This window comes from Arvicola amphibius, chromosome 2 (assembly GCF_903992535.2).
Source record: "Arvicola amphibius chromosome 2, mArvAmp1.2, whole genome shotgun sequence".
Lineage (NCBI taxonomy): Eukaryota > Metazoa > Chordata > Mammalia > Rodentia > Cricetidae > Arvicola > Arvicola amphibius.
The window spans coordinates 169,456,423-170,033,138 of record NC_052048.2 but is presented as its reverse complement, the minus strand read 5'-3'; the positions used below and the strand labels follow the sequence as shown (position 1 = coordinate 170,033,138).

General features: G+C 41.3%; 4 protein-coding genes, 1 long non-coding RNA gene, 1 other non-coding gene and 1 pseudogene across 7 annotated transcripts; 3 read left to right on the top strand and 4 right to left on the bottom strand.

Moving 5' to 3' along the window:
- Positions 1 to 150,734: 150,734 nt before the first annotated feature.
- Fam3c (FAM3 metabolism regulating signaling molecule C) lies at positions 150,735 to 192,619 on the top strand. Its single transcript, XM_038319723.1, has 10 exons — positions 150,735 to 150,864; positions 163,089 to 163,141; positions 167,227 to 167,331; positions 172,840 to 172,869; positions 173,716 to 173,839; positions 179,506 to 179,564; positions 180,615 to 180,665; positions 182,848 to 182,932; positions 189,584 to 189,710; positions 190,417 to 192,619. The coding sequence occupies exons 2-10, from the start codon at positions 163,129 to 163,131 to the stop codon at positions 190,504 to 190,506; spliced, it is 684 nt and encodes a 227-aa protein (XP_038175651.1). The 5' UTR covers positions 150,735 to 150,864; positions 163,089 to 163,128; the 3' UTR covers positions 190,507 to 192,619.
- An 8,417-nt stretch (positions 192,620 to 201,036) lies between these two features.
- Positions 201,037 to 210,645, bottom strand: Wnt16 (Wnt family member 16). Its single transcript, XM_038320879.1, has 4 exons — positions 210,551 to 210,645; positions 210,109 to 210,356; positions 208,019 to 208,305; positions 201,037 to 201,501 (listed from the first exon to the last, which is right to left on the bottom strand). The coding sequence occupies exons 1-4, from the start codon at positions 210,643 to 210,645 to the stop codon at positions 201,037 to 201,039; spliced, it is 1,095 nt and encodes a 364-aa protein (XP_038176807.1).
- A 34,535-nt stretch (positions 210,646 to 245,180) lies between these two features.
- On the bottom strand, positions 245,181 to 516,753 carry Cped1 (cadherin like and PC-esterase domain containing 1). Of its 2 annotated transcripts, XM_038318772.1 has the most exons (23): positions 516,557 to 516,753; positions 515,626 to 516,450; positions 487,917 to 488,100; positions 453,498 to 453,604; positions 441,917 to 441,992; positions 408,469 to 408,601; positions 405,501 to 405,669; positions 377,398 to 377,540; positions 376,293 to 376,365; positions 374,621 to 374,788; positions 373,424 to 373,528; positions 371,195 to 371,352; positions 366,946 to 367,016; positions 364,873 to 364,923; positions 359,307 to 359,493; positions 357,513 to 357,681; positions 287,881 to 287,998; positions 280,923 to 281,059; positions 269,824 to 270,044; positions 269,478 to 269,579; positions 268,757 to 268,844; positions 265,273 to 265,419; positions 245,181 to 247,114 (listed from the first exon to the last, which is right to left on the bottom strand). In XM_038318772.1, the coding sequence occupies exons 2-23, from the start codon at positions 515,872 to 515,874 to the stop codon at positions 246,890 to 246,892; spliced, it is 3,081 nt and encodes a 1,026-aa protein (XP_038174700.1). In that variant the 5' UTR covers positions 515,875 to 516,450; positions 516,557 to 516,753; the 3' UTR covers positions 245,181 to 246,889. The 2 variants fall into 2 exon arrangements, with proteins under 2 accessions (XP_038174700.1, XP_038174699.1); XM_038318771.1 differs by having other exon boundaries at positions 515,626 to 516,753.
- On the bottom strand, positions 254,078 to 254,242 carry LOC119808595. Its single transcript, XR_005284517.1, has one exon. It is a non-coding gene; the product is annotated as a U1 spliceosomal RNA (small nuclear RNA).
- Positions 460,061 to 460,868, top strand: LOC119806782 (annotated as a pseudogene).
- On the top strand, positions 515,579 to 533,426 carry LOC119806783. Its single transcript, XR_005284270.1, has 5 exons — positions 515,579 to 516,149; positions 516,577 to 516,841; positions 518,358 to 518,614; positions 531,028 to 531,129; positions 532,478 to 533,426. It is a non-coding gene; the product is annotated as an uncharacterized LOC119806783 (long non-coding RNA).
- On the bottom strand, positions 528,319 to 556,100 carry Ing3 (inhibitor of growth family member 3). Its single transcript, XM_038318773.1, has 12 exons — positions 555,964 to 556,100; positions 555,659 to 555,730; positions 553,354 to 553,454; positions 551,593 to 551,658; positions 539,160 to 539,256; positions 537,260 to 537,331; positions 536,399 to 536,518; positions 535,964 to 536,121; positions 535,269 to 535,462; positions 532,512 to 532,704; positions 530,911 to 530,949; positions 528,319 to 529,109 (listed from the first exon to the last, which is right to left on the bottom strand). The coding sequence occupies exons 1-12, from the start codon at positions 555,989 to 555,991 to the stop codon at positions 528,993 to 528,995; spliced, it is 1,257 nt and encodes a 418-aa protein (XP_038174701.1). The 5' UTR covers positions 555,992 to 556,100; the 3' UTR covers positions 528,319 to 528,992.
- Between the last annotated feature and the right edge of the window lie 20,616 nt (positions 556,101 to 576,716).

Here is a 576,716-nt window from a genome sequence, read left to right as displayed (position 1 = left end):
ACCATTTTGACTGCTACTTACAAAGACATTTTGAAATGTGTCAATAAAACCAATTAGAAATTCCATATCTCCTGTTATTTCGTATTTGAAGGGAAACTCCTTTTCATACCTTAATTCATTAAATAAATTTAAAAAAATCAAAAATTGTTGACCCTACAAATAAGTAATGAAATCAAGAGAAATTAGTGGGATTGAATGTGAAGTATGTGTTTGGAAATCCAGTTTACACCAAAATAACAATTCATTAAGAAAACATAAAAGTATCAAAGTAATGAGACTATTAGATTATTTGAGTTTTTAAGAGAAACAAACTATATGCACACATTGGTAAAATATTTGCACTTTTCTTATTTTGACACAAAATATTGATATTCAGAGATGTACATACATGTAAAGTCACCTGCAGAGCTTGTCAAAACACAGATTGTGAGACTGCATCCCCAGAGACTTGGAATCAGTGTCATGGGGTGGGGAATGAGAACTTGTCAATCTAGTTAGTTCTTTCTGATCTACTTCAACTGCATATCAGTGGTTCAGGGGCCACCTTCAGAGAGCAGCTGGTTGTCTAAGATAATCTGAGAATCTCTTCTTCATTGATGTTTCTTGCTATCATCATAATAAATTCTTTAAAACTGTTGCTTTTCGAGAAGAATCGTCTTACACTTTTAATGACAACACTGTAATTTTGTTTTTCTTTTTTATTTCTCTTTGCTTTCAGGAGTAGAAACACCGTCTTTAACATATCAACACTTTACCCAACATCAGCTCATTTCCAACATTAACGTCTGCATATTTAAATGCTACAATATTCGGATGAAGAATTTCATTCTTTTCAACATTGTTTCCAAGTATTTGTATAAAATCATTTAATTTTTGTAATTCAAAAAGAAAAATCTTGAGTTCTCATGTAATACAAAGCTTGATGTTTTCTGCACGGTTAAAACTGAGCCTATGGCTGAATTTGACTATTACACTTTCTGAGAGAGATTTGATAGTTTATGATGTTGAGGCTTTGGTTAGCTGTTCTGCGGAGCCCACAAGAGTCGGTGATTTGAGGGCAGTTGAGTCCTTTTTTCTTAGTTGGCAAGGTGATGGCTGATTGCAGATTGCTTGGCACATGTAATGTCCCTGGCAATTTTCTGAGTTCTGCCAGATGTTGGGCTGCTTCTGGATGGTCGTAGACAGCTTCTCATTACTGTTGCATGGCAGTAAAGCCTTGTACTTCATTTCACAGAAACCTGATCCTTTAACTACCCAGCCTTGTGCTGTGCTTCTCTTTCCAGCCAAAGGGTGCGGGGGGGGTGGGGGGGGGGAGAAACCCACCTCATTAATCTGCTCAGTGGGATGCATGTCATTGACTTAAACATGAAACTGTAATTTTAAAATGGTTAAGAGAACGCTTACCCTTCTTCCATCTTCCATGGCAGACTAGTTTCCCAATTTTCTCCTTTAGAATTTATAAATGAAAGCTAGCTCGAAAGCCCCTCATGTGTTCGATAAAAAAAATGTATAGTAATTTCTCCATGGAAAAATGTACTGTCACACTATGACAGAGAACATTCTCAGATAGTATTAGAGCTGACAGTGAGTTCTAGGGATGAGTCAGACAGGCAGATACTCATTCCTTCACTAAGCACATCTAAGATCCTCAGTATGAATCATAAAGTAGAGGAAACAGGAGGGCTGAAAGAAGTCAGGCAAAAGAGAGACCCCAGGACCCAAGGGAAGAATCTAGCAATATAATCTAACAATGTGTGGTTTGGGATGTGTATGTGTGTGTGTGTGTGTGTGTGTGTGTGCATGTATATATGTGTAGTGTATATGCAAATCTGTGCATATATGTAGATGTATAAGTGTATGTATGACTATGTGTATTATGTGTGAATATATGCATGTATGTATGTATGTGTGTGTGTTATTTTATTACTTTTCTCCTTCATATATCCCAAATGTGAATTTGAAAAAACTGGTTATGCTGATGGGTATGAAGGGGGAGAAGGTCCATACAAAAGCCTGTTCTTTCTAGAGACTGAAAAGAGACAGTCAAAGAGCAGTAAGATTGTAGGTGATCCCTGAGTGACTTTGACCAGACATCACCATAGGAAAACGATGAAACTGTGGTCCTCTGTCCATGCATTCATCCAGTAAAGAGGCAGGGAGTGGGAGTGCGTTCAGATGTCAGTAGAGGGCAGCAGGGAGCAGAAGGAGAGATATCCTGCCTTCCCATTAGAGGGAGGTGACAGTGTGCCGGCTGAAAGTGCCTCAAGGTCAGGAAGTGACAGTGGCCACAGAAAGAGCCTGGACGTTGATGGGGGTCCATCAGTGTGAACCACAGGTGCTGCATGAAAGAACTCCCAGTGCCAAAGTCAGAGGAGCAAACCAACTTCTAATGGTATCAATACCCTTAGTATGAAACAAATACCAAAGCATATTGGTGAGTTCAAGTTGACATAACTCTTCCATCCTCTGTGAGCTGCTTTTGACATCTTCCTCCTAAAGGCTCCAATGAAAGGCTCTTCCCAGGGCAGAAACCTGAGAACATCAGCTCAGCCCGGCGATGGACAGCAGTACATCAATGTGATTTGATGAGAACAGCACCTTAGCTCTGCAACTTCCTCCCTGAACCCCTAGTCTGAGTCTAATCTTGAGAAAAGATGGCAGAGTCTAAGAAGGAGTTCACACACACACACACAAAAAAAAAATCTGCCAATATGCCTCAAAAACTGTCAAAGCCATCAGAAACAAGGAAAGTCTGAGGTACTTGCACTGAAGAGGAGCCCAGGGGGAAAGAATAGCTTGGAGTAATGAAGTATTCAGAAAAGACCTTCAGAGAGAAAAAGATGTCACTTAAAAACTAAGGAAACTAGAATAGATTTTAAGATCTAGAGCATTTATTAATCCTGGTTGATTTATTATAACAAATATGTCATATTTATGTAAGAGGTGAATAGTGAAATCTAGATGCAAAAGATATGTGCTACCTTCTTGAATCTAAGCTGTCCTACAACACAAGAATTAATTAAAAAGAGTCACTGCTACTGACCACAACTTATCCAAATGATTGTCTCACTTTTTATTTATATTACTTATTAGCTACTATCAAATGACCACTGACAGAGAAAGACACAGTAGACCAGACCAAGTAGGAAAAGAAATAATGACTGGCAAAGAGGGTAGGAAATGTAAATGTTGCCAAAAGACAATGACTAAGAAGCAGTTTCTGTAGCTTGGCGATGAGCGTCATGTTCAGCTGAAACGATGTCAAGACGCTGCCCCTGAAACAGGCCAAACGGTGTGCCAAGGAGATAGACTTGGAAAGAAGGTCTTTTCAACTGTGTAGGTTGAGGTTTGCTTGCTGTGAGGAGACACCATGACCACGTCAACCCGTATAAAGTAAACATTTAATTGAGATGGCTCACCTGTAGTTTCAGAGATTGTCATGAAAGGGAACATAGCGGTGTGCAGGCAGATGTGGTGCCGGAGCTGAGAGCCCTGCATGGTGACTCAAAGGCAACAGGAAGTGAACTGACTGTCACATCGAGGGAACCTTGAGAAAAGGAGACCTCAAAGGCCATCTCCATAGTGACACACTTCCTCCAGCAAGGTCACACCTCCTTATAGGGCTTTCCCTTTGGGGATCATTTTCTTTTAAACCATCATACCAAGAAAAACAAAAAGAGAAGAAAATCTCTCCTGGCCACTACTGGTGGAAGGGCCCGCTTGTTCGTCCCGGCTGCCTGGCTAGCTTAGCCCCAAAATAACCACACAGAAATTTTATTTATTAAAACACTGCTTGGCCCATTAGTTCTAGTTTCTTATTGGCTAATTCTTACATCTTAATTTAACCCATTTCCATTAATCTGTGTATCATCATGTGGCAGTGGCTTACCAGGTAAAATTTCTAGCATCTGTCTCAAGGAGATCCATGGCATCCCTCTGACTCTGCTTTCTTTCTCCCAGAATTCAGTTCTGTCTTCTCTACCTACCTAAGTTCTGCCTTATCAGGCCAAAGCAGTTTCTTTAATCATTAGCCAATACGAGCAATACACAGAGGGGAGACTCCCACATCAGGCCATAGGTAGAATGATGGAGAGTAAGCTGACGCCAAGTGTTTTGGTTCTATTTCTGTTTGAACAGCTTCATTTTCTGTCATGACATTTTATGCCACTTAGAGCTAGAATAAAGTGCTGTCTTAGAGCTCATTGGACATTTAAGAATAAGCCTTGCTGGGTTTGGTGGTGCGTGGCTTTAATCCTAATACTTAGTAGGCAGAGGCAGATGGATTTCTTTAAGTCTGAGGCCAGACTGGTCTATGTAACAACTTTCAGGCAAACAAAAGCTGCTTAGTTTCAAAACAAACAAAATAAGTTTTGTAAAAAGAAGAAGGAGGAGGAGGAGAAGGAGGAAGAGTAGGAAAAGGAGGAGGAGGAGGAAGAAAAAGAAACAAAGAAAGAAAAGGAAAGATGAAGATGAAGAGAATGAAATGAAGAAGAGAAAGAAGGAAGAAAGGGGCTGAGAAGATGATGCAGCTATGTTTGCTATGCAAGCATAAGCTAGGCTTGGTGTGGAACTCTGGTGCTGGATGAATGGAGACAGGGATTCTGATGCCATATTGCCGGCCTCAGCATAATTTCTTAGCCTTCAGTGGAGGGCTTATCCCAGTTCTCTGTGATCTGAAATTCATGCCATTAAAGCCAGAGGGGCTATCAGAGAGGAGATAGGATTCTTAAAATAGAGATAGATAGACGGATAGATAGATAGATAGATAGATAGATAGATAGATAGATAGATAGATAGATAGATAGATGATAGATAGATGATTGATAGATAGATAGATAGATAGATAGATGATAGATAGATGATAGATAGATAGATAGATAGATAGATAGATAGATAGATAGATAGATAGACAGACAGAAAGACAGACAGACAGACAGATAGATAAAATCATTCAAATTTCAGATGGAGCATGAGACACAAAAATCAATTTTTACTTAATATACAAAAAAAATCACAAATTTGAGGGGAATAAATATCACAAAAGTGATAACAAATATACATTTTCCTGGCACACACCTCCAAAGCGCTTTCCTCTGCTGGAGTTTATGTCTCTACCTGCTAAAGCTTGTTCCTTCTCCTCCACCACCCACTGTCTTCTGGAACCAGAGGTTGGACTCATGCTTCCTGTGCTATGACCCTGTACCTTTGTGTAAGATGGCTGGGAATATCTAAGCTGTACTCAGAGTAAGGACTAAAACCATGAAAGTGTACTTAAGTCTAGACTAACTCAACTCCTCCTCAACTCGATCTCAAAGCCATTTGACAGAGAAGCAGAACAACAAAAATGAAGTCATGATGGAGAAGCAGGATTCATAACAGATTGCAGTTAAAATAGTGAACTTTGGGGCAGGAGGGATGGCTCAGCAGGTAAAGGGGCCAAGACTGATGACCTGAGTTCAATCCCTGAATCTGACATAGGGGAAGGAGAGAACTGTCTCCATAGGCTGCCCCTTGACATCCACATGATTGTGGCACATACATAAACACACACACTAAATAATAAATGTTTTAAATTATATGTGTGTGTTGCTTTATACACATAAAAGTATATGCAATCAGAAGCCAGACTACTTCCCAGTGGTGTGGAAAGACTTTCAAGTGTATGCTTCACTACCCCTTTATATATTACCTCTGGGTAATATTACATATTCTGTCTACCACACAACAGTGTTGGTTGTGGAAGCTGAAAGAAGTCTAAATCCATCCATTGCTCACATGGTCCATTTAGTTAATCAGAAATTATAGCAGAGACTTGTTTCCATCTTTCTATATCTAGGTATTGGATGTATTATGCGGTATACACCCCAATGCATGTGTGTCATGCATGCCGTAATGTGAGTGTTGGTGAGAAGAAAACTTGCAAGAGTTAGTTCTCTTTCTACCTTGAGGGACATGGGGACTGAACTCAAGTTATTGTATCAGACTTGGTAGCAACTATTGTCCCACTGAGCGATCTCAATGGGCACAAGCTGTATTTTGTTGATGTAAAAAAAAATGAAGTCTTTACCCCAAGGAGTTTAAGAGATGGTTTGGTCTAGAATCAAATATGTGGGACCATAGCCCAGGAATACATTTAAGTTAATCTAAATTCCATGTTCCCATTAGGTAGCAACTTCCTCAAGCTTTATAGAAAAAAAATGGCTACAAAGCATTCACCCACGTTGAAAACACCATCAAGTATGGAGGTCACAGAAAAGCCGAGAAGCCTCTGCTGTCGGCCATAAATGCTATCTGACGACATGGTCAGCTTTGAGGTGGTAGAAGCCCGGAGTCTGCTAAGTTAATACCTTCCAAAGTTCTCACTTCATACTCATAGAGATGTTAGGTCAGACACACAGATGGGAATTAATGGCTTGTAAGGATCTAAAGAAAGCCCAGGATACACTGTAATTAGTCTCCAGACCTGCGACTTTCCGACAGCCCCATACCCATTGAAGCTTTCCTTCAATTTACTCAGCAAATCTGCTTTTGAAGAAAGTTTGACATGAGGTGTCTTCTTTCTGGGAACTCTGACTCACAACCTGTGCTGTCACCGTTCTGTCGTGACACATAAAAATACAGTTCTGAAGTAAATCATGCATTATGAAAGTTATCAATAAAAAGACGCAACCCTAATTTGATGCTCATTGGTATGGTAGTCAGCCAGGGGAAGTTGGTTCAAGCATCTTCGGCATTTCTTTCCACCCACTTTAGCTTCTGGTTCATTCCATATGAACTCAAATGCTGTAGTTTCAAATCCATTCTCAGGATAATGTACAGCTATGTCATAGTCACACAGAAGTACATTTTTTGCTGGTTAGTAATGCATCCCAAAAGGTTTTTATTTTGTCAACCTTCTTTTAGGAGGTTCTTTTAGGAGGGCAAACATTCTTCTGCCAAAAGAATTTTGAACATCAGGTTAAAAAATGGCAGAGACATTTCTGAAGTTCTGAACATCAGGTTATTTTTTGGGGGGAGTGAAAGGAATGCTCAATTTATTTCTTTTTTCTTATTTTTAATTTTTTATTATTAAAAATTTCCGCCTCCTCCCAACCTCCCATTCCCCTCCCCCTCCCCCCACTCTCCTCCCCCTCCCTCTCCAGTCCAAAAAGCAGTCAGGGTTCCCTGCCCTGTGGGAAGTCCACGGTCCTCCCCACTCCATCCAGGTCCAGGAAGGTGAGCATCTAAACAGACTAGGCTCCCACAAAGCCAGTACATGCAGTAGGATCAAAACCCAGTGCCATTGTCCTTGGCTTCTCAGTCAGCCCTCCATGTAAGCCATGTTCAGAGAGTCCAGTTTGATCCCATGCTTTTTCAGTCCCAGTCGAGCTGGCCTTGGTGAGCTCCCATTAGATCAGTCCCACCGTCTCAGTGGGTGGGCGCACCCCTCATGGTCCTAACTTCCTTGCTCATGTTCTCCCTCCTTCAGCTCCTCATTTGGGCCTTGGGAGCTCAGTCCAGTGCTCCAATGTGGGTCTCTGTCTCTATCTCCATCCATCACTAGAAAATGGCTGAGAAATTTCTGGAGTTCTGAAGCTTCTGTTCATAGGTAAGTTTCACGCCTGCCATTAACAAGACATTTTAAAAATAGCAGGCCTTTCCAAAGAGGTATTTGCTCTCATCGTGTAAACTAGAATGTTTGCAAATGCTAGGGATAGCTGAGGATATATATTGCTAGCACATATACACACACAGAGAGAGAGAGAGAGAGAGAGAGAGAGAGAGAGAGAGAGAGAGTCAGATTTCCAAGCTTTGGTCAAGTTTCAGGTGTTTGTTTTATAAACTATGAACACTGTAAGAGTTTAAACTGAACTTTTTAAATTTTGGGCTTAAATTTTTATCTCTAATCGTTTGCTTTACTAACTCACAAAACTCACTCCACCCTCAGGCATTGCTACTAAGAAAGGGAAACATCAAAATTTAAATATATATATATGTATATATACATATATATATATAGTTTTATACACACACATGCTCTCACATGTGTGTGCAAACACAAACACACACACACACACACACACATATGCCCAATATTCCTATGTAACCAAATCTTAAGCAGGAAGAATAGCCATATTTGAGCTCAGTGGGAGATCGCTAATGAATGGCCGAGTGTCTGACCCAGCATCTCACTCACCCCGTCTCAGGGTGGACCAGGCTGACTCTCAGACGTCTTCCTGCTGTTCCTCAGCTCAGACTCTGACTCATCTGACAGTGATTTTTGACAGAGCTTATCGACCAAGGACCCCGGGCATCTAAAACCTCCACATCATTTTGTCTTCACAAACAATTGTCAATCTCTAATTAATCAGGAAATAGGTAGATATATGTATTTTCTTTTGACAGCTCCTTTGAGAAAGGATATTTGCAACAATAGAAATCAGAATGCAAAGAGTTTGGTATTCTGCACCCCACACCTTCAGGCTTTTCAACTTTTGCAAAGGCAACTGCACCCTCCTTCTTTAGTATGCTTTTGCCCCAATAAAAATACCGCTTGCCTATATCCCCCATCCTTTTCTTCCTAAGAAAGAACTCCTTTCTAACTGAAATGTGCAGCAGTCTTAAAGACTTCATTAACATCTTGTAACTTTCCACACTAACACAACATCCTGTTTCAATTTTCAATACTAAATTTAATGTGAATTCTAGGCTTCTGCTAACGTTAACTAAAACGTTATGCAAGACTTATTTGAAAGGAAAATTGTACCAGATTGATATTTGCTGAGACGCACATCTTTGTGTTCAAATGATTCTGGAACCACATCAGGGTTATTAAGTGGTTTTTCTCAGTATCGCAGAGCAGAACTCAAAGAGTATGTGGGAGTCATTCTACCTACCCCTGAAGAAAGCTCTGAGGAGCTGTCTTGGCTGCATAAAATAGTTGGGTCAAATACAGATGCTATTGCTTGTCTGCGTCACTAGATGGTGCCAGAAGAATCTAAAACAGGCAATCCTGGCGCATGGGTCCTGAAACATCTTTGTCAGCGGTTCCTTAAATTGAAGAGCATTTTACTTTTAAAAGAGAAAAATATTTTACTTTTTGTAGTTTTTTGGGAAAAAAAACACTTTTCCCTAAATGTTTTAATTCTACATAGACTTTCAATAGAAATTGTACTTGCTACCTTAAGCCGTGTCATTTTTTCAAAGCTACTTTCCTTCTCTGCTTGTGAACTGTCTCTGATGATTACTCAGGCGAGCGGTGTTCAGCCGAGATGAAAACACTGCATTATGGGACCTTAAAAGCTCTTTTGCAAAGAAGCCATGGATTTGAAGGCAATCAGGGAGCGGGTGTGTGGAAGGTTTGGAGGGCAGAAAGGGCAAAGAGACATACTGTAATTACAACGCAATTTCAAGAATAAGCAAACAAAGAAAAACGCTTTTCCCCGTGTTCTATGAATGTCTGAAAGAAAATTAGAAATACAGGCTGATAGGGCGTGTTTGTATAGTCAGAGAAACAAGTTACTTGTTGCACGGAGCCCAGGTTTCTAGACTGTGTAATCGGGAGTCCTTAAATTGTAGTTGCTCTGACTCTTGACACAGACTGCATGGGTAAAGTTTGAAAACTTTAGCCTTGAGCAAAGCAGAGTCCTTGTTTGAATGGGGCCAAGAGAGGAGAGGAAGACGGGAGGTGGAAATATTTAATGGGAAAAGGGTAGAGTGATGGAGAGTACCTGTGTTGGGGGTAGAGAGCCAACCAAACTAAAGATGCATGATAGGCTTATACAGGAGCCTACTACCTTAAAGTTAGCCAAATAAAATAAAATAAAATAAAAAAATCCGTGAAGCACGATTAATACAAACTCAGGGACTAATATTGGGGTTCAACCTGAAGATCCAAAAAGCAAAACAGCCAGCCACTGGGTCTTACATTGACCTCAATCTGTAATGGCGATCCTGCCCTCCAGGAATCTCAGAATGAGACTGTGTCTGAGAGCTGTCTCCTCCTGTTTAAAATCCTCTCTAGTTCTGGGATTAAAGGCATGCACCACTACCGCCTGGTTTCTATGGCAAGTTAGTGTGGCTACTGGGATTAAAAGTGTGTGTTATTGCTACCTTGTCGATAAGGCTGGCCAGTGTGACTGTTTTACTTTTCTTATCCTCAGGCAAGTTTTATTTATTAAAATACAAGTAAAATGCCACTACATTTCCCTTTTTGTCTAAAATAAAAAAGAAGGCTATAACTAATATAAGGAAAACTATATACAACAAGTACAAAAACTATATATAATATATACAGGCAATAAATACATCAGCAATGTCTAATCCATTTGCATTTGAAAAATTCAGAGAAAATATTCCTCATCCATCCTATCTTGGTGAGTCCAAAGTCTTGTACCTAATTTATTTTCTATAACCTGCTTTCTGCATCTGGTAAGCAAGGAGAACTGTAACTATATAGTCTTCAACATTATCCTAAGTAGTTGCTAATAATAATTTTCAAGGCCTAGAAATTTGCATTACATTATTAAAAGAACTGTATAAGTACAATGCCTTGAAAAAGATTAGAAATGTATGTACAATATGTTTTAACAAAATTAATCTCAAATTTGTACCAACATACAAAATTTGTATACAATATACAAAAGTCCAATCAAATTTAAAACTAGTAGCTGCATTTAAAAAGTAGTTCAATAATCTACTGTTTTATATTATCATATCTATGTTCTCCCTTTTTCTTTTCAGAGTATATTCAATAATCTACCCTTCTATCCTATCATATCTATATTCCCTTTTGTTCAAAACAAGATCATATCTACATCCTCCCTTTTTTCTTTTCAAAGGAAATTCAATGATTTCCCTTTTTATCCTATCCTATCTATATCCATCCCCCTTTTTTTTAAAAAAAAAAGAACCTTTTATCTAATTTCCTTTCTTTAGCTATTTTCCTGACCATTATCCATAACAACTTTTACCCAACATAGTAAACAAAGACAAACATCCACGTGGGCGTAGTTTTCCAGGTACTTCCTGCTGACTGGGGGCAATGATAATATTATGGGGACCAAAAAGAAATTTTAGGATTATGGTCAAGTCCTAACTAGAGTATTCTGTGAGACTGGATCATCTCAGCCAGAAGTTTTGAAGCTGTTCTGCGTGCAGAACTCAGAGGAAACTGTAAGAGAGGTGCTCTGAAACACTGAGTCATCTGGATCATCTGTTCCCATTGGAGATTTATCAGGACGTCTTCCTTGATCAAACCTTATTTTTCTTACCCCAGAATAAATCCACAGCCTCTCACTTCCTGTGGAAACAAAAGCAAAATCTCTTCTCCAAAGTAACATTTTTTTTACTTAAATTTTGATGTCAAGGCATTTTCAAAATATACTTGTTGGACTAACCCAGGAGCATTTATAATCAAATGTCATTTAGCAGCTGTTGCTCCTTCCTCAGCAGTCACACAGTTCAGAGACAACACAATAATATACAGCATCCAGACTCTGTGTATTTTCCATCTTTATGTGGCTTTAAAAAAAAAACAACTCTACGGTGGTGGCGCACGCCTTTAATCCCAGCACTCGGGAGGCAGAGGCAGGTGGATCTCTGAGTTCGAGGCCAGCCTGGTCTACAAGAGCTAGTTCCAGGACAGGCTCTAGAAACTACAGGGAAACCCTGTCTCGAAAAACAAAACAAAATAAAACAAAAAAAACTCTATTTCCTTTATTTTTATTGTTTAACTTTTGGGTTTTTTTGAAAAAGGTTTTATCTGTGTATCTTTGGCTGTTCTGGAACTCACTCTGTTGATGAGGCTGCCCTCCAACTCAAAGAAATCCACCTGCCAATGCCTTTCAAGTGCTGGCACTAAAGATGTGTGCCACCACATCAAACTACTCTCTTTCTTTTTCATCCCTCCTTCCTTCCTTTCTTTTATTCATTCTTTCTTTCTTTCTTAAGGACTTTCTCTATCCTTTTTCTTTTCTTTCCCAAGCCTACACATATTTTTAAACACACTGTAAATCGTTTAGAGATTTTTCTCATCTGAATCTGTCTTCACTGTGTATCTCTTTTTTTCTGACCACATGAGCCTTTCATTTGCTGAGTGAAATGGCTTGGATTAAAGATGCTGGCCAATTTCAATATGTTTTAGTTTGACATGAGGCACTTAACTCAAGTGACCATTCTGGCTTGCCTTGTTCTGCAAGGGCTTAATGTAGGAGGTGACTTAACAACAACAACAAAAAAGTCTTCCTGAACTTCGTTAATGAATCTATTGAGAGGTAGTGACAAGAGTCAATTGTTTGAAAGCTAAGAACCAGGCACCTTTAAAGGCAGTGGCTTAGGCTAGGCATGGTAACACATTCCTATAATCCCAACCTTCAGCAGACTCTTGAGTTCCTTTGTAGCGAGGACTAGGATATAAAACAGAAATATTGATATTAAAAGATTGAATTAATGAGTCCGAATTGAACTCTGACAGTGTTCAGCCCTATGGATTTGAGCCTTAATGGATGGTAATATTTTATCATGCAGTACTTCGAGCTGACCTCTTGGAGTTAAGTGGATGTTCTTGATGATGATGCTGGGTCTTGGTGATTTTCATGTAAAGAGCCATGCAGCACAGAACTTTGTGATGGATGGGGTTAGAGGCCATGACAGTGGTGTATCCTAGGGTAAATCCAGTCATGTAAGCACAGAACACTGCAATGGGTGGTGTTCATGACTGTGACAAAGGCTTATCCCCAGGGTAAAATCCTGTCCTTGTTTGGACTTCTGTGACAATGAGTAAGTCCCTCGGGCATGTATTCAGTCAGCTGCAGTTTGTTTCCACCGCTTCTTCATACTGTATCTTTGGAGGTGAAAGGTCACAAGGTGACCTAGAGATCATCAGAGCTATTTGTGTAGTCTTACTTTTGTTCTCAGTGATGACAAACAGGAGGAAGGGAGAAAACTTAGAAACAGTGACTGATTCAGAAGAAAATTGGAAGGACTGAAGATTTGTTAGGGTTGGCAAGCATAATCACGATAACAAGATCACATCTAATCATAAGTAACTAGTTTGTCAACAATGGGGAAATCAAAATGAAATCTCAACCAAACACATGATGGTTTCCTTATTTGTGAGTTAAATAGAATTTCTAAAGGGGAACAAAATAGGTCAAAGACAAATGAACTCTTTCCTAAATTTGATTGCCCAAACATGTCTGCTATAATGGTCTACTGAAACTAAAATTATTCCCTAGCTGCCATCTTTTGAGTGAGGTTAATATCTAAACCATTCTTGATCACAAAATAATGCGGTCTCTGTTTTATTGGATTTGGCCCAATTCTCTGCCTAGGGCAGTAAAAATTATAGCTGACCACATCCTTAGTAAGTTTTCTTCATGGAAAGCTATCTTTGGAGACTCTCAGTTGGGCTGTCATATACCTCTTGTGACCCGTAACCAAATCACAATCTATCCTCAGATCTATCCTTTTCTTAAGATCCCGAAATGTTCTGAGATTCAGGAAACTACCAAGCAGTAGCCTTCCTAACTCAACTTGAAGCCTAACAAAGCACCTGTAGGCCCTAAAGCCAGGGTTTCAGGCAGTTTTTCTCAGGGGAAATCATAAGCATTGGCTTCATCAAGTAAATGCTAGTTTTTCAAGAGTCTGCTTCTGTAAGTGTCATTGTCATATGACACTGAACACACAGCTTTGGGTCCATAACTAATGCTTCCAACTACACCTTGTCAGGAACAAAAACAGCGCTCCTTGAATCTATGTGAATAGCAATGCTGTACTGAAAACAAAATGACTTAATAAAAGCTAGATACACTGTGCTTCTCTTTACAAAACATGATACATTAGGTTACTATAGGTTATAAATAGCTTATTAGGGCTCCTTAGATCCAGAACAGGAACACTGGAGCATCAACAAGAGTCTAACCAAAAACCCACAATTGTTGCCCATCAATTTACATATTCTCATATTCCTATGAAACTGTTATTCCATTCTGTCTTGGGGTAGCAGCATTAGGAATCCATTTGAATTTGTTTTTTGGTTTTTTTTTTTTTTCGTAAAGTTCTGAAAATCCCGAATCAATCCACTGATGTAGTCTCAATGTTGTTTGGACCCAGCACCGTCCTTTCCCCATGAGGTTTCTTAGTTGGCAATGATACACTCTAGTCAGTAGCTGATTATAACTGGTTTTAAGGCAGCATCACAGCCAAACAAAAGCATTCTGTAGAATGCAAACACTTCAAATACATATGATCTAATGATTGAAGATTTTCAAAACTCAGAGATCTAAAAGAAGTAACACTGTTGTCACAAGAATAGCAATATTGGCAGGGAAAATTGGTTGTTTCTATAGCATGAAAAATAATGTCAATACAAAAATTCAGAGATAAAACACATATAATATAAAAATTAGCATTATTTTGAAAAACTGGATATTTTATGAAATTTATGAAAATGGATGAGTGTTATCTTTACTTAGAAAAAAGCTTTTAGATAATCCTTATGTAATATACTATTACTCCTTAAACATACAGTTAGAATATACCAAGAATATGCTAATATTACTAAAAAGATCCTGTATGTCCAGAGTAGGTAGGTTCCATACATCTTTATAATAACAAGGCCTTATACATAAGTAATACCCCAGTTTAAAACCATTAGTTTAGAATCCTGATTTTAATTAAAGAAATAAACTTACTGTTGCCTAGTTTTCATGTTTATAAGTAAGTGAACTCATGGCTGATAAGATTATACTGTTGTCTAAAATGGAAACAGACAAAATGGAGTGAAAATGGAAGTTGGTTCACATTATTTCTTGTAGTGTTATCTTCCATTAACTCAATTTTGTGAATCTCTTCCTAATGTGTATGAAAGAAAATCTTTAGTCTGGGTCAAATCATAGCATCCTAATAAAATTTTGATTTTACACGTAGTAGCCATTTGTATTGCCTTTATATATTTAAATTTATTCATAATTTCTCATTCTTATTAATTTGCCTTTCTCCATCACTACCACCAATTAGAAGGATAGCCATTAAAAAACCCAAACCATAAAAAGATACAACAAAGAAAGAGAATTACAGAGCCATTTCCGTCAACATTGATGTAAAAATGTTCAATAAAATACTGGCAAACAGAATCCAAGAACAAAGCAAAAAAAAAATCATCCACTGTGATAAACTGGACTTCATCCCAGAGATACAGGGATGGTTCAACATAGGAAAAATCTGTCAATGTAATCCACCACATAAACAAACTGAAATCAAAAAGACAAAACAAAAACAACAACAACAACAAACAACATGATCATCTCATTAGTTGCTGAAGAAACCTTTGGTTAAATCTAACACTCCCTTCATGATAAAAGTCTTGGAAAGATCAGGGATTCAGAGAACATGCATAAACATAGTAAAAGTAGTATACAGCAAGCCAACAGTTAAGAGTCAATCAAATAAAATGGAGAGAAACCCAAAGCAATTTCACTAAAATCAAGAGCAAAACAAGGCTGTGAACTCTATATATCAATTTAATGTAGTACCTTAATTTCCAGCAATAAAATAACAAAAGGAGATCAAGGGGATACAAATTGAAAAAGAAATCAAAGTATCACTATTTGTAGATGGCATGATAGTATACATAAGCTACCCTAAAAATTGTACCATGAAGCTCCTTCAGCTAATAAGCACCTTTAGTGAAGTGGCTAGATACAAAAGTAACTTAAAAAAGTAGTAGCCCTTCTATATACAAATGACAAACAGGCTGAGAAAAAAATCATGAAAACAACACCCTGCACAATAGCCACAAACAATATAAAGTATCCTGGGGGTAGTCCTAACCAAGCAAGTGGAAGACCTGTATGACAGTAACTTCAAGTCTTTGAAGAAAGAAACTGGAGAAGATATCAGAAGATTGAATGATCTCCCATGCTCATGGATTAGTAGGATTAACATAGTAAAAAATGGCCAGCCTACCTAAAGCAATCTACACATTCAATGCAGTCCCCTTCAAAATTTCAAACACAACTCTTTAAAGACCTTGTAAGGTAAATTCTCAACTACAAATGGAAAAAACAAAAACCCTAGGATAGATAAAATACTCCAGTACAATAAAAGAACTGCTGGAGGTCTCACCATCCCTGATCTCAAGTTCTACTACAGAGCTATAGTGTTAAAAAAGAAAAAAAGCATGGTATTGACATTAAAAACAGACACGTTGAACAATGGAATTGAATTGAAGACCCAGACATAAATCCATACACTCATGGACACTTAATATTTGACAAAGAAATAAAAATTATACAATGAAGAAAAAGGCATCTTCAACAAATCATGTTTGAATAACTGAATGTCAGAATGTAGAAGAATGCAAATAGATCAATATCTATCACCTTGCACAAAAATTAAGTCTAAGTTAATCAAAGACCTCAACATAAGTGCAGTTACACCGAGTTTGATAGAAGAAAGTGTTAAATAGTCTTGAACCCACTGACACAGAAACAACTTCCTGAACAGATCACCAGTAGCTCGGACACTAAGATTGAAAATAAATGAAGCTTCATGCAGCTTAAAAGCTTCTGTAAGGCAGAATGTCCATAGGACAAAATGGCAGCCTGCGGAATGGGAAAAGATCTTCACCAGTCTCACATCTGATAGAGGGCTGACCTCCAAAATAAATAAAGAACTCAAGAAACTAGACATAAAAAACAAACAAAAAGGGAAAAAATCCAAATTAAAAATGGGGTACAGACCTAAACAGAGCACTTTCAACATAAGAATCTCAAGTGGCAGAGAAACACTTAAAAAAATGTTCAACATCCTTAGTCATTAAGAAAATGCAAATCAAAATGACTCTGAGATTCCAACCTACACCTGTCAGAATGGCTAAGACTGAAAACACAATGAAAGCTTATGTTGGAGAGGATGAGGAGCAAGGGTAACTAACACTCCTCCACTACTGGTGGGAGTACGAACTTGTACAGCCACTTCAAAAATCAATATGGCAGTTTCTCAGGAAACTGGCAATCAATCTACCTCAAGAGCCAACGATACCACTCTTGGACATATATCCAAAGGATGCTCAGTCATACCACAAGAACATTTGATCAGCTATGTTCATAGTTTTATTTGTAACTCCAAAACCTGGAAACAACCTAGATGCCCCTCAACCAAAAAATAGATAAAGTGTGTTACATTTAAACAGTGGATTATTATTCAGCTGGTTAAAACAATGACATCAGGTACTTTGAAGGCAATTGGATGGAACTATAAAAAAGTCATCCTGAGTGAGGTAACCCAGGCCCCAAAAGACAAATGTGCTATGTACTCACTAATAAGTAGAAATTGAGAGTTAAGTAAAGGTTGAGTACGCTACAGCCCACAGACCCACAGAGGCTAGGTAACAAAGAGGACCCAACAGGGGGACACATGTGATGTGGGAGAGTCTTCTGTTTGAGTTGATTTCATTGGCTAATAAAGAAACTGCCTGGCCCATTTGATAGACTGCCCCTTAGGTGGGTGGAGTAGACAGAACAGGAAGAGGAAGTGAGGTAGAAGGATCAGTAAGATGCCACGCCTCTCCTAAGTTATGCAGACTGCCATGCCTCTGCTCAGGGAGAGAGATGCGATGGAGCCAGCCGTTCAGACATGCTGAATCTTTCCCGGTAAGACACCATTTGTGGTGCTACACAGATTATTAGATATTGGTTAGTCAAGATGTGAGAAAGAGGCTGTAAATAATGGGCCAGGCAGTATTTAAAAGAATACAATTTGTGTGTTGTTATTTTGCGTGTAAAGCTAAGCATGAGGGAGCAGGGCAGCGGGAATCCGGCCCACAGCTCATCACTACAGAATGGCGCCCAACGTGGATAACTGAATCCACAGAAAGCCTGAGAAAGCTTGGGAAAGAATAGAGTAAAGCATGTTTTCTCAGTAGCAGCAATTTCTCGGGTTTGGCTTTGCTTGCTAGAGCAAGCGCTCTCATCTAAGAGAGGCTTCCTGACTCAGCTTTAGCTGCAAAACCCTGCAACTCTTTTAAGAGGTCCTGCCACGAAACACTTAAAAGGTGTTGATGAAAAGCTGAATGCATGTTTTTCGGTTTTTAGCTGTAGCAGGAAAAAAGCTGTGCTGTTTTAAAATGCCGGCTTTCTGGGCTGTCCTGCCAGGGCAAACTCCGACTCTTTCAAGCAGGCGGTCCTGGCTATGGAGCTTTTGATTGTTGTTTAACACTGTTGCAGCTTGCTTGCTGGCAAGTACCTTGAAACGCCACAGAGTTGTGGTAATAAAAATGGCTCTAGCAAGTACCTCTGCCATGAGGCTGGAAAGCTAAGGAATGGGATGGATCTAGCTGGCAAAGCCACGGCTTGAATCTTACCCATATTGCTCAGTAATTTAAAGACTTGTGTGGTCAGAAAGAGAGAGAGAAAGATAAAGTAAAGAGAGATTCAAAAACAAAGAAAACCTCTAAATGATTTATAGTGTGTTAAAAATATATGCATGCTAAAGGTTAAAGTTCTTAGGGTAAAAAAGGAAGAAAGAAAGTAGTTAGGTGTGGTAGTACACACCTTTAATCCCAACACTTGAGAGGCAAATGTAAATTGACCTCTGTGACTTCGAGGTGTGGTAGCACACACCTTTAATCCCAGTGCCTGGGAGGCAGAGACAGACAGATCTCTGTGAGTTCAAGGTGTTGTAGAGCACACCTTTAATCCCAACACTGGGGAGGCAGAGGCAAGTAGATCTCTGTGAGTTCAAGGACAGCCTGGTCAACAGAGTTATTCCAGGACAAAGATATACAGAGAACCTGTCTTAAAAAATAAAAGTAAAAATAAATGAAATAGAGGTAAAAATAAAGCTGTACAAAGATGGAAAATACACAAAGAATCTTGATGCTGTATGCTATTATGCTCTCTTTGAATTGTTTAAATGCTGAGGAAGAAGCAATAGCTGCTAAAAGATATTTGTTTATAAGTGCTGCTGAACTAATCCAAGAAAGATATTTTGAAAATACCTTGACTTCAGAATTTGGATCTAAGGATATGATACTTTGGAAAAGAGATTCTTCTTTTGTTTTTACAGAAAATGAAACCCTGTGGATTGCTTCTATCCCAATATGGTATGATAGACCACGACCTCCTGAAAGGTTGCTGTGAACACCTTCAGAAAATTACTTCACCCAACTGATGACTGAGATGAACCTGGCACACAGGTTACACCATGAAAGATCTGATTAACAGCATCCCCATTCAGCAGGAAGCAGTTTGGAGAGAAATAACTGCGCCCATGTTCCCAAATATTGTTTATAAGTGTTCTTTTACATTTAAAAGGGGGAGATGATATAGATATGAATAATTTACATTGTTATAAATTTTGCCTTATTGATAGAAATTTAAGGTCTATTTTGTTATATGTATATGTATTTCTAATAACGATTAAGGTATTGTGATTGTGTAGTTCATTTAAAAATGTAATGTATAATTAGGAAATATAGGTTGCTAATGAATAATCATTGATAATAGTTAAGCTTGTAGTCATGTTAGTTAGATTTTCTAAATATATAGAGATATATTTCAGTTAGATAGGCATACTTTATATCTTCCAAAGACTACAGAATATTGCATTTTAAATGTCTTAATAACTTAGGGTTTTTCATGACAATGAGACATGTCTGCTCCTGGCAGCACCAATCTACTTCAAGAGGAAGATGGGCATCGAAGAGGCTCCTTATGGAGTTTGATAGCCATTTGGGCAAGAAACTGCTCTTGCCTGGACTATTGCATAAACTGGACACAGAGAACCCTCAGAGAGAGGATTGCTGAACTTGCCTATAGGTGAGATGATCTCTCTGGGTTTCTGATTCATGAAAGAGTCTCCAAGACATTCTGCAGAACACAGCAGATACTGACTGAACTGACTTTGAAATTTCCTGCTTCATGGAAATGTCTGCTGGAAACTATGGGCCTGAAGGCCGAAGATGGATGCCCCAACGGTACAGAGGAACTTTGGGTGACTGTCCAGGCAGCGAGATGTCTCTGTCATTTCTAGAGTTTTGTAAGTTGCTTACTTCTTATTTACTTAGGTAATATTATATCCTTCTGGAGTCTTCGATGGAGTTGAAGAATGGATAGATAGTTAAAGTTTTCCTTTGTTATGATAAAAGATAAAATGGATATAATATTGTAACTAATTCTTACTTTCTAACTATTTTGTTATATGTAATTTTACTATGTTAAAGTTAAAGCCTTTCTTTTATTGTTTAAACAGAAAAAGGGGAAATGATGTGGGAGAGTCGTCTATTTGAGTTGATTTCATTGGCTAATAAAGAAACTGCCTGGCCCATTTGATAGACTGCCCCTTAGGTGGGTGGAGTAGACAGAACAGGAAGAGGAAGTGAGGTAGAAGGATCAGTAAGATGCCACGCCTCTCCTAAGTTAGGCAGACTGCCATGCCTCTGCTCAGGGAGAGAGATGCGATGGAGCCAGCCGTTCAGACATGCTGAATCTTTCCCGGTAAGACACCACTTTGTGGTGCTACACAGATTATTAGATATGGGTTAGTCAAGATGTGAGAAAGAGGCTGAAAATAATGGGCCAGGCAGTATTTAAAAGAATACAATTTGTGTGTTGTTATTTTGTGTGTAAAGCTAAACATGAGGGAGCAGGGCGGCGGGAATCCAGCCCACAGCTCATCACTACAGAACACATGAATCTCCCTGAGATGAAGAAATAGAAAAGATCTCCTGGTTGGACTGGAGGCAGAGGGAGATGGGAACTGAAGGAATCCATTTGTTGGACAGATGGATGGATGAGGAGAGTTACTGAAAGAGATGACTTAGAAAGGGTTATTTTTTAAGGCTCGGGTAGAAACCTGACGTAAGGAAAACTCCCACAAATCTACAAGAATGACCCCAGCTAAGTCTCCTAGCAATTGAGAATACTTAGCCCATGAACTGGTCATCTCCTGAGATCAGATTAGTGACTATCCCAGTTATCATCAGAGATTCTTTATCCAGTAACAGATGGAAACAGATGCAGAGAGAGACCCACAGCCAAACATTAGGCCAAACTTATCGAATCCTGCTGAATTAGAGGGAGGAAGGATTGTGGAACAGGGGTGGGGGGGTCAAGTACAACACACACACACACACACACACACACACAAAAAAAATCCACAGATACCACTAACCTGGGCTCATAGGAACTCACAGAGTCTAAATCAACAACCAGGGAGTCTACACGGAACCGACCTAAGTCCTATACACATATGTGACAACTGTATAGCTTGGTCTATTTATGGGACTCCTAACAATGGGAACAGGGGGTGTCCCTAATGCTTTAGTGACCCTTGGGAACCTAGTCTTCATACTGATTGCCTTACCCAGCATAAATACATGTGGAGGTGCTCACTCTTACCACAACTTGATGTGATATTCTTCCTGCCTCTGCCTCCCGAGTGCTGGGATTAAAGGCGTGCGCCACCACCGCCCGGCTTGATGTGATATTCTTTGTTGAATTCTTTGTGAGGCCTGCCTCTTTCTGAACTGAAACAGAGGAGGAGTTTGTGGGGAGGGGGGAGGAGGGATGGAGGATGGGGAAACTGTGGTTGTGGTTCACAATAAATCAATTAAAAATTCTATCCTCTACACACAGTTATACATATCTTATGTATGTAACATGATGCTTTAACATGCTATTAATATATGAAAAATTATTTATACACTCAAGTAAATCAACATATCTGTCATCTCACATTGTCATCTTTTGCATATGAGACAAGAACTAACATATACTCTTGAGAAATTTCTGGTTTATCCTACAATATTGGTAACTACAGTACTCGTGCCATATTTGAGATTCTCAGAATATTTAGTTGGCATTGTGACATTACCCTACATAACTAGAATATTTTACCCTTTGATGTACACATTACCATTTGTGTGACCTCATCCTAAGCCCCCAGTGACTTAGTTTCTACTATGTTTCTGTGTACTCAAATAATCACTAATTTTTTCTAATTATTTGGTATTATTCTAGGCATATTAGAAGTTAAAATACATAATACTAAATGTTCTCTTATTTGTGCATTTTAATTTCTTTCCATTTTACCTCACATTTTATTTGAAATGGAATTAGGATATTTAAGAGGTATATTTATTATTTATGGTAATAGCCTTAAGAGAATATTAGTTGGCTAGACAAAAACACCGATGAAACTCTAGAGGGCAGTCATTGAATTTCTGGGCATAGCTAGTTATTTACACAAACACTGGTCATCTCCATCCAGTTCAGAGCTAGTTTACTTTTCCTTTATGTTAAAGCTTTTAGTTAAAGCTCAGTTTGCATGGAAAACTGTATGAGATGGAAAGAGAGAGCAAATTGGATGGGTTGCCACTAAGTTATATCCCCAGTACCTTTAAAATCAAGATGTTTTTTTTTTTCAAAAGTGTTATAAATGAACCATCTTTAGTGATTAGTCTGTGCTTTTGCTCTCAACATCTTGCCACTATTATTTAAAACCCAAAGTATAGGGGCTGAAGAGATGGCTCAATAGTGCATTCTCCGTAAAGATGACATTAGATGTTATATTAAATAGACCCATAATACAAAATGATTAATTATTATTATTAATTTACTTTTTGCCCAGGTAAAAGTCTATGGCTTCTAGGCTGGCGAAACAGTTGAGTGGGTAAAATGGTTGCAGTCCAAACTTGAAGGTCTGAGATCCATGTTTAGAGCCAAGAGTAGTGACGCTTGGTACCCCAGCCCTAAAAGTGAAGGCAACGCCAGAGACACATGAATCACAAGGGATTCCTGGCTATCCAGCTCTCATCCAGCTCAGTGAAAGATCTTGTGACATAAAAAAATTTCCTCAGAGACATTTGCTACTATTGTGTTGCCCTTTGATTATGGCGGGGTGCTGCCTTGGATAGCCACATGGAAAGAATTCTAACTTAGAGCTGAGCCCTTTACAAAGTGAACAATTTACTGTCAGGACACAATAAAACATTTTATCACAAGTAGAGGTTTTGAATTTTTTTCCCTCCCCTTGTCCCTTTCTAGAGACATGCTGAAAGGTGTTTTCCACCAAAATGAGGGCGCAGACTAAGAAAAGAAACACGAGATGACGTAGTGTGCCAGAGATGAAGATAATCCTCAGAACGTCTGTTCCTCCAAATCCTCCCACAGAACCATAGCCCAGAACACGATCATGCAAGCAGTGGATTACCAGGAATGTTTGCATGGCTGCAGTGAGATTTACACAGCCAGAGAGGGAGCTAGGAGAAGCTTACAGAAAAGGAAAAAGGGCAGAGAGAACCAGTCTCCAGCAGAGATCCTTGCAGTTCTGCCTCCTTTCTTCTCTTCCCTCACCACCCCATTTTATGTGCTTTCCATCTCCCTAGTCTCCTCCCTCCCTCTTTCTTATTCATCGAATGATTGTGTGATATACATGTGATATCTGTAAACACTAAAAACAATGAGAAAAGGTTGAAACACGAAGGATAGATGAATGAGTAAAATTAAGTAAAACCACTGTGTGCGGCTCCCAAAGAAAAGGTATAAAGCAGGGATTGGGCAGGACCACAGGCAAGGTTGGTCTGAAAGTTTGATGTTGATTTTGTCCTTGGTGAAGGTCACATCACAGCCTAACAAAATGGCACAGGCAGGAACTGGGACCGGATGGCTCCACGAATGAATGGTGGCTGGTTTCTGTCGGGTAAGGTACTTCCAGACAGACAAAGTGAGGCACACCTTGACTTTGACTACAAGACCTGTGAATTTTGTGCAAAAGTCATTGTTTTCCAAATGATGTGTCTTATTTGGCTACCTTTGCGATGTGTCAGTTCTTCTTTCTGATGATGGTTTCTCCAGCACCATGTGTGGAATGAATGGTCTCCATCCGTCATAGAATGTGTCATATTGTGTTACATTGAACTCTTTTCCTCCTCAGGATAACTGGGATGCTAAACCATCAGGCAGATGCTAAAATCAGCGTTTTAAAGATGATAACCATCACCAGTGTAGGCTTTGTATGACTGTGTAGAGAAAGAAATCTAATTAATTTCCCAGGACTGTTGAGTGAGAAATGATTGGTATTTAGCTATTGATAATTTGTTGGCTTACTCTGATTACTATAGCAAATGAGGTAGCTGTCTACTTGCATCTCAGTATGTATGCCTGAAAAATAATTGTACTGTTTTTGATATATATATATATACTTATTTATATTGTATATCTATTATGTAGTATTTATTTAATATATCAATTATAATTAATTTATTGCTGTATGTAAATATATGATATAATTATTATAAATTATTATATAGTATTTAATATGTGGCTGGAGGAAAGGCTCAACAGTTAAGAACATTGACTGTTCTTCCAGAGACCAAAGGTTCATTCTCAGCACCCACAAGGCAGCTAACAACTGTCTGTAACTCCAATGTCTGATACCCTCACACAGACAAGCATGCAGACACAATATCAATGCAAATAAAATAAGAATAAACTATTTTCTAAAATTATTCATAGCAAATGTTTATCATATATTATAAATCGATATATTTGTTATATAATATTATAGTTATTTCCAGTATTTATGTCTGAAAAATACATAGTTACCAGCAATAATACAATAAATCTTTGGTGGGTAAATATTTATAGTAAATATTAATTTGATCCAACATGACAGTTACTTACTAAATAGTACACATAAAATCCAGGTATCAGACAAACTAGAGGAATATTTCTAATAAAGAAAAGAGTTAGCGAATCTGAGAAACTCAGAGGAAGAATTTCAGAAGAAGGGAAGAGGAGGAAAGGAAAACTGCCCAGAGTGGATTCAAAGCTCAAAGCTCTGGCTCAGCGTCAAAGGACTGTGCTTCTCAAAACAAATGGAGGCAATTTGTGCCCACAAAGAGCAGGAGAGTGTAGCTTGATATCGTGACTGAGGATAGAACTACAGTTAAAGTCAGGGAAAAGAAAGATTTGAGGAAAGCCAGACGGGGAAAAGCCATACTAATTAGAAACCCAATGAATGAGGAGACCCTCTGAGTCAGTGCGGGATCCAACAGCCCCTATTTGTTTTGGCATCTCTGACCTCAGACATGCGTATTCCTTGCCTTTTCTGGTTTTATTATACTCTTTTAAATGTGCTGCAACTAAATTTGCCAACAAAAGTAGCAACCATATTCCACAAGAACATAAATGGTGGTTTTGTGGAGGGATGGAATAACGGGTTCGGTTTGTTTCCGAGGCCTCGGCTTTATCTCAAGTGAGGAGGAGCGGAGTTAGGATGCTGCCCAGGTGCACACAATGAGCGGCAGGGACAGGAACCTTCAGAAGAATGGCTTTAAGGCAGAGGCACTTCCAAGGAACCAGATAAGGGCGAGGCAGCAGTATGTGTCCTTGAGGAAATTGTTCTGGAGGACGTGTTCAGAATAGGCAGGACACTATCTATAATAATCAAAGGCTGGACTCCATCCATGTGATTGTGTACCTTACCCTGGACAAGTGCCAGAGCCTGAGCATGGCGATTGCCTGACGCACTTCTAGCAAGTACACACCCCACCTTAGCTCCTCATCCGAAGTCTCAGGTGACTGCTTGGAAATGCACCAGGAGTTCAGAGACGTTCTGCAAGGACAGATTTGGAAATCAAGATAGTTGGCTTATCCCCTTAGGTCCTTGAACCTAGGGCTATTGAGACCACAATGTGGCTGAATGGTCAGTTCGGGCTATATCACCATTTACTCGACCTTTCTGATGCTGCTCTCCGTGCACAGACCGCTTATTAAAGTTTTATGTTACTTGCGAAGTGGTAAACAAGGGACTAAGGCTGACTGAGGTCAGCTCAGTAAGGCATCTGGCCACATACAGCAATGGTGGCTACTGAAGAAAGAAACAGTGCCCTAAAAAGACATTGGCACTGAATGCCGTCTTTGGATGTCCCTAACAAAAGAGAAAAACTGAAAAGTTCCTGATGGGAAATACAGAGGACAGCATCTCAAGTCGCTCACTGCTCTCTAGGGGATGAGAGAAAACTCTGATGCCTACACTGTGTATTGATCTAGCTCCGCGGTTCTCAACATCCTAACGCTGCGATTCTTGAATACAGTTTCTCATGTCGTGGTGATCCCCAACCATAAAATTATTTCTGTTGCTACTTCCTAACTGTAACATTGCTATTGTTAAGCATCATAAAGTGAGCATCTGTGTTTTCAGGTGCTGTTAGGCTACCCCTGTGAGAGGCTCATTTGATCCCAAAAGGTCACGACCCACACAGGTCGAGAACCATTCAAACTACTCAGCTCCTAGCCTCGCAGTATCAATAGAAAAGGCCTTTGCAGGACTGGTTCTGATCGAAAGGCTGCTGATATTTGCTTAATAGCAGATATCAAGGCAATCAGAGATCCTCTGCCAAGCGCCTCTCTCCAAGCCCTGCTCTCCTTTCTGTTTCTGATTGTTGAATATTGTCGTACTTAGGGACCAGTTGTTTGTTATACAATCTGAGGAAAACCCAACTTCTTAGAAGAAAATGTAAGAGTCGGGCATGTTCAGATTTCAAGATATTGTAGAGCTAGGGGAAAAAAGTTGGAATTGACTTGGTTCTCTTAGTTTTAAAGACATAATTTCTCTCTCTTCCTTGCCCCTCCCTCTCTTACGTGTCTCTCTGTCTGGGCTATAAAACACTGATTTCTTCTCTTAAAGTTTGAACAAACCCTGTGAATTTGGAAGGAAAAATGTTTCTGTCAGGCAAAATGGTTTTATTTCTGTCTGTAGTTTGTTAGTAGTGGTTAAATTTAGATTTTATGCCAATGGACCTCTAACTTCAGCGTGAACCACAATTACTTGCTAAGACAGATTGCTAAACTACACTCAGAGTTTCTGATTAAGTCTTTCTGGTGGAGGAGCTGAGTCAAGATTACTGTGTGTTTTGTGTAGCTTTGGCTACAGAGTGAGTTCAAGGTCAACACCAAAGAGTGAGATCCTGTCTCAAAACCAAACCAAAACAACATCACAACAAAATATAGTAAAATATGCATTTTGAAGGACTTTGTTGGCTAGCGTGGACCATGGTGCCCAGAAAAGTCCTGGTCACCACGGCGTCTTTGCTTTCTCAGTTGTGTGGAGAGACTTCTGTCTTGACATCTACCGGTCATCTCTTAATCTTAATCTTCTTGCATTCAGGGGGACACTGGTTGTTTCTCCTTTTCTGTGCTGGGGGAGGAAGTGTTGTCTCTAACCCTCAGCTGCCTTCTGACACCTTCCAAGAAAAACCGAGTGGGTGTTACGGCTCCGAGGTGGGAAGATTTCTCAATCATGATTCAAACTGTCCGTAACAAGTTTTAACACAAACTATAAATACCCAACACACACCATCTGCTTCCCATCTTTTCATATTTTGAAAGATGAGGTCAAAAGCTACTTGAAGGCATCTGCTTAGAGGTCTTTAGAACTGTCCGCTGCCCTTAAAACCAGGGCAGACATTTCTATCCCTCTCGCAATGAGCTCAACAGTGTGAGCACTGCTCTCCAGCATAAGAATGTGCACCGTGCTTTCGTAAGTGGGATTCAGTGTAAGAATTGCTGTGACGATATCACATATCTTTGCTAATGGGCATTCTGTGTCAGCCTTGGCTTTCTTTTCCTCTTATGATCCTCTGGCTTTGTACCTGCAGTTGGGGCTCCAATAATAGAAGCTCCTTCTCACAAACAATTTATCCTTCAGTTTCATTTCTATGAATTGTGTAGGAAACAGACATGTATTTTCTCATGTTAATTAATTTGTAATCTGGTGATTAGATTCCCAGACCTAACCATTGGACTCTCAGTGCCCCTTCTCATCTGTTCATCTCCTAAATCCTACTTCATCTCCTTTGCTAGATAGGATCAGATGAAATGAGGTCAGGCAGGGCACAAATAAGGGAGGGCATGTTTACACAGGATTGGAATGGCCAGAAGGAAAAATGGGATAGCTACAGGGGCCCCCTTAAAATGTTTGCTGCATCTTATATGAGGTTGTGAGATTGGCAGGTGCAAACTGAAGATCATCCTTACTGTGCCATGGGACTTGACATAGCGCTCACTGCTGTAACACTTTCCTGCGCTTCTGCCCCCTGTCTAGAGTCTAATTCAGTCATCACACCACCCCATCCTCCTTTATCCGAGGCAGTGGAATACAGCCCATGTTGTAAGCTTAGAACACATAAGTGGCGTTGACAAGATGTCTCAGTGCTGAACGTTGGTTGCCGCTTAAGTGTGACCACGGAAGATCAACCTCTGGAATTCACATAAAGATGAAGGGAGAGGACTGACTTCACGGAGGTTTCCTCTGATCTCTGTGTGTAGTGGCATTCACTTTCCTCCTCCTTCTCTCTCTCCCCCTCTCTCTCCTTCTCTTTCTCTCTCTCTCTCTCTCTCTCTCTCTCTCTCTCTCTCTCTCACACACACACACACACACACACACACACACTAAAAATTATTTTTAAAGAACTATACACAGAATTGAGGTGATTTTAAATTTAATTTGATTTGGAGTAATTAAGATCTTTGTCTTCACATTGATAAGGAAAGGAAAGTCTCACACAAAGAAATCTCTTGTTACCATGACAAGCTCTCCTCTTCATAGTTAACCAGTATTAAAGTTTGTAGAGATGTCATGAATATGCTTATCTATTTTGTCATTCTAGTTCTTTCTTTCTTTTCCTTTGATTTTCTTTTTAGAAAAGCCCAGAATGGCCTTCAACTCAAGATTTAGTGGAGAATAACCTTTGAACTTCTTATCCTCCTACCTCTACATCCTGAGCACTTGGATTGTAGGCTTATGCAATCTTATCTAATTTATTTGGTGCTGGGAATTGAACTGGGCACTTCACGCATGCAAGACAAGCACTTTACCTAGTGGGTAACACCCACGACTTCCTGCTTCTCTTAATGCACATTTATGCACATTTGATTTGATTTACTCTTTTTATCTTCAAGAGTATTTGTTACTATATAATAGACTTCTTATTTTTCCCTGATTCTTGATTGTCCTCTCCCTGAATGTACATATTTTATTCCACGAAAATTGTGTTACTGGGTAATTAGATTCTTTTCAAAATTTTACCATTACTAAAAACAGTACATTGATAACTTTTAAATTTATCATACACCATCACCACCATCACCACCACCACCATCACCACCATCACCTCCATCCATCTTCTCATGGCTGTGATGGGATTACATATGTATACCACAACATCCAACTTTTTTATACTGGTTGCGGAGATCAAACTCAGATTGCCAGACTTACGTAGCAAGATATTTAGCCCACAGAAGTATGTCGTAGACTCCTGGATTGGAATTTAGAACCTCAAGATTGGAAAACTGGTTGGCCTAATGCCTTTTTTTGTTAAGACAGAGTTGTTTTGTGTAAGCCTGGCTGTCCTGGAAGTAGCTCTGTTGAATAGGCTGACCTTGAACAGAGATCTGCCTATCTCTGCCTCCTGAGTGCTGGGATTTAAGATGTCTGCCTGGCAAGCTTGACTTAATAGTTTAAGTATGAGTGTATTGTTCCCTAGTGAATAATAATGAGGACTTCTGGGTATAGTTGAGAAAAGGGGTTTTGTTGAAGATATGAGGTAGAATACAGCCAGGGGCATCAGGAAGATTCCAGACTGAACTGGACCAGCAGAAGAGAGGTTGGCGAGACCCAGAGAAAAAGAAAGACAAGGGCAAGAGGGTAAGTAGATTCAAAAAGGAGTAGAGGACCTAAAAGCCAAGAGTGAAATATCCAGGAGCCAGGAGCCGAGGACCAAAAGAACACATGGCTGAAATACAGGTTTAGACAGGAAAGAGGAACTGGAGGAAGGGAAGCTAAGTCCAGCCCCTGTGCTAGAGAGGTGAAGAGAAAGAAGCAGGTGAGAAGTGCTGGGATGAGCCCCAGGTACAGAGTGAGACTTGTTCAAGATTTCTTTGGGACCTGACACCCAGATCATCTCCACCTAAGATCAGCTTGCCTCTTGATAATCCTGTTATAAGTTGCTCAGATAAGTTAGGAGTGTACCGAATCTGCAAGTCAAACACAAAGTGTTTGCAGGTCCTTTCCTGGTAATGTGGCTGACTGGGAGCTGCTCACTGAATAAGAGCAGTGTCCTTGATATTATCAAAACTCAGAGTCACTCCCTTTTCTGCAGCAGGACAAAGGCTAAGGATCCTTAGGCTGAGCTCTCTGGCCAGCAGCTGTCTGTGTTCTCTCCTTCCCTCTCAGACATCCCCTAGACATAACCACAGTTACACGCCAGGTATTTTCCCAGCAGTCCCAAGGTCAGTGTTTATGTCCTTCCTCATCTCTTTCTCTCCCCTCTGCTTTAGTTTCCTTAGTTTCTCTAGACCACACACGCTATAGAATAGTCTGGAAGCTCATTAACCTTTAGATATAAACTACAGTGGGGGGGTGGGGTTACACTGATTCATTGTCTCTAATAAAATTCACAAGCAGTGACTTTATGTTTGCTTAATTTCACTGAACTTCTAAATGTGTCTCCTTTCCTAAATGGCAAAATTACTTACTAGATGAAATATTCACTTTCCCACAATACATTATATTAGTTTCAAACGTATGATACAAATGCTATCATGCCAATAATGCCTTTCTTAAACATACCTCAATGTTCTTCTGTAGCTCGTTTCAAAAAGTCTGTCCTGCTAGGGCTGTACTGATATGTGATTCCCCTCTGTATGCCATGAATATGCCTTATTACAATTGGTTAATAAAGAAACTGCTTTGTCCTATGGCATGGCAGAACAGAGCTAGGTGGGGAATCTAAACTGAATGCAGAGAGAGAAAAAGGTGGGGTCAGGCAGACACCATGTAGCTGCCAAAGGAGAAAGACGCCAGAACCTTACTGGTAGGCCACAGCCTCCTGGTGATACATAGATGAATAGAAATGGCTTAATTTAAGATGTAATAGCTAGAAAGAAATATGTCTGAGCCATCAGCCAAATAGTGTTGTAATTAATATAGTTTCTATGTGATTATTCAGGTCTGGGCAGCCAGGAAACAAAAGCATAGTATCCATTTACAAATGACGCCAAAGCGTTTGGGGCTAACCCGCATGACCTTCCACCACTTCAATCTGGTGCTTGTCTGCCCACTTGGGAATAGAAGGAACATAGCAGAGAACAGGGCTGCATGGCCCAGCGTTCCCTGCCTGGGAAAAGGGCAGGATCAGGTCTCCTAGGCATGTACAGGCAGGAAAGCAGAGCAGACACCCACTGCCATAAACAGAGATATTTACAGGCCACCCAATGTGCTGCATGGCAGATTTAGCTTTTACTCAAACAAAAAGAAAAGGTTTAAGTGCTGCATGGTGCTTCCCAGAGTTGAGGAATGAATACAGCTTCCACCCAGCAGTCCTAGAGCAGGTGGTAAATGTACCTCCGCCATATTGAAAGATCAAGAGAGGTGGAGCCAGTGCCCAGGGCTGCCATGACCACACTGCTTACCATTTTTAAATGCTGTTAGTCAGAAAAGGATTTTGGATGTGCAATAAGACAGAATCATACATAAAAGACAATGAATGAATTGAAGCACAGTGTGTTTTTAAAATGTACATAGGCTTATGAGAGAGAAGAGTGTAGACAGTTACAAAAAAAAGTAAATAGTTTTTTAAAGATTAAACAATCTTAAAAAAAAACAGTAAAAGTAATATACAGTAGGGACAGACATAGATTAAAAAAGTAAAGATAATAAACATTAAAAAGTAGTAGAAAAAAGCCACATAAAAATGGAAAATGTACAGAGAGTCTGAATTATGTATACAATTGTGTTTTCTTCAAATTTTTTGATTGAGCTAACTACAGTGAGACATTTCATTGTACAGACTCCTAGGCTAAATCAACATTTTTAAATTGATTTTATTGAGCTATACATTTTTCTCTGCCTGGACTGCTTGATGATATGCTTTATGAACTGGATATGCAGGACCCAGAGAAAAGTAACTGTAGAACTTTCTAAAAGATGGGATGGTCCTTTATGGTTCTTGCCTCATGAAAGAGTCTATCAGACATTCTGCAGGACACAGAAGGAAGTGCCTAACAAATTGCCAATATAGGTGAAACAGTCTTTCAAATTTCTTGCTTCATGGAAAAGTCTGCCAGATACTATAGGCCTGTAGGCTGAAGATGGATGTCCCAATGTAACAGAGGAACTTTGGGTGACTCTCCCGGCAGTGAGGTGTCTATGTCAATTCTAGAGTTTTCAAAGTTGCTTTCAATGCACTTCCTGTTTACTTAGGTAATATTATATCCTTCTGGGGTCTTTGGTGGCATTGAGGACAGATAGTTACAGTTATTGGTCATAGTTTTACTTAGTTATAATAAAAGATAAATTAGATTTGAAACTTTAGACTCACAAAGAAATACTGAAACTGCAATTCTTGCTTGATTTAGACAGAAAGGGGGAGATGATATGGAATTCCCCTCTGCATGCTATGAATATGCTTTATTACCATTGGTTTAAAAAGAATTGCTTTGGCCTACGTCAGGGCAGAATAGAGCTAGGCTGGAGAAAAAATAAACTAAATGCAGGGAGAAAGAAGGTTGAGTCAGGCAGAAGCCATGTAGCTGCTGAAGGAGAAAGATGCTGGAGCCTTACCAGTAAGTCACAGCTTCATGGTGTTATACAACATAGATTAGCAGAAATGGGTTAATTTAAGTTGTAAGAACTAGATAGAAATATGCTTGAGCAATCAACTAAACAATGTTGCAATTAATATTGTTTCTGTGTGATTATTTGGGTCTGAGTGCTCGGGACACAAGTGAGCAACCTCCATTTACACTGCACAAATTCTTGCATTCAGCAATGCTGGTAATTGAACTCAGGGTCTTCCTTTATCATGCTAAAATTATCCCTAGTTACTTAGAATAATGGTGTTGCCAACAGATTCACCGCTTTGTCTATTTCTGTTTCTTGGAAATGTTTAAACATTAACATAAACTCATTTATGGACTGAAAAATGGTCTTAGGGTTAAAATACTTATTGTTCCACCAGAGGACTACAGTTTGGATCCAGTTTGAGTACCCACATTGGGTGGCTTACGACCACCTCTAATTCCAATTCTAGGGGATCCAAAATCCTCTTCTGGCCTATGAAGCACCAGCATATATATGTTTGCATATATGTACATATGTATTTCCACACATTGTTTTATTTAGACTTTCTCATTAATGTCCCATTAATGTAAACAACAGACAGGGAGAATTATTCATTTCAGCTCCTCTTTGCAAAGATTTCAGGACATTGTGGCAGGGAGGACACAGCCAAGAAACAGAAAAAAACAGTGACAAGAATGAGCCTTGACAAACGTGCTCAACCAAGCCCAGCCTATACTTATGAACTGCCTTCATCTAAGTTTAACCTTCTAATACCTTCCAGAATGCCATGTTAGTATGAGTCTATCAGCTCATTAAATCAGAGACAGGATGATCTAATTACCTCTAGAACCCAGAGATGTGTTTTACTAATCTTCTAGATGATTCTCAACCTAGTCATGTTGTCAACAATGATTAACTATCACACTTTCATTAAAGCATAATAATAATAATAATAAGTTATACATCGTTTTTCCTTCATCTTGTTCCCCAATATATTTTAAAGATTGCTCCACACTGCATATACAATTTAATATTTACATATTATAATTTTACATGAACATACCACTTTATCATGTGGATGCTATATAATTTATTTAGCCAGTCTTATACTAGGATAACTGAGTTGTTTACATTTTTTATTTCTTAGATCAAAAGACAATTACTTATTAATTCATTTACTTATTTATTGTTGTGTGTGAGCATGTGAGTGTAGGCACTGTAGGCACACATACCATCGCATATATGAGGAGGTCAGAGGACAGCTCTCATGAGTAGTTCCCTCCTACACATGGGTTCTGGGAACTGAATTCAGGTCATCAGACTTGGCAGCAGGCATTTTTATCCTCTGAACCACCTCACCAGTCCAAGAAATCTCTTAAAGCTATGTTTTCATGTTTTTCTAGTATATCTATGGTTGGACTACTATGGTGGTTTGAAAGAAAATGGCCACGAAAGGGAGTGGCACTAGTGGGAGGCGTGGTTTGATTGAAGTAGGTGTGGCCTTTTTGGAAGAAGTGTGTCACTGTGGGAGATGGCTTTGAGGTCTATGCTCAAGCTATACCCAGTGCGGCAAAACCACTTTCTGTTGCCTGCTGATCAAGATGTAGAACTCTCAGCTTTAGCACCATGTCTGCCTGCCTGCCACCAAGTCCCACCATGGTGATGATAATGGACTAAAACCTCTGAACTTTAAGCCACCCCATTAAATATTTTCCTTATAAGAGCTGCCATGGTCATTGTGTCTCTTCACAGCAATAGAAACCCTAACTGAGGTAACTACCTTTGTGGGAGTGAAGTTTGGAGTGAAAAAAAACCTGCATATGTACTTACATTACTTGTTTTCAATTTTTCTCCTGTAGTGATTAACATATTGTGGTTTCATGTGGAGGCCCAAAAATGTAAACCTATTATTTCCACCTTGTCTGAAGGTCAGAGAGTTTCAACTTGCTCTAAATTGTTGCCATTCCACCCTTTCTAAAGGTCAGAGAATTGTAACTTTATTCTTTCAAGGTTATTGTCTGTTTCTACCTCAAACAAAGGTCCCACCCAGATTTAGATCAGGGAGTTCTGCTCTCTCAAGGTTATTGTCAACTGGAATGGCTAATACCTAGATCTTGTATTTCAGGTATAGAGAAGTAAATCTCGTTCTACCTTAAACAAAAGTCTAAGGATCCAACAAAGTCCCTACTCTTTTAGGGAGATAACAATGGATTCCATCCAGGGAGTGGTCTGCCTACAGAATGTTTTGGTCTAGGTTGTGCATGTTACTTGCCTTGTTCTAGTAAAAGGATGTTTAACTAAGAATGTAACCTCCGGTGTTCAATTAGTGTGTTCATTTCCTTGTATCATGTTAATGTAGTTCTTATATTACTCCTATCTTTTGGGGTCGGGGTATTTATTTTAAGCAAATGGAAATTAAATGCGGGTGATTTCAGTATTCACTGGAACTCCCTCCCAGTACCATCTTATGTTTTCTTTTTTATTATTTTCACTCTCATCTTTGTTCTCTTTACTATTTTTCTAATACCCATGCCCTTGCCCTGGTAAGTAGTATCTTTGTCGAAGCTGATCTCCAACAGTTTCATCAGCTTTAAGTGAGCAGCCCTGCTTCCCTGTGGCCTCAGCATCATGCTGGGCTTTGAACTTTTGAAAGCCTGCCCATCTGATGGGTGAGGAAAAAAGTTCCTTCTACTGCCAGGATCTTGGGGTTTTCACTTACCCTGCAAAGAACAAATTGTAAACCACTTTGCACAGTGTCCCAGACCCTAAATGAGGGTTTCATTTACCATGTAATTTATTTCTAGTTCATGTTTCTGTCCTGAACATGCTTTTGGGTTTGAGGTTATAAACAAGATAATTTGACTGTTTACTTGTGGTTGAACAAATGGCTTAAATATACACATGGAAAAAAATCCTTTTGGAAGGAGAGAAAGTGGGGCAATCATTTCCAAAAACTATCATCTGTTTGTCTGACAAACTTTTGATTCAATAATGTTGTAAAAAACACTTGGTTTTATTATTTAAAAAACTTCTTTTTCCAGTCAAAAGATCTCTGATAAACTAGATGAAAATATCTGGTAGCCATTTGCCTTTATACCCACTCTCATGAGAGTGACTTGGATTAGATATTCAAGCTTTGTTCCCTAATGTCTTCGAGGTTGTGTTTCTTTTACTTCAAATTTTGTTCAGTTTCCTACATGATAATTTGCGTTTTGTTTTCTCATTAAAAAAAACTGCCGGGCGATGGTGGCGCACGCCTTTAATCCCAGCACTCGGGAGGCAGAGGCAGGCGGATCTCTGTGAGTTCGAGCCCAGCCTGGTCTACAAGAGCTAGCCCCAGGACAGGCTCTAAAAGCTGCAGAGAAACCTTGTCTCGAAAAACCAAAAAAAAACCTGCAGGGTTTTTTTTTCCCAATTGGGTCCATTATAGCCCAGACTTGCCTAGAACTTACTATGCAGAGAAGATTGGCCTTGACCTCCTAAGTACTGACAAGGGCTAACATTACAGGCATCTGCCACCATTCCTATATCCTTTCTCACTTAAAGCATGTTATTTACTCTTCTCTGATCACACTTCCTCTACTTTTCATCTTGGTTTACTCTCGCTCTGCGGCCAATTTTGTCGTAGTTAGGGTTTCTATTTTTGTGAAGAGACACCATGGTCACAGCAACTCTTATACTGGTAAACATTTAACTTGAGCAGGCTTACAGTTCAGAGGTGCAGTCCATTACCATCACAGCAGGAAGCATGGCAACATGAAGGTAGACATGGTGAGGGAGACATAACTGAGAGATCTACATATGGATGGGCAGACAGCAGGGAGAGTAACACCAAAGCCCACTCCCAGTGACACACTTCCTCTAGCAAGACCACATCTACTTTAGCAGGCCACACCTCCCAATAGTGCCACTCCCTGTGACTCTATGGGGCCATTTTTATTCAAATCACCATAGCCATGATTTACAGTGGCTCCAAAATGAAGGTATACTTGAGTGTGTGTGCCCATGAGTGCGTGCATGTGTGTGTGTGTGTGTGTGTGTGTGTGTGTGTGTGTACGTGTTCTGACAGAGTGTTGATATTTGGCCTTGAACTTATGAGCCTTCTACCTTAGCACCTCAAATCCTGGGATTGCTCACATGTACCACCATACCTGGCTCAAGAAACTGCTTTTAAAGAAAGATGTCTTTGGGCTGGAGAGTACTTTCATCTATAAACTGTTTTTGTTCTAAGAAAAAGGCTCTAAATTTTATCTTCAGGGATGCTGGCACATTCTTATAATCCTAGCACTGGGAAGGCTAAGACAGTGGCTTGATGTGGGATGCCCCTCTGTAGGCTGTGAGTATGTTTTATTACCTTTGGTTAATAGAGAGGCTGCCTTGGCCTATGGCACAGCACAGTATAGTCAGGTGGAAAATCCAAATAGGGATAGTGGGAGAAAGAATGTGGAGTCAGGGAGATGACAGCAGTCACCAGAGAATCAAGATGTGAGGTAACAAGACATGAGCCTCATGGTAAAATATAGAATAATAGAAATGGGTTAATTTAAGTTGTAAGAGCTAGTTAATAATAAGCCTGAGCTAATAGGCCAAACAGTTTGTAATTAATATAAGGCCTCAAAGTAGTTATTTGGAAACTGGCAGGTGGGAGAGAAACCTCCAGTTACAGTGACTTCCTAGGGTTCAGAAGCAACCCCAAAGCCTACTTAGAACATTCCAGGCCAATGAAAGACCCTGGCTAAGGAAAAATGAAACAGAAAAGAAAGGTCACTTGATGTCATCAGGTTGTCCTCTGACCTTGTGACACACACATGCAGGCTTACTACATTCACCAGTGCATCAACAGAACACATGCACATGTACACTCTTGTCTTACCAGACTTGATGAGGTTAACCTTCATGGGCTACAAGAATTACAGGCCTAAGGCCATGGGGAAGGTTGGCATGTCTGTGCTTTCTTCTAGGACACGTTATCACTGTCTGCATCTTCCTCTAGTCCACTGATCAAACATTCATGGTCTAATAAATGTGAACTACTGAAGCAGGGAGGGGGGACACATAAATGTGGCGGTGTTCCTATTCTGAGAAGTGTCACAATCTCAGGACCTGACTGATTCCAGTTAGAGCATGTGACTGTAACAGACACGCAGAAATCCTTTATCACTCCTGGATGACTGACTGACTCCTACCCTTTTGTCTCTGTGGCCCAAGGCTGAGAAACTTAAAGGACAATTTACTTGGGCTCATGTCTCAGAAGATTGAGACATGGTTGGTTCGCCCCATGTCCTTGGGAAGAACACGGTGATAATGGGAGCTTATAAAGGTGCTTAGCTCACAGTGAACTGATTGTAAGGGGCCAAAGAGGAACGGCCAGGAACAAACTATCCCAAAGATATGCTTCTAGGGACGACTACCTCCTAAGAATAAGTTTTTAGAACCTTCCAGCACAGGGCCATGAGATGGGAACTAGCACTCCAACACATTGGTCACTTTTTGGAAGTGGAGGGGCACCTCACCTGCAAGCTATGGCACCTACTTGCCTTTTCACTGAATTTGCTGCAGGCAGTCTTCCTCCATTCCTAAAGTTGCTTGGTGCCTGCCCTGGAGGCTCTCCACTCATAGGAAATATGCTCCCCCATCCCATGCCTCCACCCCTCCACAGTATTATTATTGTTTCTTTTCCTAGCTTGAAAGTTCAAAAAACCCGGGAAGAAAGCTTAGCTTAGCTTAGCTTAACTACAAGTCCTAGCACCCAACACATTGAGCTATCTGTGAGATGCTCAAAACAAAACCCACCATCTGAGTCAACCATACAAGTACTTAGTGTGTGCACTGAACAAAAGAAGTAAAGAAAAGAGAAAGAAACCACACATCCCAGTGAAAATAGAATGAGCAAGGATGTAGGATGCTACAAATCAAATAACTTCTCAGAAGTATGTGTGAATGATTATATTGGGGATTTAGTGCTGGTTCTTATCTCATGGACCTTAAAAGTATTTTTAAAAAAACTGCTGATTAAATTTACTTAACTTCCTTGAGTGATGATTACTACCATGTAATTCTAATGAATAATTCTTTGTGACATTTATAGGCAAGTACAATGACTAGGTAAATCCTATAATGTTAATCAGTAATCCCTGACAGCGTGGGCACCACTGTAAGTTGCAGCTTTTAGGACACAGTGAATTACTATTACATCTGTCCAGGTACAAGTGCAACTGAAAATCAAAGTATGGTGTGTGTGTGTGTGTGTGTGTGTGTGTGTGTGTGTGTGTGTGTGTATGTGTGTGTGTGTGTTTGTGTGTGTATTGGAAAATGAAAGCTTTTCATGTATATTATACTGTTCTATAGTTTTTCTGCTTATTGTTTGTTGACTGAGGTTTCTGTCCTACCCAGTCCCATAGTCGTTAAGTCTCAAAGAAATACACAGAGGCCTGCATTAATTATAAACTGATTGGCCTATTAGCTCAGGCTTCTTATTAACTTTTATAACTTATATTAGCTCATAATTCTTGTTTGTGTTAGCCACGTGGCTTGGTATCTTTTTGGCCAGGTGGTCACATCTTGCTTTCTCTGTGCCTGGCTTCCTCTGTGTCTGAGTGACAGGCAGGGTCAAGGAGAAGCCATGTAGCCCCACTAAAGACAGATGATGGAACTTTACCTGGTAAGGCACAGCCTCATGGCAATACACAGATTAATAGAAATGGGCTAAATTAGTATGTAAGAGTTAGCCAATAAGAAGCTAGCACTAATCGGCCAAGCAATGATTTAGTTAATACAGCTTGTGTTTGGTTATTTTGGGAGTCTGGGCAGCTAGGAAACAAACAAGCAGCCTCTATACAACAATTGTTATCCAAATATCAGAGAAAGAAGCTTTAGTTTCTTGATATGCTCAGTATTTCTCCAAGAGTAAATTTAACTTTTAAGTTTACTTTGTGTTTTCTTCATTTTTAAATTTATTTAGATTTTTTTCTTTTTACGCCTATGGATGTTTTGCATATATGTGTGTGTGTGTGTGTGTGTGTGTGTGTGTGTGTGTGTGTATGTATGTGTACTATATGCATGGTTGGTACACATGGAAGTGAGAAGAGAGCATTGGATCTCCTAGAACTGAAGTTACAGATGGTTGTGAGCCACCATGTATGTGCTTGGAACTGAACCAAGGTTTTCTAGAAGAGCAGTCAGTGCTCTTAACCACTGAACTATCTCTCCACATCCTGTTCGGTAGATGGTTTATCAACATGAAAGATTCCTTTGCTTCTACAAACATTATCTTGAATTGCTTCTAAATGAATCTTTCATCTTCTTTTTGTGTGTAAATCCTACTCAACTTCCTAAAACAATTCTCTATTTTCTCCCTTATCTTATCACTGCATCTCCTAAAGCTTCTTCTATTTAGATGCATTCTGTAGCCCCTGTTCCAAATTAGCTCTAGTGGCTTCCATACTTTGGTAACCAAGACAGCTTAGCTAAGAAAGTCATGTGTAAAAGACACCTTTATCAGGACTGCACATGTATTTATTCAGCATGCATAAACTCTGAGTTCATCTACAGTGCTGCACAAAACTGGGCATGGTGGCATATTTCTGCAGTAACAGCACTTGGGAAGTAGAGGCAGGTAGATCAGAAGTTCAAGACATCCTCAGCTTTATACCAAGTTTGACGCTCACCTAGGTTACATGAACTAATGACCTGTCCCCCTGAACCCAAATAAAAACATCTGTAGCATTGCAGATACTTGAATGCCTCCTGTTTTTGCTTTTATTGAATATTTTTTATGGTTCTCATTCTTGTGGAGAAAGAAACATGAAATAGCTTGGTTTCTAGCTCTTTATTTCCATTGACAAGCCAGTTGCTGCTGCTGCAATATAGACAATGCCTTCTTCAGCACCAGCACAGTCTGGAGCAGGATCATTCTGAGGTACTAAACAAGCTAGAAAGTGTCTGAGTCTTAAAATAATGCACTGAGCCAGGCGGTAATGGTACACACCTTTAACCCCAATACTTGGGAGGCAGAAGCAGGCAGATCTCTGTGAGTTCAACGCCATCCTGGTTTACAAGAGCTAGTCCAGGATAGTCTCTAAAACTACAGAGAAACCCTGTCTCAAAGAACAAAAACAAAACAAAACAAAATACACTGGAATTTCTTACTCTTACTATGTATCTGTTGCAGGTTAGTAATGGCATTTTGCTTTTTCTGATCTTTCAAGGACCCTAACTACTAGAGCAGTCACTATGTCACTATCTGAACTGTTACTGTTTAGTATAATAAAGAGCAAAGGCACTTCTTTTTTCATTCAGCAAAAAATATTTATTATTTTGTATTCCAAATGAAGCTTCCCCTCCCTCCTCTTCTCCCATTCCCTTCTTTTCCTTACCTCCTTTTGCCCCTCCTCCCACCTCAATCCACAGCTCCCATGGGTATCAACAAAGCATGGTGTATCAAGTTACAATAAGACTAACCACCTCTCTAGTTTTCAGGCTGGGCAAGGCAATCCAGTATGAGAAATAGGTTCCCAAGAGCCAGCCCCTGCTCCCATTGTTAGGAGTCCCACAAATAGACCAAGTTACACACTTAGGTCAGTCTTACATAGGCTCCCTCATCATTGGTTCAGACTCCAAGAGTTCCTATGAGACAGGCTAGTTGTATCTGTGGGCTGACCCCTCTGATTCCTCAAATCCTTTCTCCCTCTCTCCAACAGGATTTTCTGAACTTGGCCTAATGTTTGGCTGTGGATCTCTGTATCTGTTTCCATCAGTTACTGAATGAGGGCTCTCTGATGAAAACTGGGGAAGTCACCAACGAAAAGGAAATTGCTGGTGTCTGACAACAGCACTTCAGTGGCTAACTACAGAGTTCTCAGGTGGTTTTTGTCAGACTCGGTCATATCCCCATCCAAATCCAAGGAAACAAGATCTAAGTCTATCAAGTAAAAGGGAAAAGTCCTAAATAGAGCACGGAATGGTTGATGAATGTTCCAGTGACTGCCATAGCTCACTCAAAGAAAAGACATATTGAAATATGAGTGTGGGCTAGTGTCTATGCCAAGCCAAGCAAACAACCATTTATTCAGTAGACTACATGGACCAGATTAGATTGCAGGGTGTTTGGGGGACTCAGTGTGGGTCCCTCACATTGATGAGCATCAATATTGTCAAAGACTTCTGCATGGGTCTGCACCAACGGGAGTCTTAGGGCTGAGAGAAGTAGCTATGTGCCTCCATCCCTAACCCAGAAGCTGTACCCAATTGATAATCACTTGCAAGTGAAAACGTGGTACACAAACATACATGCAGGCAAGAGACCCACACACATAGACTGAGAAAAATATTGAAAGACTAATAACTCTGAGTATCATAATTATTTAAAGTTATGTATTTTTGAGAACTTTTCAAGTAAAATCATTTTCCCGTGCTTCGACAGACTCGTCTTGAGAGTTCATAAGTTATATGAACTTGAGTAGTGTAGAGTATTGTCTGTCTTTTACAGAAGCCCCCAAATCACCTTTTTATGATTATCTTCTGCTTATAGGAAAGAGCTAATTTGGGACACTAGTGACAAAAACCAAAGGAACTTACATAATAGGCACATTGAAAACATATTCCTTACAAATGAAAGTCTACATTCTTAATAATCTCCGCATTTATCTTTTGTTACTTAGTTTTACTGTACCGATCTTAAGGGCTGTTGTTTTATTAACAAGTGTGACAATGATAAGAACAATGGCCTAAGTAAATGTCATTTTTGTAAGAAATAGACTTTGAGCTCACTTTCCATTGGCTGTCAACTGCCGGACTTGTAGCCTACCATTGAGTAGTTTGCTTCCCCATTGAACTTCCCTTGGAGAAAACTAAACTTTTATAAGCAAGTGGTTATCGGTTGGAGATTGCTTCTGGGCTAAAGATAGGGACACATGTCCCCTTCTCCTTTCTGCTCTAGGATTCCCCCATTGGTGCAGACCCCCACAGGCTACTGTATCTGTCTCTGTGAGTTCATATGTGTGTTGATCATGTGGATTCAGAGGGCCTTGTTTCCTTGCTTCCTCTTTCCCCTCTTTCCCCTCTGGCTCTTACTCTTTTCCTGCCTCCCCTTTGTAGGGTTCTCTGAGGGGAGGGATTTGATGGAGACATCCCATTTAGGGTTGAGTGCTTCGTGGTCTCTTACTTTCTGTATAATGTCTGGCTATGGGTCTCTGTATTTGTCCCATCTGCTGCAAGAGGAAGCTTCTCTGATGATGGTTGAACAAGGCACTGATCTTGGAGTACAGAAAGTCATTAGGAGTACTTATTGCTGTGTTTATTCTTTTTTTAAAAGACAGTAGTATTTGACTTTTGCCCTAGTTCCCGAACTAACTAATCTCATGTTCTTGGTCACCCAAGCAGCATTGGGTATGAGTTCCGTCTCCCAGAGTGGGCCTTACATCAAATCAGATATTGTTGGTTACTCCCACAAGCTCTGTGCCATTTTGCACTAGCATATCTTATAGGCAGTGTACTTTTGTAGATCAAACGCTTTGTGCTGATCTGGTGTTTATGCTTCTTCTTTGGTGGCATATGGACTGTCTTTCTTTATCAAATATATTAGCTCACACAAACGAGTAAATGCTCTATGTAGGCACGAGCTTGACACCTTCATGTACAAGAAGTTGTGTAGGTGTTGACTTCAGCAGTTCAGCCTTGCCATCAACTTGTAGAGAGCAACCTATAGTCTTGGAAGTTCCCATAGGAGCCCTTTGGCCAACAGCTCAATTATATGTAACCCATTCCCAATTCTGGTGGCGAGAGATGTCAACTGGGTTTCTGTCTTTGGAAGTTCCTTGCTTTGTACTGTCCTGTCAGGACTTTCTCTTTGCTTTTCTTTTTTTGTCTTTTTTTTAAAAAATTTTAATCTTTTTTGTTTATATATTTTTCTTCTCTTTTTTACCCCACAGGTCCTCTGTGTGTGTGTGTGTGTGTGTGTGTGTGTGTGTGTGTGTGTGTGTGTGAGTGTGTGTGCATATGTACATGTGCACACTCAAAAACATGAATAACAGGAATAAATGTCTGGCTGGCTGTCACATTTTCTAGTAGATGGTATTTTGTGCCCTATAAATAACCATGCTTTTATGATCACGGCTGTAACTTTAATTGATCTACTCTGCCTTCTCTTTCTCTAAAATCACTGAACAGAAATAGAGCCTTAATCTTTTTTGTTATTCTTCTTCATGAAACCTCATATGGAGCAAAATAATTCTTGTGAATATGGGGTAGCAGGAAATTCTTTCTCCTCTTCCAATGACTGGCGTCCTCAAAACAGCTGGATTAAATTGGCACTAGACACACAGGTGGGAGAAAAGACATGGGAGCTCTCTCGCATGTGTGGAGGTATCCAATAAGACAGTGGTATACAAAAATCCACGTACTCTTGTTCACAGGGAGGCACAAGTGGGGCTGGAGGCAGTTTGGGGGTGGTCAGTGATGTTTATGGGAGGTGAGCAGCCCTGGAGACTACTCTTGGTCTGTGAGGAAGTTGTCTGGGCTCTGGGTGTGGGGCTTGGCTTCCAGTCAATTCTGTTTGGCATCAATTTACTCCTGCTTGGAGAATGAAGTTTCAGGGGAAGAACTGAAAGGTGGTTGTGTTCTCTTTTCAGCAGATCTGCCTTTGAGAAGATAAGGCGACTTCAGAGCCAGCCTTTCCCTGCTTGACTGGGTGGGTGGATTGGCTAAGGCAGAGCCATCTTGGATCTGACACAGCTTGTTTGGTTTTCTGACTTCCTTTACTTCAAAGGACTTGGCGTGCCCAAACACTATTTAGAGTATGGCTTTCTGAGCGCTCAGCACACAACAACCGCTGCAAAGAAGACAGAGTGTATACGGCAAGATTCCCATTTAACCAGTCCTAATGCTCCGTGAGACATGTTCAGTCAGGCAACCAGATGCTTTGAGTCCATCCCAGGCAGTGATTAAGAGGCTCTGGGGGTCCCACTGCCAGCCCAAATCCCAGACCTGGCAATCCTTCTCCCGTCTGGACTTCATCTGCAAATTAAAGATAATAGTAGTATCTCCTTCATAGAGTCTTTGAAGATTTAACCAGCAAAAACACTTTTAAAAATATTTGGTGCCCAGTAAGACAAAGTGATTACTGCTTTTCTCTCCATTTTATTTTTGTTTTCTTTCAGGACTTGAATTATAAATGTGGCAGATGTTTAATTGCTGTTCTACAAGTGTTCGGCTTTTCCCCTTAAAGAAATTGTCATCCATCAAAGGAAAAAAATTACAGTCTGTGACCTCGTCGTGGAGATGAGCAAATATAAAGTCAGCCTAATTAAGACTTTTGCTTACCATTGCCATAAGAGAAATAAAATCAGGCATGAAATACAATTGAAAATAGTTTGCAGTTACGTGTGAGAGTTATTAACTACAGGTCTGGTTGTCTGAAAGGCAACATTCAGGCACCAGAAACTGCATTGTTTTAACTCAGTGTTTCTCAACCTGTGATTCATGACCCCTTTGGGAACAAACAGCCCTTTCACATGATTCTCATATCAGATATTCTGTATATCAGATATTTATATTGTGATTCATAACTAGCAAAAATTCAGTCATGAAGTAGCAATGAAAATCATTTTCTAGTTGGAGGCCACCATAATATGGGGAATTATGTTTGGGTCGCAGCATTAGGAAGGTTGAGAACCGCAGCTTTACCTAAGCTCCTTCTGCTCGTTATGTTCTAGGACATCAAACGAGATTCAAATCAAAACATTTTCTATGAAATTATTAAGCAGGAAATAGATAAGGTCCTACTTTATTGGCCTGGAACCTCAGGGTTTGTGGTGTTCATTCTATGTGCTTCATCTTTTGGTCATTGTCCAAGACTTCACCAAGACCTGGTTCCTGAGTTATCCAAAGCACTATTTCATTGAGGCATCAGTACTAAGAAAGAATAGGAAATGCTCAGTGTTTCCTTGGCCAGAATGCGCTTCCTATAGATAAATAACACCCTGTGCACGATACTGTCTCAGAGCTATGCCTCAGGGATCCCTGCTCCAATCTCCTCGACTATTTTCTAGGCTTAGTTTTCTTTATAGCTTTTAAAACCACTGGAAATATTTTAGTTAATTTACTATTATTAAGATTTTGTGTGTGTGTGTGTGTGTGTGTGTGTGTGTGTGTGTTTGTGTGTTTCAGGGCTGGAAAGATAGCACAGTGGTGAAGAGCATGTAGTACTCTGATAGAGAACCCAAGTTCGGGTCACAGCACCCATGGCCAGCGCTTCACAACCTTCCTATAATTCCATTTTCAGGGGAGCTGATGCTTCTGGCTTCTGGGGGTACCTCACACACATACACACACACACACACACACACACACACACACACAGAGAGAGACAGAGAGAGAGACAGAGAGACAGAGAGACAGAGAGACAGAGAGACAGAGAGAGAGACATACGCAGAGTTTAAATATAATAAAACTAAATATTTTCAAATATTTTGTTTTCTTTCCTGTACATCTCCAATTCTTGGTCACTGTTAACATGATTAATTAAAGCACTTTGTTAAAAAAAAAAAAGCTAGTCATAGTGGTACATGTTTATAATACCAACACTTGATAGGCAGATCTCTGAGTCTGAGGCCAGCATCGTCTACAGAATGAGTTCCAGGAGAACCTGCTGTTACACAGATAAACCCTGCTTCAAAACAAAAAAACAAACAAACCCAGAGCCAAACAAAACAAAAAAATAACAAAAAGTAAATAAACACATCCGGAATAGTTGGAAGAGTGCTTCTTCTTCATGTTGAATTTGTAAGATGGCAGACCTCCTTCTCCTCTTTGAGGAGCCGTCACACATCTAAGCTTAGATTCCCTTCTATTATGTTTCCTTTGTGCTTTCAACAAAGGGGCACAGCTCTTAGACTCCTGCTAAAGTAGAGTTTCCTTTGCTGGTGTCACATCGAAATTGCTCTCTACGCCTATGCTGAGCAGTTACGCTACACGACGCTCCTCGAGCCACCTAACCATAGCTCCAGAACCAGCAGAGTTCACATGGCCAGGCCAGTGCTATCGTCTGACTCTAGAGTGTCCCGCATAGGCCCATAGGCTGAGGTCTAGGCCTCTGAGGAGGTACTATAGGAGGCAGGGCCTTGTAGTAGGAAGTCGGATTGTTGGTCGGTGCCTCAAAGGAGACACTAGGATCTTAGCCCTCACTGTGTCTTCTCTTATTTTCTGGCCTCCAAGAAGTGAGCACCTGTGCTCTACTCACCCTTGATGCTCTGCTTTGGTATAGACTAAAAGCAGCAGGGCCAAGCAGCCATGGACTGAAACCTCTGTAACCATGGACAAAACAAATTTTTCCTCTTTTTAAATCATTTCAGCTGTTTTTGTCTTACCAGTGGAAAGCTAACATAGTTATCTGCTGTAATTCTCCTTACCTTTGACATGCAAAGCTACATGCACAATGCAGTAAAAGTTCATGCCATGCTCCGTTGATAGTACTCTGAACCGGATCCTCAGGAAGCGGTACCATGTTCTCAGTCCATGGCTATCTGTCTAGCCCTCCTAATAAAACATCTCAAGCTTCTTGAGTCTATTCTTAAATTCTTTTATTCATGAGACTAAGAATCGTAAGAGGAGATCCCAAATTTTCCAGTTACAGTAGAGTACTTGCCTAGCCTAGAGGCGATCGCTGTTTCATTCCCCAGTACTGCAGCAGAGACTTGAAAAAAGGATTCCTTGTCTGACAAAATGGATTGGTAAAGTTATGTTTGGTGTTAAAAGCAAATTCTGCACTCTCAGGTTCCCAAGAGAATCAGCTGACAATATTATTCTTTAAATGTAAAAGTATTTCATCATCTATTTCAAGAGCTGGGAAACTACGAGGTGAGACAGGTACACGCTTTATTTTCTGCCTGTAAACTGACATTTGCAGAGGATCGTGATTGGTATCTGTTCACACAACAACAACTGTCCATGCTGTGTGCAGTTACTCAGTGTGAACTCTGTGCTCCCTGAAACACAAGCTGTACAGTTGAAGGACTGTTGTCATACAACTAAGGTAACTGAAGTGACCATATGATGGGCCAATCAAAGTGAAAATTTCTCATATGTGAGAATGAAAATATCCGTTTTCACAGCCCAAGTGTGTGTTACTCTGAAATTGACAAGAGAATAGCAGTTTAGTAAAATGTGGGGAAGGAGGTATACATCTGTGAAAATAACAATCAATCAAAGAGACTGAAAGAGGGGGAGGAAAAAATTAGGCTAGACAAGTGATCTGGCTAGGTTTATGTCAACTGGACACACAATGAAGTCATCTGAGAAGAGGGACACTTAATTAAGAAAATACCTACAGGGGAATTGTAGGCATACCTGTAGAGCCTTTCCTTAATTAGTGATTGATATGGGAGGGCCCAACTCTTTATGGGTTGAGCCGCCCATGAGCAGGTGGTTCAGGCTCTGTAGAGAACGTGGGATGGCCAAGCCATGAGGAGCCATCTGATAAGTAGGACCCCTCCATGGCCTCTGCATCAGCTCCTGCCTCCAGGATTCTGCCCTGTTTGAGTTCCTGTCCTGAATTGCTCGGATGGTAGACTATGCTGTGGAAGTATAAGTCAGATAAACTCTTTCCTCCCCAACTTACTTGTGGTCACAGTGTTTCATCTTTGAAATAGTAACCCCAAGACAAGAAGATCCGTCAAGTGTCTATGTAAGAAGCTAACATTTGCCTCTATTGAATACTTAGAGTATGGACTACGGAGCCAGGAAGTTCAGAGTCATCCGATCCCAGCCTCAGCAGACTGACTGAGGGGCAGTTTTAGCCAAAACAGGAAGGATCCCCCATTTCCTTTTGAAAGGACCTCATTTGTTAATAACCTACTGATTAAAAACACCCTGCATATCTGGGGGAATGAAGTGATGCTGCCTGGAGCTAGAGCCCCACTCCGTGCCCCCTCCTCCCAGCAGCTAGGACACCCAGAAAAGCCATCAGTGTCTTGCTCGGACACCAGGAAAAGGGAAACTGAAACCAAAATCAGACTTAAGTGAGCCAGTGGAGTGTTACCAGGTTACCCAGTGTTTGGTTCCCATCTGCCTGTGTTCGCGCTTGGCCACTCAGCTCCACTCAGCCGGAAGCCTTTAACTATCCCCTATGAATAGAGGGGAGACCACACCCTGTATCTTATTTAGTGCTTCCCATATAAAGCCTCTACCCTGTAACAGCCCCCCGGGAGAGTGGGGCAGTGAAATTTACTCCCCAGCCTACTGCTTGATAGTACCGACATTAGCTACCAAAATTCAGAGGCCCTTCCCCTCTAAGCTCAGAGGGGAAGGTCACCTCTAAAATTTGTTCATGCAAGGAATTTACTCCTACTGTGAGCAGCTGCTGGATCTCCTAAATTGACTCTAGCGTTAGGTGGTCAACATTATTCAAGGACCTGCTCCCCTGAAGTCCCTCTGTATTCATCTCTGTACTGAACTAGGAAGAACTGATTGCCTGTAAGCACAGCAATCGGAGAGAAAAAGGCTTTCTCAAGCTACTCCCAGTGCTGCCGGCTAAGAGCATAAGGAATTCTCCAGAACATCTGTAGCTGCAGACACAAATTTCAGGGCCAGTCAGTGTGAGTCAAATTTATATTAGGAAGCAAGAGAAATGTCACTCGAAGAGACGAAACGGACAGCGCAGACGTGAAGCAGGGCATACGCTTTGTGCCTTTTTCAGAAGTCGTGAAGATGGCACTCAGGGCCTCACACAGCCATGCCCTTAGGCACACTGCCTTTGAACTTTACCCCTGTCCTCTTTTGTGCTTTTTGTTTTGCCCAGGTTTGTCTTAGGCCTGTGACACCAGGCCAGACTTGTGTCATTTCTTTGGTTTTCATTCCTGTTGTTTTTGAGACAAGGTCTCCTGTAGCCCCAGTTGGATTTGAACTCACCACATAACTGAGGTTGGCTTAGATATTCTGATCGTTTTTGCTTCCACCTGTCAAGGATCCAAGCGTGCGCCACCATGCCCAGCTGCACTTAAGTGTCTTAAGAGTAGCCATTCAGTCTCTTTCTGTGGCTTTTGAAGCTACATTGTTCCAAGGATGTCATTGACAAGTAGACCGAAATCTTAAGCAAACTTTACAAATCAAATGAAGCCTAAAAGTTAAGTTAAACTCGTGAACTGGTTGACTTTTTTTATGTTGAATATTTTCCTTCTGCAAAGGTGATGATGTAGTTCCCGAGGGGGCATTGATGAGGTCAGGTGAGGTCAGAGTATAGGTCCGGTTAAAATCAGACGACCCAAGTGTAAGACGTGGGGCCCTTGTGTGTGGATTTTCAGCTGCTCCACTGCTCTTAACAGAGACACCGCTTAGAAAATGAGCCATCTCTACCCAGGGGAATTTGGAGCAACTGGGTCAGTTGTATCAGAATTCTTGACTCTCAGCCAGTGAGACATAAGCCAGACCCAGAGGAAAGAGAAACTGCTTTCTTTCCTTGTGTTCCCTTTCTCTTTCTAACCTGACTCACACATTGGCATTCGCCAGCAAGAATTTCTTGGGCCTCAGCCCCAGGCTATCCATACAGCCTTGCTTTCATAGTTGATAAGGAAATATGGTCCCTTTGCCCTTTCTAGGTCAGTCGGTCATTAACCCTTTCCCTGACAATAACCATGCTCATTATCTTCCAGCCCAGGGCATTTCCCACTTTCCACAGTGATTGCCCATTTATAGGTAACCTCATACATAACTAGAGATCTTATTTATAGCGTTTCCTCACAAACTAGACAGTGTTTTGAGTTGTTATTCCAAAGACTGCAATCAGTTCTTGCTTTTACATTTTACCACGCTCACACAGTTTAAGACTCTATGAGGTATATACATAGGCTCTTGGGGAGAGGCAATCTATTTGATTCCGGAAGTTAAACACATAGTACAGTACTGAGCTACACAGCTCAGTAATAGAATGGTTACCTACAGTATAAATGAAATAAAAACAACGGACACAAAAGGTAAATACTAGGTAATACTAGGACCCCAATTCCATAAAATTCAGTAACAGTTACTCTCCCTTTTTAACAATGTGTGGGATGTGCCTGTCCCTTATTAGATGTTCTCTCTCTCTCTCCCTCTCTCTCTCTCTCTCTCTCTCTCTCTCTCTCTCACACACACACACACACACACACACACACACACACACACACACAAATCCCAACAAGAACAAGAAAATACTAAGATGTCTCTAAGGACTAAGAGAACACTAAGCTGTATCTTACATAAGCAGGGATGTCCAAAGTAATACTGCCCTCATGATCACCATGCTACAAGCTGCTCCAACAACCTAATAAATGCCTGAGTCTCGTAAAGTCAGTATAGTCCCCTTGTCTCCATCCCTTTTCCATCCCATGAGAACCATTGCCCTAGGGTTTATCCTCAGTCTCAGATTTTATTTTTTATCACAGGGACAATCTCTGCTCTCTAGTATCAGCTGACATGGAGTCATTCCAGAGAGACAGAGAGAGAAAGGGGGGGGAGGATGCATAGAGAATAAATACAATACTTATTAAGATGTATAAGCCTAGAAAAGCTGCAGACATTCCCTCCAAAAGCCTTCATCTTTACCCTTTCCACTTGGCCACAAAATTTCTCTTAGGACCTTTGAAACAGGTTTTGTGTGTGTATGTGTGTGTGTGTGTGTGTGTGTGTGTGTGTGTGTGTGTGTTTTGTCAACTTTATAACACACTTGCTTGGGACTCTGTAGCTTGATCACTGAAGCAGCTCACAATTTTCTTGTATATGACCCAAGCAGAGAACTGCACTTGGAGGTTTCCTAAGCATGCTCATCCATCTACGTTCTGGCTTGGTTTTTGTTTTGTCTTGTCTTTTTGTTTGTTTGTTTGTTTGTTTGTTTACTTATAAAATAGTAACTAGCAGATCAGAAGCACACACAAAGGGTGTGGCAGAGTCCTTGAAGTTCTAAACCGGAAACAAATTTTACTTGTTTGTTTACTTGTTTGATTACAATTATATCAGGTAAAAATAACCTTGCTTGCTGTAACCAAAGTCTTTGGAACAAGTTGAGCAAGGTTTTCTCTGGGCCTTTAGCAGTTTGAAAGTCTGAGAGGACAGAAGTCCTTCATGGTATAGTTGATCTTAGGCCAGTGTAAGTTCTCCTACGTCAGTGTTTATAGACAACTACAAACCTGTTAGATGTCCAGCTGCCCGTGTAATCAGAGTCTATATAAATGTCCAGAAACCTGCGAGCTAAACCAGTTTAGAGTCTGACCTCATGAGTTTTTCCTCTGCAAACTACTGGAATATTTTCAACAGTAAAAGAGGGTGCATTATTGCTCCTATTTAAGGGATGATAAATGCAAGCTTCTTTCTTAGGAGTTAGTTAAGGACCCCAGGTCCAGCAGGGACCGTTTAGTATAGATCACAGCAGTCCTTCCTCAACTTCAGGGCCCACTCTTTTAGATAAGAATCTTAAAATACTTAAGCTAGCTGCCAGCACAGAGTTTGCTCCACAGGGCAGAGAGGGGCAATTTACATTCCAGCTGTGTTATCAAAAGTTCCTTGTTATGGTTTGGATCTTAAGTGTGGTCCATGCTAAAAGCTCTGTCATGTGACCTAGGCTCCATTCAAAGATAATGGAACTTTCTGTGAATGGGAGTGGTAACAAGAAGTGAGGTCAGGGGGAATGTCTTCCTCGTGGAGGTGTTCTACCACAACTTCTTCCTCTCTCTCTGTTTTCTGGCCACTACGGAATGAGCAGCTTTGCTTCGCTCTGCCTTCCCTGACTTGGTGCTTTATCTCTAACCTAAATCAATTCACCCAACCATGATCTGAAATCTTCTGAATGTCTGAGGAATTTTGTCATAGCAACAGAAAGTTGACGAACACATTCTAATGCTTTTGGATTGTGAGCGACACATGTATAAAATATACCATTGTTGGTTTGTCTGTTGACTTTATTATAATGACAGCTTCAAGACCAAACCATATATACATCATCATCATCGTCGTCATCAGACTGTCAGCTGTATGTTTGTTCTGATGATATACTGATGAATTCAACAGACAGTGACTTCATCAGCTTGCGATGCATGACTAATTCATGGTATGTCTGAGGACCATACCACTACGCACATGAAAAAAAAAAAAAAAAACATGAGTAATAGGATCCTAATGGGAAAAAAATGACATTTGCATGACTTTGTATTTCAAAGAGTTATAGATGTCATTATTCAAACATTGCTTCTTTTGGGATACCACAGCTTTTCCAGAACAATGTAGAAAAAGAATGTAGAAAAAGACAGACATCGGACAAGCAAATAAAAATTGTAAACACTGTATTGCATTTTACTTAGGTGAGCTTAGGCATGTGCATGGGACTGCTTCCAGAATACACAAGAGGACATTGGCTCACTTGGAGCTGAAAATACAGAAGTTTATGGTCTATCTACATAATGTAAACGCTGGGATCTGAACTCTGACGATGCCATTGAGGCTTCTCTCCAGACCCCCAAAATCATTATTTTTAAAGTAGATATTTTCCCCCAAGCCTTTCACTTTCTATTTAGCATCAGTCCGTTCCTCGTTTCATCCTCTCTTTCAGTCAATGGCCCCTGGCACACATCTTAAGTGCAGGTATGCACTGAAGGACACACGGGGTTTGGCTTTGGAAACCCTACTTCCCACAAACTGGAATCGAATACCATCACAGACACACACAGCTGCATAGTAGCGTGCTTTATGTGGTTGGAGGAGGTCAGGCCACTGGATGGCTGTCCAACGTCTGCAGAAGCTCCTTGACTTGCTGTGGGGTTGTGTCCTCACAGGGAAAAGAGCTTTAAGTCAAACTGCTTTCAGTGTGTCGAATGCATTAAATGTCCCAGTTCGGCAGGACAGTGCACTGCAGAAGTCCCTTAACCCTAAGGACCGTATGGCTTCCTGGGAGCTGCGAGAGGACGATTACAGGTGTTGCAAGCCTGGGAAAGGATCAGAATTCAACATAGGGTTTCTATTGCATGCGCGTTGCTTTTTCACTGTTGCGAAATGAAGAACTATATGTCAAACCATTATAAGCCTAGGCCATCTGGTCAGTTGGCGTGTATAACGCATGAATTCTTCCATGTACTCTGCTCAATGCCTGACAGGCAGTCAGTCTAGCTCAGCAGACTCTGTCTGCTCCAAAGCCAAGTGAGCTTTCTTTAAGGAAATGACCTTCAGTTTAGGGAGCTAAGGAAGCCCTGAGTGTGTATAACCTTGGGAGAATGTATATTGCTCGCATGGGCTTTGGACTCATGGGAAACTGACAAAGCTTGGCAAAGCTCATATATATGGGCCAGATTCAGGAAGATAAAGCCTTCCCCCGTCCAAGTTTGAGTGCTTACTGAAGGCTGACCAGTGTGTACAAGAACTAGCAACTGCAGCTTCCTCCTCGTCCTAGATACTTATAGCGCTCTGCTTGCCTGTAAAGACCTCCTACTGAGGGTGCACAACTGCTCCCCTGTGCTGTACGTGATAAACATATGAGGTTTCCTGTTGGGATGGCAGCAAGCATCATTCCATCAGAATGTGCACACCCTATCTGACCGCAGATTTTCTGTACACGTGTCTGACCTCTCTTCAAGCCCTTGTCAGAGTTCTAGGGCCCAAACCATATGGGACTCTGTACTTGAGCAAGCTGCTTTTGCTTCTGTTTTATCATCTTTAAGGATGTTGTCATAAATGAGGTCCTCCACAGAAAGCGCCGAGAACACCGTTCCAGTCCATAATAAGTGCTTCCTGTATGATATCTGTGGTATTAGAGAAAATGAATACTTATCTGAAAAATGGGGCTGTTACTGTTAGGAATATTTCCTAACGCAAGCTCCCTGCCAACACAAAATTTGCCATCAAGCCAAATCAAAACAAGCCAAATTAAGAAGTATCCAGGCTATTGGAAGTAGACAAGGTTGCCAGGCAAAAATTGGGAACTTGGGGGTGGGGTGGGATGGGTGAAAGGAGAGATGGGGAGAGAAAAGTGTGAAGGGGAGGATGGGGAGAGGTTGGGGGAATGGGATGGTTGGGAAATAGGAAGGGTGGATATGGGAGCAAGGTAGCATATATCTTAATTAAGGGAGCCATTTTAGGGTTGTCAAGAGACTTGACTCTAGAGGGGTTCCCAGGTATCCAGGGAGATGCCCCCAGCTACTTCCTTGGGCAGCTGAGGAGAGGGAGCCGGAAAAGGCCAGTTCCTATAGCCATACTGATGAATATCTTGCATATCACCATAGAACCTTCATCTGGCGATGGATGGAGATAGAGACAGAGCCCCACATTGGAGCACCGGACTGAGCACCCAAGGCCCTGATGAGGAGCAGAAGGAGGGAGAACATGAGCAAGAAAGTCAGGACCGTGAGGGGTGCTTTCACCCACTGAGACGGTGGGACAGAACTAACGGGAGATCACCAAGTCCAGTTGGAATGGGACTGATGGAACGTGCGATCAAACCGGACTCTCTGAATGTGGCTGACGGTGGAGGCTGACTGAGAAGCCAAGGACAATGGCGATGGCTTTGATTCTACGGCATGGACGGGTTCTGTGTGAGCCTTGTCAGTTTGGGTGCTCACCTTCCTGGACCTGGGGGGAGTTGGGAGGACCTTGGACTTAACATAGTGTAGGGAACCCTGATGGCTCTTTGGCCCGGAGAGGGAGGGAATAGGGGTATGGGGGGAGAGGAGGGGAGGGAAGGGGGAGGAGGGAAGGAGATGGAAATTTTTAATAATATTTTAAAAAATTAAATAAATAAAAAAACAGTATCCAGGCTTAATGGGAGTTCTGCGCTCCCGGGAGGGGTTAGGACCTGGCCTACTGGGATTTGGCATGCAGACCAGGCCTGGGGGCTGGGATAGATGCAAGGGGCTGGAGCCTATGCTCCCAACTTGACACTTACCTCTGTTCTAAAATTGGGAAAACTGAAACACAGGTAAATAATATCTTTCCCAGTATGTAGAAGTAGCATGTGCAGTCTGGCTGAGGAACTGGCTTCTCTAACTTCTTGCAGCCTTGACTCTCCAGGGAACTGGCTTTTGACGGAAAGGCTCAGATGTACATCACAAAGGTACACAAAGCAACTACAAATCACAAGTTCTTGAGAAACATTTCCATCAGACCTATGTTCCCTTTGAATTAAAGAGGAGGTGAAGTCTTCGATATAATTCGTCTTTTCTCCTTGAGGTCTCTGAAAGGAACAGTGTGGTTTAATAGAAAGAGCATTTCCTTTAAAGCTGACACAACTTCCCAGATCCTTGCTGCTTGGAGGCAGGTTATGCAAGTTCTCTGAGCATGTCTTGTCGCTTGGGATACTGCAGAGCCACTGACAGCATGTCCCTATTCTGTGGGTTAAATGGCATAGCATCTATAAGGGTGTGATCCACGCATTCTGTCACCAAGCTACACCAACCCACTGACAGCATGCCTCTGTTCTGTGGGTTATATGGCATAACGTCCATAAAAGGGCATGACCCATGCACTCTGCCACCAAACTACACCTACTGCGTAGCTTCTCCTTTCTGATGACGGATTCAGCCAGAAACAAGAATATATGTATATAATTCACATAAGTGTGAATAATGTACACACACATATTCGCAACTATAGGCAAATATGCTATAAAGGTTTGTTTTTATTTAACTGTTTAAACTGTTCAAACAGTACCTGGAGCTATTTTTTTTTGTGTGTCTGTAGCTAAGCTTTCAGTCCACAGAGATGACACTGGAGAAAAAGAAGCAGATGTAAGGGGTTTAGTACAACAATATCGTGGAGCATGGATGCTCGAATAAACCTTTGAAGGTAAATAAAAGCTGGTTAGATCATGTTGTCCCGGATGTCAGTGATGTGGAAGTCCTATAGAAATTTTTCTCTGAGCTCAGTAGACGAAGAAAATAAAGAAATATCCATGAGAAAGTGAACGGGTCACAAGTCACCATCTTCCCTAACTGAGTTAGCAGAGGGCTGACAATTTGTATGACACTTCACTTCCATCTTTCAAATCTTCCAAAAGAAATTTTCTTGAGACCCTGTATAATAAAAAAAAAAAAAACACAAGCAAAGGGGGTTGTGGTATATGTCATTGAGCTTAGGTGTGTTCGTAGAACACTAACCAGCATTAAGAACACAAATCCTTAAGTTCACCTGTTTAAATGACATCTATTAATCCACACACTTTCTGAGCTCAAGACTTCAAGAGCAGCTTGGTTAAGTGGTTCTGGGTCAGGGTCTCTTCTGATGTTCCAGGTAGTTGTACCTGAGAGCATTTGAAGGCTTGGATGAGAAGGAGAAGCCATATCCAAGTTCACACAGGTGTTCTGAGAGGCTTCAGCACCCCGTCTTGAGAGTTTCTCCATAGGGTGGTCCTCAGCACAGCAGAAGACTTCAAGATATGTAATTTGAGAATAGAGATGGGGAGGGAGAGGCAGGCACAATGGAAGAGGCTCAGAGGAAGCCACGGTGTCTTTTTAAAATAATCTCAGTGAAGAATGGGTAAGGAAAATGTGGTACATTTACACAGTGGAGTACTACACAGCAGAAAAAATAACAACCTTTTGAATTTTGTAGGAAAATAGATGGAACTAGAAAACATCATTTTGAGTGAGGTAACCCAGACACAGAAAGGCAATTATCACATGTACTCACTCACAGGTGGTTTTTAAACATAAAGCAAAGAAAACCAGACTACAAACCACAATCCCAGAGAACTTAGACAACAATGAGGACACTAAGAGAGACTTACATAGATCTACTCTACATGGGAAGTAGAAAGTAGAAAAAGCCAAGATCTCCTGAGTAAATTGGGAACATGGGGACCTTGGGGGAGGTTGGAAGTGGGAAAGGGAGAGGCAGGAAGGGGAGCAGAAAAAAATGTAGAGCTCAATAAAAATCAATAAAAAAAATAATCTCGGTGGTGATATACTGATACATTGTTACCCCTTCCTTGTTCCATTGGCCACAGTCCATTCCAGGGCTGTATGGGAGAAGACAGCACAGTGTGTGCTTACCAAGAGGTGAGGTCCTTGGCCCCCCTTCTACGCCAGTGTAATTCTGCAGCTCTACCCAAAAGATAGCTGTAATTTCAGAGTGGCCTATTTGCTCTTCTCTGATAGCGGAGTGTTGCTGTGACCTCCCCAATACCCGCGGTAAACACCATCACTTCTCTGGGATGCCTTAAATAGCAGCATTTCAAGTTGGACTTTCCCCGTCATCGCTCATTTTCACCAACATTGTCGCATCTGAACCTCACACAGCTAAGACAAAGACAGAGCTGAGGCACAGATGTCTGTCACGCTGTGTGGAACATCAGAGCTATTTTTAATATTCCACAGCTGCCTTTACAGCGTTGGCCCTGTCAAAACAGCCTCTGTGTTATTAATATTAACTGGAAGGCTCGTAATCACTGACAGAGCATGGGAAGTGCTTTGCTCCCTCTCCCATTTAGAGGAATGTTCATTCGTCTGGCTTGATGTCTCCAGCATTGTTTTCCTCTTTGTTATTTACAATCTAGCGATGTGTTTTGCACTAGTTTGTATTTTTATATCTGAGAGGTACACAAGGCCTAGTTTTCTCGGTTACGAAACATCTTGCCAAATATAGTCACATACATTTTAATGTTTTTATGATTTTTAAAGCTAGCTACTCATCATTTAAATTATTTTTTGGATGAGCATGCGACACCTTTAAGTGACAAATTAATTTTTAGTTATCTTGGTATTATTTAGTTTCTAGGGCTCTTTCAAACTTGGTACCTGCATAGTGGCTTCTGAGCCCTAAAGTCCTGCTTAGACTTCCAATTTCGAACCTCTTTTCCTGATCAGTTATTGGGAGAGGAGGGCTGAGGACAGGGAGGGGTCTCACTCTATATTCTAGCTGGCAAGGAGTTTACTGTGTAGACTAAGCTGGTGTCATGCTTGGAACAGTCCTTCTGTGTTTGCTTCCTGGTGGGTGACACCCCCCAGCCAGCTTAACCCAGTATTTAAAAATCAGATGAAAGGAAAGCTCACAACTCCACTCTCTTCTCTGTTCTGAATCTTGAGTCTCTTAAGACTCTAGACCTCCTTTCTCATCTGGCCCCGCTTTTTCCCTGTGTTTCATGATAGCCAAATGTGACTTTGTAATAAAGATACCTCCTGCATCAAAAGACACACAGCCCCCCAAAGTGCTCATTCTTGCGCTAAAAAGATGCCCATCTATCTTAAGCCCTAGCAAAAGATATATTAATCTCTAGCATTTCAGTAACAATCCCTCTTTGTTCCATCTTCAAACCCCACCCTGCCACATCAGCTCAGTGGCCTGCTGTGGGTCTCTGTCTCTGCTTCCAGCAGTTGCTAGATGAAGTTTCTATGGTGACATTTAAGACAGTCCATCAATCTGACTATAGGGCAAGGCCAGTTAGGGCACCCTCTTCACTATTGCTTAGATCTTAGCTGGGGTCATCCTTGTGGATTCCTGGGAATTTCTCTAGTGCCAGGTTTTTTGCTAGCCATATAATTTCTCCCTCAATCAAGATATCTCTTTCTTTCTGTCTGTCTCTGTCCTTCCACCATCTTGACTACACCCTTCCCTCAAATTCTCCCCCCTTCCCTTGTCCTCTCTTCCTCCCCTTCTGCCCTCCCTTCTTCCCCAACCACCATGTTCCCAATTTTCTCAAGAGATCTTGTCTATTTCTTCTTCCCAGGTAGATCTATACATGTTTCTCTTAGAGTTCTCCTTGTTACTTAGCTTCTCTGGGGTCGTGGACTATAGGCTTGTTATCTTTTGCTTTACAGCTACTATCCACTTATGAGTGAGTACAAACCATGTTCATCTTTCTGGGTCTGGGTTAACTTATTCAGGATGATTTTTTATAGTTCCATCAATCTGCATACAAATTTCAAGATGTCTTTGTTTTTTACCACTAAATAGTACTCCATTGTATAAATGTACCACATTTTCTTTATCTATTCTTCAGTTGAGGGGCATCTAGATTGTTTCTAAGTTCTAGCTATAATGAATAATACTGCTATGAACATGGCTAAGCAAGTGTTCTTATAGTATGATTGAGCATCTTTTGGGTATATGCCCAAGAGTGGTATTGATGGATGTGTAGGTAGATTGATTTCCAATTTTCTTCTACTGCCATATTGATTCTGAAAGTAGCTGTACAAGTTTGCATTCCCACCAACATTGAAAGTGTGTTCCTTTTATTCCACATCCTCTCCAGCATAAAGTGTCATCAGTGTTTTTGATCTTTGCCATTCTGGCAGGTGTACGATGCTATCTCAGAGTTATTTTAATTTGCATTTCCCTGATGACTTAGGATATTTTGCAATTCCCTAAATGTCTTTCCGCCTTTTGGATTCTTCTGTTGAGAATTCTCTATTTAAATCTGTATCCTATTTTAAATTGGATGATTTGGTATTTTAATATCTGGTTTCTTGTTTTCTTTAATATATTTGGGAGATCAGCCCTCTGTTGTTACATGTAAGGTTGGTGAAGATCTTTTCCCATTTAGTAGGCTACCATTTTATCTTCCTGACAGTGTCCTTTGCCTTACAGAAGCTTTTTAGTTTCAGAAGCTCCCATTTATGTCTGTGCTTCTGGCGTTATAGTCGGGAGCTAGTCTCCTTTGCCAGTACATTCAAGGCTATTTAACAGTTTCACTTCTATTGAACTCAGTGTAACTGAATTTATGTTGAGGTCTTTGATCCATTTGGACTTCAGTTTGTGCATGGTGATAGATCTATATGGATCTATTTTCATTCTTCTACATTTGGCATCCAGTTATGTCAGCAACGTTTGCTAAAGATGCTTTCTTTTTTCCATTGTACAATTTTGGATTCTTTGTAAAAAAAAAAAAAATCAGGTGTTCATATGTGTGTGGATTGGGGTCTTCAATTAGATTTCATTGGTCCAAGTGTCTGTTTTTATGCCAATACCAGATGTTTTTATTACTGTAGCTCTATAATAGAGCTTGAAGTCAGGGATGGTGATGCCTCCAGAAGTTCCTTTATTATACTTTATTATTCTGGATTGTTTTAGGTTATTTATTTTTGTAGGTTTTTTTTATTTTTCTGTATGAAGTTGAATATTGTTCGTTCCAGGTCTGTGAAGAATTGTGCTGGAATTTTGATAGGGATTTATTGAATCTGTAGATTTCATTTGGTAAGATTGCCATTTTTATTATGTTGCTCTTACCTATCAAAGAGCATGGGAGATCTCTCTATTTTCTGATATCTTCTTCAATTTCTTTCTTCAAAGATTTAAAGTTCTTGACATACAGGTCTTTCACTTCTTTGGTTAGAGTTACCCTCAAGATAATTTATTTTATTTGTGGTTATTATACAGGGTGATATTTCTCTGTTTCTTTCTTAGAAAGAAAATCCATTTGTATATAGGAGGACTACTGATTTTTTTTTAGTTGATCTTGTATCCTGCCACATTAATGAAGGTGTTTACCAGCTTTGGGAATTCCCTGATAAGAGTTTTTGGGGTCACTTATGTATACTATCATATCATCTACAAATAGTGAAAGTTTTCTTTTTTTCCAATTTGTATAGCATTGATCTTCTTTTGTTGTCTTATTGCTCTAGCTAGAACTTCAAGTACTATAACCAATAGATGCAGAGAGACTGGACAGCTTTGTCTTGTTCCTGATTTTAGTAGAATCACTTTGCATTTCTCTCCATTTAATTTGATATTGATTGCTGGCTTGCTGTATATTGTCTTTATTATGTTGAGGTATGTTCCATGTACCATGTTCTCTACAGGACTTTTATCATAAAGGGATGTTGGATTTTGTTGAAGGCTTTTTCAACATCTAATAAGATGATTGTGTAGGGTTTTTTTTTCATTTTGTTTACATAGTGTATTACATTGACAGATTTTTGCATGATGAACCACCCTTCATCTCTGGGATGAAGCCTACTTGATCATGATGTCTGATATTTTTTTGATGTGTCCTTGGATTTGATTTACTAGTATTTCACTGAGTAGCTTTACATCCATGTTCCTGGGGGAAATTGGTCTGTAATTTTCTTTCTTGGTTGAATCTTTGTGTGGTTTGGGTATCAGGGTAACTAACTGTAATCTCATAAAAAGAGTTTGACAATGTTCTTTCAGTTTCTCTAACCCAATTTTTTGTGTGTCAGACTTGTTCTCCTTCTAGCTGGTGACTCTCACTCTGCCCTTCCTCACCCCTTCATTCTCAATGTGGCTTTCCCACCTAACTTTATCCTGTTCAGCTACTGGCCAGTCAGCTTGTTTATTAAACCAATCGTAGCGACATATATTCAGACAGTGTATAGAAGGATTAGTTCACAGTAGCGTTCCTTGCATCTTTTCAGCTCTCTGCCTCTGCTTCCACTAAGGCCTCCTTGAAGTCTTTGGACTCCTGAAATATAACCCATTTGGAGCCATTCTGTAACTTACACATATACAGTTATATGTAGACATAACTATTGTCTATGCATGATCAGAGAGTTGATATTAGCAACTAAGAATAAGATAACCCATGCTTGCCAATGGCCAATTATTAAGAGAAATCAAGACTATTTTACAAATTGCAGCCAATGAAGCCAACATCGCCTGAGAATTTATTGTTAGGCAATTAATTCTGTCATTGTGGAAAGATAAAGATTTGTCCATCTATGTTTCTGGCATAGTACACTAGCCATAGAATAGGTCTAACATAATCTATTTATTTATCTACCCTTATAAAGATAGCTGAATGTTCCCAGTATAAACAAAGCCATTTTAAATATCTTCATGTAAATTTTTTACAAGATTTGCAGAATGGAAAAGTTAAAGGATGAGGAGTCTTGCAAATGTGAGAAATTTGCTGATTGTTTTTTTTTTTTTTTTACTTTGGTCAAACTAAGTAAAAGTTTTCTTGTCAATCAAATAAAAAGGCCCAAAGTCTTCACTATAGACTGAATTCATCAGGATTTCTCTGCCTAACGGCCCTGGCTGGCCTTGAACATGCTGTGTAGACCAGGCTGACCTTGAATTCACAGAAATTTTGCCTCCCAAATTCTAGGAATAAAGGCGTGTGCTACCACTGCAGCTCTAAAATAATGGGTTTTTTTTCTTTCTTTTCTTTTTAAACACTGCCTGGTCCATTATCTGCAGCCCTTATTGGTTAATTCTCACATCTTCCTTTAACCCATATTTAGTAATCCGTGTAGCACCACAAGGTGGTCGCTTACCAGGGGAGATCTTAACCTGCATCCATCTCGGAGAGGAGAGGCATGCCGACTGTCTGAAGCGTCTGCCCCACTGCCTTCTACCCAGCATTCTGTTCTGTTTACTCCACCTACCTAATTTTCTGTCCTATTGGGCCAAGCAGTTTCTTTATTAATTAACCAATGAAAGTAACCTTCTCCATCACTTCCCCTTTTTCTGTTTAAACAAAGAAGAAAAAAGGCTTTAACTTTAACATAGCAAAATTACATATAACAAGACAGTTATCAAGTAAGAATTACAGTTACAATATTTAAATCTATTTTATCTTTTATCATAACTAAGGAAAATTATAACTATCTATCCATTCTTCAGTTCCATCAAAGACTCCAGAAGGATATAATACTGCCTAAGTAAACATGAAATATGCAACTTTCAAACTCTAGAAATGACAGAGATATCTTGCTGCCTGGACAGTCACGCAAAGTTCCTCTGTACTGTTGGGGCATCCATCTTTGGCCTTCAGGCCCATAGTGTCCAGCAGACATTTCCATGAAGGAGGAAATTCCAAAGACAGTTCAGTCACTATCTGCTGTGTCCTGCAAAATGTCTCTCAGACTCTTTCATGAATCAGGAACCCCGAAAGATCATCTCACCTTTAGGCAAGTTCAGCAGTCCTCTCTCTGCGGGTTCTTTGTGTCCAGTTTATGCAACAGTCCAGGCAAGAGCAGTTTCTTGCCCAAATGGCTATCAAACTCCATAAGGATCCTCTTCAATGCCCATCTTCCTCTTGAAGTAGCTGGTGCTGCCAGGAGCAGACATGTCTCATTGTTCTTAAAGTGGCTCCCCATCCCTTTGAATCTTGTTACTTGAAAAGGGAATCCCATCACTGCTAAGAGACACAAGGATTTGCCTGCAAAGTGGGCTGTCTGAGACTCAGTCATTTGCAAGCAAATGGGAAAGAGCCTTCAGAAGAAATCAAATCGTAGCACATTCTAGCTTACACTTTTAGTCCCCAAACTTTGGGTAAATACATTCCTACTAGTTAAACCATTCAGTTTGCGTCATTTTGTTATAGCAGCCTTAGCAAACTAATACAGACTTTTTACTTTATTTTGTATAACCACACTTCCATCCTAGAATAGCAACATGAATCAAAGGTGTCGGCCCCATCGCAGGTAACTTAAATGATGCTGTACATTCCGTTCCCTGTACTTCAGTGGGCAAGGAAGATAGAAAAAAGCCCAAAGGCAAAAGTCTCTGCTTACAAATGTCATCTGAAGTCCTCCTGATTGCCCCACCTCACAAGGAACATAAGGCAGGGTTCTGAGCTATTACATGAAACAGATGACAGCTGAGTCATGAAGGAAAAAGGACTCAGAATTGCTGGGAAGGTCGGCAAACCAGACTTCAGGCTAAGGTTTCAGAAATACAGCACCTAACTCACAACAGGCTTGGCCTGATAGAAAGCAAAGCCAATGCTGTGGCTGTTTCCCCACTGGTTGCTACAGGGAATTTGGCAGCAGCCACGCTGTAGTGCCTCTCTATGCCAAGAACTCCACCTTGGATCCAATGGGAAACCTTTTTGCCACTGCATGATTGGAAGTTTAACATATTGGCTGCCACATGTCCTGGACAAAACGAAAGCTCCCATGGAGGCAGGCAGTCTCCCTTTGCTGCTCACAGAAAGCATGGGCCCCGCGCCTGTGTCTTAGGGGGTGGCAAGTCTGGGAATCTGAACTAAGGAAGGATCTGATGTCTGGGCGTTTTCCCAAATGCGGAAAGTTCTTGCAGAGATGAAAGTTAACTTTGAAAATCACAACCGCATAATTGGAGGTCAATTCAGCATCCATGGTGCGCTAACTCCACTGCATTCTCAGTGTACAATTCAGTATCCACGGTGCACTAACTCCACTGTATTGGCAGCGTTCAGCTTCAACAAGGACAAAGATGGCTTATTTTATTTCACATTATCTTTACCAATATTATTTTAATGATATCTACTCATGGTTTTCCGAGTTGTACATTGATATGGTATATAATGATCAACCAGGGTGGTTACCATTTCTGCCTCCTGACGTTTTTGATTAGCATGTAAAAATTGCTTATTTATGAAGTAAGACATAATGTTTCAATACCTGTATACAATGGGTATGAATCTAATCAGAGAGTGATTAACATTTGTGTTTCCTTGTTCCGTTGTGACCCTTGAGGACCTCCTCAGTAACAAAGCTTATAATCCAACCACGCTCACTCCACTGTGCTGTAGCTCACAAGAACTTGTTAGTTCTAGGATCTCTCAATATTCTGCTAGAAATGTTTCCTGAAATCTCAGCTTCCGGAGTCTACATGAAACCCTCCCTTCAGTATCTAGAAAGACACTCACAGGTCAGGCCAGTTCTTTCACTGACAAGTCAAAATCTCAGATAAGGCAGAAAGCATCGCCTATGTCCTTTCTGCTAACTGACTTCAGGTGGCTTCCAAATAGTGTCTGTTGGTGAACTATTTGGTTGAAATCAATTTAGTATAACCCAAAACAGCTGCTAAAGGAAAAAATATTCTCCAAATCTTGGGCAAAACATTTCACTCACATTGAAAATGATGTAACACAAGTGTAACTTCTGTTTTTACTAATAAAGTTAGTAAAATTTTGAAAATCAAATTAATATTAAATTAGATGTGTGTTTCGGTCAACTTTCCATTGCATTGACAGAAATACCAGAGATAAGCAACTTTACAAAGCAAGGTTTATGGCCCCTCCTTCCAAAGGTTGCAATCCCTAGTCTCTGGGCTATGTGACTTTTAGAACTGTGATGAGGTGGTATATCCAAGCAAGGGTTTGTGACAAGAAAGTTCCCATCTCTTGCCAACTGGGAAGCAAACAAAGAAAAAGTTTGAGGCAGGACCCCCCTGCCCTGCCACCGAGTCCTCTTCAAAGGCATGCCCCTTCTTGCCTAATTCCCTCCCTTTGGATGGTATCTAACTCCTAAAGATTCCACTATTTCTCAAAAGCAAAACAGGCTGGGCAACTTCAACACATGGACGTTGAGCCCATTCCAAAACCAAACTGTCCCAAGCTCAACCTGCCTCCTCTTCAGACTTCCTTCCACCACACGTCTCTGAGAGGCACCCTACCTCCTTTGGCAGGTGTGCTTAGAATGATCAAAAATTGTGTAATACAGTGGGTTGGAGATGAATTTACTGTGGGCATAATGTACTGCTCTAGGTGGTTTGTGGGTACCTCCCTGTATATCTTATTTATTTTGTGATGGCTAACATTATGTTTCAAGTATAAATTATTGAGCGTAAGAGATCTATCTGTTAAACAAAAAACACCTTTAAGCTGTAAACCCCACTTCCACAAGGACAGGTAACTTCCTGGAATGCTGAAGGCTGTTGTTCATTTTGGATAACTATCACGTATTTTGTTTCTGTAAACAAGTTGGGTTGTCCCCAAGAGCACAGGATATGTGCTTAATTACACAGAGATAGGAAGTACCTAAGCCTTGTGACTTCTGCCTTTCTAAGCCCCTAACTAATATAAGTCAGGGTGGTGCTCTAAGCATGAATGAGTCTCAGGTAAGGACCTGACCAGTATCCATGATCCTGGCCAGTATTTAATAAAGCCTCTTATTTATTAAAGTGTGTCCACAGTCAGATTCATCAATCTCTGAATGACCCCAGACCCATAAAAATTTCTAGTCCTCGTGATGTAGGAATGATTTTCAGGAATATACCAATTGACTGCTATGTTGACTTGACCAGTCTGTAACACAACACAGAGGTCATTTCCTCATATAAACCTATCTTGAGCTTTTGGCACAGACCAAATTAAATAAAAATACACAAAACTGTTTAAAGGTTTGCATTCAGAAGCTTGCTTGGAGAACGTTTCTTTGATTGTAAAATAAAATCGAAGTGTGTGTGTATGTGTGTGTGTGTGTGTGTGTATGTGTGTGTGTGTGTGTGTGTGTGTGTGTGTGTGTGTGGTGCAGGACAATTCTGTATTCTGTCATTTATGTTTTAAATAAATGCTGATTGGCCAGTAGCCAGGCAGGACAACCAGACAGGAAGTAGAAGCGGGGCAATGAGAACAGGAGTATTCTGGGAAAAAGGAAGCTATTCCCAGTGTCCTGTCCAGACACTGAAGAAGCAGAATGTGACCTACCCTGCTGAAAAAGGTACTGAGCCATGTGGCTAACATAGATAAGAATAATGGGTTAATATATGTTTTAAGAGCTAATACAAAGCCTGAGCTAATGAGCCAATTAGTTTATAACTTATGTAGACCTGTGTGTGATTTTCTTTGGGGCCAAATGGCTGTGGGACCTGGTAGGAGGACAGAAACCACAACAATCAGGCCCTCATGTTACATGTGTGTGTGTGTGTGTGTGTGTGTGTGTGTGTGTAGAAATGTCAGATTTGGGTAGTCTTTGTCATTTTCATGTCTATAATCCTATGGGAACTTGAGGAAGGACAATCCTGAATTCTAAGCCAACCTGAGTTATACAGGGAGCTTCAGACCAGCTTGGGTGATATAGCAAGACCCTGTCTCCAACAGACACACACACACACACACACACACACACACACATCAAAAAGTAGATTTTGTTCTTAATACCTCATCAAAACAAGTTCCATCTTTCAAGAATGTATTTAATGCTCCGCTGCAGGTCTTTATTTTAATCAGTTGCTGGATGAAGGTTCTATGGTAACATTTAATATATTCATCAGTCTGACTACAGGGCAAGGCCAGTTCGGGCACCCTTCCTTCTACTGCTTAGGGTCTTAGTTGGGGTCATCCTTGTGGATTCCTGGGAATTTCTCTAGAGCCAGGTTTCTTGCTAACCTCATAATGGCTCCCTCAATCAAGACATCTCTTTCCTTGCTCTCATCTCTGTCTTCCTCCATTTCAACTATTCCATTCCCTCAAGCTCTCCACAACCCTTCCCTTCTTTCCTCTTCTTCCTCTTCCACCCTCCCTTCTCCTCTCATCCCCATGCACCCAATGTTATCAGGCGATCTTATCTATTTCTCCTTTCCAGGTGGATCTATGTATTTTTCTTTTAAGGTTCACCTTGTTACTTAGCCTCTCTAGGATCATGGACTATACTCTCAATATCCTTTGCTTTACAGCTAGTATCTCCTTATGAGTGAGTACCTACCATGTTCTTCTTTCTTGGTCTGGATTATCTCACTCAGGATGTTTTTTTTATCCCATCCATTTGCATGCAAATTTCAAGATGTCGGTTTTTTTTTTTACTACTAAGTAGTACTCCACTATGTAAATGTACCCTATTTTCTTTATCCATTCTTTGGTTGAGGGGCATCTATGTTGTTACCAGGGTCTGCCTATTACAAATAGTGCTGCTATGAACTTAGTTGAACAAATGTTCTTTTGGGGAGCACTGGGCTGAGCTCCCAAAGTCCAGTTGAAGAGTGGGATGAGTGAGAATATGAGCAAAGAATTTGGGACCATGATGGGGACACATCATGAAACAGTTTAGCTGAACTAATGGGAGTTCACCAACTCCAGCTGGAAAGGAAAGGAAACAGCATAGGACCAAACTAGGCCCTCAGAATGTGGGTGATGGTTGCATAGCTGGGGCAGACTACGAGGCCACTGGCAGCGGCACCAGGATTTATCCCTACTGTTTGTACTGGCTTTTTGGGAAGCCATTCTTTTTGGATGGATACCTTGCTCAGCCTAGATATAGTAGGGAGGGCCTTGGACCTTCCTCAAAGCAATGTGCCTTATCCTCTCTGAGGAGTGGATGTGGTGGGGTGGCGGCGGGGTGGAGGAGATGGGAGGAGGGGAGGGAGTGTGAACTGAGAATGGTATGTAAAATGAAAAAAAGATAGCTTGTTTTCTCATTTTAAAAAAATAAAATAAAATAAATTATAAAAAAGATGCTGAATAAAAATGATATAAAGAAGTTACTAAAGGTAAAAAAGAAATGTATTTAATAATGCATCATATGCAAATATATAAATGGCCCTTATTCTTCCTTTTTAATTTTTTTGTTGTTTATTTCTTATTTTAGGTGTATGAGTGTTTGCCTGCTTGTATATTTATTTATTCACCATTGTCAGACCAAAACCGGAAAAATATGCCTTACAGTTTACAGGTTCTGTTTGCAGTTAAGAATAAGTTCCTGGCCAGGCGGTGGTGGCGCACGCCTTTAATCCCAGCACTCGGGAGGCAGAGGCAGGCGGATCTCTGTGAGTTCGAGGCCAGCCTGGTCTAAAAGAGCTAGTTCCAGGACAGGCTCTAAAAAAGCTGCAGAGAAACTCTGTCTCAAAAAAAAAAAATAAGTTCCTGTTCATCCTATGTTTGTTTGACCCATCTGCAAAGGATGTGCTTGATAACCTGTGGGCTGGAGGTAGGCGGTCAGGAAATCCATCGGGATGTATGTTCGTCTCTGATCAGACCTGATGGGAAACATGGTGGCCCCCATGTCTTACCTTTTTAAGGCCCTGCAAAACATGACTTGTGGCCATTCCCTGGGAAGGACCTGTGCAGAGTGCATCCACCTGGTCAGTATTTAATTAAAACTTGCTTCTAATTTGGTTTTAAATTGTGATAGTGGACTTCTTTTCCACCTGTGAGATAGCACATGCCTGGGACTGGAGGAGGTCAGAGGGCATAGGCTCTCCTAGAACTGGAATTACACATGATTGTGAACTGCCTGCCACGTGGGTGCTGGACCTTTGTAAAAGCAGCCAAGCGCTCTTAATCACTGAGCCACCTCTCCAGCTCCCTTATGTGTGTGTGTGTGTGTGTGTGTGTGTGTGTGTGTGTGATTATTTTGTGATGTAGAAATCCTAAGCACAAGCAAAACATCGTGAGGCTTTTGGCTGGCGTCTGAAGTGAGAGCCGTGGAGGGCTGCAGGATGGGGATCAGAATCGAATCGGAAGACACTCCATTGGCTTCTTCTGCTGACTGACTTTCTTACTGTGGAGAAAATCCCCCACACAGCTTTCCTTATCATAAAAACTTCCATATTGATTGTGGGTTTTGAGCAGAAGAAACAGTTAACTTCCTCCATAACTACAATTAGTCACAACACACAAAGTCATCTTTCTGTTCTTACTGTAGACAATCGCATCGCTTGCGATGAGAAGGGGCAATTAACAAGAATGTAGCTTAAAACTCTAAAAGAGTAAAATTTTATTAATGTCAATCTGTTAAAATATTGTGATGTTTTCCTGGATTTTTTATGTGAATGACATGTATTAGCTTTTAAAATACATGTTTTTCACAATCTTTATTCCTTGGAATAACTACTTAGTTTAATACATGATTGGGGAGGGGTTGTTTGTTTGTCTGTTTTGGTTTTGCTGTTTCTGGGGATCAACCCATGGCCTTACACATACTAACAAATACTCTCGTCGGATAACATCCTCAGCCCTTTGCTTTCCTTTAAGTATCCACATTGTGTCTGCCTCAGGGACTGACCACACCAGGATCGATCTGTCTGCTTCCATTGATTTGGGGCAGTACCACAGCTTCCTAAGGTCTTGCTCCTCTGCTCACTTGGATTCCAGCCCATCCTATCCACCCATCACCAGCAGCACTCTTCCCCAGCAAGCACCTCAACCACATACCCACTTTGCTGAAATACTTTGTAGTCCTGTATTAGATACACTATCTAAATTTTTTGATCTGAAAAATGAAGGTCTAATTTATTTTTCACTTTTATAGTCAACAACCTGCTTGTTTTTATGCCAAATAAAATCTTGTAAAAATTACTATTTATATGTTGAGACTGGGGCAGGCTAGAAAGAAAATTAAGGGAATGATAAGGGACATGGGAATGGATAGAGTCTGACTGAAATTTCTTACCACTGGAATCAAGATTTCCAGCATAATCAATCGTATTTGCCATGAAAGTTGCCTACAAAGAAACAATATTCTTCTCATAGAGACAATATTCTTCTCATGTTGGTATGTTTCAAATAAGAAAGTAAAAACAGCAATGAATCATGCCTAAAGCCTAAGTGTATATAGCCTTTCTCCTTCCCCAACCTTTGTGGGCCATGGGTTTACTTTTTCTGTTTGGTATCTTACCCAAAACACCTCTAGGGCCACCTCATAAGCACATGTAATAAATATGAGGTCTAGTTTCATTTGACTTGGCCCAGCCTAGAATCATGTAAGAGTCTCAATGAGACATTATCTAGATCAGGTTGGCCTGTGGGCATGTCTGTGGGGTAATTCTTAATTGGATTAATAGCTGTGCAACCCTAGAGCCCACTGTGGCACCATTCCCTAGGTTTGGGTCTTGGACTACATAAAAAGGCAAAAGTAAACTGAACACAAAAATACATGCACTTAACTGAAGATACATGCGCTGAATGTGTTAGCTGCTTTAAGTTTCCTTGACTTCCTCGCAGTGATGTGTAGTAAATTATAAGATGAATGAATAATCCCGTTCTCTCTAAAGTGGTTATCGTTGGGGTGTTTTATCACAGTGATGGAGATAAAACTAGGATGTTAAAAAGGAAGGAAAAATTTCTTAGCTCCTTTCTGACATAAAATTCAAGAGCCACTGAAATCATATATATGGCTGTAGGTAAGCACAGCTCACCTTTGTGAAGCCCACAGGCATGTATGGGTGTGTCTCCTTCTATTAACCTTTGTCTAATCTATTTGAGAAAAATCTGTTTTTAATACACTGCAGCTCTGCTTCCCACAGGCTCAAGTCAAGAACACCATCTTCATCTAAGGGGAGGTCTCTTCAAAGATTCAAAAATGTTCTTCGGTGGCTACAGGTGTTGTAAGACATTTCAGGTCAACCCCCTACCATTGGATCCAACCCATCAGTTCTGTTCCCTTCTGTCCACATTTTTTTCACTTGGTTTCAGTTTGTAAAAGTCCTACTGATCCTTTAAGAAAGACCCAACTTTCGTGTGTGTGTGTGTGTGTGTGTACATATATTTATATATGAATATATATGCTAGTTTTTTAATTGGATTTATTTTTGTCATATGTGTTCTGCCTGCATGTATGCATTGTGCCACGTGTGTGTTTGGTGCCTGTAGAAGTCAGAAGAGGCTGTCGAATCCTCTGGAAGTGGAGTTATAGATGGTTGAGAACCACCAAGTGAGTGCTGGGAACTGAACCCAGATCTTTTGAAAAAGCAACAAGTGCTCCTAACTGCTGAGCTATCTCTCCCATGCCTCAAATATTTCTTTAATAATATTTTCACATGCCTCCTTGCCCTTCTGTATGCCTATGGCACTTTTGCTCTTTTTTTAAATAGTCGATTACATTTTTTAATTTTAAGACTGAATTTCAATTACATTTTCCCTCCCTTTTATGCCCCTCTTCATTCGCCTTCAAATTCATTTCCTCTTTTATCATCAATTGTTATTGCATGTATATTCAATCACAATTTCTTCCTTTTATTGAAATTAGATTTTTTTCCCCACACACTATATCCTGAGTGTGGTTTTCCTTCCTTCTGCGTCTCCTAACTTCTTCCCATTTCCCCTCTCTTCCAGATCCACTCCCTATCTGTCTCTTATCAGAGAATAAATAGGCTTCTGTGGTATAATAAAAAAATATAGTAAGATAAAACAAAAACCACACTGGAATTGGACAAAACAAACTGAGTGAAAAGAGCCCAAGGGAAGGCACAAGAAACAGAGACTCACTAGTTTACACCCTCAGAAATGCCATAAATACACTAAACTAGAAGTCATAATATATATGCAAAGGATATGTAGGGTAAAAATAGAGAAAAGGGGGCATAAATAAAATAAAAATTTAAAAAAGAAAAAGCCTTGACACAAAATCATGAGGCAAAAATTCTTCAAAGATGCTGCTGAGTACGTTTTCTGTTGGCCATCTACCGTTGGGCTTGCAGCCTACCTTTAAGAGTGGTTTGCTTCCCTAGTGAGACTCCCTTGGCAGAAACTAAATTTTCATTTGCAATGGCTACAAATTGGAGACAGTTTCTGGGTTAGGGATGGAGGCATGCCACTTCCCTCTGATTCAGCTCTAGGATCTCTTCTGGTACAGACCCATGTAGGCCCTGTGTGTGCTACCTCAGTCTCTGTGAGTTTTTAGTGTATGATTTAGAGGGCATTGTTCCCTTTGTTTTATCCACCCCCTCTGGCTCTCACACTCTTTCTGCCTGCTCTTCTGCAGAGTCCCCTGACCCTGAGGGATTTGAAGGAGACAACCTATTTAGGGCTGAGTGATCAGAAGTCTCACTCTCTGCATAAGGTCTGGCTCTGGGTCTCTCCATTTGTTCTCATCTGCTGCAGGTCAAAACTTCTTTGATGGTGACTGACTGTCCTTATTTTTATACTCTATATTTGCATATTGCATATGAGTCACCTATTTTATAGATTAATTCTCCTCATAAACCAGGAGTTCTTTGTGACTGAATATTACCTCTTTTTTTTATCACTGCAATGTTGTGGAATATTATCTTAAGATGTGTTACATTGTTTTATGCTGTGGACTATTTGTTTAATAATGAACAGATGTGGTGTGTCTTTTACGTTGCATAAGTTTACCTGTGAGGCTGTTAATTTGCTTGCCTAAAACACCTGATTGATCTAATAAAGAGCTGGATGGCCAATAGCTAGGCAGTTGAAAAGATGGGCAGGACTGGAAGGCAGAGAGAATAAATAGGAGGAGAAATCTGGGAAGGAGAGATTGAGAAACAAGAAAAGGAGAAGCAGAGTCAGAAGTCAGGAGCCAGCCATCCAGCTGTACAGTAAGTCATAGAGTAAGAGACAAAGGAAGGTCTATAGAATACAGAAAGATGAAAGCCTAGAGGCAAAACATAGATAGGATAATTTAAGAAAAGCTGGCAAAGCATTCACTGCCATTCTTGATACGAAATACCCAGCCACTGCAGTGACCACCAGAGCCTAAGCCCCACCTGCTCCTAGAGGAATAGTCACAAGAACCATGGCCTTGCTTCCACCTAGAGGAGTGACCACCAGAGCTGTGTCCCCACCCGTACTTCAAGGAGTGGCCATCTGAGATTTGGGCCCACTTGCACCTGGGGGAGTGATCACCAGAGGCTCTGCTCTGCCTGCACCTGAAGGGACCTTCAACAGAGCCACAACTCCCAACTGCAGCAATCGGAAGTAGAGGAACCCCCTGAAGCATAGGCTCCACCTATACTGATTGGAGAAAGAGATGGGTAGACAACAAGGTGGGAATACACTCGACAACATTAAGAGCAATATGGCACCACCAGAAGCTAGTGGTTCTACAACAGCAAGACCTAAGCACCCCAATACAGATAAAACAGAAGAAAATGACTTTAAAATAACTTTATGAAGATTATTGAGCACCTTAAAGGTTTCGGGAATGAAAAATTTCCTCAAAGAAGTGGAGGAAAGGACAAACAAAAAATTGGAAGAAATCAACAAATACCTTAAAAAATACCAAGGTAAAGCAATAAAACAGGTGAAGTAAATGATTCAAGACTTGAAAATTGAAATAGAGGAAATAAAGAAAATACAAACTGAGTGAATTCTGGAAATGGAAAATTTGGATAAACAATCAGGAACCACAAATGCAAACATAAACAACCAAACACAAGATATGGAAGAGAGAAGTTGAAGATATGATGGAGGAAAAAGATTCATCAGTCAAAGAAAATGTTAAATCCAACAAACTGTTTACATAAAATATCTAGAAAATATGGGACACCATGTAAAGACCAAACTTAAGAATAATGGGGATAAAAGAAAGAGAACTCCAAATCAAAGGAACAGAAAACATATTCAACAAAGTCATAGAAGAAAGCTTTCCCATCCTAAAGAAGGACATGCCTATGAAGGTACAAGAAGCTTATGGAATACCAAATAGACTGGGCCCCAAAAAAGGCCCTTTGCCACATAATAATCAAAGCACTAAACATACAGAATAAAGACAGGATATTAAGAGCTGCAAAAGAAGAAGACCAAGTAACATACAAAGGAAGACCTTTTAGAATTATACCTGAATTCTCAATGGAAACAATGAATGCCAGTAGGTCCTAGAAAGGCATTATGCAGACACTAAGAGACCACAGATGCCAACCCAGACTACTATACCCATTAAAATTTTCAATCACCATAGATGGAGAGCAAGCTATTCCATGACAAAACTAGATTTAAACAATACCTATCCACAAATCCATCCCTACAGAAAGTACTAGAAGGAAAACTCCAACTCAAAGTCAGCTACATCCACAAAACACAGGCAGTAGATGATCTCACAGCAGCAAATCCCAAAGAAAGGAAACACACACACACAATGCCACAACCAACAACAAAAACAAAAATAACAGGAATTAGTAATCCCTGGTCATTAATCTCCCTTAATAGAAATTAAGGGACTCAACATGCCTATAAAAAGACACAGGCTAACAGACTGGATATGAAAGCAGAATCCACCTTTCTGCTGCATACAACAAACACACCTCAACCTCAAAGACAGGCATTAATTCAGAGTAAAAGATTGGGAAAATTTTTTTCCAATCAAATGTGCCTAAGAAACAAGCTGATGTAGTTATCCTAATATCCAACTAAATAGGCTTCAAACTAAAAGCAGTCAAAAGAAGGACATTTCATAATCATTATGGGAAAAATTCATCAAGATGAAGTCTCAATTCTAAACATCTATACTCCAAACACAAAAGCACCCACATTTGTCAAAGAAACATTACTAAAGCTTAAATTACACATTAAGCCCCACACACTAATAGTGGGAGACTTCAACACCCCACTCTCAACAATGGACAGGTCTGCCCGACAGACACTTAACAGAGAAATAAGAAAACTAACAGATGTTATTATGCAAATGGGATGAACAGACATCAATAGAACATTCCACTCAAGCACAGAGGGATATACTGTCTTCTCAGCACCTCATGAAACCTTCTAAAAAGTTGACCACATATTCTGTAACAAAGCAAACCTCAACAGACCAAAAAAAAAAAAAAAAAAAAAAGGAAAGAATAAGTTCATGTATCTTATCAGATCACAATGGCTTAAAGTTAGAATTAAACAGAAACACTAATTTCAGAAAGCACACAAACACGTGGAAATTGAACAATGCTCAACTAAATCATCAATGGGTCAAAGGAAAAATAAGAATGAAATTAAAGGCTTCCTAAAATTCAATGAGTTTTAACCACACAGCCTACCCAAACTTTTAGGACACAATGAAATGCCTAAATAAAGAAGCTGGAAAAATCCCACGCTAGTGAATTAACAAAACACCTGAAAGTTCTAGAATAAAAAAAAAATTCACAGTGGATGGCAGAAAAAATTAAATTGAGGACTTAAATCAACAAAATAGAAACAAAGAAAACAATACAGAGAATCAATGAAACAATGAAAGTTGGTTCTTTGAAAAAAACAACAAAATTGACAAACCTTTATCCAAACTAACCAAGAGGCAGAGAAAAAATATCCAAATTAACAAAACTAGAAATGAAAAGGGCAACATAAAAACAGACATGGAGGAAATTCATAAAATCATCAGGTTATACTTCAAAAACATATACTCTACAAAATTGGAAAATTTTAAAGGAAATGAGAAATTTTCTGGATAAGCACCACATACCAAAATTAAATCAAAAGCAGATAAACAAATTAAATAGATATATAAACCATAAGGAAATAGAAACAATCACCAAAAGTCTCCCAACTTAAAAAGAAAGTCCAGGGTCAGCTGGTTTTAGTGCAGAATTCTACCAGAATTTCAAAGAAGTGCTAATACTCAAATTGTTCCATATAATAGAAGCAGAAGGAACATTACCAAACTCTTTTTTTTTTTTTTGGTTTTTTCGAGACAGGGTTTCTCTGTAGCTTTTTTAGAGCCTGTCCTGGAACTAGCTCTTGTAGACCAGGCTGGCCTTGAACTCACAGAGATCCGCCTGCCTCTGCCTCCCAAGTGCTGGGATTAAAGGCGTGCGCCACCACCGCCCGGCTCTACCAAACTCTTTTTATGAGGCTACTGTTATCCTGATGCCCAAACCACACAAAGATGTAGCTAAGAAAGAAAATTACAGACCAATCTCCCTCATGAACACTGATGCAAAAATACTCAATAAAATACTGCCAAACCAAATCCAAGAACACATCAGAAACATCATTTACTATGATCAAGTATTCTTCATTCATCAAGCCATCTCTGGGTGATTATTTGGGAGCTGGGTCGTGAGACCCCCCCCCCCCCCCGAAAAAAAAAGAGCAAACAATTAAAAAGATTACACTGTAACCTCTTTGTAACTTTTTTTTTTTGTAACTTGGGGGATTTAATGTTTTGAGACTGGGTTTTTCTGTGAGGTCCTGGCTGTCCTGGAACTCTCTGAAAAGAGCAGGCTGTACTTGATCTCACAGAGATCTACCTGCATCTGCTTCCTGAGTGCTGGGGACAAAGGTATGTACTCTATGCCCTGCTCTTTAGAACTCCTTAAGCTACAACCCATACCTATTTGTATTAATTTCTTTACTGTCACTGTGACCAAAGTAACTGACATACATGACCTGAGGGAGGGCGATTTGTTTGGCACAGTCACTGTTTCATAGGGTTCAGTCCACGTCACTTATTTCTACAGGCTGGGAGCATGATACTGGAAGCATGTGGGAGAAGAAAGCTATTCATGTCAGAACAGACAGCAAACAAAGAGGAGTACACATGGGATCAAGAATAACATAACCCAAGGACCTCACCTGGGGGCTCCCTCTCAAGCCCCCACCTCCCAGAATGTCTCAAAGAAGCACAACTGGGTGGAAATCAAATTTTCAACTCATATCCAAACTCTAACATTATATATATATAACATTATATATATATAGTTTATGAATAACCGAATGAGCATGTGACTAGAGAAGTGCATGTATCACACTGCTACCTCATTCCCTTATAACAAACAAATATTTCTTGAGGCAATATAATGTCCCAACACCTGCGGTTATTTCTAGGAACAAGAGAGAATCAAACATGGGGTGGAGAGATGCTTACTACTCTTGTAGATGACTTGAATTCAGTTCTCAGAATGGCTTCAGGTGACTCACAACCATCTCTAATTCCAGATCCAAGATATTCAATGTTCTCTGTCCTTTTCAGGCATCTGCATTCAAGCAGTGCACATAAACTCATGCTGACACATAAATAGACATAATTTTTAAAATAAATATGATTTTTTTAGAAAAATCTAAGACTGGGCAGTGGTAGGGCATGCCATTTATCCCAGCACTTGGGAGGCAGAGGCAGGTGGGCCTTGGTGAGTTTGAAGCCAGCCTGGTCTACAGAGTGAGTTTCAGGACAGCCAGGGCTACACAGAGAAACTCTGTTTCAAAAAAAAAAAAAAGGTTGAAGAACTACGAGTATATTTCTTTATTTCTTGCCCACAGATAATATTTTAACATGACAGAAACAAGCAAGAATAAATAAAATTTCATTCATCAAAGGGCTGTCTCATGAAGAGACATGGGGCTGAAGAATCCCACAGTGGATGTGACTGCAACTGGCTAGACCATCTTTGCATCTGTTTTCCCATGATGAATCGAAAATACATTTCATTTAAGAAACAATCTTCAACAAGGAGAGCATTAAACTGTATGTGAGCTCACTTCTCTATGTCCATGTTGTTTAATCCCTTAGCTAACGATTATCAGATCTAATTTCATAAAATTAGAGCAACAGTTTGTCCCTTGTTTTTGAAGACTGGCACATGTTCAGTGGTGCTCTCTCATGTGGGAGCAGAACTGGGCAGCTCAAAGCTCAGTCTTTGCTCTGGGCACAGTTTTCCTTTTGTCTGCAGATCCACTTGCCAAGCTTAGCCAGTCTGTGGTATTCTTTCTTGATAGGCACTGGCCGTGTCTTAGCTTGCTCAAACCACCCAGTCTTGCAGACCGAATCACATATAATAGTAGTCTGTGAGCTGCTGGCATTCTCCAGGTCAGGGTAGGTTGGTAATGCATTCAACCCTGTCTCCCCGCCTTACCAAAAAAAAAAAAAAAAAAAAGAAAGGAAGGAAGGAGGGAGGGAGGGAGAAAGGCAGGAAGGGAAGGAGGGAGGGAGAAAGGAAGGAAGAAGAAAGAAAGAAAGAAAGAAAGAAAGAAAGAAAGAAAGAAAGAAAGAAAGAAAGAAAGAAAGAAAGAGGAGGGAGGGAGGGAGGGAGGGAGGGAGGGAGGGAGGGAAGGAAGGAAGAAAGGAAGGGTGGAATCTTAATTCTCGCAACCTGAAAATATGCCCTTATCTGGATATGAGGTTCTTATAGCCGTAATCAAGTAAAACTGAGACCATTAGGGCTCTCCCTAATCCTAGTTGGTGTCCTCTCATGAAAGGGAAAGAGAAAAGATACAGAGATGACAAGTTTGTTATCAGATGCCCATCGGTCACCAGGCTTCCAGGAAGCAGCCCTGCTGTTATCTGACTGGCAGCTCCTGTCCCCTACAACAATGAGACAACAAGTTCCAGCTGTGTAAGTCACTTGTGACAGGGTGGTGGCAAGTCTTACAAAACAATATACACAGTGTTTCCACAGAAAATCTACTATTAAACTAAAGTGTCTCAAAGCTTTTGTCTACAATGTGTCATGGAGTTTTATGTCTTTAGAAAACAACGCCTAGAGTCTAAATATATATAACCACTAAGGATGGGGGGGAGAGAGAGAGGGGGGGGGAGGGAGAGAGAGGGAGGGAGGGAGGGAGGGAGGGAGGGAGAGAGAGAGAGAGAGAGAGAGAGAGAGAGAGAGAGAGAGAGGAGAGAGAGGAGAGAGAGAATGAGGGAAGGGGAGGAGAGAAAGAATAACTTGGGAAATGCAAAGATAACTCTATGGTTGTGATGGTTTAAATAGGTATGGCCCCCATAGACTCGTGTTTGAATTCTTGGCCCATAGGGAGTGGCAGTGTTAGGAGGTGTGGCCTTGTTGGAAGAAGTGTGTTACTGTGGGAACAGGTTTTGAGGCTTTATGTGCTCAAGTTACACCCAGGGTGGTAGGCAGTCTTCTTTGGCTGTCTGCAGCTCCAGATGTAGAACTCTCAGCTCCTCCAGCATCATGTCTGCCTGCATGTTGCCGTGCTTCACACCATGATGATTAGGTACTAAATCTCTGAACCTGTAAGCCAGGCCCAGTGATATGTTTTCCTTTTTAAGAGCTGGTGTGGTTATCTTGTCTCTTCACAGCAATAAAAACCCTAAGTCGGTGGCTAAGAGCACTTACTTCCAGAAGACTAGAGTTTGATTCCTAGCGCTAACTGGTGAATTACAACCTTATGTAATTCTAGTCCCAGAGGATACAATGACCTCTTCTAGACACTACGGGTGCTGCATGCACACGGTGCACACAGGCATGCAGGCAAATGAAACACTTATACAAATAAAATAAAAATAATCTAACAGCAAACAATAACTTGAGACTAGAGAGATAGCTTAGCAGTTATAAGCATGCACTGCTCTTGCAGAAGGCCTGAATTCCGTTCCCATCATCCCCCATCACATAGGGTGGGTTCCAACTGCCTGTAATTACAGTGCCAGGAGGTCTGATGGCCTTAACTGGCTTCTGCATGGACCTGCCCTCACAAAACTTTTTAAGTGTTTTTATAAAGGAAACCATGACTACTAAATTGTCTACTGACATGGTTATCTACTAGGGCTGCCTCTCCTTCTCCAGGTCATTATGCCTGGTCTGTTGCATCTGGAGGGAACACTGCACTCAGGGACACTCTGAGGGTACAATTAAAGAACCTTAAAAAAAGACTTCCAGAAGAAGGATGATGTAGTTGTGACTAGGAGTTTTTAATGTTCACGTTACTACAGCGTTTACTTCTGGGATTAAAGACTGAAGAAACGGTTGCATGGCTTGACTCAGTGTGAAAGCTATTTCAAAATTTATCCAGTTGTTTGCTCTCTGTGAAGTAATTTCTACAAAACGGACACCTTTTGTTCCTTTTACAATAGGGCAGTAGTAGGAGGCTTTCCACATCTTGGTTTTGTAGAGGGAGAGGCTCATGACAAGCACCTACTGGTAGAGTAAAGAGGGTTGTTATGCTCACTTTATCTACTAATTAAAAGTAGAGTTTTGTAGTCCAATAATAACCTTTCAAGAAATATTTGAACATCTATAAAGTGATAAGCACTGACCGGGGAGTAAGCATAGGCCTAGTCCTCTCTCACAGAGTGGGCAGGCTATTAAAGGAAAGAGTAAAGAGGGTTGTAAGTCATGGCATAAGGCATACATATAAAACACACACATAAGTAAGTTCCCAATGTTGGAAATGCCACTAAGAAGGTCACATTGCAATCAGTTGGCAACAGAACTAAACCTGCCAAAGAGATTGGTGCAATCTATGGTAAAAAAAAAAATTTAATTCTCTATTCTTAACCAATCAGATGGGTTAAGGAAATGCTCAGATAGGTAGGACATAAGATTTCTGTGGGGAGGGGATAGGGTGTCTTCTAAAGAGATCAACATTTGAGTCAGTAAAATGATTAAAGCTCTCCTCTCAGCAATGAGGCAGTCATCATCTGATCTTTTTAAGTCCCCTCCCCACCAAGAAAACAGAGAGAAGGCACATTTCCTTCATATCTGAGCTGGGACAACCCTCTTTTCTGCACTCAAAATTCGACATTTTAAATGTTTTTTTCTGTTATGTAGCAATGCGGCAGTATCCTGTCCCACTCAGGGACATGGAAGGTTTGGGGCTTTCGTGGCTCATTTAATGAAAGGAGTGGGCAGGCACCCAGGGGTGTGTGGCTATCCTACCAGACAATGAAGCCTACATAAATGTGCACCCACCACTGGTTATCCCATCCCGTTAAAAATATATGGAACAATGTGTGAGAAAGCAAAGGACTTAGTCTTCATCTCTCAGGAAGCACGTCCAAAGGTTATGATGCTGCCTAGAACGAGCTTAGGGATGGCCTCCAAAGAACCAGAGTCAGGAAGCATGTCCAAAGGTTATGATGCTGCCTAGAACGAGCTTAGGGATGGCCTCCAAAGAACCAGAGTCTGCTCTTCCTCACTCAAACCAGTAGGAGAAAAAAAGTCCTGCCAGACCTTTGGGCTCAGATTGAGTTAGCCTGTTTTTCTGGCTTGTTGATAACAGATTGCGGAACTGTTTGGTGTGCATAATCTCATGAGTCAATTCCTGTTATACAGAGATACCTGAATGTAGTTATGCACAGACATTGATGCACATTCACTAAGCACACGCAGATCTCTCGCTTCTGTCTCTGGGAGCTGATGCTACTGCAAGTAAATATGAATTCCTTACTACATTTGTGCTTTTAAAATCATTTCATTATGCTGGGCAGTGGTGGTGCATACCTTTAATCCTAGTACTTGGGAGGCAGAGGCAGGTGGATCTCTACAAGTTTGAAGCAAGCCTGGGCGACAGAGTGACTTCCAGGACAACCAAGGCTACACAGAAAAACCCTGTTTCGAAAAACCAAAAAACAAGTTACTGCCAAGTGGTGGTCATGCACATCATTAGTCCCAATACTTGGGAGGCGGAGGCAGGCAGATATCAGAGTTCAAGGCTACCCTGATCTATAGACAGACAGACGTCCAGGACAGTCAGGCCTACTCAGAGAAACCTTGTCTCAAAAAACTAATATGTGTGTATGTGTGTACATTTGTGAGTGATTACATGTGTACATTATATAAATATATATACAAAGTACATATTTTTGTATATTTCCTTTAAGGTGTGTGTACAGACATGGCACATATATATGTGCATGTGCGCTCTGAGACTAGAGGTGTGAGAGCCCCTGGAACTGGATTTTCCGCATGTTGTGAGCTGATCAATGTGAGTGCTGGGAACTGAAATAAGGCCCTCTGACAGAATTGCAAGAGCTCCTAACCTCTGAGCCATCTTCCCAGCACCTATTTCTGCTTTTTTTAATTTAAAATAATTTCAAAACCATAGGGAAATTTAAGCAACCTTGAAGAGATTGAAGAGATTTTCTTTTTTAAATAAAATCTATTGCATTTAAAACTAAATCTCAGCTGGGCAGTGGTGGGGCACGCCTTTAATCCCAGCACTCGGGAGGCAGAGGCAGGCAGATCTCTGTGAGTTCGAGACCAGCCTGGTCTACAAGAGCTAGCTCCAGGACAGGCTCTAAAACTGCACAGAAACCCTGTCTCGAAAAAAAAAAAAAAAAAAAAAAAAAAAACCTAAATTTCTGTCTGCACCTGTCTCTGTCCCTCTTCTGAAGAGGCGGGCCAACTGAGGACATGTGGAGACCCTGGACTTGGACCACCTTCCAACATCCTGCCTGCTCTTCACTGCAAATGGATCTTCTGGAATCTGGCAGGCCCAGCTTCTAACAACAAAATGCAAATTCGACCCTCAATGACCATGGAGGACCCTGAGGAGAGGCTCTAGGTAGACAACAGAGTCCAAGAGACACCGAAGAGTTCCATACCACAAACCCTGGACAGGAGTAAAGCAACCAACTACTCCAGGATGTGACCAACACCCAGCTTTCTTGGGGCCCCTCCCCCCAGACAATGCCCACAAATAAGCAGGAAGCAGTCTTGAGAATTCATCACCCCAATTCCCTCAACATGCCATGCCTAACACCCTGTCTTGTTATTATAAGAGAAAGATGGAAATGTTATCATTTTGCTGACCTTCCCTGTCACCTGGGTACCCTGTCCCTTTAAGAGACAAGCTCTGCCCACTCCCAACCTTTCCCCCTTCCACAGAGGCAAGCAGATCCCCTGCCTCCTCTCCATCCTGCTCTCTCTCTTCCAGTCCCTCTTCTGATGAGGCATCTACTGCCCCTCTCCCTTCTCCCCCTCCTGCTTCTCCCCTTTCACCCCTTCCCCCTTCCTTTACCCCTCCATAACACACTAAATAAACTCTATACCCCCCCCCAAAAAAATAAAAAATAAAACTAGATCTCTTTCAGTTCAGCAAATATAAGATTACACAAGTCGTTGAGGAGAGAAAGACTTAATTAATGTTTTTAGCTCTGGCATATGTGTAATAAAGCAAAGGTTTGACCAGTTGTGGTGTTGCACACTTTTAATGCTAGCACTTAGGAGGCAGAGGCAATAGGATCTCTGTACGTTCCAGATTAGCTGGGACTATATAGTAAGACCCTGTCTCAAATAAAGCAGAACAAAAGTAAAAGAAAGAAATCAAAGACTCAGCTCCATTATTAAATAGCACCTTATTGAGTTACACATGATATTTATGGAGAAACACAGCATCTGTTCTGCTTAAATAAAACTATTTGTGAGGATTTTTTTCCTTTAATAGAGAATTGATATTTGCATGCCAGCTCACACATGTTTCTATGTGCACCGTCTTGGGAAATATAAACATGAGATTGAAAGAGATCATGACAGAGAGGAAAAACTTATGACAGAGGATGGATGGGATTAGGAGATGGGAGGCAGAGGGCTTTAATGATTAGCTACTCTAATATGGTTGCTATGAATACTCTAATATAGTTGCTATGGTAAATTATTGTAAATCCAATAGGTTATGCATATTCTCTCACAGTTCTGGAAGCCAGAATTTCATGGCCAAGACATTAACAAGCCTGCATGCTCTCAGAAGGTTCTGGAGGATAAGCCATTTCTTCCAGCTGCCGGTGACTGCCAACATACCTTGGCTCGCAGCTCTGTCATTCCAACTTTGGCTTTTAAGGTCTCTCTTTTGTGTGTGTGTGATCTCTGTCTGCCTCTCTTATAAATATATTTAGGTAGAACGTAGGGCCCACTTGAGTGATGAAAGAGAATCTTCCATTGTTATGATCTTAACCACGACTGTAACTTTTCTGTTGAGTTAGTGATATTGGAAGTTCAGAAGTAGTCTCATCTAGAAATATATTGTTGTTTTTGAAGATGCCCCCTCAACTCCTCCTCCCAAGTCAAGTACCTTTCTTCCATCCTGAATGATATTTTATCATATAGGAATACTAACTACAGAGTGCGGTTGGCTAGCCTGTTTCCCAACTGAACACCCTGAGAAGATTTCTGGTCAGCTATTTTCTAAAAGTCTTGAAAGCTATCAATATAGCATTTGTATTCTCAAACAGGAATTTTATCTGTTCCTGGCAATGGGAAATGTAAATATATATAATTGTGCATATTGTCAGTGTGCATGCTGTGATAAACACCATGACCAAAAGCTAGTTGGGGAGGAAAGGGTTTATCTAACTCACATTTCCACATCATAGTCTACTATTGAAGGAAGTCGTGGCAGAACTCAAAGCAGGAAACTGGAAGAAGGAGCTGATGCAGAGACCATGAGGAATGCTGCTTACTGACTTGCTCCCCAGGGCTTGCTCAGCCTGCTTGCTTATGGAACCCAGGACACCAGTCAAGGATGGCACCAGTCACAATGGGCTGGGACCTCCCCCATCAATTACTAATCAGGAAAATTCCCTACAGGCTGATCTCACGGAGGCATTTTCTCAACTAAGGCATCTTCCTCTTTAATGACTCCAGCTTGTGTCAAATTGGCATAAAACTAGCCAGAACACATAATTGGTAACGTTCTCATAAAATGTTTGCTTGTCTTTCTAACTTTATAAACAGTTTATGCTTCCATTTGCTCAGTTTTTCTCACATCACTGTCTGTCCCACAGAAGCTCTTCATGAGGATGTTCCAGCAGGTGAGCCCCCTGCACCGTTCCCCTCGCCATGCAGGGCTATGATCCTCTTGTTCCCCTTATCTCTCCATAGTGAAATCCCACCCAACCCTATTCTTTCTGTTGCCAAAGCTCATAGGCTAACAACATCTAAATAAGGGAAGCAGGAGAAGTTGATTTAATGAGACCTATATTTGTCTAATATTTTCCTCATTCCACCTTTACATTTGATTGACAGTCTGAGTGAAGAGTTTTAATTGAACATTATTTTTCTTAGAATTTTAAAGAAACAGCTTGACTTCCATCTTAATTTCTGGGTCTTAAATTATCCTAATTTTGAATATTTTGTACACAAGAAATTTTCGTATTTTTGTAAGATTTTGATGTGTTTTTTTGGGGGGGAGACAAATTTGTTTAAATTAGACTATCATGCTTTATTGTGATTACTTTCAAAAAATTTTACACAGGCCGGACGGTGGTGGCGCACGCCTTTAATCCCAGCACTCGGGAGGCAGAGGCAGGCGAATCTCTGAGTTCGAGACCAGCCTGGTCTACAAGAGCTAGTTCCAGGACAGGCTCCAAAGCTACAGAGAAACCCTGTCTCGAAAAAAAAAAAAAATTTACACAGGACTTTCTATGGACCCTTTATCATGAATATGTGTATTTTATTGAGTTCTGAGAGTTTTTTTTTAAGACAGGGTCTCCCTATGTAGCCCATGTTGGCCTTGAAGTTGAGGTTCTTCTTCCTGATAATACAACTCACACCAACACACCCACTTTAGGAAAAAAATTCTTATTTTTATGGCTAGTTTAGTCATCTCCATGTTCACTGTTATTCTGACTTCTTTTATTCTATTAGTGGATTTGTTTATCAGTTAGTCAAACAAACTGTCTCCCTTCTTTCTCTCTGGTCTCTGAAGCCATCAATACTCATAGGTACATTTCCACAAACAGACCCACATGTAAGCATAATTAAAAACACTAATACAATAATTTTTTAAAACATGGCTGAACTTTCTGTGCACATGAGGGCTTGTTAGCTGGCGGATGCCCCTGAGGGACAGTCAGGTGTGAGTGTGACCATTCTCTGGGTGACTCACAATGTCTGGAGAGAAAGGCACACCCTGCCCCCTCCCGAAACTCTCTTCTTTCCGCCCTTCTCTTTTGCTTCCTTCCCTTCCCTCTCTTCTCCCTCTCTTCCTCTCCCATGTTGTTCTACCTGAGAGAGCTCCCTGGGGGCCTAGAGGAAGTGGAAAGACTAGGGTCTTCCCATTTTTTTTTTCTGACTCTTACTCTAGTTCCCTATCCAAATAAGTGACCTCTCAGTTTCACTTTCTCCAGAGGATTTCTGTCAGGCTCTGTGAAAAGCCAGAGGGGACCCACTGGCCTCCTGCTCTCTCTGTCGACATCTGCTTCACCCCTCACCAACTCACCAGTTCAAGGTGTCCCAAGTCCAGAGGTCTGGTGCTCACGTGGTCTTTTAGTTTCTAAAACTAGTGTCCTACCTCTTGTCCACTCCTGTCATTTTTACTCAGATTATAGGCATTAGTGATTAGCTTCCAGTTACCAATAATACATAGGTGTCTCATTTAAGAAAGAAAGAAAAGAATTCTCCTTGGAATCATTTAACCAAGGGTAAGTCCAGATTTGAAATCTCTATTTCATGCTCCCTGTGTCTGTCATCTTCTGTCTGTTTGTTGTATGAGTCTGAATCTGTGACTGCCCTAAGGCTGTCTTGTGAACCTGTTTATCCCTTTGTCTGTGTGTGTCCCTGTTGATGTCTGCTTCTGCCTTTGTGTGTCTGCGTCTATGGTATGCGTGATGTAGGTCTGTCCCTAACGAAATACTTCTCTCTGTATTAACTGAACAGTATAGAAACCATCACATGTGGAATGAGTAGACACTTTACAGAAATCTTTAACAGAGTTTTACAAGGGATTAAGTCCCTGGGTACAACTGACCACAACTGACTCAGATAGCAAATGTCCTTTATTAACCAGTAACCATAAATAATTATTTCCAACCTCTGTGGGAGACTTTAGGATGATGCTTTCAATCTCCCTATTTGTCGCTTTCAACAAATGATATATGTGCATTTTCTGGGCCAGGGACATGACCTGGAAAGTCCATAACTTAAAATTACAGCTATTACTCAGCTTAGGTTGTAAAAGTTGATTACATGGGAAATCAAGGGCAAGTAAGGTCTACTGTTACATTGTTATCTTGAAGGCAGAGTAAACAATTTGAGTGCACAGTAGGCTAGCAGTCTTAAGTCTTAAATGACCATAAGGTATATTATTAATTTTGGTTGTGGGGTCCAGCAAGAGTTCCACGCTCTTGCAATGAAAGAGATATTTTCAGAATATTGACTCACCATGATTGTCTATGATCTTCTCTTCACTTTCTTCACTTCCTGCCATTTTAGAAAATGTTTAGAGAGGAGAAATAATGAGAAACCCTAGGAGGCAAGAAGTTGATTGAACATTATTTGATAACTTTCCTTCCTTATTGTTTTGACTTGTATATTACTTAGAAATGCATGCTGAGGAATAGGAGAGAAGGACAATGGAGAGAGGGAGGTGTTATGATTTAAAATGGTTGGAGAGAGAGAGACAGAGAGACAGAAAGACAGAGAGATGGGTGGAGGTTGGGGAGAGGTAAAGAGAGAAAGAAGAAGAAGAAGAAGAAGAAGAAGAAGGAGGAGGAGGAGGAGGAGGAGGAGGAGGAGGAGGAGGAGGAGGAGGAGGAGGAGGAGGAGGAGGAGGAGGAGGAGGAGGAGGAGGAGGAAAAGGAAGAGGATGAAGACGAAGACAAAGACAAAGATGAAGAAGAGAAAGAAAGCGGACAGTGTTCTGCCTTTTAAAGGGAGGGGTGCAATGCATGCGCACAGAGACCACACAGCAGGGTAAGATACTGCCTATGTACTGGGAATTGAGCACAGGGATGGCACACTATTCCAGGTCTCCAAGGGGTGGGTCAAGTATGCCTACATGCCAACATTCCTCCCTTTTGTTTATTATAAAAAGATGAAAAGTTAGGGGTGGCAAGTTAGGGGTTGAGTTCTCAAGACTGTTTCCTGTTAATCTGGGGGTGTTGGAACCTTAGGGGACCTAGAAATCTGGGGTGTTTTCCAGGTCCTGGGATAGCTGGCTGGTTCACTTTACTGTCCAGGTGTTACAGGTGGTGCCACTTTGACCTGACCAGAGGCTGCAAGAGCAGACGACAAGGTTAAGTTTAGGGGAAATTTTTTTCTTAGGTCCTGGTAATCAAGGGCAGGGGGCCACAAGACCAGAGAAAGGTGGGGAACTTAGGCTGTTGGTTGCCAGCACTCGTCTGGAGCATGGCTGGCAGTGTATCAGACATGCTTGAGGTGGAGCCAAGTCAACTCCCTGGAGTCTGCAAGGGGCCCTTGAGTTTAGAAAAAGATAGAAGTTTTAGATACATTAACATATCCCCTCTTTGTAATCTGAATCAAAATCCACATTACAGAAAAGGTGGTAACTCACACAGTGGAAGTATTCTGCCTGGTTAATGGCTTATCAGGATTTCATTAATTAATGCTAAGACTATGAACTTGTGGAGTCTTAGTATAACAGCAGCATAACGAGAACGATATCTGGACTGTGTTTCACTCCTCCAAACATCTCAAGTCACATTCTCTTTATCAGCGCCTCAGCCTTTCCATTCCCAGACCTTCGTAACTTGTATTTACAGACCTTAAGTCACTTTCTTAAACCCAGAAATATTCTTAGATCCTCCCATCTCCAACTTTCATTTCCTCCTATAAACTTTACACCTTAAAACACCCCCTTTCTCTTTAATTCACCAGGAGATACAAGTGGCTGACCATTGAGAGCAGTCACTGCAAAGTGAGCCTTGTTAAGTAAAGGAAAGATAAAAGTTACATTAAAAGGTGTTTCATAAGTTTCTCTTTTCTTGAGTCTGGTAGCAAGGTAAATTGTGTCTAGACTTAGTATTAGCTCTAGGAAAGTGGGGCCTGTGACCTGAAGTTTATTTACACAGAGAACTGGGAAGGCAGCTGAAGCCTTGGTTGTTGCTGTTAAGCCAACAAAGTTACTAGATGTCAAACAGCATCAGAGTTCTGAGAAGGATAAATTTTACCTGAGTTAGCAACTGAAAAGGACAGAAACTTACTTGCTGGCTACCTAGACAGTTACCCAGAGTCTTCCTTGGTCACTGAGGGTGGAGGTCTCAGGATAATATCAGTCTTCAGTGGTGGTTCCTCTGTTACATTGGGACATTCATCTTTAGCCTACAGTTCTAGCCCCGCCAGGTCCTAGAAGATCCAAAGGAATTTCTGTGGAATATTGACTTGAGGGGGGACGAGCCTACCTTTGTCTAGGTAACTCAAGGCAGTCAATTCCCCAGTGTCCTGTTTTGCCCATGGTCTGAAAAGGGTCTTGGCAGTAGTTGAGGTGAAAGGCAATTTTGCTCAGTGGCTGTGGTTGCCACTTTTGAAGCAAGTTCTGGGTAGAGGTTCTTTTGTTCCCATTCATCTTCTTTGGAGGAAATACGGGTGCTGCCAGGAATTAACAAGTCTCTCTATTACAACAAGATTTTTAATTAAACATTTTAAATGCCATATTCTGCAAATATCTGAGCATTTGATTGCTATCTGTCTATTAGGTACATATGAATAGGCAAACTTTTTTTAGTTACTTGTTTTAAGCTTACCTTTAAGAGCATATATAAGTTTAGATTGTTTAGGTATCATCAAATAGGAAGATCTCAGTCTCTGGTGTTTAGCTGTAATCCTGAGACATAGAACATAATCCTAACCTGTAGGGAACAAAACCAAGTTTATGCCAGACTAAGCCTGGCTCCTGAGAAGGCAAAGAAACGTGATAAGGAAAAGATTCCTAGGGCCAATGGGAACAGGAGAAAAGGAAGCTTGTAAGTTGGGGTGTGGCCCATTAGCAGGGACTGAGGAAGCACAGAGGCCAGCACTGAGTGAGATCCAGAACCTGAATCACCACCATGAGACCAACTCCAATGCTTTATTTACGAGTTAACTCAGGTCCCTCCATTCTCCTGAAGTGGCAGCAGCCCCGATGACAGCCACAATGGCAGGTGTGATGGCAGCAGTGACAGCAACAGCAACAGGAGCAGCGCAGGAGAGAGACCCAGAGCAGTGAGGGAAGGGGCTTGGGCAACTCCAAACCTGCCTACCTACAGGCTGGGATTGGCTCAAACTCTCCAAACCAGTCACAGCCTTAGGATTGGCTCAAGCCGGGACTAAGCTGATTGGCTGCCCTGGGTCTAGGGTTATTCCCGTCTAGAGGAATCCCCAGTCTGAGGAAATTCCCACGGGGAGTCCCAAATCGGTTGGCCTAGAATTAGTCAGTTTTTCCAGCCCAGGGATTGGCTAGTTTGGGGTCAGAAGCAGAGATGGCTGTTTTTTGATGGTTCGTTTTGGCCTTTTGACCCCAATTTTAGGGTCCCGTCAAATTTCTTTTAGATATTCAGAATCTAGGGGTCAGTGTGTTCTTTTGGGGCTAGTTTCAGATTTAGGCTGTTATTTCTGGGTTCTAGGCTTAGGGATAAAGTATCTCTTTTGCTGACTTGGGTCCCAAAATCAAGGTGTGTTTCTTTCACTGGGTTGGGGCTTGGAGTCAGGCCATTCAGTGTCTGTGTAGGGGTTGTAGATCAGGGATTTTCTGGGGCCTGGGTCTTTCACTCTTGACAGGCCATGGGGGCCTCAGTCCAAATGTCCAACTCTGGGAAAAGGACCTTCTCTGGGGACCAGTCATGTCATTATAGAATATATACCTTACTTATTAAATACCTTATTAATCAAACACATGTTGCCACTTATTTAAATTCTCTAGAAATTTGGTGTTGAACATTTGGCTAAGACATAAGTTCTTAGGTGTAATTCTCTAAGTTAGCTTTTGTTACTCTGACTAGATCTTCATAACCTCAAATTTTATCACTATATAGAGTATATTTTAGGCCAGATACACAGTATGCTGTAATAAACCTAACCATATATTTTATCATCATTCAAAAGTTCATATCAATCGGAACTATTTGAGACTTGCTTGTCTAGAAGGAGATACAATAAACAGAGAGTTCATTAGGATTAAGAAGTGTACTCATTCACCTTAGTAAACAGACTCTTCCCTGTACACAAATTCACAGGTGCAGCTTTAATATCTCAGTAAACCAGCACGTTCTAAGTCTTATCTTTTATAAACTTTGGGGTTTTTTTGACAGGACAGGAGTTATCATATAGAAATATATCCTTACTGAAAGTATACTAGAGACCTGATGTCTTCTTGTTGGGGCTGGTTCACATGCTCACCCTTACTAAAGATGGTGGTGAAGTCATCTATCTTAGAGCTAAGGTCAAATACCAAGATGACAACTGATCATATGGTACTTTCCAGAGCAGTTTCAAACTGGAATCAGAAGCCTTGCAGGTTTTAAACCATATCCACTTAGGAAGCCACACAGACAGGACAGGTAAAACTCCGGCATTCAAAACCAGTTAGAAACACATGCATGTGGCCACACCATTCACACATTTCTATCCATACATACGAAACAGACAGGACTTTTAACAGAAACCAAAACTCTTCCCAGGAAATTATGTCAGATGACCAACTTAAAAAAATCCTAAAATAAGAATTTACAGTACAAAGCAGCATGTAAAGAACCGTAAGCATGAAAGATGTTTCCTGGCCAAGGTGATGGAGGCAGTAGCACCAGATACTGCTCTTATCAGGCCAGCTCGCTGTTGGCTGAGGGACCCCACCTCCCCCAGCTGCAGGATGGCAGTGGCAGCAGGAGGGAGCAAATAGACAGAACAAATAGAAGAAGGAGACTTTTTGAGTGAGAGCACGAGATGCCAGCAGGCGCAGAAGCAGGGAGCAGGTGATAAGGGAAGCACCCAGTGGGCCAGAGCCCAAGCCATGGTCTTTTTGATTTCTGGGAGAGGAGAGCAAACAGGACTGGCAAGCAGAACAGAAAAGGGAAAGGGATTGGCATGCATTGCCTCAGAATCCTGGGTCAGGGTGACTGGGGTGAAGGTAAGAGGAAGCTTGAAAGTATGGTAAAGGTCCCATGAAATATTGGGATATAGGGTGCCAGTAAGCAGCTGTTTGGATTGAGATGTTGGACTTATATTTCTGGTAGGCTTATTCCCCATGAGTGAGGCAGAAAAAGAAAAAAATGAGATTCAATGTCTTTTTATCAAGTGAAAATGGAACAAGAAATGTGCAAGCCACCCTGTGAGCTGTCATTCAAAGAGTGGAGGCTGAGGGGCTAGGTCCCAGGGACACTTGGGATTGAGTGAAACAAGACCTCACTCATGGGGGATGGCCAGCGGTAATTGTCCCTGAAAGAGGCCATCTGTAGCCGTGAAGGTGTTCCCACGGGTCTAGAGAAGCATTGTTGTTCAGTGCCTCGGGGCACTGGGAAGGCCTGCCAAATCATATGGCACCATTGTTATAATTTAAAACCATCAGGAGAGAGAGAGAGAGAGAGAGAGAGAGAGAGAGAGAGAGAGAGAGAGAGAGAGAGAGAGAGAGGAGGGGGGATAGATGCCAGAGCTCATGTGGAGAGTTTTATTGGGGTAGGGAGGGAGAGAGGGAAGAGAGAAAGGGGGCACAGAGTGGCCTCATGGAAAAGGAGAGAGTGACAGGCAGAGGCTGGAGAGATGGGAAGAGAGAGAAGAAGAGGAAGAAGAGGGAGAAAGTAGACAGAGTTCCACCTTTTAAAGGGAGGGGCACAACACAGAGACCACACAGCAGGCTAAGGTACTGCCTGCATACTGGGTATACTCATAGGAAAAAGTACTCTGCCAGGTCTCCAAGGAGAGGGCCTGGTACGCCTGAATGCCAACAGAAGGAGGAGAGCAAGAGAGAGATTATTTTAGTTAAAATTCTGGCTCTGAGATCATTTTCCATTGCATAAAAATGCCACTATATTTTTTCTGACCTTTCAAACATGTGCTTCTGTGCTCGTGGATAATATTTAAAGTGTGTCATATTGACAAGCTCTAGCATGTCAAAATTTCCTAGTCAAAGGATTTCGTAATTTTATATAAAGGGAAAAAACGTACTTGCCAAATGCCAATTAAGTGGCTGCTTTCTGATTCAGCTCTTGGGAAAATCCTTGAGAAAGGTTTTGTGACATTATCTTGATTGCTTTTATAGATGAGGGTATAGATGATTTGAGGCCCAAATCAGAGGGTAAAGGAACTTTCTTACTGACAACCACAGTCAATAATAATAATAATAATAATAATAATAATAATAATAATGGTCAGTATCCACAAAGGACTGATTTCATAGTCCATTTTTTCCTAGGTTTAATTCACTCTCATGACCCACTGTCCTTCCCTAGGCAAGTGTGGCCATTGTACCCTGCCCAAAGGCCTCAGCAGCTGTCAGGACATAGCCACCATGTCTGCATTCTGAATATTTCCCTGAAAAGTGTGACTTATGGATTTTTTTCTAAATACAGCTATTTCTAAACTCATTGCTTGACTCTGAAAAACCAAACCCATATTGCAGAAAACACATCTGGGTGGTTTAAATTAATTTACATTATTGAGATAGTTTACTAGATTTTTTTTTTACATGAAGTTTCATTATGTAGCCCAGACTGTCCTACAGCTAGCTATGAGGCTCAAAGTGAAGAGCCTGCTTCTTCAATCTCAAGTGTGCCACCATGCTGGTTTTAAAATATCTATTTCCAAAAATCTGTTTAAAGACATTGCCTAAGCACACTCACTGACTTTGACCAAAACCTGAAATCATAGCTACTAAAAGTCTACTTAAATGTAGATCCTGTGCTTATATAAACTCAATAATATCTACAAATTTAAGCAAAAGAGGGCTTTAAAGGGAATTTTGGTTTATTATATACCTTACTTTTTAAAAATTAGAAATGTAGATAACATACTTAAAAACAAAACAAACAAGCAAAACAGACACGTGTGGCACATGCTTAGAAGCCTGGTGCTTGGCAGGCTGAGCTACTCTGCAGGTTTGTAAGGATAGAAAGTTCACAGAAAAGACAAACAAAATAAGCCCCAGAAACAGCAGAGGGGATGCTCCCTTCTGCAGGCCCAGGACTCTGCCATCTTCTGCTCTCCCCCAACCTGCTTTCTTTCTACTTCCATGACCTACAGCATGTGCTGCTGGTCGGTTGTTTGTTTTCACCAAAATCAAAACCTTTGCCTTTTTAAGTTTGCTTGGTTTGTTCCTGCTTCTGAGAACACTCTGCTGATTACTTCCGGGGCTGTTGCCCTTTAGATTCTTAGCACACACTTTCTGATTAATCCAGTTTATCTGTTCAGTCAGCAATCATTGGTTCAATCAGTATTGACTAAGAGAGCCAGGGGATCAGAAAAAAGTCGCTCGTCTATCTGTCAGAAGACACATGAGTTGAGCAGATACCCACCCACCCCTACCCCCCCACACACACTTTTTTGTTTGTTTGTTTGCTTTTGAAACAGGGTTTCTCTGTGTAGCACTGGCTATCCTGGAACTCAATCTGTAGACCAGGCTGGCCTTGAACTCAGAGATCTACCTGAGTCTGTCTGGGATTAGAGGGGTGTGCCACCAGGGTCTGCTTAGATAAGCTTTTCAAAAGAGTGTTCTTCAAAGTCTAACTCCCTGTTCCCTTTGATTTCACCTGCTCTAAATGGCAAAGGGGTTGTATATGCGTCTCCTTTGTCCCCTACCACTACTCCACTTGCTTCAGTCTTAGAAGATGGGATGATATTGTTGGGGATAAGAAACAGTACGATCATGCAGGTCTGAAAATCCACTTACTTACCTGATGTGGGAGAGTCTTCTGTTTGTGTTGATTTCATTGGTTAATAAAGAAACTGCCTTGGCCCATTTGATAGGCCAGCCCTTAGGTGGGTAGAGTAGACAGAACAGAATGCTGGGAGTGAGGCAGATGCCTCGGGCAGACACCATGCCTCTCCTCTCTGAGACAGACGCCATGGAGCCAGCCACCAGGTCAGACATGCTGAATCTTTCCCGGTAAGACACCACCTCGTGGTGCTACACACATTACTAAATATGGGTTAAAGCAAGATGTGAGAATTAGTTAATAAGAGGCTGAAACTAATGGGCCAGGCAGTGTTTAAATGAATACAGTTTGTGTGTTGTTATTTCGGGTTTTAAGCTAGCCGTGCGGAAGCCAGGCAGGATGAAAAGCAGGCCTGCCCACAGCTCCTACTACACTTACCTGTGGCCAGGATTCTGTGTACCTCTTCTGAAGTCCACCAGCTGGATGTCAGCCATTCCCTTTTATGGCTTAAGTGGCACGCATGTATATTTAAACTAGGGCTCCTTCAGCGTGGGGAGCTTTTGTGACAGTAAATTAGACATTCAAAGAAGCACATTTCAGCAAGTCTACTGGGTGCCAGACCCAAGACAAGTACATTTCTGTTGTCTTCAACCACCAAGATCCTGGTGCTGCAGCCCAGGGAAAGCAACACAGCCCTGAAGGCCCTGTGGGCTCCTCAGCATCTGCCACTGCTAGAGCAGCTGGTGAAATCAGGAGCAACTTCCTGCTTCCAACGTGTGTGTACTTTCCACAGCGGTAACAACCCCGTGTCCTGGAATGCCTCGGGATGGTTTTCGGTTTCTCAGACTTTCTGCTTATTATTCTCCAACTGGAAACCATGATGTCACTCAAAGCCTAGTTTCAGCCGCCCTGGTAGACGTTTACGTAAGAGTGTTTCTCCATGAGAACCCAAGTGTATAAAGCCTGGGGGATGCTCTCCCTGAAAGAAGGAAGCAGAGGGTTGACTGTTATCTCATTGCTACCTTGCACAGTGACTGACTGATGGGTACATTTGTAATCATATCTTTTCAGGAAGCAGGGGAAATACTGAGCTGTCTTCCTCCTACCTAAGCCTAATTGTGTGAGAGGATTTGCTAGTTCTCTGTTCCCCTCTTTGCTTGGGCACTGAATCTAATGAAAGATGGGAATAGACATCAAAAAACACTAACACTAGATTAAAGGAATTCAAAGTTAAAGCCACTAAGAATCCAGGGAATATTATTGGATAATGGGAAAGACTAAGATCCCTATAAAGTGATTAAGCTTTGCCTGCCTATAAAATAAAAGGGGAAACATCTCTCACAGTTAGGATTGTTGTCCCTCAGGGACTTTGTAACAACAACAACAACAACAACAAACCCTGTGTTTTTACTTTCAAATGGTCCATGAAATTGATGCAAAGTGTAATTGGAAGATCACTTTTTCAGTGACCCCTGAGTGGCTGGACAAACCAAAAGCCATTTCGAGGAAGTACTTCAGACAGCTGTCAACGGATGAAAGTAAATGAAATCTGTAAAAATATTTAAGTGTTTACATAAGCAGCACAGTATCTAGGGTACCCAGATTACCACAAAAGACGCTAACTACAGGGAACCCTGGAAAAGTCCATAAGCCAAACAACTGCAGTAAATTATCGTCGTCTTCTCCCCCTTGCTTCTCCAGAGCTAATCATCTCTCCCACTTCCACCTCAATATAAATGAGGTTTTTTAGGGCAATTCTGGGATCTAGAGGAAGCAGAAGGGTGATTGCTATATGTTAGCACACTAACTAAAGGACAGTAGAGGAACTTATTCCATTTTGGTAGCTGAGATTTCGACCTAGACTTTAAAAATGAACCCACTGCACACTTTGCCTTGCCAATCTCATTCCATGACACAGTCTTGGACTCTATGGAAATTTGTTGGTTTTGAGATCATGGTCCAGACTGGCCTCTAACTTATTATGAAGCCAAGATGACCTGGAATTTCTTCTGAGCCTCTGGTCTCTCCTCAAGAGGCCTGGGTAAGCACCACCATGCTTGATGTTACGAAGGGCTGGAGCCTGAAGCAAGGACTTATATGCTCTGCATCCGCAGTCTCCCCCCACAGATGCTTCCGCCAGAAGGCACAGCTCTTCTCCCCTGTAAAGATACAAAGGTTTGTTAAATGTCCCTCGAAGACCTGCGTATTAAAGGATCTGTGACCTGCATCTGATGCTGTTGGGAAGTTGGGGGAGGGGATTAAATGATAGGAGTTAGTTAGTGTGAGGACATCAGATCACTGAGATGCACTGGGAGTGGCCCTTGGACATCAATGTCTTGTTTTACTCCTTGCTTATCTTAATTAATGCAAGCAGCTTTCTTTTCAAATATCTATTTATTATAATATGTACAGTGTCCTGCCTGCACACCGGAAGAGGGTACCAGCTCTTATTATTGATGACTGTAAGCCACCATAGGGTCGCTAAGAATTGAACTCAGGACCTCTGGAAGAACAGCCAGTGCTCTTGACCTCTGAACCAGCTCTCCAGCTCCGCAAACAGCTTTCTTTACCACTTACTTCCCCGTGGTACTCTGCCACACTACAATCCAAACGTAATAGAGTTTGCAGTCCAAACCATAGACTGCAAACACCAGAACTGTAAGTGAAAATGAGCATTTTTCCACACAGGTTAACTCTCTTGGGTATTTTGTGACGCTGATGGAACACTCACTGATACACCTCTGAAACAACCCCGTCACTGAACTGAGATCCCTCCCTCATCTTGTCTGCCAGGCCTTCTGTACCAAAATCAGAAATTTGGTTCCTTGAGAAAATTTCCTTGACCATGATTTTCAGTAAACTTACCTGAACTAAATTAGAAAGTACAATTCAGTAGTTCTTAGTTCAAAGAAAGACTGGATCTCCGCCTGGTGTCACCAAAACCCAAACAGAGCAGGACCCAGGAAGAACCGAGAGATGTGCCAACCATCACAGAGACCCTGGCTGACAGCACATAAATCCGGATGTTTGCAGACGTTGCCTCTGCATGCCAAGAACTAGATAGAATGATGTCAGATCTTACTGGGGCAAAGACAAGACACTTACTAAAAGGCTGTTCTTTCCCTGAACTTGGTCTTATGCCCCTTCTGCTGAGTTTGCCTGTAGTCTCTCTGGATAATCTTCCCTGCTCTTCCTGTTTTCCTGGGTCTTCTTACTAGGAACGACGTTGGAGGGAGTTTTCAAGGCGTGAGTGAGAGAGCCCAAGCTAGATAGTACTACCTCCATGTGGATCCCTTCCAAAGACGCCTTTGCTCTTCAGTTGACCTTTTCAGATGCAAGATCAAATGTCCCCAGGCTTGGAGATGACCCATCTTGCTGTTCCACTGTTATTCTAAATACTCCGTAGGCACATAACAAATGGGGTGATGGTAGCCCTCTGCCCAGAGCTCAGTGGTACAGAAGGCATTTTAAAACAGTGAAGAAAGCAACCAGAAGTTGTTCTGTTTGTATTATCAACACAGGTAATACACAGCAGTGGTAAAATAGCGGAGGATGAGGGGGTGACCATCTGTACCTCCTACCTTTGATAAGCATCCCCTTTGTGTCCTGACGCTGTCTATTGATGCCTGGTGTGTGTGGGGGGGGGCTTTTTTGATGATCCCTATAAGCCACTTTCTCAGGTCCAACTATGGCACTGATCCACCAGGCCCTCAGCAGATGTGTATGGTGATGTCTATGACTCTGACTCTGGAGCTTTCTGCTATACCTACATTTTTCTCTGTCCTATTAATCTCATTGGAAATTGGGGTTCAAACGGGCTCGCCCCTTAGATGAACAAGGCTTCTTGCTCTTCGTTTTCAGTTGAATTTGAGTCTTACTTCTCTGTCAAGAGCATCTGACTGAGGGTGCTGGTGCACACCTTTAAACTCAGCACTCAGGAAGCAGAGAGAGTGGACAGACCTGTTTGAGTCTGAGGCAAGCATGATCTACACAGTGAGTTTTAGGCTGGCTATAGCTACACAGTAAGACTCTGTCTCAAACAAACAAAAAAGACTAAGGAATTTTTTTTTCTGCTTGGCTTAGTTCAATTAGTCTAGAATCCTATAGATTCAACCAAATTATTTCAATTGACACATCCATATTTGTTTAAAATTTCTAACTAAAAGTCCTATTTTTTATCTCCTGTTAATCTTATCCAACGAAAATAAGACCAGTACCACACTTTTTGAACCAAATTTGAAACAAGTGATATTAGATACTGGCCAAGAAATTGGATACTGGCCAGGTCCATATCTGGGATTCCCAAGGAATGGCACCGAATTACATTAGTCAAGGGCTTATAAAAGGAAAACCTACAAGGCTACGTACTTCCTGTCTTTCTCCAATCAGGGACAAGCATACATCTTAACATACTTCCTGCCTATCTGTCTCCCACCTCTGTGTGATCAAGCACATCCTGTACAGTTGGGGCAGCCAACATGGTTCACATAAGCAAAAATACATGGCTCATTATCTTATATGAACACCAGCCCCAGCATTTCAAGAAGTTATCTCGGACAAATGGGACTTACATTTTAGAGGTGTTTTGTTTTATATATCTCTTAAGCACAGTAATTTAAACTTAAAACACAATGTTGGTCCTCACAGTTCCTCATGGAAATCATCTTTAATTATTTAGTACAGCCACATGTCATAAATTTTCGGACTTAAATACTCTATATACCACCTTCACAATTTTTATTTTTCTCATTTGAACTCAGCTATATATTTAATAACTATCAAAAGCATGGCACATTCCATCAATAACACATGTATGAAAACACATAAGGAAAACTGACTTTCAAAATACAATATTAACAGCAGATATTTTTCCACAATAAAAAGAAAGGCTGGTCCTTTTCCGTACAATGTTACTGTACATATGAATCATTTTTATAAAAGAAAATCCCTCTCATATAAATTTATTTATTTGCTTATTTATTTTTGAGACAGGGTTTCTCTGTGTATTCCTGGGTGTCCTGGAACTCATTCTGTAGACCAGCTTAGCCTCAAACTCAACAATCTGTCTGCCTCTGTCTTCTGAGTGCTGGGAATAAAGGCGTGTGCCACCATGCCTGATTTTATTGTGCTTTTATTAATGTATACTGATATTTATATTCAGTAAAGCCTCAGTGACACTGATAATGAAGTTGGGGAATCAGGGAAATTCTTTAAAGTAAAGGAAAGTATCTGTGACCTTTCTTGGAACACGGCCTTTTTGATTTTCCTCCCTTTCCTCAATATAAACTGTCTAGGAAATTTAGGCCTTTGAAATGTCTAAGTTATTACCTTAATTCTTTGCATAATTAAACATTTTAACAGATGGCTATATTTTGCTAGTATAGTTTAGGTTAAACTTCCAATGAAGACCAAGTTAAGTGATGCATTAGCGAGCCCCTGAGAACTGCGTGGAAAACGTGACAGACAGACACCTCTCTGCTGTCTCTGAATCCATGGCTTTGGCTGTCAGAAAGCCTTCGTGAGCTCAGAAAACTATAAATACTCCTTCATCACCTGTTTTCATCCTTTTTTTCTTCTGTATAGCGCTGCTTGGGTCTCCAGAATGTCATGAGGAGGTATCGGAAAGCAACAGCTCATCCATAGCTATTGCAAACAGGAGAAAACTGAGCTTCCGGGTGGTCGGTAACAGAAATGATGAGCTCTCACGAGTCTTCCCAAAGGAGCAACATATTTCATCAAAACCAACCAAGAAGGATAGAAAACACCACCTCGAACCTGGTAACCTTTAGTCTATGGATTTGAAGCAGATTAATAATTCAGTCCAAACCTAAAAGGTTATATGAATTCCAGAATTTTGGAATGAATTCTGAGCCAGAAAAATACACACACACACACACACACACACACACACACACACACGGTTTTTGTGCTTAAAATCTCACTCTGAGAAAGGCTCAGTGCTACACTGGGATCCTGAACACCAGTGTAGTTGCTGACTGGCTAAAATAGACTTTCTATTGGCTTAAATCCATGTCTGAGCAGCCTTCTCTGATGAACAGCGCAGAACAAGGGTTCTGCGTTGAGTCCCTGCCTTCATTTTCCTCCCTGACGGACTGTAATCTATGAGCCAAATAAACCTATTCTTCCAATTTGATTTGTTTCCTCCCTGACGGACTGTAATCTATGAGCCAAATAAACCTATTCTTCCAATTTGATTTGGTCAGTGTTTTACCACAACAATGGAAACCAAACTAAACAATCATTCACGGTAAAAGAGGAGGGAAAGCAGAGTATCCTGAGTATAAACACAAGTAGTTCAGTCAATTTGAAGTTAGAAGAAAGAGAAGTACTTATCAAACAGCTCCTATTTTCTCATAGAAAAAAGTCAGAGGCAAGGTCACCAGCTAAAATTGAAGCAGGAAAGGAATGTTGTAAGTTTAATGTCACCTCAAAGAAAGAAACAGAACTGTAAGAAAAAAAAAGAACAAGAAAGCAATAATAAAGTCAGCTATAGATTTAGAAAAGAACCATGATACTATCTTGCTTTTTAAGAACATACACATTCTCTCTCTCTCTCTCTCTCTCTCTCTCTCTCTCTCTCTCTCTCTCTCTCTCTCTCTCTCTCTCTCTCTCTCCACTTAAGGGATATATATCCTTATAGATTCTCAGTCTGGAGAATGTATGTACATAAAAAAGCAAGTGTGGTTCTTCATACCTATCCTTGACCTTCTATTCACTGCCCCCAGGGTTCTAAAGTCCTTTAAAAGCCCAACTAAGCAAACTACATCTCAAACATAGCAGACTTTTGTTTGTGTATTTGTCTGTTTTGTTTATCCAGACAGGGTTTCTCTATGTAGCCTTGGCTGTCAAAGCACTCACTTTGTAGACCAGATTGGCCTTGAACTCACAGAACTCCATCTGCCTCTGCCTCCTGAGTACTGGGATTAATAGCATGTGCCACTACTGCTGCGCCACAGCAGACCTGAAATTGAATCAGTCAAGTTTCTATGTTTATGCCTTTTCATGTGACCTATTTGTGCCAATAAATGTGCCATGCCCAAGTAACAGGCTGTCCTGTCCTATATGTAGCTTGGCAAAATTGGTCTGACTCTAAGATGGATAGTTGAATCAGGCTCTCTTAAGATTTTCCTTCTTTGTCAAAACATGCTTGCTCACCATCTTGGCACCCGGTGGTTTTGTTTTTATGCCAATGTACATGTGCTTGAAAACCAATTTACTGTCCCAAGCAAAAAGCTGAGCACGTATTTCTGAAGAAAACCTCAGAAATTAGTCACATAATAGCAACATTCCTGAAAAAATACATAGAGAAAACACTTGGATTCCATTAAGATGTTTTGCATCATCAAATCTGTTCCATTAAGATGTTTCACATCATCAAATCTGTCCTAAAATATGGCTTATCAGCATGCCATTGAGATGGTGCTAGTGATGCCAGGTTACAGCCTGCATTGCGGTCAGTAGAAAGCAGTTCTGGACCAACTTTGGCAGCTTAGCACAACCTTGTCTCAAAAGCACAATAGCTAAGAATGAAAGGAGAAAGTGGAGCGAGTTTTTGAACACAGAGCTCAGTGCTATAGAGCTTGCTCAGCACGCACAAGGCCCTAGGTTCAATGCCCAATACTTCAGTCATCACCAGTTAATTAGAATAAAGAAAAACAAATGGCCTATGCTTTACTCCAGCTTAGCCTCTGACCCAAGGATGTTCCAAAGGTCAAGACACCGGCTACATACTACTATCCTGGACCAACACGATGCCATACATCTGTAATCCTAACTATGCTGGAGGCTGAGACAGGATTTCAAGTTGAAGACAATCCTTAGCAACTCCTCAAGATATTTTTTTCAAAATAAATGAAAGGGACAAGAACACAGCTCAATGGTAGAACTTGTTCAAACCCCAACACCACAGGAAAGTGAGGGTTGTCTCCATCTCCCTTGCGCTAATCATATATCATAGCTTTATATGACTGACAGCTGCCAGACTGTACAACACCAATATAGAACATTTCGTCACCCCAGAAACTAAGACTGGAGAAGACCCTGTGATTTTTCCAATCCCTAGACTGTTTCTGCTCTAGGAAACAAAGATAAAATATTAAGAATTAAGAATTCCTGATACATCTTCAGAACCACAAGGACTTTATTTAAACAGATGCAAATGAGTTCCATACTACCTCAGTCTGAGCACAACTTAGTATAGACCCACACAACAGAGTTTGGGACCACAATGATACAATATCTACCTCGAGTAACAAAACTGTGCATGGAAGGGCACTTTGAAAGCTACAAGTGTGACATAAAAATAAGATGTGCCCTAAGCACTTACCTTTCTTTGCTTTGGAAATGTCTCAGGAAGGCTGCATTTTAGTATTGTGCTCTATAATTTGGTGTGATAAATGCAGAAAATTTGGAAACTGATCAGAGGGGACACACGAAGATGATGAACGGGTTGGAAAATAAACGACTGTGCAGAAAGACACGGAAGTCATTCATCTTGAGGGAATATTTTATAATTATCTTGGAGCATAAACATGTGTGTTAGAGAGAGAATTATGCCCAGCTACTTTGTAAGATAGTATGTGCAGGATGGAATAATTAAACTAAATTAATAGCATAAAACAAATCTCCTGACAAGAGTGGTTTTGCCGGAACAAGCCCTACAGGAAGTTTAAGAAATCTGTGGAAGTATTCGAACGCAGAAAAAATTCCATACAAAACACTTGACAGTCTCAACTCCTGACAGCACTCAGATAGAGCTGAGGGTGAATATATTTGTGCAGGCTTTGTGCACTGGTCCCCAGCTGCTTGACCCCACTCACTGCTGAGGGTCCTGGGCTTCTTTAGATCTCTTGCACAAAGGATCACCTCTCATGTCTTAATCAATACTTTTGATCCTTAATATAGTTACTGTTCCATGCTTTCCCACTCCTGAGCTCTAATGCAAAATTTCAGACACTTTTGCCATTTCTCTTTGTCCATTGTGTCTTTCCCTTTGTTTGTTTTATTTTATTTTTTTCAAAGCAAGGTTTCTCTGTGTAGCCTGTTTGTTCTGAAACTCACTCGTTAGACCAGGATGGCCTAGCGCTCAGAAATCCTCCTGTTTCTGCCTCCTGGGTGCTGGGATCAAAGGTGTGCGCCACCATGCCTGGACTCTTTCCCTTTAGCATCATTTTAATGTGGTCTTGGGAAAGAAGCAAGTGTGTTTTGTCAATCCATCATCATTAAATTACTCTCATGATATGAACTCAAAATACCAAGAAGATAAAACGACAAAGAATAAAGAAAAAGAATTAAAAGAAGGTGAGTGTCTGTCAGCTGTTATCATGAACAAATGGCAAGGATTGGAAGAAGTGGCTCTAGGAACCCCTACTAGGTGCTGTCTTAGTTACTTTTCTGTTGCTGCGATAAAACATGATGGCCAGAGAAAGTGTTTAACTTCACATCTGGTCTCAAAGTCTGTGGTGGCAAAGCACAGGCATTGCAGCAGGAACAGCTGAGAGCACACAACTTGATCTACAACCACCAGGCGGAGTTACTGGGAATAGCAGGAGACCTTTGGAACCACAAGCAGTCCCCCAGTGACACACCTCCTCCAACAAGGCCACACCTCCTAACTCAGCCCTAAAAGTTCCACTGGCTAGGGACCAAGTATTCAAATATATGAGCCTATGAGGTCATTCTTCTTAAGACCATCACAACCCCCACATCCTCAGTGGACAGTGATGGAGGAGGGTCATCTGTCTATGTGTTACTTTCATTGGTTAATAAAGAAACTGCCTTGGCCCTTTAATAGGACAGAAAATTAGGTAGGCGGAGTAGATAGAACAGAATTGTGGGAGAAAGAAAGCAGAGTCAGGCAGATGTCTCAGGCAGTCACCATGCCTCTCCTCCCCGAGACCTACGCAGGTTAAGATCTCTCCTGGTAAGCGACCACCTCGTGGTGCTACACAGATTACTAAATATGGGTTAAAGCAAGATGTAAGAATTAGCCAATAAGAGGCTGAAACTAATGGGCCAGGCAGTGTTTAAATGGATACAGTTTCCTTGTAATTATTTTGGGTAAAGCTAGCCTGGTAGCAGTACACAGCCCCGCCATTCCTTCTACAGGACAGTGCCACAGTGACCAGTGTCTTTGAAAACTGATCCTACACAGTTCTGGCAGACCCAAGCTGCACATGTTTTCAACTGAGACTTTCTCCTAGCCTGAAAAACAGAAACATGAGTTCATTCGGATTGTGTTTGTTTTTGTTTGTTTTGTTTTCCTTTTGGGTTGATTTCAGATCTTTGGGGATATTTTTGTTGTTTATTTAACAAATGCTTAATAATATACATTGATGAAGATCCAAATCTCGCTTTAATTCATTTTTTACTCTGTTGTAGAAAGGTAATCTGTATATTTGAAGTAGAGTAGCACATGCCTTTTATCCCAGCGCTCAGGAGGCAGAAGCAGACAAATCTCTAGGACGACCTACATAGAAGGATCCTGTTTCAAAAAAAATAAAATCAAAAACCAAAAATTTTTAATTATAATTAAAATGCAAGTGGAGAAGCATTTGTGAATGAGAAAAGCAAGGCAGGGAGTGAAGAAGATGACGGATGATGGTGGTGGGAAAGGCAGAGGTCACGCACAATATTTGAGAGTGGCCAGCAATCTGGTGCCAAATGGGAACACTGTCATTTCTAGATGTCTTCTTAAAACCCCACCTCATCTCGTCTGCACAGATCTTGGCAGAAAAATTGGCCTGGTGATGAACATCATTGGTAAAACACAATTTCCATCTGTTCCTGAGCAGAAATCCATAATTTGGGGCCCCTAGTTTTCAATTTGGACTTTATAAGGTTGCTTTCTGTTTTAAAATTTTAGAGCCTGAGCCAAAATTCTGGCTTCTGGGCCATCTCCTCACAGTTTTTCTATTTCTACCACATCCTGTCCTAAACCATTGAATCTGTTTTTTAGTCCTGGTTTGGAATTCTGCATAACTTGTTGCAGACTTCACCCTAGACATAGTTTTTTTCCTTCCGAATTTATGCTTAAGGTTGAACTAAGGTTCATGTTAAACCTAGCAACACATAAATCTAGAAAAAAACTCAAAGGTCATTGTTGGAGGGTAGAAGAAATGATCTATAACTAGAAATATCCAATTGCTCTCAGATCTGTAGGAATGATTCGTTGTATTTTTCAAGGATTTTCTAAAGTACGGTGGATTTCTTTTGGGGGTTTGTTGTTTTGTTTTGGGTTTGAGTTATTTTTTCTTGATTGAAATGAATCATGAATCTAGCTGTCGTGATAATCATAGCCTCCCAAACTGAGAAAGTCCAGTTTTTTGATACTATAATGTATCACAGAGTCATCTGTCATATAATTTTGACAAATATAATTTTGTTTTCCTTCATAATTGAAAAGAACATCTTAAAATTATAGGACTTTTTAAATGGTCAAGAATTCTCTGTTTTCTCTCCTCAAATAGTAGAATTAACAAGATCTTTCTTCTTTTTTTATTAATAATTTTTAATACAATGTTTTCTCATTTTACATAGCTATTTCCATTCCTACTCCCTCCCTTCCTCCTGCCCTACCTTTCCCCTCACTCACCTCCCCATTCACTCCTCAGAAAGGGTAAGACTTCTCATGGGGAATCAACAAAGTCTGACACTTCACTTTGAGGCAAGACCGAGGCCCTCTCCCCTATATCTAGGCTGAGCAAGGTATTCCACCAAAAAGAATGTGTTCCAAGATGCCACTTCAAGTACTAGGAATAAATCCTCGTCCCACTGTCATTGGCCCCACAGACTGCCCAAGCCTTACAACTATCCCCCACATTCAGTGGGCCTAGTTTGGTCCTATGCAGGATTCCCTCCTATCAGTCCAGAGTCAGTGAGCTCTCACTAGCTCAGGTCAACTGTTTCTGTGGGTGTCACCATCATGGTCTTGACCCCTTTGCTCATATTATTGCTCCTCCCTCTTTTGGACTGGTATCCAGAAACTTGACCCAGTGCTTGGCTGTAGATCTCTGTATTTGCTTCCATTAGTTGCTGGATGAAGGTTCTATGATGACAATTAAGGTAGTCATCAATATGATTACAGGGGAAGGCCAGTTTAGGCATCCTCTCCACTCTTGTTTAGAGTCTTAGCTGGGGTCATCCTTGTGGATTCCTGGGAATTTTCCTAGTACCATGTTCTCACTAGCCCTTTAATGGCTTCTTCAGTCAAGATATCTCTTTCCTTTCTCTTCCTCTCTGTCCTTCCCCATTCTCTAGCACCCAGTTCCCTCATGTTCTTCTCCTCTCTCCTCTTGTCCCCTCCCACTCCCCTTCCACCTTCCATTCTCCCCCACCCACAACACTCCCAATTTTCTCAAGAGATCTCGTTTGTTTCCCTTCTCAGGGATATGCATGCATGTCTCACTTAGGGTTCACCTTGTCACCTAGCTTCTCTGAGTTCAAGGCCAGCCTGGTCTATGGAGTACAGAGTGAGTTCCAGAAAAGTCAAGGAGACTAGAGAACTCCTATCCCAGAAAAACAAACAAACAAACAAACAAACAAAATTGAGAGTCTTTGCATGGCAGTCTGGAATAAGTTTTGGAAGCTAATATGATCCTGAAGCATCATGCCTAGGAGTCAGAAGACCCCACTGTTTGTGAGCATTATTTTAGCACTATAGACAGCTCAGTAAGCATGCTTTGGGGATACAGAAAGACTTATTTCAAAAATTGCCAAACAGTCCTTCCAATCATCTTCTTCATCATCTCACCCAGCTTTTACTCCCTGCTAATCCTTCTGCCAACCCAAGAAAGTATTTCTGGTCAAACTATGCTAAGCATGCAAACTTACATTTTTACATTGCATTAATACACTTTTAAATAAGAGAAAATTAAGAATATAATGGATATCTTTTATTTCACATCATGATAATATTGTAGCATTACACTTTATGATTCTAGAGGCATAGCCCCTCTGGGTTACTGGCAATAAGATTGCTAAACTTTGGGTCTGCACTTCTTGGTCCTGGCAACCTTTAGTTCTTACAGTGTTTTCATTCACATGACTTGAGTTGCAGATCCAGTCAAAGAGAGCCAAGGCATTGCAAACTTGAAGGGAAATGTCCAGTGACCAGACGACACAGAGAGCCCTTAGATTTCCCGTTCATAACCTCCTGGTGACTGAGATTTTAAGGGGTGAAGAGAAAGGTGCTAGCTTATGACTGTAGTGAACAATACCATCATTATCATTCAGGTTCATAGAACTGAAGAGGAAGAGGAATAATGGCAAGGTAAGAGCAAGAAGAGAGCTGCAGTGGTAAAAAAAAAAAAACACATTTTTTTTCCTTTTCACAGAATTAATTTTATAATAAGAAAATGCACCATCATGAAATCTCTAAAAAATAAATTCAGAAAAGCCTATGGTAATTGAATTGGGTGATTTATTCAAAGACTCTTTTCTCACAGACATGGAACATAGGTTAAAATTCTAATGAATGTATTGAGTTCTGGGTGGGGGATTCATATTCAGTGCCAAGAACTTTCCCAAATCTTCCAAACTCCTGAACACTCTGAGAACAATACTATGAAGTGGGTGGGTTCCTCTTTATCACTAAAAGGGTTCAGTGCCCAGTGTCAAGATATCAGGATACAAGGCAATGTAAGGAAGTTTGGCTACCCATTGCAAGGATTACCCTCTTGATTACACCGCCTTGGGCTCTACATTGGCAAATTCAAAACAAACAAAACAACAAAAAAGAAATGGGTATTAAAAACGGCTTGCTGCAAGCTGTTTATTCTTCTTGAAGTCCCACCTTGTTGTTGCAAGCAAGATGCCAGGACATAGTTTCTGCTTTTTAAAACCCCATGTTCAGGACACTCAGGGAGCCACATTTAGGTCCCTGATCATTTTGGAGTATGAATCAAGGAGATCAGATTCCAGTTAAACCTGGAAATGGCCTCAGCGAGAATACAGGCTGTCTTGCCCCACCACACTAAAGGTTAAATCACAGTTTGTCCCTTTGAGACAACAGTTGTTCTTTAAGAGGGCAAACCTCATTCTCCGTCCTCTCTCTCTCTCTCTCTCTCTCTCTCTCTCTCTCTCTCTCTCTCAGAATTAAACTGTTCTAGCTGGCTGGCAGTGGTGGTACACACCTTTAATCCCAGCACACCGGAGGGAGGCAGAGGAAGGCAGATCTCTGTGAGTTCGAGGCCTGCCTGATCTACAAGAGCTAGTTCCAGGATAGGCTCCAGAGCCACAGAGAAACCCTGTTTCAAAAAACCAAAGAAGAGGAAGGAAGAGGAGGAAGAGAAGGAGAAGGAGGAGGAGGAGGAGGAGGAGGAGGAGGAGGGGGAGGAGGAGGGGGAGGGGAAGGAGGAGGAGGAAGAAGCAGCTATTCTGTGTTGACAGAGGATTCTGTCCTGCGCAGTCCGATAGTTGTTCAGTCATTAATTATAAACTGGTTGGCCTATTAGCTCAGGCTTCTTATGAACTAATTCTTATATTATACAGTAACCCATAATTCTTGTCTGTGTTAGCCATATGGCTTGGTACCTTTAACAGTAAGGCGTTCTCATCTTGCTTACTCTTGTGTCTGGGTAACAACTGCAGACTGAATCTTTCCTCTTCCCAGAATTCTCCTGTTCTCATTGCCCCACCTCTGCTTCCTGCCTGGTTACTTACCAATCAGCATTTTATTAAACAAGTACTAGAAACAAATCTTTACAGGGTAAAACCATTGTCGTACGGCAGTTCTGAGTTGTGGATGTACAACTCCTAATTTATGATCATAACCAGTACCTGAATCTGCCACAACCTTTGCAACAGAAGCTCTCCCAGACTAAAATATGTGGTGTAAAACTTCCCACCAGTCCCCAAACTTGTAAAAGTCGATGGTTTCCTTAGTTCCTGGAATTTCTCTAAAGCCTCTGCTCTCTGGGTGTTGTCTGCCATCCTTCTCCTTGCAGCAGCTTTATCTGTATTTTCATTGCTCTTGGCTTTAAGCTGTTCCTCTAATGTAGCTCTGCCCTAGAAAAACTACTCAACTCCATTCTAGGAACCAAAGGTCGGTCAGGACGTCCTAGCTAACTTATCTTAGTCTTTTTTTTTTTTTGCCTGTTTGTTCGGAACCCACCCCCCACACTCTGTCCAGAGGACTAACTGCTTATCTTTGCTTTTGATAAAACTGCTTGCTGCAAGCTGTTTATTCCTCTTGAAGCCCCCACCTTGCAGCTGCCAAGCAAGATGTCAGGATGTGCTTTCTGCCTTTTAAACCCCTATGTTCAGGACACTCAGGGGGCCACATTTAGGTCCCTGATCCTTTGGTCGTGGTCCCCGTGTTCTGAAATAAAGACTTCCAACTGGCTGTACATTGTCTTTGAGTGGTCAATTCTGGCGAGTTCTCTATAACACCAGAAGCCAAATAAACCCACTTTATCAATGCAGCAGGATACTGACCAAACTCATGTGGTTCGCAAACTTAGTTCTACATTAAAGGCATTAGGGAACATGTAAGACTTCTAGCCTTATCACACACCAAGAAGCCATAATGTCTTTTGAAGGCAGAGAGAACCAAGCATTAGTTTTTGTGTGTGTGCGTGTGCGTGTGCATGTGTGTGTGTGTGTGTATGTATGTGTGTGTGTGTGTATGTGTAGTATACATGTGTGACAGGGTCTCCTTTAGCTCACACTAGCTGCAAACTTGCTACATATCTGAGAACGCCATTCAACTTTTGATCTTCCTGCCTCTGTCTCTTGAGTACTGAGATTACAAGTATAAACTACAGCGACTGATTTGTATGGGGTTTGGGTGCTAGACAGGGAACTCAGAGCCTCAGACATGCTAGGCAAACACTCCACGAACTGAGCCATAACCCGCAATCTAACTACGAACATTTTTACGGCTCCTTAGGTGTGACATACTGGGGAACTGTTTGGGGTACTGTCCTAAAGATTGTTCTAGGGTCAGAAATCTCTCCAGAACATCTCACTGTAGTTCTGAAGAAGGACATTTTCCTACAGGTTCTGACAACTGCCTGCTTTAAAATATTGTCTCCTTCTACTGTGAGAACTGAAGTTAAGTTTTAAATTTTAATTATTGTGCTTAAAAGATCTATAAAACAAAAATGCACTCCAACGTGAAAGTCCCACTTATACTGAAGTATAACTTCCTAGGATGCTGGGGACCGTTGTCCATGTAAGACAACAAGCCACGTGATTTCACTCCTGTAAACAAGCTGGGTTGCTCCAACTGCACAGGATGTGCTTCACCAGAGGTAGACAGGATGTAGGCAGACAGGAAGTACGTCAGAATATTTGCTTGCCCCCGTTAGGCAAAGGCAGGAAGTGCACAGTCTTGTGGGGTTTTGAAGACAGACCCTAAAAAGAAATCCCACACTAAATCAGAACTGAGTATAACAAAGGGTTATTGATTTAGGGGTAGACTCACAGATCACAGTCCTCTGCTTGAACGGGGAACAGCAACCGAATCCCATGGCCGGAAGAGAGAGCCACCTTGCACTTTACATCAGCATTTATAGTATAAGAGGCCATGCCCAAATGGACGGGCAACTGGCTGTAGGAGTTCCTACAGCACCTCTCGCTTTTGTTTAAATAAGAGAGTTTTAAGCCTAATACAAAATTATATACAATAAAAACAAATATTAGGTATAAAAATTAGAATTACAACCAACATAAACAAAATCAAGCAAGAAACGTGATAAATGTTTCAATAATTATCCTATCCTAAGGAATTTAAGTCTTGTAGTGTAAATAACTTGACCAAGTCATGAGAGGAAAGTAACTACAGCTATCTAGTCTTCAACCCCATGAAGACCCGAGAAGGGAAAATAATATTACTTATTAAATTTGCAACTTCCAAAATGTGCAACAAATGACAGCAACTGGCTACCTGGGCAATCACCCAAAGTCTCATTTGCAATGTTGGAGCAACCAACTTTGACTAAGGCCTAGAGTAACTGACAAATCATTTTTAGAGGCAGGAAATTTTTCAGAACCGTCTTACCCTGTCTTGGCAAGTTTTGACAGTCTTTTCGTGTGTGTGTGTGTGTGTGTGTGTGTGTGTGTGTGTGTGTCCTGCTTGTTCTGTCTGGACATTGTGCATTTTGTCAGTGGTTTAGGCATGGGCAGTTCCTTGCCTAAATACCAGTTTTGCCAAGAAGAAAACAAGCTCCAAGTTGAGTCTTTGGTGCTCAGCATTCTTTTGGGAATAGATCGGTGCTGCCAAAAGCAAGTGTGTCTCACGTCAACAGAACCCTAAGTTATTTATTTATTTATTTGTTTGTTTAGAGAACGATGTTTAATATACACTCATCAAGACAGCCCAAGTGTCCATCATCGTAGAGGCTCCCCGGTGCCGCGGGACTTCACCGTGTCCAGCTTCCTCGGCATTCTTTTTTTTTTTTGTTTTTTTTGTTTTTTTCTAGACAGGGTTTCCCTGTAGTTTCTAGAGCCTGTCCTGGAACTAGCTCTTGTAGACCAGGCTGGCCTCGAACTCAGAGATCTGCCTGCCTCTGCCTCCTGAGTGCTGGGATTAAAGGCGTGCGCCACCACCGCCCGGCCTGACCTATAATTCTTAATACCTATATAACTTAAAGACTAAGACTCCATACAAGGATATTATATAATAAACAACTGTGCAACAAATGAGGACAACAACCTCAAGATGTAAACAATGTATAAGAATCTTGATCAGAGGTAGAAATGTATAGTACAATATAATAAATGTATCCTAAAATTGTATCAATATACAAAATGTCTTAAGCAGAAGTAGAAGCATGTATGCATACAATATGACAAAATAACTCTGCCTAGGTGTACAAATATTGTAGATGACAATAGGAATATATTTAATATAATTTAAGTTAGTATCAATATACAAGAATCTATACCAATGTAAATAATAGCTATAAATAATAGCTCACAAGTATTCACTCTATTACTCACTGTAATTATTAATGTGAGTAAGCTCACACTAATCTGTTATCCCATCCAATTTTGCCTTTATAAGCACGTGACTAGCAAAATTGGCATCCATTCTCTGGGAATCATGGGGATAGACCTGGCAGTGTCTTTCATCTTCGTCAGTATATAATAAAGCTTGCCTCAAATTCGTCTCCAAATATATGGTAGCGATTTTATTCTTGTTCTCGCCCCATGGGATAAACATTTTCCTCCCCTTCAAGTACTGCTGCATTCACTGTTAGTCACTGTGATTGGCACATGTGCACAGACTGATGATAGAATAGCCTTTTTTTAGTGCACTGGAGCAATCTGAGGTAATTTGAAGAAAGGGAGACATGTAGCAGTTAGCAGTTATTTTAGTGTTGCTAGACCATCAAATAAGAAAAATGTATGCCCAAACCCATCCGCTTTGAAACCTAATTATCCCATTTGACTATCACGATATGATCAAATTAGTCACTCTCCTGCCCCTTGTTTGCTCTGACTTGTTCTAGTGTGTTATAAGTAAAAACACCCATGGAAACCAAGGTTTTTCTTTTTACTCTTCTCTGTACAAGCTGAAAATTGAAACTGACCTTAGCAGTCAACTGGGCAAAGTTCTTCACTTTACAGCTGAGAGGAGGAGGCCCTGTTCACCTGACAAAACCACAGGGGATCTTTAGGCCTCACACTGCCGTAACCTAGTGACTCTGGGAAGCAAAGTGAGGGATGTATGGGACCAACAGACTTGACAGTGGCAGCCACTCTGGGGAGGGACTTATTATTCTGACATCAATGTGTTTGGTTCCCATATGGACTTGATGGGTTGGGCTTAGTATGATGTGAATAATACTAAAATTGAAAGGCCCAGTTGCTGACTGTCTCAACCAGAGCAAGCCTCAAGCCAGCAGCCCAGGCTTGGTTCCTCCTTGGCTAGGGGATGATCTACCAGAAAACCCTCTATTCCTTTCCTCTCCCAGCTCAACTAGAAAAAGCAGTGTGTAAACTATAGTTTGGTGGCAGCTAAGGAAAACGAAGATGAGCTGACTTACCAGCCAGGAAGGTAGGGATCAGCAGGGATGTCGCTACAAACTTCCCTGAACTCTGGGGGGCTGCTGTCTATCCCAAGGGTCCTCAGTCACAGGTACCTCTAATTCCCTTGCCCAGCCAGGCTTGGGTAAGAGGGACAAAGCATCTAGGCAGAGTTCAGAAACCGTATTTAGTGAAGCTATTGGGTTGTGTTGTAGTAGAAAATGTACTGTTTCTCCAACCAAGCACTAAGTCTTCTCATGGATCCAAAGGTGTGAATCTTCTCATGGATCCCAATGAGTTGTTATCACCAAAGGGCCAGTCACGTGAACCAACTCTACCTTTTGTGTTCAAAGACAAGTTTACCTCTGACCAGTTTAGAAAAGTCTTATAAAGAGCTGTTTGCTGTAGGGAGTCTTTCTCTCGCCCACCAGTCAGCTCCCAAAACATGACAATGAGATTTCTTATTAATTATGAAAGTCTGGCAGATAGCTTAGGTTTGTTCCTAACTTAGTTTGTGTAACTTAAATTAACCTATTTCTATTCGTCTACATCCTACCATGAGGCGCATGGGTATTACCTGTCCTCCTGTACATTCTGCTTCCTCTGCATCTGGCTGGTGGCTTCACCCCTCTTCTTCCCAGCATCCTCTGTGCCTGGAAATCCTATCTAGCTATTGGCCATTCCGCTCTTTATTAAACCAATCAGAGTGACACATCTTCAGTGTACAAAAAGATTCTTCCACAACAGTCCACAGACATAGGTAATCGTGTTCATTCTGGGGGTGAAGGTTTACATGGGTGAGTGAGTCCTCTTCAGGCTCTGACCCCATCAGCCTTCTCCCACCGGCAGAGAGGATAGGAGCTGTTCACCTAACCATTAGGGTAAAGGTTCTCTAAATAGACAGTTGCGTTCCCTGCTTAGGCGTCAGACTCTTGAGATGACAGAATCCAAGAAACTGGAATTCCCCCCAAGAGTCTCAGGTTGGGAAAAGGAAAAGGCTGGGAATGTTGTACCCCCCAGAGGCAGAGTTTGTCTTCAGGAAAGAAGAGATTTCCCACAGAGATTGCTGACCAGTCAGACCAGACCACCTTGAAGGAGAGACTGGAGCCAAGACACTGACGATGGGTGGGACTGCATCAGATGGGTGTTGATCAGATGCTTGGCTGTGTACACCTCTTTTCCCCTATTTAAACCTAACACTTCCATGCCAGGTTATGATACCTTAAATAGCTAGAAATAGAAGATTGTCATTCAACCTCTTTACTCCTTTTCCCAATGTGTCTACACTGAATAAAGTCTTTCTTTTCCTTCCTTCCTTCCTTCCTCCCTTCCTTCCTTCCTTCCTTCGTTCGTTCCTTCGTTCCTTCCTTCCTTCCTTCCTTCCTTCCTTCCTTCCTTCGTTCCTTCCTTCCTTCCTTCATTATTGCTTGTTTTTAATTGTCCTACCCACATCCACTGTGACAAGCGCACTCCATCAGAGCTGCTTGGCCCAGATTCTGACCATAACAACCCTAGTAACCATTTGTCTAAATCAGAGCCTGAATGGCCTTCTCCTCTTATTTTGAGACTGTCGTACTTGAAGGGAGATGGAACCACACGCTGCATACTGCTTGTCCTTCCCTGATAAGGTGGGGACATTTTTTTTCCCCTTAATTCAGTGAACTGTTACAAAAAAAGGGCAAAAAGCCACAGGCTGGAAGATATGCCTGCACTGAGGCAGTGTCCAGTGGCTATTCAGGGTACGGGCTCTGTGCGTTTCTCAGTATGAAATTGCTGAAATGGCAATTTTCTTCTCAATTGCGCTAGTTTTCACAGCATCTAAACATGAGCTGAGGTTATGGGGAAAACTGAGGATTGGCATGTAGGCAGCTAGAAGGGTTGTTTCTTTGTTTGGGTTTTTTTGTTTGTTTTTTTTTTTATTTGTCTGTTTTAATGATTTCTGTGGAGCCAACCCTGAACTGGCGGTCCTACCTTGTATGACAAGGCAGGATGAGCAAGCAATGGGGAGCAAGCCAGTAAGCAGCACTCCTCCATGGTCACTGCATCAGCTCCTGCCTTGAGTTCCTGACCTGGCTTACTGAAAGCTGCTAGATGAAATCAGCCCTTTCCTCCCCAAATTGCTTTTGGCTACAGCGCTTTATCACAACAATAGAAACCTTGAGATGTTAAGCACCCCGGCACAGGAGGACACTTTGCAGCTAAGAGTGGAGACTCCTGACAAAGCGGAGGTGGCCTGGTCTAGTCTGCCTGCTCTGCACCTCTGCCTGTAGGAAGTAGGTCCCCACCTTCTTAGACATCCAGTAACCAGGTGTCTACTACCTGTCTTCATTTGGTGGGGAGAAGCAGCTACTGTTATCCCTGCTCTCCTCTAGATCATCTGTGTGGTGGAAGCTAAGCAAAGAGAGGTGAAGAACATTGTTTTACTGAAGGACTGAGGCAGGCTAGATGGCTAATCAATTCAGGGTGCTCTTACTGCTCCTGCAGGGTACAGGGTTTGGTTCCCAGGACCCACATCAAGAAGTTCACAACTGCCAATAACTCCAGTATCCAAGAGTGGGATCTCATGGAGCTGAAACTACAGAGAGTGGTGAGTTGCCATGTGTGTGCCAGGAACCCAGGTATTATGTGAGAGTAGCAGGTCCTCTCAACGGCTGAGCCATATCTTCAGTTCCAGTCTATTGAAGTTTTACAAGCATCCACCCCAAACATATCTCTTTCCAAGTCAGAATCTTTCCTTTGCTATTCTCTCTGGAAGCAATGAATTTATGGAGGAGGGGGGGGTGGATGTGGGGTAAGTAGGGATAAGGGGAAACACATACACACATATACATATACATATATATGTATATATATGTATATACACAAACCTGAACAAAGATCCTCCATAGTTACATATGATATAGTTATATGATGCCCTGTCCTAGAACTCACTTAGAAATGCAATGATAAAAATATTTATTAATTAAGGAGCTAATTCTTTTCCTTTGGAATTAAGGGAAGACAAAGGATTAGAGATCCTATAATCAATAGTAGCTTCAGAGAAAATTTAAATGGAGGACAAGAAAGGCCTTAGGGAAAATAATAGAAACTGAAAGTAGCTTTCTAGAAAGGGTATCTGTGGATACTTGGGGGAAGCAGAATTTGTGGTCAGGAGGGACTTGGGGAACTATCTGTATTCATGACAATGGAGAGAAAGATTCTCCCCACAAACTGCTAAGATAATTAAAGAAACAGACATTAATCAAAAGTATCAGTCATGATTGGGGAACTAAGAGTTCTACAGAAAAGAGCTGTCAGAGAACTAGATAGAACTATCCAGCAAAATAGATGTCACGTGACAACATATGTAGGGGAAGGGAAGTGCTTCGTGTAGACTGAGGAAGGGCTCCCTACCCAGATGGAAGTTCTTCAGGAACTGACAAGGGTAGCATCCTAGGTCAGCCGACACCAGCTTCAGGAGATTAAAAACTTGTGACAAAGGGACGTTAGAGCCCGGAGGTGTGTTGGGTGTGGATGTGTGTTGAGTGCAGAGGTGTGTTGGGTGGGGACGTGTGTTGGGTGTGGATGTGTATTGAGTGCAGAGGTGTGTTGGGTGGGGAGGTGTGTTGGGTGCGCAGGTATGTTGGTGCGCAGACGTGTTGGGTGCGCAGGTGTGTTGAGTACGGAAGTGTGTTGGATACAGAGGTGTGTTGGGTGTGCAGCTGTGTTGGGTGCACAGCTGTGTTGGGTGAGGGTGCTTTCCTATTTACTTGCACAGCATGATACTGTCCTGGACAACATCATAATCAGAAGACCTTTGTTCTGAGAAACCAGGAACGGTGCTGTGATAGAGGCAAGCAATCCAAAGGAAAGCCAAGCCCTCCTGCTTTTTTCTAAATTCCTTTTCTCCCCAATACCCAGGACTATGCATCAGGCCTTGAACATTTGCGGTAAGTGCTCTATTACTTTCTGCATGCAAATACCAATTGACAGTGCTTACTAACACAGAAAGTGAGTTGCAACCCTAACGTGACTTTTTAAAACTACCGCGCTCTATGTCCCAAGTAAAATGTAAGTCATAGGAAACCAGGAATTTTATTTCTATTGTTCTGCCTGTCATTCTCAGCACCCAGAAAAATGTCGTGATGATGAGACGGAAGAAAAACCATACAGCCGTGTTATTCTCAGTACCCATGTAGAAATGACTAGAAGACAACGAGAGGGTCCATGTGTGTAGCACAGGGCATAGGACAGGGCAAAGGTCAAGAGTCAGAGCACAGAGAGGATGAGGAACTCAGTGGAGTGTGGCTGTGGAAGACCGCTTTCCTTCCCTCTGCATGCGGGACTGGGGTAAGGATCAAAGGAAAAGATGAATCAGGAAGGAAGAGCACTTTAAGAATAAATCCACCCCGAAACCATTCTCACAGTCCAGGTTGCTAATCTCAGCCCGAGACTTAGAACTGGAGGTCTAAACACCAATCTCTGCCTATCAGATAAAGACTCTGGGCCAAATCTCACTGCGGCCCCATTGATTCTATTTTAGATCTAACTTTATTATTTTACTTATGTGAGTGTTTTGCTTACATGTATGTCTGTACACCGGCGATGTACTTGGTGCTCTGCCCCTCACAACAGTGTGGTGACACACGGTTCTTCTCTGGCATTAGCTTTCATCCTTTGGCTTCCTTGGTGTGATAGTTCTGGAAAATACTATTTCCTTGAGGACCACTCTGATAGCAAAGGGAGGGTGCAGGTATCTTTTTAGATCTCGTCTCCCGCTGGCAAGGTAGCAGCATTATCTGTGACCTATTGATTTGTTCTAGCATCTTATCTATCTCCTCCTCTTGGGTCAGACAATGATTTTTCCATCTTGTATCCCTATTTCAGTGACTAAGACTCCTTGTTCCTTTACCCCTTATTATGTAGTTTCTACAAGTTCTCTTATTTTAAGATCCCCCTCTCTCCCTTTCCCTCCATACCTTCCTCCCTTTCTTCCCACTCCCTCTTCCCTCCCCCATTCTTCCTGACTCTCTGTAGTCTAATCCCCTTGCTCTTTTACTCATTCACTCGCATACACAGTTCTTTGAAGGGGACGCAGTCTTTCCCTATCTTCCTTCAGTTATTCAGCCGTGCAGCCTCCAGACCCTCTCCGGGTTCCTCACAATTGTACACTATAATCTGCTTCTCTATGCTTGATGGCTTCCATCTCATTGATGCCATTGCTAAGCTGCCTCGACACCACATTTACTGTCTTAACATTTGCTGTCTTAACATTTAAAGCTACATATAAAATCCTTTTACGCTGATCCCATCCTCTCCTCCACTACCTGCAGCAGCGTTCTAACTCCTGCAGATCCAACGCCTTTGGCAGTTCTGAGTTGTCTCACCAGCGCCCTTTGTGAAACCGGGCTCTCTTCTGAGACTCACCAGCATAGCTGAGAACGTATCTGTCACCACAACACAGCTTGTCCCAGGCATTGACATTCTAGAGAACCACATGCTATCATGTTCTGGAGAGACCACGACCACGGAACAACAGTAAGTGCTCTTAACCACTGACTGAGTTAGGGTTTCCATTGCTGTAAAGAGATACCATGACCATAGCAACTCTATAAGGAAAACATTGAATTGGCGTGGTTTGGTTATAGTTCAGAGGTCAGGTTCATTATCATCGTGGTGGGACATGGTCGTATACAAGCAGACATGGTGCCGGATAAGGAGTTGAGAGTCCTGTATCTTGCAGGCAACAGTAAGTCAACTATCTCACTTCTCATGGGAGTAGCTTGAGCGTATGTAAGACCCCAAAGTCTGCCTCCACTGTGACACATTTCCTCTTAAAAGTTCACACGACCTAATAGTGCCACTCCCTATGAATAATGGGGGGCAGATTACATTCAAACTTCCACAGTCACCTGTAGGAGGGAAGACTTCTAGATTTTTCTAGACTAACAATGTCTTAGAGAGACAGGTCCATAATCTGGCAATAATGTCACTTATAGGACAGGCCTCATCAATTTGGAAGCTCTTTTGAGCAAATTTAAAATTTCGTTTAACTGTGTGGAGCAACTACTTTATGGCAGGAATGGTCTAGAGGATCTCTTGAGCCTCTGGGGTTCTGTGAACCACTTAGAGTAGACACAAGAGGGTTGAGGAGATCTGGTGTCATTTATACAACCATAAAGACACTGAGTCTGACTAGTTTGGCTCCTTCTAAGGACACTTACAGCTGGCTAGTCTCCATAAACTTAGGGTGATTTCTATGACAATGTTGGGGCAGAAACCAGTCTCTACTCCTGGAACTCCTGAAGAAGAAACGCTGACCACTCTAGTTTTGCATTTTTGGAAAAACCTATTTTACACTACTAGTCACTAGCATTCCCTTGTAAAAAATGTTGAGTGTGTATCTGAATGTATTTTGCATCATTTTGGAATAAATAAGGGAAATTGCTTCTGTGTTAGAAATTTAAATTTAGGGGGAAAAAGTTAGTTTTTAAATGTTACCTCTGGCAGGCCTATCTAAAATTAATTGAAATGTTAATTTGAAGCTTGTTCCTTAAAATGATCTGGATATGATGCTTTCAAAAGTTAATTATGGGAGCTCAGGTGGAGAGAAAAATCTGATCACAAAATGAGGAGCGCTAACCTATAAAGATACCCAGACAGATATTATTATTGAATGGCCAAAAAAATTCTAAACTGTGTTTGCTAGAAAAACTGTCAGATTAGTTTAAATTGGTCTGAAGTAATCAAAAGATTAGTTTAAATTAATTCCAGGATTACGTTTATGGGTTGGCAAGAGACGTGGTTCTAGAGGGGATCCCAGGTGTCCCTGGGGTTGTCCCCAGCTAGGTCCTTGTTCAGCAGAGTAGAGGGTGCCTGTACTGGCCTTGCCCCACTATTACACTGATGATTATCTCGAATATCACCATAGAGTCTTCATCCAGCGATGGATGGAGATAGAAAGAAAGTCCCTCATCAGAGCAACAGACTGAGCCCCCAAGGTCCAGTTGAAGAGCAGAAGGAGGGAGAAGACAAGCAAGGAAGTCTGGACTGTGAGGGTTTGGTCCACCTGCTGAAACAGTGTGCCTGTTCTAATGGGAGATCACCAAATCCAGCTAGACCAGGACTGAATGAGCATGCAATCAAACCAGACTCTCTCTGAATGTGGCTGAAAATGGGGGCTGACTGAGAAGCCATTGATAAAGGCACTGGGACTTGTTTCTACTGCATGTACTGGCTTTTTGGGACCCTAGTCTATTTGGATGCAAAGCTTCCTTGGCCTGGATGGGGGTGGGGAGGCTTGGACTTTCCACCGAGCAGGGTTCCCTACCCTCTTTTAAGGAGAGAGGGGGAGGAAGGAGGGTGAGTGGGAGAGCAGGAGGGGAATGAGAGGAGGGGAGGAAGTATAAATTTTTTGAATGGAAAAATAAAAAAAAAAAACAAAAATTAAAAAAAATTAATTGCAGAACTCCAGAGGGAGAGGCAGGTTGATCTCTGTGAGTTTGAGGCCAGCCTGATCTACATAATGCATTTTAGAATACCAGGGTTACATTGAGACCTTGTCTCAACAAAATAAAAGAAACAAACAAAATAAAGTTAGTTTGAGTGTTGGCCTGTATTCAGAGATACTTTTGCCTTGATCCATTTAAAACATACATATTGTCAAGAGGCTGGAGATTGTGATGCCTTTAATTCTAATGCTTGGGAGGCAGAAGTAGGTGGATCTCTGAGTTTGAGGTCAGCATAGTTTTCAGAGCTAGTACCAGGACAGCCAGGACTACACAGAGAAGCCCTGCCTTAAAAAACAAAGCAAACAAACAAAAAACATTATTGACAAATTGATAATAATGAAATATGCTTTTGCTGAGAAATAGTTATTAAGAGATAATACACTTAGTTGTAATAATATATTTTAAGATTTAAATATGTCACCAGGGCCCTCTTTCCCTTGTTCATTGATTTGTAAATTTGAAAACAGGGCTCAAAGGGAAGCTGAGGACCATTTAATTTGGAAATGAACAAATTAGAGGTGAACAAAGCAGACGTTTCGGTGATGCCTGCCGTGGACCACCTGCAGCCTTTCCCAAGACAAATGGAAAGAGAAGAATTGGGAGAGGCATCATTTTACTCAAGCCCCAGCTTTGGCAAATGGAATAGAAACCATATGTAGTCCCAGTTCTCAAAGTGGAAAATGGTCTCCGTGATTCTTATGGGGAAAATAGATGGCAAAATCCCATGCTTACATGAATTCTTTGTTCTCCAGCGACAAGTTTCTTGAAGGGTGGAGATTTGCTGACTATCCTGGAACTTCTTTCAGGCCTATCAAAACCTTACATTATTAATGGCATTGTAGGAAAGAGCTCTCCAAAAGGTAGACCGTTAATCCCAAAGATGGAGAAAGTTCACACAGACCCAAATCATCATGACCAAAACTATTTATTAAAGCCAAGGCAGGGTGTGAGCGGTCAGGATTGGATATGAGGAAGACAAGTCTCAGGATAAGGGGGTTTCAAATGGAGACCTTGGCAGGAAAAATAGGGGGTTTACAAGAGCAGAACATCATAGCAAGTTAGTCTTAAAGACCTCCTGAAAACAAAGACAGTTGCAATGTGGGTCTAACACTGTAGTTATAGCAACAGGAAGTCATAATAAGGTAATCATAGTGTTATGACCAGATCATGGAGTGCCCCCAAAACCAACCAAGAGACCGAGTCCTGGATGTAAAAGCAAAGAGCCTTTATTCTTACACAAGTTTGCAAACTTGGTCTCTCCGTGTGTCCAACATTTGGAATGATCAGAGAGCCCCAGCTCAGTTTGAGTTGAGCTTTTATACTAGCAAAGGTTGGGGTGAGGGATTTCTAAGGTTTAGGACCCCTGATTGGTTGACATTTGTCTAGGAGTGTCCTGTTGAAAAGTGATGGGTGTGTGCTGGCAGGTGTCCCATCTACAATGGTTAGAATGTTAGGAATTTCCTTTGGATGGTCTCTTCCTGGGTGTTGCCTACGAAGTCTCATTTTTTGGTCTTTGTGGAACCAGGTATTGCCTCAGGGTAAACTACTGAGACTCAGGCCTCTATTGAGCTTGTCATGGCTAGGTTCTATAAAAGGCGGTCATATAACCTTTTGAAAGGAAGGTAATGTTGCAAGATGATTATAAACAACCTTTTGAAACAAAGACGTGATTGGAACAGGTAGTACAGAATCATTTGTAGCTAAGATTACAGGCAGGACATAGCCAATCCTTGAGAAAAAGGTTTAATCATAAGCAGGAATGAACCTAGTTTGTCTTTACTATAAAATGGCTTTTAAGGCCACGATGGGGCAGGCTGGTTCCTCAGAGCCCCAGTTAAGGAAACGCTGGCAGGTACATCCACAGGCAGGAACTTGTTTACTCTGCATATCAGCACTTAGCTATGTAAAACTACTTGCATATATGATATGATAAGACAGCTCCTTTAAGAATTGAATTTTGTCCTTTATGAGTTTTAATCTGCTATGTTATAATAAAAACAATACTGTTCACAAGAGGGTAATGGTTGTTGTGTTCTTTTAAAAATGCTATGAATCCAAGGCGGCAGCTGTAGGCAAGCAGCAAATGCTATGAAGTCCCAAATGGTGGTAGCAGGCCATGTGGCGGCAGACAGTGGGCCCTGCGAGCAGCCAGTCCCAGGCAGAGAAGGCTGCCGGTCTTAGAGCAGTGGCCTGAGCAGTGGTGGCGGCCCATGTGGTGGCAGGCAGTGGGCTCTGGGAGCAGCCAGTCCCAGGCAGAGATGGCTGCCAGTCCCTGAGCAGTGGCTGGTCCCAGGCAGGGAGACACATGGCGGGCTGGCAGAAGACAGAGACATGGTGAGGTTGAATATTTATTCAGGGGAGTTATGAACGGGGAAGGGGGAGAGAGAGAGAGAGAGAGGGAGAGAGAGAGAGAGAGAGAGAGAGAGAGAGAGAGAGAGAGAGAGAGAGAGAGAGAGAGAGAGAGAGAGAGAGAGACAGAGAGAGACAGAGAGACACAGAGAAGGGGAAGCAGAGAAGTGGGGAGAGAGGCAGAAGTGAAGCTGCCTCTCTGAGAGGAAGATGGAAAAGAGAGTGAGCTCAGGCCGGAAGCTGAAGATCAGCCTGCCTCAGCGGATGGGGAAGGAATGGGCGTGGCTTGTCTCTTAAAGGGACAGGGACCAAAACCATAACAATGGTAGATTGAGAGTCTGTGTTCACTGGATTATTAAACTCAAGATTGTATAGATAAACATGTGTCATTACACATGATGTTGAAAGACCCCTGGAGTGGGGAGACTCTCACTCAAGTCACGGGATAACACAATCCCCCAAGAACTCACGAGAGACCGCCCTTGTTGCAATCACATGAGGTTTATATTGACAAGAACCAGCGTGCTGGGGCCGAAACACATTTCCCATGCAGGGGTAGAGGAGTTCGACCTGAGTAGCTGGGAGAGGGGGCATTTAGGGGAAGAAACCACAACCCAAAGGGGGTAGGGAGGGTGTCATTGGAAAATTCCAAAAATACCAGTGATCATTGGAAAAATTCGAAAAGACCAGTGATAATCTCATGATTATCTCAAGATTATTTTCAAGATTATAATCTAACTTTAAGGTCAGCTAGTTCCTGGAACAGAGTCACTGAACCAGCTAACCTAGATTTTTGGTTCTTCTCTCCCTGCTAGATTTTTGGCTCTATTCTTTCTGCTAGAAGGGTCTGGATTTATCCGGGTCTTTCAACGTAATGACAGTTTTATTGTCAGGTCCTTTGAAAGCTTGCTGTTTTTTACTTTCTGTGCTTTAGCAGGGCTGTGGTGGGGCACGCTTTAAACTCTAGTACTCAGGAGGCAGAGGCAGGTGGATTGCTATGAGTCTGAGGCCAGCCTGGTCTACAGAGTGAGTTCCAGCACACCGAGGGCTACAGAGAGAAACTCTGTCTTGAAAAAACAAACAAAAACAAACAAAAAACCCCAAAAAACTATTTCTGTATAATGAGCGCTCCTCTCCATCTTCCCCTGAACCTTTCTTCAATTTAAACATTTTGTTCAGATAGTTTTATTTCTGGACACTAACACTTGTCTTGAAAATCTTGCCATTACAATACATTGTGCTTAATACTAATTATTTTGTATATTTAAAACTGTGATGCTGTATCTTTTCCCTTCTCTTTCTGACTCTGCTTGTTAAGATGTTAGATGTGATAGATACATACATACATACACACACGTATTCATATCCATATGTACACATATATATACGTGTGTGTATGTATAGTCAGATGGTATATACATACATACATACACATATATCCATATGTACATATATATATATACACGTGTGTATGTATAGTCAGATGGTATATACATACATGCACACACACTATCTATATGCACACACTGTATGGTTTAAGTAAAATGCTGCAGGTCCTCAAGTGGCAGCAGTGGGCAGAGAGACATGATACCATGCCACAAGTCCCTGAGTGGTGGCAGGCAGTGGGTCCCAAGACCATGGTGGGTCATGAAGACAGCTGGGTCACAGGCAGGGGGCCCCCCAAGTGGTCCGCAGGCTATGAGGACAAGAAAGTCTTGGCAGGGAGCCGCATGGTGGGTAAGAGACCTTGGTGGCACAGCCAGTCCCATGAGGAACCGCAGCCCAGCCATGGCAGGCAAGAGACAGATGGATAGGTCATGCAGAGTGAGGTTAGATATTTATTTAATGGGTTATAGAAGGGAAGAAGAGAAGGGGGAAGGGAGAAGAGCAGGGAGAGGCAGAGGGGGGAGTGGGCTGGACTTATTTCTTAAAGGGACAGGAAAGACCATTACACACACTATATACATACACACACACACACACACACACATATGTGTGTGTGTGTGTGTGTGTGTATACACATATATGCCTACTAAAGGAAGGAAGTGAAAGTTTAATTGATGTGTATCCATCATATCAAATGTACACCTGATGACTTAACATTTCTGGAAATTGCCTTTGGATAATATAAGAAACAGGCTGACTCTCAGTAGAGTGCCTGCAATTGTCTTTTGCAAAATTTAATGAAAGAAAACGCTACAAGTGAGCAAAGGTGAATGTGGCCTAAATAGCCGAGTATGATTCTATAATAAGTTTGCTTGTAAAATCATTTTCAGTAAAACCTTCTCAGTGGTTCATGCTGATTTTGATGGCTCTTCTCTAAGAGTGGCTAACATTTCTATATTTTGATCTGTTAATCTTTTAACCATGACTGTATTTGTATGCCTTGAGATCTCATCTCGCGCGTGTGTGTGTGTGTGTGTGTGTGTGTGTGTGTGAAAGAGTGACAGAGACAGAGAGATATTTAGGGGTAACTAGTTGAAGGTCTAATAGCCCCCAACCCTCATGTGGGATGAGAAACTCCAGACAGGAAAAGTGTTGACTGGTAACATCTGCAGACTATTTGGACCAGAGAAAACTCAGATAAGTTCAGCATACTAAGCTCCATTGACATTTACAACCCTGAAACTGCAGAGGAACAGATATGCAGACAGAATCATGCCACCCAAACGCTCCGTCTTCCTTCCAAAGACCACACATGGTGATTTGAATGCGAACGGCCCCTAGACACTCATGTGTTTGAACAGTTGGTCCCCAGTTGGTGGAACTTTTCAGGAAGGACTGGGAGACATGGCCTTGTTAGAGAAGGTGTGTCTCTGAGAGTGGGCTTTGAGGTTTCGAAAGACTAGTGCCATCCCTAATATTTGCTCTCCATTTCTCTCCTTCTCTCTGCCTCCTACTCACAGACCATGTATAAGCTCTCAGCTGGTCTTGCCACCACGCCTTTACTCTGCCATCATGGACTCTAACTCTATGAAATAGTAACTCCAAATTAAATACTTTCTTTTATGAGTTGGTTTGGTCATAGTGTTTCATTCACAGCAATATAAAAGTAACTAAAACAAAGACTATCTATTGGTCGTCGGTCTGGTTGGGGGATGCGGTTTGTTAAAAGGCAATAGAACCCAGAAGGAATAAGGTGTAGAGGGAAAACAGTGGATCACTGAAGGTACGCCATTTAAGAAGACAATGGAAGGCCGGTATCTTTCTTCTTCACTCTTCCCCATTCTTTTCCCTTCATTCCCCCATCCCTTCCTCTCTCTGTCTCTCCCAACCCCCCAAACATGGTGTCGTATAACTATGGACTGGAAAGCACAGAAATTGTGAGTCAGAGTAAATCTCTTTTCCTCATGCACAGGAAACAGAAGACGTCCTGAGTGAATGAAGTCCTGAGTAAACATGGGCATGGTGGGTCAAGGCCTGCAAGACAAATTGACCCATGACAAACTGGCAAAGCCATTAGCCATATGGGCAAGGCTTAAGAGAGAGGCAAAGCTCTCCTCGGAAGTCTGAGTGTTTATAAATGATTATCAGTGTGGACAAAGATTAGGAACTGGCACCATTCTCCTCCCAGCTGTTTACAGCCCAGACAGCTCGCCTACAGCGACCTCCTCCTGAGATTAGCCCACCCCTCCCCCTTCTAAGAAACAGGCTTGAGGTTCCTGGTCACGTCTGTGAGGACACCACCTGATCTCAGATTCATTGCATGCGTGTTCATGTGTCTCTTCATTCTTCATTTTCTGTAGGCCACTAGCCAGGGTTGTGGGGTTCAACCTGTGCCAGCTGCAATGCTTATAATAAGTTCATTATCTCAGGTACTTTGTCATGACAGAAAGCTAACACACTGGCAATGTTTAGATTGTTTTAAAGCCAAGGGACTTGATAAGATTAATCAGGTATACTATTCACTTAAATAAAATCGTACAGAAATAAATTTTGGAGCAGCTAAGCACCCAAAGTTTGAGCAGATAGAAAGGAGCTTCTAGTGAGAAGGGAAAAAACCCTATTAATTTGGTTCCGATTGCTGTCCTAAACACCATGACAGAAATCAACTGATGGGAGAAAGGGGATATTTGGCTATATGCATCCTAATCACAATTCATTCAAAACAGGAACTAAAGCAGGCAGGAACCCGGAAACAGGAACTGAAGGAGAGACCAAGGAAGAGTGCTGCTGGCTGTGGTGTTCTCCATGACTTTCTCAGCCTCATTTCTTATACAGCCTAGTACCACCTACCTGCTTACCCAGGGATAGCACTGGCCACAGTGGCTGAGACCTCCCACATCAATCGTTAATCTAGAAATGTCCCCAGAGTTTTATCTAGAGGCCAATCTGATGAAGGCATTTTCTCAACTGAGATTCCTCTTTTCATAGGACTGTACCTTGTGCCAACCTGGGAAAAACAACAACAATAAAAAAATAAAAACAAACAAACAAACAAACCAAACGTGTGTATGTAAAAAGAACACTTCAAATGAGACAAAGAAAAAGCCAACTACTAAGTAATAAAAAAGAAACCATCCTGGAAGCCCAGAAAAGAGAAAACAAAAGAGAAAGCAGACAAGTTCAATGAAGAACAGCACAGGCCATCGGAGCAGTTGGAGAGCCAACTTGAAGGAGCACAGGAAATAGAATGGAGGTCTCTTAGAGGATACTTGATCACACTCTGTGAAGATGCCTCAGTTCTACCTCACCTGCCTCAGGCATTGGTTTAATAAAGAGCTGAAGCCAGTAGCTAGGCAGCCAAGGATAGGCGGGAATTCTGGGGTGGGGGAGAGTAACTGGGCGAAGAATCAAAGAGGCAGAGATTCTCCAGGGAGACACTGTGGAGGTCAGACTTAGGGTCCTGAGGAGAGGTAACGAGTCACATGGCAGAAGGTTGGTTAATATAATGGGTTAAATTCAGTGATAAGAGTTAGTTGCGAAGAAGCCTAAGTTAAGGCCAAGCTTTCATACGTAATAAGTTTCCATTTTCCCATGTTCATGAGCTGGGGTTCCAAAGAAAGTCTGTTACAGAGGGCAGCCACGAAAGCTAGCCTGGAACGAACATAAACATGCATGAGTGGTGAAGACAGGGAGAAAGGATCAGAAGGCAGCTCTTCTGAGAAGTTTTGAAGGGAACGCAGACTGGGATGTGATATCTGAGAGAAAGATAGTTCTAAAACCGCTGCTAGATGAAGATACTAGAGAATGTGTGCATGATGATGAGAATATTCAGCAGAAGAACTGAGTGGCCCAGCATGACTCAGTAACGAGAGGGCAGGAAGAGGCACCCACCACTCAGGGGCTGATGAAGACAGTCTTATCAGGGTGCAGGCCCTTGAGATAACAAGATTCACTTCTTGCAGGAAGGGGTTAAGAGGCCTGGTTCAGGTACTGGGATGAGGTAGATGCTGTGGTGACTGGAGAAATGATTCATTGCCAGTTTCCATTTGGGTTGGGTAAGACAGTGATCTCCTCTCTCTGAGAAGTGGAGCATCCGGGGGAAGATTCTGAGAGAGAGGCGTTAGAGAGTGGCAAAGAAGGAAGACAGAAGTGTAAACTCGCTAGGTGGCATAGATAATCCCCACAACGTGTGTTGTAAGTATCTATACTTAACATGAAGTCAACTTCTTGGAGTGCTTTTCTCCAGCAAAATAGAGAGTGGAAGAGAGAGAGCTCAGAAGTTAAGAGCACTTGCTGCTCTTGCTAAGGACTCTTGGTTTAGAATGCTGACTCAGCAACTCACAACTGGTTCTAACTCTGGTTCCAGAGGATCTGATTGTAGTGGCTTTTAATTTGTATTTTAATAAATAAATCTTGCCTGGAGATCTGAGAGTAAAACAGCCCCACTCATCAGCCTTACAGACCAGGCAGTGGTGACACACACCTTTAGTCCCAGTAGCCACACTAGTTTGCCATAGAAACCAGGTAGTGCATGCCTTTAATCCCAGCCCTAGAGAGGCTTACAGAATGGGAGGAGACAGTTCTCAGTCTCAGTCTCATTTTGAGATTCCTGGAGCCAGGATCGTTATTTTGGGTTGAGGTTGAGGTAAGAGCCAGTAGCTGGCTGCTTTGCTTTTATGGTCTTTAGGCTGAACCACCATTTACCTCTCTGAGTTTTTATTAGTTGTGCTTTATGTGATGCTCTCTTCTAGCCTCTGTGGGCACCAGACATATACACGTGGTGCATATACATACATTAGCATGTGGTACACACATACACACACACACGTACACACATGCACACACACACACACACAGAGAGGCAAGTATTCATGCTTAAAATCAAAATAAATACATCTTTGAAAAAACAGAAAATAATGAGATATTTATGTATATAGAAAGGGATGGAGCAGGAACCAGTACACAGGAGCTTAGGGATGGCTTCTCAGGTGGTTTGAGCAGCACTATGAGAAGTGAGGGTAGTTTCCCAGCATCCATCCAAAGAAGACTGTAAGAGCAAATCTCTTAATTGGGAGCATAATTCTATATTCAGTGTAGCTTACATAGCTTGAAGATGAGAAGGAACAGAACCCATTTTCATAATTCCTGGAGATGAGAATAAATGAAAATAATGTTAAATATGCAGAAACTCGATTTGGAGCTACAGTATTCCTCAGAGCTCATTTGGCCCAATATATATTTTTCTACAAGAAAAATGATTTAATGAGGCTGGATGAGTCTGCAGTCATGAGATGGACAGCAGAAGACCCAGTCCTTGAACCCCTGTCATGGAGGTCTAAGTTGAACCACTTTCTACTATACTATATTTCACTATAGTATACTATTATTATACTATTTTTCTTCCTTTCTTCTTCCTTCCTTCCTTCCTTCCTCCCTCACTCCCTTTCTTTTTTTTTTTCTTTCTTTGTTTTTTTTTTTCTTCCTCTTTCTTTCTTCCTTTCTTTTTCTTTTTTTTGGTTTTTCGAGACAGTATTTCTCTGTGTAGTTTTGGCTGTCCTAGAACTTTCTCTGTAGACCAGACTGGCCTCAAACTCATAGAGATCCACCTGCCTCTGCTTCCTGAGTATGGGATTAAAGGTATGCACCACCACTACCTGGTCTCTTATCTTTTCTGCTCCCTTTCTCCTCCTTGCCCTCATCTTCATCCTTGTCTTCCTCTTCTTCCTCCTCTTTCTTGTCCTCCTCCTCCTCCTCCTCCTCTCCTTCTTCTTCTTCTTCTTCTTCTTCTTCTTCTTCTTCTTCTTCTTCTTCTTCTTCTTCTTCTTCTTCTTCTTCTTCTTCTTCTTCTTCTTCTTCCTCCTCCTCTTCCTCCTCCTCCTCCTCCTCCTCCTCCTCCTCCTCCTCCTCTCCTCCTCCTCCTCCTCCTCCTCCTCCTCCTCCTCCTCCTCCTCCTCCTCCTCCTCCTCCTCCTCCTCCTCCTCCTCCTCTAGGCAGGGTCTCTTCATGGATGTCCTGGAACTTACTTTACAGATCAGGATGGTCTTAAGCTCACAGATAGCAGCTTGCTTCTCTGACTCCTGAGAGTAAATGTGTGCTCCATCATACCCAGACACTTCACTACTTTTCTAAGAATAAAGCTCATAATGTCCCACAACAGAAGAGGGCAAGCTGCATTGAGACAATATTCTTCAATTAAAATGACCTACACTGAACACTGTTACAAGTCTTCTTCTGTCTCTCCAGCTAGCTCTCAAATTATGACATGGAGACATCTTAATAATTATGAAAGCTCAATCTATAGCTTAGACTTGCTCCTAACTAGTTCTGATAACTTTACATTTATATTAATGGACATTCTCTCATGTGGTGTCAGAACTCTCTTCCATTTTGCACCTTCTGTTTCCTCTCTGTGTCTCCTGGCATCTCCCATGCACCTAGATTTCTCCTCCTCTTCCTTTCTCTCGCCAGAAGTCCTGCCTACACCTACTGCCCAGCTACTAACCACTCAGCTTTCTTTCACACCAACCACAGCAATACACCCTCAAACACTATACAGCTGTCCCACAAAGAACACCAAAAATTCTGCTCTAATAATAAAAAGGATGCTAAGCATTTACTATCTAACCATTCTGCTAGTCTGTTTATCTTTTACAGTGTGGGCTCCTAGTCATAAGCATGGACAATAGATACGGAACTTTATCAGGAAAACTATGTTATTAAAAGACTCAGAAAGGAACTCAACAACCAAATCTAAAAAAGGACAAAATTCCAGATGGTTCGCAAAATCTCTGGTGTGGGAAGTCCTTTCTATATGTATTGCTTTTATTGGTTAGTGAATAAAGAATCTACTTTGGTCTGTGATAGAGCAGACTAGAGCTAGGATGGAAAACTAAACTGAATACTGGGAGAAAGTAGGCGGAGTCAGTGAGACCCCATGTAGCTCCCACTGGAGACAGACACCAGATGGAACTTAACCGGGTAAACCACAACCATATGGTGAGACACAGACTAATAGAAATGGGTTAATTTAAAATATAAGAGCTAGCTAGCAGTATGCTTAAGTGATTGGCCAAGCAGTTTTTTAATTAAGACAGTCTTATGTAATTATTTCTGGTCTGAGTGGCAGGGAAACAAATGAGCATGCCTCTGACAACAGACTTCAATAGCATCAACCCATCTTGATATGTTTTTGTTGGAGACTTGAATTCCTGGTAAGAAACTTTGTTTATCCTAGCCTTTATAAGTGGCCTATGATCACAGCATAGAGTTCTATGATTGACACTCTTCTTACATCATCTAGAGTAAAAGAAGAGTTTAACCTTCACAAGATTGAGATCTTAAATGACCAAAACCCAACCTGCCCCACTATAATAGATATTTTATTCAGTCCTTAGAACACAGTGTGACAGTTTGTATTATCTACACTTTACTCAGGAAAAAGTAAACTGAGGGCCAGAGAGGTTAATTACACTCCCAAGTTCACAGAACTAAAAATCGAAACTCACAGGTCTAATGGTTTCTCTGGACTAAGACCTGAGGCTCTTTTTTATGAGTGTTTTTTTTTCTCTCTCTCTCTTTGGTCCTTTCCTGACTATTATTCTTGACCCTGCTGTTGGCTTAGGGCAAATTTTACAATGGGCCTCATGTGTGGTGGAAGAGTCCTTGATTAAAGTGCGGGTTTGAAAATGGAATGCACAACGGCTACTGCACTATGTCCATCCCACAGGCGGAGCGTGTTTAACCCCATTACATTTGGTCCTTTCTACGGCATTTCTGAGTGTGAAAGTTTTAAATACACTTTAAATATTTACTTCATTCTTATTTTTAGCTATGTGTATGTGTATGCGTCTACGTGTGAGTATGCACATGTGAATGCCAGGGCCCTCTAACAAGAGACACCGGATATAGAATTTTAGGTGTTTGATTGTGTTTGAGTCCTCTGCAAGAGAAGGGCACATTCTTAACCTCTGAAACATCGCTCCAGCCCAGTTTTTAATCTGTCTGAGTCAGTTTTAGTGTTGTGTGTTAGTCCGTTTTCTGCCACAATAAATACTTGACACAATTTACAAAGAAAAATGTCAGTTTGCTCTAGTTGTAGAGGTATCAGGTCTGTGATGAGCTGCATTATTGAGCCTGTAGCACGTAACAATGCGTGTACGTCATACTGCAAGTGCTTACCTTCAGCCAGAAAATGAGAAAAAGAGAGGAAGAAGAGAGGACTGAGAACCCATTACCCCACTAAGGACATGAACTCATTGCAGTGACCTAAAGACCTCCCTCTAGGCTCTACCTCTGGAAGGGCCTATCACTTCCCAATAGCCCCAAGCAGGGACCATGACTCCAACTCATGGACTTTTGTAGCTGTAAGAGATAGCACAGACTGAGTGAAATAAGCTTTAGGGGTTTATTTTTCATAGCTTGAGCATTCAAGATCAAAGTATAAGAGAATTTGATTTCTGGGGAAAGCTCCTTTCCTGACCGGCAATTAGCTACTACTGACACCACCTCTTCTTCTTTCCTCTCCTTCCTCTTCCTCCTTTATTAAGGATTATTCATGGGGAGGTGGAGATGTCTCAGTGATTAAGAGCACTGACTGCTCTTCCAGAGGACTCATTTGATTCCTAGCACCCACCTGGCTGCTCACAGCTGTCTATGACACTAGTTCTAGGAGATCTATGCCCTCTTTTGGGCTCTGTGAGCACTAAATATGCCTGTGATGTAAACCCTCATATACATAAACAATAATTTTAAAAAGTATTTATTTGCTTTTGTTTTATATGCATGAGTATTTGCCTGCATGATGTGCATATATGTACCACATATGTGCGTGGTGCCTGCAGAAGCCAGCCGAGAGCATCAGACTCCCTGGAATAAGAGATACAGACAGCCGTGAGCCACCATGTGAGTGCTGGAACCAAGCCTTCTTCCTCTGCAAGACCAGCAAATGCTCTTAACAACTGAGCCATCTCTTTAGCACAAATAGCCAGCATGTCACTGTGTCCTCACAAGGCAGAGAAAGCCTGAGTTTTTGTCATCTTACAAAAGCTCCAGTTCTTCTGTAAAGCTCCCCCTGCCCCACCCTCAGTCAGCACCTCTTCCAAATCTGAGCTCTTCTTAAAGCTCTACATTCAAATACATCAGCGGTCAGAACTTGCACATTTGCACTTCACAGGTAATAGGAACATTCTTCTCTAACACTACCTACCACTTCAGCAGAAGGTGAAGCATTTGACGGATACGAAATTCAGTGCTTTTATAAATACAGGGCGATTGCTAACAACTCCGAAGGGACAAAAATAAAAAGAGAGTAGGCTGGGGAAAATATAGGTCTACCCACATTTTGGCAAGAATTTTGCTTGCTGCTTTCTAAGTGGTGATAATTGCTGTTCAGAATTAATTTGATTTAATAGATAAGAGAAGTTCATCTAGCAAAAAAATCTTTTCCTATTAAAAGTTTCCAGCTCTAAAATTTAAGGGCATAATATTTAGTTGACTTTGAACTTAAAAAAAAAAACTGAAGTAGTAGTCAAGATCCCTAAAGTGGAGAGGGAGTTTTTGGCTTTTTAAAGCCTCTACTTCATTTAATTAATAAAAACAAATCAGCTTTATTTTTATAAAGGTTAGTTTTTAGCACCATGAATAATTGGTATGAGACAATACACCTTTATCTCTAGCTTTTAAATTATTTATTCTATAAATCAATACATAAAACTGGGTGTTTTGACATCCTTGTATTGAAGCTGGTGAATTATTTTCATTTTTCTTTTTTTGAAATATCAGATTTGCCATAGAATTAATTTCTTAGCAAAAAAAAAAAAAAAAAAACCTAGATTTTTTTCTTGGACATAGAAAAATGTTGAAAATTGAACAAAGTACAATATTCATTTATTCCAAGATCTTAGAGTCGACTATTAGTTAAAAGAGCTGCCAATGCCCACTCCTTCTTCTTCATAACAGTCCAGTTTAGTCTAGCACAGCCCTACCCAACATGAGACTATCAGATTCCCTAGCAGCTGGACATGTCCACGTGAAAATGTGTCTTAGTTAGGCTTTCTATTGCTGTAAAGAGACACCATGATCGTGGCAACTCATAAGGAAAGCATTTAATTAGGGGGCTCACTTACAGTTGCAGAGGTTCAGTCATAGTGGCTAGCATGATGGCATGTAGGCTGAGGTGGTGGCTATATCTTGATCAGAAGACAAGAGAAGTCAACTGAGACACTGGGTGATATCCTGAGCACAGGAAACCTCAAAGCCTGCCCCCACAGTGACACACTTCCTCCAACAAGGTCATACCTATTTCAACAAAGCCACACCTCATAATAGAGCCATTCCCTGTGAGATTATGGGGGCCAATTACATCCAAACTTCCATCTTCCATTCCCTGGTCTCCATAAGCTTACAATAATATCATAATGCAAAATGCATTTCTCTTCTGAGATCCATGCAATCTCTTTATTGTAATCATCTGTAAAAATAAAAATGAAAAAGCAGATCACATACTTCCAACATATAATGGCACAGGATATACTTAAGCATTCCAAAACGCAGGGAAGGGAGCATAGAGAGGAAATGCTAGATCAAAGGAAGACTGAAAACCAGCTGGGCAGACTCCAAACTCAGTATCTCCATGTCTGATGACAAAATGCTCTCCAGATCTCCAATTCCATTCAGCTTTGTTGACTGCAACACACTTCTTCCTCTTTGATTGGTTCTACTACCTATTAGCATCTCTCCTCAGCAGGAATCCCACAACTCTAACATCTTGGATTCTCCAAGGCCATCCAGGCTTCAATTTCACAGCTTCACTCAATGGCCTCTCTACTAGGCCTCCATTGGGACACCCTTGACACATAGTTTGTTTGAATGAATACATCATTTAAGAAAGGAAAGTGTCATGTGGAAGAAGCAAAGAGAATTGGAATGGTTGGCAGGTTGAATTCAGGAAAAAGGTACAGTTGAGCAAGTATGAGCAGCTCTTACAGAAATTCAAGTTCTTCACCAATAACCTGATGCAAATATGACATTAAGATGAACAGATTAGTGTCATGGATCAGCCTCCACAAAAAATATCTCTTGCATGGGGGTTTTGAAATATTAGTAAAGAATATGAAGATGCATGAAAAATAATAAGACAGAAACCATAGAACAGTACCAGAAGTGCATTTCAGTGAATACAGAAATCATCTACATTTATTTTTCCATAGCTTTTATACCCAATGTAAATGGGGGGGAGCATGTAATGAAAAACTTTATTAACACAATACAAATGACAACTTAATCAATCAATCGCTCTAACATTCTGAGACATCAAATCATTAGCATTCTGTTGTTTAAGTGTGAAGCTGCTCTAGATCACTTACCCTGAAGGCTACCCCTCCCCAGGTGACCTCATAGTTACAAAAGAAGGAGCAGAAGTCCATTTGCCTATCCTGACCACCTGTCAGGATGGCATGGGCCTACTTGTATGAGCTATTTTAATGGTAAAAGAATCAAGCAATCACATCTTGAGTTGGGATGCGCAACTAGGCTTGTCAACCATTTGAGCATCCTCCAACTCTGACTGTCAGACAAGGTGGAAATGGGCCCATAGTTTTGGGCCTCCACAAATCAGCGTGAGAAGAGTCAGACTCAGGATCTATGAACCCTGGCCAATGATGAGCAAAGACAAGGGCTTTGTCACAAGTTGATTTTGTCAGGTATGTCTCATAGTTGACTAACACAGAAGGATTACCTAAATAGATGAGCCACTTCTAAAATCATGGTTTGGGGCTTTTTTGGTTTGTTTTGTTTTCAAGATGGTTTCTCTGGGTAGTTCTGGATGTCCTGGAACTTGCTCTGTAGACCAGGATGACCTTGAACTCAGAGATCCACCTGCCTCAGCCTCCCAAGTGTTGGAATTAAAGGCGCATGTCACCATTGCCCAGTTTATGATCATGTTTTACAACTGTAATAAATGTGGTTACAAATGCAATTCACGCTACATAGAAAGTACATTAGAACATCACAGCAAGATATCTGAGAGGAGTTTTGGTGAGAGTCCAGTAACGATGGTGTGCCAGAGGCCTTGAATCAGACCAGTGACTCGTTGCAATGAACATTTTGCAGGTAGGGCTGTTGGGACAAAAGGGTACACTGTGTGAAACTGTAGCTCTGGATGCCACTAGGATGCATGAAGAGATGTTGGAAAGACAGAGGAGCAAAGTGACTCTTTTGATTGCTTTTAATCGTTTCTTTTTTTGGGGGGGAGCAGGTTGAAGTGGGATGCTACAGGGTAGAGGGAAGGAATTGGGAAGTGAGCAGGATTGGGGAGCATGATGTGAAATTCCCAAAGAATCAATAAAGACTTATGTCATTTATGTCATATGTATATAAAAGATATCATCTTGAGAAGGCAAAGGTGAACATAAAAAAGCACAATATTTTTAAAGTTTTGAAATGTAAGATATATATATATGACAACACTGTGGGTTGAAATCTGAGCTTCCTGCATGCTAGCAAGCAGTCTACCACAGGACCACACTTCACACTTACAATATGTCTATTGTGAAATTGTTCACATATGGTGTACATGGTGATATAAATGGCCTTTCATTTTAGAACAACACTCTATTAAGAAGATAATTCCAGGCCAGGTGTGGTGGCACATGCCTTTATTCCCAGCATTTTCGAAGCAGAGGCAGGTGGATCTCTGTGAGTTCCAGGGTAGCCTGGTCTACAAAGTGAGTTCCAAGATAGCCAGGGCTGTCACACAGAGAAACCCTGTCTACAAAAAAAAGAACAAACAATAAAACAAATTAATTTCACAATTATAATTTCTTTGCTTTAGTATATTTTTTTTCAAAGCGGATACTGTGTTATCATTTATTCTTTTTAGGTACTTGTCAGATGCCATGGTAACATGGGGTCCATGAAGCATGACCTAGGAATAGCAAGAAAGCCAATATGATTGGAGGAGAGATAACAGGAAAGAGAAGGGATGAAGTTAGGAAGATAGAAATGTGTTTGATAACATCAGGCTGTATAAACTGGGCAGGAGTTTATAAAATAGAAATAAAACATATGTACACTACAGAAAACAAACATCTCTGTAATTGGTAATCGTAATCTAAAGGCGATTCTAGAATGGCAAGGTATCCCGTGAGAGACGAGAGCACTCCAAGCTGCTGTGGTTTATCTTACAAGCTGTAACACAACACACAGCACCAGAGGAAAGCCTGGAAGAGAAAATTAGAGAGCAAAGTAGATAGAAGTGAAGGAGAGGAAAGCCCAACAGCAGGGGACAATAATATGTTAAAAAGGATCTCGCTGGTGTCATAAAGTCCACCATTAAAATTGTGCTGAAGCTAAATGAGAAGGCCAGAGGGATGGATCTATTAAAGACTTGAGTGACAAACTGAATCAATAAATCCAAAGGCTAGCTATGAAAACAATAAAATCATCAAATGTCTAGCCAGTAAAGTAAGAGACTAGGAGAGAAAATACAAATCACTAATGTTATAAATGAAAGGGAGGCCATCACTACAGATGTTAGAGATATTAGAAGGATAACGATTGGCCTGCATGAGCAACTCGGTGACCACACATTGGACAGCCTAAATGAGATGAATTAGTTTCTTGGAAGATAGGATCTGTCAAGTTACACACCTAGAACCCCAGCAGTTAGGAGTCTGGGTCTGGAAGATTACAAGATTGAGAATAGTCTGGGCTGCATTTTGTGAGCATGTCCCCCGAATAGACAATGGAGAAGTAAAACTTACAGTTGACATCATAAGTTGAAAGTTTTTTGCACCGGTCAGGAACAAAGCAAGAATGTCTGCTCACACTACCATATTTCCACATTCAAGTTCTAGCTGATACAACAAAACAAGAAAAGGAAATAAAGCAAAGATTGAAAAAGAAGAAATAAAATTGCCTTCATTTGCAAATGACATGATGATCCATCGAAAATCTTAAATCAAAACAAAACAAAAATCTTGAAACCTTTTGAGCTGACAAATGACAGGATTCAAGGTTACTATACGGGATACAATTGCTTTCCTATATACCAATAATGAACAAGTGGAACTTAGAGCTAAAGCTACATCCCCCCACACTGAAACAAGCTGGTTCAAACTAGCAAAGTGTGTAAGATCTCTATGAGGACGACTACAACTTGCTGGAAGACCCCATGAAAGACATGCATGAATTGATCTACTTCACATTCATGGCCATGAAAAGCACAATGCTGTGATGTCAGCTTTTCCCCACTTCATCTACAGATTCAGCACCATCTCAATTTCAGCACATCATTGTATGATGACAGGATGATCTTAAACTTTATATGGGGAGGCAGAGAGAGAGAGAGAGTAGTAAATTCAATATTAGAGGAGAAGAATCAGAGAGGAGGCAACTACTCGACTTCAAGATTTGGTATAAATCTGCACTAACCAAGACGGTTTGGTTACTGTGGCTTTCATGCCCTTCCCTCACATATACGTTGATGCAGCAGTGTTAGGAGATGGGACCTTCTGAGAGGTGGGAAGCACTTGTGAATGGACTTGTGTTAGTTTTGTGGGGGAAGAGGTAAAGTTATTGTGGTAGTTTGAATTAGAACGGCCTCTATAGGCTTATATGTTTGGATAATTAGCCTTCAGTAGCTGGAACTGTCTGGGAAGGATGGGGGTGTGACCTTGTTGGAGAAAGTATGTCATGGGTGTGAACTTTGAGGCTTCAAAAGCCTCCCACCATCGCACTGCACTCTTTGCCCCCTGCTGTGAATTGCCACCTCTCAGCTGCTGCTTCAAACATCGACCACCATCCCCCATGCCTTCACATGGACTCTAACCCTCTGGAAACATAAGCCCAATGAAACTCTTTTTTTTATAAGTTGTCTTGGTGATGGTGTTTTATGACTACAATAGAAAAATAACTTTTATAGTTATCAAAAGAGATGAATTGAAATTGGAGGGGCACATGAGTATGTTAAAAGCATATCACAAAACCAGGCCCAAGAACTTATTGAGCACAGCAGATCATGGAAAGTGTGTTGCACTCTCATCTGGATCCCATAAAGTAATGGATACACACCACTGTGATGTCTGATGCTTGGGGTGTGCTTCCAGAACCAACAGCCATGAAACTCAGGACTGTTTGTCCCTGGGGCTTCAGCTTGGCTCCCCTGCTGCTAATGGGTCTATTGAATACCAGTTGCTGTTCTATCCATCTGGATGCAAACCCAGCATTTCCTGCTCCTGGACCCGAATTCTGCCTTTTACCTCATGGCTACACTCAGCTCTGCAGCTTTTCTCTAAAATCTGACTCTCCAACATTCCCTACAGCACCTTAGGCCCTGGAGTGGGGCTTGGGTTCCTTATCTTATCAAAACAAACTCTACTTGCCTATCTATCAACCCACTGCTAGAGTCTTCTGAACTCTGTCTTACCCTATCTTGTACTCATTCTGGAAACCACACATAGGCATCGATAGAGAGACATGGGCATCTATTACGCAATGTGTGATACGAGAGTTGATATTAGTAGTAAGATTAGAATAAAAGAACCTACACTTGCCTTGGGTCAGACTACCAAGATAGGTAGGATTATTTGACAAACAGCTGCCACCGAAATCACCACAGCTTGCGAGTTCTTTGTTATTTGATATGTTCTTGCATTTTGGAAGGACAGAAACCTGTCCCAGGTCCCAGGTTTCTGACACAGTGCCTTCAAGACAACATTCAATAAGGTTGTTCTTTTCTACTCTGTAATGAAAAAATATTGAGTCTTGAGAGAATATCGCGTGTTATGACTTGAATATGAAATGTCCCCACAGAATCATGTTTTGAATATTTCACCCCCACCTGTGATGTGTTTGTTTTAAATGGTCACAGCATATTTAGAAGGTAGGAGCCCACCTTGGGGAAGTAGGTCACATGGGGTAAGCCTTTGAAGGTTACATCCAGGCTCCTGGCTGCCTGCAGCTACTGTGTGCTTCCTGGTCCAGTGCTTAATAATAATAATAATAATAATAATAATAATAATAATAAATAATAATAATAATAATCCCACCCACCACGACTGAGCCTCTCTGCCGTGGTGGAACAAAATCCCTCCCAAACCATGAAATCTTTGTGTAAATAAATCTTTGTGTAAGTTTTCTTCTTTGTCAGTTCTTTAGTCGCGGTAATACAAAATTAACTGTCTTAGTCAGGGTTTCTATTGCTGGGAAGAGAGACTATGATGACAACTCAAAAAGAAAACATTGAATTGAGGGGGCTCACTTACAGTTTCAGAGGTGTGGTCCATTATCATCATGGCAGGGAGTATAGTGGCATGTGGGCAGACGTGGTGCTGGAGTAGCTGAGAATTCTATGTCTTGTAGGCCACAGGAAGTCAACTGAGACTGTGGGTGATATTCTGAGCATGCGAAACCTCAAAGCTTGCTTGCACAGTGACACACTTCCTCCAACAAAGCCACACCTCCTAATGGTGCCACACCCTATGACATTATGGTGGTCAACTACATTCAATTTGCCACACCAACAGACCCCAGATTATTTAAGCATGCCTTAAGTAACGATGTGTCTTTACAAGATCCAAAAGAGGAGAAGCAGAGAAAAGGATCATGGGATGGTAGGTGCGGTGACTGGAGTAATGTCACCACAAGCTAAGGACAGCTGTGGCCACTACAGGATGGGCAAGGTAAAAAAGGAGTCTCCACTGAACCTCCAAGAGCTGCTAGCAGAGGGGGGTCCCTGGCCCCTGTGAAACCTAATTTTCCAGTTGGGCTGGCTCCTTCACTTTGGCTGAGAAGACCCCTACTACATGTTAATGAGATGGGTGTGATAATTAGTCCTTGAAATACATACTCGATTTTTCCTTCCCAGAATCCCCACTGTTACATGAAGAATTGTAAGTCTGCCTGCTTTTCTGAATTATTTAGAACCGTGTAGCTTTTCCTTTCCTTCTATTTCTTTTCTTAGCGTTATTTCTCTAACAGTGTGGGCTTTCTCCCTGACACTAGGAACTTCCTTTCTCTTTTTCTAGGTCCTCCCTCTCCACCGCGTTCCTGTCGTCTATCATATCTGATTTCCAAATTAAAGGCATGGCTTTTCCCTTTCTCTAGCCTGTTCTCCTCCAGTAGCTCCTGAGGTCTTCTTTTTATCTAAGAAATTGTCCTTGAGTTTGCACTTGAGTTATTTCTCAAGCTCTGTTATTGATATGACTAGGAACTTTATGAGGGGACCCTGATTTTCCCTCTGTCACTGCCAGGGCTTCACTTTCATTTTAGACTTCCACCTTGCAAGACGATGAGAGAATAAATTGCTGTTGTTTAGAACACAAGTCCAAGATTTGTCATGGCAGCACCAGTAACTAAGACCTCTGTCATTCTCCAGCATTGTTGGAAGATATTGTTATCCGTCATTGTGTAATGGGAGACCTGTTCTATGCTAGAGGCTAATAGAATAGCTCCAGGCTCCTTGAATAATTTGTACCGATTGAATTCTTTCCAGTAGCAGATGCCGAAATCCCTTAAATTCTGATACAAACTGACATAAAATTAGATGAGACGATTCTTCAAGAATATTGTCTTAGGCAGTTAGTCATAAATTCCTTTAGAAAGGTCCTAATTAAGTCTTCCATTTTGTGGCCATTGTAGCGTTATATGCAGCTTTTGGAAGCAATGGAAAGATCTCATTAGTCCTTTACCTGGTTTTCTCAAAAACTAACAGCTTCAGGTCCAGATGTGCAAGAAGGACAGACTGACAGACATCAGTTGGATAGGTCACATCAGCAACAGGGGATTGAGCAGAGCTGAAGCCACGAGACCAGACTGCCCTCCTTCCAGTTCTGTGTCCTGGATACACAGACTGGGTGTCAACCACCACAGTGCTAGTTAGACCTGCAGTGTCTTACAAAACTACCACAATTCTACAGCCAGGATATTAACATGGACACAATCCCCTGATCTCCTGATCTCAGGTTTTCCAGTAGCCATCTCTCACTGTAATTTTTGTTTTGTGTCATTGGATCCCATGTTAATTCCCGAATCCATCACTACAGTGAAGAGACAGAATTACCTGGGCACCGCAAAGAAACCTCTCAAGTCCTTTTATAACCACATCCTCTTCTTACTTTGGGGATAACAAATAGGGAAATAGTAAGGAAATTCCACTGGAAAAAAAAGTCCATCTCTAGGTTCCATTTGGGCAATAACAGAAGTGACAGAGTTGCAGCAATATACAACAGACATCTAGTTGCCAGGGAGTGCGTTTTCTCTTGAAAATGAGATATATTAAAACATTTCAGGGTTCATACAGAGCTCGAAATTGTCCTGTATTGTGCTGATGAGCTCAATAGACACAGGGTGGGGGAACTGCCGTGTGCCTGACACTATTTTCATGCTGAAAATATTCAACTACTGTTTCAGAATTCCTCGGTGATAGCAGGCGAGCAGCTCTAAAATGAAATTACATCATAAATTCCTGGTGAAAATGAGAGGCTCCCCTAAAGTGGTTAAAGGGCCACCCCTCTCTAGGGACACGGAGAGGATTGGTTCAGGAGCTAAGCGTTTGGCAGGGCGAGCTAAATTACAGGCACAGGGAGTAAATGTGTAGCCTCTGATGTCCTGGAGGTGGGGGGTCAGTGGATGAGCACCTGTGGCTGTGTCCTGGGGACAGAGATGTGACACTTGGGCTGACTGCTGGAGGCAGCCTGATGCTGTGACTCAGGGTAGACGTGCGGAAGGTAATGCAGACTCCACTGACAACAAACCTGCTAGAATGACTCTCTGGAGTCCGGATGGGGAAGGTAAGATCATGCAAATGAGCAGGATAGCTGGCCAAATTGATAAGCATACACCTCTGTGTGTGCACACAACAAGGGGAAGGCCCTCTTTTAGCAACTTCTGAGAACATAGGTAAGTTCCATCTCTATACTAAAAGCTATAATAAAAAACAGTAAGAAAAATGTCATTGTTCTAATTTACAGATACAACACGGCTTTGGACAGACCAAGCAATTTGCTTCAAGTCACTTGGCTAGTAACGGATGGAACCAGGATCCAGATTTCTCTTTCTAATTCCAAACACAGCCCTGTCACCTCAAGTCTGTCATCATTACCATATGATGGGGCATATGGTGGCCTGGAGGAATGGAAGAAGAAAGGGATTTGGGAGGATGAGTGGGCTTTGGAATCTATAGAACCTGAAGGGTAAATTTCCCCCTGCTCTTTTATTTGTTTATTTTATTATTATTATTTTTTTTCCAGTAAAGTGAGCAATTTCTTTGGCTTTGGCTTCATGAATAGAAATGGAAAATTTGACTGTTGAATGGAACATTACAAAATACCAGATGCTGTATGGGAGCAGACCTTCTCTGGGTAAATAAATTACACTTTAAAATACAAGCTAAGCCTCAAAGAAACCACAGCAGTTCTACAGAAAATATTTCAAAAACATATATAGAAAAAAATAATAAAGGATTCAAAACTAAGCTTTCATATTCAATCAGGGTACAGTCAGAATAGCTCAGATGTGGTACCTGGTTGGTCTCCCTGTCACAAACCTCCACCATACAATTCCACCACCAACATAAGCCGCACTGCCATGGCTGCGGGGCCATGATACAATGGAACCCTTTTGAAATGGTGGGCCAATATAAATCGATCTTTCCCTCCATACATTTTTTTTCCTGTCAAGTATTTTGTTCACAGTGACAGAAAAAAAAAAAAAAAGACTCAAATGCACTCGATTCCCTAAGTGAGTCTAAAGCAGTAGTGTGGAAGGAGCGAGAAGCATTGAGGAACAGGGATGTGAATTCTCTCCCCGTGGGAACGGAGGCAATGAAGACACTGCAATAGATATTAACCTAGAATTTGTAGAGCAGTTGAAAAAGCAACTAGAGAAGAAGACGTGATTCTGGTTCTATATTTAGGTCATAGATTTGCTTTGAGGTAAGATATGCCTCTCATGAAATCGTGCCAGCATTTGAAAGTCGATGCAGCTATCCAGGGCTCCAGTATTTCCATCTGATTTCTTGGGACAGATGATCATTGTACTATAATGACAAAAGGCTCCACAAAGTTCAGAGCAGGGATTGCCCAGTGCAAAAGGTACAGAAGGAACCCGGCGGTGTATCAGTAAGTTCTGCTTTGTTTTATTTTATCTCTCTTTCGTTACTTGTGTCTTTCTTAGCCCTGTTGTGAACACACTGGATTTTGGCCCTGACCTTGTTGTTGATCTGCCGGCAATGGCCAGGTAATTCACTAGAGAACAAGGTTAATGGGAGTCTAACAATTAGGTAGTATTTTGTTACACATATTCCTACTATCTTGCCTCTCAATGCAAACAGCACATTGCAATTAAATGGAACTAGAGAAGTTAATGTTTAATAAAAACAGCACAGTCAGCCCGAGTCCTTTTGTGCGTAAGGGGTCCCCACACTACGACTTTAGCAATGAAGTCACAGACCTAAGCAGTTATGTCTTAGAATAACACAACTTTATTCAATATTTGTTCAGTTGTGCTTTCTGTAAAGCTTTTCTAGCCATTTTTTTTTTTTTTTTTTTTTTTTTTGTAATGTGGACAGAGCGTTTGTGCTGACTCGAGGCTTATCTAATTGCATTTACTCAGAGTTCACATGAATGTCAAAGGGTGCGGTCACATTTTCCTATTTGCTCCATGGCAAAGAAAATACTTAGGGCATTCGCTTTAAAAATCCAACAAACATAAATTTACAATATTTTTAGATGTATTTTTGTTGGGAGCTGTTGGGGGCTGTGGACCTCCAGACCCTGATTTTTCTTGTAAACAGCTTTGCTTTCCCCTACTCTGAGCAGCCTGCAGCTGCTCTGAGCTCGAGCCCCCAATGGTGGAGTGGGCTCTGATGAGGTCTGCAGCTGAAAGAACCAGAGAGCTGGGGCGTGGCTAGTGCCCCTGAGCACAACAAAGTGGGCATTCTTGTCTCAAGAATGACCTGTGTCCGTGCCTCTGTCTGTCTGTGTGTGTGTTTTTAAGTCTCCGGGCCCAGTTCCTGGCTCGCGTACCAACCTACAGTGGCACAGGCATTACAGAACCATTGGGCTTTTTACAGTATTTACTTTATTTCAGACATATGTACCTTGCATGTTGGCATGTTTCTATGTGTACCACATGCATGCCTGGTACCCTCAGAGGTTAAAAGAGGCAGTCCAAGTCCCTGGACTTGGAGTTATGGATGGTTATGAGCTACTAATATGAGGTTAAAAGAGGGAGTAATATGTTATGAGACAGAATTACAAAGTAATTTTGAGGGATCCATTAATAATCTTAATAATTGTTATATACATCTGCATTTCATTTCAAGGGCCTGGGTGTTGCTTTGTAGTCACTACTTGAATACATTTTCAAGATATGGGTCATCTTATACACTCTCACCTAATTTCACTTATAACTTAGACAAAAATGCTAAAGTTTTCGCACACTGAAAGATACTCTTGAAGCAGAATGGAAATGATATCATTTCAACAAACTTTTCGAGCATTTAGAATTCTCTTTTACGCTAATAGAAAAGTGGGGATAGACTGAAAACTTAGGCATGCTTTTTATGCAAAGGAAATGATTATGTTCTATTTTATATATACATCATAGCAAACTAAACCTCTTAGTTTGTGGACTTATCAAAATTTAGTGCTACGAAAAGGGTCAAGGTTCTAACCTCTCTATAATTATTGTGTTCTGATGAGCAAGGACAAAGCTCAAAATTCTGAGTGCACCTTGTTATAAAAATTCTGAATCATAGTTTTAAACTACACCTGAGTTTTATATTTTACCCAGTATGACTACAAAGCTTGCCACTTTTACTCTGTATTTCGCATTAATTTATCATGCCTCCCACTTTTTTTTTAAAAGCACAGTGAGTTTCTGGCCATCTCTCACAGTTGTGTCTATAATTCATTTAAACATATTTTAAAGTAACCCTACTCCTATCCCCAGCCAGCTCTCCTCACCGCTCAATAAGCCTTATTCTCTGTGGTTATGTTATTGACTACTATCTTAAAAACCATGTCAGAGCTTAACAAATGTCTGTCAAGATGTCAAGATGCTGCGGGTTCTTTCATCTGGGTAGGCCCATTGGCACCGTCTAGAGTCACTTTGGAGATTCACTTAGCTCCGAACACAGGTAGGGTTATGTTAGCTTTCTGTCAGTATACAGAATTCCTGAGATTTGATAATCAATAACTCAAAGGAAGAGGGATTTCTTTTAGTTCAGCATTTCGGATGTTTGTATCCATGTTGGCTGAACTGTTACTTTTGGGCCTGTGAACTTCATGGCAGAGCCTCATGGCAGGAGCTGGGCAATAGGATTGCTTTAAAATATAAAAATATGCTTATATTTAATTCTAAACTAAGACCCCATGAAGGAGAATACTCATTTCACAGTGGCAGAAGAGCAAATGAGAGAAAGGAAGAGGTTGGGTTCCCAATGCCTCAATCAAAAATCTTCCCTTAGTAATCTTACATCCTCACTGAGAGCTTACTTCTTATAGGTAGGTCCCAACATCTTCCAACAGTATCGCAGACTGCCGACTGGGACTTTAACACTTGTTTCTGGGGTCACCAACACAAAACCATAGCAGGTTGGAGGCACAATACAAAACAGCCACACCATTGTCCCAGCGTGAATGATTAGCACAGCTTGGAGATACGTACCGTCCCCTCACATGTAGTATTTTCTCATCATTTAGTATCCTGGTATGAGTTACTATGCAGGATGACTGGAATTCTTGGTGGTCATATTTATATATAATCTATTCTAAATACAGAAGAATGATTCCAAATGGACTATTCCAATTAACTAAGATCCTGAAGATTTTTATAATTTTTATATTTTATAATATGATGGAATCTTTAAACAGATTGTAGTTTAACCTCAAAACCCACACCCATTTAATAGAAGATGAATCTTCTCTTCCCCCTCCTTCCTCCTCCTCCTCCTTCATTTTGTTTTTTGAGACAGACTCTCTCTATGTAGTCCTGGCTGTCCTGGAGCTCACTATGTAAAGCATACTAGTCTTGAACTCACAAAGACATCCCTCTCTTTGCCTATCAAGTAAGTGCTGGGATTAAAGGTATGTGGCATCATGCCTGATCCATAAATATTCTTCTTTGGCAAGAAAATGGGCGGGGCTAGGAATTTACTCGCATGGGTTGCAGCTTGGTCCTGTGAGGTCCTAGCAATTCAACTCGGGCATAGTTTTCTTCTACTTTCTTTTCCTTCTCTGTATTAACAGGATTACATGAATGGGCGGATGTAAAGATCTTAGACCTCTGCTGGCACGTAGTAAGTACACACGCAACATTAGCTTTAGAACGTAAGTGATCATCACCCGTCATAACACACAGTAACACCGGGTTGGTTAGTGCCTCCCAGAGCTGTAAAGTGTCTGTCATTTTCCTTAACTGGTGCTCATTAAACCCGAATACTTCCCCTGCCTCCCTAACCCTGACAAATAAAACACAGGAAGTTAGTCTGACCTTTCCACAAAACAGGCTAAGTCAGAACCATTCTAAAGGAGTGATTTATTGACTTAAAACCAAAAAACTCACAACCTGTCCTAAGTAAGAAATAAATAGTCTACATTATAACACCAGACAGATCCACAGACACACAGATTCTCACAGAGTGCAGGCTGCATGTGTTTGGGAATGGTTGCGCTCTATTTTATTCAACAAATCAAAACAAAACAATGTTGGTTGTGACTCAGTATTCTTAACGTTATTGCCGACCAGAAGGACGTTGAGCTACATCTTATTGTGCACTGGGAATAGGAGATCAAACAGCCTTTACGAACAAACACTGCTTCAGGAGTGGGGTTGTAAGAATGTGGCAACTACAGTGTCCTTACTGGTCTGTTCAATTATAGAGGAAAAAGCTCATTCCCAAACAGGAAATTCCTACTCAAGAGGCTTCCTAAATTCTTTCAGTGGGATATGGGAATTAGAGGGATGACATATATACATAGCCACAGCTTTATGATAAGGTAAAAGCTAAATGCTTTCTTGCTTGTGGCTGAGCGGAATCAAATGGAAGTGTACAACTTACTTTTTGAGCAAGTGATTTAGAACTAATTTTTAACTCTTGGTTCACTGATTCATGAAAGTGACATATAGATTTCTCCTTTGACTAGGCATGAGAACATATACCTTAAGAAAGTGGTGGTTTGAATGATAATGCCACCCCTCCCCCATGGGCTCACATATTTGAAAACTTAGTCACCAGTTAGTGGAACTGTTTGGGAAGAATTAGGAGGTGTGGCTTTGCTGGAGAAGGTGTGTCACTAGGGGTGGGCTTTAAAGGTTTCAAACGCTCTTGCCAGGCCCAGCAATGTCTCTACCTGGTGCCTGCGGATTAGAACGTAAAGTTCTCTGCTACTACCCCAGCTCCATGCCTGTCTGCTTGGACTGTAAGAAAGTCCACAATTAAATGCTTTCAAGAGTTGCCTTGTTCATGGTGTCTCTTCACAGCAATAGAACAGTGACTCAAAGACCTAGAAAGGTATTGGGCAGTTAGAAGGTGCTCAGCTGTTTCCCATTTCTTTCCCTTTCCTGGGTCATAAGCATCAGAATTCAAAACTCTTTTTTAGTTTGCATGTTTCATATTTTTGAAGGAAAGCTGAAATATGTTAACATAATTGCCATAGTCAAACCCTACTACTTTATGCACTTTAATTTTTGTTACCATAAATTATCCAACCATGAAATTTTCCCAAGAAATAATAGTTGCTAATTATTCAGATATGGATTTGAAGCATGATATTCTACTCTCAGATTGTGCATACTAAAATTTGTGTTAATTTCCCAGTGACCCATACAATCTTACAAAAGATAAAGTTCCTAACAAAAGAGGAAAAACATTTGTCATATTGCTAATAATTTGAAAAAAGAAATTGGCTTGCAAACAATACTCCTTTGCTTGGATAGACCACTCAGGGCTGAAGAATTCGCTATGATGCTCCTGCCTATAGGATTTTTATGATCAGTTACCTAGTTTCGAAGCAGTCAAGTGAAGATTCCGTATGGTCCAAGTCTGATGCAAGTCTAGGAGGGGGCTGGTCATTTCAAAGGTTGGGATTCTGTACGTGTGACTTAAGGGCGGAGGCGCTGACACATTTTCCCTCCTCCCGGGGAGTCACTCAGCCCCTGGCTGAGGACGCTGCAGGCAGCTCCCACGTGGCAAGTACAGATTGAGCAACGCAGGGCTGGAGTCGCAGAGGCGACCGGGGAAGGTGGCTGCGCCGGCTCGGTCCTCCACCGCCAGAGGGCGGGCGCGGCTGCGCGGCGGCGGGGCTCATTGGCGGCGGCGGGCAGCGTGGGAGGAGGCCTGGGGCGAGCTGGCTTCCTCCTAGGCGCGGGCGAGCGAGCGCGGGGCCCGGCGGGACCAGCCGGAGGGAGCCGAAGTGCGAGCGGGCGGCGGCGGCGGCGGCGGCGCGGAGGAGGAAGAGGCTCCCGTCGGCCTCCGGCTGGACTGACGGCGGCACGGCCGCTGGTGGGTGAGGCTCGGGCGGGAGGCGGACTTGGGCGCGGCTGGGCGCAGAGGCAGGAGAGGAGCTCCTAGCCGGCCGTCTGCATCCCGATGCGGGTCCCGGTTGCTGCTGCCGCGGGGCCGGGCCGTGCGAGCATCGCGGCCCGCACGGCCAGCGGCGTCTGCACCTGGCTCCGGGTTGCGGCCGTCCCCGGACTCGAGCTGCATGCACCTAGAAGCCGGTGTGCCCCTGGCGGCCGGAATCCCGCAGGCTGCGCGTTCCCGGAGAACGGGATGGGATGGGACTTGCCATGCTGGACTTGAACTCCGTGCAGGGCCGGCTTGACTCCTTTGTAAAGTTTAAAGTCTCTGCCCAGCTGGAGCCACTTGCAAAGCCACTTTCTCCCGTTGCAGGCTAGCCCGTTGGTGTTTTATGTCTTTGATGAGCGCTGTTTGTATTAGCTCATTTTTTTTTTCCTGCTGTGTTCATAGCTGTAGTACACATGATGGTCAGTGCCATTATACCCAAATAACTAGTGACAGTTGGACTGTTTGAGATTGATGTGTCCAGCTGGAACTTGGTGGAAGTCGTCAGCCTCAATTTACAATCACTTCCTATAATACAGAACTGATAGAACTTTTTGCCTTGCTTCTTTTTAGGCAGAAATACATGGATACAAAGCCAGTACTTTGTGTCTTTACTATCTCAGTTACCCGGTATTTTCACGCACATACTTATTTTTCACAACTCCTCCCAGGGACCTATTACTACTCACATTCTACGTATTAAACTAAGAGTTTCGTGAGCTATTAGGTAAAATTGGATGATAATGGTAGATTCCGGGCCGGTGAGATTCCTTCAGGACCAGGATAGACTGTTAGATTTTCCAAGACTTTGGAGACATTGTTGCTCATACAGTTCCTTAGGGAGTACAGAGAGATGCCCATTTAATGCAGAAAATACAGTTAATAACTTTCCAGTTGCCACTAAACAGGAAAGTGGCGGAAGGGGTAAGTTAGCCTTCCTTAAGCTACGGTACTTCTGTTTCTGGAGGTCGCTAGCCTGGTGATTTCTCTGGCAGTCTACTAGGTTTTTTTTTTTTTTTCAGCTTTATGTGAGTGATTAGGGTTGTTTCACAGATTCTTAAAACGTGTGCTCTGTTAGAAACGACCATTCTTTGTAGGAAGAAATAACGTAAAAGGGCAAGATAAAAATTCCTCCAGTCGGTGACTTTCAGTGTCTGCGTGGTTGTGGAGATGAAAAGCTACAAAGAGAGGGATTCTGTAAACCCAAGTCATCGCCACAAGCTCTCATTGTCGCTCTCTGTTTTGTCCCCCCTGCCCCATGGGTACCCAGTTGAACATCTTGTGTGCAAGGTAGATTGATGCAGGAGCATCCGCACTTAGCAATGAGTTCCTGGTGCTTTTCATCACATCTCCACCAGGCTTGTTAAGTTAAGCTGAGCTGACTAATGGCGCCTGCAATTAGTGGTCTCGGAATGAGTTTCGAAGGGCATTGGACAATAAAAAACAGGAGCTTGTAAAATTGGTTTAGCTGATACATTTTTCTTTTCCCTCGTGGCTTCTTCCTGTGCTGTGCCAATGGCTGCCGACCTGCCTTTCTGTTCAGGCAGGTCGAGCCCTTCTCAGAAGTGGTTTGGCTGCTGATGCCTTGGTGTGTTTCAGTTTCCCATTTGACCTCAAGTGTAAAGGAAGTGTCTCTGTAGGGGAATCCTGAAACCCAATCTTAAGAAGCTGCAAATCCTTATCAAGTGTAGTGTAAAGTAGTTGCAGGAAGTGACAACCCCCGCCACACGGGGTGTCACTTTGTTATGCCTCCCTTTCTTCCTAGTTTTCTTAAAAACAAATCAAAACCTCAACAGTGTGTACACTGAAATGTCATACCCTACTTTGTTCCTCCTATAATTAAAACAGTTTTTATTGTTGTCGTTCTTTTCGAAAGAAGTTTATCTTTATTTTTCGTTTCTTTTCATATGTAGGGGGTGGGGTGAAGACCCATGGTGTGGCTCATGTGTGGGGGTAAAGGGACAACTTGTAGGAGTTGGCTTTCTTTCTGGGACTTGAGCTCTGGGTGTCAAGCTCGTCAGCAAGCACACTTACCTGAGGAACCACCTTGCTGCCCCTTTGTACTTTTTTCTTGGTAATTTCTGTCTGTCCGTCTTTCCCCTAATTGCATAGGGTAGGATTAAGGTTTTTAAAGATGCTAGTTTGTAGGACTCTGCACTGGTATTGTTTATGTTCTGGGTTCTAGGAAGCTAATCACCATTTCAGTTTTTCAAGTGGCCATTAAATTTTGGAACAGAATTCTGCTTTGTAGAGGAGACCTGGAGGATCTGTGGGGAAGCATGTGGGCAGTGTAGGCTTGCGGAGTCTGTTTTAACCGCTGCCAAGGACTTCTTTTCCTTTTCCCTCGCCCGCCGCACTGCAGATTCCCTGCCTGCTTCCCCTCTCCCACCCGGCAGACCTGGCCCAGGGACAGGCAGCCTCATTTCCATCCGTGGTTCAAGGAAGAATGAACATTCCTGCCATATGACTTGTACTTTGGGTTTTTATTTTGTCTTGGGTCCGCCTCGGTTTTCATTTTTATTTTTTCCCCCTCTCTTAACTTTTCCTCTGTGTGGGTTGGTGTGCTGCTGCTATCCTGAAGCTCTCAGCTCCAAGCCCCAGGGAGACTCAGTCCAGGAGCTTATTAAACGTGGAGGATTTTGATGCCTGCTCTGAGGAGTCTGATCCTGCAGGTCTGTAGGAGCACAGGAATTTGCTTGTTAAAGTGTGCTGCGGGTAACACTTTTCTGAGGCCGTAAAAGAGTGTGATAGGGTATGTCACTGAATCTTTTACAAAGAAAAAGTGTGTTCAGGACCCTCTGCATTTAGACTGTTAATGGGAAAGGCAGCGTGTTTCTTAATAAAGGATTTTAGGTGTCTAGGGCCTCAGGGCTGCTCTTGGGATGTTAAAGAGTTATTGTGAGGGTTAGGATATAAGATAAGAACAGTTCTATTGGAGTTTGGGGAGAGATCTCTCACTCTTCAGACTGCTTGCCAAGGGATCTCTGGGACTCCCTGGTTGGTCCATCTAGTCTAATGAGTATCCAGTTTCAGTGAGAGACCACACAGGGAGTGACTGAAGAAGACGGCTGACAGCGATGTCTGGGTCCACACACACATGCGTGCATGCATGCCCTCCCACACCACACACACATGCATGCATACCCTCCCACACCGCACACACGTGCATGCATACCCTCCCACACCGCACACACAGGCATGCATACCCTCCCACACCACACACACATGCATGCATACCCTCCCACACCGCACACACGTGCATGCATACCCTCCCACACCGCACACACAGGCATGCATACCCTCCCACACCGCACACACAGGCATGCATACCCTCCCACACCGCACATGCATAGACCCACACAGATGTGCACACATGTTAATACCATGCACAGTGAATCATTCCATTAATATTTCTTCAAATGTCCAACCATGTGAAGAAGTGTGTGAAGAAGTGTGTATAGGAGTTGATGGGACGGTGTCCTGCCCCGACGTGTTTGTAATAAAGATTGTGTTAGTGGCTGCAGTGTACCTCAGGTGTACCTTGTGGTGTCGGGCTCTCTAGCCCAGCTGCTCATTCCCATTCATTTATGTATGCGTCAGTGGCTTGCTAGAAAGTCTTATAGTACACTGAAATAATTCCTTCATGTTGTATGTACAGTAGGTGTGGCAGGTCCATTTGACCTGTAGTTTTTTATCAGTTCTTTGTAATAGTCCTCATTAATTCCCACTTTATTGACTAAATAGCCTGACCCACGATGTTCCCTCCTGGGCAGAATGGTTTTTAGATGTAGTGGCAATAAGGTTAACCAGTCCGTCTCAGAAGAGACCCAAACTCTGGCAGACAGCTCAGGAAAATGAAAAAGCTCTGATAGCATTTGTGATCCTAAACCCGTCTTTCTGTATCCCTGAGAAGTCGGTGCCAGATAGCCTTACGTGTGTGAGCTTCCTTAATGGATGAAGAAAGTTGGTTCGCTGTATTACTAGGTTGAGGGAAGAATTCTCTCTTTTACTTTCTTTTTAATCCCTTAAGCGTTTTTTGTTGAAAAACTGGTTAAGTGCATGTGGATCAGCTGGCGTGTTTCAGCCGTCAGCCCCATGTCTTGGAGGGGCAGAAAGAAGAAAGAATTCTAGGTCTCTTCCTGGTTTCTATAGTCTCCAGAGTTCTGCTATAAAATCGCTAACACTGAGCTGTCTGGGGTTGCAACACTACTCTCAGAATGTCTGTCAGGCTTGACCACCTGTTGTGGCCTAGCCTAGGCAAAGGTGGCCTAGCCTAGGCACCTTCCCTCACCTGTTTTTAAGTAGAGACTGCGTATGAGAGTGTGTTTGCCAGTGTAGGAGAGTGGATCTCTCTCCAGGCTGCGGTAGATCAGATAACAGGTTTCTGGAGTGTTCTTCCCTGTTGCTAACCAGGAAGAGCAGCTGAGAGGTTTAAGGACAGTTTATGTGGGTGTGGAAGACAGTGAAGCCTCCCGAGTACAATCCTATTTTGCTTCATCTCCTACATTGCATTGGCTAACAGTCCGTGGGAAGTAAGAACAGTCTGGACTTGGGTTTCCACTTTCCCGCATTCAGATGTTAAACCTGCTTCAAGTGAATTTCCATTTTGTGCTACTGAAGACAAGCAAGAAAAAACGTAAGATGTTGATTCAGATACCTGAAAATTCTGAGACGGGGAGGTGGCCCAGGCTAGTGATCCCAGCATTCTGGAGACTGAGCAGGGCGAGCGAGGTGTTTAAATTCTGTCTCAGACAAACAACAGAGCAGCTAGGTATAGAACATCTGCATCCCATTCTTCTTAGAGTTTTTCATTAGAACAATATTCTGAAGAGATTAGTCTACTGACTCATTATTTAAAAGTTCTGGGCTGTGGCTTCGTAGTCTTCCATTTGGAGTACTACTTTGGAGAAATAAAACTTTTTTTTAAATGTTTTGCTTAAATTTTTTTTCCTTCCTCTACTCAGAATACAAGATTAGTTTGTTGTAGACAGAAGGCTTTTCTCTGTCTTGCCTGGTCTTACTGGACCAGTTTCTCTCCACCCCTAGGTCCCGCCCTTAGTTCCTGCAGCCATTTATGAAATAACCACCCAGAGGCTTATTATCAGTCACAGTTATTTGGCCAATGTCTTAGGCTTCTTACTGGGTAGCTCTAACTATTAAGTCAGCCCATTTCTGTTAATCTGTCTATTGCCACGGAATTGCAACTTACCGGTGCACCATGTTCCTCTTTTGGGTACTACATGGCATCTCCTCAACTCCACCTCTTCTCTCTCTGCATCTTTGTTCTGACTTCCATCTGTCTTTACTCTGCTAAGCCATTGGCTGAAACAGCTTTATTCATCAACCAATACAAGCAGCACATATACAGAAGGACCTCCCGCATCAGTTTGCTTCCCTAAAACCGTGGAAGACTTTTTCATTGTTAGAAAACAATGAATGGTTTTTCCCTTCCCATAGCTTTCTTGTTCCTTTTGTAGGGCTTCGTTTTGTGTTTGGGGATAGAGTCCCGTGCAGCTCATTCTGTCCTGAGCACCCTGTCTGAGCAAGGATGGCTTTGACTCTTGGCTCCCTTCCCTTTACCTCCTAAGTGCAAGGATTTACAGGTGTGTGCACCGTATTTGTTTTGAATGCTCACTCTGTGTAGATTATTTTTTAAAAACACGTGTCTGGTGGGATTCAGTACCAAAGTATCCTGCCAATATTAAGTCATTTTTCAAGTTAATATTTCTGGTAAGCACTTAGGGTTGACATCTTTAGTCATTTGATGTTATGATCTAGTAAGTTCACAGTAGCACAGTAAAAACAGCTTAGGCTGCATACTGAGTTATTGTCTGCTTCTGTTTTGTAGTGCAGGAGGCCTTTTGGTGTACCACTGAACTAAACCCTTGCCCTTGTTCTGCTGTTTTTGTTTGAACAGGGTTTCAAGTAGCCCCGCTGGCCCCCGATTCATTTTGTGGTAAGGGGGGGATCTTGAAATTTGAACTTCACATCAGTCTTACTCATTGTCCCATGGCTGTGAGGAGACACCGTGGCCAAGGCAACTCTTAGAAAAGAAAGCATTTAATTGGGGGCTTGCTCACAGCTTCAGAACTGTAGTTTGTTATCATCATAGTGGAGCAAGACAGCCCACATGGCATTGGAGCAGCAGCCAAGAGCTACATCCTGAGAGAGAGAGAGAGAGAGAGAGAGAGAGAGAGAGAGAGAGAGAGAGAGAGAGAGAGAGAGAGAGAGAGAGAGAGAGAGAGAGAGAGAACACGCCTGGGGCTCGGTGGACTTTTGAAACCTCAAAGCCTACTTCCAGTGACACTTCCTCCAAGACCTTCTTAAATAGTGCCACTCCCTGATGACTGAACATTCAAATCTATGAGCCTGTGGGAGCCGGTCTTGCTCAAACCACCACAGCATCTCCAGCTCCTGAAGGCTGAGGTTGTAGGCACGCATCACGGTACCTAGTTTTTATGGTACTTGGAGATCAGACCCAGGGTTCCGTGCATGATGGACAGGTACTGCTGACTCTGCTCATAAGCCCCAGTCCTCGCACTGAATTTTTAGAAATATTTACTTGTTTGTTTGAGGGACACAGGGTTTCTGTGTAGCCCTGGCTGTCCTGGAACTCACTCAGCAGGCCAGACTGCACTTGAATTGAGAGATCTGCATTCCTCTGCCTCTCAGGTACTGGGTGTACCACTGTGTGCACCACCACCCTTGGCTCATCCTGACTTTTTGAATGTTGATATTTCTCTCCAGTGAGCACAGTCTTCTTACCTGTCTTCTTTAGTTTGTTCCGTTTCAGACATGTGTCTGGCCTGGCAGAGATCCATCTGGCACTCCGTGGGTTCTGGGGATCCAGGCCCCTGTCCTCCTGACTCTGCAGCAAGTGCTTTAGCCACTGAACCATCTCCCCAGACTAGGAAATGTATTTAAGAGCCAAATTATAAAATCTGGTCAAGCATCAGGCACAAAGGTACCCACTCTTTTTAAAAGCCTGTCGCACAATGATCCCACATCAGTACTCCGGTAAGAAGAGTGTGCTGTCACCTCCTTCCTGTGAGCATGATCGTATCATCAGGGAAACAGAATTGGGTAACCACTTCTGTCCATGTCTTTCTGTCTCCGGCAATGGGTTTTGAAACGGGACCAAGTCCAGACTCACTGTTGCCTTTGTTGCAAGCATATAGCTCCCGCTATAGGAAGTAGAGGTGTTTGCATTTGAAGGGGATTTGTTCTGCTTCTCATGGGGGGTCCACGCTGATGAAATGTCTGATCGAGCACAGAACTTGGTCAACACTTTTTCTGCAGCAGGCCTGTCTTCTGAGATGATCCGCAGAAGCAGATTATACTTGGATTACTCTCCGAATAATCTAGCAAAAAATGTTCCACTATTTAGGTACTATTATGGAAGTTTTTCAGTCTTCTGTTTATTTTTCTCTAATTATTTTTCTTGAGGCTCAGCTAATCAGATGCATAGTCCTGTGTGGTCTTCCTGCCATGATCATTTTTTCAGAGTAGGTTGAAAAATAAAATTTTAATATTTTGTTGTCCATAAAGTTTTATTAAAACACAGTTGCGTCAGACCTGGTGGTGCACTTGGGAGGCAGAGCCAGGCAGAGCTCTTTAATTCGAGGTCAGCCTAGTCTATATGGTAAGACCCTATCTCAAGCACAACAATAAAAACCCAAAGCCCCAATGCAGTTGGACCATCCGTCTTCATCTCTTCATCTCATCTAGCTATGGGTATAGGGTTGCGATAGAAATTGTGGTCTTTAAAGCGAAAGCATATTTTTGGTCTGTTTCTGTCTGGTCCTTTTACACAGAAAGAAAGTTTCTGGGCTTTTGCCTGGCAGTAGTCACATGTATAGTGCTGTAAGGTATTGCAGTGTGCGTGTGTGTGTGTGTGTGTGTGTGTGTGTGTGTGTGCGCGCGCGCGCGTGTGTGTGTTTCCTTTTTTTCCCTCTCTCTCTGTCTTTCTTTTTGAGACAGGATCTCACTATTTAGCTCTAGCTGTCCTGGAACTCACTGTGAAGATCAGAGATCTGCTTGCCTCTGCCTCCCGAGTACTGGGCCGCTTGTCTTTAACAGTGCACTCCTGGTGTGTAGTTGGCAGAGCAGCTTACCCTAGTGACTCCTCTAGATGTAGCTCCTTTTCTGCTCTCATTACCAGTCCATTTTTCTCTTGTGCAGTAAGTGCTCAGAGGGTGAAAACTTGGTTTTTCACCTCCTGATCATCAGTCCAAGTTTGCCTGAAAAATTAACTGATGTATAGGTGATAGATAGGTACATATGCATACATTTGTATGTGTGTATGTGGATAAAAAGAAATGTATGTATTCTGTGTAATAAGCTATCTACATTTCTGTAGCTATATGATTTATTGTACATATGTTGCAATTTATTGGAAGAAATGGACTCACACCGTTCCAGAGGCTGAGAGATCCAGGAGCCTAAAGACAGGCAGAGAGCATCATCTCCCTATTAGGCAGTGTTCTTCCTCTACTCAGATACCAGGATAAATGCAAAAGATGTGTCCTCAGAGGGTGATGGGAGTTCCTATCAGCCAGAAAACAAATGAGTTTTGCATCAGTTTCCAGGTGGGTGTCCTCCGATCTATTTGGTGTCAGGTCTCCTGGGTTGAGGGCTCAGTCTCTAGACCACCTCTCCCTCTTCAGATGCCAATTACAAGTCCAGGCTGCTGCTTTACATTCGAGTCTGCTGTTCCAGTTATAAACTGGGATCCCTGCAACCCCTCCCTGAGGCTCTAGTAATCTGAGTGGTTTATACGTAATGTTCACGGCATTAGAAACTATTAGAGGCTGTTAGAATCTACGCTGGGGAACAGATGCAGAGGCTGTGGTGTGGGAAGCAGGGACAGAGTTCCCAGCCATCTTATGGTGTACCACTCCCCAGGAGCCTCAGCACTGGGCCTTGTGGAAACCTTCGGGGCCTTGTCCTGGGGTTTTGTGAGAATTCATTACATAGTCATGACTGAAGCGTGGACAGCTGTGTAGAAATGTGGTTGGACAAAAAGGAAATGAACTAGTGTCCGTAGACTGTATGGGGTTCCCCCCACCCCCATTCATCTTGGCCTCTGCAGCATCCTCAGGCCTGAGGAGGACCTTCTAACCTAACAGACAAAGCTGCACAGAGAAGTTATTTGTGGCTAGCATCAACCCAGAAAGGTGGATTAGGTTTCTTTTTCTTGCAAGGGGGAAGCTATCTAAACTAACAGATAACTAGATAGTTCTTACTCCCTGCCTAATGGGATGGGTTTGGGGTCAGGAACTATGGACGCTCACAGGTACAAGGAGATACTTATCAGCACCCGGCTTGTCAGGTCTGGATAGGAGCCCCACTGAGGAAGGTACTTTGCTTCCCTCATTCTAGATTCGATTGCTAACCATCCAGGAAGGTCCTTCCAGCACACCCAGAATGGTGCTTGCTTACAGGCAGCCTGTGGCCATGTCAGGTTGGCACAAGAAATTCCCCATCGCTTAAGTCTCTTGAAAAGCTCCCGCTCCCCAGGGGGCTCAAAAGGTAGCTCAGGAGTTAAGAGTACTTGTTCTTATGGAGGAACCGGGTTCACACCCCATCAACCACAGGTGGCTCACAGTCTTCTGTAACTCCTGTTCCAGGGGATCAGACGCTCTCTTCTGAACTCCATGGGCCCTGCATGTACATGGTGCTCAGACATATATGCAGAACATCCATACTCATAATAGAAGAGTTAAATAACAAAAGAAAAGCCCCAGCCGACTTAAATATTGGAACCATCTGAATTTAGTTGGTTTTGGTTAAAATTGTGATTTGGCCAGCATTGACTTAACATTGCATTAAAGTGAATACTGATTCTCATTTTGTGATGGCTCCGTGGTTAAGGGCACTGCGGGCTCTTCCAAAGGTTCTGAATTCAATTCCCAGCAGCCACATGGTGGTTCACAACCATCTGTAATGAGATCTGGTGCCCTCTTGAGGAAGAGACCTGGTCAGTCGTCCTCATTAACTTAGACCATGAAACCTAATATGGACAGGTTCAACAGAACCACCATATACGGGCTGCCCATGTTTGCTTCAGCATTGCCAGGGCATAAATTTCATTTCAATGTCATATTTTCTTTTGGGTGGATTAATTTTATTTTTAGTATTTTGCTACTTTATTTATTTGCATGCATGTTTTCTTGCATCATTTTAGTCTTGAGGTGGTAGTGGGGTTTCCAACACTCAAACTTAAGTCAGTTTGACAAACTGTCAAATCTCTGGAGTGGCTAGTTTGCAGCAGAGAGCCTCAATTCTCAGATCAATTTGCAAAAGCCAATTTGATTGACATGGTATTTGTCCGCAAGCTGTTATACTTGAGTACGTCAGTGTGCAGGAGGAGAAATGGAACAGGCTTTGTTTGTGAGCGTCCCTGCTCTTCTCAGGACAATAGACAAACCCCTCTTCCTCCCTTGTAAGGCCACCCCAATAGCTAGGGCAGCTGGAGAGCTGGTGGGAAGATAACAGAAAGACAGCCCTTCTTGATAACTGTTTTTCTGGCTTGTTTTCTCCGGGAAGAAATGGGAAAATCATTTGATCTGCGCTTTTATTACTGTTGGTTCTTGTTATAATGAATTCTAGACAGGTTCTCCATATTCACATAGCAGTCCAATTTTGAGTAACAAAATTTTATTAAATTGGATAAAGCCCTGTGTTTGGGCCACAGGAAGTGTTGAAGTGAGGATAGCCATATAAGTGGGGTTGGCCCCTCCTAGTTCCTGCTTTAGGCTCCCTTTTCTCTAGGCCACTGCTTCTTTGCCCAGGGGGCAGTGTGGCCCTCCCTGCTTTGACCTTCAGGTGACATTGCTCCTTTCATTTAGGGTCTCTGTCTATCTAAACCGCTAAGACTTGTTTTGATCTAGCCTTACACTTTTGGAGTGATGAATTTCTTAAGTATCCTGTCTTGAATATTTACATGTTCAAGAATATTCTGTTCCAAGAATATTCTTAATTACTAATATTCTGGTTTTGGGAATTCTATTTTCTGTATTCTCTTCCTAAGTACATAGATTAGCATTCTGAGCTTTTAGCCGAGGCCTTTTTATTCCTTCAGTGTTGTGTTCATTGCCTCTGAACCTGTCCCTTCTTCATTGCCTGAAGTCTTCACGAGCTGTTTCTTCCACTGCCCCAGATTGTAATAAGTCCCCAAATGCTCTCTAAACAGCCAGGCTTGGTTTAGAATTAGCACATCATAAACACATGCCATACTTTGCCCTCAAATCTCTTTCCATACTCCCGTTCTTCGGATTTACACTTTTGCATCATTAAAGATGCAAGAAAGTTAATTAAGGAAATCAATTAAAGATGTGGTAATGACCGAGGCACTTTGATGGGATTTTAATATAGAAATTTTCCTAAATGTTAATTCCCTACGATATTTTAATGGAGAACAATTGTATTCACAAATGTAGTTGCTGCGATGAGCAGCGGCCTGTGATGAGTTCAGAAGCAGAATTGCTGGCAGGAGCAGCCAGGCTGCTGGCGACTGTAATGCAGGTGTGGTCTCCCCCTGCAACAGAAGCCGAAGTAGGACAGCAGGTGTCTGGTACCCAACTGCTCATCACATTTTCAAAGACATTTTCCTACAGGAGCCACACTCAGATAGGAGTGGAATTCTTTTGGCATATGAATGGGGAGGGAAGGGCATGTGTGTGTTGTGAATGCAGAGTTCAGTTTCCCTGCAAGCCAAAAGAGGATTTATGACCTGTCCCACAGAGTTCTCTTGAGAAGCCAAAATGCTCCCTGCCCCACCTTTTGTGTGGAGTGGAAACTTGAGTGTGATATGATATGCTAATCCGTGTTTGAATCTAATTGTAGTGAGCTCCTGCTGTAATCTCTGAGCATAATAGTTATCATGTGTAGACACGGAGTACAACGGGAGCAAAGGACACGGCCAAGTGGGAGGCGCAAGCAAGGCAGCTCTTTTTAACTATTTTTTTTTAATGGCCCAGTGCAAGGAGTGGCCAGTATTAAAGAGTTTTTTTCATTAATCACTGGTCATTGGTATTCATAGGATGAATACTTAGATATATCATGGTATTTACTTAATTGGCTTCATGTATACATTCTAAAATAATCGAAAGAGAAATATTCATTGTATAATTCATGGTGTTTGTCTTTTTCTTTTGATATTAGGACCTTATTTCTGAGAAGTGCCCTAGGCTGGATAACCAAAATGAGGATAGCAGGTAAGATATTTAATCCAATGAAAATAATTTTTCATTTTATGATTTATTTTATAACTTGTTTGCTCAATAATGACTGAAGGAGGGGGTTAATAATTCATTGATTCTTCTTCATCCTCCTCTCTCCATCCCACTTTTGTAGTGGGTCTTGCTTCCCAGTCTAAGCTGCTTCGAGCTGTCTTCCTGCCTCAGAGATTATATGCAGGTGCGGCTATGTAATGTTTGTGAAAGTTAAGTACCAGGCTAAAGTAAATTAAATCATCCTTAGCCTTTCTTGTTCTACGTAGTCAACAAATCTCACATACGCATTACATGGATTTTTGTAGATGAACCTCTTACTGAAATTATTCCAAATATTAATGTTTATGTTTATGGGGTAAGCTTGTTTGTCTAATAGTACATATGAGAATACTCAAAGAATGATTTTGAAAATGCAAACAGACTTACTTTTTCTTGCTAAGTTCTGGCCATCAAGAAAAAAGGAATTCTAAAATAGAACTCTTTTCTGTGTACAGTCAAGTGTGACATACGTGGAGAATTTACTAAAGTGTGGTTTGGCTTTGAATTCTTAGTCTACGTATAAATCCAGAACATGAACGGCAGCCTGAAATAGCGTGTTAATACATTGAAAGTCCTTGCTAGATGTCCGTAGTACTAATATAGGCATTGATAAGCGTCTTTAGGTGGTGGACCCATAAACACCAGGTCCCCTTTCCCGACCTGAAAGTGAAAATAAATGTGTTTCAGCTATGCGGCCTCCAGCCATAGCTTCCCCACCCCTAAAAGGCACATTGCTGTGAGGAATTCTGATGACAGGAGAAAACAGGTTGCTCCTCCAAAATCGAGATAATTAGTCTTATTTTTAATTGTCATTTTCTTAGAAGTGTTTTCATAGTGTCATCTCTCAGAGATGCTAGAAGCCAAAGCAGATGGACAGAAAAATCCCTCTTCTTAGTTTGCTTACAGTTGTGTAGACTCAAACAGAGCTGATCAAACACCGAGATTACTAAAACCAAATTAACCAATGCTTGCTACGAATGCTTTTGTAGAAATCTGAAAAATTGAACTCTCTTTGCTGTGAAGTTACACTTGTGCAGGAAGAAGATTCCAGAAACCAAGAGCTTGCTTGTTTTTAAAACGTGGGACTCTTGTTGGCTTTGCTTTTCGTTTCTGGATGCTCTTGGGGTCAACAGGACGATGTATAACTGTGGTCCCCTGAGGATTTTTAAATGCGCTGTTTAAGTGTGCTAAACCGGAACAAGTTCTTGTTTTGCACATAATTCTAAATTTATTTTCAGGAAAATTAACTTCGCCATCTAGTTTTTATGTTTGTCCTTTCTTGGCATATATCTTGGGGGGGGGGCTACCTTTAATGGGCAAATAAGGAAGATTAGTTATTATTAGTTCACAGCTTTGAACTAATTAATATCTTCTAAATTAATAGTATCTGGTTGCTCACGTAGCCTGAAATGTAATGATCTTTAGTTTATAAACGTAGGAACAAACTCAAAGCAGTGCTATCAGTGACCGAAGGAAGAGGAATGACACACCATGCCAGGACTGGGAGTTGGGGTGCGAGGTGGTGATCCCCTCCAAGGCTGGCAATGGTGCTATGTGGTGATCCCTTCCAAGGCTGGCATTGGTGCGAGGTGGTGATCCCCTCCAAGGCTGGCATTGGACTTTGGAACGAACCCTAGAGACCGTATTCTGTAGCAGGCTCCTGCACTCCCCCACTCTAGAGTCTCCATGTGTCTCAGTGTCTGTTTCCTCCCTGTTCCACTCCAGTGTAAATGAACAGGTCCTGGTTTAAGACAGTGCTGGGGCTAGAGAGATGGACCAGAATTTTTGAGCACTTATCTATGTTCTTTCTGCAGAGGACCGAGGAGGTTCAGTTCCCAATACCCACACAGTGACTCACAACCTTCTGTATGTAACTCGTTCAGGGGATGTCACACCGTCTTCTGACTTCCATGGGCACCAGGCATACACTTCCATATGCATACACAGGCAAAATAAAATTCACAATTTACGCAAATCTTATGGAAGAAAAGACACCCCCCCCCCCCGTCCCCGCTACCACCGCTGATAAGACCGTATATGCAAGAACAAGGCAAGTTTCATTTCTCTGTTTTAGAGGACAGTGAGGGCTTATCCCCTCTTATACATGCCCACGACTGCTCTAAAACAGAGACTAGCATGCGGTTTGTCACCTTCAAGCCTCCTGGCTCAGTCTTACACAATGAGAATGATGAGAACACTGTGTGCCCCCCCTGCTGTCATCTATCTGTTGAACATTTATGTATTGAGAACATGCTTTCTAGGAGACACTCCTGGGAGAAGGAGCTTCAAACCGAATGGAATTTTGCTCTTCTATGCTAAAATTGTAGGTAGCTGGCTGGTAGTTGCTGTAAAGAACAGGAAGCAACCTTTGGACGGAAGGAGTGAGGCAATGGAGGTGAGAAGGGATTAGTTGGCTGTCCTCATTGCCACTTGGTTCTTTTACTAATAGAATTCCTTAGGGCTTGGTTTTTTAGAGCAGCTCTAGAGTCACAGCCAGGTTGGAAGGAAGGTGCAGAGATTTTTCTTGTTACCTCACATGTAGCTATGAATCGAGAGAATCTCTAGTGCTGAGGAGGCTCTGGGTGTGGCAGCCTTTCAGCCTCCCAGGGCTTTCCACGTGTCTTCCGTTTCTTCCTGGCCCTCCCCTCAAGGATATAGACTATTCCTTGGGCTCTATGAGATTAGAGGATTTCCTTTTTAATTCTTCCTTACCTATTATATTGAGCTTGGTATCACCCCCTTCCCCTGAAGAATGTGTCATTTCGAATGATATACTGTACAGGCCACTAGGTTTTGGGGTGCACACTTGAGTTCTGGTTCTTGTGCAACCACTGGTGAATCTGTAATCGTAGAACATTACTTGATTTCTGTTTTTTTTTTTTTCTCTCTCTCTTTAAGGTTAGATGTTTGCTGACTCTGTCTATCTGTTTCGTATCAGGAGAGACTAAACCTGGACTATTAGTAGGAGCGGTCACTGAGCTTGTGTAGACATGAATTAGCTAGTACTGTTAAGACGCATGTCATGTCTGTGAAATCCAGAGATGGAGAGGGAAGCTGTGGCTCTCTTCCCTTTCCGTCTTACCTTGCCCTTCGTGGTTTGTTTCTTAGATTAAGTACCTAGGAGAAAAGGAGTCAGAGATGATTCATCCTAAGCAGATGTGGACAAAGTCTAAAGTTGAGGGGTGTGCTCTCACGGAGTTTATCTCATAGCCAGTCACTATGTCAGCTGTCCTCCAGGGGCAAAGTCCTGCCTTAAACTAGGTAATGTTTCCAGTTCCCCTTGGGGTCAGAGAGCTCCAGGTGATGGGTTGGTGATAGGATAGTAAGTGTGCTGTATTTCACTTCCTTATTTCCTGGGTGTCCTGGCCTTGGCATCTCCAAGTTTGGTGTTTTGTGTCATCCCCAGATGCAGCGTACCGCGCCTGTCTGTGCACCAACGTACAGTTCGTGAAACGGGCAAGGGCCTGGAGATTTAAATACACAAAGACACACAGACAGAGACACGGGTCATCCTTGAAACAGGAATGCCCCCATTGTTGTGTCCAGGGGCAGCTTACATAGGGATCCTTAACTGATAGCCACGCCCTAGCCAAACCCAGCAGAAACCACTCCCCTGCCATCAGGAACTCCTGAGGGTCTCCTACTCAGAGCAGCTGCAAGCATTACAAGTTGTTTACCAGGAATTCAGGACCTGGGGGCTTCACAGCTCCTAACACCCAGAGGGGATCTGGAAAGGATTAGGAAAACATAGTCTCCTAGGTGTGCCGGTGGTGCTCCACTCTCTGGGACACCTGTGGTCAGCCAGCAGCTGGTGGAAGGTAACCCTCTTTCCCGCCAGTCGCCTTGGCTTGTGTCTGAGATTCCTGTGATTTATCATACAGTCATTGTTACTCCAGTAACATTAAGATCTAGAGATTATAAAACAGGACTGTATTCCTCTTAATGCTTTTGTAGAAGCGTAGTGTTTGTGTACCGGGAATTATGTTGTCTTATAAAACCATGCTGAGTTACTTCTGCCTTTTTTCTAGGAGCTGCAAAGTTGGTGGTGGCTGTTGCAGTATTTCTGTTGACATTTTATGTTATTTCTCAAGTATTTGAAATTAAAATGGATGCAAGCTTAGGAAATCTATTTGGTAAGTTTCACCCCCCCCCCCACCTTTAATAGCCACTCCTCCTACTGCTCCCATTGGCTCCACACGTCCTTTCTAGTTTCACGTCTTTGTGCTTTTCAACCCATTCAGTTCAGGCTTACTCACATGGGCATGAGTTTAGGGTTGTTTACTGGAGCATGAGCACCTACCCTGCTGAAGAAAATGTCTCTCCCTTCTACTGCAGCAGTTAAATTCCAGTGGCTGCTGGATACCCCAGTGGAGTATTATCTTGCAGACTCCTCCCCATCCATGATGGAATGTTGACAGGCATGGTCTTGTGCTCGTAATCGCAGCTGATGGGATTTCTTGAGAGCCACAGCCATGTTATGTCCGGGAAACAGCACTTTTCAGCCCCAGCCCGTTAAATTCTTTCTGTTCCCTCTTCCATGATGTTCTCCTGGCTTTAAAGAGGGTGGGGACATGTGTCCTACATAGGGCTGAGTACTCAAGAGTCACACATGTGCCACCACGGTCCAGCTAGAACTTCATTCTTTTAAAAAGTTTTTATTTTATTATTTTATGTATATGGGTATGTTGCCTGCATGTCTGTCTGTGGACCTTGTACATGCTTGGTGCCTTCAGAGGCCAGAAGAGGGCATCGGATTCCCTGGAACTTGAGTTGCAGGCAGTTGTGAGCTTTTGTGTGTTGCGAATAGAACCTGGGTAGTCAGAAAGGGCAACCAGTGCTCTTCCCCTGGAGCCATTTCCCCAGGCCCAGATTCTTAAAATGTGTAAGTTTTTAGCATGAATTCATTGCTGCTTTGTCTGTGTAGAAAAAGAATTATTATGTGAGTAAATGTCACTCATTACAATATTCTAAAAAGCATAGCGTGTTTAAGGATAAAGCTGGTATGAAACAACCGGTTCTCTGTCTGACATTTGAGCATCTTTAGTGACTCTTTGCTACACGGCAATGGGGGACATTAATCACGACTCTTGAGAGCTCCCACTGGAAAACACCACACTGGTGTGTTTAAATTGTTTCTGCCTTTGACTTTGCTACTAGAAAATGGACCCACATCTATCTAGTTTATAAGAACTAAAAGATTTCAGTCCCCATCCCAGCGCACCCCACCCCCAAACACACAGAAGCACTCTTTTTTTAAAACAAGACTTAATCTCAAAGGAATTATAGAGTCACCCTCTGTAAGAAATACCATCTAGAGACCCTAGATACCTGTCTTGCTTCCATCCATGAGTAACATCTTGGGAACTATGAACTGTCATGGACAGGATGGAGACTTGCGCACACTCTGTCAGTCATGCTCCTGGCTGTGGTTTAATGCGGTTTCAGCAAGGACATTCAGCTAGTGCAGGGCTGAACGCAGTCCAGATTATCTCTGCAGATATTGCTGCAGTGAATGTTGCAGGCTTGCTGATTTTTACACTTGGATATTTAAGCCATTGGTAAATAGTATATGCATAGATTATTTGAGATAGTATTAAAAGCTGGTATAAAGGAGTTCTAAATTCTAAAGTCTGACTTAACTAAAGGACATTCATTGAAGTCTGAAGAATCAGACAGGTTTATATCCATTCCTTGATGGATTATCTGAAAGATATTGAAATTGGGGTTATCAAGTAGAGTCAGAAGTAAAACCTGCAGTGGGGAGGGATGTTGTGTTTCCAGTTTGTGCTTGTGCCAATACGTTGGCCATACCCTGTATTAATGAAGAATTGTTCCTCTGCTTGCCTCTCACATTCTCAGAATTATAGGCCCAGGGACAGTCTTTCAATTTTGGTGGGTACTGGATAAAGATAACTTTCCTTTGTATAAAGTGCTTCCCAGGAGTTTCTTGGCTTTCAAGCAACTCAACAACTAACACTAGTTCCATGGAGGTATATTCACCCGAAAGCCTGGTGACTAGCAAACTGATTTCGATGAAATCAGTTTTTAGTTAAATAGCAAGTACAGGTTTGACATCTGGAATTTAACAAACTCATTTGATCTTTAAATTTTTTTTTAAAAAAATATGTATTTTTAATATTTTGCATATATGAGTGTTTAGCCTGCATGTCCTTCGGTCACCACATTTGTGCTTGTCCTCAGAGGTGGTGAGCCTCCTTGTGGCGCTGGGGATTGAACCCAAATCCTCTGCAACAATCACAACGGCTCTTACCTCTGAGTCAACTCTCCAGCCCCGATTTTATCATTTTATAGAGTCCCTCAGCCTTTGCCTCTCTGTCCATCACTCCAGGCTCCTAAGTTTCTTGTCTTGGTCAGTACTTGAATGTTGACGTCCTCGGATTCTTTCTTTCCTGGATGTTCTTATCTGTTCGCTCATACTCCAGTTTCTGTCTTACTCCCAGGTCTTATTTCTAGCTGGTCTCCATATTGTTCCTTGTATATCTTCACCAAGTATCTTAAGACATGGTGGGTAGATCCCGTCACTGGTGCCCACATACACAGAGACACACAGACACACACCTCCTTACATAGTTACAAAGGTCCTGAGTGCAGAGAAAGTGTTTTGATCATTTCTTCATGTGAGTGAATATAGGTACTTGCAGAGCTAAGCCAGCATCCTGATACCTGCCTTTGCATTGAGCCTAAGCCCTATCTGTGTTGTTTCCTTAGAAGCTCTGTATCTGTCTGTTTTAGAAAGTCCGGTGAACACCTCTCATATTTTCGTCCCACAAAACTGGCTTTTTTTTTTTTTTTAAATTCTAAATGGCGTCAGCAGGGTCTTTGTAGATAGACTCAGGCTTGAGCCTCTGGTCAGATTCTAAAAGGTCCCTAACCTGGCTTTCTGCTCTGGGAGTGGTTGGTGCTTTTTGCTTACATATTCATCTTTAGAAGTGGTACCGTGGCCCGGATGCTACATGAGATGGTTTTAAAAGCCAATTGTGGACTGGTCGGATGACTCCACAAATAAATACGCTCACCGTCAAGCCTGACTACTTTAGTTCAGTCCCTGGGATCCACATGGTGGAAGGAGAGAACTAACTCCTGCAAGTTGGTCTCTGAGGTCTGCACATGTGTCCCTTGGCATGTGTGTACACATACACACACATATGCATGTACATAACAAATGGCTTGAAAAATTAAAAATAAACTGAAAACTACCTCCACCAATTACACTTATGACCGAACACATACACACCAGTTAAGCGCTCTGTCCTTAGTGTCCTTATCTCTGTGAGACGTGGTGACCTTGGCAGAGACCACCCAGGCGTGCTTGGCACAGCTGGCACATAGGAATGGGTGAATGGCTGGTGCTGTGCTAGCCCTGTTCAGATCCCACTGTCACCCCCTGGCATTACCGCAGATCAGGTAAGCGGTCACCTAATCAGCCTAGCACCGGTCAGGGAGAATAAATTTCTGATTTTCACAGTGTTCTTTTCTGATGATATAGGCGGATGATACACTCTTTTCTTTTTCTTTAATTATTGATAAATTAATTAATTAATTAATTTTTTTGATTGTTTATGTTCTTGTTTTTGAGACCCGGTTTCTCTGTGCAGCCCTGACTGACTGTCCTAGAACTCACTCTGTTGACCAGGGTTTCTACCACCATTGCCTGACTAATATTTTTTTCTTAATTGCATTTCTTTGTGTGGTGTGTGTGTGTGTGTGTGTGTGTGTGTGTGTGTGTGTGTGTGTATGTGTGTTCATGAATCTGTATGTGAGTGTAGGTGCACATGTGGCAACCTATGAAACCCAGTTCTCTCCTTACACCATCTGGATCCTGCACAAATACCCGGCTTGGTATCAAGTCCCCACCCACTTTGCTATCTCGTCTGTTTGCTTTTTAGAACATTTTTGTTTGTTTTGTTTTATTTTTTGAGATAGGGTTTCTGTGTGTGTGACAGCCCTGGCTGTCCTGGAACTAGTTCTGTAGACCAGGCTGGCCTTGAACTCACAGAGATCCACCTACCTCCGCCTCCCAAGTGCTGGGAATAAAAGCAGGTGCCACGACTGCCCACCGTTTGCTTTTTAAAGACAAACTGAAGTTGAGAATTTCTAGTCTTCATGTTGCTGATGCTGCCCTGGCATTTAGTTTCCCCATTTAAAAAAGTGGAAGCATTGGATCAAATCTCTGTAATTATATAAGGAAATGGAACAAATGAGCCAAGGAAAACCCAGCACCTGAATCTATGCTCCCTCCTCCCCTCCCCTTTTCTGTTTTGCTATTTGCTTGTTCACATCACTCTGCATGGGAATCACCTGTGTCCTTAGGGTCTAGCGATGGGGAAGGCTCTCTTGGCTCTATTCCATGCATTTCTCCTTCCCTATATTACAGCCGTGTGACTAACGGTGCAGAATGTTCTCCTAAGTGTTCTTCCGAGTCCTGAAGCTGCTGGCTTGGTCCCTTCTCTTTAACCATCTAGATATTCTCTTTCAGCTTCGACTTTCTGTTCCGTAATTTGAATAGAGGGGTTACAGGAAATTCATAGTTATCAGAAATAGTGCAGAAGTACAAACTAAGCCACTATTTATAGTTAGACAGCTGGCCAGCACCCATCACACCGTGTGCTTATTAGTCAAATCAGAGACCAGCTGTCAATGGCACATTGATGGTCTATGTTCAAATCCCTTGGACCGGGATCAGACACTGGTGCATTTACAGAGCACAAAGTGTAATTGTGAAGGAGGACAGTTGAGACCCAGTGTGGGTGTTAGGAGTTGACCTTTTCCCTTCCTTGAACTAATGAAACAGGAAACTCTCAGGAACAGAACTGATTTTTCATTAGGCCCTTCTTAGTATATACGCCACACTTCCGCTGTGGAGAAACTCAGATTTCCCCAGCATTCACCCTCTCCTCCTTCTTGGTCTCCCAAATCTTCACCAAACCCCAAGATAGACTTGTACACATTCTATAGGACTGTGTGGGTACCCAGCCTAGCCCTGCCCAGCAGCATTTAATTACGGTATTGTTCACCAACACAGTTAGTAGTCTTTTTTTCTCTTTTTTTATTAAGTTTTTTTTTTAATATAATCTTTTACCATTTTACATAGCTGTCCCCCCCCGTTCCCACTCCCCTTTCCCCCCTCACTGTTCCACTACCCTACTCCACCCCACCCACTTAGTCTTTTAAAGTCTTTTTCAGACTAACTTTCTGAGTAGGATTTAAGTTTATAGTAACTAACTAAGCAAAATATAAAGTATAAAATGAACCAGGTGGCGCACTCCTTTAATACGAGTACTCAGGAGGCGGAGGCAGGGGGATCTCTGTGAGTTCAAGGCCAGCCTGGTCTACAGCATGAGTTCCAGGAAGGCCAGGACTACACAGAGAAACCTGTCTCACCCCCTCCAAAAGAACCCCCAATCTTTATCCATAATAAATCATTACTCTTCATGGTTTCAACACACACCTATCCATAATGAATTAACAGAAAGGTACTGCTTCTCTGAAGTGGTGATATTGGTATTGGCAGTCATCCGAACATGCATTTCCTTGACTTATTAGAAGCTTTACTATGTTTCAAGAAGATAGTTTCCAGTGGGCCTGTGTTTTCTAATGATGTTAATTGTTTCTCTTCTTAGCTCGATCTGTGCTGGACCCAGCCACTCGCCGTAAGTCCCTCAGCTTGGTGGTTTATGAGTGCTCTATCTAGTACCACAGTCTGTGGCCCTGTAAGGGCTTATTTTCAAGCAACACAGGCAGTTTGTGTGAACAAACCCTGAAAGAGTTGCATTTTAAAACTATACAGCTGTCCTTTAATTGGACAGCCTTGTATCATAGGATCTTCATTGCCAATGGGTGTTTGCTTGGGTTGCAGCCTTGTGCTATGCCACAGCCCGTGAGACTGAATAGGAGAGCCAGCTGCAGCTTGTACCTGGATGGGTGGGAGGACCGAGCATTTACTGATCCTGATTTTGATGTACTAGGCATGCAAAGGAGCAATTAAAAAGCCCCAGGCACCCAGAAATTTAAAGATAACTTCGTGGATAATTAAATAAGATCTGCCTTGCTCAGCAAGATCATATGGCACAATCCATTTCTCTCAATAGTTGGCTCATTCCCCAGGAGGGTCTGAGTTGCGTTCTTGTGTCTTTTTATTTCAAGGGGCTTGCCTGCCTTTCTTTCGTGCTTGGTATTTTGATACCCTAAGAGGGGATAGGTCTAGAACATTTAAAAATTGTGTATTTATTTTTAAATATGTTCATCTGATCCCTTGAAACATAGTTACGGATGATTATGAGCCACCTTGTGGACACTGGGAATTGAACCGGGGTCCTCTGGAAAAGCAGCCAGTGCTCCTAATCGCCAAGTTGTCCCTCTAGCCCCCAACTAAGTATACCTTAGTGATATAAAATATATATTTCTATGTATTGTTTGCAATCTAAAACAAACTGATCATGAAATCCTACTAGTTCATTTTCTAAGAAATTTCAAATCTATTTCTCTTCTCCCCGAAGCTACAAAGCCCCCCAGGTACAAATGTGGAATCTCAAAAGCATGCCCTGAGAAGCATTTTGCTTTTAAAATGGCCAGCGGAGCAGCCAACGTCGTGGGGCCCAAGATCTGCCTAGAAGATAATGTGTGAGTATTGGATGGCTCAGGACGCAAAGGGCTTGTATTGAGTGACAGTTGGTGGACTTGCACTTCTGAAATGCTTTTATAATTGTATGACCGCCCCCCCCCCACCTAGTGCAATAAGAGAGTGACCAAGAAACCTGCTTTTTATTTGGCTTTGTGTAAGGATAAATGTGGCTGTTTCATTTTGATTTTTAAGTACTAAGAAAAAATTTTGATTCACTTAAACTTATTAAAAAATTTTCTTCATATCTTCATACATAGTTGATGTATTTCAAGTGCTCATTGGCTCCAGGGGCCTCTTATTTTGGTTTCTTTGTTTTTTGGGTTTTTTTTTGTTGTTGTTGTTGTTGTTTTTGGTTTTGTTTTGTTTGTTTTTGAGCGTGATTTCTCCGTATAGCCTTGACTGCCCAATAACTCAATGTGTAGACCAGGCTGGCCTCAAACTCACAAGATCTGCCTGCTTCTGCCTCCCAAATGCTGGGATTAAAGGTGATTACCACCCACGCCAGGCTCTCCACAGGGCTCTTGACCACAAATCCCACATAAAAAATACTTGGTCAGAACAAAGTTCCATTGACAGCTTTCCCAGAGCAATGAATGCATCACATTATAGGCCAGTGTCTTTCATTGTTGATACTCAAGTGCCGCTTGCTGAGGTGTGAAATGACCTGGTGTTCACGGCGGACCTGTTGTACTCAGACTGCCCTGGGTTGAGCTGAGTGGCTGGCTCCCTGGCGGTGCTGTTTTACCCAGGATGCGTGTAGGTTTGTCACCTGCCTTGCCACAAGTTCCTACTCTGAAACTGAAACCCCTGCCTTTGGTTGCTTTTCATCTGATTGTTCAGGAAACTCGGGACATGAGCTCATTTAATAATGGGTGTGCTCTCTGGCCGTGTAGACCGAAGACGAAGATGCTGTGCAGTCACACAGCAGAAACTGGGTCTTTTCTTCCAGCTTCTTACACATGAATCTCAAACAGAGCTATTAAGTTAAATTTGCAGTGAACTACGGAAGAATTAGCCACATGAGGCAACAGTTTCTTGCAGAAATTGATGCTCATTTAGCTCTGTCCATTCCCGTTCTTTCCCCCAAGGCTAATGGGCAGCCACTGCCAAATCAGTTACCTTCTGACTTTTCAGTACCCCGGATCTGTTTATTGACACAGCAAAAGACATGCGTTTCAAAAGTTTCTGCGTTTTTTAAAGACAGTCCTCTTTTCCCTTGCTTTCCTAAAGAGTCCATGTCTGAGTCTGAATAATGGGATGAAAATTCATTTGGAATACCTCACCCACAGACCATTGTCTGTCGCCTACTCCGTCTCTTTGAAGCATGGAGTTGAATGCAAGGAAGGGATCAAACCCTTCTAAACACTGCCTCCCAGTCACACTTTAGAAGATAGATAGAAGATAAATATGCTTCTTGGGAGTAGGGCTCACATAACTGTGCCGGGCTGGGAGCCAGAGTCTTTGGTTCTAGCATGGTGGGCATGTCATGTAGGATTTGTCCTGCACGGTAGTTTGACCAAAAAAAAAAAAAAAAAATGAGGTTGCCCACCTATCAGCTGCATTTCAAGAATTATTCTACTTTTCCCATGAAAGATTAATAACTGATAAAATTTTATAGCTAGGTTTCAGATCATGGCACTGGTCCTCGTGGAAGGGCTTCATAACTAACTGGTCAGGGATCTCCAATGGGATGCTGGAGGGAACGAGTCCAGTGAGTGGGGTATTGGAAGTGAGGGGAAAGGGTCTAACTTTAGATTGAGTGTTGTGGATTGGTTCTAAGACCCTGAGTGTGGTCTGAGAACCTAGGGATCGGGAGACAGCCAGAGGCAGAGCAGAAATGTCTGAATATCCCAGACACGGGACACATGCTCAGGAAAGCTCAGGAAGGGAGTGAGCCAGACCACATAAGAACTTCTGAGCAATGCAGATAAAGGACTGAGGTCATTTTCTAAGTGTGCTGAGAAATTTTCCCACTTACTGTGTTACGATCTCATTTGTGTTGAAAAGTGAATTTCGCAGATACATAAAATGACTCATGTAGTAAAGAACAACGGGCCGGGCGGTGGTGGCGCACGCCTTTAATCCCAGCACTCGGGAGGCAGAGGCAGGCGGATCTCTGTGAGTTCGAGGCCAGCCTGGTCTACAAGAGCTAGTTCCAGGACAGGCTCTAAAAAAGCTGCAGAGAAACCCTGTCTCGAAAAACCAAAAAAAAAAAAAAAAAAAAAAAAAAAAAAAAAAAAAAAAAGAACAACGGGAAAGCCGTTGCTAGTTATGCCAGCTGCTTGACATGGTGGCTCTACATATAACTTTTATTTTTTGCTTGCCAATCTACCCTACAAAATGTGCAGGTGCATAATAAAAATATGTGTTCTTGTACCCGATCTGAGTCCAGGAACCCACTGTGGAGATAGACAGCCGCTCCAGATTGCTGTGAACGGCAGGTCTAATTTTGCTCCCCGTTGTATATGTGTTATTTGTCATTGCTGTGGAGAGCCAGAGCTGTTGAGTATTTTCACTGTTCAGCTCACTCCAAGATGTTTAGAGTATCTGGAGCTGGTGGCGGCTATAGGAAGCAAAGCTGTATTTGAAAATGTACAGTGTTTATGCCCTTTCCTTTAGGCTGTTTTTGCCTGAAGGTATGTGATTGGCCAGAGAGCCTTCCCAGTCATAAAGAATAAAGTATTCTTTATTTTAATCGCTGTGACTGCTCTTGATGCGTTTGGTTTCTTTGGCAGTTTTTCATTGAATGCAAGTTTCCCCCAGTTTGATCTCTTTAAAACTTGGTAGGTTGCTGCCCTCTTGTGGGAAGCCTGTGGCACTGTGCTTCTTGCTGCCTTCCTTTCTCTGCTCGGTGATGAGCTTAAGTTTATTGCGCTAGAAAAGCGTGTTCCAAGAGGATATCTGCTTGAAAGTCACTGGAGTTTGACTATTAACCAACACGTTAACTACAACCATTCCTTTTTGGGACCACTGATGGAATTTACATGTCTAATGTGCTTCTGCAGAGTCTGAAGCGCCCCTCCTCTTCCTGGTGCAGCCCAGCCAGTAGTCCTGTGGTGAAGCTTATGTTGGTCTTCTGTGTGTGCTCGAGGCAAATCCTTTTGTTTAAACAGCTGGGAGATGCAGTTGATATGCCTGACTTTCCTCGTCTGTAGTATGCAATCACTGGTTTGTAGTGTGATTCATCGTTGTATACAAACTGTGCTGTAGTCATTTTAGGCATTTTCTTTCTACCTTCATTCTCTTATGGTGATGGAGGAGGGTCATCTGTCTATGTCTTACTTTCATTGGTTAATAAAGAAGCTGCCTTGGCCCTTTGATAGGACAGAAAATTAGGTAGGTGGAGTAGACAGAACAGAATGCTGGGAAGAAGGGAAGTGAGGCAATCACGAGATGGATGTAGGCTCAGATCCTTCCTGGTAAGCCACCACCTCGTGGTGCTAACACATTAATAGAAATGGGTTAATCAAGATGTGAGAATTAGCCAATAAGAGGCTAAAACTAATGGGCCAGGTAGTGTTTAAATGAATACAGTTTCCGTGTAATTATTTTGGGTAAAGCTAGCCGTGTAGGAGCCGGGCGGCGGGAAGCTGCCCATAGCTCCTTCTACATTATGGCTATCATTACTCCCTGTCTCTAGAACACTGGGATTACAGTCCCAGCGTAGAACCTCGCCACACTTCTAAAAGAAGCTGTGCCCTTTGACTCTGGCCCCTCCTCATTTCCATTCTACTCCACACCAAGTCCTAAATCACCTTGTCTGCTTCTGTCCCTGCAGACTGGCTTGTTTGTGATGTTTCATAGATGTGTTATCTGTGGTCTTCAGGAACTGGCTTTTTCGCTTGATAGAATGTTTTCAAGGTTCATCCAGCTTGTAGCACGTATCAGTTAATTCTCTTCACGGATGAATGATTTCCCATTACAGATATGCCTCATTTGCTTTGCCCTTTATCGGTTGGTAGATGCATGAGTTATTTCCACTCTCTGACCATCAAGAGCAGTGTTTCTGAAACATTTCTCTGCAGATTTTATGTGGATGTGTTTTCACTCTCTGTACTTGTACTGAATGGACTTTTCTTTCTGATAGCTGTCTGGCTTTTTAAGGAATTGTCAGATTGCTTTTCCAAAGTGACATCATCGGTTGACCTTTGTACCAACAGTGTAGGAAGTCCTGGGTCCTTTGTATGCCTATGCATCTAATAGGAGTGAAGTTGTAGCTCATTGAGTCCATGATTTGTGCCTCCCTAGTTGTTAATAATGTCTTACATTCTTTAAATTCACCATAGAGAAATGTCCACCCAACCTTCTGTTGTTTTTAAAATTGATTGATGATTATTTGTATTTCCTCCGTGGTTTCTTGCTCTTTTACTTTCTATTGCCTATATCGTTATGTTTACAATGAATTTATTACCATCATTATGTAGCTGGTTCTTTTATAGCCAGTGGTTCCCCTTCTGTCTTTGTTCTATGGTATGCTGGCGCAATTGTTACAGTTATATTCCCTGCAACCAAAGCTCAGTTCTCGATATGAGTTTGGTAGAAATCAGTTGACACCTGTGTGAATTAGTTGGCTATGAAGAATGTATGATAAAGTATTGTGTGGTTTTTTTGCAAAATTGCGTGTTACTTGTTTTATCAGGATAATTTGCAGTGTGCCAATGTGCACACAGTGCCCCTCTTCCAGCACACTGCGGAGGACATTGCTACTACATTTAATTCTATTAATTTAGCATTACCTACAAATTTTGGTTTAATAGTCAATAAAATAAACTGATAGCAGCAAGCCAGCGTGCCACTCTGGTCTTCTGGCACTATGGTCTGTAGACTTCAGGGATGTCAGTTACCACTGTGCCCCCCCTACCGCACTGACATCTGTCATTACAGTCTGTTGGCTGCAGCGACGTTGGTAATCTCAGGCAGCCCATTCATGGCAGTGGTGAGGTAATCAGCAAGTACAGCTTTCCTTTGGCGTGCGGAGAAAGTTGATGCTAACAATCACTAGGAAGACAGGAAAATGTTCCCAGCGAGGTGACGCGGGCATGACACTTGTCCGTTCCTCCAGCTTCAGACTTTAAAGTGTCTATATAGAATGTGACTCCATTTCATGTCACGGTGTCACAGTGACCCTGCGGAGGTGGGGAGAGGGTGTGCTTGGCTTCTTGCGAGTGGTGGGGATCGAGCCCAGTAGTGCCCATGCCTTAACGGATTGCTCAGGTGGCACTGCACAGAATGAGGCAGAGCAGTAACACTGTCATTGAGCCATAATGCTTTCTAAAGGATTTCATTTCATTTGTGTGTCTGGGTGTGTGCATATGTGTGCAGGCGTTGATGGCAGCCGGAGACATCAGATCCCTGTAGCTGGAGTTAGAGGAGGTTGGGAGCCTCCTGACATGGGCGTTGGGTCTCTGGGTGAGTGGTACATGTCCTTAACCGCTGAACTCTCTCTGGCGCCAGTGTACCTTTATGTGTAGTTTTTGATTTTATGAAGTATTTGAGTTGACATTACAGTTGATCCAACCTATGGCAGTCTTTGATGTAGTAAGTTTTTAATTTGCTGAGCTGAGTGTTTGCTATGTGTATAACACCCTTTTTTGCATTGTATTTGTGTGACGTGCCCACATACTATCCTATTCTAATGAGTTTGTCTTGACCTCTTTTGCTCTAGTCTGATGAGTGGTGTCAAAAACAACGTCGGAAGAGGAATAAATGTTGCCTTGGTAAATGGTAAGAATAATTATTGTACTTTATCAATGTAATCAATGGGTGTATTTGTGCCCCGCACTAAAATTTACCCCTGGCGCTAGAGTAGAAAGCACCACTCAGGACTGAAGCCTTCCCAACAAGGGTACCGTCTTGCCCAAACCATTGCAGATGGAGACTTGGTGTCAACTGATCGATAGCATGTTTTCTTGGGCATATTGCAGCCATGTGCATTGTGTGGCATGCTTCTTGTGAAGCTGCACGTCCCCAATCTGATACTGAATGGATGAAATCTTGCTGCACCTTTCAGAATTCCTAATAAGGAGCTAGGTAGACAGGATTAAGGGTGTGTAAAATGACAAGGGATGATGGACCGTTAGATAAGTAGAGGGGAGAATAAAGTCATCACTTGTTGTAAGAGTTCAGTACTGTCCACACTCTTCTTAGAGGTTATTTGTGCCCCTAAATTCACTGAATCCTGGACATAGTGAGTGTTGCAAAAGTAGATCTTAAGCATCCAGCCCAGGAAGTGCAGGCTGCCTGTGCATTGCTTGCCTCTGCTCAGGTACGTGTTCCCTATAACTGCCTGGGGTTGGGTGAGTAGACTCTACCAGCAGCAGCGCAGCCAACTCCCAGCAGAGAGAAGCTCTCTTTGCTCTAATCATAGGTAGCATTTATATGATTTTGTACTGTTTTTTTTTCCCCAAGTAAAAATTTTAATGTCTCTTCTATTTAATGCATCTTCAAGATAAAGTAAGTGTAAATTTTATTCGGAAACAAAAGTTTTAACATAGATTGTTGTTTTCGCTCTGATTTAAGGAGCTAATTTCTTTGCTGTAGCGGTTATGTGTTGGTGGTTAATGTCATGGCTTGATGACCACACAGGAAAGTGAAGTGTAGCACGGAACTGGTCTGAAGTCAGTGGGGCACAGCTGTGTGTATGCTTCAGGTTGTAAGTTCTAGAAGCATTCCTTCTGTTAATGAGTTCATGTCCCTCGTTGGGTAAGACCTTTTCTTCTACGCTGATATTTCAGTTGTATGATTTAAATTTGATGTGTATTCTGTCTCTTCCAGGGAAGACAGGGGAGGTACTAGACATCAAATATTTTGACATGTGGGGTGGAGGTACGTATGACTCACCCTGTGTTCCTGCTACCGATGCTAAACCAATTTGAGAGAAAGCTGCCACTGTTTGCAGTTCTGCTTTGTTTCCCTACGTGTCCACCAGGTTTAAGTGGACTTTCGTGTTGCATGTGGTTTGGTTATGGTAGGAAAGTTGCCTGTGATTGAGATTGCAATGAGGTTAAAGGACATTAGCATTTCGTGTTTTCACAGGACAACTGACTAAAAACCCTGACTTGATTTCGAGTTCTATCTGAAAGTCAGATCACTAGAAGACCAGTGCAACCAGTTGACACAGGTTTAGACTGAAGTGGCGTGCCTTCTCGAAAAGCAATAATCCCATTAATCCATCCTGTTTCTACCTTCGGACTCTACTATTACAATAGCAAACATTTAGAAATGCATAGACTTTTCCTTGTAATTTGCTGGACTCAGAACAAGCCACAGATATTTTTCCCTTCCATGTGTGGGAGTCCTAGGAATAGGAAGAGGTGGCCATCAAATACTGGTGAATTTGAAGCAAAGACTGGCTCCCCAAAGAATGTTACTCCAAAGGGGAATGTTTCTTTACGAAACAAAAAAAGGAAGAATGTTTGTTTTCATATTTTAATTGTGTGTAGACATGCATCTTCATGTAGGTATGGCCACGTGGGTGCAGGTGGCTGAGGAGGCAAGTGGCACTGGATCCCTGGAGCTGGAATTACAGGCACTGTGAGCCACCAGGTGTGATGCTGGGAGCCAGATTCAAGTCCTCGGAAAGAGTAAAAAGTGGGCTGCTAATGTCTGAGTAGCCTAACCTTCCAGTCCCCAGGATTTCTTCGTCTTTAAGGAAGGCAGGCCGACCCTGGCTTATCTTTTGGCTCCCTGGCTTCTTTACATATGCACTACAAGCTAGCTACTCTCAGGCCTCCAGACATTTATGTTCAGTTTCCAGACAAGCTAACGTGTCTAATATTTCTTCAGCTTTTAATAAGACGCTATGTATTATTTATTTAAGCTTTAGAGAATGTTTCATAGCTGTCAGACGTATATTAAATTACACCGTTCCCATAAATTTTAGATTCTGAGAGCATAATTGCTCTTCGTATAATTTATAACATAGAAACTCTTCCATGAAGCTGTTGAAATTGGGCATGTAAACAGAGCTCTGGGATTGCTCTCACTGCCCACCTCAGGAACCACATTGCTGCCAAAGACCCTGGTTCAGAAATAATAGCAGTCTAATGCCATCTTCTCATTTCAATGGTAATGATTTGTTGGCATTTATGTTCCCGCATTGAAAATGCACTTACTGTAAAATATAATCAATTAGAGAAAAATCTTTGGAATCTTCGATGTTGGAAAAAAAAAGAAGTTGGGAAGACTTGAAGTAATATAGTTTTGGAGTAGACTTAGGCTTGTGGTCTATAAGGAAAGCTAGCATTGCAGAGAGCTCGTGATGGAAAATACGTTAGTCCACGCCCAGTCTATCTGGCGACACCAGTTTGTGCTCCCTGAGCTGGGTTATTGGGAACTTCCTGCGGATTGGTTTCCTAAGAGGACCAATGTTGGCCATAATTAGTTTGGCTCTTAGTCACTGTCTACATTCCTTCTCTAGTTTGTCACAGAATGGTACACCTAGAAACTCTTTCTAAACCCGCCTTCCTACTGATTAAAATGTTTTCCAGAGGTCTCTGAGGATTGGATAAAAGCAGGGCTTCCTTTTCCCAGAAAAGCACCCATATTAACATTCAAGGCCCTACGCATTCTAGTCCCCAAAGCTTCACATGGACCTGAGAATCAGGCTTCCTGTGGACTCTAAGCTCAGTTATGTATTTCTGAGAGGCCCCTGAGGCCCTCCCTTTACAAGTGCTGTGCTCACATGACTTTCCTGTGGATTTTTATTGCTCCGATGATATGAGTATGAAAGATGATTCAGAACTGGGAAAGGAATCAAGAAGTGGAGGGACCATATTAAAGAATAAATTTGGTAATTTTGTTTAGTGTGTTTTTTTTTTTTCTTCCCTGGGTGGACTTAAAAACCTTGGGTTTTTAAGCTTTCTCTAAGATTTGTCTGTCTTACCTTACATTACTTTTCATCAAAACAGTTGTTTTATGGAAAGTGCATATGACATTAATTGTACAGATTATTGTGATAGTAATTCCATTATTTCTAAGAAAATCCCCAACCCTTCTTTTTCTTCAGATGTGGCACCATTCATTGAGTTTCTGAAGAACATACAAGATGGAACAATAGTATTAATGGCAACATACGATGATGGAGCAACCAAGTATGTAAAATTAGAGCCTAGCAACTTTTGGAGCTATTATTTATCCTTTAAAAAGCAGCATATTTTCACAGAAAAACAAAATCTATTAAGTTGATAAGGTAACTATTGATAAGTGCTATCAGTTTTGAGAAATCCTATTTCCTTTCTATCTTTACATACAAAATTTCTTCATGTGTTGTGATGAAATGTGAATCACGTTGTACATAGTGTTTTATAACTTCTTTTACACTGTAACAGCATTAAACTGTTTTCTCTAACATTTCTTTGTTTTTTTGGATGAACATTCTTGAGTAGCATTTTTATGGCTCAATAGCAGTTTGACCTGTGGGCTCACATTTGTGAAGAGTTTCTTTGTAGCTACAAAGTTTTTTTATCTAATGAATAGCCTTCTTTTACATAATTTTTTCTTTACCTTTGATTATAACATTAGGGTAAATTTCTAAAAGTGAAATTAATGGTCAAGGACATAGATGTGAGGGGTGTGTGTGCGTGTGTACAAGGTGGGTTTTTTCTTTTTTTTCCTTATGTTTATTTTATGAGTTATCCTTTGACCATTCAAGTTGATCCATATTGATTTGTAAGAGCCCTTTATATATTATATATTATTATATTAATGAGTTCCTTTATTAAAGATACAGTTTTTATAGGCAGTTTGCTTTTAGTGTTGTCAACTTGAGGTATCTTTGACTTCTAGCAGATAGGGTAGCATTTACATATTTGAGACTATAGTTTTTTCCTTTTAGTTTCCCTGACTCTTAAACTCGAGAAGTATTTTTCCATCTCCAAATTAGATAACCAGTGGATTTTTCTCTTGCAGTGATTTTTACCCTTTTCCTGTATTTTACAAACCCATTTGTAATCTCCAGAGATCTCCAGTGTCTGTGTTGTGTCAGGTTCTAAGATTACTCGGGTTTTCTGTCGTTCTCTTCTGTTAACCTCTTTCTTTCTGTTCGTGAGGACACTGTTTCAGTTGCCTTATGGCTGATTTGTCAAAATGAGCATGCTTTATTCCTCTCCGATGTTACTTTTTAGAGCACTTTATGAGGGACTCTGACATTGCATTTTCACTGACTCAACTTACGATAATGTTAAATCGATAACCTCTAAGCTAAGTGTAACTGGCAGGTTCAGCTGGTTTTATAGCTAAATAGTACAGAGTCTAATTAATTAAACTTTATTCGTTTGGCAAAAGTGACTTGTGCAGTGGTTTGTCTAGATTAGGGGTTATTATATGTATAATGTCAGATTTTAACATAGACGCTCCCTTTCTATCTAGACACACGTGACCTTTCTTTTTCCACCGCATGCTTTTATTCCTGACCTGATGGGAATCAGAACTCTGATGATGTAGCCTTGAGAAGGCAAGGTTTGCACTGTGGGTGCCCTGAAGCCCACCTGAAGCAGCCAGCAAGCCTGGACAAGTTCTTAAAATCTCAACTAAATGGCCACCTACTGGAGGCCAGTACCCTCTCTGTTTCCCAGTTTGTAACAAAAGAAGCTGAGGGCATAGTGAAGAGATTGCTGTCTTCTCAGGGCGAGCTCTCAATTCTGTTCAGCAGTCCCTATGTTGGGTAAATGGAGTAGCAAAACAGTGAAAGCAATCCCTTGTCACCTGATACCAAAATACTTGAAGCTAATTGACATTTTTCTTTCAATTTTCCAGACTCAATAGACAGAGCTTTTTCAAACCTTTTATCATATTAGGTTCTCGCTGGTTTTTCCCTTCCTGGCTGTATTTCTTGGGCATTCTTTAGTTCGTTATTGTCTCTCTTAAAATGAGTGTCTCAAATTAAACCCAGTGTTCCAGATGTGGTCTGGCCAGAACTGGCTACAGCGGAGATGCTAACTTGCCATGTTTCAGAGATTACATTTCTTTGAATATTCATGCAGACTGGAATTATATTAGTTTTCTCTGAGCAATCAAATCACATTTTTGGCTCATAAATTTTTAGTTAAGTTAGATTGTTAAATTGTCAAATCTTTTCCTTTGATCTCAGCCGTTCTTTATTTTTTAAGCCACTGCCAAGTCAGGTTTTTCTCCATTCTGAACTTGATTTTATTTAATGTAAATGAAGAACTTTATATTCATTTATTCCTGTTAGATTTGATTGTACTGATTGGGCCTGCTTGGTCTTGAGTCTGACGTGTGTCCTAGGAGGGTTCTGTGATCCAGGCTTTGTACTCACTCCAAAGCCATTCATGTGTCTAAATTTCAGCCCTTGATAAAAATGTTTACAAAGGGCAGCATGCCACCAAGCTAGAGACCTGGTTGCTCACCAGATTCTTCCGTTAATCCATTGCAGGGATGGCTTTGCGGACAACTGCCAGTGTCCCCCAGTAGTGTGCCATCCAGCTGCAATTCAGTTCCTCTACTCACGACAGGGTTTTTTCTGAGGCTATCGGTTGCTAACTTGAAATTCATAGAGGAAACTAATTACAGCGCCCTGATCTGCTGCCATGGAGCTTAGGTTTCAGAGATGTCATTTAGCTTGGCTGGATTCGCTCCTGTGCCCTTTCAGCTACGCCCCCCCCCCCATGCCTCCCTTCATTGTTATACCCACAAGGGCTTTTTGTTGCCTTCTGAGCTAGCGTTTTGTTAGGAATTGGAATTTGTTTTATCGGAGTCAGGGTTATAGGTGTACGCTGTCACTTCTGGCTTTTAAGTGCAATTCTAGAATCAAACTCGTGTGTTCTTGTTTGCCCAGCAAGCACTTCACCACCAAGCCATCATTCCCTTGGCCCTGTTTGCCTTAAAAACAAAACAAAAAACTGGATAATCAATCAGCGTGACTATTTCTCAGCATTCCTTCATTGCCTGTGTGGTTTGTCTAGGGTTGAGGCCTCCTGAGTGCCCCTTCCCTGCCACGTTAGCATGTCTGTTGTTATTCTCCTTGCTCAGGTCATGTTTAGGCATGTTTGAGACTTCATGCCTGCAGCTACTGATATTTCTAGGAGATAAAGACATCTCACAGCATACTTCCTGTTCCTCCGCCTGGCTCTTAGCATCTTTCTTCTGCAATGATAACCGGAGCCATGGAGGTGCCAGCAAATGGGCAGAGCATGTTGTATGTATTTATTTAGGAACACACATCACCACCACCAAGAGTCTGTACGTGCGGCTCATGTCTGTAATTCCAGCACTCTGGAGGAGGCACAGGAAAGCCAGCTTGGTGTACGTAGTGAATTTCAGGACAGCCAAGACAAAGGAAGGCCATGAATTAAATTAGAAAGAGAGCAATGAAAGGGGGGAATATGTGGGACGATTAGGAGGAAGGGTGTCATCTCAGAAATAATTAAACAAAGGTTACTTTTAAAAATAAAATACAAAGCCGGGCGGTGGTGGCGCACACCTTTAATCCCAGCACTCGGGAGGCAGAGGCAGGCGGATCTCTGTGAGTTCAAGACCAGCCTGTTCTACAAGAGCTAGTTCCAGGACAGGCTCTAAAGCTGCAGAGAAACCCTGTCTCGAAAAAACCAAAAATAAAATAAAATAAAATACAAGATTTACAAAAAGAAAACCCTGGGGTATTAAACTTTTAATGTCTTAACATCTTCATTTTTCATTATAAAACAATTGACGCTTCCTTAGATTGCATCAGGCGTTTCCTTTAGAAACGTTGTGTGTGATGTATGTGGACCCAGAGGCTCTCTTTCCCACCACCCAAGCAATGCTCGCCTCCCTGGGCAGAGGGCCTTGATCGGACAGTATCCTCTTCCTCTTTTTGTAACACCAGGTTTCTTCATTACACTTCGTTGCTACTCTTTTTGTCTTCATAGCAGATTTTTTTTTTTTAAAGTGGTTTTGAGTCCTGTTTCATTTTGACATGGCAGGTCTTCATATAGTATTACTAAAAGCATCCTCTTTAGTAATGTGCTTTGCCTTAGACTTTAAAAGCTTTCCTGTTTTCAATTAAGTACCATCCTATGATAGCACTAATTTAGAAATTACTTCCCTCCCCAGATTGTTATATTGTTAAAATTATTTTTGTTTGCGTGCTTGTTTTTACATTTATTTATTTAGTTTATTTGTTGGGGGTGGGAGCAGGGGAGTACACGTCCCATGTGTGAAGGTCAGGCGACAGTTTTAGGAACTGGCTCTCCCCTGCCTTTTTGGCCCAGGGATCAAACTTAGGATCAAACTTGTTGGCAGGTGTTTTGACCCACTGGGATAATCTCCTAGACCGATGTTTCCTTGCTTTCAAAGAACTACATGCTCATAAGAATTTCCGAGGAACTGTCTTTCATCTCTGGTCTCTCCATCCACCTGTGATTAGATTTCTTAGACTTCAGACTCTAGAGGAGCGTCACTGCTTTCTTCCAGAATTCCAGGTACTTATATGTCCTAGCTTGCTCTTAACTAAGTGTGTATACCCTTGAGGACATCAGGTGTCCTCTTCGTGCTTTCTACTTATTCCCTTGAGACGGTCTCTGGCTGCATCTGACACGCACCGTTTCTCACCTGACCCTTGGTTAGCAAGTCAGCCTCACATACCATCCTGCAGCCTCCTGCTCTCCCTAGAACCAGGGATACAGGCGTATGTGGCCTCCCTGGCTTTTAACGGACGGTCATGCTGATGCTCAAGCCATCCTCGTGGGCTCTTAGCCACCAAGCCATCTACTTAGGCTTTCTAAACTGATCGGTTCAGAGGAGCTCAGCTAGTGATGACCATCAGTAAGAACTAAAGCACACAGCATTAGGATAACCGCTGTATTGGGGGGTGCGGGGTTGTTACTATTGTACACAAACTTAGCATTCATCTTTTCTGTTTATCAAGATTGCAAACTGTTCTTTTTCTGAGGAACCAATGTGAATGGAGCCCTGCGGCTCTCTCGGGAGGCAGTGAGGTTGGCACCCTGGAGCCTACTGCCTCGCATCCACGTGGCAGTATGTTTTACTCTCCTTCCAGTAGCGCAGCTCCTCTGCTTGGGTAGAGAGAAGGAGAGAGTTCTCTGAAAAGTAGCCAGATAACGGAGCATGTGGTGAGGCTGCGTGTGTAGAAGAACCATGACTCCTGGGGAGGCAGAGCTCAGCCAGTGCTTTCAGGGTTTCAGGGTTGCTCCAGTGCAGAAGGTGCTCCACAGCCGAGCCAGCCGTAGGAAGTGACAGCTAAACCCGTGAGGCGGAGCCAGAAGCATGAGAGCACCATCCGTGCAAGGGTCTTCACAGACCCACAGACTCAGGTGGCATGGCTCTTGTGTTTTCTCTTCCTTTTTGGTTTTTTGAAACAGGGTTTCTCTGTGTAGCTTTGAAGCCTGTTCTCTCTCTCTCTCTCTCTCTCTCTCTCTCTCTCTCTCTCTCTCTCTCTTTAATATTGTGTGTGTGTGTGTGTGTGTGTGTGTGTGTGTGTGTGTGTGTGTGTCAGTGCCCTCAGAGGCATTGAAGTGAAGTTACACATGGTTGTGAGCCACCCATTGCGGGATCTGGGAACTGAACTCAAGTCTTTTGCAGGAGCTGCACCAGCCCTTAGCCACTGCACCATTTCCCCGGTTATTATTTGGTGTTCTGTTTTCATGGGCTCCTTGTGAACGCAGGCAATACGCTTCTTTTCGGTTCTCTTACTCACACTGCATCTTCTCAGAAGTGCGTCTGGCAGGCTGCGTGTTCTGGGGGCTTTTGCTTATTTTCTCACTGATACTGGTGAGCTTCCTCCAGGGTGACAACAGCCTTTTCCAGCTGTGTCTGAAACAGTTCCTGTGTCCTCCGGATGTGACTGTTTCAATAATCTGTGAAAGCTGAATGTTACATCGGTGCGTTTATAAAGCTCCCCTTTAAATGCAAAGCACCGCACTTTAAGTCAGTTTAAGATGGAGTTAGTTCATTACGGCTTTGGAGAACGGAAGGCTGCTACAGGCATGGATCAGCACCTTCCTCGTTGATCGTCCTGCTGTTTTCAGGTGGAGCACGCTGCTCCGAGTGTTAGCACGACAGATCTACATAGGTCTATAAAAGTCGTGTTGTTGTCGTCGTTGGGGGTGGTTTTGTGTGTCATGTCAGATAGCCGGTGTATCTGACTCTTAGTTTCCCTGTCTAGCCCTAGAGCTGGTGTTCATCACTTTGTTTCTGCTTTGTGAGACAGGAGAGGGAATTAGTCACTCAACATCTTAGGGATCCTGCAGATATTTCACCTTTCAATTGGGAGTTTGTCTGGAGGCTGACTTTCGTTACTGTCTCCCTGGCAAACATTTAGCCCTCACGTGGTTCCGACGTCCGTTTTTATGTAATAACTACAGGACACTTTATATATCTCTTCTCAAAATTTGCTTTAAATAAAAGGCAGTGCTGAGAAGCCCCCAGCGTCTATCAGCGTCCGCTTCTCTTCCATTGCCACGGAATTCACAAGGCTTTGGGGAGTGAGTGAAGACGCTGGCTGTGTACGTTAGCAGGGCCATGGTCTCCCTCGGTGATGCATGTACTTAGAAATAACTAAGTGCAGACGAACTGTTAGGAAACGCGGGGCACGCTCTGACTAACTACTTTATTTCTGCCTTTCATCGCTAAAGAGCTTGAGTAGAGATGTTGTTTTAGACATTTTTTTTTTCCTGTATTCTCTGATTTAATCTGAAGTGTTTTCACCCTCACGTTCAGTGAGTCTCTGGTTAAGTGTTTAAAAAGTGCAATGCCCCATATTTATGTCTCGTCCCCTCTTTCAGACTCACCGACGAGGCGCGGCGGCTCATTGGTGAGCTGGGGAGTACGTCCATCACTAGTCTTGGTTTCCGAGATAACTGGGTCTTCTGTGGTGGGAAGGGGATTAAGACCAAAAGCCCCTTTGAACAGGTTAGTGTCTGAGTTTTTCTCATATAATATTCTCAAACCATTTACTTGAAAATTATATTAAGTGCTGGGCAGTGGTGGTGTTCTCCTTTAATCCCAGCACCTGGGAGGCAGAGGCAGGTGGACCTCAGAGTTTGAAACCAGCCTGCTCTGTAGAGTTAGTTCCAGGACAGCCAGGGCTACGTAGAGAAGCATGATCTGAACCCCTTCATCCTCCCCCCAAGAAAGAAAAGATATAAGAAAATGAGATTAAGCAGATACTGAATATGTCCAGATAGTTTTTATAAGTTCTTGGTATATAATTAAAATAATGATGACTTTTAAAATTTTTTTCAAAACTTAAAATTATTACTCTCTTATTCAACAATACATTATCACTCTCAGTTATTAAGGATTTCAGCTATGCTTTCATGATGGAACGGCTGAATTTGCAGGTATCTCAGAACTCAAATAGAATGTAAACTTTTCGACAAATAATCCCTTAAAAAACGTTTGTAGATTTTTTTCTTTACACGTGATTTTTATTTTTGTAAGGTTTGCCACACAGCTCCCTGCCCACAGAGGTCCCTTCTTTAATCTCTTGAGCTGTAATTTATGTTACCACATTGTTGACCTATGTTACTGAAACGAAGCTGAGCAGGTTATGCCACTGCCAGTTAGCAGATCGCAAACATTCGTTCAGCTGTGCACTGCCGTTGTGTCCCCGCAGCACATAAAGAACAATAAAGACACAAACAAGTACGAAGGATGGCCCGAGGTGGTGGAGATGGAAGGATGCATCCCCCAGAAGCAAGACTGAAGGAGCCGTGAAGACGGGAGGAACGCACTTTGATTCTGACGCGGCAAGCTGCATAGCCGCCGCCCCACTCCGTGTACATATTCTAGCAGCATGCGGCCGTCCAGGGTGTGCACGAGCAAGATCGTCTCTGTCGATTCCAGGATTATTTATTGTTAACATAAATGACTACCTTTGTAAATAGCCCTCAGATCACTAAACCCGTTTTAAGCACATTTCCCTACAACAACGTGTAGACTTCAGTGGCAATAATGTACTTTAGTGTGGAAAGCATACTCAGTGGGTAACCAGGCAGGCTGCATAGGCACTGATTTATATTCTGGTTGCTGTGAAACTCTGTCCTGGAAAAACATGGCTTTTAGGGAGGAAATCTTATTCGTACATATGTCTCTGTATAAATATCTGGCATGTGATGACAGTAACCTTTAAATTAAAGAGATTTTTGGCTAGTTGTATGTATAATGTTATCTTACAGTCTGGCTCCTGGCGTACCTCTTTTCGTAGTCTTGTTTTTTTTTTCCTTCCAAAGAAAGCAAAAAGTAAAATAGTTCACATGAAAATTTTCATCAGGTTTGTGAAAAGCACAATGTTTTTTTTTTTATACAGTAAAAATGAACATTAATATAGGTGTCATTTGGGGCTCATCTTTTGGATTTTGTGTTAGCAGTGTGAATTATGTGATTTTTGTATAAGCTTTTTAGAGTCCTCCTAAAGGTGGGACAGAACTGAAAAACCAGACCAGGTCCCTTCCTCAACCTAATCAGGTCGTTCTGGACAGCTGGGTCCATGCCCCTAGGGCAATACAGGCTCTTGTCTGCTTGGTTGCTGGTACTGACTAGGTGGATTACTCTACTGTCACAGCTTTGATTTGTAAACCAAGAACTTCTGTTATTTACTTCTAATTTCATAGTAGTGACCATTGCCTGAAATTGCAGCAGAATACTTTTAAAAGTCTCAGTTACTTTATTAGGGCACTAAATACCTATCATGTGACACATATGGAATACTTAAAATGCAACATAAACAAATGGAGGGCTCATGCTGCCTTTCATGGGATGAGGCAGCACTTAAAATTCGAACCTAAAATTTAGGTGGCTTGTATAAAAATCAAAAAGCAGTATTTGCTATTTTGTTAAAGGCTGGAAGCAATTCACATATTTCTTGAATATTACTGACCTTGTGTTACTGTTTCTTCTCACAAAACTGAATGTAGTAGTTCATGTAGAGTCATGTCTTCTGTCTTCAGGCAAGTTTTGTAAACTTTTAAGAGTTCTGGTGCTTCTATCCTAACTCATGCCCAACATGCATGTCTTGACATGTAAAATATTTCCCATGATTCTGTTAGTTGTTTTACAGTTTCTGGGGATTGGAAAAGAAATGTTGCAGGTTTTGTTTTTTGTTTTTGTTTTTTTTTAATAATGTAAGTACTCTTGGTTGCACATTGTGAATTGTGTGTGTATGTGTATTTGACAAAGTACATACTGTACCTGCAGAACATCACATGACTGTCTTTTTTGACAATTTTTTAGTACTTCTTAACATTTAAAAAATCAAGTCTTTGCATTAAACACAGTAATATTCTCTGGATATATTTGAACATGTGTAGAAATTAAGTTGCTTGACAACAGACGATCGCTTTGGATTTTACAGACCGGAGAGATGGCTCTTGCAGTATAAAGTGTGCGAAGGGTAACGCTGCTTATGGAACTGCTATAGTGTGGTTGTTTTCGTCTGGCTCCTGTCTTGTGTTGGTTGCACCAGCATAATTGGAAGCAATAATCGACGGTTTTACATTCACATCAGCCTTAGAAGTGAAACAGTGCTCATTTGGTGTTGAGAATTTTCTTTATTAAAGTCAAAGCTCTAACACAGGCGTGTAGTCGTTGAAGTGATGGGAGAGGCCTGTGGTTGCAGTTCCATCTGTAATCACAGGCGCTCCCCTAGCAGAGCTGTGGGAGGTGGGTGTTAGAACAGGAAGGGGAAAATAAGTGGTGTCTGGGCAATAAGAAAAATAAAGAGAAGGTTTATATTCTTTTAACTTGGTTCAAGTTAAATTCATCATTTTCTTTTGTTATATTTGTTTTTTAATAAATCAGCCAATACTTTGCAAATTTTATAATTTAGCTTGTGTTTTGTATTCCAAAGGTCTGCACAAATTATAATTTCATCTCAGAATGATGCATTGTCAGCCCTCCCAATCCATTTTAAATGAAAAAAAATGTACAGTTTAAAGCAGTTTAAACAGAAATGCATTTGACATCTTTTCAAGTCAGTATGAAACGGCGATGCTTGTTGATTGGGTAAAAGATTTGCCACTCAACCAATTACTTCTGCCTCTTCAAATGCATGTGGTGTGGAGCTATAGAAGCTAGAAATGGATTTTACCTTTTCTAAAGCATTCTAAGAGTTCTTGTCCTTACCAGGAAAACTTTTCTACCACAAACTTGGTTTGATTGTCACATGCCAAATGACCAGTCATTCCGCATCTCTCAAACCCCTTCTTCTCTTAGTCCTTCTTGAAACTCTTGGCACCCATCAAATCAGAGCAAGGTGGCATGAAGAACTGTCAGGCTTAGTCAGGGAAGGGTGGTTGTGTGTTGCCAGGTAGGATAAAGGAAAGGTTGAGGCTGGTGAAGGCCCCTTGGGGAGACTTAAGTCTTCCTCCAGCTGAAGGGGTACACCGTGAGAGCACTGTACAGAGGAAGCAGTTCTGTGGTGGCCAGAGGGCAAAGGGATCGGTCAGCCCTGAGGTTAGGTAACAGCCGTGCTTCTCTTGGGTTGTCGTGACCTTGTGATTAGCGTGGGGAGACTTGCCAGCCCCTGAGCTGACAGGTACAATTTGTTGCTAGTACTAAACTCACTGTCCAGCTCGGCATCAATTCGGCAGCGTGGAGTGCACTGAACAGGGAGCGAACTTGAGACTGTATTAATAAAGATGTTCCAGTATTGGGGACAATTTGTGGACATGCCAGCTGCTAGCATGTCATAGAATTAGCTTCTGTTTGCTTGGTAACCAGAGGGAGGAGGGCCTAAAACCGTAAAGGGGGACATTCTGTAAGAGGAAACCGTGTAGTGTACTGCTTAGCACCACCGATGTGCCTGAGTGTGCCCTGTGTGTCCACTGGTTGTGGTTTGAATATTATTAGTTTCTTGTAAAGCAGTACTAGAGTGTTCCCAGCTGAAGGATAAAATACTCTTTAAGTCCAGTTAGCGATGCCTATTGCAGACTAGTAGACTCTAGAGCCAGAAAAGTTACCAAGTACACATCTGTGCTTTACCAGTTCTCCTAAGCCAGAAAGGATCCAGTCAATGAAGGGACAGTGACCTTATTCACGGATGAGATGCGGCTGCATGTGAGGCCATCCTTGATCTCCAAAGCTCCAACTGGCTTTCACATTCTATCTCATTCACTACTCAGAACACCGTCACATGCAGAATCCAAGAATTCTGTTCTTGCTAGGCGGCCAGTATTTCAAATCCAATAAACATGGGGTGGGGTCTGCTCGCCAGGCTAGCTATAAATGAAAGTATGAGAAACCTTGTAGGGACCCGAGACCTTGGTCCCTGCTCCTAATAACTGGCTGTAGGGCACCGTAAGAACATTAGGAATAGGGAGACAGCAGGACTTAGTTGCAATCCCACTAACACTTGCCCCTTGCTTAGAAGGGCCACTGAGAAAGTGTCTTGCCGTCAGGACTGTCTAGGCAAAGGAAGACTCTTAGGTGGGGACTTTGAAACTTTTATTATTATTGCTATTATTGTTTGCTTTGGGGGATTTCCAAGTACATTTTCCACAGTGTGTTAGCCACCATTCAAATGAGCTTTGCCTTACCATTTGGATACAGCTTGATGTATCCAACAAACTCAACCTAGGGACAAGTGAGTTCTCTGCCAGGTCTCCCTTTCTGCATCACCCATGAAATATGACAGCCCATTGTATATCTACTACCAAACAGAAATGTCATCTTCTGTAGAGATGTCCCTTCAAGCAGAGAAGGGCTACTACTCGCCCCTGGGACTCAGGTTTTAACTGAGCCCAATGTGATTCTCAAGTGTCTTTATCTCAAAACTAAATGTCAAGCGTTGCATTTTGATTTGTTTACTCATGATGACATCAACATGGAAATCTGAATAATTTTCAAGCTCAGCTCCAAAACTACTGTGCTTAGGTTTAGTTCTGCTGGGAACTAAATTGGGAACTTTATTAGAGATCTGCACTCTTGGACAAGAGCAGAAATGAACAGCAAAAATGTCTTGGGAGTTTAGTTGTGAATGGAGGGAAGATTTAAGAGTGAATCATGTTGGGCACTGTCATCTGGATGTGTTCAGTTCACCCACAAGCCAGTAGTCAGTGGTGCCTGTAAGCTGGGCAGTCCAAGAATACAGAACAGGAGGTTCAGTTGCTTAGCTTCCTTAGGCGTGAGGAATGGGATCTAGGTACTTGCTCTAGAGAATGCTCTGCCCTCAATGGTTTTCTGCTCTTCAGCAGGCAGCCGTGAGACACCAGATAAATGAATGAACCTTTCCCTGAACTACAGACATTGGAAGCGCTTGGTGAGCATGAGGTGGGAAGCCAGCAGAGTGGTTAATTATGTGTTTTGCAAATACTCTCAAAAATCTATTCTTATGGAAATATTCTGAAGTAGGTCCCCTATGGTTCTGAATCTGAGAGGTATGTTGGATGAGGGACCCAGTGCCAGGTATTGTGGCAACTAGAATTTGGAGGTTTCTATATTTAATCAGTGAAGTTCAAAGTAGTATTTTGAGAAATAATTTATTGGTTATTTGGAGAGAGAAAATATTTTCAGGTTGGCAAAAGGAAAATAATTCTCAAAATAATGAAATTTGGTTTTGTGACATCATCCTGTACTCATTAAATAGAAGGCACATCAGAGACCATGCACCCATCCCACTGACTTCAGTTTTCCTGCTTTCAGTCTTACTATATGCTAGTTTTATTTTATTTTTTTGCCCAAAGAATTTGAGTGCAGCAAATACTAGTTTTCTGGAGAGTTTAGGATGCGGGAATGGCAGTGCATAGGACCAGTGAAGAGTGATTATGTACTGAGAAAAAGCAGATTGTTGATTAAATTCGTGTGTCCTCTCTGCTTGCTTGCCTTAGAGTATAAGTTGTATTGAAATATCCAGTAAAATATGAGTCAGAAAGACTCAATGGGGACACAGGTTTACCTTTTGTTACCATAGAGGCCCAGATCTCAGTAGAGATAGGCTATGACCACAGCTGCTAGGTTGTTAGTAATGGTTCTAGGCAGCTGTGGAGGTCACCCCTGGTGCTAGACCAGCCGTTTAACAGGAAGTAGACAGTCTTTATTCCACCACATTTTGCTTCCAATTCTTATGAATCAGATGATTCCACTTACTGTGCTTATTAAAAAGACACAGATGGACCTCCGTTTGAGTTGACTCGGTTCATATTTACTGCTGTCTCCTCTCCATAATCACTCAGAGGGCTGCTTTCTCTAGCATTTTTTTTTCAAGGTTTTAACCTGGTGCAAAACTTTCTGTCTGGGAGATAAAACATTGCAAACGACAAATGTTACCCATTTTCTGAAAAGAATACCTTGTGAAGCAGTTGGCTCTAAGCACATCAGCAAGGGCATATTTATTTTATGCTGACCTTAATTGTTTTGTTATTTACTCAGATAATTTCTTCTTGGAAGATTGATAGCTTCTTGGGCAATCCAACTGTTAGCAATGTGGGGATCTAAAATAGAGGCTAGCTTAAATCATTTTGAGCTCCTTAACCAAGTTTATATTACCGAACTATGAAGAAACACCTGCAATTTGATGATACTTACAGATCCCTCAAAGTCTTTCCATGGTGTAAACCTAGTCCATTGGTGATTTGGATACCATGTGATGCACAGTAGCAGTGTGGCAAGGGATGGCACAGAGGCAGCCAGTCCATCCTGTGTAAGCATGGGAGGCTACTTGACTGACAGTTACCATGCTAACCTCCCTCATCTGAGAAATGGAGCCACAAAAATGGTGCCTAATCTATGGGACTGTTGTGAAGAATTTATATATATATAAATATATATAATGAATATATATTCTATTATATAGAATATATATTCATATAAATATCTTATATGAATAGATGTGTACTTATATATGGTTGAAATTTAGTACATGTATATATTATGTATATGATATTTATTTTGGTCCATGTCAGCTATATAGCAAGTGTTATCAAGGTGATTACTAAAGTTATATTTTCATTCAAAGGAAATGAGTCTCTCCTATCTCTTCCCGGTATCCCACTATGCCCACTTTCATGCGATGACATAGTTCTGCTCTTTATCCAAGACGTGTTATACTTGCTGCATTGTAAAATTGAAATTAAAGCCAGAATCAGTACAACTTAGCTTTCCTTAGAAAGGTTTGTCTTGGGGATTATGTGTGGTTCTTGGAGAAAGGATTTGAACTTTTCCTTCATCAAATCAGCTTAGCAGATCATAGCACTCTGAGTTAAGGGCCTAACTAATTAGTGGCTTATTTTTCCAGGCTTTGAGAACTTATGGGAGGTGACACAAAAACTACTAGCAACTCACAGAGGGCTGCCAGGCTTCTCTCTTAGTAAAAAATAACTTCATTGAATTTTAAGGATCACAGTTAAATGTTCAGTACTGATCGTCAGTGTATTTCAAAAATATGTACTGTATCTCATGGTTCTAAAGCTGCAAGGACATGTGAAACAATAGCATGTAAACATATGTAATGGAATGTTCTTATTCTCGCTATCATGTGTAGTTCCTTAAACTATAGAACAGAGGAAATACCATCCAAATTGGGAGTGGGGGATACTGTGGATGTTTATATTCAAAATAGTGAATAGGAGCCGGGCATTGGTGGCGCACGCCTTTAATCCCAGCACTCGGGAGGCAGAGGCAGGCGGATCTCTGTGAGTTCGAGACCAGCCTGGTCTACAAGAGCTAGTTCCAGGACAGGCTCCAAAGCTGCAGAGAAACCCTGTCTCAAAAAAAAAAATAGTGAATAGGTTGTATAGCGTACCGTTATCAGAGAAATGCTTTCTCTGTTCCTATAGCAGAGATTATCGATGCTATTGCTTAATGTAGCTTTCATTATTATTATTATTATTATTATTATTATTATTTAAAGATAGAGTCTTACTGTGTAGACCTGACTAGAATGGAGTGCCCTATATAGACCAGACTGCCCTGGAACTCACTGAGATCTGCATGCCTCCACCTCCCAAGTGCTGGAATTAAAGGTGTGTACCACCATACCTGGTTTATTTTTCCTTAATTTCATTTTAAGGTGATACATTGTCCCTTATTAGTTCCAAATCAGAAAAAAAAAAACCTTAAATTCTTAAGTTGAAAAAATAATACATTAGTGGAACTGCTTGCACATACATAGCCCACAGTATTTGGGCTATCTATCAAGATTGGTCTGTCTGTGTGAGGCCAGACACTGCAAACACATCACTAGAACCAGGCATGATGGTCATTCTTGTTCCCATGCGTCCTGGTTTTCCTCTATACCCAATCTCCTCCTCTCTACTCCCAAACTACCTAAATTAGTTGTAGTTGAAATCCTACTGCTGGTGCCCGGCAAGGGTTCAGATTGCCACTACACAGATAAGAATGCCCGTTGCCCACCTGAGCTCCCAGTTGTCACTGTGATTGGCTTAGATAGAAGCACATTTAACTGGTCAGTGCTAACATCAACTCAGAAGATCTTTGCCAGACCTTCCGGGAAGGCAGCTTTTCCCTGTCTTTTGTGTATGTAACAAGAAAATGACCTTTGTTCTTCCTTAGAAGTTTAGGTCTATAAATGTGGTAGCCATGTGACCAAGAGAGGCAGAAATGGAGCAGCCAGAGCTGCAAGCATTTGGGGCACACAGCCACAGAGCCTGGCATTCAGGACAATGCCGGAGTGATGGGGAGACCTGAGCCTGAGGACTGTGGCAGACTCTTACTGATAATTCTTCCTCTGGCCCAGTTAAAATTTGGAAGTTTTCAATTTCTGAGTCAATATGCTTCCTTTAATGTTTAAGTCAGTCTAGTCTGGGTTTGTTGTGACTTGCAACATAAAGACACATAGGTGAAAAACGCATGGCTGACTGAAAAGGTGGTGTCTAAGATAAGAAGGGAAAGATCCCAGAGACAGTGTGGGAGTGAGAAATTCCTTCTTGGCATCATTGAAAGGACAGCCACGTAGGGACTGGGTTTTTGATGCTAGTGAATCAGAGGTTGACTAATTCTCAGTCAAGCGCTAGGGTAATATGAAGAGTTTCCTAGTTAATAGAATAAGCAGTTAGTGTGCTGTGGTCTTTCTCTATAAAAGTAAAAGGGTGATTATTTTTAGTGCAGATAAATTAGTTACTTTGCAAAAAGACCGTGAGCGTGCCTCACCGCACATTCTACTCAGAGTATCAAGGAGCGGGAAGCAGTTCTTTCAGGTTGGCACAGCATTCGTTCATTTGCTGTGTTCATACTTCTCATTTAGCAAACAGTAACCACTAGACTTTAAGGGTCACAATTAAATGTGCAGTTTTGATTTTCTTAATATCAGAATTTGAGATGCCTTCCATAGGTTTGGTTTTCATGTTGTTGTTCAATATTGATTTAAAAAAATTAATAGGAAAAATTGAAATCTTTGATCAATATCTTAGTAATAAAAAAGAATATTCTTTGTGTCCATCATGAGCTTAGAAGAGCTATTTTTCCATATGATTTGAAAATATTTTAACAAAATATGAAAGTGTAACCACTTACAATAAAATGTAACCTTAGATACAGCCCTGTGATGTTTCAATGGGTATCTTGTAAAGTATGAACATACATATGTGGATATTAAAATAAGACAGAGGGACTAGGGATTTAACTCAGTGGTAGAGTATTTGCATAGGAAACACAAGGCCCTGGCTTCTGTCCTTAGATCCAAAAGAAAAAAAAAAAGAAAAAAAAAAAGAAGGGAGAGAAAGAGGAAAGAAAAACAGTACTCAATTTTCAAATGGAAAGACAACATTACATAAAATTTAATAAATACCCAGGGTATCAAGTTCACCATTATTCTGGCTTAGATTCCTTTTCCCAACTAATACCTTTCCTATGAAATTGTTATAATAAAGCAGAGATAAGGGTGAAAAGAGTTCAGTTATCTGGCTACTGAAATAAGGCAACCTTTAATATTTTATAACATACTTTAACCTATAGCATAAAAAACTGTCATGTTCAAGATATCCAGGGCTATGCAGAGAAACCCTGCCTTGAAAAAAGCAAAAAAAAAAAAAAAAAAAAAAAAAAGTTTTGTTTTTCTTAAAAGAAGAAAGAAAGCTGTCATTTTGGCAGTTAATAAACATCCGGGCAACTGCCTCAACTGTTTTCTTTTTCAACGCCTTAAGATAGAATTAGTGGTATGAAAAAGAAAAGGTTATTGTTATTTCTTGACATAACCTTATTATTGTAGTCCTCTAAGAATTTGGCCATAAATGTCTTTAAGTCTTAATATATGTCACATAAGTTAAATACTATATTTACAAATTATAAAACTTTTAAAGCAAAATACTATACAAAATACTGTCTTTATATAATTAGGGGGATTTATCTGGTTAGTCCCATTTTTTTCCTTATCTTTTTAGGGATCTCACTTCCCAGTATATCACAGCTGAGTTTTTCATGGTAGACACTGGTCTATAATAAAAGGATAAATCCAAAGATTGAAAGTGAGATAAACTCTGCAGAGCTTTTCACTCCCTAAACAAATCCTCCTAGTTAAAGGCACCTAAAATCCAATCCATGCTTCACTCCTTCCATTTTGATTCTTTTTATTGCTTAATAGCTTTAAAAATACTTTGACTTTTTTTGCAGTCTATGAAAGCATAAACAAGCACCTGCCCCTTAGTTGATTTTCAGTCTCTGGTCTCTATGCACAAACACTTAGTATAATCAATTCTATTAAAATACTGAGGGAGAATGCAAATCATGTGTGCTGCTCCTTTGCACCTATAAGAGTTGCCTTTAAAGCATGATGGCTGTGCACATGCCATGACTGATTTCTGCATTTATGTCCTTGGTCTTGGCTCTTATCCTGAGCCTGCCTGGACTAGGTCTCCAGGTAGGGACTTTTTTCTTCCTTTCCCCCTTCCTTTCCTTTCCTCCTTTCCTTTCCTTTCCTTTCCTTTCCTTTCCTTTCCTTTCCTTTCCTTTCCTTTCCTTTCCTTTCCTTTCCTTTCCTTTCCTTTCTTTTTTCCTTCCTTCCTTCCTCCTTCCCTTCCTCTCTCCCTCCCTTCCTTCCTATTGCTTAGGGGACAGATTGGTGTTCCCCATACGTCAATATCTTTCCACAAAACCATCCAAAGGTGACTGCCAACCTTTTCAATTTTAGAACTCGAAGCAAGCCTCCATCTTGCGATCAGAAAGAAGAAATCACAGCTTGGCCCAGGGATCTGCAATTGCATTGCAGGCAGTGAGGTCTTCCGCCGTGCACAGTAGGGGGCGCCGTCCAGATTCCAACCGTTGGTTGCTAGTCTGGATGGAGAGATTACTTACACGTGTGGACGTCAGTCATACTTTCACACCTCCGGCAGCGGACGTAGCAGCACCAGATGAACTTACACTCACACCTCTCCACGTGCCTGACCACGTGCGTGTTGTAGCCCCGGCCACAGCAGAGGAGGTTGCAGCCATCGGCACCTCCTGACGTACGGTTGCATTCTCTGCCCTGTGTCCCAGGAATTCCCAGTTTCTTGTTCTCCACACAGTAGTTGGGAGACTTATGAACGTACAGCAGGTCGTCTTTATGGATGGGTGTCTGCGTCTGACCTTTTTCTCTCCTGCGCATTTTCCTCTTGGCTTTGTCTGAAATCTGGATGCTGTTTTCATATTTATCCTTTAAAAAATGCCCAATCTTTTCAAAAGAGGACATAGTTTTCCAGCAGGTTTTCACAGCGCAGGAGCCGGAAACTCCATGACAGCGGCAGTCGACAGACATTAACTTGGCGACAGCCTAAAACCAACAATGATTGTGTTCAAATGACATTTGTGCAGTTTTTCATTCAACAGCAGAAACAGTTAACCTAGCCGCTCAAGTTGTTCTTGCTCTTTTCCTCTATAAAAATGATGGTTTGAACATAAACCATCTTTAAGGTTGTTTAGAGTTCAAAGATTTTGTCATTTGTATCAGTCTAAATGTTTTGAGTCTACATAGAAAACCTTCCCATGCCACATTAAACACAGTAGGGGTGGGAGGGGCAGTGAGGTGCCCACCGAGTGCTGTCAAGCCTGATGACTTGAGCTGGAACCCTGGGAAACCACATGCTAGAAGGAGAGAACCAATTCCTGCAAGCCGTCCTCTGGCTTCCACATGTGCACCGTGGCGTGTGTGTAGCTTCCTATACTAAATAAATAGTTACACAAAAACTATAAAATAAATGATTACCAGAACAGCCACGTTTACTACTTACCAAAGACAATCTGAAACCTCACAGGGAAAGTACTCTTGTATCTAATAAGTACCTCACTCATTTGGGGATGAGGAGGGTTCTAGTGCTTGCCTGCATCTCCCTAATACCACTCCAAGCCTTGCTATTCAAAGTCCGGTTCATGGGCCACCAGCTCCAGCGTCCCTTGTAAGAAATGGAGACAACCCTGGTCTTAAGGCAGCTGTACAGAATGAAAAGCTGCATCGTAAGCCAGAGCTCCAGTTGGTTATCAGGCAAAGCACTCACAGGGGAGGTAGCCACCGTCAGTTTTCACAGCACCCACAGAAACATCAGTACAAATTCTCCCAGGAAACCAATTCCCAAGCCCGTGGAATCTGACAGGCTGAGGTGAGCTGCTTACATGGTACGGCCGCACCTGTTGGTTGATTCTATAGAACCTTCCTAGGGCTTGACTATATTGTCAATTACATCGGGGGGGGGGGGGGGGACGGGTAAAGGCGGAGTGAGAACATGCTATACCCTGGCCACAGACCACGTGAGAAACCCTGCCTCAAGTCAGATTACCTCAGGGCGAGGCGCTGCAGTGAGGCGGCTGCCGACAGGTTCCGCTTTTCTGAAAAGTTTAATTGAAAACATAGCTCCTGTCCTTGACGAATAAACAGCATTATGGTAACACAAAGAATAAAAAGAGAACTAGTGCCTGTAATCGCCACTCTCGGTAGGTTGAGGTAGGAAGGCTGTGAACTTGAGGCTACCTGGGGTAACTTAGTGAGCCCAGGCCAGCCTAGGCTGCAGAGTGGGACCTTGTCTGAAGAAAAGGAAAAGACGACCCTGTTTACGTAATTTTAGATTCATTTCTAAGTGCTTCAGTTTATCCAGCCCGGAGCACTACTCGATCATACACACGCTAGTGCTAGCCCGTTGTTTGCTGCGTGGTGTGGTCTAGACACTCCTGTCTTTGAGAAGGTTAGAGTAAAAATTAAGATGAATTTTTTCAATGAGCCTAAAATAACAATCCAGAGAGATCTAAAGGGGAGCTCTAACCTCTAGCGTATCAGCGTTGCTTCCTACAGTCCCCAGACGATGGCAGGACAGATTAATAAATTGTCAAGACTAAAGGCATCTCTGTGAGTTCGAGGCCAGCCTGGTCTACAAGAGCTAGTTCCAGGACAGGCTCTAAGAAAGCTGCAGAGAAACCCTGTCTCGAAAAACCAAAAAAAGAAAAACGAAAAAAAAAAAAAAAAAAAAAAAAAATTGTCAAGACTAGTCGTAGAGTTGACATTCTGTCGACAGGCTGGGCGAATGAAAAATGAATCCACCCATTCAACAACTTGAAAATTATGTGCCTACTCTCACAAAAGAAATTTAAATTCCATTTACAGTTCTTATCAAAACTACAATATAACCAAGGCTTTATTACTATTGATATGTCTGCAGAAGGGCATTTCCTAACATTCCATGAACAGTAACCACACAAAATATTTCAAACAAGTTGTATTGTATTACAGCCTTAAATGAGAACATATGATATTGATTTGTACAATACATTTAGTAGCATTGAAAACAATCAATAGAATGGTATTGAATCCTGTCCTTTCTAGAACATAGGACAAAATCATTTTTACTCATAAAACTTCAAAACTGATAAATGCATCTATTTCTTAAACACAAAGCAAAAACCCTATGGGGACATAGGAACAACTTATTACACAAAGTACAGCACAAAAATAATCTGATTTGTGGCAGTTGTTAGGCACAAAAATCCTAGTTTCTTTAAGAACTCTATATGCAGATAAATATTTAAAATTAATGCAATCTGGCCACCTTTGTTCATATTTTAAGTGCCAAAGGATATGAAGGAAAAAAAGAGCTCAATCAGTGTAGGTAATAAAATAAATACTCTGAGAAGCCCCAGACCCGAGAGTAAGTATGTTTAAACCAGATCAGCGTTCCTGATAGTCATCACCCAGTGATTTAAAGCTGCCTTTCCTCCTGATCATGACTGAAAGCCCAACTTCCTTTTTTTAACCCGTTCAGACATGTGCACTCTTGGTTTGCTAAGCATGAGAGACACCTCAAATGACAGTGCACTTGCGCAAGCCGTTCTAATGCATCCTCCATGGCTAACCTGAGTAGGAAGAGTAACAAAAGTCACCCTCACGAAAGCAAGTCACACTGCTGGAGGGTCAGTGGTCCTGGAGGACCTTGAGCCAGCAGGGCTCCCCTCCAGCTTCATCACAACTCTCTGCCAAACAGCATGAGTCTACCAAATTGCTGTACAGTTCGGAAAAAATACAAAGAGGCTTGCAAATTCAACTTTGTCACCTAACTAAGCTTATATTAGGATTTTGAAGGATTTTCCTACTCGAAAAAACAACTCTTTTAAAATACTGGAGTTGATAACATTGCACTATATCATGCTTTTAAACTTGTAGTTCTAAGACATTTGTGCAAAAGTGGCCAGAACCTAAGTAGCAGAAAATAGCATTCTTTTCATAGATGTCACATATTATTTTTCTACCCCAGAATTTACATATATAAGTTAACTCCAAGTAGAAGAATCCCAAGAATCTCACATACAATTTGAATGATGATGTCCCCGTAACACGCCAAGGATAGAGCTTAGAATTAAAGTAGAACAATATAACCATTTCTCGGAGAATTTCATGAAATACGGAGTTTCAGGGTAGGCACATACACACAGGGTTTAACTTTGCCGACGTTAGTGTTTTTTTGGAGCACATTTTCATAAATCTTGTACTTGATCTGGTTTTATAGCAAGAAATGCTTTTCACTTAATATGTAGTTAATGAACAGGTACTTACTTGTGATTCCAATTTTATAGAAACATAAACAATGTGGTTAAGACACTTGTCTTACATAAATTGGTGACATATGATAGAAGGTCTTTGTAACTCAGCAAGATTATGTTGGAAAAACAGAAAAACGAAAGTGGAAAATACAAGTGTATTTAAAAATATTCCAGAAACTTCCCGAAATGTGTGCTCTGTATCTTTTCTGCCGGGGTTCTTAATTAATGTGAAATAGCTAGTGTGAGCCGCAGTGGTGGCTCTGATGTTTCCTGCTAGCTGGAAAAGAGAATAGCAACCAAATGAATTGTGTGTGGTTATGGGAAAATTCCTCTCTCTCCTCTAGTTGAGTTGTTAAGGTTTATAACGACATTAACAGAGGAATGTTTTGTTAACTATTGCAAACAGATGTGCGCATTTTGATGGAATAGTGTAAAACTATAGGAGAGCGATTAGGAAGGTGGCATTTAATCTACAGGGTTCCTCATGGAAGTTTTGGGTTAATAAATATTCTACTGAAGTGAAATGGGAAAGGTGTATCATCATTGCAAAGGCAGACAACACATAAGATGATTTATGGGCTAATTGTTTCACAATTTTGTGTCAAAGGTAACGCTGCGGGCAAAGATTTTTTTCTACATATTGCTTTATCCTATCTTTACGAGGAATGGCCAGAAACTGTATGAAACATTCTGTAGCCAACACTTCCTTGTGTCTGCCATCAGAGGATCTGCTTAACTTAAGAACTCTGCGAGTTAAGATCGGATGGGTGTGTGGGTAGGATTTCTATTCCTCCGCCCCACTTTATCCCTTTCTATCCCCAAATACATCTGAACCTGCTGAAAATGAAAACACAGTTGTGTTGTTCAACTACTTATAAATATTCTTGAAACAGGTCAATGAAAATTTGGGGTCTGCCCTTCCCACTTTGTTGAGTTACTCATAATAAAACAAATTATGGGGTAGGAAAACTTAAAAGTTTATGAGGTAGACATGGTAAGAATGGAAATATTTTAAGCACACCAAAAGAAATAGCCATAAATATTCCAAGTCACATTATTCCCAGAAGTTCTGCCCCTGGAAGACATCACATCACTCTCGCAGCCAATCACCGCCCAGCAACATTATTCTTGGAGTCATAAGTTTAGGAATGGTGTCAGAAACCAAGTGGGAATCAGAGTATTTAAGGTCAGCGGTTAGAAAATCATCTATCCTGCTCACAGTGCTACTAAGCGCCAGTACCCACATTTCTCTGAATGCTTTCCTACATTTTGAGTTTGGGATTTGGAGACTAGAAAAACCAACTCAATTGAATGCAGACCTTAAACCTTATTCAGACAAATATGCCTGACAGATCAAAATCATAACGGCTAATATTAAAAATTGAGTCAGTTTCTCGTCCACGTTAGAGAAACTTCCTTTTGTTTATTTAGACTTTTTTTTAAAAAGGTAGCAGTGGAAAGAAAAATACGAAAATATTTTGAATTAGAATGCCTCCCCCAAAAAGATCAACAAAAACGCCCAAGAATTACCCTCAAAATAGTCAGGTAAATGTTTTGTAGTATTTTAAGATTCCATCTAGAACAATGTGAGGCAAAAGATTCAGTAAGGAAAACTGAAATTTTCACAAAACCTGCATCTCTGTATAGACTGAACTGTTCTTTGCTAATACAGAAAAACAGCAAAAAAATCTATGTAAAATGGAGTAATTGAGTTTTTTCCTAACCCATAGTGTAATGTATTAAAATTGATGGAAATCAAAAACCCAAAATCAAAATGTAAATAACTGTTTAAGACCCATATTATCAACGGTAGAGGCGAATATAGCTATCTAATTTGAAAACAAGATGAAATAAAACGGAATGTTATTAATAAAATTAATTTTCTGTAATACAAATGTTTTAGGTTTTCATTAGCTCCAGTACAACTATATTTATTTTAGAGTTAATCGTAAGATGAACTTCTGAGTTTCATTTTTTGGTTAAATTTTAAAATCACTACCAAGCCTTTTAAAGAATGAGGAGTAATGAATATTTATGTGTTTGTTTTCTCAACTCTTAAATGGCTGTAGTGATTTGGTGTCCACTGATGTTTTTCTTGAGCTTAGTGCTAGAGTTTAAAAGAACATATACTAACTGCATTACCTCCTTTCATATTAAAATATTAGAAATAATAACTATTTATTTAAAGTCAATCGACACCTCATTCTTATTTCCACAATGAACAAAAAATCCAAGGGACAAAAGGTATATGCCTAACTGTTGTGGTGCAGAACAAGAGTCATACTAGTGAGATCAAATAACTTTTCTCAAACTCCTAAATAAACATATGGAAAACTTGCAAAGCCTGTTTATGGATTTTCCTGTTTTCTATTTTGCTTTACTGAATTGCATATTCAAATTAAATGGAACTGTAAATCCAAACTTGAGGCGTTATGGTGATATTTTACTGAGTCTTCTGGCTTTTTGTATTTTAAGCCAGGGCAGTGAAAGAAAGAAAACTGGCCGGAACTTGCAAGCATTGTGAATGAGCCCCCTTCTTCATTTGCCAAAAAAATGTAAAACACAAATGCAACATATAATTTAACTGTTCCTCAGAGATGCTGCGAATGGACTGACTTCACTTCAGGAGGACGTGGCAGATTGTGGGAACAACATTGCGACCTTGACAGGGTATTGGAAATTCAAAATAATACCTTTCTTGAAAAGTTTATTACAGCAGAAAAGATGTATTCATAAAAATGTTACCGTCTTTTAGGAAAGTTACGGGGACTTGCCACAGAACTCAATAGTGCATTAGATCCAAACTTTATTGTATCAATTGTCTATAATGTAAATGTAGAAAAGCTAAGTAGGGTACACACATTTTTTAAGTAAACAATTTTTAAAGGCAGAAATCAGAAAGCAGTTTACTAGGCGTTAGGTATTTCCCTCCTCTCAACCTGTCTTTAAGATAGCTTTATGTTGTAATGTCTTTATCTTTAATATAGCCATGGCTTTATAGTCATATTCTGTTATAGTCTTAATTGAACCTATATTACTATATAAAGTTAACAATTTTTCATAAAAACATTTTGCTTTATAAAAAATAAATAATAATGATTGCAAATTCCCTAAGAAAGCTTACCAACATAGTCAATACACACTCATGAAAGGATATATTGCCAGTGCTTGGTTTTAAAATCATTGGCATGGATTCACCTGAAGCATTAACCCGAGTACTATTATTTACCCAATGATGCTGGAGTCTTATTCAAGTTTCTAATACATACCTGCCTTCCTGCTTCGTTGTTGTGTAGATTCATGGCTAGGAGCACTTTGCTTTCTTGTCCTGTGGTGTTCCTGATGGGGAAATCTAGAAACTTTCTGCTGAACCACATGCCGTACTGGACATCATCAGAGCATCCCCCCCAATGCCAGCCTTCGCTTGGAGAGCCACCATTTTGCAAAGTGCTGTCGCAGGAACATTCCGTCATGTTTCCAGCACTGCATGACCTGGTGACCGAGTGCACCAGGCCTGCAGCCATAACGGCGTAAATGAATGCTGTCTCCTTGGTGCCTAGGGAGGAAACATTGATAAATTGCAGAGCCGTCATTTTCTGGTGAAATCCAGTCCTACAGCCTCTTACTCGTTGACTTACGGGGCAATCGATATTTCAAATGTTTGCAATGGAGTTGTAATGAATGGACTACTATTTTGGACTTTATAAAAAGCATTATTTTTCAGGATTCCACTTCATGGGATGTCACGAGCCATATTGTCACCCACTCTCCTCATATATCAAAATTCATGCTTGTCTTTAAAATTTGCAACCCTCACTAGCACCTATCCTAGTGTTTCGGGTGGACGGAGGTAGCTCATTAGTACATATTGAAGGTAAATCCCCTGCTCAAACCACGGAAATGGCAACGGAAAAGGGAGCAGACTCCTTATCTTTTGTCTAACTGTGCTGAGATCACAAAACATAAACGGAAAGTTTCGGCGCGATGTTTCTTTGAATAGATAACATGCGTCAGAATGCAGGCTACAATGAACAAAATTAAGACAACTGCTAGATGAAGATTCGCTTTCTTTCACATTAAAGACGAGATTTTTAATAAGGGAGAACATAATGAACATCGTTGATATTAAGTAGCTAACATGTTCTGCAGTAAAGCTGGCCTTATAGTCATAAAACCAATGGAGAGAAGATATTTGAAAGCTTGGAAAAAGTCGAATTGTTATGGGAAAGTATCCTGTTTTGAGGCAGTTACATTTTGCACTCAGTAGAGTTGGAGTTAAAAATCTTTGAAATCAAAGTTTCTTTAGCACATTCATAAAATAGACTAGAAAGGACTCAGCGGGCGATTTTTTTTTCTTTCCAGATGTTTAGATTGGAATAGAAACAGTTTCACTCACGCCCGTTGTCCAATAAACCTTTTCAGCAGCGAATGCTTCTGCATCTCAGCACATGTCATTTTCCCCTTTCTTAGTTTTCTTTCTTTCTCTCCAGGCGTTTACCCTTCATTTCCAACCCCCAGGTAAGAGATCCACCCGCAGCCCTTGATAGCCAAAACTCAGAGCTGGGAAGGTGCAGTTCTGGGGAGGCTCATGCAGAAAGCGTGGGCAAGGGTCAAAGACGCAGTATAAACGGAAACGAACTTTAAAAAACACGGCGAAAGTATCTTTCAATGCCTTGGGCCTAAACTCTCTGACCCTGCTAATATCCCGGGAAGCATCTTGGGTCCGAGTACGGTTATCCTAGCTAAGTCACCATGCACATGGAAGAAACATTTTTTTTTTCACTGAACTTTTCCGTACCGCGGAAAATGCACTCAGTTGGGAGAGATGGAAGAAACAGAAAACCAGGGAAAGCAAAAGAAGTCGCGCCCAGTCCCTTTAAAAATCATCATTGTACACTAAACCTAGTATTTCCAGGACTCAATAAAACGTGCTGCTGTCTCTCAATTAACCACTTGTCTACAGCTCCGAGGGCCACAGAGCTGCCTAAATCAAAGCAGATGGGGCTGCAGCATTCCCGGCTGCAGACCTCATGTTTGTCCAGCTGGTCACCCACGGAGCGGGGCGCCACGGGGTCCGAGGGGTCGATGGGGTGGGGACTCATAGTTTTTCTGCAACTTCGGCAGGGGCCACGGGAAGGACGGAGAACTGCAGCTCCTCTAAATGTCCCTCTGTAGATCTGGGGTGTCCCTCTCTAGTACTGCACCTGCACGCTGGGGTCTGGCCCCTGTGCCCCAGTTTCCCTATTTGAAGATCTCCTGAGCACCGGACTGTGCAGTCACTATTCACTCTATCGAAGGCACTAGCAGAAAAGTTGTCGCTTTCTATGTCCCGCCAACCCCAGGGGTCCTGTTGACTCACCGCTACTAAGCTCATAGCCAAAGAGGGGGCTGGTGGCGAGCGGGGCGGAGGTGGCGGTGGCGACCATACAGTTCCACCGCTCGTGTCGGAACTGGCTCCTGCACTCCTGAATGCCCAGCCGGGCGCCCTCTCTGATGCTAGGCAGCAGGTACGGTTTCCTCTTGCACAGCTCCTTCTGGCGGCTGTTCAGAGGCAAGCCAGCGCAGCCCAGCTTCTCCGGTACCCCAAAGGAGGCAATGCCCAGCCACCTGTAAGATAAGGCGCCCCTGCCTTAAGCCGCCCCCGCCCCCCCCCCCCCGCTCTCCTCCCCTACCCCAGATGCATTAGGTCAGCGATTCTAGGGCCCCCGCTCCTCCTCCCCTGGCCTCAGTTGGAAAGTTCCCTGGCATGGGTCATCCCTTTGGCCACCTACCCTTAACGCCTCCGCAACGCCCATACTCACATCCAGTTGCCCTGGGTTCCACAGGGGAACAGCGAGAGCACAGCTGCCCACAGCGCACAAACGCTGGGCAGGGCCAGGAGCGCCGCTCTGTCCATGGTCCACGCATGGAGTCCCCCAGCCCCGGCCACTCCTTTTCTGTTCCCTCTCTCCAGGGGCCCGTAGGGCCTGAGGTCAGTTCCTTAGCTCCCAGTTGTTCCTTGCTCTTTTTCCCCTGGAAGGTAACATTAAAAAGGGCAGCAAGGACAGAGACTAACAGCAGGCCCCCAGGCCCCAGCAGGATGAGGTGGAGAAAGTAGCCTAAGGTCCTCTCGCGCAGAAGTGGAAGTGTGCTGGAGATGCCGGAGCGTCCCTCACATTCCAAGGTGAGAAACTTCTGCTGATGTTTCTGTGTCTCCATCGCCCCAGGCTTCTCCTCGCATCTCCTCCTCCCCCACTCCCCGACCCCGCCTGGCGCCTGATTGGCCCAACAGCAGGCCCGTATCTCATCATCTGTAAACCTCAGTCTCTCATTGGCTAACTGTGGGCTCTGCGGGGGGCGCTCTGGGACTGAGCCTCGGTGACTGTCTGACTAGACTTGCGAGAGTCACGACCTTTCCTCCTGTCACGTTGTCCTTAGAGGAGGTCACTGTGAGACTGACTCAACCTGAAGAGCAAAGAAGTGATGGGCATTTCTGTCTTAGCATCCTTGGGTGAAAGTGTAGCTGCTTTATCCAATCCCATCTGGATTTACCCTCTGAGTAAAAAGGATGAAGGCGCGCGAAAGGGGGTGGGGTGGGGCACCTCGTTCTTTTTTCCTGTACTTCTCCCTGGAGAGTTATCTTTTTAAAGTTGGAGTTGGTACCTCCCCTCCCCACCAAAAAAAAAGTGAGTTTTCGACGCCCAGCTTGAGGTCCCTTTTGGCAGAGAGGATAGGTGAGAAGCTGTCTGGGCTATGGTCCTTGTCATTTAGGTGTGCATTTACTTTAAGCATAGCATAAAATCTACTTACCGTGTTTTAATTGGGTTCTGTGAAGGCTTTTCCCACTTCTCTTATTTCTGTAACTTTTGAGAACATGGTCTATCCTAAGAGGGGAAAAACATGCAGACGAATGAGTGAGAGCAGACCAGAAAATTCCCAAATGGATGAGGGTTATTCCTGCCCTTCTCTTCTGACGGGCACTGACACCTCAGGAAGACCTAATACAGGGCTACTGCCACCGCTGAAAACAGCAGCAACCATGACAAAACCCAGAAATACTGCATGCCTTACCAACTGCATGCTCAGCCCTATGGAGGTTTGTAGAACTAGGACGGCTTTCCACAAGTGTAAAAACGAGCCAGGCAGGCAAATCTAAGGCCAAATAAATTCTGATTATCAGTAATGGAGATTATAGGTAAATGGTATTGGCAGCTAGCTTATGCTTTGGCCAAATGTGCTTTAAAAGTAGGAAGTGTTCTGGCAGCTGATAGTTTTGGAAGGTTAGTTAGCCAGCGTTTTGTCTCCAAGATCTCTTTGAAGCCTGGACTCAGCCTTGCTGCAGTATCCAAGAAGCCTGCCTCATCTACTTCCAAACACACCTGCTCCCAAGAGGACGTCTGGAATGTTAACAAACTCTCTCGGTGGTATCACCTCGGCGGGTGCCCCAACTCAGCCTCATCCCGCAAAGCTTTGAGGGCATTTGCCGGTTATAATCCTAGGCATCACAGACGGTCAATCAAAGATCAGTCAAAGTCCCGTCATTCCTTATCCGGCAAATGTTTATTGCATGTACACTACGTACCAGGTCCTAAAACCACATTGTAATTTTTAGAAAGCCAAGTTGATGATAGGGTATGGTTACTGATCCAGAAATATTTTGGCTAATGGTTAGTGGCCTCTTTGAAAATCGGAGCCTTGATCCAAGCTCACTTTATCCCGTGAGCCTCTCCAAGAAGGGACCATGGTACATCGGCTGCTGCACCACTGTCCAGAGCACCAGATCTTCTTTCGAAGCACAACTTATTGAGTGGATTAGTGTGATGAGGAACATCCCGAACAGATGCCTAAGTGGCCTAAAGGCTGGAAATAGAGACGTGTCTTCCTTGTGCTGGAAATGGGATTTGGGAGGAGGGCGTGGGGAGCATCCATCCCCTTAAGCTGATTTCTTTCTAGGGCCAACTGTGGTAAAGGTTTTAAAATGGCTGTTTAATTTTTTTTCATTCAGACATTTATGTGCAGACTGTTGTGGGGTCAAATGGGAGACTAGCCGTGAGTCAGTCACGTGGTTGTAGAGCTCCTAAGTCACGTGACAAAACGGACACGTAAACCGACAATTCTTGTCCGAAGTGGTAAGGGCGGGAAGTACAGTATGCCATGAAAACACGTGGAAGAGAATGCAGAGGTATGGGCCAGAGGACTGAGTCTGCCGAAGGCTGCCTCCGTTTTTCCTCAAGGGATCCAGCACTATGCAGGAATCCTGTGGAAGCTTTGGGAGGAATACCAGAGCACGCCATTCTGGGCGCCTGCTAGAGTCAGCCCACTAGCTCAAACATTTTCAGGTCCTAGACACAATTCTACGGTGCCTAGGGCCTGGGGAGGAGTGTGATTCCGTGTATACTTTTCTAACAAAGTAGACATTCCCACTAGTTCAGCTGAAGGAGTCGGCGTGACGCTCAGGCCTTGTGAACTTCCACACGCTGAGAGTCTGCTGTGTGCCCTCAGATTCTTTCATTCCCTGTCTCTTCCTTCTTCTTTTCACTCCCGACCCCCCACTGGCGCCTGCACAGGTAGAGTGGGCTGTCAGGCGATGACATTGTACAGGGATCAGTTCTCACACTCCACCACGTGGGCCATGGGGATCAAACTCGAGCCGTCGGGTTTGGAGGCAAGCGCCTTCCCTCATGAGCCAGCTCAGAGGCCCCATGTCTGTCTCTTTCTTTCTGTCTCCCTCTTTGAAGGTTTACACAATTCTACCCTCCATACACAATTTATGGTGATTTTACAGCCAGAGTCATAAGTTTGGGAGGATTCAGAGGTTTCCTGGAGCTCCCTCTGCGAGTAGCTGAGCCAAAGACCGATTTTATTTTAGACCTTCTCTTCTTGTGCCACATACGCTGCTGTATACTGTCATTCTAAGCTACCTTCACTTTTTTTTCTGATCAAACCTCAGGTTGATAAGTATTAGGACATGCATTTCTTATTGTGTCTCTGGGTTCTGTGTACAAAGCACATAACCATTGTTTGTTTTCTGGCATAAACCAAGCATGTCATGGGGAAGTCTTTTACAGAGCTCAATGGGATGAGGGTGTCTCTGAGGCAGGTGGCAGTTTGCAAGAGCATGCTTCTGTTTCCCTGTCTTTGTTGAATTGGGCATGGGTGGGGCACTGGGAAGAGCAGTGGAAGGAACACTAACTAGCCTGGGCTAGCCAGTTGGCGCTGTAGGCAGAGGTGATCTGGGGAACACACGTGAACTCTGAGACTATTTTCTCATTTGTAAAATGATGAGAAGTGATATATCTGTCAGATCTAAATGTCTTACCAGAGCTCTCCTACCAAGAGAAAGAAGCAGCCGGCTCAACAGACATGTCTCGTCCAGACATGGCGGGGGAAAAGCATCTTAGAGCTTCGCTGTCGTGTCTGCTTCTGAATTTCAAGGAAATGCATTATTTAGATCCGGAAATCTTTCTAAATGGTCAAATTATAATTTGTCAAAATTTAGTCAGATTAGATGAAATTTTATTGACAGAAGAAAAGACATTATAGGAGCTTTATCCTGGAAGACAAAATTGAGGAACTTATGATCTAATTTATTTCTATTAAAATAGGGTGACTTATCTCTACTCTTGCTAATAAATGTTAAATGTCTCTAGTAGGATTAAAGGGATAACAGAACAGACAGGTTAAATGTAACCACACATATATCTACAGATTTCAAATACTTTATTTCTTATGCAGAATGTTTTTATTTAATATTTTTATTTTTGTGATGTGGAGGGGAGACAGCATTATACTGCAGGTGCTGCCTCCTGAGGCTCTTCAGCTGAAGAGAGGTTGCCTGGGGTCAAACTGAGGTTCTTACAGACGCTAGGCAGGCACTCTGCCATGAAACCATGTCAGCAGCCCTAAATGTTTTAAAATCCATGTCATTGCTTGCTTAAGAAGTGAGAACTATTATTTCACCATCTCCCAACCCAAACTTAGCACCCCACGTTTGACCAGTGCTATTAACGTGACTCCACATTTTCACAGGTGACTGAAGTAACTGTGGTTTCTTGATTCTGTAAGAAGGGCATCATGGCCTTGAACATCTTTCTTAGCAGGGTGGGTGTGTTTTGAGCTGCCCCTCTGAAAAGGAAGTTTAGGAGGGGAAAACCAGTTTTAAGTGTTTTCATTCAATGTATTTATATACTTCCCCCTTCCTTTCTCGCTCTCTCTTTTCCCCTGCCCCGTTCTCTCCCTCCATCTGCGTGGTCATATCCGTCCAGATTAGCAATGGATCCGGATGAATATGTAGCTGCCGATCCATCCCGCCATCCACCCGAGACAGCTGTAGATTACTAGGTGTAGAACACAAATGGGGCCTGTTCCTTCTGGTAGTTTTCTCCCAGTCCCTGGGAACTCAGTAAAAAGTCTGCTTACAGAGATATGCTTTGGACTCTGCCTCTGGCAGCCCATCAGAGAACGAGACTTCTAAGGGCCCTGTTGTAAGAATTTCTGCTGCAGATCACAGAGACTTAGGCCCTGGAAACTGATACTAAGAGCAACCCAGCTGGTCTTAACTCCCACAACAGAACAGGAGGCCAGAGGTGACTTTTTATATAACTGGGTCTCCACGCATTCTATTTTAAAATTCACCTGGATTCTGCAACTGTGGAGCAGAGCACAGGCTTATGACCACTGACTCCCGGGTAGAGGGTGGAGAATTGTATTCTGGATGCCCTGCTGTCCTTTGGTGGCCAGAAAAGCTTGTAGGAATGACAGACCCAGGAGACATCAGTGGTCACCTCGGGAGAAAGAGCAGGGTCTGGAAAAGAATGGGATCTTTCCCTTTAAATCTCCACAATGATAAAAGTTAGGTGTTTATTTACTGGTCTTGTGGTAATAGGTTGAAGGAAGATCACATGCTGTTAATAGAAAGTGTCAGTAATTTCTTGACTGACATCTACCACCATCTTGCTTAAAACACAGTATTAAACTTTGTGTGTATGTGTGAGTATGGATGTATGTGTTTAAGTGTGGTATATGGCATGTGTACGTGTGGGCAGGTACATGTACCTATACAAGCATGAGTGAGAACACCAGAGGAAGACATCAGGTGTCCTGCCTCTCACAGAACGTGGAGCTGGGCTGGCGGCCAACAAGTTCCGTAGATCGTCCTGTCCCTACCTCCCAAAGAACTGGGATTACAAGCCCACACAGCTGTGCCTGGCTTTTACATGGGTACTGGGATATGAACTCCACTCCTCATGGTTTGTGAGCAGCTAGCATGCTTCCCCACCAAGCCATCTCTCCAACCCTCGAATTAAAATCTTATGAAGTTCATCTTGAAATCTGCCCCAAATGTGGCTCATTTATTGTAGCAGTTGTAGACAGAATGCAACATTTTAGAATGAGAGGGGGCAACAGCAAGTCACACAAACAAGAGGGGTCTCTGTTACCCAGAGTTACAGGTAAGGAGAGCACACAGAGACTGGATTTGGTAATTATTCCTATAAATAATTTTTCCCAGAATTTTTCAAAATAAAGCAATTTTACCAATGAATTCAGTATTACTGGTTCTATAAGTTAACAAAAATAAGTTTAGAAGTCTGGTATTTACATTTTTTTAATAGTTAGAATATTTATGGAATGACCATGGGGCACCTACAGTGGAAAAAAACAAATGAACTTCTTTTCCTAGAGGATTTTTTATTGAAGTAGAAAAGTCAAATTTGTTAGAGAAAGTTCATTTAGTCTTGAAAATGCCTGCCTTAGTCAAACTGGGGGTCTGTGAGATCACATTTAATATTGTGATGTCATAAGTGTCGTTTATCCAACAAACCCCAGTCAAGATCCAGCTGGTGTACAGACATAGACAGGGCTGCCATTCAAATGGTTTCACGCCCCATACTGTACTGTTCTTGTGGTGCTGAAGAGCAGGCAAACACGGGGTTTGTTGAGTCTGGCCAAGACACCAATGACATTTGATGCTTACTCAGGCCTTGGTCTTTTTTTTTCTATTTTTTCTTTTTATATTTTTAAAAATAAAACAAACTACCTTTTTTCATTATACATACCAATCCAAGCTCCCACTCCCTCTCCTCCTCCCATTCTCTTCACATGCCCTCCACCCACCCACAATCCACTCCTCATAGAGGATAAGGCACATTGCTTTGGGGAAGGTCCAAGGCACTCCCTACTATATCTAGGTTGAGCAAGGTATCCATCCATCCAAAGAGAATAGGTTCCCAAAAAGCCAGTATAAGCAGTAGGGATAAATCCTGGTGCCACTGATAGTGGCCCCTCAGTCTACCCCAACCATGCAAATGCAAATGCCAATCAAATTCAGAGGGACTAGTTTATGCTCCTTTCTTCCCAGTCTGGCTGGTTGGTGAGCTCCTATTATCTCAGGTAGACTGTTTCAGTGGTTGTGCCCATCATGGTTTTGATATCTTTGCTCATATTCTCACTCCTCCCATTCTTCAGCTGGACTTTGGGAGCTCAGTCCAGTGCTTTGATGTGGGTCTCTGCCTCTGTTTCCATCATGTGCTGGATGAAGGTTCTATGGTGACATTTAAGATAGTCATCAGTCTGACTACAGGGCAAGGCCAGTTCGGGCACTCTCTCCTCTTTTGCTTAGGGTCTTAGCTGGGGTCATCCTTGTGAATTCCTGGGAATTTCTCTAGAGCCAGGTTTCTTACTAACCCTATAATGGCTCCCTCAATCAAGATACCTCTTTTGTTGCTCTCATCTCTGTCCTTCCTCCATCTCAACTATCCTGTTCCCTCAAGTTCTCCTTGCCCCTCCCCTTCTCCTTCCTCTTCCCTTTCACTCCTCCCTTCTCCCCCAACCACTATGTTCTCAATTTTGCCAGTCCATCTTTTCTATTTCAACGTTCCAGGTGGATCTATATATGTTTTTCTTAGGGTTCGCCTTGTTATTTAGCTTCTCTAGGATCATGAACTATAAGGTCTCAATTTTTACATGAGGAGAACAACCTAGTAACCTGACTGTGATGTTTTCATTTTCTTGACTGAAATCTTTCTTAGTTTTAGCCTTTCCACATGACAGTTTGAAGCCCTCTGCTCTGGCTTCCAGTATCATTTATTCAGGGTTTTCTCTGTAGCCCTCATTTCTGATTAAAAACACCTCTTCTTCATACTCATGTTCTGTAGGCATCCTAAGTTATTTGTTTTTATAAACAGAAATTTACATCCAATTTCTTGAGAAACACCACCACAAAGATTAGAATTTTCCTTTCTCATTTTCCCACTCACCTGGTTTCTAGATCACAGCACTTTAGGAGCGAGCCATATTTATGACCCTTTCTGCCCAGTGCTCACATCATGAGATCCATACCACAACACTTTTCTATAAACTTGCTTCTCATTTCAGTGATCCAGTGTGCCCCATTACCAGTAATCAGTTACATTATGTGTCTTTAAATCAAAGACAATGGGATATTTGCATTGTCTACCACAGGGTCAAGCACACAGTGGGCATTCAGTAGGAGGTGTGGTTTGAACAGGCTGGGAGGCTTTCATAAGAATGGTGGCCTCAAGCCGGGCGGTGGTGGCGCACGCCTTTAATCCCAGCACTCGGGAGGCAGAGGCAGGCGGATCTCTGAGTTCGAGGCCAGCCTGGTCTACAAGAGCTAGTTCCAGGACAGGCTCTAGAAACTACAGGGAAACCCTGTCTCGAAAAACCAAAAAAAAGAATGGTGGCCTCAGGAAGCATTAAACTGAGAGTTATCCGCATTGGCATAATATATTGAGTTCTCTGCTTTTCAACAGGAAATCAGTCATGCCTTATATCTACCCACTTCCATTTGGAGAGGAAATGGGACCTCCACAAGGTCCAAGGGACATCATATCTTTTGTTTCCCCTAGTGTAAAATGAGTACATAAACTGAGATTCTTAAATCATTCAGGTAAATCTGTAGTCATGTCATGTGCCCCTGTCAGGCAAGCTTCCTGAGCTATGCTAACAACTCAAACTCTCCCTGCAGTTTTCCCTGGAGAATGCTTTTATTCGAGGGGGTACATACACAGAACCAGGAGGTTTATGAGGGCTCGGGGAGGGAAACACAAGTGTGCAGGAGGTGTGAGGTGTGTTCCTACTGCAGCCTTGCCCCTTCTGTTAGTGATTATGGGGAGGGAGGCATCAATACAAAAACAGGCAACTGGAGGCCTCTCAGATTCGCAATCTGATGAAGTCTTCTGGTGCCAGACCAACTTTTGGGGTTGTCACATGGCTTAGTGGAGCAGCTTCCAAAACGGGCTGCAAAACCACAATTTTGATACACTGGGCCGGATGCCAGAACAGAATCGGGGTCCAGCCGATTGACTTAAGAGACTTCAGCCGCTACTTCAGCACCAGTGCTCATTGTCCGCAATCCCCAGGGCTCACTGGTGAAACCAGCAGCTGGCCAATACGGTGGATGGACTTCTTAATGCTATTGTGGGGAGCAAACCAATACTCGCCTTGCAGGTTAACTGAGTTAGGGCAGGCTTCACTGGAAGGATTCCCTTTCAGGCACTGATTTGGCCCTCAGCGTATCTTAATCTTACAGTAATTGTTGGCAGCGCAGGGTGGGGTTCAGGGCTGGAATCTAACTTGTCACGCTCCTCCACCCCCCCTCCACCTCTCCACCCAACCCCGTCCTGAGGGGTTCTGATGAAGAAAGCGTGCACACAGGGAGCCGAACCGGTTTGAGTAAATATCAGTGTTACGGAAGGAGAATATGCTTCTTAGCGGACTTCATTCCCCGGAGTTGGAGATCATATGGCTGATAAAACAAAGCTGGGTCCAATATTCACACCCAGCCTCAGGCCAAAGGACAACCGTAAAATTTTCTGACGAAACACCGTAGCTTACAGTCAAGCGCTAATTCAGGACCTGATACAGGAAAGGGGCATCAGGAAGTAAGAGGTTGCTCTCTTGGAGAATACAGAGGGCTGTGGAGAAGGAGCGTTGAATCATTTCTTTTGGAGGCTCCCGCCAGTAATGAGATCGAATTCACCCACCACGTGTTTTCCTACACCAGGAGGTGAGAAATAAGGTCAGATTTCATATCCTAGAAGAAAGAAATGAGAGCACTGAAATTTTAAAGAGGCAGAGAGAAGCTAATTAGTTGTGCCGTCTGTCGTGAAAGCGCAATCTTGTGGGCTCTCCAAACAGGCAGGCAGGCACCTTACAGAAGCTGGAGGTAGCATGTCTTCAGCGCACATGCTCTGGGCTATATCCAGAGAAAAGGCAAGTTACATTATGGCAATCAGCGCTGTGTGGGGCGTGGTTAGCAGCAGGCCCATCAATCACCACGAAGCACTAGGCTATTATCAGACATCTCGAATGATCCAGTTAACTCAGAGGCAGAGAGGAAAATCTTACCAAACTCATGGTGTGCCTATACGATATCATCCTCTGTGATTGTAACTATAGAACACATTATCTGCTTCTCTTTTTTTATTCCTTTTCACCCACTGCTTTCGGTTTTCTTTGTTAGCATTAGAATTAACCAGTCATTCCTAATACCTTGTCACCTCAGGCAAGTGGTCTGGAAACACATAGAGCAGATAATTCATAGGAGGTAAGAAAGCTGGATGAGATTCAATTAAAAATAAGTAATCGGGGTCAATGAGAGGGCTTAGTGGGTAAAGGCGCTTGCTGTGCAAGTCTGAGGACCTGAGTTCGATCCCTGGAACCCGCGGAAAGATGGGAGGAGAAAATTGACTCCAAAATAGAACCCAGCTTCACAAAGTTGCCCTCTGGCCCCTATGCATGTATCCTGATATGCACACTTATGTGTACATGTATGTATACCCATGAGAACTCACATACAATAATAGGTTAATTTTTTTGAAAATTTGTCTTGTAATAAGTATATTGCCTTTGAGAAATATCATTAAAGTATGCAGATGAGCAACAAAATACTAAAGAAGGATTTTGATTTGTTCAATAGTTACAATTACTTGTTGATAGAGTATGTATTTTGCAGGCTCTTAATTACATCCAGCAGGTGTGTGACTGCTACACATAAAGAAATGTGACACAGTTTTCATGGAGACTTAAGGCAGCTGGTAACACCATGACGGAAGGTTATTTTTGGCAATACTTTCTTTAAGGTGTGTCCTCCTTGGAATTCAAAAGTGAGCAAATAAAAACACTCCGAGTCATAAATATGTTTCACAGCTGGAGAAAACAGAAGAAGAATGTAGGAAGGCTAGGCTCATCCAGGGCTGTTTATACTCCGGGCTTAACTGTGTGTAGTAACTTCAACAAGCCGAGGAGGCTTTCTGTGGCTAGCTTTTCCTCATATTTAAATGATGCTATTTGACCAAATACATGTAATAGACACTCAGTAGCACATGGCAAAACAGCTTGAATATAGTGATCCTCTTGTAGCAATTCTGATAATAGCAGGGCTTAGAAAAAAGCCATATATACATGATACAAATAGTCTGATGATTCATGTAATAGAAATAATATCTGCCACTTTCTCACTTACCTATTGCCTTTTCCCAGAAGTAGCAACTTCTGTTTTTTAATTGATGTTTAGTATTTTCTTTAATTGGTTATGTATAGTATTTATTATTACTATTCATGTGTATATGTATGTGTATGTGCATGCGTGTGTGTATGTGTGTGTGTGCATGCATGTATGTGTCTGTGTGTGTGTGTGTCTGTGGGGTTGTGTGTGTATACAGGCATGTGTTTGTGTTTGTGTAGGCCAGAGGCTGATGTCAGGTGCCTTTCTTGATCACTTTTGACCTTATATATATTGAGGTGGGGTCTCTCACGTGAACTCACATTTCTCTGATTCAGCTAGTCTTCTTAGTTCATTTGCTCTGGAGATCCTGTCTCTTCCTTGCCTATGACTGCACGCAGGCCATTGCACCAGCCCAGAATTTCCATGGGTGCTGGAGTTCTCAAATCCAGGTGTCACACTTGTGTCGCAAGGGCTTTCTTTATCGGCTGAGTCCTCTCCCTTGGCACTATTTATTACTTTGCAAGCTTTAAAAATCTTAGGATATACTCTACGGCTTTCACCCCAGCTGCTGAACATACAAACTTGAAAAAGTCTTTGTGTCATTAGTACAGCTGTTTGAAAATTATGCTTAGATCAACAACGTATTAGTGTATCAACAATTGTATTATTGTTGTTTTGAGACAATGTCTCATGGTATATTCCATGCTAGCCTAGATCTTGACATACAGACCTGGTTGGCCTAGAACTCACAGAGATCCTCCCATCTCTGCCTTCCAAGTGCTAGGATCAAAAGCTTGAACCACCACACCGGGCTGAGCTTTTATCGCTATCTTTAGAATTATTCACATTAAGTCGGTCATGTTATACTATGATCAGTTTTCTTTTTCTACCTTACACCTTCCATTTGCCTAGTTTTCCTTTCAGATTTTATTACAAATTGAATGTTTCTAGTTATATATTTTCAGGTACAAAGTGGTGAGATTGATTAGTCTAGAGTAAAGGACAAATGGTTCTCACTAACACAGGCATTACCTTAGGCACATATTTTTGCTTTCTGTAGTGAAAACAGTTGGGTTTTTTTTTTTTTTGCTGAAGATGCTATCTTTTTTTAAGGTACTTGTTTCAATATCAAAAAACCAAGTGCCCATAGGTGTGTGGACTTATTTCTGGGTCTTCAATTGATTAACATGTCTTTTTTTGTTATCCCCTGCACAAAACTCAACTCCAAATGGATCAAAGACTTCAACATAAGGCTAGAAACTCCAATTTTAATACAACAGAAAGTGGAGGACTAGCCATTGAGCTCATTGGCATAGGAAAAGACTTACTGAACTGAATGCTAATAGCACAGGCATTAAAAACAACTATTAACAAATGAGACTTCATAAAATTGAAAAGCTTCTGTGTGGTGAAGGACACCATCATTTAAAAAAAGTGACAGACTACAGAGTGGGAAAATAGTTTTTTGGTTTTTGTTTTTTCCCAACTACACATTAGATAGAGGGCTAATATTTAAAATATATAAAAAGCTAAAATAAACTGAACATCAAGAAGACAAATACCCCAATTTAAAACTGGGACACAGATTTAAATAGAAAATTTTCCAAAGAGGAAATTCAAATGGCTAAGAAGAAATGTTCAACATCCTTATCCATCAGGGAAATGAAACTCAAAACTACTTTGAGATTTTATCTTAGATCAACCAGAGTGGCCAAGATCAATAAAACAAATGCCATCTCATGCCAAGGAGGATGTGGAGTAAGGGGACCCCTCATACATTGCTGATGGGAGTGCAGACGTGTACAAACACAATAGAAATCAATGTGACGATTTCTCAGAAAGATGGGAGTCAATCTACTTATGATCCAGCGATACCACTCTTGGGCATGCACTCAAAGGACACTGTATCTTACTGGAGAGAAACTTGCTCAGTCATAGTCATTGGTGTTCTGTTTATAATATCCAGAAGTTGGAAACAACCTAGATGCCCCTCAATAGCTGAATGGATAGAGAAATTGTGGGTTTATTTATACATCAAAATATGACTCATCCATTTAAAAAAAATCAAGTCATGAAATTCACAGGTGAATGGATGAAACCAGAAAAAAAAAACATCTTTATTGAGGTAACTCCGACACATAAAGACAAATATGTTATAATTCACTTATATGCAGAAGTTAGCTGTTATGTCATTAATAAATAAACCACAGTTCATATACCCATGGAGATTAGGTAGAGAGTAAGGAACTAGTGGGAGGGATCGATCTCCATAGGAAGGGGAAATAGAATAGATACTATGGATAGAAGAGGGCCGGTAGCTGGGACTGCAAGAGGAAGAGAGGGGTGAGGGAGGGAGGATGGGAAGAGACAAGTAAAACCAAGGACCCTTTGAGGGGGTAGTAGGAAAACCTAATAGAACTGAAACTTCCTAAAATAAATACATGTATAAAGATGATCTAAGCAAAATTGTCAAATAGCAAAATGACATCTCTTGTCATCAAATGAAGCTTCCAGCACTTGGAATGAGTTACACTGAATTGAGTTATTGGCCAAAGGGGTTCCACAAACAGCACAGGCTGTTGCCAAGGCTATTGATGGTTCTGGGCAAACTAGTGGCAAGTCTCTATTGATGAAGAAAACACCCATACAACTCACTGAACATAGAAAAGTCAAGCTGGTGCCTACATAGTGCCTTCACTCCTGCAGACCAGAACTCATGGTTCTGGATGATACTCTACATGCTACCCGAAGAAAAGGAAACACCAACCCAGCTACAGACACTTTGATCTACAATGGTGGCCTTCCTGCAAGTCCAGTTACATAGTGGGAAAAAGTTTGTGGAACTAACCAACCAATATCAGATTTAACTTAAAATCTACTTCATGAGATGAAACCCATACTCAACTTGCTCTGATAATCACAAACATGAGACTAGGTATGTGAACAACATAGAAGAAAACAAAATACCACTGTTCTGCAAAAGGAAAATAGCTATAAAATGACTCCTACTGACCTTCTGATACACTCATAGATCCATGCCACGTTCAGCCATCAACAGAGAAGCTACCTTCTGCGGAAGATGGGAATACATGCAGAGACTCACAGGCAGACAATGAGAGACCTTGGAACACTCAGGCCCCCAAAGGATGTCTCTATCCAATCCCTCCTCTCTGTTCAGGGAACCCTATGGAAGAAGAGGCAGAAAGAATGTTAAAGCCAGAGGGTTTGGGAGACGCCAGGGAATCAAGGCCTTCTAGACACAACAGCGCTGGCACACAAATGGGCTTACAGAGACTGCAGCACATACATGCACAAGGCATGCACAGGTCTGTACCAGAGAGAGTTCTAGAATTTAAAGGGGAAATAAACAAACACCCCCCCTCCTAAGCCCAGAAGCTATGTCTTATTGACAGTCATTTGTAAATGAAAATTTTGTTTTCTCTAAGAGTCTTACTGAAGAGACAAACCATTGTTAAGGGTAGGCCCATGCCCAGGAGTAGCTGACTGACACACAATGAGCTAGTGGTATTGTTCGTTGGAGGCTCTTTGTCACATATTAAGTCAGGCAAATTTTCTTCTAATCTTATAGATTTTGGGGGGTATATGTTTTGCATAGTGTTAGGGTTTATGTTTTAATTTTTTATTTTTATGGGATTTTTGTATTTTTATGTGTCTGTCTCTATACATACATACATACATACATACATATATACATGCATACACACACACACACACACACACTAAGCTGCTTGTCTCTGAATCTATATGTGTTTCTTGTGCTTTTTCTTTGGCTCTTTTTCTCGCTTGGTTGTCTCGAGCTATTATGATTTGTTTTTGTTTTATTTTACTTTATTTTTAATTTTATTCCTTAGGTGCCTGTTTATTTTCCTTCTGTTCTCTTCCTTTTTCTTCTCCTACTCCTCCTTCTTTTTTTGTTTGTTTCAAGACAGGGTTTCTCTGTGTTGCTTGGGTTGTCTTAGAATTCACTCTGTAGACCAGGCTGGCCTGGAATTCACAGAGCTCCTCCTGCCTCTGCCTCCTGAGTGCTGGGATTAAAGGTGTGTGCTACCATGCCCCTGGCTGCCTATTTTCCAATAGACAGAAAGGGTGTGGATCTGGATGGGAGGGAAGGTGGAGAGGAACTGGGAGAAGTTGGTAGAGAGAAAACTGTAATCAGAATACTCTGTATGAAAAAATTATTTTCAAGAAACAAACAAAAACCAGGGGAAGCTTATTCTTGACCATTTTGAAATGTATACATTGTTGTGAATTGTAGTCAGTGTGTTGTGCAGTAGATCTCAGGAATCTTATTCCTCTTCATTGAAACTTTGAAGTCCTTCTTTGTTTTCAGATTTCCCCATTCAGGCTCTCGTTTCCACTGTTTACTCTCGGTAAGTTCCTCTGTTTTTAGCTTTCTGTGTGTTGTTTGTCCGAATTTATACTCAATCCTCATCAGTTTGGTCAATCTCCCTGTTTCAGTTAGGGTTTCTATAGCTGTGAAGAAACACCATGACCAAGGTAATTCTTATAAGGAAAACATTTCACTGAGGTTTTGGTTTCTAGCTTCAGGCGTTTAGTCCATCATCATCATCATGGTGGGATATGAAGATGTGCCGGCAGACATGATGTTGGAGCTGAGAGTCCTACATCTTGATCAGCAGGTAACAGGAAGTGAACTGAGACACTGGGTGTGGCCTGAGCTTATATGAGCCCTCAAAGCCTGCCTCCAGGGAGCGGTTCTTCCTCCAAAACCACTACTCCAACAAGGCCGAACCTCTAATAGTGCCACTCCCTTTGGGGACCATTTTCATTCAAACTACCATGCTCCCTTAATGAGCTGGAAGTAATCTCTACTTTAAAAATATAATTATATCTATTTTATTCACTGTTTGGAAATTTCATAAATCCATGTCATGCTTTGATCAAATCCATTCTTCTAGTCTCTCTGCTCTAGTATCTCCTATCTGTCCACCACCACTTTCCCCTCCCAACTTCGTGTGGTCATTTTATGTTAATCCTACTGAGTCCATAATGTTGCTTGCATGCCAGACATGGACACAGAACATAGAACATGGACATCTTCTGGAGCATGCATATTCTCGCAGAGGCTTTATCTCTGCAGAAAACAGATTCTCTCTCGCTCAGCAGCCATCAGTTGCCAATAGTTCCTTGGTTAGAGGTGGGATTTATATAATCCCCTCGTTCATTGTTGCTGGGATTTGGGCTGGCCTGCTCCTGTCCTGATTGTGTGCATACAGACACAGCTGTGAGTACATTTGTGCAGTAGCCCTGTCTGCCCCACAAATGCTGTTTTGATGGCGATGTCCACTACTTCTGATTCCTATAATCTTCCCTTTCCACTTCCACAACGATTCTGGAGCACTGGGGGAGGGGTGATAAAGATGTCCCTTTAGAGACGAGTACTCCATAGTCCCTTATTCTCAGTGTGTTGATCAGTTGTGTATCTGTGTATTAATCACTATCCACTGTAAACAGCTTCTCTGATGAACTGAGAGGTGTACTAGAATATAGGTATAAAGATAAGAACTTAGACAAAAGTTTATTACTAGGTCCACTTAGAAGAATAATGATCTTAGGTTCCCCTTTGGGGCCTAGAACCTACCAATCCACAGGTTTGGGCTCAGTTAATGGTAATAAGCATGGGTTCTGTCTTTGGAGCAGGCTTTATACATCAGAACTGACACAGTGTCTCTCAGTGTTTCCTTGACCCGTGTGAGTCAGGAATGGTTGCTTCTACCCTTCGTACCTAACTGTTAGGGAATCCTCTTTAGGGATCATCTTTCCCTTGTCTTTCTGTAGGACACTAATTTTCTGTGTTTGTGGCTGCTGTTGTAGCTTTGGCTTACCTACCCTCTAAGGTTTCTGAGAACCTTATGCATGTGAGGTAAATGTGAGAGCTTCTCATTGTCAGACAGCTTTATCCCTCTATGCTCCTGTGGATAGATATTGAATTATAGGTTAGCAATAGTTTACTCTGAGAATTCTGAACATAATTTCATATTGTTGTCTAGTTTCCACCATTAGTACCAGACTATCAGGACATTAGCCAATCAACAATTTTCCCTCTGGTATCTTTGGAATACTACCTTTCTCTGTAGTATTTGGAAACTTCATGACCCTGGTTCGATGGACTTACAGTCTTCAGTTTTACTAGACTCCCGGTATGCCATGATTCACCTGCAGAAAATACGAGAAAGCTATTTCACTGATGTCCTTCTCCTTCCTGAAGAATTCTTGTTTTGTGAATACTGGCTCAGCTTCATGTTTCTTTAAATGTTACTAACAGTCCCACTTTACACATTATTTTGTATATTTTTGTTCATTTTCTGTGAGGTTTTCTCAATTAAAGCTCACTTATTTCTATTAGGTTTTGCATGTCTGCTAATATACATGCAGATATGCACATGGGTACAATGTGTATGATGTCTAAGAACTCTTGTTCTCTTCTCTGTATGGTCCTTTAAAAATCGAACCATTTCGTTCTAATTTTAAGATGTGTTATTTTCTTTTATCATTATGTGTGTGTGTATGTTTGTGTGTGTGTGTGTGTGTGTGTGTGTGAATCTCAATTTCCTTTTGTTCCCATTAGATATTCCTACACACTTTTTGTTTGTTTTGAGACAAGGTCTTTCTTTTACATAGCTCTGACTGTCCTGGAACTCGATATATAGACCAATCTGGCCTCAAAGTCACAGAGATTCACCTGCCTCTGCCTCCCAAGTACTGGGATTAAAAGTGTGTGCCACTATGTCCAGCCAGAAATACCTACAATTTTAATGGTTTGCCATAATACACATTCATACTATAGTGTTCTGGAGATTAGAAGTCTACCATGGATCTGCAAGACTGGATTCCATTAGGGGTGCTAGAAGAGAATCTGTTTCATTGTGACCTAGACTCCTTGACTTCTGGTCTCTTCTTCACGTTAAACTGACCTCTGCTCTTGTCACATCTCCTCTTGTGACCATGCCCATCCTGTTTTCTAGTCGAAAGTATTTTTGTGGCTATACTGAAAGTACACGACAATTCAGGAAATCCTTTTCATTTTAAGATCCTTAGCCACAATTGTAAATTCGCTTGTGCCAAGTGAAGTAAATACCTTGGGTTTCCTGATCAGGACATTGTAGAGAGTGTACTGGCAAGTTACCCAAAGATATATAAAATTCAAGTACCCAATGCCTATGAATAATGATGTTAACAGAAAACATTAAGTTAAGCTGATTGAAACGAGGGCTTTCTGGATTATCTGTCAAGGTCCTCAAGTCAGTACATGCTATTTTATTAGGGACAGAAGAGAAGATACATGCATGGAGCAGGAGGAGGGATTCTTGGGAAGCCAAGTAGGGCAGCATCTGCACTGATGCCAGAAGGAACCATGGAACCATGGGAAGTTAGATAGAGTGAAAACACTTCTTCTCTAGAGTATCTAGAGGGAACCCAGTCCTGCTGGCACTTTGATGAGCCAGCACTAGGAAACCAATGGAGTAACACATACCTAGGGGGAGGGGAGTGTTATACTATCTAAAAGAATATACAAATTAAAAAAACTTTAAAAATTTGTCTTATTTTAATTCAGGCATATTTCACATACACACACACACACACACACACACACACACACAAAACAGAGCAGGGCATTAGGTCCCTGAGAGCAGGAATTACAGGTAGTTGTGGACTGGTTGACACTGGTACAGGAAACCAAACTAAGGTCTTCTGGAAGAGTAGCAAGTATTTCTACTCACCGAACCATCTATCCGGCTTCACTATATGGATTTTTTATTGAAATTTCCTTCCCTCTGCTTCTTCCAAGTTTCCCTTTTTGCTGCTTGTTTTGTTTGTATCATTTCAGAAGTTGCCTCAGATGTCCGGTAATCCTTGGTGGTTGATCATAATTATGAGGGTGTACTTAGACAATCAGCAGCTCTGACCGTGTGGGTGGGGCATGGATTGACTTGGTTTGTATTTTACCATGACCTCGATGGTGAGTCATTTGTTGTGGCAGTTCTCCAGTGTCCGTATGTTTGTGCTTTGTCCCTTAGGCTAGTTAGTTTCCCCAAAATAGACTATTGCCGTCTCCTGTTTTGATGGCTAATGTTCATCTGTCCTTTACGGGCACAGGACTTGGGAGCTCTTACCAGTTGGTATCTTTAATAAATTAAGTATAGTATCTGTATTTCCACTCTTCATCCTTACACTGGGATATGAGTATATCCAAAGAGTAGGCACACTTTCATCTGCTAGAGCCTAGGGGAACACTCGCTAAGCCCTCTGTACTGGGAAAAGCAATTTAGGATCTAACTGCTTCTTGACTTTTCAGTCCATCCCTTTGTATTTAGTCCCATATTTAAATTAACTTACAGGAGTTATGGTTCACCCCAGTTCCTGAGGCTTTTGAAAATCTTATGGCTAACCCTAATGACTCAGGACTCCACTCACCTGAGTCTGATCATACAGAGAGCATTCAGTTTTGATTTTAACTTTACTCCTGGTGCCTCCTCTTCCTTTCTTGTTCTTTCCCATTTGATGAATGTACTTTAAAAGTCAATTATGGTGTGTCTAGAAGACTTTTGGAAAAGAACAAAAGGAAATGTTTCTGGACACTATATTACTAAAACTTACCCCACGAGGAGACATACACTATATGTTCTGTTTAATATATATTTCCTTGTACCTTTTTTTTAGTGCCAGAAAATCTTACATAGTGTTTGTAGTTTTTTTTTTTTTGTTTTGTTTTTTGAGACAAGGTTTCCTTGTGAGCCTTGGCTGACCTGGAACTAATTCTGTCAACCAGACTGGCCTTGGTTTTACAGAGATCCTCCTGCCTCTGCTTCTGAAGTGATGGAATTAAAGGCACACACCACCACATGTTTTTAATCAAACATTTTCGTTTTGTCATTTACTGTAGAAATCTTATTTTTAAAACCTCTTGATAATTCTTTGAAAGATCTTAGCCACATTAGCCTAATTTCCTTATGTAGAAAGACTGGCATGTTTTGACAAGCACCAAAAAAGGTCACTTGTGATCCCATTGTCCCTGTTGACATTTTATGGTATGTTATTCTTTATTTTGATTGTTTGTGTACAATATGCCATATTACATGTTCTTCTGTATATGTGTTACTTTTATTGGTTAATAAATAAAGCTGTTTTGGTTGATGACTTAGCAGAGTAAAGCCAGGCAGGAAATCTGAATTGAGATATATAGAGAGAGTAGGTGGAGTCAGGGAGACGCCATGCAACTGCTGAAGGAGAAAGACACTGTGGAAACTTTCTAATAAGTCACAGTCTTGTGGTGATACACAGATTAATAGAAATAAGTTAATTTAAGAAGTAAGAGTTAATAAGAAGCCTGAGCTAATAGGCCAAACAGTGTTGTAATTAATATAGTTTCTGTGTGATTATTCAGGTCTGGGCAGCCTGGAAATGAACGAGAAGCCTCAGTCTATAGTCATTGACTGTAGAAATCTAATTTTTAAAACCTCTTGATAATTCTTTGAAAGATATTAACCACATTAGCACATTTTTCTTATGTAGAACTGCTGGCATATTTTGAAGAGCTCCAAGAAAACTCACTTGTGATCCCATTGTCCTTGTTGACCTTTTATTGTATGTTATTCTTTATTTTGACTGTGTACATTTCTTCTAAAATACCATATCACAATACTACCGAAGGATTCTACTTTTAATTTAATATGTAAAACAAGATTACTTTTAATTTAATAAAAATGAAAATTGTGTTCTATCTTGTGATTACATTAGACAGTGGTTACAATTCTTTGGTAATTCTTGATTTAGTACTTTGAGTATTTACTGCTGCTCTTAGCAAGAATCCAACAAATACACACGCTTGTTTATACTTGTGTATTTCTTCAGTAAACTTATAGCCTTGCACCAAATAACCAAGTTTAGTCACCAGTAAGCCACACAAACTACGTATGCAGCTCACAGTTTAGGTCTGTAGCAGGTGGGCTTCCTAGCTCTACAAGGACTGTGTGATGTCGGCACAGTGATTACTTTGCCTAGGGACAGAACCTTCAGAATCTCTCCCCTCTTGTCAGGCACTGTTTTTTGAAAGAAAAACGGATTCGACTTAAAGTCTTCAGGACAACACCTCGTGACCATAGTACACTTTCCCTATGGCTGTGTTGAATTCGTTGGCTCTGTTGTCAGCTTGGGAGTACAGTCAGGTCAGAGCTGATCCTCTCATGTACAGAGTGCCCAGGGAGCCTGATGGTTTGAATCCAGGCATTCAAGGGGAATGTGAAGCAGTGATCTTGATAAGAAAGCTGCAGAGGGAGCCCAGCCAGGGGAGACTGGGCAGCATCTGGAGGTCACATATGGAGATCTTTCCCATAGCAGCTGCCCCTCGGTGTGACCATTCGGCCACTGTGATGCAGGACTGTGGTGCATTGCAATGCCAGTCGTAACTGAACTAGCAGTTCCAGAGTTTGGAATCATAGTTATCAACACAGATGCTGTTGGAAATGTCTATCGACAGTGAAAACAATCTGGAAATTAATCTTTGGATATTAATTTAGAGCTCCAGATGGATCATCTTTAGTGTGTAAAGCTATTGGGACTATATTCTAGGGGGGAACAATGAGCCGTGACCAACCTTGTCCTGAAATCTTAACAACATTCACTGAGCATTTGGAGAACATAACGGCCTAAGTTAATACCCTGGGGACACTCCAGTCAGAGTAAAGGACAACTTCCATTACTGGAAACTGTGACAAACACAATGAACTGCAGTGGGAGAAGCTTATTTCTGATGCAGAAAAACCTCATGATTCTGGAAACTAAGCTAAGAAAAGGTCCAGCCCTTTTCAAAAGGGACTTTCGACAGCATCACTAATCAAATTAGCTCGTACAAAGCAGTGTATTTTCTTCCTGTGACCACCCCCATCCTCTCTCTGATTAAGAAAGTCTTTGTATTCTGTCAGGCCAGCAGTTATTTCATGGCTGTAAACACACATCTGGATAACTGAGTTTTACCCTCCATGGAAAGCTGTGAGTCTTGACTGCCTGCTTTGCCCTTGCTTCTGAGATCTACTTGCTGAGCTTTTGAGTAAATTCAACAGCGGTCTGGACAAGTGCTTATCGTGACACTAGTGGAACCTGCCATCATTTTATTAGGGTCTCCAAACCCCTGGCCATTTTCTCTTTAACTGCTTTTATTCTGATGCTTTTCCTCTAAAAAAGTTTGAATCTTCAGTGGTGGAGCACGCCTTTAATACCAGCACTTGAGAGGCAGAGGCAGGCAGATCTCAGTGAGTTCAAGGTCAGCCTGGTCTACAAAGCAAGTTCCAGGACAACCAGGACTGTTTTTTTTTTTTTAAATTATTTTGGAAATGGAATGTCATCATCATGTTCAACAGTCCCATGCTTCTCATCTACGGTCACCCACTTTCCCTCTGCTTCTCATATTCTGATGGACAAAACAGGCTTATCTTCTCCACTGGGATACTTGGAGGAGGTCAGATCCTCTGAAACCATGGTAACCAGGGAAAGTTTACCTATCTCTATTCTTATATGACTATACAAAAACCATCAAAGCACATTTAGGCACCATTTACACTCTTAATTGGCACAAAGAAGACAATGTAGAAGTTTTCTAGTTGATTCTTGATTCTCAGGTCATTGAACTACTGTATTTCTCTGGAGATCAGAGAATGATTTGCACTTAAAAATTAAAAACCCTTTCAGAAATAGAATACTGCAACCACATTTTGAAGCATTTCATTCAGTGACTTCCTCAGGAAAATGTCTCTGTATTTGTTTGTTTGTTTCATTTTGTTTCGTTTTTGCTTCTGTTTTAGTTTTTTTTTTTTTGGTTTTTCGAGACAGGGTTTCTCTGTGGCTTTGGAGCCTGTCCTGGAACTAACTCTTGTAGACCAGGCTGGTCTCGAACTCACAGAGATCCGCCTGCCTCTGCCTCCCGAGTGCTGGGATTAAAGGCGTGCGCCACCACCGCCCGGCTTCTGTTTTAGTTTTTTAACTATTATTTTAAAATTAGTTCATTTATTTTACATCCTGATCACAGTTTCCCCTCTCTTCTCCCCTCCAAGTCCCCCAAACTCCTTCTGTTCCTAGCCCCCCCATACACTCCTCCTCCGTTTCTGTTCAGGAAAGGGCAGGTCTCCCAGGAGTATCAACAAAACATGGCATATCAAGTTGCAGTGAGACTAAGCACCTCTCCATGTATTAAGTCTGGGCAAGGCAACCCAGTATGAGGAGTAGGGTTCCAAAAGCCAGTAAAAGAGTCAGAGACGCCCCTGTTCCCACTGTTAGGAGTCCCACAAGAGGACCAAGCTACACAGCTGTAACATATTCAGGGTGCCTGGGTCAGCCTCATGAAGGCTCCCTGGTTGTCCGCTTAGTCTCTGTGAGTCTCTAAGAGCGCAGGTTAGTTGCTTCTGAGTTTTCTTGTGGTGTCTTTGACCCCTTTGGCTCCTACAGTCCTCTCTCCCCCTCTTCTGCAGGATTCCCCGAGCTCCACCTAATGTTTGGCTGTCGGTCTGTCTGCATTTGTTCCCATCAGTTGCTGGATGAAGCCTCTTGGATGATAGTTGGGCTAGGCACCAATTTGTGTGTATGGCAGAATATCAATAGGCATCAATACATTGACATTTTTTCCTTTCAGTTATGTTTGGTTCTATTCTAGGTCTCTGGGTCATCCAGCCTGTGGGTTCTGGGCCCCAGGCAGTGTCAGGCATGTGCTTACTCTCCTGGAATGGTCTTTAGCCTAGACGGGTCATTGCTTGGCTACTTCAGTCTCTAGGCCATCCTAACTCGAGAACATCTCATAGGCAGGACAGATTAGGTCAAAGGTTATGTGGCTGGGTTGGTTTCCTACTTCCTCCACTTAAAGTCTTGTCTGGTCACAGAAGATGAACACTTCAGGCTACTATCCACTATAGCTAGGAGTCTCAACTGGGGTCATCCTTATAGATTCCTGAGAGATTCCCTTGCACCAGGTTTTTACCTAACAGTGAAACGCCCCTTCCTTCCCGTAGTCTCTTTCAGCACTCTCCTGCTCCACATCCCGCAGCTTGATTGCTCCTGTTCCCACCCAGCCCCACCCATCCGCAGCCCACTCATCAAATTTCTTCTATTTCCCATTCCCAGGCAGATCCACGCTTCCCCCCACGAGCCCTCTTTGTTACCTAGTCGCTCTAGGTCTGTGGATTGTAGCATAATTCTCCTTTATTTTACACCTAACGTCCACTTATGAGTGTATCCATACCATGTTTGTCTTTCTCAGTCCAGGCCACCTTGCTCAGGATGATTTTTTTTTCTAGTTCCTTCTCTGTATTTGTTTTTATCCATTTGTGACTTGGTTAACTGGCAAAGTCACATAAGTGATCTGTAATTGTTTTAGAGGTTCTAGAGGGAAGAAGACAGCTGCTGCCTACAATTGTTTGGGCATTTTTTTTTTCTGTCAGAGAAAAACATGAATCCTTGTGGCTGAGTGGAGGACAGAGGACACTGATTGCCCTGGATCAGTCAAACTGAGCCCAACAATCATGGTGAGAGCTGGTATCTCATTTAGATTGCACCAAGTAACCAAAATGTATTCATATTCACTAAGTAACAAAGGATGGATGTAAGCTTTTAACTGCATTAGCAGCTAAGCAGTGGCTGTTCATGAACAGTGTTTCCTATCCTTGACAACTCTCGAGATCATCTGAACCTAACTACAGTCGTGTGCGGTAAGGAAGATGAAGAACCAATGCTTCTTAGAGCCATACACAGCAGCAGCTGGAGAGACAACACAGCAGCACCGTAGCTTTTGTGAGCTTTTTGGGGTGTTCTGATGTGGTTAAATGCAAACCAAGAGGTACGGGATGCAGCCCTCTCTGAAATCTTTACGTCTCAGGTAATTTGTGCCTCCTTAGCAGTTCTTCAAACTGGCCATGCTTCAAACCCTCCCTGCTCAACTGTGAGAGAGTTTAAAGCTCAGCCTGCAGAGGTGAACTTGGCACCCCTTGACACTTGGCCACAGTGGCCCTGCCTGTGGCAGCCAATGCCCTCTGCTTTTCAGGTTCTTCTTCCCCCTTCTAGAGGAGTCTGCATTTCAACAGGATTCCTTCAAAGTCAAGTCCCCTCCCCAGCTCTTTATTTGTTCAGCGCCTTAACCACACAGGGATACTAGTATCTTAAGAGATATCAGAGGTTAACTTATTTAATCGATGTGACTTATTTAGTCGGTGGGGTTTTGAATGCAGAATCATGTGCTACATTGTGGACGCAGTGTGGAAGCCGCTGATCACAATTCCTTTAGTTCTCTATATCGCTGTGTGAAAACATGGGTACAATTCTCAAGCTTTGCTGTCCTCCTCATACTTCCCGTGTCCATACTTGAAAGGCGTATATAATGACACTTGCAAGATAAAATTATTTGACGAAATATATCTGCCACCTTATGTTAGGAACAACTGTACAGAAATAACTTTGTACTAAGTCACTATTGCAAAAAAAATTATAGAATATGTGGGTGCAAACGATTCAAGTACTTTTTAAAAAATCACCAGAATCAGGTGCCTTCCTTAGCTGTGTTTTCCAGTGCCGATGTGATTGCTCCCTTCAGCATGATTTTACTTCTATAATTAAATTCAGTTGCATCGTTAACGTACTGTTGACATTAACTTCTATTTCTTATATACAAGGCTGGGAATACACATACATTAATTTGAAACAGCTGCTTAAAAAATTACTGCATACGGACAGTTTTTGTCTGTAGACCATTATGTCCTTCTATGTAGGCATGATATGGAACTGTAAAAACTTATTATCTGTAAAGTTAGATGATTTACTGACATACAATGGATTTTGCTGCTGCACTTAATATTGCATTTGACAAACATGCAGGAGAAAAGGAAAGCCAGGAGAGGTATTTCTGTAGATCAGCTGTCACGCCCCATTGGCGTGCAGTCCAGAGGGGGCAGAGACCACATGGCCACCTCCTGACACACTGTAAACTCCAATTAGCTGACAGATCTCAGTGGGGCCGTCCTCCAGCTTCTTTCCCATCTTCTGTCATCTTGATGGCGTCTTGGGGCTAAGGTAGATGGAACTCTCTGCTTCTTTTAACAGTCCTAATTCTGGCTAGATGATAACCTGACATTCCACAACCAAAATATCACTTTACCTTAAAACAAACAAACAAACAACAATGACAAAAAAAACCTTTAGTCCCTTTGCCTGGTCCTGAAGGACACAGCCTGGTTATTTATTCAGACCTGGGCATGGTCATCTAAGCCTTTCAAGTTTTGATAGGGCAGGGTAGAGAAAGCACCACTCCTGCCAGGATAAGCAATGTGCATGGTTATGCAAAGAAGGAGGCATGGGACACTTTAGGCCTGTATAAGGCATAAGCCTTATTCTGGCTCAGCATATTCCCATCAGGTCTAGGCAGTCAGCTTTTGTCTGAAGCACACATCTTCCCAAACTGCTCTCGTAGTACAGTGGGGACAAACGACTGGGATTTACTTATGAGGGTTCTAAAAGCGATGGCAGCATTTCCAAGATAATGCATTTTCAAAGCCTTTCTGTTTGGGGGATGATTTCCAACCCCAGGAAATGCTAGTGGTTGTTGTGGTCGGTGTTTCATTTTGTAGTTAGTTGTCCTTCCTACACTAAACAAGTAAATTCTAAATAGTATGTAAAAATCAAAACATTGCAAAAGTGAGGGAAAGAAGTCAGCTACAGAAGATCATGCATTGTATGACTCTATTCACGTGAACATCCAGGCTAGACAGATCCATAGAGAGAGAAGGTTAGGGCTGCCTATGTGTGGGGATGGAGAAGAGGATGTGGGGAATGTGACTGCCAGGTTTCCTTTAGGGGTGAGAGAATATTCTAATACTATGTTGAGTAAGCTAACTGTTTAAGTATGTTTAAATGAAGAGTATAAATGTACTTAAAATGCCAGAATTGAATACTTTTAAAAGAGTAAACCTGGGAAAGATGGCTGAGCAGTGGTGTTCTTATAGAGGACCTGAGTTTGGTTCTCAGCACTTACGTTAGACGACTCACAACTCCCTGTAACTCCAGCTCCCGGGGCGTCCACAGGCACTCATGCAGACACACACACACACATAAACATATACACAATTGAAAGTAAAAAAGCAAATTTTATGGCATGAAAATTATATCTTGATACTTAAAAATCATAAGAAAAAATTAGCAAATAACCAAATACTAACAGACAACTCTACGAAACTGAAAGACCCTTTGTTCTTGTCTTAAGCATCTAACAGTCTAGGAGTACACACTTAGAGAGATTGCTTGGGACTGGCCTAACGCTGATCATAGAGGATTCGTTCCTAAGCACAAAGTGAGGGCAAAGAAAAGATATTTTGCCCAGTATTTGGGGACTCAAAGAGAGGTTCCTAAAGGGGACAGAGAAAAGAGCACAGCATAGCATTTGTGGAACCTCTACTCTGCTTAAGGCATTGTTCACATTCAGGTGGCTGTGGTGCACGTCTTTAATCCCAGCACTTGGGAGGCAGAGGCAGGTGGGTCTCTAAGTATGAGGCCAGCTTGGTCTTAAAAGTGGGTTACAGAATAGCCAAAGTGGAAACACAGAGAAACTCTGTCTCAAAAAAAAAAAACACAATAAAAATAAAGAAATAAAATTAAATAAAAAGAAGAAGAAGAAAGAGAACATTGCTCACTGTAGAGATGTGTGGGTCAACCCCCGATCTTTGAGATGTTTATTGGAGGAGAATATGCCAAGGTTATTATAGTGGGACGACACTGGGATAGTAAAATACCAGGGAGAGGAGAGAGAAAGTCATTAAAGGGAGAATGGAGGGGGAGGTCAAATGTTAATCTTAATTTGGAGGGCGGTTGTATTTTAACACAGAAAGCTGCATGATTGTGATCTGCCAAGTGCCTTCTCCTCAATGGTGCTCTCAGTCCTGGCTCTCGGGACGCAGTGCAGTTAGATTGCAGTCACTGCCTTAGTCCTCATGCACCTATCAGAATTTAGTGGTGGGAGACGCTCTGAGGTCAGAGGCTCAGGGGAAAGCTGTGAGCTAGACGAGAGGGCAGAGGCAGCGTGCATCACCAGGATTGCTGCTGGGTGGTTTGTATAACAGCACCAAGGCACTCGTTTCCAGAAGGTCACTGAGCTGACATGCTCTCTTTCCTGTCTGAACTTCTGTCTAGTTTCAAAGGTGCAGCCTCTGTGGCTCTGAAGTCTAGAGTTTCCCGCTCTCTTCCTCTCCTGGTGATTTGCGGCTGTTCAGTAACTTGTCACTTCTCAGGGGAGCATCTGGCCGACTCCTCCCCATGTGTCTGAGGGATGTGATGATCCCTCCAGGCTCTGCCACTGCTTGGCATAGACCTGGAACCACATTCTCCGCATGCCCAGACGAGCACCTGGCAGAAGCATCTAGAGATATAGAGTCTGTTATTCTAAAGGTTTTACATACTGCTATAAATCAAAACTAAGACGACCATTTTAAGAACAATTCAATGATGGGAAGATTAATTGGTACAGTAAAAATAGAAATACCAGTTTATCTATTGCTCTGTGAATGTACATGGCCACACGAATATATGCTTTATGTACACATCACAAGACACAGTATGGTTATTTCTATTTAAAATAATACAGAATTAATTTTTTAAAAGTTTATTTAATGTGCATTGGTATAATGCTGTCAGATTCTCTTGAATTGGAGCTACAGACAGCTGCAAGCTGCCATGTGGGTGCTGGGAATTGAACCCGGGTCCTCTAGAGGAGCAGTCAGTGCTCTTAACCACTGAGCCATCTCACCAGCCCCCAGAATTAATTTTAAAAGTTTTTATTTGACACACACTTTCCCCAGACACAAACCAGGGGAGGCCCGATCTTGCCCCAATAATTTAGGCTTCCTCTCTACAGAAGCAGCCTAATGAGTCCATGGTGGAGGAAAGGCATTTGTTTTCACTGGATTTGGTAACCGTTTACTGGGATATCTGCCCCAAAGATGCTCGCACTGGAAGATAAGTTGACTTCAAGAGAGACAATACTTCAAAGACTTCCCTGATCCCAGGAAACAGAAAAATACAACTGAAGCCAAACACTCGCTGGAGATCACCTATTCTTCTGGGGAAGCTGGAACCTGAGCGGCAATGACTATCAGCTTCATCTCAGAGTCTATAAATAATTCATAGAAGTTATCAATTTATTCATTAGGTAGGTGGCCAAGACTGAGTTCTGGGTGCTTACCCCATGACACGGCCCTGGATCCCCACCCCATCCTACTGAAAAGATCCAGTTCTTGGTATGAGTGGCTTTGTGCTGCTGGCTGGATCCACACCCTTTGAAACACATGCCACTGCTTTTGCATAGCTAATGTGAACGTCGAGATGAATATATGGGAGAGACGTGTGTGGACTGGCTCTCCCCAGTGGGCGTGCCCACGTGGTGGAAGCCAGAGGCTCCAGATCGGGGCCATTCGGTGATTAAACTCACTCTAGACTCCGCAGAAATTGCTCCAGTGCCACTCGTGTTATTCTTAATTCAGAGTAAATCTTATGCTTCAAGAAGTAGCTGCAGATAATCCTATGTTCTGCCAATTACATGGACAGTGACTTTTTTTTTAAACAAAGGCTCATAAATTCTCTTTATGATGCTGTAAAACTGGAGAGCCCATTAAGCATAAACTTCATGTTACATGTAATTAAGGCAAGGGATAGCAATGTAAAATATAAACTTTAAGATGATTGTATTACATAGTAGATGCACCCAGAGAAACGCTGTATAACTTCCATCTCAAAGATAAAGGTAGGGATGAACAGGGATTGGAATGACCCTGGGAGAGAAATGACCTCTTGGCTGCGGTTTGGGGGATGCAGTGTAGTGGAAAATGAGCCGTCATTTTAGGCTCTCCAGACAAACACCGTATGAGTAATTATAGCACATTTTCTACTTTTCTTATTAAATAATATACAATTAAAAGCACATTTGCCATCTATTTGGTTGATTTAGGTTACCACGTTTGGCTCAACAAACAAATAAAATGAATACTTATGTGTTTATTTTAGGAGTTATTAGGTCTTGTAGAATGACTTACACACTAAGGGGATGGCTTGGAAAGGTAGCTAGCTTTTATCAAGGTACCTGCAAAGTGCTTATGACCTGTGTCCTTCCCAGCATCTGCCGAGCCCGAGCAAAAGCTTCTAATTCCTTTTCTTTCAACCCCATGTTGCCTGTGGTGGCCCTCAGGGAGTAACCTGGGCTACTCTTGATTTAGCGTTGGCATCACATACCACCCTCTCATATTCTCAAATCTTGCGAGAGCCACATGGATTATGTGCCCAGAGCCGTAGTTATTAAGGTAAAAATGGGCTGGAAACCAATAACCTTTCATATTTAGAAGGAGACCTCTTCACACATCCTACCCTGAAAGGTTCATGCGCTCATTTTATTGGAAGAGTTTTGAATTTTTTTATGACACCAGGCATAGGGTCATGGTCTTATAATCTTAGCACACTAGAAGATTATGAGTTCACGACCAGCCTAGGCTGCAGAGGGAGGCCCTGTCTCAAAACAAACAAAAATTAGTTTCTTAAGACCAATTAATGTTTTCATTTTTAAAACATGCAAATATGTTGTGAGCCTAGCCTTTAATGGCTGAGCCATCTCTCCAGCCCAAGCCAATTATCACGTGTACTCACTCATAAGTGGTTTTTAAACATAAAGCAAACAAGTCTACAAATCCCAATCCCAGAGAACTTAGACAAAAATGAGGACCCTAAGAGAGACATACATAGATCTAATGTACATGGGAAGTAGAAAAAGACAAGATCTCCTGTGTAAATTGGGAGCATGGGGAACTTGGGGGAGGGTTGAAGGGAAGGGGAGAGGCAGGGTGGGAGCAGAGAAAAATGCAGAACTCAATAAAAATCAATAAAAAAACCCAAGTGAATTCATTGTACAGATTCAGCAACCAGAACAAAAAACACACAAATATGAACCCAATTTGAATGCTAGACTTTACGGAAAATTAAAATATTGACCTTGATGTCATACTTAAGTGAAAATGAATTTTTTAGAAATTTCAGCCCATAGATTTTATTGTAAAGAGAAAGTGGAAATACAACTGAAGGAATTATGTATGAATCACATGCCATTACCATTTACTCACACTAAAAGCTTCATCAAGTTGACACACGGTGCCCACCAAACTATCATGAGAAAAACCACCACATAGTTGAGAATCAACTGAATACATTTAAGTTTATGAAACCCTCATGCTTCTGGCTGCTTATGTGGTCATAAGCAAGTATAATCACTTTGCTTTAAATGTATCTAAGCATTCTTACGGAGATTGTATGAATTACTTTTTATGCAACAAAAAGTACCTATTTTTATTACCTGCAATAAAGTGAATATTATGGATGTTATACATAAATGGCCTGAGGGGGAAAATCTGGGTTTGAGATATGAAATGTCTTTTCATAACTTAATCTAAAGTGCAAGTTTCCCAGATGAATTTTACAGTGTTAGAAGAGGCTTTTTATCGGCTAAATTGAAACAGTTCTTTGCAGAAGTGTACTGCATTAGTTAAGAAGCCAATCAGCACAAATGAAGTTCCAGACCTAACCTATGTGAACATTGCCACCAGGTACGAATCTGCCATAATTCTTTCAACATCGCAAAGTAGATATTCTTTCTGTTAGAGCTAAGGAATTATGCTGATTTATGTTGTAAGTAGACTTATAGATTACCCTTGATACATTGTAAACGTGAACAAATTAATTGTGTATTATTGAGTGTGCTGAGGCTCAGTGATTTGTTATCCACAGAGCAAATTCTTTACATTTCAGTGAACATAAAGAAAAGAAGTAGATTGTGGTGTTAGGAACACAGTTTGTATTCGTGAGGGAAAATAAGCCTGGGTGTCCATCTACCAAGTGAGTGGATCATCAGAGGAATATGGGAGTTGACAATAGTAGTTACTACAAAAATAAAAACATGATAAATGGTTTTCAGACCTGCAAGCGTTGCCGAGCACAGTGTAGTTGGCAGGCAGGCTCAAGATCCTGTTGTCTTTAGCAGGTTTTCGGGGGTGGGTTCTGACAATGTCTGAATCAACTCCTTAAACTGATATGATCTATCAAAAATGCCTTCACTTCCAAGAGTTATCAGAAGCATTTGAAATTTAAATGCATTTAAAAAATAAAGTCAGGTATGATGATTCGTGACTGTAACCCAAGCATTCATTAGGAGGATCTTGAGTTTCAGGCCAGAGTTGGCTACATAGGGTGCCTCTGTCTCAAAAACAAGCAAGGCAGCAAGCAAACAGCAACAAAAGTCAGAGTACCATTCACATAGCAGTTATTCCTTGATTTAGTCAAAACTGTCGGACGTGATGCTGCTGATTTGTTCTGGGATGTGTGCTTTTGAAGTTGTTCCATTTGTTTATTTTAAGTGCAATCGTCCTAGCATAGACATTGGTGATTTTGTTCTATTTTTGTTTCAGCATTTGCTTAAATGAAGGGCAGTGTTTGGTATGATCTTGGCTTAAGCTTTTACAACACTAGATGCCTCTTCTCTCATTTGATGCCAAAGTCTTAGATCTGCGAAGACAACTCTTATTGGACAATGTACATTTGGACCCATTTTTAAAAAAATTTCCTTGGGTATTTCAGTGGAATGGATCTAAAGGGACAAACTAAAGATGCAGCATACCATTGGGTTTTGTTTTCTTCCTTATTTCCATTATAATTGTTTCCAGTAACTTCTCCTAATGCTTTAAAGTGAGACTCAGTGCATCTGTAGGAAAGACTTATGGGCATAAAAGAAATTAGTCTAAAAATAAGTTCTACAGTTCCAATGTAAACCAGCCCAACAAGATGGATGAGCATATTTTGGCATCTCTATAAGGTCCTGCTTGGTTACAGGTGAACGGTACACAGCACTTGTAACACACACACACAAACACCACATGCACAAGCATAAAACACACGCACATACACACAACACACACATACATACATACACATACTCACACACACACAATACACACACACACACACACACACAATGTACATGTTCCCTTGCACACAGATGCATACCCTATCATTCTTTCCAGTGTCAATAGAGCAGCTTGGAAATGTGTATGCAGTTATTCTTGACTTTTAATATTACAAATGTTTTGTTTCAACTTTAGCTTAGATTGGATGCTGATCAAATCTTACTCAAAACAATACACTTCCTGTAACTTTCACACTTAAAATGTTTTTAAAGGCCTACTCCCTTTTTCCCCTGCTCAAATTAAAATGCTCTGAAATAGAGAAACATTGTAAAGGCATATTCTCACATCTATTTACCGAGTGAAAAACACAGTTTCTTCAGGTAAGAAATGATTGAAACAGTTACTAGAATTTCAGTGCCTTCTTTTACAAAAATAATCTTAAAAACCCACCTTATTATTAAACTACATTCAAAAGCTCTGGTGACAGCAGGGAGAGTTCATCCCATGCATTGTTGAGATAGCGTCACAGCTGAAGGACTATGTGGTTAGTTCTGCTTGTCATGCCCACCAGGAGAAGCCAGTTGACAGCACACCTTCCCAGTAGGCATCTATTTTATTATTTTTCCATTTTCATTTTCTTTCATTTTATATATCACCGACAGTTTTCTCTCCTTCTGCCCCCTCCCCCCTCCACTCACTCACCATCCACTCCTCAGAAAGGATGAGGCCTTTCATGGAGAGTCAACAAAGTCTGTCACATCACTTGGGGCAGGACCAAACTGCCCCCACCCCAACATGGCTGAGCAAGGTATCCTTCCATAGGGAATGGGCTCCAAAATGTCAGTCCATGCACCAGGGATAAATCCTGCTCCCACTGCCAGTGGCCCCACAGACTGCCCCAGCCACACAACTGTCACCCACATTCCTAGTTTGGTCCTATGCAGGTTCCCCATCTATCAATCCACAGTCAATGAGCTCCTGCTAGCTCTGGCCAGCTGTCTCAGTGATTCGGCTGTTAAAGGCTAGGCTCACAACCAGTAGGCACTCTCTTCTTCTTCTTCTTCTTCTTCTTCTTCTTCTTCTTCTTCTTCTTCTTCTTCTTCTTCTTCTTCTTCTTCTTCTTCTTCTTCTTCTTCTTCTTCTTCCTCTTCCTCTTCCTCTTCCTCTTCCTCTTCTTCTTCTTCCTCCTCCTCCTCTTCCTCCTCCTCTTCCTTCTCCTCCTCCTCCTTCTTCTTCCAAATTTTCACCTCCTCCCCTCCTCCCATTTCCCTCCCCTCCCCCATTCGTCCTTCCCCTCCCTCTCCAGCCCAAAGAGCAGTCAGGGTTCCTTGCCCTGTGGGAAGTCCAAGGCCCTCCCCCCTCCATCCAGGTCTAGGAAGGTGAGCATCCAAACAGACTAGGTTCCCACAAAGCCAGTACATGGAGTAGAATCAAAACCCAGTGCCATTGTCCTTGGCTTCTCAGTCAGCCCTCCATGTAAGCCACGTTCAGAGAGTACGGTTTGATCACATGCTCCATCAGACCCAGTCCAGCTGGCCTTGGTGAGCTCCCATTAGATAGGCCCCACTGTCACAGTGGGTGGGAGCACCCCTGGTGGCCCTGAAGTCCTTGCTCATGTTCTTTCCCACTCTGCTCCTCATTTGGACCCCGGGAGCTCAGTCCACAGTAGGCACTCTTTATGTAGCTGTATAACTCTAGCAGATGAGAAGCTAAGGGTCTGGAGAGATGGCGTAGTAACTAAGGGCACTTGTTCTTGCAGAGGTCTGTGATTTGATTCCCAGCATTTGCAGGGTGGCTCAGAAACCTCTGTAACTCCAGTTCCAGAGACTCTAATGCTCAATTCTGACCTCCATGAATAGCAGGAACTCATGTGGTACACATACAATACACACATGCAGGCAGAACTTTCATATACATAGTAAAATACATACATCTAAAAAATCTTTTTAAAAGAGGGAAGGTATGAAAATACTCTCTGAACACAGATTTTTAAGCAGTTTGACATTTATTGAAAATACATTACAATTGTTTCTAAGGTTTAGTATTATTTCAGTGGTGAAGAAGAAGATGCCAGGCTAACTCAAGTCAGAGAGTTTTTACAGTGACATTGCCTGCTAGTGAGTTACCAAAAGCTAGCATTAACTGTAATACTGCTGTGGAATATGCAATGCATTAAAATTTGATGCATTTCATAACATCAAAAATAACTGAAAATCTAAAAACCGTGTTTGTATATAGATGTTTGTATGGAAAATATGTAATTTTTAAGTTAATTTGGTACCGCTGTTCAAAAAAATCTATTTCTAAATGCATATGCTGTTTTTATCAAAGTGATATGCATATTTAAATATAATTTAATACAGTTAAATATAAATTCATGTTTATGTTCTTATAAAAATAGATATAAAAATAGAATATTTGAAGGAGGTGGATATGCATTCTAGAGAACTCGGGTCAATAGAACCAAACAGTTTCATTTTTTATGGCAATGAATTTGAGGTATTTGTACAGTTAGTAATCTTAGCTACATACTGAGTTAGGCCTCTCAGCTTCTTCTTCTCGGGCTCAACTCATTCTTTAAAACTCACCATAGATAGCAGTAGGATGTTATCTCGTAAAACAATTTGTATAATAAGGCAATTTTTCCTTTTGTACCTAAAAAGACAGACGTGAAAGTTCTCAAGGCTAGAAATAGGTGTGTTCCCTACTTATACCACAATTTTCATAAAAATTCTTGTAAGGCTACTTTAAATTAAACACATTTGTTCAAATGAAAATACAGATACTAGTCACATAGTACTGTTTGTGGGTACATAGAAAATTCTTATACATTTGAGAATCTGCAGTCCTTTGGGAAGATATCTAAAATGTAACCGTCGTCTTAGATGAGATACATTTAAAGGGACAAGGGAAAGCTTCTTCAGAGAGAGCATCCACAAAAAGGAACAAGGTAACCAATGGGGAACTTTATTGTGCCCCACACTTCAAACTCTATCAGCAACTTAGACTGTGCTCCCCATCCGGGCTCACAGTTTGGCGTAGAGGGATGTTTGTGGAACTCACAAGAGCACAGAGTTCAAAACAATATCGCTTCTTATCACACGCCGAGAATCCCTTTGAATCCCCCTGCAGAGCATCTCCTCCTGTTCTTGCCCTTCCATTACAAACTTTTAAAAGTATAACAAGAAATGTTTTTTTATAAGCATTAGATCCTCAAAGCCCAAACCTCCACAAATAGCCCTCTTTCTCCTGGTAAAGAACTGAAGTGTTATCTCCCTCCATGCGGAATGTAATTGCTTCTTCCCACGTTAGCATGCCTATGGAGAGGAGAGCGCAGGAACAGCATTGCCCTATGCCCATGTTCTTACATTTCCATAGTTTTGTTTATCATTGCACTACAGTACCTGGTCCATGTGGTCCTAGTTTGTGATCACCTTTCAAGTGATCTCCTTATAGTTCTGTCCTTGGGTCTGAAACCAAGGATGGATGGATGCTCAAGGTCACTTTTACGGCGTTCTGTTATAAGAAAAAGATGTCATTCCTCTTTGGTAAGGCGCGTGCTTTGGTGTGCATGCTTGCCCTGGTGAGTGTGCAATCGTTGCAAAGCATGAGCGAGGCACATCTGGTTCTCAGACCATTGTCCAGGCTTATCTGGAGAAGACAGGCTTATCTCTCATTCTGAATTCACCTCTTCTTCAGGGAGCCTGCGCAGACCGCTGACTCGCACACATCCTGCTGAGCAGGATTTCAGAACAAACCTGATTTATTGGCCCTCTGACATGATATGGCGAATGAACATTTGGGACAGAATTTTGTCGGTGCCGTTTGTTTTGATTGCTGAAGTATTTTTCCACAGTATGGTTCTTGGATCTTTTCATCTTGAGAACGTGGGGCTCTCTGGATAACTTCGATTTAACCACCTGCAAATAAAGAATAAGAAATTAGAGGTGTGAAACCCCAGATATTTGAACTCCACATAGACCAACATGACTGACATTCATGCTTTTGCACTGCACTGCTGCCTCACAGACGCTGCCTGAATGACACAGAGATGATTTACATAAACAGGAACCAGAGTAACCTGTGTTTCACAGAAGACCAGAGCTGAAGTTAGAAGTCCTGTCACTTTTTACACCTTGAGTCTTCTGTTACCAGTGAGACTGTGGAACTGTTCCACACGATGCCTCTTTCACACCGTGTGTGTGTGTGTGTGTGTGTGTGTGTGTGTGTGTGTGTGTGTATAAGCACGTGTGTATTGGATCAGATGCAGTATCTTACGGTTTGACATTATCCCTCTACAGAAGAACAGACACTGTTGTGAGTTTCTAAGTCATTGCTTCAAACTTTAAGTCTGCCATGGAACAAAATGACAACTTGCATTATTTTCAGAGAAAATAAAAGTACTTTTCCACTCCTTACCCCAAAGATGACAGTGTTATAGTTAGAAGTTGCATTTTTTTAGAGAGTTAGTAAATTATGGAACTTACAAAAAATAGCCTATGCTTTAAGTCTCATGTATTTTTGCATGTACATATGCCTTTATTTCAAGCATTATTTTGAGTAGATAGTATTCTAAAGAATTCATGGACCCAAAAGAGTTTACAATCCGAAGTTTCCTTCCCATCTCTTTCCCTATCTCGGCCACTTACCATTTTTGTGTAATTCATGGCTACCTTGTAAATATCCACACTCATGCATACATAAGGCTATATTTATGGTTTATGTTTACATTTTCAAGATATTGTCCTGGTGGAAGCCTAAATCATTATCTTCTTCCTTCGAGCAAACAGAACTCAGGGTGTCAGAATTAAAGGATTGGGAAAGTCAAGTAGGGGACAAGAAAGAAACTGGGGAGGGGTCAGATCCCTGGGAAATCTGACAGTAGAAAGGAAGAAAATTTGATGCTCTGAATGTCAAATAGCAAAGAAAGAACTCCATCATGTTCGCCATGCAGGTCTAGTCTATCAAAATTATGTCAGTTCCTGGGACACGGGAAGGTATCCCTTGTTAACAACTGGAAGTGTACTGTGTCACATAGATGTTTCTACTCTTTCAGGTGTTATTCAATAATTAAGGCACATATTATTTGATCCCATACGAGAGAATGAATGCAATGAAAACAGTTCCTGCAAACAAAACCGTACATTGGGGGAAACCCCGTGTATTTGAGAAATAAGTATTATAGCTATATACTTTAAGTAAACGAAACTATTTCAGAAAATCATTGAAACAGAAACTTTGTAAAGATCTATACCAAAATGTTAACAGAGTTACTTTTCAGTGTAAGGATTCCATGTGGGTTTAATGTGTCCTATTAACTTTTCATCTTGACTTTAAAAATAACATAACCAATGTGCATGATTTTAAAGCAACGGAAAAAGAAGAAAGACGTTAGAGTTGAGGAAAAAGTTGCCAGTAGTGTATTTCAAAACCAGTAGCCCTAGCTAAACTCCAGGGTGTGAAACTCTTTCTGTGAGAATGGTTGGCTCTTCCTCTCTCGGGCTCTAGGATCAGGTGACTCTTAGGAAGGGCAGTGAAAACATTCAGTTATGACAAAGAAACTCTGTGGGTTGTGATTCAGGCTCAGCTTGCCATTAAGCTTTGGCTGAATTTCCAGATCTCAATAGTGATGCTTCTCCTAGGTCCTTCCACCCCAAGGAGATTACATCTGCACTCACGAATGATAGGCCTGAGAAGGGACCCGTGCGTCCCTGAAGATCCTCTGTAGTCTGAAGGGGAGGGTCCTCACGTAACATTTGTGAACAAAATTCTAAAAGTTTATATAAGGAAACATTAAAGCATAAATAAGGCATGCAATCTTGAAATAATATCATTCTAGTGTTCTGCAACCAAAATGAAGGCAATTTTTAAATATGATTTTATCTTGTTTGGTATCTGCAATTCCATGATGGTCTATAAAATGAAAGCAAGTCTATCATAACACACAAGTGATTTAAACATTATTTTAATACTTGGGACCGATGTCTTTGCTACTCTTAAGTAGATGTGCAGATAGGATATTCAAAAATATGTACTTCAGTATCTCTGAGATAAACAGATTTCACCTAACGGTAGGGTCAGTGTTTCGCCTTGTCTCAGTAGGAAACGTGTTAATTTACTTGTGATTTTAGACAGCTGATGTTAGTCTGAGAGAAAGGGAGATGAGTTGACAGGCTCTACCAGCAGTTCTGGAAGGGTAGGCTAATTAATACTCCTGAATTACTAATGTTCCTGTCAGAAGTTGTTTGAAATGAACTCCTGAATGCCCAGGTCAGTGAATGGGCCTACCACACTTGGTTCACTTTGCTTTGATTTTGGAAACTATTTTTTAGGGAATAATAAAAGATTGTGTTTCCAAATCTGTTTTTGTAAAGTCACTACTGATTTGATACTGAATCCTGAATGGAGACAAATAAAGAGAATTATTTCATTTTCGATTTACCAATAAATATATACATGTGAAAATTCCCTCAAAACTGCTATGTGGAATAAATCCATTAAGATACCCTGTAATAGTATATGCCACACCACTAGCAATACAATTTACTTCAGGACAACATTATGAAATATTTCATTACAGGAAATTGCCAAAGCATTATGTAGAAATGTACAAGTATTTATTCTGAAAACTTAAATGAGTCTCCTAAAAATGATCATATATTCTAAAGCTGATGTTTAAAAATGATAAAGCTTTTCCATAGTCTATCAATAATTAAGATATTAAAAGCATTTCTTGCAAGACCAAATAATTAAGCTCCATAGTGATCTACCTGCTGCAGATGAAGAATCCTTCACCAAGTTAATGAGGCACAAATGATTCATGGACCAATAAAAAGATAAACCACATCAGATCTTCACAGTTGATTAAAGTAGCTGTTCATTTGAGGGATGCACGTCAAACTCTAAATACATGTTAAGAATCAATACAGGGCCAGGCCATGGTGGCTCACACCTTTAATGCTAGCATTAGGAGGCAGAAGCTAGTGGATCTCTGTGAGTGAGTTTGAAGCCAGCCTGGTCTACAGAGTGAGTTCCGGGGAGGTCAAGGCTACCCAGAGAGAAACTCTGTTTTAAAAACAAAAACAGACAAACAAAGAGTCAATAGGAAAATAATCATGATCATTTGAGAACAAAAAGCACTGGTGGTTGGTTGGTTGGGCTTTCTGTATAAGCTATTTCTCCATAAGTATGAAAGTCTACCCTCAAAATTCATCATGACTTGATCCATTCTAGCCAAAACAAAAATATTCTTTGTTAAGAGATTTGCTTCTTTTTTCTTCCCACACAGTCTTCTCCACTGTTGTGTGTGTGTGTGTAGAGGGTGGAGCACTTGAGGAAACAGAATAAGAGCAATGGTGGTGGTCCCCATCTTTCCCCAGCTTTATTATCTGTGATGTGGAGTGCATGTGTGTGTGTGTGTGTGCATGAGTGTATGTGTCTGTTCTCATAACTGAACCCAGGACCTGGTACATGATAAGCACTCAGAGCCATAAGCACAGCCAGTGTTCACAGTCTAAGTCCCAGGTACAGCTGTGCTCTCTGAAACCCTCACTGTCCTTCAGAAAGATGACTCTTCTGTCCGTTTTTCCTTCTGCTCCTCACAGATACATGCCAGTCAGGGACATCTTTCCCTAATTCCTCTATAACCCAACATCTAGGGAACAGTTCTAATCCTGTCCTCATCCTGATTGTCAGCAGGATAATTATACAACAGAAATGATAAGGCATTCATCTTGAATCAGGGTTTACCAGGAGCAGGAGGAAAAAAGAGTGTGCTTTGATAGTGAGCCCCAGGTTTGGGCTGGGGGCTCCTGTTACACATGACTTGTGTACCCTACTGATGGATAGGCATTCTGGTCAAGCTGCATGAGTTACCAGGGCCAAGAAGCCTTGTGGGGAAAAAAAACCCATAAACTTTGCTTTCTGCTTGACTGTAGATATAGTTTATCGAAGCTCATGGATTAAAGGGTAAAGTTAGCTGACTGAGTTCCATGGTCTGCAAACAAACTAAGTAAATGCTGAAGAAAAGGTCCCGTTTCACCAAATGGCCCAGATCATTGGAGCCTAGGCTTTGGAAGTCCAGTGGCCATCAGTATGGAGAGGAGAGACTAAGTCTGCAAAGGACTGTACAGATGTGTGTCTGAAAACATCTGCTGGGCAGAACAACAGAAACGAGTGAGCAAGACCAGTGCCTGGGAGCTGCAGTGTGTGTGTGTGTTTACATCAACCAGGTGGTGACCTGTGCTGAATTAACTCAGTAATCACTGAGTTCCTTGGAATGGCTTGTCCCAAAGATGCCTAAAGTCACACTGTCGGACGTCCAGGGGTTGAGGTGCGTCATAAGTGGGTGGAGGCAGATTGGGGTTATGGGGTAACACACTGAACTAAACACATCAGTGGGGCCTGTTTGCCCATTTTCACAGCTCAGAGTTCTGGATGCAGAGGGTTTGGGACAGAATCTGGAGTTAATCCACATGCTCAATGTTTGTTAAACTGCCAAGTATATTTTAAATTGTATTATTATGTTTATACCTACATTAAGGAAGAAAGTTTCTTGATGGGGAGCAACCTTCAATGCTATTCTTTCTGTAACTTGATTGAAATATTTGGGTTAAAGGGGCCTGCAAGATGGCTCAGTGGGTAAAGGAGATTGCCACCAAGTCTGGTATCCTGAATTTATTTCCCCAGGACCCACATAAAGGGAGGAGACAACTGACTTCTGCATGTGTTTGCTGACTGACACACATGTGCGCAAACAATATATACATATGCATAAAATAAACAAATAAAGCCATTGAATTATATTTTAAAATGTAGGCTAATATATGCAATATTCATCACTGTGATGGAAAGTACAATGCTTATTCTGCAGATTAAAAAGCATTTCCTACATTCCCTTTCCTTTTAAAAATTTTTGTGTAGAAATAAAGGAATTCTAAACTGCATCCAGTGCTATATAAATCTAGTAACTCTAAGTGTTGAAAGCCCAACATTTTAAAATAAATTATATTAAAATCAATTTTAAAGTTTAATATGGAGCTATGGGATGGGCATGGTGGCACACGCCTTTAGGCCCAGCACTCAAGAGGGAGAGGCAGGCAAATCTCTGTGAGTTTGAAGCCAGTCTGGTCTACAGAGTCAGTTCCAGAACAGCCAGACCTACACACAGAGAAACCCTGTCTAAATAAACAAAACCAAAAATCAAAACCAACAACCAGTAGACAAACAGCTAGATACCACATTGAAAATGTGACCAATGTATGGGAAGGGTTTTAGTTTTATTGTATATACTTATTTTTAAACTCTTAGAGGAGCAAGAATTCATGCAATTTTTTGCAATGAAAAAGCAAAAGAGCAAGGAAATAACATAGTAATTCATATACAAATTTCTAATGACTCCCTCCTCCAAGTAAAACCTATCTTACTTTATTCAGAGTTCTCTGCGCTAGAAAACACGTGGAAGAATTCAGATATGGTCCCTACCCTCCAGAGGACTATATAAAGACACATGTCTAAGATGCTTGAAGTAGAAACAAGAATGAAGTGACTTCAAAGACATTGTCTGGGACCAGATCTACAAGGTCAGGCATCATGTTGTTTCCATGGAATAAATAGTTCCCAAGTACATTAAGAAGACTGGTGCTAATTTATGGTAGGCCTGAGAATCTGTTTCCATGCCCATTATTTCTTTAAACTTATTTGTAAAAACCAGCATCCGGCCTTCAAACTGCTGTCTCCAGATGTCAAAAATATCATCTTATTTTAGTTTCAGTCTCGAGAGTGGAGAAAATGTAATTTAGTTACATATTTAAGGGTTGGAAATGTTATGCCAAAAAGGATGCTTGATACCTGTATAGTAAAAAGTCCTTTCCTTTGATCTCATGTGGAAACAAGCCAAGTTGGGATCCTCCCAGAAGTCAGAGGACCTTGTGGGGTTGCTAAAATCCAACTGATGTGTCAAGTGTGGCGTTGCTTTGAAAGAGAGCAGCTAGCGACACAAACGTTAGGTTGCCTATTAGCAATGGCAATAAACAGTGTAAGGGCACTGTAAGAAATCCTCAATGAAAGATTTAGACCTCGAAATCAGGACAAAGGGTCCGGACTCACTGGCACACAGATCACCTCTGCCAGGGACTAATAATAAGCTGCGTATCTAACGCTGCTCTATGTTTGCTACAGGGGACAGTAGATGGGTCTACCTAGCAAGGAAAGGACCCACTTCATGTGGTTAATAATACAGTTCATGGCATACACATTTATGATTTGGTAAATGTTGGCAGTATTTAATTAGGAGTATTAAATAACAAATCTTTTGCCCTCTTTAATGCAAAGTGAGTCATTTTACCTCTTTACTTTGCCTATCTCCTAAATTTGCTGCTGTGAACTATATTTTAAATTCAGACAAATCAGAAGGACAACTGTTCTTCCCAAAACACGATAGCCTATCAAGGTGATGGCATTGCTGAATAGAATAAAGTCTTACCATTTAACACATCTTATAATAAAGATTTATCACAGCGAAGATCTAGGCTAGAATATGGTGGTCACAGTTGTGGACTTCCAACTTTATTTTCAGGTAAAAGCTAGTCTTTCAACAGGAATTGACAGGTCAATCTGCTAACTGCGGTGCTTAGGATAATCGGGGAGTGGAACTCCATGTGGCGAGAATATAAAAGCCCCACAGGAGATCAGTTACCAGATGCCTGACTCAGTGTAGGGAGAACAGAGGTTTTGTCCTTTGCAGTCTGGAAGTAACTTCTATTTTTCCATAATTTTTTTAAATATGTTGAGACATCTCTCAGTTTGCAATCATAGGTCTTCCTTTATTTTTATCTATAGACATTTTAGAATGTGCATAAATGCCACATTTACTTCATGTTATTCAGGGGAGAGCATGGATTCAATCCCCCACTACCAAGAATCAATGCATTTGAGTTTCTTTCATTTGGAGAAATCACAGGGGTCAGCCTATCCGGAGTTTAATGGATGGTGCTCACCCTGGGAAAACCACCTTTGGGATCATGCTATTTCCTCTGCCAGGTAAGTATGAAATGCCACATTTCAGCTTGATTAGTTTTGACCTATGACTTTAAAGACTTTCCATACAAGTGGAAAGTTCTTTTAAGTTACACCATAAAGCTAGCATTGCAACTTTTAACACGGGCAGTTTCGACACTCAAAATTGATTTCACATAAACATTCATCAGAATGAATGTCTTGCTATGGTAATTAATAGCTACATCTGAAATAACTTTGAATTTTCCAAAAGTCCGTGCAGTAAGAGCAGGCTTGCTGAACTCGAAACGTGTCAGGCAGATATGCGACAAGCAAATACCTTCCCTAAGACTGATCTCGACCTGAATAACCTCCAAGGAACTTTTGATGTGGTTCCAGGCTCAGAGAACAAAATAGGAAACAATTTCCATGGTGTAAGTGTTCCAGAACTTGCCTGGACAGGATCAGAGGGGTGTTCTGACCGCAAGCTTGAATGGGGATCGTGGATGGGGTCTGAAGAGCAACGAGGTGACCGTTTTCTAAGGCTGGAGAACGGGAATGACCCTAGGAAAAGCGCTGTGGTCTCACAAGTTTGTGCTGCTGAAGTACTGTCTGCTTATGAGTCACTCTGCATGCTAACCTGGCTCCACATCACGACTAGCTGAAAAAGAAGCCCAAGAATCCGTAGAAATGGGATCAGACGAAGGCAACACGAAACAGTCAGAAGCTGGCATTGCTAATTTCTAATTACATTTTAGAACATCACACAATTTTGGCAAATAGCAGGGAATGCTTTTCTTTCACGCGCTCCCCCAATATTTAATTACGGCACATTCAAAACTGTATCGCTTCAAGAGCGTCCAAGTTTTGAATGAGACAAAGATGCCGAGGATTAGGGCACAAGATTAAATTTTGTAAGGGTTGGGTTTTGTTCTGTTTGGGGTTTTCCAGATTTCCAGCCAGCACGTTGTTGCTGTCTTCCACAATACCTCCTTCATAATCCTTTCTCCGAGAGCTTAATCCAGAGCTCAGCGGTTCTCAACCTTGCTAATACTGCGACCCTTTAATATACTTCCCCATGTCGTGGTGACCCCCAACCATCAAATTATCTTGTTGCTTCTTCGTAACTGTAACTATGCTACTATTATGAATTAAAATGGAAATGTCTGATGTTTCCATTGGTCTTAGGTGACCCCTGTGAAAGGGTCATGCAACCCCCAAAGGAATTGAAACCCACTGGTGGAGAACCGCACCTCTAGGTCCTCAGCTTTGGCTCTGGGAACAAACTGTGTTTTTTAACGTGAGCAGTTGGATTATACAGGGCTGTAGACTACTGTATTGCACTCTCAGGCACCTTCCCAATGATTCCCTGTCCTTAACTCAAATATTCCCTTAGCCTGACGGATTACAAACAGGGTTCCTACTGTACTTTAGCTACACACATTGCTTGGAAGCCGACTCTTAGGTGCTTGTTTCATCTCTCTCTCTCTCTCTCTCTCTCTCTTGAGCTTAGAAATTAAATTTAAGATTTAGGCATCAACCTGGAAATGGCTTCTCAGGCCTCTAATTCCAGTATATGGGATGCTGATACAGGAGGATGCCCATGAGTGATCCCAGTCTGGAATATATAACGAGGTCTAGAAAACCTGAGTCACAGGGAGTTTCAAAAACAAAGAAGCAAAACAAAACAAAAGCATGAAACTGTCACTCAGAGAGACTTCATGTGACTAATGTCCTACACTGCCAGCTGCCCTTGAGGCATTTGCTTTGACCACACTGGTCATTTCTCATCAGGAGACCTCTGCAGCCTTATTATGATTGCTGCACACCAGGAGGCCTGGGGACAGGTTGAAGAGCGCTATTGGCCAGATATTAATTTTACCTTTATTTTATCGCTCTAGTCTCGAGATTAAAGTGTTCTTTATTACACCTGTGCATTCTGTTCCAACTCTGCAGCTCACTCGTAACGGGCTGTGAGCATGGATACAGGTTCTTCACTGCATAAACCTGGAGAAAGGACCCAGTGGCTGGCGAGTTTGGCACCAAATCTGGCTGTAATCACTTAGACAATACGTGAGTTCCCTCTGGTGCCTCTCTTCCCTAGGCATCTGACACTGTAGTTTCCCTTACCTCTTAAGTCAGATTTTATAATATGAGTTCTTTGGGGTGAGGTAAATAACTTTGTTTTTAGAGTCTTTTTCACAGGAATTCAAGTGAAAAGGAAGAGAAATGTTTATATACCTCCCACCATGCCCAATGTTTAGACGCTATGCCCGCTTTTCCAACATCTACAGTGTGATGTGAATAGCTATTCTTAAAGTGGCGCACGCAAGAGAAGATGGTTGTTAAAAAAACAACAGGGCTTGCTGTCGTTGGGGGTGATGGTGGGGTGGTCACTATTCCCAGAGCTCCCACCAAGGCTGTGCTGGGGCAAAGCACAGGGAGGCTCACAGCACCTATGGGTCACAGGTACCTACGGATAAATTTGCCATTTGCAATGGGAGGCAAATAGTAGTTCCTGATTACAATGGCTGTACTTTGGATCTGACTTGTTGAATCTTTAGAATAAGTGCGTAAGAAATAAGGATGTTTTAGTTCCCCCATTTAGCAGATATGAAGGACATTCTCTGAAGTACCATCTCTGAAAAAAATAGATCAAACTTTTTAACTCATGTATTATACTGAACATGTAAATGAACACATGGAATAAAAAGAGAGTTCTGTCTTGTTACAAAGAGTTTGAAAAAAACTAACTGTAACTAATCTAGACATTAACTATCAATTGTTGAGACAACAATTAAAAATGATTTCTGTCATCTTTCTATGTTTCAAATTCCTACACTCAGTCATCCTCCTGTCTCAGCCTTCAGAATGCTGGGATGAAAGGCATGCACCACCATTCATAGCTGGCGTTCAACTTTGTTTATTGTAAGGGCTTTGAGATCACCCAGTATACTTATATTATTTGAGAATCCATAAAGTAGAGGTGGAGTGGCATTTCATTTGTATTTTAATAAATAAAGCTTGCCTGCCGATCAGAAATGTAAAACAGCCACACTGGCCAGCCTTACAGACCAGAGAGCAATGACACACACCTTTAACCCCAGCAGCCACAGTGACACACACCTTTAATCCTAGTAGCCACAGTGACGTGCACCTTTAATCCCAGTAGCCACCCTAGTTGCCATATAAACCAGGCAGTAGTGGTGCACGCCCTTAATCCCAGAACTAGAGAGGATTATAAAAGAGGAAGAGACAGCTCTCAGTCTCATTCTCATTCTGAGGTTCCCTGGAGACAGACTCGCCATTTTCAGAATGAGGCCATGGTAAGAACCATGGCTGGTTGCTTTGCTTTTCTGGTCTTCAGGTTAAACCCCAATAGCTGTCTCGGAGTTTTTATTAGTCATGCTTCATAGAGGTATAGTATTTTTCAAATATAGATCCTGTCCTCATTAAGACAGAGCATAAAACAGTATGGGCAGTGTTACTCCAGGCAGTTCAGAATCTTAGATTCTTTAAAGTTGGCAATGAACTTCTAGACATCATGATCTACCACATGCAACATGAAATGCAGAGGGGTCAGCGTTCCTGGCCATGCCAACATTCTAGTTCCTGGAATTGCAAAGCATGGGATGTATAGTTACCTCACAAACAATAATGCTAATAATAATAATAAAAACAAAATGTAACACAAAACTAGAAACCATAACATACAAGCACCAGTAAGATTTTTTTAATGTCCAAAGAAAGCAATATGTGGCAAAAAAATGTATAGAACCACTACTGAGTGTGCTCTGTATTGGCTGTCTACTGCCAGGCATGAGGCATACCCTTAAGTGTGGTTTATATATCTAGTGAGATACCATGGAAGAAAACTCAATTTTTTTTTGCAAGTGGTTGTCAATTGGAGATAGCTTCTGGATTAAGGGTGGGGGCTCATGTCCATTTCTGTCTCAGCAGCAGACTCCATCTGGCTAAGAAATGTACAAGCTGTCAGAGTCTCTGTGGGCTCATCTGGGTATCTGTCCCAGAGTGTTACATCCGGAAGACACTATTTCCTTGATTTCATCCCTCCCCCTTGGTCCTTCCAATCTTTTCACCTCCTCTTCTGCATAGTCTCTTAAGCCCAAAAGGGAAGGGTTTGATGAAGATGTTCCATTTGGGATAAAATGTTCGAAAGTTAGAGTACTATCTTTAATACAACATTTTACACCCAATCATTTGAGAAAGGCCTGAGATCTCTCACGGCTAATGAATCCATGCTCAGCATTTACTGTCCTCTGATATAAATCCATCCTCATCCTCACCGGATACTGGCCTCTAGTCTAAATCATTGCCAACAGGCCCTGCCCTCTCTCTAATCTAATCTGTTTGTAGAAAACGTGAGAATCTCTTGCAGTTAATGGAGTGAGTCCTGGTCAGTTTATACAGAAGGAACTATCAGCAATCAGTTTCCAAAACAGGGAGCGGGGGTACAGGAATGGGAAAGACGTGTCTTACTAGTATTCTACTACTGGAAACTAGAAGCTATGAAAAGAAAACATCAAGATAACCCACTGCAAATCAACCAGAAAGAAGAAGAGGCACCCACCTCCCCCACCTTGCCCCAGTGACTTTGACCCCTTGCCCCTGTGAGTGGAGGGCGGCATCACTTCAACAACCTCAATCTTGTCTGTATTTTAACTTGGTTATTTCTCTTGAGTGAACAGATATGATGAAGGCTTTTCCTTTTCTCTTATAAACCCAACCTTCTCCCTCCCCCTTTTATTAGATAAAAAGGTCACGTGAAGTACTTTTTCCCCCCGTTTGGTATATCTTTACACTTGATAGCCCCCTCATTCCTGCCCCCAGTATCTTATTATACATTTCACTGTCAGATAGGACCTTGTTGCTGCCAAAACACCGAGGATTTCAAAGTCCTTATCTGAAATGAAGTGTCTACTACATTTGACATTCTGTCCTGAGCATTCTTTACTCTGACTTTCCAGGGTCGGACTGTTCCTGAGACTACATAAACCATACACAGTTCATGCTCGAAATTTGCATTTGTCACGTTTCCCCAAGCTTTTCCTGATCTATTTTTATAGCTCCAACTATTGCCTATTTCCTGATGACTCCCAATCCTACCTCCAGTCTCAACCTGCCCCCTGATCTTCTTACCTGTGGATCTAACTGCCCGTTCAGAACAGCACCTGGATGTCCTACAGGCATCGCAAAGGCAACATGTTGAAAATTGAACTCGTCATCTTCTCCCTAAGCTGATACCTTCTCAGTTCTTCTTTGTCTCCCTTGCTGTCTTGGCTCTTTAATCAGTCATGCAAGTTAGGAGTCCCCCTTTGATTCTTCCCACTCCTTCATTCCACAGATAAAACCTACAGATTAAGTCTTTAAATCGAGCTCGTGTTTGTCCACTTCTGCTTTAGGCTTGTTGCCTCTGCCCTCTTTGTAATAGGCTTTTATCATCTCTCCTAGGACCTCTAGAAAAATTAACTTACGCTCTTGGCTTAGTTCTCTCTACATTTGGTTATATGTCCTACCTTTTAGAAGTAGATGTTATTCATTTTTGCTTTATGTTCCTGAGTGTTTCCCTGACTGCATGTATATGCAACACATGGGTGCAATTTTCTAGTTAGAGAGGGCATCAGATACCCTGGCAGTGGAGTTGCAGGCACTTGTGAGCTATCGTGTGGGACCTGGGAATCATGCCTAGGTTCTCTGCAAGAACAGCGGGTATTTTAGAAACAACTCTCAGGTCTTGGGTTCTAACTTGTTCAGGCAAAGACATTACTACCTCATTCTTCCTTCTAAGAATTTCAGTGCCACCTACAGGATTGAATGTTAAGCTTTCACCATGATTTGGTCCTTGATTACTTTTTTCCCAATTCCCCCGTTTTAGTGATGCTCTACAAAATCTAGCAAAACCCAGAATTGCTTGTGGTTTTATGAGAGCAGTATGTCATTTCAGAATGGCTCATTGTTCCATAGAATCAGAATGGCCTTCATCCCTAGATCTATTTCTTCCACAATCCAACTGAGAAGGTTTTTTATTTTTTTAAAGGGGAAGTTAACCCAATTTTTAGACCACATCCTACACCTTTTTTTTTTTTTTGATATAACCACCATAGCTTCTGCAGATCTCTAACATGCTACTCTATATATTGTGTCACACGGGTTTCTATTACTTATGTATTAGCAATATCTTCAGGCCAGGGAACAAATGTGCCTTATTTGTTTTTACTTTCTACTGTTTAGCTCAAGAAGTGGACTCACTAAACAAATGCTGGATGGCTGCAGGAAAGAATAAACAAGGCTGATGTATTTGGAACAGGATGCAGGGCAAAGGCTTAGGAGAGTATTCAAGTGTAAACAGGGTGAGGTAACTGGCTTGACTGGGCTGTTAGCTTTAAGGAAGGATAAGCAGAAAGCTTCAGTTTGTACGTGGCAGTACAGGGCATACTAGTGAGAACAAAGGTTAAGGGGATTTGAGTCTGGCCTTGAGGAATATGGCTTTTCAGATGCTTCTTGCAATCCTGTAATGCATTCTCCAGCTGATTTCCCAACAGTAGTAGAGGTTTTAGAGTGCTTAAAAACATTTTCTAAGAAATCTGTCATAGTAATTTATTACAAATACCCACGCTTTGGTAAGATAGCCATAAAGGTGCAATAACGGCACTGATATCTAGGTGGTAACCAACACCTGTCTGATTGGACTTAAGGCCCACAGGAGTGAAATCACACATGTTACTGGAAAGTTAGCCAATTACCCGGGGATAGTGAAGCTATTGATCTCAAAGGAGAACCTCCAACAGTGACCTTAAGAAGCCAGCATAATTCCTAAATACTCTTCCTTGTACTCACGAATAAGTTTAACTCTCATCATGCATCAAAGAAGCTTCTCTTTCCAGCAGATGGGAAGATTCCCTTTCTCATCACAAAAAGTCTCAATGGTCAAAATGCAGAGAACAGTTAATCATAGGGCATGCAGCCCAAACGAATACATTTACAGTATAACCCCATACCTAAGCCTCAGGAAAGATTATGAAAGAGGGGCCAGAGGACCAAGAAGCCAAGTATGTGATTGTGTCTCTGAAAAAATGACAGGGAACGTATACTTCAACAACATAGCTGCTTAGGGAAGACCTGGATGGGTGACAACACCAGCAATAGGTACGCTAAAGAGGAGGGAGAAAATCTCACAGGGTCCATCCCTAGACAAAAAGCTACAGGCAGCTAATGACTGTAGAGATGAGCCCCTTATTGTTATTCTAATAACCATGGAGTCAGCCCTGGAGTCATGTATATGCAAACAACACTAAGCAGACTCAACAGGTTGTATTTATATATGTGAGGGAGCTGTGAACTTGGAAGTGACTGAGGGGAAATGTAGGAAGGAGAATGGTTGGAAAGAGAAGAGGGATGAGGAAATGATGCAATTATGTTTAGTTTTTAAAAAGTTCTAAAAGATACAAAAAGAAAATCCATGCTAATAGTTGAGTTCTGAGATTTTCAGTTATATATTGACTTTGTTCTTTTTTTCTTTCAGTTTTAGACTGATGAAGTTAAGGAATGTATGTGTGTATGTTGTGTGTATGTGTGTGTGTTTGTGTATGTGTGTATGTGTATATGTATGTGTGTGTATGTGTGTATGTTTGTGTTTGTGTGTATGTATGTGTGTATGTGTGTATGCATGTATGTATGTGTTTGTATGTATGTATGTATGTATGTATGTGTGCATGTGTGTTTGGTGCTGGGGATTGAAGCTAGGGATTCATACACACAAGGCCAATAGTCCTATCGCTGAGCTACATCTTCAGTCCAAAGGTATTTTATTTGTTTTCAGGTCTTGTAGTGTTTAGACACTGAATTTTTGAAATGTGAAAAACTAAGAGAAAAACATTATTTCTAAGCTCCAGTATGTTGTTTATTTAATTAGCTCAAATACTAAGATTAAAGAATCATGGAAAAACCATCCCTAACAGAGAACCGAACCTCCTTCCTCTTTTCTTTCCATGTCTGCATACCAAGGCAACCTGTTGGGTCTTAATGCCATATGCTCCCTGTCGCCTGAGTCAAAAGTTACAGTCACATTTGCCAGACATTAAAGCTATTACCTAAGGCCTGCACAGCTGAATAGGCTGATTAGAAACCACCCAGAGACTGCTGTGGCTTTGCCCTTTCTGTAGCTAGATTTGGGCTGATATTACCAAATAGTTTCCAGGTCTCTGCTTCTCACAGTAAATGTTTGCCACACAGTGAAAGGCACCATCAGAAACCTCTGTTGGGTAAGAGTGTCCGGGATCCTGTTTGCTGTCCTGAATAAACATGGGGAAAATAAGGTTCCATTTCTGCCCATCAAAAGAAACACCTGCTTTGCTAATCAGGGAGGACTTTTTTGTCAAGATGGAAGCGCACCATTTGGAGACAGCTTCTAGATTCACGGTGACAGCCTGTTCTCTTTCGATCCCTTGACAGACGTAAGAGGCTTTCTAAACTTCCGTTTCACCTGTGACAAGTTCCCAGAAGCAGGTTTGCTATGTCTGCAGTAAAATCCTGACCACAGAACAATGAGATGTCAAGGTCTCACTGAAATGACTATACCAACTCCTTGTAAGTATTCTTGAGTGTATGTGGACACAGTTTAATTGAACACCAGAGGATAAAATTCTTGCACTAAAATTCTTAAGGTTCTAATACTACCATTTCTTGTTTTTTTTGCTATTATTTTAAGGTGAATCCCTCTTTTTTGGCTAATCTTATAAAATAAACATGAAGCAAAAGATGAGACTCAGTAGAATTTTAATATTTCACTATGTAAAACCTTAGAAATCTTATAAAATGTCAGTGTCATCATGAGAGACGGCCTAAGTGAGGTACAAGTGCGCAAACTGCTGTTAATCATGATCAATGACTGAGTTTGGAGACCCTGTGCAGAGGGCCAATTGGAAAGCTGACCTCATCAACTCCATATTGTATCGACAATGACAAATGCTCCTGGAAGCCAACTTCATTGAAATCATGAGAGTTTGAGCATGGATTTCGGCACCCAGGAATCAGCTGACTTCATTGGTGGGAGACGCACAGGGTTTGCCGTCAAAGCAGTGTACGTTAGGAAGAAAGTCAAGAGAAAGTCATCTGTGTATGATTGCTATAGGAACATTTTATAATCTCATACGTGAAATATTTTACCTGCCATGCTTAAATCTTCTCTTGTAAATTAAAGATAGCTTTTGCTAGAAGTAATTCTAAATCAGTATCCTACTGCTAGTGGTTCAAAGACTCTTTGTGTGTGTGTGTGTGTGTGTGTGTGGTTTTCAAATTCCAGGACTATTAGTATAAACCAACTGACATTGTGACAGCAGACACATGTAATAATGATCATGTGGGGAGGACATCCGCTGGTTTTAATTGGAACTGTGCTCCAAGCCTTTGGAAGACATTTCCTTTTTGGTCTGTCGGAGCCTGATGCTGAAAGAGAGAAAAGCACACACCCTTCCTTCAGAGTACTAATTGAAGACACATTATATAAACACAAATAAGGAAACATTTTCTAAAAGAGGTTAAAAAATGCATGCTGTTTTTTAAAGTGCCAATTTTCTGTGAGTTTGGTGACAATTGGCTTGCTTTTGTGACCCACTATGATCCTGGGATAGTTCACTGGGTTTTTTTTTTCTTTGTTTGTTTTTCGATCTTTGATTTTTTTCTTTCCTGAACTATCTGAACTTGTATTTCTAAGCATGGAGTTTTCTAAACTAGAACAAGCACTCTACGGTGGTATATTTCTTATGGAAGAGATTAGTGGACAGTACACTGCAACCTCACATCGGCTATGCCAAAACATGGCCAAGTTTCAGGATGGCTGTTCAGAACTTAGACACTCTCCACCATGGCTTCTGGTTCTCACTTCTCAGAGAGTTACTGTCACTGGTCACATAAAAAGATGATGTGGCCAGGCGGCGGTGGTGCACGCCTTTAATCCCAGCACTTGGTAAGCAGAGGCAGGCAGATTTCTGTGAGTTCGAGGCTAATCTGCTTTACAGAGCAAGTTCCAGGACAGACACCGATACACAGAGAAACCCTGTCTTGAACATCCCGCCCACCAACAAGCAAAAAATAAAAAATAAAAGAAAGGAAGGAAGGAAGAAAGAAAGGAGGGAGGGAGGTTGGGAGGAAGGGAGGGAAGGAGGGAGGGGGAGAGAGAGAGAGAGAGGGGGGGGGTAATGTGAATTTCTCAGCAGAGCATAGAGAACACCACCGTTTTAATGACTTTGGGGTACCTGTGAGGAGCTGGGGACCAAGAGGGATGAAGACAGCTAGATAAATAAACAGAATCAGACACAAACTGGCTCTAGCTCATCAGCCAACTGACTAAATGCGATCTGGGTTGTAAGGGGGAACCAAGAAAGCACAGGTGGAGCGAACCAAGATCTAATGGGAAGGTAAACTGGGGTCTGAGTGGCACGCATCCACGGAGGGTTGACGAGGGAACTCCTGTTTTAGTGGTGGTGAAGCATTCCCTCCTAGAGGCAGGTGGGGGACGTGGCTAATACAAGGGAGCCTCCGGGTTCTCCAGCCCAGCCCGGGAGGTTATATTCAGCAGTGAGGACTGCTGGGAAGAGGGGACTCTGGTAGAGCTGCCAGTCTGTTGAGCAAGGGACTCTGGGAATGCTGCTTCTGTGGTTTATCGCCCCGGGTTGGACTTTTCAGCGATGTAGATACCTTCGAACCACAACTTCCTGTGACTAACCTTTCCCTGATGTTTCTGAAGGCGATCTTAATAAACTCAACGTGGTTTCTGGTGGAAGGGACACGTGAAGTCTGTTGGAAAAGGCAGCCCTCTTCAGACTTCCACGTCTTTTCTGCTGCATCCACCCAAGATTCTGGGTTTACCATGTCTGAACACTAATTTCTAGCGCTTCATTTCACAAAGCTGATAGTCATAGCAACTTTAGACATTTTTTTCCTTTTGACATTTTTTTTTCTCATGTAAAATAACACAGACAATACATTAAAGGTATAAGATCAAAACAACAAAACTAAACCCAGGAACCCCAAACTACAAAACTCTGAACTCCATTACAAATACCTCATGGAAATGGCATCCACAATTGCCCTGCAGGAATTCCTTGTGTCGTCCCATCGTGATAGTGAATGTGTCTACTACTTCATAGCCGTAGTTTTTGGCAGCTTCCAGAATGTTCTGATTTTCTTTATATAAGTTTCGTACTTCACTCTGCATTATCAAGCAAGAGACATAGGATTTTGATTAACAAACGATTATTTTGTAATTTAGTAACTCAGACATTATATAAATTTCACCTTCTTTTACCGAGATTGGTTGTACTGAGAGATACATTTCATATCAATTTTTAAAATAAAATATTCCCTTCTTATCTTAAAACACAAGCATAAATGCTTATGTGTAGATGACACAATAATAAATGAATGTCTTCCTTACCTAAAAACAATTATGTTTATTGCTTGTAAATGTATTTAAAAATTCTCAAATTGCAAAGTGGTGTTTTACCTACCACAAAGTAGACCTCCATTTAATGGGTTTTTATTTAATTAAGACCCTTGAATATTAACTGGCCCCCGAGCTTTGCTTAGCCTCTTGCTAAGAGACAGAATGGAAGGGTACACAGTGCGTGATCTGTGCTTGGAAAACTCAGCACATTGAATCGAGAAGTGGGTATATCCATAATTAGTAATCCTTTAGTAGGGAAAAATATGCCAGGGGGAACAACTGCCAGGAGAAGGGGGGCAAGTGGACCATGGCACAGAAGATTCCAGAATAGTTTTGAGTGAGGTTTACTCAAAACTTGGACATGGAGGAGGAGTATGCTTTGAGGAAAGCAGCAAAACTGGGTGGGATTTCCATCCGTTTCCTCTCCGGATCGTATTCCTCCCACCTTGCCTGCTGTGTTTCCAGCAATGTCGGAATCTAGCTGAGTTCTAGGTCAGGTTCACTCTGTCCGGGAGGGACAGCATCACCAACTGTTCTGTCTCCAAGACCTTCCCCTGGCCTGGTTACGTTTCTCAAAACCGGCCTGTACTCTGAGCCTCCCCCTCCCCAGTGCAGCCTGCATGCTCTCCTTTCACATCAGACACCGTGTCAAATACAACCGTCAGGACATTGACCACTCAGTAGATGAGTGGTAAAAACTCAATGACATTCATCGGACTGCATTGTGAATGCTTCCTGCCTGCTCTTAACGCTTCCTTTTTACCATTTCAACCATCTCCCCAGCACATTCTTTCATTCTGTCAAGCCTCTTGTGAAGAGGCTGTAGAGGCTCTTAGAAGACTCTCCCAGCTCACAGGGAAGGAATCACCCTCCCTTCCCCACTTATAATAAGAGTAGGAATATAATATATAATGTTATAGGAATATGATAGGTAATAGGAATGCTTGATGTTTTCTTCGTTAGAAAAAGGCAAATAATTGCTTTCATTTGTTAAGCCAAAAGCCAGATAAAAGAAGTGGTGCACATCATGGTTTCTTTTTTGTTGTTGTCGCTGCCTCTGCTGGGCTTGCGTGCTCCTGAAGAAGAGTGTTTTCTTTACGATAAAGTCAGTGAATAGAAAGACCTCTTAAAGACGCAGTCCCAGAGAAAATGACACAAGTTAATACTTGATGGGTCTGAGGAAGTTACAAGGTGAGGAGGTAGGTATGGGATTATATGATCCATGAAGGGGAAACATTGATCGAAAGGTTTAGGAGTCACTGAGAGAATGGCACGCATGGGGTGTGTGTGTGTGTGTGTGTGTGTGTGTGTGTGTGTGTGTGTGTATGTGTACAACCCTGTCCTCATTTACATATACATCCATACTCTGGTGAGAAGGGATGAGTCTACAAAGGAGGCCAAAGGTCCCTCTTGGACAGCTATGAACGTGAATGATGCGCTGTCTTCCCTTGCTGTGGCCGCTTTCTGCTTTCTGTTCTTTGCCTCTCTTTTCCTCATCTTTTGTCCCTCACTCTGTTTATAAAGACTCATTGAGCTATACCACAGCTCTGGGGGCAGGTGAAATCTTAACACAGGATCTGTAATACAGCAAACGCAGGGGATAAATGCTTGGAAGCTAACAACCTAGATGTAAGTGAGGGTCATAAGTATCAGATGCTGTGAGGAACACTGTAAGAACAGAAATACGTGGTGCTCCCGAGTCTCAGGAGTGAATTGCAGCCCTGACCGGAAGCATTTGAACGACATTAAAATGATTCCAGCTCCTAATTCACAGCAAAAAACTATCAAGGTCCCCCCTCCTGATTCCCAGTTGCCCTAAATCCTTCTATTCCCTAGAGGTTGATGTCTCAACTTACTTTAAGTTAACCAAAGCCAAGATGGCCTCACTGTGATGAATTCGGAGTTTTGAACACAGCTCTCCTGTGTTGGAGATAATTGGCATGCAGGAAGGCAAAGTTTCCAGTGAGAGGGGGATCCCACTCCATGCTTGAAAAAGCTAGAGTGTCTCAAGACAGAGACAAAAGGCAATGTTTTTGTTTGTTTGTTTTGTGAGATAAGGTTTCTCTGTGTAACAGCCTTAGCTGTCCTAGAACTAGCTCTTGTAGACCAGACTGGCCTTGAACTCACAAAGATCTGCCTGCCTCTGTCTCCCCAAGTGCTGGAACTAAAGGCATGGGTGCCACTACTGCCCAGACAACAAAATGCAATCTTAACCTCCTTACATATTAAATGGACAGTCTGCCCTGAACCATGACTCTGCACTTGCATATAAACTTGGCTAGTCTCTGAGCTGGAGTAAAGTTTTCTAACCTACAGGTGTTGTTCTTTTCTGTCCTAATTTTTATACTTAGTGGTGAGACAAATTTACTGTCTTTAAGAACTGGCCAGAGTCAGGTTAGTGGTGGTGCACTTTTAATCCCAGCATTCAGGAGGCAGAGGCAGGAGGATCTCTGTGAGTTCGAGGCCAGCCTGGTCTACAGAGCAAGTTCCAGGACAGGCTCCAAAGCTACACAGAGAAAACCTGTCTCTTAAAAAGCAAACAAGCAAATGAACAAACAACAACAACATCATCATCAACAACGACAACAAAACAAAACAAAAAAACAACCACCACCACCACCACCACCACCACCACCAACAACAACAACAACAAAAAAAAACGCGCCAGAGGCATCTTTCATTTGTGGATATCCAACTGATGAAGAAACAGGTATATCACTCAGATACGTGTATCATCAGATGCTGTTTCCCAAAAGATTCACTGATATTGACAATTTCATTTGTGGTTTCAGCGTGGATCTGAAGAGAAGTCTCTTATTATAAACGCCAAAGGTGAACACACAAGTTCTCTTGTCTGTGAGTCTAGTGCTATTTCCCATAGCTGTTTATTTTCTTCCTTGAACTCGGTGTATTATTTATAGCACATGAATGAACTACGGTCTCCGGGTCTGCAGGAACTGTTAGGATATATTTGTAATCATGTTTCCTAAGCATACGATTTTTATTTGTATGAAGGCTGGTGAGTATTGTAGAAGGCCTCTTGGCATTCTGCATTTCCTATCAAAAATTCGTCAATTCATGCAGCCTGGGAGACATGGCTTACCTGTGTTAGGAAATGCACCCCGTCCACTGGCAGATGAAATCCAATCCCCAAAGTTTTGATGATCACTAGGATATTGAGCAAGTTTTCCCTGAAGAAAATAATCAGAACTTTAAACTAAAAGACTTCAGTTACATTTCTATGCATTTGTTATTTATAAAAATATATATGACAGAATCAATTTAGAATGTGATCATTTGCCCATAGGATTAAACTCCTATTTTATTTTCTTGTCATACATATATCAAGACTTTCTGTAGATAGATTTTTGTGTGCTAATAGACATTATTTAATAATAATGATTAATAATAATAATATTCTTAAATTTATTAAGCACTTTGTTTCACCCAAGTCACTTATATAGCAATGAGACTGTATTAGACATTGTTCTTATTACTTTCAATATATATGTATGTTTGTTATGAGATAAGGTCTTAGTCTGTAGTCACTGCTGAATTTGGACTCATTACCTTTTTACATTAACCTCCTAAACATTTGAATTACAGGTATGTACTACCACACCTAATTAGTACATAGGTTTTAAATTAAGGTGCGAAGTATCCCTGATTGAATATAAAATTATTTTGAAATATGAATTGCCTTTAAATTTCTAATTTTAAATTCTACATCTGCCCTCTAAATAAGCCCTAGGTAAAGTTTGGTTAAATACACGGTACTTTCAAAGAAAAGATAAAGACATGGATGACGGTGGCTACAGAGTTACCTCTTTAAAACCTTGTGAATAATTTGCAGGTGATTGGAATTGAGCCACTGAACACCACCAACAACCAATACTGTCTGGTCAGTATTCTCTAGGGGATGTGATCTGAAATCCAGAAAGAAAAAACAACACGTGTTGCTTTAGAACAGATGGTAAACATTTTAACCGGACTGCCTCACATTTCAATGAACCATGCCTGGCTTCCTGATCACAAGGCTTCCTTGTCATTTGCAGCTCGTTTTCAGCCACATTAGCGGATATCTAAGCTTTTCAGCACATTTGATATACAGCGTGCAATTACGACTACACAAATGGTGGAATTTTGCCATGCATAGTAGCGCTATTGTACCTTTGCAAGAGATGCTCAAGCGCTTTTTCAAATGTTGGTCTCAGTGAAGGGCTTATCCAGAACTGGGGGTAGTAGGAGTAGCTGATCAAAGTCTTCCCCCCGTTGACACCAGGATACAGTTTAGTGCCGTGCACCTTCTGCCACTCCTGCAGGGTTTCGTTCAGTCTCTCAATAAGATAGTACATCATTCCTCTGTTGGTGGAATCGCCAATGAAAAGAATCTGTAGAGAAAACATGTTTGTTGTCAAGTCGTGTGTTTACCTGGTATATAATACAATGCACATAAAATCACACATCTAAGTGAAGGATAGCTTTTCAACCTTTAGAAACATCCTTAATCTTCCCCACCGCAATCTCCCCCAAACTGTTCTTTTATTTCTTTCATATTGTTAGCAATGATATCTCCTGTTCCACTAATTAGTGTGTGGAACTTCCACTTCATTTTATTTTCAATCTTTCTCTCTCCTTTATATCCATCACTTTAATTATATTCATCTAATCAGGTAACAAGTCTTACTGATGTAAAGATCCATGGAATATTGCAGAACTCTAGAGAGACTTAGGATTTTCAGTCTTTGTTCGATAGATCTGCAAACTGAGAACCCACAGAAGTAGCTCCATAGAAGATATGCCATTTCTTAATAAAAAGAGAAACATGGGACGGGGATCTTTTTGAACACTATTTCACAACCCACTTTGCATGGCCCGGTGGCATTTGTTTTCCAGTGAAGTCTGTCCCACGCCAGCACAGCCCAGCTTCAGGCGAGCCCTGCCTCAAAGCTGTGCTGTTACAAACTCGCCACTCACATCTTCTTTCTTGCATTCTGATTCGTTCCACATTATCTTATTTGCATGCTCACAATTGTGTTCATTTACCATTCCCTACAGAGTCAGTTCTGAAGTATTTAGGTTTAGCTAACAGTTACTGAGATTTTATTGCCTAATAGTCTCTGTTATGTGGAGATTGCCACAGATGGGCAATTTGAGAGTTGGGAAGACTGGTGTCATGAATCTGGTAAATGGTGAACACAAGACTCAAACCAGGTTCTCTGACTTCAAGTGCAGGCTCAGCTTCTCATTGCATCTCCTCGTATCAGTGGGACAGACTTGGGCTTTCTCGGGGAACATGATTTGTGTTCTCCAACATCTGTTTTTTCCCTTGTATTAATCCACCTGGCTTGAAAGTCCCTCCCTGTACAAACGCACCTGCCAACCATCGGAGCTGACATAGACGCCGCTCCCACCAAAGGTCTCCTCTAGCGCCCCAGCTCCAGTGACTCACGCCATGTTCTGTGATTCCGTTACAGTTTCGTTTCATTGCAGATTTTATCAAAGGCTACATGACGCCATGGCTGCTTGCATCCTTGTCCTTCCCCCATATCTTATTAAGAAGTATTTGAAAAGGTACATTTTGAACTCTGTTTTCCCTCACAGTGCTGAACATACACGTGAAAAGTACTTAGTGAATTGAGGGTAATAGGGTCCTTCACCGTAGACAGTTCCTTTGAATGCTTTGGATGCGGTTTAACTTGTTCTTCAGTTTTTTTTTCTCTTTGAGATTTGGTTTTTCCCTCAGTGATGCACATATTTCCCCTGTTAGCATCATAACAGTGTGCACTGCCACCACTTCTCATGCCCCTATCCACAGTGAATTTAGTAAGCCTCTGAAAAGGCTTTTAATTCTCACAGTATGCTAGAGAATGTCCATGAAGGAGCCTAGAAAGCTACTCCAATTAGCCTTCAGAAATGATGCTGTTGTCATAAAGATGGGCGCTAAACGGAAGAACGTGGCAGACCCCTCACTAATGAGCCTGGTCAAATTCTATTGGGGTGATAAGATTCTAGCACAATAAAATAGTGAAATAAATCAAATTGACCCTTGCAGGCTTTGCCTTTGATTTTACAGTCTAGATTTTTAATTTTTAAAAATGATTTATTTTTAGTGGCAGAGACAGAACCCTAGTCCTCACTCACACTAGGCAAGCATTCTGTCACTGAACTGTCTCCAGACCTTTTGTTACCTTCCCTTTTGAAAAAGTTTCTAAGTTGCCCAGGTTGGCCTTGAACTTGCTCTGTAATCTAGACAGGTCCCAAGCTTGTAAACCTCTTGATTCAGTCTCACAAATAACTGGGATTACAGGTTTGTGACAAGTGGTTAAAGAGAATTCTTATTTTTCAAGAGGAAAACTCCTCAGGAAGTAGCGAGCGACCACTCCTGTGTTAGTTTATTGGGCTGTTTACCACAGACAGAGTGGCTTCAAAGACAGAAATTCATCTGTGAACATTGCTGAAGCCAGCAATATGCATGCAAAGGGTTGGCAGGGCTGCTTTCTTCTGGGGGACTCTTCCGTTGGTCAATGGCGGTCTTCCCGGTCTTCCCATGGTATTCCTCTGTACATCCGTGTCCTAATTGACTGAGAAGGCTTTGATCATACTGGATTTGATAGAACATCTGTCCGACCTCATTTTATCCCATTCGGCTCTCCTATGGCCTTATGTCTGAACTTTCTGGGTAACTACGAGTCAGAAGCTCAGCATGTGAATTTGATGGTGATGATACAAGTCCACGCAGAACATTAAGCTAAGAGTAATTAATATGGAACTTTTGTCGTTATAATTTTAAGATTTCAATGAAGTCCAAACTGGCCTCTAACTCACAATCCTCCTACCTCACCCTTTCAAATGCCAGTTAAATATACTAAAGATTTCTCATTGCTTCTTTTCATTGACATAGTGAAGTTAGTCCTTCCCAAGCAGTGAGCCTTGTACTAGGTATTTCAAACACTGGGTGTCTCTACTGTGAACTACAGGGAGATATGGAAGTTTAGAGAAGTCAAAGAAATTGCTTATTACGGCAAGAATAGTGCCCACACATCTAGATTTTCAGTCTTTCCATGGGGTTATATCTAAAGCCAACCAAAGCACATCAGAACTAAATTAACCTTGTTTCAAAATTCCTAGGTACTGTTCTTTACTAACTAGATAATATTGTAAGTAAATAGGGTTCATTTCCTTATGTGTAAAATGGAGAAATAACAACACCAGAAGGCTTAGATGTCAAGTACTTATTATTGGCAGTCTGAGAGTGTAATATGAATGTATGTTCGCATCAAAGTATGAGAAAGATGGGCAGCAGTTTTTGTTTGTCTGTTTGTTTCCAGTGCACATTAAAGCTCATTAGCACACAGATAAACATGGTAGAAGTTAGAAGTTTCAAAGCCGCAGCATGCTTTCTTCATCCCCATCAAGCCAGCTACCACAGTGTATAGTGAGCCTGAAAAGCAAAGCTTTGGCTGGAGCGGTGAAGCAATGACACCCCACCCCCACTCTGAGCACTCCCGCCAGGGCACCGAGGCTCCATAGTGGATAGGTGGCCAGGGAGAGCCATATGCAGACTGATAGACGGGGCCTGCTCCATCACTAGCAAGCTAGATATTATTCTTTAATGCAGGCCCTAAATAGCTGTCAAGACACAGGCCTGAGAAGAATCTTAATCTTCAGGTTAATTTATCTAAGTCTTTTCATTTATGAAAGGCAGAAATGATAAAAATCTAACTAAAATACCCAGCCATGATTTTAAGGTTGTTCTGTTGGTGAAAAAGCTTAGCCAGAAGTAAGCTGGTAAGTAAGGACATACACCTAACTTCAAAATGTCAACTCACTCAGTGCACAAAGCACAATTAAACAGTATCATCTATCACATGGTTTTTCAGTCATGTGATTCACACTCAATCTTCATGTGCTTTAGATAATTCAGATCTGTTGAATTATTAAAGGAAATAAATGATTTATTTTGCAGGACAGCTTCTGTTTTAGAAGGTTTAAATCATCATAGCAAATATCTGTGGCTATCTAGTGAGCTGACATTGTCTCCCATGAAAACTATTGCCCTACACTGGTATGCAAAGCTACTGGTTGGTGTAAGTAGTCAAGGAGTACAAAATGTGATCATTAAACAATAATGTCGAGTAAGCATTTACAGCAATAATCAACTTTGGCAATACATTGCTAAAGTAACTAGCCACTGCCCCCCACTATTAAAGAGAATTTAAAACTCTATGACCTTATGGGGATCTATTAATCAAAATGCTTTATCTATTGCTAAGTACCGGGAAAGTAGGCCTTTATTCTTTTGTTATACTCTTTTAAAAAGCTTTTTAAATTATTTTTTTTTTACTTTATGTGTATTGGTGTTTTGACTGTGTATAGGTCTGTGTGAGGGTGCCAGGTCCCTGGAACTGGAGATATAAATAGCTGTGAGCTGCCATGTGAGTGCCGGGAATTGAACCTGGATCCTCTGGAAGAGCAGCCAATGCTCTTAACCACTGAGCCATCTCTCCAGCCCCATTTTTTTTGTACTTTTAAGCCTGCAGTGACTTGAACATTTCTGATGGGCACAAAAGTACATCTACATTGGTCAAGGAGATGAAAGATAACTGTTGTTTAAGTTATGATCCATCCTTTAATGGCTAAGACATCTCTCCAGCCCTAAAGTTGTGTTGGTTTTTGATTACCCAGCCCCACTGCGAATCTGTGGAGCCTCAAAGTTGAGAAGTAGGGTTCTCATGACGTACCCTGTCTGTTAATGAGGCAAGGGGCAGCTCAGCTGTGTCATATGCAGCTGAAATAAGTGAGGTGGCTAATGAGATTTAGGTCCTGATGAAAATCTCGCTCAACAAAACATTTCTCTGTGAATTTTGATATGATTATAATAAAAGAATGTTGTCCAATTATACATCTTAATTATATTGGCCATACACAGCCAAACTGCTGTTGGGGTAAAAATAAATGTATTTTAAGCAACCCCCTCTCAATCACACAAATTTGGCCAGAAAAGAAAAACGAGCAACTGTGTAATGGCAGGTGGATTTGTCACGTTTTCCTTGGACAAAATGGTTTGACCCGACTGTCATTTCACCGGGCCTATTGCTGGAAGAAGGCATCATGCATACGTCACCCTTAACTGGGGATTAATGAAGAGAGACACGCATGTCTTTTTATTTACCTCAATTACTGAGACTGACAAGCAACAATGAATTGTGTAATCTTCGTGGAGTTCATGTGTTATTCAAGAAATATTCTCTTTTCCATCTTCCTCTCAGAGAGGCAGCTTCGCTTCTGCCTCTCTCCCCCGCTTCCCCCCTGTCTCTTTCTCCTTCCCCTCTCTCTCCCTCCCCCGTCTTCCCTTTCCCCTTTCATAACCCCCTGAATAAATCTTCAACCTCACTCTGCAAAAAAAAGAAATATTATAAGTCAGTCACACTTCAAAAATTTAAATACCTTAATGTCCAAGATCCTACATAACTTTAAAACACTATTTAAAAGCTTACCTGTTTACCAATGGAATAGAACCTAATGGGAGTGGGGTGGGGGAAGGGGAGAGGGGGAGAGAGAAGGGAGAAGGAAGAAGGGAAGGATTGAGGAGAGCTTGGGGCAGTGGGAGGGTTGAGATGGAGGAAGGGTGGATATAGGAGCAGGGAAGAAGATATCTTCATTAAGGGAACCATTTTAGGGTTAGCAAGAGACTTGGCTCTAGAGGGGATCCCAGGTATCCATGGGGATGTACCCTGCTAGGTCCTTGGACAGACAGGAGAGGGTGCTTGAACTGTCCTTGTCACATAGTCACACTGATGAATATCTCGAATATGATCATAGAACCTTCGTCCAGTGACGGATGGAGATAGAGACAGAAACCCACATCAGAGCACTGGACTGAGCTCCCAAGGTCCAGTTGAAGAGCAGAAGGAGGAAGAAGATGAGCAAGGAAGTCAGGACTGCGAGGGGTTGGTCCACCCACTGAGACGGATGTGTGTGATGGACCTGATCTAATAGGAGCTCACCAAGTTTAGCTGGACTTGGACTGAAAGAGCATGTGATCAAACCAGACTCTCTGAATGTGGCTGACAATGGGGGCTGACTGAGAAGCTATTAATAATGACGCCGGAACTTGTTTCTATTGCATGTACTGGCTTTTTGGGACCCTAGTCTATTTGGATACATACCTTCCTAGGCCTGGATGGAGGGGGAGGGCCTTGGACTTCCCACAGGGCAGGGTACCCTGCCCTCTCTTAGGACTAGAGGGGGAAGGAGGAGGAGGAGTGGGGGAGAGGGAGGGGAATGGGAGGAGGGAAGTAGAAATTTTTGAATGGAAAAATAAGTAAATATATATATGTATAAGTTAAACTGTAAAACAAGAATTCTCTTTCAATACTGATTTTTCTGTTTCCTTTTCTTTCTATTATAATTTTATTTGTTGAGATTTTAATATAATTATACCATGTCCTCCTTTTCGTTCCTTCTTCCAAACTGCCCTTGGTTACCTCTTTTCAATTTTATGCCTTTTTTCTTTAATTGTTGTAACATATATACATATATGTATACATGTATGTGAATATATATTCTATGCATGTGTATGTATATACATATACATATATGTAGAAGTATGTGCATATATAGAACATATATTCTATGTGTGTGTATATGCATACATATATATGTAAAATGTTATGTGATAATATGTGTTTGCAAAGTGACCATTTGGTATTGGATAAACAATTGGTACGCTCCTGCTTGTTGTTCTAAAGGAGTGACGCAGTCATTAGTCCTTCCCATCTAAGTAGCTATGCCTGTGACATCTGCTGCTTTCTCTGAATTGCACTTTTCTTTCCGACGTTTTCCTACTGGTTTGAACTCTGAACTGTTTTCAACTGACAATCAAAACAAGGCTTGTTTAACTCATTTATTCCTTCTTTTTCTCCACCTGTAAATTCGTCATCCTTCTAAACTGCTTCACATGGTGAGCAAGAGGTCTGCTGATCCATGCTTGTCAAAGTTCTACTCAGAGTTTACAGAGAGGCAAGGATTCACTTGGAGAAATACAATTATGATTAACATCCTACTTTCTTCAATTGAGTTTACTTTGATTCAACATAATTATTAATACACATCACAAAACAAGCACACACAAACACAGGTGAAATAACCACTTGGCTAAAATTAGTTTAAAGTCAAGCTTAATAGGAGTCCCCTCTCTTACCCCCAACACCCCCTGTATACACAAATTTGCACAGAAATCGATTTTTAAGATGTTTTGCCTCTTGTCCCCTCTCCCCTTGTGCTTCTTCTACTCAACATTGCTGGGATGAAGGAAAATGACCGAACTGTGAGGTGTAGGGGGTCCGGCTCTGATGACCAAGGTATGAGGTGTAGCGGGTCCACTACAAGTTTTTTTTTGTTTGCCACTGAGCAAGTCTCCTGGTCAAAGTTTCTAGCGACGTGAGCTGCTTTTCAAATCTCAACTGATTTGTGTCTTGTTCCTTCCCTCCAGGTAGGCTTGCTTTTCCAAGTATGGTCTTGGCATTCACTAGTGAACAATAGGGGAATCGTAGCAACACAAGGAGATTTGATGAAGCTACTTGGAGAACCTACGGGAAACTCCATGTTTCTTGAGGCTCTAATTATCCGATAATTCTCAGGGGTCTACTCAAATCCTGTTGCCATTATATCTGATTCGTTGGAGAAAGAAAGCTCAATGTAACATGTCCCCCAAAACTAAGATTTGCCAGAATTAGGACTCAGAAGTCTGCTTTTCTTGTATTAAAGTATGTACAACCTCCCCCTGCCCTGAGACTGGGTTTCTCTGTTGCTTTGGAGCCTGTCCTAGAACTAGCTCTTGTAGACCAGGCTGGCTCTGAACTCACAAAGATCCACCTGATCCTGCCCCCCTAGTGCTCAAACTCCTCCTTAAAGCAATAGTTAAAATTGTGGACTTTCATTGTTGAGGATTTGAGGTTTTCGTATGAATTAACGGTCTTCAGGTTGGTAATAGCAGTCGACAAGGGGCACTCTTTGGTAAGGTCTCACTTGCATGGGATGTACACTGCAGGTAACTGAAGCACACACAAACATGGGCACCAGCACACCTCTGTCCTCCCCTGCACAGTCCTGCCTCTTTGTCGGCATGCCCTCAGCAGGAGGAAAGCAAGAGACCTCCGGGTTTGAATGACAGGGGTCTCACAGCAGATGCTCTTGGGGAAAATGAATACGCCTAATTGTGTTTCCAACTCAGTTGAGCTATTTCAAACTAACAGACAGCTAGAGGGCCTCAAATATAAACATTTTCTTCCTATCTGGCTCTTCTCTGGCAACCTTGCCAGACCATCCCTGTCTGGATCTGATGCCTGCCTCTGGGCTTCTCCCTGCTGTTGTAGTGATCATATTCCATCTCATTGAACACTTCTTTTAATGGTCCTCACCCTTGAAATCCAGCTCTTCGAGGGATCAGGTTGTATTCTACTGGGGCAGATTCGCAGCTCGGCAAACATTAGATGAATGAATGAACGGTGTGACGTCACACAGTCAGACCTTTGCAATGATCTGTGGGACTCAGTCCTGTGGTAGCACTTTCAGGCAGAAGGGACAGTTCAATATTTCTCAGACAGGCAGCAGAATTAATAGATAAGCTTGATGAATATGACCCACTTCATCAGGTGGAATCAGAGGTAGGCTCACATTTCCTGAATGCCATTTTGGGGATCATCCCCCTCTCATTTCTACCTTCTAATCTTATACATAGGTGAAGCTATTGTCTGAATCGCATTGGGAACATAATATTTAGCATTGTTATTGACTATTTGATATGATAGGAAGAGAGGCAAACAGTCATTATTTCATGTATTTTAAAAAATAAAATATTATATTTTCTTATTTTGCATGTATGTAGTGTAAGTGAGGATGTGTTTGGTGTGTGTGCATATATATGTATGTATGTATATGTGTGTGCATATATATGTATATATACATGTATATATGTGTATATATATGTATATATACATATGTGTGTGTGTGTGTGTGTAGAAGCCAGAGGTTGATGTCCGATTTCTAGTCAATAGAGTTAATGTGTCTTCACCATAGTCTGTCTTCACTCTCACCTGTTTCTTACATCCAGAAATTTTCCATGTACATAAGCAGGTTTGTATGTATGCATTAGTTTTTATTCTGATGGGATTGCTTGATATATGATTTATATTTGCTTTGTCTCTCAATGTTGCATTTCAAAATAGAGAAACCTTTGTCTCTCTGGCACTAATATCCTTGGTTACTGTTCCCATACCACGACGAGGCGGCTTTTCCGACTCTGATTATTATTCTTTGCTAAAAATGGAGAACACTCAATGCTGTATATAAACTAAATCAACGTTCTGGTGAGGAAGCCAGAGTCTGTAGAGCAATGCCAGGGTGGGGGCAAATGCGAGTCCCTGAGTGTGCCGATCAGCACAACCCAAGAGTGAGAGAGGCACTGTGGTCATCCCTCTGCAGAGTCCTATGCATCCTGTGGACTTCTGTTCATGTCACATCTCCTGTCCATAAGCTTTGGTTCTCAGGTGTTAGAACAACATGTCTTTCTTAATAACAGGAAAGAAAATGTCCCCTTTTCATAATGCCTTACAGAGTTGCTAAGAACCATCTTCATAATCAGGAGAGACAATATTGTGGGCTCTTTATCATTTTACAAATGAAGGAAATGAGCCTGAGAAAAAGCCACGTAATTCTGCAGTATATTTGCATTTATTGCTTTTCAGGACAACAGCCTGCGACATCCTCTTGGAACTGTGCCCAGTCCTCTGGATTCGGAGGTTAGAATGGAATTCTGGGTAAAGGGCTGTCTGGTGTGACAATTGTGATTGTTCCTGATATACTGCTTCAGTTCTGAGATGTGGAGGATACATGGACCAAATTGGTACATATAGACACAGTCACAGTGGCTCACAAATTTTACTAGTGAACTCCATCTCTGAAAATATTAATTTTCTAAAGTAAACAACATTGTTAATATCTGCCTCATAGAGCCGAGAGTAAGAATAGTTTCATTTATTCACTTATTCAATAAATAATGATTGATTGATTAATTGATTAATGATATATGGGACTAAAACCAGGGTTGTTGCATATTTTAAGTTCATATCATTGAGCTTGATCCATAATCCTACTAATATTCATTAAACGATTGTTATGTATGGCAACCTGCATGCATCAGTGAGGCTATTGTAGTAAATCAAACATACCTCTACCCCTTATGAAGCTTGGAGCCTGGGGGATGAACAGTTCCTTACACAGAAAGAAGGCTCAGTTAATATTGTTGACAAGTTTCTAAAGCATTGCTTTCTTGCTCTCTCTTTAAAATTTAACCAAGACCACCTCTCAATGACTGGCTATGTTCTCAGTCTTACACATCATTATACTTCTGTGGACGTGAAGAACACATCTATCTTCCTGCCATGGACCTCCCCCGTTCACATTCTTCTTAAGCTAAATACTAACAGAAAATTTGCCATGCATTCCATACTATGCTGCTTTAAAATTCAGCCTTTGAAATTGGCCTGCCCATATGTGAGAGCTTACACATGGAACATAAGGATAAATCCACCTGATAAAGAGCACTTTGAAAATCTGGTTAAGATTACTTACTTGATGTCAACCAAGCATCTCAGTCTATGTGCCAATTTCGCATGTCTGAGAGTTCTGCCAGGCTCTGCCTAGTCAGAGCATGCCTAGCAAGAAGAAACTGCATGTCCAAGACATCAGCTTAGGAGCCTCAATAGAGGGAGTGCCAGCCTGGTGAGGTCCACGTGAGACCTGCCCAGGAATGCGAAGAAAGGTTAGCAAGGTTAGAGGGTAAACACAGCACCACACACTTGGTAAGTTCTACAAGTGAGTCTTGCATGCAGGAGCATTTGGCTCCTTGTACTGAGCTGCAGATGTCTGTTTGAACAGTGGTGTCTGCTAAAGCTACAGCGGGGAGGCTGGCTGCTCCAATCTGTGCTGGAAAAACGGCAAGGAACTGGGTCAGCACAGCCCATGACTTTAATAACTTCCATCTGCCAGATAAACTAATTTGGAAAAAAATGAACATGTGAGCAAGAATTATTAAAGCTTTTTGTGCGAAAGCATCTACACAAGATTCTAAAAGCCGAGCGACAGAGAGTTAGTGTCCCTCTCACTGCAAGAGGGCGGAAGCTGCTCTAGCACATGCAATTATCTGACTTTGGTGCTGCGGATGGCAAGAATTCCAGGCTTCTCCGGATGAACGCAGCACCTACCTTCCTCCCACGCAGGCACTGCTGAAGTTCTGGCTTGGTTAGGATGTCATGTTGGCAGTTGTGTGGCTGCCAGGTTATTTCTCGCCAGTCACAGGTCCTGTTGTCTGAACAACTGAGGCAAGGCACAATCCACCGGCCTGGAATACACAGCAAGACTCGTTTTGGCTTGGTTTCTTTTGGTGAAATTACACTTTGCAAACACAGGAGTCCAAGTCACGCAACTACAGAAGTCAATGTGAGAGGCCAGTCTCATCTAATAAATCCGGTGGGGAAATGTATAGCCTCCTGTCAGTCAAGCAGGAGAGCAGCAGGATGGCGCGTTGTTGTGAAGTAACGGTTCGTGCTCAAGTCAGGACTGAGTTCTGTCCCATCAAACTACAGAGGTACGAAGGAAACGGGACTGTGCGTTACTCATCCATTAACTTGCTTTAAAAATTCCACAGGACTAATGTCAATTGGGAGTCCCCAAATTGTAAGTGGCCTCGAACATTAATCAACCTGACACGTGACCAGTTTACCAGTACTATCAGGGGCAGCTTCCCTGTGTGCAAGAAGTTTTAAATGGAAGGGAGATGCATCAGTGTTTTGACAATTTATAATTTTTAAGACTGATTATTATTCCTTCATTAGATTGATGGCATGTTGTGTGTGATTATTTTCAGTTGTTTTTTGTAGCTGTGCCCTCGGTTTCCTCAAAGCGTGGAAGAGCTGAGTGGTGTGTTAGGAAGCCGTGTGAAGAAGATGCAACGGAACAACGTATTGAAATTAGAAATTAGACAGGTGGTCATCTACCTGTTGCTGTTGGCAGAGTGTTTCTGATTTTGGATTAATAAAGAAAATTTTTTATAAAATCCCAATTACTTGTTTTGTGGGGCTGCACTGCAGGTGGAGCCTGCCAGTGACTTTTGGGAGCTGGTTCTTTCTTCCCACCATGTTGAGGCAATGGGGTCTCGTTTGTCTGTTTTGTGCGCTGCTGCATTACTTTCTCTGGGATAGTTAGTCTGGAAGTTTCTGGAGGATTCTCCTGTCTCCACCTCTCATTTCCATAGGAGTTCCAGAGTTACAGCCCTGCAGCATCTGACCAGGCTTTTTACAGGGGTTCCAGGGACTGAACTCGGATCGTTAGACCATGCATCTTGTGCCTGTACCCACCAAGCCATCTATCTCTCCAGCCTCAAGACAAATTTTAAATAAAACTTTCTACCTTTTCCGAGTCTGATTTGTGGGGCTGTTTGCCGGTCTCTCGTGTGCTATGGATTGCAGGGGAGAGATTTTCAACCTTCGGGACATGAATATAGTACCTATTATATCCGCCACCTCAGGGGTGTCAGAATTGTGTATGCGGGTGTTGGCGCGTGTCGGAACGGTTGTAAATAATAAACTACAAAGTGAAATACAGTGTATGGCCTTTATAGATCTGCCAAGGAAAGGGGGAAAAAGCATCAGCATATTAAGAGGAAGAAGCTGACAGGGGAAAAAATAAAAGGAAAAGGACAAGAGGAAGTTATGAATTACAAGAAAGGAGAGGAAAAAAAAGTTACGAGAGTAACTTTAGTAGGTAGAGGAAGAACTGAAGTGGGAACACACCACTCAATTTTCCTGAAATGCAGGCATATATGCTCTTCTCGACATATATTTTTCTTTTCCCTTGCTTTCAAATGTAAAAGAAAATCAGAAATTGCCCTATTCAGTGTCTACACACAAGTATTTTCAGTTTCAGGAAGGCTCACCATCACTATTCTCTCCTTGACAGACCATTATTATTATTATTAATTATTATTATTATTATTATTATTATTTAGCGTGCTGTTATAACTTCAGGCATCAAGGATGGATCCTGTTGAGGTATTAGGTGCTACAACATTAAAATATCACAGGAATATAAAAATAGCTTTGACATGCCAACCGTATTTAAGGGGTTTAGCACATTAACTTATTTACCCCACAGAACTAGCTTGCCACCTCTCCAGCTGGAACTAAGGAAGGTGAATCATCTGTTGATTTTCATTGAGAAGGCAGTGGAACAAGAATCTGAGCAGAGCAATTGGGGCCCACACTTTTAATTATAATCCTAAATCTAAAAAAAAAAACACATTGATATTCAGATTCCAAGGTTACTATATATGCATTAGAGATCATAACAGTATCCAATCAGTACTACAAAATTGAGTAAAAGTGTCTGTGATGGTGAACTAACTCAGGCTATGGAGACACACAGGTCCCCAGGCTCCGCATCATCCGGATAGCATGGGGAACTCAGTGTTGATTGCAAATCTGACCCAGAAAGGTTTTTAAAATCCTTGTGCCTAGGGTACATATTGGTGTAACATTAACTATGAGATTTAACCATCTATTTTAAAATATTTTCAGATGGTTCTACAGTAAAGCCAAGGTTACAGCTCACTGTTTCCCTTGGACAAATGACTTGATATTTTTATGATTAAATTTACTACTTTATAAGGAAAGTATGTGTGCACCTGCCATGGTGCGCGTAGCTGCCCATCAATAGATTTTTGGTCCTGTGTCCTAACCACAAGTATGCCACGGTGGTTCATCAGAAAGTGAAAACAGAGCTTTCTGGAAATTTCACTGGGTGGACTTTCCTGAGAGATGAGTTTCAGAAACATTGAAAGCATGATATTTTTGTGAACTGTGAAGGGATGAGCCTGTCAGGAGTGAGACAGAACTGACTGACCTCTGCATCAACTGCACACACAGAGAAAGCCGCATGGAGGTTGATTGCCACAGACTGCAGATGGAGACAGAGAGGATAGTACTATTGCTCAGAGGTGAAGAGGACACAGAGGGTTTTCGATGGCAAAGGGATGAGATTTGTCTCCAGAGGGTGTGCAGATTCACCTGGGATGGAGTTGGAAGGAAACTCATGTCTGGTCCTTACCACACTCTTGTTTCGCAGATGCAGTAAACGAAGGCATCAAGAAGTAAGTGACTGAAATAAGTTTAATCCCAGAGCCGGACCACGATCAGGGATCTCCAGTTTGTTGATTCTGATATCACGTTAGGCCACCTTAGTGCAGATCACCAGTTGACAATGACATACGGTCCAATAGTTCTTTTGGGAGAACCTCATTATCTGATTATCTTAATGGATTTTTCTTTAAGTTTTAAAAATTTTAATTTGGGGGCTGGAGGGATGGCTCAGTGGTTAAGAGCACTGTCTGTTCTTGAAGAGAACTTGGGTTCAGTTCCCAGCACCCCCAGATGGTCTACAACCATCTGTAACTCCAGTTCCTGGTCTCCACAGACACCAGGTATGTACCCAGTACACATCCATGTAGGCAAAACACTCAGTCATATAAAATAAAATAATTAAGTTTTTGAGTTGACTTTATTCAGTGGCTGTGTGTGTTGGTAAAGACTGTGCTTGACAGTTTTCTGAAAGAATCATGGCATGTAAGGGAAGTGTCTTATTTCTCCCTTTATTTTTAATCAGACCCCTGGAAATCAAAGAACGTCATGTATTCCGAACATTTTTGGTTCTTCAACCTTGCTGATAGCGAACTTTCCACAAACTAAGGCTCTCCATGGCTACTTCTGCTGTGAAGAGAAGGTGGTGAGGTTGAGCTGCAGGAAGCAGTCAGACACAGATGCAATGAAGCCTTACACACACTGGAAAAGGCTTGACTTGGTATCTGTAGGCTTGGCCTCCATGTCACGAAGTATTACATATGTATGCAGCCACGACTTTTTCTATTTTTTAATCAGCTAGAAATGCCTTTATTTACTGTGAGTTGAAGTAGCCATCTGTACGACATCTGTGAGGCTGGGATTCTTGGCATCTTAGATGACACCAGCACTTAACTAAAACTGTCAAAAGGAGGAGGGACATAAACCCAAGGCTATGCATTTAAACACTGAATGAACCCAAGCTACAGCTTTTGAAATGAAGTATGATACATATTATACATACATCCCGAGGAACAAAGCTGTCTTTTAGAAAGTTGTTTTCTTTGTACTTTGAGCTCTGGGCTGAATGCAGATGAGATTTCAGTCACTTGAGTGAATCATGGTTTTATCTTTCAGGACCACAACGGACATAAAATCATGTAAATACCAAAACAAATTTTGTTGTATAATCTCATAAAATAAAGATTTTTTTTAGTGAATAAGAAGTCTACATTATAAATGTTAGAAGTACTAGAGTTCTCTCCCACTTTATTCTAAAAATGAGCTGTAGAGAAATCTTTTCATTGTTTATATAAGATTATTTGAACTTTTTTATTTAATAATTATTGTATACATCCTTTTTCTCTAATTTAGAAATATTACTTTTACTTTATTGGGCAATTATTATATTATTTGCAAGAGAATGGAAATCACTTAAGGAAAAAAAAGAAATATAGTATTTCAAAGATATTCAAATTAGTGTAATTGATAAAAGACAGTTTGGCATTTTTATATTACAGGTAAAAAGAATGGATCCAGTTTTGCAATTGTAGCACACTATTAAAATAGCTTTGTGGGCCAGGGAATGTTCAGCTAAACACATAACTGCTAAGTAGATTTCGTTCCAGCATCATCTACCATGACAACTTCTCCCTTCACACCGAGGAAGTTCTGTTATGAAAGATGAAATTATCTCTGGGAACACACAGTACCTTCTAGAAAAATATTGTCTAGAAAATTTAGACAATTTTTAGAGTTTAGAGTCTCTCTGTCTCTCTCCCTCTGCCTATCCTCCTGATTGTGTAATAGATTTCTCTGGAAGGAGGAAAGGTTTAGATTTTGGTTTAGTTCAGTAAACCATTTTTTCTTTACTCTCTATTAGACATTGGAAGACAAGTACGGACAATTTATGTTCCCGAGAGATCTATTCTAGCGAAGCCATCAGTAAAACACACTGCTCATGTGCCCTTGACGTCTTAGCCTACACACACTGTAAGATGTGCAGATACCCCTATGCTTATATATTGTGTCCTTCGTAAAACATGAAAATAAAAAAGATTAGAGACAGAGCAGATGCACATATATTTTCATCTGTGTTAGCTTCATTGCCAGGACTACTCAGTGCTGTTCCCTCCTCTTCCTGGTATATATCATAGCATTCTGGAGACCACTGGTCTCAGGCACACTTGAAAGAGCGTACATCCGAAAGAGGCACTGTGGGACTACCTTGTTTGGATTGCTCTGGGAACATAGAGAAGCTACCCTGATAATGTGCAGGAGAGAGGCTGGCTAGAGAGGAGAGCGTGGCATCCGATGATGGGAAATATCAGGAAAGCGTGTGGAAGTACTAGAACAGATAGGTGAAGAACTGGAAATCCCAAAGCAGGATTATCAGCGTAAAGTATGTGCAGGAGGGGAAGAGGTAGGAGGGGACCCCAGGGAGGACATTGCGCAATTTCAGGCTCTAAAGCAAGGCAGTCCGGCAGTCCCTGTGGAGGCCTTCTCTAATGTGGGGGTCTAGCAGTGTACCAAATCAAGTCTATGCAATTAAGTATCAGAAGGCAGTTTCTCCGGGACGCCCTCCCGCACCCGGAAGTTCAAACAGATGTTCCAGGGCCCAGCTGACGCGACTACGCACTTCCCAGGCTAGAACTCAGGGCGTCTCCTGAGCAGCCAGTGTCAGGGACTTAGCGTGGAAGAGCTTTGGACTCGGCTGTTGTACAACCGCGTAGAATTAAGTTGTTTTATGATTGTCATAAATTGTCAACTGATCAAAACAATACAGAACTAGACACATAGGTGTCTTGTTTGAAGGTTGAATCTGTGTCTCCCTCAGCAGTCAGACACAGACACGGCTTCTGACCCTACTTAATAGGCCAGTCCCACCCTGACTGGAGTTTATTATATAGAACACATGTCCAAGAATGGGACATACCCACGTCTTCTAAATGCATGCCAAATTGCAATTTGCCCTGCCCATTTGGGAAACACATTTTCCGTTCCAGCAGCCTGGTGAAGTTCACAGCAAGGCTGGAGCAGCTGTTTGGGCTCTCTCGGGCCTTTCTGAGGAGCAGAATCCTGGGGTCAGGATGGAGCAGTAACCAGGGCAGTTGAAGAACACATGCCCCGAGTCTTAATCTCAGTCCCAACTTAGCTCCTGCTGGAAGAAGACTGAGGAGAAAGACTTAGAGAGTGGAGTCACAGAAGTGTCTCATTGCAGAGCTGCCCACAGCTCAGGCAGGATTTAATGCTACAACCTGAGTCTGATATACTCATTTTCCTCTCTGTATGAACACTCAAAATATGAGGGATATTTGTGGCCATTCCCAATCTCTTTTCTACAATGAGGAGGAATTCTTTAAAACTGGATATTTCTTTTTCTATCCACCATGTATGAATTATGAATAGTTTGCCCAAGTATGTAGTGAGTTGCTGTAACACAAAAAAAAGGGGACTGGGATATTCATGGATGAAGGTGCTTGCTTTTGGGCCAGGGGACCTGAGTTTGTTCCCAGAAACTCACATGATAGAAGGAGAGAACTGACTCATGCAGGCTGTCCTCTTGTGCATGCTCTGGCGTGCGTGCTCGTGCACACATACACACACACACATACGCACGCACGCACACACACAGATATTATAATGTAATAAAGAAAATACAGTGAACAAAAGCCAGCTTCCTTCCCTCATGAAACTAATATTTTGGGAAAGATGACACTCAACAATGAATTACAGACTTAACTGAATCATAGAGATTGTGGTGCAAGAGAAGCACAGAGTTAGGAAATGAGTTAGAGGCTAAGAGAAGACTCCTAGAAGATTGACTGCTGACCTGCAATTTCTAGATGGCTGTGGTTAGGAAGGAAGCATGCAAAGGGTTTGATTAACCAAGGGTTTCAAATATAAAAACAATGCATTTACATTTATAATATGCCTTGCTGTTTATGTGGGTTGAAAAGGAAAATCCTTGTTTAACATAAGGGTAGACCAATTAAGCATGAGCTTGTCTACTAAGGGATTTATTTCGGAGAAAGGATATCCATGTAATCACCTTTAGTGTCCCCAGACAGACAACTCTCTATTTTAGGCTGTGAAATGGCTTCAATGTAGTCTGAAGAAATAGGCTGCAACCCACAGGCTTCTTCCGGGTTAATCAATAAGCCACAGTCCTGCATTAAAATGAAAAAGAGATTAGCTATCACATCATTAACGGATCCCATGGTAAGAAACATAAGCAGTAAGGTACAAGGAAGAGTCCTGGAACATACTAGCTGGCCAGTGTAGCCTACTTGGTGAGTTCCAGGCCAAGATCTTGCCTCAAGAACATTGGTGACTCCTGAGGTTGTTCTGCATGCATGTGGCCATACATGAATGCCCATCTGCACACATACATGTGCACCTGAACAGAAATTTTGCACTTGTACACATACACACACGCACGGATTTTTTTTTGTGACAAATGAGTTTTAAGGATGAAAGGAGTACAGAGTCAGCAGTGGGTGTTAGAAAAGGGCCCTATTCCCATAGCTGGGAATACTGTGTGCTCTTTGTATGGAAAGAGAGAACAGTGAGACATTGGAAAGAGCTCACTACACTTGGGAATTTCAGATCGAGCCAAACCATAAACTGTTACATGATCTAGCTTTCTCATTACCAAACTGTGAAGGGGGGGGAGGGGAGAAAGGCGATAAAGGAATTGCATCCCAAGACCTCAGGTTCTGTGGCAGGCTGTCTATGTGCCTGCACAACAGCCACCTGTATTTCCTTCCTACTTTCCTTTAACTGTTTTTGTTGATGTTGGAGGTAGCTATGTGTTCCATGTTTAAAACTAATCTATTCCCTAGCATTTCTTGTAGATAAAACTGGCCAGAGGCAGAGCTGTTGTCCAATTTTAGGAGTGGATTTCTGGGAAAGATTGATTTAGTTCCTCCGTGAAACATTTCCCTTGTCGCGCTGTCTCTTTTCACATGAGATGCCAGTGTGAGACTAAAGAGCGAGCGGCCTTCTGAGATCATGAAGCAGCTTGGAGCAGAAAGCGTAGAGATGACTGAGCGGTGGCACTTCTGCAGATCCCACAGAAACTATAGAACTGTAACTGGCAGATAGCATAGCTGGGGTTAAAAATCTATTTGGACCTCACTTTTCCTTATTTTCCTCTCTGCAAAAAAATTAATAACAGGCACCCTTGTCTATTTTCCAAAATGGAGTGGTCCTTTGTGTAAGTTGAAACCTGCATTTCTGTGATGTAAAATTTCTTCTTAGAAATGACAACAACGAAACAACTTTTAATGTTTTTTAATTTGAACTTATTTACTTTGTGGGGACACATAGACGTGTATGCCACAGGACATGTGAGGAGGCCAAGGGACAACTTGAGAGGGAGGTCACGGGGCAATTTGAGGGAATTGGTTCTCTCCTTCCACAATATATACATTTCCCAGATTTGAACTGAAGTCATCAGTCTTGGCAGCGAGCTCCTTACTCTCTGAGTCACCTCAGTGTCCCCCGGAGTTTGTTCTCTTGCTTTACCCTTTTATGGCACTATGCCTTTCAGGACAGGGTTGTGACAACTGGAACAACTGTTATGGGATCTACCGGAAAAGTCAGAGCTATGATGATCCATCTCTGCCTTCCCTGGTCTGCAGCCTCTGCTGCTGGGCATTTTGGTGTGTACTAGCAAAAAAGAGCTTGCTTCAGTTTCTATTAGTCGGATTTGGGGTCTCTCAAAAACCAGCTACATTTGACCTTACAAGTTACCATCCCCAAATCTGTCCTCTACCCTATAAGCTCATCAGGAGCTCACAAGGGTCCGGTTTTTAGGTTCAGCCTATTACCAGTTTCTCTTCATTTTCTCTAGCATCCCTCAAATCCCAAGGCCTTCGCTTAGACTGTGTCCCTCTGACTTCATTCTCTTCCCTCCTGACTTCCACTGACGCCATGTGGACCTGAGCGTTTGTATTTATTTACCATTGGATTATTTACCATTGACCTCTTCATGGATCTCTCTTGTCAGCCCTCTTGCCTGCCCTTGCATCCATTTTCCTGTATTGTTGCTAAACGACTTTCCCACACACAAATCTTCTTAATGGATTCTGCTGGAATCCATTCTCTAGCCTGCATGGCAAGTATTGACTCAAGTGGCCGCTGGTTGGTCCAGGGTACCTCTCTCTGTCTGTGCCTTTACTTCCACAGCTGTCTGCTCCCCTCCACTCTCACCTCTTCTGAGTAGCTGGCTCTGATGCTCGGGTGTAGGGCGTGTGTGGCATTGCTCGTGTCTTATTATCACTTAGTCGCTGGCTGTGAGAACGGAAAGGCTGACTTCTATGTTTCCAGTTTCTGTCTCTATAGACCGCCACCGGGGACACCACAGATAAGCACCTGTATAATGTTAACCTTTAGATGCACTGTTGGGGACGTGAACGATGTGGTGAGTGCCTGTGTGCTCCTCGAAGTGATAGGTTATTGTCTTCCAATTGTGAGGAGAAACGACAAAAGTAAGTTTATCTGGTAGCATTTCACCCTAAGGTCTTTTAAAAACAATTTTTTAAAAAGTACTTCCATTTCTTTTATTTAGGATATGTCTTAAAATATGACCCCTAAACTAAAGAACACAACGAAAATTAAATGATGCTAAATGAAACGCTTAGAATATTGTTGGAGAATATTGCTTAAGTCATCAGAAAATGATTGCTCCAGAAGTAAACAAAGTAAATTTCACTTTTTCTACAAAACCCATCATAAGGGCCTTCTGAGAAACTTTCAAGGTGCCCTGTAAGATATGATATTCCACGAGGAGTACTGTAAAATGAAAAAAATGAACTATTTAGATTTCGAGATTTGCCAGGACTTTGATTGAATTTCTGTGAAACTCAATGTACAATTTTTATTTTGAAACCTTTGTTTCTTTTTGGCAAGAATATGTTTTTCTTAAGCACATACTGAAAAATAAGATCATATGTCCCGAGTTGAATGTTGCTCAAATTTCAGATGCCTATTAAGGAAAACTACACCATAAATAAGCATAACTTGGGGCAATTCTTAAATGAATATGGCCATTTATATGTTTAAGGTATGCAGCGTTTTATTGTTATAAAAGTTCCATCTTCACAAATAAAATAAGAGACATTAAGTAAACATACTTAATTTGTTAAATATGCATCAAGTAACTCTTCTGCTCCATGAACACTGGAAAGAGTATCAATTGCTAGTTGGAGTTTCTAAGATGCCTTCCAAAAGGAAAAAAAATCCAACAAAAACTCCATGTTCTCCAATAGGAAACTGAAGCATAATAACAATAATGATAGCTGAAATCACTATGCATTTCTTAGCATCTTCTATACACCAGCACACATTAGTAGGTAATTTATATATATATATACTAGGTAATACACACACACACACAAACACACTCACTCTCTCTCTCTCTCTCTCTCTCTCTCTCTATATATATATATATATATATATATATATATACATAAATATATTGTTCAGGGTACCTCTCTCTTTCTGTCTGTGCCTTTACTTCCACAGCTGTCTGCTCTCCTCTACTCTCACCTCTTCTGAGTAGCTGGCTCTGATGCTCGGGTGTAGGGCATGTGTGGCATTGCTCGTTTCTTATTGACCCATGGTCACTTTCATATATATATATATATATATATATATATATATATATATATATATATATATATATATATTTGATGTCCCTAAAGATATGGTAAGATGCTACTTTCTTCATCTGAGTTGAGGCTTTCTGGGGAAGGTGCAGTCCTTTTTCTGCTGTGCCCCACTTTCACCCAAACCCCATTTAGTATTTGGCTGGGTCAAGATTCAGCTATATATGGACTGAGTTTGGTATATATTAGTCAATAGGGTAAACTCATGGCAACAACCATGTATGAGTTAGCATGATTGTGGGCATGTGATAATCACTTTAAACATGGCTCCCAATTGAGAATAGTGCCAATGTATGGCAGCAATGAAAGAGATTCATTCAATGATGGGCCCCAGTTCCAGCTAATAGGCCATCAGAACAAAGACAAACGAGAAATAAATGCCATTATGTCTTACAGACAGCCTGGCATGCTATAATTCCAGCTTGACAGACAAGAAGTGCCATTGGTGCAAGAGTGGCATGAAGATTATAAGGGTAACCAACCACGTTCAGCTTATTTTTGAAGCCTGTGCCACAAAAGAAAATTCATGCATGGTACTATTAGCATATTCCAAAGCCCATGGCTTAGGAGGAGGGCCTAAGTGGGGGGAACCTACTACTGCTATATTGCTAAGTCCATATGTTTTCACGTTGCTTCATACACACATATATACACACACACACACAGAGACACACACACATACACACACATACATATATGCTTCTACCCACTTGTTAATATTGTCCTCCCTGGTCAGAGATGCTTTTCCCTGCAGTGGGTTTTATTGTTGTAAAAGTTCCAAATTTACAAACATAACAAAAGACATTAACTAAGCATGCTTCATTTGTTAATAAGGGGATAATGCAGAGACTTATAACTGGTCAAAGGGCTGAGAACAAGTGACAACTGAATACTCGACCTAAAGGATAGATCTGTGCCAAATCCCCTCCTAAGGGTTGAGGAGCATCCCAGAAGAGAAGGCAGAGAGAAGGTAAGAGTCAGATGGCAGGGAAGAGAGCTGTGGATATTGTCTCCTAGACATGACAGACCCACTGCACTCGTGAACTCATAGCTATGGTTACCTCTATAAGACCTACACTTCTTACAGAACGTTTGGACCCACACAGTGAAGAAATATCACAGAGCGTGAGACCACTGTGTTTCTTCCCTAAGCAAGTGCCAAGGGAATATGGCCATATGTTGTATTATGAGAGTATTCTAAGTTGGTCTACAAGAACTCAGGAGGAAGGGAAACTGAAACAAATTACAAGCAGATGAATTCATTATTTTCCATTAAATATACTAATATGATGTCAATATTTGGAACACTTCTTCGTGTTTCTCACGCATTCCACACCTCTGAACTAATATGAAATTTTGTTTTCAACTTAGACCTCAAATCAGTTGAGATGGGGTTCACTGTGGTCCTGAAGGCTGAGGTCCACTCTGAAAAGCACACTGTAGTCCTGGTGGAGAAACGTACATGTGTCCCTGGGCTTTGTAGGATTTAGACTGGAAAATCTGTGGGTACGGGGCTTGTGAATGACTAATGCTTCCCACTTCCAGGGATCTAGAAACCCCAAGGAAGGCAGCCTTTCTTGTGGTCGCTCAGCACTTTTGGATTTGGTTCCAGCTGGAATCCAGAAGGGCAGATATAAAGGCAAATGAGAAGGAAAACTGAATTTATATGTTTGGATATCTGAAAATGCTCAGCCCTTTTGGATTCATGAACAAAGCAGTGCAGAGCTGGAACTGAATGTGCTGCTTTGCACTCACTTGAGCTTTGAAGAAGCTGGGTCTGCTTGGCAAAAGTCAAAATAATAACAACAACACAACAACATCAAGGAAAGGTCATTTCCGATTTCAAAGAGCAAACCTGCTCTTTGTACATTAAAGCTGAAATATCAATGACTGGAAACAGCCTGTAGGCCACAGAGATGTTTCTAAAGACAGCTGTAGGCCAATGTGTGCTTACCAGTAATGGTGACAATAAACATAACGGATGTTTTCCATATATTAAATAATAAGCAGACCTGCCCAGGAGACATTAATTAGTCATACTAAAAATACTTGCTGTTATAAGTACTTCAGCTCTTACTTTTTCGCTAGTTAATTGTCCAGTGAGCAGGCAGGCTAGACTGTAGTCTTTAAAATTTTGGCTTTAGTAAGCGAGAGTCTGTCTGAGTGGCACCAATAGAGTTGACTATTTAATAAAATATTCAGTTACACTAGCTTTGGGACATTTGGGTATTTTCAATCTCCATCCATAGGGGGAGCATACATGTATACCAACACACTTCTACACAGACACATGTGATTATCTTGAGGCATGAGGGACTTTAAACTTTGGTGTGGAACAATTCTGTATTCTGTCAATTATGTTTTAAATAAACGCTGATTGGCCAGTAGCCAGGCAGGAAGTATAGGCAGGACAACCAAACAGGAAGTAGAGGTGGGTCAATGAGAACAGGAGAAATCTGGGGAGGAAGACCATTCCTCCCCAGTCCTGTCCAGACAATGAAGAAGGAAGATATAACCTGCCCTGACAAAAAAGTACCGAGCCATGTGGCTAACATAGATAAGAATAATGGGTTGATGTAAGTTATAAAAGTTAACAAGAAGCCTGAGCTAATGGGCCAATCAGTTTATAACTTATGGAGAACTCTGTGATTTTTCTTTGGGACATAATGACTGCAGGAACTGGGCAGGACAGAAATCCCAACAAGCAGGCCCAGCATGTTACAAAACTTGAAAACTTTAAACTTTAAATGTCTATGAGCAAGATTGGCTTTGCCTCAAGTCATAGTGCAGTGCCACCTGCTGCTAGCTGTCATGTCCTGTTGAGTTTGTCACAGACAACATTGGCTGTGAGCAAAAGCAATTCTTCCACTGTGTTCATAAAGTATCATATGATGGAAGTGTGATACTAGAATCAATTAACTATTTAGTACAGCTACACAGCTAACCAATATTTTTGAAATGGCTAGAGAAGATACTGGGAAATTTAAATAACAGCATCTTGTACAGATATTTCCCAACTTAGAGAGAGACAGTACTATTTAACATAGACTAGCATATTTATATGGAACCAACCAGAAGCAAAAAGAACGTAAGCGCATGAATATTTTTAGGGAGTTACATTACGTTGACTCCCCAAACGTGTCTTATAAACCATTGACTGCTTGATCCTTAAGTAAACCTGATTTCTATTGGTTCTCTAGTCAAAACTGTGCGGCCCTCTAACTAGAACATATTCTCAAACACTACATCTGGATAGTAATTGAGGTAAATCTTTCGCAAAAGGACAGTATTTCAAGCACTTTCTCTAAAGATCAGTAAAAGGTAAGCTGACTAGAAAACTCCCTCTATGTTCAAGTGAGGAGTCTTTGTAAATCCTGCCACTGCGTTAAACAGGGTGGACAGTGGGATACTGTGACTTTTGTCTTTCTCCCACTGCAAAGGGGGTTTCTTTGCAGTTAGTTTTCATGGTGAGTTTGGAGCTACCTTGACATATAACATCTTGTTGTCTATAGGTCACAGGGCCGACCGCCAAAAAGAAAAGGATCAGTAAATTCACCAGAAATCTTGGGTTAGAATGTAAAACAGTGCCTGGCATCAGAAATTTCTATAGGTCACTATTATGTAATTGTTAATGATGCATTATCATTGTTTCTGTTATTGTTTTTGAGTCTGACTTTTCACTTAATATTGACAAGGTTACGAGACTACAATTTAACGATCACACAGGCTATGCCTTAAAAAACTCATTTAAATTTGAAGTTCACAATAAATCCGTAAAGTTTAGTTTTGTGTTAAATTTCACTGAAAGAATTGGTTTTAGTAGCATTCTTTCACATAACATACTCAAGGGGTTAGAATACACTTTATACTATATGCCATGTGAAATGAATAATGAATTGAGGACAAAGTATAATTGCTGCACTCATTAAAAACAAAGGTCAAAACTCAGTGGGCAAAGGCTCTTGCTGTGCAGAACTGAGGACCCGAGTTACATCCCTAGACCCTGTATAAAAAGCCAAACAGCATTGTACATCTGCAATCCTAGCACTCTTATGGGAAGGGGGAGGCAGAGACAAGAGAATTTCCCAGAAGGGCATGAGCCAGTTACCCTGGATCACCCAGATGCAAAATGCAGCAAGAGATCAACTCTCAAAAATTATCCACTAACCTCTACGTGTGTGCCATGGTAGATGTGTGCACAGACTCACACATAAATCACACATGCACTCATGCCCACACACCCAAACCAGACATTGTTCATGCCAGTTTTGAGATCAATAACTAAAGTTTACTTTTGCTAAAAAAAAATATAATCCAAATTATATTTTTAGTAATATAAATAGCTATTAAGTGATCCGCATATTTGGGAGGATATGCAAATACACAGCATGCGGTTCTCTTGTTTATGAGTCTAATTTTACTCACATTTAATTATGTTCATTCTCAAACACTAAGAAATGATAGGCTAATTTTATTTTTCAGGATGTAGTAATAAATACTTGCCAACTACAGATGGCATTTTATTTAATCTACCTATTAAGGATTTAGCGTAAGGCCTGACATATAAAAGGTGTTTAGTACCTGTTTATTACATTAATGGATGGATAGAAATGTGGAGTGCAACTCATTTCTGGCACAGAGCCCACATCATGGACCTCAGACACGAGGCTTAATTGCAGTATACTCTGACTAGCTAAGCTCATCTGTCATAGCCATAAACACATGGCATCTGACATGGCCAATTGACATACTAACTCCTTCATTAGGGATAAAACTTGTTCCTCACTTCTTATTCTAGGTCGATAGATGCTACCAAGTATAATACATTATACTGACAAAGAGTTGTTTCATTATATTCCACATCTTGAAGTCAGAAGTTTTACTTCCTATTGAGATATTGATAATAGTTTTACATCAAATAACCTTCCACAGGTTTCCCACTGATTGACATGAGGTGCAATGACACCTAAGCTCAAAGGATGGTAAGAAGTAAATGAATTCTGTCTCCGAAAACATACTAGTTCTTTCAAAATCAAATATCCAAACTAGGAAGATGTTGTGACATCAAAGGTTTGTATTCATCTTTACTTTAAACATATTCTGATAATTAAAAACTTAAGGTTTTGAGGTCTGAAGAGATGGCTCAGCAGTTAAAAATGCTTGCTTCTTTTTCAGAAGATCTGAGTTTGGTTCCCAGAACTCATGTCAAGACAACTCACTATTGTCTGTAACTGCAGTTTTGGGGAGGGGATTCAAAGCCCTATTTTAGACTCCCTGGTCACTAGTACCCCCACATACAAACTTACAGACACATACGCAAATGATAAATGTAAATCTTTATTAAAAACCGCAAGTATTTATGAAACATAATTATAACTATGAGATGCCTCAGAAGTTAAGAACGTAATTTCAGTTCTTCATAGCTACATGGAGCAGCTGACAGCTACCCATAACGCCACACCAAGGGATCTGATGGCCTCTTCTTGACTCCATGATCTTGTATGCACATGTGTACATCCCCACACAAAAACACATATACTCAGCACATATACACATAATTAAGGAGAAACCTGTAGGTAAAGAATTATGGGAGGATGGTCCACTGGCTGAGGAAGAGCCAAGGCAACTGCAGTCTTAAGGACGAGACTTTTGTGAGCGCTCTTCCCAGAAGGTTGCCAAAGGGAGAGAGCGAGCTCCATTTATAATAAACCAGGGTTACAGAAAGCCCTGGGGTAGGCGCTTGCACTGACTTTTCCCAGCTGTTTCCAGCAGATATCACTACTCCTGCTCACCAGATGAGGAAACAACAGCTTGCAGAGTTTGCCTTTCTGAAGCCACACAGCTCAATAAGCAAACACTTAGAATTTGATCTCCGGTTTTATCTGACTTCAAACTCATGTTCCACAGACTGAAAATTCAAACAAAGCAAAGCACGCTGCACTAAAGAACAAAGGTTGTGTTTGTGAAACACTTATAGGCCAATTAAAACTCCGTCGGGGAAGACTTTTCATGGCTACAGATGGCCTCTCTAAACACGGACAGCTGCCTTGGAAATGCTTACAGTTGGTCAAAAGCGGGACCAGGCAAGACTAGGAAGAATTTAGGTCAGAATCACCCTTTCTGCGGAAAACCAAGCCTCAGAACACCTTTGCAGCTCACGCTGGACGACTCGTGCAATTTCTAATTGAAATAAGGGCACATTAGAAAATCAGTTATTAAGAGAAAATTCAAAATTAATTTCTGTGGTAGCTAGTGATTTTCTTTTTGCGATTGTCTATCATGAAGGACAATATCTGTTTCCATCAGTGTGCATCTCTCATGTGTTTCCAGTTCTCCAATGAAGTCGCGGGAGGACAGTCCGCTGGCTACAGAAGTTGATAGCTTATGACATTTACCCATTTGTTTTTTTCTCTATCGACTCCCTGGACAGACATTTGTTTAACATCTACATGAGCCAACCCACCACAGCCCCTGTCCTCATAGGGTTCTAGCAGAGAAAGCAGATATGTAAACACACCCCGACTGCAAAAGAGCTGAATGCCATAACGGAGATCATTCCAGACAGTGCTGGCATGAAGGAACACAGTCGACTCTCCTTCAGAAAGGGGTGCAATGGGTTGGGCCCGACTTGTACTGAAATTCACAAGATAAGCAAAAAAAAAAATGTAGGTGGAGATGAGGGAGCCCCAGAACAGCAGAAACTCTCTCACCAATGTCTTCAGAGGCCTGAACATCCTTAATAGCTCAGATGAACTGAACCTTGTTTTATAAATTGCTAACGTTTCTTTCTTGCCTGTGCCGATTAGTTTGTGACTCAGTCCCTAGCCATAAAATACACGGGACAATCTGGAACAGATTGGAAATGGATCTTGTCAAGTCGTGTTCAGGGGGGGCTGCAAAAAGCATGTGGTGTCAGTTACAAAACTCTGAAGCAGCCCGTTCAAAATGCAACCCGGCCACATGAGTTCCGGCTTTGATAATGTCAGTTATCTCTTAGCATGCCCAGGGAGGAGTTGGCATCTTCCTGTGGAAAATATGTTATTGTCCTTGGCATGCGACGTGAATGGAAGGATAGCTTGTTTTAATGAAAGACCTTGGGAGTCTGTGACCCTGGATAAAAACAAAAGGTGTCCTGGAGAGATTTCAAGGTATAAGATTGTCATTTTGGCTTGCCTAAATTCCCCATGGGTTTTTAATTAGCTCAATATTTCCCGAACTCGAATGCTGTGGCTGTGATTTGATCATTACAGTTAAGCAGTTGTCACAACGCACTGTGTGGGATGAGATGACTCTTTTATTCAAAGCCAAGTCTGGCCAGTATATCTGTGCAGATCACTTATCTGTAAGTCTCGACAACTTCAGCCTCCAAAGCAGACGCTATGAGCCTGCCCCACATTGCTCTTTCCATCCCAGCGGATGTCACTAGGCCCCACCTCCTCTACGACTTGCCTCCCCTCCTCCTCTACGACTTGCCTCCCCTCCTCCTCTACGACTTGCCTCCCCTCGTAGTTGTGTCTTCTTACCTATGGCCAAGTGGCTTCTAGAGCTGAGCTCCAGAGTGTCACACTTGTCTGCAGTAGCCAACAGCTGGTCTGGGATCCTGCTGTCACCCACCAGATAGCCATGCCTGGCTCAGCAGAATACAGCCACACCCTTTAAAGCCAGAGGCTTGATTTTATTCTAGAGAATTCTACAGCTGAACTCTGCCCAGAAATGATACCGAGGCTCGTTCTGCAGTCCTTTATTCCTTTATAGGCCAGCTGTATCCAAAGATTCTACCAGGCTGGCTAACTTTGACAGGTTCAAATCCAGGTGGATACAGCAAGAGACGCTAGTACCTAATTCTGAGTTCCTTTCCCTCTCCCCAGGTAGTCCTCTTAGTGAGAGCTGTGTGGGCAACGCTGGAGACTGATCTGGAGAAAGAAATACCATCTCAGAAGATAAATTGTGCGACAGATTGGTGATGACATTTAACACCCGCTGTGGGATTTCATAAAGTTGTGAGATTCAATTTTAAATCTCTCCCTTTTAGAGTTTATTACATAAAAGGTAATGCAAGGATTCATAGAAAAGCCACATGATCCCCATCCTGTTTTTCGATAAATAGATGCTTGTAGGACTTTATTAAGTAGGTGTGAAGTTAAAAAGAATGGTGTTGAAAAACTACATTTATATTTGGAAAAACTTTATATTTTTCCTAACCATGCTGTCTGCCATACAGAGTTGTACAGACAAACTCTTTTGCTTAGCCGATTCGCGAAGGTTTCACAAGTTGCTGTCACTAAGGCTGAAGTGAACTCTTGCTGTGGAGAGAAGATGGCTTTGCCGAGGAGGCTGTGATTTTCCATGAAACATCTTTAACTATGGAAGAACCCGACTAGGATCTCTGCATAAATGTAGTCAGCTTTCTGCCCAGAGAAATCCCCCAAGGGGACGTGGCTGGAGAGGCGGCTCAGCAGTTTAGAAAATGTGCTGTTCTTACAGGGGAACTGAGTGGATTCCCAGAACCCACACCAGCTCTCCACCACTAGTAACTCTACAACCCACGTCAGATGGCTTGCAGCCACCTGTAACTGCAGTTCTAGGGGACCCAACATCTTCTTCTAGCTTTCATGGGTACCCATGCATACATGATGTACACATATAAACACAAGTAAAAATTTCAAATATCCCTTGGGATCATTTATTCTGCGACAGCAAAGACAAAAACAAAAGAAAGTACCACAAAGCTATATGGAAGCGATTACGCATTTACTTAGCTCCTCGAGTGTAAACAAAAGAAATAGCTTAAGATGACAGACATCTACTGGTACAACTAAGACATCACTCCTAGGAATGGATAATTACTCCTTGATTTAGGTGAGAAGTTTCTCTTCTAAGTAAATACACCATGTACATGAAGCAATCATTGTTTTGTAAACACCCATTTCTTCAATCATAGTGATTTTTCATTATGTCACTAGTAAAGCCGTGATCCAGACAGCACACAATGGCAGTAAATTTAATTTTCAGTGATCATCTCCAGTACTTAAAACAGCAAAGTATACAGACAACATGTCATATATATTAAACCATGACTAGGAAAAATATACTGTGCTGTTTGTGAAAAAAAAAAAACCAACAAAAATGTTGAAAAGAAAGTTGTATTTTAATCAGGTCAGGGGAGTTTTCTATTTTATAAAATACCCTTCCATAAAGTAAAGGCATTTTTTGTGATATTAATATTCACAATGCCTAAGTGCCCAGTTTGGCCTACTTAATGCTTGCTCTTCAGAGAAACAGAGATCAAAGATTCGTAATGATCTGTTTGGGACTCATTAAATGGGAAATGTCAATTATTTTGCTTTGATTGGCATCTCAAGGAAAGCTTTTTGTCCCACTTCTGTGTGTTCAGTTCTTTTTTTTTTTTCCTTTGAGGTAAAGTTTCACGTAGCCTACGTTGTCTTAGAAGAACTCACTGCAGAACCAAGAGTGACCTTGAACTCCTGATCCTCTTTCTTCCACCTCCCAAATACGTCAGCCATGTTGCGTTGATGAGGTGCTGGGGATCGAACCCAGGTGCTCATGAATACCAGGCAATCACTAGACTAACTGAGCCACATGCCTAGCACAGTTTCTTTCTTTTTTTGTTCCAGGAAATTGTTAGGTCTTGGCAGTCTGGTGATTTTGAACAAAGAGTTAGAGAGGAGATGGAAGGTGATGTTTCGAGTCTCCTATAAAAGGTCCAGATAACAGGACAGTCCTAAGAGCAAAAGGTCTAAAGAGCTGGTATGCAAGCAGTTCCCAGTCAACTGCAGGCATGGTCTTTCTGCTGACTTGGAGGCTTGCTCAGAGCAAAATTAACTCTCAACAGCCTGGCTAAACCAACAAATTGGCTGGGGAAACTTCAGTGCTTGACTTGCTCCCAGCTGTGTTTTAAAGAGCGTTTTAGTCTCTGGATATTTAACATGGAACTGATTTGAAAGAGTCATGCAGAATTCTATTCCTTCAAAGTTTAGGGATTTGGTAAAATGTTAGCTGGAAGTCTGGGACTGCTATAGCTCAATGCTTCTGAGTGGACTCTTAGAAAAGAAACCCAAGTGCACAGGGCGAGTTTTTATTTCTTTATTTTAAATCATATGCCGTTCCACCGTTTATATCAGAACTCCTAAAAGAGTAATTTATTACAGCCATAACATAGAGCTCGGTTTTCTGGGGAAAGAGCTGAATTGAAAATACAGTGCCCGAAACTTCTAAAAGTGAGAAGAAAAAAGAATAGTTCCATTTCCTTGGAGACAGACTTTCTTTGAATATCATCTAAGAAATACTCATAAAATCTTACAGCAATGTGAAAAATTAACAAAGAATTCAACATTTCTCACAGGGAAAAAAGTATAAGGAGGATGAAATAATTAACTTGTTAAAACTGGAAGCTTTGCCTCATCGACAGATAACTGAGAGTCATAAATTCCCATGCTGCAAAAAATTTTATTTAATTCCTCTGGTTCTGATTAATAATAAACAGTGTTTCTAATGGCCTCGTAAAACACAGGAAAGCTTTTCATGCTTGATGATATCCACAGATTTGGAAAAACATTTTAAGCATAAGAAAAGTTATAATCATTATTATACCTGTTAATTGACTCTAATACATAGTTTTGTAATGTTCAAAATGTATATAAAATCATTATCAGGAAAATCAGTGTGGTCAGCCTTCTTTCTTAGATGAATAATGAACTGTGTTTGAAAGAAGAAAACCAGTATTTTATGGAGGTTGCCTGCAGCCCCCCTCTGAATCATCAAGATTAAGCGATGACTTTCTTGCTGACCAGTTTCAGCAGGAAAGGAGCATTAATGGCTGCATAAAGTTTCCACACATCTTGCGCAGAGAGAAGTGTACAAGCCGCTATTATTCCTGCCTGTAAATGACTCCATGTCTAGTGCTAGCCGGAGGCAGAACTGACTGCTGGAGAAATTTGACCTGTACCATGGGCTTAATGAAGCTTTAGCTTTCTGTGGATGATGCTTTCTTCCTCAAACTGGTACTGTATCCGGAGGGAAATGAGATAATGTGCCTCTCATTGTAGGCTCATCTTGGCTACTGACGAGAGCTCTGCAAAGGGACAGGCGATGCTAACACGGGCACTGCTCAGGCTCTGTCATTTGCGGTGCCCTTTGTTCTGGGGGACACATGCAGCTGTGGCTCCTTGGGGGTCACCTATTCTTTGGCTAAACCGAAGCTTCCCTTTCCAGTTCATGAGGAAAGATGACAACTGAAGCCTCACTACGTATGTGAAGGGTTTTGAGTGGCTGCTTCTCTCTAGAAGTGTGTGTCTCTGTGATGCTGTAGATGCTATAGGAACCCGTCCATGTTTCAGCTCCCTGACGGTGGAGAAATGAACTGGGTGGGAATAGAGGTACAGTCAGGAACTTGAGGGGAGGGGCGTGATGACACCTTTCTGGTCCTCTGAAGCAACAACTCTGGACCCCGGTCTAGCTCTGCTGTATTGCACCAAACTGGCAAGCAACCTCCCATCTGATTTTATGTCTTTGTTTTCCTATGCCTTCTAGTCTTCTTTCATTCAACATCCAAACAAAACATGAACCCACGTTCTCATCATTCTCCCACTTCCACTGCCTATTTGCAGTCCCTGTTATGAAATTATTGGCAATTTCACAGGCCTTGTTTCCTCCAGACAAGAAGCTAGGTTTCGGCACACTGAAATCAGAAGTGGTGCATGATCGGGGCATGATCAGGGTTATAGATTTCTACACTGAGAGAAGTTTCTGTCTTAGTCGACTTGATTAAACGACACTGGGACAGTTAGGGAATCTCTGTATATAGAATATTATACTATCAGAGTGAAAGGAGTGCTCCTGGACACTTAATGACAACAGGATTAGACGGTGAGATGACTCCGGAGAAACAAGGATAAAGGATTATTTTACAATACAAACGTGACTCTGACATTTCTTGACAGGAAAGAAGCCACAGAAAGGATGAGTCCAAAGAGGAGCTTGTCGAATGAGGCTGCCAGGAGCTGGGAGGTAGGGATCTCTGAGGAAAAACGAGGGATTAACAACTTGGGGAGGAGGGCCACCTTATCTCAGGAAAGAGAGGCGAGATCTGCGATGGTATAGAACAGTGGTTCTCACCCTTCCTAATGCTGTGACCCTTTAATACACTTCCTCATGTTATGGTGACCCCCTCAACCGTAAAATTATTTCTGTTGCTACTTTATAACTATACTTTATCTATTGCTATGAGTCATAATGTAAATATCTTATATGCAGGATATCTGAAATGTAACCCCCGTGAAAAGATCATTCAACCCCCAAGGGGTCTCGACCCACAGATGGAGAACCACTGGGATAGAAGGATTTAGAGACATCATGGGCTCATACCAGCTGGCTTTGATCTTGCTAATGGTCTGCTGAGCCTTGGGGCACAGGAATGGAAGCTTGAGAAGAGAAGGAAAGATCTGAAAAGGTTAGGTCATGTCCTCTGGTGGTGGGCCAGGTGTGTCATCTTTATTTATGATGGGCAGCAAGTCAGCAGGTCTTAAAATAGTCTCAGAAATCAGCAAGGGTCTATGCTTGAAGGAGGGAATAATTGTACAAGAAAAAAATGTGATCAGTGAGTGTGGCACCAAGTATGTCTGGTTACTGTGTGCATAGGCTTTTTGCAGTTCTTTGGAAAATACATTCTTTACCAGGAGAGTCAACTACCTCACAACCTTGCTGTATTTGGCATCCATCAATGCACTTAATAAATCTAGTCGCTGTTCCTACTGTTGTGTTCTGTCAGGGACAATAGAAAACAGAACACCTTCTGACCTCAGGTCAGCTTCCTGCTAGTTTAGTAGCTCCTGGCCCTGCCTTATTTGACAGGAGTGTCAACAGATTTCAAAAAAATTCAAATGCTACTTTGCAGATTTTGACCTGTACCTCTGTACCCTAACCCTCACACAGCCTTGCTAACCACTGATGCCAGGTCTAGCTCTTTCTATATCCTTTTGTTTTCAGATCCTGCATGTGAGATGGTAGTCTTTTTCTTTCAAAAGTCCATAGTTAGAAGTGATGATGGATATATTAGTTTGCTCCCCGATAGTAACCATTTTAATATGTGTATCCTATAACACGATGTTGTAGATCTTAAATATATGATAACACTTACTAATTCCAAATAATATTCCAAGGCTCCCCCCAGCCGTGGATCCTCTAATGCGGAATATTGCCGCCCAGAAGGAGCCATTGTCTCCCAGTGGGAAGCAGAGCACAGCTTCACATTGTTTATGCTAACCTTGCCACTTTCTCATGTCCTCAGTGACTGGTCACTATTCCTGTGGCTGGCTCCTCTGGGGAAGACATCAGTATTAATTCCAGCAGAGGCATAACACAGCCGCCAAGTGCAAACCAGCAAAGTTCTTTGATCTTCAGCCTGGTGCATTCCTTGGGTGGCCAAAACATTGGAAGGACACACTAACAGAGTATGTCGGGTCAAAGGTCATGTTCTGGAGAGGATTGCTGGGAGTATGAAGAAAATTGCCTCTTCTTGATAATATCTGAATGCTCAGTAAGAAGAAACACCCCCAAATCTATCTAACACTTCTAGGTGCAGTTATTACCATATAATCAACTTCTCTACATCGACACACAACTTTATTTATACTCAACACTTCACAATGTTTTTATTTTACCTAACATTAAATATTATCACCATTGGTGTAAGAGAGGATGGGTTTCTTTTGGGCTCAGGCCAAGGAAAAACTCTATTCTTAAAGACAGGATATTTATTTATTTATTTTTTTCAAATAAAGAAAGCTAAAAGCTACAGGACAAATGGGGAGTACAGGGAGGAAGAAGGACAAAACCAAACAGGTCGTCTACTTCTTTTGTTGACTGAGGGCGTTTGTGATGGAATTCAGAAGCTGTGTCTTGGCATGAGTAGCGGGGAGGGCATGAACGAACTACCACTCTCTAGGTATGTGAAAACAAGCGCAAGAGCTGCGGAGAAGGTAACTTCCAGAACATTTGTCTTTAAGTAATCCATTTCTGTAAACTTTTGGTTCCCGGTGGTAGTGGGGGAGACATCTACAGTCTGCAGGTTGCTTCCTTTTTAGCCCCTGGTTCTTCACTATCCCCCTGCTCCTCTCCCTCCTCCTCCACCTTTTGTCTCAGATCTCGTCTTGCTAGAAATCTGAATGTGTATCTACCTGAGGAAGAAATGTCCACATGTGGAGTACACTATGCTATTTTTCGGTTCTTGACCTTGCTTTGCCTGCACTCTCGTCACTAATTTTCTCTAACATGGACATTCTCTTCTGTGAGGCCCTGACACTGAGTGTGTGAGAGGAGCCGAAAGGCTCTTGGCTGCTGTGCCTGCGGGCAGGATTCCACCTTCATGCCCCCTTCCCTCCTCACTCAGCTTCCCTGTGCTGTTTCTTCTATTGGCTTAGGAAACCTGCGCTCTCCAAATCTCTACATCGAGTTGGTTCCTATCAAACCATCTATTAATTCCATTTACTTACTGATAACCCTGCCAGGTCCCAATATGAGTTAAGAATGTGAATTAGGTCCTGTTTCTCTCTTCAAGAAACTGAAAAAAAAAAATTCTGGAGAAGGCACAGAGTTTAAGCACAAAGGTAGATTGTTAGGGACACACTGGAGAGTTAATTGAAGGTGCACACGCAAGTCCACAATGGCTATTCAGAAAACCTGTCTTGCTTTTTTTTTTTTTTTGATTTTCAGATTCCTACATCACTTCTTTTAATTTTAAATCAACATTTTCTACAGTAACGCTTGTCCTGAGAGAGGCTCCGTGAAAAAGTGATTTCATGACCAATTAAGAATTGAGAGTGTACACACATAACCCCAAGAACTCGAAGTTTTCACCAGTAGAAGAGCAAAAGAAAATTAGTTTCACCCGGGCTTTTCCAATGCTATGCACTCCCTCACCCTTTCTAACATCATATTTGAAAATTCACCGTCCTGATCACACTCCAGAAAATACTCCTGTAATTAGTTGGCTAAAGGCATCTAGTGATGATATTATGAAAAACCATAGGCATTTTTAAAATACTATTTTCATTATCTTTTGAGAAGAACCTTCATAATAGCTGAACTGTGAAACGCCTGGAGTTGTGCTGGTTAGTATAGTAGCCCCCAGTCACGGGTGACAGCTGGACAGTTGAAATGTCGCTGTTTGACATAAGCACTATTATAGTAAAAAATACATATCAGCTTTGAGAGATAATATGGAAAGATTGAAAATATTAATAGTTGTATATTCATTGCATATTGTAATATATTTTAGATTCACCAGTTTAAGCATATATTATTAAAATTACCTTATTTTTTAAATTTAAAAATTACATTTATGCATTTCTTTATTCTGTGTTTGTGTATGTGCATGTGTGTGTATGCAAGCGTGTGAGCATGTGCATGTTAGATGCATTGTGGAGGTTAGAGCCCAGCTTTGGGGAATTAATCCCCTTCTTTCACCATGTAGGTTCTGGGAATTGAACTCAGGTTGTCAGGCTTGGCAGCATGCCTCTCACCTCTCTCTCTCTCTCTCTCTCCCTCTCCCTCCCTCTCTCTCTCTCTCTCTCTCTCTCTCTCTCTTAAATGTGGCAATCAAAAATTTTAAAATGGATTTGGAGAGCTGGCTTAGTGGTTAAGAATACTTGCTGGTCTTGCAAAGAACCGGATTCTGTTTCCAGAGCCCACGATGGATCATTCCTTATTACCTAGAACTCTAGCTCCAGGGACTCCGGTACATTTACCCAACCCCAACACCTGCAGGTAAATTTAAAAATATATAAGATTTTAAAATTAAAAATATAATTTTTTAAAATTTTATTTTTTAAAAAATCTAAGACTTTTTTTTAAAAAAGAAGATTATATGTGGTTCCTAGCATCTTTTTACTATAAAGTGCTGTTGTAAAAGAAAGAAATGCATATTCTTATATTTAAAATTTTCCTAAAGCTCACAAAAAGAAAATATACCCAGTGAAAATATTTAAAGCATACTTATTGTACTTATTGCCTAAGCTGAGCTGGCTGGTGAGGTTTGAATTAGGCAGGGAACTGATCTTTGTCCAGAGTCTTCTGTCTCCCTTGTCACACTCCTGGCGTGGGTCCCCATTGTCACAGGAAGCCAGTGCCATGCTGATAACGGCCTCTTCTCAGCAGCCCAGCAAGAACACCCTTGAGCACCCCTAACTCCTGCTTCAGAGCAACAATTCCAGTGGCATTTCTGTACATTGCAGTATGTTAGGTCTGCAGACTACAGAGTTATCCCCTGGCATTTTTTAAATCTGTATTTGCTAAATCGATCATCACTGTTTTTTTTTTTTTTTTTTTTTTTTTTTTTTTTTTTTTTTTTTTTTTTTTTTTTTTTTTTTATGATCCAGAATACCACTATTCCTCAGTGGGTAAGAGAGCAAACACTGAAAATCCCAACTTTATTTTCGTTACATAGAAACGCACTTTCTAATTTGTGCCCAACTCTGAAGGACTGTGCCATAAAACTGGGAAATACCCGACAGAGATATTTTTTTTTTCTGTTACTGATGGGGAATGAACTTGGAATAAAGTCACCTGAATCATCCTGACAACATATATCTGTAAAATTATGGCAGTGGGTGAGCGTAGCTAACTGCCTCAGGACCAGGAAAGGAGTCTGAGGGGCAACACTTAAGCACAGAGAAAGGACACCATGCTTTTCAGAATTCGGGAAGTTACTAAGGAGACTGCGCGGAGAAGACGTGAGCAGCGTTGGGCAGTGCTTCCCATAACATGCATCACGGAGAGTAAGGGAACAGCACCATGGATAATCTACTGCAGGTGCCTTCAATCCGGCCAAAGCGGCCTGCTCTGCTCACACTTACCGTCCAGAGAGAGTTGCAAGGAAAATGGATAGGATACACTCATCGCTCATGTAGAACCAGCTTCTACACCCAAGAAAGTTCATGGAGAGAATTATTAACATTGGGCTTTCATTTACGAACCTACAGAAAGCCTCAAGAAAAAGGTAGGCCTGCAGTATCAAGGAGCTGGCATTTGGACAATAGACGATTAAGGCTTGCAAGCTGGTCAGGCTACTCAGCAGTCCTCTGAGATGTCCTAGTAGGCAGATGCCAGCCTCTGTAGAACTGGAAGGTTAAAGGGAGGTTGTCGTTGGTTTTGAAACAGGTCTTACTGTGTAGTGCAGTCTGGAGGCTCTTGTGGTCTTCCTCCTGTCTCAGTCATCTGGGTATTGGGATCACAGGTAATGGAGCACTATGCTTGGCTATTTTACTTTTTCTTTCCTTTACAGTTAAAAATTTGTTTTTGCTCATTTATTTCACTGAGATGGGTTTTCTTATAGATCAGGCTGGACTGGAACCTACAATATAACTAAGGCTAGGTTTGAACGCCTGATCCTTACCCTCCTGCTTCTACCTCATGAGTGCTTGGATTTCAGGGATGCTCCTGACTTACTTTGTTCTCCATTCCTTCCTTTCTTTCTTCCATTTTTTTCATCTACATCTTCTTTTTCCTGAAGAGCTGGGAATCTAACCTCACACATGCCAGGCACATGCCATGTCTCATGTCTCCCCACCCTTTTTAAATGATGACATTATCTGATAAACCTACCATGCATTTTACACAGTAACTTCTCTGCTCAAGCACTATTTGTTCTGGCTAGTTTTATGTCAACTTGGCACAAGCTAGAGTTGTCCAAAGGAGGGCACCTCAACTGAGAAAATGCCTCCCTAAAATTCAGCTGTGGGGGATTTTCTTAATTGCTGATTGATGAGGGATATCCCAGCCCATTGTGTATGGTGCCATCCCTGGGCTGGTGGTCCTGGATTCTGTAACGAAGCAGGCTGGGCAAGCCCCTGTGACCAGCCCTCCATGGCCTCTGCATCAATTTCCTCTTCCACCTGAGTCTCTGTCATGACTGATACCAATGATGAGCCGTGATGCGGAAGGATTAACCAATAAACCTTTTCCTACCCAGATCGCTTTGAAAATGGGGTTTCGTCACAGCAATAGAAACCTTCTAAGCCATTATTTCCTTGCTATTTATTGCAATTTTATTTTAAACATTTTGTGACATACTTCATCACCTCACAACCATACTTTGTAATTAGGTTTTAACTGAGGTATGCAGTTCTGAGCTCATCTATCAGAAACCAGCCAGCTATCGGGGACTGGAGATGTAGCTTGGTCGGTAGGGTGTCTGTCGTGTATGCATTAGACCTTGGGTTCTGTCCAACGGACTGAAGCAAAGAGGCCGCAACTACAGCTCTGCGGTACATTGTTGGCCTCAGCCTTAGGAGCAAACCCCAGGCTGCCATGCCACCCCAGACACTAAATCAGCTATTCCCACAGTTATTAGATGAAAACATTGCTTCTGTATTGACCCTTAAGGTTTTCATTTTTGAATAATATTCTAGTTAGGCCTTGCCACCCATAATTAACTTTGTACGCTCTAACAATCAGGTAGTAAGTCTGTGTGGTTCCCTGCTCCTATGGCCAGACTCAGCCTCCAATACCATACATCTTGCTTCCATGCAGGGAAGGGAAGGCCAGGTTGTGTTTCTCACAATAGCTATAATCTGTATTCTTTGTGAACTCTCAACATTTTTCTCAGCATTCCGCCCCCACCCTGTCTCTCTGTCTCCCCTCCTCCAAGCATACACATTTGACAGGAATAGTTCTGCCTGAAATAAATCCTAGCTCTGCCGATTACTAGCTGTGTGACCGTCGCTCTTACCTTCTCTGTGCTTTTGCTCCATTCATATTGTGAAAATCAAATCAGCTTCTGTAAATTACTTTACAAAGTTGATTTAACTTTAAAAATATTTAGGGTTTTCCTAGGGTAGTTTAGAATGCCATATACAGTGATTTTATTGTTCAACAGTAGGCGTTATGGAGGCATTAGTGGTACCCTCTGTTATTTCTGTATCCAGAAACTGCTTCTTGGGATTGAGCTTACTGTACTTGGTCAATACACATTTATGGTATAAAAGAGACAATAAAGGGGTCTATGGTGAGCAATTTTAAAATGATCAATATGAGTTGATCAATGCATAATTTGTTAGTTCTGTAAAATTGAGGAGTTCTGTCTTAGCAGCTCCAGGGTACATAAGATAAAAAAGAGAAAATGGCCAAGGAATACAGACAACAAAAACAAGAAGAAAAAAAAACCCACAGCACTATTAGCTGGCAGTTTGCTGAATGACTACTCTTTCAAAATGCTTTACTTTATTTAGTAAGCACCCCCCCTCCAGGAAACAAGCACTTATCTTTATTTGTATCTGAGACAATTCAACAACAATAAGCTTACACAATAAGAGAACTGGGTTCTGTCAAGGTGAAGAAGTAGAGACAGCCAAGAGGAGTTTTCAACTCTCCAGTTGCATGTATGACCGTGGTCTCGTTAAGAATGCCTTGCTCTACTGAGCTAGACTCCTGGGAATAGCTTTAAAAATGGACAGCAAAAGAAAGGAAGAAAGGGAATGTGGAAGAGAGGGAGTGAGGAAGAAAGGGAGGGAAGAAGGGAGGAGGAAAGGGAGGAATAGAGGAGAGAGGGAGGGAGGAGGAAAGGGAGGAATGGAGAGAGGGAAGAAAGAGAAAAAAGAAGGCAGGAAAGTGTTCTCAACTCAATGTCATCTGTTCTCTTTCTTCTGTGTCTTTGTGGAAAGTACTGGAAACTGCAAGCGTCTCTCTTCAGCCGTTGAAAATCAATGTGGATTTGGCAGGGAGAGCGGTGGTGGCCTTCAGTCCCAGAGTTACCCCTGCTGTCCGATAACCATGTCCTACTCTAAATTTAACATGTCCCCAGACTCCCATTTAAGTCTCACAGCTGGGAGACAGGGCCTGTCCAGCCAGATCTGCTTTTCAACAATACCTACAAATCTGCCCTTTAATAATTCATTTTCTCCAGGAAAATGGTCTCACACAAAGCTCTAATAGGTTTTGCCACACGGTTGCTGCTCTAATCAGAGAGTATTTTAGGGCTTTATTAACCGTGCTCTTTTTCAAAGGCTACTGATTAGGCTTCATCCACTGGTTGCAAGCAGCCAGAAGGGAGACAGAGGCTGCCCACTTGCTGCATGGAAGCCTGCATGCAGCTTTCGTGTGGCCTGTGACAGAGTGCACACAACTGGCGCCAACCGCGCAGCCCGAAGTTTCAGGCCCCTGCCCCACCCCTCAGCTCTGAGCAATAGATTGCTCACAATGCTCCTCTTTCCACAGTTATTCACCAGGACTGTTCCAGCGGCCAATATCCAAATCCCCCTCCCGTCCCCATATCCCAAAGCAGCTAAATTACTTCTGAAAACTGAATGACATGCTTGGCGAAAGAATGCTCTACCGCGAGGCCCGGCTTACAACAAGGTTTACTTTGGCCCCCTCAAACATCAGACCCACATCCACCCACCACCCGCCCTCGACTTCTAGGAAAGCAGCATCCTCAGCCACAAGGTCCCTTTATGTGTTCATCGCACATGAGAGAAACTGCCAAGCAACACAAGGAGGCTTCCTGTGCTCAACAAAACCCTGCTTCTCGGAGGCCAATTTATAGTGTGCTCATGAGAACACAGGTTCCGAGCAAACACCAGCCCAGCTTGAGGTTCTGTTAGAAGGCACCAGGAGTAAGCTGGGGTAGCATTTTTAAAGGAAGCAAAACCCCTCATGTTTAATTTATTTGTATGTTTAAAGCAATATACTATCTGCAAAATTCACAGCTTGTTTGGAAGTCCTAATTCCTTAGACATGTGGGAAAACTTCTTTTGCTTTATTGGCTATGATTAGGGAGGGATGAGCAGATATGTTCTTGAAGTGAGTTTAGTCATGGTTGGTCCACAGCATGTCCAAAATCTTCTATATTTGACCACAGAGTAAACATTGACTTAAACACTTAAGTAAACATTCATAGTCTCCACTTTCCATATATGTAGCATGGTTACTAACATTTGAACTAACATGACCAGTTTAAACAAATTCAGGGTAGGAAGATGGCTCAGAGGGTAAGAGTACCTTCTGTGCAGGAATGAAGACCTGAATTCTAATTTCCAGCATTCACATAGCAAGCCAGGGATAGCTGTGCTTGTCTGTAACCTCCACATTGTGGGGCTGAGAGATAGGCAGAGTCCAGGAGCTTGTTGGCCAGCAGCCTAGCAGAAACATGCCAGCTTCCTGCTTAGCAAGAGAGCATGCCTCACAGAAATAACATGAAGAGCAATGCAGGAAGACACTTGATGTCCTCCTCTGGCCTCTGCACCTTGTATGCCTGCACACTCAAGTGTATCACACACACACACACACACACACACACACAAACACACACACTGTACTGGCTGGTTTTGTGTGTCAACTTGACACAAGCTAGTGTCATCAGAGGAAGGAGCCTCAGCTGAGGAAATGCCTCCTTGAGATCCAGCTGTAAGGCATAAGCCATTTTCTCATTTAGTTATTGATGAGGGAGGACCCAGTCTACGGTGAGTAGTGCCATCCCTGGATTACTGGTCTTGGGTTCTATAAGAAGGTAGGCAGAGCAAGTTAGGGGAAGCAAGCCAGTAAGTAGCTCCCCTCCATGGCCTCTGCATCAGTTCCTGCTCACAGGACCCTGCCCTGTTTTGGGTTCCTGTCCTGATTTCCTTCAGTGATGCACAGCAATGCTGAAGTATAAGCCTTACCAACCCTTTCCTCCCCAACTTGGTCTTTGGTCATGGTTTCATGGTTTCATCACAATGATAGAAGCCCTAACTAGAACACACACACACACACACACACACACACACACACACACACACACACACACGCCCCTCTTGGATTTGGTGTCTTGATATACCTCCCATCACCAGAAAAAGAGCAATTCTTCATTTTGCTGTGCTGTTCCATAACAAAAGCTGCTTTCATGAGCTTCAAGAGAAATCTGGTTTGTTAAAATGTAGAAGAAACAAAGAAAAATGTTTAAGAATCATGTACGTGTCTCAGCACTCAGGTTATTAGCGCTCTGTAAGGATTTCTAGGTCAATCTTATAGTCATCTCTGTGGCTATTCCATTATGTGTGCTAAATGAATCTGGAACTTCATGTATTTATTTTTGTATCTCTTATTTTGAAAGAATTAATAGGCTAGTCAATAAAACAGGACTGTGTTTTGCACATTGTAATTCACTAAGGAGAAAAGGCAATATTTTGCAGACAAGCTAATGAAAGTGATACCTAAGATCATTCCAGGTTTTTTTTGTAGTGAATCTTTAACATTAAAAACTCACTTTCTTATAAGAGACATTAGAAAGTTCCAAAATACAGCCTCCCCTCATATTCACTTCTCTTATCCATAGCATAATATACATTTTCAAGTAAAGATTGAGATTTACCTAGTTGAAAAGCTCAACAATTTAACAGAAAAGCAAAACTCAAAACCACATCAACTGGTAATTAAAACAACCATATGTCACTGTTGTTATGTGGACACGGAGTATGCTCTGCTTCGGTGGCCTGAAAAATGGATAAATTTAGAATTGGTCTGTGGTAATTAAATTACTTTAAGTTAGTATTACCCAGGTAGTACTTCAAATGACTTTTAATGCCTTCCACTTATAACATACAATCAACACTTACTTGTCTATATTTAGTGAAGGTCAAGATGCTAATCTCTAACAATTATTGCAATTATAAGATGTATATGATTTATTTCTGGGGGTCTGATAGCCGGATTTCACACCTAATATGTAGCAATTGAAAGCTGGCATATATCCAAAGAAGATTTAGATCTGTGTCCTTAATGCTGCACAAGTTACTGACCATCTACATCTCTAGAGTTAATAAGACATCCTGGAGTTTCTGGCGGGGGGCGGGGGAGGCAATATGTGTGAAGTACCCAAGCAAACCCCTAGCCAGCAGTGGATGATCTGGAAGTGGCAGCTTGTCCCTCTGTCCCCTGCTTTGCCTCTGCCCTGTGTCTCTGTCCTTCCACGTATCTGTGGCCCATTCTGGAGTCTCTGAGATGATGGAACACACTGTGTCATGGATGAAAATTTCAGACAATCAACAAGAGAAAGAAATGTAAAAATAAATTCACTTAATGTGTCTCTGACATTATGAGTTAAAATGACCCCATAGAAATCTCAGAACAAAAGAAAGGAAAGCATTACATCTACCAAACAAGCCTTGAAGGCATCGGAGTACTGTCTGTGGTTTGTTTTCTCAGCTAAAGGGTCCAGACTGTTCACATTTTCCACTGTGGAGTTTGGTGTCTTCAGTAAATGCTGGCTACTGCAACAGTTCCCACATTTCACTTTTGGTTTTCTTTCTTTTAATTTCTTTTTTATTGAACATTTGTTCATATGCATCGTGAAAACAAATAGAAATTAGCCATGGTCGTAGCTAGACTCTAAACCACAAACTTGAGTCAGAGAGGACTTTCTGGGTAACCAGACATTCCATGTCTCTGTACGTCTGAGCCCTTTTGCCAAGCTTTTCAATGATAAATGAAAGAGATCGGAACAGAAGACAAATTATCTTTTCTTATGAGTTCTATATACGTTTGGTCAGATTCCCTCTCCACAAGGAAACTTGATCTAGCTTTTGAAAGTACTTCGCTGTTTCAGAAGGATTTGACTTGATAGGGACCCCCCAAAGTATGCGGTATTGATCGATGATAAGTTGTCAGGAGGTCGGGGAAGAAAGGCTTTGCCTCTCAACCGAAGAGCAGAACTCCCACCTGCTCTGTGTATTCTGTAATTTCCTTCTGTTCGCCCTTTGTCACTAAGGATGGGTGTGGATTGATTGATAAGTTTTTAAAGTATGTGTTTTGCGTTTAGACAAGGCACTAAATGAAAAGGTAATTTCCACTTCAGATCCCTGTAGCCTTTTATTCTTCCTCCGCTGAACTGATTTCTCTCCACTCTCTCCTACAACGTCTGATCATAAGCACTCAAATCTGAATATAATGTATCAAGGGCTTTTGCATAATACTGAGTCTGTAAAATGCACAAAGAATGCGATAAGATCTCTGCTCAGGGAAATTTGTGTTTGATTCCAGAAAGTGTGCATACAAAGCTATCAAGTTATTGATATCATCCATGATGTAGAGCTTTGGCGATGGCTCGCTGCAAGAGAGGATGGGAAGAAATTGAAGACAAAAGATATGACATAGGTGCCAATCATATTTAGAAAATGGCCCACGGGTGTGGTGGTTATTATTTGAAAAACTAAATATAATATTGAAGCTTGATAAAGTTTCCCCTTGGTGCATTCACTCTCTTCTGCTTTTGGCTCTCATTATACCAGAAATAGGAGTGTCTCACAAGATATTTTCACTGTATCTGTAAAAGTTAGCTTATAATATTTCTTATTGTCCATAAAGGAGGTTTTTTTTTCCTTTGCTGCCATCCAGACAAATCAGACGTTTTGAGTAAAATATTGATGGTGGATCTAATCATGGTTTTATTTTGTTATTTAGCCAGGAAAACGAGACCGGAGGAACTGTATAAGTTGAATTGTTTGAACAAAGCCTTTTCTTTTTCCTTTGTAACATCTTTCTCGACTTCTGCAATAAACTTGCCAATTAAAAATACCTTTGGTTGAGGTCTGAAACTGATGTACCTCCCAGAATTTTGGACTCAAAACTCAATGAAGAGGAACCACAGAGGCATGCAACCAATAGCCACCTAAATCTGAATAAATTAGAGCTCTTCTGTTTTGCCACAGCAGCAGCCAGCAAGCCACAGGCATTCTGCCACCACAGAAGAGTCTGGAGAGCTGAGGGAGAGTACAAAATGCAAGCACGGACTGCAATAGCTGCTGCCTTCTTTGTAGTTAATGCCACAGAGACAGCCCCCCCCCCCGTTTCAATTCAACAGCGTCCCTTGAAAAACCAGTGCGTTTCATATCGAAATTCTCATTTTTAACATAACATACATTAATAGAATCTTGAAAATTTTATCCTAAAAAATACCCACAAACCTTTTTGGTAGTAAGGGAGGCAGAAGTTTAGGAAATTATCTTATTTTCTTCATAGCATTATACTCGAAAAATTCAATAAATGGTAGTTCTTAGGAGAGAGCCCATTTGTGGATTTCGTTTTACAAGCATGTAGTAAGAACTTCAAGCTCATCAGGACAAGAATTGGGGGTTAGTAAAGGCAAGGAACTTAACTATTAACTTTCCAAGTGCTGATCTATTTTCCTCCTTCCACATCAGCATGTCTATTGATAATGTCATTGTTCAGGTTTTCTTTAATCAGCCATATTGTTGAGTTCATGGGTGCACCTTCCCTCTGATTTCTAGAAGACACAGTGTCAAGGGTGTTCGGTGTCACCACTGGGGTTTAAATATTTCTGTCCATCTAAAATTTATGTTGAAACAGAATCTTTGTTGTTTGGCATTAAGAACTTTCTGCAAAGCAGTTAAACCAAGAGGGCTACATCCAGGTGCATCCAGGTGAGTGGTATCAATGCCCGTATTAAAGGGGCATCCAAGGGTTTCCTGGTCCCTCACTCTTCTCTGCCAAAGTATGCATGCGTTCCACCTTTGACACTGGGATGGGAAAATGCTGTCTACATAAGAGACCCTCACCAGACACTGACTCTACAGACTGCAGCTTCAGACTTTCCAGATCTATGAGAAACAAATCTCTACTGCTTATACACTGCGTTGCCTAATGTTTGGTACAGCGGCAGAAACAAGCTGAGGCAAGTGTGTGGGAATGGGAGATCTGAGGAAGCCTGAAGGGGGGACCTCACACCTGGTCCGACCTCTAAGGGCTGGACTATAAGAGAGACGCATTTGTCTAGAATGTTCTGACGGGAAAAAGAGAAAAGAGATTTTCAGACGAGGGGGCAGCATTTTTGAAGAGACAACAAGTTAAGGGGAAATAACACAGCATAGCAATCCCAGAAGATGAGGACCAGGTGGGACCTGGACAGTGGGTCCCTCTTGTATTCTCCCCTGAAGACCAAGAGGGAAAGAGGCCTATGGACAAATGGGACCTTATTTGCACCATAGGAAGATCAGTGCCTACGACGGCATGAAGGTAGAGGTAGAGAGACAATACTATCAGAAATCTCGTTGACTGAATAAAGAAAAAACTCCAAATGGTACTAAAGATGTGGAAAAGCTGGGACTAGCCAGTCAACTGCGTGTAGACCAGAAAGAAGTGGCACAACATAAGAGGACATTTCTAAAGATCTTAAATTGAACTAAGTATATATTCTGATATGTCTTTTTCTGCATCAAGAGCTACAAGAATGTGTGATAATTCTGTGTGGCCTCCCTCCACTTTTTCTTTTCTCCTTATGATTTTTGATATTAAACTCATGGCCTTGCTTATGCTGGGGAAAAGGGTTTAACAGTGAGACAGATCACTAGCATATTTGACTGCATCTCCATGTTAATGAAACTCCAGTAATCTTGGAGTTAGGCAAGTTTACTTGGAGTTAGACAGTTTTCCAATACTGTCTCGCTTACTGCTTGGCTCTGGCATGGAAACTAACCATAGCCTTCCTAGGTATTAAGGGATCATAATGGTTTTTCTATCCACACAGTCAATGAGTGGCAGAATAATGGTCTTCCAGGATGTGAGACTTCTCAGAGGCCATGACCTTCAAGATGGTTTGGATGGTCTAGTAAAGTGAAGGAGAGGAAGGGTTTCTGGATGAGGCAATATCATCAGTAAAGATGAAAAGCAGCAAATGTAATATGCCCAAGAGATCACCAGTGGGCCGGTGATGTCTTGTACTTTTCCTCACAAATGACTTTGGCCTTCTACCTTGAAGGACAAGATGTTTGTCTAGTCTTGGAGAACCAGATACTAAATATCAGCGATATGATGGCTCAGTAGGTTGTGTTCCACAGACAAGAACCTGAGTTTATTGTCTAGTACCCACGAAGAAAGCCACGCATGGTTGTATATGCTTATAATCTCAGCACTGAGAAGACAGGGGTTTGCTGGGGTTCACTGGCTAACTAGCCTGGCCTACTTTGGGAGCCCACATTGCAAGTGAGAGACTCTGTCTCAAAAATCAAGGCGGACAGTGACTGAGGAAGAACACCTGTGGTTAAACTCTGGCTTTCATATGCATAAGCACATATGCGCATGAGTGCATGCACACACATGAGTGTCTGTATATTTTTGCGTGTGTACGTGTGGGGGGGGGGGCTGTGTGTGTGTGTGTGTGAGAGAGAGAGAGAGAGAGAGAGAGAGAGAGAGAGAGAGAGAGAGAGAGAGAGAGAGAGAGAGAGAGAGAAAGAGAGAGAGAGAGAGAAGAGATTTGGGAAAATTTTACTTCTCTTTTCCTCTATAGCCATATGCTCTCACCTCCAACTGGCCTTGATGTTTGCCAGCTAAAGGAACAATAATGTAATAGTGAAGGTAAACCACGCAGGCTTTGAAACTCAACAGTGACTTGTGCTTGTGGAAAATATGATTTGTATGTGTGTGACTTCTGTATACTAATTAGTAACTGAACTCATATGACCTCACCAAAGTTTAAGAAAACTGTCAATACATCAGGTTTCGGAGTTCAGCTGCTTGTTCCATGTTGTAGAGCAAGTCCCACCTGGTTTCATTGTAGCATTCGAGAGGCAATAATATTCAAGAGAAGCTCTCTGGTATGAGGAAATAAAAGTGGAGGACACAAAATAATTTTCCTAAATATCACATGATTTAGATTTAATTTCTAGTTTTTCCAAGTCCAGACAAACAGCATATCTTTAAAGGTAGAACTGACATCAGTCACCGGAAACAATGAGATTAGAGAGTTTAGCATTCAGAAAATGAGGATCAGGAAGTGAAAAATGTTTTAATATTTCTCTTATTTAATTTACTGAAACATATTTTGTTTATAATCAAATAGTTTTAAACTTTTATTAAATTTGTTCTTTGATAATTTCAAACGGACATGCTATGCATCCAGATAGTTATTACCCTCTATATCCTCCTACCCTGTCACCTGTGTGTCCTTCTCACAAGTCCCCTTCTCTCATCCATGCCTTTGGCTATGACGCTTGACTTATTTCTGTTCTTGAGAGTCACTGAGTTTGACCCCTGTCACCTGTGTGACCCTAGATTTGGAACTATCCCTGGGGTAGGGTGGGTTTCTTAGTGGGTACATGTGAAAAGACAGTAACTAACCTGTCTCAGAGTCTGTCAGGACAGGAAGAATGGAATCAACTTAAGTCCTCCCCACTCATGATCTACTGTTGTAGGCCAAATGTTATAAATGCCCATTGCAGGGAGCCAAAGCTTCCGTGAGATCATGACTACTTGGCTACACCGTGCCCAGAGAACAGCATCCCATGGCCCCTCTCTGGCTCTTCCATTCTTTCTATTCCCTCTTTCATGATGTTTCTGAGCATTAGAGGGAATGGTATACTATGTTTAGGGTAGAGAACTCAACTGTAACTTGCAAAATGTATCTTTTGAGGGACTAATCTGGTTTGCTATGTTTACTCTTAAAAGTCAGTGCTCTGTGCTGCTCACCAACAAAATCACATCTGCAAGGTTTCTCTTGTCTCTGCATAACCCCATCCCATTCACTCCCTTTTGCTCCAGTCCAGCATGGGTTTACCCAGGCCTCCCCTACATGCCATCAGGTTCCAGGTAAGTGCAGCCCTTGCCCATTCCTTTCCGATCTATGCACAAATGTCACCTCACAATGGAGGTTCTCTGACCATCTACTACATAGATTCCTTTCTCCTCTGCTTTCTCTATCATGGTGGATTTTGCTTCAAGAGATTTAATAGATATCATAGCATATATTTACTTGTCAAAATGCTTTAACTGTCTCTTTAACCCACATTCCTTTCAGATGAGAATTTGTGGTTCTGTTTGTTGCATGGATCTCATTCATTGGTACTGCTTGGCGTCTATTTTATATTTATGACAAAGGACCAGTCAGTAAATACTTAACTTACCAATAAATTATTTATATTTGTGAAAAATAAGCAAATATTTACATCTACTTCTGGATGGATACAGGTAAGAGGGTTTTTAAAAGATAATAAATACAATTTATGTGAAAAGAAAAACTTAAGAGCACAAGTAGAATTAAGCTCATTTCTAAAAGTTACAAGGACTTAAATGAGAGGCTGAAGAATGTGGCTTAGTAGTGCAGTGTTTGCCTACTGTGCAAGGCTCTCAAGTTCATTTTACACACACACACACACACACACACACACACACACACACCACCTTATGGAGAAGCTCTTGGTCGGTCACAAGTTATACAACATTTTGGTGAAATTATTTCTTTCTGAGAATTCTTAATTGAATTAATGCGGCTTTGCACCCTGGCTTTGGAGCATGCTCCTTAACTGAACAAACCTGTTGTGGGCATAAAGATGCTAGAAGTTAGGGTGTGCTTGGACACCAGAGATGGGGATTCCAGAGTCTACTGGAAGATGTAGCTATGACTCTTCTAGCTGTTCCTGAGATACCAAACACAAAGATGGTGGCAGAGAGAGATCAAGGCAATGGCTGCCCAGCTTTGGATCTGAGCGTTGATTTTCTTAACTAAAGGCTATATACTTCATTCTTAGTAGTTTGGACATACTCTTTTTTTCTCTTCCCTCTCCTCTCTGCCTAATCTCACAAATTAGCCGAGCCTCTCCTCAAACTCACAATCCTCTTTGGTGGCCACCCTCTGAGTGCTGGGACGGCAGGTGTGTACCACCCTTCCTGGCTATCATAAACCCTTCTTAGGGAGTGTTACCCATCTGCATAATTTGTTTTTCATGTCTTTTCTATTTTTTTTTATTTTAAAGAAAATTTCAATCAGAACAACAATAATAGATTAAGTTTATATTGGGAATATACTTCAAACATTTATCAGTTTATGGGCAACCTCGTTTTAGCCAAGCCCTTACTCCCTAGTCTAAGATGATCATCAAATCACTTTCAAGTCATTTCAAGACACGGAGCTATCTTACATAGAAATAAGTATCACTAGTAGCGATTTTGATCTACCTAAAATATTATTGAATTTTGAAAAAAATCATTCCTTAATCCAGCTTTAGAGAGTTTGAACACGGTAAATAGGCAGTTTTTAAAAATACTCTTATACTATTTATATATGATAAATCCTTGAGCGGTCAGAATTATGAGCTTAATAATACATGAGCACAACATTTAGTTGAGCGATTTTATCTACTTTTTCATTGTATCATATCAAGAAAGGCATAATTTCTTGTTGCTCAATCGAAATAATAAAATAAAATATGCGAGCGTCTCTTGACATTGTAGCTGCATTGATAACGCAGCCTGAAAAGCTGGCTCGCCGTTTTGACGCTTCAGTGTGGTGCGGACTTGGTAACCCCAGTCACCTCACCATCTCTGTTTCTTCTTCCTTTTGTTCTCACCGTTCTCTGTTTTGTTTCTTGGCTCTGTGTCATCCGTGTAAGCGATTCCCACAGTTAAACTAACCATTTGAAAGTCCTAGAGTGATTCTTTGGGCTAACTTGATTAACACAGATGAGATCACAAGGGTAGTTTTGGAACCATGACGACTCAGGTACCTCTAGATGTGATGGTGGTAACTCCCCTGCGGTGGGCTACGAAGCATCCCGTCCCGGTCTACTCCTTTGTTTTCTTCCCATGTCACTTTCTCCCTTGTTCAACCACACTGAGGGCTTCAAGGTTTGTCTTTAAAGGTGGTGAGTTGTTTCTTGTGGCAGCTAAGCTCCGATACAAACCTTTCGTCACGGCAGCACCCACCATCACAGCGAGATCGTCTGCGACAGCTTTGTCAGTGTTCCCCACCGTTGTCTGCCACGACAGCCTGTTGGTCCCTTCTCAGTACTAAATCTAATCGTGAACAAGTGTATTATCGATTTAGTGGTTTAGCACCAAGTTTGTCAAGAGTTTTTGAAAACTCCATTCTGCACAAGAGAGAAATCCTGCCAGTTTGGCTGCCTGCCTGGGAGATTGCATCTAGTACGATGAACGAGTCTGCTGCAGAGCCAGTCGGCCGTGCTGCAGGACTGGCCCAGCTTCGGGAAACAGGAAGCACCAGAGAGGCTACAGGCATCGCTGGACCATTTTCAGGACAATATCCTAGCGCACAGTTCAAACAAACCCCCTACAGTTTGACATCTCTGTGGGAGTTGGAGGAACCGGGTCAGGAATGTCTTTTCTCCTCTAGAAAAGGCAACACAAATTTAGCCAATTTAAATTAATGGGTAAAAAAATCTATCTATTGACTGGATTGATTAAACCAGTGCCAGTAGCCTTTTTAGATTTAAGATAATATTGTTTTTTCCGGCACCACAGATTAAACTCAGTGCCTCACACATGTTAGGAAGAAGTTCTGCCCCTAGCTTCATCTCCGGCCCTAAGATAAATTTAAGATAAAAGTATTTACAGCAGTTTTACAAGATATATAATTCTTTCATTTCCTAAGGCCTCACAAAAGACTGTTTCTTCAATAAACTTCTAAGCACCTATAATATTTGTTATTTTATTTTGATAATTTTAGTGGATGCATATACCATGTCTTATCTGATAGGAATCTCCTTAGAATTATGCTTATCTTCAGGTTTCTAGGTGCCAGAAAACCAAACACTGGCTCAGAGACAGTATTCTGGTGGAGGCAAACATAACAAGACTTTCAAACACAGCCCTTAAAGCTCTCATTTAGAACAGGCATACACAAAGTAAATGTCTTGCCATAGCATTCAAATCATATTTTATTATTACATTATAATAAAATATTTAGTGTGTGTAGTACATATGTGCATGTACATATATTGTGTGTGTTTTGCATATATGAGCCCCGTGTGAGCACATGTGTATGGGGACTCCACGTTGATATCTGAATTCATCCACAGGCACTCTTCCACTTCATCCACTGAGGCAGGATCCTTGCAGACAAAACCAGAGTTGACTGGTATGACACGTCTTCATAACCAGCCTATTCTGGGGGTCCCTCATCCCTGTCTTGGAGACTCGAATTATAGGGGACCACCACACCTACTCAGTATTTACTTGGATTCAGGGGATAAGAACTCTGGTTCTCATCTTCCTAGGCCATGAATTAAGTTTACTATGAATCACCACACATGCAATGTTTAGATAATTTACAAACATTGAGACACAATTTGCGCAGGTTATAAAAGGCAGAGAAGGAATGCAAGGCAGTGACAAAAATTGGGAGAGCAGGTACAAATTTATCTACCTCTCAAAAGTATAAATAACAAGGTATAAGGGATGGTGTCTTTTCTTAAGTGGAGAAGAACATTAAGACATGAAAATAAACATCTTTCTCCTCAACTAATTCCTTAATGACAGTATGGGAGGGTGGGCAGTAAAAAATACATTTCATAATTATTAGGGTTGTACCAAGATTTGTTGGCTGCAATTGATACACCATAGTGCACTGTCACAGGGGACTAATCAGCTGTTTACAGAGCATTCACAATGCCCTGTGTTTGGTTATCACTTGTCCACTGCAATTTTCCTAACACATTCCCTCCTTCGTTCTCCCTGCAGTGGATGGACGGGCTGTTCAAGCACAGATCCCCAGCTATCAGCCACATGCTGTGGAACTAAAAGTCCCGCAGGACACTGTGATAATTGGACATGTGTCAGCAGTAGCAATTCACTGCTGGAACCCCTAGGGGACACACAGCTCTCCCCTGTTCACCACCTGCAGGAGCTGAGAGGTTCTGACTCCTGAATTATGCTGCTGGGGAGAAAGGGTCATGCTGCCTGTTATCCTCATTCGCTTTACAACCAAACCCTCCACTGTTCCTTCAGTTGTCATTATAATGACTTAAGAGTTCTTCTTTATTAAAATCCAAAAATTATTTTTCCCCACTATAGGAATCGCCCTCCGTGTACTGTGCCTTCAGCCATTTTAACTCCTGTGGTTTAGGAGGAATTTTAGAATTTCAACTTGCTTCCAATGAAAGTGGATGCTGCAAAATAACCAGACAATGGCGTCTCTGTGTCTCCTATTGCAGTCACTCACAAAAGGCATGGGAGTATTTGCCAAAGAGTAGGCACGTGGGATGTTTCTCACCAACTAAAGCATCTTGGTGTGAGCAACATCCTCTGCGACATTTTCCACTGAGGAGATTTTTATTTATGTGACTGCTACTTAAGATTTCTGGGCATTAAACACCATTCCTTCTATGCAAAGGTTAGACTTCGGCTTTGTGTCTCAGGAGTGCTAAGGCAGTACTAAGCCACACCCCACTGCCCTACAGCATGCTCAGTTATGATGGGCAGCTTTTGTTTCAGAAGGTCTTGCTGTGTGCTGTTAATCACCAGACAGAGTGAGGCTCACCTGCTCAAAACAAATTCCCAGGAACAATTCACTCCTCATTTAACCACGGGGTTAAATAGTCTCAGGCAGGTGGTGAACGTGGGCAAACTGTGTATCTTCTAGGGGTTTTAACAATTATTATTATTATTATTTGCTCTCAACTATATACTCAATTGAATATTGAGTATTGATTTTTCTCTGTAGCTCTGACAAAGTTCCCTTCACTAAATGAACTCAACTGTTGAAGCAAAATTATCTTATTTATTTCTACCCCGTTAACTTACTATCTGTAAAAACTAGGCATCTTTCTGCTATTACACCCATTTTGCAAGGATATTTTTGATCGCTCACTAATTTTTGCTCTAATTTCTTGCTACTTTGTGTACATGTGTGTGTGTGTTCACATGTACACATCTGTTCCTGAAGAGGCAGATGTGTGTGCAGGACATCCCTGGGTATACTTTCTCAGATGTCACCCATCTCTCTTTTCTTCTTTTTCCTTCTTTGTTTGAAGTAAGGTTTCTCACTGACTTTGGAACTCACCAAGTACCTTAGGTGGGGTTGGCTAGTGAACCTAGGGAACCTGTCTCTACTGCCCAGCACTGGGTTATGAACATGGCCTGTTATGCTCAGCTTTTTTAGTGTGGGTTCTGAGGATCAAGCTTGGGTCCCTGAACTCATAAAACAAACACATTACTGACTGAGCCATCCCCCAGCCCTTTGCCTGGGTTTTGAAAGGTAATTGTTGAGTGTATCCAGGATCTAACTTGGAAAAATGTCACAGACACCTTCGATGTTGTAGAAAAGTTGAAGAAATGGGAAACCCACTCTCTCTGATTTTCTATATAAAATATAGAGCAACCCATTTAAAAGGGAACATGAATCTCCTTAAAAGCTTACAAGAAAGGCTAAGCCTTGTATGCCCTTCAGGTGGGAGCAGGAAACCCCAGAAATTGTGAAAAACAGCTTTAGGATTCGATCAGAATAATAGTGGTTCTTATTTCACATTATTCTGAAGTGAGACCAGAATCTAAATTACATTTACATTTTCACTTGCCCACACTAGTGTGTCCCCTGTTTGTGCAGCTAGGATCAGGAAACTCCAACTTTCGTAAAGCTCAACAGTCTCTCAGTTGGAAAATGTTAAGAAACATGGCTAAAAACAAATCATACTTTCCACATCTAATAAGAGAATGCAATTGTGTTGCAACTTCCTTCCTCTTAGAAGAAAAGAGTGACACAAAGGGAATAATTTTTAAAGAAGTGTAGAAAAGAAGGATTCAATCTCGTTGTACACATAGAGAAACACACACACACACATATACACAATGACACACACATACAACAGAAAATGATTCTCCAAGTGATTGACATAAAGTTCAGAAAATTGTGTGTGTATGAGAGAGACAGAGAAAAAGAGAGAGAGAGACAGAGAGAAAGAGAAAGAGAGACAGAGAGAGAAAGAGGGAGACAGAGACAGAGAGAGAAAGAGAGAGACAGAGACAGAAAGAGACAGAGAAAAAGAGAGAGACAGAGATACAGAGAGACACAGAGAGAGACAGAGACAGAGAAAGAGAGAGACAGAGACAGAGAGAGAAAGAGAGAGACAGAGACAGAGAGAGAAAGAGAGAGACAGAGAGACAGACACACACACACACACACAGACAGAGAGAGAGACAGAGGGTGGGGAGGGCATGGGGGACTCATGCCAGCATTCAGTGTGGAGGTCAGAGGACATCTTTAGGGAACTGGTTCTTTCCTTCCACCTTTAGAGCGTTGGAGGACTGAACCCAGGGCATCATGTTCTCTTGGCAAGCACCTTACTCACTGAGTACTGCAGTGTCCCTTTTCTATGAACCCTAACTTGAAAGCTTAATATTTCATTATCAAAACTTAAGCATTTGACACTTTTCTGCATTTGATGCATTTTATTCATTTTCATTGCATGTTTTCTCAATTAGGTCTGTGAGGAAAGACACAGACAAAGCTCCTACCCTGGAAGATTTCCAGGAAAGTACAGGCTTTCTGGGCTTCTTCCGGGGTGTGTGTTGTTTTGGTTGCTTTTCTACTGCTATGAAGAGACACCATGACCAAGGCAGGTTATAGCAGAAAGCATTCAATTGGTCGTTGCTTACAGTTTCAGAGGGTAGTCCTTTCTCATTTAAACCACCATATCTGGAATCCCCGAGTGCCACTCTCACTTCCCCGGGGGAGAATTTGAGGTTCATCTTATATTCTAAGATGAAGCTTAATGTCCAATAATATTTCTTGGTTGGCATATATCACCAACTTATTTTTAAAAGTTTGTAAAACTCTGGAGTAAATATTAATTTGAAATTTTCATTGTCATATGCTAATATGCTATTTCATTTCCCGCTGACAGTTTACAAACTATGAATTTGTAATATAAATAGAATCAGAACCTTCTAGAAATGGTGAAGTGAGGGAACTAACATGTGGCCATATGCCAGTGATTCTGGGGCCAAATACTTGAGTTTACACATTTCATGTTTAGGGAGAGCTCGTGAGTTCTAGGAATCATGATTATGAGTTTTCTATTAATTTATTATTATGAGTTTTCAACGTAATTTATTAGCAGATTCTTATATTGTGCCAGGCTTTGAAGTGAAGTGGAAAAGGTGTGTGTGTGTGTGTGTGTGTGTGTGTGTGTGTGTGTTTTGGCTGTTGTTTTGAAAGAATAAATTTGGACCTTAATAATAAATAGGAATGATTCTTTGATAATTAAAAAATAATGCCAGCAGAAAGAACAAAGAAAAAGGAGAACAAACATATTTCAATTGCTAGATACACTTGAAATACAAGTGTGGCTGTATTTCACCCATACAATAACTTAGTAAAGTAGGAGCTTATTATCCTCATTTAGAGATGGGGTAAAACCTTCCCAAGTAGAAAACTAGACTTTCAACCCAGGGATGGCTAGCAGAATCTAGAGCAGCCTCTCCCAGGGGTTTTGAATGACTTGCATTCTGTAAAATAGTAGGAGTTTTTAGTACATTATATTGGCTCAGGACATAACAGTTTTATGAGGGAAGTAACCATGTGCCACATGGCCAAGTAGACACTTTTTACATGACATTTTTCAGAATTTATTTGGGGATAGGAGTGACACCGAATGTCCAACTTTCCCCTAAATATCTAACATGGAAAACACTAAAAGCTGTAAGGTTGAAGAGCTCTTTGTGTACATCCAGCATTCTGTCACTCAGAGTTACCTGAAAATAGCCTCCCAGTGCCATGGTAAAAGGTAACTGGCCTTCAGCCATGATTTTGGTCCTGACCTTCCTAAGTGACAGGGAGGTCCAGGCTAGACTGGTTAAGCATCTAAGGATCATTTCACATGGCCGTCATAAAGGACACACTCAATACCCTTCTTCTTCTTATCACATTTTCCTCATGGAAAGGAATGTCGATGAGTCAGGACAAGATTCAGGCAGCTTGTAGTAAACACAGTAGGGCCTGAGGGATACACCAAGGTATAATTCGCTGGGGGATGTGTCAACGTAGGCATGTATGGACGATGTCCTATGTCACCCTGGAGTTTGACAGGGGTTCCTTGGTGTACTATAACAATTAGTTAACTATTGGGATGTTTTGAAAACCCTACAGACTTTGATGTATAATGGACATTCTAGAAAAATGATTAGAAGTTCATTTTCCTTGATGCTGGTATTTTCAGAGACAAATTATCATTGTCAGCTTCAGCTATCAACCCGACACAACCCAAAGCTGGAAAGAGGGATCTTCAATTGAGAAGTTGCCTCCATTAGATTGGCCTGTTGGCACATCTGTGCGGAAATTTCTTACTTGCTAATTGATGTAGAAAGATACAGGCCAATGTGGTTGGCGCTGTCCCTAGGTTGGTGGTCCTGGGCTATCTATGAAAATTATCTGAGCAAGCCAGGGAAACCAAGCAGTGTTCCTCCTTGGTTTCTGCTTCAGTTCCTCCCTTGCATTGCTACCCTGGCTTTCCTCAATGGTGGACTGTAGTCTGTAATTTGACATAAATGCTTTCCTTCCCCAAATTGCTTTGGACGTGGTGTTTACTACAGTGATGGAGGAGTGTCTATGTGTTACTTTCATTGGTTAATAAAGAAACTGCCTTGGCCCTTTGATAGGACAGAAAATTAGGTAGGCAGAGTAGACAGAACAGAATGCTGGGAAGTTAGTCAGATGCCATGCCTCTCCTCTCTGAGACAGACGCCATGGAGCCAACCACCAGGTCAGACATGTTGAATCTTTCCTGGTAAGACACCACCCTATGGTGCTACACACATTATTAAATATGGGTTAAAGCAAGATGTGAGAATTAGCTAATAAGAGGCTGAAACTAATGGGCCAGGCAGTGTTTAAATGAATACAGTTTGTCTGTTGTTATTTTGGGTGTAAAGCTAGCCATGCTGGAGCCAGGCAGGATAAAAAGCAGGCCTGCTCGCCTCATCACTACACCACAGCAGCGCAAACAAACCAGAACATATACTTTGAAAAGCTGTGACAACCGTTTGTATGTTGAGATTTAAAAGACAACAAAAGTAAACTAAACTAAACTAGGCTATCATCTGGGAGAGTCGTCTCTTCTGCCGGATGACCGTCCACTACCATGAGAACATGACAGTGTAAGCTTCCAGTCTTCACAGGTTCCAGCCTCTCCAAGTGTGGTGAGGCCTCTGTGGATGCCTCATCAAGAGTGCTAGCCCTCTCAGGGACCATAGCTGATATGACTCTAGGATTTTGAAAATCTGGCAAATCTCTGTAGAAAGGGAAGTCATGCATTGAGAAATTTGACAAACAAAGCAGTAAACAGAAAAGCACACTGCAGGTCAAGTTTGAGGGGATCTGTGTGAGCTATGAAGTCCCAGTGTGTATCACAGAATACAGGGCATGGCTGTTAGGCTCTTTGTTCATTAACAAAATGTGAGCAGTGTCAAATAAAACATTTAATGTTTATTGCAAGATTGTCAACGCATTGCAATTAGTTTGACTTCTTATTACACTAATTAAAGTGTACTGTTTTCCTTGTATTTCCATGGGCCAGGCTGAACAAGAGCAAACATCAATCCACAGTGACCAAGAACCTAGCTATAAGCCCCTATGTTGAGTTTGAGGTAATTATCACTGCGTTAATATAGTGTACTTGACTACACTATAATTCATATGGGCAATAGAATGTCAAATAAAGATAGCACCCTAGGAAAACAATTGCCACAATTAAAGGTTTGCAGGTCTGGTCATGTAGAGGAGAACTGTCTTCCTTACTGCTTAGAAGAAGGAACCAGAAATACCTCATTCTTACACGATTGTGATAGCAGCAAGATCCGAGGCATAAACCTGCCTTCATATAATCTGCCTCATCCTCTAAACTTTTTGTGCATATGTGTTAGAATGTAAAGTTTCTCATTAAGTTGGACGCTTTCTGACATAGTTCGTATGACCTTACTCCATCATGTTCTTCTTCATTCGCTGCCAGACGTCTAACAAAGATAGTTTTCTCTTTCTCATGTGTGTATGTGTGTATGCCTTATATATTACTGATAGCTGTCTATAAATAACTATATATCTATATGATTAAGAGCTAGAAGGGCAGCTATCAACTCTTCGTTATTCTTTGTACATTTTGCAGCCTTGCTTCAGTCCTGACAGTTACCGGGCAGTGGTTCATTTGAAGGTCTCCAGTCTCCCAGCTGACCAGGGCAACAGGTCATCTCAAGCTGTTACCTCACCTCTCCACAATGCTTCTCTTGTGTTTACTCTCCACTCATATTCCCTGGTTCACCTTTCTTTTTGGCTTCCAAAGCATGGTACCCCCAGCTTCTCCCCGATGCCACTGTACTTGGCTTCTTACTCCTGCCTCTTGCGATCCTTTAAATACAGAGCTTTCTCATGGTCCTTTCCTCGGACTTCTTTTCTGCACTGTCTTCTTCAGGCTGCCTCATTTAGCTGTGGAGACTCAGTTCTCACTTTAGCAGCAATGACATCCACGCCTGCAACTCCAGCTTTAACTTCCTACAGATTTCAGGCAGTCCTGAAAGATCTGCTACGTGACTCACAATATCCTAAAAACTCAAAGTTCTGAGGGGATCAGGAAAATGAGGTACAGGCACAAAAGGGAGTTGATTTTATGTTTGATTTTATTGCTTTTAGTGTGGTATGTGTGCGGTGTATGCATGTGTGAACTGTGGCTATGTGCACACACGGAGAGGTTAGAGGTCAAGGAGAACTAGAATCTTTCACATTACTCTTCACTTTCTATTCTGTAAATTAAGTTCCACTGGGATCCATTCATCCCCACGCACACTCACATACAGGTTGTCACCAGCTACTTCTGTGCTACACAGGAAGACTGAGGAGCTGCGGCATGAATGGCTAAGCCTGTCCTGAAATGTTAAGTCCTCTTCAGTGAACCTGAAACTCAATGATTTGGCTAGGAGCACTCACCAAGCAACTTCAGAGATCCACCTGTCTGAACCCACCTCTCCCTGAAATCATCAAGGCTACAGAGGGCTATTGCCACACCCAATTTCTACAGGAGCGCTGAGGATTCAAACACAGGCCTTCATGTTTGCGCCGCAGCAGACATTTCACTGAGCCCTCCCCCAACTTCACAGTGGAATTTTCCTTAGCCATGAAGAAAAATGAAATCATGACATTTTCTGGGATATGAATGGACCTGGAAATTATTACCTTCAGTGAAATTTCCTGAACACAGGAAGGCAAATAATATGGTTTTTCTCTCTCATAAGGGTTCCTAGGTTTTAGTTTTTATAAATATGTGTTTGGTGTGTGTGTGTGCATGCGTGTTTGTGTCTGTGCATTTGTGTGTGTATGTATAAGGGAATATAGGCAATGCAACTAGAAAGGGTACTGTGAGAAGGGAGAAGATGTCTTAAGGATGGAACAATTAAGAGGGTACTAGAATACCTGTGACAGGAAAGTAGGAGGAAGCACAGTGGAGAAAGACAGGGGAACAGCAAGAAGTACAGAGGGAAGAGGGGGAACACTATGTGTATGAAACACCGTAAGGAAACCCACTGTTTTGTGTGCCAGTTAAAAGGAACTAACCAAAAAGAAATCCCCAATTTTTTTCAGGGAACTGCAAGCTGTCTGTGTGTTTAATGTGACCACCCCCATCCCCCAGCTATCTACATGGAAATCCTTAGATCCATTCCTTCCTGTGAGTCTTTCCAGCAGTGTGCTTCTGCGTCTTGATTGCGGTGCATGCTGAAACACCTGGTCCAGCCCTGTCGTCTGTCTCCGCAATGGCCTCTTCGTACCAAACACTCGCCTTCAAGTGTTCACTCGGCAGTCTTTCTGACCCAGCTGTCTCTCTCTCTCTCTGCCCCCACATCACAGCCACAAGTTAAAAAAGCTCGCATCGGTGTTAGCGTAATTGCTGCAAGCCTCGTAGAGCACAGGCTGTATGTACAGAAATACAATTTTCTTTTTCTGAGAAATCTGACTTCCGGTTAAATCCCTAGTTCTCCTGGAAGAAGCTTTCACGTGTTTACAGACATGTGTGCCCTGAGCGGCAGGGCTTAAGGCGCTTGTTGGGGTTGCATTGGTCACTCTATGCTGCCGCTTCTGCGCTTGCCACTTGCTGCCTCCATTGCCTCCTCCTCCTCCGAGGTTGCGAAAGTGGAAGAGAGGTATCTTCTGCTACTGACTCCCCAGGGGCTGTGTTACTATGGTGACAAGGTCATCTTTTTGTGATCCTCAGCACTGTGCCCCCCTCCCTCCTTCCTGCTTTTCCTTGTCTGTTCTGAATTCCAGGATTTTTCTGTCTTGGGGGAAGCTACAGCAGACTGGCTCTCATGGAGATTTTTAGTAGGGTAGAGCCCAGCTAATTCAGTTCACTTTGTATTCTTTTCTCTCTGTCTCTCTGTGTGTATGTGTGTGAGAGTGGACATGCGTGTGCATATGCATGACACTAGTAGAGATAGACCCTGATGGTTCATTTTCAGAGGTGCTTTGAGTCAAATTAGGTCCAACTTCAGATGAACAGAGACCCCGTATCTACTAATGCCTTCTAGGCTAGCTATTCCCACTGCCTCTCTAAACTCTGTTAAGCTCCTCGCTACACCCATGTGCCCATGCATGCGCGCGCACACACACACACACACACACTACACACACATACAATTAAATATATTTTAATTTTAAAAACATGACAGATTTTCTGATGAGTGTGTACCATTGAGTGTAGGGATCCAACAGTGATGCAGGCAGACAGTTGTTTATCACTCACACATGTCCACCCTTCACTATTTGTGAAGAGGAAACACGGAGAAGAGATATATGCAGACATATATGTCAGAGATATGGCCAATGTACCATGAACAACGGGCGTGGGGTGGGGGCAAAGGAGGAAGCAGTTTCCTCCCATTAGACATCTACTTGATGGAGCCATTCACACATGGGGGCAAAATGTTTCCAAACATATTCCTTTAGCATGAAAAATTGAGTTTACCTTGGGTGTTAGTTCAAAATGAATGTGTCGGTGTCCAACAGGAATCACATTTCAGCACTGATGATGAATAATTGGGGATATTTATACACCATGTAAAGGTGTATTGCTGTGATCGGTGTAATGAAAAGCTGAATGGCTCATAGCTAAAAAGAGGTTAGGCAGGACTCCCGGGGACAGAGAGGACTCTGCAAAGAAGAAGGGAGCAGAAACAGTGGGTTCAAGACGGAAGAGAGGTAATGTGGTGTGATAAAATGCAAATTTATATAAATGGTTAATTTAAGTTATAAGAGTTAGTTAGGAACAAGCCTAAGCCATAGGCCAAGTTTCCATAAATAACTAGAAGTCTCCATGTCATTATTTGAGAGCTGGCTGGTGGGACAGAGAAAGACTTATTATGATAAATACTATGCCGGCCAAGCTCCTTCCTAGACATACCACTTGAATGAGATCATTCATTCATTCATTGGTAATATTTTTTTTCATGTTTACTGTGTGTCAGAAGATCTGTCAGCCACTAGGTGAGAAGCACAATGTATCTCAAAGCTTATCCATTAGTTCATGTGATGAAATTTAATGCAATAACTAGGTCTGATCTTTTGAAGAGGAGACGAATTCTGACATATTAAGAGTTTTGTCTTAAGAATTACAAAATAAGCCGGGCGGTGGTGGCGCACGCCTTTAATCCCAGCACTCGGGAGGCAGAGGCAGGCGGATCTCTGAGTTCGAGGCCAGCCTGGTCTACAAGAGCTAGCTCCAGGACAGGCTCTAGAAACTATAGGGAATCCCTGTCTCAAAAAACAAAAAAAAAAAAAAAAAGAATTACAAAATAAAAAACCTGTGATTTTAGTATTTTTTAAAAGTGAGATATTAAAGAGGTTAAGAGGGCTGCAGACAAGCTATGTCCCAATTTATTGAAACTGAGCAGGATAGCCAGTCCTGTTAAAAGGGATCTGTGTCAATAAGGAAGTAATCTGCCTGTGGAGAGAGGCTGAGCCAACCACAGTTTACAGAACCTGCTGCTTTGTGCATTTAAGAGCATTAGATACACATTGGAGCACCGGACTGAGCTCCCAAGAACCTGATGAGGAGCAAAAGGAGGGAGATCATGATCAAGGAAGTCAGGACCGTGAGGGGTACGTTCACCCATTGAGACGGCAGGACAGAACTAACAAGAGACCACCAAGTCCAGTTGGAATGGGACTGATGGAACAGGCGGCCAAACCAGACTCTCTGAATGTGGCTGAAGGTGGAGGAGGACTGAGAAACCAAGGACAATGGCGATGGGCTTGGACTCTTCAGCATGGACGGGCTCACTGTGAGCCTTGTCAGCTTGGTTGCTCACCTTCCTGGACTTAGGGGGAGCTGGGAGGACTTAACATAGTGAAGGGAACCCTGATGGCTCTTTGGCCTGGAGAGAGAGGGAGTGGGGGGTATGTGTGGAAGGGAGGGAAGGGAAGGGGGAGGAGGAGGGGAGGAGATGGAAATCTTTAATAAAAAAAGGAGAAAAAAAGAAAAAAAAAACTAAAAAAAAGAGCATTGGATATTGACACTAAAGGGTCTAGTAAGTTTTCTAATACCTTGCAGCCCACACTAAACAATGGATTTTATCCCGGATGCAAATATATGAAGGCATCTTCTTCCAGCTGTAACAGGATCGCCGACCACGCCTCTGTTCCCTTCGCCACTCTTCTGCAGACTTAAGGTTGGAATCCTTTTCAGTAATTCCACCCTTCTGCATGTGACCCCCACCTGCTGAGAATGCGATCCGTTCAGCTGAACACTGAAAGTGGAGGGTGTCCGTCTCTATGCAGGCCGTGTTCCAGAGAACCATGGTTAGCTCCTCATGGTCCTTCTCTCTCCTACGTGGATGGAGAAGGCTCCCTGTTCTCTTTTCCACTTCCCTGGCTGCACCCCGATTTCATGAACTATGAGTTAATCCTCCTTTTCTTCCCAAGTATAAACAGGCTGACTTCAAACAGATTACAAGAGGTCACAAGGTTTAATGGGCACAGTGATAATCATCTAAATTATATCTCTAGGTCTGATGGGGTAGACAGATGTGAGGTTCACTTCACCAGAACTCTCTGTTAATCCACAAGGGTGGTGGTTCTCAGCGTGGCTGCCTCTCCTGGCTCCCGGAGGGGCTGCCTCCCACTGACTGGTTACCAAAGGCAGCTGCATGAACTTTCTTTTCTCACACAGTGCCCATCGCTAACGGACATGAAAGTCAAATGTGGCTGCCACTCAATCACGAGGCGCATGCTTTTTATCTCTGGGAGCTATCCGACTCCACTGTAGCCCACAGTCCTTGGTCCAACAGTTGTCGCTGATGCTCACAGCCTGTTAAGACTTAGGAATTTTCACATTAAAGAACCCGCCTCTGCATTGACTTCCAGCAGCATCTAGTAAAATTCCATGGCCAACTGCATGTTTTCAATTGCTTCTTGATTCTCTTTTAAAGCATTTTTAAAATAATCTGTTTTTATTTTATGTGCGTAGGTGCTTTTCCTGCATGCATGTCTGTGGGAGGGTATTGGATTCCCTGGAACAGGTTCTACAGACAGTTGTGTCTTGTGGGTACTGGGAATTGAACCCAAGTCCTCTGAAAGAAGAGCCAGGTTCTTAACCAATGAGCCACCTCTCCAGCCCAGCCCCTGTTTCTTGATGCTTAAGTTTAGAAGGAATAAAAACCATGGAATTATTCTGAAAAAGGAACTAAAACAACTTTAATTCTTAAAATTTAAAGGTAAACAACCTTTGGGTACTGACACAGGCCATGCTGTCCTAAGATGCTTTATATACTAGCGTTTACAATTTGTATCCATATGTCACCTTTTTACCAAACAAAGCAATGGCATTTCTCCTGATACAGCAGGATGGTAGGATGCAATTTAAGTTAGAGCACTGCAAAAGAATGAAATGAAACCATTCGAAATTGATCAATACGCCCAATACGTAGGGGCATATGATGTAATATCGCTTATATGTAAAAATTCCCATAACTTACAAGAGGCTTTTGTGTAAAGTTTTATTTTGTTTTTTTGATAACAATCCAGCAAAATAGGTCTGGACCATGTTAAGTGGCATGTTCAATGTTGCTGACATGAAAAGTGATAGAGTTAGCACACAAATCCAGGCCTTGTGATGACACATCCGGCCCATATATATGAGTGTGTATTTATATATTCATATACATGTCTTTCTATATATGTCTGTATGTGTCTTTATATATGTTTTTATATTGCCTCTCTATAAATGTTTCTATATATGCCTATTTTCATGTATACGTATTGAATAATATTTTGTAAAATATGGCCTTCTGAGAGAATGCAAAAGTAATTTCTGTAATAAAAAAGAAACTTTTGCTTAATACGGCCCAAATTGCAGAGCTTGTAAGTAAATTTTACTTACTCCAATTAGCCTTCTAAAATGAGCAGAATCAGATGTACTGAACTCACTCAATAAGAGAGAAGGTGATTGTCAAAATACCAACAATCATTATACTATTTCTAAAATCTTTGCTAGTTGTCAATAGTATGAAGTTCAAAAAAGCCACAGATATGAGAAATGATATTTTGGGTTGATGAAGAAACTGGAAATCTAGCAACTCAATGGAATATGAATGCTATAAATAGAAAACAAAATCAATAGAAATGGTTTACTATCACGAATTCTAGTTTTACAATATTTTAAAAGACTTTTTCTGAAATATAGTAGTTTAGCTAACTCCCATACACCAAAGAGAAAGAAAGGAACGATATAAGGAAGTTAAGAGAGGAAGGGAGGAAGAAGGGGGGGGAAAGGAAAATATTAGAAAATGTTAGAAACCAGTTCTAACATGGGAAACTGACATGAAACACGAGTGACCTCATGGAAAGATCTCCAAGGATCGGAGACAGAATGAAGACTGGGGAATTAAAGTGTCAACATTAATTCTAAGAAAACCTTTTTAATGATACACAGAGAAGACATATGCTTGCTAAACACTGCACGATTCCTTCACGACTAAATAGTAAAAAGGAACAAAGATTGTTTGAAAATATTTATTCAGTATAATGATCACAAATATAAATCTACTTCACTAATGAGCGGTTATTTTATTTTCACTATTAACAATTTGGTTTTTCAAAAACCATATGTATATATTTGTGTGGCTGAGTGTATGTATGTGTTCAGAAGCCTGAAGAGGCCAGAGAGGGTGCAGGATCCCCTAGAGTCACCAGGCAGCTGTGAGCTGCTATGCGGTGCTGGAATAAAACCTGGGTTCTCTGCAAGAACTGCATGTTTAACCTCTGATTCACTTCTCCAGTTCCATGTATTCTTAATTTTCAAAGTCTGAGCTGACAAAATGTAGCTGTTCCTTAAAAGAACTTTTTTAAAAACTAGAGACAAAAACATCAAAACAAACAAAATCAAGAAATCCTGCTACTGAATACTTCAACAATTTTAAATCTAATACATTGGCTGGCAGGTCTTGTACTTGAAATTTGGTGACCTTTTCATATTTTCTTTTGTTCCTGTTTAGTTTTAATAGATTTAAATTGTATTTGACAAAAGCTAATAAAGCTCAACTAGTAATTTATGTCATAGGAACAATCATTTGAGTGCTCAATGAGACATTTTGGTTATGAAAACTATGAAAGTCTTTGAAATTTTTAAAATCTTCAGAACAAAAACCAGAAGAATATGTTCATTGTTTAGGATCACATTGGAATATCTGGACAATGTTGAGATAGATAATTAATAGGAACACATTGTATTTTAAGAATACCAAACCAGTCAATATAAGGTTCACAATCGAGTGATGGAAGGACCACAACAAAGACGGTGTTCGTATTCCATTTCTATAACAAACTCCTGGGGTAATCAACTTATTAAGATCAAAAGTATTATTTTGACTCAGAGCATTATAGCTTTAAAAGTTTTAATCGGTGGTTGGTTGGCCCTGTTGCTTTGGACTTAATGACAGCCTTACATGGTTGGGACATGTGATAGAAAAAAAACTGCCTAACGCAGAGCCAAGGGATGGCAAAGAAGAGAAAAAGACTAGGGTCCCACCATCCCCTTCAAAGGCATGGATCAAATAAGCTAAACCCCTCATTAGGTTCCATCTTCCAATGGTCATGTCACTTCTCAGGGATCAAGCTTTGAGAAAGTTTTGTTGGCATTCGGGTCTCTGAGAGATATTGCAGAGCCTAGCTATAGCAGGTGTTTCTTCTGTTTTCTGGAAAAGAGTGTTTGCCTAGGAATAGTAACTAAAAACCAAACTGTTCACATGCAGACAGGGCCTTATGAGGGGCTAAGAAATAGCCTTTCCTAACATCAGCTTAATGGAGCACAGAACATATATATATATATATATATATATATATATATATATATATATATATATATATAAATGAGGGGGGCCACTCATTAGTTCCAAGAAGTCTCCAAAGATTTCAACACATGTTCAAGTTTGAGAATCCATAGCATAAAGAAAAGCAGACTGATGTGGGATTTCTCTCTGTATGCTGTGATTACCATTAATGACTAAAGAAGCTGCTTTGGATGTATAGCAGGGCAAAACTTAGCAAGGCAGGGAAAACTAAGCTGAATGCTGGGAGGAAGAAGGGCTGAGTCAAAGAGACACCATGGAGCCGCCGATAAACATGCTGAAACTTTAGCTGGTAAGTCACAGCCTCGTGTCGGTACACAGATTACTAGAAATGGGTTCAACTCAGATGTAAGAGTTAGCCAATAAGAAGTTAGGGCTAATGGGCCAAGCAGTGATTTTATTAATATAGCTTCTGTGTGATTATTTAGGGTCTATGCTAGATAGGTGGCCGGGAACCAAAAAGCGGCCCCCTTCTTCATACAGCAGACAATGAAGAAAGAGCATGAAGACAGCCAATGTCAGCAGGGCCAGTCCTAACCCCAGTGGCCATGTGCTGTAGAGGGATGGATTCATGAACATCTCCAAGGTACATAAGTGGTCAGAAACACTTAAAAGCCTACATGGTATTTAAGTTGTGAACCCCAGAGGATGCTAGAGAGAAACCGGGGGGCCAGTTGTAGATGCAGTCTCTGATCCTTTGTGGCATACAGTCCCTTTAAACCTCAGCCCAGGTGACCAGGAATGGGTAGGTCCTACGAAAGAGACGTGCTCATAGGGTTTTACTGGACCTTAGAATAAAATGAGATAGTAGAGGAGTTTTTATGAATCTTTGGCAGCTATAAACATCCAAACAGTGAAAGGAAGAGAATTTGAGAACAGGAACATACTTCCAGGCTTTCATGTATATAAGTTTTGAAAGTATGAATGAGATTCTAGAGCTGTTTTATCTCATTAAACCAGCAATGCCCAAGTTCTTCAATACTGCATAGTGAACGATTACTGTATATTTTCTACACTTTAAGGGTTCTTACAGTTGAAAATGGATTTATTTATACTGGAGTGGGTAGCTGTCTTTTTTAGGGAGGTGTGATGAAATAGCAGAATTAAATACATTTGTTATTATTATCCATTATTCATACATTCTTAGCTTGAAGGAATTCTGTCCAATAAAGTCAGGAATTTCTGTACCCTCTGTCTAGTAAGTTGTACAAGGACATGGGACCTAATCTAGACCAACTGGATGCCCTATCCTCTTTTCACTTTGGAGCAGTGACACTGTTTGAAGGAGCAGATTAGAATCTATTCCCAGCTCTGTGCCCAGCAGCAGTGGCAGGAGCATCAGCCTGTGGGGTCTAGCGAAGGGAGTGTGTCCAGGGTTACTGTCGTGAGTGGCATCTAGAGTATGTGGCTCCATGATGAGACATAGTTAATCCTCTTACTCTCTTTAATTCTATCCATTTCCAAGTTCTTTCACCTTCCCTCAACAGCTCAAATCCTGTGAATTCTCAACATGCTCTGAGTATACCCTTTTGCTTGGGTAAGCAAGAATTGATTTTTCTTCCGTGGGCTCAAGAACTTTGGCCAGTAAAGTAAGCATAATGGAAGGCTTTAGGCAGTGGGGAATGAGGTTCAAATAATAGGTCTAATGAGAGTTGAAGGTGTGCTTCTTAAATAGAAGAAATGGATGTAGCCAATTAAAAGAAAGGGGACTGCAGGGTTCTCTCTCCTCTCTCTCTCTCTCTCTCTCTCTCTCTCTCTCTCTCTCTCTCTCTCTCTCTCTCTCTCTCTCTCTCTCTCTCTGTGTGTGTGTGTGTGTGTGTGTGTGTGAATTTTCAGACTGAAAGCCCTCTAACTGGAAAAGGTGACCCACAGGGACTCATCACCAACGCTCGGTTTTTGTTGTTTTGTTTTTGTTGTTTGGTTTTTGTCATAGCATTTGCGATGGATTAACTTCTCACCGTTTCTAGGATTGGACTTCATTGGCTTAAAACAAACAATAGCGAATACTAAATCCAATCACAGATAAAGAGTAGTACACAAATTATATAAGATAGAACATCTAGGAATGTGATGGGAGGCCACGGAGGCTTCTATGACCACAGCCGTGTGCAGATGCATGAGGACACACATCTGTGCAAAGACTTTCCTGTAAGATTTGAAGGGTAGAGACAACTGGAAAACATAGAAGTGAGTTGGAAAAGAAATGGGTATACCATTTAAGCACATGGGAACAGCAATAGCTCCCAACTTTTCCAGTTAGACTAGTTAGTAAATCCTTCATCTTAAAAGCCCATTTAGAATGGACTTTTAACATCGCTAGTATAAATTATTCATTACCTCTCCTCTCAATTTCCAGTCCTGTCCACACACACAGATTTAGGTTCTTATTATTAATGTGGGTGAGCTGGACAACATCAAAAGACACAAACTAATGGCCTCTGGGTTGAATCTGATCTTAGAATTTCATTCCTTTGTTTGTTTGCCATGTTTCCTTTTTAAGGCTTAGTTACCAACATATAATCCTAGAGAGATCTTCCATTAAAATCCAAATCTTTGGTTTCTTTTGAAGGATCAGATCTGACACCACTAAACCAGCATTCCAAAAATGGCAAAAGTTGCCCACAGTGGGCAACTTCACTCTCAACAGGGCAGGCACTGTTTTTGCAACAGTGCTTGCACCCTCTTGCCTAAAAACTGACCTAATTCTATCATCCCTACGAATACACCTCTGCATGGATTGGTGTTTGCTGCTCTTTCTAGTTAGCCAGACCTGTTATAGGCCCTCCAACTATAAAGAAGCTGCAAACCTTGAGAGGAAGAGAAGTTAATGCATACATGTTTTACATAAAACTTAGTGGGAAAGTATTTGGGCAGAACATGATTTGATAATCAAGACACTCGCAGCTTTGCTAAATATTTTGTGTGTGGCTGAATATGTTTCCTCACTTGCCACCATGAGTAAAACTCTACAGAACTTAAAGACCAGCCTTTTGTCTAAGAGTTAACATCATGAGTGTCACCACTAGACAGAGTTGGTCTTCCATCCCCGCCTACCCTTGTTTGCTATGATGACTGTGCCCTCACACATGGTATGTATGTATGTATGTAATCATTTGTATTAAAGTGATTAAGATGTGGCAAGAATAATATTTTTGGCACTTAGAAACTCACTGTATTCTATTTTTCACTATGTGAGCTATTTTAATACTAATTTCCATTGAAGAAATATAATTTTATTTCTCCAATTACTGCTACAATACTGTACCTCAGAGCAAACTGTCTCCTTTCTTAATGGGCTTTGCTTTTTCAATGCTATCAATGTCCTATACCATCATTCTTTAGTGATTGCCACTTACTAAAATAGGCCTACTTTCATCTTACGTTGGCTCTAAATCCCTCCTTAGGCAGGTTAGAGTTGTTGCTCCATAGCTTATGGTGGGTGGAAACATACATTCTGTTTAATAGGATGAGAATACCTTTCCCATTAGAGAGTCAAACCTACATAATCAGGATGTCATGTGGAATCTGGAAAGGGCAGTAAAAATCCCAATTCTTCTTACCTTAAATTAGGGACCTTAAATGGTCATAGTGCAGAGATGGGGAAGATGGAAAGACAGATAATGAGAAGAATTCTGTTTGGAATATTCTCTATTAGCTTAGGAGATGGGGGGACAATGTGGCAAGGATGTTGACCACATGTAGGAGCAGGGAGTAGAGTAGCCTTGGCTGACAGGAGCAATGACACAGGAACCTCAGTTCCACAGCGAAGAGACTGACACCATTGTGGATAAGCTTTGGAGTGGATGCTTCTCCAGGACCTCTAGACTTCAGCCTGATTAACATCTTGATCTCAACTTTTAAGACCTAAGGAGTAAACTTGGTCAAATTGTTTTCATGCTTCTTGGGTTAAAGAAAAAACAACTTTGAACTAGTAAATCAATGTTATTTCTAAGCTGTGAAGTCTGGGGTAAATTTTTGCCCAGCCCTGGAGGTTTGAAAATAACCACCCCAGTCTGTTTTCATGTATTTTCTCCCAATTTATCCACCCTTATATAAAGTGGAAAGAAGAGCAAGGGGAAAAATCTCTCTTGTCCAGGCTCATCACTGTTGGTCATGATTTACACGTGATGTATATGGGGGTAGCTGCTTAGACTTTGGAGTCTCAGTCACCTTGTCTGGCCCATCCTTACTCAGAGTTTTGAATGTTCCTCCTCCTCCTCCCATATGGCATCCCTGAAAAGCCTGTGTGTTGCAGGGTATTTTACCACATGGCGTGAAGATGTGTTGTTGTGTTACCTTGCCTGCCTAAGGCACCTAATTGGTTTAAGAAAGAGCCAATCATCCAATAACTAGGCAGGAGAGAATAGGCGGGACTCCCAGGCAGAGGTAGGAACTCTGGGAAGAAGAGAGGCAGGTTTGTTAGCTAGACATAAGACATTATGGAAGAGAGGTAACAGCCATGTAGAAGAAAGTAGATTAACATAAATGGGATAATCTAAGTCATAAGAGCTATCTGGGAATGAACCTAAATTAAGGCTAAGCTTTCATAAATAATAGTAAGTCTCCATGTCATTATTTGGGGACTGATGGTCCAAAGAAAGTCCGATAAGAAAATCCAGCTATACCTGGACCAAGCTTCTTATGTTTTCCAAAACTTTGAATCTGTATTCTGTGACTTGGAACAGATAACATCTCTAAGTCCTGAAAACTTCAGGGCTGATCATTATAACTTCCTAGGCTGGGATATTTCTAGCCATTTCTCAGGAAGCTCCTTCTCCCTTTCTCTAAGTTCCAGACCGTTCCTCGAGCCCTTTAACTAGGAAGGCATCTACCAAGGGGCAGCAACGTTTTCTCTCTTGAAGTTTTCTACATACTTCACAAGTGATTACTTCAGGGGGAAGAAACTGGGCTCGTTTCTTTCCCTGAGGAAGAGGAGGAAAGGAGGCATTTTCCTTTAGTGAAAAACATCCCTCAGCGGTTGTCTTCTCTGCCCTCTTAGGTGTCTTTAATCTGCTGAGTATGCAAAAAAAAAGCCTGAGGCTAGGAAGGAAAAGAAAATGTCCACTAATTCAGGTGGCCTACACCAAAGTAACTTTAAAATAGAATGCATTGGAATTGAGCCATATAACTGAACTTGAAAATCTGATTCCAGAAATCGTAGTAGATAAAGTAGTAGTCAAAGGCCTTGGCTTCGACTTAAGAACGTGAGTACATATATGTTCATGTGTGTATACTAGAGGCAGTTATTGAGCACAGACAGGTGGGATAGGGTAGACACAGCAAAAGAGTATTAGCTGTGTGTGCTTCAGCAAGGCAACTACCACTATCTTTCCGTCTTGAACCACACTGAGTTAACAGGTAAAAAATTCACATGAGCGCAGACAGAATTTGGGCGAGGCTGCTGGTGTTACAAAAAAATATGAAACGTAGGCTCACTAAAGAAAAAAATGTTTAAATAAAGCATTTTAAGATTGATACATGTATCCTCTCTCATATTCCTTCTTGGCATGATGCATCCATGCGTTTCTACTTTTTGAAGGAGAAAAACAAACAGATTGAAATGAAGGGATTTTTTTTCCTTTCTCTTTGATTTCTCTCAAATTGGAATTTCATTGAAAATGGGTGGGTATCTTTCCACTTGTAAACCTCCCCTCCCCCGAATTCTTGGATGATCTGAGTTTTCTAAATCACAAGGATAAACTGTACACATTTTGAATGTGAAATTTGGAGTTTATACCATTTTATTATGCCCGATAAAAAGCAAAATTTTTATTCTGTGGGTCTGAAAAAGCAAGTTTTGAAATCAGATGTATTTATCAACATACTCATTATAGGCATTTTTCTCCCTCCAGTTTGGAGGGAGTTTGAAAACCAATACCAGTCTGGTTTAGATAGTCATAATTGTTTACACATGTCTCAGTAACAAAATATATTTGGGGGGGTGGCACTTTACTTTTAGGATTTGAGACAGCTGGAAATTATTATCATTATGGTTTAAAATGTTCCAACTGGATAATGGTGTTAAAAAGAATATACCATTCTAGAATGCTTCCTCCCTGCATGGAACACAGATAATTTTATTAGATTGAGTCCTGAGTTACGGACTGGCTGATCTAGTTACATGTGAAGGAATCTGAAGAAAGGGGTTCCTTCATGTAGCATCACATAGAAAATACCTATGCCTCATGGTTAGCAATTGTATTATTGTTGTACAAATAGCTTTCAAGACTCGTTCAGATAATATTTCTCCTACTGCAGTAGCAAAATCTAATTAAATCTTTAAGAAGTAGGACACAACTTCTTTAACCATAAGTATATTAAATACCTTAGAGAACTACAAAAATTCTTTCCATATTTGCTTCTCAAAGAAGAAAAGAAGAAAGAAAAAAGATGATTAATAAGGGATTCTGTGGCTCCCTCAACCTGTTTCTTCTGAGCAGTAAGGCTATGTTAAGAGCCAAGAGGGACCAAAGTTCAAAGGAAATTCATCTAATATTTGTGCTCTGGCTAAGAAAGGGGGTGAGAGGCTGTGCATGTGGCCAGTTGGCAATGAGGGCAGCATGCCAGGCCAAGGAGCCTTTGTGATCACAGACGGACTTAGCATGGGAGAGACGGTGCCAGAGACCCAGGCAAGGCAGGTTATTTTGGGGGCTTTGCACGAATCATTTGTTTTTCATTCGTTGCCAATTTTGACAAAGAGAAATGTATTTACTTAGCTCCAACCGAACAAAAATGAAACCCATCAACATCACCAGGAATTGGTATAGTAATTAGAGCGTATATGTTGACTCCATGGCTTGCAATGATTGATTTACCATTGGACTAGAGGGTTGCAAATTACCAAGGTAGGTCTCATCCATCCTTGTAGATAGCACCCCTGGATGGTTTTTAACTCTTGATTTATAACTCCTCTAACTATACTGCATTCTTTTCCAGAAAATTTTACTGTTTTTTTTTATCATTTGTGATATCAAAATATTCTCACTAATTGTTGGGGCAGCTGGCCCAATCCCTGCGTTCAGGGGCGTGGCTGCCCCAGGGGAGTAGGGATCCTTAAAAAGGATCGGGGCGCCGGAAGGAGCCCTGTTTTTCTGTTCCCCGCGTTACCTTCTGCTTCGCTGGACCCTTGGTTCTGTAAGTTCCCTTATTTCTCCTTTTATTAAAACTGATTTATTATAAAAGGACTATTTTGGTTATTTCCAAACTCCCCCGACCGCTGGTACAACTAATTCTTTCCAAATAGATGCATGGAGTAGCTAGTCCTTTCGCCTAATAGTACAATGGTGCCATGGGTGGAGTGTCACAATGGTTACCAGCCACTTGCTGATTGGATCCGAGGCTTGCTGCATAGGAAGAAATCCAGGCCTGTTCCTGTGTACTTGGTCAGTGAGCATATGGCTAAGGATATCATGGGCCCCAGCCTGGAATTTACTGCTGCTAGTTTGTTACATGACTGGGTCATGTTGTCAAATGGCGTTCTCAATGCTCATATTTATGTCCCCGGATTAGTGGTACACTCAGCCTTAATCAGGGGAATGTCCTAGAGCAGCAGGCAGTGATTAATGAAGAAAGCAATGCTTGGGCCAGGCAGTGGTGGCACACGCCTTTAATCCCAGCACTTGGGAGGCAGAGGTAGGCGGATCTCTGTGAGTTCGAGGCCAGCCTGGTCTACAAGAGCTAGTTCCAGGACAGGCTCCAAAGCCACAGAGAAACCCTGTCTCGAAAAATCAAAAAAAAAAAAAAAAAAAAAAAGAAAGAAAGAAAGCAATGCTTGGCCAAAGTGCAGAGAATAAGATGATGGAGGGCCCAGCCCCAAATGGGACAGCGATATCACCCACCCCAAGTCTCAGGTAACATCTCTGAAGGGGAGGCGGAAAGAATGCAAAACCAAAGGATAAAGAAACATGTAGCGAATTTCCTCTGGACACGGTACAACTGCTTCTGTGGTTACCGCATGGACTGGGTTCCTTAGCATTTCATTGTGGATGTGGGAAGGGCCCATTAGGGATGTTGACCGTTACCATTGTTTGGAGAGGCTGCACCATTTTACTCAGTAGTGTAGCCACTGATGAAGTCCAGTATATGGACTTCCACACATGCCTAGGCAAGAAATTCCAGTGAAACTCAGTATGACACCCACAAAAAATAATACCTGAAAGTAGGAAGGGACTAAGAACAGGGGTTCCAGAGGGAGAGAGACATGAGACGGTAATGGGGCAGAGTAGAAACAACTGGGGTTCATTATTTCAATGTCTGAATCTGTTAAACAATTTTAAATTAAAAAGCAAGAGTGTTTTTTAGTTAAGGGCAGTAGTTCTACAGTTTGCAATGTGTCCTCCTCTTGACAAGACAGAATGACTAGATTTGCACTCGGTACTTTCCTGAAGGTACAGAGCTGACCCAGCAAGCCCAGGGACACGGCTGACTTCAACTGTCTCTCCCTGGAAACTGCCAGGAGGCTCAAGTGTCACATGTGCATTCTCATCCTTCTCTGTCACACATGAGCAGAGACCACTGGTAAACTGGACGAAAACCGAGTCAGTTATTGAGGTTTGCTTGCCTATCAAAGGCAAGGTTTGCTATCCTAACAAAGACGCTTGCTGAGATATCAGAACACCAAACTCGGCAGAACTCAGTGAACTCAAGAGACCTGCTCAGTCTCATATCGAGGGTCAAGATCCTCCACTCCTTCCATTTAATGCTTTCAGCCATTCAAGGCATCTGTAGTGGTTACCAGTCTCCTGGGCACCGCCCATCCTCAAGATCCTGTCCCATGACCTTTCTATGGTGTTAAGAACACATGTTCAGCCGGGCATTGGTGGCACATACCTTTAATTCAGCACATGAGACCAGCCTGGTCTACAAGACTAGCTCCAGGACAGGCTCCAAAGTTACAGAGAAACCCTGCCTTGAAAAACAAACAAACAAACAAAAAAACAAAAAAACAAGCAAAAAACCACATGTTCAGTGGGTTATAGCCTACTTGGTTTAAAATTTCCTGTTATAAGCCCAGCAAGATAGCTTAGAGCAGTGGTTCTCAACCTTCCTAATGCTGCCACCCTTTAATACAGTTCCTCATGTTGTGGTTACCACCGCCCATAAAATTATTTGCATTGCTACTTCATAACTGTAATTTTGCTACTGTTTGAATTGTAATTTGCTTGTGATATTTTAATTTGCTTGTGATATTTTGATTGCATTCTGATGTTCTTGAGACTGACAGTAAAGTTGGTTTTTAATCACAAGGGCCAGAACTAGCTAACTAAAATTAACCACAGAAGTTCAGGACTTAGGATCTTGGCCCTTTAGGATGGAGGAACAACAGAGGTCACTGGTTGCTTCTCTGCCACTTCTCTGTTCCTTCAGCTTCTTACCCTGATATCTGACTTCTGAGTTTTTATTGATCAAGAATAATTAGAAAAACGCATCAGTAGCCTAAATATCAGATATGCAGAATACCTGATAGATGACCTCTGTGAAAGGCACATGTAGAAGGAAGCTGCTCGTTTGTTTCCTGGCCTCCCAGATCCAAATAACCACACAGAAACTATATTAATTACAACACTGTTTGGCCAATAGCTTACATGTATTCCTAGCTAGCCCTTACATTTTAAATTAACCCATTTCTATTAATCTGTGTATCCTCGATAGGCTGTAGCCTCCTGGTAAGATTCCAGCATCTTTCTCCTTCAGCAGGCACATAATATCTGCCTGACTCTGACTTTTTTCTCCCTGCATTCAGTTTAGTTTTCCCACCTAGCTCTATTCTCCCCTGCCAGAGGCCAAATTAGCTTCTTTTTTAACCATTGGTAATAAAACATACTCACAGCATACAGAGGGGACTTCCACATCAGCCTCAATCAACTTCAAAGGGGTCGGGCCCCCCTTGTTAAGAACCACTTGCTTAGAGCATGAGTGTGTTTGCCACTAAGCCTGAATTTGATCCCCAGAACTAACACGGTTGAAGGAATAAAATGGCTCCACAAAGTTGTCAGTCTCACACACACACACACACACACACACACACACACACACACAAAGAGTAAATGTAAAATATAATAAAAATTAAATATTTTTTTATTTTTTTGTCTGGCTTCTTTCTTTTAATGTAACAGCTCTGAAATTCATTTTTTATTGATTTTATTGAGCTATATATTTTATAATTATATCTTTGACCGAAGCCCTTTGGAAACCTGTATCTATTTCAGCAAATTTTTTGAATGCCATATTAAGACAAATACAATAGCTTGGAAGTAGTTCTGGTACAAGATTCGTACTTCAAAGCAGACTTTGTCCTTAAGAGCTAGGTGATACTAGCAAGTTTTCTGAGCCTTCATTTCTGTATCTGTGGAAAAACTATGAAATTGCATATTGTATTTTGTTTTGAAATTTGAATTTGTAAACCATAAGCAACTAAAATAGTACCCATCACATAATAAGTATTAAATGAGGCATAAATAAGCACTGTAGATACTCTTAAGGGCTACATGCACCTAGTCAGTAGAGATGTATTCATGTTAGGGAAATATCCCCAAATCACTTAGAATTCTGATTTTTAAAAGGCAAGGAGAGCTACAAAGTATAGGTTGAAATTATGATGTGAAAATAAAGAATAAGACATGATCCCTCATTTATATTAGTTATGAATTATTTTAGGTACTTGTGCAATAATACCTTAAAATGATGATCCCTACCAAGAAAATAAGATTTTATGATAACTGTACCTTGTGACTAATGGTAGCATGTTTATCTTCAACTGCTTACTCGGGAAATGGTAATGAGAAGTGGGCCTTACCACAGTACACTCGTACCAGATAACGTCTGTGAAGCTTGGGTCTAAGTTTAGTAAGGAAATCCTTCTCGTTAAACTCCTTGCACAATCAAACTCAGATCTTCATTCTTGCTCACCAAGCACTCGACCAATGAAGAAGCCATCTCCCTACCCCCAATGATTGCTTGGTCTCTCTGCCTCTCAGAGAGGGTTTCATCTAGCCCAGGCTGGCCTAGAACTTCTTATTCTTCTGCTCTACCACCCAAGTGCCAGGATTACAGGTATGCACTATCATGTAGTTTCTAATATGTCATGCTGGGGATTGCTCCTAAGGCTTTTGACAGGCCAGGCAGCCTCACTACCAACTAAGCTACACTTTTTTTGCATGTAAACATAAATAAAAGCAAGTTGAAATTTTTCAATATTTGCTAGACATCAATATTTTTTTAAAAAAAACTTTGCCCTTTTACCTATATTTTTAAAATGTATTTAAATATATGAACTCTTTCTATGCTGAGGCACAGCTCCAAGAACTGCAAATATTTTTTCCTTAAGACATTTCTCTAGAATGAATATTTCTATTGCTACATGCAGTTAAGGAAAGTATCCAGACTTCCTCACAAGCTGTGAGTGGTGACTTGCTGTGATATCCTGTCACTTGTATTATTTTTAATAAAGTGTTGATTGGCCAGTAGCCAAGCAAGAAGTATAGGTGGGGTGACCAGGCAGGAGTAGAGGTGTGGCAATGAGAACAAGAGAATTCAGGGAAGAGGAGTCAGTCTCCAGCTGTCACCCAGACACAGAAGAAGCAAGATGAGAATGCCTTGCTGAGGAAAAGTACCAAGCCACGTGGCTAACACAGACAAGAATAATGGGTTAAGATGTAGGATGTAAGAATTAGTTAATAAGAAGCCTGAGCTACTAGGCCAACCAGTTTATAATTAATATAGACCTCTCTGTGTTTATTTGGAACTGAAATGTTGTGGTACTGGGCAGGACAGAAACCTCTGTCAGCAGTGATTCAGCTCTAGACAGCACAGGTAGTATTTTGATAACAATATTAAGCTGGGTGGTGGTAGCATGAGCCCTTAATTCCAGCACTCAGGAGGTAGAGGCAAGTTGATCTCTGAGAGTTTGAAGCTAGTGTGGTCTACAGCATGAGTTGTAGGACAACTAGGACTGTTATATAGAGAAACCCTGTCCTTAAAAACAATGAACAAAGCAACAGTATTTATGATGGCTTGCTTCACTTGATAGAATTCCTCTGCCCCTGAAGCTTCACCACCTATGAAACTCAGATCTTTTTATTTCTTCACCAGGACCTTAATTTTAAAATACAGTTTCAGTTCAAGAATCCCATTTGCAAAATTACTTTTCCAGATTATTAAATTGCTCAAATGGTTATACTGTCTTTTCTACATTGCTAGAGAACAAGGTTCTGACAAGAGGGCCACTGGGTAGAAAAGAAAATAAAGAGAGTGAGGCCAGGAGCAAGGCTTTAAACTTAGTGTTACCTAAAAAAGGGAGTGAGAGCGAAAAAGAAAAAAGAGACACATTAGTAACACTTTAACAAGAAAATAAAGATGGCCATGGGGGCCCACGGCTTTAATCTCAGCACTTGGGAGGCAGAGGCAGGCAGATTTCTGAGTTCTACTCTGGTTTGGTCTATGTAGTAAGTTCCAGGCCAGGTAGGGCTACATAGTAAGACCCTGTTTCCAAAAAAAGAAAGACAGGCAGTAGGGGAATGCAGGAGGGAGAGAAAAAGGAAAGAAGGAAGGAAGGAAGGAAGGAAGGAAGGAAGGAAGGAAGGAAGGAAGGAAGGAAGGAAGGAAGGAAGGAAGGAAGCCATCCTGATTCTGTTTCTCAGAACACAAGCCAAACCAGCCCAGGACCCATGATTAGTGAAGCCACCTGCAAGGTAGACTCCATTCTCAATTCTTGTCCAGTAAACACACACCCATAGAAGGAAATGTCACAGTTAAATGCATGTGGAAATTTTCTTGTCTTTCCCTAATTGAAATATTGGTCATGCTTTCTTTGAACAAAAGGTGGATGGTTGTAGTCAACTGGGAAAAAAAAGTGCATCGATGTCTCTCACAAATGACAATACAAATGGCCCTAATGATAGACGATAAGTTAGTGTGTTGTCAGAACACCATCACCTACAGCACATACACCCTTTGTGAGACTGTGCGAGGAAGCAATGGCTGTGAATCTCCTCACAGATGATTGTTTCTCCAGCAAGTATTGCAGTTAGCAGCATTTTGCTTTGACAAACATATCATCATTGAAGGGCCACACGATTCTAAAATACTACTATGCTGTGACATAGTGTACTGACTGGTTTTGTGTGTCAACTTGACACTAGCTCTACTGCTCAGCCACATCACTGGCCCCTAACTGAATTTTCCACAAGGTAGTTTCAAAGCATGGAGGATTTGACAGGCTGGAACCCCACTGGAAGTTCAGGAGAATATATGGTAAACCCCGCTTTTGCCACAGATGACATAGAAAGACTGAACTAGGCTTCTAACCACATCTAAAGTCTTGGCTATAAAGAGGGAAGGAGTATTTTTTTAATTTACTCATCCCAGGGTTACATGTAAATAAAAGAGGATGGTAAGGTGCTTGAGTTAAGGCCCGGCACACAGGAAGTTCCACAGATGCTGCGCTAGTGCGTCTGCCATGGCCTCTTCTGCACTCACTGACTTCCCTCCAGCACACAGTGTTTGAGAAGAGCACAGGGCGGAGCAGCACTTAATAGTTGAGGGCAGGCCACAGCAGCACGGATGCCATTGTGGGAAAACTGGTAAATGGAAGTAGGTACCATAACTAAAGGATGATCACTCCGTAAACTAACTCATGTTTTGCAAATAATTCTTGATAAACACATTCTTATTCTCTTATTACAAATGTTTGCTAAGACGGTAGACAAACATCTCTATGAATTACTCTATAGTATTTCTCTGTGCTTCTGGAAGGCTGCAAAAATAAATGAGAGAATTACAAAGCATTTCTAAATGCTGAGTTGGAGTCATTTGCATAGAACCGAGCAGCATGGCATCGAAGTGGTTAGTATTTCTTTTTATAAAGCAGAATATGCCAGTCAAAGAAACGTCTAGCCAAATGCTGAGTGGTTTTAAAAATATTATTTTCTTTTTCCTCAGCATTTTCCCTTTTGTGTATAATAATCCATTTTAAGATTAAAAGTGGTTCTGGCCAATACACCCGTGGAACATGGTCCTCTAGGCTTCTGTTGTTTGACCTTCCTGTAGACCTTATTTATGGCTCTTTCCCAACAAGTGCTTTGGGGGCAAAATGTACACCTGACTGTAGATCAATTACACAAATCAATTTCTGTGGAGTTATCATTATCCAAGTCAAAACTCTGATTTGGAAAGAGGTAGTAAGAGAAATATTTTTCCATGTGTATTTCCATTTCCTTAGAATATAAACATGTTTTATTATTTCCTAAAAATGACATTTTCCAGCCATAGGAACAGCTTATTTATTGTAAACTTTTTTCTTAGCAGCAAAGTGTTACACATCCATGGATAAACCTAAATGAAGTAACAATCTAAATGTGTCAGTCACGTGATGGTTTTAGGTTTCATTAAGAACGTGTTCTCGGTAACAGAATGCACACTTGTGATTGGAGTAATTACACTAGACAGAAAAGATGGCTAGCTAGTGAGCAGACCTAGAAGTAATTAAATGTAAGGGTGATGAAATACAATGAGTCTCCATCGTACAACATTTAAGGAACCTGTAAGCCACTCACTCTCATTTAACATGGCATTATGAAGGGAAGAAAACACATGGCTTTAAGTAGCTGGCTTTTGGCTGGTGTTGGTTCTGCCCCACAGGAGACATTGGCAACGTCTGGGGACATACATTGTCACCACTTTCAGAAGGGGTTTATGATAGTGTTCAGAGAGTTTTCTTCCAAATCATCCAGCTCTAAATGTCAGTGGTGCTGGGGTTAAGGTAGGCGGCCCCAATCTAATTATTTATATTAACTAAATAAAAATCTTCCTACTTACCTACAATGATGAAAATCCCTTTGGGACAACTATATAAAATTTCTAATTGTCATAACCCCAATTGTAATAAAGATATTAAGTAATTTTAAATAGTTTATTATGGGCAATTACATATTCAGTAATGCTTGGACATATAAAGACTATAAAATGGCTTATAATTTAAAAATCTTATCATTCACCAAGTTACCATGGCAACTGTCTTTTTTTTTTGAGACAGAGTTTCTCTGTGTAGCTTTGGAGCCTGTCTTAGAACTTGCTCTGTAGACCAGGGTGGACTCAAACTCACAGAGATCCATCTGCCTCTGTCTCTAAGTTTTGGAATTAAAGGCATGCACTACCAGTGCATAGCAGCAACTGACTTGTAACTGACTGTTATAATTTATAAACCTGCTATCTCTTTCCTACTAATCTTATGGTAAAACAACAAAGTGAATAGTTGATTTTCACAAGGAAGGGAGAAAGGAGAAGAGAAACGAGGGGGTTTGAGGGCACACAAATTCAATTACCCTGCATTAGTTATTTGAAAGTGGGTTACTTTCTGTGTTTGCTATCAATTGAATGACTCCCAAAATTTTTGAATTAAAACACAACTGTAGTAGTATTGTGAGGTGGGACCTTTTAGGATGCAATTACATCATGAAGGCTGTGCCTTTGTCCTTATAAAACATTGGGGGCTCCTGTGGAAGGATTAGTGCCTTGTCAACTGGCTTATTCCTCGTCTGCACCCCCCCATACACATTGTGGAACATATCCTGTGTCCTTTTCGCCTCTACTACCAGAGGATCCAGAAGAGGGAGGATCCAGAGGAGGATCCAGAGGAGGATTCAGAGGAAGATCCAGAGGCTTTGATGGTTTGAGTTCCAAAGATGATTTTTAACTTCTCCACCTCCAGAACTGTGAGGAATCGACTTCTATTCTTTGTAAATTACTAATTACAGGCATTTTGCTATAGCAACATGAGTGGACTAAGATGCTAATTTGAAACTGAATAATAGAGACCCAAACCAGAAATCTAGTTTGAAATACAAGAATTTACAATTTCCCTTTTTATTGGAAAATAAAGTAAAAGTGGAATGTCTAACTGATTCCCTTTTAGACTTGTATGCGTACGTTTAGGCTTGTATGCGGACAGAAACAAAACAACTTATCTGATAATTTACAAATAATGTGCTGTGGACTTTAATCCTAACAATACAACAGTAGAGAGGGCAAATGTTTGGAAGAGCCAACATCTTAGGCTTTGTGATATATAGCTGCTTTGCTGTTAGTTAAATTCGGAAATTCTTAAGAACGCCAGAATTGGTGATTTGGAACTGAGCCTTCGCACTGTGTCTGCATCTGAGCCTCTGTCATTTTATCAGCCCGGAAGCCTGACAACGGCGACGCTAAGCTGTAGTCTTCATTCTCAACTTTGCCGGATTGTTGGATTTCCTCACAAAGCAGTCCCCCTGCAATTGTTGGTAAGGGCTGTCAAATGAGGTTTAACGAAGAAGGGAAGTGTAGCTAGAGCTTAAATATGGGTGACATCATTCCACAGCCAGGGTTCGGAGCTGAACAGAAGGCGAAGGTGGGTATTGCCTCCCCTAGCCTTCCTGCGGGGGGAGGAGCTTGGTCCTGCCTCAGCTCCATGTGCCATGCTTTGTGGATGCCCATGAGAGGCCTGTCCCTTTCTGAATGGAGATGAGGAGTAAATGGGGGAGGGAAGGAGAGGAAGGGCAGGGGGAGAGGAGGGGGACAAACTGTGGTTGGAATATATAATAAATAAATAAATTTAATAAATAAATTTAATAAAATGTAATAAACAAAATTAACAAATTTGAGCACCAGCATCCATTTCTGACTTCTGAGCTTATAGGGACTGTGACCAGCGGCCTCCGGCTCCTGCCGCCACACCTTCCGGACCATGCTGGTGCACACTCAAACTGGGAGCCGAAGTGGACTTTCTCCTCTGAGTTGCTTCTGTGGCTTATAACAGCAGTGAGAAAATGAACCAGCCCAGAGGGGCTTCTGGGTAGAGGTGGAAGTGGAGCCTATAAGAAGCAGCCTGGCCCTGTCCTCCTGCAGGTCCCATGGCAGCTCAGGCCTAGCTAAGCATTGACAGTAAGCTGCATTATTCACGCCACACTTTTCTGCTCACTCATTTGAGAACTGTTAGAATGCAAGGTTAAAAATACTATAAAACACTTTCCATGCTATAAAATATAGCACTTACTGAAGGACCACACACAAACCTTCAACTAAGAACTCCTGGAAAGGATTCTTACATGACTGAAATACTTTCCTGCGTTATCTGTGAGATTTACCCCACATGAATTTTCTAATATTCTTCTTCATGTTTTTGTAATAAGCCTAACCTGTTCTAATCTATTCCCTATGGTAATGGCATGGTAATTAACTTGTTTCTCATCATTACAGTATCCGATAAGTGAGATATGTCTTGGAAGATAACTATACAAACTTCCCTTCTGACATCCTTTTTCTTATTTTACTGAACTAAATTTGTATGCAAATTTGTCCAACTATTTCATGCATGTTTTCTATATTGCAAAGATAGTAGCAGCAAATTATATGTTATACTGCACAGTTTTCATGTCTATACATCCATTGTTCATATAAGTAACCATCACCCAGATTAAGATATAAGACATTTCCTCCAAGAGTCCCCTCATGAATGGGGACTTGACAGCTTCCAGATAACTACTGTTCTGGTCTCTGTAATTGTGTTAATTTTACCTGCTCTGAAATGTCTACTAATGAGACACAGTGTGCCTTAATATGTCTGGTTTCTCTTTAATGGAACAACTGGGGTTAATTAAGAAAATATTGGAAGGGAAAAAAATGACCCAAATATACTATATGAAATAAAACTTAAAGAAATAAATTAAGAATAATAAAATAAAGGTTTTTAACATATGAATAAGCACAGGCATTAAGGGGGGGAAGATATTGGAAGACCGTGCCTTATGCATTAAAACATATGTGGGCTTCCAAAGAGTCACCTGGTTTCCCATTTATTTACAAAAAAATGGTTTTCATTAAGACATCTATTGATAACTTTCAATTTCTTGCTTTGCAATACTCTTTAAAACAATGTAGAAGTTTCTCTGATTTTGTTTGAGATTTGCATTTCCTTAGGGAAAAAAAATCTAAGGATTGATTAACCTTATGAAATGGTAGAAAGCTCTTGGTAACAGACAGGTGATAAATGCTGAGTGTTGATGGGCAAGGGAAAACTGTAGTATCAGGTCACTAAATGGACGTATAAACAAAGGGGGGGGTCTTACTGTCCACAAAGGCCCAGGGGGTCGTAATGATGTTGAATCCCCTCTATTGCAAAGCTCCTTGGGGCAAGCATATCCTTTTGACATTACATGAGTATATTTGTAATTATACTTTTGGAATGGGTTAGGAAATACCTGGTCAGAGTTCTAACTCCTAGTTGTCTGGCATCATCTGTCCTGGGAATACGTGTATGGAATGAGAACATGTAGATGGTCATGTATGTGCTATATGCCAAGGAAAAGAAACCAGAAGAAAAAGCTGACAAAAAGACAAAAACAGAAGGCAATAGCAACCCTCGTCTCCAAACAATGGGACTACAAAATGGCGTGCGTTTCTCAGCGGAGAAGCCACAGCCTTGTGAAGTGACTAAGGTCTGAGGAATAAACGAGAAATACATCTATGCCAAGCAAAAGCAAATTTCATTTGTAAGTTTTCCTCCCTTTTTTTATAATAAATTCCATTGGCTCCAGTTTAAAAATTCAGAGTGAGATCCAGGGACAAACGCAAGAAAAACAAGAAAATTTAAATGAGCAATGCAAAACCAAATCCATAGCTGCTGGTGCTCAACAATATTAAATAGTAACCAAGATAAATCCCTGAGTCCAGTGAGCACAGAGTGCAGCTACTACGCAGGGAAGAAACTCCAGCATGAGGGGCCTCAGATACTTGACCTGAGTTCACACTGCTGCACAGATCACAGATTAGAGAAGCACAATACTGCGTGTAACAACTGCACTTGGCATTTCTCACTGGATTAACTAATCATTCCCGGTTCAACACCAGTGTCAATGCAAAATTTACTCACTTGTACAAAACCGCACGCTGTAAAGTCCTCAAAGAAGGGCAGACTTGGACGATCTTCTCTATAAATGGTGAGTTTATACGTGGTTACCATGTCACCCTCTGCTGGAGATTCATCCACCACGAGCATGGAAATTCTGTTCATTCCTAATCCCAGAGGATAATTGGCAAAGCTGAGGGCAGACAGTGGGAAGAGGTGGAGAGAGAAAGAGAGAGATGACAGAGGATTAATATGGATGGGGACAATCATTCAGGCCAAACAGATTCAGACATCAGTATTTATCATCATCATCATCATCATCATCATCATCATCATCATTATCAGTATGATGATTGTTGCTGGCCTAAACCTGTAAAAACTGCATCATCTCATAAGAAATGTTAAATATGAAAAATCTCCCTTTCCTAGTTCTTAGCTATACTAGGGATCATCTTTCAGGACAATTTATGCCTTCATTAACTAGAGGGGAAGAAGCTAATAGTACTAACCACCTTTCAGGGTCAGGAATTACTTCTAATACAATAACTCTATACAAAACTACATTGGCCCTTATTATAAACATGGAGACTCTTTTGTTTTTTGAGATGAGGTTTTTATATAGTCCTGGCTATCCTGAAACTCACTCTGTATACCAGTCTGACCTCAAACTCAGAGATCCACCTGCCTCTGCCTCTCAAGAGGCATGCCTGGGATTAAAGGCATGCACCATAATGGCTCAGCAACATAGAGAATTTTAAAAAGATCTGGTAATCAAATTGCCTCAAGTTACATGGTAGAGCCAGGGTAGAACCCAGGTCAGAGTAACATGAATCCTCTTTTTCCTTTATCTAAGTCTTTCTTTTCTTCCCTTCTTTCCTCTCCCTCTTTTCTTCCCATCTTTTCACAGATATTCTCATGTGTCCCAGACTAGCTTCCAACTGAGTATTGAACCTAAGGTTTCTTGTATACTGGCAAGCTCTCTATTAATGGAGGGATGTCCTTAGCTCAACTCCTCCTTTCTTTATACTAACCTCGACTGCTAGCACTGTCAAGCACTTTCCTTACCCTACAGCAGTGGTACTCAACCTTCCTAATGCTGTGACCCTTTAACACAGTTCCTCATGTGTGGTCCCCAACCAGAAAATTATTTTCATTGTTACTTCACAACTGCGATTTTGCTACTCTTATGAGTTTTAAAAACAAAAAGTATGTGTGTTTTCCAAAGGTCTTAGGTGACCCCTGTGAAAGGGTCATTCAACCCCCAAAGGGTTCCCACAGATTGAGAACCTCTGCCCTGGTCATGGACTTATATCTTTGTCTTTATGGACACTATATGTAACAAGGTTCTGCTTGTGTTCCAATTTTCAAGCAAAAGAGTTGGAGTCTTTCAAATACATGTATAGAAAATGGCAACAAATAAAGAAGTAAGTCAACAAATAAATCCTGAAAGATGAGCAAGGTCAGCATACTGTGCCCACAGATTTTCACCAGACTGGAGACATGGGCTTAGGGTAAAAGGGGGTCACTGTTCATCAGCAGCAGTTCCAGCAATCTCAAGACAAGAGGCTCCCCCTCATATTCTCTATATCCAGGCCCTCTCTTGGTATAATATGGTTATGAAGATTAACTCCTGTTTTTTATAGATTGATAGAGAATCTGTGTTTATTTTCTAGCACATGAAGCCAGAAAGAGGAAGATTTCACACCACCATGCTTTCCAGAAGGGCTGTGCTCCAGCTGTTCTGAACCACCATGGAAGGCGGGATCAGACGTCTGCCTTTTAGTGAGGTGTCAAATCAGTGGGCTCCCATCCCCATACCTCGGGCCTGCCCGCTCTTGCAGGTGCACCTTGCACTGACACTTAGAAGGCTCTGCTCCGATCCTTACTGTTAGCACATCAAATGGCACTTCACAGTAATAATCTTTGATCTTCGGATTAAACTCGGGACTCAGTTCCAAACGGGGATGGGTGAAGATCTTCTTGATATGGCAAAGTGTGTCTTCCTCTGTTGCCAAGACAGGAAGAAAGACAAAGGCAACTGTGAATGGCATATTTAAAGCCGCGTGGGAATAAGGTGCTTCCCCCTTCTACTCCTGTGCACAGTTTCAGTAATCAGTGGCTATCTGCTCAGCACCTAGGCACCATTGATTTGTGGCATCAACTGATTTCCAATTTCTCAGATATGCTGTATCTTCCATAGGCTAGCCATTCACTTTAGTTGGCGCAATACAGATAATGTTTTTTTCTCAGTCCTTGAAAACATGAAGGCACAGAAAGTGGGGAGAAATGTCTCTCCTGTGGGTTGATAACATCCTCCTGAGATACATGACATCTTAATTAACTAGGAAAATGGAGTTAATGGTTCCATGGGACAGTGACAGAAGGGAACCTGCAGGTAACCAGGAAAACTCTTAATGAAAAACGTTATAAAACTGCCATTCGTTGATATAAAGAGTAGTTGGGTAGAGCAAAGAATGTGAACTTTGGTATCATACCAACCACAAAGTGCAAAAGAATCACAAAGCATCCTGAAATTCCTTTCCAAGCTGCCTCATCAGGGGGAAGTGTCAGAAAGTAACAGAAGGAAATGCAGTATCTGTTTAAACTTGTTATCAAGCCTACAATGACTTCATGCCATTGACTATAAATTTTCCTTTGGCAGCTCATTTTATAGCAAACACTATCTTGGTACAAGAAGAGAAAAACAGCTTCAGCGGTGGGAACATAAAGCAGCGCCTGCTAAATTACACCTAACATTAATATTTGGAATGGACAAAAGGACTCAAGAGTTTATCAAAATTGTTTTCAAAGTGTTATCTCCAAATAGTTTCTCTATTCTTTACAACAGTCAACGAAACTCCAGCAAACGTAAGTCTAGAAAACACCCCTGAAATCAGCAAAGTGAAGGTGCCCTCGCATCATCTGGCATTCAGTGATACTGAACAGCCATATAGCAAGCAAAGGCGCAGCAGGGTTCAATACCAGAAGATGGGGACTGAAGGTAGTAAAAAGACATTGTTCCAGTCACTTCTGCCCTTCTCCTTTTCTACAGCTAACATAATTAGTTTCTCTAAAAATCAAATCTGATAGTTTGATTACAATTATAGTAGTAGTTTCTCGTCATTTCCAGAGTCACACTAAAGAGGAGAAAAGGCACAAGTGCCCCTTGTTTTGCTATTCATTACTTCTGCTATTATGTCCTAGACTTTGTACTTCACTAAGACCAAATTCTGATATGCTTTTGAAGGAAATGGTAAAGCATCACCCAAGGTGGGGACAGAAAACCATCATCCAACTGTAGCGTTCTAGCTCTGAGAGCCAGGTCTCCACAGTGTGCTCTAAGCAATGAAAGTTAAGGTAAGCATTTCTGTCTCCTGTTCGGTGGTTTTTCTGTGCCAGTGGGAGAAAAACAATTAATCAAGTATAAATTAAGAGCCCAATAGTGTCGTGGGCTATTTGTACACTGTGTGAAGGTAAATTACTGTGACTGGTTTAATAAAGGACTAGCAGCCAATAGCTAGACAGGAGGTATAAGGCAGGATATCTGGACAGAGAGAAAGGAAAGAGGAAATAATTGAGATGCAGAGAGATGAGAGAAATCACAGAACAAGTAGGATGTAAAACATGAAAGAAAGTTTAAAAACCATGTCATAGAATGTAGATTTAAAATGGGTTAATTTAAGTTATAAGAGCTAGTTAGGAACAAGCCTAAGCTATAGGATGAGATTCCATGATTAATATAAGTCTTCATGTTATTATTTGGGAACGGGCTGGGGAACAGAGAAAGATTCATCATAGAATAGTATCATAAATATGATGTCATTCCATTCTACAGATCAGTTTTATTTTAAAAGAACACCCAACAAGTCAATTTTGTTGAATCTCAAAGTGATTTGAGTAAACTGTTTAATTTTATTTGGAATTTTAAAAGAACAAGTCAACCAAAGATTTTTATTTCACACACACACACACACACACACACACACACGTAGATTTTAACTATAATTTTAATAATCTGTCTCAAAATGCTAAAATGGTTCATAAGAATCTAAGTAGAGCCACGTGGTGGTGACGCATGCCTTTGATCTCAGTACTCAGGAGGCAGAGACTGGTGGATCTTGTGAGTTCAAGGCCAGCCAGGTCTATAGAGTGAGTTCAAGGACAGCCAAGGCTACTTAAAGAAACCCTGTCTCAAAAAAGTTCAAAGAAAGGTAGAAAGGATATAAGTATAGAGTAGTATAGCCCACACTGAAAGTAACCATTGCTCTTAATTCAAATTCAACGGCTTCTTAATGCACTGATTTTTAAAGTCAAAGTCCCACCCATCCCATTCACATGCCTCTGTTCAAGGCATGGAGACAAACACAGTGAAAACAGGAGGTGAACAGTCCTGGGATTCGATCCAAATGAACGTGCTGACCCCAGCATAACACCAAACAAACTGGAGCAGCGATCAGCACTGCTTAGGGAGGCCTGAGCTGCCCAGGCACGAAGGGAGTATAAATACACTTTGTGCTCAGCGCCACTTGAATGAATAACAAAGCAGTAGATTTTTTTTTATCAACATGAATCATAGAAGATGTTTTTTAAGTTAATAGGCTTCCTTTTTCTTTTTATATACTTCATTTATTGCATTTTGACACATGGTCTTCCCATACAGCTTCCGCTGGCTTTGAACTGTTGATCTTCTGGCTTTAGTCCCCCAGCACTGGGGTCACAGGAGTGCACCACTTCTCCTAACTACGGAATATATTTTTCTAACAATTCAGTGAGAATTAATTTCCTTTTGGTTTATACTATTTACGTTCCTTTTTATATTCCACAGCGTAGTCACAGTTTTCAAAGGGGGCTTGTAAGTTGAACCTTACCTCCACAAGAGATGAAATAAAAGTGTGGTTATTTTCATAAGCACGATTCCATCAAGATCCCTCCCCCACCATCACCACCAAACTTTCCACTTCTGAGTTGGGTGCTGCATCCTGGACCCTGGCTTAAAAGTTGCTTTAGCTCTGACATCATTGCAACGGCACGAAGGCTGCTCTATTTGGCGTGTCCTTGGCATCTTTCCCAGTCCAGTCCTGACTTGTCTCTGGCCGCTTACCTTAGGTCTATGGAGAACTCAGCGTGAAGGATGGTGGTCGCAGGCTGCTCAACCTATTTGGCAAGCAGGCATGGGAACGCTGTTTGAAGTTTTGGTGGTTTTTAACCGATTTCTTTTAACCATGGGATTTTATTGCTCTCTTGATGGATCATCGTAACTCATATTGAATGCAGAAAAGCGTATTCTCTTAAAGACTGCCTCACCTGTCCAGGAGCATCACTCCGAGTATTTTTAAATCTCATATCAAGCCATAAAAGCAGGTAAATTAAAGGTCCAGGTCGCGTGGATTTTTAATCAGGGAAGGAAGGACATGAATGAAGTTGAAGGAATTTCCTGACAATGTGCCCTCCTCTCCATCACATTACCTGGGAACCCAGAGTGGTGGCCTCACCCAGTGCAGAATACAGAAGCCCACAGAGATGATCAGGCTTTCCCACATTGCATTTAGCCCTGGGCTTAGCCCAGGACAGACACTCAAAAAATAATAGACCAGGCTATCCTCAAACTCACAGAGATCTGCCTGCTTCTGCCTCCTGAGTGCTGGGATTAAAGGCCTGTGCCACCACTGCCCAGCTGAGTGTTTCTTCTTTTAACATCATACCCAGAGCAGCAGGGAACGAAGGGAAAAGAAAACTGGGTCTTGTAGGAGTGAGGGATTGGTAACCGAGGCGGGGACACACACACACACACACACACACACACACTTCTGCTCTTGTTTCCCTGGTAAGCACAGCAATACTTGAAAAACTTTCTGCCTTTAACTAAATGCACTTGTTGGTTTTATAGACTAATGCTACTTAATATAGCGTGATATTTGGTGTGATTATTGAAAAAGTATGAATAAACAACAATATTTAGAAGGCAAACAAGTTAGATTTTTATTAACTTATAAGACCTAATTACAATAAACTAAGCCTAAATTTATACATGGCACACATTTTTGACTTTTGTGTTTCAAAGGAATTTATTTTGGAAGACAAGTTTTGCCCTTTCTTTCTTTCTTCCTTCCTTTCTTCCTTCCTTCCTTCCTTCCTTCCTTCCTTCCTTCCTTCCTTCCTTTCTTTCTTTTTTCTTTCTTTTTTAGACAGGATTTCTCTGTGTAGCCCTGACTGTCCTGGAACTCACTCCATTTAGACCAAACTCTGGAAGAGATCTGCCTGCCTCTGTCTCTGAGTGCTGGGATTAGAGGTGTGCATCACCACCTCCCAGAAGACAAGTTTTCTAAAAGCACATTTTAGCAAAAAGTATAAGCAGATTGGCAGATGTGAATCTATTTTAGGAAGTATATGTAAAAAAGAAGTATAAATAAATAAATAAATGAACGTACAATAAAGAGCTCTTAATTCTGTGCAGGGCGTAAGCTATTAAGGAAATTCGGGAGGCAGAGGAGTTAGCTCAGTGGTGAAGAACACCACACCCACTACTTTTCCAGAGGACCCAGGTTCAATTCTTAATGCCACATGATCCCTCACAGCCATTTGTAACCTCAGTTCCAGGAGTTATGCAAAGAAGAGGGAATCCAACAGCCTCCTCTGCCACCTCAAACTCCATCACTCATCGGGTGCATAGACATTCATGCAAGCAAAACAGACATACATGTACGACAAATAATAACAACTTTTAAAAGAAAATAAAATTCAGGAGCTTAGGAGAAATCTAAAGGTCATGAAATAGCCCCGTGACCATCAAAGTAGAGTGAACCCCACTAAAAAGATGCTTAGAAGACCACTGTGTGTATCAATCCTGATGAACAAAGGGATTTTTAATTTAAACTTTACATAAATTTAATTTCATATATTTTTATTTTGTATAGTTAAAATTCATGATATTTTAAGATGATAAATGAAAAAAATGAGTTTGAAATTCTCGGTGTTATGAAGAGAATTCACCCAAATACTCTGCATTACAGCAATCGCCTAGGAAGAAAAACTTACTTCGAATAAAGAGATTTCTAAAGAGAACGTATAAGCCAAACTCTACCTCTGATATAAAACCTGTAGATTCCTTGGGCCCCTAAAAATGAATATGGAAGTCACTGACCTAAAACGACCTCTATACATATAATATTTTAAACTAAGAATCTGAATAATTAAAAATTAAATGTTCTGTTCATGCAGAAGTGAACGATATAAAGTTAACCAGAAATAAAACTTCTCAAAATTCACTTTAAAGAAACTAGCAATCTAAAGACATCTGAATATGATAAAATGCCTGTATTTTTTTCGAAGTTGGGTTGTGTCTAAACTGTGGGCTATGCTATGGAAACACTCAGTCTCAACTTACCATTACTGCAATGTATATCTTTATTTTCATACGAAACTCGTGGAACTGCATCTAAAATTAAAAAATAAATTTAAATTTAAAAATAAAACCGTAAATTTAGTGTAAAAATTTCCCCCTCTCTCCTCTCTCTTTCTCTGAATCTGGAGCTTACTGACCAGCTAGACTGGCCACCCAACTGGTAAGACCCAAGGATCTTCCGTCTCTACGTACCGCCACACTTCCAAGTGCTGGGGACTGGCACTGTCATACCCAGAGTGCAACATCAGTGCTAGGAAGGGGACGCAGACACTCCTGCACAAACAGCTAGCGCTTCCCTGACTGAGTCATCTCTCCATGCCTCACCAAGGAGCATTTCTAAGCAGAGCTGACAGCTACAGGATTAAAACTCAAAGAAGCGATTATTTCTAGTAGGAGAATATTAGAGAAACAAAGGCAGGGTCAGAATGAAGCGTTAATCTAATTAATCTTAATCAGTAAACACCCGGGAGTCAGATACGGGGTGAAAGCGGGAAAGATCAGAGAACTGGGGGCAGTCACCAGTTGTTTCCCGCCCCTCTCCTTCTGGCATCCTAAAAGTCTGAGATCCTGTCTATACCCCACCTCATCACTTCCTGTCTCTACCTCCCGAGTGCTGGGATTAAAGGCGCACGCCACCACTGCCCAGCTTTTATGGTTAACTAGTGCCTAGCTCCGCCCTCTGAGCTCCAGGCAAGCTTTGTTAAAACACAAACAAATTACCACACAACAGTCTGAACGTCATCTTTAGTCTAAAGGTAAATTACTACATTTTCTTCTAGCTCTGTGATCCTATGTTGTAATTTCCTGAAGTATTGAAATGGAGATATTCTAACTCTGTACCAAAATTGGTGACCCTGTATCAAATTTCTAGATAACTAAATATCCATCTGAAAAAAAAAATCTTAATAAATATTTATGGACAAATGAATGCATAAAATATTAGAGTGCTTTAAAATATTTATTAAAAAGAGAAAGCAAACGGTGGCAGAAGAAAGCAGGCATGCTAATTCCTCGCCCGTTCATTGCTGGGCCTACTGATTCATTTTGTGGATTCTGCAGTTCTCAACCAGTGTCCTGTCCTTCAAACTCACTGGTGGACCTTCAACCGAAATTCTGGCTAGAAGATTCAGCGCAGTACTGCTGAGAACCACATTACTGGATTAAATTCTGTTTATAACAGGCATTCTTTAGTCAAAAGAAAAAAATATATCGATGGGTATTTCTTTCATTTTTTTCTTCTTAAAATGTTTTCTTCTAGTATGGCAAAACATTGGCTACTCTTTAAAAAAAACAAGATATGAAGAAAAAAAGGGGTAAATCAGGGGGAAAAATCACCAACAAATTTCCTTGAGGTTCCTCTTGCTAACGGGCAGCTGTTACATTCAACCATAAATCCTGAACATCTTTTGTGGCAAATATTTTTTCTAGCTATTTCTAGAATTTCATTTCAGGACTGTAGGCTCACAGGTGCAGTCAATCTCCTCTCACAGCAATAATGGTGGTTTCTAACGTTTTTCATTTATTACCTGTTTATTTTTATAATTTGCTGAACAATGTATTATAAATAGGTACTATATGTTTCCAGATGTTAATTAAAATATGCAATTTTTAAATGTTCATATGTATTCTTAATTATGTTCTTAAAATGAATAGTTAGCAGTAGAGTTCTTAGTCTGTAAGGACAAATTTTATTTAACTAGATAATCTATTTTTGAACATTAAGGATTGAGCCTAGAACCTTGACATGCCAAGCCTGTGATCTACCGCTGAGGGCTAAGGCCCCAAGAGTAACCTGTAAAGCTTCCCTTCTATGCTGTCAGGTGTCCCCATAACATGTGCTCTGACTTAAACATTCACCACCAGTATGAAAGTTCCCATTTCCCCTCACCCCTCCCCTATCTTTAAGAAGAACATCCAATTTTGAGGAAAAAAAAATGTAACTTTCTAACTTTATTTTCATTTTCGACTGCTAGCAAATTTAAACATTTTAAATGTATTTTAAAGCCAGATAGTTCTTTTCTTTCTGCTATGCTATGTGAAACTATGTGCTTTTACCTTTTTTACTGTTGATTGCTTCCAATGACTTTTGTGGTTTCTTAATGGCCTCGTTTCTTGTTGAAGAATTCCTGCAACACAATGCCAAGCAAGTCCAAATCAACAAGGTGAACACACTGAGTTTTGTCCCGGGTGGGCACAGTTATTTTGGTGAAGACAAGAAACACTGTCTGGATTTCATTCCTCAAAGCTGGCCATCTAGCCTCTGGTGGGTTGGGTGGAAATCTTAAAAGCAGTCACTCTCTAGTTGGAAGCTGAGCAACCTCAGATAGCTTAGATCCGATGAGGTGATTTTAAAAACTCACATTCTCCCTGGGATCTCTGCCTAACGTTCCATAGCTTTCATGCCAAGAGCCTTCGAAGTCCTGAGAATGTACACAAAATTAGAGAAACCAACATGGCTACAGGAGAGAGCCGGCATTGCCAAAGTGTGACCTTGAGCTCACTGACAGCCAACAGAGAACGGCAAAGGTTGTTTATACGTTGGCATGCTCACTTCATTTTCTGTGTCGTGTAAGTAACAGGATGCTTGGAGGAATGAACCCTTAAGTCCTTCCGATTGGAGCTAAACTAGCCTAAACTGTAGTCAGAACATTTTCTGGTCTGGCGACTAGAAAACGCAGGACACTCTGGTCTCTAGCCCTTGACGTGCCTTTCCTGTGTTAATGTGATACTCTGTTGTCTGTCACCCTATTAAAATGGAGAGATTAGTATTTGCTCTACACAGGAACACTGTGAGGATCTAATAAAAATGTCAGTGCCAGACACGGTGCTGAGTAACGCAGCCCAAAGCGCAGGAAGGCAGATTCAGGCCGGTGGAAGCATCATCATCCGGCAGGAAATCGAGAAAAATTAGGCATTAAACAGAGTTTGCTAATTGCTAATTAGCATTTCTATCCTTGCCAATGCTAGAAGTTACAGTGATTTTATTTCTAAAAGTCTATTTTATTTTGGTATACACACAAAAAGAAAATCCACAAAAACAACAGCAACAAAAAGCTGGAGGCAAAATGTAGTGATTCCTTCGAAGGAATGAAACAGCAGGTAAAGCATGTTTGTCAAGAGCTGTGAAGTTTTTGATGGTGGTGAGATTTTCGGTTGTTTCTTATTTTTACTTTTGTAAAGCTGAGGACCCAACCCAGGGCTTTCTGCACAGTGGCGATAACTCTACTAATGAGGTAAGTTTAGCTGAAGTCCAAATTAAGAAAAAGAAAATCTAAGACTTTCCCACGAACAAGTACTTCCCGGAGACTCATTCAAGAGACGCAGCTCTGAAGTCCACGTGAACGGAATTATGGGAGCGCGACTTTGATAACAGAGCGGCAGGTTGTACACGAGAGCTGCGTGCAGTTCTTTCTCGGGGTTTCTGGTAATGGATTCTTGTTAAACTGGTGTGTTTTCTAAGAAAAACACTTCCACAAAACCTTTTCCACACGTGCAACTTTCTTTTCAGGAAAGCGAGGATTAACAGACGCTATTAGGGTTTCCACACCGCTTCAGTTGGGGCCTCTGCATTCTGGGCCTTGGGGCTCACACGAAAATGTTACGTTCCAGCTTTGTCTTCTAACCCTGCTTCCATGCAACAAGCAAATGATCTTTATTTCAAGAGAAGGACTAAGTGATTAGATCCCAAATGCTGTACATGTGTAAAAGCTGCTTCGCTGTGGCCATTGGGAAGATGAGAACATGGCCGCCTCCCTGCCTGTCTGGTACACTGGATAAAAGTTCCGAGCCATGGGTGAGAGGTCAGTAAGTCAGTATTTGTATTAGCCGAATGTCTTAAGCTACCGATTTAGAATCTTAATTTCCCCCATCTGGGAAATTTGTGTGAGAGGCATAATCCCCCTTGCAATAAAGTACGAATGATAAGAAATATACACACTCCCAGGTAAAGTGGAAGTGATGTAAGCTGAGCACTTAAGAAGAAAAACATTTCTGGGAGCATTATGCTATCTGACTTCTGATAAACAACCAGAATTTGCTTCTGTTGGTGTTAATATAGAAGTTTGTTGAACATGTATGGCTTTCCTTACAAAGAAAAGAAAACTACTGCCCTTGCCATAGATATTAAAATGACCTTTGAGTGCACACAAACATGAAAGGAAAGATAAACTGCTTTATCATCTATTTACAAGCTAGTGTGACATATACAAAACTTTCTATGTAATCCTCCAAGAGTAATACATGGTAGGCAGCCTAAGCCATGTTTACACATTAAGGAAATTAAGTCTTGAAGGATGCAGAACTTCGCCTGCTATAACTAACAAACTTGAATATTGGGATATATTTAATCCAACTCTATATGACTTAAAATAGCTCCTGTCCTTAATAATTATATTTAATGGTGATCTTTCTCACATTCCTTTAAGGTAAGAGAAGTCAGTCTTCTGATTTTAACCAGTGGTTTGCTGAGCCTGGTCATATATGAGGAGCTGGAGAAAACTTTGCCAAGGAACGAATGCTGTGAAGCTTGCAAATCTCTAGGGAATTCACAGAATGTTACAAACAATACAAATAAACTCTTTGGGAATTCTCCTCAGTTATTTGTCTATCTATACTGATGTATGAGGAAGTCTTGGCTTATTCACATGAATGCAAAGTATAAAAGGTGGCTTTATGCTGGAATATTTAAAATGGTTTTCAAGCACAGAAGGGAAAACTAGACTTACTGAGGGAATAAAGCCAAGCTTAGAAAGCCTTTGCAAGTAAAGTGAATATTAATGCTAGAACATGTTCAAAAAAGTACTCAGTATATGGTTATTTGTATTTTTAATTACAGATGAGTTTCTTCTAGCCACTATCTCTTGAAGCCGAAGGAAATAAAGGGCAAGTGAGCAGAGCTGAAGCCATTTCCAGTAGTGACTGTAAAAGACATAAATGAGTGTCATGTCCCTTAGTCTTTCATCTCCCTGGGAGGCTTAGGTCTAATTCTGTTTTCCTGGCAGTAGAAAAGTCAAATGCTCTCTTAATTCTATCCATATTAAAGAACAGACAAAGCTTTAAGTGCATTCCCTTTGCCAGCTACCAGAGGCATTAATAGCTCACCTGCCTTTTCCCTCGTGGCTACCTCTTATAAGAGTGGAAGTGAAGATGGAACAAAACACTTTCTAAAAGCAAAGCAAACAAAGCAGAGTATAGATTCATGAAATTAGATGAGATTTGCTCAGAAGAGTCATGCCTCTATAATGCCCAAATAAACGTGCCTGCTGATCTACCTCCAAGATATCAGATGGTTCAAAACACAAGCCCCACCAAATCTTTCTGATGTTTCAGCAATGGAAACCTATGGATTGTGGGGGCCCACAGAAATGGGTCCGCACCACCTTGACTGAAGGCCAGAGAGCTTAAGCCTACTCTTACTCTTTCAAAGTTATTGACAAGAGGTCTGACTAAAGGTGTGGTTACAGAGAAGATACCCTGATCTAGGGTGTAGTTATTGGTGTTTTGGATATTAAGATGGCCATAGAGGTGGATCTGCTCCACCTTCACCAAAGGTCAGAGAATTCAAGCCTATTCCTGCTCCTTCAGGGATATGATGAGAGCTTTGGCCTAGGAAGTGGGTGCCTACAGAATGCTTGATCCAAGGTGCTGTAATTACATGTCCTGCCTGAACAACAGAATACTTAACTAGATGATACAGTTGCTTGATGTTTCAAGTACTAACGTAACTGACTGTTCTGCTTGTTCTTTGTGTCATGTTAAAGCAGTCTTTTGCCTTCTTCCTTCCCCCTCCCCCACTTTTTTGGATTGGGGCATATAAGCATAAGGAAAATAAACATGGGCATTTTCAGTACTCAGTATTCACTGGATAGCCCTCCCAGTACTATCCCATGGCTCTGTGTTTCTTTCATACCTCTGTTCCTCCTACCTAATTTTTAATCCACATGCCCCTACCCGGGAATGTGTGAATCCCATCGAGGCTGGACTCCGAAAGATGTCACCCCAATGTGTCACTACAACAAAGGATCACAAGAAGAAACAAGATGGAAATGTCTAACTTTAAGCATTGCTTTATACCAGAGTCACATCCTAGTTTGAAAATTGTTGGGTGTGTTTTTTGTTGCAGTGTCTAACGACCACCAGAACCATTAGGGTTTCAGTGCTTGAAAGTCATTTCTTTTCCAGACCATGAATTTTTGGGCATACTTCTTTTGTGTTGCTCACTTTAATGTAGGCAAAGCCTTTTGAAATCAATCTTTTCAGCTTAAGAATTTTTGGACCACACCATTCAAATTTGTGGCTCTCTTACCATTCCAGTGGATGTAGCCGTTCCTTTTTATTTGTGGGCCAAAATTGTTCAAATACATTTAAAAGAGACCAGTATTGGGACAGGACTGAGCCAGGAGTTGCCATATCATAAAATTCACGCATCACAGCCTGAATCCCAGGAGCGGTGGATGGGAAGAGCTGAGAAGAAATGTTCAAAGAAAACATCAACAGAAGACAAAAAAAAAATCAACTGAAAAATTGAAAAGTAAGTTAAAATGTGGCGTCATGAATAGTATTCATATTTAGTCAGACATCGTTTCCTCGAGCAGTTATTTATGTAAAATCCTATTGATCATGGGCTGAGATGCTAACTCAGTTGCACTGAAAGCTGAGTACCTGAGTCTGAAGTCCAGGAAAGCCAAGCATGAACTCCTACAGAATCCAGCATGGCAGGCAGAGACTGATGGATCCCCTGGGCTCACCGACTGGCCAGCCCAGCCTACTTGGTGAGCCCAGAGCCAATAGAGAGTGTCTCAGAAAGCGAGGCAGAGGCCACGTGAGGAGTGACCGCTGAGGGTGTCCTCAGACTTCCACACACCTCTGTGTGCACACTTGTCTTGTCCATACACGCACAGACATCAACACACATTCTAATGGTCAGTACAGATTGGTTTAGTTTTTGACATTGCTTTCAAGGCAAATGTTGCTTTGTTAGGCATTATGAAAGTTATTAACAATTATATGTGTAAATTGAGTTTTTTCTTTTCAATGAGGTGTACATGGATCTCTTCTTCCAGTAATCATAACCTCAAAAGAGCTAAGTAACACAGAAAGAAAGACCATGGGGAAGGGAAATCCTTTTGTGCTACAAGTGAATTATGCCAGAGTGAGAACTATTCATCTCACAAAAAGAGGAAATTGAAATTGGTTATCTTGGTTTTACTCCGAGAGTCAGGGGATTGAGCTTTGCCCGTTTCTTCCTTTGTCTCATCCCAACAGAGACTGTCTGCATTTATAGCGTTTTGAGTGATGAGTCCCCGACAGCTGAGTGTCTTCCTAAAACACTGAGATACACTACCATTTATTACATGTAAACTAATTAAGATGACAAATATATTCATTAAAAGTATGTTGGAAGTCATAAGCCTATTTTCAGTTCTCTATAATATTGGGCTAAGTTGTATAAAAAGGTATATCCTTCATTGGTTGACTTGGTAAACTTATATGAGTTGTATAATTAACTCATATAAGTAACTTATCTATATAGGTAGATAAAACTCAAGGATTATTTGAGGCTTCCATAAGATTAACAATGCACCAAAGAATTTTAAATACTATTTTAAAATAGTTTTATATGAACAAATATTAAGTAAGAGCATAAAGTCATTATAGTCTATATTAGTGGCAGAAATAAAACACATTGGGCACAAACACTCAGATGTAATCACTTATGCTTTGATATTAACCAAAAAATTGATAAATACACCAAAAATTCCAGGGTGAGAAAAAAATGCCCTTTTGCAGACTGAAGCCAGTAAGAGCTGCTATGAGCATTCATATACAATCTGTTTTTTGGACGCTTTCATTATTGCTACCACCAATTAAGCTGGGGGAGAGGGGAGGTGTGGGGGAACTGTGGTCGGGATGTAATGTATGAGAGAAAACTAAATTTAAAAAAAAGATTGGGGCCGGGCGGTGGTGGCGCACGCCTTTAATCCCAGCACTCGGGAGGCAGAGGCAGGCGGATCTCTGTGAGTTCGAGACCAGCCTGGTCTACAAGAGCTAGTTCCAGGACAGGCTCCAAAGCTACAGAGAAACCCTGTCTCGAAAAAACCAAAAAAAAAAAAAAAAAAAAAAAAAAAAAAAAAAAGATTGGGGCTGTTTTAAAAGTCTTATTATGTTTAAATATATTTAATTTTCCTTAAGTTAAAAGGGTAATAAAAAGTAGTAAATATTGGTTGCATATGCAGGCCCCAAAACTAAAAGAATTTTTTTAATAGAAAAATATTAACATCTTCCCCAGAGAACTGTTATACCCTGGCAGCAGCTATGACGTCAGATCCTTCACCTCTACTAAGCCACATATTACAGCGAATGCTTAAAGCGAAGCATGTACATCTTTCCAAGGACAAAAGATGCTTACAAAAGACTGTGTGTTGTAAAGAAACATCTACGTGAAATTTGAAGGAAAAACTGGGCAGTTTACGGCTAATCTATTAATATCATAATCTCAGTCACTAAGTGGAAAGAAATATCACTTTTGTTTTACCAGTTGGAATTCTCCCAGACGCCCAAGTTCCTTTACAAACGTCCTAACTGAGTGAAGTTCCTCTAAGGACAGGCACTGATTGAGCTCCTTTTGATGGTTTCCATCCTGGAAAGAAAAAAGCCTTAAGCAATCGGGTAGCGGTCAAACCATCTGTCTCCCAGTCCCCACCCCCAGCCCACTTAAGAAATCAACCAAACTCTGTAACAGCTAAATTTATTAAAGTTATGGAATTTATTGAGATTATAAACTGTCACAACAATATTCAAATATAAAAAATGAAAATTGATGAGACTGACTCTCTCTAACCCAATGGTACCTTGGTAGTGAGAGGATATGTGTGACCATGGTTTGTGAATGCAAGATTTTCCTTGGGCCTTCAGAGCAATAGAGGTGAAAACATCTGCCCATGAACCCCCAGTGTGGAACACTATCATGGGAGAGATTCGTAGACTGGCAAACATGCTTACCACCCTAGGTTTTCCCATAGCCATGTGCTTCCTAGAGCATCCCAGAGATCAAGAGCAACCCTCTCTGACAAGGTGTTGTGACAGACACCATCAGGACCTTTGCAAAAGCTTTTACATACTCCTTTTCCAAATGCTTCAAATAAGAATTTCAACATAAAAAGATATGTGGGGAATAATATTATGGCAATTGGTACTCATTTTTTTAGTGAATAAATAAATAGTGTTAGCCTGCCATTAAGACGATCAAACAAAAATCCTAAACAACAAAAACCAGGACCATTCTAAAGCAAACCCCCCTAATTGTCAGCTTCTAGTCAAATGTTAACAGACATGAATGTTTCAGCAAATTAATGTTTTAATTCAAGTCCCCTGAAGTCATCCGGAAGCACGCTGGCATTCGAGAATGCCTTCAGAGAAATCTAAGAGTCTTTGTAAATTCTAAAATGTATAAACACATGTATCATTCAAAATATCTATAAACATTCCTTAACAACCATAAACTTTTTTACTTCATTTCCAACACAATCCTTCTCATGCATACTCAGTCAAAATAAAATTATTTTTTTTTTCAGTCAAAATAAAATTTTTCAGGTCAGAGAAAAATTCAGAAGCACACAATAATAGATAACAACTATCAGTTAATTTCAAATAAACTTTTAAATTTTTAAATTTCACAATAAAAATACCTAGTGGCTGAAAATTCACTGTCAGCGTGCACATATGGACTTACCTCAAACGCACCGGCTCTTTGAAACCTCTGCAATAGCTCAGAAAATAAGGGAAGTGAAGATGTATTGGAGAAGAGGAAATTGAAAGTATCCTCCAAAAGGATTTTTTCTGTATTTTGGTCCTCCAAATTGAAATTCTCGTCATCTTGAAATTTTAAGTGCTCATGTACCTTTGAAGGAAGAGAAGTAGGGGAAAGGAAATGAATTCTAAGGGATGATATATCAGGTTGAATTGCAGACCAGAACTGACATCTAGTGGTCTCTTAGAGGCTAACAGTTTTATAAACGTGAGTAATGTTTCATATGAAGATGCCATTCTTTCAATGTACAGGGACATGAACTATTTCAAAGTCACACTAGCTTAGCATGGAGCTCTTTATATCTCACAAATATTTGTTCATGAAAGATAATATGTAACATTTTTTTGAAAGTTTAATTTCAACTATTAGATATGCATCAAAAAAGCAAATGACCATTAAAATTTCATAAAGATTCTAAGTTTTATAGATAAATCTTAAACCTGTCAATTTTCTGTAACTGTATTGTCTCTATTATGGTTTGGGAAAGGCTAAACTCTGGTGGAGTTGAACTCTGGCTAACCGTAGGGTGATTGTGCTCCCCTTTCTTTCATACCCTGTAGCCCAGTAGACAGCTTTTTAAAAATTGATTTTATTGAGCTATATATTTTTCTCTGCTCCCCTCCCTGTTTCTCCCCTCCCCTCAACCGTCTCCCATGGTCCCCATGCTCCAAATAGACTTCTTACCCTTGAAGAATGTTTTAGAAGAAAAAATATGATGAGGGAGGTGACCTAAAAGATTTTGAACTAAAAAAAAAAAAAACTAAAAATCACCCAATTTATACATACAGCTATTGGAAAATATTTCAAAAATTCACATGAATTTTTATGCTTTTAAATTAAAATTGAAAAATAACATTCATTTGTATTACTAGGGATGGAACCTAAGACCTAGTGCATTCCAGGCAAGAATTCCACCTCTGCTCAGTCTCTCTAGTTCCTAAGTCTTTTTATTTTTTTTTAGGTTTTTTCGAGACAGGGTTTCTCTGTAGCTTTGGAGCCTGTCCTGGAACTAGCTCTTGTAGACCAGGCTGGTCTCGAACTCACAGAGATCCGCCTACCTCTGCCTCCCGAGTGCTGGGATTAAAGGCGTGAGCCACCGCCGCCCGGCTCCTAAGTCTTTTTAAAATGAAAATGAAGACCAATTTAAAAAGAATGACAGCACTATCTCTTCATGATGTCATGCGAGCACCCTGGGTATCTTTTGTTTGCTATTATCGATATGTATTACTTTTTCCCCATAAAGATTTAATGCCATCTTTGTTTATGAATTCAGGAGAACTATAGAAAACGTCATGTTTGCCCTAGCATGTCCACATGGTGGTTAGAATTCCCAGGTTCCCCCTCGCTAGGACTCATGGGCATGAGCCTATAAGGACTGCAGTGAAGCTGTTTTAATCAACTGGTAACTGTAGATGAAACCCACCATCAGTATGCACGTATGGGCTTTCCTCAAATGCACTGGCTCCATAAAACATCTACAGTAACTCAGAAAGTACGGAAAGTGAAGAGGAGAAGAAGAAATTGAAAGGATTGTTCAAAAAATCCTCAACACCCCCACTCCCCACAACACACACACTGTATCCTGCATACTCACCTGCAGCACTACGGGATATCCAACATCCCCATAACCAATATCAAAAGTCAAAAGCTGAAAACACTGTCTACATCTGGAAGGAAAACACAAGTTAACAGGACAACATATTTTCCATATTTTCTTTGCCACACTAACTCTGCTTTCTGTTATTACATTGTTTATAATTGATATCATTAAATTTCATAATTTAAAAGGCCAATGACATGGATAACAGAAGAATTACATGGAATGGATTGTTGGACTTGAGTCTCTTTTGTTCATTAGAGAAAGTGCAAATGTGCCTCCATTTTCCATGACACACTGCCATAATCAACCATGTTATTCCGTTAGAACCTTCCTATGGGGAGAAGTTTCCAGGTCCTCCATGTTTAACACTGATGCATTCAGAAAGTGCAGGAACGAGCGCAATGCATGAGCGCAGTGCACCGAGCACCTCTCCCTTTCCAGCAAACTAGACAATGTTTCCCTAGAACAAAGGCCGTGAGCTATTGTCAGAGAGCTATGAGATTAGAGCTGAATGAATTTTGTTAAAAGTTTTTGTTTCTTTCTCAGGATTTTGAAATCGTTGGGATAGGATAGTTGAGAGCTAATGTATTATGTACAGGGAAAGTTATACCTAGTCAATACTTAGTATATTTGATGGAAATATTTGAAAGGAGATACAAATTTAAAATTAATTTTAGGATCCAGGAATAGGCTTGTAGTCCCAGACCTTAGGAAGTAGAGGCAAAAAGATTACAAGTTCCAGGCTAGTCTAGACTATAAACTAAGATTGCTGAAAAGATAATGGTAATAATAAAAAATGTTTAAAGCCTTGTGTTTTATTTCTTGTCACACCATTTGGATACAAACAAATGGCATGTAACAAACTCTGAAGTTATAGAATCTATAAATTAGGCCATTTATGTTTAGGAAATCATATTATGATATACTGATATACACTTTCCCAAGTTCTATTTAATTTCAGTAACTAAGGCTTTTCCCTAATATATTTAAGAACCTCTAGCTCTTTCTCTCTTCCCTCCCCTCCTTCCCTCCCTCCCTCCCTCCTTCCCTCCCTCCCTCCCTCCTTCCCTCCCTCCCTCTCTCTCTCTCTCTCTCTTACTTATGGAAGGTCTTTGGTCCCAGAGTAGATGCTTCACTGAACACCTCGGCCACCAATAAGAGCTTGCTAATTGCTTCTTTCATGCTATCCAATGCCTGCAGAGGTGAACTTGTCCTCAGGAATGTCTCAAAAAACATTTGCAGCTAGGAATAAAAAACCAAAAGATTGACATAGCGAAATAAATTTTCAGCTGCCTATTGTTTCCAAGGCTAGTAATATGAAGGTTAAGTCTCCCTGTCTACTTCAAAAAACAAAACAAACTTTACATAGAAAAATTTGAAAATCAAAGATTTAAATATTTTTAATTCAAGTCACAAGGAGAAAGAAATGTCTATATACCATGCAATTTAGCTTTGTTTGTTTGTTTGTTTGTTTGTTTCTCGAGACAGGGTTTCTCTGTGCCTATCCAGGAACTCACTCTGTAGACCAGGCTGACCTCAGACTCACAGAGATCTGCTTGCCTCTGCCTCCAGAGAGCTGGGATTAGAGGTGTGCACCACCACCACCACCTGCTTTTTGCAGTTTAACCTTTTTTTTTTTTTTTCATTTCACTTTTCTTGTAGTACCGACTCTCGGAAGGATAGAATGTGTATCTGACGTAGTAAGGGTGGCAATGCCTCTGGCTTGATTTGTGGTTCTATCAGTAAGGGGACTGGACTTGCGACTCACTTTTATGAATCTTTGCTTCCTTGCTTCACAGTGGGCTAATACCTACCAACAAGAGAGTTGTGCACCCAACAAGGAAAAAAAATTGAAATCCAGTAGAAAAAAATGAAATTCAAATATTTTATTTTTAATTATCAATTTTTGAATGTATCAATTAAAATGCCTTTTCAAAGTTGTTTCTTTTTACCTCATTTTTCTCTGGGAGACGTATATAACCAGAGAAGAATCTAAGAAACCTATAGGGTTGTGATAACATTTTAATATAAGATTTCCTCTGATGAAGAACATGGGATGATATTAGGAGAAGTTCAAGTCTATGTATTCCTGTGGACAATACTGTTAGTTTCACAAACAACTATTCTTATTTACTGAAATATTAAAAATCATAAAATAAACTACCATTTGAGGATGCTTAGCATTAAATTTCAAGTCAATATTTTTTAAAGAAATATAAATCAAATCTTATTGATTCACAGACTTTCTCTAGATAAACATAGACTTTCAAAGATAAAGAACAAAAAATATTTTTTGAAAAAACATGCAGCAGATATTTGATCAATGCTTTCATAAAAATCAGCCAAACCTATCAGAACTGCAAAAGATCACACATTGAAAACTTCTGATGTGATGATAATGAAGGACAAATATCAGCAGAAATCATCTATGGAAAATGGTAACCGTATCTTTAAAACGTGCCACTGAAACTCCCCCAACATCAACAAATACTGAGTCCATAAACTTTTACAAGCCAAAACCAGAAACCTAATGAGACCAGGCATTAAGACCCTAAGAACATACCATCAACATCTGGCAACTGAGATATTTTTCCATTTTACTAAGGAAAATGAGTGTAGTGATTGTATAATTAAAAGAAAACAAATTAATGCTAACGGTAAAAATGTTAACACCCTTGAGTCAAAATACAATAACACTGTGTGTTCCTAAGTAAATGCAGCACAAAGCTTATTCGGTTCACCATGCTAATAGGAAGAGTTGCCAATGACATTCACGCATTCTTCCTGCATTAAAGTCACCTGAATGTTACAGAGCTTAAGGTTAATGATACAACAATGTTGAAAAGTCCTGTCAAGCATATATGGTGTATAAGACTGAGTGTCAAATTATACCCTCGATAGAGGAGATCAGCAAATTAGTATCTGGAGGGGTGCATTTATTCCCCTAATGTGCAAATGGTTATTTCTTCAGTCATAACTAGAATAAGAGTTGAAGACAAAGTCTGTTCAATTTAATTCTCCACTCTGCGGGAAGTTGACATTCTGTGACTTAGGGACACATTTCACAGTCCTGTGGTAAAACACTCCAAAAGGTATCAGGTTCAATTCTGGTTCGGTGCCACCCTGGGACACTTCAGGGAGTTCATAGCCGTTCCTATTGTGTAGACTTAGTTAACTTACTCAGCACAGTGTCAACAAACCTCACATGCCAGAATAAAAGAAGGGTCATACAAGTGCTTAATGTGTGTGTGCATATATGTCATCAACCTGCGTTAGGTCTCCCAAAGAGAGTATAACACATTTGTCATTCCCCATAACCGAATCACTCAGACTAAATGAGAGATTAATTCCCATTTTGGTTTATACCGTAAATGACTGTGCTAATTATGTTTTCTAGGTCAAATCATCTGTGATGTGTATATCTCGGTGTACTCAGATGCACAGCGACAAAGTGTGCCCGGTGACCTCATCAGAATCTATCAAATTAGAACAAATATGCTGTTAATTAAGTCCAAGAATAGCAGTACTTGAAAAACATCGCACTTGGGAGATTTTATGTCTCACCCACAAATCCCGAAAGGAGCAATGTTGCCTTTCTGCTCATTTGAATCACAATCTAAATATTCAGTAGACTCCTCCATCCTTGCACAATTACTGCTAATGCTGGGATTTTGTTTGTTTGTTTGCAACAGCGCTACATCCTTTCCCCAGTCAACATCTTTAAGTTAAATCAATAAGACAGTGGAACTTTCCATGGAAATCAGGGCCTTGAATAAAGACCCAACACCTTTAAGGGTAGATGTGATGGTGCACACCTTTGTTCCCAACACTCATGAGGCAGAAAGAGGCAGATCATAGATTTGATGACTGTTTGAGGTAGGTAGTCAATCTACAGACAGTTTAAGCTACACAGGGAGACCCTGTCTCCAAAAGCCCAAAGCAAGAACTAAGGAAGCGGCAACAACAGAATGCTTGAAGCATTTCATGACATTACAATCTCTACAGCCTGCTTATTTTTCCTGTCAGGGCAACAATAAAACCCAAACTTATTGCTAAATAAATGGATAGAAAATGACCTTGTAAGATGATAGTTATAAAGAAAGCTTAAATATTACTGGTTGTTTGTACTTAAAAATTCCAAGAAATAATTGGTGAGATGTGTTAGCATTTACAATGTAAATCCATTTAAGCAACTGAGATATAAATAAGCGGACCTAAACTACATATTGAAAATGGAAGGATGGAGAGCAAGACAGCTGCATCTGCCCCTTACCAGCTGCAGCACTCGGGAAAGTGGGCCCTACTCCTCGCCTGGGCAACACAATAGAGCTGGCCTTGAAGGTGTAGATGTGGGTGAACAGGCCTGAGGGCATGAAAGCAAGAGACCCGACTCTTCCCCTTGCTGCCTGCTGTGTTGGGTGAACTAACCAGGGCAGTGCTGGACAGCTGGCCCTTCTTGGGGGTTACGAGGGAGAACTGGCAGGCTGACCAACACAGCTACCACCAAAGCCCAGAACCAGAGTTATGAGCTGGCCCACCCTAACATCCATCCCATCTGTGGAGTCCTGGAGCATGTGAAGGGACCGGTCCTTCAATCCTAAAGTTTCAGGGTCTCCATGATTCAAGGTAACAAGATATCTAAGAGGAGTCTCAGTGAATACCAAATAACAATGGTGTCACATAAACTAGAACTCGTTGCAATGAACACTTGCAAGTAAAGGACTTGCAAGGAGAGAACACTTGCGAGTGTATGGACTAAGGGGTACACTGTGTGCCTCGCTCTGTCATACCACAGCTTCCACAATGAAAATTGATTTTTTTTAATTTTCTTTTCTTTTCTTTTGGGGTACATTTGCAAGAGCAGAGGGTGGATATGAAGGACTGGGGAGATGAATGGCATCAGGATGCATGATGTGCGATACACAAAGAATCAATAAAAAGTTAGCCAGAAAGAAAATGGAAGGATGGAGAAGCTGAGAATGAACAAAAATATTTGGAGGAAAGTTTCAACTATGAATTGGGTACCTTAAATACTTCCAAAGTGCACTAATTATTCACCTCATATGCATACCTCATAACCATCTCAGTATTTCTGTTCTCTCCTGAAAGACTACACACATTGTTATTGATTGACTGATTGGTTCTCAATTATCACATGCTAATTAATACATTCTATGTTAAACTTGATGATCTTCTTGTCTGTGCTACTCATTAGACTGAGGTATTCTAGGCCAGGAATCACCATTTACCTCTGACACATGGGTGCCTGAGGCAGAATCAATATTTAATAAGGTTGTTGAAGGAGGAATCCTAGATATGTCCTTATAGAAACCTCAGACACTTTCACTGAGAGAATTTGTTTACTCTAGCTTCTAAATAATGCAGTCTTAAAACAATGCATTAGGCTGTGGCTATCATTCATGGGCAGACCCTAAGACCTTGGCCTTATGTTGAGCTGAAATTATCTCAGGGCCTGTACCCTATCGCATCTGATTGTCCTGCATTGTGGGGTTGCATCCTACATAGTGGGGCTTCAGGAATGGGTGGATAGCGCACTTGCCATTCCCTGGGAAATAAGGAGGCCTAGCAACAGCTGGCAAATACAGAGGCTCAAGAAGCCTGGCAACTGGAGGCTCAAAGAAGCCAGCAGGCTTAGTCCTGTCCCACAGAAACACAAGCTACACAACATGGATTTCTTGCTTACATCTCACCAGAGTGAAAGGATATACATTTCCCCCCTAGTGCCTTTTAATAAAACCTTTGAAATATAGAAGCTTATGACTGTTTGAGAGGATTTTTGCGATAAGGAAATTTAATGCCAGAGATAGAGAGAAAGCTGGAAGATGAAGCAATATTAGTTTTCCTTAGAGTAATATCTTTGGCTAACTTAGAAACTTTGGCAGAATACTAATATATTTAGAATCTAGGTTTCCGTGCTATACCTTACTAATACCAACCCCTACAATTTCTTTTAGTGCTACTGTGAATGAGAGAGAGATTCTGTCATCTCTGATTGAAGAGTAATTTTTAATTTTAATATTTTGATATTAAATATTTTTATTTAATATAATAAATAATATATTATTTCATTTAATATAATAATAAAATAATAATATTTAAAATATTAATATTTTAAAATTTTAATATTTAAGTATTAGTATTCACATTACACATATGGAAAGATGGGTAGCCCTGTTACGGGAGAACACATGTCAAGACTACAGCAAAGCAAGCCCTCACACCTGTTTAGTATGATTATTATCTGATAATTAACTTAAAAACACACATAGTAACAAATATCAGGAAAGATGTGAAGGAATTATGGTCCTCAGACTCTGAAATTGGAATGTAAAAGAGGTTATTTCTCAAAAGCCAAGAATAACACATATATCATTTGGCCCAGAAATTGCAGGGAGTCTATCAGGAGACTTGAAAGTCTCACCCCAGAAAGAGATATCTGCACTTTTGTGCTCATAGCAGAAGTAGATTCAGTCGCCCAAGAGTGGAAAAACAACCAGTGAACTTAGGCAAATGAGGGGATCGGAATAAGTGCCCTCTAGAGACGCAGATATTGTCCAGCTCTAAGTGGGAAAGAAAGTCTGTAACACACTACAATGGTGATGGACCTTGATGACATTACATGAGAAAGAACTCAGTCACATAAACTACAGGCGCTCTCACTATTAGATATCAAATATCTAGGAACAGAATGGTGCTTAGCAGAGGATGAGGGAAAGGGGAACAGGAAGTTGTTATGTAATGGGTTGTGTAGAATTTCTGGGTTTCTCAAAGCTCCGGAGATTGGCTGCGCAATAGTATACGTATTGTTAATGCTAGTAAACTGGACACGGAAAATGGTTGATATAGTCTATCTATATCACGTTACTGTGCAAATTAACACAGAGGAAAAGAAATTCAAGTGTCTGACGTGTTCTGCCTCTCTCTTGTCAATAGTGAGGCTTTAATGTTCGCTAATTTGTGTCGACAAGGTCCAAAAGAATGTGACTTGGCTTTAATAGTCAGGACTTATCAAAACAAAATGAAACCAAACAAAAAATAACACTTCCCTTGCTCCATGTTCCTGCAAACAATGTAAACACTGTCCGCCTCTGCTGTGGGTCCTCACCGTCTCCTTATCTCTGAGCAGGCCTACCCTGGGTGTGTGTGTGTTTGTGTGTACTAGGGTATGAAATAGTACATAGAAAGCTTAAGTGTTGGAAAGAATGATCCAGAAGAGAAAACACATGAGGTAACACACAGTTTAAGGCATGAGGGTTTCGGGTGTCTGTCAACACCCAGAAGGACAAAACAAAACAAAATAAAAACCTCTTAAGGGTCGCACTCAACTTATCACTGGTAGAGTTGAACACACTCAATTAAATATACAGAACCCAAGCTTCCTGGCTCATAGTCTAAACTGAAGTGGGAATAAATGCGCCTCTGACATACTTTTAATGCAGCTGGAATTGAAGCTTATTGTTCTTGGTGGAGATAATTATTTTGACTTTTAGAGACTCAGCAGGGATCTCTGAATTTAATCCAACTGGTTTGTTTCACAGAGTCCTGAAAATGTATCTAAAGTAATTCAAATATTTCAGAATTTTATAATGATATATTTCATACATAAAAATCTTTCTGATTATTCTATAATTCTCAACTAAGACGTGCCTGTACACTGAAATTTTTGAAATGTCAGTGATCATATGACTCTAAGATAAAAGATGAAAACAAAAACCCAAATATATTTTTCAAAGAATTTGGATGTAGTTATTGATCATACACAACTCAAGAGAAGCATATCACAAATCTTAAATAATTTTTGTTCTAAAAAGTAAAATCATATTATAAATGCATCTTTCAGATGAATATACTTTTATTGAAATAGCTCATATGTATAAAAACACATTTCTCATTCTTAAAACAATATAAATTCAGCAGCAGTACTAATAATATTTTAACAGAAAAATGGATAAAGCTTTATCACATAACTACACAGATACATAGGGAAGAGTTTACTTACAGCAAAGTGGCCCAATACTTAAAATTCCCCACAAGGTCTATTAAAAAGAATCAAGTGTTGAGTATGGTGGTATATGCCTTCAGTCTGCAGTCAGGAGGCAGGGGCTGGCAGATCTCTGTGAGTTCATGACCAGCATGGTCTACCTAGCATGTTTCAGGCCAGCTAGAGCTGCACAGTGAGACCCTGCCTCAACAAAACAAAATAAGACAAAACAACAGCAAGAACAAAAACACAAAACAAAACAAAAAAACAACACGAAACAGAAAACATGGGGACTTGTCATAAGATATGAGATTTTTGTTAGGAACAAAATAACTGAAAGTGTTTTCCGATGTCATGGTCAGTGTCTTGTAGGGTGGGAGTAAAGGTTAATAATGGCGTCACCTTGACAGGGTGGCGTCCTGTCACTACACTCGGCATGTCTGTGGAGGAAAGGTTAATAATGATGTCACCTTGCCAGGGTCTACAGTCACAAGACACTACACTCGGCATGTCTGTGAGCATTTGCTGCATTAGGTTACAAGAAGTGAGATGATCCATTTTAACTGTCAGACCAAACAAAAATAAGAAGTAGGCTGAACACCATCAGTTACTGCTCTTTGCTTTCTGACTGTGGAGACACTGCGAACTGCCACCTCCTTCCTATTCCTGCCACCAGACCTTCTCTGACAATGGACCTCATCCTTGAACTGTGAGCTCAAACAAACCCTTTCTTGCTTAAGCTGCTTCTGGTGGGAATTTTGACAAGGCAATAATACCTGATCCTGATATAAGGTGTGTGTGTGTGTGTGTGTGTGTGTGTGTGTGTGTGTGAGAGAGAGAGAGAGAGAGAGAGAGAGAGAGAGAGAGAGAGAGAGAGAGAGAGAGAGAGAGAGAGAGACAGAGAGAGAGAGAGGGAGGGAGGGAGGGAGAATATGAGAGAATTTTTCACTATAAAACAATCAGCATCAAATATTAGGGCCAGGTAAATGCTAGATTGTTTTTTCTCTTAAAAATTGGAAAGTTACCCACTGAAACAGTTTACCTGAGCTAATAGGAGCTCACCAACTCCAGCCGGACAGGGAAGGAATCAGCATAGGACCAAACTAGTCCCTATGAATGTGGCTGGGGCAGACTGTGGGGCCACTGGCAGCAAGACCAGGATTTATCTCTACTGCTTGTATTGGCTATTTGAAAACCCATTCCCTTTGGATGGATGCCCTTGCTCAGCCTAGATATAGTAGGGAGGGCCTTGGACTTCCCCCAAAGCAATGTGTCTTACTCTCTCTGAGGAGTGGATGGAGGGTGGTGTGGGGGGTAGGTGATGGGAATGGAAGGAGGCGAGGGAGTAGAAACTGGGGTTGGTATGTCAAATGAAAAAAGATAGTTTGTTCTTTTTAAACTTTTTAAAATACAAAGTGCTTACACCAGGAATAAGAACCTGACTCCGAGGTACCTTCTTAGCCAGCTCAAGCTTTTAACAGGTATGTGGTATGCAATGTACTAGAAATTTTTGGAAGTTCTCCTCCATGTGGCTGTGGAACTCTGGAGAAGGAGTCCTTATATGTCCCCAAGGGCAGTTGACACAAGGCTTGAAGATAAGGGCTCTGGATGTGGCTGCCCTGGAGAAAGGTATCTGCTCTTTACTGCAGTAAGTCAGGCCAAGAAGCAAAGAGCAAGCGAGGCTGAAGAAGAGACAAGAGCTGGGAGAAAATACAATATTTCAGCATAGAATTAAGGAAAAGAACAGAAAGGTTTTGAGAAAGGGAGACTAGTGACAGCTAGAGATCTAGGCTCTGATTGATTTGTCTTTCCTGGGTCACTTGACCACGATTCTACTCAGCATTGACCGCCACACACTAACCTTAGCCACACCAATTACAGGACAGAGACTGTACTTTCCATTCCCTACTCTTCTTGTATTCGTAGACTAGAGGTACTCAGAGAAGGGCTCCTACTACCCTGTTCTATAGAAGAGGAAAACTGGGGTTGAGAATTCACGTCATGAGCTGAAAGCCCAAGAAACAAAGGTCACCAACCAACACCGTGTAACAGCACGCCTGCTGGGCTGCAAAGCTTGGGTGTGACTTCCACCCTCATTCTGTTCCCTGACGTGGGCAGACCTTGGAAATCACGAGGATGATCATCTGCGTTTTCACGTCCACGGGAAGAGACAGCTTGAAATTACTGGACTTTTCAAGCACATGCCTTTACAACCACATTTCTAAAATATCAGTTCAACTATTTGAGTAATGCATACACCCTAATCACTTTTTGGAAAAAAAATTAGCAACTTAAATTGCCTGGATCAAGAGGGAAAAAAAATCTCTTGCCAAATCAAAGGATTTAAAAATATAAAAATTCTCATCATTTGTTTCAGTTGGTTGGAAAAAAGGCTTACTTTAAGGTAAACTGTGGGAAAATTGAATTAGGTTAACTTAAATTAGGATACTTTTTGCACATTCTTTGGAATTAAATTAAAAACTTAAATACTAGGATAAGTTCTATGCTCCCAGTGACATGAAAAATTTTATTCATTCATATTTCTCAGTAACCTGAAGCTTTGATGCACATGCTAAGCTTAGAAAATCAGGATACAGATTCTGTGTGATTGAAGCAGTTTCACAGTTAAACATCTTGAATTCTCCCCCAAGAATGTGAGAGAACCAGAGAGAAGCAGAGTCCAGGAACACAAAGGGCCGTGAAAAGCATAAAAATTTAGTTATTTGCTTTGAATGGCAAAACCTTGATTGCATTATATTCAACCTTCTCAGAGAACTGCCAGGTTTCTTTATTATTCCTTCCACACTCTCTCCGCGGGAAATAAAGGAGCAGAGAGACCTAACAGGAAAGAGCAAAAGCGAAAGTTGTAAAGGTTCTATCACTGAACTCTCTAGATATAGACCTACTCATTTTCTTTACATAAATGCCATAGTTCAAGCAGGTCACATGCTCTCCACTGAAATTAGAATATAAGCCTTCTTTAAGCTGCAGCAAGATCCAAGAACTCATTTGCAAACTTTGCATCTTTTATTATCATACGTTGATACTTAATATATGTAACCGATATTATTTGTGACAAGCAGTATAAAAATTGCAAATAGGATATGTTAGAAAGATTCTTATTTCAAAGTTAGAGAGATTGTTCAGTGGCAAGCGCTATGATTCCTGTACCTGCTGTGCAAGTCTTTAGGTCTAAATCAAGACCACTAGTGCCCACTTAAAAACTGGATATGGGATGCATTTCTGTGACCCCAAAAGTAGGGGGGACAGGGACAGACAGTCCCTGAAGTCCACTGGCCAACCAGCCTAAATGAATCAGTGAGCACCAGGTTCAAATGAGAAAAGTTTTCTCAAAATGTAAGGAGGAAATCCAATCCAGGAAGATCTGTGGCCTCTGCATACCTGTGCACACATGGGTGTCTACATGCATTTATGCACATACACATAAACATGCTTATATGCCATACCCACACACAAGATTGTTATGTCATGACCAAAAAAATGTAAGGAAGTGAAAAGGAGTATACACACACACACACACACACACACACACACACACACTCTCTCTCTCTCTCTCACACACACACACTTTGGATATTTAATGCAGATGATCAACTTAGCTCTTATCAAGTTTAATGGTCAAGCACAAAAGAAAGGGATATATATATTCATTCGAGAAATATATATATAACAGCTCTGTAGGCTGGAAAGATGGCCAGGTGGTTAAGAGACAGCACTACCTCTGCAGAGGGCCAGTTCAGTTTCCAGCCCCCATGCTTTGTAGCTCACAACTACCTGTAGCTCCATAACCAGGGGGATGTGACGCCTCTGTCCTCTGAGAGTACGTGCACTTCCGCACACACTCATATGCACACACACACACACACTTTAAAACAATGAAAATAAAAGATAATGGGTTCTCGTGGGACGGCAAAGAGAACGATACGGCAGTAGCCCTAACTGAAGGGCTGCAGTGTGGAAGTGTTGAATCCACGCTAGCTTCATTACATCCCTCTGCCGTTTTCTTAGGCACCTCTTACGCCAGCTACCACTCTCTCACAGAAACAAAATTGAGTATTTTACATGTGCTATTTTAAATGAACATTTAATTATTATTCACAGTCTAAAAGCTAAGTATCTGGTCAAATGCAATGCTAGCTAGCCCAAACTGATGTTTTCTTAATGTGTGCTGCGGATTGACTACTGATTCTGACAACGTATATTTTTCTTTTCCATGTCTACCGAGTCATCTCTGCGGAACTGAACATGAATCAGATCTTTCCTCAGCTTAGAGAGAAGAGGAGGCCCCAGTAGTTACAGCATGGCCTTTTACCCTCAGTGCTACCGAGTGCATTTTAAAAAATGTGAAAACAAAATTTTTTAAACATTAAAAAATTTTAAACATTTTTTTAAATCCATAAAACCTAAGTGGATATGCCATTGTCAGTCTTTTGACAGCGGGCAAAGGCTTTCTATTTGCGTGGGGTTGAACTAATTGGAATTGTCAGCCATCTGACTTCTAGAAACCGCTCCCTGTGTGCACTGGTAGCACTGTAGATGGAGCCACAACATAAAAACATTTGAGAAGAATCCTTCTAGGTTTCTCAGCTTTTTGGCCCACGAAACTTGGAAGCTGTTCCACCCACACGTATCTGACTGAAATGCTTTCATTCAGCTCTCCTGCACTGACTCGGTAAGCATGCTACTTGTGTGGAGAGCAAACCTGAGCGGCATGCTTGCCTCAGGCGCTGACATGCTTTCCGAAGGGACTAAACGGTTGCTGAGTGCCTCAGGTTGTTGCCAAGGGGTAATTAAGACAGGTCTAGTCACTGGAGATGGGAATCCTAATCCTAACTGACATTTATTACCAGGCTCCTCACCACAGAATCATGCATCTTCATTTCCGCATCCTTAGATGAACCCTTCCCAGGTGTGTCAAAGTTTCTGATGGAACAATTTAAGCGAACACTTTCGGTACTGTGTAAAGTGACAGCTGTTTTGTATTTTACATCCCTCAAGGCTCGAGATTTTCAGGTTTTAACCCTTAAAACATCTTATCTGGTCTAGAAATCCCCCTCTTCATTTTGTTCTCTCTCCCCCCCCACGCCCCCTCCCTACTTCTTTCCTTAGATTTCCGTTGCTGTAACAAAATACCCGAGAAAATTACCTTCAAAGAAGAAAGTATGTCTGTGCATTATAGAGAAGTGCATCATGGTAAGAAGCCTGTGGTGGAGTAAGACTGGTCAACTCGTGGCACATGAGAAGCAGCAAGGGGGCAGGGGGTAGGAACAAGAGATCACCCCCAAGTGCATGCCCCATATTCTCTACTTCCTTTACTTTGGTTTTCCTTCCCTTCACTAAAGAACGACTTCCTCCTCTTTATTCCAGTCTCATCCATTCTGAAGTCTACCCGACTTTCCCCAGGCTGACCCGTTCCCTACTGTTGGTTGCTATGCCAGCATCTCTGATTCCTTTATTGCATTCTGTGCTGTATTACAGTTATTTAGAAACACATATTTCTCTGCCACTGCAGATAGCCTTTTCTCTTATGAGGCCTCTTCCACAGTGCCAGCACAAATTAGTCTCTCTTTGAACAGTTTTGGAAAAATAAATGAGCTGAATTAATCAGGGGAGATAGCGGAAAGATTCAACACTGCCCTTTCTTTGAGTCGGTTTTGACCATGATCAAACGTAACTATCGTATGCAAGTCTGAAGAATGGATTCGATGTCCTTATTCCCCATCAATGTTTATGAGGAAATCATTTTTCTGTCTCTTTAATGATGAACTATACAACCACTAGAAAAGCAGCCTTTTCTCCTAGAGAAGCCATTAGAAAAAAATATCCTTTCCCTCTTCTCTCAGGGTCTCTTGTGTCTAATTTAAATATTTCTCTATTCTCATATTTGGGCTTTATCTTGTCAATCCTGATGATAAAATGCCCTAATATGAAAACACAAAACTCCTCACTTCCTATGACTTCTGTCACAAATATTGATGACACCGCATAAGAAAATGTACTTTCTTTCAGTTCTGGGAGCCAAAGCCTGCAACCGGGGTTGTCCCGAGGGCCATGTTCCTTGCTAAGTGTCTAGGAGAGAACCCATTCCTTTCCTCTCCAGCTTCTAGTGGTTGCTGACATTCCTGTGAGTACAAAGTTCTAATCTCTTGCTCAGTTTTGTAATTTTTCCCCTCTATGAGTCAGTTCCTCTCATAGCAACCAGCCCTTCTGACTTTGTCCTGTGAGCTCATCCTCCACTTGATCTGGGGCCAGCTGTGAAATCCAGGATGGTCTTCACTTGGTGATTTAAATAATAATGGCCCCCGGAAGGCTCATGGATTCCCTAGTTGGAGAAACTGTATTTGCAGGACATTTGATCACACTGTGAACCCTGAGACTGCACTTTTTACTGGAAAAATCTGTTTCTAGTCCTGGCGTGGTTCGGTTCTAGCACACACCTTTAATCCAAGAGCTTTCTGCTAGGATACTGTAAACAGGTTACATAAAGCCAACCACAGGTCCAGAGGCGGAGCAAGTAACCAGTTGCCAGGAAGTGAACAGGGAGAAAACACAAGAGGAGTCTGGAGGACGGATAGAGAGATGGACAAGAAGTAGAAGGGAGGGACATTCAGTTTGAGGTTTTGGTTTGAGACTGCATAGGAATAGAAGTTTTGGGGGACATCAGCTGAGGAGGAAGGTCAGCTGGGCGCTTTCTCTGCCTCTCTCAGCTAAGAGGCTTTCACTCCAGGATCTGACTCTTGACTCTTTATTGCTAAAATCGAACAATTGAGATTTTCCTAAAAATGACAGGACTGTTTGGGGAAGGATTAGGAGATGAGGCCTTGTTGAAACCCCACTAGTGTTGAGGTTTCAAAATCCCACGCCTGGCCCTCCCCACTGCTGTTTGTGGATATGACGTTAAGTTCTCAGCCCCTGGTCCAGCACCAGGCCTATCTACTCGGTGCCATGCTCCCCACCATGATGGTTATGGGCCCACTCTCTGAAACTGTACGCAAGCGCCCAATTAAAGGCTTTCTTTTCTAAGCAACCATGGTCATAGTGTGCCTTCGTAGCAATAGAACAAAAACTGAGACATGGACTTAGTACATTTCCTAAGATACTTTGTCTAAATGATGTCCAACTCATGGCTGTAGGTGTTGGGCCATGGTATATTTTTGAGGATGCATGTGTAGGGGAGTAGTAAGCATTCAATTTGCTATAAAAACCAAAATCGTAAAAAGAACTTGGGCTTGAAGGACTATTCCCTTGCTGTTCCTGAGAAGCTGGGCACTGCTACAAGATAAAAATACACTGAGTATCCTGAGAGTTGACTGGAGACATGGAACAAAGTTCTTTGTCCCCTTGCTCTGCCCATCCGCTTGGTTCCTTTGCTCAACATTCCCCCTTTCCACTGCAGAGATACAGGTACCTTCATGTTTACCACGGCCCTATTCACAATAGCCAATAAAGATAGTCAAAGTGACCACCAACGGAAGGATGGGACAGGAAAATGGCACAAGTACACAGTAGAGTTTTTCGGTTGTGAAGAAAAAAAAAACCATGACTGACAGGGAAATGAACAGAATCAGAAATCACTATGTCAAGAAAAAATGAGCCAAATTCAAAAGGACAGAAGCTATGTTTTCTCCTATACTGATGTTAGATTTCAGTGTCTCTGGGGGCATAGATAGCACAGGCGATGAAACTCGGGAAGGAATCCTAAGAGAGAAAGACGAGATTGCAGGGAGCTAATGGAGCATCCACGCCTCTATTTCGTCTCATGCCCCCTCCATTTGGTCTCTCAGTAGGTAAATGCCATCATTGCTCACACGACTGGGAGGAGTCCTTTTGTCTTCTTTCTCACCCCAACACCAATTCTTGTTCTCACTCTGAAAGGTGTCCTTGCCTCTCCATCAGTTACCCTCTCAACCACTAAACTTCCAGCATCCTATCTGACCGGCTTGTGAGTGGTTTCTCTGCCTCCACTCAGCGCCCTGGATCATCTATCCAACACAGGGCAGCAATGCGCATGTAAAGAGGTGCAAATGTGGCCGGCCCTGTGCACTGCCTGTTCACAGAGTAGGGGAGGGGTTGAATTCTTCGCTTGCCTGTGAGACCTGTGTGACTCTCGGTTCTTGCCCCTTCCTCTAGTCTCCTCTCTGCAGCTTCCATGTGCACTCCTGGAACTCGCAGGGTGGGAATGTGCAAACTCTCTCCTACCTGAAGATTTCAGAACTGTGACTGAGCTGGAAATGTTTTACCTGCAAATTTTAAAAGACATTCGGCTCCAATAGTTCATATGCCATATGCCACTTAGGAAGTGTGCGGACCAACCATGATCAGCTAAGTATGGGCAGGCCACCCAAAGGAAATTCTTTACTTCCAACCATTATCACCTGCCAGAGTAGAATTCGGCCATCGATAAATTTAATAAAAGGCCCAAGTCTCAGTAGTTTACCCTGAGGCAATACCTGGTTGCAGAAAAACCATAAACTGAGATTACCTAGCACCACCCCAAAACAGACCATCCAAAGTATTCCAACTGCTGTAGATAGGATCACATGCCAGTACACACTCACCAGGACACCCCTAGACAAATGTCAGCCAATCAGGAGTCCTGAACCTCAGAGACCCCTCACCCCAACCTTTAACTACTATAAAACCCTATTCTAACTGAGCTCAGGGCTCTCTGGTTATTCCAATACATTGGACTTGCGGAGACACCAAGTTTTCAAATTTGCTTAAAATGAAGGCTCTTTGCTTTTACATACAAGACTTGGTCTCCTTGTTGGCTTTTGTGGGGACTTCGCAGATTTGGGCAAAATAGGAAGATCTTTTTAGCTCACTCTCATACAGTGGGTAAGGCAATTACTATTTACTCTGTTTGTTTCATTCTTAGCACTACCCCAAAAAATCTGTAATTGTATTCATTTGTTTACGTATAATTATTTTTAAATTTCTGTCTACCAATATGTGTAAGAATAAACCCAACAAAAGCAGAGACTTTATTCTCTGTCGCTGGTGCCTTGCCTAAGGTGTAGCCCATAGAATATCCCAGTAAATATCTCAAAAGGGATTTAAAAAGCTCACTGAATCCACATTACAACTATTATTATTTTATACATCTTTAAACTGTTAATGGGGCTGAAATACATACACATATCATAAAGTCGATGTTCTACCCTACATCCCTTCACAGTTCTGTAGAGTTAGCACTTCAGGGTTTTTGTCTATCCTGCATACCCAGTCCCACAGCTCTCATACTAGTGATACATTTTTCTCTCCTTTGAGGCAGACCGCAATCAAATATTTGTTTATTATTCATTCTGAAAGGAGTCATCACTGGCCTATTCCTATTTTAAGTCACATTTCTTTCTACCTGCCCAGTAAAGTAAGATGAAATGTGTTTCCTTAGCATGATGTTTTTCTTCGGTGATCTCTGCGTTTAGATAATGCTTGGCTCTGTGACTTGAATACAGAATCTTCCCAGTCATGAACTGGGAACCAAACACCCGGAGGACTCCTCCCACCTTTCCAATCTACCTGGAAAAAGGTTCTAGCGGAGGGGAGCCATGCTGCAAGTGGGCACACGTGGTGAGGGTCACAGGAATTCCTTTTCTTTGCAGTCTCTTTTCCCCAAATTTAAGGGTGTGTTTCACAGTAGAGCTGATTGCACAGGCTTGAGGATGGAGAGAGAGGACATCCGTGTGACACAAAGGGCAGGGTGAGGTGGACCAATCAGGATGGCTTCCTGTCATGCTGATGCCTACAGAGAGATAACTCGCACAGCAAGGAGATATGCATTCGTATTGCTATTGGTACAGAGCACAGCTCTGAGCATGTGTGCAGAATCCTGAGAGATCATCCATCTCTGCCTTGCGTGCTAGGAGACGAAAGATGTGCTTTTAGTTCTACGCCACAGTATTGGCGCATTTAAATAAACCAAGGCATTCAGGTAGCAGAGCATCTAAGACTAGAACTGAAACCAGCAGAAGTATTGCGAAAGGACAGAAGTAGCCTTTGAGTCGAAAAGCTGTTACCAGCCCGACTTACAAAAGCTTTCTGTGCTACAAAACATCCGTAAGTGGAAAAAGAATGTCCAATGACTGACCATTTCTGAAATCATCCCAAATAATTTTGTGGCGTAGGCAACTTAAATTGCACAAACAAATCAGCATCCGTGCTTAACAATATAGCCGCCCTACCACAAAAACTGTGAACAATCAAATAACACCTTAGCAATATAGTCCTACTACAACACCTACAGACAACTGAGTAATGCCTCAGCAATATTGCCGCCCCACCACAATAACTCCAGACATTCGAACCACACCTTAACCACACACACAGTAAGTATGTGTGACTCACTAAGAGAAAAGGCTAACCTTTGCTGCCTAGGCGCTGGTGACTGTTACTGAATTCTTCTCTCCTACAATACATCCAACCACAGTTTCTCCTCCCTTCGCTCCTCCCAGTCCCCCACACCAACAGATCCACAGCTCCTCCTGCATTTTTAATCTTTTCCTTTCTACAGCAGACAGCCCAGACTACTGATGCAACACCAGAAAGGACCACTTGGGGGCAATATAGTAATTTTTTTTGTCTCCTGTAACTATGCCAGTTTCCTTGGTGACAAAAGATAACTGTGTCTTCCAAATTTGAAACCACATTTTAATACACGGAAGGAAAATGGCTGTCTTTCATTTTAAGCTTACAATGCATAAATCACAACAGACAAATGCAAGTCAGGTTTTCTCCTGAAGGGAACAAAAGTCTGACTTCCTTGAGCAGTTTGCCCTGCTTGGCACAGTTGAATGTATTTTATAGTTAACATTTGTCACAGCCTCAGAGACATAGCAAGGAATAAGGAAATTGTTAATAGAAATGTTTAAAAAAAGACAAATGCATGCTAAGCTTCAAATGTACTAATGAAAATATATTTTGTTTCTATACCCTTAGTTATGGAAAGCTGATTTGCATTCCCCTCTGAGGAAGGTTTCTGTAATGAGCACTAAAACAATCAGCTTGGGTGGGCTCCTCATGTGTTCACACATCACTTTGTAAAGGATTTCTCTTTCTTTTTTTCCTTTCTTTATTTTTTTCTACTACTGAATCTTTTTCAAAGTTATATGGATGCCAACCCTATTCCCGAACCATTTCTCTCCCTGTGTTGCCTGAATTTTGGCTGTTGCATCAAATCCTAAAGATAAGCTTTCTATTTAAATGAAGAGTACATAAAAATCTCTTCCTTTAGGGGTTTCAAATGTGTTTAGCAAGTAAATCTTTCTGTTTTGCTTTTCTCACCTCCGTCTTTTGCGATATTAGTTGTCTTAATCTTCTTCCCATCAGTAGTGGCTCTTTTACTACACAGTGACAGGAAGCTGAGCTCAACTTTTACTTTCAAACTGCAAGGATGGACAGTTATAATTATGTGCCTGAACTTGCCAGGTGCCAACAGAGACATGGGAAAGTTTAGGATGCTTACAAAGCGTGCTGCCTCAATTCCTGGGTCCTTTAGCTAAAGGTCCACCTTAGCGATCCTTACTCAGTGGAGGAGGAGGGTGAAGAAGGAATCCTAGCTCTTCAATCACCAAACATCTTTCTCAATTAGCCAGTTAGGGTTTCGGTTTCTGGTTTTGCTTGTTTATTTTGGTTCGTTGTGTTTGCTTGTTTGTGCCTTGGTTTCTTTATTTCTTTGGTTTCTCAAGACAGAATTACCCTGTGAAACAGTCTTGGCTGTCCTGGAACTTGCTCTATAGACCAGGCTGGCTTCGAACTCACAGAGATCCACCTGCCTCTACCTCACGAGGGCTGGGATTAAAAGTGTGAGCCACCACTTCCTGGCGCCTGTTAAGTTTTTAAATGAACCATCACTGGAAAGAGTAGGGAAGAGGTAATAATGAGAGGCTGATCAAGGCACCAGGTTCTAGGAAGCAACGGGAACCCTGTGGTGGTGGTAGCGGTGGGGGCGGGGTCTATAGCACAGCGCTGTGACCACAGAGACCCCACAATGACTTTAAAGGGAAGAGGGCAAGATTCTGAGCCAAGGATGGCAACTCACATCTGCCTGCAACACCTGCCTTTGGAGGAAGATAGAGGAAACCTGCCTCAAGGTCCAGGCCCAGACAGCCTCAGAAGAGACACTGACTCAAAGAACAAAACAAAGTTTAAGCACAGGCTTTAAATATTTCCATCATAAAAACTGTGACTGTTTGAGATGATGGTTATGTTTAATCTTCTTTATCCGTTACGCAGCATTCACATATATCAGAGCATTGCATGGCACTCTGGGAGTGCGCGCACTTTTCACGTCTTTGTGTCAGATAAAAATAAATTTAAGATAGCAATAAGACATCATAAGATTGTTCAGAAATCAAGACAGCGTTGTCCTCTACGGACACCTAGAAGGCTCTGGAACACTGCTTAGATTGGGGCTTCTCTTTGATGCGAAGGTCGGCTTATCTTATACATGTATGGTCGTGGAAGCACAGCCGACATCAGAGAGAGGAAGGAGCTACACAGAGAAACTGTCTAAGAGCCTCTGAGAAGTCCACAGGCTCCAGCATGGAGGAGTAACGCTTGCTGCTTGTCCCCTCTTCTGGCCCCTTCTCTCACCCTGCAACCACACTGGCTCAGGTTTGGTATAGCAAAGGTGAGCAGAGAAGCTGTGCAGGAGTGGAGCGCACACACCTTCATCCAAAGTACTGCAACAGAACTCTGTTTCTATCTCCCAAACACCCTGGAGGAATTCTCATATCTCCCCTGACTTCACACTGAAACCCCTGCATGTTATCTCACCTCCATATTTTGATATATGGGTAACACCAGCTAAATCTCTAACATTAAAGATAATAAATTTTTTTTTTGGTTTTTTTCGAGACAGGGTTTCTCTGTAGCTTTGGAGCCTGTCCTGGAACTAGCTCTTGTAGACCAGGCTGGTCTCGAACTCACAGAGATCCACCTGCCTCTGCCTCCCGAGTGCTGGGATTAAAGGCGTGCGCCACCACTGCCCGGCTAAAGATAATAATTTGCTAGCAATAAACAATTAAAACACTTACTAATTAGGATTGGGATTCATGGATTTACATCCCTGTTGTTGCTATAATACCTTTACATACCTTCACATAGAACACGGAAGACACACATACCTGCTACAGTTTAATTACAGCTGCCTTTTGTAGAACACATGTTGGTTTAATTGCCTGGAGAGGAATCCCCTTGTGTGTAGGAGGATATTGTACTGGGGAAGCAGTCAGTACTGGATACAGTCATCAGGGTACGATCTCCATGTGTGTGCGTGAATAACTAATAAGGACAGGGAGAGACAGGGCTGCACAGATGGCCTAGCAGTTGAGCACTGGTTGCTCTTGTAGAGGACCAGGTTCCAGCACCAGGTACTGACTCATAACCATCTGTAACTCCAGTTTCAGAGGATCCAACGCCCTCTTCTTGGCCTCTGTGGGAAATGCACACATGTGGTACATGTATATATTTATGTATATATACGTTTATATGTGTATATATATGCATATATAATACACCTAGTAAAAATAAAATTTTAAATCAAAGAGGGAATCCAAAAATGTGTGTGCATTCATATGTGCACACGTATGCATGCAAATCCACTCCCTCCCCACCCCCCCACACACACTGGCTCATGCCACAAGCTCTGTGTACCTGAGGACTGCCATCAAGAAGATCTTCCCGTAGGTAGCCCCTCAATCTTGGACTAGAGCTCTGAGCCATAATTGACTTTTCTTTATAACTTACCTACTCTGTGATGTTAACAACCAAGAAAACCATACTAAGACCTTATGAGTTCATTATGCTTTCATATATCTACCAGTTTATGACATTCATTGTGAAGAGAAAATATGCGGAAATTAATAAAGTCCTGTAAATTAACCACACTGTTTTGTTGTGACAGAATCAACTGTTAAACCACGTTCTCCCGAACCACGGGTTCTGTTGTTACTCTCGCTTCTGCATTTGCGGTTCTATTCCTGTGACCGAGCACCATGAGCAAGGCAACTTACAGAAGGAGGAGTTTATTTGGGCTTACAGTTCCAGAGGGAGAAGAGGCCATCACCATAATGGTGTGGAAATGCAACAGCAAGCAGGTATGGCAGCTGGGACAGCAAGCTGAGAGCAGCTAGCTTCCACCCCAAGCAGGCAGTAGAGAGTGAGCTAGGAATGGAGCCTGGTTTCTGAAACCTCAAGCCCAACCCTTCCCGCAACAGAGGCATACTTCCTCCAGCAAAGCCACACCTCCCCAACCTATCCAAACACCACCACCGATTAGGGAGCAACTATTCGAATGCCTGAACCTATGAAAGCCACCTCAATCAAGCCACCACAATATCAATAGACATCATAAATTCAAATGATAGAAAACCATTACTAAACATTAATAAACATGGGACATCGTGTGAGTCTCTCAGACACAGACGCATGGCCTGTGTTTCTAAAGTTGAGGGTCATAAGCTAAAATTACCGCATTCGACTGAAAAAATAAACCATGATTAATGCATCATTTTCTTCCCATTTAGGATTACAATTTAAGATCAATGTTAAGAATTAATGAGCCTTCAAGATTATCTGACAAATCCTTTGTGGAACGAGGTTGGAAATGAATGGATGTGTGAAATGCTTTTGAGAAGATAAAATTACCACCAACAGCATCAACTATTTTGATCAACTATTCATGTATGTTAAAATCATATGCAGTTATAAGCCAATTAGTTTTTCTCTAGCAAATACATATTTGAAACAATAATGACAGCACCACTGTGAACTGATTAGATAAGTGTTTTGTGGTTATTGGTTATTTTCTTCTTGAACATCATTCCTATTTATTCCATGTTGATTATCTATGGTTCCCACTTACAGAAAACCAGACTTGGCATGAACACCAGATGCATTTTAAAGGGAATCTGAGCAGGAATGGACTAAGTAATACATCAGCTCGTTTTACAAACTACTGGGACCAGACTTTTATTCACGTTCTTTCTATTGATGACATAAATCGCTCAGGCCTCCTGAAAGACCAGATGCTCAGTGAAAGCCTTTTACAAGGTCTACTCCACAGCCTGCAGTTCCACACATAAAACTGAGCATCAGAGAAGAACTCTTGTTAAGGTTGAAACCGTAGAGTAGCTTTATCACTGCTTGCCGAGACGTTCCTCATTTTCACCCTGGGATCACACTAGCTGTCGTCCCTGACATTATCCAAAGCCCTGCATAAATATGATGACAAAGGAGGCTAGCTTCCGTCCTGCACGTGTGTCGTATTTCTAAGTGGAAGAAGGAAAAGGGGACCCATGCATTTTTCTGAAAGGGGACCTTGTAAGTGACAGTGGTCCCTCCTTAGCTAAGTTCTGAGCTTTTCCTCTGTATACACTTCGCGGAGTTCACTGATACCCAAGGGAACTACAGGTAGGAGAAATGAAAGAAAGGTCCCCCAAAGTGGGAGTCACTGACTGAAAGTCAGGGAGTTGGCAGTTGCTTGCTCTCCATTGGTGATTCTTACTTGAGAAGTGGCCACATCCCTCAGATTTTACCCTTTAAATCAAAGTGTTCAGGAATCCAGACGATGACAGCAGTCTCTTGCATTTACTGGAAACAACTTTCCAGCCATTTACCCATATAATTCATACCTTTGCAAAGTAGAGTGGCTGGCCTTAGGGCAGTTAGTGGTAAAGTAGACTCAAGCAGTTTCCTTACACATTCAAAAAATTTCAAATGAACTTTAATTCAATTCCACGAAGATGAATGTACCAAAAGATGATTATATGTGAGGACTATCTCCATATAAATTTGTACTTGACACCTAGCTTGTCAAATAAATTTATATCCGATATCAAATATATGATACCTGGTCAATGACTTCATGTAGGTTATGTTTCAACTGGACAAAAATAAGGCTCTGACAAGCTGCCTGCCTGGAGGCACAAATCACTTCTGCGATACGTTTTCATCAAAAGCGCCAGCTACAATCACAGGTGTGAAGAATCTTCCACCCTCATAAAAAAAAAAAAGTTACAGTCATCAGAGATTCCTCTCCGCTGGTTAACTTCTGATTCTGTGATTTACAGGGAATAAAGGGATAACTCATGACTTTTTACTCTAAGAGCCAACTCTAAATTTATGACATTTCTCACAGTTAATCTACGTGATTTGTGTGTGAAGACAGCCGTGGACTCACCTAACTAAAAATTCCAGTTAGAATGTCGGAGAAAGGGCTGGAAGTTGTGAAGGGAGGAGGTAAGATCTTTTCTGAATAAACTATGGCATAATGTTGAACTTATTATATTCAAGACAATAATAATGTCTTAACAATGGCATGTCAGGTTATTTAAATTCGCATGAATGGACGCAGTGATCAAGTGCTGTATCCGCCAGTAGTCTCCACATTTTTCTACCTACCTCTTTTGTGAGGGAACATCCCCAGAAAGAGTTAACATTTCACTTAAATTTTAAAATATTTTCATCCTAAAGTGACTTTTTAAAGCTTGGGCTATAAGCTTTATTATATTTCTCAGGTTTGCATGTCTTGATATTTTCCATCCGCTCCCAGAGTTTTCACAGATAAAGCATCTCAGCAACAGGCCTAATTGGAAATAAATGAGCTCATACTCCTAGCCTTTATTGCTTTTTGTACTTCCTTTAGCTGCCAGCATGTTCTATACATGGCCACTGATAACCAGTTTAGTGGGTTCACCTCACTGAACAGTAAATAAACCACTGCTGAGTTAACTAATTCAGTCTCGTAATATAGGACCCAGTGTATGAACATGCACGCGTGCGCACACACACACACATGTGCGTGCACACACATACACACATGCACGCACACACATATATGCACCATGTGCATACGCCCATGCACATAAATATGCAGACACACATGCATGCACACATGTGCACAACCACACAAGTCTTGTGAATTTTAAGGACAGAGTTTAGCAGCATGCTGATATAACATGGTTAGTCTTAAGTGAGTTTGCTTACGTTTTGTCCTCCACAATGGCATGAAGAGGTTTCTGTGTATATTTATACATATGCAAATACCAGAAGAACATATTTAACAGAACGGCAAACTGATCAGCCACGTGAATAAGATCTTTTGTTGAGAAACTTAAGTACTTCAGTTGAAGGGCACATAAACACTACCCTTGTTTTCTGAACTCTGCATCATCGAACATAATGCTGACCTACTAAAGGAACAATCTCCTCTACATGTTAGCTCAGGAAGCCCTTCTACTTCACCTTAGCAGCAGATAAAGCTATCTTAGGAGTAATCAGGTAAGGTCTTAAAAAGATAAATCCCAAGAAGAGATTGAAACTGACAAGAGTTGCATGCTCTCCTGTGGTACACTGTGGCTCACATCCATCCCAAGGGCATGACAAAAAATGGAAAAGTAGTGAATGAAGCCTGGAAATGTAGGGGAAACCGACTGTTAAGGGCTCAGCTCCAGGGAAAGCATAAATAAGTCTATTACAGAAAACTCATTATCTCTGGGGCCATTTCCACTGCAATAGGTGGAGTGGCTTTTCCATTAGCCAAAAAAGGGGGTGGGGGATGCCTTTAACCTTACCAGAATAATTAAGATCTTGGTTTTCCTTTCAAGATAATAAACTAGCATGGGTAAAACAAGGCAGAGGCGTAGGTTTGGCAACAGAAGAACAAAATTCAAAAGCCCGTGCAGAAGGCATTCTGAAAGCAATTTTGAATTGGTGGGGCCTGTCATGGCCATGGACAGGGAAGAGTGTACTTGCATGTGCATGAGGGAGTTGCTGGAGGCACATGAGAGGATCATTTAAACTTTACATTTTAAGGGGAAGAACGCAAAGTTTCCTCCTGCCTCTTCTCTGTGTATTTTCCCTCACGCTGTTGTTCCTCCCTTCTGAAGGATGCTGAGCGCAGGCCCAGGACTGAAAGGTAATAAGTGAGTAGTTGCGATGTGCGGGATTTCCAGCCAAATGTGACCCTCTAACTCACCTACTCTCAAACCTCAACCTTCACTGCCTTAGTTACTGCTCTACTGTTGTGAAGAGACACCTTGATCAAGGCAGTTTATAAAGAAAAGCACGTAATTTTGAGGCTCTCTTACAGTTTCAGAGGGTGAGTCCGTGGTCATCACGCATGTGAGAAGCACAACTGCCCCAACAAAGCACAGCAAGCCGAATTATGTGGACCATCCAGGAAAACTGTAAGTGGATATAACTATGACTAACATACTCCAGGAAATCATCAAAGATGGAAGCAAAATGAAATTTAGAAGAGAAATCCCCAACTGTAATAAGAGAAAATGCAGTAAGAAATGAACGGAGGTAAAACTCAGGGGCTCCAGCATGTGCCATACACATACATTCGGAAGATAAGACTAATCTGTCCTGGAAACAAATGCTTCCGGAAAGCACATGAAGAGAGAGAAGATATGAGAAAGTGTATCCAGTAAGAACAGATGGCTATCAATAGCTCAGCAGGCAACGGCACTGACTACCAAGCCTGGTAGCCTGTGTTTGACCCCTGAGACCCACTGTGGAAGGAAACTGCTGACTCATGAAAGTTTTCTTTGACCTTTACAAGTACGTCATGGCCTGTGGGTCCAGTCACCCATAGACACGCACACTTTCATCATCATCATCATCATCATCATCATCATCATCATCATCATCATCATCAAATTACAGGACAAGGGAAATGGCTCAGCAGATGAAAGCACTGCACAGAATTGGCAATCTGACTTCTATCCCTTGAGCTCATGTAAAGGAAGAAGGGGAGAACAAACTCCTGAAAGTTGTCCTCTGAACTTCACAGTATGAGCTGGCATGTGCATGATCACACACTCATGCATCTGGGTAGCACCCATGTGCGTACACACACACACACGTCAAAAAAGGTAGAAACAGAAAGATCAAAATTTAGCCAATAGAAAAGGGAGGGAAAAGAAGTCAGTGAGAAAAACATTTCAGGAATCATTGGACAATAGCTTGGCATGGTGGCGGCATCTGCCATCCTAACTTTCTAGATGCTGATGCAGGAGGATCACAAGCTAGACGGAGATTCATTCTCAAAACAAATAGGTAAGCAAACATCGGCATGAGAAAATAAACATGACCGCATGCATTAAGCTAGTGGCAACCGCTGAGCATTACATATATTAAAAATGATAACCTTCAAAGTTACAGAATGTTTGAGCTTTACAATGAAAAATGGGAAACTGTGATTTTAGTGAAATAAAAGGAAAATACACTAAGCAACAAGATAGAAAGGGAAAATCCTCCAAAGCTGCTGGTGTGTGCTAGAGTTACGACGCTCATCTTCTGCCCTCTGAAATGTGAACTCTTGGCTCGCAGGCCTTTGACTCCAGAACAACACTAACAGAAAGTCAGTAGACCTTCCTGGTCTGTGCTTAAATGTGTGTTGAATCTGGGAATAGTAACTTGCTACATGATTAACATAACATGTAACATAACTAAAGACTATGATTCTCATCTGTCTTTGCCCATCTTCCACTAGTTGGTTAAACCACATAAAGTTGCAAAATTTTGTTTAGGTCAAAATGAGTAGAAATCGGCAGGTACATTTAATTTAGATCAATGGGAGGGGGAACAGGAATAACGGGGGCAGCGACGGCATGAGCAGCTGCTGGAAAGACTCACAGGAGGCAGGCTGGAATAAGCCAACTTGACGCTTCCTTTCAAGATTCGCAGAAAACCACGGACGTTTCTAGACTTGAGGTCGGATGACTATTTTAACGTAAAAAGAAGCAAGTTTAAGGACTTGGGCCGTCAGTTCTGCATCTTTAGAATATGAAGTACTGCCGGGGCTACAGAATACCTAAATCTATTCCCAGGTCAGTGAGGTTTTCAGTGCCGTATTTAAATGAACAATTGTCGTGCCCTCACGACACTTCCCAGAGTTCAGAGCGCAACTGATAGAAAGCAAATTCGGGAAAAGAAGTCACCCAGTCACTTTTGGACCTCACTGCGTCACGCATTCGTCTGGTTTCTTCCCAATTTCTCCCGCCAGCACTCTGAGCAATGCTTTCCTGGGAAATCAAAGTTTCCTTAAATTCTATCCGATATGTGTTCTCAGAAAACTTATTCTGAACCAAGTGAACCTGAGCTACCTCCTTTAAAAAAAAACTTTCTTTGTATTTATTCTTTGTATCTTTTACATTATGCATCCTGATCTCACTCATCTCCTTCCCCTACCAAAATAAAACAAAATAAAATTTAAGAGAAAGAAGGGCAGGGAGGACGAAGTGGAACATTTCGTCAGGGAGCTACAGTGCGACACTACAGTGAGTCACTCAGTAAGACCCTTTTATCTGTGCATTTTCAAAACGCAGACGTTCGTTGTAAAGAATCATTCGTCTGGATGGAGGCCCCTGGTCTCGCTACACCATTGATACTGGGCCCTCACTACGACTCTTCCTGGATATCCTGTTGCTACCCTGCGTCGTGCAGCTCCTGTAGCCCTGGGTACACAGGACTGAACCCCTCACCCCGACCGGAGCTCTGTGGCATATCACGATGGGGTGGAGTTGGGCTGGGCCAATTCATAACCCTGATTCTGGGTCTGGGTGTCCCAGGGTTGGTCAGCCGGCCAGCTCTAACCACCAGGCTGCGCTCTTCCGCATGCCTGGGCTACCTCTTAGGACACCACTTTTGAGGCATAGCGAGCTCTTCCTGAAAACTCCCTCATTTTCTTTGATACCAACGCTTGCAATACTGTGCACGCTTGAGGGATTTTCTTCTCATCCAGCAGATTCAAGTCAGTATTGACTGACGTACAAAACACTCATCGAGGAAGCAGAATGTGGAAACACAAAATTATATTTTCATTTGTTGCACTGACTGGTATTTTTTTTTCTTAAATAAATGGAAACTCAGAAAAAACAGAAATCTGGCAAAACTAGCTGGTTAACAGGTCAAAAACTGAACTAAGATGATGGGCTGAAGAAAGAAAAAATAGGACCAGGCCTTCGTGCTCCGTAGTAAATTAAGCTATTTCCAGCTTATTTTTGAACTTGCACGCATTAAATGAAAATCTCTGTTTGCAGCAATAAAAGAGATGCAATCTTTGTTCAAAGGGATTTGATAGCCATAAAGGTCAGAGAATGGCAGCCCTACGCATTTTACTTCTCTTCGGCGTACTGTGTGAACTAACACCTTCAGTCAGATTTTACCTTGACAGTGAAGCGTTTCTTCTTTGGTGGGCTCCACACCGTGCCGGTTGAATGAATGAATGCACGCAACGGCCTTAAGGAGGTCACCAACACATAGGCTTTAAGAATCACAGATAGCTCTTCGGCTCTGAAGATTGCTTCACGTGGAGCAAGGACTGTGGTGTGATTCCTAAAAAATATATATATATATATATAAAGCAACATAGCACTGCATTTAGAATTGAGTATGTACTGGGTGAGTGACCTAAATCTCCGTAATTCGTCCCCTTGGAGCCCAGGCTTCGCCTGCGGATTTCCTGAAACAGTTGCAGCTGTGGGTTACTCTCTCGCCACCAGGGGGTGCTCGGGCTCGGAGACACGCTACCAAATGGGTAGAGTTCTCCGCGCCAGAAAACCGAATCAAACGATTTCCCCCAAAGGAAAACAATACCTACAATAAGGTTTAAAGATTTTTGAAAATTGAATTGGTGGCACTGCCTGTGACCATGTCGGATTCATGGGAATGTAACAGCAGAAGTAAATACATGAATTTGGGTGAGAAGGTACCCCCGCCCCCGAGGGGGTAGCTTACTTTGGTGATCTCTCTTCTGTTTGTGCAAAGAGAGTGACTTGTTTAACAACGGATTGGCCATCAAGACTATGCTAGAATACTTTCCCAATTATCCCACATCTACGAAACAAACACGCCATCATTCTTGATTATTAAAGGCCGAGTGTGAAGAAAGCAGCAAATAATATTAGTTTCTTGTTTTGTGATGAAACAAATACACATCCATCATAAATTGTACCAAAATATATCATCATTTGCCTTCCTGTATCATAGCTATATGTCAGGTATCTAAGTCTAATAGGTAATATGTAAATTGTGCTTACGACAACCGTGGACGTTAAAATTCATGCGGAGGCTCCATATGAATTCTCATTAAGTACTATTAAATGCAGAAACATTATCTAGTTAGCAATCATACAGTTAGGTGAGGCAAACTCATCCATGTCTTGAATGACGTAACTAAATTCTATTTTTCTTTCTGGTTTGTATACATTCTAAGATCCTTTACCTGGAATCTGTGGAGTCCAGGAGGAAAGGACCATTGCGGGGAGGGGGAAGAAAGATCTTAGGGACGGAAGACAGGTACACAGGTGATATGAAGGAGAAAGGGGAGATGTGGAGGGAGTTTAAATGGGGAGAGTAATGGGAGGGAAGGGCAGAGGAGGAGGCCAGGAGAGGGATAACTAACTAACCCTAAGGATGTTTGGAAAAGTCATATGGAAACCTACTGTGTATAAACGTCATAGTTATGGACTTTTCTGCATAAGAAAATGCGAGTTTTGTGAGAATCACCCTAAGTAAGGGATGATGTTCCTTCCAGCAGCTACAGTCAGCAAAATAAAACGCCGGTGCAGAGTGTGGGATGCTTCTCCCAGAGTTGTTGGTCAGGAGCGTCTCAGAGATCTCCTGAAGGATACTGGCTATTGTTATTGCTCTTGGTTGCCATGATAATCAGACCCCATTGCTGAAGACACTTCACACTTGGGTCACAGGACATGGAGAAGTGAAGCCAGTACTGACCAGGAAGCTGCCTTGCTGCTGGCCAGCGTTTGCAGTAGGGGAAAGTACTATGTACAGATTCCTGAGGTAGGAGGAAGACATCAACAGCCCTACCAGTCATGAATCCTGAGAACTACAATAATGACCTGGGGCACAAAATATGCCCCTGGGGGCAATAGTGGTATAAATGTTACGGGCTAAAGCAAGCCCCTGTTGCTTGAACTTACGGCATGTTCCACAGGAGGAAAAGGATGTTCAGTACTGTAAATCTGGCTAAGAATGCCTGAGGCACTCACAGGCTCCGGGGTTAAGCCTAGTAGGTTTGTTAAATGAACGTTTTATAAACTGCTCTCTAAAATCCTATTCCTGTTGATTATAGTAGCTCTCAGACCTCATGGGAGGCGTTTCTTGGTACAATAGACAGTGGTTAATGCAGAAGCCCACAACCTATCAAAGTGCAGAAGCTGAGTGTCAGTGGGGCATTCAGCTACAAACAGAACCCCCTCCCCGCCATGGGAGAGGGGGGAAGGACTATAAGAGCCAGAGGTCAGGGTAGACCTTACTGAAAGGGCTTCATTCATGAACTCACGGCAGCTGTGTTTGCCTTCACTAGGTCTACGGAGGATCAAGCCACTCAACAGTTGAATGTCAAGCAGGAAGGGTCTGTCAAGCCCCGCCCCTAACTGAGGAGCTGTTGATAGTTGATGGCTTATCGGGGAGTCAGACCCCTTTAAGAGTGTGGCCCTGACAGGTTGATCAAGCGCCAGTGAACCACCCAGCTCCCTACCCATCACTATGTAGGGAGTACAAATTTGACTTGGTTATTAAAAAAGAAAAGGCACAAAGTTGGAGAGGTGCCTGGTGGATCTGAAAGAAGCTAGGAGAAAGAGAAGAGGGAGCATAAGATCAAAATACACTGTACAAAATTCTCAAAGAATTAGTACAGATATTGTATTAAAAATACCCTTTCCTGAAAATACATTGGACGACTTGATACCCTTTCTTAGACAGTAGGAATCATAAAAATTTAATAGCTAAGGAAAATCCATTCAGCCATACGCAAAGACTAGAGCAATGTCATGTGGGTATAAAATAGAAGTTAAATTTTTATAGTTCTACATTGTCAAGGTTCTAAATTCAATTTACATTAATATAACTTACTAGATAAAAATCCAATTTACCTAAATGTTTATTGTACAGCAGCAGAAATTTGAATTAGTCTAGGAGAAAGCCAATGATGACATTCCTTTAAAAGACACAATAACTGAACGTCTTGTGAATGGGGCCTAGTAATTCATTAAGCGACAACCACCCCACTCCGCCCCTTCCCAACAACCAAGCTTTCAGATCTGATTTCTAAATTTTTCTCTTGTTTCCTACAGTATATGCTGGATGGCACATTCAATGTGTTTATCTTACAGCTGTTCGCGTTGCCAGTCCCATGGTTTCCATATATGTGGCTTGGCTCCGTTTAAGAGGTGACTGGAGGCACGCAGCTGTGACTGTGTCCCTTGATCCAGGCACACAGAGGGACTCACTGGAAGCCGTAGTTCTGAAAAGAGTCACAAGCAAAACACAGTCATTCTCTTTGGTTCTTTCTGGGAATTGCTTCCAAATTAGACCGTGCTATGTCAAAGGGAGAAGGCCCATCCCTCCATTTTGAAGCCAGAGTGGAGCTATGGAGTAAGAACACTTGATAGGAGATAGAAACATGAGGGATCAGGCTGGGAGAGGAGTGGAAGGGGAGAGGTCTGGAAGGGAGGACTGGAAAGGGGGACAGTTCGGGGTTAGGCAGTAACCCAGGGCAAGGGAATCTCCCAGGAATCTACAAGGGTGACCACAGCTAAGACTCCTAGCAATAGCGGATACGTAGGCCATCTCCTGTGACCAGGCAAGACTTCCTTGACTGGACACGAGCCCAGTCACATAACCTTTGACCTACAGTCTGTCCTGCCGATGGGATGTTCTGGGTTAAGGGTGTTGCAGAGATTGTGGGAGTAGCCAACTCCAGCCAGACCTGACATTGCCTGGAGTGCCAGAGCCCCGAGAATGAGCGGCCCACAGACCTAGGATAGAATCGAACGCAATTGGAGGGGAGAGAAGTCAATGTAATGATGCCTAACAATATTCTCCCCCAATTATCATCAGAGAGGGCTCATTCAATAACTGATGGCAGCAGATACAGAGACCCACATCCAAACACTGGCCAAGCTTGGGGAAATCTGATGAAAAGAGGGAAGAAGCATTGTAGGAGCCAGAGGGGTCAAGGACACCACAAGAAAACCCACAGAATCAACTAACCTGGCTCATAGGAGCTCAGAGACTGAACCAACAACCAGGAAGTCTGCATGGGACCAGTCTAGTCTATATATATATATATATATATATATATACACACACACACACACACATATATATATACACACATGTATATATGTATATGTGTGTGTGTGTGTGTGTATATATATATATATATATATATATATATATATATGTGATAGTTGTGTAGCCTGGTCTACTTGCTGGACTCTAACAGTGGAAGCAGGGGCTGTCTTTAATATTTTGACTGTTTGGGGAAATCTATTCCTCATACTGAATTACCTTTCCAAACCTTAATACTTGTGGTTAGTCCTACCACAACTTAATATGCCATGTTTTGTTGATATCCGTGGGAGGCCTGCCCCTTTCTGAACACAAGTGGAGGAGGAGTGGATTGGGAGAGGGAATGGGAGGAAAGGAGGGAGGGGAAACTGAGGTTGGGGTGTAAAATAAATAAATAAATCTAATTAATAATGAAAGCATGATGAGAGAGGATTTCTTTTGGGAGTCGTTCATTTTCATTTTTTTTATTTTTAACCGTAGACCAAGAGACCAATTGTAATAATTGGTTCTAATTGCTCAGAAGGGAAGGTAGATGGCGTATCGCTAGCCATCCAAGCCCGCGCTGACTTCCGTCCACACTGCTCAGGGGTCTGATGTGGACAGAAGGTAGCGTAGGCGCTGTTTGTGGTGTGAGTGCACTCAGGAAACAGGCTGACTTCCTGACAATGCCTTGCTTCATATGCTTTAGGTGGTTAGACCCGGGAAAGTTCGCCAGGGTCTTAAACCTATTTCAGAAAGATTTAAGTTACACCCATGAAGAACAGCGACAGCGTCTTACTTCAGAACAGTGATACTGAGATGTTTACAAAGAGGAAATGTTGGATAAACGTAATAAGAATGCCTGGAAGTTATGGAACACTACAAAAACGACCTACTTCCATCAAAAGTGACATCAGCTTTTGGCATCCACAGAAGCACAGGAGTCAGAAGCATTTTATTTGTTCTAAAACATAAACGGACACACCTGAGATAAATACCAGTGTACCTGTACTAACTCATATACATAGGTATTTCTTTTTAAATTTTACAGCACAGACATCCTAGTGGCTCATGCCTGGCTTATGTCTCAATTTTATGTAGAATTAAGCACACACACACTTCTCAGTAGCTTATAGTATTCCGTTAAATACTACATATGACTAATTAGGGCATTCTCCTATACTGTGCACTTACTGTTGAAATATTTTCCTTTGCTATTTTAACAACGATGTGATGAACATTCTCATACTACTGTTTTGGTGCACCTGTATAAGCTTATCTAAATTCTTCTAGGCATAAAAAATCACCAGGTTAATAGATAAGTGCATTGTAAATTTGTTGGGCATTATCAAATTGCTTTTTAAAACACGTATCCTAATTTCCACTCTATCCAAGACTGTAGGAGAGTTGTGGTTTTACACCAGGTCACAATGCTTGATTTTTAAGTCAGGTAATATCTCCAGCTCTAGAAATGAAATGAAGCCTTGAAAGGAATTTTCCTCTTGTGCACATTTGATCAACACTAATACAGTCTAATTTAAAACATTTCACAGTCCCAAGTAAGGTCACACAAGGAGAGCTGTTTGATGGCGTACCAGATCTCATTATTCAGCACAGTGTGACTTGGTGCAAAAAAGTCCTGGAAATCTATTAGTAAGGCTTCCCTAGCAATCAAGTTACAACGTGTTGTAACAACGGGATTGGAGTTACTCAGACTGCTTCGGTTTTTGAATTTGACAAATAAAAAGCCATAGAAGACCATTTCTTTCCGTATAAATCACAACCTTGAAATGTTTTTAAATTACATCTGTGTGAGCGGGATGATGTGCGTGGCGCTCAGAGAAGACCTTACAGGAGCTGGTTCTCTCCTTCCTCCATGTGTGGGTCCCAGGGACTGAACTCAGCTAATCAGGCTTAGAAGCGAATGCCTTTATCTATTGAGCCATCTCACTGGACTGGAAATGACAACTTTGAAAAGGTTGAGATGGGGGCCAGGCGTATGGCCCACTGGTAGAGCATGAATTTAACACGTACATGACCTTGGGTATAATAATTTCCTGTGGCGAAAGAGAAAATAAAATGTTGACTAAATCCCTCAACCTTGTAAAAAGAAATGTTCTTAATATTTCACTACATATATACATTCATAAGAAGTTATTATTAGGGAAAATTGTATCTCTACCGAAGAGCTTGTTTGTTGCTTTTCTGGACGTGATAAGACAACAGAACCATTGAGTCCAGTGTCTCCCACTCACAGGAAGCCCAGTATCTGAAATCTAAATACAGCTGACCTTGGAGATGCTAGACACAGCCTACTTTTACCAGGCTAATATCTCAATGGTGTTATCAAGGTAGTACCAGAGAGGGGGGGGGGAGGAGGGGGAGAGAGGGAGAGAGAGGGAGAGAGAGGGAGAGAGGGGGAGAGAGGGGGAGAGAGGGAGAGAGAGAGAGAGAGAGAGAGAGAGAGAGAGAGAGAGAGAGAGAGAGAGAGAGAGGAGAGAGAAGAGAGGAGAAAAGAACTTTGTCCCCTTTTGTGGTTTATTTCAAATGTTGGAGCTATACACAATGTTGGAAGAGCTGATGTGAGAGTTGCCAAAAATGCAAAGGGTTTTTCCATTACTGTGACTCAACAACAGAATTTAATACTGAGTAAATAAAGTTTATAGTAATTTATATTTACACACACCAGGCTTCCATTATATTATTTCATACTTGCTGATGGCTACATTTTATGATTCCTTGCCCTGAAACTTTTGTAATTAGCTATACTTTACTATCTAAAGTGACTCCTATTTTATTTGAGTATGGGGAAAATGAACAGGCACGAACTCCATTACTATGTAGAAAATACAGTTATATTTCATGGAAATATTACAAATGATCGTGGACATATTTAATCATCTTAAATTATTTAACAGAATCAAATATTTGTTGGGCGGTCCCTTCTTAGGTCTTTTATGTGGCATATTCATCCAAGGTTCTTTCAAGAAGTCTGTCACCCTATTTCCTCCCCATCTTACCCACCTCCCTCCTACTCCCTAGACACATTCAGAAAGCCTAGAAGTGTCCTTATAATAGTGTCGGAAGTAGCTGCTGTTTTTGAGGGAATTTGGGAGATGAGACCCTGTCAAATGGGTAGTGTTCCAAATAACTCCCTAATTCATGGACAGAGGATAGTTAAAGTGTTTCAGAAACAATTCAATGCGAGGTACCGAGCATGCAACCATTAGGTTTGCTTGCCCACAGCATGATGCCAGAGTGGACAGTAGATTCAGATGTGGAACATTATCTAGCCAGTAGGACTGTGCTTTTCTTCTATATCTACTTGTAGCTTAAGCATCCCAGTCACCTGGAGAAAAAAAATGGACCACTTGTTAGGGATGCACCAAGGCTGTTGTCCTTGTGCCTTTGAGCATCTGGTAGAATGTGTCCGAGTGCCTCCTGACTGGGGTGCTGTGATGCGAACAGGGAGACTGAGGCAGAAGTAAGGGGCCTGGTGTGGCATTTCTGTTCTTGCCAATGAACACTGGGCTTGTGGCACTGGCAAGGAGTCCTCTAGATTCCAGTATGTGGCTCCCATGAGTCGTCCACACTCTTCACGACACTAAAACACAATGCTGACCCACACCAGGTGCTCTAGGTAGCAATGAGGTAGTCAACTGTGGTTACAAGCCAAAATGTTACCCAAGTGAACTAAAAATCCTTTCTTTGGTTAGTAATTCCTCCTGCTCTGTGAAGCATGTAATTATATACAACACAGGTAGCGACTATAACACTGGAAAACACATGTACTGGAAAAAATTAGCTGCCAATTTTCTGGTGTGTTTGATTTAATGTTTTCTTTCCCCATAGCTAGTAATTAATATGAAGGTAATAGCAAAAGTCTAATTATGTTTCACAAATGTTTGGATGCTATCTTGCATTTCTTATTACTGAACTAAATATACTGTTCTGTGTTTTAAATTTCCACTGAAGGTAAAAGTCCTTGATTAGCAATTAATAATGATTTGAGATTAGAAGTATAAATACGTATAGTTAAAAGAATGCTAATTGCTGCTCCTGCCTTAGGGCATTTATAAGCCTTAATGCTTAACTAGAAGGCATAAAAGCTATGAAAATGGAACATAAAACTCACACACATCACAAATATGATTTCAGAAATGCCGAAGCTGAGATTGCAGTCAGGAATAACTTCTCTTGCAGTCCCTAAGCAAAGGCCACAGATATTGGACACAGATATTTCGAAGGCAAGAAGGATAGGGGACAAATGCCCCAATGTTCTCTTTCCCTGTGCCTGAGCTTTAGCTACTACCCAAGGCCAAGTAAAGGATGCTGAAGTGGGCTGTAAAGAGCAGCCTTTCGGAGAAAGGCCTAGGGTGAACTACAGGGGCAAATAGACATGACCCAACAGAAACACCACACTTGGAAGAGAGGGGACATGTCCCCAGTCTACTCAGCCATATAGATCTGGGTTCACATACAGAAATAGAATGAAAGAAAAGGAATAGTGTCTTTATCTCCAGCCAGAGGATTTGCACAGGACAGCAGGCAATGGCTTAGACGGAACCCTGTGAAACTGCCTGCTGCTGTATCAAAACATTAGCATATGGGCCAAGTATCATCAGCAACTGACAGTGGTCAACCCAATGTTTCTTTTACTGTATCTTGGGACTTACTGAAAAAAAATGAGGGTGTATAATCAGGTAAAACTGAGGGCGTGGGCTCAAGGAACACACTGGAAGAGTAGACCAAGATTCTAAGACTCAGAATTCAGGGAAGACTTGGGGAACATGGGATCTTCTGATCATGACAGGGCTGCTGTGCTGACGACCTCACAGCAGCCGTGGTCCCCTGCATAAGACCTGTGCAATTTCAGTCACTCCATCCATTCACTCAGAACCGCTGATTCCAGCGTGGATGCAGGGAGGGCTCGGGACTTCCTGCCTAAGTTCAAGGAGCAATTGATAGCTGAGGGATGCTAATGGAAGGAGAGTCGGTTTTCCTTAAGTGTGGCCCCCAAGTGGGCTACCATGCCCCAAATGGGTAGCTCCACACTCATGGGTATACAGGTAACACGGAGAGAACATAGGGCTAGTTGGAAGTTGGGGGGGGGGGGCTAAAAGTGAATTCAGAAGAAGCAGGGAAGAGTGGGTATTAACATATACAAATATCAAAGAATTAACAACACATATTAAAATTAAAAATAAAAACTAGCATTTTAGTAAGAGCATATAATTATACTATCTGCAAAGGAAATTACCTATAGCTTGAATGCCTGTGGATAAGAAAGGGGTGACCCTGGAGTCACTCATAAGTGTTTGGCTTCTTCTTTGAAAGCACTAGAGACACAGTCCAAGTCTCCTATAAGCCAAGAAATAGACTCACTTCTCATTTGTTTGCTGAAAGGGTAACTGGAGAACTAAGGTCATCTGCAAGTCGAGTTGTCTTGATTTTCGATATAAAGTTGGCCAAATCGGAAATGCCATCTTGCTGTGAATTTAGCACATTGATCATGAGTGTGTCATGCAGCCAACCAGCTGCCCTTCCGTCTGTGTGAGACCCAACAATCTTATGGGAAAGAGACTGCAGACGAATTCTCTTTAGCCACCATCCCCTAAAAAGGTATTTAAGGAATATTAGTTCTCTCACCTTTTCAGGAGAGTAGAAAAGAGTGAGGGACACATCCACAGGTGGGTCAAGATTATAAACTTAGCAAGTTGTTTGCCTTAGAGAAGAGGGATTCTGTGCAGGGAAGGTCGTCTTAGCTCACAGGACTAGAAGCTAGACACGGCAGGGCCTCTGTTGCTTGTTTTGAAATTTTCGTTTGCTTGTTTTGAAATTTTCCCTCCATTGTCTGTCTGCTGCTAGACACAGGCTGGCACCAAATAGAGAGGATCAAATAAATACATGCTTAATATGTGAACTAAAGTTTCTTCTTACACAAACCAGCAAATATAAATGTTTTGTTCTTAGGGATGTACTGGCTGCTTTTGTGTGTCATGTTGACACAAGTTAGAGACATCAGAGAGGAAGGAGCTTCAGTTGTAAGGCATTTTCTCAATTAGTGATTAATGGCAGAGGGTCCAGGCCGTGGTGGGTGGTTCTAAAGAAAGCAAGCTGAGCAAACCAGGGGAAGCAAGCCAGAAAGCTCCCCTTCATGGCCTCTGCAACCTCTCTTGCCCCCAGGTTCCAGCCTTGCTTGAGTTCCCGCACTGACTTCCTTCAATCATGGACTAGGATCTAGAAGTAAATGTCAAATAATCCCTTTCCTCCCCAACTTGCTTTTGATCATGGTGCTTCATCACAGCAGTAGAAACCCTAACTAAAAGGGGATTTAAAAAGACACAGAAATGAAATAAATGCCAGGCAGTATCTGGAAAATTTTTACTGGAGTTGTAAGCTATTAACCTGTCATTGTCTGGCTTAAGGGATGTCTTAAAGATGGAGAGAATACTTTTACCTCTCTACTGCAATGTGGAGTTTCTAAGATTGCGATGTATATTATCCATATCAAAAATCTGCAAAACAGCATCCAGAAGCCTCACTAAGGGGACAAAGATCAACAACTCTGAGACCAGTTATTTAAGGCCAAGCTGTGGACTAACAGCAAAGAACTACAGACTCCACAGAGATCAAAGGAAGTCCCAGGAGGAGCCATTTGCAGATGGCCAAGAGGAAGGTAATACACAGGGACCATGGATGGGCTTAACTTAGGACTAAAGTTTCTTGTTTTACCAAGCAGATGGACCTTGGGTCTAAGAAGATATAAGTGGAGCCAACCAACATGCATATTCTAATTGTCCAACATGTTATGAATTGTCACTAACCAATATTTTCCAAATTTTTACAAATAAGACTACAAATTATATTTTTCAAACTGTGTTTGTTAATGAATTTATTTATGGGTTAAGACTCCACTCCTTGGTCTTTCTAAGTTCAGTATCTTTATCAAAAAATAATAATAGGGATCTTGGGAGATGGCTTAGAGGTTAAGAGAACCAGCTCCTCTCGCAGAGGACCCAGGTCAGTATCCAGCAGCCTCATGGTAGCGCTCAACATCTGTAGCTCCACTCCACGAATCCAGTGCCTTCTGACACACACAGGCACCAGGCATACAAACAATACATGTATATACATACAAGCAAAATACTCATATGCAAAATAGAATAAAAATAATTTTTAAAGTAGTAATAAAAATGATCTACTTACAGGGGTGGTAACAGAATTAAATACAAAATTCCCTTAAAATGGTTTGCACAGAATTTGCATATATTAAATGCTCAAAAATCACTAGACTGGGGCTGGAGAGTTGAGTCAGCAGTTAAGAGCTGGACCTTCTCTTGCAGACAACCTGAGTCCTGTTCTTAGCACCAATATCAGGAGGCTCACGGCTGCCTTTAGCTCCTTGTCAAAGGGTATCCAATGCCTCTAGCATCTGCAGCGATTGCACTCACACACACACACACACACACTCACACACACACACACTCACACATTTGCGCACACACAGAGTTTGAAAACATAATAAATGCTACATTAGTGAGAATTTAAAATATTGCTCCCCAAATCTTAGAAACTCTCTAACTCTCTAACCACAACTGAAATATTATTTCTTCTATTTCTATACTCAGATGCTTCCCACTACTGCTCACTATCAGTCAAAGGCTAATCCGTTAATTCTTTCCTGTGATTATTTTATCTGTTTGGTTTTTTTTTATTTTTTAAGGTCTCTCTACAGCTCTGGCTATCCCCAAACTCAATATGTAGACCAGGTTGGCCTCAAACTCAAAGATCTCCCAGCCTCTAAAGTGTTGGGATTAAAGGTATGTGCCACTGTGCCCAGTCTCTATTTATTTACATACTTATTTATATGTTTGTCATATGTGTCCATGTGTTGTTTGCAGGTGCCCATAGAGGTCAGAAGGGGGTCACTGGATGCCCTGGAGTTGGAGTTACAGGGTATTTTTAATCTGGTCAACATGAGTTCTTGGGAACTGAACTCTGGTCTTCTTCAAGGGCAGCAAGCCCTCTGGTCTGCTGAGCAATCTCTCAGGACTCATGTGAGTCTTAATCATCGAGCATCTCCCCCTGGCTTCATAAGAGCAAAATGGGAAGTACATATAATAAGGGCAACTGTGTAGTCAACTGAGACTTGAGAGTAGATCGTGAAGAAGTGCTCCCTGCTCTTTCCTCAGGTTTAGTCTCCTGTGGTCCTAAGCAAGGGAAGAGTTCAGTTCCTGTCCTCTTTCATTCATCTAAAGGGATTTTATAGTAGGTTCCAATCCTGTGCTAGATCACGAATGGAGTAAGGTTAGCACTGACTCCCTTAGCGTATATGTCTACTACTTCTTCTCTGTATTTTGCTCAAAGTAAACATTGCTGCAAACAGCACAGATCTAAACAGAACTAACTTCTAAACGGATCCAGAGCAAAACTTTCTAGACAATAGCAATCGTCATTGGGATTCTGCCTACTCCAAATGCTCTGAGTCCTTTACAAATCTTCATTTTTGTTTTATGAAAATAGCATTATCCAAAGGGTTTTTGAAGAGAACGAATATAGCATACGTCTGGCCTCATTTGGGCAACTCACAGGTAATTTCTCAAGATCTGAAATCAATTGCATTGCTACATGTGTGACAGTCCTCACAGCTTCCTCTTGATGGCCTCAGATGCCTTCCTTATGCTGTTATCAGAAAAGGACATGCCATACCACAAGTACACACCACGCAACACTTCAATATCATACTGTTTGGGGAGGAAGAAGCATAACATGCACTCTGCTGCAGGAAATGAGATGTAACCCATAACCTGAGGTAAGTGGAGACACAATTTGACCTGGAAAAATGACCAGCTCCAAGACACAACAATGTGCTCTAAAGGAGGAGTCTCATTGCACAAAGTCCCCACCACCTGACCCATCCATCAATCACACGCCTATCAAGCGTTCAGCAAATGCAGGCCATAAGTGCCCTTCCTTCACTTCTTTGTCAGTGGAAGTATCAAAGTCACACAGTTCTACAAAACCAATTTTCCCCATGGACTCCTCTATGTCTTGACCATGACAACATAAGAACCTTGAATTCCGCTCATTTTCCTTGGTGATAAAAGCTGTATGTAGACGACCACTTCAATTTGCTTGCCCTATGATTTCACTGCAGTGACCAAACAGCATGAAAGATTGTTTTATTACGTTATGGCAGCTTAATTTTCCTTTGATGTTCTTCTACATGAATTTTCCAGAGGACAAGAAATTTTTTTATAAAGGAAAATGCATGACTACTCCAGGAAGGTCCAGGATGAATAATTTAGTATAAATTAATGAGCATCATTAATAACAATTTGAAACACAGCTTCCAGCAAATATTAATACATAAGAGTCCAATAAATATGACAATAAAGTAGATGCCTAAATCCACCTGCTGTAAAAGAACTTAATCACTTTATTAGAGCAAACCATTTCCCTCACGACACATTTTCTGGAATAAACCATGAAATAGTATTGATTTAATTTGCATCAGAATAATTAATGGCTTACTAGAATCTGTAACAATAATTATAAATTCCTTTGAAGTTTAGTGTAGTCAATGATAATTTCAATGTAAGCTACAAACACTGGGGGTAGTGGTCCCCATTTAAAGGAAACCAGGCATTGAGATGGTCTTGAATGACAAACCCACAGGCAAATGGCAAATCCGTCATTTTTATACCATATTTTAGCATACTAAAGTATACTGTGTCACTCTCAAGTTGCTTCTCTATTTATATATTGTTTGCAAATAAAGATATTATATTTGAGTCAGTTTTATGGTATCAAGATTTTCATAATTTGTGAATCCCAGTATAAAATAAAAATGTAGAAGATGCAGAGACTCAGAAGAGTTGGCTAAATGAAGTCCCATGGGCAATAGGGACTTAGACACCAGAAATAAACCACAACCATAGGACACCCCAGGAAAGCAAACAGACACAGAATTATTAAACCAGCTTATCCTGTGTTTCCTTCATGGCAATCAGCCAGTGGTGTGACAGGAATCTATGGAGGTCAGGTTTGATTGCTTAGCCTTGGTGCCACGGACCGCCTCTCGTGGAGACCACTAACCGCGGGAGAACAGGGGTGAAGGCTAGGAGAAATCAGGAATCGGCGAGGAAATGACAGACAGACACACTCAATAAGGTTGAATATGCTGCTGCAAATTTACTGAAGTTCAAACATCAGTTTTATAGGATCACAGAAGGAAGTTGGCAAACAAATTACATGAGAAGAATGATTATAGGCAATAATCAAAAGCTTTACATGAGAAAAATTGATTACAGACAATTGATTGTTTCCAGTATGTCTTGTGGTTAGGGCCAGGTGAGCAGAGCTCTTCTTTGAAATCTGTCTCACACCACTAACCAACTATTTTCTCATAGCCCTAAATCATATCTGTTCTCATGGTAACCCAAAACACCATTCTTTAGGGTTATACTTCCAAGGCTTGCTCCGATGGTGAATAATTGGTTTCTTAATGTCAAGAATCCTGCCTTTCTCTGTTATCTAAAATGCACGTGGGGGTTTCTCATTCTGGCCTCTCCCATCATGAGCTCCTTTTGTTCTAGGGTATCCATAAGTTTTCCCAGAGAGCGAGCCAGAGTCCAATATGTCTCAGTAGTTTGATTATTATTATTGGTAATGTCCTGGAACTTCTTGATCTGCTGGCAAGATAAAAGAACTATACAGAAACAAAGAAGGAACAGAAAGCTCAATACAGCGCCAGGGCTAGCCAGGGCGAGTTTGCTGATCCGGAATCATGACTGTGGCTGATTGCCAGGGAACCGCCTGGGGCTCAGCTCCTGGGAGCGCAGACCCCAACCCTTCAGCGTCGTTTCACCTAAGCGGCATTTTTCTGCTACAAAGGCGTGACAGCCGTGGGCGTAGCACCTTGGGAAACAGGGATCATTTCTAACAGACCTCAGACAGGAGGACATGAGACTGAAGCCAGCCATACCCTACCCTGACTTCCTGAAATGGGGTCTCCGTTTTCAACCATAGCCAGTGAAGAGGATCATTCGCTGAGCACTTCTGTTATTTAGTGTCTTCTAAATTACTAAAGAATTAACTGAATTCAGTGATCGGAGAGTGGAGGCAACTGCTCCTCAAAAGATAACTGGCCAATCCAAAAATCCAGTCTTTCTCTGCTGATCTGAATTATGACCTCTGATGTTAATCTGTTTCTTTTCCATAAAGAATTAAGTAAAGTAATGAAGTTGAAATAACTATTTCTCCAGAAAGACTTTTCAAATGTTCCTCAGAAATTTTTATCTCTTGTACTGACAAGATAATATGTATAGTGTATATGTATATATATATACTGATTTATACTGTTTACATACATACACACAAATATTATACACACACATACACAAACACACACACACACACACACACACACACACACACACACACACACACACACACACACACACACTGACTTACATAGAGAGTTTTTGAATCGATATCCATAGCCTGGCTTTCAGGTTCAGTTTTGTCTTTTGTGATACTGGGATCCCTTGCATGCTTGTGAAACACTCTACCAAAAACAAGGTGTCCCAGGCTCCTTTTTCACTTTCTGTTTTGAGACAAGGTCTTACTAAGTTGCTTAAATTGGCCTTAAACTCAGCCTGTAGCACAGGTTAACCTTGACTTTGGGATCTTCCTCCCTCCTTGGCCTCCTGGTCACTAGGATTCCAGTTACCACTGCATATCTGCATGCCCCCATTCTAGTTTTCATTGCCAGCTTGACCCAACCTAGAGTCTTTGGGGGAAGAGAGAACTTCAATTGAGGAAATGCCTTGATCAGACTAGCTTGCCAGTATGTCTGTGAGGCATCATCTTGATTGTTAATTGATGGAATGGGCTGAACCATTCTTAGGCAGGTGGGCCTTGGCTTTTTTTTTTTTTTTTTTTTTTTTTTTTAGAAATGTCAATTAGCACAAAACACGGAACAAACCACTAGCAGATTTAATGCGTGATTTTGCTTCAACTCCTACCTCCAGGTTTCTGCTTGAGTTTCTGTCCTGACTTCCCTCATTAATGGACTGTGACCCAGAAGTATAAGCTATATGAACCCTTTTCCTAAACTGCATTTGGTCATTGTAGTTTCCACAGCAACAGAAAATAAAGCAAACAAGAACACTCCTGTACAACAGCCCCAGATGTGAACTTTCCTTGTTTTAAACTGCTACTTAGATTACTGAGAAAAAGCTGATAGTAAAAGGCCATTTGCTATTTATTTTTAAGTACATTAAATACCTTAAAGAGAATATTTGTGGCATTCAATATCATTCCAGGCATATTCAATAAACTAGGGTTATATAGTCACTGATTTTAAAAGTCCAGTAAATCCTAATATCACTCAGCAGCTCCAGCCATGAGAAAACCATTCAATATTATTTTTGATCCCAATAAATTCCAGCCACTAGATACTTGGCATCGCTTGGAAGTAACAGAAAGAACTCAAGATGAGTGGTAGCAAAGAAAATAAAATATCAAAAGTATGAGTTTTCTTCTTTTCCTTCTCTGCTCTAATGAAGGAACTGTGATGATTTGGAAGCTCAACCTTGCTTTAATGAGTAAAACTCAAATTGATTATAAGGGTGAACTGGGAAAGGAAGAGTGTACAAAAGTCCAAAGAAGAGAATGACTGACCCAAGCTCATGGGATCTCATAGACACTGGACCAGGAGTCAGTAAGCCTGCAGGGGACCTACTTAGGTCCTTTGCATGTGTGTGGCAATTTGGTAGCTTGGTCTCTTCATAAGGATTCTAACAGCGAGAGCAGGACCTCTCTCTGGTGCTTAGCTGGCTTTTCGGTAACCTGTTCTCCATGCTGGATTACCCCCGGTCCTGCGTTGGCCATAATGGGAGAAGCTCAGGAGGGAAGAACCTCAGCTTGATATGCCATGCTTTGTTCAAGCCCAGGGAAGGCTGTCCCTTTCTGAATGGAGATGGAGGAGTGGATGGGGAGGGGGTAGATGCAAAAGGGGTGGGGATGAGAAGAGAGGAGGGAACGGGTGGTATGTAAAACAAATTTTAAAAATGTTATTCAAATAAAAGGAGAGAGAATATTTGAGCAAAACAGAGGAAGCTATCTAAGAATTAAGAGGTTTACAAATGAAGAATTTGACAGAATTTTGTTGTGTGATGAGGGCCGTGGCACAGTTTAGTACACAAAGGTGTTTGCTGCCAAGTATGAAGATATACTTGAGCCCACACACCAGAATCCACAGTGTTGAAGAGCATTAATTCCACTGGGTTGTCCTCTGACCTCCACATGTGGACTAAGGCTTGCTCCTCCCCCAAGCCAATCAATCAATCAATCAGTGAATAAATAAATTTTGTGGGTTGAGTAATACTAAATCTTTAGTATTTTTTTCTTTAACATTACCACCTTTTAAACATAAACTATTTAAAAAGTCCAACTGCTCCACAAGGCAATTGTAGAACCTTTGGAACCTTTGGAACCAGAGGTGATGCTGGTTGGGGAGGGGGGAGTTTTACCTTGCTTGCCTAATCAACGTGATGCTCGGCTTTCTCAAAGGGTAATTTTGACCTGGATCCCCTGCCATATTGTCTCAGTCTCCTGTGATTGGAGTCAGGTTCCATAGCCTAAGTGGTCTTTAGTATTCTTTCCAAGCAGAGTTGCGAGTCACCAGTAGAACAGTAAAATTGGATTTAGAGTAAAAAAGCACCCGAAGTTTCTGTAAGGATTCTGAAATACAAGAGTGCTCATTCAATTTCATGGATGAAGAGCAAAAAGTGTCGGAAGTTCATGGCCACCATTATCCATCAAATGATCTGCAATCTGGGTTCTTGACACTGCTCCGGAGTTACTTAGCCAGCCTCCCAGTGGTTCTCAACCTTCCTACTGCTGCGACCCTTTAATACAGTTCCCCATGTCATGGTCGCCCCCAACCATCAAATTATTTTCATTGCTACTTCATAACTGTAATTTTGCTCCTGTTTGAATGTAATGTACATGTCTGTGTTTTCCAATGATTTCAGGTGATCCCTGTGGAAGAGTCATTCGCCCCCTGAAGGGTCAGGAACCTCAAGTCGAGAGCCTCTGCTGTGGCTGCTGCTCATTTCCCACAGACGGTGGCTCTTTACTCAGCATTTTTGTCCAGCCCTCAATCTAACCGTTCTTCCCCAAAGCACTTAAAAACGTTCTTAGTATACTTTTGTCCTAGGAGTCTGAAATGACATTAAGGCATGTATTTCTGACTAGATTTTTTTTTAAACTGATTTGAAACACTAGAGGTTTCCTGTTTCCCTGTTTTGCTTTCAGTTGTGAGCCACGTTCTATATAATTAAGGATTCTCACCCACTAACAGTCTAAAATGCTGTTTCAATGGCTCCCACACAGTAAAATGCGCTATTAAAATCTGTCCACAGGTAATAGGTCCCTTAATTAAGATCTCGGTATCTTGGCACTGTATCCTTTTTCTCTTGGTCTGTGGAGATTTACCAATAGTAATTGGAAAGTTTTAAATATCATTTTATGGGTTGACTTTGCATTTTATAGCCTGCTGTGAACATATTGGAAAGTCCTTTTCCCTTAAATGACACAACACTGTTCGAAAAGTGGCTGTTGACTGACCCACGCTGGGTGGAGAGGAAAATAAAGAAACTGAAACATTTGCAAAACATGGAACAGAAGATGAATGAGCAGATCCAGTTTGCTTAAACACACCATCTTTCTCCCCTTCTTAGTAATTCTATTTAGAGTCAGAGTAAACATTCCTGGGTCTGCAATATTTGGAACACTGAGTCATAAATAGTGATGGCTTCATACTTGAAAGGAAAATAGAAGCCTGTATTTCAACTCTGTTTTGAAGAAAACTTTGAGGTCTAGTTGGGACACTGTTAAAATTCAGTTGGTATTGAGCATGCCTAAGTTCAGCTTCAGAAAGGGGGGAAGGAAGAGAAGAGGAGAGGGGAAGAGAGGCGAGGAGAGGAGAGGAGAAGAGAAGAGAGGAGAAGAGAGGAGAAGAGAGGAGAAGAGAGGAGAAGAGAGAAGAAGAGAGGAGAGAGGAGGAGAGAGGAGAAGAGAGAAGAGAGGAGAAGAGAGCAGAAGAGAGAAAAGGAGAGAGAACGAGTGAGGGGGACCCATTTCCCAACTTTCCCTCCATGATTTACAGTCTATGGTCAATGAGAGATGGTGATGGCGAGTTGCCATCTGGTCATTATTTACTCAAGTAGTGGAGTGTTTATGTGGAATGAGTCTGATCCATGACTACTGCAATGTGTGTGGGCTTGACTTGAAGAACTGTGTGTGAGGTCTACCAGCGAGAAATCAGCCTTAAATTAAAATGAGGTAAGTAGCAAGAAATCACCACAGAGCAGGAGGACATAAAAGAAAAGGGCAACTTCAATTTCGTTTGTGGGTTTTTTTTTGAGTGCCATGTTTTATATCCCATAGACTACATCTCTCTAGACACTGGTTCCTAACCTTCCTTAATAACATTCATGTTGTGGTGACCCCCAACCATAAAATTATCTTTTTGCTACTCTATAACTGCAATTTGCTACTGGTATTATTGTTATGAATCATAATGTAAATATTGGGTTATGACCCACGGGTTGAGAAACACTGCTCTAGGGTGTCCATGTGTTTATGTGTATGTGGGCTGTTTATATCTATGCATATATGAAGGCCAGATATAGATATTGGGTTACTTCTCTCATTTGTCACCTTGGTTTTTGAGACAAGGTTTCTCCCTTAACCTAGAACTCACCAATTGGCTAGACTGGCTATCTAGTTTACCTTTGTCTACTTGACACAACATAGAGTTACCAGGGAAGAGTCTTAGTTGAGGAATCAACAAAATCAGAATGGCTTATGGGCATGCTTCTAGGGGACCTACCTTGATAGCTATTTGATGTAGGAAGATCCAACTCACTGTGGGCAGCACCATTCTCTAGACAGAAGGTCTTAAATACTGTGAGAAAGGAGAAAACTAGTGGAAAGCAAGCAAACAGACAAGCAAAGTAGTAAGCAAAGACCCACGGGTTTATTCTCTTGCTCTCCACTGTGAGTTCAATGTTTAAGGTCCTGACTTGACTTCCCCACAATATGAACTGCAGCCAATTGAATTGTAAGCCAAATAAACGTTCCCCTCCTACATGTTGCTTTTGGCCAACAGTATAGAAATTTTTTGATTTTTATAAAAATAAATTTCACAGCAATAGGAATAAAACTAGACCACTGTGGGGCTTTCAATAAGAATGACCCTGATAGGCTTATTTGAATGCTTAATCCCAGGGAGTGGAACTATTTAAGAGGCCTAGAAGAAATAAGAGGTGTGGTCTTGTTGGAGGAAGTGTGTCACTGGGGGTGAGCTGTGGGGTGTCAAAAGCCCACTCTACTCTATCTGCCTGTGGAACAGGATGGAGCTCTCAGCCACTTTTCCAGGTCATGAGTACTGCCATGATGATAATGGACTAACCTTCTGAAACTGTAAGGAAGACTCTATTTGGTTAAAAGCATCACCTCAGCCCCTAACATTCTTATCTAAAAAAGTCTGGAATGTTTGAGAAGTCTGGAAGCCCCCTGGCATCCATCTTGATATGTTGGGTGGGAAGTTCCATGTCAAAGCTACCTCCCCTGGAAGTTGCCTCAGTCCCAACTCCACCTCCAAGAAAACCTACCAAATGGTAACCCCTCCCAAGGGAGGGTTAAAACCACTCCCATGGGCTATTTAAACTGCCCCTCCCCCGAGAATGAACACCTGTTTTCCCCTTTATCCGTGGTCTTTTGGTTCTCTGTTCCCCTCTCTGTATTTTCCCGGGGGGGTGGGGGGAAGGAGTGCTACCAACCATTAAACCTGGGCATCTTCTAATTTAATCTGATTTGGATTATTGCTTCGGCAGAGAGGTTTGTCGGCCAAGGAAGAAAACTTAACAGTCTCCATTTAAATACTTCCTTTTATAAGAGTAGTCTTGGTCATAGTGTTTCTTCACAACAATAGACCACTGACCTGTGGGACCCAGGGCAACCTGGCCACATGAGGCCCAGGCCACACAATTGCCATAGCAGGCAGCACCCAGTTCCAGGAAAAGCCATAAGCCTGCACCAACCCAGGAACAGACCATCCAAAGGAAATTCCTAACATTCCAACAGTTGTAGATAGGATCACCTGCCAACACACACCCATCACTTTTCACCAGGGCACCCCTGGACAAATTTCAGTCAATCAGGGGTCCTGAACCTTAGAAATCCCTCACCCATACATTTGCTACTATAAAAACCCCACCCCAACTGAGCTCAGGGCTCTCCAATTGCTCTAATATGTTGGACACACAGAAAGTCTGAGTTTGCAAACTTGTGTAAAAATAAAGGCTTTTAGCTTTTACATAGAAGAGTTGATCTCCTAGTTGGTTTTGGGGGGACTCAGCGATCTGGGCATAACATGGCCAAGAAAACTTCTAAGCAAGTTATGGACAAACAAATCACATTTAATGCCTATAATGTCCTCATTCTACACACATAACTTGAAGTATTCCCATTTAAATATATGACCCCAGTCTATTCTCCTAAAACACTATGCTGGGAACGTATGGTGTAGGTTCATAATTCCAGCATTCAGTAGACAGAGGCAGGTAGTTCCTTGCAAGCTCAAGACCAGTACAGCCACATAATGAACTCAGCCAGACAGGGGTATATGGTAAGAGCCTGTCTAAAAAAACAATAACAATAATTAAAACCTCTACAAGAAAAACCGTGATCTTTCCTTTATTTTAGAAAGAAAATCGAAGCACAGGGAAGGCGAGAAACTCACCCCGATGGGATTTGCACATGGGGAGCCTGGCGCTGAGTGCACACGCTACTATCTTGTAGCAGCTAGAAATCAAGTTGAAGCAAACACCAACTCTAAAAAAGATTTCTACAAATGGTCAATTCCAACAAATCATGCATTTCCTATAAAACATAATTTGCCTCTACTCATACCAATTAATCCACCTTCTCACATCTGTGCTTTGCAAACCAGTTTAGCAGCACAACCAGCTAATTCTAAAAACCACCAGAGAAGCCTCCAATAAAAGCCAGAAAAACAACTTTAAGAGGCCAAGGCAATTAATTTGGGGACCTTTCTAAGCAGACCAGGATGGTGGCGCCATTATACGAAGAAGCCCGAACTGAAACTGGTGTCTGCCCTCATATCTAACTCAGCCCCACCCCAAGTATGTGACTATAGTATGAAGCTTGCCATGGTAGGCTTTCCTTTTGCCTAGCAGAGCTTTTGCCTTGATGGCTTGGGGAGTTGAGTCTCATGTAGACATACAAGAAAAGGGGTAACAGAGAAAAGGATGAAGGAGACCCCATAAGAGAGCTTAGTAATACAAAGTGAAGAAAGGACTCCTTGCTCTCCCAAGGCTAGCAATTCTGATCTGCTGCTACATTTTCTATCAATGCAGGAACACAAACAAAACCATCTTCTGTCAACACACGTTGCTCTGCTTAATCACATATACTGATGAGCACTAAATCAAGAGGATTATGTTAGCTGATGAAATGATAAAAGCAGGATGAGTAGATAAATGTAATTCATTAGGCCCAGGCATAATAGTTTCTTCCAAATAGATGCTTCTTTATTTTGGTTATTATAATCAGCCTAAAAAATCCAGTATAATGGGAAGGTAGAGTGGGAGGGATCTGAACACGAATGCACACACTCCATAAATAATTACGCGAGGCTAAAGAAGAACAGATTGTCAGTGTTTGATGTATAAGCAAAAATCCAACATTACCTCTCATTATTTTAGGGTAACATCCCTAAAATTATTCTGGGATATGAATTCTTATAAAGTTCCATCAAACTATCTATAAAATAAGCCTCATAATAATTATTGCTACCTTGCTTGGTGGCTATGCTCAATCTCCAACTTAAAGTCACAGTAAATTGCCGATTTTTCTCATATACACATACATATATGTGACATGCATGTGAGCGTGGAGAAAAACTGAAAGCCTTCTTCAGTTTTCCACTACGAATCAGTTTGTGGATATCTTGAACAATACCTTATGTGGTAGTTTGAATGAGAATGGTCCCCTTGTGCTCATGTGTTTGAATGGTTGGTCCCCAATCAGTGGACCTGTTTAGGAAGGATTAGGAGGTATGGCCCTGTTGGAGGTATGTCACTAGGGATGGGCTTTGAAGTTTCAAAAGCCCATGCCAAGTTCAGTGTCATCTCTCTCTGTCTCTCCACCTAACAGTAGATCAGGCTGCTAAGCTCTCAGCATCACACCTGCCTGCGTGCTGCCACGCTCACAGCCACAATGGTCATTAACAAACCTGACATTGTCAGCCAGTACAAATTAAATGCTTTATTCTATAATTTTCCTGGGCTGTGGTGTCTCCTTACAGCAGCAGAACAGTAACTAAGACACCTTACATGTGACACAAACATTTATAATAGAGCCTGTCATACAAAGCATTTTTGTAATGACTGTATGAAGAAGGAACAGCTCTATAACATCGTTCCCACTTCATAAGTCTAAAACAGCACAAATGGACCACTTTACCTAGACTCCCTCAGCAGCTGAGTGAACCCTGAATGAATGTCTTCCCCTCTGGATTCCAGGACTCCTGGTTTGTGACTCCCTGTGGGTTAGAATTCCTGGCACTGCTTATATTCTCACAGAAAAGGCTGAGACTCCTCACTTAATACGGGTGAATTCCTTGCTTTCCCCTGCTGGTGGGGGAAGGTGACCCCTTCGAATGCTATACATTTGCATGTGAGCTGGGCAAGCAAGCTGCTCAGTTTCCACCGAAACGGAAATGACTGCAGAGAAAAGAGCACGTTCCCATTTCACCACTAGATGGTGCTAGGGGTAGATTTTTTTTTTTTTTTAAAAAAGAAGGTCTCAAAAGTTAAGACAATGAATCAGAGGGTTTGAAAGACGTTTGAGTCTGTCCTCTCTCTCAGACAGAAGCATGTCTACCCTACCATTAAAAGGGAAACCATCTTCCAAAGCTGCTCCATCATGCAGTTAATCACAACTTCAGCACAAAATGAAAGATCCTGATTCTGCAGGAATTCGAATGAGCTTCTCTTTCCTTATACTTCGCTGGAACTTTCGTTTTCAGTCGCCGTCAAGATTATTCTTCAATGGGATTTGTCAGACTGGGAGAGTCTAAATAGCTGTTAGGATGTATTAGTCCTAATAAATGTGCATTCTCTTACATATGACCTACAATGCAATGTTCGAGAGAGGAGTCATAACAAACGTCATCCCACGAGCAATGCAATCTGCGCCACGCAGCTGAGAAAGCTATGCGCACCTTGGCTAACGCCTCCCATTAATGAACTCTTTCTTTCTAACGTTGACGACGGACTGCGAACGAAGACTACTTGAGCACCTCAAACTTATTAACATCGTTTTTCTTTCACAGCATTTGCAGTGTTACTGTCAGCAACTATCTGTCTTTATAGCCAGAGAAAGGCTGGGGGAGTGAGTGACTTGAAATTCAACACAGTAGTCTCCCAACGCTACTGACTCCCACCATGTCTCCTCTTTCCTCCCTCCCCCCTCTCTCTGAATGTAGATAGACATGCGTGCAGAGATGAGAAGCCAGTGTCACATGTGTTCTGCTATCATTTTCCACCATCCATTTTGAAGCATGATTGCTCCTTGAACCTGGAGCTTGTCCTTTTATTTAGGCTGGTTGGCCAGTAAACTCTGGAGAGCCTATCTTTACCTACGCCAGCTCTGGGATTACAGGCATATACTACTGTGCCTGGCCTTTTACACGCACACTAAAGATTTGCCTTAGAGATTTTACTGCTGTCTAAAAATACCATGACCAAAAACAACTTGGAGGGGAAAGGATTATCTGGCTTACACTTCCACAGCACTCTTCATTAGTGGAAAAAGTCAGGCCAGGAACTCAAGCAGGCAAGGAACCTGGAGGCAGAAGCTGATGCAGAGGCAATGGAGGAGTACTGCTTACTGGCTTGCTCCTCGTGGCTTGCTTAGACTGTTTTCTTTTACAACTCAGGACCATTTGCCCAAGGACGGTAGTCCCTGCAATGTACTAGGCCCTCCCACACCAAGCATTAACCAAATAAACGACCCAGAGGCAAGTGAGTTCCAGACTGTATAGTGGCCATATGGGTGCCTGGAATTAAAAAGGTGTCCTCTGGAAAATCATCCAGTGCTCTTAACCTCTGAGCCATCTCTCTAGGCCCAAGATTCCAGATAAAGTCTTAATATTTCTGTCCAGTGCACAATGGATATGCCAAGTGGGTAGAAGAATCACATAGTTCCCAACTGACAGACTACAGCCAAGTGGTTGATACTTTCCCTTATTTTCAAGGAAATGAAGCAAGGCTATATAATCATTTTATCAAATAATCTTTATCTGATTTTAACTGTCATTAATTAATATAAATATGCATAGTTCCTCCCTGGGGCTGTTTTAAACATTGGTCAGGCTGTGTGAGTGGTCAGAATATTTTCATAATTCAACAGTTTCCATTTCTTGCCATCACATCTGAAATCCTCACCAATAAAGGATTTGGGTTGAACTATTTCCCATGAAAAGCTGTATGTTTAAAGAAAGAAATATTATCCCAGAAAGAGAAGGAAGCTCAGAGAATGTGTGTGTGAGGCTGAAGCTTAAGGTAATAACTTTGCATGACCCAGAAAGGTAGGCCTCCATGCTGATCAGCACACGGCAGCTGGGTAGCCTCTGGACAGCACCCATCTCTTGGTGCTCAGATGAAGGAAAAAATGACATCCTCTTTTTTTTTTTAAATGATTTGGTGTTTCTTCTGCCTGATGAGTTAATTCTGTGGACTCTACTATGACCAATCCATATGCATTTACCAAACACAGATGTCTCTTGCTTTTTCCTGTCAAATACTACTTTCCTTTGTGTTCTCTCCCATGGGGCAATGACCAATCACAATGCCCCCGACTCCTCCATCCTTATCTTTCTCTCTTAAAATTTACACATTGAAGTCCTAACCAGGAACCTGGGAATGTGACTGGATTTGGAGATAAGGCCTGTAGGGGTGTAAGATCAAATCAGGTCATTGGGAGAGCCTCTAAATGCAGTGATTTCCAACCTTCCTAATGCTGCGGACTTTAAAAGAATTTGTTATATGGTGGTGACCCCAACCATAAAATTATTTTTGTTGTTACTTCTTAAGTGTAATTTTTCACTGTTATAAATTGTAAGGTAAATATCTGATATGCAGATGGCCTTAGGTTGACCTTGTGAAAAGGCCATTCAACTCCCAAGGGAGTCAAAACACACAGGTTGAAAACTGCTGCTCTAATGTGATGATGTGCTGGTATCATAAGAAGAGGAAATTAGAAGACAGATAGAGAAGACAGTCTGAGGACTGCAAGTCGAAGAAAAGCCTCACAATAAGCCTCATGAGCTGACACAGTAATTGTGGACTTGTCTCTAGAAGTAGGAGTAATACATTCCTGTACTGAACCACTCAGTCTGTAGTACTTTGCTGCATAAGTACTAACAAAATTGCATCTAACAGACCACTAACAAGAGCTATTCCAGGTGGCTAGCAGGGCATGTTCTCTCATTCTGGGGATACAGAAGAAGCATATTTCTGAAGTAGGCATAGATGTCAGTCATAACCTGTATCACTGAGGGGGGTGGAGAAAAGAGAGGGAGGGAAGATGGAAGGGAGAGAGAGAGGTCTTGTGATTTTGTCCCCAAGGTAAATCTACCTTGAATTTACTAGATAGCAACCACCTCTTTTGTGCTTTTGTTAATCCTGTTCATGGCATAGTCAGCAGACAACATTGCACTAAATTTCAAATGCCGGAAGAGTATAAGGGATAGTAAGTGTTGACAGTGCACAAGAAAAGAGAATTCACATTTTCTGGTGTGATCTTGAGATATAAAGAATAGGTGGTCTAAGGTTGAAAGATCAGGAAAGCATCTCCAGGAAAAAGGAAGAAAGGATAAAAGAAGAAAAGGGGAAGGAAGGTCTAAACCTTCTGTTGTAATTTATTTAAAAGCACCATGAAGAGAAGTTACCTGCAACATGGCTCACATAAAAGGTTTTTTGGATGAGGAGAGAAGGGGCAAAAAGGGTTATCAGAGAAGGGGATAGAGACTGGTCCCTGGGGACAAGAATGGCGGAAGAGAAAGAAAGAGGAGAGAAAGAGACAGGAAGTGGGTAAGGCCCACCTTTTAAAAGGGAGCACAGTGAACGTGCACAGGAGGTGCTCTTAGTGACTGCAGCTGAGGATGTAGCCTGTCAGAACCCCAAGGGCAGGCCAGGACAGATGTCTGAATACTAACATTTTCATTAGTCACAATGACATTTCTTTCTGTATTATGTGAGTCACTTGACTTTTGCTGTTTCTTGTACGTATTTGTTTTGTTTTTAATGTTTAGATATAAATTAACAAAATACCTACCAAAGTCCACTGTGATCCCAACAGAGTCTCTTTCTTCCTGGTCTAGGTTTACTAGATGTATCTTATACATCCTCACTTTCTTGTGTGTGACATATGCAGAAAAGAAGATGAAAACACAACCATTATCCAGAGTGTTAGATTTATCTCATCTGGCTTGCATGTATAACCAACGTAAAGAGACTTCGATGCGAAGAAGTGAAGCATCCTTGGAGAGGTGCAGAAGGAGGCTTCACCATTGATTTCCTGCTCCCTCCTGAGCAGTCAGCACTTAGCCTCCTCTCAAAAGAAACAATGAGAATGTGGCTGAAGACAGGACAAGAGCAAGGCTGCCTGGGAGAATTATGCATTCATCGCCAACCGGCACGCAGAAGATCAACCAACTTGTCAGTTTCCATAACAGTGAGGCAATAAGTAAGTTCTTTGGCTACCTGGGACATAGCCCAGAAGAGGCTTCTACTGCAGGGGATTTCTTCATAGCTTCCCAGCACATTTGTTGAGAGCAATCTAACACATAGCTAATTCTACAGAGTCAAATGTCTTATTAAAAATGGCTACAACTTCAAAGGATAAGACACGCTCCCTGCTCCTCTTGCTCTTGGTCTCTGACCCATACCATCAGATCAATACTTAAATCACAGTGAGTAACTGGGCAAGTCAGTCTGTGCATTGACAAATCCCTCTGACGATTGGTACGGCTCTCTTTCCATGACTCCAACACTCTCTCAGCAATCCTATTTTCATTCATCTTTAACATCCAAACAGTAGCGAGTGTAACATTGTGTTGCTTTCTTCTCCCACGGCTGTGACAACATTCCTCACAAATGTAACATAAGAAGGGCGCGTTTCTTTTGGCTCACAGTTTAAGTGTGCAGTTCATAGGGCAGCAGCAGAGTGTAGGGTGACTGGTCACATTGTACCCACAATAATGGAAGCAGAAAGAGACAAATGCTGGTGCCCAGCTGCCTCCCTCCTTTTCATCCAGGATGGAGTCCCAGCCTCGAGAAGGTGGAACCCACATTCAGAGTATTTCTTCTCTTTTTATTAAGCCTTTCTGAAAACACCTCTTCCCCGCCCCCCCCCCCACAAACCTCCATTCAGGATAATGGTAAGGATCAACCATCTTCTACATATTAAGGATGATGGTCTTGCACTAAAGTTTAGTACTGAATGAAGGTCCCACCTTCAGGGAATCTCAGTCTTTCTGTGGAGATGCAAATACAGTAAGGACACATTGCCCCACTGGAACATTCCACAAGGTGTAATAGGAACATAGCTACAAGATTATGCAACTATGTCTCTATGAATTAGACAGAGCACACTCTGAAGACAGTCTCAACGCGATACCTAAAGAAACTATATTTTCAACTTAAAAACATACAAATGTATAAATGTTCCCAGTGAGAATCACTAAGTCAGTGACTCGGAGACTTTCATTTGTTTTTTTTTTTTTTTAAATCTGCTTTATTGTAAAATTAATAAGCCTAACTTGAAAGGAACATGTCCTTAACCTGTCACGTGGATTTGCCCAAGCCTTTCTTGAATGACAAAGTATTGTTCCAAGCAAACTGTTCATCTAATTTCCTAACCCAAAGGAAATTAAGGGCTGGTAAAATTCTGTCATAAACCACAGCCATCCTATTGGCATGCTCCACTAGCTTTTTTTGACATATGTTCCGCTCATAGAGCAATGGACCTTCTCTACAACGAAGATCCAAGAACTCCAATTGAGTTCCACTTTCCTTCACATGAATAGCATCCCTGTGATTCCTCTATCCAGTGAGTGCTGGTAGTTTGGTGTGCTGGTCTGAATGCAAATGGCCCCCACAGGCTCATAGGGGAGTGGCATTCTTTGAAAGGATTAGGACATGTGAGCTTGTTAGAGTTGCTATGACCTTATTGTAGGAAATGGGTCCTTGGGGGTGAGCTTTGAGATTTCAGAAGCTCACACCAGGCCCACGGTCTCTTTCTTTCTTCCAACTGCTTACCAGTTCAGAAGTGGACACTTGACCCTTCTCCAGTATCATGTCTGCCTGCATGCCACCATGCTTCCAGCCATGACGACAATGGACTAAACCTCGGAACCTGTAAGCCAGTCCCGATTGTTCTCTCTTATAAGGGCCCTATGGTGTCTTTTCATAGCAAAAAGAACACTGAATATGACACTATTTTGACTTGTGCTTTTCAACATTTTAGAGGGCACCTGGGTAATGGAAGAGGCTGTTTCAGAGGTAGTAATCAACTTAAATGGTAGTAATTGTGGGTGATTTTAAATTTCAGGAGTGATGCCATATTTTTCCATTGTAGCAATGGGAAGAAGACATTCTAGAAATAGACACAGCACATTCAGGTGATTTCCTCCTGTGTTTTTTGTGTAGGAGCAGAGAATGCCTTGTTATACGAGTTGTAAGTTCTGTAGTCTAAGGACGGTGTAGGAGAGCAATACAACAAGGAGCTGTGGAGAAGTGCTTCTGGTGACTGACAGCAGTCCAGGTTAGACTGGAAAAGGTTATGAGAAAAAAATAACATACACTTGAGAGTTGAATACTTGGGAGTTTCAGGAGCATCACTCAGTCAAATGCTATCTATATTGTAGAATCCATACCCAAACTCAGTGGGTTCTGAAAACCAGAAACCCAAAAGGCTGCCATTCCAAGCTAGTTGGAGCTTTCAAATTATCAACTCTACTGATTAGGTTGTCAAGGAAAACTATGGACGTGAAAAAAAAATAAAGGCTAATAAAATGAAAGCCAAGAACATGATGATCTCAGATAGCCAAGAGCCCCGGATGATGACGGGACAAAAGTCAGAATTCAAGAGAACCAGCTGGGAGGAATAAGTTAACCCACAGATAACTCTCTTATGTAGTATGGTGAAAAATTTAAATATTGATTGATAGCCAGAAGAAAGAGTAGCGATTGACTTGAAATTCTCCCCTCACAACATCAGAATTAAGGTTTTACTAGAAAATCCAACTTCATCAATTTTAGGACTAAGCAGAATTTGTTTTCAGAGGAAAATGGAAGCTGGACTCACCAAGGACGTGGGGAAATATAGAGACAAGCTGGGGCAGAGGGAGCAGAGAGGAGAGGGTGTGTGGAAGAGAGGACAAAGGAGGATGGGCTCAGTGGAGAGAATCCAGGGATCGCTGATTTTTCACGGATGAGATTTGCAAAGGGACTTCCAGCATTGCAGTTCTTCTCAGAGACACGTGGCTTTGGAATTCCCTGTCATCACCTCTGGTCCTCTGTAGTGTCCCCATTCTGTACCAGACAGAATCCTTGTGTCAGTTGTCTGGCTTCTCAAATGTATGTGTTTGTTTTGGCCAATGCCAGTCCCCTGTAAACATTTGGGGGTGTGAGTGCTGCCCTAGATAACCAGAGCACTGGAGAGACAGCTGCTTGTCTCTTAATACACAGATTTCCCTAAGCAGACCTAAAAGGCTTGTTTTATCTCTTTATGGCAGGGTGGGGTAAAATCTCTCTTCCTATAAGGTAGATACTGGGCTGGACTTAACAGATAGAACATGAGAGCTTTGACCTGGTCACTATGGAGATGGAGAAGGGTAGAGGGTTCCTGTAAGCTTTGAGGATGGGTGGCCAGAGAAGAACTGAAAGGAAATTTAAACGTACTTCCAGAAATACCATCAATTAGACATTCAGCAAGCTTGTGAACTTCTTTTATAGAAATGCAACTATATCTAAGCAAGATGCCTGGAGTGAGGATGTGATTTAAAATGAATTGCTTCCGTCGTCTTACTTTCTGCTATTGTCTTGCTCAAGTCATACTAAAGAAGCGAGAGTTGATATTTTGAGGAAATGTCTTTCATCTGGAATATAATTACATGTATCATAGAAGGCAAGAGGGTTTTTTTGAGTTATAAAAGTCTCTAGGCCTGTGGTTCTCAACCTGCCTAATGCTGTGACCCTTTAATACAGTTCCTCATGTCGGGGTGGCCCCCAACCACAAATTATTTTCATTGCTATTTCATACCTGTAATTTTGCTACTGTTATGAATGATAATGTAAATATCTATGTTTTCCAACGGTATTTAGGTGACCACTGTGAAAGGGTCATTTAATCCCCAAAGGAGCTACCACCCTCAGATTGAGAACTGCTGACCTAGAACCTCACAGAAAAATACAGAGGGAAGTGTCAAGGTTCAAGAAAGGCAAGCCTTGGAAATATTAGACCTTGGCTATATTTCATGAATAAACATTGTAAGTCAGTGCTAAAAATAACTCCAATTATGTTAGATTAATGATACTTGGTAATTAATAATTGGAATTTTATAAAGCAGTTTTCTGTTTGGATGTAGCAAATGTATACAATTTTATTTGTTACAGATTTTCTTCCTTTTTTTCCTTTTAAAGAAATTGACATGTTGCAGAAAGGCAATAAGGATGTGGGGCTGTGGGTCCTAAAATGACCCAAGTGTTATCTCTGCGTTGGACATCTTGGTCTCTCTTTAAAAGTTGACACAAAAGCCAGGACTCTGACCTAAGATACAAATCACTTTAAAGAATGAATAACACTCAAAACAAAACAAAAACCTTGGCACACTCCAAGCCAGGGTTCCTTGGATGGTGACGCTGCACTAAAAGAATAAAAACAGCTCACAGCCCTGCAGAACAGTCCTCTTATGTCCACGTTTCTGTAGTTCAAATCTGGGAAAGCAATTCCTTTTAGAAAAAAAAAACTCATAAAAAGCACAAACAACAAGTTGAGCCAACTAAATGTTCCCCCCACAAAAGGCAAAGTATTAAATGGCAAGACAAAAATAAATCTTTCGCTAGCTAGGAAACTTTCCATGGGTGTGTGCTCTCCCATGTGAGTCACACGGCTAAGGTCAGGTAGATGCTGGCTGGGGAAGGGCCACATCCTGAGAGTACGACGTGCTGTGTCTCTGACCGGACTTCTGCTTCTCTAGCCAGAACTCTGCCCTTTTCACTTCTCTGGGTCCCAAGGAATCCACCCACCCACTTGTCCACCACTGTTCTCAGCATGTTGATATCTATGAGTTTTGAAGACAAAGTGCTAGACAGCAATTCTCTACGGCATTTCGGGATGCTACAACAATACTGAAAACTTCCAAATTCAATATTCGTATAAACTAATAAACAGAAACAATGTTACAGACTACTAGTGACCCAGGACTGAAGACTGATTGTGCTTCAGAAAGAGAGCTTGTCATGAATCTCCAAAACTGATGGACACACGTGTCCATAACGCTTTCGTATTTAGACATATTTCTACAGATACATTAACAATCTTTCTTCCAAACTATTTTTTTTTCTGAAGATATTTATATAATGGATAGTCTTGGAAGACAGAAATGACACCTCTAGGAACGAGAGAAAGTTTTGTTTTGCGTCTAAGCTAGCCCAGGTTGTCCTTAGCTCCTTAAGTAGTCAAACATGACCTGCAACTTCCTGGTCTTCCTGCCTCCACCTCTAGGATTAGAGCACACACCAACATGCCTGTGTCCATGCAGAGCTGGGCACTGCATCTAAGCTCCATGCATATAAATGAGGACTCGAACAGCTGAGCTCACTGTCTGTTATACACAAACTGTCTGTGTATAAAGTTCCTCTCCTGACATGCGTACCATGGCATTTACAGGTGTCACCCAGCCATGTGAAGAGAACCGATACAGACCCTGGGGATCGCTCCAGCTCTTAGTCCTGCAAATGCACTTTCTTTCTTTCTTTCTTTCTTTCTTTCTTTCTTTCTTTCTTTCTTTCTTTCTTTCTTTCTTTCTTTCTGATATAGGCATCTCGGATCATCAGACCATATCCAGAAAAGTGTGGCACGTGCCTTGTGAGCTTACAAGTAGGGCAAATCTCACACCTGTCACAGCTTTTCCAAGAAACATAAAATTCTTGAGAAAATAAGTCTTAAAAAGAGAAAAAAATTGAGTAAGGTGAGGCTGCTGCTCAATTTTTTAAAAAATATGGCTAGTCCAGCCACCATTTATTAAACGTAAGTATTAGGTATAATATACAGAAAGACTTACTTTTAAATTAAAGGTTTTATATATATGGACATATAATACACTTGATTTTAAAAACTAAATTATGAAATAGGCCCAATATCCACATCCACAGATTTGAAAACAAAAGCAGAACCAAAAAAAAAAAATCTATAAAATTGAGTAATTCATATTGCTAACTAGTGGCAAAGCTAAAAACCTCTGGTTTGATGTTTTTTAGGCTCTAAATAATACACAGCCTAAAACGACACAGGTTATTTTGGCTTTAAAGAAAATATATTATATAGCATTATGTTTAATTTTGTTTTTTATGTTTGCTTTTCCTCTAAAAAATAATAGCTAAGTGAGCACTTATATTTTGCAATCACTATGCTAAATATTTCATATGCATCTTCTTAATTTCACAGTTTTTTCACTTTGCACATGTATGTAATATATAGCAACCACGGTCACCTACCTCCTTACCATCCTGCCAACTCCTTGTTCTCTCCAATAAGACAAATCTTTCCCTCCCCCCCCCCGACCCTCTGGTACAAAAAAAATTAATTTTGTTTGTGACCCAGTGAGACTGACCAGTACTTTGGGTATCTCATAGGTTTGATGCTGTCTTTTGCAGTCCAGTGGGCTCAGCAGTGGGTCAATGTTTCATACTCATTCTCTTATTTTCATGATTTTCTTCTGGAGACAGTGTGTAACCAGTCTAGCTAGCTTCAAATTCACCATCGTGCCTCGTCTCCTGAGTAAGGGAATAGGGCCGTACACTGCTCTCCTCTGCCCATCCCAACCCTTGAATGACCCCATATACTAAATACAGGGTGTTATTATCCAGTCTGCACTCACTATTAAATACTCAACATTCATAGCAAACCAATTAGTCTCAGTCTGTGAATAAGTTTATATTATATTTTGTTGGTCCATAGACAAAAACATCATAAAAGCTACTGTTTATAAAATTCAAAACAGAAATAAATCTGTAGGTCCTTGTTTTTAAAGCTAGACTCTTAAGAAGATTAACTTCAGCTCAAAAAGATAACATGGTAGGAGATATGATTTCACAAAACTATCTCGCTACTCACAGAGATAAACAGAAAGTGAGAGAGGGGGAGAGGGGACAGAGAGAGAGAGAGAGAGAGAGAGAGAGAGAGAGAGAGAGAGAGAGAGAGAGAGAGAGAGAGAGAGAGAGAATGAGAATAAAGGGGTTACATATTTCTAGAATTGGTGATGTTCTTCAGTGTAAAGATCAGATCAGAAATTCAAGGATAGTATTGACCACTCAGGGAATCTGAGGCCAGGCTGGGCTATCTAAGTCTTCAGCTTAAAAACAAACAAGCAAGGAAGCAAGCAAATAAATAAGTCATGACTATGTAGTCAGCTCTGCATAGTCTGCATGTAACTGTGCTGAGAAACAACACAAACAGAACAAAATTCACTCTCTATTTACCTTAGAACTATGTCTTCAATTTAAAGAAGAATTACCAATTTGTTTTCATGGTCATCCTTGGTAAGTGGAAAGGAGACTGCCCTCAGTACAGTGAGACATGCCTACAAGTCTGACACTTGACTGGGAGGCAAAAACCCCACGCAAAAACCATTTTTTTGACTCTACCAAGGCATAAATTAATAAATACAGAAACAAAGTCATGCAGATCTAAATTTTAATTATGTAGTAAAACATTTCCTAGAGGCACAAACAATAATGGGTTTTAGGCAAGAAATGGGAGGTACTTTCACCAATGAGTTCTAAGGTAGGCTATCACTTTATCTGTCAAGACTGATTTCATCTCTAGAGGCTCAGTTCCCATCTGACATCATTTCCACTCATGGAACTGTGCAGGAACTGGAGGTAGTAATCTTTCTCCCAAATTCCTGACATGGTAAAGACAGAACTTCATTGAGTATCCTGCCTTAAACACAGGGTGGGGATTTCAGAGAAGAAAAAACAAAATTCTGATAACAAAATCGCTGCTCTAGTGTGCTTCCCGCTACTGTCATAAACCATCACGGCCAAGAGCAACTTGGAAAGGAGAAGGCTTGTTTCATCACACAGTTTGTAGTCTACTATAAAGGGAATTCAGGGCCAGGACTCAAGGCAGGAACTGAAGCAGAGTTCACAGAGGAGTGCTGCTTACTGGCTTACTTTTCATGCTCAGGCTGCATTCGTATATAAGCCAGAACCATCCGGCCCACTGCTGTTGTTACTACCCAATATTTGTGTGGGCCACCTCAAACATTAAGGGAGAAAATGTCCCACAGTTTGATGTGGGATCTCCTTTGTAGGCTATGAATATGATTGGCTAATTAATAAAGAAAACTGACTTGGCCCGATAGGGTAGAACAGAGCTAGGCAGGGAATACTAAACTGAATGCTGGGAGGAAGAAGGCAGAGTCAGGGAAAAGCCATGTAGCACGGCTGGAGCCAGATGGAACTTTATCGGGTAAGCCACAGCCACGTGGTGTTACACAGATTACTAGAAATGGGTTAAATTAAAATGTAAGAGCTATCCAATAAGAAGCTAGAGCTAATAGGCCAAGCAGTGTTTTAAATAATATAGTTTCTGTGTGTTTATTTTGGGGCTGAGCAGCTGGGAACCAACAAGTGACCTCCTTACTACAACAATTTTGCCTACAGGCCAGTCTGATATAGATATTTCCTCAGTTGAACTTTCCTCTTCCCAGATGACCCTGATCTGTGTCAAGTTGACAAAGCAAAACAAAAATAACTGCGCAGTGACATAATCATGAATCTTTTTAAAAGCACAAGTTATATATAACTATGAGCTACAACAACCATCATTTTTAAAATAAGGCAGAATAACTTTTAAAATAAACAGATAAGACAAATAGAAACAGATACCTGGCAAGCCAGAGGGAAAAACCAAAAGGCTAAAGCTGCCCTAGTATGAGGTATGACAGGGCCTTCCCATTGGCACAGCCTGGGCATTAGGGAGGACTTGTGATGGTGGAGTTGCTATGAGGGGGAGCTGGGATGATGCCTTGAGGCCTTGTTATTTGTGGCTTATATAGACGCCTCCAGATGTCAAATGCTCATGCATCAAGAAGAAAATTAACAGTTACCTGGAAATCTTCTGATCATCTGACACAGGCCTTCTTTTCTGCAGAGCTGAGACTGTATTTCTGGTAATACATTTATCTGAAAAGAATGAAATAGATCCTAGTGAGTTAAGGGTTCACAAATGATGAGGCCAAGGAGAGAGAGAGGGAGAGACAGATACAAAGATGCACAGAGAGACGCACAGAGACAGAGAGACTGACAGACAGACAGACAGAGCGCACAAGAGAGCAAGCTGTAGCTATCAGTCATCTGCTTCTTCCACATTCAACCATAAAAATCTTCAAGTGAACACTTGAGTCACGAATGGCAAAGTTGCTGATTTGATTACATAAAATAGAAATTTGCCCTCAGAAATCTTCAGAATATTTAGGAATAACTTGGGAAACCTTTTTTATTTCAAAGCTATGTCTGCTAGAAATAAAAATGCATACTTATGTCAAATATAGTAACATAGATTCATAGTTGTACATGGCAAAAATATCACTAAGGGATGAGAAAGCCAAGTAACTGAAGTTCCAGAGGCCACAGTGACTTGTACACTCATATCTTCAGCGCCAAGACTCACACACAGTCTTTACTTCATAGTGAAGGACATTGTTATTGCATCCATTTAAAGAACAGAAACCATTCTAAATAATAAACTTAATTCTCTCCTCTTGTGGCTTTACAGTTTGATCAACCAGTTACATGAACTACATTTCCCCAAAGTAAAACCAAATATGGTAAAATCTTGTGAGGCGGGGGAAGGAGGGAGGTGGGGGTGGGGAGACATGTTTAAATTAGCTTGGAGATCAGATTTATTCTTGAGGCATTATTGATTACTTTGAAATTAATTCACCCTCTCCCAGCAAAGTATTATAGCTTCTTCAACACTTCCTGCTGGCATGACTAGATAAAACTCAACTGTGTTGAACAAAACAGGGAAGGAATGCTAATTCTGCACTTGACAGAATCCTAACTTTGAACAGGATTTGCTTGTTTGTTTACAAATTCTTCACTTTTACAATATAGAATATAGAGTCTTGATGATTTAAGCTCCACATTGATTGATTCTATAATAAGATGTAGCTTTTTCGCTAATGATTCATTTAGTGAAACGAATTATTTTGACCCAGGCTGATAAAAACTTCCCTGACATATGGAATTCTATTAACTTTTTCATTTATTGAGCAGACACTCTGTTGCCCAAGGAGAACAAGCCCAAGCCCCGGTCCAGGTCCTGTAAGTAGAGCAACTCTGGGCCTAGACATGGACAGCATTCCTAAACACTGCGTTCTGTTTCCCCCACTTACATGGGTTTGCTCTAGAAGTCTAGGAAAGCTGTCGATGTGGGGCACCTAGAGTTTTAGGCGTGTCTACATTTCTCAAAATCAAAAGTGGAGAGGAAAATTTAGTGGGTAACTTTTAGAATAAGTGTCAGGAAACAGGGCCTTTCCTCACGCCCTGGTTCACCAGTTTAGAGTTCCTCAGACAAACTGCAGGGATAGGCAGAGGGCAGCAAAAGCATGGGGAAGCTGTAGCAGAGATTACTGCTAATACGTGAAGCATCTAAGGGTGCCAAAAGCTTCAAAGGGGGATAAAACGGAGCTAGTTTAGTCGCTCAATTGCTAATGACTTAATAGAAATTTTAGTGAAGGAACACTTACCGAAGCAGCCACTGAAGACCATGGACTAGCGCAGGTACACTCTTGCCCTCCTAGGGACTCAGAACCCGTAAGCGGCTATAGCGGAACTTACAGCTCTGGCTCCACCTCCCACTCCAACCCAATCGCGAGGAAGCTTACAGCACTGGTTCTACCTTCTCTCCTTCCCATTCAGTAGGAAGCTTACAGCACTAGCTTTACCTTCTTCTCTACCCAATCAGAAGGACGCCTACAACCCTGGCTCTACCTTCTCCTGCCAATTCGGGAGGCAATGGAAGCCTCCCAATTCGAAAGATTTGCGACTGAACAAGTGGCCCTGAGGAGTTATGAAGATACTGCCAAGGCAGAGGATGCTAGCACACACTTGAGACAGAGTGGCGTGTTGTGTCTTCTCAGTTGTCATCACACAAAGCGCTTGACAGAATGACATCATGAAAAGATTACACTTACCAAAGGCAAGGGAAGCCAAGGCAAGTACCGCTCTAGTCTTCCAGCTTCTATTTTCCTATCCCTCACCTAATGATTCCCTGTCACTCTTCCCTCCAGGTCCTGGGCGGGCGTGGCTTCAGCATTCACACACAGCCAACATAATTGTGGTGGTATGTGACTGTGGTGACATGTGACACCAAAAATGTCATCTTCCCCACAGCTTTGAAAGTGAACACAAAGCTGGGAAGTGAAACTGTCCGACTCAGCAAAAGAAGTGAACCATTTAAGTATCATGCAGCAGACAATCACTGCAAATCAATTATGCCACATATTTGACTGTTGAAGTTAGCAATGCCTCTCAGAGTCTGGCGAATTTTGTCTTAATGTTTATTGCAAAATACAGAAGACTTGCTTCATTATCAAGCAGAATATTGATATTGCCAAAGGAGTTTTGTCTGGATTAGCTAACTTATATAAGTTTGTCCGGCATGACACTGCAACAACTATTTTAATAATATTTACCTTTAATTGTATTCTTTATGTGTATATGTGTTCATGTGTGTGCAGGTACCTGTGGGGGGAACAATGCACATACACATGTTTATCCATATATGCAGAGGTATAGAGCTAACTTGACTATCATCTTTGGGAATGCCATTTACCTTCTTTGACAAGGTTTCTCATTGGCCAGTAGCTCACTGATTAGGCTAGATTGGCTAGCCAGTGAGCCCCAGTGCTGACATTACAAGAGCACGCCAATATATCAGCCATTTATATGTAGGAGCTAGGAGTCAAGCTGGTTCTCCTACTTGTCACTTAAGTGCTTTGCTGAGAAATATCCCTCAGTCACTTAACCTTTATTTTTAAAAAGAGTGGTTTTGGGTTCATTACAAAATTGAGCAGAAGTCATGGAGAATTCTCTTTTACTTCAATGCCCTCACACATATGTGTCTTCCATTAATATTAACATCACAAAGTAGATATTATATTTGCCATAGTTAATATTCTATTAACAGTCAAAATAATCTTTAATAAGACTTTTCTCTTACTTGCAGGCATGTGTGTGTGCACACATGACTCATATGTGTGTCTGTATGAATGCATATTAATATGAGTGAGCACATGTTTCTATATCTTATAAGAGGTTAAATATCCTCTTTATATTTTTGCATATGTGATTATATATGGATAACATATTTGGTGAGAGGTAAAGATAGAGAAACTGCTGTTTTTCTTTCCTTAGCATAAAACTCCTTTTGCAGGATTAGAAAGCATATATAAAATGGTAGTAACATTCGCTGCTAGAATAGTTCTTAAAGCTATGATGTGGGATTCCCCTCTGTATGCCATGAATATGTTTCATTGTCATTGGTTAATAAGGAAGCTGCTTTCTGCCAATGGCTTAACAAATATAGCCAGGCTGGAGAAAGAGAGAGAGAGAGAGAGAGAGAGAGAGAGAGAGAGAGAGAGAGAGAGAGAGAGAGAGAGAGAGTAGGTGGAGTTAAAGAGAAGCCATGTAACCACCGCAGGAGGAGACAGACACCAGATGCTGGACTGAACCTTACCAGTAGGCCACAACAATGTGGCAATACATAGATTAATAGAAATGGTTTAATTTAAGATATAAGAGCTAGCTAGAAATATGCATAAACTAATTGGTCAAGAAGTGTTACAATTAATATAGTTACAGTGTGCTTATTTTGGGTCAGAGCAGCTGGGAAATGAATGAGCGGCCTCTATCTACAAAGATACAATTGGGAAGACAGAAATACACATTTTAAAAGATTTCAATTCCCAAATACATCTCCATAAACTTATTTCATTATGAATGTATCTAAATTGTTCTTATTGCAAATCATCATGAGCAAAAGTGAAAGTCAAGTCTGAAGAGCTACTCAATATATAACCAGAGGTCAGATTCCAGCACCCATGTGAGAGGCCATGCAGGTGTTGTGACGTTCCTATAATCTCAGCCCTGGGGAGACAGAGACAAGATACCTAGGGCAAGATGGCTAGATAGACTATCTGGAATTAGAGAACCCTGGACTTAGATAGCAACCTTCCACAATACACAAAGCAGAGAGCAATCAAAAGTGACACCAAGCATCAACTTGAGATCTCCATAAGTATGCACAGACACATTTAGATGCACATGTGCTCACACATGTTAGCATTCATACAAACACACATACATAGATGTGCCTGTATGCACACATACCAACAGCAACAGAGAGAGTAAAAGTCTGACTTCTTTTGAGGCATTTTTCATTCAAATAAGCAAAACCATTGTAGGAATCTTAAGTATTTGGAAGGTGTTTATAAACTTAAAAAAATCCTTGTAACATCATTAACTAATTAAAGAGGATGAATTTTAACTAGTAATATTTAAAATGAATAAGAAATTGATGGGAATTTTTTTCTGGTCTTTCTAAAATGGAGCGTAACATGAACACCACACCAGAGCTTACAAAATATGCTGTCTGCTCATTTCAGCTATACAGACGACCATGTGTTTTATCTTTCAGGATTGAGACCTTCTCCCAAGGCTGTTCAAGGACATCAACAAGGAAATAATTAATGTCAGAAAATTGGGAAACCCAGATATTCAAAGAAAGAACAGTCTTTTTCTTCTGTCTTCCAAACATAGTCATCATTCCATTGAATTATCAAGGAATGCCCTGCATGCTTTGCAGGAAGAGCCATGTCATACATCAGACGTTCTCTGTTCTCCAAATCCTGAAGTCAGCATCTGGGTTTAGTGGCTGCTAATCCCACAAACATTCAAAGCTGGGAACAAATCCCTTTGCTTCTGAAACACTAGCACCCGTTGACTTGAGACGGAAGGACTCCAGTCAGTGTAGGCACAGTTACCTCATACAATAGGCCTCCCTTTGGAAATCACAAGTATAAGCTGACTTGTAAATCTATGTCACTATTCTCCTAGACATTCATTCATTCATTCATTCATTCATTCATTCTCTGTCACAAACCTTTTGATTATTTTCACCAATAACTGATTGCAAAGTTTTAACTCATAATCTGATCAGGTACCCTTGTTCCTTCCAAAATGATTGACAATTCTGCAACAATCCCAACAAATGTGAAATGAATTCTGTTTTCAATATGTTGTATACACACAGAAGTCACAGCTCATAAGGTTTCAATTTACTTATTCTTACCAAGTGGAGCTATCTACGTGTGTCGTTGAGAATTCACGTATTAAGAATACTCACTGGATTAGGCTGACAGGACACTGTCTGAATACCTGATTTGATAGTTTCTCTGATTGAAAAAACAGGTATTTGATGTCAGACTTCCTGGGTGTTAATCCTATTATTTCTTTTATTAACTAAGAGACCTTAAACAAGTAAACAACTATCTAACATCTATCTATCATCTATCTATGTATCTATCTATGTATCTATCTATTATCTATCTGTCTGTCTGCCTATTTATCATCTATCTATCCATCTACCTACCAACCTAGCTACTATCTATCTATCTATCTATCTATCATCTATCTACCTAGCTACTATCTTTCTGTCTGTCTATCTATCTATCTATCTATCTATCTATCTATCTATCTATCTATCATCTAGCTAGCTAGCTACTATCTATCATCTGTCTACCATCTACCTACCTATCTATATATCTATCTATCTACCCACCATTTATGTATGATCTGTCTATCTATCTATCTATCTATCTATCTATCTATCTATCTATCTATCTATCTATCTCTGTGTTACTGTCTCCTCTGCTGTAAAGATAATGCACCAATACATATGGAAATGCTCAGAATGGTGTTGGTGCACAGTAAAACCACACAAGTGTTGCTTACTGTTAGTTCTTATTTCTATCACCACTGAATCTTCTGTTTATATCTCTCCATGCCCACTGCCGCTCAGCTAGTCCGATTTACCCTCATCTGGCTGAATCATTTCAGTAATTGTCTTCCTCCCTTGGTCATTGCTTCTGAAATACTTACTTCAGCACTGCTGCCAGGGCAAAGCCTGTAAAAGTACAATGTGACTTCTGTTTTTCCTCTACTCAAAACATTCCTTAAATGTACCACTTCCCCAGGAACAAAATTTGTGGTCCTTACAAGGGTCCTTATGTCGCTGTATGTAAGTCCCCACTCCAAGAACATCTGTAAACTCTGCTCCTGCTGCACTAACTTTCCTTCAGTCATTTGGGGATTCTTGTGTTCCTAACACTTTCAAGGCAGGCTGGAGAGATGGTTCAGCATTAGAAAGAACTGGCCGTTCTCCCAGAGGACCCAGGTGCAATTCCCAGCACCCACATGTTGGATCTGTAACTCCAGTCCTAAAGGATCTGACTCCCTCTTCTTGCCTCTACAAGTACTATTTTCATATGTTACACAGACATTTATACAGGAAAACCACAAATGTTGTGGTTTGGGTGAGAATGGTTCCCATAGGCACATACATTTGAATGTTTGCTCCCTCATCAGTGGACTGTTTGGGGAATTATTAAGATGTGTGGCCTGGTTGGAGGAGGAGTGTCGCTGCCTTTGATGTTTCCGAAGCCCTCTCCAGGTCTAGTCTCACTTACCCTGCCTCCAACTTTTATATCAGTGGAAGCTCTTAGCCCCATGCCTGCCTACCTGATGCCATGGAAGGACACCCTCTGAAACTGTAAGCAAGTCCCAAGGTAAATGCTTTCTTTTGTTAGTTGCTTTAGACAAGGTGTCTCTTCACAGTGACAGAAAAATAACTAAGACAACTCAACACAATAAACAAACTGAAAACAATAAAAAACAAAACAGAACAAACAAAAATAAGACAACCTCCTTTTAGCTGATGCCTATTTCTCCTTTCCTTTGTGTCTATAACCTTTACCCAAGTCCTTGCATTAGGACCTCAGGGTTTTCCGGGCTGGACTCAAATGTCACTTTGGTGGGGGAAGGTTGAGACAGGGTTTTTGTGTGTAGCTCTGGCTGTCCTGGGTCTCACTATGTGGACTGGTCTAGCTTCTAACTCAGAGATCTTTCTGCCTTCACCTCCTAATTGCTAGGATCAACAGTGTGAGTCACCATGTCCAGCTCAAATGTCACTTTCTTAATTGAACCTACCCTTTGCATCTAAAGTTCAACAGCTAATTTTTTCTCTCTTTAATTTTGTCCTTGGTTCTTTTTGACATCTAACATGTACTATTACTAGGGCCTTTCCTTTACCTGTCTCCTGCTAAGGGTCTAATCCCCCCCAAGAACAAGGAATTATGTCTGTTTTGCGAATTTACATTTCCCAGTGCCTAAACAAGGCTCAGCACAGCTGTTCAATAAGTAGAAATGGCAAATGGATAGGTGAGGTAATAAATGCACCAATAGATGAATGAATGAGTTGACAAAGTAAAAAATCAGACAGCATGCTCAACAAGGAGGTAGTGGCCTCCATCTTGATGAATGGTGTTAGTTTAAATTTAGTGTAAATAATCTTCTAGACAAAAAAATATCCCACATAAGTAAGTTCATGGTCTTCGTGGCAGGTAGGCATGGCACTCCAACAGTAGCTGAGAGCTCATATACTGGCCCCAGTGTAGAAGAGAGGGAGAGAGAGACAAGACCAAGTGTGGGCTTTCAAAACCTGAAAGTCTGCCCAGTGATACACTTCCCCCAATATAACTATACCCCCTAATCTTTCTTAAACAGTTCCTCAAACTGGGAGCCAATTATTCAAATATATGAACCCATGTGGGCCATTCTCACTCAAATAACCACAGAGGTATTCTTTAAAAAAAAAAAAACTCTGTAATTTTGTGAAGAAATATCAAATAAATCCAATCTAGGCACATTATACTAAATACCTAATCAATTTTCTTCAGAAATGTCCATTCCATTAAGGGAAAAAAGGACTGAGAAACATGCAGACTAGGAGGGACAAAAGAGACAGGTTGAAACTGTATCTAACAAGGGTGTTAGATTGAATCCTGGAACAGAGAAACGGCATACGTTTAAAAATATCTAAGTACTGCCTGTAATTCTGTGAATAGTTTGAATTGATGCTAATTTATTGTTCTTGATAAATGCATCATGTTTGTATAGTCTGCTAAGCTTAGAGCACGGTGAGTAAGGATACCTAGGAAAATACTATATTAATTCCATACTTTTCTACATGGTCATGTAATCTCAGAATATTAGACCCTGTCCTTTGTAACCCCACCCCCACCACCCTCCTCCCATACACACACCCAGCATCTCTGCAATGCTTCTTGGTTCTGCCTCATCACAAATTATCCTGTGACTTTCTTGAGAATTTAAAGTTGGTGTCTAACTCCTTCATATTTTACTAACACACACAAAGGTTACAGGGATTAAATGAGATGATATCCTTTAGGTGACGTGTGATAGAGAAAGAGTTTGTCTTGAAGACCTTGGTCCTCAGGGTTTCTCAGCCTTGACACCATATTGGGCTTCATTACTCTTGGAATTACCAGTATTTAGCATCCTTGGCTTTGACCACTAGGTGACCATAGCACATTATTCTCCTGGTTGTGACAAACTGAAAAGATATTGTCAGGGAGACATAGCCCCTCCATATTGAAAATCGCATAACTTGAGAGGATTGAGAAAGAGTATTAAGGAAGGGAAAAAAAGAAGGAGGAGGGGGAGAAGAAGGACAAGGAGGAAAAGGAAGAGGGGGGAAGAGTGAGGGAAGAAGATGAAGGGGGAGGATGAAGGGGAGGAAGGTATGTGACAGAAACCAGCATAGGTGTTTAGAGAAAGACAATTAGTTTATCACTAAGTATAATACTGGAGCTAAATGAAGGTGAGAGAAGGGTACTATTGGGCAGACTGGGTACAGAGAACGTCTGACAGCTAATTGTGTTACGTACTCACTGTTCTGTTCTCTAGACCTCCCTTCCTGCTGTTCCCAGCAGGCTAATTTTTATGGATGACATCACAAAGATGCTTGCTTCCTGACTAACTGTTGTGTTGGACCAATGGGAGCAACGGAAGAGGAGCTGAAGGGCAGGAGGAGAGCAGTTTTGTTTCTCATCCTCTCTGCAGGCCTGCGGTAGGGTACAGCAACATGTCGTTCAGTTAACAACTGCCGGCCCTCCAGTCTTGGCTCTCAGTAGCTCAGGGCTAAGCCCTTCTTTCTGTACACCTCTTTGTGACCAAGAGTGGTAAGAACCTCGGGCTCTTGCTAGTTCCTAGGGGCCCTGCCATTTTTTTCTTGTTAGCATTTCTTTTCCTCTCCTTGGTTCTTTTATTACTTTCTCTGCAGACTATTTCAGGGTTATGTACTTATTTTGCTTGTTTGTTAAGAAAGAAGAGGGAGGGTATGAAGATGAAGGACAGATTATAATCTAAGAGGGGAATGAGTACTTGGTCATATTAGAACTGACTGGACAGAATGGCTAAGAAACTTGGGTTTGAGGCATCAGAGGGGCATCAAGGCCAAGAGGAGAGGCACGCGCAAGCCTGAAGCCTGGGAGACTGCTCTGAAGGTTAGGCGCAGACTTGAGAATCTTTAAGGAAAAAGGGTAATTGAGATTCGGGTAGTGGTGTCATAAAGCATAAGGTGAGAGAGTGTGGTGAACACAGACATGGAATGGCTGTGATTACAGGTAGTGCTAGGGATCCCAGGCCCGTGAAAGAAAAGAAAGAAAGAAAGAAAGAAAGAAAGAAAGAAAGAAAGAAAGAAAGAAAGAAAGAAAGAAAGAAAGAAAGAGGGGGAGCAGAAGAGGAGGGGACAGAGGAGGAAGCTGGTAAAGAAGACGGAAGAGGAAGTGGGAGGGGAAGGGGGAATAAAAAGAAGAAATGACTCAGATATACAAAGGTCTCAAACACTAAGGCAGGAGTGGGCGGTGCTGGGACAGGAAGCCTTTTGCAAATTTTAGGCCAAGTCTAGACTGCATAGTGAGTTCAAGACCAAACTTTGGCTTTGTAAAACCAAAACCCTAACACACAAAAAGAAAGTGCTCAGCCTAAAGGTCAAAGAAGTAAAAAGTTACAAGAAAAAAAAAATGAGAGGAAAAATAAACTTGTTTAGCCTGTCTGTGCCACTGCGTCATTAGGGTAGGCACTGCAGCTTCAGTTAGGAGATAAAAACCAGCTGGGTTTTTTCCCTTTCCTCCCAGACTTGTCACAAGTATCAACCATACCTAAATCGTCTAGTATAACGACTGGCACATTGGGCAAGTTTTCGTCTCACCTTCACTTATGAACGTTCACACAGTGTAGACAGTAAATACTGAATTTCAGTTTTAGGTTGAGAAAGTATATTACATTTTTTTTGCCGTTTAATATGATGTTCTAGTTCTGTTTCTGTTGCTGTGATAAAACTGGGAGGGAAATGGGAGGAGGGGAGGAGGTGGAAATTTTTAATAAATAAATAAATAAATAAATAAATAAATAAATAAATAAAACTCTCCAACCAAAAGCAACTGTAGGAGGAAAGTGTTTATTTCAACTTACACTTCCAGGTCACATTCTGGAGAAATCAGGATAAGAACTCAAGCAGGACAAGAGGAGCTTGGAGCAGAATCCATGAAGAAATGCTGCTGCTTGCTGGTTCGCTCTCTGGATAGCTCGTGGGCTTATGCCTTCTAATACATCTCATGACCATCTGCCTAGTGATTCTGCAGCCTTTATCCTGTAGGGCTAGGACCGCCTTTATAAATTAATATTAAAATAATCCCTCCCAGACATGCACACAGGCCAATCTGACCCCGATAATCCTTCACTCAAGGCTTTCCTCTTAGGTGACTGTGGGTTGATTCACCATGGCAACTGAAGCTCATTAGGGCATATGCTAAGTTTGAATAGGTCAGTACAATGACATAGGAAATATTTTTCTACTATGAATCATTGAATTGAGGATAAGCACCATGCAATAAGCTACATAATTCTAGGTAAAGTTTGTGCTTTATTGAGTTAAAAAAAAACCCATTAAGAGCTCAAGCTGGAGATTATATTAAAAACAAAACAAAATTTGTTTTTAATTATAAGATGAATTATAAGGCATGGGACTACATGTTGTATCTTAAATGCCCCCAGAGACTCATAGAGTAAAGGGTTAATCAGTGGCTTGTTTGTTATTGGAACCTGGTGAAATCTTTGGGAAGCCTGGTTTCACTAGAGGAACTTAGACCACTGTGAACAAGCTGTTGAAGGAAATATTGGAACCCTGGTCATTTCCTTCCTTGGTCTCCTTACTTCCTGGATACCACAAGGTGAACGATTTTCTTCACCACACACTCACTTCGTGATGTATGGCCTCAGCACTAACACAAGGTCAGCAAGGCCAAACAACCAGGGCCTTAAGCTCCGAAACTGTGAGTCAATTTCACAATAAAGAGGTAGATTTTCCCTCTTTATATGTGGGTTTGTCTGAGGCACTTTGTTGGAGTGATAGAAAGCCACCTAACTCTTTATGAAACTTACCCCAAAGAACTAAAAACAATAATATATAGGCCTAAAACTTTCCATTTTAATAATATCCATAGGATGATAAAATTGACTTTATACTTTGACAGTGTTTACCTTTTGATGTAGACTTAGTCGACACATGTGCTCCCTGGGTATGCAGGGTTTCCCACCGGCTTCTCTGGAAGGCAGGCAAATGAACACATCCCAGGAGTTCAGATCACCTAAAAACATAACAACATTTAGCTCCTTCCAGTGAGAAATGTAATTATTTAAACCCTAAAACACAAGTGGCAGTGTTTATAGCAGAATGCTAACACTCAAAATAACTAAAATTCAACTTTGTCTAATTCAAAAGCTTACTGTTTTATTTTTAACAATGTAGTCTAGAAAAATTCAAGTATGAAATATCTATAAATTTTCTTGCAAGCTAAATTTAGAATATATATATATACATATATATATAATATCTTGTTATTTTTAAAAAGTTCATAAGACTTCTTACAAAAAAAAGAATATGCTAGACAGACAGTAAAATTAATAAAAATTTCAAAGGTTTCATGAAAAATGAATCTGCGGTCTAGTTACAGCTACTGGAGTGGAGTTGAAAATTCAGAACATGGCGTGAACTGAGGCAACTAATATTTCAGCTTTTACCAAGGACAAAATCCTTTGTCAATAAGTCACACGAGCCTGCCACAATAGCTTGTCAACTTAGAAGAGTGAATTCTGGTTAATGGATAATTATTTATGGGCATATATAAATTGGTTTTCATTTGTTCTTCTGTGTGTATTTGTGTGTGTGTGTGTGTGTGTGTGTGTGGTATGTATGTTTGTGGCACAGATACAGGAGTAGAGGGGGCAGGGCTTTCTTCTCCATCACACTCCACCTTTTTCAGGCTCTCACACTGAACCTGGAGCTGTGCCCACTGCCTGAAAGTCTCAATTGTCCTCCTGTCTTTTCCAACACAACACTGCTTTACAATCATGAGTGACCACCTCCCACTTTCTTTCTATTAAAGACTGTGGGAGTTGGGGTCATCAGAACTCAGGTCCTCTCGCTTGCATGTAAGGTGTTCTTGTCACTGAGCCATTTCTCCAGCCCATTCATTTCTTCCTTTCTTTCCATTTTTTTAAGTCGACATGTCTTACATGGAATTGGTACTTTACAAATATTTGTTGAATGGAGAATCCCTGTTGGAATAGTAAATGCATCATCTCTGAGAGGAAAACAAACAAATATAAGAAATGTATTTCAATTGTTAATGTAATAACAAAAGAAGTACATCCAGAGAGTCAAGATGGAGTTGGGCACAATAAACAAGCTAACATAGTTTGAGAAATTTTCCTAACATTTTGTTTGGAAAATTAGCTTTAAAAATATTTTCTGTGCACATTGTCTCCATTGTGAATCATGAGACAAACGCAGATGTCTCCGCTTGTCTCCTCCATCACCCCTAACAGCTTCGAAACAGGTTAGGGAGGCCACCAGCTTCTTTAAAGTCCTCTCCTCTCATTTTTCCCAAAGAAAGGCCGGACAAATAAAAGAACTAATAAGGGAGAAGAATCTATAATTAGTAGTGAAATTTCACTCTTTGCCAACCAAGCACTTTTCATTTGACAAGCCCTGTGCCGTCTGGACTATGTTTTATGGTTTGGGCTGTCTAGTTGCCAGAAGGGAAAACTTCCTGGCAAACAAAGTGATCTAAACAACCAAAGTCAAGCTCATCGCGCAACTGTGCTGTTGGCGTGTTCACGAAGATACTGAAAGAGAGCACAGCCGTTCAAAGGGGCAGGGGTGAATTCAGCAGATGAGCTGGAACAGAGAAGCTCACCCATGCAACAGCAAGCCAGCCTCAGGCTTGGGAGATGGAGATGTTGTCTGCACAGCCCCTCACTTTGAAGACAATTTCAGAGCAATTCCTGGAACCAAACCCAAGTACAGCGCAATGCCTCTAATCCTCTGTTTTGAACAAGGCAGTGGGCTTTGTCAGCCAACATCTTTTGATTTGAATTCTAAGAGAAATACAATGCGTTTTTATTTCATGTCTAGTTCAGGAAATAGTGAAACCCTAGGGAAAAAAGCCTCCTGTCATAAGATCCCCAAATAAATATTTTAAGAAGATAAGAATATGCAAAGAGAGAGGAATTTCAAAGTAAGAACTGCATTGTTTGGTTCTTAAAACCAGAGTGTATCCTGAGTTCCTCTGAGGTGTGTCTCCTTTCACTTTGGCAACTTCTAGAGTTGGTAGAAAGAAACACACTTCAGTCATAAACGTTTAAAATTGAGAAACATTTAAATAATTCAAAGGAACTCATTAAGAACTTTCAATGAGCAGAATTTTGCCCTGGGTATGTGGAAAAAAAATAGAAAGAAAGAAAAAAGAAAACGCCAAGCAGTAAGTGCCCTCATCTCTCTATCTGAAGGATCTAAAACATTAAAAAGATTTGAGGATAACTTACAAAATATCACACAGTCTCTTGGCATTCGTAAGGTGACCCTTCATCTCCCCCAAATATTCAATTAATATTTCAACTTAAAAATTAATAATTCAAAAAAGGCTCCTAGCCCTTCAATGTTCTTTTAAAATGAAGTGAAATACAACAGGAATTTCAAGAGATGTCTTCATATATGTCTTCCCTAATTAGCACTACCTAAGCCAAAAGAGTACTTTTGTTTCCATTCAAAATTCCTTTCCTTACCTGAGCTCGATGCCAACCTCCCAAATCTCTACAGCTTAAATATTTAGTAAGCTTTTCACTTTCTCGACATTTCTTTCTCTGGCTTCAGAAGTCGGCTCCCTCCTCCAGTTCTTGCTACCCTCCCTGACTTTACAATGCCAAGTGTTAGTTGTTTCAGGAGATGATACATGTTCAAATTGGGCCACAGACACTCAGGAGCCATGTTGAAAATAGAAACTTTTACTACAGAGCAAAGAATATTTAATCTTAGTTTTGGAGCATTTCAGGTACAAATTCATACCTTAGTAGAATTCCAAACTAGGGCGGATTTGGGGGCCCTGGTGACTACCATCCTCTAGAGAATAGAATAACCTACTAGCAGACAGAAGCACAACATTCACAGCAGAACTGACAAGTGAGAGGCATGGAGGTACAAGCCCAGTCCTTGAATGGATTGTGCTTGCCCAGGACAGTAGGTAGATACTTGCCAAATGCAAATGTCGGAAGAATCACACTTGAAAAACCAGATTTGGGCCACTTTTGGAAACCCTAGTCACATTAGGTCTACATCTTGTGAGGCATCCAAGACTTCGGGGAGGCGCCTGGGAGTCCTCCACGCGGCCCTAAGGCTGCCTTGCTCTGCGTCTAGCACCAGTGGTTTTAGCTCTGCTGTAAAATACTCGTCCGCCATATTCCAATAATCAGTCCTTTGACAAACTGATGCTCATGTTTTAACTTTTAATGAACTGAATACGTTCGTTAGCTAGGTTGGCTTTGTTGAAAGATCTTAGGGACACTGACATTTGGTCAGTTGGTGGTAGTCCTTGGTAAATTCGATAGTTCCTTGAGTTGTTGCCTAAAAGAAAGTTAGATTCTATGTGCTTTAGAATACTAAATTGGAATTTGGGTTTCAAATCCACAATGAATATATCAGCTATAGTAGTGTGGTGGTTTCAACAAGAATGGCCCTCAGAAGCTCATACATTTAAATATCTAGCTCCCAGTTGGTGTAACTTTTGGGGAAGGATTGGGGTGTTTCCTTGTTGATGGAGGTGCTTCACCATGGGCAGGCTTGGAAGATTCAAAAGACTGTGTCATTCCCAGTGTTCTCTCTCTGGCTCATACTTGTGTCTCAAGATGTGAGCTCTCGGTTGTTCTTAGCACCACGCTTTTCCTTTTGTGCCGTAGACTCTAACATCCTGAAATAGTAAGCCCACTTAAACGCTTTCTCTTATAAGTTGTCTTGGCTATGGTGTGTTTTCACAGCGACAGAGAAGTAGCTAAGAAAGGCGGCAATAAACAAGGGTGCAAACAGCTAGAAATTGTTCTAAGATTTATTTATTGTTATTATTTCTCTGTCTCTGTCTCTGTGTCTCTGACTCTCTCTATCTCTGTCTCTGTATCTCTCTCTCTGTGTGTGTATGTGTGTGTGTGTGTGTGTGTGTGTGTTTATGTGTGTGTATACATATGCATGTGGACAGGTGCCCTCAAAAGTCAGAAGCATACATGGGATTCCCCAGTAGCTGGAGTCACAACTCTTCATACACTGTCCAGCATGGGTTCTTAGAACCAAACTCTAGTTCTCTACAGGAAAAGCAAGCATTTTAACTGCTGAGCCATATCATCAGCCCCAACAGCTAGGAATTCTTAAGTACCCTAATATTTCTCAAATTGTTCTGAATGTTTGTATTAATAATTTTTCACCCAGGACCCCACACTGGATATGGATGTTCTGAGAAGCACAGAAGGACTAAGTAATTTGCCCAACATCTTCCATCTGATTAATGGACTTGAGTACTGGAAGTCTAGGTCTAAAGACCCTGTTCTTGACACCCTTAGCCCCTCAAAACACATGGAAACAACAGAGAGACGTCGCTTCTGATGCCACATACCTTTTCATTTATGTCTTACTTATGACAACTTTGTATGCTAGAAACAAGGATTGTATAAACTTTAGAAGTAAAGACAGACAGACACTCAAAATAAAGAGACAAGTAAAACAACAACAACAAAATATTATCTAGCTTTGGTCTTTTTTGGTGACTACCCAGTGTTGTCTATTTCCCTTTAGGAACTTGAAGGAAAGTATAGTAGGTATAATCAGGCACCCTAGGTGCTCACCGGGGACTAAGTCCCTTACTAGCAATGCTGCTGGCAACTGGAGTCTGTTAAATATGGAAGAAACTTGTCCTCAATCACGCGAGCACTCAGCCATTGTAAGCAGTAACTTGGCTCCCACATACTTTCAAAACTAAAGCTCAAAACGTTCCTTAGACTATTTTTTTAGGTGACTAATAATCTTTTTCTATCACAATGAAACCAGAGCCCCATGACTTAAACTAGCCAAGGTCTTAAGTAGAGAGGTCATAGGGGAAAGTTCTCGGGAAAAAAAACAGGATGTTCATGTCCCATTCTCCAGCTCAAAACTGCGAAAACACAAACACTCGGCAGGCTTCTCCTTTCAAATAGCATGCTGGTGACAGCGCTCCCCACCACAGCAGGGCGTGCTGTGGGAGATCAAGTTGTCCCAAACGATTTGAGAGGAAAGTGTGAAGGTCCCCATTTATGAATTCACACATAAACAAACACTGTGTATCGTCTCCTTCCTCCTCAGAGCTTGCTCAGAAAGCAGTTGATGTCTCAATTTTAAAAATGATTTTTAAATTTCACTTATTTATTTATTCATTATTTATTAAACAAGCATCTACCCTAAGAAACGAGGCTGCCTTTAGAATATTTCCGTCTCCCACAGGCACACTGCCATGAAAAGCAAACAATTGTTTCCTGGTTCACAAATCGCTTCCCTCGTTGATAAAATCTGCAGGATCAGTAATATAACCCAGAGACTAGAGCTCTGTGAGATAACGCCATTTATTCTAGCGCCTTTTGTGTAGGAGCTGTTTGTGCTCAAGGAAGGAGAACTCCACATACTGGAAACAACAACATAAACAAAAACCCAAATAATACTACATCTATACCTGCTCTATTTTTCTTCACAACATTTACTACCTCTTGTTATATAATATAATCACTTATTTTCTGTCTTCCTCATTTAATATTATTTGTTGGTCTGTCAGGCTTGGTTTGGTTTGGACTGATTTCGTTTTTTGAGACAAGATCTTACTATGTAGCCTGGGTGGGTTTTGAACTCTGATTTTTTGCCTCAGCCTCCTGAGTGCTGGATTTACAGTAGGCATATATCATTTCTCCCAGTATTTCCCCCTGATTTGAATATGAGCTCAGGAGAGCAAAACTGAGCTTTATTTGTTGCTAGAATCTCCATGCCTATCTAGTGGTTGTAATATAAGAAAAAGTTATGTGTTTGTTAAATATTTAAATAAGCAAATAACTGAATGTGTGCAGCAGAAAAGTAATTAGAACTCAATCAAAAGTCAACCTATTTGCTAGATTAAATCTCAAGCATGGCAAAAATAAAATAAAGCATAATTAAAAGCAAAGAGAGACCCAGACAGAGAGATGGCTAAATAGGTAGAGTGCTTGTTCACCAAGCACTCTTTGGTTCCGTAGCATCCGCATAAAAGCCGGGCAAGGCATCACACACCTATAATCCCAAGGGCTTAAGAAGGAGACACATCCCTGGGGCTAATTAGACAGCAACCTTGCCAAATTGGTGAGTTCTAGGGTCAATAACAGACCCTATTTCAAAAAGTAAGGTAGGGAGTCTTGAGGAAGAGACCTACCACTGAACTCTGGCTTCCAAATGCATGCATGAACACACACTGAGATGCATACATACACTAACCCGGATGAACATCCACACCCATATTTACCATGCAAAAGTAGGAAGAAAAGGAAGGCGGGTGGCAGGCAGGAAAGAAGGAAGGGAAGAAGGAAAGAAGGAAGGAAGAAAGAAAGGAGTGATTGAAAGGAGGAAAAACCAACCTTTTGAGGTGCTGTCTTAAAAATGGAAAACTGTGCGAAAAACACTAGTCCTTGGAAGATACATTAATAAATATTTTGGCTCTCTCCTCCAGCCCGGCAAGATGCCCAAGGGAAAGAAGGCCAAGGGGAAGAAGGTGGCCCCAGCCCCAGCCGTCGTGAAGAAGCAGGAGGCGAAGAAGGTGGTGAATCCTTTGTTTGAGAAGAGGCCTAAGAACTTTGGCATTGGGCAGGACATCCAGCCCAATAGAGATCTCACACGCTTCATCAAATGGCCCCGCTACATCAGGCTGCAGCGGCAGAGGGCCATCCTCTATAAGCGGCTCAAAGTTCCTCCTGCCATTAACCAGTTCGCCCAGGCCCTGGACCGGCAAACAGCTACCCAGTTGCTTAAACTTGCCCACAAGTACAGGCCAGAGACCAAGCAGGAGAAGAAGCAGAGGCTGATGGCCTGTGCTGAGAAGAAAGGCTGCTGGCAAAGAGGATGTGCCAACTAAGAGACTACCTGTCCTTCGAGTGGGCGTCAATACAGTCACCACTTTGGTAGAGAACAAGAAGGCTCAGCTGGTGGTGATTGCCCACGACGTAGACCCCACTGAGCTGGTGGTCTTCCTGCCTGCCCTGTGTCGGAAGATGGGGGTCCCCTACTGCATCATCAAGGGAAAGGCCAGGCTGGGGCGGCTGGTCCACAGGAAGACGTGCACCACTGTTGCCTTCACACAAGTTAACTCGGAAGACAAGGGTGCTCTGGCCAAGCTGGTGGAAGCTATTAGGACCAAATACAATGACAGATATGATGAGATCCGCCGCCACTGGGGAGGAAACGTCCTGGGTCCTAAATCTGTGGCTCGAATTGCCAAGCTGGAAAAGGCAAAGGCCAAAGAACTCGCCACTAAACTGGGTTAAATGTACTGCTGAGTTTTCTGTACATAAATATAATTACAAAACTTAAAAAAATATATTTTGGTTCTTAGCTACTATGTATTAAAGAAGACAAGCTAAAAATGAAAGACAGGGTTAACCAATTCCAAATGCCTTACATACAGAAAACTCTTCTTCCAACACTCAGGAAAACAGACTCACATTCTATGGCTTAGAAAGCAGATTCATCCCTCAGTGTCTAGGGAAGCAGTTCTCAACGTGCAGGACATGTTGTTGGTTAATCTTGTACACTGTGAAGATACATCTTTGCCAAGGCACCTTCTGATTGATTTAATAAAGAACTGAATGGCCAATAGCTAGGCAGGCAAGGATAGGCGGATTTCCCAGGAGAGAGAGGAAGAGGCAGAATCTATGCATGGGATTTTGACAGCAGACTAGGAAGAAGTCTGATGTGCTGTACTGAGAAAAGGTAAAAGCCACGTGGTAGAACCTAGATTAGTAGAAGCAGATTAACTTGAGTTATAAGAGATAGTTGGAAACAAGCCTACACCAAATGTCAAACTTTTATAATTAATAATAAGTCTCCACCATTATTTGCAGACAGGTGGTCCAAGAATGCCCAACGAGAACACTGGCTACAGGGTAATGGTTCCTTTGCGGGGTGGAATGGCTCTTTGACAGAGGTTGCCTAAGCATGGGGAAACACAGACATTTACAATATAAATCATAACAGTAGCAATTATGAAGTATAAACAAAAACAATTTTATGGTTGGGGTCCCCACAATATAAGGAACTGTATTAAAGGGTCACAGCATTAGGAAGGAGAAGAACCACTGGTCTAGGGTACCTAGCTACTAGAACCAAGCCTCATTCCTCATTCACATTATTCGGTTACAGTCTTCCCTGAGGACATGGCTAGAACATTTTGTAAAGTTGGTTTTCCTTTAGGGTAAAGTATTACAGATATTTGATTTAATTCTGTGCATTCTTCTTGGCCATTTTTTGTGTTTGTTTAGTTTCTTATTTTTGGCTAGGGTTAACTGGGAATGCTGCGCGTGTGGACACATCCTTCGCTGCGCGTGTGGACACGTCCTTCACCCTGGCACTGCACTCCTAACCCAAGATGGCTCCCTTTTAAATACTTACAGTATCTCTTTATAATACGTGAAACTAATTCACCATTCTCTCTGAATTGCTCTTCCTTTTTTATAACTAAGCTGTAAAATTCTCACTAAATATCAGAATCTTACTTTCTCTGTTTCTATTCAATCCAGGTGATGACATTACACTCACAGGCCCATTTAAAATTTGTCGATAAATTAGGTTCTATACTTGATTCCATCTCAGTATTGATTGTGTTCAAATATCTATATCTTCTCTCCAATCTCTCAAGCTACATAAACCAATTCTCTATTTTAAACACTCAACCTCATTTACCTGCAGATCAGTGAGCATGTCTCCCATGATTAACCTTGGTCAGTGCCGCTCTACAGAGAAGCACTATTTATCTTACGGCTTCTAACCCAGACATTGTAGATACTGGCAGGTGTTTCTGAGGTAAAGATTTCAGCATTTAGCATTAATTTTAAGGCAGATATTTGAACAGGAGTTTGTCATCCTTAACAAATTGTATAATATGATTGCAAAATCTAATCCAGTCTGGTTTTTGACTCCAGGAGTCTGGCCATAGGTGTTTGCTCTGGTTCCGTATCTCTTCAGAGCAGATGCTGGAACCCCTGTGTCTCAGAATGGAATTCCCAAAGCATTCCCTCCCTGCTGCTCTGAACCTTCCTCAGATATTCACCCTGAGGGATGCTGTGAGGAAGACCATGGAGGCTGTTTCTGGAAACATTTCTGAGTTCCCAGAATTCTTCAGAAGCTCAGTGAAGTAACGTTATTTTCATATTCTGCAAAATAGAATCTTCCTAATATGTAGAAATTTAACACAAAAAGCAGGTGTGATTACCTGCAAGAAATAACTCCTTAAGAAGAGGTTGCTAAAAAAACAAAAGAATAGAGAACGTGAGATGAGGATAAGCATACATTTATTGCTCTCTTCTTCTGAGTGTTGATGTAGTATAACCAGATATCCCAAGCTCCTGCTGTTGTGATTTTTCTACTTGTGATATATTGTAAATTGAAATTATGGGCTATATAAACCTTTGTTTCAAAAACAAGAAGAGGTTGCTTCAGTAGGCTTGATACTGTTCCCTCCATAACGTTTTAATATGCCTGTGTTATTTGTTAATCTCCATTTGAGCTATAATTGGTGGCATGCATGAGTTCTGTCTGAGAGAAGACTTTTCTCTTTTGCAAAATTTTAGACATTTAATATGCTTGCCAAACTAAAACACCTTAGCAGAGGTCAACATGGCAGCAATCTGAAATTTTTAAAAATGGAATACATGCCCTACCCAAAGATTGGTTTCCAATACCATTCTCTGATTTAAAAAAAAGGGGGGGGGAGATTAAGTTTATAGGAAACTGTTGATTTGGGGCTAGGCACAGAAGGAAAAGAAGTACATAAAATGAGCTTCAAGAGCTGTAAATTCCCAGGAAGTTCTTAGAAAGCCTAAAAACAAAGATCAAATGATAAAACAATAAAAAGTAGTGCTGAATATCTCAAAGAGCCATTAGTGTCCATGGCAAGAAAACAAGTAAAATAACATTAGGTTATTTCCCCAATACCCATTTGCTAATAAATAAGTGGGGATAGAGAAGCAAATCTCCTATAGAATTCTGGGTAAACCAGATAGCTTTCACATCCTACAAGCAGGGTATCACCCTGCATCTTGGTCTTAACTATTTTTCTATCGCTGTGATAAAACACAAAGACCAAAGCAACCTGTAGAAGGAAGGGTTTATTTGGGGCTTACAGTTCCAGAGGGAGAAGAGCCTGTAACCCTAACAGTGAGGAAGCATGGCAGCAGAGAGACATGGTGCCTGATGCAGCAGTTGGGAGCTCACATCTTGGACCAGAAACAAGAAGCTGAGAAAGCTTATCCAAAATGGCACAAGGCTTTTGAAACCGGAAAGCCTACTCCAGTGATATGCTTCCTCCAGCAAAATCACAGCTTCTAATCCTCCCCGAAACAGCCACCAACTGGAACCAAGTATTCAAATGCCCAAGACTTTTGGGAGACATCTCATTCAAACAACACAAACGTGTGTGTGTGTGTGTGTGTGTGTGTGTGTGTGTGTAGCAATATCTCTCCCAACAGTCCAGTGTGGAAAAAGGAAGAAGAGGAAGATTTTACTGTGGGAGAACCTGACAACGACTATCTCAGTGAGCTGATCAGAGTCACCTCAGCAATACTGCATGACTGGGAATACCCTTGAGAGCATGGGATAAAGCATTTTCTCTGTGACCATTCTCCCTCAAACTAAACAGTCCGTCTAATAGTGAGCAAAACATCAGTAAATTCCCTTAAAGGGACCTCAAAACAGCTCACCTGTTCTCAACGCAGTCAAGGTAATAAGGGTAGGGGGAAGGAAATTCTGAGAAGGACTCGGAGTCAAGAGAAACTTGGGGGACATGCAATGACTAAATGTAATGTTGGAGGGGCAGTGGAAATAAAATGTGATGTGGTATTCTGGGTGGGACCTAGTAACAGAAAAGGCACATTTGACTACAGCTAAGAAAAATGTAAAAGCTAAAGTTCAGGCTGTTTAAAAAGTCCAAGCAACAAAATCTCCAGAGGAAATAAGATGGTAACTGTTAAGTTAGGCGGAAACTGTTTTAGTTTGACAGAAGCCCACCTATGCTAGCGAGGAGGATGAGGGATAGACATGGGTGGGTAGGTTAGGGCAAGCCAGATTGACTCTTAAGGGAAAGAGAGAATAGTAACTATTTGAGTAGATCAGCAGCAGGTCCATTCTTGTCTGTGGCCAGAAGTGACTAGGCTAGAGGCCAGGGATGCCAGAAGGGAGTTCGGGGTCACTATCTCTTTTCCCCTAGTGAGTGCCAATGTCAGGAATCTGTGTCTCAGTCTGTGACTTACACTGCTCTCGTCTGCTGAATGAATCTCGTCCTTTGGAACTGAATGTTCAGATTTTCATCGCAGTAAGGGTTATATCTATGTCTCAATTTCAGCCCATCTCCGAAATGATTTTAGAGTCTCAACTCTTGATGGAATGTCACAATAGCCTTAGTGACTATTGAGATTGTGTATCAGAACTTTGTGGACAACTCCCATGTAAATGCTCCATTACGGAAAAGCTAGTTCTTTCTGCTTAAAAGGATAAGATTCCACATCAAGCATGATGGTGTACACATTTAACTCTAGCACTCAGGAGGCAGAGGTAGGAGGATCTCTATAAATTGAGGCTAACCTTGCTCTACCCAGTGCATTTCAGGCCAGCAAAGGCTACACAGTAAGACCCCCAAATCAAACAAGAATAGAATCAGCCTCTTGCTCTGGGTGGAGCTCTGATATTCGGATCTACTCAGATAGTTACTATTCTCTCCTCCCTTAAGAGTCAATCTGGCTTGCCCTGTCAGTCAGTCACTTGACCCAGAAACCAGTCCTGAAAATACTAAAGCCATGTTAGGAAGGTAAGAAGATAACTATCCCCTTAATGAGATAATACAAGTATCCTCCTCTGTAGTGTTTCCTCCTTGCAACTGCTTGCATCACTCCTGGCCATGATTTTGCTTTCTGTTGCTATGATACACGCCATAACCAAAGCCAACTCAGGAAGGAAAGGATTTATTTCAGCTGACAAACTCCAGTTCATCACCGAGGGAAACCAAGGCAGAGACCTGGAGGCAGGACTGAAGCAGAGATTACAGAGGGATGCTGCCTTCAGGCTTGCTCCTAATGACTTGCTCTGCTTGCTTTTTAAGGCGACCTGGGACACAAGCCCAGGGTTGGCACTGCCCACAGCAAGCTGGGCCTTGCCACATCAATGATTTGTCAAGAACAATGTCCAATTTGATGTAGACTTTTCCTCAATTGAGCTTCCCTCTTCCCAGATGACTCCAGCTTGTGCTAAGTTGCTATAACATTAACCATCACAATCAGGCAGTGCTGTTGAGTCTCCACCATGCAGTGTCTGCTTTTTTGAACCCTAACATTTCCTTTGCCTCCTTTTCTATCTCTTTTTCATCTGGACACCGAGTGAAGCCTGGGCATGTCTTCTCTGCTCTGGGCTACCTCACTTGTGGATCTAAAACTACTCCCCACCCCAAGGCTTTCCACCCTGTGACTACTTACAAACAGATGAAGGTTCTCTCTCCTGTTCTCCCTTAGTCTTCCCTCTCTAGGCATCTGGCAAGATTTACAGCTTGTCCACCTTTAGTTTTTCTCTAAATCGCTAATAAAATTGTTGTCAAGTTTTCTTTCGAGTCCATTTTAAAGTCATTTTATAAACAGTAGCAAGAACCTAAGCAGAAAACCCCAGTTTCCCAGTAATATTCATTGTATATTTCATAGCCGTGGTCACTACGCATGGGATGCTACAAAAGCCACCTGTGCTCTGAAGCATTTTCCACACATGAGAAGTCCCAGTAGTCTTTAAGAAACAAGAAGATTGAAAATGGGTCTTTGGGAATTCAGGGCCTTTTCTTACTATGTCTGTATTTTTTCCTTACACGCAGTACCACTTCACCCTAACTTTAATTTTTCTGTTCATTTTTCTCCATTGCCTTAGTTATTGTTTTTCTGCTAATGAGTTCTAAATTCCCTTTTGAACTTCTTCATGTTACAGAGAATATTTTTCTTAGCGTTCTGTAATATACACTGTGTTAAACAAGTACAACTCTGTGTTCACCATCTCTTGAGGGGGAGGGGGAAGGAGACGGAGGGAGAGAGAGAGAGAGAGAGAGAGAGAGAGAGAGGCACATACCCCTTCCTCCTTCCATCATCTTCATCCTCCAAGGTGTAGCACTCCCTGCCGCACACTCAGAAGGTCATCTTCAGCTAGGCATTCCTTTCATTCCCACTTGCCATTATCTTAAATTCCATCAATTCTAAATTAAATATCTCAATCCTTTTCTGGGCTTTCCAAATCCTGCCCCAGTGTCTGAATCTGAGATCTCACCACTTCTGCAAAATCTTGCCCCTGCTCTTCCCACTAGTAACCGTTTTTCCTTCTCTGATAGCACTTCCTAATTGGGACCAGAGTTACCCTCCCAACACAGAACTCATCACCACCAGAACAGACACATCGCATTGTTTGGCAGAACACACAAGGCCCTGAACATCTGCCCAACCCTGCATCTGACCCTCTTTTCCCAGACTCAGCCCCTACATTTACACCCTGACTTTTGCCCCCCACACCCACAGATTGACCCCTGAAGCATTAATAGACTCACAGTTTTCTCATAGGCATGTCATTCTGCTGAATGCTCTTGATTTCCTTATTTGCTTAAGAAATCATTTCTTCCCTTCCAAAAAGTTTTGGGGGGACAGTCTCATTGTGTACAGCAGGCTCATCTTGAACTCGTTATGCACCTCAAGCTGGCCTTGAATCAATTATGTGGTAAAGGGGTGCCATGAACTTGTGGGGCTCTGCCTCAGCTTTCTGAGTAATTGGCACATGCCAAGATGCCCAGCTCAAGACATCATGCTTCTCACGGTGTTTAACTGATGACACTGTTGTTGATTTTCCACATCAAGAATTCATGATTTTGTATCGAAAAACATTGTTTCTGCCTTGTAGACCGCTGCAGATTTGAGAACATTGATGTATGCCTCTACCCAGTAATCCTTTGAAAGGTCTTACTTGCCTCTCATGCTTATTTCACTACCAACAACAATTATGGGGACCTCCAATGTTCTTTTAATAGATACCTGTGTGTTGAATAAAGCGTGAGTGTTTAGTGTAACTTCTGAGACGTACACAGACCTGACTATGGTAATGTCCTTTTTAAACTGTTTATTTTTTTTTTTTACTTCAGTGCTTGACATGGTTTTTGTGACAGACACTCCTTATACGAAATTCCACAGGACAGCAAAACGGGTCTTAGTTTATAATTAACATTGTGACATTTTCTTATATGATTCCTTCCTGCTCTATTTAAAGTTATTTTGCAAGACTTCTTTAAGAGGCATTAAATAGAACCTAGTCTTATCTGTTCCAACATGACCCAGTAATTTCCTGGGGACTGTCAGTACTCTGAGAGGGAGGTAGGAGTCATTGGTTCCTAATTGCTTCCAGGAATAATTCTATATTGATTCAGCACAGTGAGAAGTAAGGCTTGAGAAAATATAATTCAAAAACATGGCGAAAAGAACCAAGTGTGTCTGAGTGGCTTATTACCAAATGCTGTAAGAAGTATGGGGTGACTAACATCTCCTATCCAGACATATTTATTTCCAATCATCTTTGGAGTTTTCTCTTACCCAATTGTATCACTCTTGTGAGGTTAAATAGGGAACGTTCTATCTTCTACTCTCCTATCAAGTAGTAAATAATCTAATAAGCTTGCTCAGGGTCATTTCAAAAGTTTAGGGGAAAGCTAAGTCTGAACAAATAAAATTCAACAATTGGGGAAAGACTAGGGTTAAATAGTTCCTATTCAATGTATCTAGAGTCCTGTCTTCAGATTTGCTAACCTTTTTTGTTTGCAAGTTGATGCAGACAGATGGACATTTTAGACCCAAGTGGTGAACATTCAGTGAACAAGATAAGAAAGATTCTGCATCTCATCAGCCTACCACCAGGGCTTCTGAACAGAGAGACACAAGAGCAACCTGAAACATACAGTCTATATTTTCCTTGGCTCTGCCCCCGCCCCCCATACACCTTCAGAAGACCTTGGTTCCATAGTAGGAGGAAACCCAAAAGCCATTCACTGGAGGTTTCAATTTAAGGAAGATGGGGGCCTCAGCTATCATGCTGCATCTACATCCCTAAACTAGGGGCAGCAACGACTCTCATTGGCATAGCAAGAGAATCTGCATAGACAGGTGATATGATGGTTCTGAAACATGATGGAGAGAAATCCATTCTCAGGAACAGAAGCAGTCGATCCCAAGTGGTAGGGACAACCTGGACACCATTCCAAGACTTGGCACCCCAAACTGGATATTTGAAACAGGGAGGTGAGGGAGGGGTGGACAAGGCTATCACCTAAGACACGTTTCACACACTTCACATTTTTTTTCACAAACTGGCAGTGCTCCCAGAAGCCAAGAGTATATCAGAAGTGTCTCCTGAGGCTAATAATTCTGTCATCTTTGAGATGAAGAACACTCAGCTCAATGCAAAACTATGCCAAGTACTATTAAAGTGGATTGTTCCGATGCATTAAGGAGCATATTATATCCAAAATATTTTAACAGAATTTTGCTAAGTCACAGTTTCACATGGTGTCTTCGTGTTAACTTTCCACGTTTACAGGGGTGCTTAGATCCCATTACCCTGTTTTCCCCTTAAGCATTTATTACTAGAATTTTCTGTGCAATCTATTCCTTTGACTTGTCACTATTTAAAATCATTTTCTTATTTCTTATAATGTTAATAGTTATGCATAAATTTTGCAACTGTCTGATGCTTCAACTTCTACTATATTGGTTTCTCTAGAACAAATTTATTTACTTCAAAAGTGTAAGTATTTTCAATTTTACAGATAGGCCAGACAACTTTCTCAAAAAAAATATTTTTCACATCTCCACGGATAATGTATGAAAGCTGCTTTTCTTAGAATCCCCATCAGCCTTCGATGATAGTGCCAGTTTTGGACTTTGCCTGTGCCAAGATTATAAAGTGTCATGCCACATTTTGAATTGTCTTTCCTGGCATTTTTTGATTTTCAGAAACTCTTTAATTTTGGCTTTTAGGTTAGCTTTTCTATGTATATCCAAATACTGATCAGTCTTACAAATAAAAACTTACCTTTAAAAATGGCACAAGTATATAATATTGTTTAATTACTGCATAAATAATCTTCATAAAATAAAAATGTGTGTCAGTTTGAATGTTATCAGGTCTTAAAAATGTGGTAACAGGTAAGACTTTAAACTCCCAAGGAACCAATACTGTATGTAAGTAGAAGTAAGATCGGAATCCACCAACCCAATAATTCATTTATACCTTCTAATATTCAAAATACAATACACATATTATAGACAAGCTGTATTTTATAGTAACAGAAGAAGGAACAGTTTAAAGGTATAATCTAACCATGTAATAAACTAAAAGGAAGGATATGGGTACTTTCTTTATATCTTCTGAGAATATGACATGATTTAAGAGTTCATTTTTATTTTTAAAGTTATGTGAAAGTATGTGTGTGTGCACGCCCACACACATGTGTGCGTGTGTGTGTGTATCTGTCTGTCTGTGTGTGTGTGTGTGTGTCTGTGTGTGTGTGTGTGTCTGTCTGTCTGTCTGTCTGTGTGTTTGTGGGGTTGTGAATGAGAGTGCAGAGCCCTCAGTGGCCAGAAGAGAGCAACGCATCCCACAGACCTGGAGTTATTTGAGTTTCCTGATCTGAGTGCTAGGATCTTTACTTGAGTCTCCTGTAAGAAAGAAAGTCTGCTCCCATAACAGCTGAGATATCTCTCTTGATTAAAAGCTGAGAGAGAGAGAAAGAGAGAGAGAGAGAGAGAGAGAGAGAGAGAGAGAGAGAGACAGAGACAGAGAGACAGAGAGAGAGACCTTGGAAATCACCTCATCTTCATGTATGAGCTATATTACTTTGGAGGTATGGGTGCTTATAGTGGGTACTTTTATTTTTTTTAACTAATAAAGTTAGGTATGTACTCAGATATTAGGGTATAAGCTTTATAGAGCTATAGAGCTCTGAAGAAATGATCAGCTGACCTTCCTCTCTATTTTCCTAAATTAAAAGAGCTGTGAATCTTTCCTAGCCTCTCCCCATTACTTCCTGTGTCTCTCTAGCCTCATCTGGGTCAGCCAAAATGGCTGTTTGTGGGAACAAACATGCTGCAACATTTCTGGCTATAGACACTATGTGACGGTTTGTTTCTGTAATTGGTGTAATATAAACCTAAACAGCCAATAGCTAGGCTGGAGGTATAGGTGGGATTTCTGGGGAAAGAAGGAAAGGGAATAGTCTAGGCTAGGCACAGAGGAGACAGCAGGAGAGGCAGAACAATTTGGACATGCACACACAAAAAAAGCCATATGCTAAAATATAGATAAGTAAAAACAGGTTAACCTAAGTTCTAAGAGCTAGTGGGACAAGTCTAAGCTATAGGCCAAAGTTTCATAGTTAATAACTAGTCTCTGTATCATTATGTGGGAGCTGGCCAGAGGAACAGAGCAAGACTGGTTACATATGGTGCCAATGTCAGGCACGTATTTCCGCATTGGTCCTGAGAAATCTTAAAAAAATAAAAAAGGTCCAAACACACAAACACAGAGTCAGACGTGGATTCCTAGTCCCACAGTTTTTCAGGCAGGCCATGCCACATAGAGACACAGCTCCAGCGGCTGTCTGCCGGCTTGAGCCAGCCAGTACCATGTGTGGAGGCCCTCAGCAGGTTTAAGAGTTGGCTCATATGGTCAGAGAAGGCTGCAGGTGCACAGTAAAGGGGTCTGGACTGAGAAATCCTTTAAGCAGATACAATAAAAATGGATATAGACCATCGTAAAAGAAAAATAGTTTAAGAACAATAAAATAAAACCACGTAAGGATGGAAAGTATTATAACATGAAGGGTTAGACATTTTATTGTGCTTTGTTAGTTTTAAATTTTTGAATGTTAACGAACAGAGACTCACAGCTGCTGGGAGACACTGGATTATGGAAAGGACTGCTGCCTTACACCAGCCTAGACACTTTACTAATGTCTTGGTTTCAAAATAAAAGTTCAAAGAGGGGAATGTGTTGGGCTAGGGGAGAGGTTTTGCCTTTGTTTCCACGGGAAAGGAAAAGCAGTGGATTCCTTCAAAGCTAATAGAGATCAGATTTGCCTACGGAAGACCTCGTTAGAATCTTGGCTGCAGGCATGAGGGAGGAAGACCAGGAAAGACTACAGAAGTGGTAACATGTATGCTGATGCCTCTGCATGGGAACAGCTCTGAGACTGGCTGAGACATGATGAATATCGTTGGCTACTGGGTCCTCATGACTTCTTTTTACGTGCAATTCTTTCATATGGCATGGACAGAGGTTTGGTTATGCAGTCCAAACAGACTTATAAATTTGACATATGCCTTTTACCTGCTCAAACACAAACCAAAAAAGCATCCTTAGCTGACATGTACACACCACACATTCCATACATGTGTTAATGCAGATATGTGTGTTACCTTTAAAAGTTTATGGACTTAAAAACAGAAAAAAAAAGACACCAATAAAGACCAATAGCCTGGGTGAGTCAGCCTTTCAAAATGCCCCTGTTGCAGTTCCCTCAAAATTCTGAATTCAAAACAACTTCAAAGCTGCTAGCTGAGTTGGTCCAGCCTCACAGACAATCCAGCCAAAACTTCTGATAAAAATCTCTACACTTTCCTATCAAACAGAGATTAAATAAGAAAAAAAAATTGAGCGATTCTTCCCAGATTTGACCTCCCAGCATGGGCCCAGCAGCAGCCTGGTCCCCAGATTTTAACATGGTCCAGGTGGTGACTCAGACCCCAGACAGTCTCAGAGCCTTCTATGGGAACAGGAACCACGAACATCAGCACAGACTCTGATTATGATAGGGCCATAGACTCGGGCACGGTCCCTGTCCAGAGCTCTGGACCAGAGTTCACCATGGCTCTGGGTGACAGTGCAGGCCACTCCAAACTGTGTGGCTCTGGCAGCAGCATGACCTTTAGGCACCAACATGGCCTCAGGTGTTGGCCTGGATACTGGGTACCTGGAGCTTCCTCTGTAGACTAGACTGGCCTAGAACTCACTGAGTTCTGCCTGTTTCTGCCTCCTGAGCGCTGGGATTAAAGGCATTTGACACCACACCCAGCTCCCACTGAATATGCTTAAGGTACTCTAGATTATTATATACACATCCATGACTTGAGTTGGCATTCCCCAACATCTACCCTATTTTTGACCTGCTGGAGTGCATGAAGGGACTGACCGGTCCTATGGATCCATAGATGCAGGATCTCCATGACTGGGGCAACTGCAGGATATCCGGGAGGAGTTTCGTTGAGGTTCCAGTGTCAGTGTGTATGAGCAGTCAGAGGTCTTGAGCCTGACCAACAACACATTACACAAGAAACATTTGAAAGTAAAGCTGTTTGGACCAAAGGGTCTACTGCACGATACGGCAGCTCCCAGTGCCACTGAGAGGAATGAAGAGGTGATGGAGAGGTGGGAAAGACAGAAGAGTGAAGTAGTTTTATTGGTTTGCTTGATTTTTGTTTGTTTTAAAATTAATCATCTTGTTTGTATTTTTATGATTTTATTTTTTTAAATTCTTTTGAAGGTTTCCTCTGGGGGTCTACTTGGGGGGAGCTGCAAGAGTGAATGAAGGGTGAATACCGACGGACTGGGAAATGAGTGGGCCTGGGGTACATGATGCAAATTTCCCAAAGAATCAATAAGAAATTATGTTTTAAAAAGATACTTAATGGGTAATCAGATTTATTTCTATAACACAAGCAAAAACATGTTTCATTGTGTTATTTCCATGCTGTGCCCATTTATGAATTGGGTAGTTCAGGCATCACACAAAATCTTACCTTGCTGATGAACCCTAATGTGCTGTTTCTCCTGATGATGGATAAGTGCTAATTAGTCACCCCTGAGCAAACAGACCAATGGGAAAGGAAACACTCAGTGTTCCTGACTCGGTGGCTCTATGAACAAAACATGCTGACAACTCACAGTAGCCAAGTATGTCACAGCGGCCATGGGGATGAGTATGGCACGGTGGCTCTAGGGATGAGTATCACATGGTGGCTCTAGGGATGAGTATCACATGTGACTGTATGAATGAGTAGCACACTGTGCTATATGGATTTAAACATGCTGACAACACACAGTAGCCAAGGACTTAGTACAGTGGCATCAACAGGACCAGAAAATAGCATTGCCAGGAATCCAAGTTCACCTGTGTTCCTTCCCCCACTGAGTCAGATCTTGTAAGAGTTGAGCTTGCGCTCTGCCAGTTAGCAAAGACTTCCAGAAAGTTCTGCAGCATGCCAAGTCTGAGAACCATGATACGGGGAAATAAGCAGGCACTGTGGTGGATCTCTGCCAACCTGTGTTCTTAGCAAACACTCAGACAGGAATTCCCTTGGCTTTCTGACGGTCAGCATGTGGTGCTAGCCAGGGGAGATGCAAGCCCGCCCCACCAGGGACCTCTCTATCTGTTATGCCCTTAGTCACTGCTTGGTCATTCTGATAAGGCAGTGGAATGCTAACAAGAGTTTTTTAATTCCAAGAGTTCTCTGTTCTAACGAGAATATTTTGTTGCACAAATGTTAAGATTCATATGTATCCTTTCATATTTTTTCTCGAAGACAGACGAAAAAGTCATGGCTGTGGAAACGTTATTATCATTATTTATATGCTATGAAGACATTATTATTAACTTGTTGGTAGCCTTTTTTCCCCTTGGGAAACAGAAGTGTTTGGAGAAGCTGCAAAGGTTCCAGAGCGTCTTCATCAGGCCTTCAGTTAGTTATCTACAGACAAGTCTCTAAGCACAGCAGGCTTTGCTCTGTCATTTGGCTAAGTCCCATTAGTGCCAATGACTGTACCTTAAACTGTACATGAAATAGCTACTTTATCAATATACATGTAGGTTTATTTCTTTCAATTGTATATCCACTAAGTACATGCAAGATGCTATGTTATGCTGAAAAGCATGTCAGTGGATAATAAAATATTCTCGGTTTATGCTGTTAATGTTACAGATGGAAAGAAAAGATAAATATGTGATATTAATTTTCAAATAGCACAAAACATTCTCTAGGCATCTGGGATGTTTGGATGAAATATGAGGAAGTCTTAGATAGTTGGTTTACTACTTCCAATTTGAAGAACACTTACAAGGAAATTTTTGCATTCTCATCGAGTTTAAGAAATTACATACAGGAAATCCCATGGTCTGTGTATGGTTTGTATATCCCACAAACATTTGCATCTTGAAATCCTAGTCCTTGCTGGAGTGGAGGGAAGTGGCTTGAAATATTTATAAAGTGGGACCTTGTAGAAGAAGTCCTTAGGTCAATTAGGAGCCAGCCATCAGAAAGGATGTGAGAGCCAGTCTCTCACTGGCTTTCTGTTTTAATATGTGACTCTTCTGTTGGAAATAAACAACAAGGCCAAAACTGACCACCACCACCAAAACCAGAGTTATACAGAGGGAACCCTAGGAATCAAAATCCTGGACAGTCATGTTGTGTAGAAAGCTTTGAAATGTGATCATGTAAATTGCTACAGTTCACCATTCTCAATACCTGCTAATGCCATTAGGGAAATAATTTCTAAAAACGATGATATCCACCTTCATTCCATTCACAGCAAATTCTTACTTAATTTCCTCCAGTGAGGCCTGAGCATTGGTTTAAAATATTTTTAATTCCCTTAAATTATTTAAAGGTGTGAACAGGCTGGTTATAGCAGGGATGGAAGCATCAGACACCCTGGTTTAGAAATCCCTGTATGACACGTTAGGAAATAGGGTTTTTACTTTACGAATAAAGAGGCACACACAGGGAGCACCAAAGCAACTGTAGGAAGGTGGAGCCCTGGCTGAGGCACAGCATGCAGGATCAGTGGCTGATGTGTGCTGTAGAGGGAGGATAGAGCCTGACCTTGACCTGTAGACCCCAAGAGGGAGATGGAACATAGAACTAAGTACAGAAAAAATTCAGACAAGAACAGCGGGTATTGGTAGCAAGATAGTCCATTTTCTCTCATGTATGCCCAGGCAAGGTACCAAATAAATAATGTCTGATAGACGCCCAGAACTGTTTACATCTCAAAAGTATGCCTACAGGGGCAGATTAGGATTTAATAGGTAAATTATTGAGCTTACAAAGTAGAAAAAAAAAAAAGATGGGCCACCAAGACAAAGAGCAAAAAGAATGATCCAGATAAATGTCTTGGAGAATACCTATAATTTGAAGGAAGAGCACAAAGAAAGATAGAAGAAACAATTGTGACTTTCAGTAGCAGTCTCCGTTTTCTCTGAAGAAAAAAATAGCACCATTGATGGGGGGGGGCAGTGAGAGCCACAGTTACTATGAGGATATGGGTAAATATTTAGAATGTAGTTAGGAATTACACTGGCTTATCAGAGTGGCAGTAGTAGGTTCTCCTTTAAGTTCCATGACCTCATTAGTCATAGGTAGTAGGCTACACCTATAGTACCAGGCTTTATCTCTCTCCTGTTTAGTGGGTTTAAGTCCAGTTAGACAGCGCTTGGTTACTGCCATGACAGAAGTACCACTATTGCACTGTGAAGGATATCTTGCTGTGCTGGTCAGTGCTGACGTTCATAGGAATGGTTCATAAGTATTACAGAGTATTGATTATTCCTCCCTCGGCAGCTTGCAGAGCTCCTTCCTGCACTGGGAAAGCTAATCCTCGGGGAGTAGGATTTCAGGGCAGTTCTATCTAAAATCCTCTGGTTCCTGTGTCTGAAGTATGAGGTGTCTTCAACAGTGGGACTTACTTTCAGATTTTAAAATGTAACCAAAAGAAACAGCAATAAGCTACACTGTTTTGGGGGTCTCTTAGAGCTCCCAACTACTATTTGAATGCAGAGAACAACTTACCATGTGGTGTCCAACCCTACTTGATACATCTAACAGAACCCCTACATCTAAGTAGGGTTCAGGGAACATCTCAGAAGAGCAAAAGGTCCAGAGGGCCAGGAAGTCCACTGTGAAATTGTTTATTTTTATTTTTGTTTTTTGAAATAGGGTTTCTCTGCAGTTTTGGAGCCTGTTCTGGAACTATCTCTTATAGACAAGGTTGGCCATGAACTCACAGAGATTGGCCTGCCTCTGCCTCCTGAGTGCTGGGATGAAAGGTGTGCACCACCACCTCCCGCCAGAAATGGTATCTTCTAGATATGCTATGGAAGTCATAGCTATGAAATCTTAACAATATGACTAGCTAAATGAAGCCCGAACAATAACAAAACCAACTGATTTGCCCACATGGGTAGGAAAAAATCTCATGGGGTAGCAAACTTAGATGATGAGTACTTATTGATAGGAGAATTAGTGTTCTGCAGGCATGAGGCCTTAACTGGTTATCCAATATCAAGTACACAGCTGTAAAAGCATATGCATATACGCAATACTAAAACAAACTGGAAGAAACTAGCTAAAATGGCACGAATGAGTCAAAGAATAAAAGATTAACAAAATTAACAAAATGTCTGCTAGCTAGCCCCTCCTCAGGGCAAAGATGGTCTTCAATCCATCATAACGCACAAGATTTGGCACTTTTAGGGTAATAGTAAGAGAACTGAGAAACTGTCTCAGTGAATTTGCATCAATGCTTAATTTCATGATTTTAAAATAATTCCATAAAATTTAACGTATGCTTGATATCATGCACTCAAATCTGTCCTTCTACCAAAAATAACTCATGAAAGCAGTGTCTTGATTGTCATATTAGGACGAGTTTTCTGGTTGAAGTTTTCTGCTTTCAGGCTGTGGGTATGGTAAAAAGCCAGCTCAGGTGCCAGTTGGGAATCATTCACCAAAGAGATGACATCACTTGCCCACAACTCTGTTTCCTTTACTGTAGCCTGGATAGCAACAGAGACTCTCTCTAGAGCTCTTCAGCTAGAAAAGACGAAAGCTTTTGAAGAACATCAAGGAGCGATCTTAATTAATTTGCAGAAGGGGTGTCTAAAAGGAGAGTGATTTAGGCAGTTTCAACAATTTTATGATACCGAGATTAGAAAGCAAAAATGTTACAAATATTAGTAGGTAGCCCTGGAAATACCATCTGATGTTGCCAAACTCTTGAATTGAAAAAAAAAGTAGTTCAAATATTTTAGGACTCTAATCACTAATGAGGTAGTTAGTGCATCCTCGTTAGTGAAGCGGGCACACCCATTACTTGGAGTCCCATTGTCCCCATCAGCTAATGCATAAACACTGTCCCTTGAAAGATCCCAGATGACACTTTGTTTTTCTTTCTGGGAGTCTTTCCAATCTAAACATATACAGATACTACTTATTTTCACAAATTATATCTGCCATTTAAAGCGGTTTAGTCTAGGGCAAAACCAAACAAAATATTTAACTTATTGTTTCTAAATCTTTCATACTAACTATATAAAAAGAATAATGCTTTGAAATAAATGATTTATAAAAAGTTCAATGATGCATTTTAAAAAAACAAAAACAACCTATTGGTAGAAGGGAAGTACATTGAACAAAATAGTTTAGAGAGAATATCTTCAAAGTATTATTAAATAGTTCCCAGCTTTGGAAAAGTCACATACCCAATCTGGTTTCTATGAAGATCAAACAATTACTAAAAGGCTAGGCTTAAGGGAGAAACACTACGATGTCAGTAAACATCTGGTTGCTATTTTCTTTTCAAGAATGAATTCACTTAAGGAAGCGGTTTAATTATGACTGTGCTTTTACAAAGAGAGAAAGGGGATGATAGACACTGGCTTGTGTTTCCTTTGTACCGTGGAGGGTAAAGGAAACATAAGAACAGGAGGTCACTCCAAGCCCAACTTTTACAAATAAGAAAGATTTCTTCAGCATTAAAGTAAATTGAACTTGAGTTATAGTATAAACAAGTCAATGCAGTTAAGGGTATATAAACAATTTCATGTGCTCCACTGTGCCAATTAAAGAACAAATTCTGTTTGCCTGTAAATACATCAGTATTTCCATATGCACTGAGGAACATAACAATAAACCCGGACACACAATTACTAAGTGTCATAATACAATAAAATAGAACAGCATAGCTTTATAAGTTTCTTTGATTCAATTTCTTTCTTCCTTTTTTTTAAAGCCCTGCTTTGATTAGCTAACGTTCAGAAGCACTTCCGATACTACCCTGAGCCCATTATTCACATAATAAAAAACTCATGTAAGATGTGTTCTAGGTGGAACGTAGACCAGACAAAACACACTGCACCTTTTCAAATGTGACCTCTGCTCACTTGTCTTCCTGCTTAATAGTTTCAGAGCAAATTAAAGTCAAAAGGACAGCAGGGTGCAGATGAGGGATGGGGGAGGGAAAGGAATGAGAAGTTCATTACACTCTCAAGATTTAAGTTATCCATGGAAGTACCTAACATACATGTGCACAAACACTCAAAGGGGACCAGCCCCAGTTGGAGCCAGACTAGTGATTTTTCCATCCCTTCCTTTGCTTCATTTTTCTCATCTGTTCGTACAACACCAGATCGAATCTAAGACTAAAGGAATGTGCCCTGATAACAAGAGGTTTAACGTTTTTTCTTGCTTTCTATCTCCTGTGTGTGTGTGTGTGTGTGTGTGTGTGTGTGTGTGTGTGTGTTACTGCATTGCAGACTTGTTTCTGTTCTACCCAAACTTTCCGACTGTGAGAGATGGACTTTTTCATGAGGACAATTCTGACTGGGTTAAGGATACTCATCCTTAGTCTAGATTTACTTCAAGTAAGCCTTGCATTACAGTCTTCCATTAAAAATGGGAATGCAAACATATTGAGAGCTACATGAGGCTCTCTCAGAAACAGTCTTTGTGATTGAAATATTCTATTATTTTTTTTCTGATTCTTGCTGATTTCTGATTTCTGCTGCAACTGGAAAAGTATGTCTTCTCCAAAGATCCATAAATAATTCTGGCTTGACAAAAAATACATTCTTCCAGACTCTTTTGGACATATTACTTGAAGTCCACCCCAGAAGCAGGTCAATAATTTTGAGAAAATATCTATTCTCTTTTAGACCACTGTACCAGTCTGTGAATTAAGACTGTGATTTACTAAACAGCTCATGGATGGTACGAAAATGAAGGATTTGATGGTGCCTCTGTCTTTTGCTTGAGTGAGAGACACACTACGAAAATCCTAGCTCATAGAATATGTCTTTTGAAGGAACGAGTAGAACAGCACACAATGAGCCCTTTACTTCACACCAGGAAAGAATGGCAAAGAATAACGCAGAGGACATGGCCAGGCCCTGGGGACAAGAGGGAGGCTTGGAACACTTATTCTTGTTGCTTTTTAGATTCACAAAATCAAAAGCCATATGCTCATTTTCATGTTCTCTTCCATGGAAAACATCTTTGGGCAATACTGTTTGCTACCTTGTTTTACACACTAGTAAGCATTCAGAGAATTAACCATCATATCTAAGTATGTGGCCTCTACAAACGCCCTGACCTCTCTGCTTGAGTTTATATTGTCCATTTACCTGCTCAAAGTTTAGAGTACCTGCATCTATGTATGTTTGGATTCATCTGACCTCTGCAAAAAGCAACAGGCAAAGAAGACAAGAGACCCTTGAAACTCCCTGCCCAAAGAGTACAGTAGTTCTAGGTCTAGACTTAGATGGCGTATACAATACCAGCTCTATGGTTGCCATTGCTAGACTTGTGCTATTGTTGCCATAACACCAGAATAGCCTGCGAGTAGAATATCAATATTCTTCTAAAGTTATATAAGAATAGTTAATCCAAGTGTGGAAGCACATGCCTGTAATAGCAGAAAACTAAGGTAGGAGTGTTGGTTTGAGACTAGCCTGGGTTATATACTGAGTTCTGGGCCAGCCTAAGCTATGTATGAGACCCTATCTCAAAAAGAAAATCAAAATAAATAATAAATATTTTACAAACTAAATTGTAAGAAATATTTCATGAGATATCCAGTCTTGAAGCCTAAGGATTGATGTACTTTCTACCGCCACTTATTTCTATAGTCAATACGTATTTATCTCTATGTGGAAGGAATGATTGTAAGTGATAAGCAGAAAGAGCTCATTGATGAATTTGGGGAGCTTCCAGACTGTAAATATGAGCTTAGGGTATTCTAAGAAATTGTATCTAAACTTCAAGTTTACAACCCAAACTATCTCATGAGAACATGTAGGTTGAGGGCTTCGAAATTGAAGAACATCTATACTGTTCCATTAGCCCTAAGTGACACCATCAGCAAACCCTTCTACTAGGTCCTACCTCAAATCTACTTCCACACAGAAGAACATCCTGTTCTCCTCTCTGTGACTAGATCACACAATATTATCTATCTTTCCTAGAGACTTACTATGTACTATTCTCAAAGCATCACTTTGAATATGATGTGAATGGGGCTCAGAGAGGTTAAGTAACTCACCCAAATTTATATGTGCATTTAGAATGTTACGATAAGCCTAGGGACCACAGCTGTGCTTCTAACTTACTCTAAAGCTTACATTTTCCATCCCCAAAGTCCATCACTCCTCCACGGAAGCAGTTTTGGTGGTAAAGCTGTTAGAGTTTGGGATGGTTAATATTAATTATCAACTAGATAAGATGTAGTATCATCTAGAGGACCAGCCTATGAGTATGCCTGTGGGGATGAACTGATGTGGGAAGAGTTGCCCACTGTGGGTGGTGCCATTCCCTGGCTGAGATTCTGGACTCTGAGAGTGGAGAGAGGGAGCTGAGCTACAGTGGCATCCTTGCATCTCTGCTTCCTGATGGTGGCGGTCTGGTAAGCAGTTGAGTCACACTCTGACCACCTGACTTCCCTGAAACAACAGCCTGTACCTTGAGTGACCAGTGAAGATGAGCCCTTCTTCCCAAACTGCTTCCGTGGAAGTACTTGTCACAGCAATAGAAGAAACTAAGCCAGCACTTGCAGATAACTGAGATCTCAGCTACCTTATTTATTCACTTTCAATACAAAGAATAAAGAACATTTTGAGTAACTTTTCCAACCATGAAGGTTTCAGATGAAGATCAGAAGAGTAAGATGCTAAAGAAACATCTGCAAAGGCCTTTTTTCTATACAAACCTGGGCCACGAAACAAAACTTTGAAAGATAAAGTCTGAACACACACACACACACACACACACACACACACACACACAAGATTGGCTCTGAAATATGTCTACATGACTAGTTTGAAAGAACAAGTGCATATAACTTAAAATATTAAACAAGTTGGCTATGGTAGCTCAGGCCTATAACCCCAGCACTCAGGAAGCTTAAGCGAGAGAATTTTTGTGACATTTAAAAGGTAGAGAAAGAAAAGAAGGAAAAAAGGAGGGAAGGAAGCAAAGAAGGAAAAGTAGACATGAAACAGGGAAGGAAGCAGTTTTCTATCTTCTTTACTCTAGTTTTTAATATTATTATTATTATTATTATTATTATTATTATTATTAATTAGTGATTGTATCTCTTACCTTATAAATGGAGTCTTTTATCAGTGGGTCCCAAGATCACATTTGGGTAAATTTCTTGTTCTTCAGAACATGACATGTCATGCTCAATGGTAATACAAATGCTGAGCCTTACCTATCATAGTACGTCCCGCAGCCTGTCCTAGCAATGGCTTCCCTGTAGCCCACTGACAAGGGCTACTCCAGCCCATTCTAGAGGGTTCTGAAAGAACCAAAATATGGAGTTTACTTTGCAATAGAAATGTTTCTCTGGCTCTTGATTCATTGCACTACTTAGTGTTGTCTATGTAATATTTCCATATATATTATGCAATATATATGCAATAATATAATATGTGTTTTACACACACACACACACACACACACACACACACATACACACTACTCGGTTGTGTGGGAGGCTGGAAGGAGTAGCTGTAATTAACATTTGCTTCTTTCTTCCTGAGAGTAAAACTTTCAGTTGTTGTTCTATATCTTTGGCGCCTTAATGGCAAAGTTAGGCCCACAGCTAAGCCCACATTATTGTAGCTAAGAAGGAATATCCAATATGAGTCCTAATCTCATATCTCCATTTTGGTAGTTGTGTTATAATATGCTTTGCTGAAATCCATAGAATTCTTTCCGAATGGTCAGGTTTAACCAACCTTGCAAAGCAAGGCCTTTTCCTTTTTGTGTTTTTTCAGAAAAATATTCCATAGAAAAACCCTAAAGGAAGAAAGCATAATTGTTATTCCAGTTCCGTGGCTTTGATATCAGCTTCGGTCTGTAACACACAGATTGAAAGTTTGAGATGGATTAGAAAGTTGAAAAAATGCTGCATACACACCACACTTCAAGTTCACATGCATAATTCTGACCCACGATAGAAACTACTGTGAGTCAGAGTCTCTTGGGCCACATTTTATTCAAACTCCACATAAGGAGTAAGGCTTAAAACTTTTAGAAAACATCTACTCCCTCATAGGCTGCTGTGCACTGTACACTGATTTCTTAAATAGCCCAGCATGCTATGAAAGAGAGAAAATGTGTAGCACCTCCCTTTTCTCTTTAGAGAATTATATGATCCCCTGAACGCAAGGACATAGGCTCTATTTTTCAAAAGCAAGGCATTGCAAGGCCATGGAAATAGGCTTTCAATCTGTGACATTTTGTAAGCTTAGCTCTAAAAGGGCCATTGTCCTTGTGCTGTTCTCAAAACCAGTGTAAAGACAAAATAATGGCTATAAACACCTATGCTGTTAGATTATAAGCAGGACAATGTGCAGAAGGAGGCAGGATTTTGTGTAGTTTCATTTTTGAAATTAATGTGGAGAATTGTGCTTCTTGAGCCCATTGTCTATCCCTTAGCTCAGGGTCCCTAACATGGCTGCATGGATGAATCTCATGTTGATGTTCTTAGCATGTACGATTCGGGCCTCATTCCAAAGCTGTGAATGAGATAAAACGTTGGCAGGACTTTCATTTGTCTGCTCTCAAATGGTACTAGAGAAGTGATTGAATTCATTTCACATGCTGCTTAGAAGTAAATATTACAAATGCCTTTAGCAGAGACCCAGAGCTGAAATGACTTACACTCATATGAATATGAAAGAACCCGTATTCTTTCGCAATGGAACCATCAACTTATCATACGCCCCTAGCATGGAATTAACCCCTAGGGAGCGAGGATCCAAAAGGTTCATATCATAATTTAGGAACAGAAATTGCCAGCTTTTCCTTTCAAATGGTGTGCCTTAAGAAATAGAATTAAAAATCAAGCATACAAGCAAGTAAAGTAAAAAACCCAGGGCCTGGAGAGATGACTCAGTGGTCAAGAGCACTGGCTGCTCTTCCAAAGGATGGGGCGTCTACTCCCAGTGCGCATAGGGAGCTCACAACTGTCTGTGACTTCTGTTCTAGGAGATCGGACGCATCTTCTAGCCCTTAAGGTCGTTCACATTCACCACATTCCTACAAGTGGGACACAGACAGACACGCGACACACTAAAACAACAACACCAAAACTGAAGTCATTCTCCCAGCACACATCACCTTTAAAGAGTAGAATGTTGCCTGTCTGGCCCAGGACCCTCTTTATATATTTTTCCTAACTTTTATTATTTTTAATCAACCTATGAAGGCTTTTCAAAAAATGTCTCTAAGCTAGAAATAGTACAGAAAGAGAGGTCAGCAGAGTGATTGGGGTGAAGTCAGGACAAGAGAGAAGAGCAGGTAAAAATAACTGTTTTTTTTTTTTTAAAAAAAAAAGGAAAATAGGTCTCATACTTACTTTCCTTTGTTCACAAATGCATTTTATCAACACATCCGCCCTGCCCCTGTGCCCTCTGCAGCACTGGTGGCGGCATCTACTGTGGCTCTAATGTCACATTTTCAGTTTGCAAGTTAGTACCAGGAAGAAAATGCAATGGGAAAACAAAAGGCAGGCAGGACAGGACTCCAGGTCCTTCTGAGCTGTTTCCATTTGCGAGCTGCTCAGCCTGGGGGCCTAAGTTCACAGCCATCCATGTGGCTTCCTTCTCTTCTCTGCCGATGCCCACGAGGTAAAGTCATGAGGCAGTAAACCAGGTGCCCGCCAAGGAACTATGAGACTCGCTCTCTGAAAAAACATGTCTGTAGCATGTACAATTCAAACACAGCTTACAGGTTAAATTGGTGGTCATACAGAATAAGCTGTGATTTCCTCTTTAATTCCATATATAATATATGTCAGATTAGAATCAGAGGGCTGTTTTACTGCAGGCATTCTCTCCACAGTGCTCCACAATGAAAAAAAAAATTAAAAATCAACTCCACCATTAACTAAGAGACTTGACTCTAGAGGGGTTCCCAGGTGTCCAGGAAGACGCCCCCAGCTAGGTCCTTGGGCAGCTGAGGAGAGGGTGCCAGAAATGTCCAGATCCTATTGCCATACTCATGAATATCTTGCATATCTCCATAGAACTTTCACCTGGCATTGGATGGAGAAAATGACAGAGCCCCACATAGGAGCACCGGACTGACCTCCCAAGGTCCTGATGAGGAGCAAAAGGAGGGAGATCATGAGCAGGGAAGTCAGGACCGTGAGGAATGCGTTTACCCATTGAGACGGTGGGACAGATCTAAAGGGAGACCACCAAGTCCAGTTGTAATGGGACTGATGGAACAGGGGACCAAACCAGACTCTCTGAATGTGGCTGACGGTGGAGGAGGACTGAGAGACCAAGGACAACGGCAATGAACATGAACTCTACAGCATGGACGGGCTCACTGTGAGCCTTGTCAGTTTGGTTGCTCACCTTCTTGGACTTAGGGGGAGCTGGGAAGACCTTGGACTTAACATAGTGAAGGGAACCCTGATGGCTCTTTGTCTTGGAGAGGGTGGCGTGGGGGTATGGGTGGAAGGGAGGGGAGGGAAGGGGGAGGCGGAGGGGAGAAGATGGAAATCTTTAATAAAAAAATTGAAGAAAAAAATTCAACTCCACCGCTTGTGAAACTGCTCCTACGGCTGGAGGGGATAGGTAACAGAGGAAAAGAATGCTAAATTGAGCTGGAAGATGTTTTCAAAGCTGGGGGCGGGGGAGGGGGTGCTGGAAAGGGAACTGAATCATCAGCTACGTGACAAATGCTAGCGACACTACATAGTTATTGCTGGTCCATGGGCCCAGCAGCTCCTCCAGCTGCCAGGTTCTCTTGCTACAAGCAGCCTTTGCACTTTCGTATGACTTGGAAGCCGCAAAGTAATCCTCCCTCCTCCGTGTCAGACTGGCCCACAGACATCAAGAGGAAGAGGTGATGCAATCCATCTGTTTTTGCAGCTGTAGAAAACGAAAGTTGAATTGAAGGTGAAATGCACAGATACTCCACACTGTATGCACACTTAAGTGAGGGGCGTCATCGAGACGTAGTGGGGTATTGGGATTTTAGGTCACAGTAGCAGTCATGAGGAACACCTGGCTGTGTATGCTGGACACACAGCGAGCATGCAATGCAATCACTACACTCAGTGTGGGATGAGAGAGAAGCTAAGCATTTTTTATATTTTCTTTATCCAACTCCTATTCTAATGAGGTTCTGATGATGTCACTGCCAAATGCCCCACAACTTTAGCTTGTCCCCTCGTTATAGAACCAAATCCAACAAAACTCAAAAACATTCACCATCTTTGTTCTCAGCTCTTATTGACATTCCAGGGCTTACACATTCCTTTATGCTTTTTTTTCTTTGTAGGCAGAGGTCCACTGGTTGAGACCTCTAAGCTATTCCTACAGGACAGAGACCAGGATGCTGCATCCACAGAGGTCTGTCTTACAAACAATAAATACCTTAAGATTGCCTTTCTTCTCATCAAATGAGTGTCATGGATTCTATTCCCCAAGAGTTTCACCAGCCAAGTATGAAGGGTGATCGAGTGCAAGAATCATCTACCCTTCTTAGAAACATCTTTGCAATTTTTTTTTCACCCACACAGCCAGCAAAAGGACACCTCACTACATTGGGGCCCCAGAGCCTGACAATTCCCTCCCAAAGAAAACCACCATTGAGAAAAAGCAGTTAACTCAAATTGTTTCTTTTCCCTTTCTTATGGAAAAAAAGAAAAGAAAATAGATGCACACACAACCTATCCATATTTCAGGTCCCACTTTCCCAAATTCTACCTTGGCAAATATTTTAGTTTTCACATGTGCATTGAAAGTGAAGAGTTTTTTAATTGTCATTATTCCCTGAATAATAATACCCTATGCATAATAACGACATGTGCTATATTTGTGTTGTACTAGATATTTTAAATTATCTAGAAACGATTCAAAATATGTGTGTGGGGGGAGGTATTTGTAAAGACTACACTATTTCATAAATCGGACTTGGATATCTGCAGGGAGTCCCAGAGCCAGCCCTCTATGGGTACTGAGGGATGGCTCTACTGTGCAATCTTAAAAAAGAAAACATGACTTATGCAGCTTATGCTGACTGCATAGTCTGCGTCGTTGTCCCTCCCACGAGTTCACTGCAGGATAACAAACCACAAGAGACTAAGGCAGCCGAGGGACAATGAAGAAGAACACAGGAAACGAGAGGGGGCCTTCAGACCTCCCTTCCATCCTTCCCTCGCAGCATTATGGGTATTTCTTCCCACAAAGACTCAGTTTCCTTTTTTGGAATGTGAAGAGAATTTATGTTTCTTAACTTTAGTCAGGCTGTGACAGAGACTATTGAACAAGGTCATGAATACAGAATGTAGCGCGGGACCTGCCCTGTGTTCAGCTGTTGGAGAAGTAGTAGCTGCTACTCATTTTGGTCTCTCAACCTTTCATCATGTACTCAGTTTTCTTTCAAATAATTTATTTCACAACCTATCGCCTATTTTTTCTCTTCAAATGATAGAAATGAAAATACTCGATCACTAATGGCATGTATAATAAATGTCCTTATGTTCATATTTAGAACATCTGTGAATCCCATTTCGACTGGTTTGGCAAAACAATTTCTAGCACATTCTACTTGCCATCAAATGAAGTGGCAATTTTCTGAAAATATGGAACTGTTTGGTGCTAGGCAGAATATGTATTCACACACATAAACATAAACATTTTTAATGTAGCATTTAAATATGAACTATGTGACTCCAAAATGCTACGGAAATACAAACAGAATAATTTCAAAGAATAAAGAGATTTCACTAAAGGAAATTGAGAGAAGGTAATAAAAAGAAACAAAGAAGCTACATGTGTACGCTATGAGATGTTTGGCCATGGATAAAATCTTGTGTTGTAAAATGGTTTTAGAGGGAGGAAAATTAGCAGCATGTTCTAGAGCCTGTTCATATGTCAAGTAACTCTGAGAACTACTTATTATTCTGACCTTGGCCCAGCAGCTCCAGACCTAGGCCAGCACCAAGCCTTTCTTCAACAGTGACAATACTGTAGCCATGCTGATGGAGGAGGTACTGGAGGGTCTGAAGCTCGGCTCCACCATACGAAGGAGGGCTGAAGAGGACAGCTCTTCTGCTGCGATGGCCAAAGTGTGTCTCGATTGATTCTTCAATCTAAGGAAAGAAAAAAGGCACAGAAATCCAAGGTGAAACGTAGCAATTCCCACTGAAGGGCATCATCAACGCACACCAAGGCCATGCGGAAAGTTATCCTTCCCATTTCCTCTAGGAATGAAACACAGCAACTCTCTATTTGCTGACAAGAATGACGACAACCTCAGGCAAGCGATGAAGGTCAACTGAGTAACTCTCTCACTGTTGTGGAAAGATGAATGTTTAAAAACAGAGCTCCTGCCGGGCGGTGGTGGCGCACGCCTTTAATCCCAGCACTCGGGAGGCAGAGGCAGGCGGATCTCTGTGAGTTCGAGGCCAGCCTGGTCTACAAGAGCTAGCTCCAGGACAGGCTCTAAAAAAGCTGCAGAGAAACCTTGTCTCGAAAAAACCAAAAAGAAAAAAAAAGAAAAAAAAAAACAGAGCTCCTTTGGGGGAACGGCTGCCTAGAAAGACAAGGCAGCTGTAAACATAAGTTAACAGTAATGACTATCATCAAAGGAGTCCCAACCATGCCTACCTTTTCATCAGATTTAGGCAAACATGATGTAGGGCCTGGACTCAGAGAGGATGGGTGCAGGGCACTGTTGACAAAACGCAGAGCTGAAAGGCTGCCAGTGTTGTCTGTGATGATGAATATCGATTGCCAACTTGACAGAATCTAGAATCACATGCTACTCAAACCTCTGGGCACGTATGCAAGGGTGCTGCTAAACTGGCTTAGCTGAGGTGGGAAGCCTCACCCTGGGGCTGTCAGCATAATGCCATTGGTTGTGACTTTGAAACTGTGCATGAGAAAGCAAGCTGAATGTCAGCATTCATTTCTCTCGGTGTCCTGTCGCTATACACAATATGACTCCCTATTTCATGCCCCTGCTGCTGTGCCTTCTCAACAGTGATGGACCCTACCCCTAAAACTGTAAGTAAAAATAAATTGATTTTGTCTGTTATTTTGTTGCAGTGGTGGCAAAAAAAAAATGGCCACTACTCTGTTGTTTTTCTCAATTACAATAGATTGAAGGCATTTTCATGAGCCAGGAAGAGTCAACAAGTGTGACCCAACAAGGGTTGCTGAGACTTAATAATTTAGGGTTCTTCCCATAGCAGCTTATTGTTATCCCAGATACATATTCTTCTTTCTCACTACAGTGCTCATGTTATTCCACGAATAAAGGGAGTTTTTGAATACACACATAGAAGGTGGCAGATATTTAAATTTGTTTGTAATATCTTAACGGCAGATACTGAGTATTTTTGGATTATTGTTGGGAGTGATGAGATTGGACAATGGTCATGCAAGAGATATAAGAGGCCAAAGAAGAGGAGGCGGCGGCAGGGTGCTGGAAAGGAGGGGAAATCATTTTGAATGACAGCTATCCAGAGCTTGTCCACTTAGTGGGCTGGAAGCATAAGATGCCCAAGGTTTTCAGTATTTAATTTTTTAAACACTATTTCCATTAACGGATTAGGTTGACTTCACTTCTGTTTTCAAAAGATTTTCTTCTTGATTTTGTGTATGTATATGTGTGGTTGTATGTAGTTATGTGTAGTGCCTGTGGAGGCCAGGAAAAAGTATCTGGTCTCCTGCAGCTGGAGACTCAGGGGTTGAGAGCCACCTTACATGAGTGCTGGGACCCAAGCTCTGGTCCTCTGGAAGAGAAGCAGTCGCTGTTAACCACTGAGGCATCTCTCCAGTCCCCAAATCGACAACTTTGCCAAGTGCCACAAGACTGTGAGAAGCTTCCTTCCATCACTGGTCACATAGCCCAGTTACTTCCATACCCGGCTTCCATCCTGTTCTTTTGTACCACTTGCTCTCTCTCTATAGCATACAGAGACCTTCTGCCTACAAAGTCTTTATCATCTCATTCATCATCGAACTCCAAACCATCCCAAAATATTCAATCACTATCTATCTTGGAAATTTTTAATTGTGATAAATAAGATACCAGTGTCTTATTTAAGATTTTTATCAATGTGATGAAACACCTTGATCAAAGCAATATGGTGAGCAAGTGGCTTCATTTGGCTTATTCTTCCATCATCAACAGAAGTCAGAATAAGAACTTTAATAAGGAAGAAACCTGGAGCCAAAAGCTGATGCAGAGGCCCTGGAGGGGCTCAGTTTGCTTTCGCATAGAACCCAGGACAACAAGCCCAAGGGGTTGAGCCACCAACATCAATCATTAATTAAGAAAATGCCCTACAGGCATGCTTATGGGAGGCATTTCTCATCAGTTCATTTCTCCCCCATATCAGTTCTTTTTGGGCCAGGATCACCTTGTTGGTTTATCTCTATTGTCTAGGCCAGAACACTGTGCATGCCTTATACTTAACAAGGGAGGGTACATAAATTAATGATCTGTAGTGCAGAATTAAATCTTTAAAGATATTTATGGAGAGAAGAAATACACTTAGCTGGGCCTGGTGACACATACCCAAATCACAGCACTCGAGGTTGAGGCAGGATGATTAAGAGTATAAGATCAGTCAAAGTACGCAATGAGGCTGCACAGGAAGAGAAAGAAGAGAATGAAGAACAGGAGAGGAATAAGCGGGGTTTCGGCGGTAGATGGAGGTTCTGAAAGAGACACTGACAACTTAGCTGCAAACTCTCTCTTTCTGCAAACGTATAGACCACGCCCAGTGAAGTGCAGAATACAAACTTGTCACTCACTCTTTCTAGCACTAACTATGCAATCCTTGACAGCATCTTTCTTCTAAGAGTGCTACTAGGTGAAAAAGTTAAGTCTTGCAAAGTACTTACAGCCGTGCTTTTCACATAGCAGGTACCATGTCTGCGTTTTTAAAATAATAATGCATCATAAAGAGCAAGGAGCCAAGAAAATGTTCTGAGTTTGAGCTATGTGTGCCACATGCAAGTGTGATGAGCGTAGCTGGGAACAACAGAACACAATCACCTTCTGTGCATGGTACTTTGGGAAAAGCACACTACAGCAACGATTTCTTTATGCTAAGGAATATTGTAGTTTATGGATGAAGAAATTATGTCATAGTTTGCTTACTATTACTGTCCAAAAAAAAAAAAAAAAAAAAAAAAACACTGACCCAAACCAAAACTTCTTGGGGAAGAAAGTATTTATTTGGATTACAGACAACAATCCATCACTGAGAGAAGCCGTAGCAGAAACCCAAGGCAGGAACCTAGAAGCAGGAACTACAGCTGAAACCATGAGGAAACACTGCTGACTGAGCCACCTGACTGGGGTCGCAGTGCCCACAGTGGGCTGAGCTCTTCACTTCAACCATTAATCAAGAAAATGACCCCGACAGACTTGTTTACAGGCCAGTCTGATGGAGGCATCACCTCACTCAAATTTACCTCTTCCCAAATAACTCTGGTTCATGCCGGGCTGACAGAAAATAACCAGTGCATTATTTAAACTCTAAGAAGTTATCTGCAAACTGACACAATTCCTGAGAAAATGTAATTGAGCAGCAATCTCACAAAACAGTGTCTGGAACTGACCATGGGCTGTTTCATTTGATAGATGTGGGATTGTAGGGAAAGTGTGGCCCTTGCCAGGCCAAAGTAAACAAACAGGCGTCTGGGCGAAAGGGGAAGACAGATGCCTCCAAATGTATCACTGACACTCAAGCGAAATACAAGGACCCAGAATGTCCCTCTTTTTTCTATGTGTTGTTTCCTAACCACAGGATGCTCCTCTCTACTTCAGCCTGCTCAAGGACAGCAGGGCTCGGACTTGAGCAGAGAGTAGCTAACTCTTCAATCGGGTGCATTTTGAAAGCTACCACTCCTCTTTCTCACCGAACCAACATCAGCTGAATCAAAAGCAGTACAACTTCCTCCAGCACATCTTAGTCTACATTTTAGATAATGTAGAATTGCTGGCTGTGTTTTGTTAAAACCCTGATAACTTGACCAAAAATCCTAATTCACTTCTGAGACTCTAGCAAATAAGGAAATGTGATCGTCCGTAAAACTGTGTTGCGGTATCCTGTAGTATACACTGCTGTTGTCCCTGTAATATTTATAACCCACTGTATCAGCAGAGTGGCCCACTACCAAAGGGCAGGGACAGAGTGAGCTAGTCCAATGACAGGTGCACATCCTACGTCAGTGAAACAGAAACTGTGAGGACAGTTAGTCAACCGCACCAACAAATGCAGGATTCTAAATGCGGGAAGCAGCACGTTGGGAAATAAGCACTTGTTATTATGTCTTCAGTTTCCGAGTCGTCTTTGAATCTTTAGTGGAATCACGCATGTAGTCTCCTCTCCGCTAAGCTTACCTTCAGGCTTATAGCCCTGCTGACCAGAATTATCTGCCTTCCTTTCTTATTGAGAGATTGGCCAAGTTCTTCCTCAGGAGTCACTTTGCTAGACTACCTGAGAGCCTTTTTATAGATGAGCACATTATTTTTGCTGGAAAGACTTCAAAATCTGAACTCTTTATACCACCTTAGGTGAAGCGAAGGCTCGATATTGTAAGAACGTCCTGGGAGTGTCTGATGGAGCCATGGAGAGCAGACGGAGAGATAGATTGGTCATCAAAAACATGAACTTGAATTCCAGCTCTGCTATTTGCTTTCTTTACATACTGGGTCAAGATTTTTAATCTGTCCCCGTGCAAGGTTGTATGTATTGCTGAAAGAACAAATCCCACCTCTAGAGCTTGTGTTGGAAGGAATATGAAGTTTTGATATGAACATGTCCAATAACAAGATGTTCTGATGATAATGATGCTATAACATACATAAATTTTAGTTATTGTATTGTAGCTGTTCTTTTATATTAGGAATTCTGTAAGTTGATTAGGTTTGGTCTCTGTCATTAAATGTGTTTTAATAATAACTATATATCTATATGCTTGCTTTGTTTTCTTTTATAAGGATCATTATTTTTTCAAATAGAAGTCTACTTTTATTATTATTATTATTATTTATTATTTTATGTATATTATTATGTACCGTTTTTCTTCTTTATTGAATTTTTTCATAGCATGTATTCTGATTATGGATTTTCCTCCCCAACTCCTCCGAGATCCCCCCACCTCCCCTACCAAAATCCATGCTTTTTTCCCTTTCTTTAGAAAATAAACAGGAAACCAAACAAACAAAATCCCCCCCCCAAAAAAACAGAAAAAAGAAACATATAGGCAAGCAAAACACATCAAAATTTAAAGTCAGAAATCATAACATAGATGCAAAAATCCAAAAATGTCCAAACAAAGAATCATGAGACAGAAAGTCTACACAAACACCATTGAGTTGGTTCTGTGTTGACCTTCTGCTACTGGGCATTGAGTCTTTACGTGTGGTTTATACATGCATTACGACTCCAACGGAGAAAACTAATTTTTCCTTTGCAAGCCGATGCCAACTGCAGCTAGCTTCTTGGTTGGGGTAGGAGCCCAGGTCTACTTCTCCCTGTCTGTGCTGGGACCCATTCTATTTTGAACCTGTGCAGACCCTGTTTTTGCTGCTGTAGACTTCATAGGTCTTCAATAGTCCTGTTGTGCCTGGAGGACATTGTCTTCCTGTAGTGATCCATCTCCCCTGGCTCTTACAATCTTTTTACCTCCTTTTCTGCATAGCTTCCTGAGCCCTGAGGGATGAAGATGTCCCATTTAAGACAAAATGTTCAAAATCTCCACTTTCTGCACATTGTCTGGCTATGAGTCCCTGTATGAGTTCCCATCTACTGCAAGAAGAAGCTTCTTCTCTGACGATGGTGGAGCAAGACATTGAACTAAGGATATATCATAACATTATTAGGAATAATTTTATTTCTATGTTCCTTTAGCAGAATAACATTTGGTTTTCCTACAGGTCCATGGTCTATCCATTCTTAGGTTCTTGCCTATCAAAGCAAGTGGCCCAAGTTCTATCTCAAGGAACAGGCCTTGAATCCAATCAGAGAGTGGCTGGTCACCCACACAACTGTTATGATAGGTAGACTTTTTTATGTGGATATGTGTTTCCCCACATACATGTGTGTGTGTACCACATGTATAGCTTGTGTCTGTGAATGACAGCAAAGGACATTAAATCCCCTGGAACTGGAATTGCAGGTGGTTTTGAGTTGCCATGTGGGTTCCTGGAATTAAACCTAGGTCTTCTCCAAGTCTGGCATGGGCTCTTAACTACTGCCGTCCAGCCCCTGCACACTGGTGTTTGAGAACAAGTATACACTGTTAAAATGGGAGGAGCAGAGCCTTCCCCCAGTGTCTCCACCTTCGGTGTTTCTTTTCTGTAAGAAACTTCTTATTTCCTTCCTTCCTCCCTTCCCCTCTTCATTCTTTTCTTCCTTTAGATACTATTTGAATTTATTTTATCTTTTCTTTGAAATTTTCATACATATACACGATGTATTTTGATCATACCCGCCCCTTTGCCAGACTTCCTCCACATCCTCCTCACAACTTTATGTCCTCCTTTCTTCTCTTTTTCTTTATTACTCTTAGAGTAGAATTAACTCTCCTCGTATATACAAGTGCAGAGTTACCCTGAAGAGCACAGGCAGTCTGCTAGAGGCCACAACCTTCGACTTTCTCCCCAGAAGTTCTCAGGCAGAGATGAGTCTACACAAGGCCCTCTGCCATCCACGCTTGACCTTGTTCAGGCAGCCATGGCTGCTGGTGGTTCATGAATGTAACAGCCATGTTTATGTCCAGAAGATCTTATTGTGCACAAGTCTCCCCCTGACCACAGGATCTTACAATCTTTCCAAACCCTCTTCTGCAATATAGTCTAGGAGGAAATGATATAGTTGCCCTCTTTGGGGCTGAGCACACCAAAGTCCTTTGTTCTCTGAGTTTGGACTACTTGTGAGACACTTCTTATTGCAATACACGGTGTCTCTGATGAAGGCTGAGAGCTACACTGGCCCGTAGATATGAGGATAAATGTTAGCAAATAGTTTGATGCTTTGGTCACTTAGCAAAACAATAAGAGTAGGTTCTCCCCTAGAGTGCAAAGGGTCATCATCTCTAGCACACACGAATTATTTGCTTGTTTGTTTACTTACTATGTTCACTACCTGCCTCCCTACATCAGCAGAGAAATGGGTTTGCATCTGGTGAGTTCCCTTTTATTTTCCCAGCCTAAGGAAATGTTTGGCACAAAAGATGCAATTACGAATATGTCTTGAATGGATGCACGTAAACATCTTTTACTTTACTATCTTGGCAATGGAAAGTAGTTAAAATTTATATCAAGAAACATGTTCTATTAGGATTTTGTATTATAGCAATAATAACAAAAATGAGTTTGTATGTGAAAACCACAATCAATTTACAGTAAAATACTGAATAAAGGAATCACCCTGCCTGGATGATATTTCTCAGTTACCTTCAAATTCCTTACGAGGATTTTCTTCCAAACCCAAGAAATACAGCTCTTTAAAATATTGTAGGGCCAGAAAATAAAGCTTGCTTTTTTTTCCCCACATGACAAAAAGACTTTTTGGTGGATTTATTGAAGTAACTATATATTTATGAGAACTTTTGATGCTCAAGTACAAATCATATCAAAGGCTTTGGATGCAAGTCATAGATGACTAAAAGTTAAATTGCCTTTTTAGTCCAGACTTCTGGCATTTTAAAAATATCACAGAGTTCTATCACAGTGAATTATGCTCTAATATTTCCACTATAAGAATAAAATAGATTCTTTTTCCCCTTGGGGAAATGTACACTTATTTAAGAGAATGTAGGTAATAAAATGGAAGGGATTTTTCAGGACACATATCAAACATATTTTTACTTAAAAATCTAATTACAAGATAATAAGAACCCAGCAGGTTTCCTGGGCTTGCTGGGAAAGCCTCCTCAGAGTGTCTCCTGACCAAAGATGACTCAGTGGTAGTAGCACTTGATGAACAGGCCTGAAAACCTCAGCTTGAATTTCGGACGCCATGGAAGGAGAGAACTGACTCTCAGAGTTGTCCTCTGACCACACACACACACACACACACACACACACAGCAGCATCCACGTGTCCTTCATCATATATACATATATATAAAACAAGGTTTAAGAGTATCACCTGTTAAATGAAATGTCAATGAGTCTATCATGCAGCAGATCCACGGGAATCTCAATCTGGTGGCTGGATGGCCACATTTTGCAGAACAAAGAATCTTTTCATTATACTCCTAAATCGAATCATGGAGTTATTTTGCCTCAAGTGTTCAGTGTAAAGTCAGCTAGCTTCATTGCTTTTAGGGCAGTAAAGGAGAACCCTGTGGTGGGGAGCTTGTGTTGCAACAAAGTGGCTTACCTTATAGAGGCAAATAACCCACAGGACACCAGAAGGGCCTCTGCCTTCAAAGAACTAAGAGCCCACCATGGAAAACACACAAGAGCAATCCGCTCTCACCGCACTAAAGTCAGGCAAGGCCAAAACAGAAGATGCTGAGGAAACAGGGATCTCTCTCTCTCCCGCTCGCTCTATCTCTCTCTTGCTCTCTTTTGCCGTTCATTAACTTACTCTTAGATATTTTTCATGCATGGCAGGCACAGTGTTGGACTCTGGGGAAGGCAACGGTGAAAGGCCTAGTGAAGCTCCAGGCCTTGCTGAGCGTGTTCAGCAGGAAGAATTTGACGGGGAGGGAGGAACATGACTTCCACATGTGGTCTGCCCAAGACTGGCTCCAAAATCACCCCTGACACTGTTGCTCGGCTGTCCTGTGAGTGCGGCATGTGAAAGTAGACAGAGACGACTATTCAAAACAGAAGAGAGATGAGAAAAGAAATCGAAAGGCGCTTGGCAGTCGGTACCATGGTCCTTCTTTATCGAAAGTGGCAAAATACCGTCAGGTGAGCAATAAGAAATAGCTGGAAACGGTAAGATTTTAGAAAAGGCTAACACAGTATCACTACGGGCTTGTTCGGCAGTCAAGAGGAAACCCAGGCCTAAGCGGTCAAGATGGTTACATTGAACTAATTATATAGGCAGGTTTGACTTTGATGGACTTTGATTCCTTCCGCTAAAAGACGCAGCATGGAAAGGGGAGGTGAGGGGACAGGCGGAGGACAGACATTCTTTCTTTCACGGTTTGGGAGAGTAGAGTGTCGGGGTAGGATGCTAGAAGGTCAGACAGATTTTGACTAACTAAATGACAAGATTCCCTAAAACGTAGGCGCTACCCTCACGTCATATGGAAAAGGGGGTGTAAAAATATGCAGGCGGGTCAGCAACCCGAGTGACTCAGCGAAAAGGGAAGAAAAGAGACCTTGGCTGAGGTGGTGTCCAACCACAGGAGAAGCCTGGGAATGAACTGTGAGACTGAGCTATTGGCTCTTCTCTGTGGGGCCAGGCGTGGCAGTGTAGAGGCGGGGGGGGGGGGGGGGGGGCAGCAGCAGCACGGTCAAATCCCTTTCGAGAAATGCCTTTGAGGACATTCAGTAAACAGCCAAGCATGTCTGAACCCACTAATTAAAGGACAGAGCTGGGGAACGGGCAGGGAACAGTAGACACAGCTGGACCAAGCCATCTGGACAAATACTTGTTGATAATGTGGCGCAAGTTGTACGTGTCCTCGAGGAACATCTGAAATACTAACGTCTAAAGAATACGGTGTGATGTCCACTTATCAGGAAAGCCTTCACATCTCTCTGTCATGGAGTACGCCATCTGTAGGTAGTGTCTAAAGCTTTCCCAGACCACTAACACAGGACGGAGAGGAAGGAGCGAGCTGCAAGGCAAAAGGGGAAATGAACGAACAGAACAGCTTCTCAGCCTGCAAACCAGCAAGTAGACAGTCGTGCTGTGTGAGGCGGCATGCTTGTGTCCACTCATTCCTCCTGCAGGGTAAGGCTCACATATAGTGTGGATCTTGGAGACAAGAGAAGCTCGAAAGGAAGCCAGGAAACACAAGAGTAGCAGTTTCTCCTAGAGTCCTTCCCTAGGGGTCCAGCCATGACTGCTGGCCTGCTCTGTCCCCGCAATCCCATCTTTGTTCCCACTGAGATGGCCCTCATTTCTGGCAACACCCAAGAACCTATCCTGCCTCCCCTCTCCCTTCTCTGCTTTCCCCTCTTTCCCTCTGTGTGTGTTTTGAAAGTAACAGAAAGCCTGTTTCCAGCCTCCTTTGGAAAGGTATTCCTCGGGCTAAACCAGAGCTCCTTGCTCTGAGATGCCACCCACCATGCACAGCTGTGCACCATGAGTTTTCTGCTTACTATAGCTCTGCAGACATAACAAAGCCCCAGCTGAGAGGATAAAAGCTCCGCAATAGCTGGGAGGTACTGGTCAGAGAGCTTCCTTCAAGACGGCTTTAGAAAAAAAAAAGCCTGTCATGAAGCGAGAGCAGGAGGGAGTGCACTTGGCTTCTCGGTAGCTTCTCTGTACTGTGGAGCAAACGAAGCTATTCCTTTCCTGAGTACCCCACTTAGTCTCTCCCCTTCCTGCTGTCTTCTTCCTCTACGCCCTGTCCCTTCTCTGTGCTGCTCCTCCGGACCCCTATAGAACTCAACAAAAGTAGGAAGTCGTCTTCTTTGCAGTCCAAACCCTGGTCACAGCAGCTTATGCCAGAATAAAAGCTACCCAACCGATTTGGCAGATCCTTCTTGCCCTCGGAACTCCCTGAGCACCAGCCCTTCTTACAGGGCACCGTTTGCAATACAACAAATGTGCAGTTGACAATCCACCCTTGTGAAATAACAAGACCCGGACAAGGAAAGACCTTGTTCTTTTGAAATATGATAGAATAATAGCAAGTCTCTGTCCCCTGGTGCCAAAACAAGGAGTTAATTCAGCCCCTCGGCCTTAAAATAGCAAGTCCCTGCAACGTGGATGGAGCAGAAAGGAAAGAGAACGGGTGTCCTTATCACAGTATCAGTACCTAAGCAGCACGCAGTGGCCAGATATCTTCAAAGAAGCTGATGCTCCAGATCGGAGGCTTTCCCCGCAGTGCTGCAAGGACTACTGAGTTGTAAGTCTCCCTCTCCATCCCAGACCCCATTCTTCACCTTCTCTGCAGGCTCTGCTTGAGGCCCTCGGCTCGGCTCATCTGTCCTCAGAGGCCCTGTCAACTCCCGCCTTTCCATTCACGCCCCTCAAGGACCAAAAGACCCTTCCTACGGATGCTTCCAAAAAATATACAGTCCTTCGCGAATGCAGAGCTTTATTAAACGAAGATCTTACGAAGAAGTTGGAGAAAACAGACCTTCTTGAAATAGTAAAAACAATCTCAATAAAAACTCTTCAAGTTTTGAGAATATGACTTTATAGAGGTTCTGTCAGATGACAAGCAGAATAAAAAAGGGGTGTTTGCATACTAGTAATTCTAAAATATTGAAAAATAATCATGGAATCACATTTTTAGTCTCTAATTTATAAAACTAGTTATACTAAGAACATTGTTAGTAAAAATACGGCTTTTTAAATGTCACACATTCTTAATGAGCATACTTCTTAGATTTAAAGGCTAGACCAAAAGAATAGGCAATTCATCATTAATTGTATGTAAATATGCTTTAATTTTTCAGTTTTGTAATAATGTTCTGTAGGTAAATTCACACATCAGGATGTCAAAAGCCACTTATGAAATATTACATTCACGCTATGGCTTCGAAACAGTGTTCACTATTGGACAGTCTACAGACCTTCCCACAGTCTCCACTACTGGGTTCCCAAATGCTGCAATTCCTGTGTCCATGTCTTCTTTCTCTTCCTCCTGTATTCCCAACAGCAAAAACACATTGCCTATGCCCCCACCTCCGGTCCTGTTTATATCCCCAACTGTCCTCCTATGCCTGTTAGCCTCTGTGCATGTCACCTCTGTTGTAGGTCACAATGAGAAAACGCATGGCAGGCAGCCTGGAATCTCTTTCTGGCATCAGAGCGCACATGTTCTCTCTGGGCAGAGTCCAGCCTAAGGAAGCACCTGCCGGATGTGAGTGTGGAATTCATAGGGACTTAGGGATTGAGAGACCTTTCTGTCTGCTGTCTACCCGGTCCTCATAGTTATACCCCCAGAGAGAGAAGGATGGGTTCCTTAGCCTACATTTATTACCTCTGATCCAGCCCATGCCTATTGCATCTCTGGATACTCCTGCTTCCCTCCTTCCCCTAAGCATTCATAGCCAGTTATTTGGATTCTCTCCCAAAATCCATGGCTCCATGCGCTGCACAGACGGATAAGGATGCATAATAGACACACTCTGTGCAGGTGTTCCTGTCTCTCCGGGGCAGCTGGGGTCAGCTCTAGTTTTTGTGGAGTAGCAGAGTTGGTTATAAAATAGAGGCGCATATCTGCAAACCTAGAGACATCCTTATCTCACCATATGGGAGTCAAAGTGGTAAGAAAAATGAGAGAGGGCATGCTTAGTATTCAAGAACCAGGCCCCTCATGGAAGGAGTTAGTGGTTTTCCCTTAAGTGCACAGATGCATATCTTACCACTTGTTCTGTTTTTGGCTGTCCACTCTCTCTGGGCTCCTTATCTTATCCCGTACTGGGTGTGTCTAGGCGATCTGAGTCTCACTTTTCCTCTCCTGTAGCCTTGCCCTTGCTACTCAAACTACCAGACGCTGTAGCTGTTATTTTCAAGAAATACTTCCAGTGTCCAAATTACAGACCCACTCTCGTAGGCCAAGGTATTAGACTCCAGCTCCTTGCTCCCAGATCCAAGCCTCAGCAATAAATGTCAGAATCTAAAGATCCCAGAACATAAACACCGATTGATTCAGGCTGATATCAAAGTTTGGAATTCCTTCCTCTTCGGGCCGGGTTGTGTGGGAAGCTCTGCTAAAGCTTCTGGCTATTTTCTTTGGCTGGTGGGAAAGACAAGCCCCCTCCCCAGAGCTTGCTTGTTAAAGTGTCCAGCAGAAACCATCCCTTCCGGCAGGGCAGATTGTTTTAATTTTCTCAACCAAGCAGGAAGTAAGGATCTTTTAAGTGGAGGAGGGAATGGGGAGGGGAGGTGAAACGTTGGTGAGGATATCAGAATTCAAGAATCCAATAGCAAGACTGAAGGACTGCTGGCCACTATAGGAAATTCTATACAGGACACAAAGCATAAACTGACAGCGCCTCCCACTCGTTCATTCACCTGCCATATTATGTGCCCAGACGGATGTAAACACAGTCTCGGCCCTGACCTCCTTCAGCAGCTTGCTGAAAGATTTTGCTTTAATGCTGGGCCTCATAGAATTTGGTCACAGTGCAGCAAACGCTTGGCTCCGCAATTTCGGATTTTGCAAACATGCGTGTTTAGGATTGTGTGCACACCATTGTGCGATGGGGCATGCTCCTTTGTTATCACAGATTTTTACAAAGCTTCCTTTTAGGAGGCCAGTAGTTTTATATGAAGGTAAGTGTCAAGGGGCTGGAGAGATGGCTCAGCAGTTAAGAGTACTGGTTGCTCTTCCAGAGGACCTGGGTTCGTTTCCCAGTACCCACATGGCAGCTTACAATTGTCTGTAACTTCAGAGCAAGAGGATCAGATGTTTCTGTAGACATGTATGCAGACAAAACACCCAAAATACAAACAATAAATAAAATAAGAATGCTGAAAGAAAATACAAATTAAAATCAGAGATGGGTGAGACTCTTGCGATTTCTGTATTTCAAAGAATATATTTCCACTATATTTTCCCTCCCCATCAATTTTCAAAGCCTATATGTAATCTTAATGTTTCCTTGAAAGAGAAAGAGAAAAAGAAAAGAAAGAGAAACAATAAGCTTGGTTTTTCCTCCTCCCACCCCCACTTACTCCTTTTTAAACAGAACTAATCTATCCCAAATCTGTCTGCTTCACATAGCTCTAAAATCCTTGGGCAAATTGGTTTATCTTATACTGTGGGAAATTTCAGATGCATTGTTAATGTTTGCTCAGGAAAAAATGATATAGTTTTAGAAGATATCGATAAAGCAAGGAATGAGGGGAAAGCAGGGAAAATCACTCCTGCCCTGGGAGACTGGGGAGGAAAGCCTCAGGGCCCCTTGGCAAAGTCTCCTTTCTCGCTGATGCTTTGCCGAGGTCAGGGAGTTCCTGCACTGCCAAAGAGAAGTTAATTTCCTGTTCTCTTTCTCCAGGAGCATTTGTGCACTTTGGCTAAATTATTGCTCACTTTTCCACTAGGGGCGAGCCAGGCTTGCCTTGCTGCTGAAGCTCTAGGAATGCCATTAAACTCCCTTCTGGCTGTTAAAGACACAGAGAAACATCCAGAGGAAATGCAGTGGTGGTAACACAACTTTGGATTTCTACCAGCCTTTCGAAGCCTAACTTTGTAACTCGACTTCTGTGGAGCACACATTACAGGGCAACTTTTGAAAAAAAGGAGGAGTGTTTCTATACTAACATGGTTATGGTTCATTTTATGTATTGTTTTCCCAAAAGGGGCCAAGCGCAATGTTCAGGACATTGTCCTTTGGGATAAAAAAAAATGTGATTTTCCTGTCTTTTATAATCTCAAAGTTTTTCGAAGCTCTCTCAGCTGGTGCTTAATTTGATCCCATAATAACACTAAGATAGGCATTGCCATCTCTAGGCCACACTAGGTAATTCACACTCTGTGTGTGTTGTGTGTGTGTGTGTGACAGAGAGAGAGAGAGAGAGAGAGAGAGAGAGAGAGAGAGAGAGAGAGAGAGAGAGAGAGAGAGAGAGAGAGAGAGAGAGAGATCACTCAACCCCAGTACTGAGCTCCTGATATCAATCCTGGCCAATGTCCCTTCTCCCTGTTTTAGACACAGGTTATTCTTGTGTTTCCAAGAAGTATCCACCACCAGCTCAACAGCACACCTGCTTTTCTATGCTTACAAAACAGAAGCACCAAGACCCAGAAGCCTCATCGTTATGGAAGTAAACATTTTTTTTTTCTTACTATAGATTATTCATTGCCCTCGGGATTTTCCTATCGCCTGACTCACCGCATCCTGAACTGACCCAATGACCTCCGTTTTCTCTCAGGCATAATAGCAGATTCTGGTTCCAGTTTGTCAGCAACAGCTGAGAGCTGGGTTCCATGGGTTATAAGGTTTGTTCAGAGAAATCAACTGTCAAGGTTGGTGAAGAAGCTGCATGCGTGATACCTCCCATGCTTTGATAAAGAAAGACAAGCTTGTATTTCCCCACCAAAGCTATGCTCTTGAGTGAAATAGGGTTGGGTTTTCACAATCAGGAAAGCATTAAACTGCATATAGCTATCACAGGGCAAAGTGACAGAGACCTGTCACCAGAGGACAAGTGGCTTTAAATGTTTTCCTGCACAAAATATAAGGAAGGAAGGCAGGCTGAGAATAAAAATATGGGCTGTATATGAGTATCAAAATAAAGTATTCTAACACATACAGCGTGCTTTGTGCAGGCCCAGTTTAAAGTATATTCTTTTATTTTAATTTATTTTTAAAAAAGAAAACAAACTATCTCTTTTCATTTTACATACCAATCCTATTCCCATTCTCCTCCTTCCATTCCCTCCACCTTTCCTCATGCCCCTTACCCCCCCCCCCACCCATTCACTCCTCAGAGAGGATAAGGCACATTGCTTTGAGGAAAGTCCACAGCCCTCCCTGCTATATCTAGGCTGAGCAAGGTATCCATCCAAAGAGAATGAGTTTCCAAAGACCCAGTACAAGCAATAGGGATAAAACCTAATGTCGTTGCCAGTGGCCCCGCAGTCTGCCCCAGCCATACAACTGCTGCCCACATTCAGAGGGTCTAGTTTGGTCCTATGCTGGCTTCTTCCCTGTCTGGCTGGAGTTGGTGAGCTTCCATTAACTCAGGTCAACTGTTTCAGTGGGTGTCACCATCATGGTCTTGACCTCTTTGCTCATATTCTTACTTCTCCCACTCTTTAACTGGACTTTGGGAGCTCAGCCCAGTGCTCTGCTGTGGATCTCTGCCTCTGTTTTCATCAGTTGCTGGATGAAGGTTCTATGATGACATTTAAGACAGTCACCAATCTGACTCCAGGGCAAGGCCAGTTTGGGCACCCTCTCCTCTATTGCTTATGGTCTTAGCTGGGGTCATCCTTGTGGATTCCTGGGGATTACTCTAGTGCCAGGTTTCTTGCTAACCCCATAATGGCTCTCTCAATCTCTTTCTTTGCTCTCAGCTCTGTCCTTCCTCCATCACGACTATCCAGTTCCCTCAAGGTCTCTTCCCCCTCCCCTTTTACCCTTTTTTCCCCCTTCTCTTCTCCTCTACTCCTTCTGCTGTCCCTTCTCCCCCACGCTCCCAATTTTGTCACTCGATCTTGTCTACACAGCTCTGGGTCTGCAGATTCTGGCCACGATTGCTGTGTTCAGGCCTATGTGTTGATTCACGCCTTACATGATGTCCTATTTTGTTTCTGTTACTGTGATAAACACCGTGACCAAAACCAAGTCAGAGACAAAATAGTCGATTTGGCTGACAGGCCACAGCTAACCATTAAGGGAAGTCAAGGCAGGAACTGAGGCACAGACCCTAGGAGAACTCTGCACACTGGTTTGCGACCCATGGCTTGCTCAGCCTGCTTTCTCATCCTACCCGGGGATGATGTGCTCAGGGGTGACACTGCCTATGGTGGGATGAGCTCGTCCACAGCAATCATTAATTAAAAATTAGCTCCAACCGATATGCACACGAGTCAATCCGATGGAAGCAATTCCTCAGTTAAGGGTCCCTCTTGTCAGATGCCTCTAGTGGGTGTCACACTGAAAAAATATCACGACTGGCACCCGTGTAAGTTTAGATAGTTTCACTTATGAGGAGCGAACAGGGGGACTTCTACAGTAGTACAATGTCCCATGGCTCTATAGCCAACAAATGACGCAGTGTATTTCAGAGCAGGTCTGTGGTCTCCCTATTGGTGATATTTACCACATTGGGCATTGGGGGCTCTGTTGGAGACTGATGTGCCCATCCCCACTGGGACCATGCCCTGCTGGAGAACTTCTCCCTTCCCACCCTGTTCAGATGAACTGCACGCTAAGCAAACTGGTGCGGGAGAGTGATAGAAAGATGGCTGTATCTCAGGGCCTATGATCAGGCATCACCAAATTCATTAGTCCTGACTCATAATTAGTAAGTTCATCTAGTGTTGTATCATAGACATCCCAAGATTTTGTGGACTTCATTGATGGTATATTTTTGTTGTTGTTGTTGTTGTTGTTGGTACCCTTATACATATGTAACAGACTCACAAAACAATTTATCATTATAGTCTGTTAAGCATCAGTAAGTCAAAATTACGTCTTACATTTTCAACAAGTATCTGAAAGTGTAAAGTGCACGGGGTGCAAATTACCTGGCCTGTTTCCAACTACGGCATTGTGTATATCAGAAAACAGAAATCTTATATTAAAATATGAGCTTATCCTTTAACCAAGGCTGCCTGCCTAGAAAAAAAAATATCCAAAGGAAGCCAATGGGAAAAGTGAAACCAAAACATTCCTTCCCCACCCCGCCCCAGACTCCACAGACACAAAGATGAGAGCAGAAGGCACTATTTTCTCTCAGCATAGCTCCTGGTTGCCACATAAGAGGATTTCTCTCCCGGTTTTTAATTCCATTTGTACAAGAAACAACACCGCTCAGAGCAGAAATGGGCCACGGGTTCTGGCACACTACTGAAAGGACAGGAGAGAACCCCACAAATAAAATGATGAAATCTTGGAAATTTTGCACCATTTGTTTAAATATGAGCTTCATCAAGACTTCATTAAAGTCTGCCTAAGGTATTCAGGTTTGAATTTGTTTGAAATTCTATTAGCATGAGCAATGCTTTTTACCATATGCATATTTCATTATAAAATTTGAAAATGGCACTAATCAGTTCAGAGCAATCCACGGGCATTGCACGCTCATCAGGCAACCCAACTCACCTCCGTGCTGGCTATACACCTCTCACTTTGCTGACATCACTGAAGGCCTGCTATGGACAGGACCAATATTTAAAGGTCATTGATTCAAATCCAGCTAAACTATGGAAAAGTATGTTAAAGTTCAATTTTGAGGACAAGAAGTCTGCTCAGAGTAGAAATTCGTGGACAGAGAGTGACATAGAGGACCAGAAAGGTGGGGAAAGTGAGATAGAGCAGCTAACTACTAACTAACCCAAGACTCTGTGGTTTTGGTTATGCATACCCCACCCTCTTGTAATAATGCACATGGCCAGCTGACCCTTTGACCTGTACAGACTGTGTGCACATACTCCTCTCCAAACAAAAGCCCCCTATTCCAGACTACAATGCACCCCTGTCAATAGTATGTTTTTCTGCCCTTAAGGACTACCAAGCCTAGAAGGTTTCAAATATAGTCCCAATAGATCTTGTATGAACAATGGAAAGGTCACTCTAACCTGGAATGGTTCTGAGTGCATAGTAAGACAAACTGTATCTTGCAAGTGAATTTTTCAAGCAAATCCCTATTTATAATCACAGGCATATGCATAAAGTATGTGAGCCTATGATTAAAATCAAATGCATCATAGAAAGGAATCTTTGCAGCAGGAAAAAGGAACATATCACTTAATATATTGATCAAAATAGAAAACCACCCAAATTGTGACCCTTAGTAACCTTCTTCTCCTTCCTTTAAACCCCATAAAAAGAGACCCTGGACTATGACCTGAGGTTCTAGAGCAGTGGTTCCAAATTATGTGGGTTGTAGCCCCTTGGAGGCTGAATGTTCATTTCACAGGGGTCCCTTAACGTCATCTGCATATCAGACATTTGCATTACAATTCATAACAGTAGCAAAGTTTCAGGTTTGAAGTAACAATAAAAATAATTTTATGGTCAGGGGTCACATGAGAAACTGTATTAAAGGGTTGCAGCAGTAGGAAGGTTGAGAACTGTTGCCTAAGAGTGTCCTGCTCCTGTGGCCAGCTGTCAACCTTGACAGACTATCTCTCTCTAATCTGTATTATCACTTATTTTTAAATAAAGCTATCTTTGCTATTTTGGCAAATCTGTGTGACCACTCATTTTTAGTCCTTTGGGTAAGAGACAAGCATCTGGAGGTACTTAGCCCGGATCCCAGCCTCCTACAACAGTAATATCCCTTTAGAAGTATATGTGGGAGACGCATGAGGTTGTTCATGCACTAAGGGTCCCAATGAGGCCCAAAAAAGAAAAAAAAAGGTGAAGGTAGGAAAAGTTCATGATAAGTCACAGATCAAGGTCTGCATAGCAAATTGATTAGAAGTCCAAAATGGTATGGAGGCATACAGGGGATACTGGTGCAGGAAGGGGAAACCTAGGACTCCTTGGAGAGCAAAAAGAATTCTTACCATTTCCTTCCATTGCCTTAGTGCTGGACCCCACCCACCCTCAGATTCCTCACCCACTCCTTTGCTCACCCAGGGCTCACTGCAGGTCGGGTGCTGTCTGAGTGCTGGAGATGTAGAGATGAGCAGTTAAGTAGTCTTTGAACATAAGTGGTTTATGCTCCTTCTAGAGAAAGACAATAAACTCACAAATGGACCAAACAAATTGGGGCCCAAGGTCTTAGCTACATCTCCCCCCTTACTCAACTCTATTCTCCAAGTCCTCATCTACAACATGGTGTTAATTGTGGCATCTGGTGCCTTAAATTTTATCAGGTAGCATTTGGAGCTTTACCTACAGATAAGCAGATCCACCTTTGAGTGACAGGTTGGCCTCTACAAGTTTTTGGCTGATTCTAAAATTCCATTTCACTGTGGAGAGACAGTAGCATGGAGGGGGGAGTTCATATTCACCGCCAACAATGGGTGCAGTCAAGAAATGGTCCCAAAGCAAACAAGTAACAGATGGTACTAAAGTGACGCCAGAGCTTTTGGATCCTGAAATCAAAGCGTTCCTGGAGCCATATTGTCCCTGAGCCCCAGGAATCCTTGCACCATTATGGTGGTGCTCTTGGGTGTGAGGCTTTGGGGAAATGTCCCCCTTCATCTTTTCACAGCACTCTTCTTCTAAGGACTTTGCTCACATCTCATTAGGAGCCCACGTGACTCCAGTGTGCCCTCATCTCAGCTAATCAATCTACTTTTTTGAAAAGTCACACTCTGAGACACAGGGGATAGGACGTCAATGTGTCTTAGAGAGGAAGGCATATAATTAAACTCCATAACGGAGACAGGAAGTAAACAGTTCTCAGTTCAGTCCTGTCTTGTCTATCATGTGATGCCTCGTTTAGTGAACCTCATTTTCTTCCCTCATAGAAAAAGGGGATTGATACCTAACTAATTTTGAATTGTAACATTCTAATATCTATGAATAATTATAGTGAAAAATAACTTTTATTTGCCATGTTTTAAAAGCATCTCCTTATGAAAAGGGCTAACATGATGGAGGAGATAAAACTTTCTGGGCTTAAGACAGCTTTAAGAAGGATCGTGAAGATTTATTTCTGGAAAACTTACAACTTGTGAGAGACTATAGAAAGAAGGAAGAGTAGAAGATAAGCTATAGGCTGAGTTCTGAAGTTTGACAGAGAGTTCTGACAACACTAGAAGGGCATACTAGACCACGCCAGGACGAAGTAGAGTCTAGAGTTTTTGTAATTATGATTCAGTATTGAGATTGCAAAGGTAAATCTAAGATTTTAGAGTCCTATTAACTTGAATCTGGATTTTCTTGGAGGTGAAGTAGGGAAAATTTTGCTGTGGAATATTAGTGTAAGATGTGTTACATTCCTTTATTCTGTGGAATATTTATTTGATGATATAAAGATGTGTTGCATTCTTTTACGTTGCATTTGTTTAACTCTGTAAAGTTGTGTTACTTTGTCTGCCCAAAGCACCTGATTGGTCTAATAAAAACTGAACGGCCAGTAGCTAGGCAGGAGAGGGAATGGGTGGGGCTTGCAGACAGAGAGAATAAATAGGAGGAGAAATCGAGGGATGAGGAAGGAACAGAAAAGGATGACAGGAGGATGCCAGGGGCCAGTGGTTCACCCAAGGAAAGATATATACATACATGCATACATATATATGAAAGGTAAAAAACCTAGAGGCAAAATGTAGTTGAACAGAAACTGGATAATTTAAGTTAGAAAAACTGGCTAGAAACAAGTTAAGCTAACATTCATAAGTAAGAATAAATTTCCATCTGGGAACTGGATGCTGGGCCTCCAAAAAGTAAAACGAACTATCCACAAAATATCTCTTTATACCAACCTGTAGTTGGTATAAGGGGCTTCTGTTAAGGTCACATTTACTAGAGTACTCAGTATAAAGGGGTAAATATCCCTCGTGGTCTCTGAGAAAAAAATTAAGGTGGTGTGTAAACTACACAGAGAAACTCTTAAGTGTGGGCATACGTTAAGGGGCAGGCAATAGCCTGGGAATCAATAGGTAAGCAAGGCTTTGATAAATGGCACAAAATATATATTGTATATACTTAAGTGTTTAAAAGGATACATTTTATAGCAAATGTGATTTTTTAAGCCAATATCATTTTTTTTGTTGTTCATTTGTTTGTTTATTGAAACAGGGTTCTTCTGTAGTTTTGGAGCCTGTCCTGGAACTAGTTCTTGTTGACCAGACTGGCCTCGAACTCACAAAGATCTGCCTGCCTCTGCCTCCCAACTGCTGGGATTAAAGTCGTGCACCATCACCGTCTGGTCAATATTAATTATTTTTTAAAAGGATTAAAACAAAGAGAAAGAAAGAAGCAAATGACACCATTAACATTTGAATTTGGAGTCAGTCATGATGCTGAGTGACCAGCCTCAAATCTGGTCAGGAGCCAAGACAATAAGTTTAGAGAGTGGCAAGAAGGAACAATGATATTCTCATGGTTCAAACCATATATTGATATAACCAGAAGAATGTAGGAGGATGTCAGGTCTTATGCATTAACTAGGAATGTCAAAGGATTGTTAATTTCTGCATATTTAAGTATTCATAACATTTTTACCTTTCTAGAAGACATAGCAGGGAATGGGAGATGCAGTTGATGAGGGACACATTTTCACCAAGGGAAAGAATAAAACAAGACAGAAGCCCAAAGAAGAAAATTGGAGATGTCTGCTTTCATAATCAGAAGTGGAAGGGACAGAAGCGAACCTTTAAAGGAGCCCCTGAGTCATTCAGAGGTCATAGAGGACCCCCACTGTGCTACTCTGTTAAATAGCAGGATTTTAAAGATGTTTGTTTAGTGATGAGAAAAACTTCTAGAAGAAGGATGAAGGTTGAACGTGGATCATTATTGCTTGTCAGGGGTAACCAGGAAAGAGTTTTCAGTAGAGAGGACCAATTTCAAAGGCTAGGAATGGGTGGAGGTGACCAGGAAGTAGACACAAGAGAAGCAGTTATAGTATCTGTGACGGGAGCTAGACGAAGAGGAAGAATATTGGGGAGATTGTCTCCTCTGGGCTCTGATGCCAAGAAGCCTGGGGCCATGTTATCACTGCAAAGCATGCTTATTGGCCCAACGGAAAAGCCTGAAATTGTTTTTAAGTAAGAGAGTAACTGAGGAGCCGATCCTGGAGGAGATGGAAGAAAACGTGTTTAGGAGTGCACAAGGAAGAGAGGATCTGGCAAAAGAGGGGTCTCTTTAACCAGCCTCCCCACTGGGATCCCTACAGTTCATTTTGTAGCCTGTTTTCTCTTAAATCGATGCACGCCAGTCTTTGAGTTCTGTAGGGATTGTCCTATATTTCAGAATTCAGAGAGCTTAGTATATTCACATCATCAGCATCTAGACCTTATTAGATTTTCTACACACACACATGCTCAAATGTGCACACACATGCATGCATGGACCATAGCAGTTTATTAAGCTGTTTCATTTCTTTCATATGCATATGTAGGTTTTTACATTTGCCGCACTTTTTTTAATCTCCAGTTTCTTCTCTGCCTCCTCTCCTTACTTTTAAAGAATAATCTAAGAATTTATCAGTTTTCTGGCATTATACGTACTCTGTCTCATAATGGCTTCTATTCCTGTGTCATCAGTACCCCATTGCTTACCTAGTGTCAATAAATATTTATACATTGAATGAAAATGAATGGGTAAATGATTAAAAGGGACCAAGGAGAGAAAGAAAAGGAGAAAATGAAGTTTATTGTCTTTCAATTGAAGAGGAAGGTTCTCCATGAGACAATTACAAACATTTTTTTTTTATTAAAGACAGCAAAGTCATTTTCCAACAGGCAGAGCCATGGAGATATTTTCAGTGAATTGTTAGGAAGTGAAATTATCACCACCATTATTACAGCTGTCACTAGGTTTCTGTGCTTCATCTGTCTGTTGGTAGGTGTTTCTCATGCCATTTACTGTAACTATACGACTGAGGACAGTTTTCACTGTACTGCCCCCTCTCTCTCACACACATTCACACACACACACACACACACACGCACACGCACACGCACACACACCATTCTCACTGCCACTGACTGTAACTCTTACTCACGTTATATATTTAAAAGGAGAGGGCACTTCAGACAATTTGTACTAGCAAAATGATACATCTATCAGAGGCCCTGGCTACCTCTAATGGCTGCCGAGAATCCAGAAACCCTGGATGGACACAATCAATTCAATGAAAGACAGAAGAGGCAGTCAGGGTCTCCTCTGGTCTCTGCTGCCTGGGATTCAGTAGCTGAAGACAGCGTCTCTGGATGTGACCCCAGAAAGTGCACACAGTGTATTTTCAACCCGTCCTTCTCTCTCTTTTATTTTGTCTCTGCTCTGGTGTCCCCAAGATTGTGTTTTCCAAGCAACTGTCAGCACCTAAGAGCTGGTCTAGCTTCCTGATGCTACAAAACTTAGACGAAACAAGTCATTTTAAAGACGTTTTCCAATGCTAAGTATGTTGCTTATTTTTACAAATACAGACCCAATGGATGAGAATCCATTTAGTGAGGACATTTGCTTATTGACATTGGGCTGTGTTGGCTCCTGAGGTAGTAAAAGCTGCAGAGAGCGGTCCTCGAGACTGAAGGGAGGGTGAGGAAGACTTGGAAGGCAAACAGCCCGGTCACAGTCCAAGGAATAGTGGTTCTCATTGTGTAGCCTCCACGAGAGATAATCGGAAACACATGGCTCTCCCGAGTCTAAACACAGCCCTCAAATAGCCGTGTTTCCAATAGAGGAGCATGGACGGAGGATCTCACCCATTGTGTCTGTTTATAATTTAATATGTTTTCTGTGTTATGCAATGTTCATAAGACTTCAGCTTCCATGAAAACGGGTAAATCTACAGAGCAACCGACCTCAGTGAAGACTATATAACTAGGTTTATGTATTAAGTTGGAATGGTTTTAAGACACGGCAGATTATTAAATAATATTTAAACAACCAATGTTGAGAGAAAACTCTGGAAGACATGACAATAGTGCATCTGCTTAACAAGGCACAGTGGAATGTTACAAGTGGAAAAAGGAATTAAAATTTGGCCTGAAAGAGGGGCGAGTGCTTTCTTTTGGAAAACTGGCAGATCGAATACTGTGATCTCACTGGCACTGGGAACAGCTTTCATGTTGAATTGGTTTCCAATGGGAAGGTGTGGAGGGCAATGTTATGGTCCTCAAATATCTCCAGCTGTATAGGATCCTCTGCTACCAGGTAGACAAAGTACAGAGAGCTCTTCGAAGAAGGGATTACAGCCAAAAGACCAGGAAATACTTGCTGCTTACTCATCGATGAACAACTGTGATTAGAGAAATAGTCTGCTTTTCTATGTTTTCCCACAAAGTTGCTATTTATTTATTTATTTGTTTGTTTGTTTGTTAGTTTTAACATCCTCCTTTGAAGACTTAATTAAAGGTTTTTTAATTTTAGGTTTATTTATTCATACTCAGTTGATATACACAGAATGAGCAGTTAATTAATTAAATATTGAAGCATAGAGGTTGTTAAGCACTTTTAGAGGTCCTGGTGTGTTTTTAGTTCTGAATAGCTGATCAAAATAAATTATTTGCCCATAGAGATCTGTATAGATATATGCATGCAAGAGTTTGCACTAAATTTCTGGTGTTTAGAGATCTTTCATATAGCCAAACATATTTCATAAGCATTTAAAGATGGGTGGATTCAACCATAGTAAAAATGAGACATTCAGCTAAGTTGAATATTTTAACCTACCAGTAAAAGCAATGACAAATGTCAGAATGTATCGATGAAAAGAAAAATCTACGTCTGTAAGTTATCTGTAAGTTACCATTTCTAAAAACTACTTCTAGGTCTTCAGGAACACCCACCTCTACAGTGCCTTGCTGTTCATTAGTGACTTTTAACAAATCATTATTTTTTTTACCGAATCTCTATAGGATTCTTAATGGATTTCTCTCTCCACGTTAGATCTCTGAAAGGATATTTTGTCAGGGCATCTGGTTATTACTTGACTCCTGGAAGATACCCCACAAACAAGATTTGTTTATCTCTGGTTCTGACTAAGGCTTCCAGGCCACCTTCTTCCTACCTTCTTTGCTATCAGCGGGTTGCACTCATTAAAATCAGAGGCACAGAGCAAATGTTTGGTAACACATTTTCACATTCACTGAACTATGATTCTCAGTTTAGAATCTTGCTTATGTTTTAAATATTTAAGGCTGTGAATCATTTGGGAGCCAAAACCATCATGTGTTTGGCATTCTTCTGGTGGAAGAAAATTCTAGAGTGTATGTTTTTTTTACACCAGCAGCCAATAAGTTTCAGATGTTTTCCAAGGAGCAGGAGTTCTAAAGCTGAAGCAGAATTTTCTGTGACAGTCTACAAATAACAGCAAACATATGCTTAAGACACAAACAAAGCCAGAACTGGGAAATAACCAGCAGGGAAGTAAAGGAGGCTACAAGCTAATTAATGAATCAATTCCACCTAAATTTCCTAGAAAATATTTCAGTGTTTAAATGTTCCCCTTACCCATTTTTAAAGAACATCACAATTACAAACTACCAAACAGCAGCTTTTAAAATTCAGGGACATATGTCATAAATCTAAAGTATTCAAGAAAATAATAAAAAAAAAAAGCAAAGGAAAAAGTTGCATCAACCAACCAAAGGTACATTCTCCAGTTATTTCAGAACACCTGAAGGTTGAGTCACACCTTGACTTGAGTCTTCCTTTAAAGATGACCCTGCTCTGTCAGAAGTGAATGCCATCTTCACGTTTTGGCTAACAAATGAATACACCCACGTGACAGTCTTCAAGTGCTCAGCATCTTAATCTACTGTGATTTGTCGTGCAGTCCTCAAGTGGTGGCTTCAGGAATGGTTATGCCAGTGTTGAGTTTGCTTTTCTTTAGAATTTATGCTGTGGTAGAACCAAGCAGATGGATTTCTGTAGGAGGCAGCAGGGCATTCTGTTCACCATGTGGCTCACTTGAGCATCCTTCAGTGAGCGTCGACTCATTTTCAAGTTGAGTAACCCCACCTACCACCTACCTACCTTGTCATCTATCTGGGTTATGAGTCCAAAATTGAACAAACAAAAGAGTTTATAGAACAACATTGTGGTGATATTGGAGGGTGGCAGTATGGAGAATAACTTTGTTGCCACCCAAGATGAAATTCTGCTCCAACCAACAAGCAGGCTCAGAAACTTTGGCTAAGTCTATTTAGAGAGAGGTTACCTCTTACCTATCCCAAAGGTATCTTGCTGTATACTATTTCAAATGTCACTGAATGGAATGATTTTTCCATCACAACTTTTTAAATAACCAGTTTTTTTTACCCTTTTTCTTTTTTTATTTATACTTGACAGCAAAAAGTCTGTATTTATAGCTGGGCATGAACAGAGTACAATATTAAAACAGAAATTTTATGTGTTTTCTGGATTTGTATTGTTTCCTATACTTTATAAATAAAAATGCTGAGACTAACCTGCCCATCGTGAATACAGAATGATCTCTTTTTTTTTCCAACTTTGTTTTGCTTTTTTTTTCCTAGACAGTGTCTAATGTAGCTCAGGCTGGATTCTGGTGAACAATGTATCTAGCCTAGGCTGGCCTCGAACCCCTGGCCCCCTGCCTCTGTCTTTCTTGTGCTGGGATTATAAGCACCCCCACACCAAGTATAAAGTCTCACTATTAAACACTGCCCAGAACTCTTCATGTAGCGCAACCTGGGTTGGCGCTTGCTTCCTGCCTCTGCCTCCTGAGTGCTTAGATGTTAGGTATGGACACTATACTGAACTGGTGTTTCCCTAATTCTATAAACAATTAAACTATATAACAATTATTCTTACGAAAACTATAGTACCATTCTTTTAAATGCTTTAGAAATGAGTACATTGGTTTAGAAACATATTCACCAAATTCAAAACCAACTTAGCAGATCATCAGACGGAATTCTGAGAGTGTCTTAGCACTCTTGCTCTCTGCCCTAAGGGAAGACATCTGAGGGTGACTTTTGTTTCTTATGTATAAATCCGCAGGTTTCTTAGATCTCTGTTAGAAAGCATTTCATTTCACTGAAATGAAGATCATGTCTAAAAGATAAAGGGCAGAACCCTTTAAGTAGGTTTCGGAAGTTTCTCAGCTTATATAACACATCACCCAGTCAGCAGGTCACTTTGGGCTGTTTATACTCTGGCTCCCTTTCCGACCTCATGAAAGTTAATTTTAGTTTTGCAGAAAGGAGAGAGAGGCCGACTGCTCAGGCTAAACTCAGACTTACCTTCCTGATTTCCTGGGCATTTGCGGAGAGATGGAAGCACCGTTTGTCCCGTGGATAGCCTTGCTCGCATCTGCTAGCCTGGGTTTGTGAGGGTATGTGAGGAACAGACCCAGGAACCTCGGCTGCAAGCTTCTTAGCCCCTCGGAATGTCAGAGTCTGGTAAAAGAGACAGATTGCCACCACCAAACCCACCAAGAAAGGTCGGGGGCAAAATCGCCGGCGACAAAGGAACCCCGGTCGACAGACCATGACCAGTCCACCTTCACTTGGCCCCTGGCCACGCTGTCAGCATGGAAAAAGTACACATCTGTCTTCTTTTTGCACAACTCCAATCAAATTCGCCCCAACTCCCCTTGAGAACATTCCGAAGGTTCATGCCAAAGACTCACACAGGTCCCAGCGGTCCGAGGTGTTTAGAGCCCTTTCGTGAAGGACAGTAAAAAGTGACCGACTTGCTTATTCTTTTTTTAAGATGTCAAAATAATGAGAGTCGTAAAGAAATCATCCGAATGCATCCCGGGCTGGTAAGAGTTTCTTCCGGTACTATCTTATTTCCACAACAGTCATAAACTTAGGAGTTCAGCTTGTCTCGGCTTTGGGGCAAAGAGAAAGCACGGTAAAGCGGACCTGAGTCTGAAAAGAGCCCCGAAGACGCAGCAGCAGAGGGAACGCGAAGTGCCTGTTGCACAGCTGGGCGCAGGCCAGGTTGCCCCTAGCAGTTTCTCATTTTCCCTCCGGTTTGAAAGCCGCCCTGCTCTCAGCGGTTTCTGAACGGCTTCCCTTCGTTCAGTTTTCAGTTGCCACTTTGCTGTCAGCATCCGCGGCCTTTAACACAAGAAGGGAATAGCAGTTTGAATGTGTGGGGTTACTGTCAGGGTTTTGCTTGCGTTTGGTCGCGTTCTGTTTCAAGTTCAAAGTTCTGTGTACTTACTCCGTTTTCATCCTTTTTAGCCAGAATTTTTTTTCCCATGACTGCTGATCAAAATCTCTTGGAAGGAAACACCCAGGCGTAGGACTCCACCTCATTTCACTCACACGCACGGACACACACGCGCAGACACGCGGAGACACGCGCGCGCCAGCTGCCCACAGGGCCGAGAGCCGGGGGACCTGGGCCATCGCTGCCACCCAGGCCGAGCGGGGCGGAGCTAAGCCCAGGACTCCTCTGGCCTTGGGGGCAGTCCGAGCCGCGCTGTCAGCTCTGCAGCAGCAAACGGTAGGCTACCGTGCTTGGGGGAACAGCAGTTAGGGTCGCCTCTGAAACGTGGCTGCCTCACCAAACCCACGGAATTAGAAACATACTTGATGCCCGATCGATCGTCTGTGTCACTGCATTTGCCTAAGACAGCACTATAATAACAAAAGGCTCCTAGTCAAGGGCTGCTAAAGGCCGACTCGGAGTTAACGGGGGAAGGTCATCACTCCGGGGGAATTGTGGTCACGTTTAAGAGGACAAGAGAGTCGTTAGGACAGGCTGGACCACAGGTCAGGAAACATTCGAGTAACTGAAAGTCCCCTCTCCACTCCAGCACCGAGTGCTACCGCACTTATTACTCCTCCTTTTTGAGGTCTTTCCAAGGCAAAAAGCGTGAGGTCTGGCTTTTCAAAGAAGCTCATTGTAACAGGTACTGAGTGTTCTAACTTCTGCCCAGGGGAAAGGGGGACGGAGCAGGCTTAATTTAAGTCCGTACCGACTCTCTCATGGGCATTAACACCAGGGCCGGTTGGCAGCTCCCATCACTCTGGGCTCGGCAGGGCAGGCTGAGGGACCATCAAGGAGAACTTCCAGGTCCCTGCTTTGCCAGCCCCGGGAAGGACTGGTTTAGGTTCACAGAGGACACTCTTCAAAGACTTTAAATCTAGATAGTTTCTACACTTTAGGTCTAACCGAACTTTTTATAGGCAGGCGTTCTCGAGTGAGGCCACACTCCTAGAGTAAAGCCCATAGGACTCAGCCGTTTGTCCCTAATATTTTTGAGGAGGAGCGCCCCCTAGAGGTTCACAGCTGCAACAGGTTCAGAAAAATGGACTTCTCTTGCTAGCAAGAAACTTCATTTATGAGCCAGCTTGAGATAAATGAGATTGTGTCAAAAAAATGTTAGTACCTCAAAACAAATTAATACTTAATTAATTAGCCATGCATCATTTCAAGTCTTTTTATGTATTCTTTATAAAATGTTTTAATACTATTTGATATATAAATTCAAAGCCTTCAACACCATGGCAAATGAGGAAATGAGAGAGAATTAACCTGTTTTCACATTTAGACATCTAGAGAGCATTTCTGTTGCATGCCATAGGTTTTTGGTGGATTTAAAATGATTTATGGTTTGAAGACTAATAGAAATCACTAGACTTCCAAATTGGAATGGTTTCTATGCTATCAAGGCCCAAAATGTGGTAAAAGATATTTACTGGGTGATATAAGCCACATAGCTATTTATTAATATTAAGACTTAAATTCTGAAAAAAACAAGGTTTATGAAAGGATTTTTTTAAAAAGATCCTTACGTTGTTGAGTCAGAATACCAAAGAGTAAAATGGATATTAAGTAAAAAAAAAAAAAAAAAAAAAAAAAAAAAAAAAAAAAAAAAAAAAGTCTTTGAATGAATTGGGAGAAGGGAAAGCCAACAGAAGAGAAAATTTTTAGACAATGTTGTCGATTTAGTTTGGCCAAAAGGAATCTTCAGTTCTGGTAAATTGAAGAATTCAATTCCTTATCTTGACTACAGAATCCAACGGAGAAGACAGCCAATAAAATAATACTGGGAAAAAAGAAGGAGTTAGTTAGTCAGAACAAGAATGTGGCAAAGAAAACATAGGGCCAAATGGGATGAGAGTCCAGGACCACTCAGGCATTAGAGGAGACCCACTGTGGACAGAAATCATCATGTTCACCGTTTACCAGCTGTTCTGAAAGAGGAGTTTGGAATAGCGAAGTCCAGTCTATCACCTGTGAGATGACCTCTTTGGAAGTATCGTTGACCAGGTAAGATTGCGCATGGACTGCACCTGAGCATTCGGAACAGCTGGCAGGTGCACGGCTGCTGGGTGCTGGCTCTCCAGGCTCAGTCCTCACAGAGCCTAGGATGTGGTGGGGTGTCAAATCAGTGAGCAGATCATTTAATAAAGGAGCCAAAGGGAACATAAAAGAACCAGACGCAAATTCTGGCACTACTTAATTGTTCTCTTCCCGTCATCCTTTGGGACGAAGGTGGGAACAGATGTTGGCTTGAGAGGATGAACTTGTGAGCTTTTAGCCACGCCTGAGATTAGACATATGTGAACTGAAATTTTTAATGGCTAGATAAAGATGGAAGCGTTGTACATGTTAAGGCAGTACCGTGTAACGGTTCTATACTTGTATACAGCATGCCATTTATGTCAGATCAAACATATCTAGTGACTCAATGTTTATCCTTTCTTTAGGGTAAAACCTTAAGAATTCCTCTTTGTAGCTTTTGTAAACGTGTGCATCATCTGTGGTCATCCTATCGCACAACAGCACATTAGAAATTCCTGCTTCTGACTATAACTTAGTGCCCAGGGCCGACCTTTCCAACTCAGCCTCGTCTGGTGGCCACCATTCTACTCCGGTTTTAGGTTCCACCCAAGTGGGATCACGCAGTCATTACTTTTCACACTTGCTCTTTTCCACTCAGCGATTTCCAGTTCTGCCCATGTTGTCAGAAACAACAGGGCCTCCTTCTGTCTTTGTATCTGAATGGTCTATGCACACCTCACTGTCTGCAGTCACCAGCTGAAGAACACAGGAGCTGCTTCCATCCTCGGCTGCTGTAAACAGTGCAGCAGACCAGAGTGTGGGTACACTTTAAAGATAGTCTTGTATCTTTTGCTTTGCTACACAGCAATGGCTATTAGTAGCTCTATTTTTCAAGTTTTGATGAACCTGCAATCCTTTGCCCCTAGATATAGTAATTAACATTCTCACCAACACTCCAGCTCCAATTTTGCCTTCTGTAATAGCCATTCTCATGGAGGTGAAGAGACATCTTGCGATGGTTTTGATTTATATTTCCCTGTTATTAGAAAAGCTGATTATTCTCCCATATATTAGCAAGTGGTTTGATACATTTTTTAACAAATGTCTAAATGCAGCCAATTTTTTTCAGCTGAGTTTGTTTTTTTCTTTCTTTCTGTTGCCTTTGAGTTCTTTGGCTTCTTTATATAGTATATATCTATTTGAATGGAAGGCTAAACAGAGTTACACTGGAGTCTATAGGAGTCTGAACAGGAAACAATAAAGACACATATTGGCTCAACAATGGAAGCAGGAGGGCACATCTACAGTACCATTGTGAACTGGGGTTTCTGGCATTGTTTCAAATTGGATGCTTTTTGGCATCTAGTTCATCAATTACCTTTTCTACTAAAAGTTAGTCTTAAAGGTAGGCATTTAGCAGCACTGAGAGAACAGAATGGCAAACATATTCTAATTCCAAAGTTGTATATAACAGAACAGTCTACCACAAAACAAAATCCTTCAGTGATCTTCCCAACACATAAAACAAGATCTTCCATTGCACATCTACCTGCTTCTGGGTTTGGGTATGGACTAGAGGTACTGACATTCAAATAATCAGCGAAGGCTTTTTCCTTGTTTTATGGTGTTGGGGATCAAACCCAGAACCTTGTACATGCTAGGTAAGCCCTCAACCCTGAGGTACCCTCCATACTTGGTTTTTGTTTACTTTTTTTTGAGACAGGGTCTCTCTGTGTAGCCTGTGAAGACCAGGAGCTTGCTATGTAACCCAGGCTGGCCTCAAACCTGTAATCCTTCCATTTCTGCTTTCCAAGTGCTGGGATTATGAAAAATGTATTTAAGGTATTAATTTTTAAAACTGGAGATAAAAATATGTGTAAGAAGCTTCCAGTGTTGGATCAGGAACTTTAGGAATATCATATAAACCCGAATCTCAATGTCATCATAAACTAGGGGCATCATGATCAAGAAATATCTTCAAATGTTGCTTGATGATCCAAAGTTTTGCTTCTTGTGACATATTTCAATGTGAACATCCTCTCTGGTGCAGTCTTCTGGGTCCTGCTGGCTTCTTCCAGGGCACAGCGTTTCTCTACAAGGTCCTTGCTCATGATAGTGTAAAATCTGGCTGCAGGTACTCGTGGTGATGTTGCGAGTCAACTTTTGGGATTGCTGTCAGCAGTGATAGGTCCCTTTAAGTCAGACTACCTTCTCGGCTCCTATCATCTCTTAGGAAATGCTCATTCTGGAATCTTCCCAGTAAGCTCTAAGCATAAGTTAGTAGTTTTAAATCATGAGTCATACATTAAATCTGTTCAAAAGACATCCTAGACTCTATGGAAGAGAGAAGGCGTGTGACAAGGTCTATAAATGACTAGGGTAAGGCAACAGACTGGTCCAAGAAGGATGACTAAACATTTTTAAAATCTCAGTGGCCTAATACATTAAAGCTCACATCTTGCTCATACAACTTTTTTTTTTTTATCGTTTCTGTTTCCACTAAGACATTTGATGACTTCTTAGTTATCCACCAGGCTAACACAAGAGGAACAAGAAAGAATTGGCTATCTCTTAGGAAGACAGTTTCAGATTAGCAAATGTCATTGTATTACCAGGGGCACTGAAATGGACCTCCCCTGTGGGGAATGTGCTTATCAATAAACCTAGGAGGAAGGAAGGGAGCTGACACATACGGCTGAAGTGAGGACAAACCACGAGTCATGTGTCCTGGAGAAACAAAAGAGGGAATTCCTATCTTTCAGGAAGTGGTAAGGAAAGCTTCAGAACAGGGGCTTTTTCTCAACTGGCCCTGAAGAGTCTCAATAATTTCAACTGCTGTCAAAGGCAAAACACGGACCTAACATTCTAATGGGGGAGCTACTGAAAATATACCTGGGAAAGTATTAGCTACAGATGGAAGATGGCTTCAGTAATTTCCAAACTTAAACTTATTTGGTCTTCATAGGCAAACCTTAGGCATCCAAGAAGTTTCTTAATGGCGGGATATGTTGAAGGTGACAACAGAGCCACTGTTATCAACTTTAATTGTAAACACACAAAACCAAGCCTCCTTTCTATTTCATGTGGAATAAAAATAACGGGGTCAAGGTCATGGATTCTTCTCTGTGGTGCAAGTATGTATACTGAATTGAATAGAAACTTTTCTGTGACGTATGCTCTGCCAACTCCTTTGTTCCTTAGGAGGCAGATGCCACACTCCGATAACCGTACACAAGTGCACCTCATTAGGTGTGCCAAGCAAAGCTATGCATTGCAGACACTATGATTCTGTTTCAGATTTAGCATCTTGCATCCTCTTACTAAACCGAACAGCTTTCGTCCCTTGCTCATGGAAACTGGGAGAACTGTCCACAGCTGGGCTCACATGTGGTTCTGGAAGTGCCATGGCATTAGTCAAAGAAATCCTAAGGCATGGAATACGAAAACAATGCGGTTTTTGTTTGTTTGCTCTCCGATGCTTGAAGTCGTCAACATTTGAACATGCTCAACTTTCCTTTCTATCCCACTTGCTTCTCTCCCAATCACCAAGAGGAGCCACTTCTGATCAAGATAAGAATTGCAACGAGGAGAACTTCTAATAGGACAGAGATCTGAGGACCACGTGAAAAAATTAAGAAGAAAAAATTAAAAAGACACACACTGCAATACTGCCCACTTGCCCAGAGTGCGCCCACTTTATATGTGAAAGTCAAGGCAGCTCGACTTCTTCACGGTCACACTGTTTACACTCTTGATTTGTTTCAATAGGCATACCTTGCAATATGCACATTTCAATATGAAAAATCTGTCCTGAGAGATGGAAGCCTCTGAAGCAAACGCTGCTGACTTTAAATCTCCCTCTAGAGCGAGGCTTACAAACCACACATCACCCCAGGGATTCCTTACGGGAACACTTGGTGCCACCTTTTACAAATGAGTCAGCCGCTTAGTTCATAAGTTTCAATGGGTCATTCACTTCTCACACCTGTCTCTTGATAGGCATTTTGAATCAACTCGCACTGGCACCAAATTTCTTTGCATCACTGTGTGCTGTGGTGCTAACACAACTGTACTGTGTGTAAGTTGCTTCACGCCGAAAGCTATTTTACCTGTCTCTCTCCTTCTGTTGTATCAGAGTGTCTACCTGCAAGGGATTGCTTTCAAAATTTGCACTGTGGAAACCTACACATTACTGCTTAAAACACTTTGTATCATTATTCCCATTGTTTTCCTAATGATTTCACATCTTGGCAATATTTGTTTCAGGAAGGCAATTTCTTCCCCAGGGAAGATTTAGTAGTTTCTAGAATACAACCGGCATTGGAATACTTTTGGCACTGATGCCACTGGCTTTTAGTGCAGAAGCCCACAGTTGTTATTAATTCTATCCTCTAATGAAGACAGCCACAAATCAATCATTGGCAGAAAAAAAAAATACCAAAAAGTGCTGAGGCTGGGAAATTTCAAATTTAACTGGAGATACAGTTTCCCAGTTCCCATCTGTGACTGCATAAGATTTGTCTGTTGCTTCTATTAGGATAGTGAGTATATCAGCAGAGGCATAGCCAGTCTCTCTGTGATTTTAGCAACTTCCTGGGTATAATTACACAGATCCTTTCCTCCCCAATGTTAATTATAGATATAGAGCTTCTTTTAAGCATCTTAAATGCCTTTCACATTTGCATCCTTTAAGCTATATATAAGCTGGGTATGGTGGTACATGCCTAGAATCCAAGCACTCAGGAGGCTGACTCAGGAAGATCACACAAATCCTAGGCCTGCTGGTGCTACAGACTGAGTACCAGCCTGAACTGCAGAGGGAGGCCCTGCCTCAAAATACCAAACCAAACAAACAGCCACCCCCAAATAAATACAATGTAGATATTGTATACACTTATATCTATCGATGAAACTGGATGGTCAGATAAACAGATAAAAGGGGAAGACTCGATGGGTACTCAGGATGGGAATCACTTAGTCAATTGTAGTAGGAGGCTGCTTATTTGTTTCCGGCTGCCAGACCATGAAATAATCACTCAGCAACTATATTATTTAAATCACTGCTTGGCCAATCACTTAAGCGTATTGCTAGCTAGCTCTTATATCTTTGGTTAACTCACACCAGCCAATGAATACTATTTCTTTAAATTTCTTTAGGACACACTGATAAGAAGCCGGAATTTGTTCTTAACTGTTCAATAACATAGAAAATATTAGTATGTTTGGCTTTTGCTATAAAAATATCAAATTACATTCTCAACAGAAATTTCATTTGTCTTTTCTATAGATCTGCAATATGGATTCTTTAGAGACAAAATTTAATATTTTATAAGACATTTTGCTATTTCTTCCACCTTTCCCACTTTTACTTTCCTTCTCTTCCTTCCTTCCCAGCTTCCCTTTTCTTTAGTGTAATTCATGCATCTGTTTCCATTCTCTGGAAATAAAGATATTTTGAGACTTCTACAGCATTAAACGTCACAAGTTAACTTTTATGTATGGTATGGAGAGATGGAATGGTTTGTCTAGTGGCTCACGAATGCTGGCCTTCATTTAGAAAATCTGAGACGATTAAGAGGTAGCATTCGTGGAGAGAATGTGGCTCTCCAGTCATGTGACCGTGACAGAAAGCTCTCTTCCATTTTGAATCCAAACCGTAAGATCAATACATATGCTTCATTGTTTTTCAACAGAACATTGGACTTCCCTTAAAAACATCCATAAATGACAAACAGAAGTAAAAGCAAAGCCCTTTGCAAATTGGGCAATTCGTAACAAGTGTCTGTATAACCAGACCCTCAAGCAGCAAAGTAACTGACTTGTTCCAGGGCAATACAAATGTCAAGGACAGGGACATACATTTTGGTGAATTCTGATGTGACATACCAGGAAAGACCAACTAAAACCTACTACCAGCTACTAGCAGATGTCTCTCATTTACACCCTGGGTTACACAGAGCATTCTTGGCTGAACTGTTACACTGCATTGACCGAGTACATCCATTTCCTGCCCTTTGACACCTACTGCAATTGTTCCTATTTTAACGTCCCAGTGTGAAGACCGCCTCTGCCCTGCAGCTCTAACAATGCAAAATATTAAGTCATGGCCACTTGGGTTTTTGTTTCATTTTTGCTTTTCTCTGCTACTGTATTCTCTGCTGTGCGTGCTTTAAACGAGTCCATCTTTAAAGCCAGCAGCCACACAACTTTCTAAGCAGAATGCTTATCATTTCCTATCAATGTGGACATGGGGAATGGCGGTGAGAACCCGTCAACGGCTTAAGTGACCCTCATCCTTGCTCCCCACACCAGTTCTACATCCCAGTCCAGGTTGCTGTAAGCCACAGAAAAATCAAAATAAATTACAATGTTCTTCTCTAATTTCCTTGTTAGGAGTGAAGAAAGTAGGAACATTGAATTAAATTTCCACAAAATGGAATTTTATGGCTCTGCTAATTACAGTGAGGAAATTATTAAAATTCTTTCAAATAAGAATTCTAATCATGCTGAAGCTTGTAACAAATAGTTACAATATTAACTCAGAAAACATATGTGGCTTACAACTTTAAAACAAACGAGCAGAAAGGAGTATAGTTCTTCCTTATCAAACTTAAACTAAAGACAAAACCCTAAAGCCAACTAACTCATCTTTAAATCAGCATTTCTCTGACAGAATCAAATCTCAAATATTTTATTAGGTAAAAACCAAAACCCGATTCTACAACTTAGACTCTTTTGTAAATAAGGAAACCTGTAAATCTTGACTTGAAATCCTTATTGCTGTTCAAACATAACTCAGTTGTAACTGAGGGTGTAGCTGGCCAGATGGATCAGCAGGTAAAGACACTTGCCTGCAAGCCTGGTGGCCTGAGTTCGAATCCCCAGAACCCACATAAAGCTGAAGGAGAGAACGTGTTGTGGAATATGACTTTAACTAGGCAAGGATCTGTTATATGTGTTTAATGATGTGCTGCTTTGCCTACCTATGGTACCTGATTGGTCTAATAAAAAGCTGAATGGCCAATAGGCAATGGAGGGATAGGCAGGGCTGGCAGGCCCTCCTATGTCATGATTTGGGGGGCGGTGGTCCCAGGTCTGCTACAAGAACTAACTCTGCAAAGTTGTTCTCTGAACCCTATGTGCACACTGTAGCATGACCCCCCCCCCTCCGACCTTCCCCACCCCCTTAAAAATAGGGTAAATAACTAGCTTAAATTTAACAGCCATCAATTTTCAAGCTACAGGCTACTTTGGAGACATCTGTGCTTTTTAATTATTACCAGTGATTTTTAGTCATTATTATGTTTAAGCAACAATAGGTAAATATCCCCCCTTCTACTACAAACTATCCCTTGGTTAAGTAAAATGACCTGCTTCTATCGGCTCTTGCTCAGCCTCTGGATTCCGCTGGATATTATACCTATTTCAGGTCTACCAAATGCAGATTACTGGTGCCCGAGAACACATATGCTTCTGTCTTTAGGAGACAGTTCAAATGGTTCATCCTTCAGGCTCCCTTTTTGCTGCAATAATCAATTTTCCTGCCTCCCAACGTTCCCGCAGTGCTTTTTATATTCATCATAGCATTTGCCAAGATATTACAATTGTCAGCAAGCTGGGCTCCATCATTTTAACAACACACATTCCTTAATGTACGTCATTCTAGGCACCTGAGTGCTTAACAGTTGAAAAGTTATATAGATAGCTTTCAGGATTTTTCTTAAAAGCCTGTTTGCTGAAAGATTGTTTTTAACGTGTAAAAAAGAAAACTGCAATATCCACGTATCTAGGTAGCTTGTCTCTTATGATCCAAGTTTAACAAGCAACCATTTATGTAAGATTAATTAACTGAATGAACAAAACTATTTCTAAAGTCCAAGGGACTTATACATTATACAAACCTAGCATCGTTAGAAACCTAAAATACATTGAGTGTGCTTTTAAGGAAGAAATGAGCCAAAAATCTGGCTACCCTTTAAAAAGAATGATTGTAAGGTTATCAAACACTCAGCTTCATGTAGGCATTTAATTAAGCCATTTATTGCTTCAAATGTGTCACCATGAACATTTAAATATACACTACAGCAGTAAGGCCTCATTTTTTTTCACCACCTATAAACTGTGAACTCACACTTGGGCCTTTTGTGCCACCCACTGTTACACACGTTTTGTACAACAGAGATTCTGAATGTCCTTGGTGTAAATGTTACAAAGAACATTAATCGTTGGACATGTTGCTTTAATGAGGTAGTTCCATGTTTGGCCATATATGTATAGTATGGACATATGCATATACACAGCTATATAATTTAGTGACAGGTTCTACTCATTTCTAAATATTTAGTGTCGAATTTTGGTGTATTTCCTTATGTATAGTTGGTAAGAGAATCAATGCGTGGTCTCGAAGCTTGCTGGCATGTTTTCTCGGTGACTCAGGAGGCAGAACTTGGGAAGTGAGAGGAGCTGGAGCCAATGAGCGCAGGCATGCCCCTGTCTTGTCAAGGGACTTTCTCTTAAGATCCAGAGATTTTCCTCTAGCCAGTTGTCAGAGATAGACTGGGTTTGGAAGAGTCACACCGGGTGCCTACAGGATGCAAGTACCGTTCATCCAAGCATCTCATGATAGCATAGGACTGAGCTAACAGAACACAACTGTATACATGTCTTAAAGGCTCATGAAATCCCCATGAAAACACGACCGTGAAATCACACCCTTGATGATACAAAATACTAAGGACCATATAAACCTGTCTTCGAGGCCAACAACAGTTACAAAGTTAGCCTGTGGCAGCTCAGCATCACAGAATCGTAGAGCTGGATGAAGCTCCTAAAATCTACCAAAGCTCTACCCTTTAGGTAGCACTACACAGACTTAACACTGCCTTTTGATTAGGTTCTAAAAGATTCACAGTGGGCTTCATTAGAACACAAAGCTTATGGACTTCATACATTTCAATAAAAAGAAAGGTTGGTATAATAACTGTCTGTGACGGTTCAGCAATTTTTCCACCCATCATGGTGGACATGTTTTAAGCGAACCCTCTATTACGTGCAGCCCATCATCTCAATAGCACCGATGGCCACGGACCTCGGGAGTGCTCCGAGGGCAGCCTACAACCAGCATTACTTTGGTTTCACAGAGCCCGGGGTGATTACGACTTGAATTAACTCCCACATCACCGTGTCACAGAATTAAACACAGAGCTGACATTTTAAGGTCTCTTTAGTTGTATTGGTCACACTGCTTCCAATGCAAACATCTATAGTCATTATTTTCACTTTATCTGCTGTAATTAGGTTTCTTTTTCATCCTTAGATTCAAAGCAAAGCCAGAGAAATATCTTAGAAAAATACATTTGACACTTCGAATGTACATTAAAAATGTCCTTCCCTTATTCCATAACACAATTTCCAACCATTATTATAGAAATCATAGATTACATAGCATTCTGCATGCTAACCGCTAATCTTTTTTAGATTATGAAAATTAGAAATAAATTGCAATTAAGAAATTTTCATAATTAATTGTGTAAAGTATAAATACAAGTTATTTTTTTAAAAACTTTATTTTAACACCTAATACAATTCCAATTTAAGGATTACTCGCACAAAAAAATAAACACATTTGGTATAAAAATGTATCACTTTAACGCCCTTTCCCCCGAAGGCCCCCACCCCCACCCTCTTGAGCTGCACTCTATCTGGATGCAGAACATATAGACTAATGGCACGAATCAGGTTTCACCTACAGGACTTTCTGTTTATGTACCCAGGTACTCTAGAGGACACCAGCCCACTTTATCACATGAACCAATCCCTTCAGCCTGCTGAATGAGTTTCACAAAGAAACAAAGCTTATTATACAGGCATCTTAAAAACCATTATCTTAAATCCTTTTTAGAAGGACTGACTTTTTTTTGTTTTTTTTGTTTTTTTTTCAACCATTTATATACAGTGTAACATAACAGCTCTGGAGTACAGTACATGCAGCAGAATATACCTGTTGAATACAAAATACTTTCTTAAAATCTTCATCGTTGGAATTCTTTGAAGTTTAAATTATAGAATGCCCATTACTTTGAGAAAATGGTTGAGGAGTACAAATGTCTGCATATGTTGGCCACAGAAATAATCCAAGGCTAACTGGAATAATATTCATAGCACACCAGGAGTGCATAAATAATTTACTTACATTATTAAAATACAACTCATAAAATTCAAGTTCAAGATCTTATAGGATTGTCTATGTAAATCCTGTAAGTGGTTGCCTGGAAATGAGTTGCTTCTTCTTTCCCGTGTCTTTCTTTCTAGAGTCCCATATAAAACGCCAAGCCGAAGCTCTTCCTTGCTCCGGGAAGCGCCTCTATTTGTGCCGGCTGCCTCTTCTCTTCATGGCGGCCGTGCACTGTGGGCAGTACCACTTCCCCTTCGGGGCCTCTGTCAAGCCAACACACCCATAGTGGAACCACTCTATCGGACACTGGAAAGCAAAAATAAAAACAAAGTGTGGGTACTTCTAAAGCATAAACAGTAAAATGCTCAGGATACAGAGTACTTCATTTAACTGAAATTAGATTTGTGCAGTCATACTTCTTGGATCCTGGCGGTGCCTTAGAGGTTACCGAGTCCAACTGATCTACCTCATGGACAACGACATGGAAGCACAGAAAAAGGATGCTTCACGGGCTCTACGACCTGAGCACCACAGAGAGAACACTCACTCACTGTCATCAGCTCGGGTCGCCAGGCAGAAACACCTTCCAAGGACCAAAGAAGATGAATCTTATAGGAAGAAGGAAAATACGCTAAGATGTAGAGATGCTCAGATACCAGGAAGTGGGATGAGCTGGCTGTAACTAAAGACATCAAGAGGGGTGGCTGCACTTCCTTCCTTTCTGCTGCTCTATTCAGATATGGAGAGAATCCTCTGTGTAACATTCAGAAACTCTTCACTCCACCCACAAGAGCACAGGAGGAACCATAGGGACCCCAGGGGACATGGACTCGCAGCCAGCATCTTCATGAGCTACCAGAAATGGAGGGGTAGCACTGCTTTGAACAACCCCCATCATCATCATCATCATCATCATTCTCTCTCTCTCTCTCTCTCTCTCTCTCTCTCTCTCTCTCTCACACACACACACACACACACACACATGTGACTGCACAGGGCGGCTGGGGAGGGCTTGTGCCCATCTAAGGCTCACTGTTCTCACCCTGTCAGGGAAGGAACACACATACTGTCGCTGCATTAAGCCAGTCTGCTATTCCTTACATATTTTACAAATTCCACTCTTGTTAATATTTGGATTCCAATACTGCTGGTGCCTCTCCTTGCCAGCAGTTCCAAGCTACTCCTCACAAGGAAGAGGAACAGAGGGAACTGCTGGAAGGTAGTTAAGGGACGAGTCAAAACCACGGCACAAAGTCTGCTCAGTATTTAGTCGAACACCCATCTTTAACCAAAATTAAGTCCTTGGTGTGGTTTGAATATGAGATTCTCCTGATAAGCTTCTGTGTTTGAACAGTTGGTGCCTAGCTGGGAGCATCGTTTAAGAAGTTTCTAGAACCTTTAGGAGAGGGAGTCTTACTAGAAATACTTCACTGGAGACAGTTTTGAGGCTGTCTCACTTTCCATTTCCCGTGTGTGGGTGCACTATTTAGTATCGGGCAGCGTGCTGACTGCCAGGCCAACCTCACCCACCTGCTGCCACACCTCCCTGCCACGATGATGCACTGTACTCCTCTGGGACCATAAGTCAGAAAACCTTCTCTCCTGTAAGGGTATTCTGACGCCTTCCTTCAAACCGCCTCTCATTCTCCCACCAGAGATGGCTTGTACCAGCATAAGTCCCCAGAGGAGGAATGCTGAATGCCGCAATAGCAAGAGGGAAACAACCCCATATTAGGTCATTATTCCCAGGCATCATCTGCCTATAGAAATGTACGGCCTTAAAGTCTCATTTCTTCAATGTGGTAAACAGCCTGGACTCTAGCAAACACAGTATTTTTTGCAGAAAGAAACTCTTGAGAATTTAATCTGAACTGTAATACTGTACCACTCCCTTTAAAGATATTACGCAGGGAGCTCATGAAGGGAGCTGTGGACATGGCTCTGCTGTGGCCATGAAGATGCTCCCCTCAGGACCATGCTCCCCTCAGGACCATGCACTCATCATCCATGAAAACCCCATTTTCAGACTGGGGGACATAGCTCTAAGACAGCTGCTCAGTTATCTACAACTCTTTACATTCCACGATAGAAAAATGTTAATACTCACATCTTGGTTATCACACCCCACCATCTCGCCGTAGGATACCTAGTTTAAAGAAAATTAGAGAAACTTATTGTAACTATGTAATTAGCATCTAATCTAAACTGGTGTTTCTGATGTCAGAGGACAGAGACACTCACTGAAAATACGAGTGAACACGCGGGACAAGGCAAGAGGATACATCCGGAAACCACCTTTCTTTGGAAGACGGGAAAAAGTCACCAGGTAAGCCACCCTGACTGGGAGTCAGGTTTGTGTCTGTCCTTGGGCTAAAACTGTAAACTTTCTTTCTGGCTATCCACCAACTGATGAATTTTATGTCCTCTTGGGTCACTTCTGCATCTGAGTCTGAGTTCTGACCATCAGAGTCTACTACTGAGACGCGGCAGACACCAGGTGTCCTCAGTGGCTCTCCACATAAGTTTCTGAGACAGGGCCTCTCAAACATTAGCAACATGTATAAAGAATCAACAGAAAATATGGCCAACTTTGCTAGAAGTTAATTTACAAGAAGATAAAATGGTTTTAAAGCCAACTAAAATGACCATGGGACACAAAAGTTTCACACTGATGCATTGTATTTAAGAGAAAGTAATACTTAGTACTGGCCTAGGCTTTAGGAAATGTTATAAATATCAATTTTAGGTAGTAGAGATATATATGGTGTGTGTGTGTGTGTGTGTGTGTGTATGTATATATATATATCTTGGTAGACTGTATCAAACACTTATCATTGTATTTGATTAATATAAAGCTAGTATAGAAGCAATTACAATAAAAATGATGTTTATAATATTTGTGATTTAAAGGAAATGAGAACTATAACAAAATCTACAGCTAGGGATGGACTAAATAAATTATGGTGCAAAGCAGGAAAGCTAGTTTTGAAAATTTTTTAAAAAGAACCTTGTTTCAGTGAGCAAAAGATAGTTTTATCATAGACATACAAGCATACAACAGCCATATATATTATGTGCACATAACTGTTATGGAATGTTTATATTCCTTCAAATTCCGATTTTGAAGCCATAACCCCCTATAACTGAAAATTGGGCCTGTGAGGTGTGGTTATGGTTAAATAAAGTCAGAATCTGGTGATTCCAGTGGCTATATGAGAAGAAACAGTGAAGCTGGCACATGCTTGCATATCTGCACGACATGGTGTCCCTGTCTCTGATCCATGAATACTCAGGAAAAAGACAACTGTCTTCAAACTAAAAAAGTGGCCCCTTACCAGAAACCCAATAATAAGCACCATATTCTTGGATTTTCCCAGTCTCCAGAACCATCATAAGATGAATTTATGCTGGGTAAACACTTGGCCAAGAGCATATTACATTAGCCAACATACATTCAAGGTACATACTGGTGTGATATCAAAGTGTCTCACCATAGGCTGTATTAGAAAGCTGACATTCTGTGTGACTCACATGTTCCTTTATATTTTTGGTATTTACAGCAAATATGCTACTTTTATAAGAGGAAAATTACGCAAATAAAGTCATTCTTGATTTTAGCTGGAACAAAAATGTACTGAAAAATGAAACAGTTATCTTCCTTCCTATTTATTCAGACCGCACTTTTATAGACAGGCTCCAGGCTTTTACCTGATTACAGATGCAATATCGCGGTTCATTTGGGTCATATGTCCAGTCAACCTGACTGTTGGAATCAGATTCGGGCACTACTGTTGTTTGCTGGGAGACTTCTTGGACTACAGTTGAAGATGATGAACATAAAGATAAGGACGAAGAGGAGGAGGAGGAGGAGGACTGCTGGCTTGAAGACTTGGTGTTGTTTCTGGAAAAAAATTAGAGAAAGATCAGTTTTATTTGCTCATTACAAAAGGTCCCCTAAGAGTGACTCCTAGTAATTGACATGAAAGGAAAGGACGCATCAATGCCTGATGCTAAAGAATCTCATTCAGAAGCAATTTCCCAGAACAAAGAAAAGCAACATTGTTTTCAATAGTTATTTACAAGTTTTGATTTCTGGAGAATAAAAGTATTGAGAAGAAAATTCTTTAAAAAAAATCTATTTAGAGTAAATAAAAGAAAATTCTTTTAAAATGTTTTCAACTTGTAAAAATAATTTCTAAATTAGTTACTATCTACTATTGACTTAAAACTTCTGTAGTATTCAAAAATAATAGCTATACTATCTCACATTATATTTTTACAGTAAACCAAACAATTCTCATTAAAACCTTAAATACAAATATACAAAGTATATTTGTAAACACAAATATACAAAGTAGGTGATGAAATCCTTCTAACATCAGGGGCATGTGCTCTATGCCTACTAAGTATAGAATACGGAGCTAAGAGTGTCAAAATTCATGAATTTACCACCAACTCTATTCTGGAGTTCTAAAACACAGTAACTTATTATAAGGAGTTCAATTAAATTTGGGCAATTGTATCAATTTTTAAGATATGTAATATTTCTGTGGATATTTTACATTGATCATTCTTTCAAGAATTTTGTAGAGTAATACATTTGAAAATAAAATTAAAATACAATTATTAGATAATTTTTTTCTTTTCTATTTATCCTTCTCTCTTATATTATAACCCTACTAAAGTTTTCCCTCCCTCCTGTCCTTCTAGCTCCTCCCCCCACCACACTCCTCTCCCCCAGATCCACTCCTCCTCTCTTTCCTTTCAGAAAAGGGCAGGTCTTCCAGGGCTATCAACCAAACACGGCATCTCAAGCTGCAGCAAGACTAGGACATCCTCTCATATTAAAGCTGGACGAGGCAGCCCAGTAGGAGGAAAAGGGTCTCTAAAGCAGGCAAAAGAGCCAGAAACAGCCTTGGTTCCCACTGAACACTAAGCTACACTGCAATAACACACACACACACACACACACACACACACAAACACACACACACACGACCTAGGTCAGACCTACGTAGACTCCCTGACTGTAGTAGTAGTCTGTGAGTCTCTCTGGGCCCTGGTTAGTTGACTCCCTGACTGTAGTAGTAGTCTGTGAGTCTCTCTGGTCCCTGGTTAGTTGACTCCCTGACTGTAGTAGTAGTCTGTGAGTCTCTCTGGTCCCTGGTTAGTTGACTCCCTGACTGTAGTAGTAGGTCTGTGAGTCTCTCTGGTCCCTGGTTAGTTGACTCCCTGACTGTAGTAGTAGGTCTGTGAGTCTTTCTGGTCCCTGGTTAGTTGACTCCCTGACTGTAGTAGGTCTGTGAGTCTCTCTGGTCCCTGGTTAGTTGACTCCCTGACTGTAGTAGGTCTGTGAGTCTCTCTGGTCCCTGGTTAGTTGACTCCCTGACTGTAGTAGGTCTGTGAGTCTCTCTGGTCCCTGGTTAGTTGACTCCCTGACTGTAGTAGTAGGTCTGTGAGTCTCTCTGGTCCCTGGTTAGTTGACTCCCTGACTGTAGTAGTAGGTCTGTGAGTCTCTCTGGTCCCTGGTTGGTTGACTCCCTGACTGTAGTAGTAGTCTGTGAGTCTCTCTGGTCCCTGGTTGGTTGACTCCCTGACTGTAGTAGTAGTCTGTGAGTCTCTCTGGTCCCTGGTTGGTTGACTCCCTGACTGTAGTAGTAGTCTGTGAGTCTCTCTGGTCCCTGGTTAGTAGACTCCCTGGCTGTAGTAGAGGTCTGTGAGTCTCTCTGGGCCCTGTAAGTTGCTTCTTCTGTGGGCTGTTTTCTAGTGAGATAATTAAATCTTGTGGCCTAGCACTTGCACCTTTTCATCTTCGGACAGCAGGGACAGGGTCCCCGCTGTAGCCCTGGCTGGCCAGAACTCTCTATGTAGACTAGGCTCGCCTTGAATTTGAGGTAATCCTCCTGCCTCTGCCTTCCAAGTGCTAGGCTTAGAGACGAGTGAATTTTCGATATGTACAGACACCCGGTGCGTACATTCTCCTGGATGAACAGTGGCACATGGTAAGTCTTCATTTCCCCAGTTCACACAGTCAGCCTCAGCCTCGCCCATACCAGATCTAGGGATATTTTCATATAATCAATTTTGGGGACATAAGGAAAAATTCAGATGCTTTACTATTAATCAAAACAAAAAATCTTATGTAAAACCTTCCTGGGATACAATTTGCACTTTATATTAATCAACCATGAAACGCCTAAGTTAAAAATGGAAACAGTACCATAAAATGATCTATCTGAAAGAAGAAAAGAAAGTGAAATCACTTACATACAAACTCAGGAAAATTACAAATGACTCTAACACTTGCAAGACTTCCAGCCTTCCAGGTAAGGCAGCACAAACAGCTGTTTGCCCCCCGCGGTCAACTTGGGCCACTGCACCCGGCCTTAGCTAATTCCTAGCAGCCCAGCGGAGGCTCCATGCAAGTGGTACTGAGCAAAGGCACACTTCCATCACAGAACTTACTTGCTCTTGCGGCCACTTCGTGAGTCAGCTGCTGAGGAACTAGCGTTCTGTGTTAAGGTTGTCATGAGCGCCGATGAGGAGGAATAGCCAGCTGTTTCTCTGGGCATTGAAAATTCCTTTCCCAGCTGAAAGTCGTTATTCTTAAATGCCTCGTAACTGGCTTTTAAACTTGATGTCCTTCGTCCTTCTTTCATCTTAAGTAGACAGGCATTGACAGCATTAATATATGTAAATATAAATTTTCTCTTTTAAGAGTGACAAGTTATGGTTATTTAAGTCATTTCATGTAAAGATTCAAAATAATTTTCATACTAAATTGAGAAAAAACTATGGGAAATGGAACTTCTTAACTTGCACTGTGTGCAAACTACAGAAATGTGCTAACTGCAGCCACCGCAAATCCAGCAGAAAAGCCGACTGTGCAGAAAGAACAGAACTGTCCTCACAAGGAGAGCAAGGCTACTTGAGCGCTGACTGGGGGAGGTCGGCGTGTGACGTGCATGATGCATCACTGCCACCCAACAACCCTTCTGCGTTATCACTAAAATACCACCTAGCCTAAAAGCCCAACTGTATACTGAAACCACGCAATGTCGTGTCTTATACCCGTCTCTTCACACCTAGTGGCTCCTATTGGGGTTTGCCAATGACAAGAACAAAATGTTACATTTGCTTCTAAACCTTTGACTTTTTACCTGTGCTGTTGCTTGCACTGCTTGAGCTGCTGCCATGGTGATTGCCCCTGCACCAGTCCCTGAAGATAATGAGCCAATATTATAGGATGCCAGGGGTTGGGACGAATTCACATTGTAAGCATTGTTGGATGAAGCTGTGGAATTATTATTTCGACAACCTGTAAAGAAGTAAAGAAATAAAGACAGTTGCAGAGAACATAATGTTACTGAGTTCAGAATGTATTCTTTCCCAGCATATATAATCATTAAGTTTAAATTCTTTAGGTACTTTAGGGATTGAACCAACTGAAAAATGGGAACCAATTGTCCTTTTCTATTCTCCACACGTAGACAGGAACCGGGTTAACACATGTGGAATTATAACCCTGAGTGTTTCTCTATCCCCTTACTCCAACACAAACAAGCAAATTGTCATATTCAAGAAAACAAGCTTACTCAGTGTGTTCTCCTTAGAAGCATCAGATGTAAGGGTGGACAAAAGAGCTTCAGATTTGAATTTCTTTTCGGGGATATGGTCTGCTGCTGTATGATGAGAAGTGGGATTATATTTCCTTTCTGAATAAAAAGAAAGAATTCACACAATTTTAAACTTTAGAGGACTACAGACAGGACATAATAATACTTGTACCTTTTTATAAACCAGCACAGTTATGATCTAGGTTCTCCATGAAACAGGCCATTATGCTCACCAAGGAGGGGACAAGCAAAGAGCCTATGCCGTGTGTTTCACTGACAGAGTAGACATGTCAAGCACTTTAAAAACTTTAGGACCAAAATACTAAAGACAACCCATGATGCACTATGGTTTCACATATACCATGAGAGGAAGTTCATTTTAATATATTGCCTATCATTTAAAGTAACTTTCAATTTACCACTTTTTCCTCTTGTCAAAAAAAAAAATGCAGCAAGGCCATCAACTAGCCAAGCACCCAACGATTCCTTTACGCACATGCTATATGTAAGCAAGCACTGAGAGTCAAAGCTGACAGAGACATAGTGATATGAAGAAATACAGTTCAGGTCAGCCATGACACTCCCCACAATTGTAGGAAGCCGATAGATGCTGATGGTATTTCTATATATTCTGCCTCTATGTTTATAGAAGAGACTGACTGTTTTCAGATTAGATACACTTTGCTTAAATGGAAAAGTCTAAAGTCAACTGTGATAAAATCCTTTTTAAAAAAGGAAATGGAAGAATATTTCTCAATTGGTTATTAGTATGTGGAGCTAATAAAAGAGAACAGATAGGTGACATTAATGAGTTTTAAAATGTACTCAAATCAAACTTACTTTCCACAGGAGTATGTGAATGAGCATGGTGATTGTTCACTGGCTGAGAAGGAGTATCTAATTCCAAAGATCCTAGAGAGAGGCGCACAGAGACAAACTAGGATTAGATGTTACCATAGATAGAACTTTACACACTAACCAACCATAAGCAATATGTCCCCTCACAGATGACTGCCAAACTCTGGTGCACAGCGTATCATTTTAGCTAGACATGTAGAGGATCACAACCTTCGATATAATCCTGAACAACCCTCTCTCTAAGCAGTAAGACTTGTGTATCAGTACTCACATGAAGTATACAACAGGTCAAGGCATGCTAATGTCTTAATGTGATGCTAGGTACCACATAAACAGGAAAAGGGGCATTACAGCTCTACGACGGTGCGATCTAAAAACTTCTCTAGTAACAGACTTGAAGACCTTTCAGTAGGTAATCCTGAAGGTCTAGGTATGCGGATAGGATGACATACAAAGAAATTCTTTCATTCATGAACATGAATGTGATAATGACAACTCCAGAAAATAACTTAGCACTTTGCTTGCAAAAAAGCAAAGGGTGTAACTTCTCATACCCAACTTTAAAATATTTCTAAAGAAATTCTTGGAGTTTATCCCTTGAGTTAAAATCATGTCAGGGGCAGGATGGAGCAGTTTTTGTAATGTGTCCTTGGCGTGGATACTGTATTAACCTTCCTGAAGCAGTGCGTAGGCAGGCTTGGGGTGTTGTTACCAAAGGAAAGCAAACCTCCAAGGTTATATAATATTCCATCTTGTTCCCCAATTTCTAATATCCTCACATAGGTTTCCTCCCGAATAAAGGTATTACTAATAGAGAAGATAATTGTGTGAATGATGATCTACTTTTCAATTTAAAGGTACAATTTTCCTGGCTTCTTCAGATGAACCTCACAAATCTGGAAACAGAGCTTGGGAACACTGCCCTCATGAAACCCACTCTTCCGGCAGTAGATACAAGAGCAGGCTCCACCTGGTAAGTGCACGAACGCCCATGGTCTGCTGGACACTGTAACTGAATTCTCATAGAAGTCACCCAACAGTGACTACCTACCTCCCCTAGCCCCACCGCCAACCTATCTGCTTTTATTTCACCTAGTTAGATTGGAAGAGATTCTAAATCAGTTAAAAGTAGAGATCTTGATTTTCTTCACATTTTGAGAAAATCTCCAGAGTTAAGCCCAGGAAGTATTTGGTACTAAGTTAGAGCACATCAAGTTGAACCTTGCAATAAATAAATAAATAACTAAATTAGCATGGCTTCTTCTGAGAAGGAGGTTTTGGAAACAAAAGAGCAAATGTTATGGAACCAGTGGATATCGCAGTACACACAGGTGAGGCAAAGCTTCAAGATGTTTCTAAAAAGGAAAAACCCAATCTTTCTCAATCCTAAGCACATAAAAACAGACTTAATTCATTTCTCACTCTTGGTACTTGCATTTCTTTGCCACTTCCTTCTTACCACTGATCAGATTAGCATATGCAGATATTAAAAATGGAAGGAGTGTCAAATATGGAGCCATATACTAATAATCACAGTACCCTAGAACCTGAGGCTGCAAGGTTTTATATAGCAAGATCCCATCTCAAACTGAAAACACAGAATGAAAAGCCTTTGCATGTTATTTTTACAAAGAGAGAGTGGGGTGATAAACTGTATTATCTCTCACTGATTGTCACAAAGAGGGAGTGGGCTGATATACTGTATTATCTCTCACTGTTTATGACTCAAAGACTTCAATGCTAGACTTCAGGTTCTGAGACCCAGATGCCACCATCCGCCAAAGGGCATGTATAATTTGAAAATTTCTGTAAGAAAATGTCTCCTTGGTGACTGACACAGGTAATTCTCTAATGTAGATGGAAATCCATAAATTGTACTTACGCCTCTCTAATATTTCCGTTATCCCAGCATTATCAGCTTCAAGCTCCATTTTAAACTTTGCCAGTTCCTGATCCAGCTTTCTCAAGTGGCGGTCTACCTGTTTCAAAGAAGATAAAAGATAGCACCAAAATCTAGGACCCTGTTAAGAAACTTAAATCTTTGTTTCTTTTAGGGAATCTACTTCATAGATTTAAGCAAGTCAATCAAATTACACCTTAGGATGAATTGAAATGAATGAAATTTATACCCTGGTAATGCTAAAGCATGCATGGCAGTCTGTATATGGTGGTTCTGTGAACTTGTCCATATTTGGTTTCATGGTCTAAGTTGATGAGGATGACTGACCAGGTCTCCTCCTCAAGAGGGCACCTGATCTCATTACAGATGGTTGTGAGCCACCCTGTGGCTGGTGGGAATTGAACTCAGTACCTTTGGAAGAGCAAACAGTTCTCTTAATCACTGAGCCATCTCTCCAGCCCAGGCTAATACTCTCCTAATCTTATGTTCAAGAAACCAGAGTCTTAAATATGTTAGCAAATGTCATATGACCAATTTTCAGAAGTGGGTCTGTGAAAATCCAAGCAAGTGCCAGTTCTGAGGGCTGGAAGACCAGCAACATTTCAAAATGTGCCTAAACTCTTACCTTCTGCCTAAACTCTACCCTGGAGCCATTGCACTGTGCCATGCAGAACTGCCTTTAGACTAACAAAGGGAAGACCCTCAACCAACAGAGAAACAAATGCAATCAGCATTTGCAAACAGCCAGAAAGTGAACCGTTATCATTGCAAACATTTAGGTAAATGCTCAAACAAAAGGGAACTTTAGCTAAAAAAAAATCTTCATTTCTGAAAAAGCTTGATTAAAATGGTTTTATTTCTAAAAACTAACTAACATACTATTACTGCCTTAGTTATGATGGCAAATTTTTATTTTATGATTTTCTTATAGATCCTTTCAATAACTTAGGAAAATTATGATAGTTTTAATAGTAATGTCCTAATACATTTGTAAGATTAATGTCAAATATTTTCCAATATCCTTCCAAGCTTACTATTTTAAAAACAAATAAACAATCCATCAAATTCTTGGAAACATAACTTTATTACAACACTGACAAGATCTTTTTTCAAAATCTAGCCTACTGAATCACTGTCAGGACTCGGACAGAGGATGGTGAACTGGCCCTCTGGTTAGAAACACTTATGCTCTAGCAGAACCTGAGGTTAGGAACCCACCAAGGTTAGGTGCCTAGCACCCGTTTTTGGTGACTCACAATCACTTGTGGCTCCAGTTGCAAGGGATCCAAAGCCCTGTTTTGCCTCCATGGGCAAAACCCATATAACTCATGTGCACAAACCCATATAATCAATAATCACAAACATGCACAATTAAAATAAAGAACAAAGTCTCAAAATAAAACAAATGCAGGGCATGGTGGTTCATGTAATTGGGAAGTAGAGGCAGGGGATCTCTGTAAGTTCCAGGCCAGCATGGTCTACATAGTGAGTTCCAGCGTAGTCAGTACTATATAGTGAAATCTTCTGCTCTCTTCTCCACCTGTCCCCCAAACAACAAACCCAACCCAACCCAATTAAACCAAACAAATCAGAATGGCCTTCTTACAAACACCACAATGCACTATAACACAAAATAAAAAAAAAAAATTCAGTTGTTCAATCAAGTACTTTGTTTCTAACATGGGGAGGAAGGGAAAACACCAGCAAAACACAAGATGCAGGTCAGATGTTCCTGTGCCCAGCGACACTGTGCTCTGTGCTGCAGATGTCGTCTCAGTTACTTTTCTGTCGCTGTGATAAAACACTGTGACCAAAAGCAACTTGGGGGGGGGGGGGAAGAGTTTATTTGAACTTAGAACTTACAGTTCATTATCTCAGAAGTCAGGACAGAAACTCAAGGCAGGAACCTGGAGGCAGGAACTCATGCAGAAGCCATGGAGGTGCTGTTTACTGGCTTGCGCCTCAAGGCTCAATCCGCCTGCTTTCAGACAGCACTCAGGACCACCATCCCAGGGATGGCATCACCCACAGTGAGCTGGGCCATCCCCTTTCCATCAGTCAAAAACTGTGCCATAGTCTTGTTGTAGTGGTTTGAATAAGAATGTGCCCCCACCCCACCCCCACACTGGCTCATGTATTTGAATGCTTAGTCACCAGGGAGTAGAACTGTTTGAAAGATTATAAGGATTAGGAAGTGTGGCACTGCGGGGGTTGGGGGGCACTTTAAAGTTTCAAAATCACAGCAGGAAGGTCCTCGAGAGACATGAGGGAGAGAGAGAGAGAGGAGAGAGAGATGAGATACGAGAGAGAAAAACCCCTCCCTCAAAAGAAGAAGCAAAAGGCGAAGACCGAATCCATCCCTCCCTCCCTCCTCATTCTCTCTCTCTCTCTCTCTCTCTCTCTCTCTCTCTCTCTCTCTCTCTCTCTCTCTCTCTGCCTACTGATCAGATGTAGCTCTCAGCTACTGCTCCTGTGGCCTGCCTGCATGCTGCCATGCTCATTGCCATGGTGATAATAGACTGAACTTCTGAAAGTGTAAGCAGATCCCAATTAAACGCTTTCTGTTTTAATAGTTGTCTCAGTCTTGGTGTCTCTTCACAGTCATAGAGACCCCTGCCCATAAGACAACTGAGCTCCTCTCTTCCAAACTGATTCTGGTTTGTGTCAAGGTGACATTAAAATAACCAGGACAGATGTTCTCACACTAAATTTTAAGACATTACTCTTTCCAATTTTATAAGAAAAATCCATGGCTCAGATGGGTTTAGTAACATGCCCAAAGTTACACAGCTTTTGGATTACAGACATAAGATTTAAATTTTACCTATATAAAATATATTATTATGCTTTATCATTTGTATCTAATGACTTCTGAAACTGTGTACAGGAACTAACTGTTCCTTTTTTTTTAAAACCCAGAGATACATAATTCAAATAACAAAGCTAGTAATACTGTACTATTATTTAATTTTTTCATATTAGAACAACCTTCAGCATATTACTTTATAATTTTTCAATCATTTAAAGTTGAATCATCACTTAATATTTACATGCAAATTACTCTTCAGAGTTTGGCAGAGGTCATAAGCCAAAATTATTTAAGCTTTCTGGTGTCACATGTTGGGGATATTTTTACTCCTATTCATAGGATACAGGGAACTTGAGCATCCTCTAATGGAATCTCCCTTTCAACAAAAGAATGTTCACAGATCTCCGTTATTCAACAATTAGCACCTCTTTTATTGTCAAAATTTAATCTCAGGGGGAACTCAAACTAATGAAATATTTTTATTCCAAAATACTTAATACAGCCGGGTGGTGGTGGCGCACGCCTTTAATCCCAGCACTCGAGAGGCAGAGGCAGGTGGATCTCTGAGTTCGAGGCCAGCCTGGTCTACAAGAGCTAGTTCCAGGACAGGCTCTAGAAACTACAGGGAAAACCCTGTCTCGAAAAAACCAAAAAAAAAAAAAAAAAAAAAAAACCCAAAATACTTAATACAATGAAAACCTTCCATCAATTTATCTAAAATTAAGTCAGCAATAAACAATGTGCTTTTAATATGTTACTGGTTAAGTTTGGAGAACATGTGAAAACTGAAAAAATTCCTGCGTTCATAGAAATTAGAATTTAGCCAATAAATCAAAATTTACAAAGTTTTAACATAACAAAGACCAAAATAAGATACAGTGTAAAGGTAGCATCAGTTTAATAGGAGTGGTTAAGTAATACAAGAATAAAAGATGCAGCAATGTGATATTGGGCTGTGGTAGCTACAAAGGTATGAATGATTCAGTGCAGAGCACACTGTACTTAAATAAGGAGAACTGAGGAATCACACAATATGTATGGAGACAGTCAAACGGAGTTCAGAGGAAAAAAGGACGGTCCAGGATGTGATATACAGAACAGAGAGGGAGAATGCTGGAATCTCAGTTGGGAAGGTAGTCTACAGCGATGTGAAGGTGTTCCCCCCACACCATACACTTAATTCATTCTAGCTCCCTACTTAAAAATCGTTTTATTAGATATATTATTGATGAAGTTCACTAGATGGCTCAGAAGAAGCAACAGAATTCAAAGAACTAACAATCCTCAAAACTAATTTCCTACCTCAGCAGGCAGAGCAACCATAACCACCCTGAGGGTGCAGCTCTGGAAATGGCTTCTTGATTTAAAAGCAACTGTGAACTAATTACTTTCTAAGCAACTCTTAGGCAATGTGAATTATTTTCCTTAAATTTAGTAAAATAAAATGAGAAGTTAGAAAGTAAGTTGACTAGGAGATTTAACTTTTGCTAAAACCGTAAGACACCCTGTAAACAGTAGTGGAGAGCTATAAAGAACTGAACTGAACTGAAATCACACGCCTTCCTGCGACCCACAAACATGGCAAGGTCCTCTTGCTGCTCGCTGAAGTGCATACACAGGTGTCAAGCAAAGGAAGCTCTTAGATTGTGCCACCCCACAACACACACACACACACACACACACACACACACACACACACACACACACACACACATTTGAACATGTAGGTTGCTTTACAATAATAAAGAAGGTACTGGTCTACTCAGGAGAGATTTTGTGCTTCTCACGGATTCCAAACCAAAGCTAAACATAGACTCTTAGTATTGATCAATGGAAACAAACGGTATCCACAAAAACTCTCCTGTTCTAGCTCCAAATCACTCTATAACCTCAACCACAATGGCTAAGTTTAAACTACTGTCTTTTTCCAGAAATATTCTGAGACAAAGAAAACATTACTTAGCATATTCATGATCGTAAAGAATTTAGTCACATTTAGCCTCTTTGTATAAAACCACAAAACCCCACATCTCTTAATATTTTAGAGTTGAAATACTTTATTTTTCTCCTTTGAATCTCTCAGTTTTTCAATGTTCAGATTTTACTGATGAACCTAAATTAAATTTACGTATAACTTTAAAGAGTTTCTATATGATCAATTACTTAAATGACAGTCAAATTTTCCAATTTAGATATCTAGCTTGACCTTAAAGAATGGGCAAACAGGTTAAGTTCCAAGAGAAAAATCTATAGCAGTTAGAAGCAAGTTATTCCATGAGTGTTTTGATATAAGGAAAAAGATAAATTGGTATGTGTGTGGGGTGAGGGAAGGGTGGGGGGATAATGACAACAAAGTATCCTCTGATAAATCATAATACTGGTTCATTACATCCCTAAATTATATGGCTAGATGAAAATGTGAACTATTCTCCTTTGGCTGAACCAAGTACTTGGAAAATAAGCTATATCTAACCATCTCCCTGAAAGACAGCAGGGACAGACATCAAATCAAAGGTCAGGCTCACATAATGTTAATTTCTTAATTAGAAGTTCAGGGAGAGAACTCTCAAGTTTATAGGTAGAATAGGTCTGAGGTTCGCTCATCTCGGGGGCAGCCAGAACATATAAATAGAAGCAAATGAAAGGGTGTTTGGCAACACCTGCCAATGAAGAGCTCTTGGGTATTACTAAAAACTCTAATTTTAGTGGAGTGCATATAAATCAACTTTATTGGATATTGCAATGTAATACTTCTTAGACAGTAGTATTTGGTTGATTAAATAATTATTTAATGGTTGTTTACATATCAGGATTTTAGGAAATTATCTAACAAGGTAGTTTTTTGTTTTGTTCCCAGATGTTTCTACATTTGTAGATGCTTACTATGGATTCCTTCCTTAACACATGACATAACCAGTGTAGTCTGGTCATAGGAATATATCCATTTAAAACTGATATTAAAAGGAAATAAAATGCTACAGTGTGAAAAAACACAATAAAACCCCATTTTATATAAAACACGAAGCATGAAGTCTGACGGTAGATAGGCTCAGTGCCTCCTACTGGAAATGTATGTACAGAACTTCAGAGGTGTTGCAGATTTCAAATGCTTCCAAATTTGGGGAGGCTACATATACTACTAAGATATCTTGAGGACAAAATCAAGACTCAGTGCAAACTTCATTTTCATTCCATTCACACATAATCTAGAAGGAATATCCATATCCTGTTTTGCCACTAACTTGTCATGTGATTTTTTTTAATGTGTAAACACCATGTCAACACCCACAAAAGTTCAATTTGGGGAGCATTTCATATTTTGAACCATCAGATCAGTAAATCAGTAAAGTCTACTCTTGCTTGGTGGATGGTGTCCTTACGGCCTGAGCCATCTTGCTAAATCAAAGATTTAGTATTTTAAAATATCCCTTTTTGCTGAACAAATTCGAAAATCTTCCTTCAGAAGAGCTCTTCTGCAATTATATACATCAGGAAAAATCTATCTAAATTGAAAAAACTAAAAAAACATGAGAACATATTAAAAAGAATACTAAAAAGAACTGAGCAAAGACAGGATCAAGAAGGACCCTGGAGAACGTAGTAAAATAAATCCAGAACAAAATATCAATGGATTTCAAGCAAGAACAGAGCATGATGAGTGTGTATTTTAGAACAAACGTGACAGATTTATCAACTCGGGTTGGGCAGCCCACAGTCACTATCATCTCCATTTGACCAGTTGTGGTGGATCTCTGTAACAGTCTCCATCTGTTCCAAAAAGTTTCTTTGATGAGGAGTAAGAGCTACACTTACCACGAGTTTATGGATTACACACTGTATTGGTTTAGGAAAGTGGCAGCAGTAGGTTCTCCTCTAGGATCTATAACCCCTCCAGCCATTAGTATCTGCATAGGTTTACATTATCAGGCTTTAAATCCAATTAGGCAGCTATTAGAGACTAGTTCTTTATCTTGTCTGGGCTATGGTTCCAATAGAACACACATTAGTCAAAATCTAAGTAACATATTCAGTGTATGTATACTGTATTCTAATTAAACTCCAATTTTTAAAAAGCACCAGAAGTACAGCAGGCTAAACAAGTAGGGAGGAATTACTGGGTGGGTAAACTGACCAGGCAGTGGAGATTAAGTATGGGAAGACAGATGAAGGACTGTAGGAGGACTTTTAGTCTCCCAATCTGAGAAACTACAGATCAGTGGATCTTATGAGATAAGGGGTGGGGGTGAAAGAGAAGGGAGAAGTCTCAGATAATGTGATTCAGCAACTCAGAAATGTTCAGGCTTAAGGGACTGCTGTCCAGCTTATGAAACCAAGAGATCGCATGGAAAGGTAACTGAGAAGTGTTTCTCTACTGTGTGGGAGGTATGTGGGTAGGAAATACAAGAGTACATGACCAACCAATTTACGGTATGGTATGGTAATTGATCTTCCCTGCCCTCTAGTCAGGGGATAAAAGAAAATTATCTATGAGTAACACCTGAAGAATAAGAAAGAATAAGGGCTAAGAACTGAGCCCAGGAACACCATCATTAAGAGCTACATAAGAGACCAAGAAAGCCACAAAGGTGGCAACGTTTTAGTGGAGCCTTCATGTAACAAAACATGAGCAAAAATGACAATAAAAAGAAAATGGTAAACAGCATTCAATTTCCCAACAGAGTCAAAATGGACTATGAGTGCCCAATGGATTAAATAAAGAAGTTATCAACTGAAGCTTCAAGGGCCTGGCATAGAGAAAACAAACTGCCATGGACCTGGGTGGCAACTAAAGATAAGAGAATGTCAACAAGCATGAATGAGAAACTCAAGGAAGACTATGTTTCAGAAAAGATTTGTTTGGGTTCCTAAGTGTCTTTAAAAAAATAAGGGAGAAGCAAATACTTAAATGCTGGAGTATACAGCCAAGAGACAAGAAAAGAAAATATAAAAAGGAAAACAAAGGCTGAAGAATGGAATGCATATGTGATACAGCAAAGCAAAAGAAGGTATTAGAAAGGATGGGAACAGTAGTAAAAGTGAACGTTCATAAGATCAAGGCTAGCCTGGACTATACAAAGAGAGCCCATCACAGACAGAGAGACTGAGACAGACAGATGGCAGGGTGGTGGGGTATGGAGGAAAAAGAGGTAAGTAAAGCTACAGAAAGATGACTCATTAAATAACTGACAGGAAGAGATAATAACCCAGAGATAATTGCAAAAGCGGTCACTAAAAAGCCCCAAATTATATTCTTGTCAGTGCAAGGTGAGGTCACATGACTGGAGAGGAGATGTTTGTAGGAAATGAGGGCATTGTTCTGGAATAACCATGGGGAAGAACAAAAAAGAGACTCCATTTAAGCATAAGGATTAATGCACGGTGTCTAGTGAAAGGGTCCAAATATTGAGAAAAACCAACAAGCCTGCAGACGCACCAGCTTCACAGCTGCCTCCTATCTCCAACTGCGCTAACTACGAGTGATGGCTGGCAACTGTCAGAGCCAGGGAAGACATTTTAAGATGGCAGTGATGCAGAAGGTGCTGAGGAAAATCCACATGGATGAAAGGCCAGGAGCTTAATCGACTCAGATGAAAATGGATGGTAAAGTAGAAAGAAATGAGGCCCAGATGCAAGCGGTATTTCAGAGGTGCAGAGACTTGCATGGTGCTCAGGTTCAGCACGTGAGGAGCGCTGACAGAGGACTAAATTACTAGGGGGTAGGATGGCTCATAGGAGAACAAACAGGAGCCATGGCCCTGGTTCCTAATGAATGAAGGGCACTGCTATAGAAGCCATTAAAAGTTGTAGACAATGAGAAGTAGAAAAAAAATAAAGATGATTAAATCTCAAAAAGGAATTTTGAAACCTCGTATACAGGGGCTAGGGAGATGACTCAGTAGTTAAGAGCATATACTACTTTGCTGAGGACATATTTGTCCCTAGCTCACAACAGCCTGTCTCCAACTCCAAAGGTTCCAAAATCCTCTCCTGGACTTCACAGGTACCTTGACCCCCACTCCCCAGAAAGCTTGTGTGTTTTTCTCTTTCTCTCTTGGAAACCTTGTGATATATGTCTGTCTGTCTGTCTATCTACCTAATATCTATGTACCTACCTACCTACCTACCTCTCTCACACACACACACACATATACACACAAAAATATTAATAAAATCTGTGTTTCTAAGGTACAGTGTGATACATGAAAACATATAATGTGCACTATTCAAATCAGAATAAATGCATCCATCTCCTTGGCACTTGATCTTTTGTTCTTAAGGGCAAAAACAATGGGACCCAATCTTCTAACTTTTTAAGACAGCACACTCCAGTGCTAGTAGGTACTGTAACTTAGCATCTACTCACCAACATCCTCCCATGAGCCCTAGCATCTTCACAACCTTAGCCTGATTCTGAATTAGGTATTTAGATTCTACTAAGAGATAACACAGAAAAAAAGTACTTCAATAGGCATAAAAGGGTTATTACAACAGCAATTGTATAATTTAAAGGGAAGGGAGGCAAGGTACAAAAAGGACAGCAGAGGTGGCAAGAAGGGGAAAGGAAAAAAAGAAAAGAAAAATGTCAGGCCTAGCTAGAAATATTATTACATAAAAGAAAATAGCTTCAATTTGGAGGGGCTGAGAAAATTCCAGTTGGAAAAAGGAGATAAAGTGAGTCTTTAAAGGAGAGAAGACTATCCTATGAGTGGGGTGTGTGCATGCATGTTTGCATGCATGTATGTGCATGTAGGTGTATGTTTGTGCATGCAAGTGTGCATGAAAATAGTTCACCATGAGACATAAAATCATTTTATAGACAAAGAAGCTGAGGTTAGAGATGAAATGGTTTAGAGTCACAGCCACCGAAGCACTTGACGAGGGTTTCTATTGCCATTGCCACAGAATTATGGATGGCCATTTATCCTGTCTACTCCATGTACAAGAACCTGGCTGATTATAGTCATTAAAAACAAACAAACAAAACCTCAACTACTCGGTCTCTCACAGAACTTGATATGACCATATAATCCTACAGCTGAAGATACCACACAAAGGCAAGACAGAGGTGTCAAAGAAGAACTAGGCTGGAAGTTTCCTTCCCACTGCTGCCATGAGAGAAGAGAAACATCATCACTCTTCCCCAGCTACGAGCCACGAGCTAGAGTAACAACTGGCAAGGCCAGAAGTGCCCTCTTGTTCCAAAGTGCCTTGACTGTTATGGAGCTAGCATTGGATATAATTCTGGTTGGATGTGAAGCCCACTCCACAGGAGGGCTCCACACCTAACACTGTAAATGTGGTGAAGAGTTCATGGCTGGGCAGACAAAGGCCTTCCAGGAAAACCTACTAATATGGTTTTGCTAAATGGCCACATTGTCAAATTTCCTTCTAAATACTCATGTTTATTTGTATACTTCGTGTTGTTCTCAGCCTGGGTCAGAGAAGCCACTTAGTACAGTATGTGGCAGTTAAAGCAGACTCTTAACTAGTCAAAGCGCCAAGTCTACAGGATGGTGTAGTCAGCCCTAAGGGGGACATCCTCATAATCCCTTCCGAGGCTTTGGGAGCATGGTGGTGCAGCCAGAGATAGGGAAACAGAACACAACTCTGGACACGCCACAGCACTGTACGGTGAAATCACTGCAGCTGCGGTTACAGCACAAACCTGAGGCTCTCACCATTTCATCATGGATAACAGTGGGACCTATGGGGTCCCACCCTTCCGGACGGTCTATGGGCAGTTAATGGTGGCTGGGGAGTAGGGTAACATTTTCTTCAGTGGTGGCACAACTGATTAGCTGTCTGTGCTCAAGGAAATACCCTTCAACCCATGCGTGTGCGAAAACTCTAACTGAAGTGGGTCACACAGAGGAAGAAGATGCCCAAGTAGGAGGCTGGCTTCCTGAGGACAGTGAGAGTTTAGGCAGGAGTCAGAGTAGAAGTGAAAATGACTAAAATCCACTATGGACATGTGCTCTAACTGTCGAAGGATAAAACAAGTGCAGTAATGGCGAAAAAGAATACAGCTCATCTGGAAGCTGCACTTCTACCTGCAGCAACTAAGGTCTTAAGCACTTTCAGAAGCCTCACGATAGAAAACACTGCGTTTCCAACGAAGCTTTGCTTTCTTTTCACATCTGTTTATTTGCAGCTGTTCCTTTCAATCACTTGTCAGTGCAGTAAGCTTAAAAAGATAATTAAAAATTTCCCTATATAAAAACGATAGCACACTTTCTTCCATACGACTGAAGTATAACACCTTTGACTGTATGCATTGTCCACACAGTGGGTACCTTGTGTCCTGGTTGGCTTTAACTACAGTCATCTGAAATAGGAACGGCCTAGATCAGATGGTCTGGGGGCATGTCTGGGGGAGGGGTTCTGTCTCGACTGCTAATTCCTATGGGAGGGCCGTGTCCACTGCGGGTGGTACCATTCATTCCTTGGGCAGGTGGTCCTGGGCTCTATCACTTAGTTGAGCATGAGTCTATAAGTCAGCAAGTACAGTTCCTTCATGGCTTCTACTTCAAATTCAGTCTTGTCTTTTCTCGACAAGCAATTGTAACCTATATGATGAAATAAAACTTTTCCTAATACTGCTATTGCTTTTGGTCAGAGTATTTTATAGAGATATTTATTTGGTCAGAGATGAGAATAGGACATTTTATAATGTGCCATGTTTGCTAATAACATTTTAATTGCATGTATTTTTTCAATGATAAACTGTATCTGAAAAACTGCAAAAATAAGGTGTAAAATATAAAAGCTGAAGTCAATCAGAAGTGAACATTGTTTTTCTCTTTCAACTTACTCTGACACAAAAAGATAAATTAATTTTCCTAAACTATATACTCAAGGAGAAGCTTTGCATTAAAAATAGATCTTTCATATCATATAATAATGATACCATCATACTACCAATTTGAGAAGCAAATGCATGTGTAAATCTCTTCTTGGGAATTCCAAACTTTTAGAAATACTGTTGCAAGAAAGAAACACCTTTTTTTCCTTTTCTTTTCTTTTTATTAAAATTTTGTGACATACAATGTATATTTATCAAATTTTTCTCCTCCCCCAGCTCCTCCAAGATCCTCCCCATCCCCTTGCCCTCCCAACTCCATGCTCTTTCTCTCTCTCTCTCTCTTAAGAACAATACAAAACAACCCCTTCCCCAAAACAGAGGAGAAAACAAAACAAAAAATGGTAAGACAGAAAACAACAAAAACAAAACAAAAAGTACACACTTAACGTTGAACCCTCTTTCTCATTTTAATCAGACTACCGAAACTAACACAGGACTCTTAATTACATTTTATCATAGAAATAATTTCAACATGTTAGAAAAAAGGTTAATTAAATATAGTCAATTCTTTCTGAAATAAAACTATCACCCACAATCTTACAGTAATCTTCATTAATGTGTGGCTTTCGACCTATGAACTAAACACTGTGCACTTCCATGACTCTTCCTCAAAGACAGAGACACTGAACTCTCAAATTCAATGTGATCAAGAGAGCAACATTCCAGATTACATTTAAATAAAACTGATAACAAAATCCTGAATTCTGGTAAACATTGCATAATATACACATTATTTTACTTACCAAATCATATATTTGGTTTGCCAACTGTACTTTCTCATCTGCGTCTTCCAAAGCCTTATAGTAGTCCTAAAGAAAAATTTTCATTTTAAGCATTGGTAATTTAGCATGCATACACACACACATACATAGTCCTGCCTTTTCATTATTCTTTTCATAACCTTGTTATCATCCAGGCATCTCATATTAGCAAGAGTAAGCCTAACATGGTAGGGGTGGTTTGGAGAGCATTAGAAATGAAGGGCAATGTCAAAAAGTAAAAGAAGATGTTTAAAAATATAGAAAAGACAAATAAAAAGAAATATGCAAAGTTCAGTCTCCTTAGTAGAAGGTTATGAATTAATAAATATATGAAAGAACAAAACAATGCTAAGATTTAGCTAACATATAAAACATACCAATATACTTCATTTATACAACTTAAAAATATTTATCTTATGTGTATATGTTGTCTACATGTATGTATGCCTACCACATGCCCCCAAAGTCAGAGGGGGACATCGGATCCACTCAAACTGCAATTACATATGGTTCTGAGCCATTATGTGGGTGCTGGGAATAAAACCAGGTCTTCTGGAAGAACAAAACCAGGTCTTCTGGAAGAACAGTCAGTGCTCTTAATCACTGAGCCATTTTCCCAGCCTTGATTTTTACGGCAAAAACACAGCCTTACATAGGATTCTGATCTGCACATTTCTGCTGTCCAACTGGTCTTCAGCTCTAGGTATAAATTCACACCACCCAAATTGTAGTTTATAATTTTTCATATCAAGATTTTAAAAAGCAAAATTATTTTTCAAACAAGAAAAGAGTATATGAGCTTCCACAAATCACTAGACTTTTAGGGGTCTGTTCAAGCTGGGCTGCATCAAATACCTTTCAGTTGAAGGGGATGGCCAGTGAACCCTGGATTTACATATGCAAGTTCTAAACTCCTACGTACCTGGGTCCCCAGGTATTTCATAAGGCTGGACTACTTCTCTCATGACTTCAGATTTTCCCCTTCCTAACAGAAACACTCTTCCTTTTACATGGAAGAATAACACAACTATGAAAATTTTAGTTCCAAAATTAATTTTCCTGTAGATCCCTGAAAATTTATATAAAGGTTGGGTGCAGTTACATATTCTTCCTCATATTAAAGGACCTGACCAGAGTCAAGCAGCTCCATGGCAGTGAGGACCAAAGCTAAGTCTTTGGAGCTGGGCTTCCAGTGCAAACTTGAAAAGACCAGATCCCACAGCGCAGCACACTCAGCGAGCATATCTAAGCTGCACTCTAGTCAGGACACAGCTAGACCTCAGAAAGAATTACAGGGAAGCCCGAAATTGGTGGTTCTCAGTCCTTCAAATGCTGTGACCCTTTAATACAGTTCCTTATGTTGTGGTGATCCCAACCATAAAATTACTTCGTTGCTACTTCATAACTAATTTTTCTACCGTTATGAACGGTAAGGTAAATATCTGTGTTCTCCATTATAAATCCATAATGTAAACATCTGTGTTTTCTGATGGTTTTGGAGACCCCTGTGAAAGGGTTGTTCAACCCCTAGAGGGGTCATGACCCACAGGAAGAGAATCACTGCTCTAAAACATAACAAGCACCCTCAAGTCACTCAGCAATGAAAGCAATACATAAACAGAAGGACCTCCTACACCACATAATGTTGCTTCATTCAGTACCCAGGGATCAACCTAACTTTAAATCTCTCTCGGAGGGTCGCAGTTGTGACTGACAATCACCCAAGGTGCTCACTCCACTCACTTTTTTGATGGATGCCATCTGCTCTTCTCGCCATTCGGGTTTGTTCTTCTTCGCATTCATAAAAAATTCACTGACTCTTTGTTCTAGTTGATCCATTGCATCTGACATAATAAAACATTTCATACTTAGCCAGCCAAACTGCTTTGATTTGAAGAAAGAAAAAGAAGTCTGATAACATGTACTATTTTAGTTTTCGAGGTGCTCCTATGCATTATGCTATTAGTCTATAAAACAGTAATGCCTTAATTCCCTTAGTTTCCAATAGCTGCAATATTCTGTGCTGACATTTTCTGATAATCAAGGCAGAGTCAATGACACAGACAAGTATCACAGCACTGACACTAGCTAATGGCATTACGTCGGCTGGTTATGGCACCCTTAGTTGCTCGCTGAGAGGACCGCTGGAAAGTCTTCATGCTTCTTTTAATAAAAATAGTGATAATACATTCAACATGTGCAGCATGGCACCAAGCACCCCATCACTTCAGCTTATATGAAAGTTATGAAATGTGTGATCTTCTTAAGATGCCATTTATTCACTCAATACACATGATATTTATTCTATGCAAGGGTTTTCCAAATCCCATGCCAAAAATAATGACTTCAGTGGATGACTGCTAAAGAAGACAAATAAATAAAAGGGATTTATCTGTTATGGAATGGAGAAAAACTTGCTTACTATATTCATCATTTAAAGCATTCTACTTGGCCGGGTAGTGGTGGTGCATGCCTTTAATCCCATAACTTGAAAGGCAGAGGCAGGAGGATCTCTGTGAGTTCGAGGCCAGCCTGGTGTACAGAGTTCCAGGACAGCCAGGACTACACAGAGAAACGCTGTCTCAAAAAAAAAAAAAAAAAAAAAAAGAAAAACCCAAAACAAAACAACAACAAAAAACCAAAAATGCATTTTACTTTCAGTTCATTTGCCGATATTAGCCATGCTGCTACTTTTGTTAACACGTAATCACGTTTAACTTCAGAAAACACCAGTTTTATAAAATAGCAAATTTGAAAACCCTGTAGTATTTATAGACTAAATCCAAACTATCACAGAATTTTTTTAAAAAAAAAATTGAAAGATTAATAATGTTTTAAATAATCCCTGACTCTACACTTATTTGTAATGGGTATTATACGTCCTAATTATCTGTATTATTTTCAATTCTCAAATTGTCTTTAAAAAAGGCCCAAGGCAGGCAGCAATGCAGCCAAGGTGGATAAGAAACTGGTGGTGCCCTAAAGTGACCCCAAATCTACTGCCATCAGGCTCTGCTCAGTCTCTCTAGAATGTGCCTTAGCAAATGTTTACTACTACAACTGCATTAAGTCAAAGGAAATCACACATACACCTGCCACACGTGTATGACGGGCTACATGGCCATGCATCCCAAGAGATGACCCAGAGACTGTGATGAGAAAAGATCAACTGGGAACAAAAGGTACCAAAAAGTGTGTGTGTGTGTGTGTGTGTGTATGTGTGTGTGTGTGTGTGTTGGGGGAGGGGGGGTTAAGAGGAGGGGGGCGGGGCTGAGAATGAAAAAAGGCTCTCAGCAAAATCAAGCTGCCTTTGAGCCACCTCCAATACGATTTTTCAAAAGAACGAGGTCAATTTTGGAAATAAGTCACATACAAAAACTACCAAACATTGATTGACAGAAAAATCGAAGCTGAGCCAGTATGGTGGTCCATGCCTATAAACCCCAGCACTAGGTAGGCAGAAGCAGGAAGATCAGATTAGGGCCAGCCTCGTATGAGACCGGCCTGAGCTATGTGGTTGTGATTATAAAACTAGAAACGGGTAGGAAAGCCTACCAAATGTCTACATTTCTATAAAGAGCAGATCGGAAGATTTCCCTAATAATTATTTCTCTCACTCGTTTTGGCTGAGAAAATAACCATGCTGATGACAGCTCTAAGTGTCCTTCATAATGTGCAACTTGTCAAAGTTCGGCCTTCCAAGTCCACTAGGGTCCCTAAATCGCCGCAGAGAACCCGTGATTCTAAGTCCTTACGCTTGAGAAATTCGGGAGGCAGTGAACTTTTAAGGCTGAATGCAGAACTCCAAGTTCCACACGCAGGCTCAAGTGCAAACCTTCTGAAAAGCACGCGAGTTGCCACTGCGCTGCAGTATCGTCATCTCCATGCTGTTGTACACAAACACTGTGTTTGCTGTGCCCCGCGTGTGAAGGGAATGGTGTACCTGCCGCCTCCTCTAACAGCCCGGGAAAAGTAGCGCGGAGAAGCCGCCAGGCGACGCCAGAGGGTGGCCGGGGCTGCGCGGGGCCGGGGAAGAGGCGCCACTTACTCTGCACCTGCAGATCCATCTCGCGCATCTCGGTGAAGCGGTCCCGCAGGTCCATGGGCAGCTGCTCAATCACTGTCAAAGGCACAGTCCGTCAGAGGGCGGGGCCAACGGCGGAGGGACGCGCTGGCGTCACGCGTGCGTGCGTGCGTGCGTGCGGGGGGGGTGGCTCACAACGAGGCTGCCAGTTACCGTGAGAAAGAAACATCCCCCGCTCCCCCTCCCTCCCGCCATCCCGCCCGCCCGGCCACTCGCGCTCCCGCCCGCCGCGGATCCCGCCCGCCGCGTCGCCGGCGCCGCGCACTCACTTTCCAAATAGTCTTCTAGGTACAACATCGCGGCCCTGACTGCTGCGGGGACGAACGGGTCCAGGGGTTTATTTGTGTCACTCGCTGTCGCCGGAGTTTTGTCCCTTCCAATATGGCGCCTCCGCTAGCAGCACCCGCTCGACTCCGGCAAAGGAAAAAAAAAAAAAGCAAAAAAAAAAAAAAAAGGCTCCACTTTGGCGCCTGACGGCGCTTGCCTCACTGCCGCCCGTCGTTGCCATTGGCTGCCTGGAGCGGTGACGTCAGCAGACCGGTGCGGATCCCCGTGGTCTTCTGGGAAATGTAGTCTGTTTTTGCAGAACGGGGGCCCACCAGTGCGGGCAGTTGTAGGCGTCGCAACTACAGAAACCACACGCCTGCGCGAACTGAGTACGCCAGAATCCGAAATGCGGTGCCTCTGTTTATTTGTTGATTTCTTAAGGGGAATGACGGGAGTTGTATGCGCCTGTCTGACACAACTAGGAACAACTTTTCACCTGTTCTGTGCTGTGATTCCAAGCCCGCCGTTTGTGAGTCATGGATTTCTACCCGTCCTGGGCAAATAGCAAAGATTCCAAACGCTAGAATAATCGGCCAAGTTCGGAAAAATCGGATTGTTTAGACGAGAACTCTGCTGGAATTTATCTTCGTTATTCACTCCCGAGATAGAAACGGAACAGCTGATTGTCGGCCCTGTAACTTAAAGATAATTTATACAGAGACTGGAGCGAATGTGCATTTCCCAAATTAAAAGATGCCCAGAATAGTCTGCAATAGCCAGTTGTGTTTTGCATCGTGTCTCGTTGTTCATTATATAGCAACTGCTCTAATACACCTGCAAATAAATAAATATGGGTAGATAACGACCAACCATAATTTTTGGAGATTTAATCCATTGTTGGGGTGTACAAGCAATGGTCTGAATTTATGTTGGATAAATAGCTGGGTTAAGGCTTATAGTCTTGGACGGGCTGTTTTTCTACCCCTAGCAAATGTTCACCAGTAGTTAGTGTATCACCGCTCTGTTTCTATCTTAAAATCCCTTTCATAAAAATTGTGCACTAAATAAATGCTTCTGTGTTTTGAGGAAATGATCCCTTCTTAGACTAGTAGCATCGAGGCACACCTGTAATCCCCAAACTGGGGGAGTTGAGACAGGAGGATCAACAGTTAAAGGCGAAGTCTTGATAACGTGGGTAGTTAGACGCTAGCCCACACTATGGGAGACCCTATCTCAACCAAAAACAAAAACAAGAAAACAGTATGACACTTTTTAATTCACTACTCTGAATATTTTTTATACGTCCAATTTAAATTTTTTCGAAATGACATACTTAAGCAAGCTCTATTTTGTTTTCTTTTAAAGTCATTTTTTTATTTCTTGTGTGTTAAGCATATGTAGTCTGCATCTGTTTAAATCCAGTACTGAAAACTGTATTTGCGCTATTTCTTCAAAAGCAGCCACATTTGCTCATAGTGCCTAATTCCATCTGGGTTAGGATTTTTAACTCTACATTTACTTTTCTGAGGTTAATAAATGTGGAGATTCATCAAGGCTAGAATTAAAATTGAGTTTTCCTCGAGAATATTAGCATTTGATCCTGCAAGTTGGCACAAGCTTAGGGTCAAATTAAGATGTGTAGTTGAGGGGTTTATTACATTGCAGATAGATTGAATTTGAGCCTGTAACTCAAATACCTCATAGACTCTCAGGGGAACCTTTTTCTTCTTTATTGGCCTCTAAGTCCAAGACAAGCATGTTTTCTTACTGGCCTCTTATGTGCAGAGAGTTTTTCTCACTCATCCTTATGTAGGGAATGTAGTTCTTGGGAGCCTCAAATTTTTTCTTCTATTAAACTTCTTGAGAAACCACCATTGACTGTCTTCTGACACTGGTGTCCTACAGGACTGTCAAAGCTGCAATTCTGTATGTCCAGGGTTTGATTACTAACCTCTGTACAGAAGGCTCACTTGGGCCCTTGTTTTCCCTGGATATGCTCATTTTCCTTCACTGGTCTCTTTTTAAATCCACTTTGAAGATTTCTTTATGTCCTACATGAATATTTGTACATTTGAGTTTGTGTGAGACAGGGTTTCAGGTAGCCCAAGCTTGCCTCGAACTCACTATTGCAATCAAAAAATGATCTGGAGCATCTAATCCTCATGCTTCCACTTCCAAACTTCTGACTTTACAACCTTGCACCACCTCACCTCATCTGCCCCCTCTGACCTCCTTCATCCAGAATTTTTCATTGTTCTTAGCAGGCATTGCAGAGTAGTGAGTATGGTGTGCTGTCAGAAGTAGAAGTCTGTCATGGCAGCGTAAGCTGAGCTTCCTTGGGGAGTGTTTTGTATGGAGGAAAATGAAATTTAAAAATGATTCTGATTTAGTCAGTGTACATATATCCTCCAGAGAAACGCAGAGTAAATCATACATACACTCTGTCCATTTTTCTTACCGAAATAACCCTTATTGTTGGACTATATGTCACCTGCAGAAAGTCAATTGGGTTATGCAATTGATAATACTTGGCGATGTCACCTATACACGGCCAACACCACATTTCTTGGCAGCGCTTCTTATGTGAAGAAGGATTGTTTATGTGTGAATATTGTTGTGCTTTCCAATAATAGCTTATTAATTCATCAGTGGTAAGCTGAAGCTGGCCCTATTTCATGTTCTATCTTGTGATGGGAAAGAAGAGACAAGAGGCCAATAACATTGTAACAAGTGCACACATTGTAGCACAATGAATGTCTGGGCCTCTTGCCCCTGTTGCTGAGATCCACCAGATCTAGTTCTTCCTTTACTGTTCTCAACTTTGTCACTAAGAGAAATAATAAGAGCTGTGTAATGTTGAGGGTGGTTTTAACTTTTAATGTGTCTGTGTCCAGATGTGTAAACTGGAAATAGAAACAAGAATTCAGACATGAGAATGCTTGTAAAACTCTCATCTATTCAGAGCTCTTAGATTAATGCCAGGTCTATGTTACTATTCAACGAATGTTAACTGCTATTTGTAGACAGAGATTGTACATTGGATTCCTGGCCACACTATGGGACCTGAATAATCATACAGAAACTATATTAATTATAACACTGTTTGGCCAATAGCTTAGGCGTATTCCTAGCTAGCTCTTATTTGTTAAATCAACCCATTTCTATTAATCTGTCTGTCACCATAAGGCTGTGACCTACTGGAAGATTCTGAAGGCGTCTTTCTTCTTTGACAGCTACATGACATCTCTTTGATTTCGTCTACTCTCTCAATATATCTCTGTTCAGATTTCCTACTTGACTTTATTCTGCTAAGCCATTGGCCAAAACAACTTTATTCATTAACCAATAAAAGCATCACACATATAGAAGGACATCTGACATCAGCTATTACCATCATCATTCTTAACATCATATTCACTTTTAATATACCCATGTTGCAGCTGGGACTTCCTGCTGCTCTGGGTTCTGCTTGGTACCCCTGCTTCTTTTTAGGTCAGACACTGTTGGAAAGTTAGCATCATTTTGGGGGACAATTGTGTATGTTTTTGTGTGTGTGTGTGTGTGTGTGTGTGTATGTGTACAAGTATGGGCATGCACATGCCATGGCTCATCTGTGGAAGCTAAAGGATAGCTTATGGCAGCCTATTCTTTCCTTCCACTGTTGGCTGAAGGCTACTTGTTCTTTCCTGACTGCCCAGAGACAAAATAATCACTCAGAATCTATATTATTTTGCAATATTGTTTGGCCAATAGTTTAAGCATATTTCTAGTTAGCTCTTGTGTCTTAAATTAACCCATTTCTATTATCTTATATTTTACCACAAGGCTTATGGCCTACTTACAAGTTTCTAATTGGCAGCTAGCATCTTTCTCCTCTGGCAGCTACATCTCCTGACTCTGCCTACTTTCTTCTCCTTTATCTGCTTAAAACTCTCACCTTGCCCTATTCTGCTAAGCCACTGCCCAAAACAGATTTATTCATTAACCAATAAAAGCAACTCATATACAGAAGGACTTCCCATACCATTTCCCCTTTTTGTTTAAATAAAAAGGAAGGTTTTAACTTTAACATAGTAAATTTTCATATAACAAAACAGGTATCAAGCAAGAATTGTAGTTACAATATTTATATGTACTTTATCTTTTGTCATAATTAAGGAAAACTATAATTGTCTATTCTTTAGCTCCATCAAAGCCTCCAGAAGGATTTAATATTGCCTAAGTAAACACAAAGCGCATTGTAAGCAACCTCTAAAACTCTAGAATTGACAAAGACATCTTGCTGCTTGGACATTCACCCAAAGTTCTTCTGTGTCGTTGGAGTACCCATCTTCAGCCCACAGGCCCATAGTGTCTGGCAGACTTTCCCACGAAGCAGGAAATTTCAAAGACAGTTCCACATATATTGGCAGTTTGTCAGTCACTTTCTTCTTTGTCTTGCAGAATGTCTGGCAGACTCTTTCATGAAGCAGGAACCCTGAAGGACTATGTCACCTTTAGGCAAGTTCAGCAGTCATTTTTCCATGGGTTTTGCATTCCAATTTATACAGCATAGCATCAAGAAGTCCAGGCAAGAACAGTTTCTTGCTCAAATGGCTAGCAAACTCCATAAGGAACCTCTTTGATGCCTCTTGAAGTAGATTGGTATTGCCAGGAGAAGATGTGTCTCATTGTCATGAAAAGTCCGACATTCTTAAAACATTTTAAACACCATATTCCATAGGTCTTTGAAAGGTTTGAAGATTATCTATCTAACTGAAACATATCTCTATATATCTAGAAAAACCTAACTAACATGACGACAAGCTTGATGATTATAGATGACTCTATATTAAACTATTTTTCTTATACATTACATTTTTAAATGAGCTGCACAAACAGAATATCTTAATCAAGTGCAGAAATATACATATAATAAAATTGCCCTTAAATTTGTATCAATAGACCGAGATCCATATCAATGCAAAGTATCCATCTCTATAGCATATCCTCCTTTAAATGTAAACAAATATTTATAAACAATATTTGGGAATTTGAGAATAGTTCTCCACAAACTACTTCCTGCTTTTTGTTGGGCAAAGTAATTTTGGAGTTGTTCACAGCAAACAATCAAGGGCTCTTGGCCCATCAAGCCACATTAGTTTGGAAGGAATTCATAGGTTCTCATCTTCTGTAGAAACAAAAGAACCTCTTTTCCAAAGCAACAAATTCTTAGACCCAAATTTTGAAGTTAAGATACCTTTAAAGGTTTAGCTTAGTAACCCATACAATAAAATATCTCTCTGTACTTAGCTCATTCACAGTCAAAAAATTCAAAGAAAACACAATAATATACATAATCCAGACTTTCTGTGTATATTCCATCTTTACGTGGCTTATTTTTTTCCTTTAATCTATGACTATACTCTGTCTTTTTAAAGACTTTACCTTTTTTTAACCATTCTGTTCTTTTTTATAACTCTCTATATTGTTTTCTTCTCTCTTCCAAGCCTATGCACATTTATTCAACACTGTGACCCATTAGAGGTCTTTTTTATATGAATCTGACTTATTGTGTATCTGTAATATGCCATGTTGGCATGCCAATTTGTTGGCAGAGGCTGTTTGTTTTCGATTGCCCAGATACAAAATCACTCAGAAACTATATTATTTGCAATACTGTTTGGCCAATACCTTAAGCATATTTCTAGCTAGCTCTTAAACATTAAATTAATCCACTTCTATTATTTTATGTTTTACCATGAGGCTCGTGGCCTACCATCAAGGTTTTGGCTGGCGGCTAGTGTCTTTCTTTTCTGGCGGCTACATGGCATCTCCTGACTCTCCCTACTCTTTCCTTTTCTGTCTGCTTGGAACTCCTATCTTGCCCTATTCTGCTAGGCCACTGGCCAAAACAAATTTATTCATTAACCAATAAAAGCAATACTTATACAGGACTTCCCACACCATTCCACCCTGTTTATTCCAGAGAGGAAACTTAGATTCTCAGGCGTCACAATAAGTGCCATTTCACTGAGCTATTGCCAAGATCCACTAGCATCAAGTTGATAATGACAGTAATGATGCTGTCACCATCATGGTAAATTCTAGGGAATGTCATACAAGTAAGATGTATGTACTGTGATGAATATACCTTGTACATCAGGGAAAATTGATACCTAAGTAGAAGGAGTTAGAATTTAGGGAAGTGATTCAAAAGTTGGTGCAAAATGTGAGGTTATCAGAATTCAAGAGAAAGGGGAGTTTAAATCCATTTTGAAGCGTGTTCTCATAGGACTGTTTTTCTTACTATAAGGTTCTAGCACTTTCCTGGTTTACAAAGAAAACTACCACCATGAAACTTACAATAGACTTTGAATTATGAGTAGATTTTAATTCTGCATTGAATGGTATATCTCTCCTAAAGACATCTGCATTAAGTACAGAGAAGGAAAGGTGCCTTTAGCAAACTTCTCAACTTTACAAGGTTAACAATCCGTCAAACCTTTCCCTGGATGTATTACAATCACACCAAGAGAATGACAGTCTTCCCTTTGCAGATCTGTGGAAGCCAGACTTTTCATTTCCAATACTCATCTTCCTTAGGGAAATCTACTGTTTTGACCTAGTCTCTGGGTATTGGTGATGGGTAGCAGAAAGCAGGCAGGAGAAGAGAAGCTGCAGGAGGGAGGGAAGGCTTTGCTGAGCAGACTGCTCTTCAGAAGCAAAGTGGACGGGGAAAGGGAAGACACTGAAATGGTTGGCAGATCCATGGAGAAAAAGCTGTGACAAAAACATTCTTACAAATAGACTTCTGATCAAATTGAAGAAGATAGTCAGAAATTAGAGAATGGATTCCCCGCAGGCTAGAAATAGAAAATACACTCTAAGTTGAGAACATTCAGTAGGAGAAATACTTTAATTTGTAGGTCTTACTTGATGAGTTTTATTTTATTTTTACTTTTGTTTCTAGTACTGAAGATGACACAAAGACCCTTAGACACACCAAACATATGCTATAATACTGTTGTATCCCTAGCTGCCAGTTGCTGAGGTCCTGATTGTATGAAATGAAAATGCCAACTGCCTCTGATCTGTGCTGATGAGAAGCTAATATTTACCATCTTGCCGTAGGTCAGATATCATAGACGGATTGGTTAATGTGCCTGGGAAAAGATATAGCCTTTTCCATCCATGCATAGAGATCGTGGTTGAACCATTCATCAAAGTTATGAGAACCTCAACCCAGTACACTTTTGTGTGGAGACCAAATTCAGACTCCTCACAAGGTTCACAGATACTTCCCTTTGATAGTAAGCATTATTCTAATCTGTTGCATTAATCAGCTTTGTACTGATAGAAGGAAATACACAAACAACGACCTGTCTAAAGAGAAAAGTGTTATTTAACTCATGGTTTTAGGGTTTCAACATCTAAGATTAAGAAAGGTCATTGTGCTGGCATTCGGTGGAGGTGGCAGTTAGATAAGCCAGAAGCATGTGTTAAGACAGCAGTCAGGTACTGAACTGGAAGAGAAGGGGAAAAGCCTGGACAGAAGAGAGATGAGTCACACAGATTCCTGATAGGGCACACCCCAACGACCTAAGGACTTTCTACCCAGGCCCCACCTTTTAAAGGTCCACGGTACCTTCCAGTCACCCTGGAAACCAAGAGTTTATTATACAGGACCCTTCAGGGTATTGAAATTTTACCAAGATTATAACAATCCATGAGGGTGCCCACATGAAGACAAATGTAACGCTGCTTGCTAAGGTTGCTCCTCGCCCTAGGAAACCAAGAGCAGTTTGTATTGGAAAGGATCTCATTTCTAAATGTAACAAATCAGAGAAAGAGCTGAAGACTCAGGTTATAAGGTGGAGTAAATGGGAAGTTTGAAAGTGTAAGTACTAGAAGGCATGATAAATGAAATCAAATCAGAACAGAGAAATAAAAATAAATTGAAGAAAGAATCTGGAAGGTCAATATGGGTTCCAGAAAGAGAACCGGGAAAAAGTAGAAAATACAATGGAATCCATACTTAATGGAAACATTTTGATGTAGTTTTTTAATAAGGGAAACTACGATGGCAGAAATAGAAGAAAGGTTGCCACTGTGAGGCATGTGGGAGGCGGAGTGATCTTGGACCACTCTGCTGATAAGAGTCACCCCGTGCCCTGCTGTGTAATAACTTTCAGAGACACCAAGGCCTTTGTGTCACGATTAAAATGTGGCACTAGGTAGCTGTGGGATTTTAAAATCAGACAGAGCTGACTTAGAATGCTATTTTATTTAGTCACCAGAATTTAACTGAAGTGTTCAAGTTCCCTAGGACTGGGCAGAGATGGGTAGTGTACCCTGTAGGACTGTGGCCCACCCTTACAGGGCTGTCTAAAAATACCTTGTGCACTGCCCAACGCATAAATGAAACCCTGAAAAATTATTTTAGAATTGGCAGTGCCAAGAACTAAATGGATTGTAAGTAACATACCAAGGAGCTGTGATGGGAGCACTCACCAGGGTAGGCAAACAAAGGAAGATACTGTTTATGGAAGATCTAAAAACAATAGGAAAATTGACTTTCGTGATCTGCTTTGTGTCACCACCGTGTGCCAACCACTTTAAACACTGTCAGTGGTTAACATAATATTCCACTGATAAAACAAAATGTTGACCTAAGTTCTACACAATCGTTGCAGCTTTGCTTGAATTGTAATAACCAGTGGAATGAGTAATAGGCTGGAGATGAAAATCAAATGCATAAGGATTGTAAACACAGGAACAGCACAAAACATTTAATTTTGTTTATATCATCCTGTGTAATCACTTGCAGCTTTTATTTATACTTTAAAACCATGACAAAGCACGAATAAATTTTATTATATGCAATTTTTGCTCATACATGAAACACAGCATTGAATCTGAATAATACCTTAGAAATTTTTGACATGCATTATTGAACACTTTAATTATCTTTAATTGAGGCAACATTTTAATGTATCCATTAATATGACAGACCCATGTTTTCTGCCTCAAAAAAAAAAAAGAATGGTAATGAAGTATAGAAGCTTTATAAAAAGATTCCAGAAACAGACAGTAGTTCTAGAGGGTCAGTAGAGAGGAAAACGGTGGCAGGTGGGTAGAGGGTAGACGCTGGACATCCAAGACAAAACCCAAGCAGATGTCAGAACTAAGTACTAGCATTTTGTAGGATGACTGTCATTTTCAGAAATATACTGTCTGTCACATAATAACTAGGAATTGTCAAAGGACCCCAACACAAGGGCTGCCAACCATCCTGATTTCATCACTAAACTCCTGTGCTACTCAATTATCCTGCTGTACCCTGTGAATATCTGCAGTGACCATGTGCCAATTAAAAAAATGTTAAATTATTAAAACTGTCGAATGTCTATTTCTTTATCTTGCTTCCCCATAGTCAATGAACTAATCTGTTGCATTTTATCATAATTTGAAAAAGAAAACAGATTTTTCAACTTTCCACTTCTGATTTTTGTTTGTTTTTTCAAGACAGAATTTTTCTGTGTATCTCTGGTCGTCCTGGAATTTTCTTTGCACTCTGTAGACAGACTAGTCTTGAATTCAGAGCTCCACCTGTCTTTGCCTGCCGAGTGCTGGGGTTAAAGGCATGTACCACCATGCCTGGCTTACTGTTCACATAATGTTATGTATTTCTATCTCTGCTTTATGACATTGGGGATTGAACACAGGGCCTCATGCATGGTAAGCACTCTCCAAGAATGCTACTGAACTACATCCTAAACCATAATTTCATGACTAGTTTTGCAAACAATTTTCTCATATAAAGAGATTTTTGTAAGGAAATTATCTGTTCCAACTATTAGATATTCCAGCTACCTTTTATTAAAATGTTTTGTACAGAGTATAGGTATAAATTAGTTTATATACAGTCACATAAGGGCAATTAAAGCTGCTTATGTGTGTGAGGGGGCAGTTCTAGTTTCATTGTGTCTATATTAAAAGATTATGACCAGAAGCAATTAGGGCAAAACAGGTTTTGTTTCTGTTTATACAGTTACAGCCCCTTAATGAGAAAAGTCATGGCAGGGAATCAAAGGAACCTGAAGCAGAAGCTATGGAAGGATGCTTGCTTGCTTGCTTGCTTGCTTGAGCTCATGCTCAGCCGACTTCCTTATACATCCCATGACCGTCTTCCCGGTAAATTATACTGCCCACAGGGAACTATGCCTTTCTACATCACTTAACAGTCAAGACAATCCCTCTTAGACATAGCTACAGACCAATTTGGTCTGAGTAGTACCTCAACTGAGACTGCCTTAGGTGATTAGCTGTGTGGGCAGATACACTAGTGTGTATGTTGAGGCACCCGGGGGAGGGGGGGGGGAACTATCCACACCGGAAAGCAAGAGGCAGATTTCATGTGTCCTCCTTCGTTGCTTTCCACTCTTTTTGTGTTTCAAGACAAGGTGTCTCATTAAACTCAAAGCTTGCCAATTGGCTAGACTGTTTGGTGAATGTATCCCACTGTTCTCCTGTCTCTAGCTCTCAAGCTCTGGAGTTACAGGCATACCCAGCCACACCAGTCTTTGTACATAGGTGCTGAGCACCCCAGTTCAGGTCCTTATGCCTGCGCAGCAAGCACCATCCACGTGCATCTCCCCAGCTTTCTTATTTTTACTTTTACTCCATTCTTAGTTAGTCCAAGTCAATAGATTCCTAGGAAGCCTTATTTTTCTAGAAGGAGCAAATTATCTTTCTAAAGTTGCCTAGGATATTCTCCCCATTTGAAAACTAAAGTATGACAATACAGTGCTTTTCCACACTGTGCCGCAAATATCTTAAGGAACTTACTATCTTGCATTACAGGGCCTGCCTCTCCCACTAATTCAGAATTTTTCAAGGGCAGAGACCATGTTTTATTCATCTGTTGATCCACAGAGCTGTCAGGTAATATGACTTCAATAAAGATGTGATGAATTATTGAATGAATGCATGAGCGCTGAGAGCAAGCAAGTTCATAAGTTTTCAAGTTAAGAAAGGCGAGGGCAGCAGGAAAGTGTGTTGATGGCGAACTATTCAACTGTCTGAAGGAAATGAGATTCCATTGGCCAGCGAAGGAACAGACCTGAATGCTGAGGAGAGTCTTCTAAATAGACGGCTTTGAAGGAGTCTCAAATACAGGAGTAGGTCAACTCCTTGAGAGGGGTTCTTAATTGGCTCGCCTTAAAAGAGTAGGAAGAGGGAAAATGAAAGGAATATGGTAATTTGTGATGCTCTATATTTAAGAAATCCTTTGAAGCTCTAAATGCTAATCTGAAATAACAAGGCTTTTTGGGAACTGGAGAAAATATCTTCTGAAGTTTACCTCTGCAAATATTTGCTTAGCCACAAATACTGCTAATATGATGATTTCACAAGGACACAGTTGTTAAAGCACATACATCTATCTGATCAAGACAAATTTGGTTAGTGTTACTATATAGTGAGATTTTTGAGGAAGGGAACAGATGATTTATCAAGATGAATTAACATAAAATCTATTGAGACATATCGATTTATTTGATGAAATCATACACAAACAAAAACATAAAGTTATAAAGATAAAGATAAAAATACAGATTCAAAAATTTTGCAGTCATTAAATTTCAAGGTTTTGATGACCATCTATAGCAGTGGTTCTCAACCTTCCTAATGCTGTGACCCTTTAATAAAGTTCTTTATGTTGCAGTGACCCCCCCAACCATAATATTATTTTGTTGCTACTTCACAACTATAATTTTTACTACCATAATGAATCATAATGTAAATATTTGATATGCAGGATATCTGATATATGACACTCCAGGAGATCCTGACTCACAGATTGAGAACAAATCATCTACCATCATGTATTAATGACCAGAATACTCTCTAAGTAGTGGATGATATCATCATTATGCAAATGTCATAGATATTTACATACAAATTTAGCTGGTCTAGCAGCTGTGTGGTATATATTTTTGATGGAGCCTATAGCTTCTGGACTACAAATCTATACTTCTTACAATACTGAATGGTCTAGTAATTTGTAACACATGGTAAGTGTTGTAATTTAAGTATATCTATACATAGGAAAGTTACAGTAAAAATGCTAGGCAATAAGACATTTTCAGTTTCATTATAATCAGTTCTGTGGAATCACCAGGTACATTTTCTGGACCACCCTCACTGTGTATCTATGTAGTCAAGTCCTTCTAGGACTTGGCTTTCAGTGAGGCAAGCTTTGGTGAATGCTCTCTTACTTATTTTGAATAGCATTCCTAGACCCAATTTAAAGTATGAAAGTTTGGTCTATAAAACACTTTGTAGAACATGATAGCACTTTTGCAAAAAAAATTTAAAAGTATGGCATGCGTGGAATTTTACCTACAGATATATTTACCTTTAGACAGTAAAAGTTAATAGTTATTTCCGAATGATAGTAAAACATATTTTAACATATTTATTAATTTTTCTAAAGGGTATGATTATTTTACAAGCAGAAATATAGTTTTTATGTACAGACAATGAAAGCACTAAGACTATGAACAAAGTTTTTGTGTGTGTACCTCACTTTTTTCTGGTTCTTAAACATTGGATGAATATCTCGCAGCTTTTTTTTTTTAAACTTAGTTTTTTTTTCTTCAAAGGCTTTCATGTAGGGATCATATTGGTTTGAGGATCCAGATGGTACTCTAGTGTCAAAATACCAAGACAGATCATAAAATGAATAAAACATTTGGGATCTGAATTCTGAGCCCCATTACTAGACCTGGACCAAACACACAGTACTCAGAGGCAGGGGAGCCAGATACACAAATAGGAAATGAAGTCACGAGCATGTAGTGGAAAGAATTTTTTGCCAAGTCAAGCCTGGAATACAGGATGTAAATCCAATGGCAAGCTAAAGGCCATTTGTGGTGGCAGGAACAACTAATTGGAGAACTGAGTCTATTAGAGATAAAGACTAAGTTCTGTTTGTGCCCATGCTCAAATTGTGATCCATGTGGCGTGATGGCTGAAGCAGTTGATAAAAGAAGAGGAGCAGCACCCTGTGTCACAGGACCCCTTGAATTGCTCTGTCGTCTGGTTCAAAGTGTGCGTTTTAGCTCTGGACTGGTACACAGTACGTTTGTATGTTATCAAGATAGAGACTGTAAGTGAATCCGTTAGATAATGCTGTTCAGTGCCTTGAGCTTTGATCCACAGCGAAGCTGGATTATAGAAAGATGGCTAACCTGTTGACTGCTGGTTTGCAAACAACAGTGATTTTGCTCCCCTCCCCCCTCCCAGTGGACGTTTGGCAATATGTATAGATATTTTAGATTTCAAGCCTTGGGGAAGTACTAGTACCAATAAGAAGACAGAATCCAAGGATGCTACTAAGCATTCAATAATACACAGCATAGGTACATGTAGTAGCTAGGAGATCCAGAATACCAACAACACTGTGATGTTATAGATGAGGAGCACCCAACGTTCCTTACAGGGATGTTGTCATCTCCTTACCTGAACAGTGTTGATTTGAGGAAAACATATGGATAACAGTGACAAATTGCTATGCTACACTGGCACTTTTCCTCCATTATCTTTTCCTTTTCCACCTCTCTAATTGCGGAAACAATATTAATAACAGAAACAAAAAACCTGCACTAAAAGGAACTTGGTATTTTTGAAGGTACACTTTATGCCACGGTTCTCAACCTGTGGGTCATGACCCCTTTGGGGGTCACATACTAGATATTTATATTACAATTCATAACAGTAAAAAAAAATTACCCCTATGAAGTAGCAACAAAATAATGTTGTGGTTGGGGTCAACACAACACGAGGAACTGTATTAATGGGAGACAGCATTAGGAAAGTTGAGAACCACTGCTTTATGCAATGCTATATTAATGATTTTAGAAGATGTAACCATACTCTTAGAACTGACCTCTGCTCCATTTTGTTTGCTTTTTTTCTTTTAAAAATTAGTAAGGACATTTTTTTTTTTTTTTGGTTTTTCGAGACAGGGTTTCCCTGCGGCTTTTTTTTAGAGCCTGTCCTGGAACTAGCTCTTGTAGACCAGGCTGGCCTCAAACTCACAGAGATCCGCCTGCTTCTGCCTCCCGAGTGCTGGGATTAAAGGCGTGCGCCACCACCGCCCGGCTAGTAAGGACATTTAAATGCTGAAAAAATAAGGTGTCATCTAATACTAATAAAATCGATCATACTTGTATTGGTAGCCTTCTCTAATATTTAATAAACCTTATTTTGGGGAAGCTTACTATAAGCATATATCCTTTTATCGTAAGATGTGTGTTCTCTTTAAATGAGTGTTCTATATGCTGAACTTTAAATATATATCTTTAGCCTTTTTTGTTAAATTGAATATATGTTCAAAAGTAAGTTAAAGTAATTTAAGCTGGGCCCTTTAAAATCTCCTACTACCTTTTGTCTCCTTGATAAGAAATGTATCTGTAAATAGTTAAAATCACTGTAAAATAAAAGACTAGAATATAACCTATTTCTCAAAGCCTATTCAATGTCCTTTAATTTTATATATAGAAGCAATATGCGTAGACAGAGATATGATAGGTATATGAAATTAGAAACTTTTCAAAGTCATATTTACATATGGTAATAATCTAACAGTATAAAAGCCTTTAGGATGAAATGTAATAGACTTCTGCTTTATTATTCTTAACAATTCATTCTTTGAGGGTAATTATTACTTTATTTTTAATTTTTCTAACAGTTGGTGTTATAAAATTGTGGCTCATAAGCTTTTTGAATCATTAAAGTTGAATGATATATATTTCTCTTCAGAATAAAAGTGTGAATATAGATAGCTTGCATTTTCTCCTTAGGCCTGAGATTTGACACAAATCACTGCCTTGTTCATTAAAATTTTAATGATATTTATATATCTAAGAATATGAATTTAGCCCAATTCGATCCTCTTAAGTCAGTGTCTCTTGACTTCTTTTCTCAAAAGATAAAGGTGCCTTCATTTCTTTCTTTTTTCTTTTCCAGCTTCCCACCCCCCGCAGCTATCTTGCCACTCGTCATATTGTGAGCAGCATATTCTAGCTTGAACTACAGACCGATCTTTCTCTCATTATCTTTAGGATAAACCCGAAAAATCAAAAAGAGATAGCATTGACATCCTTCTAAGCATATCAGACATTTTCTTTTTCTAGGAGTCCCGTGTTACACCGCGGGAAAACTGTTTCATTCGTCAGGTTCTCCAAATCATGTCACTTCCTTCTTTGTTAAATATTTGAAGCATTAACCATTGTCTTTCCCATCCTCTTTTGTAGTTGTCTTTTCTTTCATTCATTTAGTGTTTGCCTTGGACTTATCATGTATCTACTCTCTCAGCCTTATTTTCCTCATATCTGTGACCCTTATATCCTTCGTATTCTGCTTCAATCAGTACAGTTATCATTCTGGAACATAATTTTATTCACACTGGCGTATGCCATATGACTAACTTCTGAATGTTGACTTCATATTTTGCTACTTTGCTAAATTAATCTAGTCTTAGTCAAGATGTCTTTGCTTTCACAAATTCCTTAGAGTTCTCTATATGTACAAAATAATGTCGTCTGTGGACAAAGCAATGTCATGGGATGAATCATGTCTGCCCCAAATTCATGTTTAAATCCTAAATGTCAGTACTTTTGAGCACGCTGGCCTCTGGAAATGGACCTCTATATAACGACACTGAAATAACATGAGGTCTTTCGTATGGGTCTCCAGTCCCATATGATTGATATCTGTAAGGAAAAGAGACAGAAAAAAAGAACTGATGTGAAAATACAGGAAGAAACCTTTAGAAGAAACCAATTCTGTTGCACGCTCATCTCAGACTCCTGACCTCTAAAGTGTTAGAAAATAGATTTCTGTTCAGGGAACTGTCCAATCTACAATGCATTGTTACGGTAGGTGCAGCAAACTTACAATTCCCCTTCTTTGTTTTGTGCCCTATTACACTGGGTAGAATTTCTCAAATAGAATTTCAAAATGAAAGTCAGAAAAGGGTTCCTGCTTTATTTCAAAGACAGTAGTGATGGGTTCAAGAGTTTGTTATTAAGTACAATCGAAGTAGTTGTAGGTTAGAGTTTCTAAAATACCACTTATCTAGCTAAGAAATTTCTTTATATTTTGTTGGAAGTTGTTTTTTAAAAAGTGAATTAGTGTCAAACTTTTCTAAATGTTTCTCTAAACCCAGAAATGATATTATTTGACAAAGGGCAAATTTTATTTTGATTTCAACTTTGATTTGATTTGTGATGAGTACCAACTTCATGTTCCTGGGGTAAACATTTCATGGTTATGCTACAGTAATAATTTTCACAGAATAATGCATTTGGTTTGGCTACTGGTAGTTTGAATGTGATTGGTTACCAACATCTCATAGGGGTGTCATTATTAGGAGGTGTGGTTTTGTTGGAGTGGGTATGATCTTGTTGGAGGAAGTGTATCACTGTGGGGGTGGGCTTTGGGATTTCCTGTGCTTAGGATACTGCCCAGTGTGTCAGCTGACTTCTTGTTGCCCTCTGGTCAAGATGTAGGACTCTCAGCCCCAGCACCATGTCTACCAGCATGATGCCATGCTCCCTTACCACAATGACAGTGGACTGAGCCTCTGAAACTGTAAATGAGTCCTCCTCAATTACATGTTTTACTGTGGTCATGGTGTCTCTTCACAGCAATAAAAAAAACCTAACAAATACAGCTATCTTCTGAGAAATTTGTGTCTATCTTCATGAGGATTATTTCTAGGCTTTGTTGGTAGGATTTTGGGGGCCGCAATATGGAGGCCATGAGGAATTCAGGGTCAGGTGCTTGCTTTATACAACTCTGTTAAAGTTGAGCAAAGTAGGAAAAGAGAAATTTCTCCAAATTGTTTGTTCAGTGCATTCCAAAAGGTTTTTCATGACTATAACAAGGGAAAAGGAATATTTTCTTTTACCTCCACCTGGAAATTGTCAGTGAAATCCTGTAAGTTAAAGGATCAGAAGAAGCACTGTTATTCCCATGTCTCTCGGATAAACATGATGCTCTGAGGTTGGTTTGTTTCATTTTGTTTCCTAAAGAAAGAGAAGAACAAGAATAGGAGCAGCTGTATAGGAGTTCTCAGAAGACGCAGAGACCTATCAAACCCCAAACCCTTCTGAGCTCCCACTGCCACACTCTGGGAATGCTGAATGAGTTCATTCACACTTGTCTTAAACCCTTCGGTGATATTGCCTGGGACATTCGCCTCTTGCGTGAAGAGTTTGTTTACCTCTCTCTAGCATCTGCTCTGATTTCCTGCAAATCTAAATAAGAGTTGCGTTCCAACTTGACTCAAGGAAGGGAAAATACAAAGAACAGCTCTAAAAGAAACTGTATCCACACCGTCAGTGTTTTAGTACTTAATAACAGAAATGATGGGGACAATGATATCGGTAATAAAGTGGGATGGATGATGCTAATAAAAGATAAGAGAAATGAAAGAAGGGAGGGAGGGAGGGAAGGAGGAAGGGAGGGAGGGAGGGAGGGAGGGAGGGAGGGAGGGAAGTGACATTGGGTGGCTCTGAATTTATGGATGTGGGGCATAAACCATAGCTTGCATGAGAATGGAGCTGCTCAGCATGTAGACTCGCACAATGAGAATGGTGCTGCTCAACTCTTGACTAAGTAGGTACTGACCACAACCCTGCTTTAAGTACTGAACTTAAACCCAGGATGATAAGAATTCCTTGATGAGAAGTTTCTAAGTCCTCAGAAGACAGTAAGCTGGAATGGGTGTATAGCTTCCCTTACTCTCCACCTAATCTTGTCTGTTGAGTGAGTCTTAAGATTTTCCTTTAACTCATAGAGACATGCTTTGAGAAGAACCTCAGTAGCCTGGGAAATGCTCTCGTGGGGGTACTCTCCACCAGCTGAGCACACGGGTAAAAATTGCTACAGGATGCATAAAATCTGAGATAGTGAAGATGCTAGAAGCCAAGATACCATGAGTCAATCAGCCATGGCCAGATAAGCATCTGACTGCAGAGAACAGAATAGACTTAGCTTTTTGAGTAATCACAAAGGATCTCCGAATGAGCTGATTTACCACTGATAACTAGACCTTTAGTTGGCATTTTTAAGTTAATATTTGCATAACACCTTTGGTGCGGGAGAATTGTCTGTATTTTGTCAATCATGTTTTAAATAAATGTGATTAGCCAGGCAGGAAGTTTAGGTGAGACAGCCAAACAGGAAATAAAGGTGGGGCAATGAGAACAGGAGAATGCTGGGAAGGAGGAAGCCCATTCCTCCCAGTCTTGCCCAGATCATCGAAGAAGGATGTGACCTGCCACACTAAAAAAGGTACTGAACCATGTGGCTAACATAGATAAGAATAATGTGTTAATATAAGCTACAAGAGCTAATAAAAATCCTGAGCTAATGGGTCAATCAGTTTATAATCTTATGGAGACCTCTGTGTGATTTTCTTTGGGACTTGCCGGCTGTGGAAACTGGGCAGGACAAAAAAAAAAAAAAAAAAAAAAAAAACCAACAAAGCAGGCCCTCATGTTACACACCTTAACATTCAGGTCTTGTTTGTTCTCTATAATCAACAGCCTGAAGTTTAGAAAAGAGGATTTTGATTTGAACCATGCTAGATTCCAAAGCTTGAGTTAGTTCCCATGTCTAGTTTCCCTGGTAATGGGAAGATTTGGTACATTTGAGAAGGGTGAAGGGACTTGAAGTGTTTTATGAAGGCCATTTCAGCAATTTTCTTTCTGCCCTCATCCAAGGACAACTGTCATTGCAGTGAGCTATGTCTTCCTGTTCCAAGACTGGATGATGCGCTTGGTTGATTGTTTGTCTCTACATGTAGAGGATTGTATAACCAATAAATCAATGAAGAGATTATCTTATCAGATAAATTCTTATCAGATTCTGCCACACAGTACAACCAGTCCTGCATTAAACTCAGTCTATGATAATGTCTCCTGTTTCTTAATGTAATGATGAGACGGGTATACTGAGAACAGCTCATAGAATCGCCACTTTAAAAGCATGATAAGAAAGATCAGGTCGATGACTTTTTCTCTCCCACCCAAACTCTCTAGTTCTCAAACTGATAGTAGATTTCAGGGTAGTAGAAAGATTAATGCTACCATTATGAATTTAGAGATGTATACCTGGTCTCCACTAGAAAAGATGCTATTATGTCTCTGTAGATTGACTATGTATCTATTTATAGATACTGATCTAGTGATTTATTTCTCAATGAAAAAATTAATAAGGTAATAGTAGTCATAAAATATCAGCATATAATATTATTGCCTCTAGAGAATTTATTTGTAAGATAGATTGGTATAAATGGCCAGTTAAACAATTCATTTAGGTGATACTCAATATATATGATTAGATTGGTGTGATACATGAGGGGCTAAACATTCTAAACTAGGGAACAATGCATAGCACTGTATATCCAGTACCAGAATATTTGAGTTAGGCCAAGTAAGGAGTCAAGCAGGAGTGATCCATTTCCCCATTATTTGAATTCCAATCATGTTTAAAGGCAATGAAAAGTGTGATTTTGACTTGTCTCCCTTTTAGGTAGAAGGTGAATCTGCTTTTATTATGTGAGGAATAGTGGACTTATGTGGTTTTAGATGAAGTTTAAGATTGGGAACTATTGTAGAACATTATTTTAAGGTGTGTAACTTTTGTTTATGCTCTAGAACATTTGTTTAATGATGCAAAGATGTGTTTGATTAAGTAAAATTCATCTTCGGTCAGGAGGCTGCATCAGCAACTAGCAGACAGGAAGTGGTAGGGAGGAGCCAGGTGGAGGAGGGGTTATAAGGAGGGCCAGGGAGACAGGAGAAGGTGAGCCAGGTGAGCTGTTTGCTATTCAGCCTCTCTGGAAAGCCAGATTCTACCTCAGGCTTTGAACTTTGAGTTCTTAAAGAGGGATAGAGATTTAGATAAATTCCCTTGTAGCTTTGAAAGAGTTGGTGCCTGAGGGAAGAGCATCTCCTCAGGCTGCTCCTCTTGTGGCTGAACTGCTGCTGGTAGTGGCAGAGCAGCAGTTGCTGACAAGAACAGCTGCAGCTTCAAAGGCAGCAACAATTCTAAAAGAGCATAACAGGGAACTATGTAAATATTTCATTGTAAACACCGAATCGCTAATACAGTGGACTACGGTGGGTATCTGCCATATTTTTGACTTACCATTAAATATACTAAATATGGACATTTCTTTTTGGAGGCTGAGGAAACAGGGTCTCACATAACCCAGGCTTGCCTTGAACTTGTATATGTAGCCTAGGATAGCTTTAAAATACGGACAGTCCTGCTCCTGCCTCTGGCGTGTTTAGACTACAGATGTGTCTTAGTTACTTTTCTGTTTCTGTGGCAAACACCATGGCATTCTTTCACTCTACTTCTCAGTGGAGCTCTCAGTTGCTGAAAACTTGAATGTTTGGGTTTTTTTTTTTCTTTTTCTGTTTTTGTTAACCTCTAACACTATTGTCTGGCAAACAGGAGTTGTCGTCTACATTATTTCAGTGTTTTAACCTGCCGAAGATTTTTTAGCTATGGTAAATTTTAACAAATGTTTAAAGAAACCATAAAGGACATCGAATACCATAAAGTGCCTAGCTAGAAGTTTCCCTGTATTGTTACTGGTCTTCTGTCCTTTTAATTTTCTACCTCGGTTATGTCTTTTTTCTGTGACTATTTCTATCTTTCTGAAGCCTTTTGAATTTAAAAGCTGGTG

Excerpts from the sequence above, each read along its gene's own strand:
- Ing3 (XM_038318773.1), bottom strand. The coding sequence starts at position 555,991 with ATGTTGTACCTAGAAGACTATTTGGAAA. Across the intron at positions 553,455-555,658 it reads GATGGATCTGCAGGTGCAGA|ATGCAATGGATCAACTAGAA; the intron begins GTAAGTGGCGCC and ends TTATTATGTCAG. Across the intron at positions 537,332-539,159 it reads AACGGAAATATTAGAGAGGC|GATCTTTGGAATTAGATACT; the intron begins GTAAGTACAATT and ends GCCTCTCTCTAG.
- Wnt16 (XM_038320879.1), bottom strand. The coding sequence starts at position 210,645 with ATGGACAGAGCGGCGCTCCTGGCCCTGCCCAGCGTTTGTGCGCTGTGG. Across the intron at positions 208,306-210,108 it reads TGGCTATGAGCTTAGTAGCG|GCACCAAGGAGACAGCATTC; the intron begins GTGAGTCAACAG and ends TTTCCTCCCTAG. Across the intron at positions 201,502-208,018 it reads ACAACGAAGCAGGAAGGCAG|GCTGTCGCCAAGTTAATGTC; the intron begins GTATGTATTAGA and ends TGTTGGTTTTAG.
- Fam3c (XM_038319723.1), top strand. Across the intron at positions 173,840-179,505 it reads ATCTGCCTAGAAGATAATGT|TCTGATGAGTGGTGTCAAAA; the intron begins GTGAGTATTGGA and ends CTTTTGCTCTAG. Across the intron at positions 179,565-180,614 it reads AAATGTTGCCTTGGTAAATG|GGAAGACAGGGGAGGTACTA; the intron begins GTAAGAATAATT and ends TGTCTCTTCCAG.
- Cped1 (XM_038318771.1), bottom strand. The coding sequence starts at position 515,874 with ATGGTCTGTCGACCGGGGTTCCTTTGTCGCCGGCGATTTTGCCCCCGA. Across the intron at positions 364,924-366,945 it reads AGCAATCAACAGTAAAAAAG|ATGCAGTTCCACGAGTTTCG; the intron begins GTAAAAGCACAT and ends TTTTAATTTTAG. Across the intron at positions 357,682-359,306 it reads CAAGAGCGGGCAGGCCCGAG|CTTTGCCAATTATCCTCTGG; the intron begins GTATGGGGATGG and ends GTCTGCCCTCAG.